The sequence below is a fragment of the Chrysemys picta genome, chromosome 11 (genome assembly GCF_011386835.1).
Source record: "Chrysemys picta bellii isolate R12L10 chromosome 11, ASM1138683v2, whole genome shotgun sequence".
In the NCBI taxonomy this organism is placed as follows: domain Eukaryota; kingdom Metazoa; phylum Chordata; order Testudines; family Emydidae; genus Chrysemys; species Chrysemys picta.
The window spans coordinates 4,650,397-5,215,733 of record NC_088801.1 but is presented as its reverse complement, the minus strand read 5'-3'; the positions used below and the strand labels follow the sequence as shown (position 1 = coordinate 5,215,733).

The window sequence follows — 565,337 nt, the reverse complement described above, 5'->3', positions numbered from 1 at the left end:
ATTATACATTTGGGGACAATGTGTACCTTCAAGTCAGCGGCACTGCTATGGGTACCCGCCTGGCCCCACAGTATGCCAACATTTTTATGGCTGACTTAGAACAATGCTTCCTTAGCTCTCATCCCCTAATGCCCTTACTCTATTTGCACTAGATTGATGACATCTTCGTCATCTGGACCCATGGAAAAGAAGCCCTTGAGGAATTCCACCATGATTTCAACAATTTCCATCCCACCATCAACCTCAGCCTGGACCAGTCCACACAAGAGATCCACTTCCTGGGCACTACAGTGCTAATAAGCGATAGTCACATAAACACCACCCTATACCAGAAACCTACTGACCGCTATACTTACCTACATGCCTCCAGCTTTCATCCAGATCACACCACACGATCCATTGTCTACAGCCAAGTTCTAAGACACAACCGCATTTGCTCCAGCCCCTCAGACAGAGCCAAACACCTACAAGATCTCGATCAAAGCATTCTTACAACTACAATACCCACCTACTGAAGTGAAGAAACAGATTGACAGAGCCAGAAGAGTACCCAGAAGTCACCTACTTTCTTTGTTGGGCCTGTCCTATAGTAACAGAACGCCACTAGCCGTCACCTTCAGCCCCCAATTAAAACCTCTCCAGCGCATCATCAAGGATCTCCTGAAGGACGATCCCTCACTCTCACAGATCTTGGGAGACAGGCCAGGCCTCGCTTACAGACAGCCCCCCGAACCTGAAGCAAATACTCACCAGCAACCACACACCAAAAACACTAACCCAGGAACGTATCCTTGCAACAAAGCCCGTTGCCAACTTTGTCCACATATCTTTTCAGGGGACACCATCATAGGACCTAATCACATCAGCCATAGCATCAAGGGCTTGTTCACCTGCACATCTACCAATGTGATATATGCCAGCAATGCCCCTCTGCCATGTACATTGGCCAAACCGGACAGTCTCTTCACAAAAGACTAAATGGTCAAATCAGATGTCAAGAATTATAACATTCAAAAAACAGTCGGAGAACACTTCAACCTCCCTGGTCACTCAATTACAGATCTCAAAGTCACAATACTCCCAACAACAAAAAAGCAACAGAGTGTCCTGTGGCACCTTTAAGACTAACAGATGTATTGGAGCATAAGCTTTCATGGGTGACAAAGTGGGTATTCACCCACGAAAGCTTATGCTCCAATACATCTGTTAGTCTTAAAGGTGCCACAGGACTCTCTGTTGCTTTTTACAGATCCAGACTAACACGGCTACCCCTATGATACTTGACAACAACAACAACAACAAAAACCCCTTCAAAAACAGACTCCAATGAGAAACTGCAGAATTGGAATTAATTTGGAAATTATACACCATTAAATTAGGCTTGAATAAAGACTGGGAGCGGATGGGTCATTACAAAAGTAAAAACTGTTTCCCCCATGCTAATTTTCCCCCCTACTGTTACTCACATCTTCTTTTCACCTATTGGAAATGGGCCATCCTGATTATCACTACAAACGTTTTTTTCTCCTGCTGATAATAGCTCACCTTAATTAATTACTCTCGTTACAGTTGATATGGCAACACCAATTTTTTCATGTTCTCTGTGTACATCTATATCTTCCTACTGTATTTTCCACTGCATGCATCTGATGAAGTGGGTTTTAGCCCATGAAAGCTTATGCTCAAATAAATTTGTTAGTCTCTAAGGTGCCACAAGTACTCCTCATTCTTTTTGCTGATACAGATTAACACAGCTGCCACTCTGAAACCTGACTACTGAAAAGTAATTCAATTGCATGTCTGAAGTGTTCTCCAATGTGAAAAGTCAAGTTGAAAAAGAAAAACATTTAATCTTTCAATACTAGTAATCTTTAGGTGATACTTGTAACATAAGATTTAAAAAATAAAGGAGGTCAACTGTTTTCTTTCAGTTAGATGACACTCAAGAATTAACACGTGATTATACTCTAAAAATGACACCAGTTCCAAGTTTATTTCCCCAATGATTCAGTACCAAATTGCTTCCATTTTCCAAACTGTTAACCCTGCAAACTTATCCTGTGATCTAAAAGACAAGTTTTGTTTAGTTTTTCCTGCTGTATACATCATCAGAAGAAAATCTGCAAGTCAAATTCTGCCCTTAGTTACACGGCTTGGATAGGTTTAACAAAGTAGGATTTGACCTTGTAAATGTAACTTTCTGTTGGTGTGAACCAGAAGAAGAATCCATCTCTCTCAAGCTGTGTTGGAACTGCAGTGCTAAGAAAAGTTAAAAGCAGTAAAAATTTACTTTGTTAGAGAACCAAGAACCAAATACAAGTATGAAGACAACATATCCTCACTTTGCTTCTTTCACACATTTCCCAAACTCCATCATCTAAAGTCCTAGGGGCAGGATCCTTGTTTTGGTATTTAAAGACATGTATAAAACAGTTTTGGGTATTGTTTTAGATATACTTTTTTTTCCAATTGATAAAATACAAGAACACCAGATAGGATTAGGAAGAAACATATGGGAAAGTTGTCCCATAACTACGCAGTTAAGGCATTATCTGATGCCCTGAAGCAAGAATGTTTAAATCCCTATTCATTTTTATAAATTCTAGTATAATGTAAGCTTTCTGGCTACTGTTCTGATTCCTCACACTGATTCACTATTCCAAAATGATTTTAGCAGCCAATATTCTCATAAAGCCCTAACGTTAGAAATTCATGCTGTAGCATGCTTTTACAAGGCATACAACATTGTTCTAGTTCTAACTTATGGGGTCCACTAGAGTGGACGCTTAGAGTTAGAAAGAAATGCTGTATACAATCAGAACACTGGCTTCTCAAATTTCAGATGGTGCACAGTATTCGTTTTTCTAGTGCTTGTGGTTCCTGAGATCGCTGGAATGGTCACTAGTCTCTTGGCCCAGAAATATTATTTTGGCACTGGTCCACTACTTCAAGGAAATCCTGGATCAGTGTCATTTTCAATCCATACTGTGTTTAGAGTTGCATCAGCAATTGTATGATGCATCCATTTTTACAGAGTTATAAAACCAAGTGAAGAAGCATGCTATGGATTAAAATTCTGCAATACATATTTTAAACATTTGTAAATCGGGGTTTAAATTTAATTTCGCATTTGAAAGATTTATTTGATGCTCATGAATGGTGCCAAACTGACAGTTCTGGAGTCTCAAGACTTTTATTCACAGAACAGTTATTCACAGAGCAGTGAATAAAACACCCTTAACCCTGATGTGAAGGGAGTTCTCGTAAGGGAGATAGAGTAGTTCTTAGAGTTCAAACCTTCACTCTCAAAAAAATATCAACTAGGATGCCAAATGTGGAATGGTTTGTGAAGTGGACATCAGCCCACTAGGAAGTGGGCCAAGACCACAAACCCATTTTATGCAGGCCAACATCCACCCACCACTATTGCACAACAGACTGGGCTAGATTTTAACCAGGATAAAAGCTGAAACATTCTACACCTGATCACCAATCAATTAGGTATTCAATGCTACTTTTTTTTTTTAATGTAGTATTTATGTAGTATCAAATAAAATACACTTAGGGATAGTGCACCCAACCCCTCAAAAGCGTGGAAAGAAGTTATGGGAAAACACTTGTGCATTCCTTTCTACCTTCACGTTGCCTACAAAACAGTCACCAACACGCCAATGTTCCATAAGGCTTTCCCAACACATACCTTAAAGCAATACATACCCCCAACTTCAAACTTACATTCCAATGCAAAATCTTAAGTGCCCACATTTGCTTTTATATCAGTTATATCAACAGATCAGCATGTATGAATGACCCTCACACTTTCTATGTATTTGGAAGTTATTTTGCCTTAACATTGCTGACATTAGCTTGCTGTTCTGGCTAAAAACTAATAAAATACTTTACTGTCATATACTCCCAACACATCTATGATTCTAGGACTCAGTACGAGGAACAATGTGGCCAAAGGACAGAGTCCCAGAGCATTTTAGATTTCTTGCAAAAGTGCTACAAAGAAAAGTGAGATGCTGCAGTGAAAAAAATACCTAAAGGGATGATTTTTAAAGTATTATTCTCTCTGTATCGATTCATTTTTCATCGAACCATGAAAAATTCAAATAGTGATCAGTTTATTCTATGTTTTGTTTTTTTGCCATTTCAATTAGATTTTTACAAAATAAAGGATTAACACTCCTGATAAAAATCAACTGTAACACCATAACACTGCACTATAACAATGGTGACACAGTGACATTAATCTGTCAATAGCTGGCCAATGAATATAGAGTGATGTTTTAAAATCAACCATATTCAAGCAGTCAGAACCTGCCTTTCAAAAATATGTAGGATACTAATTCCCCACCACTCCGCGATAAAACACGTCTGTTGCTTTCTTTAGATCCCTGATGGAGTTGGTAGGGATGTCAACATTTTAATTTCCTTTGTTACTGTGGTTGTCACCAGAGTTAGATGTTCTAATTTTATATTCATTATCTGAGTGTTTGCCAGTCTCCTGCTGCTTTGCTGTAATGTAAAATCTTCACTCCAAGGTGAAATTCTGGCTCCCATTTGCATAGATTTGCCTCCATAGTGCTGAAAACTGTCAGCATTTAGATGGTTTAACCTTTCTTAAATTCTTTCTGCACCAGCAGCCTGTCCAATAGTTTTAGCTTAATCACCATCTACATTGAGTTAACTCATCATTTGTATCTAAGATGACAAACCCCCTCCCATGCTTTCCTTAATGACCACTGTTGGTATTTGTTTTGTTCTGTTCTTGGACACGATTCTCTATCAGTACGGCCCTATATCTGCCCCATCAGGACAATTGTCTGATTCCATATCCCTTCCACTAAGGCCAGGTCTACCCTAGAAACTTTTGTTGATATAATAATGTCAGTTAGGAGTGTGATTTTTATGATGCTTTATAATGGCAAAAGCCCTATTCTAGGCACCAACTATAAGCAAACAAGTGTTTGTTTGGGGACCTGCTATAAGCTATACCAGCAAAAGCACATTTTTCCCCAAGAGAACCTGCGTCTATACTAGGAGGGTTTGCCAGTACACCTATATCAGCAAACCTTTTCTAGTGTAGACTAGACCCAAGTTTAGAAGTCCTGGGGATAGGGTGTGTTTGGAAAGGGTTGTGGCATAGTTTCCCATACCATCATCCATTTGTTAACTCACCCAAGTGAGGGAATCCAACTCCTACTGCATCTGTGCTTCTGCAAAGAAGTGGTCCCTTCATAAGCACCAGCAGTTCGAAACAGATTTGAACGTCATTATTCAAACCATAGCTGCTATCTAACTATTGTTACTGTGCTTAGCAGGGGAGCCTTTCTTTGGTGTCCTTTGCTGCTGTGCATACTTCACAGAGATGCGAACTATGAAGGGGGTGCTGGGAAAGAAACACGTGACAAAAGAGACATAAAAACCAAGGTCTGCGGGAAGCAAGGCAGCGGCAAGGAGAGAAACGGATCCCCATGTAATTGGCCATTAGCATACGTAAAACGATTTCACACTCAGCTCGCACCAGGAACTAAACAACTTAATCTCTTGCAAGTACACCTATTTTATAAACATACAATATTTGACAAATGTGAACATGCAATAAGATTTCCAACTCATATGCACAGGAGATGAGTTAAGGGTGCATATGCCATCTTAATTTTGTCATTTTGTGACTTCAGTACTTAACTCGTGTATGTGTGTGTTTTGCATTTTCTATCTTTACTGCTGTTAAAAAATAACTGCAAAATGGTTTTCAAAATCCAGAATCTTCTGGCTAGATGCCTCCTTCTGAACCCACTCACTCAAGGCGTAGTCTTCCCAATTACTTAGGAAACATACCTCTTAATATACAATTTGTAAATAAAGATTAGGGGACCAGAGATTAGCGGCAACCTTTCAGAAGTGGTGTGCCGAGTCTTCATTTATTCACTCTAATTTAAGGTTTCACGTGCCAGTAATACATTTTAACGTTTTTAGAAGGTCTCTTTTTATAAGTCTATAATATATAACTAAACTATTGTTGTATGTAATGTAAATAAGGTTTTTAAAATGTTTAAGAAGCTTCATTTAAAATTTAATTAAAATGCAGAGCCCCCCAGACCGGTGGCCAGGACCCAGGCAGTCACAGTGCCACTGAAAATCAGCTCGCATGCCGCCTTCGGCGCACGTGCCATAGGTTGCCTACCCCTGGATTAGAATATCACCCCTGCCTTTAAGCACTAACTTACTTGATACTAGTTAAATAATGTCCTATTTAGCCAAATGCTAAAGACTGCTGCTGAAACAGCCATGTAAAAATTCAGTGATTCAATTGAGTATAGTTTATATTTACAATTACTAGCCCAACTTCACCAGACAAATACCTCATGCCCAGGACTAGAACATAGGTCTTTCTTAGTTCCTAGGGCTATTCCTAAACCTCTAGATCACAAAGCTTTCCACACAAGTCAACCAACCTCTGTGCCTTAGGATTTCTCTAGATTAGGACAATATTTACAAGTGTAACTACACTGAAATATGTATACCAGTCAGAGCAATCCCTTAATGTGGACATACTGCATTGGTGCAAAAACAAAAAATCCTGACACACTATAGACAGGGCCTTAGCTAGCCTACCTGTAAAATGGGATTAAATCCTTTACACTTATATACCACTTGTTCATCTTGAGGTCTAGGAGGACTTTACAAAGATATGAAAGAACAGTTTAAAGCACCATCAAACTCAGGAGAGAGAGTTGTGTATGTAGACAGGAGGGAGGTTAGAAGCAACACCTGATTAAGAGCCCAAGTTAACTGCACAGTGAATATGTACTCTCGCAGGCCAAAGATCTAGGTTCTTTTCCAGCCAACAAGTCACTTAAACCACAATGTTTTAGTTTCCCCAACTGTGAAAAGGGGGTAATATTTATTAGTTGAGACAATCTGCTTGGTCCTGCACAAGTCATAACAAGAGCATTCTTGCCCCAGAGATAGCTTGCAAACTGGAAGCAGACTTTGAAAAACAAGATGTACAAGGAGATCCAGAGGAGGGTTCTTGGGCAAACAGCAAAATAAAAAGATATCAGAATATTTACTTAAGTGAGGTGTGAGGCCTCACTAAAGTAAGTTCACAATAAGCAAAAAGTATTAAGGCCAATTAGTGGAAGAAGTGAACAGAATTCTAGTCCTCTGGACTCTCAATCCCCAAGGCCAGTGCTTCTCAATGACTGGCCCATGGACCGGCCCCAATCCCTGAGATCTCCCTGACACAGTTTAGGAAGGCAGCAAACCAAACCCTGATAATCAAAAAGGTTGAGATACTATGCTCTAGGCCATGGGGGCTATTTTAGCGAGAAGAATAGCAATAGACAATTGATCATCAGGTAGTGGGATTTTCAAAAGCACTCCCTATTGTCCTAATCATTGAAATCAATGGAAGTTTTACCATTGACTTCAGAGAGCAGAGTTTGGCCAACACTAAATGCTTTTGAAAATCCCACCATTGATTCCTGAAACATCTGTAATGTTGTCCTTATTCGTAAGCTGAATTTAAAATCAGAAATATAGGGCTGGAAGGAAACTCAAGAAGTCACCTAGGCTATGGCTACACTACAGCTTATGTCGGCACAACTTATGCCACCCCCCAAGTGACATTAATTACTCCAGGCTCTGCGAGCGTCAGTGGCACGGTCCACACCGGCGTTTAAGTCAGTGTAATTTATCAGGCAGGAAAGCTCTCTCCTGTCGGCTTAGAGTAACTACATTAGAGAGCTTACAATGGCAAAGCTGCACCACTGTAAACTCTCTAATGTAGCTGTGTCCCTAGTCCAGCCCCCTGCACCGTGGCAGGCCCAAGTAGACCATCCCTGACAGGTGTTTGTCTAACCTGGTCTTAAAAACCTCAAATGATGGAGGCTGGTAACATATTCCAGAGCTTAAATATCCTCATCGTTATAAAGTTATTTCTAATATCTAACCTAAATCTCCCTTGCTGCAGATTATGCTCATTACCGCTTCTCCTATCTTTATTGGACATGGAGCCCAACCGATCGTTGTCCTCTTTATAACAGTCCTTAAAACTTATCAGGTCCCCTGTCTGTCTTCTTTCCTGAAGACTAAACACACTCTTTTTTAAACCTCTCCTCACATCATTTTTGTTGCTCTTCTCTAGACTCTTTCCAATCCTGCCACATCTTTCTTTAACTTACAGCAGTTCAAGCTAAAATAAATGTAAATGATCATAGCTATCAAATCTAAACCAATTTCTTTTGGAATAAGGTTATGAACTACTCTTCAATGGCAAGTCAAAACATCACCATTTTTACTATAATCAGACTCAGAAAAATAATGTTACAAAGGTTTTTCTTTCCTCTCAGAAGTTGCTGAACCATTTTATCCTCAGAATTAAAAAAAGAAAAAGAAAAGTTCATGTTAGGGCACAGATGAAGCATGGAAAATTGAAGCCTCAAAGGTGATTACAATGACTAGTTGAAGACAAATTTATAACAAACCATTTTGCAACAAGAACTACAGACAAAAAGGCATCCTTCAAAAGAGAAAGTTAAATACTACTGAGGAAAGTAGAAAGGAGCATAAACTCCGGCAAATGAAGTGTAAAAATATAAGTAGGAAGGCCAAAAGAGAATTTGAAGACCAACTAACCAAAAAGTAAGAGCAAAAAAAAATGTTTTAAAGTACATGAGAAGCAGAAAGCCTGCTAAACAACCAGTAGGGCCACGGGATGATCGAGATGCTAAAGGAGCACTCAAGGACAATAAGGCCATTGCTGAGAAACTAAATGAATTCTTTGCATCGGTCTTCACTGTTGAGGATGTGAGGGAGATTCCCAAAACTGAGCCATTCTTTTTAGGTGACAAATCTGAGGAACTGTCGCAGATTGAGGTGTCAGAGGAAGTTTTGGAACAAATTGGTAAACTAAACAGTAATAAGTCACCAGGACCAGATGGTATTCACCCAGGAGTTCTAAAGGAACTCAAATATGAAATTGCAGGACTACTAACTGTAGTTTGTAACCTATCATTTAAATCAGCTTCTGTACCAAATGACTGGAGGATAGCTAATGTGATGCCAATTTTTTAAAAGGGCTCCAGAGGTGATCCCGACAATTACAGGGCGGTAAGCCTGATTTCAGTACCGGGCAAACTAGCTGAAACTATAGTAAAAAATAAAATTGTCAGACACAGTTTGTTGGGGGAATAGTCAACATGGTTTTTGTAAAGGGAAATCATGCCTCACCAATCTTCTAGAATTCTTTGAGGGGGTCAACAAGCATGTGAACCAAGGGGATCCAGTGGATATAGTGTACTTAGATTTTCAGAAAGCCTTTGACAACCTCCCTCACCAAAGGCTCTTAAGCAAAGTAAGCTGTCATGGGACAAAGAGGGAAGGTCCTCTCATGGACTGGTAACTGGTTAAAAGATAGGAAACAAAGAGTAGGAATAAATGGTCAGTTTTCAGAATGGAGAGAAGTAAATAGTGGTGTCCCCCTGGGGTCTGTACTGGGCCCAGTCCTATTCAACATATTCATAAATGATCTGGAAAAAGGGGTAAACAGTGAGGTGGCAAAATTTGCAGATGATACAAAACTACTCAAGATAGTTAAGTCCCAAGCAAACTGCAAAGAGCTACAAAAGGATCTCTCAAAACTGGGTGACTGAATTTCATCTGCCATATTGTTGATAAATGCAAAGTAATGCACATTCGAAAACATAATCCCAACTATACATATAAAATGATGGGGTTTAAATTGGCTATTACCACTGAATGAGATCTTGGAGTCATTGTGGATAGTTCTCTGAAAATATCCACTCCATGTGCAGCAGCAGTCAAAAAAGCGAACAGAATGTTGGGCATCATTAAGAAAGGGATAGATGATAAGACAGTAAATATATTGCCTCTATATAAATCCACGGTACTCCCACATCTTGAATACTCCATGCAGATGTGATCGCCCCATCTCAAAAAAGATATATAGGAATTAGAAAACTCAGAAAAGGGCAAAAAAAGTTATAAGGGGTATGGAATGGCTGCCATATGAGGAGAGATTAAGAAAACTGGGGCTCTTTCAGCTTGGAAAAGAGACAACTAAGAGGGGATATGATAGAGGTCTATAAAACCATAACTGGTGTGGAGAAAGTAAATAAGGAAGTGTTATTTACTCAATCTCATAACACAAGAACTAGGGGCCACCAAATAAAATTAATAGGCAGCAGGTTTAAAATAAACAAAAGGAAGTATTTTTTCACACAATGCACGGTCAACCTGTGGAACTCCTTGCCAGAGGATGTTGTGACCCTCCCCAGCCTGGTGCAAACGAGCGAGTGAGTGAGGTGGGGAAGAGGGAGCGACAGAGGGAAGGGGGATGGAGTGAGCAGGGTGGGGTCTCGGAGAAAGGGCAGGGCAAGGGTATCCAGTTTTGTGCGACTAGAAAATTGGACAACCCTATGTGAAGGCCTATACTATATATAACAGGGTTCAAAAAAGAACTAGGTAAGTTCACAGAGGATAAGTCCATCAATAGCTATTAGCCAGAATGGGCAGGAATGGTGTCCCTAGCCTCTGTTTGCCAGAAGCTGGGAATGGGCGACGGGATGGATGACTTGATGATTACCTGTTCTGTTCATTCCCTCTGGGGCACTTGGCATTGGCCACTGTTGGAAGACAGGATACTGGGCTAGATGGACCTTTGGTCTGACCCAGTATGGCCGTTCTTATTCATCCATTGCTATAATAAAGTCCAATTGCTTTTGCTCAATTTTTCCACATTTAAGATATCTAGCACTAAGTGTTAAATATAGTCTATTTAACACACAGAGTAAATATACCCTTTTATTTGCCTTCCATAAAATAATCTTTTGTGGTTGTGTTTTTGGTTTTTTTGTGTGGGAGAAGTTAGAAAAAAGTTACTCTGTTCAAATTTTATTGGTCAGTTTGCAGCATTATACTTTCAATTTAAGAACATAAGTACAGCCATACCGGGTCAGAACAAAGGGCCATCTAGCCCAGTAATCTGTCTTCCAACATACATTACACTTTACAAACAATAATCTTCACCTTCATGATACTGTGCTGAAATGTGATATCACAAATATTACCATTTTGAGTCCAGAGGATGTTCAGTAGTTTACAGACCGGATATGTCAAAACACTTAATTCATAACTGGAAATGTAGTCCTATAATTTATAAAAATCAGCCTATAGTCAAATTTATGTAAGATAATATAACACAGATGAAGATGGTTAACAAATACCACTTGTAACTACTAAATACACTGAACCTCCCTCAAGAGAATTTCTCCAAGCCTATGTATCAATACTACAAAGTTTTCATACCACATCTGACTTGAACCAATTATTTATAAACAGTAGCTGAGGAAAGGTTAACAGAGAAGGAAAACCCAAGAACAGCACTGGCAACATGCATGAAGGAAATTTACAGTGACTGATTTTCTAGCCCTCTAAAGCACAATCGTTACATTTACAATAAAACAAAGCATGCTTCTGTATCTAGCTACAGTCATTTTTAAAGATTCAAAGCTCTAGACTCTGAATAACTTTCCTAGGGACCACATGAAAGAAGCAGAGATGGAATTATAACCAAATTTTAAAGTCTATTTACCTCACATTTTTACTTTAATAACTACACATCTACACATTTGTACAAATAGTATATTAAATTGTGTATATATAAATTCAATGTGCGTTTATGTAAGTTTTTTTTTGCTCCACAAAAGCATTAAAATATCTTAAACAGCATTATTGCAACATTGTATGGTGACAAACTTTAAATATTGAGGAAGTTCTCTCAAACCTCAGTTGTCTACAAAATATGCACATTTACATGTATGCAGTGTTGTTGTTGCCATGTGAGCCCAAGGATATTAGAGGGAAAAGATGGGTGAGGTACAGTAGAGTCTAAGGGTACATCCAGACTACCCGCCGGATCGGCGGGTAGCAATCTATCTATCGGGGATCGATCTATCGCATCTCATCTAGATGCGATATATTGATCCCCGAATGTGCTCCCATCGACCCCGGAACTCCACCAGGGCGAGCGGTGGTAGCGGAGTCGACGGGGGAACCGCGGCCATCGATCCCACGAAGTGAGGACGGGAGGTAAGTCAAAATAAGATACGTCGACTTCAGCTATGCCATTCCCGTAGCTGAAGTTGCGTATCTTACATCAAAACACACACACACACACGTAGACCAGGCCTCAGAGTTACGACGAACACCAGAGTTACGAACTGACCGGTCAACCACACACCTCATTTAGAACCAGAAGTACACAATCAGACAGCAGCAGAGACAAAAAATAATAATAATACAGTACAGTACTGTGTTAAATGTAAACTACTAAAAAAAATAAAGGGAAAGTTTAAAAAAGATTTAACAAGGTAAAGAAACTGTTTCTGTGCTTGTTTTATTTAAATTAAGATGGTTAAAAGCAGCATTTTTCTTCTGCGTAGTAAAGTTTCAAAGCCATATTAAGTCAATGTTCAGTTGTAAACTTTTGAAATAACAACCATAACGTTTTGTTCAGAGTTACGAACATTTCCGAGGTATGAACAACCTCTATTGCCGAGGTGTTCATAACTCTGAGGTTCTACTGTAATATCTTTATTGGACCAACTTCTGTTGGTGAGAGAGACAAGCTTTCAAGTTTACACAGAGCTCTTCTTCAAGCCTGGAAAATTAACTCAGGTATGTCTACACAGCAAAGAAAACCCGGTGGCTGGCCCATGCCAGCAAAGTCAGGCTCACAGGACTGTTTCACTGCTGCGAGACCCTGCGAGGGTCCTAGAGCCTGGGCTCCAGCCTGAGCCTGGAAGCCTACACAGCAATGGAACAGCCCCCCAGACCAAGCCCCATGAACCAGAGTTAGCTGGCATGGGCCACTCGCGGATTTTCTTTGCTGTGTAGACATTGACTCGGAACATCACTGCTAAATAGAAGGTGGAACAGACTGTTTAGCATAAGCAGTTAACGTATTTCAAGGAACCATTCAAGGTGAAGTGGCCCATTAGCACCCCTCCAGTCATAGGGAGGAAAGGAAGGAGTGGGGGGGAAAGCAGCTGGGCAGTGGTTGTTAGTGGGTTACATATTGTTGTAATAAGCCATAAATCCAGTGTGTCTACGCAGTCCAGGGCCATAACTAGGGAGGAGTGAGTGGGGCAGCTGCCCATGGGGCAAAGCCACAGAGGGGCAGTTCCACAGACACAGCATCACTGAGTAGAGATTTCTAGTCTCTGTATCCACGCAGCCTGGCAGGACAGGGGCTGATCACGCGCCTGGCTCTACAGCCCCCCCCAAGCCATGTCCCCTCCTGTATAGATCCTGCTTGGTTCTGCCCCTTCCCTCTCGCGTAAATACTGGTCCCACCGCTGGCCAAGAGGCCCCAACTCCTTCCCACTGTCCCACCCCTCTACCTGCTCCTCCTTGGGTAGGTGCTGGCCTCCCCTTGCCACACCCCTGCTCCTCCTCAAGTAAGTGCCAGCCCCACCTCCTTCTCTCCCCCCACTCAAGACCGCACCCCCGGCCAGTTCGGAGGCCAGAAGCCAAAGCCGGGCAGTGCAGGGCAGCTGCTATGCTGGCTAGTGTCATGGTCTGGGTGGCCAAAGCGCTCCCCAATCTCCTCCTCCTGCTGCGTCTGCTGGTGCCCGGAGCTGTGGCTGCACCTGAACTCCAGGCTGCTCTTCGACTGCTTGCAGCCAGTATGAGCCGCCCAGGCAGGGGGACCCGGCTCCAGGGCCATCAGAGCCCTTGGGGAGCAGTTACCACAAGGTGCAGGGCCCAGAAGCCCAGGCCAGAGTGAGTCAGTCTTGGCTACTGCGGTAAGCCCTAGACCCTCCACCTGCCCTGGGCAGTGCACCCCAGCAGGGACAAAGCCTGGGGACTGCTCTCAGGGACCCTGGCCTCCCTCTGCCCCTCAGCTGCTGAAGTGGAAGGACCCCCCCGGCTCCAAGCGAAACCCAGGGTGTGTTACCAGCTGAAGGGCTCGCCCACTCCCCATTACAAACCCCCTTCTCAGCAGGCCCCACCTGGCCGTGGGACAGGTGGCAGCTGCCTGGTTATGGTGGGTGTGTTCCCAGCCTTTCACCCCGCATCACAAATCCACCTTGAACCTGACTTCTGACTAGAAGCAGCAATGGTCCAATGGCTTGAGCACAGGGACGGGAACAGCTTGGGTGCTGTGCCTGCCTCTCCCATTATTTGCTCGTGACTTTCTGATTGCTCGATTTTAATCAAAGTGGATGCTGATTTGGAGTGACCCCGTTTTTTGATGATCACAGAGCCTGATTTTCAGAGGTGCTGATCACCTATAAATGCCACTTTTGGAAGCTACTGCTGTTCAGTGCAGTGCCTCTGGAAATCAGGCATAAAGTGTCCCAAGTTAGGCATCCAAAATCACTGACCACTCATTAAAGTTTTGCTCTGAAACTCTACCTCAGTTGCCCCATCTATAAAAGGGAAAACTTGAAACTTCTGTCAAGACCTGTGACATCTACTGATGAAAAGTTCTATTTAAGTGCAAGTAATAGTATTATGATTAGGATCTATACACAAAGGGGTTCTTTTTTGAACCATCTTCCAAGGGTCCAGGAAAAAAATAATTTGCCTACTACAGGTGATAGTAGGTATTAGTTAATTGTTTTCAAACATGCCCATATTGTAGACTACTTCTTATCAGAGGGCCTCTTACAAACACTTCCCATCCCAGACTCCCTTTCCAGATCTCTCACCTCCCATTCCCTACAGAAACTTAGTAATGTTTGGTTACTTGAAGAAGTAATGTAAAGGCACTATTAAAGATACAGGATCAAAATAAGCTTGCATTAATTCAGTAGGTGGGTATGCACGGTTTCTTCCTATCTGCTCTTTAATTTTAAAATGTTTCTAGCCTTTACAGTTATGAAGAATGTTCTGAATATAAACGTGATGCAGTGGTGTCAGGCTGGGTTTGCAGAAAGCTCCACTGCCCCAGCTGCTGCTCAGAACTTTCCCAAGCAGCAGCACAATGAAACTTGGGAGATTCTGGCTGCTGTCACTGATGCTGTATAGAACTCTGTGGGTAGTAATGAAAATGAGCGGCAAGGGAAAGCTATGTGAAGCCCTAGCTTTGGATTTGTTAGTATCATAGCTTTCCCCACCTATCACTTTAATCTCTCCATGTCATTTTGTGGTCTTGAATCAGTCTTCTTGTGTGTTAGAAAACACAAACTCTTCTTTGAAAATTGTCCATAGGGATCCCCATTCTGAGAAAAATACGCTCCCAGAAACCTGTAGTAAGCAGCAGCTATGGAGGGTGACTAGTGCTTGTTAATCTGCTAAGAGGAGGGATTCACATGGGTAATTGTGGGAAGAACAATAACTCACTCATATGGATCAACCCTCTTTGACCACCTTCCGCATTTTTTAAGTCTCCAGTTAAGGATTCAGAACTAATGGAGTGAACTGAAACACAAATCAGACCCCTCTTGCTCTCAAAACCAGAGTGAGGGAGAAGGATTGAGAAAGCACAGGGACATAACCAGGGTGGGGTGAGCAGGGCAGTTGCCCAGGGCGCAAAGCCACAGGGCGCAAAAATTATGAAAAAATGGTAGGGGGTTTGTCGTGGGACTGATCCACTCCGTCACCCTTTGGAAGCGGGGCAGATGTGCGTTACAGCCCCACCGTTGAGTCAGTAGTACGGCCCTAGCTATCAGGGCAGTGCTGCTTAGTGGCCAGAGGCAGTAGTGCTGGTGAGCTGGCCCACCACCCCTCTCCACCGGGCAGCTTGGTGGGGATCCTACCAAAACACAACGAGCCCGCTTATGGTTCTACAACTGCTTCCCTGCAATGTTTCCCTGGGTCTTTTCCTACCAGTCTCTCCCCGGGATCCCGAGCCTGTGTGTCTGGGTCCGTCTATGGCTGGCCTACGCTTCCTGGAGTGCAGGCGATCCTCCCCCAGGAGTCAGCAGTGCACCTCCTTCCTCATCGGTGGCCAGCCCCAAATGAGCTGCTCTGCTGCCTTTTATATCCTGCCTCCAGCTGGAGCACTGCCAGCAGAGCCACGGGGGCGTGGCCTCCTCGGCCTAAAGAGGAGGAGTAATCCCTGCTGCATCAATGCAGGGCTGATGCACTCAGTCACAAACCCTCCTCAAGATGGTATCCGAGAGCTGTCTTCCTTTCCCTTCTTCCCCTCCCTCCCCGGAGAAGTCGTCTGCGTTTGCATTGGCCTTCCCCGGCCGGTTCAGCACACGGAAGGCATAAGTTGGAGGGAGAGGTACTACCGCATGATTCACGCATTGGTTTCCTTCGTACTATGGATCCATCGGAGGGGTGCGTGGTCAGTTACCAAAAGAAAGGAGTTCTCTAAGAGGTAATACCTTAAAGTGTTGACCGCACACTTAACGGCGAGGGCCTCTTGTTCTATCATGGAGTAGTGGGTCTCCCGGGGTAACAACTTGTGGCTGAGGTACAGGATTGGGTGCTCCTCCCCTTCTAGTCCTTGTGACAGCACTGCTCCCAGTCCTGCCTCCAAAGCATCCTTTTGGAGGATGAAGGGTTTGGGGGAGTCAAGCTGGGACAACACCAGCTCTCGTAGGACTTGGAAGGCGGCCTCACAGTCCTCTGACCATTGGACTTTCCATGGTTGGGAGTTTTTTGTCAAGTCCATCAGTGGAGTGGAGAGCGTGGTGAAGTTGGGCACAAATGGTGGTAGTATGCAGCCAGTCCTAAGAATTGCCGTACTTGTCCCTTTGTCGTGGGGATGGGGTAGTCCCGTAAAGCCTGCACCTTTCCTATTAAGGGGCATAGCTTTTCCTTACCCACAGCGTAGCCCAGTTAAGTCACCTCCCGCTGGCCTAAATGACACTTGGCCAGGTTCGCGGTGAGGCCTGTGACTCCCAGGGCTTGCAGTATGCTAATGACATGTTCCTTCCAACCCACACTATAGACACCAAATCGTCGATGTACACAGCGGCATACGAATTATGGAGGTTCAGTATTTGGTTCATAAGCCGTTGGAAGGTGACTGCGGTCCCATGCAACCCAAAAGGCATCATGGTGGACTAGTATAGGCCAAATGGTGTAGGAAAGGCCATCTTCCCTCTGGAGGCTGGTGTCAAAGGAATCTACCAATATCCCTTGGTTAGGTCTAATGTAGAGATAAATTCTGCCTTTCCCAGCTGCTTGAGCATTTCCTCCACTCGGAGAAGGGGTAAGCGTCAAACCAAGAGATAGCATTCACCTTTCTGAAATCAATGCAGAATCGGGCTTGGGGACCAGGACTACGGGGCTCCGCCACTCACTTCTGGACTCCTCCATCACTCCCAGGGCTAACATCATTTTCAGTTCCTTCTGCACAACCATCCACATCTTCCTGGGGAGCGGACTGTGTTATTTCTCTCTTTCTGGACAGGGATGGTGGCGATGTGATGGCTTGTCCCATTTGTTCTCCCTAGCCAGGCTGACAAGATGGTGGGGAAGACTGATATTAGCTGTTGTATCTGATCCTGCTGTTCGGGGTTGAACTACTGGATGATTGCCACCGGCCCTGGTTCAGAGGGTTTGTCGGCCAGTGGCTCCAACTTGGGTTCCAGGGGGTACAGTGCAATCATCAGGCCTTCCTGATCCTTCCAGGCCTTGAGGAGGTTCACGTGGTAGACCTGTGCGCCTCTCCGGCGTCCCAGTAGCCATATCTCATAGTCGACAGGCCCGTCTGGTTACCTTGAAGGGGCCCTGACACTTGGCCAGCAGCTTAGACTCTGAGGAGGGTAATAACAACAGGACTTGATCTCCAGGCTCAGAGGTCCTCATCTTTGTTCCCCTGTTGTATTGGTTCTCTTGGGCACGTTGGGCCTGCAACAGGTTCTACCACGCCACAATACCCAGGATGGGGGACCTGGGCCCGCCCTCTCCACTGGGTCCCAACTGCCACCAGCTGGTCGGGGATCCTACTGAAACATGCCAAGCCCATCTATGGTTCTACAACCGCTTCCCTGCAACATTTCCCTGTGTCGCTTCCTACCGGATTCTCTGTAGTTTGCTGTCTCCGGGTCTCCACGGTCTCTCCCCTCTCTGCGGCATCCCTAGCCTGCGTGTCAGGGTCCATCTGCGTCTTCCTGGCCTACGCTTCCTGGAGCGCAGGCGGTCCTACCCCAGAAGTCAGCAGTGCACCTCCTTCCTCATTGGCGGTCAGCCCCAAATGAACTGCTCTGCTGCCTTTTATATCCTCTCTCCAGCTGGAGCATGCCCAGCAGAGCCACGGGGGCGTGGCCTCCTCGGCCCAGAGAGAAGGATTAACTCCTGCTGCACCAGTACAGGGCTGATAAACCTCATCACAGGGTGAAAACATGCTTACTTGCCCAAGGTGCTAAAATGCCTAGTTATGACTCTGATGCAATCCATAATTTTTAGTATCCAGCAAAGTTATGAATTATCCATATGCTAAGGGACTGAACTTCTGTCCTCACCACAAAACTTAATACAATGCTAACATGTGGAGAACTAAAGGAGTTTTCCCACCGACTCCACCTCAAAGAATTATTTCACAACAATGATGACACTATTCACAGTTACCATGTCCCCACGGATATCATAAGAAAAAAAAATAATCTAACTGAACACCACAAAGCGGATAAAACCACACTCTTGATCATTACATTGATTGCTTCATGAAAAAAACTGACTGAAATCCTTAATAAACATCACATCAACCACAATCTCTCCAACTCCAAGAGGACAGCTACACAGTCCCTGAAATCTAACCACCAGATAGTGATCAAACCAGCAGACAAAAGAGAGCGCCACTGTAGTCCTCAACTATGATGACTACATTAATGAGGCCAACCAACAAGTCGCCAACACCATCTTCCACAAAGAACTAAAGGTGACTTTGCACCACAATTTCCCCAGGAATTTAAGGATATCAAATCCTTCCCCAAACCACTCCAAGAGAAACTCTACAAACTCATCTCCCACAAACCTGCTCTGGGGAACTTTTACATGCTTCCTAAGATACACAAACAAGGGAACCCAGGCAGACACATCAGATCTAACCACGGCACTCTTACTGAAGGAATATCAGGACTGTTAGAAACCATCCTCAAACCTCTCATCACACAAAGGTCCAGCTTCCTCCAAGACACAACCGACTTCTTCCACAAACTCCACAACATTAACAACCGCCGTCAGAACACCATTCTTGCCACTATGTATATGTCAGCTCCCTATACACTATGCACTGTAAGATTTCTAGATACTTGAACAGTGGTTATCTCTAAAACAAATTTCCTTTTGCACTTTCATTTAGAAATCTCTCAAACAAGCTGAGACAACCCCTATTCAAAAAAGTGGATATTTTCTTCACAATAGCCCTCCATTAATGTCACATAAACCAATGATGCAAAGAGTTCCACGAGACAAACAGGATATACATATTTTCTCCAAATATAAGTCGATTTGTAAAATATCAGCTTGTCATTCTGCTTTATGAAAACCTAGATGGCCCTTTTACTCTGTATTTAGTGACACTAACAACTGACATTACCAGTTTGTTTCAGTATGTCCTATGTCGTTGTTACTGAAACAAAATTCTGGGGGAAAACCAAGAATTAGGTACAAGATGTTCACATTTTTAAATACTATGTGTGTGTGTGTGTCGGGGGGGGGCGGGGGCGGAGGGAGAGAGAGAGAGAGAGAGAGAGAGAGAGAGAGAGAAACCCTGAACTCCTATAAGAAACAGTGTATATCAAAGCAAATATCAATTTCCCATATTTCTTACTATGTTGCTGTTAATGAGTGAGATTTTTTTTTAGTCTCAGAGAAAAATTCTATCAAAAATTTCATCATTACAATATAGTGTCCAGTCTCTTTCCTAACAATTTTCATTTTCTCCCCCCCTCCAATAAAATAAATGAATCACAGAATTTTCTGCTACTTCCTCCCTTCTCTAACAAGTGCTGCTCCACAAGAAAATCCAAGATGTTTTGCAAGACAAGTATGTAGACATTCATCTTACAAATACTAAGCCTTTGCCACATATGTAGCAGTGAATTTCTGAAGGCCTCTTGTAGTCAGCAAAATACTGCATTGTTTTAAAGAGAATCTCACAATTTAGGGCTATTTGTGTACAATATACCATAAGCTCCCCTTCTTTCAAAGATGCAAGACAGACTTCTCTTATCCTCTTCAACACTCTCCACAAAAAGAGCTTTGATGATTCAATATTCATAATTGCTTAGCATCTTTCATGCTTTGATCTTTAAAACCAACAATTTTGTGGCAAACCTTTAAAAATTTGTTTGCCAAGGGAAAAAAAAGCCAAGGAACTACCTTACATGTATTGCAATGCACTTCACAACTGAGAGGGGGAAAAGGAACCTAATGTTCTCTCTTTTCCGACAAAAATACCTGGTGATTGCCAACCCACATAATCGGCTACAGTGCTGCCACCATCATAGAACACTTTAAAGGAAGGAGACTATGTATCTCAATGATAGCATACTGTCAAAAGCCTAAGTGACATTATAATTAAATATAAATTTATTTATTTTTTATAACACAAATCCATCAAGGCTCTACAATTATAACGTAAAACTTCTATTATCTCCAATTAGCACACACAAAAGCCGCAAACAACTAATTTATTGTGTTATTTCATTTAAACAGCTTTGTTACTTGGGCCTGGGTAGCCCTGTTACTGTTTGTTTGTGGTCACCCAAAAGATACTAGTCAATTTCCGGGCATTCAGGAAGGAGCACTTTGCTGTTTAGAACTCAGCTCATCAAGACCCCCCCACCCCCATCCCCTGACCCCCAACAAGCCATCCCCCAACTGATGTCTCCAGACTCTCTACTCCTCGTTGTCTTCCGCCCCCACTTTGACTGTTCGGGGTCGTCCCCCCCAAACCCACCACTGCAACTCAGCAGCTCAGTGGCTCCCCCGCCACACACACTGAGGGTCCCCCTCCCCTACCAGCTCAGGCTCTTCTCCCCCCCCTCCCCACGGCAACTCAGGGTCCCCTCCCTCCATCACCTGGGCAGCTCAGAATCCCCTCCCGCTTCCCCCCACCTGGGCAGCTCAGGGTTCCTCCCCCCCACACACTCAGCCCCCCCCCCGGCAAGCCCCCTCCCGACCTCGCCCCCCCACACCTACCTGGGTCCCAGCCGAGCCCCGAGTGGGGGGGAGGAAGCCGTTGGTGCCCGAGCCCAGGGAGCCCCCCCACAGCTCCCTGCCCCGCTGCAGGCCCGGGGGACGCGGGTGGGGAGCAGGCTCGGGGCGCAGCCAGGTTCCCGGCACAGGGGGGAGGGTCGCAGGCAGGACCCGGCAGCCCGCCTGCCCCTACCCCAGCCCCCCGGCGCTGCGGGACGGGGGGCCTACCGGCGGGGGTGACGGGAGAGAGGCCGGAGCGGGAGACTCCCGGGAGAGAGGCCGGATGGGGGGGCGGAGATGGGGAGCGAGTTGCCAAAGGGGGGGCGCCCGACACCCTCACGCGGATCGAGGGCAGAAGGGGGGGGGGCGACCCTTCAACGTGAGGCGCCCGCGACCGCCGCTACCGTCCCCGCTGAAAGCTCCACCTCCTCCACCCAGAAACTCGTGACGTAAACCGCAGGGGCCGTCAAAGCCAGGGCCGACGGGGCGGGGAAAGCTTGAGGAGAACGTCATCCCGCCAGAGGAGAGCCGTGGGCGCACGCGAGCACGCACAGGACGCCAGCCCTCGCGCTCATCACAACGCGACCTGAGGACGCTAGGGGACAGGGAACGCGGCCCTCGGTGGCGCATGCGCACTGGGAAAGCCACCCGTTGGTCCGATTCCGGCGCATGCGCCTGAAGAGCGGCGCGGCGGGCTTCTCTCGTCGCTTCTTCATCTGCAGGGTAGTTGAAAGAACCTGTCTTCGCATCATCTCGCTGTGCGCATGCGCACGTAGACGACCTCTGGGGAGCCAGAATGATGCCCTGTGACCCTTGAGGGCCTTGCTGCAGGAGCTGTGGTAGGGCAGCTGCTGTGGGGGCTGAGCTCTCGCTAGCTGCCCCTGGGCCATCATTGGCCGTATCCTCTTGCTGCCAAACCACGTGCCCCTGCCCCGAGAGCTATAGGGGAATCTCCACTAGCAGTATAGGGGCTCTGACACACAACGGGGCAAGGCTGCTGCCAGGCACTAGCACTTAGTTGGCATCAGGTTTGGGGGAGGGAGGTGTTCCCCCAAATTGCAGGGACACTCCACAGTGTGGGGGAGAATAGGAAGGTCAGGCTGGAGGAAGAATTCATTTACCTCTGTCTCCAGGGTTGTAGGCACTGTTTGCTGGCTATGCACCGTCCTATCTGCCCCCTTCTGTGCCACCGGCTGAGGGGTGCATTGTAATTAGGCTTGGATGGAGTAGATTTTTAAAGGTAAACATCAATTCCACCATACAAACATGCACCAACTGATAAACAAATATTTCCATCAGTAATTGAAATGTACAGCTAGGCAAAATAACTAAAATGCTGCATGAGGACTTATTAGAGTCAAACTCTACTGATTGAGGCTTTTGAATGAGGCTTCTTCCAAATAGACTAGCAAATGAATAGTAAAAACAGGTATGGTTTGTTGATTTAAGAATATTTACTTTGTATATTTTGACGTAATGTTAATAATTTATGTTTTAACAGTTTATAAAGCTTTAATTTTTTGACTCTCAACAGTTACTGTCATTAAATTATCTGACCTCCCCAGTTTCCCTCAGCTGTGAAAATCTAAATCTAGCAAAATTAGAAAATGCTTAAAGCCCATAATTTCATGCAACTATGAACATTTAAATAGATAAAAGTTTAAAAGACATGCTTAAACATTGATATCTGTCAAAATTAAAATATAAATGTTTTTGCCAACTCTAAGCATAATGTAAAAAGAAGGCTCAAAGAAGGGAGCTTGTAGGGGGAGCAATTTTTCACCACAAATAGAGACCATTGCCAATCACATTGACCAGTACTGTCTCATGGGCGACGTCCACCTTGATTGCATTGGCCTTGTTAGCACTACAAAAGTAATCAACTGTTAAGAATAGGCCACTTCCACCTTAATTGAATTGGCCTCGTTAGCACTGACCTCGACTTGGTAAGGCAACTCCCATCTTTTCATATATATGTACTGCTTACTGTATTTTTCACTCCATGCATCTGATGAAGTGGGTTTAGCCCATGAAAGCTTATGCCCAAATAAATTTGTTAGTCTCTAAGGTGCCACAAGGACTCCTCGTTGTTTTTGCTGATACAGACTAACACGGCTACCATTCTGAAAATTGTTTCTTTATAGTCCCCATCTGATGTCTTGGACTGTAAGCTCTTTGCGGCAGGGACAGTCTTTTTGTTCTGTGTTTGTACAGCACCTAGCACAACAGGGTCCTGATCCATGACTGGGGCTCCCAGGTGCTACAATAATATAAACAATACAAATTAATAAATGCAGATGCCCCCAAATGCAAAACCGAGTGCACAGAATCTTCCACACGGAGAGCCAGCCACTTTTCACATTGCTCCTTCACTGTATTTTCTGTGTATCTCACAAAGAGATCATTACCAATATAGCTGTACTATCAAACAATACAGGTTTCCCAGTAGAAAAAAAGGTGATTCAGGTTTAAAGCCATATATTTAAGCAGTAATGCCCGTACTTGCCAGTCTATTACACACATCTCACTCTCTTCTTTCAGGCTGGGGGACGGGTGTCATTTTGGTCAAGAGTAGCATTTAGTGAGCTAAGAGGTCAACCATCTCCATCTTGTGATGACCAAGAGGCAAATTCAGTTACAGGCAACCTTAGGCCAACAGCAATTTGTTTCTGGACTCCTTGTGTCAAATTGTGCTATCTCTAGAGAGAGGATTGTGACAACTGCACATGAAATTAGGGGAAGTGTTCAGTGTCCTCCGAGCAGTGACTTCCTCAAAACCTGTTGTTGAGATTACAAGGTTTCAGAAGGTTATTGCATCATTATTTTGGTGTTTATGTACTGTATCCCCTGGTGCTTCTCACTTTGCTATAGATTTTTGAAAAGGAGATTAGTTTGTCAGCTCATTGCAGAAGAAAAGTTTTAGAGCAATACTGTACTTTACCTTCTGAAGAGATCTGGGACCAGAGAGTTATTAGCAGGATGGTTCTGCAGTTAAGGCAAAGAATAGGGAGCCCAATTATCTAGATTAACTGTTCAGTATGCAGGCCAAGACCCATGAAGGGGGAAAGGCGTAGCGATGCGGAGTTTTGCAGCACCTACCTTTTAGGCACCTAGAAAAATCACAGGAACAACAAACTATTCAATAGACAAAGCCTGAACTAGGTGCCAAACATGTGGCTCTTTTACAGTTAAAGTGCGGCTCACAGAGTGTCTCCCCCCCCCCCACATCCTCCATTCTCCGACTACCAGACTGGACAGGGTGGAGCTCGGGGTTTCTGCCCTGCAGGTGGGTAGTGGGACTAGGGCAGAGGTGGGCAAACTACGGCCCGCAGGCCACAGCTGGCACGCGGGACCGTCCTGCCCAGCCCTTGAGCTCCCGGATGGGAAGGCTAGCCCCTGGTCCTTCCCCTGCTGTCCCCATCCCCCGCAGCCCAAGGTCACCGTGCCGCCAGCGCTCTGGGTGGCGAGGCTGTGAGCTCCTGCTGGGCAGCATGGCTGCGAGAGACGCCAGCCTGCCCCGGTGCTCTACACTGCGTGGTGGCATGGCTGGCTCCGGCCTGGTAGTGCGGCTGCCAGTCCTGGTGCTCTGAATGGCATGGTAAGGGGGCAGGGAGCGGGGGGTGGATATGGGGCAGGGGATCCTGGGGGGCAGTCAGGGGACAGGGAGTAGTTGGATGGGGCGGAGGTTCTGGGGGGTGGGGGGGTCGCTCAGAGGATGTGGAACAGGGAGTTGGATAGGTGTGGGAATCACGGGGGGCCTGTCAGGGGGCAGGGGTGAGGCTAGAGGTCAGGGCAGTCAGGGAGCAGGGGGGGGTTGGATAGGGGGTGGGGTCCCAGGGGGCAGTTAGGGGCGGGGGGTCCCAGGAGGGAGCGGTCAGGGGGCAAGGAGCAGGTGGGGGTTGTATGGGTCGGGGGTTCTGAGGGGGGAAGCCGGAGGGGGCGGATAGGGGTGGGGGCCAGGCTGTTTGGGGAGGCACAGCCTTCCGTACCCAGCCCTCCATACAATTTCAAAACCCCGATGTGGCCCTCAGGCCAAAAAGTTTGCCCACCAGTGGACTAGGGGCTTCTGCCCTGCAGCGGGGCCTTTCTCTTGAAGGGAGGAGGTCTAAGGGCTTTAGCCCCACAGGGGGGAGTTGGGGCAGAAGCCTCACACCCCGGCAGGTGCCACCCCGTGGAGCATGTTGTGTGTCTTGCGGCTCTTGACCTTCTGAAGATTATTGCATGCGACTCGGAGGGTCAGTAAGTTTGGCCACTCCTGTTCTATACAACGAAGGGGGAGAGATCGGTGCCTTAGACTGTGGTCGACAAAGGCAGCAAGCTATACAGGGAGCTGCCTAAGCTTGCCAAGGGGAGACACTGACCAGAGGGATGTGTGCTAAGCTCTGCCCTTTTCTCAGTGGTAGGCGCCAAAGTCCAGCTGTGGGGAGGTGCCTAGCACTGCTAGCAATCCATGAACTGGCAGAAGACAAGAGATTTAGCTACCTCAGTTGTGTTCGGGGCCTGAAACAAAATGGCAGGGGCGGGAAGAGGAGGATTTCCCTTATAACCTTTAGCCTCTAGTGGATAGGGTACTCAGCCTGAATGTGGGTAGGGTGACCAGACGTCCCGATTTTGTCGGGACTGTCCCGATATTTGCTCGTTTGTCCCGCGTCCCGACCAATGTTTGGTCGGGACACTGGACAAACAAGCAATTTTTGCCCTCCGCTCTGGCTCGCGCCCCCTCCCTCGCCCCAACTCCGCCCCCTCCTTCCCCCATTGGATAGCTCCCCAAATCCTCGGCCTGGCCCCACCCCCTCAACTGCCCCATTGGATCCCTCCCCAAATCCCCGCCCCCTACCGAAGCACGCCGCATTCCTCCTCCCTCCCAGGCAAGCGCTGGAGGGAGGAGGCCCGGGGACAGCGGGATGAGTCCGGCCTGGCCCTGGCCCAATCGCAGGCAGGAGGGTGGGGGGTACCTGCAGGGGGGCAGCCCCGGGTCCAGCCTGGGGAACCGGCTCCCTACGCGCCCATGGGTGGGGGGGCAGCAGCTGTCCGCGTGGGGACTCTGGTTCCTCGGGGCTTCACCTCCGCCACGTGCGCTCCGGCCCCGGAGGGGTGTAGTTGGCGCTGGGTGCCAGGCAGATGCCTCTGCCTGACACGCGGCGAGGGAGAGGCGGAGTAGCAGCTGGAAGGGCCGGTCGGGCTGCACTCCCGGGCCCGCGGGGAGCTGAAGCCTGCCAGGGAAGGGGCTGCCACACGCTGGCGCGCCCGCGGCCAGCCCAGGACGGTCTCCGCGCAGGGACTTGGCGGGGGTGCTCCCCCTGTCCGTGCCCATCTCCGCGGCATCGGGCTCCGGGCAGGGGTTGTTGCATCCCGGGACCCAGGGGCCGCTGTTTACCGGCACCAGCCTAGGCGCTTTCCGCTTGTTCGTGCTTTTTTTTTTTTTTTTTTTTTTCTCCCTACCGGCTTTTTTATTTTTTGGCTCCGCCCCCTTCCCCCCCCCCCCCCCCCCCCCCCGCACGTCCCGATATTTCGCCTCTCTGATCTGGTCACCCTAAATGTGGGAGACCTCCCAATTAAGTTCCCCCTCCTCCCGAGAGGGAGAAGGGATTTGAACAGGGATGTGCTACCTCTCAGGCTAACAACTAGACTCTGGAATATTCTGATGTGGGTCTCTCTCAATCTTGCTGATTGAAGCTGAAGTTGATCCACTTTAATTAATTAATAGGGCCAATAAAAGTTAGAATGACTATATGGCCTAGTGGTTAGGGCACTCACATGCGAGTTCAAATCCCTTCTTCCCCCTGGCCATTTTGTGTAAGCTCAAGGGGCCCGCTCCAGTTGGCAGCCTCTGACCACACCTACCGGATCGGGCCTCCATACATAACTTAGGTGGATAGGCACCTGTCTTTCCCGGTTTGGGAATCATCCTGGGGCTTAGGCAAGAGATGGGCACCTGGATGCCAGTCATGAGGCAGTACTGCGCATGCTCAGGCAGGAGCAGTGTCTAGCATGAAGCTGCAGTGTGCATGCCCAGAGGCAAAAACTCAGTCGCCGAGTTTTAGGCACCTACAGGGTTTGCTGGTAGCCAAGCAGGAATTTTATGAATCGCAGTGATGCCTAAAAATGGGACTTCAGTGCATAAGTACCTTTGTGGATTGCACGCATCCTTAGATACTCTCATGATAGACATTGGAGAAATCCATATTTATTTTTCATAAACCTTTGTTACTATAACTCCCACATGGGGCTCTATTGTACTGGGCATTGTATACGCAGATGAGAGACAATTCCTGCCCCAGAGCATTTACAATCTAAAAGACAGGAGGAGACAAAGGATTGAGCAGGGACGGGACAAACAACATATGCACGAACACAAACAACTTTTTTAGTTACATGTGTTATTGTTTCAGTGGGGTTTCCTTACATAAGGGCTTCTTGCTATCTAAGAGGCTTACAGGATAAGACCATCCTATTGTTATGTGCTTTGAGATTCTTCAAAGGCAAATGCTGTTGTGAAAGATAATTGAAATAGTTAATACAAATGTCTCTTTAAAAGTGCCAAATAAGTACACAACTGATGAGCATCTAAATGAGAGGCATGAAGCTCTGAATCACACTAATGAATAAGGGTCCCATTTAACAGTATTTTGTCAGGACCCTGAGAATTAAAGAACAGAGGGTGCACAAGGGTCCTGCCAAGTCAGGCAGCTTCATCCCACAGCAGGCAAACCGTTGCCAGGCATGTTCCTAGCATGCTGAGATGATGACGATCATTGATCAAAGCTCCGTTCAGAACTCTTAACTAGTCAGTAAGCAAGGTGACCTTTTGCACCAAGTGACAGGAGAAGAGCCAAGAGAAATGCTGACTTGGTGTGATGCTTCTGCACCGTCTCGTACAGTGTTTCTCGGCGACCGCCAGCAGATCAATGAGCCACAGCTGCCTACTGTGCTTTGAAAACACATCCAACATTCCCCCTTTTATTCCTGTTCCAGCCCACAGCCAGGTGTCCGTTTTAAACGGCTTTAGAAAGGAATTTCAGTGAAGGGGAAAGAATAGCTGGAGGGTGGGGTATTGAAGGTAGCTTCTGCCATCTTAGAGGAACTCTAGCAAGGTTGGAGAGAACTCATCATTTCACCTTTTCCCCCTTTATATCTGGCTCAAATCATGCAAACCCTCCAAGCATACAGCTCCCATCCACTGTAATGGTAGTTCAAGGGCTGGGGCACTTTGAAAAGTCAGTGTAGTTCCTTGTGGGTGCCAGTGTTGCTTGTGTCAGAAGAAATAATCCCAGGAGCTCAGAGTCTGTGGTGCTGGGAGTGGTATAAATACTCAGAACACATTTATCTCTTTTTTATTTTTTTTTTAAAGAGAGAGAGAGAGAACATCACCAACATGGGCTAGCACTTCACCTATGCCTCAGCAAACTCGGTCTATGCCAAGATCTCTGCATTAGGTGTGATTATTATTTATTAAACAACTTGTCAGCACAGACAAAGTCTCCTGGTTCCTCCCTTCAGTGCAACTTCCTGATCTTTAATATGGGGAGCCCCTCATTCAACCCAGGGGTGGCTCATCCTGTAATCAGGGCTGGCTTAGCCACAGGCAAGCCACCCTATTACAGGTGTATTAACAGGAGTGTCATATCTAAGCCACAGGACGTAATTGTCCTGCTCTATTCAGCACTGGTGAGGCCCCAGCTGGAGTGCTGTGTCCACTTCTGGGCACCAAACTTTCAGAAAGATGTGGAGAAAGTGGAGAGGGTCCAGAGGAGAGCAACAAAAATGATAAAAGGTTTAGACAATCTGACCTATGAGGAAAGGTTAAAAAACTGGGCACATTTAATCCTGACAGGACCGGCTCCAGGGTTTTTGCCGCCCCAACTGGTGGAGGGGAAAAAAAAAAAAAAGCTGTGATCGCAATTGCAATCAGCGGTACTCCGGCGGCAGCTCCACTGCACTGCTTTCTTCTTCGGTGGGAATTCTGCAGCAGATGCTTCCCTCCGAGAGGGACCCGCCGCCAAACAGCCCGACGTGCCGCCCCTTCCCCTTGGCCGCCTCAAGCACCTGCTTGCTGGGCTGGTGCCTGGAACCGGCCCTGAGTCCTGAGAAAAGAAGACTGAGGGAGGACCTGATCGCAGTCTTCAGATATGTTAAGGGCTGTTATAAAGAGGACAGTGATCAGTTGTTCTCCATATACTGTACCTTGAAGATAGCACAAGAAGTCTTCTTAGCGTATGCGCACCGTGTCTCAGGTGGCACATGACCAGGCTTCATCACCGAATTTTAGTCTGCCGGTTGGATCATTAGCTTCCCCAGCCCAGGCCAGGTACTGATGGGGAGTGTGATGTGAATGCTGATCCATGTCCCCAAGGACAAGGAATAATGGGCTTAATCTGCAACACAGGAAATTAGGGTTAGATATTAGGAAAAAGCTTTCTAACTACAATGATATTTAAGGACTGGAATAAGCTTCCAAGGAGGATTGTAGAATCCTCATCACTGGAGGTTTTAACTAAAAGGTTAGACAAACACCTGGAGGCATAAAATTATTTTTGTAAAATACTTTTGAAAGTGTTGGCCATTGATCTTACACCAAATGTTTGAACAAGCAAGGCCAAGAAAGAAGAGAGGTGTGATGGAAATAAATAGCACGGCAAGAGGAAAAAGAGAAAAAAAAATGATCAAAGCTTAAAGGCAGCGGAGAGGGAGTGACAAGTTGCTAACTGACTATTTATTACTGTGGTAATAAGTACAACTTGTGTTTATGGAGGATCCTGGAATACCGTGGCTCTGGGAACTGTATAGTTAATGGTGGAAACAGAACCATGACAACTTAAGACAGTTGAAAGTTAGTGAACCTATTTCTTTAGCCTAGCCAGGAAGAAAGAAATTCTGCATCTCTAATGGCAACAGGCCGCAAGCACAAGAGCTTGGGGGCACTGGTACAAGAGACCCTACATACCACTTAAGCTGAGGAGGGGGGGCGGGACGGGGACGGACAAACCCTGCTGGCTGTCCTCAGGAATTAGCTCTCCCAGCCTTGGAGCACCCTCTGCAGGCCAATGATCCGTGTTTCCACTGGCCCCATGTCCCTCCCAGGACCCCGGTGCCCCTTTCTCTGGGTGCTGACCCCTGGCAGTACCCCCACAGTTCTGGGTCTCCCCCACCCACTATCCCCACTTTGCCTCAGTCTTGGCTACTGCCCAGTCTCCGTCTAACCCCCGTTCACTGGGGCAGACTGTAGTATCAGCCACGCATCACAGGCAAAGGGGTTCGGACCTGCTGCTTCTGCCTACCCAAGGGCTGTTCCTTTGCAACCCCCGTACGCCTTACCCTAGGCCTGCAGCCTGGAGGGTTTCCAGGCCGGAGCACCCCAGCTCCTCTTGCCTTCCCCCAGCCCTGCTCCACCTTAGGTACGCTCCCTAGCAGCTAGGCCCTTCTCCCTCTAAAGGCACAGAGAAAGTTTGCTTGAGTGCCTGGCTCAAGCCTTTATAGGGCCAACTGGGCCCTAATTGGGACGTGGCCCCAGCTGAGCCTGCGTCCCACTCAGCCTGGGCTGTTCTCCAGCCCTCAACCAGGGCTGGTTTTAACCCTGTCAGGGCTGGAGCGGGTAACCACCCCGCTACAGGCTGATTTAGATTGTAATATTTTGGAGGGAAATAAAGTGATGGGAAATAACGTCATCATTTAGGACCTTGAAAGGGAGTTCTTGAGCTATTTCTATGGGGGGGAAAAGAACCACATTGTAAATCAGATCAGGGAGAGGCATCGCAGCTGGCAGGTTTGTCTGCTCAAGCCCCATAACGTAAGTTTATGAGGCAGCTCATCTATCTTCAGCCATACTCAGCAATCCGGAACACTGGCAACGTTGATTTTTTTAAACAAGATTATTTTCCTTAATGTCCAGCCTGCAGCAAGCTGGCCAAGCTACCTGAGACAGCACAAGAGTGGATGGTCGTTAGAAGGGGATGAAATTATTCCATGCTATGCTCTGCTTCCTTTGAGATTATACTTGTCCATTCAAAGACTAAACACAGCTAGAAAAGTTGGTCACAGGCAGCTATTGCCTCATCATACTCGTTAAAAATTACATACACTGAGGCAGTCACTGCACCTTACTGCTGACTTGCATTGAGAACCAGAACATACTCCCTGAGGCACCCATAATGATAATCATTAACCTCTAAAGAATGAAGGTTTTACAACTGGTTCTTCCTTATTGTCTAAATAAGTATGCAAAATACTGTTAATTCAGGCTGCTGGAAAAGGTAACTGTCTCTACAGTGTACGTCAAGTCTGATTAAAAGATAGCCATTCATGGAACCATATTAGTTTTGGGCTTGGGTGAAGCACTCCTGTATATTCACGCACAATAATAAGAAATATCCGCAAGGAAGTAGTTTATCAGTTTGGTGAAAAGACACTAACTGAATAAATGGATGCTTAACTGGTGTCATGAGGCGGAATAAGTAAAGAGAGAAAAGCAGAGGTAGACTACAAGAGTAAAGAAACATAGGGGAGATCATTTCTAGAGAAGAACGCCAGAGGTAATGTTTATTCTGATGGCATTGCTTTTTACTCACTACAGTTCCATAGCACAAGCAACATTCATAAGCAGCAGCTGGTGTGTGGTCATTTAAACCTCAGTAAAAATCTCCCCCTACCATTTTCTGTGGCTACCTTCACGTTCGCTGTTGGGATATGATTAGGTAGCTCCAGAAGAGCTAAGCAAGCCACATACAGGACAGATATTTTCACCACGCACACATACATTTTCCTTCTCAGTGCCCTTTGACCAAGGGCTGGTCTACCCTGGGAGGGGGAATCGATCCAAGATAAGCAACTTCAGCTACGCGAATAGCGTAGCTGAAGTCGAAGTATCTTGGATCGAATTACCTGGGGTCCACATGGCATGGGATCGACGGCCGCAGCTCCCCATTCGACTGCACTACCACCGCTCGCTCTGGTGGAGTTCCGGAGTTGACGGTGAGCGCGTTCGGGGATCGAAATATCGCGTCTTAATGAGACGCGATATATCAATCCCGGATAAATCGATTGCTACCCACCGATACGGCGGGTAGTGAAGACATACCCCAAGAGTGACTGTTGCCAAAATTCAGCGTGGTAGCCATGTTAGTCTGTATCAGCAAAAACAACAAGGAGTCCTTGTGGCACCTTAGAGACTAACACATTTATTCGGTCATAAGCTTTCGTGGGCTAAAACCCACTTCATCAGCTGCATGGAGTGGGAAAAAAAACAGTAGGCTGGTATATATACACAGTCCATGAAAAGATGGGAGTTGCCTTACCAAGTGCGGGGGTCAGTGCCAACGAGACAATTCAGTTAAAGTGGAAGTGGGCTGTTCTCAACAGTAGAATACCAAGGGAGGAAAAAACACTTTTGTAGTGGTAATGAAGCCAATGTAAACAGGGCGGCCCATTTCAAACAATTGACAAGAAGGTGTGAGTTTTCCCCATACTAATTTCCCCCTACTGTTACTCACACCTTCTCGTTAATTGTTTGAAATGGGCTGTCCTGTTTACATTGGCCTCATTACCACTGCGAAAGTGGTTTTTTCTCCCTTGGTATTCTACGGTTGAGAACAGCCCACTTCCACTTTAACTGAATTGTCTCATTAGCACTGACCCCCCACTTGGTAAGGCAACTCCCATCTTTTCATATATATGTACTGCTTACTGTATTTTTCACTCCATGCATCTGATGAAGTGGGTTTTAGCCCACAAAAGCTTATGCCCAAATACATTTGTTAGCCTCTAAGGTACCACAAGGACTCCTTGTCGTTTTTGTTGCCAGAATGACATAGCAGCAGATCTGCAAACTGATTTTTAATCTCTGTTTCCACATCTACAGCTGGCAATACAGCCAGCAGACCGCTTCAGCATGCCACTTTCGTAACAGGTTTCAAGACCCTCAAATAAAGTTATGTTTTTCTATCCCAGTTGGAAAAGGCAGAGAAATGGCCAAAACACTCAGGTGTGAAGAGTGTTCCTCCACTGAGGAAAGAGGCTCCAACCCAAAAACAGTCGGACCACTAGACTAAAAACAACAGGAAAAGAAGCTACGGTACTGATATGTGAAGTATGCATGTGCCTGTGTGTTCATGACACTACAAGCTTCAGCATATACCAGATGTAAGGCCTAACACGGTTTCTCAAGTACAAAATTGCGAAGGGAATCAATATTTCCCCCTATTTGAGGATGCATTTTAAGTGATGCTAATGTTGTATTCCACCATAATCCCATAAATCCCGCTCCTCTAGATGTAGATTCATACAGTACAGTCAAAAAAATAAATCAGCAGATGCTTTGAGTAGAGGATAAGGAGTCATTTTATATTAGGCGAATTAAGTTACTTTCTTTTCTTTTTGGTTTATGGTTGACTCTCTGTAGCTCAGCGGTTTTCAAACTTCATTGCACCGTGAGCCCCTTCTGACAAGAAAAATTACTACATGACCCCAGGAGGGGGGACCGGAGCCTGTGTGCGCCTGAGCCCTGCCACCTCAAGTGGGGGGGAGGGGGAAGAGGGGCAAAGCCTGAGCCCACTACACTTCACGGGGGGGAGGGGCAAAGCCAAAGGGCTTCAGCCCCAGGTGGGGGGCTGTAACCTGAGCCCTGCCACCCAGGGCTGAAACCCTTGGGCTTCGGCTTCGACCCCAGGCATTGGGGCTCAGGCTTCGGCTTCAGCCCTAGCAAGTCTAACACCAGCTCTGGGTGACCCCATTAAACGAGGTCCCGACCCAGTTTGAGAACCAGTGCTCTGGGATACTGTATAGGCAAGTGGTTTAGGTTCCTAAAACAAGCTTCAGTTCACTTCCAATCAGCAGTCTTTTGTGGATCCTCGAAGTTCAGAAGCCAAACATGTGCGGAGGGGAAGTTGCATGAACTCGATACAGGGATCTTGTGTTTAGTTTTAATTTCTTACACAGGAATAAATGAAATGTAGAAATACGGTTATCTTGGCACGCTAAGAATTGCACTTAAGCAAATGCAGTTGATCACGTCACTGGGTTTTAGTCAACTTAATGACTGGATTTTCTTCCAGGAATGTTCTCCAATTGTTTACCTTATCTAATACTTAACTGTAGGAAGGACATGCCCACACTGGCAGGTTTGAAGGAGATGATTTCATCTCTTTACAGGTCCTTCCTCACTACTAGATCAATGAGTAATGACTTACTCAGATAAAAAGTTATCAGCATGAGATTAAATCGAATACAAAAGCTTCTTGGCTTTATATGCTCAAACCCTCCTCCCGCTGAGAACCAGTATTAATGTTTTTATAACATTAAAGAACTCAGGAAGTTGTTATATTTTATTACCAAAACCAAGCAGCTTCACTGTGTTGGAGACAGACAACCGGCAACCAAGTCTTACACAGAATCCAAGATGAAATGTTAACGAAGACCCTTTTGCTTCCACTTCGCACTAGCTGCCTGCCTCCAGTTGTGGATTTTTGCTGTCACAAACCAAACAGGCCTCTATTACCATTTGCCACAATGGCCAAAACTAAACTAAGTGATGGATTGTTCTATCAGGGGACATCTGTTTTAAACTGAACGCTAACACCACACATATACACCATGTTAGTGTGGCACAGGGGTAGGCAACCTATGGCATGGGTGCCGAAGGCGGCACGTGAGCTGATTTTCAGTGGCACTCACACTGCCCAGGTCCTGGCCATCGGTCTGGGGGGCTCTGCATTTTAATTTAATTTTAAATGAAGCTTCTTAAACATTTTAAAAACCTAATTTACTTTACATACAACAATAGTTTAGTTATATATTATAGACTTATAGAAAGAAACTTTCTAAAAACATTAAAATGTATTATCGGCACGCGAAACCTTAAATTAGAGTGAATAAATGAAGACTTGGCACACCACTTCTGAAAGGTTGCCGACCCCTGGTGTGCAGTAGCGTAGCTAGCGGGGTTCAGGGGAAGCAGCCGCTTCCCCTGACCACATTCCCCAAAAGTGGCGCCTGCAGAACAGGGCCGCGGGCTGGCTCCCGGCGCTCCGACGGAACGGGGCCGTGGGCTGGCCTGCTGGCTCCCGCCTCCCGGCAGCCAGCGAAATGGGGCCGCGGGCTGGCCTGCTGGCTCCCGTCTCCTGGAGGCCGGCGGAACGGGGCTGCAGGCTGGCCTGCGGGCTCCCGCCTCCCGGCGCTCCGGGCCTCCGGCGGAACGGGGCTGCGGGCTCCCAGCGCTCTGGCCGGGACTCCGGCCCTGACAGCGTGGCCGGGGGTCTCAGTGCCCCGGACAGCGCTCCGGATGGGGAAGCGAGGTGGCCCTGCGCATGCCCCACTCTGTCTTTCGGCGGCATTTCGGCGCATGCACAAGGCCGCCAAAATGCCACGGAAGGACCGGCGCCTCTTTTCTCCGCTGCTCCTCCTCGGCTGCAACCCTGGCTACGCCACTGCTGGTGTGGTAGATATGGTAAACATGTACTAAAAGTTATGAAATTTTAGATGAAAGTTATCCACTTTACTAATCACGCAGAAACGTGCATTTTTGTGGCATTATAACCCAAATGAATTTATCCCAGCTGAGTTAAGACATTGCTGGAATTATGAAAATGCAGAAAGTGACACTTAAAAGCCTTTCAGTTGATCTTTAACTGGCTAAGAAAATGAGTGCAGACATCAGAGTTTCTCCTGCAACAACTGAAGACATCTCAAGCACCTACACGACAGAACAGTTTCTTAAGCTACTTTATATGCTCAAAGTTACCTGTTCTTGCAGGTGAAGACACAGTCCTGAACTCTGGTCACCGCCAGTAAGAACAGGAAGCAATGAGTTTATAAAATAGTTTTAAATACAGTTACACACTGCATGCCCAAAACTTACAAGATGAAGGATTAAAGTGATAAGAGAGGAGATTCAAATTTAGAGATGCAATATCCCCGATTGGGGGTAAAGGGTTGATGGGCATTGAGATATGAGGGTATGAAGTTCATAAAGTGGCTATGTTCAGGTGTGGAGTATAGTGAGTGGATATGATGATGAGAATGGATTGACCTTCCTTTGGTGAGATTTAACGTTCAGGGAGTTTATGGTTCCAGTTCATATGACCCAACGGAGAAGGTCACTTGGTCCCTTTCTCGTAGTGGGAGAACAATGTCACTCTGGATCATGCCTCCTGGTACTGTCGGTGGCCGGTGATGTGCTCGATGTAGATGTCCCTGGACCATCGGATGGTGTCTGAGACCATGAGGCGCTGCATGAGCTGTGCGTAGTGTCGACCGATCCCGCAGGTCCGCAGCACACGCTCGTTGCAGGGGTCCCAGGCGCCCAGGGCTCCGACAATCAGACATAAACAGACAGTTCCTGTCTGTCACTATATCTATGGATTCAGAGATCAAAAGGGAATATTAACATTTGGATGAATCTTGGGTAAAATAATGTCATTGTCTATATGTCTCTTTGACATTTGTAATAGACTGCCTAATGGATAAATTGCCCTATGTTAATTTGTGTAACTAATTACTGGTGGTGTTTAGAAAGCAAACAATTACATCCAAAGCCTATTGTTTAACCAGGACTGTGTGGTCAAGTAGGATGTTAGAACACCGTATAAAAAGATCCTTGGGTCCTGATCCTGTTCATTTCAGGTCTGCTTAAGCTTCATCGGGGGAAGTTTGAGTCACAAGACTGAGGTCTCAGTTATGCTGGTACTGCCCTGAATGTGATATTTGGACATTGGACTATAAACTATGAACTATTTCTGAAAGAACTCTTTGCAACTACAAAGCTCACCCTCAATGAATCTGCACCTCAATGAATTGAACTCATGTCTGTACGTATATTGATCTTTTAACCATACTCTCTCTTTCTCTTGTTTAATAAATTTTAGTTTAGTTAATAAGAATTGGCTGTAGCATGTATTTGGGTAAGATCTGAAACATTCATTAACCTGGGAGGTAATGTGTCCAATCCTTTGGGATTGGTAGAACCTTTTCTTTTATATGATGAAATAAGATTTCAGAAATCATCATATTTGACTTAGGTACCTCGATGGAGGCCTAAGGATGGATCACTTTAAGGGAACTGTGTTGTTTGGACTTCCAAGTAACTAGTAAGGTAATAAAGAAGCTGTTTGATGCTGGCTTGGTGAATCTAAGTACTGGAATATCCACCAGCTTTATGGGGATTGTCTGCCCCATTCTTTACAGTTCACCTTAATTGAGTGACCATAGTTAGCCCCCACTAGGACCCTGGTCACATTTATAATTAATTTATTCTATTGTACGGAACTCAACATACAGAAATCATTCACATTCTGCAATGGTCTTCAACAGCACTTTAAACTTCTAAGGAGAGTGAGACACACTGGTGCCAACTGGAAAGAATTTACTGTTCTGTAACAGCAAGTCTTAGCAGGCCTGACAAACTCACTACACTCAACACACGGCTTTCATAGTATTTATCCATAAAGAATATAATGGAAGGTATAATGGGGTCATCACCTGCCTCTTGCAAGTGCCCTCTTCCCTGGCTGATAGTGCCTGCCATCACAGTTCTTTTGAGCGGGTCTTAAGCAACTCAGCACTCTGAGCCGCAGTCACTATCCCCCCCTTTCCGGGGTATACAGTCTTGGGCTTTTTTCCCGGCTCTGGTATGGGGCCGTAGCTCTAAGGCTTCTTCCCAGAGGCCTTGCCTCCTTCAACAACCTAACCAACGCCCATCTCAGTACCCACAGCAGTCCCCCTGAAACCAGACCAGTTGGGTCCATCTCAGTGCCTTTGCCTGGTCAGGCCAGGTTCTGGGCTCAGTCCGCCTGCACTGACCTGCCCACGATCCTGCTGCTCATCCATCCAGCTAGGCACCTAGTCCTCTCTCTTCAAGCTCCAGGCAGGAACTGAATTCTCTGCTCTGCTGCTTGCCTTTTATACGGCTCTTCTGGCCCGATTGCTTGCTCCAGCAGCCCCTCTGACTGGTTGCTTCTGTCCAGCTATTCTAGGCTGCCTGGAGGACTTCTCTGCTACTCTATTCTGGGGTGATGGAGTGGGGTGACACGTGGCTGTGAGGCCTCCAGCAGGGGGCCTGTGGACCTAGCCCACCCCATCACAGAAGGTCTCTAATAAAGCCTTATGTCATACTGATCCTTATAATCACTGCATGTATAATCACTGCAAGTAAACGGATGATATTTAAGGAGTTGTGTATATGTAATAAAAGTATGTTTTTAAGTCTGTCACCGACCAAAGAGAAAACAGTTTTCCTTCAGACAGGGGTTAGGCGGTCTATTCACCTGTCTATCTCAGTTCACACAAAAATGAAGCATTGTAAACTAACACAACAGGGGCTCAATTTACATATGAAGTCAATGGGGGGGGTGGGTGGGACGACACTGTTGACTAAGTCTCAGGGGGTGTCCTGTTTGTGGGAGGCAAAAAAAGAACTTTGAAGATTGACAATAAATAGAATGCCAGGAGATGTTTTGTTATTCAGTGAGGAAACTCCCTGGGGGGAGAGGGGGAGGAAGAGGGGCTTCATGAATGCCTGGATCCTGGTTTGTCTGAAACTAGCTAGCTCCATAAAAGCCTGAACCTTTGGTGCAAAATCTACTTTATTAGATAGGAAAGGTAACCATTGATAAGTGTAGATTCAGATTTGCATTTTATGACTGTTTTATAGGTAACCATTTCTGTTTTCATTATCCTTCCCCACTAGCTCTTAAATCTTAATCTTTGACAGTGACTTTATTGTTTTCATTCAAAATATATCTCCGTGCTATGCTGTTCTATAGGAGTTGATCCTCAGTTGAATCAAACAAGCTAGTGCATACACTGTCCCCTTGGGGATAGCGACCCTGGTAATTTCTGTGAGTTGTCCACTGACGGGTTGGATACTACAGGAAATGCTTTGGGCTCAGGTGCACCTATTGTTAACCTGCAAGGCAAAGTAAGGGCTGGCACAGCCCAGAGGAGATTGTTTGGGTAGCTAACAGACTGGTGTCAGAGAACTGGCACCCAGTTAAGTACCCGCACTAGAGGCAGAGGGATGATAAGGTGACTCTCAGTCCTGGCTCCCTGAGAAAGTGTCACAGAAAGTACATACACCAAAAGATGTGAAGCATAAATCAATAGTATTAACCAGTGCTGCTCTGTGAGGTGGTTTTGTTGAATTAGATTTGCAGCCAGCACACTCAACGTCACCAACTTTGTATGTTTTATTGATTTTGAAAGATACAGAAGTATTGACTGTATTATCATGCGGTGATCATCACAGATAGCATTGCCTCATTCCCAGTGCAGTTCAGCTGTGTGTGCACTTTAATTAGCCGTTCTAATTATTCTTGGGCAGCCCAGGCTAAGAGCTGAGTACCCAGACTGACGCAGCCCAGAATGCTAGTTCTGTGCAGAAACTAACATTCCCCAGAGAGTCAAACTCCATTCTTTCCAAAGTCATCCAGGATAAGGACTTCAGCTGACATTCCCCACTCATTACAGGCTATGGATGTTTCTCTTTCAATCACTTTGATATTCCCTACGCTAATATCCTGCCTAAGATGGAGAGTGCCTGCCTCTCCTGGCTTTTTATTCACTAGATTTAGAGCAAGATTTTGGCCACATCTACTGGGGATTCTTCGTTGCTTCTTTCACGTGGAAGCTGTTGAATGCTGGTGTAATGACGAATCGATCGATCCCAAACCTTCTGAGGCAGGGGGAGTTTTCAGAGGAGAATATTCACTATATAAGGATTTTATGGGCTAGCTTACAAATATATGAAGATCAAGGCACTCCAGTGTGTTTGCATCACGAGCAGGAAACCCAAATTTACTTAGAATTACAAAACAAAAGGTAAGTGTTAGATTGTCAGCATTTCCATTGGGGATGGGGTAGAGTCTCATGTCTTCACAGCTTTGATGCAGTCTTGCCAGAAAGCATCTTTCTGAGTGCCTTGGAATTGTCTCCTTCTGGTGCTGAAGGCCACCTGTTATGATCTGGGAGAAGTGATACCAAAAACAATCAGTTCATTTGCAAAACTAGCCTTCTATTCTTATATCCTCCCACACCCAATCACCCCCCTTCCCAAGTTTCATCACTGGAAGACACTATCCCATCAACTCATTTTTACCTGGTATTTCCCAAGTGGAGGAATATAAGCTTTGACCAGCATCCACCTTCACAGTTTCCCCAGTTATAAAGGACGCAGCATGAGAGAGCAGGAAACACACTGTAGGCGAGACCTAACAATGAAGAATTATGCCATTTATTCACTCCGATTTCTGGGGATTTGTGTCTGTTACAAAGTATGTAATGGCTGAGTTAGGGGTGAGACACCTACTGAGGCATACTCATTTTGTGCAGATACCTGGGGATATGGGTCATCGGCCACTTTAAGCCAAGTTCCCAACAGCAGCCATGGCTATCTCTACAGTAATATGGTTTAATACAACAAAATGTTTAAGTTGAGCAGCAGACTGTCACTCTCCACCTTCCATACCGAGGCCAGAAAAAGATTTGAAGAGGCTTCATTATTTTGTCAAAGAAAAGAGAGTGTTCTGACTGATCAGCATTTGACTGGAAGATGGCTTAATCCCTTATGCTTTTACTTTCTGACATTACTGTTCAATACTTTCAATTCTTTTCTCATGTAATCAGCTTCCTTTGTAACTAAGTTGAGAACTTATTTTACTAGGAACAAGTACTTACAATATATTTTAAATTCTCAGAGTATATTTGGATAAATCTCCTAATGGGATGATTCTTTTTAAGTCTTCAAGCAATTCTTTGCACACTACTGGACCTTTCTCTAAGCTCTCCCTTTTCTAAAACCCTCACCACCTCAATATTAATCCTTTATTGTCCTCCATATACTAGAATGGTGTCAGGACAGAGGTACAGGAAGTAGAATCAGTGAACATGTTGTGAAATGCATTACCTCCTCAGGAATTCCCAGTCTCTTGGCCGGAATCTTTTGGATGTAGTTTTTAAACATCTCTTCACCAAGTTCTTTATAGTTTGCAACAGCGGTTTCTGAAAATATTACTCCCTATTTTGCAAACAAAAAGCACAGTGAGATCCAAATATTGTTGCATAAATTGAAACTCTGAAAAGTTTAAAACCTTGACATATTTACATCTAAACAGCACTTGGCTGTGAGTTTTTTAAACTGGGCTTGGACAGAATAATAAAGCACTTTAGTTATAATGCAGGTAGCTACTAGCATCTTCATTATTATAACAGTGTCATTAAAATCATTCGTTTTTGTTATGCTGGTCTTTCCATTCAAAATCCTAGTTTTCCTGAATTTGTAATTAATTCCTCAATCTCAGCTCAACAGCTCCAAACGTTGGGTATAAAAATCTGAATCCAAAAGATTCTTTTTGGAATTACAAATATTTAAAATTTGCTTTAATTGGAGGAGAGCAAAATAATTCAAATAGGACGGCCAAAGGTTTCTTCTTCTTCTCTTACAGACCCCTACACTGGCTGTGTGTGTTCTGGTACCACCCAGAGTCCCAGCCAGATTCAGGGCCCCATGTTTTAGGTTCTGTATGGATGTAGAGAAAGAGACTGTCCCTGCCCTGAAGACTTTCCACTCTAGATTAAGAAGGTTGTAGCAGATAGAAGGGATGGGGGAGGGAAGATGAAAGTAACAGCAATTGGAAGACATGATCATATGACCAACTATGTGCATAATCTGCATGGTTCAAGACTGTTGGTTTTGTAAACAGGAGAAATGTTCTGAATTCCAACCAAAATTTTCCATGTCATTAATCCATAGAGTGGCTATTAAGGTGATAGGACTCTTAGAGGAATGTGGACCACAGCTTTTTGGGAATTAGGGGAATAGTGTTTAAATGCACAAGCAAGTTATTTCCTTTAGAAACACACTTTGCTTCCCCCATACATGTTTCCTTGGTGCCCCTGCCCAGATCCCACAGTGAAACGTTCTTGGGGTTTACCGCAAAAGTGGTGCGCCCATACAGGATAGTTGTGCATATCTGTGTGTCTCCTGATTACAATATGGATTTTCATAACTGACAGTAATGAAACCATTACAGGCTAGCCAGTAAATAACTGTCCTCTAATGTTAATACATAATTTGATATATCTGACAATTATAGTAGTGTGCACTGGGTACATGACGTATTAAAATGCAAGCACAGTGTGAATTAAAAAATATATGTTTACTTATCCGAGATGCTGCTTGGCATATGCAATAATGTATAATTGATGTGATTAAATGGATAATTATTAAGTCTTTTTAAAAAGCCAGACACGCATTAGGTCTTATTACACACAAGCTATGTTAATTTATTTCTCCAAGACTTAATAAACCTAAGAAACTAGGCAAAAATCTCAACATTTAAGTCGTTCAATAGTTCCCATTGCAAATATATGGTCAATTAAGCTTCACAAGAGCCAGAATCCAGCCTTTACCCAAATGCAGAGACCTCTGAGGAAGCTTGAGTTTCTCTACCTGAATGGAGCTGCACTATGTGCATCCAATTAAACAGCCCACCCCAATACCAACAATACTGCTTGTTTCTGGCTAGGAAGCTTAACTGAACACATGCCATCCCATACAGGCAGAAGAAGGGTCCCCTTGCTGGCCTGTTTCCCAACTCTGACTTCTGTAAAGAGAATGCAATATGGATTTTGAATGGGAAAGTACTGGGGGAAATTCTGCTCCTCCCACATCTCTCTCAACCAACCAAATAAATCAAATCTACAGAAACAGACTGTGGTTTAGGATGCAACTTACAACAACTAGAACTGAGGCAGTATCAACATTCCATGTCTCGTAATTCACAGCAGCACGCATTAGGAATAGGTAGTTAGTCTTTCCATAACATAATTTCAACCAATTACTCAATACATAATTAGTTCCCCAGTGATCTGGCAAGCATGTTTTAGCTAGCCTGTACTTTGGATTCCTGTCTACGTGTGTTTCATTGATATGAATCATGAATAACCACCACACACTCTTATATAGTGAATTCTTTTGCTCTCGCCAAACATCCATTTTTGCCCCCAAATAATTTCCTCATATGTAAAATGGGGTTATGGCAAAAGAGATTAAGAACCTGTTTGACATCCTAGTGAGAGAGATTCTGTGTCAGAGCTGGGGACAGAAGCCATTTCTCAACTCCCAGTCCCTACACCATCATCACATAATTGTCCTTTTTATATAGCACACCTCCTGAATCACACACCCTCCGTTGAAATTCTGAGCATTGTGTACATTTTCATAATGTGCTTTTGAAAGACATTTCTCCCCCACTCCCCAAGTATCTTTCCCCTAAAGAAGAAAAGTAGGGGAAGTGCTAACGTAAACACAGAAGTAGAAAGAAGAACAGGAGGACTTGTGGCACCTTAGAGACTAACAAATTTATTAGAGCATAAGCTTTCGTGGACTGCATCCGAAGAAGTGGGCTGTAGTCCATGAAAGCTTATGCTCTAATAAATTTGTTAGTCTCTAAGGTGCCACAAGTCCTCCTGTTCTTTTTGCGGATACAGACTAACACGGCTGCTACTCTGAAACAGAAGTAGAAGTGATTTTACTAACCCCATGTTCCTAACAGACAGACCATCCAGTCAGTGCAAACAGACTCAGAGGGCCCTAAAGATATTAAGAACCCTTTAGGGCGGTGGTGCTAAATGAAATTGAGAGTTCCAAGCAGACATGGGGATTTAGCCACACAACGTCCATAAATTCTGCATTTCTACCCCCAACCCCAGTTGGCTTTGAAAAGTCTTAAACCTGGGACTATACCATTGATAAGTTTGATCATATTGTGTGTTGTTACTTACAGGAGCTACAGAGTTGATTCTCACTCCACTGTGGGCCCACTCTATGGCTAAACTCTTGGTTAGGTTATCCACTGCAGCTCTTGCTGCTCCAGTATGTCTATCACAGAGTAAGAAAGGAAAGAATCAATTTCAACAGATAACACTGCGTTCTCTCTCACCACCCCATTGAAGCATGTAAGAAAAATGTAAGTAACATAAAACAGTAACCACAGAGTTTATGGCTGGGCCAGTCAGAGTTGCATCTTCCAGCTTACTAAGCAAACTCCAACAAGCTTGTTCTCCTAAGGAACAGCAAAGAGCCGAGAGGAAGCTCTGCTGAAAGACTACAGGTCACAAGATGGGTGTGTGAGATAATACTATGAGGGAACCCCAGTGAACAAAACAATTACACAGCTGGACAGGTAAATCAAGTGCAACTGAAACCCAGAAGTTAATTTGCCAAGAGTCATGTGAATGTATAGAAGCACAAAACATGATTAATAAGCCAGATGAAACCTCTTTCCGTCTTAGTTTTACAGTCAATGAGATGGGGCTCAGGCTCTCCAGCTCTGGGTTTATTTCCCAAATGTGGTATTGGTAGATTCTCAGTGAGAGCTCACACATCGGTCAATTCCAGAGCAGAGGACTTCAAACTGAAGTGCCTGCCCCACCTTGTGGATCTCCAAGTTATCTTTACGCTGACTAGAACCAGCCAGAGTCCAGCTCTTAGACAGTAAGTGAAAAAATACAAACAAAAGTATAGCAAGTGCGTTATGTTGGCTGTCTCTGACGAGAGGCTCCAGCAGTGCAGTATCTGCTGGAGATGCGTTATGGTTGGGAGCTACCTATGAGCTCTGAGTGTGTGACTTCTACCTACTGTTCATGCTCCCCTCTGCAGAGCCTTGGCACCTGTTGCTGCCAACAAGAGTAGGAAAACTGCTGAAAGTAGATACACACGATCTCCTGCTCAAGAGAGAAGGCACAACAGTGAACATACAAAGGAGTCAGCCTGTACCGATCAACCTTACTCTGGTATTCCCACTCAGGATTAGTGGCAGTAAAATTCTTGGTCCTGTCTACTCCACAGCTTTCAGCAAATAAAACCCTGATGCTGTACGGGATAAAGTCACTCCAAAACAGAGATCCACATGGTGGGGACTGGGGAAGGCTGAGTGAGGCTACCGGCGGGACAAGGTCAGAACATGCTAGGGACACTCTGGGAGGGGGTGTACCAACCCTGCACTGGGCCACCAGGACAGGACCAGTCACTGTGGGCCCAGGATGCCACACCCCCTTGCCCCTGCTGCGCATGCTCCGGGTGGAAGGGACAGCTAAAAGGAGGCAGCCCAGGTCAGTCAGGGCTGGGTGAAGAGGAGGAAAATGCGTGCTGCAGGCTCCCGCAGAGGCACCAGCAACTCCCCAAGCAGTGGGAACCGTGGACCCGGACTACGCTACGGACGACCAGCCAACCACAGAGACTGACTGGGACGCTGAGCCGCTGCCAGCCGAGGAGATTCCAGAGATGAGCCTTGCAGTAGGAAATGACCCAGGGAATGTATTAGAAGCCGATGCGCCAACCTTTAACTGGGAATTTCCCAGCTTCGTAGGGCCCTGGGTCGGAACCCGGCGGAGAGGGCTGGGCCCTAGTTCCCCTCTTCCTCTCCCCCGCTCTGCACTTGCCACTAGGTGTGGCTACTGGGGGCTAAAGCCAGGGGTTGACTGTTTGCTCAGCCCTGCTCAAGGGCTACAGACTGACTTTGCTCTGTCCCGCTCTGCCCAGAGTGTCAGAGCCCCTCGACTGTTATTGCCTGCCCCAGCCAGGAGGCTTAGGAGCCTAGACTATTTGCTTTGCCCTGCCCCGCCCAGGGGTTGCAGACTGATTGCTTGCTATGCCCTGCCAAGAGGATTAGAGCCCCCACAACTGCTATTGTTTGCCCCAGCCAGGAGGCTTGGGAGGCACAGACTGTTTGCTGGGCCCGGCCAGGGCCCGAGGCCCCCTCATCGAAACTGCCTGATCCAACGGAGTCCCGACGATTGTGTGGCGGGGTGTACCAACCCCACACTGGGCCTACGGGGGCAGGGCCCCCGTGACACACTCCTTCCCAACCAACAACCCCCCCATGACCCAAGATCATGCTACAACTAGAGATAAACCAATAAAGCCACAGTAGAAGAGGACAGCAACACTCTCTGCAGAGTAGGACCAGTGCAGAAGTTGCATACACAGAACTCACAGGCAGCTCTCACCCACATCACAACTTTAACAGAGGCTTCACTTATAGACTACATCTAAACTGTGCCGCAGTGCAGACTATGGGGGTGTGAACTGCAGAGCGCACCAAAGTGTTGCATGCTAACTGCCCCAGATGGATGTTGTTGGTGTGAACTAACAGATACAGCAGCACCCTGTTTATTCAATCTAATAGGGGCTGAGGCCAGACCGGATAATCAAAGTCAGATAATCTGGAAAATGGGAAAGTGCGAGGCTGCAGCGCCATCTAGTGGCCATAGGAGAGATGGCCCACTTCTGGATGCACGTGCTGGCTGTCCGGTTAATACGGAGAGCTGGATAATGGATCGTCAGATAAATGGGGTTCTACTGTACCTAGTCCCAGTAACGCAGTCCTCTTTCAAACACTACTAATTCGTGCCAGCAGCATCCACGTAGGGTAGTTAGCGTGCAGCCCTTCCTAGCGTGCTCTGCAATTCACGCCCGTGCAACCCACACTGTGCCACAGTGCAGACAAGCCCCTGGTTTTATATAGTCCAGCTGGTGTGGAACACAGATTCAATCTATTGCTGCAGCTGCTTCTAAACTCATGATAGATCCCTGCACGTACAGCAAATACACACAGAAAGACGTGTGGAAGTAGTGTGTCAAGGCAGAGCCATAACCACTCTTCCAAGCCCCTGTTGCCGTAATGTTTAGTGCATGAATATTGTCTGTAAGAACAGCCCCTGTTCAAAAAGGAGGCCCTGCTGGGGTTGCTCAGCTGAAAGTGGTTAATACTGCTAGGTCAAAAAGGATAGGGAAGGTAAATAATCTTACGACATGCCAGGAAACCCCTTCCACATGTCAGCTACAATGTTGACAATGGCTCCTCCGTGCTCCCGCATCCAAGCATTGTACACTGTATGAGGGGAGGAAAATAACCTACTCAACATCTGCCTCTTTTCAAATGATTTTTCCTAATGATTAGAGCACACAAGTGGGAGTCAAGGCTCCTGGGTCTAATCCCAGCTCTGCCACCGACTTCCCGTGAGGCTTTGCACAAATCACCTTGCGTCCCTAAACCACAGTCCCCACATCTTGAAAATGGGAACAACAGGTATGCGATGTCAAGAGCAATTCATTAGTGTTTGCAAAGAGCTGTGAGAGTTTCTGGTGGAAGGACAAGGATCTGGATTCCCACTAAACTACTTTGCATTCATAACTTGCACTTCTCTATCCAAGGATCACAGTGCGCAAACTTTACATTTAGCCTCACATCCCTGCTGTGAAAGAAGTATTACTTCTATTTTACAGACAGGGAAATCAGGCGTTAGAGAGGTTAAGTGACTTGCCTAAGGCCACATAAGTCTGTGGCAATACCGGAAATAGACTTTTTGACTCCCAGGCCTGGCTTTAGCCACAAGACCATCCTTCCACTCTTTTCATAACAGACATAAAATATAGACCCCGCCGTATATACTCGTTCATTAGCCCATTCATTTATAAGCCAACCCCCCCAAGATGGTTAGGTAAAAATAGCAAAAACTGTATGACCCGTTCAAAAGCCGGCCCTATATTTCGGGGATTGGCAAACTTTGGCTCTTGGCCGTCAGGGTAAGCCGCTGGCAGGTCAGGACGTTTTGTTTACCTGAAGCATCTGCAAGCATGGAGCCCCTCAGCTCCCTGTGGCCGCGGGAAGTCCCACAGCTCCCATGGGCTGGGAACAGCGAACTGTGGCCACAGGGAGCGGAGGGGCTCCATGTCTGCACGCGCTCCAGGTAAACAAAACAACAATGTATTAAGATACTCAATTCAATGATTCCACAGAGTTTAAAAATCATCAAATTTTGGTGTAGACCTGTTTATAAGCTGACCCCCGCTCTCTGATGCGTCACGTTTTGGCTTATGAACGAGTATATACGGTATATTTAGTTTAAGATGAGATTAATGGAAACAGACATCCAAGGTGATGCAACCGTGTGCGGGGTGGTTGGGGGGTGGTAGGAACAACAGGCAGCCTTTTGAATCTTCTGGTATTTCTTGCCACATCCAGTCCTCACCTGCCTTGCAGCAGTAGAAGGTCCCACTCAGATTAGTTTCAATGACAGCATTCCAGCCCTTTGAACTGATGGCTTCAGCAGGACTGGGGAACTGGCCCCCTCCGTTGTTCACCAGGAAATCGATCCTGCCATGCAGATCCAGTGTGGATTTCACCAAAGCTTCCACCTAATAAAAGCAATTAAAAACACTCTCTCTAAGAGGTCACTGGGTTAGTCTATTTATCCCATTTTAGCAGCGTGTGCTCCCCATCTACATAAAGAATGTGCCAATGCACTGACCAGCCTTCCACAAGTTCTTCTAGGCAACAACCTTGCAACTATACTCAGGTGGTGAGAGCTCAATTTGACAGCTTGAGTTAACGAAGGACTGGGCTGTCAGTATTTGGATGGGAGATCTCCCAAGAATAACCCAGGTGCTGGAAGTGTCAGTATTGAAATAGAGGGGAAGCTGTGCAGTTGGAGGTTATGTTTTTTTGATAAAATGTAAAAATGAGGCATTCAAAGTTACTAAAATTCCTATGGCACTTTTCCTGAGGTTGGGTCCTGGCCAAATTCCACATAAGGTAGTTACTGATGCCTTCCAGTACTTAAATTCACGGCTATTCTGAATGGATACAATATTTTTTAATTCACTTTCTGTTCTAGAAGCAGCCATATTGTGTTGCTGGTTATAATGGCTACTATATCACCTCCTCAGAAAGTGCTGCACTTCAGTAGCTGAGGAAGTAATCTTCATACACACACGTAGCTTCATTGTCTAAAGGACCATGCTGCTTGCTAAGGGCAGTAATACATCGATCAGCTTTCTCAAGTGAAATAGGAGGCTATATTGACTACATCCACCACAGATGATCTTCCTGTGTCACGTTGCCTGGTATGGGACACAGCTAAGAATGCCAATCTCAGGTCAGACTGCCAAAATACAGGGCGAGTACCCCAGACTGGTGGTATATTCCATAAGATTGCACCAAACCAGTAACAAATGAGCACTTTCAAAATACTATACAAGTTATCATGAAGCCACAGACAGCTCCCTGCAGGCACGCTAGCCCCTCATGCACGACTCAGACAAACCAGACTTCTGTGATAAATGATTATTAAACCCATAAATCACATATATTAGGTTCTTCCAGCTCCAGAGAGCTAGCCACTTACCCCAGGTCAAAATATACTTCAAGATTTCACCCAAAAACCATGCTGGTAACCAATCCTTTAGTAAACTAAAACTAAAGGTTTATTAATATATAAAAGAAATGACAAGAGTTGTTAAAAGGTTAAAATGAATCATATCCATTACAGTTGATTTCAGAGTTTGTGTATCAGGATCGTAGTAGTGATGCTAAATCTGCTAACTTGCAATTAGTCTCTCTGGTTCACCCAGAAGATTGGGGTGGGGGGGGTGTCCTCAGTCCATTGTTCAGAGCTCCCCTTCGTTAAAAATCATAGTCCAGAGATGTGGAGCAGGAAAGAGACAGGGAGGTGATGTCACAGTTTCCATATATACCCTCGGCCTATGTGCATGGAAAGTTACTGGTTCAAACAGAGTTTTGGATCACATGTCCTTATATGCCATTGCTGAGTCATAGGGCATCGTGGACCCAACAATGCTCTGCGCTATACTGGCAACTGCGAATACACCAAAGTTGGTGACAAACATTTGTGTATTTTTCTATTAAAAAAGAAGGAAGTGGAGACCATTTGAACAGCTGCCCATCAAATTAACCCTTGGATCAATTGTTGTGCTCAATGTTTTCCTATAACTCATTTTCCCTGTTCTGCCTTAGCTGTCATAACAAGGTTCTGAGGAATGTTTATCCCCAGCCAAGCAGAAGATGTAGAGAGTTCATAGACTCATAGAATCATAGAATATCAGAGTTGGAAGGGACCTCAAGAGGTCATCTAGTCCAACCCCCTGCTCAACAGACAAAAGAATGGGTAATGGGAATGTCCTGCTGACCAGGCAGATTCAAGATCAGTGCAATCCTATGGGGGGGAAGAACATCAGCTCAATATAGGAGAAGGATGCTGCGTGGCAATAGACAGCAGCCTCAGAAACAAGAGGGCAGCGTGTGACCTATACCTCACAAACAGAGCCGCTAAGGTAGTGCATCACCTCAATTACTAGGCCATGGGGGCGAGGGAGGAGACCAGGGAAAGTACCTTGAACTTGACAGAGTTCAAACAAATGAATACAAAGTCTAACAGGTGATTAGATAAGCTGCTAGACACTGAATAAAATATTAAAAAAAAAAAAAAAAGTTAAAACTCTGTAAGTACCAACTTTTAGCTATTACTATGTACTAGGTGAACATTTTGCCCAAAGAAACTCATCTCTTACTGTTCTCCACAGGAATTGTTAACATATTATTTGTGATTGTTTCAACTGCTGCTCATCTTCACTGACAGGCCAGGAGACTGCGGTGGGAAAAGTGTGAGCAATACAACCGGGTGAGCTTTTTATTCAACAGAATAAAAACAGTGAAATAACATGACAATGAAAATAAATTTAAGACTAAAGCTTAATGTCCTTACTTAAGTAGGTGCTTACTACCTGCCTAAAATCCCCCCTGGAGAGTTTCAGTTTGAGATGGGCATCTTCACCTTTTGTCCTGAACTAGGTGTAGTGTTGCCACATACTGTGCAACAGCGGCTATGTTCCTCTTCAGAAGTAGCTGCATTTCAGTAGCAGATGAAGGGACTCTTGTACACACTTCGGATGACAGGTATTATACAGCTGAAAGTTTATATCCCCAAATAAATACTTAAGACTGTACGTTCATGACATATTTACATCTGCATTATTAGAGCATTAAAAAGTTGAGAGTCAATTTATTTATTAACTACTACTTACTAAACATCACAATGAGGGGCATGACTCAATTCAGGTACTAAACAGCAGCCTTCCCCCATTATTAACTAGAACAGACATACAGGAATACCAGTGTGACTGATACCAAGTAACATTGCTTTAATAAAGGTGAGTGAAAACTGCTGTAACAACCAATGAGAATGAACTTTGCTGTAGGAAAGGAGATAAAGAAATGACTGAAGTCTGAATTAAATCAAGTTTACTAGTGATTGAAAGCCAACTTGATGTACCCTGTGAGCAGAATGCTGGGACACAGGGGGAGAAAAAGGAAAGTGCCTGCCACATGCCTAGTGACTGATGCCCTGTGTGTTCCACTTTGGTGTGACACACTGGAAATCCTGCAGCAGTTTAGATACATAATCAAAAGCTTCTAAGTAAATACATATGATCAGTCCAGTAGCTTGTTATCAAGATACAAAAGGGATGGGAGCTATGCAAATACCTTATGTAATTTGAGTTGAAGTTCTGTTTCTCAGAGGAGTACAGGAGGCAGATTAGAATAGCAGGATAGACATATTTATTTAGATATTTCTGCTAAAATGGTAAACTATGAAACCGTTGTTATTTTGGTCATGTTTATATTACCAAAGCAAACACCCCATTGAGTAAAATGGGGTACTTCAGAACTCTCTCAGTTATTGTTTCAGGCTGTCACTCAGGAAGAAGGACAAGGTGAGTGAGGTAATATCTTTTATTGGACCAACTTCTGTTGGTGACAGACAAGCTTTCGAGCTTACACAACACTGCATATTAAGGAAGAAAGCATTTGTACTGGTTACACTAAGAGCTTACCAGTTTAACTAATGGTCTAATTTTTTTAACTGATACTGTTAAACTGGTGCAAGAGGCGGTTTGAACACTGTGGACCTAAGCCTGGTTTATGCTGATTTAGTTTAAGTTCTTTAGCTTTAACCCGAAACCCAAGTATTCCAGTCATAAACTGATACAAGTGTCTATACAGGATTTTGCACCCATATAGCTAAATCAGTTTAAAAATCAATTTAGAGTAAAAAGAGTGCAACTTTTGTGTTTAGACAAGACCTCAGATCATGTTTTTCAGAGCTAGCTGAAGGGGACTAGAAACTTTATTTGGGAAAAAAAAAACAATAGCTTGTAGAGCACAATCTTGCAGTAGTGGAGGGCCCTGGGCCCTGCTTACAACCCATCCTGACAGATTTCGAGGAGTGGGAATAACTTATTCTAGACAAAGTCATATCCATCCATACCACAAGGTCTTTCGTGGAGGAAGAAAGTAATAAAACAGAAGGGGAGAACCGAACATTTTTAAATAAGCTATTTACTCTCCAACACAGACCTTTTGGGGATTTTAACCAAAACAGATCGTTCTAGTGTCTACTGCCTCACCATTTTGTCAGCAAAATAAAAAAATATAAATAAAATAGTCCTGTTTTCTGCGTGCCAGCCTTTGCTCTCTCTGTCTCCAGTCCAGCTCAGAAGCTTCCATACTTTCACACTACAGCTGTCCTCTAAATAATTCACTAGATGAAAGCACATTTTGATATCACTGCAGGGTTTCTTCTGGTTACAGTAACCACAGCCAGTGCAGTGAGAGAGAGAGATTTATCAGCAGAACCAGTTACAGCTCACGAGAGAGTCCTGTATTGATCCTGAATTTGAAATTCTCCCTGTATAGATTTTCAGTGTCCAGCTAAAGGAAACTTCCTCTCTAGAAGCAAAAGTAGAGGTATACATTGGATTATTCAATCACCTAAGGCAGTGGTGCTCAAACTTTTTCAGTCACCCGCCCCCCTTATCAGTGATAGAATCTGTCCACCCTCCCCTCCCCAATCCCTCCAAAGCCAAGCTAGGGGAGAAACTGGGGCTGCGGATGGAGAGGGAATGAGGGCAGAGCCAGGCTGGAGCAGAGGGCCGAGTGGAGCAGTGGCTGGCAGCTGAGCTGGTCTGGGGGCAGAGAGGGAGTGAGAGCGGAGCTGGGCCTGGAGGTGGAACTGAACGGGGTTGGGGGAAGAAGCTGGTCTGCAGACAAAGCAGGTCTGGAAGTGTGGTGCTCCCTCCCCGGCCCCACCGAGCGCCCTCCCGAATGTTCCTCCATGCCTCCCTTGTGGGGCATGCCCCACAGTTTGGGGACCACTGACCCAAGGGATCAAACAGAAGAACTAGAAGACCAGGGTTCCAGTCTCTGCTCGGACACTGAATCACTTTGTGACCTTGGACTAACCACATCACATTGTGGCATATAGTTTCCTCGTCTGTGAAATTGGGATAATAAACTGACCTACTTCAAAAGGGAGGGGCATGTGTGGAGATACGAACATTAGTGAACTTGAGACATATTAAGAAACTCAGTGAGTAATTGATAGAATCACAGAAATTAGGGTTGAAGGAGACCTCTGGAGGTCATCTAGTCCAATCCCCTGCTCAAAACAGGACCAACCCCAACTAAATCATCCAGCCAGGGCTTTGTCAAGACAGGCCTTAAAAACCTCTAAGGATGGAGATTTCACCACCTCCCTAGGTAACTCATTCCAGTGCTTCACCACCCTCCTAGTGAAATAGTGTTTCCCTAATATCCAACCTAGACCTCCCCCACTGCAACTTGAGACCATTACTCCTTGTTCTGTCATCTGCCACCACTAAGAACAGCCGAGCTCCATCCTTTTTGGGACTCCCCCTCAGGTAGTTGAAGACTGCTATCAAATCCCCCCCCTCACTCTTCTCTTCTGCAGACTAAACAAGCCCAGTTCCCTCAGCCTCTCCTCATAAGTCATGTGCCCCAGCCCCCTAATCATTTGCGTTGCCCTCCACTGGACTCTCTCCAATTTGTGCACATCCTTTCTGTAGTAGGAGGCCCAAAACTGGACACAATACTCCAGAGGGCAATAATCACTTCCCTCAATCTGCTGGCAATGCTCCTACTAATGCAGCCCAATAGGACATTAGCCTTCTTGGCAACAAGGGCACACTGTTGACCCATATCCAGCTTCTCATCCACCCTAATCTCCAGGTCCTTTTCTGCAGAACTGCCGCGTAGCCAGTCAGTCCCCAGCCTATAGCAGTGCATGGGATTGTTCCATCCTAAGTGCAGGACCCTGCACTTGTCCTTGTTTGACCTCATCAGATTTCTTTTTTTTGGCCCAATCCTCCAATTTGTCTAGGTCACCCTGGACCCTATCCCTACCCTCCAGCGTACCTACCTCTCCCCGAATCTTAGTGTCATCTGCGAACTTGCTGAGGGTGCAATCCATCCCATCCTCCAGATCATTAATGAAGATGTTGAACAAAACCGGCCCCAGGACCGACCCCTGGGGCACTCCGCTTGATACCAGCTGCCAACTAGGCTTCGAGCCGTTGATCACTACCCGTTGAGCCCGATGATCTAGCCAGCTTTCTATCCACCTTATAGTCCATTCATCCAACCCATATTTTTTTAACTTGCTGGCAAGAATACTGTGGCTTTCCCCATAACCACAGAGCCGGTTATCTCATCATAGAAGGCAATCAGGTTGGTCAGGCATGACTCGCCCTTGGTGAATCCATGTTGACTGTTCCTAATCAATCACCTTCCTCTCCTCCAAGTGCTTCAAAACGGATTCCTTGAGGACCTGCTCCATGATTTTTCCAGGGACTGAGGTGAGGCTGACCAGTCTTGTATTTCCCTGGATTTGCCTTCTTCCCTTTTTTTTAAAAGATGGGTACTATATTTGCCTTTTTCCATTCGTCCGGACAGTTCAGAGAATCAAAGGCTAGCAATTGTGGCATTTGTGGATCAAGACAACGGGAGGCCCTTTCACCTGAGATGAGGCAAGTTCATTATGTGTTATCAGCTGCTTTTTAAACACAATGGAAATCCCTTACTCACTATTTGTCAAACCCCATTCTTCCACTACAGACTCCATGCATGATCGATATGGAGTATTTATAACCAATGTGGGCTACATTTAACTGTCAGTGGAGAGAGTTACAGTAAAGCTTGAGGATTTTAGGTCTCTTGGAAAAGGAAGCCATTCCTGAATGCTCAAATGAGCTACAGTGCTCAGCGTTACTGCAGTGACAGCACACAACTTTTCCTTCCCAAGGGGCCTGGTCTGTTCGGTATCCAATCAGCGTCTCATTCCCCAGTCTCCTCATCCACGGAAGTTTTTGCAATCCTGACGTCGGGGACACTGACGCAGTCCTGAGAATGCTAAGAGCACTGGGCTGATCTCAAGCCCACCAAGAATCCCAGTTTAGCTACGCTTGGAAGAAAGACCTGGTCGCATTGCAGGTACTAGGACCCTCTCCTTCACCCATGTAGAGGCAGCGGAGAAGGCCATCCCTCTCCCATGAAGGAAGAGGAGAAAGAAGCCACCAAAATGGTCCTGGCACCTGTACCCTGATTGTGCAGGTGGCAGAGGAGTTGTCTCAACTCCTCCCCTTTTCCACAGCTACACAGGAAATGTGGGGAGGAGGACTCTTCCTCCAAACATCAAGCAGACAGGGAAAAGCCTATTCCCCTCTCAGCAGCCAGAAAGAAGAATTGTGGGGGCTCCTCCATCCCTACAGAGTGGGGTACAAGAGCTAAATAGTGATAGGTTCCTTGGAACTTGGGGAAAGGGGTTTGGCCTGACACAAGGGATACACAGTCACTTAGTTTGGATCTTGGCCAGCAGAAGCCGAATGCACTCTCCCTCCCCCTCGCATCTGTAACAGCAAGTGTGGAATACTGACTAGTATTCAATCCAAATCACTAAGATCACTACTGCCTCATGACCTCAGTGAGCCCATACTGGTCACCACATATGCTCTATTCCAAAGAGAGGCATTAGAGACCCAAATTTGCTGTTCCAGATGAAACATCCCTTCACCCATGAAAATAGAATAGGGAAACCCAGGTCTTTACACAGCCATGTTCCAGAATTCCTTTTCCCAACAGCCTTAACAAAACAGACTTGCTACACTTTACAAAATACTGTATGTAAAACAACTAGAAACAAGACAATAAGGCAGCAGCATTGTCTTTTTAATTAAAGGAACCTGACAGGTGAGGCACTATTTATGAAAGCCCTTCATCAGCAAGCAGGATTATTTTTTGCATACTTGGTGAAAAGACATCTTAGCTAGAAAGCAAGAAGGTCCCTGAGGATAAAGATTAAAAGAAACATCAAAACTTGCATTCATTAAGTTATTCCCCTGATGTCTAGCATAAATCTCCTCCTGCAGCACTCAATATAGCTTCTTCAGCACTTTTTAGGCTGAAGAGAGCCCTGAGAGCCCAAATGCAAGCGCTACGTGTGGAGAGATGCAACCTCAAAAGCTTTGTGTGATGCAGTTTCAAACTAGGCAGACAAGTAAGCGCGAACACTAGGTCATCTTCACACTAGATGTTCTATTAGGAGATTTAGAACAGCAGAATAAGAGATCTTTTGGTGATTCTGAAAGCAGTTTCATCCTCCTTAGCGCTCCTCTACTCAAGAATCTCTGCTTCAGTTTCTCTGGAGTTATAACGGAGATAAAATTCTTACTGGTCTTTGGAGCCATGAAGGCTCCAGAAAAGAAGAGATGCCTTGTGTGACACTGTGTAGAATATGTAGGAAACTTTATGATATTGATACCAATATTATGAAATTGCAAGGAATCTGACCAGATATACTGTGTGAGGTGTCTGCAAAAATGTTATAACTTGCCATGTAGGATGATCCTGTTTATGTGTGTATTACCTTCATATTAGGAGTTATAGCTATGTATGGTATATCTGTATTTCCAAACTTGTGCTGTGTTTCTAGGTGACACCACCAGATCGGCATCAGCACGGCCTACCTGTTCGATGGCCCATCAAGGGTCATCAACTGTACAATAAACCTATTGAAAAAAAGCCAGAGACTACACCTGATGAGTCAGCATGCCTATGGTCAAGGAAGTCTAAGGCTTTTCCATGTGCTGTGAAGCTTGCGTTTGGGATACAGGAAGTACAAGCCTCATGGCAAAAGAATACAAAAGGCAGCAGCAGCATCTCCATTTTGTCTTCATTCCTGCTTCTTACCTCTGGAGTAACTTTTCTACAAACTGAAAAAGCTCTGAACAAAGGATTGAATGACCCATCCAAGCTGTGGATGTGTTCCAGAGGGACTTTCAAGCCAGCAAACTCACCAATAGTGCTAAGAACCTGATACATGGACTTTAAATCTCTGTATGTAGTTGAGTGCTTTATCATTTAACAACTCTCTTCTTGCTCTTTCATTTTTCTTTATAATAAACCTTTAGGTTTAGACACTAAAGGATTGGCTGGCAACGTGGTATTTTGGGTAAGATCCAACCCAATATTGACCTGACAATGTGGCTGGCCCTTTGGGGCCAGCAAAACGTTTTGTATAGTGAGCAGAGTTTTTTAAATAACTTCTCACTGTACTGGACTATGTGCTGACTGGAAGCCAGAATGCAATACTTTACTGGAATGCAATAAAGGGGGCTGTGTGATTTCTTTTTTAGTTTCTTGATAACCAGTATAGGGGATCAGGAGCACAGTTTGTGACTGATTAATGAGTCTAACTTCAGTGTTATCCACCAGTTCTAGAAGAATCGGCTCTCCTTTTTGGAGCCTGCCCGGACTTTGGCATTTTCAGTAAGGGTTACCCCAGGCACACTGGGTCACACCTTGCTCCTGTACCTGATTTGTCTGGCTTTTTGTTTTGTATTTTTAAATATTGTATTTGTATTTACTTTTCCAAGTGTTTAATTTGAGATATCACAAAGATGATGAGATTGCAGCCAAAAAAGACACAGGTCTTGTGTTTTTATACTGTACTACAAAATGATACTTAAAACTACTGTCATGAGTCTTTTATCCCAGTCTCACCTCTACTCAAGACTAGTCCACAGGGCCACAACCTCTTCCCAAGAATCCTCCATATCTGCACTGGATCCCTCCTCTGACAGCGCCACATCTCAGCCACCATCCTTCAATTCAAGGGCAGACAGGACTTCTTTTAGAGCTTAGACAGAGAGACTGCCGGTGAGCACCCCAAAAAACACTTTCACCGCACTCCCTGCAAGGTAGCCAAATGCACTGTAGACAGTATTTACAGTCACTGTTGGCCTAAGGAAGTACCCTGGTAACCTCCACTCACACAAGTATGATTTAGAAACTGGAGCAATAGGTTGCTCAAATATCGGTTTGATTTTAGGAAAGAACTAAATGGTGATAATGTAGTAATCCTTGGAAAGTCCAGAGGTAGAGAATGTTAAATACACACAACTTAAATGGGAACCCATGAATGCAACCCATGAAGTTAGTTAAGAATTACAGGCTGTACCTAAGGAACATAGGATGAAAGTTTAATTTTCTTATTCAGGACTTCTCATGGATATCAAAATTTATTTGAAATCAGACTATATGTTAGGGAGGGAATTACATCTAGTTCTGCTGTCCATAAGTCAAGGAGGATGCTGAGAAGTTAGAGAAGGTCCAGAGAAGAGCTCATCAAAAAGAGTTCAGAGAGTGATTTGATCCCAGTCTGCGAGGATCTATGTGGGGAGGAGATATCTAATAGAGGGTTCTTTAATATGGCTCATTATAACTTTGTATGCTAACGTCTGGAAGTTGCAGCTAGACATTCATACTAGAAATATAGCACAAATTTTTAACAGTGAAGGTTGTTAATCATTAGAACTAAGTATTTTGAACAAGACTGATGCCTTTATGAGAGAGGTTCTAATTCAACCAGAAGTTATTGAACTTGATGCAAGAATTTTACCCAGTAATTCCATGGCCCATGTTATGCCAGAGGTCAGGCTAGAGGACCACAAAAAATAAAAAATAAAACTATCAATATCTAATGGTTACTGAATATAGCTGCAAGTAGGGTCTCTGGCATTCTTTTCCTACCTCGATGGATTCACTGTGGCATCTTGGATAAGTCACTTCTCCGTACATCAATCTTTAAAATGGGGAAAATAACTATAACAGTGCTATTGGTTTCTTCAAAAGTGATTTTAAAGATTAGGTGCCTAACGTTAGGTTCCTAAATTCACATTTAGGCACCTAAATAAGTGTCCTATTTTCAGTAAGCATCCAGCAGCTTTCATTAACAAATCTTTCAGATGGATGCAAAAGGTTAGTGACCATCCCTAGGAAGAATCTTAAGATACCAATGCACACTTTGCAAGGGAAGGGTGCTCTACTTATTGTCTCAGTGCCCATTTGACGCTGTAAAAAGCGACAAAGAGCCTGTGGCACCTTATAGACTAACAGACGTATTGGAGCATAAGCTTTCGTGGATGAATACCCACTTCGTCAGACGCATGTAATGGAAATTACCAGAGGCAGGTATAAATATGCAGGCAAGAATCAGTCCAGAGATAACGAGGTTAGTTCAATCAGGGAGGGTGAGGCCCTCTTCTAGCAGTTGAGGTGTGACCACCAAGGGAGGAGAAACTGCTTTTGTAGTTGGCTATCCATTCACAGTCTTGGTTTAATCCTGAGCTGATGGTGTCATCACCTACAGTCCTCAGCTAAAACCTCTCCAATGCATCATCAGTGATCTACAACCCATCCTGGACAACAATCCCTTGCTTTCACAGGCCTTGGGAGGCAGACCAGTCCTTGCCCACAGACAACCCACCAACCTTAAGCATATTCTCACCAGCAACCACACACCGCACCATAGTAACTAACTCAGAAACCAATCCATGCAACAAACCTCAATGCCACCTCTGCCCACATGTTTACACCAGCAACACCATCACAGGACCTAACTAGATCAGCCACAACATCACTGGTTCATTCACCTGCACATCCACCAATGTAATATACGCCATCATGTGCCAGCAATGCCCCTCTGCTATGTACATCGGTCAAACTGGACAATCCCTATGTAAAAGGATAACTGGACACAAGTCAGATATTAGGAATGGCAATATACAAAAGTGTAGGAGAACACTTCAACCTCCCCGAGCACACAATAGCAGCTTTAAAGGTAGCTATCCTACAGAAAAAAAACTTCAGGACCAGACTTCAAAGAGAAACTGCTGAACTTCAAACCATTGAGCTATTCCCTCAGTTCATTTGCAAATTTGACACCACCAGCTCAGGATTAAACAAAGACTGTGAATGGCTAGCCAACTACAAAAGCAGTTTCTCCTCCCTTGGTGTTCACACCTCAACTGCTAGAAGAGGGCCTCACCCTCCCTGATTGAACTAACCTCGTTATCTCTGGACTGATTCTTGCCTGCATATTTATACCTGCCTCTGGTAATTTCCATTACATGCGTCTGACGAAGTGGGTATTCACCCACAAAAGCGTATGCTCCAATACGTGTTAGTCTATAAGGTGACACAGGACTCTTTGTTGCTTTTTACAGATCCAGACTAACACGACTACCCCTCTGATACTATTTGACTCTGGTATTTCTATTCCCCCCATTTACTTTGCCCTTGTAGCTTCAACTGCTTAAGTTGACTTTTGCCATCTGTCCTAACCCATTACGTAGCATTGCTTATGCTGGTAGATACGGAGCTGAAATTCACTGGTAAGTGAATTGAAACACTCTGGACAGCCCCTTAGGGCCCACCTCTTCCAGTTGAAAGGCACCAGGTACATTGTTATAAATCTCCTATGGCATTATTAGCGGTTTTATTCTATTCTTTTACGCTGATTGTTTTATAGTAGTAAAATTGACCAGATGGGTTTAGAATGTACATAGTGTGACAAAGTTCCTCCTCTACCTTGGTGGGTCCTGCACTTATTGGCAGATTTGCTCACTTCACAGATTCATCCTGTGGGTCAGGAAACAGTCCAGAGACCTTTCCCTCTGATAGAAGCTATAGTCCAGCTCAATTCCCCCTGTGTTTGATCAGGAGTTGGGAGGTATGGGGGGAACCCAGGCCCACCCTCTACTCGGGTTCCAGCCCAGGGCCCTGTGGACTGCAGCTGTTTAGAGTGCCTCCTGGTACAGTTGCACGACACCTACAACTCCCTGGGCTACTTCCCCATAGCCTCCTCCCAACACCTTCTTTGTCCTCACCACCGGACCTTCCTCCTGATGTCTGATAACACTTGTACTCCTCAGTCCTCCAGCAGTACGCCTACTCACTCTCAGCTTCTTGCACACCTCTTGCTCCCAGTTCCTCTTACACACTTCCTCTCCCCTGGCTTGACTGGAGTGAGCCCTTTTATAGCATCAGAGGGGCCTTAATTAGAGTCAGGTGCTTAACTGCCTCACCTGACTCTTAGCAGGTTAATTGGAGTCAGGTGGTCTATTAGCCTGGAGCAGCCCCTGCTCTGGTCATTCAGGGAACAGAAAACTACTTATCCAGTGGCCAGTATATCTCCCTTCTGCTACTCTGCTGTTCCCAACTGGTCTGGGTCTATCACAATAGCTATTGAAGGGTAGGTATATACTTTTACATTTTCTTGTGTTTTGAGGCTTTGAGTGGTTAAGAAAATTCACCAGATGAGTCAAGGATCACCATCACAGATCAGGAAGTTTAGGTGTTTTCATGAAGTCATTCAAGATTGTGTTAGAATAAAGGTCAGACTCAATCATTACATTTTTTTAATGTTTATTTATAAGTGTAACAACAAGCAGGCATTCATTCACCTGCCAGACTTCAGAGAGATCTAGTGACTGGAACACAGTTCATCTTCAGTTCTAAATTACTAAAGCTTTCTCCAATTTTAATTGGATATTAAGATCAGAATCCTTACAAGAGAAACAGATTACCTGTCCCTCCACTCCTCTGCTCTCAAGCAGGCTTTATGACATCATCCAAAGTCTTCAATCACTTCTTAATTCAAAAGAAATTGGCAATCCAGGATTCAGCCACTTAGTTAACAGTTAATCAAGCCTGTGTCAGTCACTTTCAGTCTGAGGCCCCTGATCTACAAGCATGAAGACCTGCAGCCATGAGAAGCATTTAGGATTTTCAGCAAATTTTGGGTCACATAGAAGAGCATTCAAATTACAAGCTTAAAGAGTGGCCTAAAGGAGGTGACACTCCTCTCACACAGCTGCACAGTACATATTCCAAGCCCATATCACAGTGATTTTCCTTCAGCCAATGAAGAAAGATTAAATTCCTTTGGCCTACCTAGGGGCAGCATCGGGGTGCTGTCCAGACAGATTGCTGAAGAGCAACAAGAGGTATTCCAATCCCCAGTCGAGGGAGGAGTACACTAGCTCCATGGCTCAACCATTTTGATCCCATGTCCCCCCCGCACCAGGATGGCCCTTTACAAGACTTCTGAAAGAACCAAATACTGCTGTTTAGCTCCTGCGGTTTGGCAGGTAAAGAGTCGACATTAGCTATTGAACAAAGACTTACCCAACCACAAAATGCCTGATTTTACCCTGACCTGAGGGGAGTAGTCAATGTTTGACTTCTCTGTCCCATCAGATGTTGGCAGGCCCTGCCGTCTCATGAGTCAAGAAGAGAGCAGCTGACCATAAGAAACTGCAATGGGTATAAGTGGGGCTAGATGCTGAAGTACAGTGATTCTTAGTCACAGAGACTGTTAAAATAACCATCAAATCTGAGGTGTCAAAGAAATTTTTACCAGGGCATATTTGCAGGGGTCATTGCGGGTTTGATGTTCCTCATATACACACACACACACATCTCTGGAGCACTAAGTAGAACCAACCCATTAAGGATCAGGTGGGTGTATCCAGTATAATCATTTCCTGCAGTGACAGGCAACCTCCAGGAAATGGTTAATTTCAGTCCTTTATCTTCTCTTCCCCTGCATCTAAATTTTTGTAACAGTAAATCAAAAAATGCTACAATGCATTTACATGATCTATGGCATTCATTCTTCTGAGTAAGATCAAAGAAGAGCCTTTGAGGATTGAGACAACTTTAATAGCCTCAACACATCTTTAACATTTTAAACACAAGAGTAATTCATCTGGATTACCTCCTCTTCTCTGCGGATGTTGCACTGTATGGGGGTCACTTTGACTGGATTTGAGGAAGAGATTTTAGCAACCAACTCTTTTGCAGCAGCTTGTAATCTGTCAAGTTTACGAGAGGCAATAACTACATTGCAACCTGTCAAAACAAAACCAAAAACCCTTTAGTCAGAAGCTGTTCAAATAGGATAGTTGTATTAGACATTTAGTAAGGTCAGAGATTTCTTGTAAGACTGACAGCTCATTAATAGCTGCCTAGAAGTTAGAGATCATTAGTCAGTGTAATTTTCTGGTCTCTGTGGGTTCCCATCTCTTTCCCTCATTTAAGTTCTGGAGGTAAGAAGGCTCTACAATCAGAGCCAGGCTTATTTGCAGGGTCACAAAGCACTAGAGGGAAAGTGATTGAAAATTTGGCTGCAATTTGCTTCCCTCTGCTCCCCAACTACTGATGTTATTAGGATGGCCTGTAAATTGTTGAATCAGCACAGCACCCCCAGTTATTACTTTGTTGTCTGTGCCCAGGGCTGCCCGATCGATGAATTAACAACCTCAGAATTGTTAATAAAAAATGTTCAAAGGTATTTAAACTCCTTGTACCAAACACCCACAAGAGCCAATTTACTGGAGCTCAGACAGTAGTATGTGAATCTAATGCTCAGAAGAGTTGCTGCGTTATGGCCCTGGAGACCAAACTTCTTTACTAGGTAAAGGTACATTATGGCCAGCAGTAGTGCAAGCTTCCCATATGCTGCTCCAGCATCCTTAACACCCTGGGCTGGAGGGAGTGGGAAGAGACGGGAGCTCAGGCTTCATGGACCATTTAACCCTTGGCTTTCAAAGCTCAATGTGGGGGAGCTCAGTTAGTGCCAACTGTAATATTATTTTGCTATGTGTGGACACTGTTCACTAGGATCTAGACTGCTGCAAGCAAATTAGGGTATGGCTACACTTGCAGATGTACAGCGCTGTGAGTTAAACCCACCTTCGTAGAGTGGAGTAGGGAAAGACCTGCAATCTGTCCACACTTACAGCTGACACACAGTGGCGTGGCCACATTTGCAGCTGCATTGGGAGCAGTGCATTATGGGCAGCTATCCCAGCGTGCAAGTGGCTGCAACATTGCTTTTCAAATGGGGCTGGTGGTGGTGGAGTGTGTTGTGTGTATGTCGGGGGAGAGAGAGTGGGTTTTTGGGGTGCTGAAAGTGTGTCAGCATGCTGTCTTGTAAGTTCAGACCCCACTGCTCCATCTGCTTCTCACTCACTCACTCAAAGCAAACAGCAAAATGTTTGCTTTTTCTCTCTGAAATGGAGCTTTGAAAGGGCACTTCCACATTCCTGCAGCCGATCACAACAATGAGAAGAGTGGCCACTTGGGAAGGGGATTATCACAGTGCAGTAAGTTAACTCCTCGTTCACACTGACAGCCGGTAGTTGTAGCCAAGGCGCAGCAAACGTTATTCCTCTCGGGGAGGTGGAGTACCAGCACCGCTGTAACCGCAGAGACACAGCGCTGTACGTGCCTTGCCAGGGTGGACGGGGAGTGAGGTACAGCGCTCTGGGCAGCTTTATTGCGCTGTAACTCGCAAGTGTAGCCAAGGCCTATAATTCACATAGACTGCTAGAGTGTTCAGGACTACTTTAAATCATCATTGAAGGTTTCACTCTATGAAGTGCACAAACCAGTCTAATTCATTCCTGGTGCAACTCCACTGATTTCTGAAGAGTTACACCAGGAATGAATTTGACTTTCATTATTTCCTGACATCAACACTGAGGGAAGTATGCCAGCAGCATACCCCTAGAAATGAGCATTTTAGTCACCCGGCGCTATTGTCTTATGCTAGCAGACTTAAAAGTCCTGCTCAGACACAAGTCTCCTACCTCTTAGCATAAGAACACCGGTCATGTTCATAATAACCTGACCAAAAGAGTCAAGTTATTCATGAGCTTTTAGCACAGCTTAGAGCAGTAGAGTTCAAAGTCTTGTCATACCAGAAGTGGCACTTCTGATCACCAATTAACAGGTGACGCTAATTCAGCAAAGAAGTACAAAAGATGAGCCAATGAACAAGACCTAACAAAAAATACTAATTTTCTGTAATACAGTAAATCTAAATAAAATATGGCACTTATATTTGATGAAAACTGTAATACATTCAAAGTAGTGAATAGGAATAACCAGCTAGTTTCTGCTTATGATTTACAAAAGAAAAATCAAGGGTTATGAGGATATAAGACGCAGTAGATTCTAGCCTGGACCTATGCCAAAGCAGCACCACTGCAGGCCTTGGGCACATATCCTGATTAAGAGCACATATCTTGCCAACTACATGGATTAGAAATGAATAACACTGGAAAAGTTACTATCCCAAGATTTCAGCTGATGCAAAGCATTAAAAGGTCCAATCCTACAAATTATTTACTATCAGGAATTGTGCTAACTACCAAGACTGTACCCACTGAAATCAGTGAATATACTCATAATAGGTACTATGCCCAGTAGTAAGCATTTCAGGACTAGGCCCTAGATCTCTTAACAACAGGCATTGCAAAATATCAGCTGTTGAAATACTGTGGAAATGTGTTGCAAAGGGGCTTGACAATGGACAACTACAAACAGATCAGGGACAAAAACAATCTTCCAAATAGGGGTGCTGGACCAGTGATTAAAAAAATGAAGTCCATGACCCACCTGTGCCAACAAAATGCATATTGTAATACCAAGACACTTTGGCATGACCATTTACATAAGGCATGCCTTTTCTCCAGGTTTACAGGTGAGGTGTCAATTCTAAGGCACACAAGATTTAAAGGCCGTTGCAGCAGACATAGGAAGCTCAGAGACTGAGGCATCATCTAGCTGCCAAATTTGTACTGGTGCAACTATACTGATTTTTAAACAGGGTGGATTTGATTTAAATCACTATTCAGGAAGACTTGACTTAATCATAGATTTCTACATAGAAGTGCATTCTGGAATATGCTGCTCAAACAGTTTCACTTTTGTGTCTACTGCCTATCCCTCCCTTCTCACATTTATCTACAGATTTCTTCCCCTTGTCCAGATCTATTCCGTCCCCACTAATCTTCTATTCACTGAACTTTTTGAAACTTTGCACTTTTAGAGAGAGGTAAGGGATTGACTCTGTGTACACAAATTTGCAGAAGGACAATAGGGTTGAGGTCTGTTATTTCTCACCCCTATATATTAAATTTATTTAAAAACATTTTTGCTGTTAACAAGCATGTTATCTCTGGAGAAACAAATCCACAGTTTGAGAACTGCAAAATTAAGCATCTGTGATGGTATCTTCTAGACTGAGCACTGAGTCCCATTGGGTAGATAGAAAGATTAACCTAAATTATCTATACAGAAGCCCCTGGAACCCCATAAGATTGGGTCCCTAATCCATGAACTATTGGAATTCATTTACAAAACTTTTCTCAAACATTACATGAATATATTGTCTCATACTATGGAATTAGAATTTATAATCCCTATTCCATGATGAGATATCTTTGACCTATAATGTATCTTGATTAAAACTATCTGTAGATTGCTTTTTGAGGAAAAAGCCTTTTTATCAAAAAAATCTGATTTAAATAAAAAAAATCTATTTAAAAAAAATCATTGATTTTTATCCACCCTGTTTTTAAATCAAGTAAATTACCAAATTAAGCTAAACTGACTTAAGCCAGTTGTAAACCAGTTTAAGTGGATGAATAAAGACATGCTTGTACCAGTTACAAAGTGGGAGTTTGTTATCTGGTAACAAAAACTGCACCAGTCTCCCCTCCAATCTGTGCAATAGAAACCTAAATGACAAGTTGAGGATCCGGGGAACTACAGGCCAGTCAGCCTCACCTCAGTCCCTGGAAAAATCATGGAGCAGGTCCTCAAGGAATCAATTATGAAACGCTTAGAGGAGAGGAAAGTGATCAGGAACAGTCAGCATGGATTCACCAAGGGAAAGTCGTGCCTGACTAACCTAATTGCCTTCTATGATGAGATAACTGGCTCTGTGGATGAGGGGAAAGCAGTGGATGTGTTATTCCTTGACTTTAGCAAAGCTTTTGATACGGTCTCCCACAGTATTCTTGTCAGCAAGTTAAAGAAGTATGGGCTGGATGAATGGACTGTAAGGTGGATAGAAAGCTGGCTAGATCGTCGGGCTCAATGGGTAGTGATCAATGGCTCCATGTCTAGTTGGCAGCTGGTTTCAAGCAGAGTGCCCCAAGGGTCGGTCCTGGGGCCGGTTTTGTTTAATATCTTTATTAATGATCTGGAGGATGGTGTGGACTGCACTCTAAGCAAGTTTGCAGATGACACTAAACTAGGAGGCGTAGTAGATACACTAGAGGGTAGGGATCAGATACAGAGGGACCTAGACAAATTAAAGGATTGGGCCAAAAAAAACCTGATGAGGTTCAACAAGGACAAATGCAGAGTCCTGCACTTAGGACGGAAGAATCCCATGCACTGCTACAGACTAGGGACCGAATGACTAGGTAGCAGTTCTGCAGAAAAGGACCTAGGGGTCACAGTGGACGAGAAGCTGGATATGAGTCAACAGTGTGCTCTTGTTGCCAAGAAGGCTAACGGCATTTTGGGCTGTATAAGTAGGGGCATTGCCAGCAGATCGAGGAACGTGATCGTTCCCCTTTATTCGACATTGGTGAGGCCTCATCTAGAATACTGTGTCCAGTTTTGGGCCTCACACTACAAGAAGGATGTGGAAAAATTGGAAAGAGTCAGAGGGCAACAAAAATGATTAGGGGTCTGGAGCACATGACTTATGAGGAGAGGCTGAGGGAACTGGGATTGTTTAGTCTCCAGAAGAGAAGAATGAGGGGGGATTTGATAGCAGTCTTCAACTACCTGAAGGGGGTTCCAAAGAGGATGGAGCTCGGCTGTTCTCAGTGGTGGCAGATGACAGAACAAGGAGTAATGGTCTCAAGTTGCAGTGGGGGAGGTCTAGGTTGGATATTAGGAAACACTATTTCACTAGGAGGGTGGTGAAGCACTGGAATGCGTTACCTAGGGAGGTGGTGGAGTCTCCTTCCTTGGAGGTTTTTAAGGCCCGGCTTGACAAAGCCCTGGCTGGGATGATTTAGTTGGGGATTGGTCCTGCTTTGAACAGGGGGTTGGACTAGACGACCTCCTGAGGTCCCTTCCAACCCTGATCTTCTATGATTCTATGACACGGCATTAGTGTTTGTAACGCATTGGTGACAGAAGGTGCCTTTCTCCCACACCCCTCTGGGGATCCCCATTTTCTTCTCCCACAGGGCCCACCTTGTGTACTGACTCTTTGGCGGGATCCCCTATTCCTTCGCCCCCACCTCCTCCGTGGAGTGCTCCCCCCCATGCCAGCTTTCCCACTGCAAGGGCTCCCCCCATTCTTCACCCTCCCTCCCCCCGTCCCCCTTCTGCGCCCCCCATCCAACAACTCCCCCCCACAACCCCCGTCCTCGACCTCCCCCCTTCTTCACCCCACCCCCACCAACGGCTCCTCCTCCGGCCCCCCAGCCCCACCTAGGCCCAGCAGGTCGGCGGTGATGGCCTTGCCGATGCCCGTGCCGCCGCCGGTCACGATGGCCACCTGGTTACGGAACAGCCCGGCAGCCAGAACCCCGCAGCGCGCGCCCGTGCCCTGCGCCGCCATCTTAGCGCAGCCCCGCCAGCCCCCCCCATAGGCGCCCCGCCCTCCCACGTGACCCCGCCGTGGCCCCGCCCCCGCTCCCAGACACTGCCAGGGGCTGAGGGGGGGAGGCTGCTGCGGCGGCAGAAGCATCTTCCTCGGGCAGACCCCCCCCCCCCCGCCACCCCCGTCCCAACCCTACCCTAGGCCCTGGCTGGGGACAGCCCCCTCTGCCACCCCCAGGCAAGCCCAGCACGGACCCGGCTGGAGCATCAACCCCTCCCACCCCCATTGCAGACCAGCTGGGGGCAGGCGTCTCTCCACCCCTCCCACCCCCCATTGCAGACCAGCTGGGGGCAGGCGCATCTCCACCCCTCCCACCCCCCATTGCAGACCAGCTGGGGGCAGGCGCATCTCCTCCCCTCCCACCCCCCCATTGCAGACCAGCTGGGGGCAGGCGCATCTCCACCCCTCCCACCCCCCATTGCAGACCAGCTGGGGGCAGGCGCATCTCCACCCCTCCCACCCCCCATTGCAGACCAGCTGGGGGCAGGCGCATCTCCACCCCTCCCACCCCCCATTGCAGACCAGCTGGGGGCAGGCGCATCTCCTCCCCTCCCACCCCCCATTGCAGACCAGCTGGGGGCAGGCGCATCTCCACCCCTCCCACCCCCCATTGCAGACCAGCTGGGGGCAGGCGCATCTCCTCCCCTCCCACCCCCCATTGCAGACCAGCTGGGGGCAGGCGCATCTCCTCCCCTCCCACCCCCCATTGCAGACCAGCTGGGGGCAGGCGCCTCTCCACCCCCCATTGCAGACCAGCTGGGAACAGGAGCACCCCCCATTACAGACCCCCACTCACCCCCATTGCAGACACAGTTGGAGACGGAAGCATCCGACCCAGTTGGGGGGCAGCAGGTAAGTTTGATTTCACGTCAGGTGATTTTTGCTCTCTCGAAGGTAGTTTTCTCTTCTGTATTTGACTCGGTCTAACTGGCCCGACTATTTAGTGCCCGCTCCCTCCCCTGGTTGTACCTTTGACATTTCCAGGTAGGGGAGGTGAAGCCGCCGAGTTCTGCCCCGTTGTAAGTGGTGCTGCGGTTTTAAATGGGGGGGGGGAGGAGAGAGGCCCACACCTACACACTCTTCAACAAGCTGCAGTGGGCGATCTTCCCTGCGTGGGAGCAAGGGCGCCCATTCCACCTTGCTCCTAATGCATTGTCTTATCCGCTTGAATTGACAGACAGGAGGTTTATTACTTAAGTCGGTGCGGCTGAAGTCTATAGAGCATCCCCGGTCTGGGTGGGAGGACTCCAGGCGTGCATTTTGGAGACATGTCACCTTGCCGACGCGTGTCTGCATATTGACTACGGGTTCCTTCTATGCGTGCACGTTGGAGAAGGGTTCATCCTTCCACGGGCGAATGGCTTCTGCATCTTGGAGAGAGGGATTTCACCTCCCAGCCACATGTGCATGTGACGGTACCTTGCTGGCATGCACGCTGGAGAAGAGTCCCCCCATTGCGTGTGAGAATGCTATGTCTGTATGCCGGTTGCAAAGGGGTTCTCCTTGCAGGCATACTGCATGTGAGCAAACTTTAGACAGAAGGGCGTTTTTTAACCTGTCCCCCCAAAAATAAAAGGGTCTCGCACTTCGACTATAGCAAAACAAATGAAATGGGGCTCAGCAAACCCTGCCCCATTCTCCTGGGCACCGGGCAGGGCTGTGCAAAGAACTGCAGAAGTCTGTTGCTGCCTCTGAAATAAAGGGGATTTATTGCCATGCGTTCGGTGACACTTGCAAGAGGAAAGGCGATATTGACTACGGATTTGCATTTGCTTCTTTTTCCAAAATTGTGGTCTTGTCCAGGTCACTCAGACGTTGGGCTTTATTGATTGAGCTGGAGATAGTCACTTGCTTTATTGAGTGGAATAAAGAGACTTGATCGGATAGATATATTTTTTCTCTTTTGCTCCGAGAGGGCAACAAATAGGTCCCACCCAGCAGCTGAGACTGCAGTTCTCTCAGGCACTAGGACAAAACCCGCTCAGCCCCCTCCCCCTCTTATTCTGCTGTCTGATCTATTCTTAGCTCCATTTCTCCCCCTTTGAAGCTGGTGGATTCCTGCCCACTCCCTTTGAAGAGGAAATCGTTTTTTAAAAAAGCAAAAGGAGATTATTTTCACGTGCATGTATATTCCCTCTTAAACCAAGGGAAGGTTTTTCAGAGGAGAAATCCTGGCAAAACTCTGGGTGTTTTTTTTTTTTGAAATCTTATTAACCAGAAAATAAAATGCATTGCTCTGAAATTGTATTTCTCAGAGCTTTATCCTTAAACGACCTTGTGCTTTTTAACAGTTCTTAAGAGTTTTGCAAAGCCTTCATCACAAGATATAAATTGCTCACCAGAAAAATCAGTACTTGCATTTATGTTAAGTGTGCTTAAGATAATATTTTATCTCAATTTATCTCATAACTCCTCACTTACAGGATCATTCATACACATCCCAACTGAGTTATGCACCTATCAATCTATAGCTTTCTCCAAGCAAATAGCAGCTCCTTAAGTTACATGTTTCCCGAGAGGGAATGATTTTTTAAATTATATTTATCTTTCTATATTTTCTGTTATTTTGCGTAGAACTAGAGAAAGGCAGCTTCCAGTTTTCTATTATTTTGAATTGATTCTCCATTATTCTTGAATGATTCCCTAATTTTGTGTGTTTTAATACATGTCAGGGATGGTATCAGTTTGTAATACCTGAGCCCCATACTCTGAATGGAAAATTCTCTCTTCAGAAACAGCCATTGGTGTGATGAAATCTAACTATTATTGAAAGTGGTATCATCTGATCCTTTTAAAATGTCTCAAACACAGCCCCTTTTGTGCTAAAGAAAAGGCAGAGCTCTGGCATTTTAAAATAGTTCCCTCAACAAACCCAATATCAATCATTCAGTTGCTGCAGGGAACATTCAGCATTATTTTGAGTTTTGCCCAACAAAAAATAAACGGACAGCTCTTTCCCAATCCAGCATAGATCATTTTCATTTTTAACCAGCGTTGGTGTGCCTGGTAGATCCTGTGTGTTGAATAAAGTGCACAGACTGGTTTCTCTAGTCATTCCATTAGATGTGAGCACAAAGATTGAAAACATCATTAACAATTATCTCTGCATATTTTTCCCCAGTAAGAGGTTACTTGGTAGAAGAGGTAGTACTAGCCAGTAATAATAATTCTCAGTCATATGTACTAATTAAAGAAGTGAGTCAGCTAACAGCTCAGTGCCTCAATTTCCCCATCTGTAGAATAAGAATAACAATTCTTTTCCTGGTAGGTATGGTAAAAATTAACCCTTTAATAATAAAAGCACTTATAGTATAGCACCTTTCATCTGAAGATCATAAACTATAATATGAAGGAGTGTATATATTCCCACTTTACATATAGGGAAACTGAGGTACAGTGTTTGCAACTATGCCATTGTCATTCTGCAAGTCAGAGACAAACAGGCTTGGAATAGAACTCCAGACTTCTGATTCCTAGTCTATGCTGTACCCATCAGACCATGCTGCCTTCCAGATTCATTAATATTCCTATAGCATTTTGAAGTTCTAAAACGCTGTATTAAAGAGCTGAGTTCAGGCAAAGTATGGATTGCTATGGATGGCACTCTAAGATATTCTTTAATTATCTGCCACATTGCCATGATCTCGAGGCCACATAGAGCCCCATTAATTGCCGGTGGCTGCCGTACATATCCCAAATAGATTATAGCGGACAGATCTTTAATTAATCCCAGGCAGGAACACTCATCTATGTTTGCAGACTCGGTCTTCAGCTTCCAAAGTGTCTGCTTGACTACCAAGCCACAAGCCATTAAGTAAAATCTACACACCACTTACATGTTAGTTTTATCAGAGTGAAGAAATATCAAATGCCTTCACTCTCCCATCAAGAAAAGTTACTTACTTTTTACTGAGATTTGCAATAGTTCTTAATCTAATGTTAGAAATGCCATAGTTTAAATGTTTTAAAAAATTACAGCAGTGTTTTGTGAGCATTTGCCTTAACTGTGCCCTGCAGGGACCAGTTCTGTGGGGTAGGGGAGAGCTCCACTCCTTGTTCTCCCTTAGGAGACTGCCAAATCTACCCACTAAAACCTGGACCAAACCCACCAATGTCTGTTCATGTTGCCACCACAGGTAATGACTCGGGTCACTACCAGTCTGTGTTGTGTTTGAACCAGTGCATTAAAGTATGTCTTCACAACAGAGATAACTCAGGCTTTCACCCAGGTGCCTCTAATCTGACTACCGTCCACACACACAAACCTCTCATCTGGGTTTAGAGGTGCTTTAAACCCAGCTAGCTGATACAGTTAGGCGATATGGGTTTGAGCCTGGGTTCTGCTTTAACCCAGGCTGGTAACACATCCACTTTGCAGTGCTGCTAATCCTCCGGTGCCTTCCCACAGTTCCTACTGGGCCATAGTTTCTTCCCCTCTACAAACACCTTCCTTCTGTACCAGAAATCACCTTCTAGTTTATGTACACCAGTTTGGCATTTAAACCCCACATTGTATTTAGGCTGCTGTATTTCTACAGCACTTCCACAGTATTTGAACGGTCTTTGGGAAGGAGATAGGGGAATGGACCAGGGAGGATGCAGTGGAGGAACCAGCGTGATCTCCTTTGCAACGTACCATGCTGCCAAGATGCCTTCCACCAGGTCTCGTGCCTTGCATCTGCCTCCTGTTGCCAAAATGAAGGTTGCATTAAAGCCAACAGCTGGTCATCATTCACAGTAAACTCCATACCTCCTCATGTGTTGCAACCGAGGCGGAGGACCGGAAGTTGTTTACATTAGTGAGCTGGCAGGCTAAGAACACTTCCACACAGGTCCATCCTTCCTGGGCCAAAGTTCTCTCACAATACACTGTGAAAGAATTCAGAGAACTGAGTGCAGCGCTAAGAGCCAGGGGATAGCCCCCCAGAAGTCCTAGCCTACTTCCTCAGGTGGATGAGTGCTGCACCAGCATGGATGCAGTCACACAGGTGTGGGACGTCTTACGCTTTTGCAGTAGGGCCTCTCTACCCAGGCTAATATAGCCCAGGTACAACAACAGCGAACCCTGGGTACAACAACTGGCCATCAGCAGTTCTTTCTCTTACGTATATGTGCGTGCACATGTACACCATTTAGAGGTGGTTTAGCCTTAAAGGTGGGGTGGCTGGGGGAAAAAACAGCTATTTCCAAATTCTGCTTCCATATAATCCAGCAAATAGCATTGCCATTGGGCTGGCAAATGAAATCCTTTCAAATGAGCACTCAGTGTCTGCTGGGTTAAACATGCAGGACTCTGAGCCCACTGACTGAAGGAGGAAAATGGGGAAGTGTGTGGGTGTAGGGGAATGGGTGGAATTGGGGCGAGGAGAGGAAAATGTGTCTTCACTTCGTTTCCAGAAGAAATGTAAGCCCAGGTATTAGGTTGAGATTTTCAAAGCAGTCTAGCACATCTTCTATTAAAATTATTTGTATTACCATAGCATCTAGGAGCTCTAGTTATAGACCAGAATCCTATTGTGCTAAACATTGTACTGTGAGATGTGAGTCTAAATCTCTTAGATTGCTTTGAAAATCTCAAAGTATTTTTCCCCCCCAGAAGTTATTCTAATATCAAAACCTCAGGTCTCTTCAAAAGCTCATGTACATGTGTCACTCGTTGAAATTTCTGGCACAAGATAATACATGGTAGAAAACCAGTCTCATTCCTGTGGATAAACTTGGAAGCTTTGCATTCTTTGTCTGAAAATGTTTCTTTCTCCTCTCCTACCAAATCTGGACAAAACAACCTTGAGGCTGGGGTTGGAATACACTCCAGTACATACTATCGATGTCCTAAACAGAGGTAGATAAGTGGTGTTCTGGGATTCTCCATAAGGGAAAGTTTTATGCAAGGGAATTTAACAAGGCATTTTGTTCGGCTTTTTTAAAAAACAGCTTTTCTTATACAGTGTCTGCCAGAGTTCAATAAGGCTGCTGTGCATTTGGGAAAGTTATGGAATATTGGAGAAAAAAAGAACTAATTCATAAAACAGATATTCGGTAAAGCACCCTCAGTGGAATGACTTAGACAAATCCTTTGAAAATGACATCCAGAAACAACTGAGTGATACTTTGGAAAACTCCTTTTTAAAACGTTTTGGCTGGAATGTATCCTGTAGCAAAGATCAGGGGGTAGCCGTGTTAGTCTATATCTACAAAAACAACAAGGAGTCTGGTGGCACCTTAAAGACTAACAGATTTATTTGTGCATAAGCTTTCGTGAGTAAAAACCTCACTTCTTCGGATGCATCCGAAGAAGTGAGGTTTTTACTCACGAAAGCTTATGCACAAATAAATCTGTTAGTCTTTAAGGTGCCACCAGACTCCTTGTTGTTCCTGTAGCAAAGAGTTAAGTCTGTCACAAAAAGGAGGCGCAAAAGAGGCCCAGTTTAGTGGCCTGAGTATAGGGCTGAGAGCCAGGAGTCCTGAGCTCTAATCCTAGCACCATTACTGATTCACTCTGTGGCCTTGAACAAGTCACCTGAGTGTCGTCATCTGCAAAATGGGGCTAATAACAAGTATCTCTCAGCGGTGTTGGGTGTCTCAATTAAAGAAGACCTGTAAAGTGTTCTGTGATTATCAGCTATCTTACTGCGTTTTCCCCTCTGTTCTGCTCCTTGAACTGATATGTTAAACCACTAAGCTCTTTGAAATTCTGCTACAAGATCAACCTCTCCTGTGATGCCTGCTGGGCGTGGCCAATTAGCAGAGGCCCGACAGAGGGTCAGTGGGATTGCTTATCACTTTGTTTTGAAAAAAATATTAAGTTTAAATGATTTGGAACCATCAAGGTATACACAGAGAGGAAGGATGGCCCAGTGGTTAGAACACTAGCCTGTGACTTTAAAGACCTGTGTTCAATTCTCTGCTCCACTACGGAATTCCCATGTGACCTTCCGCAAGTCACTTAGTGCTTGTGTAAATGAATGTGTAATTCACCATAAACTTGGCTGTAAGTCCATGTTGCACTTTCCTATTGGGCACTCAGCAGGAGTGCTGGAATAATTTTTATAGTGGGGGTGCTGAGAGCCATTGAACCAAACTGTAAACCCTGTATATACTGGAAACTACTTCAAGCGAGGGGGTGCAAAAGCACCCCTAGTTAGGGTTGCAGGCGTCCAGTTTTCAACCAGAACACCCAGTCGAAAATGGACCCTGGTGGATCCAGCCATTAACAGTCCGGTCGGCGGCGCAGCAAGGCTAAGGGCAGGCTCCCGAGGCGCAGGGGCGATCAGGGAAGTGCTGCGTGCTGCTCCAACACCTGCTCCGCAGCTCCCATTGGCCGGAAACCCCTGCTTTACCTTTAAAGGGTTAAAAAAAGCCCATAGGTAAAAAGAAGGGAGTGGGCACCTGACCAAAAGAGCCAATGGGAGGGCTAGAACTTTTTAAAATTGGGGCGGGGTGGGAACTTTCCCTTTGTCTGTTGTTGTTGCTCTCCGGAGAGAGGAGACGCAGAGCAGGAACGGGGCTAAACTATGCTGTAGGAAGCTTTAGGCCAGGTATGAAAAACCATCAGATCATACCTAGAGACTACTTATTTGAAGTCCCCAAATAGGTAAGTAGATCAGGGAATGTCTAGGAAGACGCAATTAGGTTTCTCTCTTTTTTCTTATTGGTTGTGGACTCCTCTGTGCTAACCCCCAAATGCTTTTGTTTTGCTTGTAACCTTTAAGCTGAACCTCAAAAGAGCTATCTTGATCCTTAATTTTTGTAATTGTTTTTTTTTTCAGACCTAGCAAAAAGCCTAAGTTCCAGATGTATTTTCTTTCTTTTTGTTTTTAATAAAATTTATGTTTTTAAAGAACAGGATTGGTTTTTTTTGTGTGTCCTAAGAGGTTTGTGCATATGTTGTTTAATTAGCTGGTGGCAACAGCTGATTTTTTTTTTTCCACAGCTCTTCCCTGGAAGGGGGGAGAGGGGGAAGAAAGGGCTTGAGGGTACCCCGCAGGAAGGAATTCCCAAGTGCTCCTTCCTGGGTTCTCAAAAGAGGTGGTGTTTTTTTTTTGCAGTTGTGTGGTGGTAGGATCTGCCCATCCAAGGTCAGAGAGAAGCTGTAGCCTTGGAAGTTTAATACCAGCCTGGAGTGGTCAGTATTAATTTTTAAAATCCTTGTGGGCCCCCACCTTTTGCACTCAAAGTGCCAGAGTATGGAATCAGCCTTGACATTGGGGGTGGGGCAAGGGTGTTCAGTTTTGTGCAATTAGAAAGTTGGCAACCTTTCCCCTAGCTCCAGCACCTGTGGCACCGCACTACGTGTCTGTGTGGACCCTGCTGCTGTGCACTAAATGATCCTAGCCTGCTTTGAAAGGGGAGTAGGTCAAGGCACGCTAGGGGACATTTTAGTGTGCAGCAGCCAGTGTTGCATAAGTACTGATGAAAAGGACTTAAGTATAAGTGCCAAGTACACATTGCAGAAGTCCTTATAAGTACAGGTGTGCTGTGAAAGTCGTGCTTATGTATTTATAAGTAAAAGTACAAGCAGAAGCACAAGTACTGTCCACTCCCGTATTCCCTGCAATTGTCTGGTCAATGTATGGACAACTACCGAAATAATGGGAACACATAGTGGAGGAGAAAGAAGAAGAGTAACAATGAAATGTTATTCATGTACATGGACAATGGATTGACAATGAAAAATATCTTACAAATGTAAATACATTTATTTACACACACACACACACACACACACACACCCTGAATGTGGAACAGTTGCGAGGGATGTGATTGTTTCAGAAACCTATTTTGAAAAAGCACTTGCAGAAGAAAAAAAGTTGCTTGTATTTTAAATACCTTTTAAAGTGTACTTAATACAAGCACGAAGTACATAGTATTTAAAATTCTTAAGTACAAGTATGTAGTGTGCTTCCAAACAGGTAAGTGTGTACTTAGGTGCATGGGAACACTGGCGGCAGCAGCAGGGTCCACTTAGACACTTGAGTGTGGCAGGCTAGTGCAAGGTATATTTACACCCCAGCTTGCTGTGAACTAAGTACTTGTTTAGACAAGCCCTAAAACACTCTGTGCCTCAGTTCCCCATCTGTCAAATGGTGATCCTAGCACTTCCCTACCACATAGGGATGTTGTGAGGATGAATCCAGTAAAAATTGTGATACTAGGTGATACAGATTATGATACAAATACTATGGTAAACAGGGGCCAGATAAATACCTTCAATAGATAAACAGACCTAGAGCTGGCATATGTAAACACCGGAACTTATTACGGTTACCGTCTTCCCTCTTATTGTTTTGCGTGTTCGTTTGTTGCATCTTATTTGAAATTAGACTCTAAATTATTCAGGGCAGAGAGCTTATCTTGCTCTATGTTTATACAGCATCTAGGAAGGTAGGTTCCTGATTCTGCTTGGGACCTCGGCGTGCTACAAATAAGTAAGAAGGGTTAGTCCAAGAGTGCTGGAAGCACTTAATATACTGGATGTATTTATCTGTCTTACGTTTTCTGCGACTATAAACATAAATAAGTACAAAACGGATGCTAGTTAGTGCCCACTGCTCACACTGTCGTCTCACCTCAGCTCTGTTGTGAACAATCCCCAAAAGGCTATGGCCAGAACAGAACCCTGTTTTTAATGTACTCGGGATTAAAGGATTTTCTTAGCTTTCTGAGAGGCTTTTTCTCAGACTCTGTTTTCGTGAGCAGAATAATATCTTGTATTTTAATGGAAGGAGGATCAAGTCTTTCCATTGATTTTAAAATGGTGCAGGAGCAAACCTTGAGACTCTTGTGTGACAGAGTCCTGATCAGCAGAGCTTGCTACTGTGGAGCCCTCCCGGGGTTCTTCCATCTGTGTTCACACAGAGATTAATAACAAATTGCTTAGCTAATAAACTGCTGCATGCTAGCTGTGAAGCCCTGACCATTGTCCTCTTCCTTACCACCTGTTGTGGATGATTAGATTAATGCCTGCTCTTGTGCTCCCATGTGGAATGCAGTCTACACTGATATGTGTATGGAAATTATCATGTTCCACCTATACTTTGAGACTTCTGCGGGGTGGAGTTCTCCCTGGGGTGATTGACAGGGGTCAGTGCAGGAAATTGCCTCTTGAAGCAGGGCTGCCAAAGCTCGCCAGCACCAAGTGCCACCTTTGCAGAAGTGTGAGGGCTGCACCCACTGCGTAGCCTTTAAAAAGAATGAGATGCACGTTACTGTGCTATCTCCTTGTGTCTGTGTCTTACGGATCCTTTTTTTGAATGGATAGAAACTGCTCGTTGTTCGAGTTCACTAGTGCTGAGTACAAAATTCCAAGGCATTCCCAGAGAGCAGTAGCAGGCGTGGGCTCCAACCCGTTGGATTCACCCGGGCACCATAACTGCCCCAACATCTCTGAGTTGACAGCTGAACCAGAGGGTGGACTGTACTCTGGGCACCCTATTCCTAAAGTGTTGCTTTTATTGATGTGAGAGAGGGTGCCATTGCTTCCCAGGCAGGCTGAGCATGAGGGCAGGCAAAACGCCGGCCAGATGAGTGGTGGGGAGACAGCTGATTTGTTTATGGTGTGGGGTGATCATAGATTCTTTTTTTTTTTTTTTTTTTTTTTAGGTCAGAACAGACGTCCGTGATCATCTAGACTGACCTCCTGTATAACACAGGACTTCCTGAACTAATTCCTGTTGGAACTAGAGCAGATCTTTTAGAAGAACTTCCAATCTTGATATAAAATTTTCCTGAGATGGAGAATGTAGCACAGCCTTTGGTAAGCTTTTCCAGTAGTTAATTACCCTCACTGTTAAAAACTTGTATCTTATTTCTAGTTAGAATTTGTCTAGCTCCAACTTCCAACAACTGGATCTTATCATAACTTTTGTCTAGTAGATTGCCGAGCTCTCTCTTATCAAATTTCTGTTCCCCATGTAGGGACTTACAGACCACGATTAAATCACCTTTAATCTTCCCTTTGATAAGCTAAATAGACTTCAGGAGCCCAATCTATCACTATAATACATGTTTTCCAATCCTTGAATCTTTATTGTGGCTCACCCTCTCCAATATATCAGCATCCTTCTTGAAGTGCAGATGCCAGAACCGGATACAGTATCCCAGCAGCAGTCACACCAGTGCCAAAAACAGAAGTAGAATAACCTCCCTACTCCACATTCCCTTGTTGATACATTCAAGGACAACATGAGCCCTTTTGGTCACAGGGTCACACTGGGAGCTCAGGTTCAGCCGGTTATCCACCATGACCCCACATCTTTTTTCATCATAACAGCTGAGGGCGCTGCATTGGTTTTTGCCTTCAATTTTTGTGTGCTCTTAACCTAGGTCACACCTGAATAAACTTAAAAAACAAACCAACCCTTCCCCCCAAAAACCCGGTCTGTGGTTTTAGGGCTGTTTTTAACTTTTACTGGCAAGTTTTGTGTGGGTTGCTGTTCAAGGGTTAGGAGACTTTCTGTGTCTCCTCTTTGAGGCAGTGTGGGCTGAACTCAGGCTGAGAACCTGGAACTCCCAGATTCTAATCCCAGCTCAGTTTCTTTCTGTCTGTCCAGTTTTTTGGGGGGTTGCCCATCATTGTGGTGTCTGAGTGGTGCCAGGCCACTGTTCTGCAGTTTTCCCCATCCCAGAGGGGCATTAGGGTTAATCAACTGCTCTATGTGCAGTGTCTTTCAGGTGCAGAGCATAATGTAAGCTGTAAGTATTATGACTGGACTTTGCAGGAGAACCTTAGAAGAGTGTATTTATGTGTCCCAGGCAAGTCTCTGAAGAATAGCATCACTTGCGTGAATTTACTCCCAAACCATTTGTCCCCTCAGCCTCTCAAAATGTAAACAAGTTCCTGTGGACATGGACAGCTCCCAAAGTTAGTATGTCAAGAGCTCAGAGTAGCAGCCGTGTTAGTCTGTATCCGCAAAAAGAAGAACAGGGGTACTTGTGGCACCTTAGAGACTAACAAATTTATTAGAGCATAAGCTTTCGTGGACTACAGCTGTCTCTTTGAAATCAGTGGGTGGTTTGAGCTGGAGGGGAGGAGTATTTCTTTATTCTTGGATAGTGCTTTGTTCTTTTATATTGATTAGGGTATGAAGTGTTAACACCTACTTAACTAACTTCCCAAGCACACTACTATACTATGTAAATGAGACATTCCACAATGCAGAGAAGCAGTAATGTCCCCAGGAAGGAATCACTGTTTTTTTTCTAGATGCTTTGTATTTTTAAACTCTCCCCCCCTCCCCTGTTTGTTTGTTTGTTTGTTTGTTTGTGTGAACCCTCCACAGGCACTTTCACAGGGCGCAGAAGTGGGCAGGAGAATTGGTATATGTTTTTTCTTTGCCTCTATTTAGGATTGGGCGGTGCTATTATCCCAAACTACCTAAAAGCAAACTTCACCCACAAGACACCACACTAGATTGGGATGTTAGATTGGGGTACCACTCAGAAAAGACTGAGCACTTCTTCAAAATATTGTCCCTATTCTTTCTTGCCTGCTTTAATAAGGATTGAAATGATTTAAATTAACATTGTTAACTATAGTACTAAGGTGTAAGAGTCAACACCTCCTTGAGATGACATCAACAACTCTTGGAGCTCCCGTTTCAGGCTGTCTGTAGACTCAGGCATAGAACGTTGCATTGGTTTCACTCCACTGACAATTTGAAGGTTCTGTTTGCAGCTGTAATGGCTGGAGACTTGTGCCAAGATTTACAAAAGCCCTGATGAGTGACGCATCTTTAAGTGCCCTGCTGAGCCTTATTATTGGAATGTCTCTTTACACACTTCCTGGTGGCTAATTAAAGTTTATTTTCTATATGTAAAACTTCAGTAATCTTTTGATTTTCAACTTTTCAAGCCACTCAGAGGCAGCTTAACACAGTCTTTCCTCAGGTATTCAATTAATACAAGTAAAGTTTTACTATAAAGCTCTGTGTGTCCATGTCCATGTGCATGTGCATGTGGGATAGCTCAGTGGTTTGAGCATTGGCCTGCTAAACCCAGGGTTGAGTTCAATCCTTGAGGGGGCCGCTTAGGGATCTGGGGCAAAAATCAGTACTTGGTCCTGCTAGTGAAGGCAGGGGGCTGGACTTGATGACCTTTCAAGGTCCCTTCCAGTTCTAGAAGATAGGATATCTTCATTTACTTAAAAAAAAGCGGGATGGAGGATGTTAGGAATCATTAAAAAAGGGATAGAGAATAAGACGGAGAATATCTTATTGCCCTTATATAAATCGATGGTACGCCCACATCTTGAATACTGCATACAGATGTGGTCTCCGCATCTCAAAAAAGATATACTGGCATTAGAAAAGGTTCAGAGAAGGGCAACTAAAATGATTAGGGGTTTGGAATGGGTCCCATATGAGGAGAGATTAAAGAGGCTAGGACTCTTCAGCTTGGAAAAGAGGAGATTAAGGGGGGATATGATAGAGGTATATAAAATCATGAGTGGTGTGGAGAAAGTGAATAAGGAAAAGTTATTTACTTGTTCCCATAATATAAGAACTAGGGGCCACCAAATGAAATTAATGGGCAGTAGGTTTAAAACCAATAAAAGGAAGTTCTTCACACAGCGCACAGTCAACCTGTGGAACACCTTGCCTGAGGAGGTTGTGAAGGCTAGGACTATAACAGGGTTTAAAAGAGAACTAGATAAATTCATGGAGGTTAAGTCCATTAATGGCTATTAGCCACGATGGGTAAGGAATGGTGTCCCTAGCCTCTGTTTGTCAGAGGGTGGAAATGGATGGCAGGAGAGAGATCACTTGATCATTGCCTGTTAGGTTCACTCCCTCTGGGGCACCTGGCATTGGCCACTGTCGGTAGACAGGACACTGGGCTGGATGGACCTTTGGTCTGACCCAGTCTGTCCGTTCTTATGTTCTTATCCACCAGGATGCAGTTTACACTGCTTGCATGTTGAGGGCCTAGTCCTGTGTCCTTTACTCAGGCAAAACTCCCATCAAAGTGAATGGCATTTGTTAATATTAATAGTACAGTAACTTGATTAATAGGCCCTGAGTTTTTGATGTGGATCGGTACTAAAAAAATTTCTACACAACCAAAATACTTCATTGTAATTTTTTATTTTTCATGGCGTCGTCTTGTTCCCAGCCCCCCCCCCTCCCGCGCACACACATAAAAAACTCCCATTTAAAAAGAATCCTTGCGGCTTATTACTAATAGAAATGCAGATTATTAAATTGCAGGGTTTTTTAAAATCAGGCTGACTTTTCACCGTGTATCACATGATTCAATTACTATTTGCATTAACCGCATCTTGCATAATAAATCTACGGTTTGTCTAGATTAAGGAAATTTGCACCATAGTTTCACTGCTGCAATTGTCCAGTCAAGATCCTAAATTAGTCAGTTTCGTGTATGTTTATTGCCAGTTTCACCTTTTTGTTCTACTGCCAATGCTGTTGTTTGGTTTTGCTGGTATTGCAGAGGAATGTTAAAATCTCCCAACAAATCATGCTTATTTAGTCCATTCCTATTAAACACCCACCTCCATCCTGGTGGCTTTTGTTTACATGTGGAACATACATTTAAGCCTGGTCCATATTAGAAAACTTGTGTTGGTGTAACTAGATCCATTTTAAAATCAATAAATGTAGATTCACGTAAGTCAGTTTAAATCGCGCTTAAACCAATTTTGCTTAATGTGGTAAGTTAGCTGGAAGTGCCTCTTTAAAAATCCGCAGGAACTTGCTCTTCTACATGGAGTTAAATGTGACGCTCTATTGATTATTTATTTGTCCTCCTTCTCGCTCTCATTTTAGGTTGGAAATGGAGGATGTCTGTTGGATGCTCTGACTAGGATGCTTTCACAAGCCAGAGCATCCCTGCTACTCACTGCCTGATCGATGGCTCAGAAGTGCAGGAGCTGATAGATTTTAAACACCTCCTCAGAGATGCCTGATGAAATGCTTCAGAACAGCAGCGGGATGGAGGAAGCAGTGCAGAGGGAGAACAAGGCTGGACCACGCAGCCCGCACCGAGGCTCCCTGCGGAGAGCTGTGGCTACGGCAGTGACCTTTGATGGAGAAGCCACTATGGACAGAAGGAAAAAGAAAAAGAAAGAGTCCCGTCCAGAGTCTATTATAGTTTATCGGTCGGAGAATGAAAATAAGGTGGAGGAGGAGCAGGCGGAGGAGGAAGGAAGGGAGAGAAGTTCAGAAGAAGGCTCCAAGTTCTTGGGAAATTCTGTGGCAGATGGTACGTATCCCCAGAAGCTGCAACTGGCATCCAGATTCCACTAGCCATTGAGCCACTGACCAGTAAAATATATTGATCCATGTGTAAACAGGGGCACTAACTCTTGCCTGTCTCTCTTTTTTTCTTTTTCTTTTTTTTTAAGATATGGGGAAGGATAAAACTTCTGGAAGTGTATCCTCCTCTCTTGTGGATGAGTGCTCTGAACCCCTGCAGGGCATCCGTGGGACTTGAGGGCGCAAGCCCTTTTTCAGATGTAGCGTTTATTAGGGTAGATGCTGTGAGTTATTTTTTGGGCTTCCGTACTGTTGCTTTTTTTGAAAATTCACCATTTTCAATTTACAAAGCGAGGGTTTTTTTTGTATGGAGGCAGGATCGGGGGGAGCACAGGAGGAGAATCCTGGACCGTCTTTCCAGCTCCGCTACTGACTTTTGATGTGATCTTGGGCAAGACACTTCAACTTCTATTCCTCAGTTTTCCCTGTCTCGTAATAGCAGAGAGGGGGTTTGTGAAGCTTCAGACATGAATGTTTGAAAGTGCTGTGAAATCCCAGATAAAAGGGACCAGGGGTTATCTTTTGGTCTGTTTTCTTAGCCACTTATTTGTTTGAATATGCTCCCCATTGGTCCCCCTCTTTTTAAATCTTTTTTTTTTTAATGTAGCTGCTAATTTAGGGCCTGATCCAGAGAGATGTTGAGCACCCTCTGCTCCCATTGACTTTGGGATCAGGCCCTCTTCCCTACTTAGAAAGAACTGCATGTAAAGCAAATGGATGGGAAATTGGGCTCTAGGTTGATCAATTCTAGAGGCTCTTTCTGGGATAGTGCCATAGGGGGAGGGCACTGGCTGCAGCCTCCTGTTGGTACAGTCTCAGCATAGCTTCCTCTTTGGAAAGGGACTCTTTGTCACGGTCACCAGTGAGCACTTTCAGAGCCACTTTCACCCAGAAGGGTGGCTGGAGATCTCTGTACGGGGGCGAGTAGTCCTTGACAGGTCTTCTAGCCCTACTCATCTATTCGGACTCATAGCTGATATGGGAGAAGAGTGGTGTGTGTGTGTGTGTGTGTGTGTTGGGGGGCAGGGGTTAGTAAATAAGGAAAATTGCTGTTCATGTATATTCCATCCCTTTCCCTGTGCGGAATGCACTACTTGTATTCACAGCCCAGTTAGATCGCTGCATCTCCAACCTACTGTCCTGCTGTGTTTTCAAGCCTCAAAAGGGTTGCAGACAGTGGACGCTCCTGTTTTTAAAGTATGTCCCATCGTCCCTTCATTGATGTCCTAACTGAATTGCTACTTTCCCCAGGGAATATCCATATCCTGTTTTAGGCTTGTAAACTCGTCTATTCCCACCTCTGCCCAGGCCTTCCTCTGACTTGAGCCAACCACTCCTCCTCCGCCCAGTGTCCCACTCAGGCAGTAGCTCTGTTTGGGCTCGTCAAGCCAGCTCATGATCCCTGTATTCTTCCAGGACTGGGCTGGGGATGGGACTTTTTCTGTCCCTCACTGTGGAACTCCATCTCAGAGACGGTCTGCCAGACACCCATGTTGGCTGCCTTTAGATTATGCTGCAGGTCCCAGGGACTTCTGTTGTCTCTTTCTTACCCATATTTGACCCCTTCCTTTTGTTTTTTGTTATTTCTGTACAACTTCCTGCCCCTTTCTTCCCCTGCCTTTCACCAGTGTGGACTGGATCCGTTGTGGTGGTGACTGGTTTGCCTGGGTCTGTCTGTGTGCCACGTTGTTTGATATTGGGCCATATTTGGGCTGTTTTGAGTTTCCCTTTAGTTCTTTTAAAATGTCTCTCATATGTTTATGGCCCTTGGAAGGAAGCATTTGCAATAAGTGCCTTACAGAGCAATGAAATAAATATCTTTAACTGGGACTCCCTTCTCTGTGGCCTCTACAATCCCAGCTCTCCAGCAAGGACAGATTGCTACCACCTGCCTTTTCACAGGTCCAGAGAATGTAACCACCACCCCTATTCTTCGCTACTGGTTTCCCGTTCGCTTCATGGGCTATGTCGGATTAGCCAGACTTGTTTTAAAAACTCTCTGCGGACTTGCTGCAGCCTAAGTAACGGACCTAGGGCCAAATTCAGAGTTGATGTGTAAGGGCGTATAACTGGGACCCCTGTAACCACTGTGTAAGGCAGGGGTGGGCAAACTACGGCCCGCAGGACAGATCCGGCCTGTGAGCTCCCGCTGGGCAACACGATCTGGGGATTGCCCTGCTCCGGCGTGCCAGCTGGGCTGCAGGGTCGGGGGCCGCACCACGTGGCTCCCGGAAGCCGCAGCATTGCCCCGCTCTGGCTCCTATGTGCTCCAATGGCCCCCTCTGGCACTCCAATGGGAACTGCAGGGGCGGTAGATGGGGCAGCATACAGAGCCACCTGACCGCGCCTCCATGTAGGAGCTGGAGAAGGGACCATGCTGCTTCTGGGAGCCGCTTGAGGTAAGCACCGCTCGGAGCCTGCACCCCTGAGCCTCTCTTCACGTCCCAACCCCCTGCCCCAGCCCTGATTCCCCTCCTGCCTTCCAAACCCCTCAATCCCAGCCCAGAGCACCCTCCTGCACCCCAAACATCTCATCCCCAGCCCCACCCCAGATCCCACACCCCCAGCTGGAGCCTGCACCCCTGCCCCAGCCCGGAGCCCCCTCCCACACTCTGAACTACTCATTTCTGGCCCCACCCCGGAGCCCTCACCCCCTCCCGCACCCCAACTCCAATTTTGTGAGCATTCATGGCCTGCCATACAATTTCAATTCCAAGATGTGGCCCTCGGGCCAAAATGTTTGCCCACCCCTGCTGTAAGGGGCTCTGAGTTGGTGTAACTTAGAAGGTGGAAGAATGGGGGCTGCTTTAACTTCGTCTTATACCCTTTAGTTAGTTCTTTTCTTGCTACACTGTATCCCTTGTCATGCAAATTATACCAGCTTAGACTTTCCCTCCCCCCACCTCTGAATTTGGCCCACGGAGTATATGGTAGTTGGTGTAGCACACATGTTGAGGGGACCAGAAGAGAGAGTACGTTGCACCATTTTAGAGTCCCCTCTGAATCTGGCCCATTGTCTCTTTCCTCTACCATCTCCCCTCTCTTCCTATAGCAGCTGCCTCCAGTTTTTCCTTTTACACAGCCTCGCCAGTACAGCGCCTTCTCCACTCCTGCCATCTCAACCTGCGTCCCTGGATAGCTCCACATTTTCTTCCATTTTCCTGTGTGATCTCCTGCCTGCATCTCTTAGCGTCCCTTGCCCTGCCTTTTTGTTATTATTATTTACCGTTATTTGAACTCTAACTGTATTGTCTAATGTCTTTGGGGATTTTCATGAAACGTGCTTCAAAAAAATAGTTCTGTTAATGTTGATGAAATTTCTCTCTCATTTGAAGGTGGCTGGAGCATGCCCTTAGACAGCCGATATGTTACTTTAACTGGAACTATCACAAGGGGGAAGAAGAAGGGCCAGATGGTGGACATCCATGTTACGCTAACAGACAAAGAACTACAGGAGCTGGCTAAGTCAAAGGAGCCTCCAAAAGATGAGACACCGGAAGGGAAGACGACTTGTGACGTTGGATTGGACAGGGGCCCCCATATTCTGCTCTGGAGCATCATCTGCCTTCCTGTCATCTTTGTAGTGTCCTTTGTGGTTTCCTTTTACTACGGAACCATCACTTGGTACAACATCTTCTTGGTGTACAATGAAGAGAGGACCTTCTGGCACAAGATCACCTTCTGCCCCTTACTCATTATCTTCTATCCTGTCATAATCATGGTCATGTCTTTCTTCCTAGGCTTATATACGGCGGTTACCCAGATTGCGTGGTCCTTCGGTGGCTGGTGGCACGCTGTGAGAGATATGGAGAAGGGATTCTGTGGCTGGTTGTGTAGCAAGCTGGGCCTAGAAGACTGTTCCCCATACAGCATTGTTGAGCTGCTAGATTCTGACAATATCTCAGGTAGTCTGTCTGGCAAAAGCTCTGCACAAGGCGTTGAGACTTCAACAGTCTGAGGCTTTGTCCTGCCTGACTCTGACTTTCTTGATCATGTGTATTACGAATGGTGCACCAGACAAAGAACTACACTGACTTTTTTATCTTTGAGCACACATGTAGAGAATGAAAACTTGGGAGTTGGGGGGGAGGAGAGGAGATTAAATGTGCACAGAGCACCAAAATGCTGGATGGGAGTCTGGCATTTGTTGTCAGGTGAACATGCATGGTTATTTCATAGGGCTGCTTAGCTGATCTGTTTAATATTTGGTTTTAGCAAATCACAACTGTGTGTAATTGTGAGAAGATCCAGGTGTGTGGGGTGAAGGATGGAAGCTGTATAGGTATGTTGGGATGAGCGGCAAAAGCCCCACACTTCTGCAAAAGGCAGTTCTAGTTTTAGTGTGGAAAGGATGGACCACATAGTGAATATAGACCTAGCTAAAGAAGTCTGTTCTCTGGACAGTCCCTGTACCCAACACCTGCTGAAATCAGGAGATCTGTGCTCATGTGGTGCTAGAGGCTAGATTGCAAAAGTGCATGGTGTTACTAAAGTTGTCTTAGAAACGGGTATGTTGGGAAAGGTGTTTCACTAGTTCACACCAGTGCAACAAACCTTGCAGGTAGTCTGGCTGCTGCAGTGAAGAATGTATAGTGGCTTGAAAGGGAACGTCGATACTGAATATCTGGTTTGGTGTGCAAGCAAAAACTCAGGTTGTGCCAAAAGGTTCCTCCTTTCTTAATCCTAATTATATAGCAGCATAAGAAAGAAGCATCTCCACTGAACAAGAACCAGGAGTTTGTACTTGTGAATGCAGTTTGTGTTTGTGTGGAGCAGTAGCACATGTATTTAGAGCGGCACAGATGATGTGTGCAGGGGGAAAGTCTTTCTACATGGATATGAGGCAACAGAATGGCCTATCTTGCTGTCCTGATAGGGCAGTGAATCTGACCCTTGGGAATGGGAGATCCTGAGCCTGCATCATTTAGCGTTAATGCAAAATGCATTAGTCTCTCCGGCTGGAAATCCCACCCCCATTTCTTGACTCCGTGTCTCCATACAGTTAATTATACTGAGCGGTGATGGACTTCAACCTTCATTTTAAGTCTGTCCCCTTCCCCCCCTTTCTTCCTCTGCATCTCCTCCTAGAGGAACATTTTTAAGACATTTAAAGCCAGGAATCAGAAGGGAACTTCTGTGCCAATCTTGACTGTCCAGTTTTGGACTGGGAAGGTGGGTAGTAGTTGAATTACAGGTGTCCAAAAGATAGTTGTAGTTTATAAGTAACCACTACAGCCGTGGTTTTCAACCTTTTTTCATTTCCAGACCTCCTAAAAAATGTTGAATGGAGGTGCAGACCCCTTTGGAAATCTTAGACATAGTCTGCGGACACCCAGGGGTCCGTGGGCCACAGGTTGAAAACCACTGCTCAACAGCAAAGTTGGTGCCAGTGGAAGGTTCTGGAGCCTGAACCCTCTACTTCCGCATCCCCAGTGTACAGACATTAAAGGGAGCAACCGATCAATCTTTTCCTTCCTTGCATCACTCCCAGCCTGGAAGGGCCCACCAGTCACATGCATGGAGATAAGTGATTCATAGTGTGCAATCTATTCAAACAATGTGGCCTTCATGGGTGTATCTGTATGCACTTCTCTCCCCTACCAGAGGGCTTATCTGCTTTAGTTTTGGGGTTGCTGAAAGCTTGTTTCTCACACAGTGAGTTTAGCTGGGACACTGACCTTCCCAGCATGGGGACTCGGCTTGTTTAAAACTGTGTGTGTATGCTTGACCTCTTTCTTCTGCAGCTCACTGCTAGGCACTGGCAACAGGCCGGATAGGATGCAAAGCAGCCTGCTTTAGGTACAGCTGTATTTCCACATCTGTGCTTGCTCCAGCTTCACTCTTCCGAATCTGGTGCCCGGAGAAGTAAACAAACGACAGCACATTGGCTGGCGAAACCGCAAAACCAAATGTGTGCCAAAGAGATAGTGAACAAAATCCCTGGAGCAAAGAGATTAAAGCCAGCCACAAGCAGAGCCTCTTGGCTTCCGTGAATAGCATCATATGTTAAAGAGAATCTCCTTGTCTCTTTTCACATCAGACTAATCTCAGTAGAATTTTACTCCTCCTGACACTGATCCCTTTTTCCAGTTAGAGGGGAACGGGGCATTGGTCAAGCCCCTGCTTACGTCTGTAGTTGTTGTGACAAGGAGTGGGATTCCGACTTGGAATTGTGTCTTGCAGGGTCATGGGAAATGAAGAGAATGCAGTTGGCTCCTTGGACTTTCTGTACAAAAATCTAAACTGCTGGGCACGCTTTTGTGCCCAACACCTGGGAAGCCCCTAAACATTTGGGAGATTTCTGAATTTGTAGTGCCAGTGTCTTTTAAACCACGGTGGAATATTCAGCTCTGAAACGAATGCTCCTTAACTTGGAGAGAGTAGGAGTAATTATGGTAGGGAAGGCAGAAACTCTGGACCAAAGACATTTGAACCAACTCTGGACTGATGCACAAATTGTCCCAATCTGTTATTCTTTGGCTTTATCCCTTCTGCCAAGGATCTCAAAGTACCGTGAGAATGTCTGTGAATCCTGGCATTGCCACTGCCAGGTGGGGGTGCTATGCCTATTTTATAGGTAGGGAACTGTGGTACGTAGGAGGTGAGCGACTTGCTAGAGATCACCCAGCACCTCACTGGTCTAGCCATGAATGGAACACGTGAGTCCTGACTCCTAGTCTCCTCTAACAGATATGGTCCATTTGCAATTGTCTGATACCCCAGTCTCACTTTTATTAGCAGTTTCTTAAAGACAGAGGGTCCTCTCTGGTAGGAAACAAACCTTTGAGACAATAGGCAATACCTTGCTCTCAGAAAAAATCACAAATCTATGCAGCATTGGGGCCAATTCAAGCAAAGGTAATGCCTCCCCCAAAGCTATTCTCCTGGAGTCGTTCTCCTAGGGGCCTGACCTGACGCTTTTTCCTGTCTTCTGACGTCAGTAATAAGAAGTGCGAGAGGTAAGTGGCTGAGCCTTGGCAGTCTGTTTCAATTGGCCCAGGGCCACTGATCCATTCTGAAATACCCCACTCAGGAACAGCAGGTGCGCAGAAGTCTGGAAGAGCTTAAGTTGTACAAAGCTGGGAGAGGGTTGTGAACTCTCCCTTATGGAACACTGCCAGCCTCCTATCCTCACAAGATGCACCAGGCTGATTCAGAAGACTGTTTTGTTTACTTTGGGTCTGCTGCATATAGTTCGCAGTCGGGGCTGGGGGTGGGAAGGCAGGCAGGCATCATTGCAGGTGGAGAGGGAAGAGCAGAGCAGTTCAGTCAAGTCAAACAGTGAATGCTCAGAGCTGAGTCAACAGCATAAAGGGCCCTTTAGCTCCCAGAGGGCTTGGATGGTAAATACTAGACACAACACAGCTTTGTACAGTGTCAGTTCTCTGCTCTTGGATTCACCGTGAAGATTGCAAGCAACCTGCTGGAGAGGAACGGCCGAAATCAAATGTGTGCCTCTTACTGCCACGTAAACCCAAAAGAGGGTCAGATGAACTGTCCTCCTCATACATACATTACAGTTAGGCTGTTGGACATGCTGTGACGCCCCTTTAATGGATTATATATGAAATCTGTTTTCTACTTGGATACAAATACCAGGTCTGTGCCTAGTCCTGTTGTCCTCAGTGGGCTGGTCCACCACTGACTTCACTGGGAGCTGGTTTGGACCCTCGGAGACTTCTGGTGCTATTTGTAGTAGCTTTAGGACCTTTCTAAAACCAAAACACTAGACTATTTTTTTCCTCCCACCTACTTGCCTAATGCTGCAAAGTATTTATAAGCTTAACCTGATGTGATTGGAAAAAAAAGCACAACCGCTTGCTTCATTCCTCCCCTCGCTGTTTAAAAGCTCATGAATATTTTTGCTTATGTGCCATTGCCAAACTGCAGGGATCCCCAGGAATCAGTCCCAATGGCTGAACGCGTCTCCGGCTGCCCCTGTTTGGATATAGGCTTTAATGTAATGGAACGGTCTCTGTTGATTTTTGACTGTGCTTTCCCCATCCCATCCTGGCTGGCCTGGTGGAGAGTAAAGCTGCATCTGGCTTTGGGAGAGTGACACGCTCACCTTCTTGCTTGGCTTTGTATTTAAAAAAAAAAAAATAATCATACAATGCTGTTGTTTTCCGTGCTGATGAACGATTATAAATTGTCTCTGTCTAGAGTCCAAAATTAATGTTGTGTCTGAAATTATTAACGTGTCTTTGCATTGATCCATTCCTGTATGGAACCAAGACAGTCTTCGGGCACTGACTTCCCCTCAGCGTTTACTTTTTATTACACAAAAATGATCACTCTTTGATTTGATTTTCCTTGCTGGTTATCCACTGGGCTCAGAGCCAGCTAAGTGCACCTCTCTCCAGTGCTGAGGCTTTCACATTCATGCTGTAGCCTGCAGCTCCTGCAGGGAGGTGGTGTAAAGCTATTGTTTCAATGACTCAAAGATGAATGGCAAAGCACAAAGAAAGCGTGTGCCCTTTACCGCTCCTTTGTGGTGTCTAAAGACTGTGGGAGAGTGGGTGATTCCTCCATTTTGGAGATACCAACTCTTGACTTAGTTCTCTTTGCTGGAGGAAGTGGCAGGAGCCATCGGGTTAAACCTGAGTGGTTTTACTGGAGGAGAGAGGCAATAAGAAGGCACCGATCCTGGGCTACATCTAAGCTGCAAGGGCAAAGTGACTTTATGCTCCCTCATCTTGTGTCCAGTTACTGACCAACATTGGAGTAGCCTCATGGTTGCTCCAACTTACGCCCTTCTGTCAATGGCCATGCCAGGGAGTGTCCGGGCATAGAAATGCCCCAACCCGGCCTCCTTTCCCACAGACACGCCCCTAAGCCTGGGTTGGCTATGTAGGAGCTGATATGGGAGCCCTACACCCGCTGCAGATTTTCCCACTATGGGGGAGTCCTCCATTGGCCTATAAAACCAGCATTATCATTGCTTTGTGTGCCAGGGTGGTGCCTGTGGTCTTCGCCAGGGAGAGCTGTCAGGTGGATTTCAAACCCCATTTCCCATATCTCTTTCCAGGGACTCAGAGAATGGGTAGATAATACCACCCTCTGTTTGCAGCAGGCCTCGGATTAACCTGTGACGGTGCTGAGGACCATGCAGTTCCTGCACAGACACAGGACCGTATTATGCATTTCCTAGAATTTCATAGACGGGGAAGAAGCTCCCTAGAATTCATTAATTGCTGAAATCATTCAGGGGCTCATTTGAGAGTCCCTCTTCCTTCCATGCTAGAGATAGTAGAGGAGAACCCACATCTACCCATAGGATTCAGAGGGAAGACGGGGATGCATACTGGAAGCCCACTTACCCACAGACTAGGGTGACCAGATGTCCCAATTTTATAGGGACAGTCCCGGTTTTGGGGTCTTTTTCTTATATAGGCTCCTATTACCCCCCACCCCGACCCAATTTTTCAGACTTGCTGTCTGGTCACCCTACCACAGACACAACCGAAGGGTATGTCTACCCCCCCCCCCCCCACACACACACACAGAGAAAACCTCATGGCAGCGACTGTGAGCCTCGGTCCACTGACTCAGGCTTGCAGGGCTCATGCTCCGGGGCTAAAAATAGCTGTGTAGATGCTAGGGGTCAGGCTGGAGCGAGGGGCGGGGGGGGGGGGGGGGGGAAGATCTCAGAGCCTTGGCTCCAGCCTAAGTCTGAACATCTGCACTGCTGTTTTTAGGCCCTGTAGCATTAGGCCTAGCTGGTTGACGTGTGCTCTGAGACTCCCTGCCGTGGGTTGGGGTTGTTGGGTTGTTGTTTTTTTTGCAGACGTATCCTTGTTGCTGTTTACTGCTGTACCAGGGAGATTCCCCAGGAATCCGACATTCTCGACCGTTGTGCCTGCCTGAATCATTTGAAAGTGGGGTTGCCGAGTCTGGTTTCCCCTTGCATCAGCAGAAACGTGAAAGGACGTGCATCCCATGCTGACTTACTCAAGAGCAGTCCTGCTCCTCCTGGTCGGGAAGGGCAAACAATTAGATCTTTTGTGTTATCTTCTCTTGGGCAACAGCAGCTACTCCTTGAAAAAACTGATCCCGCCCAGTAAGTTCTCAGTGGAGGACAGAGCAGCAGTATAAAAGCTCATAGATCCAGCAGAATGGACGCTGAGAGGAGACCTAGCTTCCTTCAAACGAAGTTCAGGCATCCTTAGCAGTTTGGTGGCACCTTATTATGTTGTCCTGAAAATGATAATGGGGTGTTCCTGGTATGACACTTTTTGCCAGGAGGGAATTCCCTTGCTGGAGGAGCAGATATGAAATTCCTCCCTCCAGCCCAATGTGAAGGTTGCGGGGCGGCGCAGGATCCTGATGTGATGGGACAGGACCAAGGTGATGGACCTAGGGAACAAGGTCGTCAACCTATTTGACCCATCACCTCCAGAGTTGTTGGGACGCCATTTTGCAGAGGAGTATAAGAGATAAGTAAACAGTTTCTAATAGTGGCACTAGCACATAGGGCAATGAATAGAAACAGGTAGAGGGCCTATACACCAAGTAAAATGAGTCAGTCTGCCTGTATGCACAATGTTTTCTACCCAGAGGGGGATGAAGGGTACTGGTAGTGCATGCTAGCTAAAATCCTCTCTTTTTGGGGGGGCAGCAGGTGGGGCGGGTGTCATTGCTACAGGGTTAGCTGCACCTTTGACCGTTTTTAGGCCTCTCCTGACTGCACCCCATCAAGTAACAGGCCCCAGCCCTTCACTCCTCTCCAGGTGGAATCCCTTGATTCACCCCGCTGGTAGATCAGGCCTCCAGGCTGCAGCACCCCCGTGTAATAACCGTGATTCTTCCTCAGGTCTGACCATGTTTGGCCACCTGCATGGCTTCCCTTTGGGAGCGATGACTAGGAGATGATACAGAGACTCGGAACGGTGTCTTCAAACCAAAATATTTATTTGTACCAGTAGGGATCCCTGGGGTACAATCTGGGACTGCTGTGCCCCTTTAGCTCTCCAGCCTAGACTGGCTCTCATGATGCTTTGCTAGTGACCAGCAGCAAACCCCTCCAGGTGCTGTTATCACTCAGTCACGAGCATACAGAGACACACCCAGCTAAATAGCATGAATGCTCTGCAAGCCACTCATGAACTATACAGAAGGAGACACCAGCAAATGCCCCCAGCCAAGTGTATTAATTGCAGAAAGATAGAGTTTAAGTGATTATAAATAAGGCTGCGATTTAGTCACAGATTCTGTGACTTCCAAAGACTTCAGTAACTTCAGCCAGCACTGGCTGGAAGCTGCAGGATCCTCTGATGCCTGAGGAAGCAGAGAGCTGTGGGGCGCCCCAGGCGACGGGAGCCCCCGCAGGTCCTGGTCACTGCCCGTGGCAGGCGGACCCCCTGCAACTCCCAGCCATTCGGGTGGTGGGGAGAACCCCACAGCTCCCCGCTGGTGGCAGGGGGATTCCTGGAGCTCCCGGACGCTATGGGTAGCAGAGGGACCCCCACCACTCCCTGCCACCGTGGGCAGCAGGGGAGACGCCCCAGAGTTCTCCACAGGAAGCAGGGGGGACCCCTGCAGCTCGGAGCTGCCAGCCCTCCTGCAGCTGCCCAGGCTCCCCATTTTGTCATGGATATTTTTAGTAAAAGTCAGGAACAAGTCATGGGCTTCTGTGAATTTTTCATTATTGCCCATGACTGTCCCTGACTTTTACTAAAAATATCAGTGACAAAATCTTAGACTTAATTATAAGTGGTTAGAGATGTTTACTTTTTATTTTCTTAGGTCACTATGCATTCTAAATCCTAAATGCATAAGAAGGGCCAGACTGGGTCAGACCAGTGGTCCATCTAGCCCTGTATCCTGCCTTCCTGCAGTGGTCAATGCCAGGTGTCCCAAAGGGAATGAACAGAACAGGTAATCATCAAGTGATCCATCCCCTGTCGCCCATTCCCAGCTTCTGGCAAACAGAGGCTAGGGACATCCAGAGCATGGGGTTGCATCCTAGACCATCTTGGCTAATAGCCATTGATGGACCTATCCTCCATGGGTCATGGAAGTGATCAGTTAGAAAATACAGCGAAGAGGGGATGTAGATTAAAAAGGAATAAAGTAAATGTGGTTTGTTTTACTCTAGTCGGGCTTCTTCAGGCACTTGCAGCTGTGTTCTAGCAATTCAAAATATGAAAGGCAAACTGCAGTGCTTCTACCATGCCAGTGCTGGGCATTAATCCAGCAAATCCTGGTTTAGCTGGCACAAGGAGAGCATGCTATTAATGCCTTTCTTCCTTCCACCTGCTGATTCAGTGCATCTCATCAGACGATCAAGGTGGCGGCTTACAATCGGATTAACTGTGGCATTTCTATGGCATATTTATGATGATCAAAAACGATTTGCAGTGAGTTGCATTTCTTTGTAATTAGATCCAATTAGTGGAACCCTGGAGATTTTCCTTAATATTTCATGGTAGAAGAAATGTGTGCAGTGTCAATAAGTGCCATTGATTTTGATAGCCCCCATAGAGTTTTATTCAGATGAGTACTCCTGTAATTTAAAAATGATCATAATCAGGAACCAGGCTACTAGTGTCTGCATAGAACAAAGAGCAGAGAGAGAGAGGGTTGTGCTGTTCCCAAAGAACATCTGTAATAATAAGATACGCTAATCGGTCTGTCCAACAATGTGTGTAGCATCACTGCCCTCTACCAAATGTCTGTGAGTAAGGTTACCTTGTGGTGACCAAATGCAAACTACAGTAATGCTTTCTCTGAAGTGTGGATGATTATGTTGCCCTCTACTGGTTGCAGTCCACGAAGATTATAAATCCTGTTTAGGACTGTGTGAAATATATTGCATCAAAATGAGACCTACAAAGTCTCACCATTCCACTGTGATTTCATAAAAAACTTGCACAATATTACTACTTATGCACTAAGGCAGGACCATTTTTGAAAGTCCATTTTCACTCAGAAAATTAACCCCATTTTCAATGATAACCTCAAAGGTTTGAAATTTATTTTGAGACTCCAATTTAAAAAAATCCCACACGTTTGGCAAAAGTCACAACCACAAAAAATCCAAATGTTTGCAATTTCCAGCCAGAAGACTTCTTTTCTGCAAACTTATTCACATTTCCCTCCACCATTTTGCACAGCCACAGCTGTGATAGTCTTGTGGGTTAGCACCGGGTTATATAGACGAAGAACAGAATCAGGACACACTTTGCTTTTGAATCTGAAGCAATTCTGGCAGCAATTCAAACAATTCTGCATATAGCTCCCCTCCGTTGCATTGCCTAACTCTCTGACTATATAAGGCTTCTTCCAATGCCCAGAACAGAAATAGAAACATATTAGGGTTTATATTGATGAAAGGCTATTTATAATAATTAAAGGCTAAAAAAAGGCTACTCTGGAAGCTGGCCATCATGTCAAGCTGGATCAGATCCTAAAATATCCTATTTATAGGGTGCACAAACTAGATAGTTGCTCCTATAAAAAGTGCTTCCCCAACCTTCATCCTTCCAGCATAATTCCAATCAACTTCTAGTAGCTGGAAGACAAGTGGGACTTCCAGAGTGGGGTCATCCATTCAGCTAGGAAAGAGAATCACACATGGCCTTTACAATGCAGACGTTCGCTCTCTGCCTGCCTCACAGGCAGATGAAGAATCTCTCTCTCCTCTCCCTCAGCCGTCTCTCTCTCTCTCTCTGATTTGATGAATGTGGGACAAATTCTTCCTCTATGAGGATTAATCTGTGGCCCTAGTGAGTGTGTTATGCCTGCAGGCGCACTGTTGGTGGGGGTGGGGATGGTGGGACTGAGAGGATTTCATTTATGCTGAACCAAATGCAGAAGCTTGATGGCATTAATTATTTTATCCAGGTTGCACAGAAAACCACATTGCGTGAAAGCATTTCCTAGGAAAGCAGCAAGTGCATCCGGATTGCTAAAGGGAACAAACAAACAATAACCTACTGCATAAATACAGGAATGCAAGAGAGCTACAACTTACCTGATTGTGAAACTGAGAGCACATGGAGAATAAGAGGTGTAGGATGGTGCTTCTTCTGAGATAATCTAGGCTACATCTACACTACGGGGGGGGTCGATTTAAGATACGCAAATTCAGCTACGCGAATAGCGTAGCTGATTCGACGTATCGCAGCCGACTTACCCCACTGTGAGGACGGCGGCAAAATCGACCTCTGCGGCTTCCCGTCGACGGCGCTTACTCCCACCTCCGCTGGTGGAGTAAGAGCGACGATTCGGGGATCGATTGTCTTGGGACGCGATAAATCGATCCCCGAGAGGTCGATTTCTACCCGCCGATTCAGGCGGGTAGTGTAGACCCAGCCCTAGTTCTGGGTAACATATAGCACAATACTGGCCAATGCCTCGCCTCTAGGCAGAATGTAGCCCTGCTGTCCAAATTGCAGTGTACATTGGCCCCATATTTATTATCTCTTTCTCACCTATTTACCTTGTCTGTTCTCCTTTATTCCAGATTCCCCCAATCTATTTGCTATTCTTTTGGAAGGTTTCCACTCCTCCGACCAACCTGGAGCCATGACCTTTGATAGACGAGCCCTCTTGACTTATTGTTAAGGACCCAGCCTGCAACCCTTATATAAGCAACCCTCTTGAAGCCACAGGGACTATTCATGAATAAATAAAATCAGGCGCCAAACTGGTGGTAGCAATATAAATCATAGTAATGCAACCATATGTTGGAGCAGATTTAAACATCTAACCCAGCAAAATCTACCTCAGGATGATTTTAATACCAGGGACTGTCAGGCTGCCAGTAGCTTTACAATGAGTAATATTTTGCCTGTTGCAATACTAGAGTGAATGTGTCTTTCATCGTCTCCACTAGAAACATTTTGTTAATCCAAGGATTTAGAACTTCGTCACAACAACAGTACTCTGAGCTGAAACCCTGTGTATCAGGGCTCTGCTGCGGGGAATCTTTTAAGACCAAATTTTTAAGAAGTGGGAAATCAGGGAAGGGCTGTTGGTTTTTTTTTGTTTTTTTTGGTTTTTTTTTAAATCTTGGGTACTTTTCTGCAGTTGTTGAATTTATAAATCTCTGCTAAACTTGGGATTCTACTACAAAAAATGTACTGGCTGGTATGTTACTAATCCACTGCACAGGAGAAAATGCTTGATCTGCTTAAATATGATCATGTTGCCCTCGACGGGCTGGTCTACAAAGAGAGAAAATAACCTAACATAAGCTACAGTGACATCCAAAAAAATATGTTAAAAGATCTTTAAATGGTTGCAAATCAAGAATAAAAAAATTAGGAAATGCCAGATTTAAGGTTTAAGGTCAGGCTCACATCATTATAACTTAGTGAAGGGGGGGGGTGTCAAGATTTTCTCCCCCATGCATCATAGTGCCCTGGGCCTGCCATTAGCGGCATGATTCACCATGTGAAACCTGGGACAGACTCCCAGTCATGTCTTGTTCTGCAGCCCTTGTAGTTAAAGCTCTGCCCTGTAAGAGGACCCGTGCGGGTCTCCTAATATGATCTGATGTAACCTTTCCGTGGAAGGTTATTTATTTCAATAAAGTTATTGGGCTCTGTCCCCCCAGACTTTAACACTCCCCACCCCATTCCCCCCGCCTCCCCCTCCCCGGTGGAGTTTTGGCTGCAGGAGTCCTTAGCCAGGATCTACATTATGTTGTATTGTTCCAGCAAGGAGAAAGGCAAAAGAGCTCTCACTCATCTCACACTGAACCCATTCACACTTGATGAGGGCTGCCAGGCCCAGCTGGTGCACAGCTGCAGCTCACTGGAGAATGCATTCCTTCTTATAACAAAACAGGGAGGCTATTTTCCTTGCTCCCTTGGAAAGGGGCTGAATGAAGTCAAGCACTGGGCAGCCGCCTCATAACTACTGCCTTAAGCTGTGTTTGTTCAAGGCAGGCCTTGTTTTCTTGGGGTACCAAGAAAGGACCAAAGGCAAAAATGAATGAGAGCACCTTCTGTTGAGGAAGGTGACAAGAGATTAGGATTCCCAGTCCCTTTGTTGCAGGCAGGATTATCTGGATTGCCCTGGCTTCTTGTTCTGTGTAGATTTCACATGTTTATTATTTATATCTAGAGCCTGGCATTCTGTAAAATGAAAATAACCAATTCATCAAGTCTCTTTGGCAGGCATTATAAGCAAAGACATTCCAGTTTCAATCCAGGCCAGAAATGCTCTGGCATCCCCAGATGGAGCCCATTAATCAGTCCTGATGACTGTCTACAAGGAGGCTCTGTGTAGACTTCGGGGAGATGAGATCAGGCATTGAAGCTTGATTCAGAAGTAGTTAGAGAGGGTTTCTTTCGATGGTGTCAATAGACCCCAGGAAGCGGGCAGTGAGGTGGTTTGGGTTAATTCTCTGAATTTCATTGAGATATTTATAAAATCACATGTATGCAAGGATGAAGAAACAGTAACAAATGCCTACTGCAGAAGAAAGAAGATTACAAATGGGGGCAAGATGACATGGTTTCAACTTTTAAAATTGAGTCAGTTTCACCAGCCTTTCAGCACATCTGAGCCAGAGCTCTGGGCCAATGCCTAGGACCAGGATTCAATCGGGAATGGATGGAGATGGGTTCTGAGCCAATGTCTGGAAGAAGGGTTTTGGCCCAATGCCTGCAACTAGATTCCTAGGTCAACTCTAGGGTTCTGGGGAACACCTAGGCCCTGGTTCAGAAAAAACACCAGGATATTGAGCAAATGCTGGAATTTCATCCTTTACTCTGGAATAGACTCACTGAAAATCAGGACCTCATTATCCTCTTTCAGATCCCTCCTTCAAACTCTCCTTTGCTGTGAGGTCTACAAAAAGCTTGACAATGGTTAAGAGGGTGGTGCACTCAGACCCTATGGCTCATAGGGACCAATATTGTCCCATTGTTTCCTTGTATTTCCCCATCTGTCTGCCTCCATCCGTTGTCTCTTCTCTTACGTTCTCAGGGTGATGAACCTGAGCAGTGAATGAATAAACAAGGCAGTGCGTTGTTTCCCCCCCCATGTAGTTGTTCCCTGGGTTTTCTCTGCACCTGCTTTGCTGTAACATTTTCACTACGCTGCCTAGCTACCCTGTATCTTTGGACAATGGGAGTGTGATGGGATAAGGAAATCCCTTAAGCATCAGCATCCTCGGAGCAGGCCGACATGGGATTGGGGCATTGGTGGGTTTTGACAGGAACTGTGTTCAGAGATCATTGGACAGTAAGACAAGGATGCCATATGTGATGGACATGGAATCACTATGTATTAATCCATGAATTAGTAACCGTTTTATGAAGACTGTGTATGACCAGGCTCATGAGGGAAGTGATTGTATATTGGGTTATTAGAATTTCCTTTATGGCTTTTTTTTAAATAAATAGAGATATCCTATCTTCTAGAACTGGAAGGGACCTTGAAAGGTCATCAACTCCAGCCCCCTGCCTTCACTAGCAGGACCAAGTACTGATTTTGCCCCAGATCCCCAAGTGGCTCCCTTAAGGATTGAACTTACAACCCTAGGTTTAGCAGGCCAATGCTTAAACCACTGAGCTATCCCTCAATCCTAAAGCTGTATTGCTTTAATTTATTAGGGGTCTGTGGAGGGAGCAATACAGCAGATCTAGATAAGAACACTCCAGAACACAATTGAAAGATCACTGGTCAAACTGTTAGCTTCAAGAATCTTGTCTCCAGTCCCAAGTAAGCTGCACGTTTTGTTTTGCTGAAGTTAGGCAGCTAGAGATCAAAAGAACACAAAAGAGCTAAAAAGTCTTTCTCGGGGGACAAAAGGGGGTTACTTGTCAGCATCTAAGGAGACAGGCTGTGACAGAGACTCTGCGGAGGGCGTCTAAGCAGGGGGCCTTCCCAGAGCCAGGGCCGGCTCCAGGCACCAGGCAACCAAGCACATGCTTGGGGCGGCACCTGGTAAGGGGCGGCCAATCTTGGGGTGGCGGGGTGCAGCGTGGCGTGGCGCTCGGCGGGGGGGCGGCGGGTTCCGGCGGCGCAGCGCTCAGCGGGGCGGGGCTCGGCGGGGCGGCGCTTTTTTTTGCTGCTTGGGGCAGCAAAAAAGTTAGAGCCGGCCCTGCCCAGAGCCAGGGAAACAAATGGCTGAAGATGCAGACAAGAATGTTTTATTACTTTTAATATATGTTTTTTATGAAATGCTTTCATTCAAAATCAGCGATACTTTGCTTTAAGGAGGCTGTGTGGTCACTGCTTACCTCTGTCATTGCCCCAGAGGGGACAGAACTGCAGGGTCTGCACTGAAGTCAGATCTGGTGAGGTCAATCAGATCTCATACACAGAGAACTGCAGCATGGGCCCTGGTCTGAGAGTGGGAGAATCACCGGACTCCACGCAGACTCCCTAGAGCACCCCACAGTGGGCGAGGGGACTGAGCTCATGGGGGCTCAATTTAGGGGCTGGCTCCAGCCCTGGCCCTTCTCCATTTCCCCTTTCCCTCTCCCTTCCCCCTCTCCATCCTCCCATCCTCCTCTCCTCCTTTCCCTCTACACCTTCCTCCTCCCCATCCTCCCTTTCTCCTCTTTCCCTTTCCCATTACACCTTCCTCCTCTCCCCCTTTCCCTTTACACCTTCCCCCTTCATCCTCCCGTTCTCCTCTCCTCCTTCCCACCCTCCATCCTCCATTTCCCCTCTCCCCCTTTCTCTCTACACGTTCCCCCACCATTCTCCCCTTCTCCTCTCCTCCTTTCCCTGTACACCTTCCTCCTCTCCATCCTCCTGTTCTCCTCTCCTCCTTTCCCTGTACACCTTCCTCCTCCCCATCCTCCCATTCTCCTCTCCCCCTTTCCCTCTACACCTTCCCCCTCCATCCTCCCGTTCTCCTCTCCTCCTTTCCCTCTACACCTTCCCCCTCCATCCTCCCGTTCTCCTCTTCCCCTTTTCCTCTCCCTCTTTCCCTCTAGACCAGTGGTTCCCAAACTTTAACAACCTGTGAACCCTTTGTCAAGTCTCGCAAACCCCCTCCTAAAAATGAATATTTCCAGGGATTTTCTCCTTTACCTGAGTATAAATGATAAAAGCAGTGAACTTGGAAATATAATTTGTTTTTATGACATGCTTATTACACACTATTTATTATTAATTATTATTTATCATTACACTATTTTTATTACATTATGAAAATGGCAAAACTCTTCCAAGATCTCATTTTCGTAGCTTGTATCACTTTGAATAAGCCTGTTATAAGACAAGGCTCCTATGTTTCATAAAGGAGTATCAGATGTGAAACAGCAGGAAGGTATTTAAGAAGCCAACTCAAAGAGTTCCTCCTACACAAGCATTCAGGTCTTGAGCAGTCCAGGCAAACAATGCACGTTACAACAAAGCTTAAACTTGTTCTTCATAATAATTTTAAAAACTATACTAGCTGCCTATTTAACTTTAAAAACAGCAAAAAATATCCATCTCCCTTTCCATTTCTTATAAGGAGTCTTGAAGTTTAAATCTCCTCAGTGTGATAGAGATGCTTGCTTTGATCTGCTTAGCTCTTGGAAGTCCAAGGGCTCCAGGCTGCTGGCCCTGTGTTGCCCGGGATCCCTAGAGACAGCTCTGTTGCCATTAGGGAATTTTTTCCTGGGAACCCCCTGTAACCTTTTGCGAACCCCCAGGGGTTCACGAACCCCAGTTTGGGAACCACTGCTCTACTCCTTCCTCCCTCCATCCGCTCCTTCTCCTCTCCTCCTTTCCCTCTACTCCAGGGGTGGGCAAACTACAGCCAGGGGGCTGCATCTGGCCCTTCAGACATTTTAATCTGGCCCTTGAGCTCCTGCTGCGGAGTGGAGTCTGGGGCTTGCCCCGCTCTGCGTGGCTCCCGGAAGCAGCAGCATGTCCCCCCTCCGGCTCCTATGCGTAGAGGCAGCCAGGGGGCTGCAGATGCTGCCACCGCCCCAAGCGCTGCCCCTGTAGCTCCCATTGGCTGGCAACCGTGGCCAATGGGAGCTGCAGGGGTGGTGCCTGCGGACAGGGCAGTGCACAGAGTCGCCTGGCTGCACCTCCGTTTAGGAGCCGGAGAGGGGACATTCTGCTTCTTCCGGGAGCTGCTTGAGTGCAGCCTGCACCCCTAGCCCCCTCCCACGCCCCAACCCCCTGCCTCAACCCTGATCCCCCACCCACCCTCCGAACCCCTCAATCCCAGCCCAGAGCATCCTCCTTCACCCCAAGCCCCTCATCCCCAGCCCTCACCCCAGAGAGCCCTCACCCCCTCCCATGCCCCAACCCGTGCCCCAGCCCTGATCCCCCTCCCACCCTCCAAACCCCTCGATCCCATCCCGGAGCATCCTCCTTCACCCCAAGCCCCTCATCCCCAGCCCCACCCCAGAGAGCCCTCACCCCCTCCCATGCCCCAACCCCCTGCCCCACCCCTGATCCCCCTCCCACCCTCCAAACCCCTCGATCCCAGCCCAGAGCATCCACCTGCACCCCAAACCCCTCATCCCCAGCCCCACCCCAGAGAGCCAGAGCCCTCACCCCCTCCCGCTCCCCAACCCCTGCCCCAGCCCTGATCCCCCTCCCACCCTCCAAACCCCTCAGTCCCAGGCCTGATCTACACCTTCCCCCCCATCCATCCCCTTCTCTCAACTGCTCGCCTCCCCCCCCCCCCCCTCCGCCGCCCAGCCCGGCTGCAGCCCGCGCGCGGCGCTCGCTAGGTGGCGCTGTCGCGCGGCGGCCGTGGCTTCCCCTCACGCTGGGGCCGGAACGCGAGCGCGGCGGGGCCGGTTGCCGGCCGGACGCGGAGAGCGCGGGACCCACCGGTCCGCTCAGTGGCGCGAGATGGCGCGGGGAGGCGGCAAGGTAAGGGCGGCAGCGGGGGGCAGGGTCCTTCCCGATCCCACCGGGCCCCGCTCGGGTGAGGGTGTCTCAGGCGCCGCCGGCCTCGCCGCCCGCAGCGCTTCCTCCTCGCTCCGACGGAGGCGGCCGGTTGGTCCCGCTGCGCTTCCCGTGAGCTGCGCCCGGTCCCTTCTCCTGCCCGGCCGGTGCCCCCCGGCCCCCGGGGGGGTCAGCCTCCGCCCGGCCAGTGACCCCCCGGTTCTCCCCCTGGGGGGTGTCAGCCTCCGCCCGGCCAGTGACCCCCGGCCCCCCGGGGGGGGGGTCAGCCTCCGCCCGGCCAGTGACCCCCCGGTTCTCCCCCTGGGGGGTGTCATCCTCCGCCCGGCCAGTGACCCCCGGCCCCCCGGGGGGGGGTCAGCCTCCGCCGGGCCGGTGCCCCCCGGCCCTCCCGGGGGGGGGTCAGCCTCCGCCCGGCCGGTGCCCCCCGGCCCTCCCGGGGGGGGGTCAGCCTCCGCCCGGCCAGTGCCCCCCGGCCCTCCCGAGGGGGGGGTCAGCCTCCGCCCGGCCAGTGCCCCCCGGCCCCCCCCCGGGGGAGGGGTCAGCCTCCGCCCGGCCGGTGCCCCCCGGGGGAGGGGTCAGCCTCCGCCCGGCCAGTGACCCCCCGGTTCTCCCCCTGGGGGGTGTCAGCCTCCGCCCGGCCAGTGACCCCCGGCCCCCTGGGATGTCAGCCTCTGCCAATGTAAGCACTTTTCAAATGTGGACCGGTGAGTGATCCATCCAATCTAGGAGCCTGTCTCTGGCAGTGGCAGCAATGGACAATAAAAAAGAGACAAGGAGGGTGAGGTCATCTCTTTTATTGGACCAATTTCTGTGGATGAAAGAGAACTCTGTGCAAGCTCAAAAGCTGGTATCTTTCACCAACAGAAGTTGGCTCAATAAAAGAGATGACTTCACCCACCTTGTGTCTCTAATATCCTGGGACCAACAAGGTTAGAACAACACTGCAAATGACACACACAAAAAGAGCATTAAAAGAATTGTCCTTATGCATGTCTGGCAGATTAAATTCCTTAAAGACATGCTATCAGCTTGACTTTTTAAAAATAAATTGTTTGAAAACATAGTTTTCACAGACAGCGCCTTTTAAATAGAATGACCTGAATTAAAAAAAAAAATGTCTTTGGACAAGTAATAAAAAGGGGGACGTTTCTTGCTAATACTTAGAGGGGTATTTGGTGTTGCTCTCAGGTCCACCCAAAAGGTGTTTAACTCTCCCCACTCCTTCTTCCCCTTTTTCTTTGTGCATGTGTCTCCTTTTCAGTTTTCTTTCTTGTTATTTGTACTGGCAAACACCCTCATGCAAGTGAGGTTCCCTTGCAGAGCACTGCACAAGAATAATCTCATCATGCTGGTGCATGAGGGAGGAAATGTAGTTGACTACATACAAAGTGTTGTTAAGTGCACAAATAAACTGAACAAAAAGGGTTTTTCTTTAATATTTCACTTTCAGTAAAGTTAAATACAGCTTATTACAATAGTAGGTACAAAATGTGGTTTTTCAAGTGTCATTTTATACCTTTTCCATAAAAAAGACAGCAACAGCAAAAGAACATTTTGAAATATTTCTGCTGCTGCTTTCTGCTCCACTGTCTCAGAAGCCCCAAAAAGATGAGGATAAAAACTTATTTTTGGCGAACTTAAAGTGAGATCGTTTCTCAGAGATTTTTGGCAGTGTTGGATTTGTTACAATCTTCTCTCATGGAGAAAGTAGATCTAGCTAGTGACAGCTACCAGAGACTGGTGTATAAACCCAGGTACCACTGTTTACCTGGGTATCTTTGTACTCAAGTTGTAACATAGTTTTATATTAAGTAGACATGACCAAACACAATCCATACGTTTCCTCACCCCACCACTTAACAACTGCTGCTACAAACTCCAGAAAGTGAATTGCTGTTTTGTTCCACAGTCAAGGCTGTCTATCAATTTAATAAATCTCTCTAAATGTATAGCGTTTGATTATTTTCTTTTCTTATTGGCTATAACATTTCAGTGTTTCTTAAAATAGTTTTGCAGTATTACCTGGAAATAGAAGCAAAATATGAGTCTAATAAAACTTTTCACTTCCAGTGGTGGATCTCAAAGTGCTCTGAAAATGTTAATGAAGTTTTACAGTATCCCTAAGAGAACCAGGAGTTAAAGTTGAGGCAAAGGGATTGACTTATCCAGGTTAACACAGCAAATCATCAGCAGATCAGGGACTATGACCCATATCTGTTGACTCTTATCCTATGCTTTAATACCCAGATCATCCTTCCAGTTCTGTTACTTGGCCATTCATTATTATTAATCATGTTTATTACTGTAGTGCCTACGGGTCAACCACGAATAGGGCCCCATTCTGCTAAGCATTGTAAAAACACATAGTCCCTTGCCTGAAGACCTTGCTGTTATGGGTTGGGTTAAGGCTTGTTACGGCCAGGCATGCCGCTGCTTGACATTTGGAATAAATATAAATAAGCCATTGTAATCAGATGTCTGAAACAATAGCAGTAACACCCCAAAACACAGGCAACGTGGAAAAGCGGAGTAGAAGCTGAATCCAAGAGGGTTCAAATGCCAGGACTAGAGCTTTAACTGGTGGAGCTATTTTGGTCAGCATGTGAGTATCTGTTTGAGAGAGACAGCACAGGGAGAGATACAGAGAGAAGCAGAACGAAAGTCAAGCAGATGCAGCCTGGAAGCATGGTGGGTGGCCCTGGGATAAGGTTAGAGAAATTTTTTTTGCATCAGAGTGCTGGCTGAAAGAGTTTGATGCTGTGAGCAGGGAAGCTGTTTGCTGATTTTTGGATCCTTCTGTGTTTGGAGAAACAGGACTTACATTATTTGTTAATAAACAAGATTGAATCAAAGGTATCTGAGTCCATCAATGTCTCCTCCCAAGTAGAACAGCATGAAGGGCCCCAAACTTAGATTAGCCACTTGGGTCAGAAGGGATAACATTACTATCTAAATAGAGCAGGTGGACACAGGGTGGGGGGAAGCGGTATAACAGAAAAGCAGGGTAAACAATGCGATGGCAGCAAATGTCAGGTTAGGTGTACATTCAGATGAACATTCTTTTCAGAAGAAAGATGACTGACGCCAAGCTAGAAAAAGTTCTATTTACCAGCAGCCCAGCAAAACCAAACATTTTTGTTCTAGGCTTGTGTAATTTTAATTGTGTGCTGCCCACCAGACAAGCTGTGGATGAGCACTTAAAAATCCTTGGTTCAGCCTGTGGCTGAAAATGAAAACTGGCCTTTTGTCACTTTCTTTGCAAATGCCACCGAAGGGCATAACAAATGGATGATTTGCCCATCTAGCTCCTTTGCTGAATTAATCTTCTGGCTTTGTTCATCCAGATGACACAATTATTTAGGGTAATCAAGACAAGTGGAGACTGAGGAACTTCAGAGGGACCTAACAAAGTTAGTTGAATGGGCAACACAATGGCATATTAAATATTAATAGGTAAAAGTAACATTCCTTCCCAAACTGGGAAGAATAATTTGATTTGTTCATACACATTGTTGGATTCTACATTAACCGTGTTACCACTCAAGAAATGGACCTGGCATCACTCTGAATAGCTCAATTAAAACCATTGTTCATTGTGCAAAGATAATCAGAAGCGCTAACAAGATGAGAAAACCTGTGTGCTTTTGAAAATACGACCTAGTCCTCCCAAGTCACATAGGTGCTTCTGAAAATGTTATCAAGTATTTTTAAAAAATGTACCCAACATTATTAAAAACCGCTTTCATAAGGGATAATAAACTCATGCTTCATGGTAAGCCAGTTGCTAATTGACCGGGTTAGGAAGAAACTTCTCCTATTGGCAGATTATTCTATTACAGTCTGCTTCAGGATTCCTTATACCTTCCGCTGACATATCTGTACTGACCTCTCCTTGAAAGTTTGTCTACAGGAACATTTAGTTTGTGGCAAACCTGGGTATGAATCTACCCCACCTCAACATGAGTCAACAATGCGATGCTGTTGCAAAAAAAGTAAATTCAATGTTGGGTTGCATTGACCAGAGGTATAGCATGCAAGTCACGGGAGGTGATAGTACCACTCTACTTAGCACTAGTTAGGCCTCAGCTGGAGTACCTGTGTCCGATTTTGGTAACCGCTATATGGAAAGGATGTAGAGAAACTGGAAAGGATCCAGAGGCGAGCGACAAAGATGATCACAGGGATGGAATGCAAGCCATAGGGGCAAAGGTGGAAGGAACTGGGTATGTTTAATTTGGGAAAGAGGAGTTTAAGGGGGGACATGATAGCGGTCTTCAAATACTTGAAATGCTGCCATAAGAAAAATGGGGAAATTGTTCTCTCTTGCCACAGAGACCAGGACAAGAGGCAATGGGTTCAAACTACAGCACAGCTGATTTAGATTAAATCTCAGGAAAAACTTCCTAACTTTAAGAACAATAGGACAGTAGAACAAATTGCCTAGGGAAGTCATGAAATCTTCACCGGAGGTTTTCAAAAAGAGGCTTGGATGATTTAGACGCAACAAATCCTAGGTCTTGGCAGGGAGTTAGACTAAATGACCCTTGTGGTCCCTTCTAACCCTGTGGTTCTATGTTTTACACTAGCCTGCCGAGGATAAACTGTGTGAACCCTGCTGACACGTATTAACAATTTGTTAATGTACTTTGATATAGTCCCATTTCAAAGAGGATAGATCACAGCGTATTACCCAAGTGTTAATGCGTGTCAACAGGGTCCACACACAGTTAGTCGGTGCAGACTAGATTCAAACCCCAGCTTGTTGCAAACTAAAGGTTCATGTAGATAAGCCCTGAGACATAATACTGGACTAAATGGACCACTAGTCTGATCCAGTATGGGAAGTCCGATATTCTCATCCTCTGTACATACATGTCAAATTAGGAGTTAAAACAACAACAGGGATTAGTAATGCAGTAAAGTGAAATGTAAGTTCTATGTAGATCAAGGCGTGAATTAACTCCTTTAAATGATTTCACTTAAGCGTGCCCCATCACATTCTAATTCAGTTTGGTTCTTTCTTCCAGGCCGCCATAGTGCTGTGTATGGATGTAGGCTTTGCAATGAGCAATTCTGCTCCTGGAGAAGAGTCTCCGTTTGAACAAGCCAAGAAGATGATGACGATGTTTGTGCAGCGACAGGTACGTGTGATTTCCGTTTGAGTATGATACACTTAAAAGGTTAGAAATGAAAGAAGGAAAACAGTGAGGCTTGCTAGACTCTTTTCTTCATCCTTTTTATTTGATTATATTGTGTTTAGCTGGGAAAGTAGTTAGAATTATTCTAATTGACTGTTATATGTGACAGGTTTCAGGGGGGTAGCCGTGCTAGTCTGTATCAGTAAAAACAACGAGGAGTCCTTGTGGCATCTTAGAGAGTAACAAATGTATTTGGGCATAAGCTTTCGTGGGATAACCCACTTCATCAGATGCATGGAGTAGAAAATACAGTAAGCAGGAATAAATATTCAGCACATGAAAAGATGGGAGTTGCCTTACTAAGTGGGGGGGTCAGTGCTAATGAGGCCAATTCAATTAGAGTGGATGTGGCCCATTGACAAGAAGGGGTAAATATCAACACAGGGAAAATTACTTTTTGTAGTGCTAACAAGGCCAATTCAATCAAAGTGGATGTGCCCATTCTTAGCAGTTGACAAGAAAGTGAGAGTATCAACGGAGGGAAAATTATTTTTTGTAGTGACCTGTCCACTCCCAGTCTTTATTCAGGCCTAATTTGATGGTGTCAAGTTTGCAAATTAATTCCAGTTCTGGAGTTTCTCTTTGAAGTCTGTTTTTGAAGTTTTTTTGTTGAAGAATGGCGACTTTTAAGTCTGTTATTGAGTGTCCAGGGAGATTGAAGTGCTCTCCTACTGGCTTTTGAATGTTACAGTTCTTGATGTCTGATCTGGGTCCATTTATTCTTTTGCACAGAGACTGTCCTGTTTGGCCAATGTACATGGCAGAGGGGCATTGCTGGCACATGATGGCATATATCACATTGGTTGATGTGCAGATGAATGAGCCCTTGATGGTGTGGCTGATGTGGTTGGGTCCTATAATGGTGTCCCTTGAATAGATATGCAGACAGAGTTGGCAACGGGGCTTATTGCAGGGGTTGGTTCCTGGGTTAGTGTTTCTGTTGTGTGGTATGTAGTTGCTGGTGAGTATTTGCTTCAGATTGGGGAGCTGTCTGTAAGCGAGGACTGGCCTGTCTCCCAAGGTCTGTGAGAGTGAGGGATCCTCCTTCAGGATAGGTTTTAGATCCTTGATGATGTGCTGGAGAGGTTTTAGTTGGGGGCTGTAGGTGATGGCTAGTGGCGTTCTGTTACTTTCTTTGTTGGGCCTGTCCTGTAGTAGGTGACTTCTGGGTGACCCAAGTGCTAACCCTATTCAATAACAGAATCGTTGTTTTTACTGTTATATGTGAGAGCAACACTGGCCTTTCTCCCAGCAGATTTTTGTGGACGACAAGTGCACCTAGCTTGATCACTCCCCTTTTTTAAGCTAAAAGAGGCTTTCATGGGAAAAAGTGCTGGCGTCTTATAAAATGTTTCAGCATTGTTAAAATTTAGCATCATGCAGAATTACTCTAGGAACTGAGTGATCTGATTTTACTCATTTCCCGCATATGTTGATCAGTAGTACTCATAGCAGCCTGCTAGCTGAATTTAATTCTATGTTAATGAGCTCTGCGTATGCATACATTTTGGAAGGGCTGTATATGTGGTAGCATGGAGTCTGCTGTAATTGATACCTACTTGCAAAATTTGTATAATATGCTTTCTATTTAACATATGTATGTACAACACAGTGTATATTTTTGTGGGTTTTTTTATACCTTCATCTCCAGGTGTTTGCTGAGAGCAAAGATGAAGTCTCTGTAGTTTTGTTTGGCACAGATGGCACGGAGAATACCCTTGCCAGTGGTGATCAGTATCAGAACATTACTGTACAAAGACACCTGATGCTACCGGATTTTGATTTGCTGGAGGACATTCAAAACGCAGTTCAACCAGGCTCTGAACAAGCAGACTGTATCCTCTCTGGCTGTACAAAATCTCTGAACTAGATAAAGTAGCATGGAGGACTGGGAGCTAATGTTGTGAAATTGTCCCAGAAGTGTTGTTGAAGTCATAATTACTATTAAAGATGTATTGTTCTTTTGAATTTAGGAGTTGACAGTTTACACAAGAGCCAGTTTTCCAGATTAACCAATTTTCAAAGTTCTGATGTTAGGTGGAGTCTTGGCCCCAGTGAATTGTTTCTAGTTTAAAGTACTGAGTTAATTAAGCTTTGAGCACTTCTGGTATCTTCTTCTCCATGAGACAGAGAGAGAAAAAAAGATAGCAAAGAGATAATGTCAGATTAGGCTCAAAATATGTTTGTTTGTTTTTAAAGGGACTTACAAAGCTTGATGCAAATTAGGTTTTCATCAAATTAAACCTATGCAAACTTAAAAAAAAAAAAAATTAACCCTCCCACCAAAGGGAAGCCCAACACAGCTGCATGTGCTTAGGCATTTCAGATTGATCAGTCCTCATTTTGCTGTGAAATGCATCCATTAAGAAAAGTCACTTTTGTTAGTAACATAGGTGAGAGTTTTTGAGAGTGTTCCTCTGAACATTTCATTTGAAATTTTTCGCCATTTCTCTCTGTTCTCCTTCCCCACCCAAAAAATAATTACTTCATTTGTAGTCAGGTTGGCAGAGCAGCGTCGGTCAGCTGTATGTTATCACAAACTGAATCATAGTCTCGGTTTGATGGGTAAGGAGCTATGTACATGGATGCGATCTATCAAGGGACTTAGGTGCATAAGTCCTGTTTTTAGGCACCATTGCGATTCACAAAACTCCAGTTCGGCTGCCACCTAACCTGGAGATGCATTAACTCGGCACCTAATTTTTTTCCTCTGGGTGTGTACACTGCAGCCTCTCTCTAGTCGCCTGGTCACCTATCTCCCACCTGAGCATGCGCACTACTGCCTTGCAATAGGTCATCTGGACACCTATCTCCCCAGAGTAATTCACAGACTGGGAAATAAAGGCGTCTGGCTGCCCAAGTTGCAAGTGGGGACATGATCCGGTAGGTGGCCTCTAAGCATGGCTGCTGGATCCGGGTCCCTCAGGTGAGTTCACACACAACAGCTGGGGATGGAAGGAGAGAGCTCTCTTGTGACCTTTAGCCCAGTGGACAGGGTACTCACCCAGGATGTTAGAGACTCCCATTTAAGTCCCCTGTCCTCCTGAGAGAGAAAAGGGATTTGAACAAGGATCTGCCCCTGTCAGGCTAACGCTAGGCTATAGAATATTCTGATATGGGTCTCCATTAGTCTCTCCAGTTGAAGTTGTTCCACTTTTATTAAACCATTGAATAATTAAATATTAATTGAACCAGTGAAAAAGTTAGAGTAACTCTATAGCCTAGTGGTTAGGGCCCTCTCCTGAGAGGTAGCTGATCCCTCAGGAGGAGGTGGAACTTGAACCGGGGGTCTCCCACATCCTGAGTGAGTCTCCTATCTCTTAGGCTAAAAGTTATAAAGGAGGTCCGCCACCTCAACCCACCGGGCTGTTTTGTTTCAGCCCCCCACACAAACCTAGGTGGCCTATGTCTGTCTTCCTCGGGTCATGGATTGCTAGCAGTACTAGGCGACTTCTTGCAGCCTGGACTTAGGAGCCTATCTCTGAGAGAGGGGTGGGACTTAATACCCCCCCTCTGGTTGGCATCTCTCACTGGCTAGCTCAGGCGGCTCCCTGCCTAGTGTGCTGGCTTTGTTGTTCGCACCCTAAGGTGCGTGTCTCTCCCATTTGTTGTCTGGGTAGCCGAGGTGCCTAACTGGGGCTTTGTGGATGGCAGTGTTGTGCCTGTGATTTTCTAGGTGCCTAAAAGTTAGGTGCCATGATGCTCAGTATTGCAGTGCCTAGGTCCCTCTGTGGATCTGGGCCACAGATCCCTGAGCACAGAGATAAGAGCACATCCTTAATGAAATTACTTGAGAAAAGAAATGTATCAAGAGATGTAAGAAATAGATGTTTATTAAGAAAAGGGGAATTATAGTGAAAAATGATGTCATATTTTGAAACGACATGTAGTTTTCATTCATGGATACCAAATAAAGAGATGATGATAATACAAAAAGTCTAGGTGATAAATGTTTTCATTGGGCTCGATTCTGCTCCTATCATAGCTTTGCTCTTGACTTCAATAGCAGGATTGGTCCCTGGTAATAGTCTTCCCTTTAAAAGTGCAGGGAAAAGACAGGGTTGTAGGAAAGGCAACAGGTAGTTTTAATAGGTGCTAGTTTGATTGTCATACACTAAAATGGTTTAACTGTCTCTGCAACCGCTAAAATAAAGAGAAAAACGTGTATGTTTGTGACACAGTCTTGTTCTAAATGTCTTTTGTCTTTAACTCACTTAGTCCTGGATGCACTTGTCGTGTGCATGGACTTGCTTCAAAAGGAAACAATGTAAGTACTGCAACCTGGGGACTTGCACAAGAATTCTGAAATGGAGTTTTGAGAGCTGAGCTGACTCCACTTTAACGCTGCGAGGTTGTGTGACTAGGGAAGATGCTGCTTTTTTAAAAATCACCACAATGAAAAGCTGTTCCTAAAAAACCCACTAGAGAGACCCAACCTCCCCAAGCAATTTAAGTCACTTGAATCAGAGCTTGCCCACTTAGGGAAGTTATACTGGTATAAACTAAGGTGTGAATCTAAACTAATATAATTATACCAATCGAACTCTTTGGGTCGACACTCATATTCTGGGTATAAGAAAGCCTTTTGTTGCTTGGGCAGGGTTTAAGATAACTGAATAAAGCCACTCTTATTCTGGCATAAGAGTGTCTACATGGGTGTTTATACCAGAATTACTATACTGGTTAACTAGTCCAGTATAACTGGTAAAGCTTTCTTGTGTAGACAAACCTTAAATAGGTTTTACAATGTGCTCTTCGGGTCAATAAATTTGGACTTGTTTGGACTAATGAAGGAAGTAAACCCTTGAGAATACCTTGTACAGTATCCAGCTGCCTAGGGATAAAATCCATATACTTAATTGGAGCATCCGAGCTAATCTTCACTGTCAGGAAGGAGCTTAAGTATACAGAAGTAGCCTCTAAGAGTATGTCTAAACTGCTGCTCGGAGCATGCTTCCCAGCACAGGTGGACAGACATGGGCTAGCTCTGATCGAGATAGTGTGCTAAAACCAGAAATGTGGCTGTGATAGCACGTGCAGCAGCTTGGACTAGCCGCCTGAGTATATACCCAGGAGGTTGGGTAAAATGCATTCTGGTGGCTAGTTGAGCCACCTCCCCTGCTGCCAGGGCCCCAGTACTATATTTAGTGCACTAGCTGGAGGAGTATGTCTACGTATGCTGGGAATTACACCTCCCAGCTGCAGTGTAGACAAACCCTAGAGACCCGCCTAGATAAAGAGAAATGCTTTTTTCAATTGCGTGAGCTTAACAGGATTGGAAAAAAAACCCTTAACATCCATGTAGACACAGTTTAACACCTTTATAATCATGGTCTTGCAGCCTGGGAGGAAGTAGCCAGCACCTTTAGTAAACACCAAGGACCAGATCTTCATTGGTATAGACTGGCATAGCTCCATTGACTTGAGTGTAGTTAAACTAATTTATGTCAGCTGAGGAGCAGGCTTTCCATTCACTTGGTGGGGAAAAAAATCAGAAAAAGGACACAGACTTCCCCTGAATAATAATAAGAAAGAACAAACCATGCTGATTGGATTTGTTCGTGTTGTATTTAAGGGCAGCATATCTTGATGTTTACAGACTTCTGTTACAAGAAGTTCTAAACTTTATTAGAGATACAGTTTTATATTTTTTAAAATAAGTGTTCAGCAAATGATGCAACAGGATTTTTTTATTTCAACACATCTTCTGATTTTATTGTTTAAGAGGAAAGAAATACGAGAAACGACACATTGAGGTGTTTACAGACCTTAGCAGTCCCTTCAGTGAGGATCAGCTGGAAATTATCATCGCTAACTTGAAGAAAACAGGAATCTCACTGCAATTTTTGTAAGTGTGGAAATAGCTCTAAAGCATCTTCACAGCTCTGTGCCATTTTCATTACATAATTACAGCCATCTTAAATTGTCTGCTGTTGCGGTAAGTGCTGTGGTTTGGTGTAAAGGGGCCACTCCCTGTAATATTATTATTATTTGAATTACTGTAGTGCCTAGGAATCACGGAACAGGACCTCATTGTGCTAGGCACTGTACAAATTCAAAAATAAAAAGATGGCCCCTTCCCCAAAGAGCTGGCAATCTCAGTATAAAACAAGAGACAATAGAGACAGACAGACAGACAGCCGGGGGGAATACAAGGAAACAATAAGACACTATTGGTCAGTATGATAGGCAGTAGTCTCAGCACGCCAGCAGCCTATTCTCAGTTTTTTTTTTGTAGACATCACAGAAAAGGAGGCTAATGAGGTAACTTTGTGGATTTTTATGGGGAGCTCCTCCCAAGCATGAGGGGCAGCATGGAAGAAAGCACAAAGGTGCCTGTTTGAAAATTAAACAAGTAGGAAAATTAACAGTAGAAAATATACAGGTATTGTCAGGGAGATGGAATAGATCACCTCACAGGTCTTTTTCTAGCCAGGCTTCTGTTATTCTTAGATAACTTAATGACATTGTTTGGAGTACAGGAAAATATCATTTCATCTAGAGATGCTAGTTAAACTCTAACCCAGACTTGTAACATATGGGAGAATGTCAGTTTTATTCATGAATTCACCAGCTATTACAGGCTATTAAAATCTCAGACAGAATAACAGTTATTACAGGAATGACTAATAGCACAGCTATAATTAAGGGATTGGGAGGGTACTCTTTGCTGGGGTTTAGAACTGACATTTGAAAGGGCATCAGGCTGAAGAAAGAGTCAATCCAGATGCAATTTTTGTCTCTCTTTTTTTTAATCATCCAAAATGATTTAGTTGTTTTAGTTAAGTAGCAAAATAAATTAACTGTTTTTAATTGTATTCTTAGCTTGCCATTTCCAGTGGATGATGAAGAGGGAAGAGGGGATACAGGTGATGGTCGACATTCTGATATGTACAGAAACTCTTTTCCAAGGAAGGGCTTAACCGAGCAGCAGAAAGAAGGCATCTGTATGGTGAGAAAATTGATGTTTGCTTTAGAGGAAGAAGGAGGCCTGGATGAAATTTACACTTTCAGGTAAACTTGAATACTCCCCTTTCAGATGCTGGAAGTTTAGTTTCTTATTTCATCCACAAAAAGCTTTAATGAATGAGGTGGCACTTTGTAGTTGTGTAACTTATCACACATTTGGGTCCCTTAAATCAACTTCAGTGGCTTTGATTCAAAGAACAGATAAGAGAATTATAAGATACAATGGAAAGTGAATTTTCCTTCATATGGTACTTTATAGAAAGTATCCCTTATTCCTCCTGTGTCTTGTGTTCCTCAGAATGTTTTAAGGAGGGTGATCCTCTAAATGAGACTTCAAAAACATATTGAATATAAGGTATTTAGAAGATAAATGCTATTGTAGAATGCGTGTGCAGTGCATGTAAAGCATTTGCGCATAATGGTAGCCCTTTTTTCCTGGTCTCAGATTGGTTGCAGATCAACTAGTTTATCAAACTCCCCCAGACAGATTCTGACTGATGGTTGCTTCTTGAAGCTCATGGCTTATTAGCGAACTGCTGTGCCATTGTATCTAACAATAGACTGTTTCAGTCGAATTGCTAATGCAAGGATAGAAAGATGGTTTTACATTTTGGTGTCTCCACAGTGAAACAATAAAAATGTGTGTGTATCGTAGAAACACTGCAGTGGTTGCTATGCCTGAGACTTCTCCCCGACAGGTGGTTTAGACTGGTAACTTCCTCCCCTTATTCTGCCCCAAAATAATAATAATAATATATGGAGATATACCTATCTCATAGAGCTGGAAGGGACCTTGAAAGGTCATTGAGTCCAGCCCCCTGCCTTCACTAGCAGGACCAAGTACTGATTTTTGCCCCAGATCGCTAAGTGGCCCCCTCAAGGATTGAACTCACAACCCTGGGTTTAGCAGGCCAGTGCTCAAACCCTGAGCTATCCCTTCCCCCCAACTTATAATTTGGTCCCTCTCTTCTTTTGTAGCCATTATATATTTTTCCTCATTTTGGCCTCCATGGCTGGTTAGAGTATGTTATACGAGAAGGGAAATTTAGACCCTTTATTTCTGAGGAAATATATCACCACTGCTACGTATTTATTTTCTATTTGCCTACAAAGCAGCCTGAGATTTTTCCATGGCAATAAAAACAGGCTTTGTTGCTGCACCCCAAAGCCAAACAAAACAATATATTTTTGATCATGATTATCCTTTCGGATAATCCATGTGCATGAAACGATCAGGTGTTCTAAGTTTCCCCTCCCCCAGCCTCCTTTCTCAGTCACTGTGGACAATACCACTATCCGGCCTGTCACTCAGGCCTGTAACCTGGGCATCAGCTTTGACTTGGACCTTTCTTTAGGTCCTCACCTCAGGCTATATCTAAATCTTGCAGATTCTTTTTGCATAATACCTCTTAGCATGTAGCCTTTCTTAGTCACACAGCTAAAACTTTGATGCAGGCTCTCATCGTCCCGCTTCTTAATTACTGCAGCATCCTTTTTTCTGGCCCTGACAAATGGAGTCTTACCCCACTCATCCATTCTGTCTATAGCCATCTGTTGTGTTGTCTGTTGTCTTATACATAGATTATATAGGCTCTTTGGGACAGGCACCGTCTTTCTGGTCTGTGTTTGTACAGCATCTAGCCCAATGGGGTCCTGTTCCTTCACTAGGGCTCCTAGGAGCTATTGTAATACAAATAATAAATGTCTCTTTTATCTTTACCTTTCCTATCCTGGGCTATAAATGCAGTACAGCCCTGCTTACTCCCTGGTTGCAGGGGAGGTCTGAAACCTTTGGATAAATGGGGGTTTGGCTAACAGATTAAAGCTTTAGTGCAGTTTAAGTTGTTTAAGGATATATGAGGCTTTAGATCAGTTTATTCAGCTTTTATAAAGCAGCCTTGCAAAACTGTCATGAACATTTTAGCAACCTCGACACAATATCTCCTTTCCTCTTTTTACTATGCTGCTGATCAAAAATAATTGTACCCTCTATGAAAATAAATAATTTATCCAAGCAGATGAGCAAGTAGAATTTTGTAATATTGTTTTAAGGTCTGATATTGATTTGAACTGGAGAGCGGAAAAAGTCCAGAAATACAATGTGGGACCAAGAACGCTGGCTACAAGGCTAGAGGCATTTATGCTGTCCTTAGGCTTTTTTTAAAATGCAGGTTTATCAAAGTCCACATGTGTGTAGATATGGAGATGTGTATTTTCAGTAATCAATTAACTATTGGTCTATGCTGTCTGCAAGTCTACAAGGGCAAAATTTGCTAATGGACTTGGTCTTCACTGATCGGGGAGAACTGTGAATCTGTTTCTTCTAAAAAACATAGGAAATTAAATCTAAAGAACTCTGTTAATACAGAATTAAGGTAGCACAATTAAGCATTAAAAAGTTAAGAAATGTAAAAGTTAAAGTTGAGTGTTTTACTTTAACTTTGCCCCTTGAGTGTATGAATTATAATAGTTTTAATTACATGGACACAGGTTTTTAAATTCACATGTAACTTAGGTTGTACAAAATACTATTGAATTATCTTGCATTATTTGATATGACAGTGGCTATGTCTGTATTGCCAAAAGGATGTATTTTTTACAGTGGGATAACTAACATGTGTTAGGTAGTTAAAACCTAATGGGGACAAGATGCAGGTAGTTTTTACTGCATTGTGGCTAGGTGAGGTCAACATTATACTCCCCAGCTATGGTTGACCTCTCCTAGCTACATTGCTGTAAAAACTACATAGCCTTGTCTCCACTAGGATTTTACAGCAAGATAACTACTATCTCACAGTAAAAACATGCCTTTTTTGGTTGTGAAGACATGTCTTTGTGATCATATAGAAGATGTAATGTAATAAATATTCCCTGAGCTAAAACTGTATTTTCAATCTTAATTTTCACATTTTCTGACTTTGAGCTGTTGAACCTTATGCAATGTTGTGTTAAGTTTTGTACTTTTAATGTACAGTCATTTAAAAGAATCTTTTTTTGCCTTATAAGGTTTTTTATTTGCTGTTTGGCTTAGAGATATTCGAAGTAGCTGGCTTTATCCTAACTGAGCTGCGAAAAGAATGTGTCATTAACAACTTGTTAAAAATGTGGGGAGTGCTAATTACTAAACAAACAAAATAATGTTAATTGAAACAGGATTCTTTATTTTTTCATCTCCAGCCCAGGCAACATCTTACCAGTGAGAGGTGTCTTTTATAATTTGGGCTGTTCAGCTAGCTAAATTACTTAATTGGGTTAATGTTAGCTAACTGCAAAATGCTTCCTAAACAACTGTGTAATCTCTTCCTCCCCCTAAGAGCTGACATACTGTCTTTAACCTTAATATCATAGAGCCATAGAGATTTTAGATGGAAAACACCTACTAGGTCACATTCTCTGCCCCCTTCTTACTATGATCAGTAACAGGAATGTTCTGTATAGTTTATTTTCTAGTGCTTTGTGCAAGCCAAGCCAAACCAGTTGGGCTTCCACCCTTTCCTGAGGAGTTTGCATTTTCTGGATTGTTTTATTTCAGCGTATCAAAGAATTCGTCTCTGTTTTTTTTTATTCTTTAATTTAGAGAGAGCCTGGAGCGTCTTTCAATGTTTAAGAAAATCGAAAGAAGACCTATGGCTTGGCCCTGCCAGCTAACTATAGGTTCTAATCTGTCTATAAGGATTGTGGCATACAAATCAGTAAGTTACTAAAATCACATATTTAAGTATATGTTGGCAGGAGCATAGTTAGCTGCACCTTCATTTTTTCCTTAAAGACAAGAAAATTAAATACCTTAAGATAGATGAAGGAAAACATTATGGTGAGATTTTACATGAGCACAAACCAATAAATCTAAAGTTCTAGTTCTCACAGCAACCATAACTTTGCCATATTAGACATGCATGTTAAAACATTCAAGATAACAATATTCAGAAAGAGAAGGTAATTCCTATCCACAATGTGACATTTAATTGTATAAAGTTTACAAACCTGATTTAGGGTGCTGCATTCACGTGGAGCTTTCCAACTGCCTGTCTCTGAAATGCCCAGAAATGAACGAGGCTTAATATTTTCCTTATTTCTTGGGAAATTGCACTTTTTTTTTAGAAATAGTAACAAAGATACCCTCAATTTGAAATCACATATGTGGACATAAATGTTTTACTTACTGTTGTTCCAAATCACATGTAAGATTATAATAACTTTAAAAGATTAGTGAAAATATTTTCTCTCTTTTTTCCGTGTTTGCTTTGTGCAATTTGACAGGACCTTACATATAGTCAGTTTCAGTGTTCAGTCAGTCTGTTTCCCCTATTGTTTGTGTGGGTCTTTCACACAGCAATAACAGGAAAAACACTTTAAAAATAGGAAAACGTGTAACACCACAGCTGCCTATCATGTAAATAATAGCTAGGCAGCCATGTAGTTCAGTCATACTGACGTGATTTTAGTGAAATAGAGTTTAACTGGTTCATCACCTGAACCTAAAAATAGGATTCTCTTCAATATTCTGTTGCTTCAAGGCGAAATATTCTAATTTAGTAATATGCCTGATGTCTAGAAGGTGGATTTATTAGGCTTGGGTAAGGTCTAATCACTATAGGCTTCCCTTGCCAGCTTTCTGTTTCTCCTCATTTATAATAATAATAATTATTATAATTATTTTATTATGGTATTGTGCTAGGCACTATACTAAGGCAGAGTAAGAGACAGTCCCTACCCCAAACAGTTTACAATTTAAATAGGCAAGACAAGCAAGGGTTGGAGGGAAATGAGAGCCATTTGTTTAATCTGAAATGAGAATTGTTAATATGAGTAGAGCACTAGTGGTGATCGGAGTAGCAAATGCTTTTTATGACCCAGCACTTGGTCAAGAGAAATGATTCTAGGAATAGATTCTCATGTTGTGGTAGGGACCCATCCCCAAATGAGATTTAAATATTCCTTTTCTTTCAATGTTGACACAAAGCTCGCCGAAGAGAAGCTGAAAAAGTCCTGGACTGTTGTGGATGCCAAGACCTTAAAAAAAGAAGATGTGCAAAAAGAGACTGTCTACTGTTTGAACGATGATGATGAAACAGAAGTTCCGAAAGATGATCTTGTTCAAGGTATGGGTTATTCTCTCTGTGCCCTCTTAAAATATTTAGGCTTAAATTTTAGGACTTGTTCTCCTAAGACACTTAAATGTATTTGAAAAGTCCACTCTTAGGTGCCTAAAGATGGATTTAGAAGTCGAACTGTGGCCTTAGACTGTAAACTCTTGGGGGTAGGGAGCTTATCATCTTGGATATCTGTAAAATTCGTATTGTTGCCACGGTAGCTAGAGCTGCATGTTTTTTACAAAGACAAAATAACACAAAAGAAAACAACAACAAAAATGGATAAAGCAAAATAAAACAAAAAAACTCATCGTGCAGTTGTGGCTCCTGGCGCACTAGGTCACAGTGCCACTTCATCATGACCAGCATATAATGGATGGAGGGGTGGCCGGGCCAAATCCGAGCAGTGCTATGACCCTGTGCGACAGGTCCAAATACCTGGAGCAGGAAGCCAGGCCTATCCCCGCAGGACCAGAGCCACCACTGCAGGGTGACTCACTCTCCAATCCCCACCTCCTCCAGAATTCACAACACCCCCTACACTCTCCTTCCCCCACCATCTTCTGTGTGAATAAAATGTGTAACACGAAATAACACAAAATAACCCCCCACATATCCCAAAATTATAAAAAATAAAAGAATTTCAAAGAACTCTAATTATTGCAATAATAATAATGCCAGGTAGGAACTCGAAGGCAGTGTAGCAGTTCCCAAGCTGCGCTCTGTGGAGCACTTGTGCTCCATGGTGGATGGGCTGGTGGATGGTGCTGATTCTTCTTGTTTCCAGCTGTTAAATTGCATCAGAATATATCTAAAAATATATCAAATACTTTCCTACTGTTATAGCAGTTGCTTGCATGAAAAAGTATGTGCCACAAGGATATTATACAATTGTGAATGGAAGGTGCTGTGGTCTCTGTGATAATGAAAAGAAGGGGGTGTTTAGGGGATAATCTTTCTGTTAGATGTGGTTCTCACCATGAAAAAGTTTGAGAATTAGCTTTACCATTTAGACTAAAAGGAGGTTTGAGGTGCCACGGTGACGGAATGCAGGATAGTAGTCACAGCATGTAAATTTCTGTTTTGCATAGTTTAGTTTCTCTTTGGATGCAAATAATTCAATTTCTTAGATGAATAAAGGCACATTATCAACTTGAAATACAGTCCGTTTTCAAAAATGTGAGTTAAAAATTGTTTCAGGTGCTATATCTGCTTCTCAGTCTCCCTGGGTATGTCTACACAGCAAAGAAAAACCAGCATCTGGCTTGTGCCAGCTGGCTTGGGCTTGTGGGGCTGTTTCATTGCTGTGTAGACTTCCGAGCTTGGGCTGGAGCCTGGGCTCTAGGACCCTATGAGGTGGGAGGGTCCCAGAGTTTGGGCTCCAGCCTGAGCCCACACAGCAATGAAACAGAGCCACAAGCCCAAGTCAGCTGGCACTGGCCAGCCGCGGGTGTCTAGTTGCTATGTGGACACACTATTATCAGTCACATTTTGCTATTTAAAATTTTTTTTTCTTTCCCTTGGTGCTGTTTAAAAGTCCTACACAAATGGGGGAAATAGAATAATTATACAGGGGAGACAGTACAAATGACTACAGAAAGTCAAGTGCACAAAGTAAACTGAAAAAATAGAAATATCATTTTTCTCTTTCAACTTTAACTAGTAATCTTAGGTGTTATTTGTAACAGTAGTAGGTTAAAAATGTTCGTACATCTGTGTGATTTTTGAGTTGACTGTGTCTCTTTAAGCAGAGATGAAGTAATTATGAAAAAAACTAGTAAGTAATGTTAATTTAGTGTTCTATGCATGTTTCATAATTTCAAACTTAAAAGAAATCTGCTTACTTTATAGGGTAGATTTTAGGTAGGGTTCTCTTTGAATTCCACAGCATCTTTTCCTGTTAAATTATTGCCCTCACTCCAGTTAATTTGGGGACACTTTCTCTTTCCTTCAGTATGCTTAAATGTTTCATTTAATTGCCATGACTTCAGTGAGAGCAGGATTGGCCCATAAATATGGATCTATCCATGTAGACTTAGTAGAGCGGGGGTACATTTATTTGCCTGTTAGTAGTAGTTCTCTAAGATGGCACTGTCCTTGGATCTAAACTAACTTACCCCTTGATAGTTTTTATATTTTGGGGTTTGATTAATAGACTTTAAGGCCAGAACTGACCATTATGATAATCTAATCTGACCTCCATCATAACAATGGGATTTTACCCAGCGATTCCTGCACCAAGCCCACATGTTGTGGTTGAGCTACAGCATATTTTTAAAAAGAGGCTAGAAGTTTAAAATGTTGATAACAAGGCTATGATGTGTTATAATATATTAAAACTCTCTCGAGCCTTCCTCACCCTAAAGCTGCTGCCTGCTTCCTCAAGCAGGGTCAGAACATTCTAGAAAACTTTGAGCATTCCTGACCTCCCTCTGCTGAAGTCCTGATCTGTGAATGCCTGTCAGATACTTTCTTCAGAGAAAAGCAGTAGTAAATAGTTACAATTTACCTTTGATTCCAATCTCAAAGTAAACTAGAGAGACCAAAGATGTCTTCAACCAGTGGCCTGACATTCAACTGCAGTTAAAGAGCTCCTGATGTTTCATAGAAATTTTTGAAGAACGTTCTGTTTACAGAGTATTCTGCACATTAAGTGTGTTTTTTGAGTTTTGCTTCAGTTTGCTTTTTCATTTTCTTTTCAAATTCCTAAGGAAGAGTGCATGCAAAAAAGTTCTTCATTTTGGGATGTTCATCTGCTTCTGGTGTTTATTCCCCACCTGAAGACATCATCCTCAGGCTCTGACAGCATAATTAGCTAAACAGAAGCTAATTGTGGTATTGCAAGCAGAATATTGTAACTTCAGGTTGGGAACTAAGCAGCAAGAACAGGTGATACTCCTAAGAAACAAAGATCCTGATTTCATGCAAATATCCCTAGGAATAACAAACAAAGGAAGCAAAATACAGAAATAAACACTAGATCAACGAGTCTCTGTAGAGAAAGGTTTTTGCTTTTCCATGAGGCATCAGTAGGTCTTTAATATCCATTTTAATGACAGCTTTGTCGCTGAATTTTTTGTGGGTTCCTTTCTTTGAGTCTCCTGCTGATTTGTGTTTTATGTTTTTTCTATTTTTATTTGCAAGGAGTGCTCGTGCTCTTTTTCACTGAGTATTGTTTTGTGAGTATAAGGTGTTGGGCAGTGTGTTAAGTACATTTTTTTTCTTTTCTGATATCTGCAAAAGTAGGTACATTATGTAAAATGATGCACAAGGAGTGTAACTGTTTTTTGTGATTTGCAAATTGTGTCTATGGAGTGTGATTATTTTGTTAACAGGAGAAAGTAATTTGATATAAATTACAAAGTTAATCGTATGGGGTATAGCTGTGGGGCGTGCATGCGTTGTTAAAATATGCAGAGTGCTAATTTCAGTGTAAGAAATGTAGGCCCTTATGCTTACCAGATGCTCATCTCTTGTTCTCCAGGGTTCCGCTATGGGAGCGATATAGTTCCTTTCTCTAAAGTAGATGAGGAGCAAATGAAATACAAAACCGAAGCAAAGTGCTTTTCAGTATTAGGATTCAGCAGATCATCTCAGGTGCAGTATTGAACTTCTTCCCACTCAATTACTGGATAACTGTTGAATATAGGTCAGAGTCACCAGGGGACAATGATGCTGTGCTATGCTCCAGTGAACAGGTGCATGTTGTGTGGGCGGATGCTATTAGATGTGCAGGGAGAATTCACATTTGTCATGTCCAGTGAATCTGGACTCCACATAGGTCACTATAAAGGGGGCATTTGGGCAAGGTTCATCGTTGTGGCCTCTGGCTCACGATTATACAGAGCCAGTGGTTACAAATCCGAATGCAGGGGTGGCGGATGTAGTGCAATCCCTATTTTAGCCCAGGAGCTGAAGTAGTGGATGAAGAAGAAGCTTCAGAATTTCCCCACCCTCTGCCAGTGGCAAGGAAGTGGATTCCTCCTTCCCCAGTCCCTGGTTAGTTCCCTGCACAAAATCCTCTGGCTTTGTCCAAGTCTGTGTGTTGATTTCACCGCACTAGCAATAGAAGCTCGCCAATGTTTGAGAACTCTTGGAAACTAAGTGTCTTAATTCTCGTAGGATTAAGTTATGAGCTGTGGTTTTCCTCTTGTTTTCATTAAAGTAACAATAATTAAACGTGGTGATTGGTTCACAAAATTAGGGCTCAGAAGCAGTAAGTATAGGAAGATGATTATATATCTTTTAAAAGTAGATACATACACTATAGAGAGACATTAAAGAGTGTTTGTGGATATATTCGAACTCTTTTTATTGGAAGCATTCATTTTGCCATTCATCGTCATGGCATCTGGGAGCCTTACAAGGCTTAAGATGAGACATTCCCTATCTCAGTAAGAAACCAAACACTTTGCCTTCCTGCTATCTACAACTTTGGCAATCAGCTAGGAAAGCAGGATTTAATCATTTGGGAAGTCCTGGACAAGGAGATATCTTGCCTCATGTTCTAAAAGTGGAATATACACATATGCATACACATGAGAGCAGGAAATTTTAAGCTGGCACTACTCTTCCCTTTCCAGGAGAACCCTGATAGTGGTTATGGGCATCTACGCATCCTCCTGGAGTCCTCCGGGGCTCAGTCAAGTTACTTCTTTTATTCACTATCCATAGTGAAGTCATTGGGGGGGATCATAAGATACTGAGCCTCAGTGCTAGCAGTATGCTCCCAAATCTACTCTGTCTTGTCAAGCTTCCCAGATGTTACAGTGCCTTGGCAAAATAGGAACCTGTATGAAAAGCAGAAGGATCATTAGCCATCCCCACTAAAACAGAGGGCAATACATAGAGAGCAGTCAGATGCTGTAACAGCCTCAATCTTGCTAGAGGTGTCCGTGAACTCTGTTATAACAGCAGTGGTCCAAAACCAGGGGCGGCTCTAGCTTTTTTGCCGCCCCAAGCACGGCAGGCAGGCAGGCTAGCTTCGGCGGCATGCCTGTGGGAGGTCCCCGGTCCCGCGGATTCGGCGGCATGCCTGCAGGAGGTCCCTGGTCCTGCGGATTCGGCGGCATGCCTGCAGGAGGTCCACCGGTCCCGCAGCTTTGGCGTACCCGCTGCTGAATTGCCGCCAAAGCCGTGGGACCGGCGGACCTCTCGCAGGCATGCCACCGAAGGCTGCCTGACTGCCGCCCTTGCAGGGACCGGCAGGGCGCCCCCCGCGGCTTGCCGCCCCAGGCACGCGCTTGGAGCACTGGTGCCTGGAGCCGCTGCTGTCCAAAACATCTTTGACTAGACAGGAGTTTGTGCCATTTCCTTTCACATGCGAATCTAGTTACAAAATCCCAACCCCTAATCCCCTCTAGACTGGATTATTATAACATGCTCTGATCATGTGGGCACCCAGAAAGTAAAGCTGCTACTTTACGCGGTTGCCTTTCTGCTAAGCAAGACAGACCAGTGAGAACACACTGCGCTAGGTCTTCACAGACGTCGTTGCTGGTCCCGTTCTGAGTCCAGTTCAAGATTCTGAATAGCTAAAGTCCCTTATTTGTCATAGAAAGGCCTCCCCTTCCATCTCCTCCTGATTTGGTGGTCCTGACCATGACACTGCTCCTATTCCCCTGCTCCTCCTTTTATCTTCACTCAGAAACTTTCAGCTGGTCTGCCTCTCCCCTCCTTCTGGACCTCAGAACAAGTGTATAGATTCTTGATGTATAATGCAAGACAAGCTATACCCATCTATACCAATATTTGAGTCATGAGACTTATCCCACCAAATCTCTGTGATGCCAAATAAGTCATAATTCAGCTTATGGACTGATACTTCCAGTTCTTCCAGTTTGTTCCCCATACTCCTTGGATTTGTGTATAGACATATAGAGGCATATGCCCCTCTTGTTGCCCCTGTGATTCTCTTGTAATTTTCCATTTCCACCCCAACATTTAGCCCTCTATTGAAGTTACCTTTTTTTATACCTAATTGTGGGCTTTTGTCATCTGCCCCTTTTGAACCTAGTTTAAAGCCCTCCTCGTTAAGCTGATGAGTTGTTGTGCAAAGATGCTTTTCCTCTTCGTGGTCAGATGGAATCTCTTCCAGCAGTCTTCCTTCCCAGAACAGCATGCTATCAAGAAAGCCAAAGCCTTCCCATCAACACAGTCTGTGCAGCCATGCATTCATTTCCAGGATACACATATCCCTGCCTGGGGCCCCAGCCAGGAGGATGTACAAGAACACAGCCTGCATCCCCGACTCCTTCACCCCCAGAGCCCTGTAGTCACTGCTGATCTTCTCATAGTCCGACCTGACAAAATCATTGGTGTCCACACGGATGAGCAATGTGGGGGTAGCGGTCAGAGGGGTAGCTGAGCCTCTGTAATGTCTTAGATGCGGGTTCTAGCAGGCAGCACACCTCCTGGGACATCATGTCCCTCTCAGGAGGGAGTCCCTGGTTTCCACCACCCTACTCTGCCTCCTCTTTGGTGCAGTGGCCACGAACTTCCCTGCCTTGAGACAGGTGGCTCCCCCTCCTCGGCCACTGGGGTCTGCTCCTCTCCTCCTTTCCCAGTGCAGCATACTGCATACAGCATATTAACCAGAGAAACTGGAGCAGTTCCAAATACAGAATTAAAGAGGGAATAAACCCACCTCGTAGCATTTTCTCAATGTACTGACGCAGCTTTTTCAATCATTCGCATCCCTGAGGAAAGAAGATCATAAGGCATCTTGTTACTGGTTTTTAAACTTAGATTTTTAATTTATAAGCAATACCATGTAAATCAAGAAATCATACAAGACTTTAAAATACACAAAGGAGATGTTAGTTGGCAACCAAAGAAAATGCAGCGACATATATATCTAGGTATATATGATGCTCGACAGCATAGTATTTCAGCTCCTAAAGACAAATAGGAAGGAATAATAGTGGATACAACAAGTTGACTTCAAGAGCTTCAGGAATGGTGCTGATTTCTGAAGGTCAGATCCCCATCTGGCATAAATTGTCATTGACTTAAATGAGGTTACGACAGTTTACAGCTGCTGAACATCTGCCTCGAAATCTACATCCAGGAGCCTTATTATCCACACGTTCAAAGATTTTTAACAAAAAGAAGAGAACCAGTACTAGGCATGCTTTAGTCTTGTCTGTAACTTTCTAAATAGTATTAAATAACATGTAGAACTGTTCGCCCCAAGACAAATGTACCATGAGTCCAGTATTTAATTTCTGTATTGCCCATTCATAGCTAGCAATGACTGCCACATATCCTGGAATTTATTAGTCCAAGTCTGATCTCAGATCTGAGAATTTTGCCAGGTCGTAAAAGCAAAATGTGGATGCTGAATCCTATCTGTCCCAGTGAAGTGTAATTTTCCCTTTGGCAACCACTGCCACTCTCCATACAGACTAATAAGGCTAGCGCAGCACCTTCCAAACATCATTTAATTTAATTAATGGAGATATCCTATCTCCTAGAACTGGATGGGACCTTGAAAGGTCATTGAGTCCAGCCCCCTGCCTTCACTAGCAGGACCAAGTACTGATTTTGCCCTAGATTCCCTAAGTGGCCCCCTCAAGGATTGAACTCACAATCCTGGGTTTAGCAGGCCAATGCTCAAACCACTGAGCTATCCCTCTCCCCATTTGATAGGGTGGCGGTTCTCTATGATGAATACTGCAAAATATGAATAGAGTTTCACATTGTGTGGTAAATGGAAACAGAGCGACGTATAGGTTTTATATCTACCTTACATAGTAATTAAATGCTTTGGCCTTACATGTGGGTATTATGTTTGTTTTTTCTAGTGTAGAATTAATTAGTTGGTACAATTAAAAATGACATTTGTTTTAGATCAAAACTAATCATTTTAGAAACTTTAATTTATAGATCCAGAGGCATCACTACATGGGCAACCAGGTTCTGAAGGTCTTTGCAGCGAAAGATGATGAGGTGAGATAAATGAATTTTAAGTTGAGTGGCGGCTCACTGTGAATTAATGGTAACGAATCTGGCAATAAAGTTGGCGTAGGGGTCCTTTGGTGTTAATAAAACCAATACATTCTTCACTATGCAACTTACAAAGGTCCAGATCCAGCTCTCATAGAGGTCAATGGGAGCTGGATTGAGCCCAAACACAAATTTCTCATTTCTGATTGGACACATGATATTGAAAGTTTCACTGTTGTTTAATTATATCTGGGAAGGCTGCAAGTAGCTCATATTTGCCATGTTTGTAAATGGTGGCTTGATTCTGTATGGATCATTGTATCTCAGACTGTCTCATGGAATGCAAAGCGTGGTTTTTATTTTTTTCAAAATTTGAAATGTTGCAAGCTGATGTAAAACTCAGCAGAAAAAAATACAGAGGCAGTCAGCAAGGTTTCTTTCTCTTCAAGGCCTAATGATTATGAGGAAAAAGGAAAATAAATTGCTATAACCAGAAAAGGAGCCCAAACTCTCCAACTTGGGGTTCAAGCCTTATGACTTCCTAGCAGCCATTTTATAGTCCTCCCTCTGGACATCTGTGCAAGGGGACAGGGAACCTGAACTGAGGTTTAACCTTTTTGTTCACTGGTGACTATGTAATGCCCCTGCACTCATTCTCTCTCACATTTAAAATGAAATCTGGGTCTACTGTCAACATTCAAGAAAATAGAAACTTCCAAAACAAAGCCCTGAAAGTACCATTTCTTTCTTCCTTTCTATCCTGCCATTTCACGTCAAACCCTTTCCATTTTTGTTTTGAAAGGGTGATATGTACAGGATCTAAAGATAGTCCCTACTTTTTAATATATCCACTGTTGTGACCAGATTTGAACTGTGCCTATTGCTGTGTCTTTTGGAGGTAAAAGGTGGTGTTTAAGTCAAGCTGCTGACTAAAGGTGGAGATGTCCTTGTCTTCGCAAGTGCTTTTGGATTCAGCGTGAAAGTTGGTCTGAATAGCTTTTAACCAGGGCCTGTATGAACTTTCTTGACAGGCTGCAGCAGTTGCTCTTTCTGCTCTGATTCATGCTTTGGATGAGTTGGATGTCGTGGCCATAGTACGTTATGCTTATGACAGAAGATCTAATCCTCAGGTTGGCGTAGCCTTTCCATGTATCAAGGATGCATATGAGGTAACATTTTGACTTAATATAATGCCTTTCTTCAGAGAGTCTTTAAATCCTTCTTTGCAAACATTAATTAATGAAGCTTCACAACAAAGCAAATTACGTATGAGTTTGCAGTCTGATAAGGCAGGAAAAGAGGCCAGTTGTGATTTTGGGTTGTACACGGAGACACCAATCACAGAGCAAGGAGATAATCTCCTCTTACTATAAATCTGTGATGAGACCATATCTGGAATATTGCAGTCATTTCTGGACATCTAAATACTAACAAATTGGGAATTCTGAGCAGCCAGTTAAAATCATTAAGATGCTGGAAGAAATAATTGTCACTAGAACCAGTAGAACTCTGCTAGAAATGTTGTTAACTTTTGCTGAATTTCCCCTCCCCAGAATCTGTGAAATTTGGGGGAGATTTGCAGGGTTTGGAATTTTTTTTAGAGTGAATTCACTGCAAATGCACATCGTAGAACAAAACAGTATGTTTAAATGTGTCTTTATTGTATAGTTTTAATATCGACTTCTATTTTACCCCATTTTATTTTTAAAAATTTCCCCCCTCACCTCTCTGACATCTGTATTCCCCCGCAGATCTTTGAATTCCCTTATATCATTGGTTATCAACCTTTTCCATGCTATGAACCTCTTATAACAGAAAAATATTTCGGGACCTCATTGCCATCCTAGCTATAAAGAAAGGGAGGTGGCCATGAACCTGCTAGAACTTGTTCGCAGCCCTTGGTTGAAAACCCATGCTCTAGATCTTCAGTCAAACATTTGATTTTCTTCATAGCAAAGCAGTTAAGAAGGGAGGGGACAAGAAAAAACATTCAGTATTTGTAACTTTAAAAGTTGTGGTCAGATTGTTCACTGATTTATACTCCATGTCACCCCATAGGATGCATGTTAGTGCAGAATGTGGGTCCAATAGCTGTCAAATGGCTTTTCAAACATATCTTGCTGCACTGAATAAAGCACATGAGTGGGAAGTTTGTGCTAAAGTAATCAGCAGTGAAATAGTTGACATTTAATTTTATTGTCATTAAGTTTTTGATTTGACATCCCATTGAATTGAATGGGGGCTGGACTTGATGACTTGCGTGTCGTAGGTGGTTGATAAATCTATCACCATGGTTCCAGTTTTTAGATTCCACTGGAAGCCAGCCTCAATGTGACTAGTAATGGCAAGATCCTGGTTGTAGCAACTCCATCCTGATCTGAAACCAGCCTGTTCCTTTGGCAGGATGGCCTCAAAGATGGGGTGAGATGGACCAGTAAGACCCTCTCCATTAACTTGCAAATTGTGGAGAGGAATGCTGTTGGGTAATGGCTGGTGGCATCATTTGTTGGTTTCCCATGTTTGAGCAGGGTAATGACTACAGCCTTAAACCAGCTTTTTGGGATCTTTATCTTGAATGTAATGCAGGGACTAGGTCTGTGAACGATGTTTATCCATTTGGTCCCAAATTCTTAAGGAATTTGTGGTAAATGTGGTCCTTGCCAGCAGCTTTTCCACTTCTAATGGCCATGAGGGCCTTGTTTATTTCTTCTTTAATATATGGGAATGAGAGCGGTGAAGTGGCAGGGCTTTGTGGGACATTTAGAAAGAGTTCTTTCTGACCCTTCTGTCTAGTCAGCTTGTCAGTTCTGGTCTTCAGAGAAGACTTCCCAGAGAGCTCCCAGGGAAGGTGGGAGACAACAGCACTGGCCATCACTTTCGATTACTGGTATTTTACTAGCTTGGCAGCTCCAAGCTTGTGGCGTGCCCAGGCTTTATGACTGGAATGAGTGAACTCAAGACTCTCCACTGTCTAGTTCCGGGGTCGGCAACCTTCAGCGCGCCAGCCCGCACTGCTTCCCGTAGCTCCCATTGGCTGGGAACGGCAAACCGCAGCCACTGGGAGTTGCGGGTGGCCATGCAAATGTAAACAAACTGTCTCGCAGCCCACCAGCGGATTACCCTGACGGGCTGGAGGTTGCCCACCACTGGTCTAGATAATACTTAGTCCTGCCATGAGTGCAGGGGACTGGACTAGATGACCTCTCGAGGTCCCTCCCAGCCCTATGAGTCTATAACTTCTCAAGGTCCCTCCCAGCCCTACATTTCTATGATTCTACATTTTCTTTATTTCACCCCTCTCAGAGATACTGTTTGAGTTAGTCTGTCTCTGGAAGATAGTGCTGGATTGTTTCACGTTGCATTTGGGAAGGTTTCCTTTGTAACCAGAAGGGCTAGAAATGTAGTTTTTTAAAAAAATGAATGCTTTACATCACATCACACCCACACCCACACCCTAAAAGCTGTACAGCATATGTTTCCAGTGATCTTACTTGTGAGAGATTATTCAGAGAGCTAAATTATGTATAGGTTGGATAAGGGGGTGGACATAAGCCTTTGTATTTTTAAAGGGTATAAACATAAAAGATGGAAAAGAATTATTTAAGGTGCTATACACTGGAGGAGGTATATGAAAAAAAATTAGGCTGGGAATGTCAAAACCAACTTGCTTGATGGTAAGATGCAGTAGGCTGTAGAGCAGTCTCTCACAGGTAGTGATGAAAGCTCCATTGCATTGGATATTTAAAGCTGGTTTGGACAGAGTTCTGGGCAACAATCCTAAACTAGCAGGATGATGGACCAGGTGATCCAATAGGTCTAATAAATGGCTAGAGCATTACTGACACTTTTTTTTTAGTCATCCTGATATTTGTGAAGGTAATAATTATGTTAAATATTGTACTTAACATTTGTATTGTACTACAGTTCTTAGTACATCAAACTATTTCAATTTGTACAGTTTCTAGATTTCTGATTTCCTTATACTCCTGCTGCCTTTACTTCTGGAACTAACTATACATTTTCACTTCAAGTTCACTTGCTTCTCTTTTGTTTTTCCCCCCTTAGTGTCTGATATATGTGCAGTTACCCTTCATGGAAGACTTACGACAATACATGTTTTCCTCTTTGAAAAACAATAAAAAGTACACTCCTACAGGTGAGTAGGTCCCTTATCGTCTCACTAATTGGCTGCAGCCTAATACCATAACTTTAAGTCACTCTAAAAGACATGGAATGTTTGACTTTCCCTTGAAAACATAATCTGATGTGGAAAAAGTCAGTTTGGTCAGCTCATCAGAACTTTGTCTGGTTAGCTGGAGACTGAGTGGCTCTAAGGATTGCACACAGCCTTTCAGCACGACACTGCAGGCTAAAGTCTGGCTCAGGTTAAATGATCACAAGCTGTCATCTGAACCTTTATGATTTTAGGGAGAACTGGTTAATCCCCCATGACCCAGTCAGTCTTTGACCTCTCTTTTGAGACTGTCAGCAAAGGGTTTCTTTGTGATGGGGTTCACACTGTAGACCTCTCTACTTTAGGAACTGCACTGAGAACCAGCAGCTCCTTCAGATAGGCCATCTATCAGCCACTTTCCTATGCATACCGTGATGTAATCTACAAGTGCAAAGCTGGTGTTTAAATTTGTGTGCAAGTATTAGTGCTGAAGAAGCAGGCACACACCGGTGCTGGGATTCAGACAGAAGGCCAAGGTGAAAACCCCACAGTGTTCGGCTCACTGTCCCAAGAGTCTGGAGTAGATTGGATTAGTGGGGTAATGTGTAATCCAGACTGTGTTCTGGATGTTCTCATTTGTTGTAAGGCCCACTCTGAAAAGGAACAATAATCTGACAGTCAGGACACGAAGCTTTCGATTTCCTGCCTGTAACAGGCAGTTTGAAAGCAGAAATGTAACAACCCATTTTACCAAGGCAATAATTGACTATTGTGAACTGAGTTAATTTACATTCGTAACTTTTAAAAGTTGCATTACTCCATTTAGTTCTCCAAACCAACTGTTCTCCTCATTTTCCAAGTGGCCTATAAACCTTCTGTTACAAATAAAAACATCTTGGAAAAGAAGAAAAATGGAAGCAGAAAGGCAGCGGTAACTGAGATCTTCACAAAACTGAAAGGCTCTGTAACTTTACATTGTAGTCCGTAAACAATGCAGGGTTTTCATTACTGTGTCCATTATCCATGTTCATTATCAGCCTGTCTGTATCCCCAGGGAATATAAAACATAGTGAATTCTGGGGCATTTGATGCCTTTGTTAAAATCTCATATTCTGAAGTGAATCTTTGTGGGTGAATTATTACAAGCAGATCCGTCTGCAAGTGTATTTAATCTTTTTTGTGCATATTTATATTTGTTGGTTTAGAGGATCAGTTATCTGCAGTTGACTCTCTGATTGATTCTATGAGTTTGGTTTATGAAGATGATGATGGGGAGACAACCGAAGACATATTTAAAACCAGCAAAATACCAAACCCTCAGTTTCAGAGGTTATATCAGGTGAGATGATAAACTTTCAGATTAAAACTTTTCCTGTTTCTACACACTCCTCCCCCTCTTTTTCAGAGTTGTGTGAAAAGACTTGGATTGTGACAGGTGGAAGTTAAATGAATTAATCCGTAGATCCGGAGAGGCTACTAGCTTGTGCCTTGCCACCGGCATCAGTTTCAGACTGAATATTTCTAGCTCCCTGCATCGTAAGAGTTTGAACAGGCAGTCTAGCGAAGCCTTATCATCTAAGGAAACCCAGGCCAGCCAGGATATGTTGGGCCATTTACAAGTAAGGCATGTGCTTGAGAAACAGCTGCATCTTCTTTCTAGATAAAGAACCGATGTCCCGTGTTCTGTTTGCCACTGTAGATCAACTTATGCAGCATTGCCCACGCAAACTCCATCCTTTACTGCTGTTCCACTTGCCTGGTCCAGTGCAACATAATCAGTGCAGTATCCCTTGTTATTTATTTATTTTACTTGGCAACAAGCTGAAAGTGTACGTCCAACATAAAATATGTTTAGTATCAGATTTTTATACTGATAATGCGTAACTGCGTGATAGAAATTATTGTTGGGAAACTGGGTAATAGTTGGAGGCTTTGTCCCTCAGGAAGGCAAGTTTGTTTTGTGTTTTGGCAAGGAGGAGGCAGTTGAAGAGGGGATGCCTCCTCCCCTTCCCCTTTTAGGCAGGGGCAGAGATTGACTTTAAATCTTGGGAGGGTCTTAATTCTTCATTCTCTACCCCAGCAAACCCTGAAAACATCCACCTGCACCATCTGCTACTGCATCCAGCAGTTATAGATGTGTGTGTTAGCTTGGTGTTTCTGCTAAAATGATCAGCAGTGAAACAGTTAACAGTGTTGACACTTAAAATATCCTCATTGGGCTTCAGAGTTAACACATTTTAGAGATAAATGGAGCAGTTCACACTTGATTCAGAGCTATTGTTTCAAACTGTCGGCGTTTTGATTTACATTTGTTTCACATCTGAAGGTTTTCTTTGCAACCATGAAGGCGAGAGACTTAATTATGCCCCAGAATTTAAGGGTTCATTTTAAAAAAAGATGTGACAAATTAAAAAAGATGGGCAATTATGATGCAATTTATGCAGCTGCATAAGCATGTTATACACAGGGCCATGGATAGAATATTGTAGAATATGGGTTTCTGCTCTGAAAAGTGACTAAAATGACACTGTGGGGGTCCATCCTTATTGTGTCTCACTGATTCCAGATGAAATTTGCACATTTTACAAGTTAAAAAATGTTTTTCCTACGTGCCTGCAAATTCAGCCTGGGTGAATGAAACCGGAATGAATCTTTCAGAAGGTTGTATTAAACCAGTTACAAAAATCTCACCTGAACTTCTAGACACCTGGAGGTTAGCCAGTGTCCCAACACTTTGAGGACCAACTGGTTCCTAAGCGTTTTGTTGAGGCTGTCTGCCTGCTGCTCGGGAAAGCAAGTCAGGACTCTTCCCTGCAATCAGTCCGAACTGGCCCTGTCCATCTGACCTATCTAGGAGATCTTCATTCTGAGTGCATCACTATGGAATCTGAGTTCCCTAGGGAGCCCTTTCATTGTGAATTGCCACCTTCTGCTACCAAATTCTGATCCTTCCTTCAGGCTAGGAATGCAGGGCACATCTGGGGCTTAAGCAGAGCAGAGTACGTTGCTGACAGCTTACACGAATGGGGGAGTGAGCCTGGAAGCAGGGTAGCAGCATGAGGCTGCCTGGTTGCCAAGGAAGTGGAAGAGCAATATGAGGCTCGAAGGAAAGGGGAAGCAGAGTGGAAGGGACGGACTGAGATAGAAACTTCTGGATAAATATACAGAGAGTTCTATTTATTTAGCTTAGGTGTTTCCAAGGTGCCTATCACCTCACTGACCTGCTCCCCCACACAGCAGCCAGAAGCCTTCTTCCTTGTGGAACAGTCTCTTATCCTCTTAGTCTATGGGTTAAAATAACATCAAAAGTATTGTCACACCCACAAAAGCAGCTGGATGTAAATAAATATAGGCAGCTCTTGCTTCTCAGTCCTGTTACTGCAGCTGACTCACAGAAGACCTTAGGATACAGTAGCCTACAATACATATTCAAATCAGATTCACAATGTCTTGCTTTTGTGAGTTGAATTCAGTCCCCTAACGCTGTTTTAATATTGTTTTGGTATTACACGAGCCATTGCTACAGCTTCCAGCAACATCTTTATTCTTTTTCAAAATAATGATGCCTTAAATCCTTACAAGTGTTTTTCAATCTGTTGCTTTGTGCAACTGCCTCCTTTTGAACGTGTATGCTAATGTGGATTGCCCTCTGAATGGCAGCATGGAAGAGCATCGGTATTGATGTGCAACGTATGATAGGGATTGGTGTTATTGGCACCTCTTCAGCATGAATGTGGAGGGTTTTTTGTTTTGTTTTTCTTTCTTAAATTGAGGTCATGCCTGACAGCCAACAAGGGAGCATAACTGTTTGCTTGGCGTTTTGAATACTTACCCACACATTTATACATAATATATATTGTACAGTGCATTTCAGTAGCAAATGTTCCTCAGATATACAAACATACATCTGCACTGGCTTCCCACTCATTTCATATCAATTCAAAAGTGCCTGCTTTGTTTTTAAAACTCTCCATGGAAATTCTTCAGCCCACCTCATTGACCTGGTCTGTCGCTGTCCTCCCGTTTATCTAGCACTGGCCTCCTCTTTGTCTGCTGTCTTGCCACTGTTGTGAAAGAACCTTCTCTTCTGTAGCTCCTGCCATCTGTTCGAGCCTTCATGTGCCTCTGTCAGCCTCATCCATTCTCTCACTCTTTTCAAATCTAATCTGAAAAAATATCTATTCTCTTTTACCTGTGCCTTTTAATTTCTTTCTCTTTCTATTTGCTCTTAGGTACATAATGACTTCTGTTGAATATCCAGATATGATTGACCCAAGAGGAAATGTTTACTTTGAGGGACAATAAAGCTTGATGTTTACTGAAGCAGGAAGTCAATGTGTATATATATTGTTACCTGTATTCAGAATGTCTCCATCAGAAATATCTGAAAATCTCTCTCACATGACCATGAATTTAAACAGTCATTTCCTTTGAAACTAACATTTGAAAGGTAAATTGAAGTTAGGCAGCTGGAAGGAGAAAGCAACTGTTTAGTTCCTGGGAGTTAAGTAATAGTTTTCACAGAATTTATTGCAGCCAGTGAGGATGCTCTCATTTGCTTGTCTGAGCTGTTTGGTTTATATTGTTGTTAATCTCTTAGGAGGTCCTCAGGAAGTTGGTCTCATCACATGACTGTTTTCAGCCAATCTTGAGCCAGGATATTTCTCACCTATGTAGTAATAGTCATTGTATAAAACTAGAAGGTGTTTTGCCAAATACGGGTGAATTGTAAAATGCAACCTGAAAACCCTTCTCCTCACTAGCCCACTCTTTATCCTGACAGTGCCTGCAGCATAAGGCTTTTCATCCTGACAAGCCACTGCCACCCATTGAACAGCATCTTTTAGAAATGTTGGAGATACCTCAAGAGGTGAGAGAAAGATGCCAGGCTCCTCTTGAAAAAATAAAGGCACTTTTTCCCCTGAAAGATGCTGGCAAGAAGAAAGAACAGAAGACTGCTCAAGATGTCTTCAAAGACAAGTAAGTTGAAGGGGTTTTTATGGATGTTTTAAGCATTTCAGATTGTTTTTGTTGAATATAGCAGGCTTGAAATCTTTTGTACGTGAGACCAATGACTTGTGGATAGAATATCTTGTGATGCCAAACAGTCTGTAGATAGAGTACCTTGTTGTAGTGTGCTCTGCATGACTGTGTAGGATTTTTGTTTTTTGTTTTTTTTTTTTTTTGGTCCCAGTATCTAGTTCCCAGGGTGCAAGGGATTGTGAACTCTGTGGTCTGTGGAAACAACACATAAAGTTTCATGGGAACATCTGTGGGAAATGGAAAGGAGTCTAAAAAAATCTGGAGAACATGTACAATGTACATTGTTAACGAATGTATGTATTCGTTGTCGTATGAGTAGTAATCAAATGGTTTGAATAAGGACCACAAAAGGTCTCGTTCAGTTTAAGATCATATGCATTATACCATGGAGATAGATAAATACTTCAGAGCTTTAAACTGGTTGTAAAAGAAGTCTTCCATCTTGGTATGCTGTTTACATTGTTCAGTAGCTTCTATTTGAATGCTAAGTCGAAGGAAAAGCAGCTTGATTTTCATAATATAGTCTGCTATGTTCTATGCGTTTATTTCTTGAAAAGCCAAGTCATTGTGGGCTCCTCCAAAGACTTTCATTCGAATCAACAATTTTTAGAATAGAAATTGTTCCTGCTGCTATTAACAACTATAATGTGTTTGCCTCACTTGTATTTGTACAGTTAATCCTTTTTCTCACAGCCCCGTGTGGGCTTTGCAGTCTGTCAGCTCTCTGGTTAGCTCAGATAGTCTTTCATCCGCTGATGAAGGGTTCTCTGCAGCCATTTCCCTACGTTGTGCAGTAGAGCCCCTTCTGCCTGGCTGTTATGGGAAGACCACATTAAGACTTCTCCTGTCCCTGGTATCTAACCCAGCTTCTTCTTTGACCCTGGTCCTCTGCTTTTTCCTGCCTCTGTCTCAGGGATTCTTATGTCTAGATGCCTTTAGATCACATGCTTGCTCCTAGTCATACGAGTTACAACTATGACTCCCAATTTTCAATGGTCAGAGTCTGTAACAGATGAACGGATCACCCAAGGATCAGTGCTCTGTTACAGGTATATTTACCTTTAAGCTACAGTATACAGAGGTGACATTAAATTTTGGGGTTCCTAGTGAGGCTAATCTTACGATGTGTGTGAGTCATCCTGCTCTCCTTGTCCCTAGTTCATGGTCTTCAAAATGTAAACTTTCTGGGACAATGTCCCTAGTTGGAACAACCTCTTTCCTTTCCAGTTGCAATAGCAGGACCTACCTTCTGCCTACCATCACTGCCCTGGGAGAGCTGCTTCTGGTGTTGGAAGCCTTAAGAGCTGGTTCCCACAGACTTATTTTCTCCCCTCCAGGAGATTTGATGGGCAGGTGCCTATTATTGTAAAGCACTGTGAAGATTCTGTCAACATGCTAAGTATTATTATTATTCTACCACCGTTATTGGAACCAAATAACTTTATTGACATAATTTAAGGTTCTGACCTAAACCATCTGAAAAGAGGAGATTTGGTCTGAAATCAACAAGATGAAATTCAATAAAGACAAGTGCATAGTACTTCAGTTAGGAAGGAAAAATCAAATGCACAACTGCAATAAATGCTTAGGTCGTAGTACTGCTGAAAAGGATCTGGAGATAATAGCGGATAGCCCATTGAATATGAGTCAGCATATTCAGAGTTGTGAGAGAGGCTGATACTCTGGGTGTATTAACGGGAATGTCCTATGTAAGACACAGGAGGTAATTGACCTGTTCTGCTCCAGCTTAGGTCTCACTAAGGCCGAATATTGTGTGCAGTTCTGGGCACCACATTTTAGGAAAGATGTGGATAAACTGGAGAGAGTCCAGAGGAGAGCAACAAAAATGATAAAAGCCTTAGAAAATCTGACCTATGAGGAAAGATTAAAAAAGTGGGTGTATTTAGTCTTGAGAGAGGAAGGCTGATGAGTGACCTGATAATAGTCTATAAAGATATTCAGAGCTGTTAGAAAGAGGACGATGATCGGTTGTTCTCAATGTCCACTGAAGGTAGGACAAGAAGTTATGGAGTTAATCTCCAGCAAGGGAGATTTAGGTTAGATATTAGGAAAAACTGTCTAACTATAAGGATAGTTAAATTGTGGAATGGGCTTCCAAATGGAATCACATCATTGGAGGTTTTTAAGAACAGGTTGGACAGACACCTGTCAGGGATGGTCTGGGTTTACTTGGTCCTGCCTCAGTGAAGGGGGCTAGATTTGATGACCTCTCAAGGTCCCTTCCCACCCTACATTTCTATGATTTGTAATTAGAGCATCACTGTGTTCCTAACCTCTTAGTGTTTATGGTACTGTAGGGGTTCTTAACTGAATCTGTCCTGTTCTGTATCATTGTTTGTATTCCAGTGTCTAGGCATAATGGGATGAATTGCACAGTGTGATGACCTTGGTTCTGAATGTCCTTCCTTTTGCCACTTTGAGTTAGTATCTGTAACATTTTTGTTTAGTAATAAATATTGAGAAGTAATTTTCAAAAATTCTCATTTAGAACTTTGTGCCCTTTATTTTATTTACTTATATTGAATATTCAGTTCCACTGGTCAGTAATGTTCATCACTTCTTGTCCAAACCCAGATTGTTAAATACCTTGCTTTCGGTTTCATTCACTGCTTTGTTTGTGCCTGCTTGCTTTTGTGTTAGCAGTATGGCAAGGTTTATTCATTCAGGATTAGTGAATTCTGGTTCTTCCTTCCTGTGTCCCAACCAGTAATATAAATACTTGGTACTTTTAACGGGTCAGTTTCACAAAGCTGAAAATTATAAGCCAAATCAACTGGGAGAACAAATTTAAATGGAAAAATGTGAACAATAATTGGAAACTGTTTAAGAACATTTTACTAGATGCCCAAAAAGCCATAATCCCACAGGTGAAAAAGCTGGCCTATTTTAGAGGGGAAGTAAAAGCAGCCAAGAAAAAAATCAGTGTATAACAAATAGAAAAAGGGAACGTTGGCAGCAAAGAAAAATCTATTGCAGCAGATTTAAGGACAACAAGAAAGTTTTTAAAATATATCAGAAACAAAAGACATTCTGCTACTGGTCTATTACTAGATGTGTCCAGTTCCTCTCTTCTGCTGAGCCACCAGCAGTGGATCCCCTGCTCATTAATTGTTGGTACAAGAGTTGTGGTGGATTCCACATCACTGGAAATGTTTAAATCAGGATTGGATATTTTTCTAAAAGATATGTGTGACAGTGTACCCCATAGGGCTTTATGGGGAGGGGGTGCTTATAAATGTATGTATGACATAACTGGAATATGTTTTCTGCTGCCTGTGCCATGTAACATATCTCCGTAAGGGTTGTGATCTACTATATCTATTCATCCTATTTGTACGTATATATCATTTTCTACTCGAGCTTAAGAATATGGGCTGTATGCTTGCCTGATTTCTAAGTAAGCTTTGTGAGGCATTTGGTCAGCTTCTTTAGGAAGGAATTTGCCAGGTTAAGTACCTGATCAGGAGACACTTAGGGAACAATGCATCTTGGAATGCTCCAATCCACATGAGAAGTCTTCCTGGAGACATGCAAGATGCCATGTGGACAATGCAAAGACTGAGTCATGCAGGGGCATGTGACTTGCCCAGGTGACTCCAAAACTCCATCTTGGAGCTGGGCTTTGCAGAGGAGGGAGGTCTCCACCCACAAGAGAGAGTCTACTTAAACCTGTGGGAGACCCCTCCATTTTGTCTTCAGCTGGCTAAAGAAGGAGCCTCTCCACCCCCCCCAGGATACTTGAAGGAGACTGAAACAAAGGACAGTAACTACAGGGGGTGTGAGTGATTGCTGGACCCAGGCTAAAAGGAGATTAGCCTGTAAAAGGGAGCATTCTGGAACTGGTGAGGAAATTATCTGTATTCAGTTTGATTAGGCATAGATCTGCGCATTTTATTTTATTTTGTTTGGTGACTTACTTTGTTCTGTCTGTTACTACTTTGAACCACTTAAATCCTACTGTCTGTATTTAATAAAATCACTTTTTATTTAGTAATTTACTCAAGAGTATGTATTAATACCTGGGGGAGCAAACAACTGTGCATATCTCTCTATCAGTGTTATAGAGGGCGAACAATTTATGAGTTTGCCCTGCATAAGCTTTATACAGGGCAAAACGGATTTATTTGGGTTTAGACCCCATTGGGAGTTGGGCATCTGAGTGCTAAAGACAAGCGCACTACTGCGAGCTGTTTTCAGGTAAACTTGCAGCTTTGGGACAAGTGATTCAGACCCTGGGTCTGTGTCTGGAGCCAAACGGGAGTGTCTGGCTCAGCAAGACAGGGTGCTGGAGTCCTGAGCTGGCAGGGAAAACAGAAGCAGGGGTAGTCTTTGCACATCGGGTGGCAGCTCCCAAGGGGGTTTCTGTGATCCAACCCGTCACAATATGCTCTAGCTCAGCTATTAGATTTGAAGCAGGAATTAATTTAGGGAAGTGCCATGGATTGTGTTACGCAGGAGGTCAGACTATGTGATCACCATTGACCCTTTTAGCCTTAAAATTAATGAAACAGTGAGAGATTTCTATTTCAAACTCACTAAAATTCAGAAACCTAAACTCCTGGTATGAAGGAGAAGATGCACAGTGCCATTAAACATTTGGTTTTGATTTGAAAGAAACAGTATATTTTTCTTTGATCTAAATGTAAGTGCTGTTTGTACAGTACTTTGCGTGTTGAGTGAGATGATATCTTATTGTTTATCCCTGTCTTTTAAAATAAGGCATTATGTGTCACGTGAATGTCATCAGTACAGTTAGGACATTCCTTGGAGGGAAAAGTCCCAATATTGGCAATATAGTCCAGGGGACTGGATCCTGGACTTGCAGTCAGGAGACTGGGCTCTGTTCCTGTTTGTATCACTGACTCTGTGATATCTTGGCCCAGTCATTTAACCTCTTTGCTTTTTAGTGTCTCCACCTGTAAAATAGGGATAATGACCCTTGTTCAACTTTGTATGACTCTTTGACATCTACAGATGCGCAATGTTGTTGTTGTTTTTATGAATCACCAATACTATTCATGCAGCTTCTAGGTTTTTTATTCGATGTCTCCCATCCACGTGTTTACCTGATTCACTTCTGCTTAGTTTTTGAGATCTGACGGGATCACAGTATAATGGTGGTATGGACTAGAGGCAAGCTATGTTAATGTAGATTTTAATATTCAGCATTCATTAAGCAGTTTCTCTTTTGTTGAGCCCTAAATGGTGAGAAGTTCAGTAAAACAGAAATTTCCCTTTTTCTTCCGTGGGTTTGCACGGAAGAGGTAGGAGCCACCCCAACCTCAGTTTGGGAAAAGCTGCTATATAAACTTAGAAATGGGTATAATATTCCAGCCTTTAAATTAATCTTAAATGTGCACTTCATTAATTTTTCTTAAATATTTTTACATTTCTAAAATGCAGTTAGCTAATCAATATATTACGAGTAACAGATAAAGTTTAAGAGCCACATCTTCAGCTAATGTAAACTGGTATGTGACCGTTGGCTTCAGCTGAATTACACTGATTTACACTAGCTGAGGATCTGGCCCTAAGTTTAAATACAACTTCATTTTTTTTCATAGCGTCTATCATACCCGTAATATCCCAAAACACTTAACAGCATTAAAAATAATGGCAGAGGGACAAAGAAAAAATGAAGCACTCACAAGGGTGTGAAAGCATGTTTTCAGAGCAGATTTTAAGAGAACATTGCACTGCTATATTGCCTTTCATTCAAGGATCCCAACACTCTTTAATACATTAATTAACTTACCAGGCCATAACCTATGCTGTATTAGGTGAGTATTACTTTCTCCATTTTACAGATGAGTATATGGAGGCATAGAGTGATTAAACAGTTTTCCCCAGTGTTGCTTGATATAATGTGCCAAACTTTTACAGTGAGTGAGAAGCAAGGCTATGTCAGATGACAGGAGTTGCAAAGGACGAAGGATTTTATCCCAAGAGTGACAAAATTAAGTGAAGGCACAAAGAAGACCAGTGATAAAATTGAGGGAGAAAAGTAGAGATAGGCATGGTCTATGATGTAGGTAGGAGCTCACTTTGGAGGGTGGTAAAGATGAGGGCTGGAGTTACCTTTCATATTCACGTGATTTTTAAAGCCAGTTTCCAGTTGCTAAGAATTCAAAACAATGCCTGGCCTAGTGTCTTTTTCTTGTCCTTATCTTTTCAAGCATCTGATTTTCTGTTCTGCGGTTTCAGGATTTTTCAGAATAACACTTTTATTTGATTCTATTTTGGGTTTCTATGAACAACTGTTAACAGTAATTGATGTCTAATTCACAATATTTGTAATCATTCAGTAGCTTTGTCATTCTTACCTCAAATTGATTGTCCTGTTTCAGTAGCCTCATACATTTATGCTTAAGAGCAAAGAACAGAATTACACACATCTTTGATTTTTCCCGTTATTATTAACTTGATTTTCTTCTCCCATCCCTAAGATGTGCTGTTAAAGTTTGCCATATTATTTTAAGCGACAAAATTCATTCTTCTGTTTGAGTCTTCACCTTGGAATATGTTATCTGTGAGGACAAAGTTAGAAGATGGCCTAAAACCATAATTAATTTAAAAAAAAATTAAAACTTGTCTTTTGAAAGTATTTTCAGTTATAGTTTAAGGTCGTTCTGAGAGAGCTCGCTCCCATACCTAATTGCGGTTTGTCTAGTAAGTTTTGACAGCTGTAAGTGGAAGTTGATAAAGCTCTAGAGTACGCTGATGGAGAAGATGGGTTATTAGACTCTCAGCTCTCTGTGTACACAGATATCTAATAGCTATCAATTCCATGACAGGAACTAGCAAATAATATTTGAAGGGTAAATGGATTTCTTACTTAAATGTTAAGTTTCCATTACCTGCTCTGGCAATTTCATCTTTAAAAGGAATATGATGTGAATGCTAATGATCACGAATATGCTATAAAACGAAGGGGGGCTGCCTTAGCATGTGGACTTCCACATAATGGGTCTGGCAGTATCCCACATTCCTGGTGGTAGGAAAAAGTCTTTTGTCCAAATTCAACCCTAGGATAGTTGGGCACGTAATCCGTTGACTTCAGTGAGGGTTGCTCTTGCTTACACAAAGGTTGATTTTGATTAATTGTTTCTGCTGGGGCGTGCCCTCTCCTCCTGTCTGCTGTAGGAAGAATAAGGTATGGAGATTTAGGTTAGATATTAGGAAAATCTTTCTAACTATAAGGGTAGTTAAGTTCTGGAATAGGCTTCCAAAGGAGGCTGTGGGATCTCCATCATTGGAGCTTTTTAAGAATAGGTTGGAGATGGTCTAGGTATATTTTGTCATGCCTCAGTACAGGGGGCTGGACTTGATGACCTCTCAACATCCTTTCCTGCCCTACATTTCTATCATTATATGGTTTGTCCATAGGGTGGAGACAATCATACAACAAAAGTGTCACCCTGGTCTTCTCTTTTCATCATATATTGCACAAACACACTCACTTGTTGCTCAGGCAGGAGGTTGATTTGTTTTGATTTGCTGCATTTAGTTTTTTGTCATCTTCACTTCCAGCAATGAAGATGGACCCAGTACTAAAAAGGCAAACGCTGAAAATGAAGAAGGCAGCTTTAGCATCGCAAACCTTGCTGAAGGCAATGTCACCACTGTAAGCACATCTTTACAAATCCTCTCTTTCATGGGAAAGAATAATTCTAGACCTTCCCTTGGGGACTCTTTCTATATTAATGGAGGGGCATCTCTCATCTGAAATCCATTTGATTGAGAATTACTTTCTGCTGGATGTAAAATGAACCTACTAGCCCTGTTCTTGTATATATCTGAATTAGTAGCCACCTAGTTCTGACTGCTTTTAAGGCAAAATTTTTCCTTCCCAACATGCATGAAACTCCCAAGAGCTATTCCATAGGTGTAAGATAATTAGAATTTCAGAACTGAGATTCACTGTTAGATACAAGAGCAGAATTTGCTCTTAGTTTTCTCTTGTATCTTCTTTAAAAAGCAAAGTAAAACCCTTCATATTCTGCTTTTTCCAAATGTTGCTATGATTTCAGAGCCTATTGTCTATATTGTTTGGGGATACAAATCACAAAATTGGTTTAATTCTGCTACCAAAGTTAAACAGTTAAATTAGCTTCCTATCTGTTAGGCTTCATTGGCATGCAAGTATGTGTCGGAGCTATGCATCTTCCTTTGCTTGCCTGATTTTGGAATCAGAGAAAAATAGTTATTTTATATAAATTAAGATAAAAGAATATCTCAGTTCTTTTCAACACTTGAAATGTATGACATGATTTAAAAAGAAAGAGGGCAGTGCTCATTTCACACCCAACATAAAAATCAGATTTTCTAATAGCATAGCTTAGTATACTTTTGAAAAATGAGAAAAAAAAACACTCCATTTACAGATGGGCTTTCAAAGAAGCAATTTATTAGAAGAGCTGTGTGGGAAATGTTTGCTTGTAAAGCATTAAAATATAAAATAAATTTAGAATAATTTTGACTCACTGTTTAGGGAGCAGAATTTAAACACACCTTTTCCCTGAAGCCAAAATGGGTATGGTGATGTAGGGGGAGTTTACATATAGAATATAGTCAGAAGACACTCAGAGGGAAAGTATTATAGGATGCAGGCAGCAAGTGGATGGGCTACATAGCCTTTTTCTATTCCCAGACCTTTACTGTGAAAGTTACTTGCAACCTAAAAAATTATATACCTTTTCCTTGCATTCTTTTCAGTTTGCTATTAGAATATTTGTTAAAATACTAGGGGCCAAGTACTTCCCTCAGACCCACAAGCCAGTACTTAGCAGAAGGCAGATTTTGGCCTTAAAGACGAATATAATGTTGTGGGTTAGATTGATTAAGTAGGGAACAGAGCCAAGAGCATTTCTCCTCTATCTTCAGAACAGAGGAGCCTTTCTAAGAGGAGAAGACTGACCGTATATTTTGTTGTGACTCAGAGTTAATGTGGTACGCAGCAAAAGGATGCTAAGCAGCGTAGATTCATATGTCTGTAGCTCTTCTGCCCATTTGCGCAGTGAATCTTTCTTTCTGCCTGACCTGCTTTTAGTTCCCTTAGATGGTGTGAGGTCTCTGCACTTACAGGCTTTCTCAAAGCGTCAGTTCTGAAATGTCAGCCTGGACCAGAAAGGGCAGCAGCTAGCAGAATTGAGTATTAGCTTTTCATTTCCAGTGTCTTATTGGAGGGCCAAACCAACTACTCTGTACCCACGTTGCTAAGAACTCTCACTCCTAATTAAGTATGGGTTAGGATGAATAAGCTACAAAAAGTCTGAAAGCTGAACTAGCCAGCAGCCTGAATTCCTGTACCTCTGACCTCCAGCGCCTAGAGAACGTGATCAGTTCATAGTAGGGAAGTATAGTAAGTGTAAGTTCATCTTGTATAGCTGTTCATGTCAAAACTAGCCTTTGATCAGGGTTAACATTGCATCCTAAGAATTGTCCTTTATTTGACTCCATAATAGCAAAAAATGTAGCTTCTCCATCCATATTGAAAGAAATTGATTGTAAATATTTCTGTTGATATACAGGAGGAAACGGGAGCTATGCGTTGGCATGTAGTATAATCATTCCTCGATCTTTTATAGGTTGGAAGTATTAACCCAGCAGAAAACTTCTGTGTTCTAGTGAGGCAGAAGAATGCTAATTTCAAGGAAGGTAAGTTGCTTTTATCTGCCTTAACTCTGTGTAACAGCATCTTCAGTGTTCAAATGTCCATAACAGAAAAATCATCACCACAGTTGGCACTAATTGGCCCTCTTGTTGACAGCCTCAGCTGAGGGCAGGGATTGTGTGAACTGGATACACTGAACATTCTGCTCATTGCTGGAGAAGTGGTTTTTCTGGATCGGGATTGAGGCGTGTTGGCAGGACAGCATGTGAGAAGTCTGTCCTGCTACTGCTGATTTATCCCGTGCTGTGAAGAAATAAGAATTTAGTCTCTAATAATCTGCATAAATAAATAGGTTTCAGAGGAGCAGCCGTGTTAGTCTGTATCCGCAAAAAGAACAGGAGTACTTGTGGCAGCTTAGAGACAAATTTATTTGAGCATAAGCTTCCGATGAAGTGGGCTGTAGCCCATGAAAGCTTATGCTCAAATAAATTTGTTAGTCTCTAAGGCTACACAAGTACTCCTATAAATAAATAGGTTTCCCTTATTACAGTGGGTCTCAAACTTTTTTTTACTGGTGACCCCTTTCATATCACAAGCCTCTGAGTGCGACCCCCCCCCCAATAAATTAAACACCCTTTTAAATATATTTAACACCATTATAAATGCTGGAGGCAAGCAGGGTTTGGGTGGAAGTTGACAGCTCGCGACGCCCCATGTATTGACCTCGTGACCCCCTGAGGGGTCCCAATCCCCAGTTTGAGAACCCCTGCCCTATTACTCTTGTGAGTGAGTGAATGAGGCTAGGTGGATTTAGGGGAGAAGTGAGAGTATGAATAACTACCGTATTTTCCGGCGTATAAGACGACTGGGCGTATAAGACGACCCCCAACTTTTCCAGTTAAAATATAGAGTTTGGGATATACTCGCCGTATAAGACTACCCCTCTTCCAACGCACACCAAAAAAAAAATTAAAAAAACATCAGATTTGATTTCAATATGGTAATTTTAATTCAAATGCTTATGACATACAGGTACTTAGCAGGAAAACTGTCACTTATAAACATAAGGCTGTTTGTCATCAAACATGTAAACATAAAACAGTGCAAGTGGATTAAACTTTTCCTAATTCACTCTAAAGCTGAAAGGAAGGATAAGACAATAAACCCATGGGAGCTGCCATGCTGTTTGTTTTCTAAGCTGTCAACCAAACTGGAACTGATGATGATAGGAGGAAGATAACAAACGAGAGAGAGAGAGCAAGTGCCGGGCAAGTCCCTGGCGAGTTAGCAACGCCCATCATAACTGCAAGCTACGGTATTTTTACAGGTTTTGCTGGCGTGACAGTTTCCCTTTAAAAGCCTTCAAAATCCTCCTGTTCGTCATCTGATATCATAAGTACATCAATGACATCTTGTGATACATTTGTAAGGCAGTCATCGTATGGATCGAATTCCGTATCAGATGGTGTGGTCTCAGCTTCGGCTTCCTCTTCATCTTGCCACAAGTAGTCGTCCTCCATACCATCTAATGAATTTGATATGCCACACTTCTTGAAAGACTTGATTACTGTTTCTGCATCAATATCATTCCAGGCTTTTATGACAAACTTGCACAAAACATCCAACTGTGGAGCACGCATGTTTCCTCCTTTTGTGAATGACTTTTCGCCGCTAACCATCCATTCATTCCACTGTTCTTGAATGCGATCTTTAAATGGCTTGTTTAGGCACACATCCAGTGGCTGTACCAACGATGTCAATCCTGCAGGAATAACTGCCGCATCTGTGTTTAGTCTTGCAAGCATTTGCTTGGTGCTGGGAGTTAAATGAGCCCTGAACATATCCCACACCAGTAGACTACATTTTTGAATAAGTCCACCTGGTCGCCTGCTCCATACATTATCAAGCCATAGCTTTACCCCTTCTTCATCCATCCAGCCTTTTTCATTCACATGTACAAAACAACCAACAGGGAACTTGAATTTCGGGATTGTTTTTCTTTTAAAAATAATCATTGGTCTCAGTTTGGCGCCATCAGCTGTGCATCCTAGTACCACTGTAAAACTGGACTTCTCATGTCCTCTTGTTTTAATTAAAATTGTTTTTTCACCTTTTTGATGGACAGTTTTATTTCCAACCATATCAAAATTCATTGGAGTTTCATCCATATTTCCAATACTACTTAACGCATAGCCATGTTTAGTGCGCTGTTGTATTACGTATCGATGGAAACTATTTACTTTGCTATCAAGATCTGCAGGTAATTTTGGGGCAATTTTCATCTTTTGCCTCAGTACCATATTATGCCTTCCCATGAATCTAGTACACCAGGATACAGTGGCCTTAAATCTGTTGCTGTGATCTGGGTTAGATTTGGCCCACTGAAGTGCAAACAAATGTATTTTATTTCGTGTCACTACATAACCGTTTTGGCGATGCTCATTCACCATGTCTGCTACATGTTTTTCGAGTTCTGGCCAATGTGGAGTGCCTCTTCTTAATGCACACTTACCCCTTGGCATACTCTTTAATGCTTTTTCATTTGCTTTCCAGTCCCGAACCATCTTTTCTGTTACTCCATATTGTCTTGCAGCAGCGCAGTTATTATGTTCCATGGCAAAGTTTACAACTTTAAGTTTGAAACTGGCTTCATATTTCTTTCTTCTTGCTGGTGGAGCCATGATGGGGTTTTGACTGTTGGACATTTGTATACTGTACTGTATGTACTGGTGCTATACTGTATGAACAGGTACAGATACTGGTGCTGTACTGTATGTGGTACCCAGTATACAACAACCAGCCAATCACGGCAAGCGATGTACCTTACCGGCGATTGGCTGGTTGTTGTATACAAAGCCTGCTTGGATTGGTCAGCTCTCCCTGCCTGCCCAGCCCTCCCTGTCTCCAAGACTATCAGAGCGGTAGCGCAAACACGCCTCTTTCACCCGTCTGGCCCGCCCTTGTATCCTATTACCTCCTTCTCTGCCTCTCAGATCTCGCACATGCGCGCCTGCGCCGCTTCACTGCAGTCCTCAGGAGCGAGATCTGAAAGGCAGAGAAGGAGGTACGGTAATAGGATACAAGGGCGGGCCAGACGGGTGAAAGAGGCGTGTTTTTCTGGGCACAGCGCCGCTCTATCTCTTTTTTCCATACCCCGGGCGTCCCGGACGCCTGCAGCTTGCTCCGCCCTTCACTTACACCTTCCCGGTGAGGCGCCCCCTCACCTCGTCATCGGGCGGGGATGCGGCCGCGGCCGTTTTTGAGCTCCCCCCACCATATGCGGCGACCGCAGATTCTCCAGTCCGGCTCGGAAGTTTCAGCACCCGCCCTATAAGACGACACCCGGCGTATAAGACGACCCCCGACTTTTGAGAAGATTTTCCTGGGTTAGAAAGTAGTCTTATACGCCAGAAAATACAGTAGCTAGTATCTGAATGATGGGAGATAGGAAGGCAGCACTTGTATGTATTAAATGTGCACTCCATCAGCCTATTATTCAGCACACAGAGAAGACAAGAAGGCGGACATTGATATAGAGGCGAGAGGAAATGCCGACTGCAGTGACCAATCCATTGACTGTGATATTTGCATGTCCTGATCTTGAAAATCCAAGTACAATTTCCTCTGTGTTTACACCATTTCCCTCCCCTCACCCCCCTGGGGTTGGCTGTCATTTTCGCATAATCCCTAGCAATCCTGAAAATATTCATGGAGCACAGTTACAGTGGAATGAGTAAAAGACTTAGAGCTGCAAACGAGACCCAACCTGGAGTACAATGAGAAGAGTGATCCTGTACCAAGGCGCAGACAGATGCAGCAGTTTCAGGTGGTGCCTCCCAGAAAATGTGAAAGGGACCCTCTGTCTCTGAAAACCTTGGCTTTCAGGAGTGGGCAGAATGTGTTCAGAATTGGTCTTCTCTTTTTAGTATTTGGGAACCTGCTCTTTCGCATCAAAGCCCCCTTCTGGTGACTGATAGTGATTGCATGTTAGGAACAGTGTAAGTGAGAAAGAAACTGTTTTGAAATACTGGGAAATGAGAGAATCTACTATTTTTAGCAGGAGGGGATTGGGGAAAGATTTTCACTTATTTTGGATCATGAATTCCTTCTATGACACCTTGCTTTCCCTTTCCCCCCATGATCCATTTGTTGGGACTGGTTGTGCTTTTCTCCTGCCCAGGGAAACACAGGGTTCCGACCTTGGTTGCTGCCCCAGTAGGAGGTACTTTATTGGATTTGCAGGTGGCCTCTAGACTGGTGGTGGTCAAAGTGCAGCCCACAGAGTTGTACAAGGAGGCTCCTGGTGGACAGCCTTTTAATGGATGTTTGGCTGCTGGAAGCTATATTCTTGGGATGCGTTCGTTGTTCCATCTTGATCCAAGCAACCAGGGCTCTTTTCTGACCTGGGCAGTCTCCCACAACCACACCTCCATATTAAGGAAGGCAATTTCAGGCTACTCTGTTTTTTGCGAAATAAATGCAGCAGTCAAGGTTGAGCAGCGGTAAAGCAGAACGGCTACCAAAATGCATGGAATGTCACAGTTAGATGTGCTGATATAAAAGCATATAAGGTCACTGTTAAGATTTTGCATTATAGTGTAAGTAGGATGAAGTTGGGTCTGTATTGCTGCCTCTAGGAGATAGAAGGGAAAGCCTTATGGAGGGCGTTAACCATAGTGTTTGAGGCAAAATGAAGATGGAAAGGGCTGCACAAGTTTTTCTGCTTATTATTTTCATTCTTTTAAGGTTTTGAGTAGATGAGGTATGGCCTGCCACAACCTATTGCCACTAAATGTAGTGTCTGTTTGCTAATCAAAACAAAAGGTATCTGCACAGTGTGGTTCATGGGTATTTCACTCAGTTCTTTGCACCTTTTAAACATAGATTGATGTGCATGCTAAGATGTACCGGTATATTAATTTATGAATACAGTCTGTTAAAGCTTATATCACAGTTTATTGCCCTGAATTTTGATAGTTAAAACTCACTGAAATTATAAACAAATGTCCTGTTTTTTAAAATGGGTTTTAATTCAAGCAAACAGCAGAAATCCCCTCATTCAGAAATTGTATTTGACATCGTACTTCCAAACCTCAGATACATCAAAATGCAGTGGACTATACTGTAGGCCAAAGTGGAATCCAAATAAAAACCATAAATAAAATACTCTGTTGCAGCAATTAAGTAAATCATACAGGAAAGGGATTTAAGCCACAAATGCTAAAATCTGCATAATGGACATATTGAAAACTATTTATATTTAAGGTTATATTTAAACTTGTCCATTATTCAGTAGCTGTCCCCGAAATGGTTGCCATCTGCGTTTGGATGGCTTTTGTCACTTCCAGCAATCTGCCTTCATTTTGTGTATGATATGGCCTATAATTACAGGATATGGTTATATGGAATGTAGTTCAGATACCCATTAAGGAAGAGAGATGGGAGACACTGAAAATAAAAACATTTTCAGCACATTCATTTTTCTTCTTTAAAGCCCTTAATAGTAGCTTGATATATAAAAAAATTACAGACATACTTTTTAATGGCTTGATATATTGCTTTCTTGTGGTGTATAATAGTGGACCCTGCCTTAAACCTGCTGAATAGTTTTGGATTTTTATACTTCATACTTCAGGAGGGAAATATTTTTTCTTGCAGAAAATGTGAAATGTAAAGCCCCTATGCAGAGAAAGATATATTATGTGGCATTCAAATAGTTTATTGAAAAAAGTAACCAGATACCAACCTGCATTTAATTATTTTAAAATTTGACATAAAAATGAGAAGAGAGAGTTTGTGTTTTATTTTGCTTCTTTATGAGGTAGAAAGAATGCCCGAGAGTCTTCCGTGCTAGGCAGAATCTCAATTTCTAATGAAAAATTAAGAAAAAAAATGAGGAATAAAAAAAATCCTGTGATGACTGAAGACCCAGTCAGTCAAATGATGACTTTGCAAGAGCCAAGAGAGTAAAAGTGGAACTATTAAGAGGAGAAAGGATTTTTAATCAGACTGTTTTAATATTTGGAGAAAGGAAGGTATTTTTTAGACATTGAAGTTATATAGGTGTTAAAAAAGTAGTATTTTAAACATCAGCCACGCCACCACCTCCTTTCTCCATTATTAAGGTGAGGACAGTAATGATACACATCTTATACCATCCCCAACAAGTTCTCCAGCAAAACCATTGAAGCCTGGACCTGATGTTTCTGGTATTTCCCAGGTTAAAACAACCACCACAACAAATCCCCAAACATGAAAAAACCCGGCCGAAAGGCTTGACAGGATTTTTTTTTTTAAAGAAGCGAAGAAGGGTACAAGCTGGTCCTGTGCAGTGACTACACTAGCACTTTGAAGCTATTGCACTTGCAAGGGTGGGCTCTAGCTTTGTGGCATTCATGGAAGAAAGCAGTGTGCCTGCTAAGTAAACAGAGGGCCATGTGCCGAGTTTCACAGTATACACAATGTGTAACCCTTTTAGCTAGCAGAAGCCAGCTCATTGAAAGTATATGTATCTATTGGGGATGATTAGAGAATGTCCTGATTTCAGACAGGCACAAGGTTGTCCCAATTTCAAATAGGCAGGGGCAGAAGCGCTTTCTGAGACTGGCACTCCAATTTGTTGTCAAACCATAATCATCTTCACTTTGTAATGGAAGTGTGTGTGGTTTGTCGCTGTACAGTGCCACTCGTGGCTGACATGATCTCCTGTATTTGAGGAGGCCGACTTACTCATGTGATAATTATTGCGGATGAAGCTGGCATTTTTCATTGTCTGTGTTTTTTTCAAATAGCTTCACTCTCTCGTTTACTGTTCATGGCCACAAAGATGTCATTTTATGCAGGTCTTGCTCAGAGTAGGTTACAAGTGCTCAGTCATCCACAAAGAGCAGTTCCTCTAATAAGAGCTTCTGACAACTTCGTCAGTGCATGCAAATAAAATAGATTAGTTTGTCTGAGTGAAATCTAATCTTTACTCCAGGGATAGATCACGAGTTGCTTCATCTACCATTGCTTCAAAGAAAAGTCTAAAACACACCAGGGACATTATGCACCCTGCCATCATTATAGTGCCAAAAGGGTTGAACATCATTTTACCTGGATAGACTTTTACAAGCATGCTGTCTATTCTCCAATTGTTGGATAATAGCGGACATCTTATCCTGGCAGCCATATTTTCTTATGCCCCCAGAGACTAGGGTTGCTGACAGACTTGAGTTAGATTGATAAAAGAGTGTGCATAGGTCTTTTGTTTTGTTCTGTGAATTTTCCTTGCAATTGGTTCGCATCAAAAATCTTATCAGACAGCCTGCATTGTGGCCAAAACACACCGTGCTGATTCTGGCACTGTGGTGTCTGATGTCCAGCAATCAGATTAGATTAGAAGTACTTTCAGTATTCTCCTAGTAAAGCGGTGTGGCTGCAATTACAGCTGTGGAATTTATGGTGAAGAGCACTATAGAAATGCCTAGAAAGAATTAGTAATACCACTGTCACTCTTTGAGTCTTTGTGCTTGTTGCAATGTTGTCAATTTTTCTTACTCCCAGACATTGCAGAGAAATGACATTAGAGAGTAAATCAGTGCATCACATCCACATGTATAGATCCCAGCAAGTATCCTATCCGGCCTAGGAGACTCATAGTGTTTCCATAGCTTTGCAAATCTCCCCATAAGTAGAAATTATATCCAGGTTGTTTTACAACAGATTGTTTCATGTTGGTAAGTGAATTGCTATGATGATAGATTTGCTTTGGAAATTTATCAAATGTTCACACCAGGGGTGGTACTTTCTTGATAAGCACCTCTGTATATAGAAGTGCAGCAAAGATTATTACGTTTTATTATAAGACACTAGTATTTCTTGTTGGTATATATTTGATTTTAGTTCACCTGCTTGCTTACTACCCCAGGTATCTTTCATATATCAGAGATAGTTTGGATTTTGCTGCCAGATACACCAAAATCTATGACTGATTTGATGAAAATACTTAAGCCATTAGGAGATTTGTGTATTCAATTGCTTGTAAGTTCTCTGTAAATCTGCCTCTTATCTGCAGATTATTGGTCATCCAAAGCAGTCACTCAGCTGCTACCAGTTATATCTGTCATTGTATATAGTCCATTTCTCCTCAGTATCTAATCCAGCACTGTTTCTTGTATTGTGTTTTGGCCCAAACACAACACAATACAAGATTATATATGAGTGTTTATTCACTACTGCATCTTTAAAGCAATGCGATTCTTACTTCTTGACTACTTGGCTTGAGGACTTTAGAAGTTGAACTTGTATGTATGTTTATCGTCTTGGAGTCAATCTGGCATATTTCACCAAAGGTAGAAGCACTAGTCAATGTATCTTCCAACAGAGAATGTCTCCTGCATTAACACAGAGATGGACTAGATAAATTAATTGCTCTTTTCCTTCTGTAATATCTGATTCTGTAGTTTGCCCATCATATAATCACTTAATTCATTATATAACCCAATCAGCTGTACCATGGGAAAGAAGTAGGGAAGACCAAAACTTCCTGGCAGTGAGAGGGAAAATGCTGACAACTGGGACTGCAGGTCAGGGTAACACAGGATTTCCAGCTCCTGCAAAATGTAGTAGTCCTTCTCTTTAGATAGAAAAATTACAAAAGAGTATATCACACCAATCGTCTGAACTGGGTAAAGTTTCTCAGTTCAGATAAAGTAAGGTGTCCATTCTTAAAGGCCCTCCGAGTTTGGGGCCCTTATATGGTACATCAGAGACCAACTCTCCAATCAAAAGACACCAAGACAGCTGTGCTTCTCTGGGACAGTTCAGCTAATTGTGTCCAGGATGAAGCTTGAGAGGCTAGAGGTAAGGTATTCTTAGCCAAGAGCCCCCATCTGTGGAACAACCTACAGCAGGAGATAAGACTGAAGGGACACCTGACTCTTATCAGAGCATGTTGCAAAACTCACCGTTTGGCAAAAGCACAAAGACCTTCCCATGACAACCAAAACCAAGGAATCATAGAGTCATAGACTTTAAGGTCAGAAGGGACCATTATGATGGTCTAGTCTGACCTCCTGCACAACGCACCCACTGCACAACCCACCCACTCCTGTAACAAACCCGTAATCTATGTCTGAACTATTGAAGTCCTCAAATCATGGTTTAAAGACTTCAAGGTGCAGAGAATCCTCCAGCAAGTGACCCGTGCCCCACTATGCAGCGGAAGGCAAAAAACCCCCAGGGCCTCTGCCAATCTGCCCTGGAGGAAAATTCCTTCCCAACCCCAAATACGGCGATCAGCTAAACCCTGAGTGTGTGGGCAAGACTCACCAGCCAGACACCCAGGAAAGAATTCTCTGTAGTAATTCAGATCCCACCCCATTAACATCCCATCACAGGCCATTGGGATCACAACAAGAGAGAGAGAGAGAGATGGCTGGTGGGGAGGAGAAGGAAAAGAAAGAAATAATAAGCTAAACTGTCAAACCTAGCAGAGTCAAAGAGCAGAATTCACTGTGAATGATTTTGTGCGGTCCTTAGTTACTGTATTCAACTCTATCTAATGGCAGCCTAAAATCAGTCGCTAGATAGACTAACCAGAGCAGGGACTGTGGGACACTTGTGTCCTTGCATGTAACATTCATTAATCATTGCTCCGCTATCTGAGGACAGACTTGTTTTTGACCAGGCTTTCCCATGATATTAAAAGACTCTCACTTTAAATTATGGTGCGGCCCCTTCCTCACATTATAAAGTTGCATCATGACACAATTTGGGTTTTTTTTAAGTCCCCTAGGACAAATCTCACGAAGTAGCAGTCCAGGATTTCTAGCATGTAAAACTCCATGTTCTGATGCCTGTAAATGCTACAGAAATTAAAAAAAAAAAGTAAAAGAATAAATGAAGTGTCTGATAATTCCTACCAGTGTGCAGGAATCATTCTGACAATAAAGACTCGTATTATACTCTCTTAGTGCCTGGGGTTTTAATTTAACACATCAATGAAAAGCCAGCATTTAAAAGGAGAAAAAAAAAACCCAGCAGGACTTGCTTTTATTAGTGCAATTTGTAAGAAATTAGAACATTTAATGAGAAAATCGTTAAGCATGAAAAAATGGACTGACTTAACTTGTGGAGTTCAATTTAGTTTGTTAGTTACTGGTAAAATAAATAAATAAAAGTGTTGTGACTGTCCTGTGTGGAGGAGGGGTGAGCCTTTTATGTATTTGAATTCAATTTTTTGTGCCATCAGTGAAGCAGTGAAGTACAGAACCATCGTACATTTCCTCCTCTATGGACATCATAGATTCAGCAGATACCAGGGAGAGGGTGGGGTGCCTCTTATTTTACAACTGTTGTCATTATAGCTATTGTCCTTTAAACTAAGTTCAGGTGAGTGTTTTGCAGAACATGGAACCAGTGCCTAGTTGTATACATGCTTTAGAGTCTGGAGCAGAGTGAAAGAAGAGTAGAATCCAGATTCAACAGTTCTGGAATCTTCTATAGTTCTCTGACCCCAAACTTACCAGCATGTTACCAGTCCTACCCTTCTTGGCTTTTCCCAGTGCTCTAGCTCAGTGGTTCTCAACCAGGGGCCCGGGGCCCCCTGGGGGGAAATGAGCAGGTTTCAGGGGGGCCACCATTATAAACCAGAGAGAAGGGCCGGCGTTAGACTCTTGGGGCCCATGGCAGAAAGCTGAAGCCTGAGCCCTGCTGCCCGGGGCTGAAGCCAGGGCCCGAGCCGCCGCCGCCCAGGCTTGAAGCCGAATCATTTTAGCTTCATGGGGCCACCTGTGGCATCGGACCCTATGCTGTTGCCCTGTTTGCTGCCCCGGCTTTTAATCTACTGGCTATGCAGAAAAACAGTTGTGGTGGCACAGGTGGGCTGTGGAATTTTTAATAGCATGTTGGGGCGGAGGGGGAGGGGCGGACGGCTCAGAAAGAAAAAGGTTGAGAACCCCTGCTCTAGCTGACCTCAGCACACCTTGGGGTTGGTGTCCACTGCTTCGATGAGATAATCCAATGGAAAATCAGTACCATGTGTTGTCACATAACAAGTTTATGTCTACTGCATGTTGGAGAGTTAGGGGAAAATCCTATCTTGCCATCAGAGGGACTGGGGTATGCATCCATAAGGAACAAGAGAGAATAATTTATTGGTTATTGTGTGTGTCCAGTAGTTCCCATGGTGTGCCGAGTGCTGTCCAAATAAAGAAGGCATGATGCCTGCCCTGAAGAGCTCACAGTCTAAAGATAGACAAGTAATCAGAATGAAGGGGGAGGAGAGACGGGAAGCAACTACTATATGATTATTCTAACAAATATATATATAAATAGGACATGTTACTTACACTTACTTCTTAAATTCTGTTTTAGCCTGATGGTCTGCTTGGACTGTGGTTTCCTGAAAGCACCTGTTAAAATATTTTATGTTCTCAGTTCTAGCAGACTTTTTGAGTAACTGGTTATGGAATTTGTATGTTACAATGACTACTCTAGTGATGATGGTCTTTATTAGCTATGAATGGAAATTATAAAAGCATTATCATTTGCTTTAGTTATTATCCTGAGTTGCAGTGGGTTGGGACTTGCAAGTATGTACGTATAATGTAGGCTTCAGCAGACTGAACAGCACTTATGACAAACAAGCCTTAAAATACAACATTGCTGAGTAAGTAAGTCAAAGTAGAATGTTTTTTGGGACTTGTTAGATATTGTACTTGGATTTTAGTTTCATTGGTGTTGTGGATGAAATATGAAATGCTTCAGAATTTGAAAACTGAATAACTTCTCTTCATCCATCTCTGGGAAGCTTATGTATTTAACAGTATTACAGTAAAATGCAGAAGTTCGCCAAATGAGTATAAGCTGTGGAGAAGAACAAAACTGTACCTTGATCTGAGCCTTTTCTAAACTTACGCAAAGGGAAATCCTTCATCTGATTACTAGAATTGCTGCTTAGCTGGCAGAGTTATCCTGGGTATGTCCCATTGCCCATGTCTGTAGGTAATGAATAGGCATCCTCACCATGACCTCTGTGGGGTGTATGTACACAGCAGATGAAGATGGGCAAATATTTTTCACTAATCATTAAGCAAGTAAAAGAACAAAATGTGGGCGAATACTCAGGACTTCCACGGTCTTTATTTTTGGCATTTTACTTTTCACATTTTCCAATGTGTTTTACAACTGTCTGCCTTTTGAGTCTCTCAACAGCGAGGATACAATTGGTATTCCAGTTCTTAGCATTACATGTCTGTCTGTCTCCTTCCCTCTGTCTCTTTCTCTCTCACACAATTGATGTAAATGTTGATATATAGACACACATCTTCCCTGGTATTGTTTACACTGCGTTCCACTTTGAAGAATGATTAAGATGATTGTACTGAGGGCTAAAATGTATTCAGAAGGCCCCGGTAATAAGGTATCTCTAGTAACATCCACACGTGAGAGTCTAGCAACTAGAGATTATTCTGTTGCTGCAGTTATGACATTATTCCACTTACTGAAAACCTAACATTTTCATTGAAATGTCTGTCTTTCACAGATGGTTTAGGCATTATACTTAGTGAAGTAAAACAGCCTCTCTCAACTTTCTGATAGTAGGTGCTCCAATTCTACTGTCCACCAAGCAAGCAGGGTCAGTGCTTGTGTTCTTGATCTCAAGTTGTAAATTCTCCTGCCTCAGCCACATTGGGATTTGTTAGAAATTTTATAGACGAAATGAAGATTATTTTCTGCAGCTTAGAGTAGGGGCTTCATTATTGGGTGAGATGTGCAGGTTGATGCAACATTGATATGATTGACTGTTGTTACCAATAGATGTGCTGTAGTTACAGAAGAACAGGCTGCAGGAGAAACAAGGAAAGTACAGCCAGCTAAAGAGAAGGATTTTCTTCCTTCTGAAAGCGTGCATTTCCCTCTTTTTGTCTTCCAGTGAGCCAGCAGCTGGTAAACCGCATTGAACAGTTTTTGGAAACTAAAGGTTTACAGTACTATATGAAGAGCATCAACTGTATTAGAGTTTTCAGAGAGGAGGCCATTAAGGTAATGATAATATGTGAAAACTCTACTTTGTGTGAGATGTCAGGGCATAATGTGCAGACCTACTATGTTCCTTCAGCGATTATGACAAGCTAGCAACAGGACAAGATCAACAGATCTAAGTCAATTATACCACATTGGAAATTTAAAAGAGATTTTAATGTTGTTTTGGTCCTTCGGCCTCAACAGAATAAGGACCAGATACTGCTGTGGTTTCTTAATATGAAAAGACAATACCTGTGACCTAGTGGTTGAAAAGGAGAAATATGCCATCCTCCAAATAGCTTCTTAAACAAAACTAGTCACAAAAGGGTCTGTGCAGCTTTGTGAAATGCAGTTTCTTTTGTGATGCCCTGCACATTAGAAGTGCTGGTTCTAGCGGAGCTAGGTGAATATGCAGTGGTTTGGAATGTCTTTTTTCTTGTTCCCCATGTTAGATGTTTTTATGATGCATTAAGATTACAGCTCTTTGGTATTAAGCTAACTTTATTTTTCTGTGTTATCTTTGTTGTCATTTTTCTAGCTGTCAGAGGTGCTGTGCTTTAATGATTTCCTGCAGGCTCTAAAAGAAAAGGTGGAAGACCAAACCTTAGCTGATTTCTGGGAGATTCTGATACAAGGTATGACGACAATTGACTCTCCCTCTGCATCTCCCACACAATTTTTCTTCAAATGGTAAATTGTGTGAGAGGAATCTACATGTTAGCAGCTGGAAATGAATGCAGACCAGCATTTCTAGTGTAGAGAGTTGATGCATGCCATGTAAAACTTGTCTTTCACTGCTATATAGCTTTGTTTTGCACTGGTTTCATATAAACAGTACACCTCTACCTCGATATAACGCTGTCCTCGGGAGCCAAAAAATCTTACTGCGTTATAGGTGAAACCGCGTTGTATCGAACTTGGTTTGATCTGCCGGAGTGTGCAGCCCTGCCCCCTCCCCGGAGCGCTGCTTTACCGCATTATATCCGAATTCGTGTTCTATTGGGTCGCGTTATATTGGGGTAGAGGTGTATTTCAAAATGCTATACCAAGTTAAATACAGTTACAATGGTAAATTGATAGCACAGTGAGAGAGAAATTAAACAGTATAGGGCAAGGAAGAGACAATATTTCAGATACATTTTAAAATAAATGGAGAGCTGATGCACTGGTGAGAGAGAGGAAGGCTCTTCCAGATGGCAGAAGCTGCAAAGAAGACTCTCACAAAGTGATCAGTGACATATTTCAGTGATGTAAGAGTGACCGGCAGGAAGGAATACGTAGTAACACGACACACTGATGATTGAACTGAGGAGGAAGGCAGCATACTTCTAAAAGACTTGGATGGACTAGGAGCAGTAGGCAAATAAGTGAGGATTTTTATGAGCATGAAAAACCTGATGCTCTAAAAATTCTTCCCTTTACTTGGCACGAGTGCTTATGAAAATATATTTTAAATGCACAGTTGCCTCCTTTCATTGTACATATGGTAATATATAATTTGCTTTTGCCTAGCACCTTTCAGATAGAAGGACTCCAAACTACATATAGTGGCGACTTCACCCATTGCTGAAATCCAGCTATTGCTAGGATAGAGCACAGCAACACGGAGAATATCATATCCAGTTGAAACTGGGAAGGGAGTGGGGGAGGAAACAGGCTTGAGGAAGTTTAATTAGCCTTCAAAGATGAAGCAGAAGGTAGTTCAGTGACTAGTGACGAAGCCAAAAAGGTATTGCTTTTACACTCTTACTTATCTATCTTTGAAAATACTGGGATTTGGACCAGCCCAAGTCATGCTGGTATGTTCTGTTGTAATAATTTACAGACGGAACAAACCAGAATTTCCAACAAGATGAACAATTTCAGGAGGAAGAAGAATTTACAAATACAAGCTGCACTATCAGTGATTTGCATATAGGGAATGACTGTTTGACTTTGCGTAGGGGAAGATAAAGTGTTTTATGCATAAATCTGTCTAAACATTGGTTTGTGTGGCAGAAGTGAACTTCTCTTGGATGATTAGAAGTTGGAGGGTCTACTGCAGGGGTCGGCAACCTACGGCACGCGTGCCAAACACGGCTCACAAACCGATTCTGAGTGGCACGCAGCTCCCTGCCGCGGTCCCAGCCCCACTCAGCCCCCCCGCCCACCGCTCTCCCCTGTGGGGGCAGGAGGCAGAAGTTTGGTTCTGCAGCAGCCAAGCTTCCCCCTCCCCCTCTTCTTCCCCCAGCTGTGCTTTCCGGCCCCTCCTCCTCTCCCTGGCCAATCAGCTGATGGCCCTAGTGAGGGGGTGGGGGAAGAGCGGCAGCGTGCACACAGCTCCGTAGTGGACGGAGAGAGAGGTAGGGACGGAGCCTGGGGGAAGGGGGTGGAACAGGGCATATCCCTTCCAGCCCCCTGCCATGAAGGGAGCACCCCCACGAGCCGAGCATCCCAGCCCTCTGCCCTGCACCCCCACCCCTCTGCCCTGAACCCCCCCACCCCAACACATACCCATCCCTCTGCCCTGAACCCCACACCCCCCCACACACACTCAGCCATCTGCCCTGAACCCCACACCCCCCCACACACACTCAGCCTTCTGCCCTGAACCCAACACACACCGAGCCTTCTGCCCTGCACCCCCGCAGCCCCATCCTTCTTCCCTGAACCCCCCCCACACACAGCCTTCTGCCCTGCACCCCCTACACCTCAACACACACCCAGCCTTCTGTCCTGCACCCTCACACCCCCCAGCCCTCTGCCCTGAACCCCCCACACCCCAACACACACCCAGCCTTCTGCCCTGCACCCCCACACATCCCCAGCCCTCTGCCCTGACCCTTGAATCCCCCCGTACACCCAGCCTTCTGCCCTACACCCCCCACACACTCCAGCCCTCTGCCCTGATCCCTGAATGCCCCCTCACACACCCCAGCCTTCTGCCCTGAACCCCAGCCCTCTGCCCTGACCCCTGAAACCTCCGCCCTCAGCCCGCTGCCGGCCTAGGTGAACAGAACCCCAGGCTGGCAGCGAGCTGAGCGGGCTGGTGGCGTAAGATCAGCATTTTAATTTAATTTTAAATGACGCTTCTTAAATATTTTGAAAACCTGATTTACTTTACATACAATAGTTTAGTTATATAATATAGACTTATAGAAAGAGACCTTCTAAAAACGTTAAAATGTATTACTGTCACGCGAAACCTTAAATTAGAGTGAATAAATGAAGACTCGGCACACCACTTCTGAAAGGTTGCCTACCCCTGGTCTACCATATGTTGTTTGAAGTATAATTTTCCCTAGATTTCATATTTGAGCTATGATTTCAGTGTCTCAATAATTTATCATAATATATTCAGATACTTAAATGGATGCCTCCAGTAAAGTATGAATATGCATTAATTGTACTTGTATGTCACGATAGTTGACTCACTTGTGAAAACTACCATGTCCTTTTAATTTGAGAAGTAGTTGTTTTATTTTTGTCAGTGATGACACATTTAGAAGTTTGAATTTGAAACACTTTCCATTTGGAACATTGAGTGGTTTTCAGGTAAAGCTTTATAATGATATTTTGATATGATTTGATTTTCCTCAGATGGAATTTCTTTGATCACCAAAGATGAAGCAGAAGGTAGTTCAGTGACTAGTGACGAAGCCAAAAAGGTATTGCTTTTACACTCTTACTTATCTATATAAAGCCTTTGCTATTCCAGAGAAGGCATTTTTTTATATGGATGAACCTTTAAGTGAATGAAATAGGGCCTGAATGAATGGAGAATGGAGTCCTTGGACCATAGAAGTTATGGGGCCTCAACTCGGGGACATTTCTCCCTTAATGCGCACCATATTATATTGTTTCAGACTGCCTGCAGACAGGGCATGTGATTGTCTAGACATACTTTCCAGACAAACCACTTCAGGAACTCAGTTTAGTGGAGTGGCAACAGGCTGTCAGTATGCACAGAACCACTGTTGGCTCCTGCTCTTCATTAGAATGATGTCCTCCTTGATCTGGAAGAAGTGTAATCTAGTTATTAGAGCATGCGTGTGGAAATCAGGAACTCCTGAGATCTAATCCCAGCTCTGGCACTGACTTCTGTGGCCTTGACCAAGTCACAACCTTTGTGCCTCAGTTTCCCCTTTTGTAAACGTTGCACAATAGTGCACTGGAAACAAAAGTTGTTAAATGTTTGAAGGTATTCCTTATGCATAACAATATTGGCAGCAATGAGGGTGCAAAGCACTGCAGTTAGCATAAGGGACAGAATGGGGCATACAGGGCAGACTGTTCCAGTGACGTCAGAAAGGCAGATTGAAGGGAAAGTAGATACAGTGGTGGCTGAATCAAGAACGATTTTTATATTTGTCTTCAAGAAGATGAACTTCAATCCTTATACCCAGCTGGCAGCCATGGTTTAAAGATAGCTTAAGAGGGAGAGGGCTTTTGTGTATAGATTCTGCTGTTGAAATCCCTAAACATTTCAGCTGGAAAGCACCTTTCCAGCTGAAAAAGAACTGCTCGGAACTGCTCAAGCCTCATACTATTAAACAGCAGGGCTTGGTGTAGATTCTTCATGTCTAGCTAATCGATATGAGGCTGTTCTCTGTTGTCCCTTTTCACGTGAAGCAGCTTCAGAGACGTATGTGCACCTTAAGGTGACCTTGGCAAGTTTATATCTCACTTAACATGAGGGAAAACACAGAAAAGTTGATAGAAAGGGGGTCAATGAAATGCTGTGGTACTATAACGAAATAGGAAAATCCAATACACTGAAGCTAACACATGTACAGATTAGAATGGTCAGAGCTGTCAAGAAATTGGTTCAGCCAGGAAGGGTCCATGACCTGTTTCTGGTCATACATAACTATGCAAATTATATTTCTCTTCCCAGCAGCATGTACCAAGAGAGGTGGCATTTAGTTATTAGTTTTATTAGTTACTTAAACGTTTCACTCCGAAGGAACTTCATTGTCTAGAACAAAACCAACCCTAGTGTCCATAATATATGCTACATGAAGTTACCTTTCAGTTCTTAAAACTCTCTCGATGCTAACAAAGAAAGCACAACAAACCAACCATTGCCTGAAAAACTGATCTTGCAATGGCTGTACAATACCATACATCCATTCACACACAGCACAGATGCAAAACCTGGTAATAGGTCTTTGCTTATGGCTTCCCATCTAAACTAGGAAGAAACCTGTGTAGACTAAACTCAGATCTGGCTGACCTGGTGCATTGCAATTTACCGTTATCCTACAGTCAGAGCTCACAGGTACACTGCATTTGGTAGTACATTCTGCCTTGCAAACAATTTGGGCTCCTTGTCTCACTGCGCCACTAAGTGAAACAATATTCTGGAGGAGCAAGAAAGAGGGCTTCCCCCATCAAAATAATCTATTGGACTATGGCTAATAGACCGTGAGTTCAGGTCTCACTTCTCCTACTCATTGGTGAATTTCAACCTTTCTAATAAGCCTCATATCCAGGGGCGGCTCCAGGCACCAGAGCAGCAAGCGTGTGCCTGGGGCGGCAAGCCATGGGGGGCGGCCTGCCGGTCGCCCTGAGGGTGGCAGTCAGGCTGCCCTCGGCGGCATGCCTGGGGGAGGTCCACCGGTCCCACGGTTTCGGCGGCAAATTGGCGGCGGGTACGCCGAAGGCGCGGGACTGGCGGACCTCCCGCAGGCATGCCGCCGAATCCGCGTTACCAGTGGACCTCCCACAGGCGCGCCGCCGAAGACTGCCTGACTGCCGTGCTTGGGGCGGCAAAATACATAGAGCCTCCCCTGCGCGTATCCCTACCATAGAAGGCAGGCAACTATCATTAATTTCCCCTAATTTTTTAAGATAAGTTAACTGGGATGTTGCACAGTTCTGGCATAGCTAGAAATAGAACAAAGAACAGAGTTTTATAGTATGGCAGACCCAAGTCTCAGCCACTCTCTATTTCAGAACGAATGTGCCAAATCTATTTGCTTGGCTATTTTGTCTGTAACCACTACTGCTCACTAGACGACACTCCTTTCCCAAACCCAGGAGGAGAATCCTGATTCCCAACATTTTATTGTTCCCCAGAGCCAAAGCATCCTATGCAAGGCCCTTTTCCTTAAATCCCCACCTGTAACAAATTGCAAAAACAGTTCATTTGATTCACACACTGAGAAAATATCCTTTGAAATAGATTTTATAGTTAAAATCCACTAATGTCGGTTATGTCACAACATGCAACAAAATACAAGTGTTCCATGTTTCAGTAATTTGCCACACATTTGGATTGCTTGTGTCTCGCAGTGGTAAGTTTGAAGGTTGAGAGGAATGCTACCAAGGCAGTGCCTTGTTATAGGCAAGAACACAAAAACCTCTGCTCGGGAGTACTCGGTACTATGTGAGTAGCTTCAGAAGTCCCGGAATACATGAGTACAGCATCAGATATAAGACACATGCTGTATATGAATGCTGCATGAGGGAGAAAATTAGAGTAGGAAGCTGTTCAATACAGTGGCAGCACCTTTGGGTCCTTTTTCTTTTAGATAAACTCTATTGCTCTAGTGTATTTCCTTACTTTCCTTCATTGAGAAAAATGGTCTCATTGTCTAGTCTTTCCTGTAATGATGCAGATGGGAAGTTATTCTTTTTAGAGCATAGAGATGATGGGTTAATAGATCAGACTTGCCAAGTGCTTTTTCTGGTTGCTTTGGGAAAGATAATGGATTTCAGCACAACTATTATATGTAATTTGCTTCAGCATAAATGCAAAACAGATCTTGTCAGAAAAAAATCAATTGCAGATGTTTAGTACTTGATGGAAACTTAAAGCTTCAGTTGATTGCTAAGCAGATCTTCATCTCAGATTTCCTTAGATTGTAAAGTGTTATTTATACCTAATTTAGAGTAAAAGGTTAATTCTGAGAACTCTGAACAAATGTTTTATTTTCACAGATCCTGTCTGATGTCAATTAACTATGTAAAATGGGATTTGCTCTGGTGAAAAAACCCTTTCAAAGCTGACAGTATTATTAACTTTAGTTTGATTATATGTGTTCTATACTACCAGACTCAAACCAGTAGAAAAAGGTGCATGAATGCATAGTGTATTGGCACTGTGCAGTCCTTCCAGCTCTGTAACCTTTTCCTTTGTGTGTTGCCTCAATTACAAAGGCAATAAAATAAGTTGAGCAGTGTATGTTAAATGTGTTAGGATGTAGAATAAAGTTTCTATACAGTTCTCGGCATCTGCTATTCAAATGTAAAAAAGATCTGACCTTTGGATAGTGAGACAAGTAAGACGGATGTTGTATACAAAAATGATAAAACGTGACATCAAATTTCTTAGTCTGGTGGGTGTGATACGGGGTGCTTTCCCTCTAAATTAACTTTCTGTATACATTGAAGCTGGGAGAGTGGGTCAGAGGAAGAGACCTAAAAAAAAATTGGGACCAGTAGATATGCCTCTGGTGTGTGTGTTTTTCCACTCTCCTTGGGGATTTAGAATTAGTGGGTTCAGAGAATGAGGGACTAGATTATCTCCTGGGATGGCAGCAGAGTTCAGCAGATATTAGAAGGCCAGGGTAACTGCTGAAGTGCCTTTTTCCTGCCCTTTCCAGATCTGTGATTTATGTTATTGATGGAACATTTTGTAAAAAAACATTTTTGTTTCTTCTGAAGGTATGTCTACCCTGCGGAGAGTTTATTGTCATAGCTGTGTTGCCATAGTTACACCAGCAGAACCCTGTAGTGTAGACACAGCAGGGAAGGGGTTTACCTGTTGGTGTAGAAACTCCACCTCCCTGTGCAACGGTAGCTTGTTGGGGTTAGGTCAACATAGTTGTTGGTCAGGGATGTGGTTTTTTCACATCCCTGATTGATGTGAAAAAACCACATGGGGCACATGACTTACGAGGAGAGGCTGAGGGAACTGGGGTTGTTTAGTCTGCAGAAGAGAAGAGTGAGGGGGGATTTGATAGTAGCCTTCAACTACCTGAAGGGGGGTTCCAAAGAGGATGGAGCTCGGCTGTTCTCAGTGGTGGCAGATGACAGAACAAGGAGCAATGGTCTCACGTTGCAGTGGGGGAGGTCTAGGTTGGATATTAGGAAAAACTATTTCACTAGGAGGATGGTGAAGCACTGGAATGGGCTACCTAGGGAGGTGGTGGAATCTCCTTTCTTAGAGGTTTTTAAGGTCCGGCTTGACAAAGTCCTGGCTGGGATGATTTAGTTGGTGTTGGTCCTGCTTTGAGCAGGGGGTTGGACTAGATGGCCTCCTGAGGTCTCCTCCAACCCTAATATTCTATGATTCTATGTAGGTATGTCAACCTAGCTTTTAAGTGTAGGCCAGGCCTAAGTGTCAAGTGCTGTCTTAACAGTGATGGATAATGCTCAGATCATATAAAAAAGGGGCATTCTACCACCTCCTCTTACTTTAACTCTCTGATTTGTATCTATTTATTGTTACCTTTATTTACACATCTGATACTGCAGATGAAGGGAGAATGGAGATATTTAGCACCATTAATCCCCCGCTGTATCTATCTCACCTTCCTACTTACATGATCCCCCTTATTGTAGTATCTGAAGTCCTCAGATAATCAGAGATCTGCTTCAGAAGTTTGTGTAATGAAAACCAGTTAAACATTCAAACAGGTATTTACAACCCTATTGTTTTAAGTTTAATTCTTTTCAGACAAACATTTTCCTTTTGCTTCTCACCTAGAGCCACTGCTGCAGCACCCTTAAATTACAGAAGACAATGCTGGGAAAAGATCTGTAATATTAGATGGTTTAGTCCATCCCCATTGCCACTTTCTCATCTAGGGCAGGGGAGTTCCCAGCTACGTATTCTCAAGTGTTCTGTACAGTCTTCTTTTAAGTGACCCAGCTGTGGGGAAGGAGGGGATTTCCACTTTTTCCATTGGGATAATTGCTAAAATAATATTAATTAATAGTAAGTTCTTGAGGCTGTGGAGCACAATTCACATAAGTCATGTTCTGTTTTTGTGTTTTCTTTGCTATTATTGCTGATAACTTCTAGCCCTTATAAAGAAATGGAACAAATAGTAAGAGAGAGAAATAACTTAGAGATAGTTACACTTTAGGTGCTATCTATATATGGACCTCATTATCATAGTGTCTGAGCTCGTTATCTTTACCCTGTTTTTATGATATGTTACGCTAAGTGGAGGGCATCCAATGAGTTGCACATTCATTATGTAAAAATCTATTTGATAAAAGAATATCAATCTAACCACCTACACGTTTGAGGTTTTGTGGATCCAGGTCATTAATTGAGTTTAGTGGAACCAGGATTTGGTCCTTAGATTTTATTTAGCAAAAATTTCTAATCTGGAGACTTGCATATGTGTAAATTATGAAGGGGAAAATAACTTTTTGGGCTGTTTTTAAGCATTCATAGCGGCAAACATTATTGGTCATAAAATTATCTTAACTCCCTGTATAGCTGCATCCCTCACCCTTAGTTCTGAGGAAATTTTCTAAGACTTGACTTTAAAGTGCTACAGGTTGGTGATGAGGATGGAAACGCGAACAAAACGTCAGTAGTAATTATTGGAGCCTTTCTATATGGAATTCTCAGCTCATGTGGTTTTTTTGTTTGTTTTCTTTTGTTTTTTTACACCTCTGAAAATACTTTCCATTCATTTAATGGAAAGTGGCTGACTTTTGTCTCCAGCACTCAAATGATTTTTTTTTTTTTTTTCAGTTCTTGGCCCCCAAAGAAAAACCAGCTGAAGCTCCGTCAGTGGCTGGGGAAGGTGGTGATGTGGATGATTTAGTAAGTATCGTGAAGACATGATAGGGCTTTATGATGAAAGTAGTTGGATTGTTTCAGTGAGAGGGAGAAGCTTTTAAAAGCAACAGGGGCGAGGACTTGCCATGGACTTATGCCCTAGAAAGCACCTACGGAATTAAGGCACAAAGGAACCCCCATGAAATACTTAGTTGCTGTTGTAAATGTAACCCGATACGTAGTTTCATAATGGCAGGCACGGGGCTGTGTTGTTACACTTTCGCGCTGTTTACATAGATTGATCCTCTCCTTTCCAGTGTTTTTTTTTTAAAAAGCGCCAATCAGGCTACTCTTTTGATACATTAAATTATAACAATTTGCTAACAACGCGTCGGAAAGCCTGAGCTGCAGAGCAGCTATTTGTGTGGGTTGAAAAATAAAAACCATTAAGAAAAACATATTTTAATCTGCTCAATTAACCTAGTACAGACAGGCTTGCGGAAATTCAAGCATTTAATGGGTTTATTATGTATAAACAATGTAGCCTCTTTTTTTCCCCTTTCTTTTTCATGCTGAGTCATTACACATAAAACATATCTGCAAGGCTTCAGCCAACAGTCCATCTAGTCTTAGAACTTTCATGGCTGGAAGCTTTCTTCATTTGTGCTATGCACGGTAGCTTAAAAAATCTAAAAATTACATTTGTGACTTTGTGGTAATACAGTTTTGGCTGATTCGCTGCTCAGTCATGAAGACATATAGAGTACAAGTATTCCACAGGCCTTTCATATTTTGTCGTAAAGTGTGTATCCAAGTTCGTTAGGACATACATACTTCGTTTTCTGATTGCCATCCCTACCCACCCAGTGAGAGCGATAACTTGAAGCCGGTGCCTCTTATTCCAAATTTATCATTTTCTTTTGCAGCTGGACATGATGTAAGTGGCTGGACAATATATGAGGCCTTCTGAAGAACTCTGCGGCAGGGAGCATAAAATAGCCATTGAAGAGAAGATAGATCATCCATTCTTCTATTGGTAGAAGTTTCTTGAGAGAGAACAGCGGTTTCAAAGGCACTTCTATTTGGTATAAACCTCAAAGCTGAATCAACTGCAGTTAGTACAAGACTTAATGTAGATTATTTCAATCTTCTGTACATTTTCTGTAGTAAATCTTTTTTCTAAAAAGAAGTTGTTTCACACTCCGTATTGTAACGTTGCTATGATATTTCAGATTCCAGCTGAACACCACTCATTTAGTGAGGGCCAGTGTTAGTGTCTTACATCATTGGTGTATTGTTTGGAGAGAATGAAGTATGGAGGTCGGCGTGAGATCGCAAGATAATATAGAGGAACTTTTAGTAAGAGTAAATCAGTAGCTTCCTAATTATAAAGGAAGAAAGACATCACTTTTCATGGTCCCCGTCAAACCAGGAAAGGGAAAACAAGTCGGTATTTTGGGCTAAAAAGAGTAACTTAAAAAATTTCCAGACCACGGATTCATAATGTATTCACTCAAAATATAAAACTGAATCTACAGTACACAGCGAAACATTTCCATCATGTTGATTTGTCACAGTATCTCCAAATCAGTGATTATTCTTTTGTTTGGATCCTCTTTCCCAGCACGAGACAGGAACAGTGTTGTTTAGAAGTTATCTTTCATTTTACTCTTCAATCTCTGCCCTTTTCAGTGAGTACCATCACCATCGATCTGTTATGTTCTCTCTTGTTCTAATGTACTTAAAGGCCTCATTCTCTGCTTGATGCACCTTCAGGTCCTCCACAGATTTTAACTGCTGCATTTATCTTAGCTATCTCAATATTAACACAATGAATGAGTCAGTTGTTCCCCTCTTGTGCATTGCAGCTAATTGCTAACAAGCTGCAGAAGAATCTTTTAGAGTTAAAAAATTAAAAGTACTCAGTACGGATGATTATGGTGCTCCAAAAGGCATATTACTACACACAGTGCTTGCCACAAGCAACCAGAGGGAAGTAAGTGGTTCAGTTAGGATTGAGAAGACGCCTGAATTCTGCTTGGAACCAGTTACTTGGTCATAATGTCCTGTGATAGACTTATACTGCAAACACTTTTTCTGGGATTAGTTTGTTAACGCCTTATTCCACGTTAAAACTGGGTCATCTTGTTATTGTTAACATAAGCATACTATATGGAAGGGGGCTGAGACGATGGTAATCTGTAAGACCTGGGCTATGCTTAAAATGAGCTTTGGTTTGGAATGTCTGCCCTTCTTATGGAATGATTCCAGGTTCAGGTAACACAAGTGTCTCCTCTCCCTTCTTGGCCACACAGGAATACTCTCATTGCCCCACGTTTGGGTCACGTGTGGAAGATGGCCACCCACACTGAGTTCAGAATGAGTTCTGTGAGCATCCTTTGGAGTTGGTTCCCCTGGGGCTGATTGGCAGCAAATAGATGTTGGCCAAATCACCAGAGCCTTAGTGTCCCCCAGAACATTTTTTCATATTTTTAAATAATATATAACCGGCTACAAATCCATTCTCTTGAGTGTCTTTTGATGTCAAATTTCCATGTTGTCCACTGGTTGGTTTTTAGTTTTCTTAATTGCTCAATACAATATTTCAAGGGCTTTTTTTTTTCCCCAACCCATTTTGGCATTCTTTGGAGCCATATTGACTAAAATCAGTTCATGATAGACTGTTTCCTACCTTTTTGGAAGAGATATAAATGAATGTTGGGGTGGCCCTTTAAGACTGGAGGTTGCCCAATAAAAGTGGTTTCTTACACAGTTTTCATTGTAAAGAAAGCTAGCTCTGAACATGAAAAGCCCTGTATAAATGTCAAGTGTGATTCTGTTGTCTGTGTTTTGCAAACATTAATCCCCACAACACCCCCATGAGTTAGGTATCCCCATTTTACAGCAATATTTAAGGGTCTTGGCCAGGCCCACAGGGGGATTTAGAAGTCACTCTGTGAGCCAGGATTAAAAACAAACAGTGAACATACATAAGTCAATATGGTGGTATCCCACGGGATATCCCGCTGCTTACACAGTACATTTATACTCCGAGTTGCTAGGTCTGAAGAAGGTGAACAAGGATTTAAAGGATTCAAGGCAGGCATTAAATGAAACAATGGACTCCTAGGAAGTACCTGAGACTCTCATTCATTCTAACCCTCCCATCGTTATCAAACCTGAAAGCTTCAGCGGCCTAGGTTGCCTCATGCTAAAGAAAACTACCTTGGCTTTTCTAGTTCTTTCATGCAACAACAACAACAAAAACAAAGAGCAACTACATTAAATACGAAGCAAAATTGGAATAAAAACTGTAGAGGAAAACATTAGGCTGAAAGATTGTACAGCCTAACAGAAGCTAGAGTTCTCAAAACCTGAAATGCTGGATGTTAAAATTAGCTTTTGAGCATGTTCTGGTTTCATCCTGTATGTTTGAGTGGTTATATTTTTCTATGCGGCAAATTCTGATGGGTTTTGTGGTTGTTACAGTTTTTAAATACTGTTTGCATTTATAAAAATAAAAGATTAGGTTGGTATTGGAAAATATCTTCATTCAGATGGTTTTCTCAGGCGAAGTGAAATCTTAGTCACGTTTCAGCACAGAAGTACATTCTATGAAGAAATGGCTCCGCCTTCATCCGTCAAACCTGCTCCCTGTGCATATTCACGGTTCTATCTGTTCACTTGAGTCAATAAGGTAAGTTCTAGTGGTTTTTACCCCCGCTAGTCCTGCTGAGCCAACACAGCTAAAAGAGGTTGGAACAGAACATGTAGTTCTCTTGCTACACAAGATGGAGTAGAATCCAGTCCAATCCCAATTACCAACCACATGCTGAGATCAGACTTTGATGACATTGTGGTTGCCCAGGTATCACTGAGAGCTTCATTTGTCCTGTAGAACCTTTATTATTTTTATAATGCACAAGAAAGAAAGGAACCCAGCTTGACTCTGAGCTCACAGGGAGTCAGGAGGGCTGCAGGAGGCGGCTCCTCTTCCTCAGCCATTGAGGTCTGTTCCTCATCTCGTGCTGCCACTACAGCATACCAGTTCTTCACCATGATGGACTGGGGCAGGGGGGAGTCCTGGGCGAGAGGTGGAGCACTGTTTTCTGCTCAAGGTGGGCCAGTCTCCTCCCCATAGGGCAGCAATGCTGCTGTAGTCAGTTAGCATCCTCCATCCCAGATTTTTCCACATGTCCTGTTGATTAAGTCCTTGTGCTCCTGGAGGCTATGCAGATGAGCCACCTCCTGCAGCTCTCCTGCCTGCTTTCTGAGGGATTCCACCAACAGGCACCTCTCACACTGGGTGGTTCCCCCTGCCTGGCTTTCATCGGCAGGGACATGCAGGCAGCAATCCCAGCAAGTCAAGACCAGGTCCAGAGTCAGGATACCTGTTTGGGACCCCAGTGATGCAGGCAGAGGAAGAACTAGCAGTAGTGCTGGTGACATGCCATTTTCCTTCCATTGTGTGTGCTTCCTTTTAGAGCACTTCCTGTACTAGAGAGAGAAGGAGCCTGGAACACTGGGCCTGGTGCAAGATTTGAGGCCTGAACCAAAGGCTGTGAACCAGAGTAGACCTGGCCTTGGCAAAATAACAACAAACTAGATATTTATGTAAATACATGTCAGAAGTCTAGTACAGATACACCCCAGTCTAGTACAAGATAAGATGGTTTGACAGAACAATGAATAGGGATGTTGTGTCAGAGAGATCAGGAACAAGGGGAGGTAGCAAACAGATGTCATGAAACACATAAGGTGGTACGTAAGTTGTTTATCCCAGTAGTTTGTCTCAGTCAATAAATGACGGAGTACCTTGCCTTAATCCTCTGTGTGGCCGAGGGGACAGCAGAAATTCCTGCTCCTGACTGAGCCGTTCCTTGCCACTCATGTTAGTGTACCTGTAGCTCCTATGGGATGATAGTACTGTGCCTTGAGGGCAATAAACCTGGCCAAGTGCCTTTGTCTCCGAACTGTGCCTGTGGTCTTTATCACTAACATCGAGGTCTGCTGAATTAGCAGGCTGCATTATCTGCTGTTCGTACTGATAACACTGGAGCTCCAAGGACAGAAGCACTGAGCAGCCTGAATGGTGTTACCAAGACAACGACATTCCAACCTTCGACACTTAACAACACCTGCAAGTTAAGGAAAGGAAAAAAACACAACCCTCTGCCCCCTGCAAAACACACAACCCAACCTTCCTGCCTTCCTCTGCTGGGGAACTCAGTTGCTAATTCTCTTAGTCTCCCAGCTGCCTTCATCTCAGCAGCCACATGTCTAACCAGCCACTGGGAGCCTTGCATGCTTTTGAAAGCCTGGGCCCCCCACACAGCTGGAAAGGACAGTACAACCTCTCAGCCACTTTTAATCACTGGCTTATCCAATCAAAAACGATGCTGCTCTCACTTCAAAGAGCCCTGCTAGAAAACGGGTGCTAACTCAACCTAGTCCAGACAGCAACCAAGCTTCATTTCAAAACACAGCATCCTGCAACGAGCCTAGAGTCCTACCAAACTCAAAGGCAAATTCTCAGCAGATACTCACCAGATGGCTAACTGAAAGTCAATGCAGTTGCACTCGGGATGAATTTTGGCCTGTCTTTACCTAAAAACCTACATATATGGCATGCAAGCTTCTACAATGGTAGTGTGAGGATGGAGCTCAGGTGTAGAGGGAAATACTCTATGTCAATAGCAAGATGTCAGGAGCAACTGTTCACACCTCTGGAGATGCACATTAGCCTTTCCCCAGCTCTCTTTCCATGCTAACATCCTGGGCTCTGGTAAATGACTATCTTAATATTAGATCTGGATGGGTTTTATAAAGGTGCCCCGCTCTGAGAAATCCATCCTTTTGGTATTTGCTTCCTACCTTCTGTCCTGTAAGTATTGGAGACAGCATGGTCCAACGGATGGGACATTAGACTAAGAGTCAGGAGTAGGGCAAGTCACTTGACTAATGCACCTAAGTGCTTCAGTAATACAAATAATAAATATTAATTCACCTCTCCGAGCTTCAGTTTTCCCATCTGTCAAACAGGGACAGTAATACTTACTGCCTTTTATAAACACTGAGATTAAGGTTTAAAAGCTCCATATCATTGAGCCAGCAGAACTTCACAAAACCCTTTAACTGCAAGGCAACACACAAAGAAATAACAAACACGGTTTCCAAATTCTGAGACGCTCTGAGCACAAGAGACTGCTGAAATACAAAAAGTTTACTAGCTTTCATTAGTTTTACCTTTCGGCTTGGGGAGCTTTTGTTTTCCTCCTTGGGAAGTTTAACAAAATACATAGTTCAGAGCACAGAAAAATACACTTTCGATCATTTAATTTTGGGGGGGGGGGGAAGATATAATTCTTAGATCCCCTCTTTGTGTCAATGCAGTCAGCACTCCCTGTTTTCACAGCAGAATGTTGCATTCCTCCTTTTAACCTACTGATTCCACTGCAGCTTTCTGCATCTAAAATTACTTTGTGTGCCAAGTCAAAGGGTTTTTCTTGTTTACCCTCCTCCCCAACCCTCCCCTTTCACTTTCTTCTTATTACCAGCTTTTATTTCCATCAAATAACTGTCATTTCTCTCTCCTCTGAGAGGGAGTAGATGCTGCAGCTTTCAAGACATCTCAGAGAATAAGCAGAAATTTCTCCAGCGTGGAGCATAACAAGAAAACGTTTTCTATCGGATGCTGTCTATGGCCAGGAATAAAGAGATCCCAAATCCTTGGGAAGGCGACTGTGCTGCATTCTTCAAGCCCTAGTCAAGTAATATCGTTGCTTGCAGCATATGGATCAGAAATATCTCAGGTAACCTGTCTGTCGAAGTTGAGCTCTGGGTTTTTTACAGCTCTGTGTGTGGTTCTTCCTTCCCCAGCTTAATAAAAACATGTAGCCAAATGATCAGTGTTAGATTCTAATAGGGTGAGAGATATCCCTGGTGCAGAGGACCAGCGTAAGGCCCTCTGCCACACCTAAGCTTTGTGGCTGTGGGCAAAGCAGCCAGACCGGGGCAGCATCCTCTATGGACAGAACAAGGAGCAATGGTCTCAAGTTGCAGTTGGGGAGGTTTAGGTTGGATATTAGGAAACGCTGTTTCACTAGGAGGGTGGTGAAGCACTGGAATGCGTTACCTAGGGAGGTGGTGGAGTCTCCTTCCTTGGAGGTTTTTAAGGCCTGGCTTGACAAAGCCCTGGCTGGGATGATTTAGTTGGGAATTGGTCCTGCTTTGAGCAGGGGGTTGGACTAGATGACCTCCTGAGGTCCCTTCCAACCCTGATCTTCTATGATTCTATGACCAAAAAAGGGCCTTTCAACTGGCCCGTTTGGCCAGCATGGAAGGCCATGAGATGGGTGGGTTAGGGAAAGGCCAAATGATTCACGTAGTGGCCCCAACACCCCAGGCCAAAGGCCAAGTCCATAGGGATTTCATCTTCTTCTGCACTCCTGAGCATTCAGACTGATGGGAGGGGAGCAGTTTCACCATTAAGGGATAAGAGATTGCATAGCACAGGTAAGATAAAGAATAACGCAGTCTTATTGTCAGCAGTTTTGGATATAATTCCTTCATGCTGGAGGCCTCCAGCATTGCTTGTGTCCTTTTAAAGGATATTCCCAGTGATAGTTGTTTGTACAGTGCCTAATACAATGGGACCCTGAGCCCTGGTTTGGGTTTTTAGGAAATATAACTGCAATAGAAATAAGAAGGATTTGGAGTCTCTCCGTTTTTGGGTGCCCAACTTGAGCCACCTTGAACCTAGTTTTCAGCGGTGGGTGCACCGCAGCTAACAAAATCACATCTCACCCTGGACACCAAGCATCAGTGCATGATGTGCTCTTTGAAGCGGGGACCTGGCCCTTCTATTTGAGCTGCGACGACATAGCTTTCCCTTACCGTGAAAACGGGTTCTGTATTATTTGTGATGCGTTTGAGCTTGGGGCCTCAAAGATGCGACAAAGAGACAGTCCCTGCCTCCAGCAGCTTGCAATCTAGGTGTAAGCAAAGAGGGAAGTGGAGACAGACAGACGCGGGGGAACACAAGGTAACAATGGGAAGATACTGATATGATAAGCAGCGGCCTCGGTATCCCACTGCCTCTTAAAGATCCCATTTTTAATGCACATTGTTGTCCTCAGTAGCACCCCTTGTCAGTTCCTTCTGCAGGACACAGGCATCGCTAGCTCACCCTGTTCTAGTCTTTCTTGTGCAAAGCTCCAGGCCCTTATCTTTGAGCAGTAGCAGCCCCCCTTGGGTAAGGCTCTGGTTGCCTGTTTTTCCTCGCTTAGCAGAGCCAGCATTTTTCAGGAGAGGGCACAGATCCTGGGACCCTTCTCAGTCAGTCTGGGAGCAGTTGAGGTTGGAGTGGACGCTACTGAGTTCTCTGCTGTCCTCCCTACACACTAGAAGACAATGAAGCCAGCTCCTCTCAGGGTGGGTGAAGGTCAGGAAGATAAAAGGTCTGCCACTCCTGCATTTTTTCTTGTTATCCCCAGTTTTCTTTTACCACTTCCCCCTTACGGCAAACTGACCACTTCCATGGTCACAGGGACATAGGCATTGCCAGGCTGGATCAGACCCCAGGTTTATCTAGCCCAGCAACCTGTCTCTTGAAGTATCCAGTGCAGATTTTCAGAGTTTCATAGGGTCCCAGGCCAGAAGGGACCATTGTGATCATCAAGTCTGACCTTCTGCATAACACAGACTGTAGAACTCCCTGAAAATAATTCCTAGAGCAGATCATTTAGAAAAATCTCCAGTCCTGATTTAAAAATTACCTGTCATGGAGAATCTACCACGACCCCTGGTCAGTTGTTCCACATTTGCTGCTGCTGGGTTTTTATACCTTCTTCTGCAGCATCTGGAATTCTGGGAAGCATAAATAAGGGAGCCCCGAGTAAGAGCAGTGAGGTTATTTTACCTCTGTGTTTGGCACTGGTGAGGCCGCTCCTGGAATATTGTGTCCAGTTCCGGCACCTGCAATTCGAGAAGGGCGTTGATAAATTGAGAGGATTCAGAGAAGAGCCATGAGAATGATTAAAGGATTAAAAATCCTGCCTTTTAGTGGTAGACGCACAGTGCTCAATCGCTTTAGCTTAACAAAGAGAAAGCTCAGGGGTGACTTGATTACAGTCACTTACATAGGGAACAAATATTTAATAATGGGCTCTTCAATCTAGCAGACAAAGGTCTAACCCAGTGGTTTTCAAATTTTTTTTCTGGAAACCCAGTTGAAGAAAATTGTTGATGCCCACAACCTAATGGAACTGGGGATGAGGGGGTTGAGGTGTGGGAGGGGCTCAGGGATGGGGCAGAGGGTTGGGGTGTGGGGGTGAGGGCTGTGGGGTGGGGCAGAGGGCTGGGGCAAGGAGTTGGGATGCAGGAGGGGGTCAGGGCTCTGGGCTGGGGATGAAGGGTTTGGGGTGCAGGAGGGGCTCTGGGTTGGAGGGGCTCAGGGTTGGGGCAGGGGATTGGGGTGCAGGAGGGGGTCAGGGCTCTGGGCTGGGAATGAGGGGTTTGGGGGGGCTCAGGGCTGGGGCAGGGGATTGGGGTCAGGGCTCTGGGCTGGGGATGAGGAGTTTGGGGTGCAGGAGGGGGTCAGGGCTATGGGCTGGGAATGAGGGGTTTGGGGTGCAGGAGTGGCTCTAGGTTGGGGGGACTCAGGGCTGGGGCAGGGTGTTGGGGTGCAGGAGGGGGTCAGGGCTTTGGGAGGCTCAGGGCTGTGGCAGGGGATTGGGGGGCGGGCACGGACTTACCTCCGACAGCTCAGCGGTGCAGCTGGGATGCACCGTGGACCGCGCTGCGCCCCAGAAGCGGCCAGCAGCAGGTCTGGCTCCTAGGCAGAGGCGCACGACTCTGGCCCACAGGCATCCCTCCCCCTCCTCCCCCAGTTCCCATTGGCCGGTTCCCGGCCAATAGGAGTGCGGAACCAGTGCTCGGGGTGGGGGTAGCGCATGGAGACCCATGGCCCCCCTGCCTAGAAGCCAGACCACTGCTGGCTGCTTCCGGGGTGCAGCGCGGTGTCAGAACAGGTAGGCACTAGCCTGCCTTAGCCGGGCAGCACCACCGACAGGACTTTTAACGTCCCGGTCGGCGGTGCTGACCAGAGCAAGGCGACCCAGCATCTTACATGCCACGACCCAGTCCTGGGTTGCCACCCACAGATTGAAAAACACTAGTCTAACCCAATCCAATGGCTGGAAGTTGAAGCTAGACAAATTCAGACTGGAAATAAGGTGTAAAATTTTAACAGGGAGGGTATTAATCGGTGGAACAACTTACCAAGAGTTGTGGTGGATCCTCCATCACTGGAAATGTTTATATCAAGACTGGAAGTTTTTCTGAAAGATCTGCTGTAGTTCAAACAGGAATTAATTTGGGGAATTCCTATGGCCTGTGTTATACAGGAGGTCACACTGATCCCTTCTGGCTTTATAATCTATGAATTACTTTTCATTTATTGACAGTGAACTTCATTTGCTGTATTGTTGCCCATCTACCTAGCATATTGAGGTCTCGCCGAAGTTCCTTAAAGTCCTCCCTGGTCCTGATGAACCTAAACAACTTCGTATCATTTGCATATTTTGCTACCTCATTACTTGCCTTCCTTTCCATATCTTTAATAAATACATTAAGCAATATGAAACCTTGTATAGAACCTTGAGGGGCTCACTGTTAATCCTTTGCCTTGATAAAAATTGACCATTTAATCTTACTCTTTGTTTTGTGTCTCCTAGCCAGATTTTGATCTGAGACAACACTTTGCCTCTCACCTCATGACTACTTAGCTTCTTTTGTAACCTCTTGTGCAGAAACTTGTGGAAGGTCTTTTGAAAGTCTACGTAAATTATGTCAATTCATTCTCCTTTATCCACTACTTCATGTGACAGACCCAGACCAGTGGGGTACAGGAGTCTGGTAGAGGGCAAATATACTGGTCACTGGATGAGTAGTTTTCTGTTCCCTGAGTGACCAGAGCAGGGGCTGCACTAGAGTAATCAGGAACCTGCTAGAACCAGTTAAGGCAGGCAGGCTAATTAGGACACCTGGAGCCAATTAAGAAGAAGCTGCTAGAATCAATTAAGGCAGGCTAATCAGGGCACCTGGGTTTTAAAAAGGAGCTCACTTCAGTTTGTGGTGGGAGTGTGAGGAGCTGGGAGCAAGAGGTGAAAGGAGCTGAGAGTGAGAGGGTGTGCTGCTGGAGGACTGAGGAGCACAAGCGTTATCAGACACCGGGAGGAAGGTCCTGTGGTGAGAATAAGGAAGGTGTTTGGAGGAGGCCATGGGGAAGTAGCCCAGGGAGTTGTAACTGTCATGCAGCTGTTACAGGAGGCACTATAGACAGCTGCAGTTCACAGGGCCCTGGGCTGGAACCCGAAGTAGAGGGCGGGCCCGGGTTCCCCCCAAACCTCCCAATTGACCTGGACTGTGGGTTCTCCCAGAGGGGAAGGTCTCTGGGCTGTTCCCCAACCCACATGGTGAATCTCTGCGGCAAGAAAATCCGCCAATAAGCGCAGGACCCACCAAGATAGAGGAGGAACTTCGTCACATTTCTTGACAGGTGAAAAGAATTCTAAGAGATTAGTGAGTCACGATTTTCCTTTGCAGAAACTGTGCTGGTTAGATCCTATCCTATCATGATCTTTCTGGTATTTTGTTGTTTTGTTTTTAATGAGCTATTCCACCAGTTTGCCAGGTACAGGTGTAATACTCCCTGGTCTGTAATTCCCCAGATTACCCCCAGAGCCTTTTTTAAATATAGGTATAACAACATTTGCTCCCCTCCAATCCTCTGGAACTGTTTTTAAACAGCATAGATCCAGAATACCTACATGGTATGACTAATTTTGGTCGTGTGACTGTGTATGTGTGTAGCTGTGTATATATAACCTTAACCCCAGACCTTTAATGAACTTTCCAATCATGGTCTAAAAGCTATGCAGCTCCTTCTTTTCTTATCCCTTCATGGATGGATGGGCTGCAGTTTATAAGCAGTGTAGAGAATCTGTATAGGGAAATTTATCAAGGTTAACAACAAACAGCAGATAAATCACACCAGCCACAGAGGAGAGGGTGGAAAGGAGGCAGGAGATTTTAGGGAAGAAAACATTTTAAGTGATGTGGCAATTTGCATACGATTGATGCACTTGTCTCTTGCCACATTCGTTCTGTTGAACTACAAGAGCAGGCGATGCTGTCTGTAAACCAAGACTGTGTTTCAATGGGATGCAGCTGTAGGAAACACAAAATGTACTTATGAAACAGCAACATCGCCTTGGAATGCATGTGTGTAATCTACGAAGGATTTGATGAAATGGCTCCTGGTAGGTTTCTGCTCTAAGCTTCTGATTTTTGCCAGCAAACGAACAAAACTCACGGAGATCTGCATTTGCGAGGACCATGTGCGTCAATGATCTGCTTTTTTAAAAAAAAAAGCTTTATATTGCTATGGCGACATTATAATGGGAGATGAGAAGAGAGAGGAAGGTCTAGGGGACAGAATCTACAGCCAGGCCTTCAAGGAGGGGAGGAAGGAGGCTGTGTTGTAATCATTTCAATGCCTGGCTTGTCGAGGCCAGGGCTTAGAGAGACCCTGTGTGGTGACACTAGGCAGCAAGGCTCTATTTAGTCAGTCTAAAAGCTGCAGAACCAGAGAACCACAGTGTCTCCACGTGTGTCCAGCCGCTTCCCATTGTACTGCTTATAGGCGAGTCTTTTCTCTTCCCTACCGTGAGAGACAGACTGCGGAAGTCTAATGGTTAATGTAGAGGACTGGGAGTCAGGAGATCTGGGTTTTATTCCTGGCTCTGCCAGAGACTCATCGTGTGCCCTTGGGCCACTCACTCAACCTTTGTGCCTCTTTTATCCTCCCATTGCAGATGGGGAAACTTTTATTTCCTTACCGTGTCTCACAGGGAAGGCAGTCAGTGTAAAAGAGCGTTGAGATACTGGGATGAATTGCAACCATATTGCGTATGTAAGTGCACAAGTTTACTATTAAGGGAGTCGTGAAAACTAACTTAAGAAAGGAGCAACATATTTGTGATGCCAGTGGGCCTGGAGTAAAACATGGTCGTAAAGGCTCGAGGAGGCGAAGATGAAATTCCAGTAGTAAGTGTTCCAAAGGCAGCAGCAAAACTTGTGACTAAAAGGGACTGGTGTTAAAACCAGAAAAGACCCAGGAGCTCTGGAAAAATGCACAGTAAATAATTCTACTTAATGCTTTTTAAAAGCAAGGAAAGGAGATAGATGATGGTTCCGGAGTTTACGCCCACCACCTGGCCTCTTATAATATTGGGAAACTGACTTAGAAGTACGTTGTGGTTGAGGACCATCCAAAAAGACCACATTGGCTTTACACAATGAGCATTCACCAACCATTCTTGGGGACACACTCTGGCATACTTAAAAAACATTCATGCAGATGGTTACAGAGAGACTTTCAGGCGGTAACAAAATCAATGTATAGGAAGAGGGATTAACCCAGCAAGGCAATGTCACCTAAATGGTTTATAGCTTGTTTAGGATAGATTTTTTTCTGCAGGTGAGAGTGACAAAGGCTTGAGAATTAATGGAAAATAACTCTTACCCATCAGATTGTGTTTAATCCCTAGTAACCTCGCAAGGTAGATCAAAGCACACTAACAAATTGTTAGTGCAAGTCAGCAGGTTCCACAGAGTTAGTGCATGGCAGGCTAGAGTGGGTAGATTTACACCCCAGCTTGCTACAACATAAATGTTCATGTAGACAAGACTTAAGATACGTGATCTGCAGTGAGAAAGCGAAAAGGTTTGGACGACAAACACGAAGAGGATAAAAGTGGTGAGGAATCACCATTCTTGACAACAGGTCTGTATAGATGGAAATATATTAGAAGCAGTAGACGTGCGTTTACCATGGGGAGCTGGTGCAAATTAATAGAGACCAAACCACTGCATATGTATTACAGGAAAGGAGTGTGTTGGAAGGCACAAGGTCAACTTCAGATTCTAGAGAGCTGCGGATACCTCAAGGGAAAGTTATTTTCAAGCACCTTGTTCTCTGGAAAAGAATCATGGAGCAGAGTCTCACAGCAGCACAAGGAGAATTGAAAAGCAGATACCGGCTGCATGGACAAGCATGCTTGTGTATTTCAAGGAGAGACTTTACGCTGCTGTTTGCCACTTTGAATCTCAATGCTGAGGCATCTTTCATTTGGGATTTGCCCTGTTACTGGGTCCATCTAGGCTGGTATCCGGTTTCGGAAAGTGGGCACGTTTGGAAGGTCTGACTCCAGCCCAGATTGAAAATAACCCAAATTTGTCACTAAAGCTGGAGGGGCGGGGGGCGGGGAGTGTCACTGGATTGGATAACCTATTCATAAGGCTTCTGTTTCTGGCCACAGAATTTCCATGTGCAGAATGCAGGTTTCTCAAATGGATTTTTTACACTAAAGAGGCATGAACACAGCTGAAGGGAATTTGTCTGTGAATATGCATTCCAATTATTAAACTTTTTTTTGGGTAGCATTTACCCAGTTCTGGTTGTTTTCAGTGGCTTTTCAGTGACCTGTGTGCCGTGAGTTGGTGAGTCAGGTGTTGATAATCCCATTACATAATTGTTGTCACAGCCATCACTCATCCCCCCCTGTGTTTGCAGTCTTTGCACAGAGGCCAAAGACTGTGAATGGGATATAGTGACAGAACCTACCCTGTCCTGCCTAGAGATGGCCATTCTGGGTTAGGTTTGAAACACATTAGCAGGACAGTGAATGTGGGAAACCTGACCAGCTGCTGTCAAGGCTATACCTGTTCTGTGTCTGTCAATCTAGCAGCTTTCAACGTGGGCCGTGCACAGAACTGCACACACGGAGCAAATGGAACTGAGGGAGGGAGGCAGCTAGTTAGACAATACTAATCCGTGACTGATGGAGAAAGTTAGTCACAGAATGACGTCTGGAGATGAGGAAGGTAAAAGGTGCATGAGTGAGGTCATAACATTTACTAGGAGAGGTGGAGAATAATACCTAGCTTTTATATAGCATTCTTCACCAGTAGATCGCAAAGCGCGGTATAAAGGAGGTCAGGATCATTATCCCCTTTTTACAGTTGGGGAAACTGAGGCACGGGGCAGGGACATGACTTGTCCAAGGTCCCACAGCAGGCCAATGCCATTGCCAAGGTTAGAACCTTGTTCTTCTGCCCCCAACAGGAAAAATAGGAACAGATGCTCCTGCATTAATCAAACAGATACACTCAAGCTCTGAGGACCATATTATTGAGCAGCAGAAAAGTCCTCGGGTTGACATAGTTTCTTCCGCTTTGCGGAGTGCCCACAGCCTTCAGCTTCAGACAATCGATCAGTCTCAGGACCCATTTTTACCATTGTGCAGTATTTTTCTGCCACTCCCCTTGGAGCCTGTCATTATTTGTCATATAGTCATAGTGCACGTGCATACACATTTATACTCTCTCCGCTCAGGCACACAAGTCATGTCCCTTCCCTGTGCCTCAGTTTCCCCATCTGTAAAACTTTACAACGTAAAACCTCACGGATCTACCTGCCCAGTAGTTTCTCTCCCCTCACTTCTCAGCAAAGATTACCCAGCTGGGACGGTAATGCTGTGGTGAGGGCATACTGCTAAGGATTCATAACGTACGAGGATATGGATTCTCTGATGCGTCAGTCTTTTTACAAAACATTTTACAGAACACTGTCTAACTGAGCGAAGTGCTCCCGATGACACATTATCCCTGGTTTTAGTGTTCACATGGTGTCAATGATTGGTATTTGCCCTAACGCTGCTATAAGAACATAAGAACGGCCATACTGGGTCAGATCAATGGTCCATCCAGCCCAGTATCCTGTCTTCTGACAGTGGCCAATGCCAAGTGCCCCAGAGGGAATGAACAGAACAGGTAATCATCAAGTGATCCATCCCCTGTCACCCATTCCCAGCTTCTGCTATGGAGGGCTGTTAAGTGGCCTACCTGTCCCCACACCCTTCTGTCCAGCCTGTCTCAATTGCTGCTCCAGGTCCAAGGGGGAGAACAGCCTGGGTGGGTCACTGCTTGTCCCTGCAAATAGGTGAGGAGAAGGTTGAAAAGTGACAAGATCTATATACTCTCTCCCCCCCACCTCTCTCTCAGCTGAGCCAGTGCAAAGGGGGAGTATGCAGCAGCCTCAAAAGACTACAGGACTTTACTTCCCACCAAGAGTGTGGGGGAAGTGGGGTTGCAACTGTGATTCTCTGAGTTTTCCTAGGGCTGTTCCTGAGGTGGTGCAGCCATGTGCTACCCCTCACACAGGTCTAGACCTTGTGTCTTAATTTAGCCGTAATTCACAAAATTCAGAGACGAGGAAAAGGTGTCCCCATCATTAACGTGAATGAGCCATGTTTTACTGCAGGGGAGTGTATGTATGAGGAGAGAAAGTGCAGAAGTGTGTGATACAGAACGTCTTTGTGCACTGCTGTTAGGCCAGTGCCCTGGAGCAGAGATTTTCTCCGCATTGCGTGTGGCCAGACTTGGTCAATATCTGATGATAGAGAGGCACAATATTAATTCACTTTGTGGGGAGCGGCATGCATAAACCTGAGGGCAGAAATTCTCTGTGTGCACACACATGTGCATGCATTTCGATACACACTCCCCTCCTTTTGTAGCCCAACATAAAAAAAATGTTGAGGCCTCGGAAATTAATTTCTAAAGCAGTGAAATTAGACCCATTCTGCGCTTCCCCTCTGTTCTGCTGGTGCAGTAACTTTGGATAAGAAGCAGTGAGTAGTTTGCTCGGTGCTATAGGCTGAGGGTACTGCTCTGTTCACCGGCACACTGCGAGTTCTGGAGTGTGCTTATTGGCTGGCCAGCTGGCTGTTAGCACCCCGAGAGGAAATGCATAATTTATATTTACTAATAGAACTTGGAGATATAGTCACACTTATCTCCAGCTCAGCAGGCCTTTGGGCACAGAATACGCTTTGGGTACTTTGCCTCTCATGTATGGAATAAATGGCAAAAAGCACTTTACATTGGATAATATTTTTTTCCGCGATTTTAAAAGAAAGATCATTTGTTATTCGAAGTAACAGCAGCGTTGGTAATTGGTGTTTGAACAACTCAAGTGTTTCATGCTGAACGTCTCAGGCTGTAAAGTGCATGGCGAGGGCAAATTTCACAGCCATGCCGCGTTATGCAGCAGCTGGGCTGCTGTGGAAGCCGTGTGGCTCTCCAGAGCAAAGTGCCGAGGTGGTAGTGCTCTCTGGCTCGCTCGCTTTGGTTCCCATCTGCCCCGTTTATCTATTTTATTTATTTGGAGGCATTGCTACCGCGCCCATTGGCCCGCGAACACCTAGGGTAATGCTGGTCATTTACAGAGCTCTGTGATCCGTGCAGTAGTTTGAACATGGAGCTGAAAGCGGTGGGCGGTAGTTAAGGATCGTTAGCTCCATTTTTTACAGATGGGGAAACTCAGACAGAGAGACTGGTTTACTTGTGCCTGGAAACACAGCACTCATTGGCAGAGATTCTCAAAGGTACCACCATAACAGGTGCAGTCTAAAAACCTAGATTACTTAGATTGTCAGCTCTCTGGGGGTAGGGGCTATCTATTTGGTGTATGTTTGTACAGCACCTTGCACAGGGGTGTTGGTCCGTAGCTAGGGCTCCTAGGCAGTACAGTAATAACTAGATGGACAATGTAAAGCTTCATAGGGCTTGTTGGTTCATTGGTAGGAGACATCGCTTTGAAGGATGGTGTGCGGTGACCACCTTGGCTTTCCCTTCCCTGCTTAGCTGGCTTTCCTGCTGCCCTCTTCTGGCTCGCCTGCGTGAGCGTTACAGCAGCTCATCACCTCTTAATTCGGCCCAGCGAATCCTGGGCTTCCACACAGCTGCACCGCCTCATCTCGCTCCTCGCCCGGCAGTCTCCTTCCGTTCCAGTCTTAACTCCAGCATCCCCTTGTCTTCTGGACGTGACTCCCTGCGCCTGCCCTCTGTAGCGGCCGGCGGTGCCTCCTGCTGTTCCAGCCGGAGGACTTTTCCGAGCCAAAATGACCCATTGCAGTGGATGGCAAAGTGGTTTTGTACCTGGCGAATGACCCAAGAGGGCCTTGAATGAGACTCCCCCAGCCCTTTTAACTTGTGACTTGATCAGTATTTCCAGCCTGATCTCTAGAGGTGAGTTGCTGCTGTGCTGAGCCACCTAGCAACCCTCTTTCTTTAGCCTCGCTCTCCAATTGAGTATTGCATATCTGTCATGTCAATTTGTCCTCCCCTGTGCTAGTACCGCTCGGGTATGCCATTCCCTCTTGTTCCTCCTGTACAACTAATCTCTGATCTCCTGAGCGTGTGTCACCACGCTGACCTATAATCACCGCTTCCTGAATTTTCTCGTGATCGCTAGCTCCTGAACGTCAGCCTGGCCTACAAGATGACGCGAGTGTGACGTGCATTGCGTTGCTGTTATTTAAAACTTGACAGTTTTGGTGTTGCACTTGTGCATTTAATTTAATCAGAAACCTCAATAAATAATGGCCTGAGGATTCTATTTGCCTGGTCTGTTCCCTCGCTTTCCCTTCTCTGTTGTATTTATTACACTGTTTATTTTACTCTCTGGCTTAGTTTTTCCTTTATCAGGAATCTTCAAATAAAGATTTCAGAAGTATCTGTATATAATTATTAATAATAGAGTCTCATAAGAGTACGGCATGCTTTAACAACACAGAACGTCACTAATTCTCCGTCTTTATTGCTCGCTTTTCATCCGAGGATTTCCATACACTTTACCAAGGAGAATAAGTGTTGTGTCCCCTATTTTTCAGCTCAATAAACTCAGGCCCAGAGAGGCTAAGGCCCAGAGGTATTTAGGTCTTGCTGCGCTCAACGTTGCAACGCCTAATTAATTTTGGAGCCTAAATCTCATTTTCAAAAGTGATTTAAGCACTCAGGTGCCTAAGTCCCAACAACAGCAAATGGGATTTTGGCTCCTAAGTCCCTTTTGAAAACTATATTTAGGCTTCTAAATTAGGCCCAGATTTGTAAAGGTATTTAGGAGTTACTGCGCTCAGCATTGCAATGCCTAAGTGACTTGTCTAATATCATGCAACAAGTCTGACTAGGGGAACGTGGGTGTGACAATGCGGTTCTGGCGGAACCCAACTGAGAGTGCCAACTCAGGACAAATTGCTAAAACAGGGCAGTTACAGCCCAAGGCTGGGGTTTTTCCACCTCTAAGGCAAACCAAACCAGCCAGACTAAGACTTCGGTCTCATCCCATTGGCTAACCGCAAGTCTCACAAGCAATCTCCTTAGACACTCCAGTTTCCCAGTATTACCACCAGTACCACACGTTACGGGGACAAATGGTTATGAAAACCAATACCCCAGTAAAAGAAAAAGGTTCTCCTGATCCCAAAGGACCAAGCCCCAGACCCAGGTCAATATACAAGTCAGATCTTACCCACAAATCACGCTGCTGCCAATCCTTTAGAATCTAAAATCTAAAGGTTTATTCATAAAAGGAAAAAGATAGAGATGAGAGTTAGAATTGGTTAAATGGAATCAATTACATACAGTAATGGCAAAGTTCTTGGTTCAGGCTTGCAGCAGCGATGGAATAAACTGCAGGTTCAAATCAAGTCTCTGGAATACATCCCCCGCTGGGATGGGTCATTCAGTCCTTTGTTCGGAGCTTCAGTTTGTAGCAAAGTTCCTCCAGAGGTAAGAAGCAGGATTGAAGACAAGATGGAGATGAGGCATCAGCCTTATATAGTCTTTTCCAGGTGTAAGAACACCTCTTTGTTCTTACTGTGGAATTATAGCAAAATGGAGTCTGGAGTCACATGGGCCAGTCCCTGCATACTTTGCTGAGTTACAAGGCGTATCTGCCTTCTTTCAATGGGTCCATTGTATAGCTGATGGTCCTTAATGGCCAATCAAGCAGGCTAGGCAGAGCTAATCTCAGCTTGTCTGGGATGTCACCCAGAAGCATAGCATAAGTTTGCCATACAGACAGTATAGAGCCAATATTCATAACTTCGACTACAAAACTGATACACACATATAGACAGCATAATCATAACCAGTAAACCATAACCTTGTCCTAGACACCCCATTTGACCCCCTTTATACAAGATTTGCATGCCACTACAGGACCTTGGTTGCAACAATGATCTATACGGTCCCAGTTTATGTCAATAACGTCACAGTGGGATTCAGGACACCTGGGTTCTATTTGCAGTTCTGACACTAATGAGTATGCTGGCTACCTCTCCAAAAACACAGTCCCTACCCCACTTACTAGGGGTGAGTCTATGCCGGAATCACTCCAGGACATAGTTGCACCAGTGCTGAGGTTGGTGTAACCAGGGCCTGCACCAGGCACCCAAGCACATGCTTGGGGCGGCACCTGGTAAGGGGCGGCACCTGGTAAGGGGCGGCATTCCGCGGGTGGGGGCTCCGGCGGTGCGGCGCTGGGGGGGGCGGGCTCCGGTTGCGCGGGGCTCGGCGAGGGGGCGGCGTGGGCGCGGCGCTGGAAGGGGGTTCCGGCGGCGCACGGCGGGGGGCGGGCTCCGGCGGCGTGGTGCTCGGCGGGGGGGGGGCAGCACGGGGCTCGGCGCTCGGGGGGGTTCCGGCGCGCGGCGCTCGGTGGGGGTGCGGCGCGGGCGCAGCGCTGGAGGGGGGTTCCGGCGGCGCTCGGCAGGGGGCGGGTGCGGGCTCCGGCGGCGCGGCGCTGGGGGGGGGTGGCGCGGGGCTTGGCGCTCGGGGGGGGGGGGTTCCGGCGGGCTCCGGCGCTCGGTGGGGGGGCGGCGCGGCGCTCAGCGGGGGGGCTGGGGTCGGCGCTTTTTTTTGCTGCTTGGGGCAGCAAAAAAGCTAGAGCCGGCCCTGGGTGTAACTTACGTCGCTTGGGGTGTGGGTGTCTTTTACACCTTTGAGTGACCGAAGTAAGCGCTAGCATGTACAAGCCCTCAGACGAATCCAAAGCATCAGGTGATTGCTTAGGAGGGGAGAGAGATCAATGGGGAGAGGCTGTGCAAAAGGAGTGTGTTTTGACGCAAGGGCTGAGGGAAATTAGGGTGGGAGCTTGGCCCCCGGGAAGTGAGAGGCTCTTCCAAGCAGGGAGTGCTCTAAGATGGGAGAGTGAGGTGTCAAGTCACTGTATGTGCGCATCCATTCTCGCTGCACTTCACAAAGCAGGAGTATTATGGTGCATTGGAAAGTGCATCTGCACCATTCCCCATTGGGGGCCCCCGGGGATGCTCCAACAGGGCTGTGGAAGCTTGGATCTGAGCTCCGCTCCTTGAGCTCACTTGAGTCAGCTAGCTTTGTGCTTTCTGCCTAGCAGTCTAGCCAATAAAGCTGTGATATCATAGTTCAAATAAGATCAAGCCCAGATGATCCTTTAATGAAGTGGTCTTTGTGCCTGATGCTATTAACAGCACACGGAACAAATACACTTGAGCTGTGAAGAGCCCCTGCAGCTACAATTAGATGAATGAGGAGGTTCATATTGATCTGCTGAAGGAAAGGAAAAAGTGACCCATCTAATATTTCCAAAAGCCAAAACTAATGAAGTTTGCAGTCAAGCAAACCTAGGTCCTGTTCCTAATGCGACATGACCAGCTGGCTCACTTTGCTTTCTCTGGCTTCCACCTGCTTCTCTGCAAAAATGAATGTCCTGATGCTAAATTCCTTGAGGCCAGACTCCAGCTGTCAATTAGGCCTTGTCTACACTTAAAACTTAGGTCAACACAGGGATCAGGGGTGTGCCGACTTAACTCCCAGTGTAGACGCAGTTAGGTCAGCGGAAGAATGCTTTTGTGGACCTAGCTACCATCACTCGGGGAGGTGGCGTTCCTACAGTGATGGAAAAACCCCTTCAATTGCTGTAGTCTGTCTACACTAGGGGGTTACAGTGACACAGTTACGCCGTAGCATGGGTTGTGTAGACCTGGCCTTAAACTGGGATTGAAGGGAAGGTGATAAGTGATGCGACAATGCAGATTCTGAGTGAATCCAGATATACACTGATGGAACCTATCGCAATCTGGCCTTGTATATTCAAAATGTACATATACTGAGGCTAAAGTTCCTCTAGCACGTCACCAAATTCAGTAGTTCTGTAATCTCATCTAATTGAATCCAATCTAATCCCAGCATTTGTATCCACTGATCCCCTAGTACTGTCTGAGAACCTTGGCCTGGCCACATGGGGATAAAACTTAGCACTTATGATGTGCAGTTTATAAGTCCCCCAGATCTTGCCATCTATCCATGCTAAATATTGGAACCAACTGTGGGAGAGGCAGAAACTGCAGCAGGAAAAATGCTGGGTTTTCTAAGCACATATGCTTGTATATCGCACCTTTAATCTTCATAGCACTTTGCACACAACTCATGGATACTAATAATACGTCTTTCATCCCAGCAATCCCAGAGTGCTTCACAAAGGTGGGCAAGTATTATCTTCCCTTTGCAGAAAAGGAAACTAAGTGACCTGCCCGGGTCTCACAACAAGCTAGCTGTGTCATCAGGAGTGGAACCCAGGACTCCTGATTTTCAAGTCCCTTGCTCTAACAACTAGATCATTGCCCCTTTAACAGTTCTCTGAGATAGGGGATATTTTTACATAGGGAAAACAGAGGCCGAGAGGTTAAATGACACAACCAAAGCAAGGATCAGAACAAAGACGTTCCTGGCTCCCAGTACTGTATTTGAGCCACTAAAGTTGCCCATGCCTCTCAATTTACAGATTCAAACCACTCATGGGTTGTGCTGTCACTCAAACCCTGAATGAAATTCCTGCGTATTCGTTCCGATTTTCTCCCTTTGTTCTGGATGCTTTACACTGCTGAGAGGCAAGGAGGGTGAAGTAATATCTTTCCTTGGACCAACTTCTGTTGGTGGGAGAGACAGGCTTTCGAGCCACACAGAGCTCTTCTTCAGGTCTGGGACCTGTCTGTCTCTCCAGTATCCTGGGACCAACATAGCTACAACTACACTTACATTGCTATTTATTTATTTGGCATACGCAGTCCGGTCAAGCCAAGTCACAGAGTTCTTATCAACGGTGTTCAAGGCCCAAAGACCTCCGGGGAGTTGGGTCCTTTTGCAGTCCTCAAAAATGTGTGTCATGGTTTGTGGCTGCCCACACTGACATCGTGGACTGCCTCTCAAACGCCACCGAAATTCCGCTGCAGAACAGATTCCAGGGCTGGTACGAAACCAGTTCGGAAGGCTCCATTGCCTTCGCGGTCAGTCAAACCCGGGTTGATGTGGAGTGGGGTCCGAGACAAGATAATTATTTGTCACTTTCTCTACGGACCATGAAGCTCACCATTTATAGCTTGCACTTACATAGCTGAGGCAGTGCCAACTGACGCAATCTGGCCTTAAGAGTAGTGTGACGAATAAAACTGGAGGAACAGTCCAGTTTCCATATGATGTCGGGGGCAGGAGCCCTCAGGAATGCCAGCTAAGTTCACAGTGCTAGTTCTTTAGATGCTCAGCATGTACCACTGGCCTGTCAACATGCTTAGTAAAGATCTTTTCCCTACAACTCTGTCTGCCTGCCACCTGGCTCATTGCTAATGAGATGCAAACTAACCCTCTGTGAATTCCCCCAGCATAGGGGAGCACTCAGCTGGTTTAAAGGGATGTGGTCAGTTTCTACACTTGAAAAATTGGAAAGCATGCAGAGAAGAGGCACGGAAGTGATTCAAGGACTGAAGAAAATGCCTTACAGTGAAAGATGTAAGAAGCTCAATCAGTTTAGCTTATCAAAAAGACAACAGAGGAGACCCTTTGATTATGGTATATAATGGGGGAAAGTCCTGGGCTCTTTGATCTGACAGAGAAAGACACAACAAGAACCAACGGCTGGAAGTTAAAGCAGGACAAATTCGAATTAGAAATAAGGCACGGATATTTAACCGTGAGGGTGATTATCTGTTGGAACAAACTAGCAAGGGAAGTGGCAGATTCTCCGTCTCTTGAAGTCTTCAGATCAAGACCGGAGGCCTTGCTGGCAGTTGTGCTTTAGTCAAACACGTTATTGGGCTCAATTCATGAGTAACAGGGTGAACGTCGATGGTCTCTGATATACAAGAGGTTGAACTAGATGATCTATGGCTCCCTTCTGGCCTTAATATCTATGAATCTATAATACGTGAACTTGCCTCCTGCCACCCCTCTCCCCAAACACTACACACATGCCCTGGAGCCAGGGCAGCATGTTCCCACACTCTGCTAGTTCTCAACTAGTGTATGCTCCCTTAGGGACCATAAACCTACTCATGTATGGTAGAGAAGCCTAGGAGCTGCTCTGATTGTCTGGGGTCAGCCCAGATGCATCATGAGACTCCAAGAAGTGTGACTTGCTCCCCGATGCCTGCCCTGAGCGTATCTCAGTACGAGACAGGATCTGGGCCAGTATTTTGTACATTTTCCCGATTGTTTATTATTATTAATAATAGTTGCTGCTAGAAATTAAAAGAAAAGAAAGACTAAGGCATCTTTGTTGTTGGAGGTGGGTTTGTGTTTCGTTTTTTTGCAAAGCCTCTTGAACTGATTTCTGCATTAGCACAGGCCCCGCATGGCCTATCTCGCTTTCAGGGAAATGCAATAATTAACAGCCAAGAGGTGAAAATACCTTCCTCTCCATTCTCCTCCATTCAGGGAATTTCAATCTCTTATTGCACTCAGCTGACTCGTGAGACCCGAATCTCCACAAGGTTGTACTGACTCTCACTGGTGCCCGTGACCCTGATTCAAAAGGGAACAAATCTATTTCCTTTCAGATAGATCTGTGCTCTAAAACCTTTTGATCTAAAACACGATGCAAAGCTATTTAATTGCTCATTTCCCCTTAATTCCATGAGAAGTTTGTACGAATGCTCTAGTCTCAAGAGACTTTCATACAAATGCGTTAAATAAATATATGGAGATATACCTATCTCATAGAGCTGGAAGGGACCCTGAAAGGTCATTGAGTCCAGCCCCCTGCCTTCACTAGCAGGACCAAGTACTGATTTTGCCCCAGATCCCTAAGTGGCTCCCTCAAGGATGGAACTCACAACCCTGGGTTTAGCAGGCCAATGCTCAAACCACTGAGCTATCCCTGCCCCCTGTTATTCCCATATACCCAGCACAGTCCACTGCATCCCAAGTGACTGCTTATGATTAGGCGATGCTTGAAGAGCACTTTCGATAGTGGCTGTCTAGACATAGGAACGGTCATGCCCAGGGATTTCTCTGTACCTTGCTGATCAATAATAATGCAGATTATACATCTTGTATTGTAGCAGTCAGCCACAGAATGCAATGGGAGGGTGAGTCCAGTGGTTAGAATTGGGGACTGGGAATCAGGACTCCTGGGTTCTATTCCCAGCTCTGGCATGGATTCCCTCAGTGACCTTGGGCAAGTTGCTCAGGCCAGTATTTTCACAAGTGATTGCTAGTTTGGGGTGCCCTCGCTTTTGGAAGTCCAGCCTGATAGACCTTGCATCTGATTTTCAGAGGCGTCAAGCACCTGCATCTTCCATTGAGATCAACAGGAGTTGTGGGAGCGCAGCCTCTCTGAAAATCAGGCAAGGGAGTCTCAAACTGAGCAAACTGGAAAATGTTGGGGTCTTTGTGCCTCTTTTCCCCCTATCCCTGGAATGGGGATAGTATCATATTTTCTGCATGTTCGTAAAGTGCTTTGAGCTCTGAGGGGGAAAGTTGCTGTATAGGGGAGAAATGCTCTTTTTCAAGGGAGCAGCTGAGAGAGTCCTGATCCCACTTTTTAATGTATTTGTAGGGAAGGGAGCCTCGGAGTGATGTACTTGGTACTGTACATAAATACTTTATATGGTTTAAGGATATAACATAACGGCTGCTCTTTTCATGACTGGTTAATATTGAAATACAAATTTCTCCATGAACAACACTGAGCATCCAAAACTGTATTTAACACGGGTAAGTCACCTTATATTAAGAGCATAACTGGTCCCAAAAAGGCATGGAAGGCACCTAAGTATAACGTGCTGTGCTGCAAAAACAAGCATTGTGTTGGATCCAAGGTTCGCTGGCCAGTGATTTCCCTACTATGTGCTATGCCATACCCTTCCCCTCCCACCTGTCCAGATTTAGGTTAGACAGGAGACCATTAGCTTGGGTGTCAGAGGGAAAATATCCTGTCCAGTAAAACAAATTGAATCAGAGATGGGACTAAAACAGAATACCACATTCAGTCCTACCACCTAATCCTTTGGAAAGTTCAGATCTAGGTGTTGATCTTCACCACTTTGACCTCTCTCTACAATGGATCAAATCGGAAGCCCCAATACAGGCACTCCCAAACTCTAGAAAGTTCAGGTTAGGTTCAGGTTTAAATGTAGATTTTAACTCTGCACTCATACTTATTATCTATCTATCTATCTATGATATACACAGTATAGTAATGGGCACGTTACCAATGCCCAAGATAAATAATATGAGCTACATTTTTATTTCCATTTTGCTGGATTAATACCATTGTAATGTCATTGACTTCTCTGGAGATATTCTCAATTTATGCTGATGTAAGCATGAGTAGAGCTGGGCGATATATTTTGGTGAACAGTAAATTTGCCCGAAAGTGCATTTATCAGGGAACTAAACGTTTCAACATTTTCAAAACAAAATGGTGTTTCGTTTCTAAATGTAGCTAATTAAAACAAGAGGGTGAAAAACATCCAAAAATGAATCAAAATGAAATGAGAAAACAACAACAAATTGTTTTGGGTTAAATGAAACATTTTGTTCTACTCAGAACAATTTTTTTTTAAGTTTTTTTGTTTCAGCTCCTGAACCGAAAAATCCATTATTCTCTCAGCTATAGGTATGGGTAGAATCGGGCCCTGTATACAACCCTCATACCCCCATTATGCTGGGGAAACAAAGAGAAGCCTGTACTATTTCAGAGTGTCAGCCAACCCAATGAAAACATGAGATCAGAGGGGATCTTCTTTTCCGAAGGAAGAATATTCCATTTCTCCTGACTACTAAAGGCGCAAAAGAGTCTTGTGACACTGAGAATTGAGAATGCAATTATCAAATGTCTAATGTGCTAGTCTAATTATTGCCTCTGTTCCCACGGTGACAGTAATGCTATGTGAACTGGGGTATCTGCTGGCTTAGGGGAAGGGGATTAGGAAGTGGCATGGTTTCTACATTACACTTGCATTATGTCTCTGTAAGGAGAGGCATTGACAGAAATTGGCTGGTGAATTACTGATTCAATGTGACACACGTTTTGCAGTGTGTCAGGTTGCACTGGGTTCTTTTGCATCACCCTGCTCCACACAGTATAGAAAGTTAATGTTAAGGGCCTCTCTTGAACTGATACCGATAGGCAGGAAATTCAAAGTTAAAGCTATGAAACTGTCCTCAGTTCACCCCGTGATGGACATAGACCTAAGCATTGCTAATGCATATGCATTTTATTTAAGTTGATTTGTTGGGGGTGGCGGTTTTAACAGTAAAAGTCCAAATGAGAGATGAGCCTGAATCAATACCTCAGATCCAAAGACACTTAATGGATTGGCCTCTGAGCCCAGATTTAGTTCAGCCTATTCTAGAAATAGGGCTTAGAATCCTGGATCAGAACAACTCTGAAGGTTGGGGAAATTACACCCATCCATGCTGGCAAAAGGCATCTCATGGCTGTAATATACTATTCATTGGCACGGAAAGTGTTATTTACCAGTTCTGGGCAAACACTGAACGTTCTGACAGTTGGGTTTGGTTTGGAGACTTCTCTGATCCTCAGCTGAAGTACCTCAGTCTCAGTGGTCTACGAGAACCAGCGATCTCCTGAAACTAGACCCATTCAGACTGGAAATTGGGCTTACATTTTTAACGGTGAGAATACTTAACCACAGGAACTATTTCCCCAGGGTTGTGGTGGATTCTCCATCACTGACAATTTTTATATCAAGATCAGATTTTTTCCCCCCTAAAAGATCTGCTCTAGGAGTTATTTTGGGGGAGATTCTCCAGCCTGGGAGATGATCACAGTGGTTCCTTCTGGTCTTGGAATCTATAAATCTACAGTTGGGGTTTCCCAAACGTTTCTGCTTCTGCTCAAGTTGGAAATACAGTGAGAATAGCCTCTCTCATGGTATTTTGGACTTTCTGGCTTTTGGTCCCAGACAGAAGCCAGAAATGGAGAGGCGTTCAGCAAAAATTAATAATTATTGGGGGGAGGAGAGTTATACGGAAGTCAAACAGACTGAGAAAACTTTGGTTTGAGTTTGGGTTGAAACTTCTAGCTGCTCCTGTTTTGATTTGGACCAGTTTGCCCATCTGCATTAACTGATGTAAATCCTGCAGCTGAGAGGATAATTCATCATTTCTTCAAAGAATTTTGCCTCTTGTTCTGTTTGTGGTTTGTCTTGTATGCAGCTTATGATGTTCCCAGCTGTATCAGAAATTACAGAATTAATAATTCTCGGGTTCTGGCTTGTTGCTGCAAGTATTCAGTATTGGAAATCTCAGCAGTGTTGGGGTTTGATGGGACCCTCATGGTATGTTTTTATTTTTTGACTAAGCATAACTCTCCAAATCAGGTTTCTGGAGTGAATACTTAAGTATAAGAATTCAGATGTCACTTTCCATTACTGTTCTCCAATATTTGCTAAAAATTCACTGGTCCCCATACTTGTTCACAAGACTATTCGCAGGAAGTGAGCCCAATGCAGTGCACCAGCCCATTTGAAAATTCATAGACTTGTGGCAGTATTCACCTAGTCTTAATCCTGTCCTTCCTGATTGTTCCCCATAATGTATCCTTTACAGATGTACTGTCAGCTCCATGACAGTGGTGGGAACATGGTGGTGCTTCCCCAAACTCTCCTCTGTCTTCACTGTCATGTGGAAGTACTTTCAGTGTCAATTTTCTCCAGCTTTTTGGACTAGCAATGAGATTCCCAGGTCCAGGAGCAGTAGAGAGGTTGTTTGACCTCTATATTTTGCACTGGTCCGACTGCTGCTGGAATGCTGCATCCAGTTCTTGTGCCCACAATTCAAGAAGGATGTTGATAAATTGGAGAGGGTTGGGAGAAGAGCCATGAGAATGATTAAAGGATTAGAAAACCTGCCTTATAGTGATAGACTCAAAGAGCTTAATCTATTTATCTTAACAAGGAGAAGGTTAAGGCGGGAGTTGATTATAGACTATAAGTATTCACGTAGGGAACAAATATTTAGTAATGGGCTCTTCAAAGTGGCAGGAAAAGGTCTAACACAATCCAGTGACTGAAGTTGAAGCTAGACACATTCAGACTGGAAATAAGACATATGTTTTTAACAGGGAGGATAATTAATTGTTGGAATAATTTACCGAGGGTTGTGGTGGATTCTCCATCATGGGCAATTTTTAAGTCAAGAGTGGCTGTTTTTCTCAAAGATCTGCTTTAGGAATTGTTTTGGGGAAGTTCTGTGGCCTGTGTTATGCAGGAGATCAAATTAGACCTCACAATGGTCTCGTTTGGCCTTGGAATCGATGAATCTATGAAATCAAGGTGGGGCTGAGGGCACAAAATTTGAAAAAAACAGTAACAACTGAGCACGATTTTGGAACCCTATTGAATTGGCTCAGATAGAATCAGACGTACAATAGAGCCATGGTTCAGCTTGAGATTTGGTCAGATTCACTATTATTCCTTCCGATTTATAGAGCTACCCAACTACCTCGAGCCATTTCCCAGAGAGGGTGTTAAAGTAGGCTGGGTAAAAGGTTAGCCTTTTCTCTCCCTTTCTGTCTCCCTGACAGCTGGAGCTCACCTGGATGATAAGGGTTTGTTGTACGTTTTGGTTACTCTTCAGAAATTCTAATTCCTGGAACATCTGGTTTGTCCCAGTGCTGATTTCCTTACCATTCTTCCCCCGGGAAATCTAGGTCTGGGCTTGGCATCTGTCTCTCATTCCCCTTTGTGCACATGAAGACAAAGAGCTATCTCTGTGTTAGCAAATGTCTGCCTCATCTGTTAGAAACTGCCTTCTTACCAATCACTTTTCAGGCCCATTTGGTTCCTTCACTGACCTCTCCTTCTTTGTGTAATTGGAAAATCAGCCCCCCTATTTACAGTGTTTGCACTTTAGAAGTTTAAAAGATGCTGCCGGTTGGAGAAATATTCCCTATATTTAAAATGGGGAAACTTTTTAAGTGAACCTACTTTATATTCATCTTTCCACGTTACATCTCCTTTTACTTTTGCTCTCTTCCCTTGCAGTGATTACGGAACTAAAGCCTCGGTCATGAGACGTAAAACACTTGATGTGCCCATCCCCGGCACTGTTCACACCTATTTATCTATCATGAATAGGGCTACGATTTTGTCATGGAGGTCACAGAAGCCATGACTTGAGCCCCCAGAGCTTGGGAGCTGTAGGGTCCCCCGCCACCCCGGCAGCTGGGAACTGCGGGGGCCTGAGCTCCCAGCCGCAGAGGGAGGCAGGGGTGCCCTGCAGGCAGCTCCCAGAAGGGACAGAGGCAGGGGTGCTGGGAGCTCCGAGGCAGAGGGGAGACCCCAAACTCCTGGCTGCTGTGGGTAGTGGGGCTCCCGGGAAGTCCTAGCTGCTGCGGGTGCCCCGGAGCTCAGAGCCGCTGCAGGCGGCTGGGTTGCCCCGGAATTTGGAGCCACCGTGGGCGATGGAGGGACCCAGCACCTCCAAGCCAGGCCCCCCTCAGTGATGTGGGGAGCTTGCATATTTTTAGTAAAAGTCACGGACAGGTCACAGGCTTCCGTGAATTTTTCTTTATTGCCCGTGACCTGTCCGTGACTTTTACTAAAAATATGCGTGACAGAATCTTAGCCTTAATCATAAATATTTCCTGTAGAATCTAGGGGATGCAATAGTAGAAGGGCTAATCTCTGTGTCCTGGTCAATTTCCAATATGGGCAATTAGAGTCTGCCCCCCTAATATTCAGCCTGTAACGTCCATTAGAAGCCGTATTCTGCACGTCTCGTCATCAGTGATTGTGTAGCGTTGTGTACCATTAAGTTGTCATTTTCCACTCAGAGGTAACTGCAATTCACTGGTGGGTTGGATGATAACTGTCTTATGATGAATACTAGCCAATCATTACTAATAAATGTTATCTTGCATTTATGGTAGGTAGCAGCTTTCATCCCGCCGATTTTACTATACAGGGATCACTTCATTCACCTCTGCAATGTACTCAGAATGAGCTGTTAATCAGTGCAAAGGAACCATTCGCGTTTAAGCTAAGAGTTGCAGGGAAGACCTCTAAAACCCAGCACCCCGGCTGCAAAATGGCCCCCAAACCATGCATTAGCTCTGTATTGCCTTTGACAAGAACACACCATTTGCTAGCACCACTTCCCACTGAAGCTAAGTGCTCCTTGGAGGTGTTCCCAGCCAAATCCCCATTCAGCCTACCCACGCTGAGCTTGCAAGATCTGATGGGACAGCAGGAGGAAGTAGGGGGGGCTGCAGGCTATGTGTTGTGCACTCTGTATAATTTGAAAGTTGTTGTATGCATCCTTCTGTTGAAAAGTAAATTATCATCCTCATCAGTCTACAAAATGTTTGGCTCTGTTGGTTTATTCTGTTCACTCCTAAATTTTTCAAAGCCAAAAAGGGGATTTTAATCTGCATGTCTCCAGCTTTCCTCGGTGCTAAAACCTAGTGCACTGCCTGGGAATGTAGGAATGAATTGTCTCGCTTTACATATGGGTGGTTTAAATCTTTAATTACTGTTCATTTGTCGTTTTCTCAGTGCTTTTTGACCTTGGGTACCATCTCCTCCCCATCCTGTGCTCTTTGTGATCTGATCATCTGTAGCACAGCCTCATTGTCTGCTGTAACAGGAGACCTTGGGAGAGAGAGATGGGCTGAACAGCCATTATGGATCAAAAGCCATCTTACTTCTGATAGACCCTTGTATGCACAAAAAGTTTAATTCCCTCCCTTCTGTTCTCTGTGGCCTGTCATTCTGATCATTAAAGTACCTGTTAGAGCCCCCGGCCCTGTCCTCCTGCCAAGTATGGAGTGACTTCCAACACTTCCAGTCTCTGTTCTGCAGTTTGCTCCCTCTCAGATAGGAGGCATCACACTATGGGTAGAAAGGGCAGTCGCTGAAGAGTCTCGCTCAGATAAAACTGCCATGCACGTGGTGTAAACCCTGTGAATGATGAAAGAGGATCAGGGAAGTAAACAATAAACCAGTGGAAATACCATCCAAGGAGCTTGGACACACCCATGGGTATATTTAGATATTTATTCCCAATTACCCAAGGCCAGGGTGGCTTTTCTGAACCCAGAGGAGTCCCTGTGATTCAAAGTCCCCATATTGTGGTGATCCTCCCTTCCACAGATGAGGGTTGGATTGGAGTCCACCAACACTGCTCCTTGTGGCAGCCAGAGACCTATAGGAGATGTTCGGTCCTCCTCAGCCGGTTAACAGGCTGTCTCCTTAGTCAGCCTGGGGAATGAGAAAATGTATGTGGGTTCCCCGTATGATGGTGTATTGGGATGGTACTTCTTCACTCCCAGCCTGTATGCTGTCAGAGGAGCATAGATGAAAAAAGACTAATTCATTCCCTCCCTCCCGGCCAAGGCAGGTTTTCCCCTATGGTAAATTCTCCACTATTCTGTCTGGTCCAGGCTTAAATGGCCAAGGTGTGGGGCTTCCACCCCTTCCCTCTGGGAGATTGTTCTGCAATCTGCGAGAGCTCCCTGTGCGTAAAGAGTCCTTTGCTGCATTTCTTTTTCTGCATCTCTTTCTTTTGTTGATCTCAGGTTCTGGCTTAGCACTGAGCATCTGTTTGACAATTTCACGGTGGGATTGGATTTGCATTAACTCGTCTGTTCATGTGCAAAAAAATCAAGAGAGCTCAGAGGAGCCTTTCCAGGAGAGATGGGCCCAAGCTCCAAACTTCAGATCCAGATTTCAAAATGCCCCAAGTCTGATGAGTGTTTGAAACAGGCAGGTTGGTTTGGCTCATGAGAAAGATGGAGCCATTTGTGAATCTGGGAATGGAACTGGGCTGGGGATTTGAACCCACACCTGGAAGTTCAGAGTTTTCATGTCAGAGATGAATGGAGTCCAGTCAGGCCTGTCATGAGGACCAGTACTGACTTGTTTCCTCGAACTCACCCATCTGTCTGTATGCATCTCTTGTCACTAGTCTTGTACAAACACAGAACAAGAAGACAGTCTCTGCCCCAAGGAGCTTAAAGTATAAGTATACCACCTAGCACAATGGGGTCCTACTACATGGCTAGGGGTCCTAAGTGCTACAGTAATACAAATAATAATAATAATTACCAATCCCCTTACCCATCTGATCACTCAAAGCCCCAGACTCCCCTTCCCTGAGGTTTTGGTAGTCCTGACATCTCAATGTTACCATCAAAACATCCGGTTGGGGATATTTTAAACTCCAGAATCAGCCAGGATGATCTCGATTCTGAGGTTTGCTCTAAGGGGTCTGTTCTGCCAGCTCAGTCAGAGAGATGGGTAGATGTATTGAGGATTCTGCCTATTAATTGCTTTCAGTCCTGAGCGCGGTCTCTCTGTCATCTGTCGGAGTCTTAATTAATCAGAGCAGCAGATGGGTAGCATTGGCCCTCGAATGCTGGCGTAATTAACTCATTCATTATCACGGTCTCTCGCTCTATGACGGTTCATAAAGGGCACATTCAATCTAACTGCCCTTGCCCTGTCGTGCGAGCAGGTGCTAAATGATTCTCATTATTCTTTTCCAGAATTACCCTGCCTCCAGGACACTCTCTGGGGAGACACTCTGATTTTTGGCAATAAATGTTTGGGGCCCTCCTTGGTTTCTGACAGGGAGGAGCGGAGCGTGGCCTGGAACATTAGAGGGGCTGGATGGATGTTAGGTTAAAAATCCCACGAGTTGTCAAGGCACACAAGGATTAGGGCTGTCATTTTCACAGGAAATTCAATGAGTTAAGCGCCACCGATTTGAATGGCAGTTAGGGCCCATATCCCTCAGAGGCACCTGAGTCCCTTAAGACTTGTGTGAAAATCCCAACCTAAACCAGTACATGGTTTGGCTCTCTGCTCCACATCAGACCAGAAGTGTGATCACATGTTGAAATATTTCCCCTTTGCAAGAAGGGATTGGGATGATCATGTTCTTGTGCCCTCCAAACTGGATTTCAGTGGTGCATGGCCCTTGTGTAGTGGGTGGAATTTCACTTCTGATTCCTTGGTCTGACCACCTAGCTTCGGGTTAGCTGGGTAGCCTTTCAGATGCTTCTGTGAATGTGTCCTATCAAAACATTTCGATGTGTAGCTCTTCCTTCTGTCTTTGTGTATCTTCATCGCTCCACAATCATGAATGGATTTTATCCTCACCGTGAGGTCATTATCCCTCTGACTGAATTGAGACAGAGTAACTTGCCCCTGACCACACAGGGAGTTCATGGCAGAGCCAGGAATGAATAGAACCTTGGTCTCGAGTTCAAGTCCTGTGCTCTGGCCACTAGATCATCTCTCTTACCCTACTTCATGTGGCGCCAATGAATTCTCCTTTCTGCATCAGTACAGTGGCTGTCTCAGGATCCTGGAAATGAAGCAACACAGCCTTTTACCTGTAGGTGGTTGGTTTGCATCTAGACTAAGTTGGAGGCGGCAAAATGTAGCTTCCAATGGGGAGTCTGTGTGAAAAGAGTTGGTGGATCTTGCCGCATCTCCAAACAGAAGTAGTGAGTCAATGCGGTGTGATGGCTGTTTGCTGGCCTGTGCGGAAAGAATTGGTGATTCTCAGTTCGTCAGGGCAGTTTCTAGTAGGCAGATGTCCACATCGCAAAAAAAAAACATTGTTACAATTAGCTCTGTTGACAGAGAAGCCAAAGCAAAGTGACCATGGAGACTCTACCTATCTTATGTTCTTATACTGCTACCCATCAGCATCTGAGCACCTTCCATGTGAAATCAATAGTTAGGTTTCTAGTGAACTTCATGGCGTCTTCTCCCATCCCAGAAAGACTCTGCTTGGGGCCCGTGTTTGGCTGGTTGGTTTTAAGGGGTATTTGCTTGTTTGTGTTATAGGTTTTGTTTTTGCAGAGAGGGGACGTTACACTCAGTAGATGAGGAGCCCCGGAGCGAGCACTGAGGCACGCTGCCCGTGCCCTTTTCCGTCCTATCAATCCAGCACCTTTCTCCAGCTCTAAATTCACTCAAAATAATAACACCAATTCAGCCTCAGCAAAGTGCCAGGTGGGCAAAGCGAAAGATTTGCTTTTTCCCAAGCGGTGACTTGAAGATTTCATTCAGCTGGCTAGGTTTGCAGGGCGTTAGCTTTTAAAGTCATTAGCAGGAGCACAAAACCCATTAAAAACCCGAGTAAAAAAATCCGGGTTTATTTTGAATGAAAGATGTTAGGGGGCTGCATGGGGCTTTTTTTTTAAGGACCACTCCTTCCCCCCCCCCCCCCCCCGCCCCCCACCTCAGCAGAGTAAGTGACCAAGGTTGAATGTTGACCTCTGGATTCATTAATATTGTTGATCCGATGAGGCTGCCAGTTGGTGCTTATGAATATTACTGTGATCCTCATTATACAGGAATCCAGCGAATACCAGAGGAGCAGCCTACTGTTTATTAATAGAATTTGGAACAATATGTTTTCAGCTGATTAAATCAAAAATGCTAGATAGTTACCTAACCTCATAAATATGAACCCCAAAAAATCAGTGAAAGAACACAGGCTGGGGGACACGGTGACAGATTCCAGAGATGAGAGACTCCGATAACCTGCCAGCCAAAGCCATGGCTGTATTGTGTATATATATACACCTGCCCCATCTCAAGGAAACACTAACTGTTGTGCAAAAGGGGGGTGAAGCTCCAGAATGCTGTGAGAGGGCTGGGTATCTCAGAGGATTAGTGCTGGGTTAACACGCCTGGGAGTTGTCACAGTGTGGTGGCTGTTGGGTGGCCTGTATGAAATGCACTGATGATCTGGGTGTTTGGCACCCACACCACCATTAGTGCTCCCCCCATCCCTCCCCTCCCCTTGGCAGTCTCATTGCAGGAATCAATCACAGAGGCGGGGCTGGCAGTAGGAAGAAGCACTGCTACAGACCATGTTCAGTGCATGAGCAGGGGGCTCCTGGGCTGTCCGTCTGACACCTTCGCCTGTGCCAAATTCACTTTAAACAAAGGAAAAGGAGTTGGGGAGAAAGGAGAACAGCGGCTGCTGCTCAGATTATAGCAAAATGTGGACTTGAGTCATCAATATCATGTGCCCTTCCAAGCACTCTAGAAAAGATGGGGTGATTCTAGGAAGCCGCATTCACAGGTGATGGATGGAGACTGTTGGGAAAAATATTACAGAGCGCGCCTCTTTGGTGTGTGGAAGACCAGCCCCTGTCAAGAAGACTGTTCATGCCTCATAAGAACGGCCATATGGGATCAGACCAAAGGTCCACCTTGCCCAGTATCCTGTCTTCCAACAGTGGCCAATGCCAGGTGCTTCTCTTTTGAACCCTGTTATAGTCTTGGCCTTCACGACATCCTCCAGCAAAGAGTTCCACAGGTTGACTGTGCGTTGTGTGAAGAAATACTTCCTTTTGTTTGTTTTAAACCTGCTGCCTATTAATTTCATTTGGTGACCCCTAGTTCTTGTGTTATGAGGAGGAGTAAATAACACTTCCTTATTTACTTTCTCCACACCAGTCATGATTTTATAGATCTCAATCATATCCCCCCTTCGTCCTCTCTTTTCCAAATTGAAAAGTCCCAGTCTTATTAATCTCTCCTCATACGGAAGCCATTCCATACCCCTAATCATTTTTGTTTGAACCTTTTCCAAGTCCAATACATCTTTTTTGAGATGGGGTGATCACATCTGCACGCAGTATTCAAGATGTGGGAGTGCCATGGATTTATATAGTGGCAATAGATATTTTCTGTTTTATCATCTATCTTTTTCTTAATGATGCCCAACATTCTGTTCTTTTTTTTTGACTGCCGCTGCACATTGAGTGGATGTTTTCAGAGAACTATCCACAATGACTCCAAGATCTCTTTCTTGAGTGGTAATAACTAATTTAGACCCCATTATTTTAAATGTATATTTGGGATTATGTTTCCCAATGTGCATTACTTTGCATTTATCAACACTGAATTTCATCTGTCATTTTGTTGCCCAGTCACCCAGTTTTGAGAGATCCCTTTGTAGCTCTTCACAGTCTGCCTGGGACTTAACTATCTTGAGTAGTTTTGATCATCTGCAAATTTTGCCACCTCGGTGTTTACCCCTTTTTCCAGATCATTGATGAATATGTTAAATAGGACTGGGCCCAGTACAGATCCCTGGGGGACACCACTATTTACCTTTCTCCATTCTGAAAACAGACCACTTATTCCTATCCTTTGTGTCCTATCTTTTAACCAGTTACCAATCCATGAGAGGACCTCCCCTTTTATTCCATGACAGCTTACTTTGCTTAAGAGCCTTTGGTGGGGGACCTTGTCAAAGGCTTTCTGAAAATCCAAGTTCACTACATCCACTGGATCCCCCTTGTCCACATGCTTGTTGACCCCCTCAAAGAATTCTAGTAGATCAGTGAGACATGATTTCCCTTTACAAAAACCATGTTGACTCTTCCCCAACAAATTATGTTCATCTATGTGTCTGACAATTTTGTTCTTTACTATAGTTTCAACCAGTTTGCCTGGTACTGAAGTCAGGCTTACTGGCCTGTAATTGCCGGGATCACCTCTGAAGCCCTTTTAAAAAATTGGCGTCACATTAGCTATTCACGTCTTGGACCATATCCTGTGCGCCACTAGGACTAAATCAAGAATTGCCTCTCCTCTGGTGGGTTCTGGGACCAGCTGCTCCAAGAAACAGTCATTTAAGGTGTCAAGAAACTATCTCTGTATCCCGTCCTGAGGTGACATGTATCCAGTCAATATGGAAATAGTTGAAATCCCCAATTATTGTTGAGTTTTTTATTTTAATAGCCTCTCTAATATCCGAGTATTTCACAGTCACTATCACCATCCTGGTCAGGTGGTTGGTAATATATCCCTACTGCTATATTCAGTCTACTACTACTCAGTCTCACCCTGTATGTTTTTTGCTCTTTTGCTTAGACTGACAGGTATATGCCCTGGTTAAATATTTCCAGCTGATGTTTCCTAAGCCAGAAACTCACCCTGGTTTGAGACAGCCCTTTTGATCAGAACAACTGGCTCCATGTGCCTGCCATAAATGCTCCTATCCTCCTTCAGGAACAGCCTCTCCCTACCCTCCCTTTCCAGTCATGTTAGGAATGGTTTTTGCTGTAGTTTTTAAACAAACGAATGATTCCCCAAAGCTCAGAGAGATTCTTTTGAAGCAAGAAGCCGTGTGAGTATCTGAGCTCACCAGGCGCAAATTGGAATGATTATGGAACCCTGCTTCCTCACGGCTAGAGAACAGCTGTCTGTTAGCTTGAGCACGCTAACAGAGAAGGGTTCCTTGGTTTCAAATAGCTGTTTTATACTATACAGTATTGGTTAGTTAGAAACATAGAACTCAATTTTCAGAACAGACGAGTGATTTTGGGTGCCCAACTCAACACACCTATAGGGGGGCTGATTTTCATCGATTCCAAGGCCACAGGGAACTACTGTAATCATCCAGTTTGACTTCCTGCACAACACAGGCCACACAATTTCCCGGAAATAATTCCTGTTTGAACCAGAGCATATCTTTTAGAAAAACATTTTCAGGAACTGCTAAGCCCCTGCTCTCTGAGACTCAGGCCCCTTTAAGGTGACTCAGGTTGAGCACTCAAAATCAGTGGTCCCCTCTAAAAATTCAGGACATAAGTCACAAATAGAATCATAGATACAGGGCTGGAAGGGACCTTGAGAAGGCATCAAGTCCAGTCTCTTGTGTTGCGGCAGGACCAAGTAAACCTAGACTATTTCTGACAGGTGTGTGTCTAACCTGTTCTTAAAAACTTCCAATGATGGGATGCTACAACTGCCCTTGGAAGCCTGTTCCACAGCTTAACTACCCTTACAATTAGCAAGTTTTTCCTCATAGCTAACCTAAATCTCCCTTGCTGTAATTTAAGACCATTACTTCTTGTCCTACCTTCAGTGGGCATGGGAAACAATTGATCACAGTCCTCTTTATAACTGCCCTTAATGTTTTTGAAGACTTACCAAATCCTGCCTCAGTCTTCTTTTCTCACGATTAAACATTCCCAGTTTTTTTAACCTTTCCTCATAAGTCAGGTTCTCTAAACCTTTTCTCATTTTTGTTGCTCTCCTTTGGATTCTCTCCAGTTTGTCCACATCTTTCCTAAAGTGTGGCACCCAGAATTAGATACAATACTCCAGGTGAGGCCTCACCAGTGCTAAGTAGAGCGGGACAATTACCTCCTTGATCTTACATACAATGCTTCTCTTAATATACCCTAGAACAGGGGTTGGCAACCTTTCAGAAGTGGTGTGCCGAGTCTTCATTTATTCACTCTAATTTAAGGTTTCGCATGCCAGTCATACATTTTAACGTTTTTAGAAAGTCTATTTCTATACGTCTATAATCTATAACTAAACTATTGTTGTATGTAAAGTAAATAAGGGTTTTTAAATGTTTAAGAAGCTTAATTTAAAATTAAATTAAAATGCAGAGCCCCCTCGGACCGGTGGCCAGGACCCGGGCAGTGTGAGTGCCACTGAAAATCAGCTCGCGTGCTGCCTTCGGCACCCGTGCCATAGGTTGCCTACCCCTGCCCTAGAATGTGATTAGTCTTTTTTTGCAAGTGCATCACATATCCAATTTGTGATCCACTATAACCCCCAGATCCTTTTCAGCAGTACTCGCACCTGGTCAGTTATTGTTCTTTGCGTAGTTGTGCATTTTATTTTTCCTTCGTGAGTGAAGAACTTTGCACTTATCTTTATTGAATTTCATCTTGTTGAATTGAGACGAGTTCTCCAATTTTTTATTTTGAACTCTAATCCTGTCTTCCAACGTGCTTGCAACCTCTCCCAGCGTCAATTGCACATTTTTATAAGCAGACTCTCCACTCCATTATCCAAGCCTTTAATGAAAATATAGAATAGTACAAGACCCAGGACTGATCCTTGTGGGACCCCACGACACCTCCCTACCAGTTTGACAGCAAGCCATTGATAACTACTCTTTGTGTATAGTCTTTCAACCTGTTGTGCACCTCTCTTATAGTAACTTCATCCAGGCTGCATGGCTCAGGGGACCAGTAATGAGCTGTTCAGCTCTGCACCTCTAGGTGCCTGATTCAGATCCATTGCAGGACTGTGCTGTTTGTTTGGACTGAAGCTTGGTGGTCGCACACCAGTTCCTATTGGTGGGGGGATTGGGAGGGGACAGCCTCACAAAAATAAGGCCCCCTCTGGCAGGATGAGCAGGGAAATCAAGGATTTAATGGACTGTGTGGACCAAACTCTATTCCCACCACTAGTGGTGGTTTGTGACGACTGAGGCACATTTGAAAGGCTGTAGGCAGAGGCATTTCCAGAGCGTCCAGGCTGGTATCAAGTATCCGAGGGGTAGCCGTGTTTGTCTGTATCCACAAAAACAACGAGGAGTCCGGTGGCACCTTAAAGACTAACAGATTTATTTGGGCATAAGCTTTCATGGGTAAAAAACCCACTTATGCTTATGCCCAAATAAATCTGTTAATCTTTAAGGTACTACTGGACTCCTCGTTGTTTTCATGCTGGTATCTTTCACCAGCATGAAATTCATTCTGAAGGGAAAAACACACATGGACTTGTAAATAGGAAAAAGCGGTGCTATATAAGCTCACTCTCTTTCCAACTGTATAGATCCCTGACAATGATCCATTGAGCTCTGACTCGAGCCAGCTCAGCAGGACAATAAGACTTTAATGAAACAATAAAGTTCACTGCATTTTCCACATACAATGGGCGGTGAGCATTAAAAAATTAAATGTGTTTTTAGACATTCGCTATTATTTAGTGGATTAAATAATGAAACACTGTTTACATTAGGTAATTGTTGCTTCTAGTGACTTTGCAAATGAGAGGAAGGGTGGCACCTTAATTAGCCTCCATTATAAGATACTTAACTAGGGGGATTCAAATCAGGCATAGATGCATAGGGCTAAAATGTTTTCAGTATTTGAGGTGTAATGAGGAATTATCCCTTGGGACATATAATAATAATTTGAAATACTCATGCATAGATCTCAAAGTGATTTACTAAGCTGGGTAAATATCATTACACCTCTTTTATCAATGGGGAAACTGAGGCACAGAGCAATTAAGGATCAGCTGTTGGAAAGTGCTAGCTCTCTTTTTGGCACGAAGATAAACTGCCAGACCTTCAAAAACACTAAGCACCTTGGGTGCCAAGCGCATGTGAAAATCCAATGAGAGGGGTTGCAGTGGGAGCTGTGGGGTGCTGAAAGCTTGGAATATGGCCCCAGTTGTGAGTGCAGAACACTTGGCAATCTGATCCTCAGTGAAGCAGTGAGTGAGTGGCAGAGCCAAAAACAGAACCCACATCTCCTGTTCTGCTCTCCGACCCACGAGACCACACTGCTTCCCTGGGTATCATCTGTGTTGAGGGGGTAACATCCAAGGTGCTCTGCACCTGAGATTGCAAAGGGTGAACAGGCAACAAGTGTCAGATTTTCAAAGCTGGGAGTTTACGGATGCTATGGTGATGAGGGTGGGGCAAATGATTCCACAGGCAGACAGTCATGTCCATTCATTTGCATGCCCCTAATTAATGCACCAGAGAATCCAATGTAGGCACACATGTCTGGTCCCTGTGAAGGAAGGCCTACCAGCTAGCACCACCCCAAAGTCTCTTTCAGACCTCTCCCACAGGGCATGGTTTATTAATTCAAATAAAATCTTGCCACGTAACAAAACACCGTTCCCCTGAGCTGTACAGTGGCCCAAAGCCTTTCACTCTGCACCTTTCTCACTGCTCCCAGGCCAGTCAGAGCAGCTCACCTCTCTCCTGCTGCCCGCCTTTCAGCTGAGTGCTCTCAGCCCTTTACAGGCCTCACCTAACTGTAAGCGGGGGAATGTTCCCACTATTGTAGGGAACTTTCCTGGCTTCTGCACCACCCCGGGGAAATGGGCTAGCTGAGTCCTCGCTCCTACTTCCTTTACCCAGAGGCCTCCCTGCCCTCGAGGACTCCCCTTCCACTCTCCTGTCTGGCAGAGTCCTCGTAACCCTGACAAGGCTGGGCCCAGGACTCCTGGGGGGCTCGACCCCCAACCCTGCTGTGGTCACCTAGTCCAGGGGCTCGTCCAGGGGCGGGCAAACTTTTTGGCCTGAGGGCCACATCGGGTTTCCAAAGTTGTATGGAGGGCTGTTAGGGGAGGCTGTGCCTCCTCAAACAGCCAGGCATGGCCTGGTTCCTGCCTCCTATCTGACCCCCCTGCTTCTCACCCCCTGACAGCTCCCGTCCCCTGGGACTCCTGCCCCATCCAACCCCCCTGTTCCCTGTCCCCTGACCACCCCCGGACTCCCCACCCCTGACTGCCCCCTGCCGCCCCATCCAACCCCCCTCTCATTCCTGACTGCCCCCTGGGACGCCTGCCCCATCCAACCCCCGTTCCGCACCCTCAGACCGCCCCGATCCCTATCCACACCCCTACCCCCTGACCACCACCCCAAACTCCCCTGCTCTCTATCCAACCCCCCCTGCTCCCTGCCCCCTTACCACGGAGCACAGAACACCGGTGGCTGGCGGCGCTACAGCCACGCCACCCAGAGCACCGGGTGAGGCCGCTGCTCTGCAACTGCGCTGCCGGGCCGCCCAGAGCGTTGCGCCAGCGGCGTGCTTAGGCTGCGGGGGTGGAGGGACAGCAGGGGAGGGGCCGGGGCTAGCCTCCCTGCCAGGAGCTCAGGGGCCGGGCAGGAGGGTCCTGCGGGCTGGATGTGGCCCACGGGCCGTAGTTTGCCCACCTCTGGGCTAGGGTGTCCCCACTCCGGGGGGCTCTCTCTGCACTGGACACTTCCCTGACCCACTGATCATTACATACAATTTAAAGCAAGTACAAGTTATTTAATCAACAATTAATTTAAAAAAGAACAAGTCAAAATGGGAAAGGTTGAAGGAAACACGTCACCCTGCTCTGTGGCAGGGAACATCACAAACAGTGTCTCTGGAACGTCAGGGCAGTTCACAGTCTGTTCCTTGTAGCTCCCAGGCCTCCTTCTCAGGCACTGGGTTGGACACTTGCTCTGGTGGTGGCCACACACCTCCGGGCTTTGGGTGGTGGGACCCTTCTTCCCAGTGTCAGCCCCCCGGCGGGTTAAGATCCCCCTCCCAGTCTGGCCTGCAAGGACCCTTGCCTGGGGGTGTCTTTCTGCGCTGGGCCCTTTGCCCAGGGCCCCCCCTTGGCTGGCCCCAGTTGCTCACCACACCCAGCTCTAGACTGCTCCAGTCCCAGCTCCACTGTTCTAGCTCCGGCTCCACTCGGCCTCAGTACTGACGCTGCTGCTCTGCCTCCAGCCCCCCGGGCTGCTTCTCTGGCCCCCTCTGGCTCTGTGGCTGCAGCCCTGCTCCCAGCACAGGGTCTGCGCTCCCTGGGCCGTGTCTCTGGCTGGCCCAGCCCAGCTCCCAGCACAGGGTCTGCTCTCCCTGGGCCGTGTCTCTGGCTGGCCCAGCCCTGCTCCCAGCACAGGGTCTGCTCTCCCTGGGCCGTGTCTCTGGCTGGCTCAGCCCTGCTCCCAGCACAGGGTCTGCTCTGTGGGCTGCTTCTGTGACTGCTCCCAGCTCTGACCTGCTTCCTGGGCTGCTTGTCTGGCCCGGCTCTGCTCCCCAGCTCAGCTCGGGCCCACTCTGTCTGACCCAGGCAATTCCAGCTCTCACGGAGGATGGACCCCCTCTCCCCCCGGCCTCCTGACTCCCTGGTTAGCCTGCCCGCCCTGTCAATCAGCCTGACCTGGAGCATTGGCCTCTCCCCATTGTTTTAGAGCTGGGAGCTAGCCAACCCAAACACCCCCACTAAATGTTAGTAAGGGGCCTTACATAACCCCTTTCCATTTGGGTCTGATAGTCAAACAGGGTTGGCTAGCCCCAGGCTCCAAGGCCCTTAAAGGCAGACCGCCCCGTTACAGAGGCACTCCCCTAATGTTGAAAAATCTGGATTAGTTTTAACTTGTATCTTCCAGTACTGACCGTTTTGGGGGATGGGTGGTTGCAATGGATTCTGCAAAGCTTGTCATGTGTGATTGACTCAGTCTGACCCTGGCAAAGCGATAGCACTCATTGATCTGGTAGGTCTCTCCCCCTCGCTAACATGTCTTTCCCTCTCACACTACTACGATTCTATATAAACCAAAGTTGTATGAACTCAAGAGGGCTTTGAAACTGTAAATACCAGGACGGTGAGCCCTATCCAAAGCCCATTGAAATATTCACATTGTCTTCAGTGGGTTTTAGAACAGGCTCTACAAGAACTCTTAACATTTTTAATCTGGCCTACTTCTTGACCTATTTTGTCAGTAATAATGTAGATTGCTGTCAGTCACGTCCTTCGGGGAGTGATATCCTCTGGACACCGGACAGTAGCTTGTCCTATCATGCCAGGAATTACTGCCTGGAAAAGGTTGTAACCTCTGGAGCAACATCAAGTTTTTCTTTTGCTTTGAATCCACAGACCAGAGTATTATTTTTAGGGGAAGTACTCACCAGGGTAAACGTGTTCACACTGGGCTGGGCTTTGTAGGCAATGGAAATCCCAACTCAGATCTAGAACTGTATATTGCAAATTGTCCTCATCTTTACAATGGTGGAACAAAGCCCCTGGATCTTTGCCTGTCCGAATCCTGGGATATTCAAAAGCCAGATCTGAGTTTTGCAGCTGGAGCCCACAGCAGGATGGTTTGGCACAACTCTTGTTTCTTTTCTAGGGAACAGTGTCTGAAATAACACTCGAACCTCCCCGTTGTCTTGATAATTCTTTATCTCCTCAGCAGTTAGTCAACATTTTGGATTCCCCCGGCTTCTAAAACCCGCTGAATTTGCAAAGATTGTGGTGTATTGCAGCCTGCAGAATGCAAGGCCTTCCTGCCTCGTCGGGGAGAAATTTTGTTTCGGTTCTCATCAGAGGCACAACCAGAATTTTCCTAAGGAGGGGGCCCAAGAGGTGCTGATTTTGGAGGGGGAGGGATCGTCCTAGGGCTAAGTATGTGACGTGGGGGTAGGTAGGTGGGGCTTCTTCTAGGGACCATCTATCTCCTGGAGCCCTATCAGCCCCAGGCTCCTCCCACCTTTCCAAGCCCGGGGTTCCCACCTTAGAGCCGGGGTCCCTAGGCTGGATGAGTGGCCTGTATCACTCCAGCGGCTTTGTGCTGCGGAGTCGGCCGCCCCAGCAGCCGCAGAGGAAGTGTAGCGGCCTGGCCTCTCTCAGCAACTCCGTGGTGGGGCGGCGCTGCTGTGGACAGGGCCCAAAGCACACAATCCCACACACAAGGCCTGTGCCACAGAGCTGCCCAGCCATGGGAGGGTGCGGGTGCTGCGTATGTTCTCTGCAGACCCCTGTGGGGTGCATTTCTGGGAGGTTTGAGTCCCAGGCAGGGCTAGGCAGACCCGTCACAGCCTGTGCCCCTAACCCTGATTGGAGTCTATGGCCAAGGAGGGGAAGGACCTGGGCACTCTCCCTCATTGTGCCCCTGGTCCTAGTGGGATGATAGCTCAGTGAAAAAGACATTATATATACACGTCTGCCTGGGCTTCCCAGAGTCCAGAGAACCTTACACTGTGAAAAATCAATTTTTAAAAGGTTTTCAGCCCTCTAACGGGGTGCCCGCTCCGCTCCTCGTAGACTCAGGGACACTCCAAGCGGGCAAAACTCCCAGGCTCTTTATTTGTGTCCGTTTCCCACCACCAGTTTCCTACTATATACAGGCTATTTACAATGGCTTGGCCTAACACAGGCCTGGTCAGCAACAGCGTAGCAGGCTCCTACCTCTCCCTGAGCCTCCTGGTCTCCGTCCCCCTTTTCATTCACTGCCTCCCAGCCTTATAGCTCCTGCCTAATGAGGCTGGCAAGTGCAGTCAGTGACTAGGCAAACCCAGGCTATTTACGCAGCCCCAACCCGTTCCCCCCGATTGGGGCTGGGGTGGCGGGCGCTGATTGAGGCTTCCCCAGCAGTGCCCTGCTACAAGCCCTCGCTGGGCTCTGTGGAACGAGTGGATGGCAAGTAGCCACATCACTGCTGGAGCTGCCAACAGGGGTCAGTGGTCGGGGAGACGGACATGTTGGAGAAGCAGGGTAGGAGACATTTGATTGACTGCTACCTGTGCTCTACCCAACGCCTCAGTTCAGAGCCAGGCGCTGTGTGTTTTCACAGCACGTAATACAGTGGGGGACTTGATCCTGACTGGGGACTTTGGAGCTTACTGCCGTAGAAATAAATAGTAGTGAAGAGCTCCATCCTTGCTGCAGGGGCTCGGTGATGGGCCATCCCTGTTCTCGATCATTGATCACCAACCCCATCCTCACCGCAAATACTTCCCTCCCCACTGAGCACCATCAGGCACTGGCAAGCCTTTTTCTTTCAGTGTCTGAAGAGATACCTGACATGATTGCTACCATGAACCCAACAGCATCGTTCCACCGGAGTCCCCCTGCAACCAGGCACCCACGTTTCATGTATCCACTATACCCAGCAGCAGCCCATCTTGTCGTCTGCAGGGGACTGTCCTTGAGACCCGTCTTTTTCTCTTAGTATGAATGCCTCACCCTCTCCATTTCCATCCCATCTTTCATTCCTGTACACTTCAGGTTCTTATCCCTCACCCCATGACAAATCTCTCTCACACACACTCTGCCTGACTCTTTCTTGGTCAACAACCCCATCTCCAACTTCCTTTCCTCAGCAAGATGCAGGAGCTGGTGGTGACCTTCTCTCCCACCTCATCCCTTTGGGTCAGTCTTTTTCCCTTATACATGACTGTCCCGTTCTGGGGGGCCGGGGGGCGGCAAGGGACAATGGCCTTCTTCTCTTGGCTCACAGATCTCTCTGTTCTCTTCCTACTGGGCTGTAACGTGGCTTCCGTTACCATCGCTCGCTCTGGGCTGCTGGAGCGCCTCAGACCTGATCTTGGCTCTCCAGCACTGGCTGCTCCTGGTGTTATTGCTGGTGGTGGAATTACTGCTTCTCCTTCTCCTTTCTGCTGTGGAGCCTCCCAAGGGCTAGTCTTGCCGTCTTCTTTACCACATCATCTCCTCAGCCTATCATTGTCACAGACAATAAAGCCCATTCCTCACCCCTTCTCCATTCCTGTGTCTTCTCAGTCCCCCTTAGTCATGCTCACCTTCCTGTCTCCCCCATCCCTGCCCCTCCTTTCCCCTCACTGTACCTGGCCTGCATGGCTACCTATGTGCATTGTTACCATTTCTCTTTTGAACGTCATGGCTCTTTCGTTCCAATCCATTTTTTGTCTTTCACTTGCTCTCTTTTGCTCCATTCAACCCTCCTTTCCACCTCTTGCTTTAAATCATTTTGTGAGACTTTATTGGGAGGGACCGACATCAAAACGAATGCCTTTGTATCATAGCCTGCTCAGTGGAGAAATGGTCCCCTTCAGGTTCCAGCGATTGACTAAATGGCCGTGTTTGTGAATGCTAAATTCACTTAATGACATACCTTCCCTGGGCTGCCCTTGTTCCAATAAAATATATTACCTCACCCACCTTGTCTCTTTAGCCTAGGGACTAATTCTGCTATCTCTTAGTTTGAAAACTCATTGGGGGGAGACCATCTCTTTATTCTCCCTGCAGAAGGTCCTGCATGCCTACAGTGGATGCTGCTAAGATGTCAGCATTTACCGGTGCTTGCCACACAGTGGTAGCTGAGCTGATCATAGTTTTCCCCTGTATTTAGGAAGTCTCTATGTTATCTCTGTAGCAAAGACTGGCAAATGTGGGCTTTTTAATGGCTTCCACAGTATGGACTGATTAAACAAATGATAAATCATAGCAGGTAACAATTGTAATAAGGACAATAATGCCTCATCTTTATTTTTTCAAATCCTCTGAATGAATTGTTGACCTCAGTTTGGCATGTGAAGGCAGATGACAAAGGCCACTGGATAAGGTCCCGTGTGAATCATGGAAAGAAATAAAGAGATTTTTATTGACCAGGAATGGCAATAAACAAACAAGGAGGAGGTAAATTTCACAGTGTGTATTACAGCTTAACAGAGAAGGAGAGGAGAAGATTAACAGAGTCTTTCATTTTCTTTTTTTTTATTATGTATATTTTCATTAGAAAACAACCTTAAACACCTAAGAATAGTTTTCTAATAAAACACCAGCTCATGAAGAGCACTTAGAAGTTTCCATTTGGGATTCAGGAGACTGACAGGACAGTAACACAGTCAGAATGGTCATTCCTTGGGGCAAATCCCTCCCTTTTGGCTGAGTTTTAAGCCTAACATTGCAGCCTGAAGTTCCCCTTTGGTTCCTGTTAAAAATCAGGGTCCCAAACCCACAGAAGTCTCCATAGAGACTCTCTAATGAAGTGTTTTCATATGGCCACGCAGTTTACTTTCATCACTTTGTGTATATCTTGATTCATACAGGGCCTTATTAAAGGACTTCAGTGATTCAAGAAGGGACGTGTCACCCCCGGGACAGATCCCTCTTTAGTAGAGGATCAGATTGCAGCCCTCCTGAGGGCCTTCAATGGGACTAAAGTGTGATTCAGAGCAGGTGCAAAATTAGCCTATTTGTTGTAAGTACACATGAACGGGGCTGTTGTGGTGGGGGGCAGGGGAAGGAGATGCCTTTTGCTTCCCCCTCTCTGGCTGCTCTCTTTCTTCCCTCCTCCTTAACTGGGAAAGGATGAAAGTCCTGAACTGGGTCAGCGTATTGCAATGTGCCTGTCCGTTAGCTGGTGTCTTCACGGCGATAAAAGGGGGAGGTTTTTACCCCAGGGTAACGGTGTAAGCTATCCCAAGGTAAAAACACAGTGAAGACAAAGCACTTTACTGTGAGGTAAATGACCTCATGATAAAACTAAAGTGCCTTCTCTTCACTGTGTTTTTACCTCAGGATAGCTTATGTGCATTACCCTGAGGTGCACTCCTCCCCTCCCCCACTGTTTATAGCAGTGAAGACAAAACCTAAGAGTGAAGCTGTTCCAGATTGGAAAGCCAGGCCCCACCAGAGCCTGGTTCTGTTGGACACACCAGTTTAAGGGAAGTGGAGAGAGGTTTGTGTCTCCATCAAGGAGAAGGAGGGCTCTCCATACCCCTTGTATCAAAGAGCTACTTTGCCATTCAGTGTCACTGATCCTCACATTGGAGAGGACAGTGAGGATGAGGATGTGATGGGTGAGAGGAAGGAAGGAATAAAAACGTGTAGGATCCAGGGCAAAATTCTCCAACCACAGATTCAGAGAAACCCCCAATTTCTCTCTCTCACGAGATCAAAGGCACAGGCAGTTTTAGGTCAGCTGGAGTTGTGCACACCGTTCTTGTTCAGTTGAAAACTGACTCTTGAGAGCAGAGCTGGGGTAAGGAGATTTGGTGGGCTATGTAGCTATCCTCTTGTGTGGGTAGGAGAGAAGAAACCAGAGCCACCAGAACAGGCAACAGAAAATTTACAGGGGAAAAATGAAAAACTGGGTAATCCAGGGCCTGCTGTGCTGAATGGAACTGCTCCTCTTAGAGGTAGCTCTGCTAGCGTCTCTGAACACAAAAAGGGTGGATCACATAGAGGTGGTATCCACGTTCCTGGCCCCTAAAGGCCTATGATGCTTTTGATGAAGATTGGTGTCAGGCACATACTGTTTGTGGGGATGAATACACTCTCCCGTCAGTAGAGCTTTAAGGATCTCTGACAGCACCCTTTACCGCAGTTGGGTGACACCTGGTTTTTGTAGTTACCAGTGCCCCTCTGGTGCCTGAATAAAAATACTTCCTTGACTTTCATGATACTTTTGAACCACCTTGACATCACTGCAAAGGATGCTGGTGTGACATCATCACAAATGTCGTTTTGATATCACCACCCTCCTGCGATGGCACAAGGCGAAAGGTGCACTTGGCGGTTTTGAAAGCAGCTGCCGTCATCACTGGTGAAAACACTTCGGATGGACACAGGAACACCGTTGCTGGCTTTGACCACCACTTGGAGGAATTCTCTGGTCACTTGGTGGAAATCTGAGCTCTAGGAAGGCTCTGTGGCTTTGGAGGCCACCGTTGCTCAAGACTGGGCACTGGACAGGCAGCAAAATAAAAATAATATCCTTGTTTTGTTCTATACAGAAGGCCTTGGTGTGTAGCAGTAACAAAATGTAGTGAACAGTCTCTCCTTACTGCTTGGCTCCTTTTTTGTTTATTTATTCAGTTCTCTATGCTCTGAATAACATCATCTTTCTCAAGAACACTTGGAAGAGCAGGTTGCTTATAGGGGTAGGTAGTAAACAAGCTGAAAACAACACTGTCAATGTGGCATAGAAAAAAATCTCCCTTATTCTTGCCCCATGTTCACCTCTTGTCAATAAACTTGTGACTTGTATGGTTCCAAGCATTTGTGCTTTCATACCTTTGTGCTTGCTTGAGTATGGCTCAGATAATTTCAAGGGGCCTTTAGTCTATGATCCACTGCACTTCAAGTCCCAAGTATCTCTCTCTGTCTGTCTCACACACACATTGAGTGAACATTTAATCAATGATTGGTCAAGAATCCCATGCAAGGATTTCTTTTCTCCTTCTGCCTGCCTAGAGCAGGGATAGGCAACCTATGGCACGTGTGCCGAAGGCGGCACGCGAGCTGATTTTCAGTGGCACTCACACTGCCCGGGTCCTGCCCACCGGTCCGGGGAGCTCTGCATTTTAATTTAATTTTAAATGAAGCTTCTTAAACATTCAAAAAAATCTTATTTACTTACATACAACAATAATTTAGTTATATATTATAGACTTATAGAAAGAGACCTTCTAAAAACATTAAAATGTATTACCGGCACGTGAAACCTTAAATTAGAGTGAATAAATGAAGCCTCAGCACACCACTTCTGAAAGGTTGCCGACCCCTGGCCTAGAGTAAGGTCCTGCATTTTTCTATCTACCTAATTAACTTCTGTCAAGACTTTTTTTTTTAGGTTCAATAAACTAAACATTCGTTCACGGTTGTTTTTTCCCCCTCTCAAGAAGAGTAATAGTTTTGTAAACTTGTAATTCTGGTTCTGGAAGAGGAAACTTCATTCTCTCTTCAAAGAACAAATTCACCCACTGAGTTGGAGGTAAGTTAAATAATGAACCAAGATATTTTTGATGTTTTTGTTAACAGTGCAGAAACTTGATGGTCTTTTCTACTTGTATACAGTGTGATAGATGTCAGATCAGACACTGCTCCATCAACTATGCTGTGTCAAACTCACATCACTGGAAGCCATCAAATGGTTACTATTGTAAAGGAAACCATTGCTTTATCCAGGTTTCAGAGTAGCAGCCGTGTTAGTCTGTATCCGCAAAAAGAACAGGAGTACTTGTGGCACCTTAGAGACTAACAAATTTAAAATTTGTTAGTAAATTGCTTTATTCAGTACATCTCCCTTAAGCATTGAAGTGGAGGGAGATGGTCAATACAGTAGGTTTCTGCATTAGTTGTTTATCTCTGGATTCTAATGTGCTTTTGGTCACAAGTGCTGGTTTCAAAACACTACAGATATTTATCCATGTTGCACAATCATCCTATAGTTTATGCTGTAGGTATCTCTGCTCATGAGAAGCTGCGGTCTGGGCAGGCAGGTTTTGCCACAGAGCAAGAGATCTGCACTGGCAAAAGGAATTTGACAATGCGGGGGTGGAATAGCAGGGAATGCATCAAGTCATAAGTGGGGCGCATTGATACTGGGGGTTAGGGTCTCCTGGCACTAACTATTAGGGCAGATGCAGTGCTGGTCCCAAGGAATCAGTCCCTCTGGATATTCCAGCGTTTACACTGATTTTCCCTCACTGTGCGTAGCTGACGAATGCTAAGAGGAACTGCTGGTAACATGCTGGCATTATAATGAAATGGGAAGAGGAATTAGTTGGCTCACTGGCCTTGTGCTCTCAGCTGCAATGCAGGAGTCCTGGGTTTGATTGCTGGTCCCATCTCTCTGGATCCATGGGGTGGCAGTGCTATGGAGGCAGATTGCTTATATCCTGAGTGAAGGTGAGCTACCTCCTTGAATACTTTGTCCTCCTGGTCAGAGATGCTGCATTACGGCATTGTGCTCTCGGTGTCGCTCACCCTGTGGTGAGATACCCAATGCCCTACAAGACATGCGGCACGTCCACTGGAAAAAAATCAGGCCTCTCCCTTGAAAAGAGGGCCAGCTGGCAACTGTACGTGGGCAGCGGCCCTCAAGATGGTCTCCAGCCGATGGCTTTCTCAGCCAGAAGGAGGTTGGCTGTGATATGGGGCCTACTGGAGGAACTGGGGTTTGAAGGAATCCTCAGGGATCTGGCAAGTCTGAGGAGGTTTGTTCCTGTTTCCCTGAGTGAAAATACAGTTAGTAGCTAATACCTTTCCTGGCTTTACTGTTTCTTCCCCATACAAAAGATTGGCATCAGTGTCCCTGATCCAGAATAATGCCAGAAGTACACATCTCTTGGGACATTTGTGGCAACAGTGATGTGCTCTTCTTCAGGGCCTGGCCACAGGTGCAGGACGATACAGGTTCATCTTCAAGGCCCAGTGTAGAAAAGCACAGGCCTAGCGTTATTAAAGCAAGGCAAAAGGGAAATTCAGTCATGTGTCTTGAGAGCCAGCCCACCAGTGCTGACATTTGAAACGGGGAATGGAGTGTTTTATTGGCTTTCTGGGCTTCACAACCAATCTGGTCCTGTGGGAGCTGATTGGCAGCAGGAAACTGTGAGTTTCAAAGTGACTATATATTGAAAAAACAAAACACCCCAAGGGCTGTGAGTCCTGACCAGAGGGGGGTCAGAAGAAGCAGAAGCCTCTTAGACCCCCTACTACAGTCAAAGTGTGTGCTTATGCTCTGGTGGAGGAGGTGGGAGGAATGGGCTTGAGGGTGGGTGCTTGGTGGAGAGACTGGAAGAGCAATGGAGGCTTGTGGCCCCCACCGAAATTTTGGGCGCAGAGGATAGAATTGAGAGAAGTCCCACGGAGCAAAACCTCTCCAAAAAGGCAGTAAGTGACCCATCAAAGCTGACAGAAAATCAGGAAACTGTAACAAAATGTGAGAATTAGCAGGACCACGAATCATTTCAGACCCCTCGTCTCTCCGTCAGCCGCCTCTGACTGTTTCACCGTGCCATGAAGCACAGGAGCACAGGAGTGCCCGATGGGGGTTTTGCCCCTACCCCACCCCGAGAAACAGCTGTTGAGTTCTTTGCAAACAGCATTATCGGAGGGAAGCAGCGTTCGCTGCCTTGTAAGAATCAGGTTAAAAATACAAACAAGAACTCTTTGACAACAAGGCAAAGTGAAGAGTACTTGAAAGAGAAGGCAAGACGAGCAGTGACGTGGGTGGGGCAATGCCAGGGAAGGGATGCCTTCCATAGAACAGCTTTGTGTAGCTCTGTTACCTTGTCCCTTCTGCCCTCTGCAGACCCCCTCCAGTCCACGGTGTGTTTTGCATGGCTCCATTTTTGCAGTTTTTATTGTCCTGCGTAGGAACAGAAATGGTGGGATGGGGAGGAGAGGGGGGAAAGGGAGGAGAGAAGAGCGCATTCTGTCATGGAACACAGATGCTGACTGCTATTGCTGCCATCCTTAGAGACGCTCCGAAAAATAATAAAAAAAACCCCAAATGTGCACTCATCGCTCTCAGACCAGCAGCCTAAATGTTCATAAACTCAGAAGCACTTTGCTCAGGAATAAACTGCTCTGAAAACAGAGGTTCCAATTACACCTGGCTTCTAGGAGAATGTGCTGGTGGTGGCAGCCCTCTGAATGAAAGAGAAGATCCTGACCGCTAGTTCAAACAGGAATTATTTGGGGGCAGTTCTCTGGCCTGTGTCATACAGGAGGGCAGACTAGATGATCACAGTGGTCCCTTCTGGCCTTGGGAGTCTATGAATCTGTGCTTAAGAAAGTGTTATAATTAATTTCCAACTTCCTTTAGCTAATGTCTTATCTACCTAGGTACTTAAAAAGAACAGGAGTACTTGTGGCACCTTAGAGACTAACCTGTCTGGTCATTCAATGACAGACCTGCGGGTGGCTATATTACAACAGAAAAACTTCAAAAACAGACTCCAAGGAGAGACTGCTGAGCTGGAATTGATATGCAAACTAGACACAATCAACAAAGGATTGAATAAGGACTGGGAATGGCTGAGCCATTACAAACATTGAATCTATCTCCCCTTGTAAGTATTCTCATACTTCTTATCAAACTGTCTGTACTGGGCTATCTTGATTATCACTTCAAAAGTTTTTTTTTTTTTTGTTTCTCTTACTTAATTGGTCTCTCAGAGTTGGTAAGACAACTCCCACCTGTTTATGCTCTCTGTATGTGTGTATATATATCTCCTCAATATTTATTCCACTCTGTATGCATCCGAAGAAGTGGGCTGTAGTCAACGAAAGCTTATGCTCTAATAAATTTGTTAGTCTTTAAGGTGCCACAAGTACTCCTGTTCTTTTTGCGGATACAGACTAACACGGCTGCTACTCTGAAACCTGTCATTATGCTAGGTACTTAAGTGCTCCTTGTCACCATAGTATCTGATGCCCAGTCATTGATGAACTTGGCAAACCTGCAAGTTCTGTTCATTTGGTTTGGCTATTAAATAGCTGAAACAGGTCTTTGATTCTTAAACCAGAAGGTCACCGTCTCTGAACCTGGGCTCCGTAGCATCGTCAGTAAGCCAAACAAGAGGACTTTCCACCCATGAGGGGGGCTGCGGCCACTCAACAGCACAGACCCAGACAGGCCAGTTGTAACTGGAAAATGTATTTCTAAGCCCATTGCATGGAAAGCACGTGTATAGAAAATGTTGTAACAAATCCATGACCAGGTAGGACCATGTGGTTGTCCCTATGCTGCACATTACAGCCACTCAGACTGTCATGCGACAGTGGGGGTGGGATAAGACAGCACCCTACCACTGCAGAAAAAGGGGACTCTCTGGTAACAGTATAGGGGCTATGATACACCGAGCTGAGCAGTTTGAAATTTGTCCAGCAAAGGGCAGTGGGTGCCCATTCCTGCTAACCAGCTCATTGCTCTCTATTTTACACACACTACCTTATCAGGTCAATGGGCTTTGCAAACACTGAGTCTCATAACACCCCGGTGAGGTAGGTAAGTATTATCATCCCCATTTTGCAGATGGGGAACTGAGCCAGAAAGATTAAGGGACTTGCCCAAGGCTACAGAGAGAGAGTTGGTGGCAGAGCTGGAGTGAGCTGACTCCATTCTGTGCTCAGCCCACCAGGCCACGCCTCTCTTTCATGGTGAGATGTGCTTCTGACCTTATAAACTCCCAACCTGCTAACCCCAGTGAAAGGAATTTTGTTTTCCTTATTACATAATGGGAGTTGGAGGGGGATCAGATGACACTACTTAATAGTATGCCTGACAACCCCCACCCCATCAGAGCATCACAAGCGGCCATCTTTTGTGACAAGGACACTGCCCTTTGGAAAAGCCCCTGGGCATGAAAAGGCTGCTGTGTTCTCTTGCTTTAACCAGACTTTGCCGCAGGAGTAGCCCCATAAGAGACAAGCTCCCAACAGCACCTTTCAGAGGTCATCAAAACAGCCCTGACTCCAACCAAAAGCACTCTTTGGTAGACAGTGAGATAGGTCAGCGCTACGGACACTGGCCTCCCAGCAATCATGTTTGTTTGCCTGACTCCTCATTTCATCAGCTGTCTTGGGATTAAGTCTTATCTCCGGGCAGAGCTCAACTCGGCTGGGGTTTCAGAACCCACACGTCATCTGCCATAAAGCCACCTGATATTCAAAGGGACACTGTCAAGCAATGGAGGCCCAAAAATGTGACCTTCCTTAAAATGCTTATCTCTTCTGAGTGCTAAATTGCTTTCAGGCCTGGGCGCCCAGAGTTCATCAGCTAAATCCATATGTAGAGGCATGAATCAAAGTGAAATCACATGAATCAACTCCCATGGCTCCAACAGAAGCTGCAAGAGGCGCTCAGATACCATGGTGAAGGATGGTAATATAAACCCCTAAGACAGGAGACCCCCAGCGCAGCTGAAAATCACGCTGCTTTCGTTCATCTGCTTACATATGGGTTTTGGTGGCTAACTCCAGGCACCAGGTTTGACCACTGTGGCGTTAGTTATGTTTGATTTGCTGTGCCGTTGCTCCAAAACCAGTTAACACTCCGCATTGTCATGGTTTCTTCTCTTCTACCGCAGCAGCGATGCTAACAAAACAGCTCTGTTCTCCAGGGCTGTGATGCAGCACCGTCAGCAATGCTGGGGCACATAAAAGTAAACAGGGCCCAGATACATTTGACTTCCTGCTGCAGTAGACGGGGAGGAGAGGGACAGGGTAGGGGAGGGCACAGTAGGACAAGGGCCTGGCCAGGGAAGAACAGTGTGTGCCAAATGGAAAAGGACAAAAATCAGTAGGGAAATAATTTTTATTTTCAAGCTTTTAAGAGAATATGACAAACGATGGCGAGTAAAAAAGCCCCTAAAAACTATTTAAAAAGTACTTGACAGTGTCCCTTTAATACCCACAAATGATTCTGCCATTGTGCATTGAAAGAGGATGTTTCTGAAGAGCAATTGGTACTTTCATGGATAGCTCCTAGAGAAGGAGACTTATTAAAAGCATAATATATTCACTCAGGGACTGTGCTCCCTCTTCAGACTAAGTCTTTGTTAGCTCATCATTTAGTCTTTTCCACTCAGTCGTTCAGCAAACTGGATATCAAGGACTTAACCTATAAGATTGAGTGAGACTCTCTTGCAAATTGAGCAGCAGGGATATAAAGATTAAAAAAACCCTCTCTTATGAGAGTCTGATCACAGATGCAGGAGAAAGCTGTGGAGATGGGATTGGCCTAATGTAATCAATTGGGGGTGATGGGGTATGAGAGGAAATTAACCTGGAGCAACCCCCTTTCTCAAAGTCTGCCTGGAGGATGGTTTTTGTGAGCGGGAAGGTTTGAATGTGGGATTTGGGGTCATCGGACCAGTGCTTGTGCTTCAAACTCCCACACCGCATTTGTACAAACTTTGCCAGAAAAAATGTCTGTCAAACCCTCTCCCAACGCCATTCTCCAAACCCCTTGGCGATTTTTTGTTTTGGTGAAATATGGACGGTGTTTTTTTTTAATATTAAAACTGAAAAATCCCCAGCCACTTCAGCGGCAATACTCTATCGCGAGTAATCCAGGGCTCCGGAATGATTTATGAAACAAAGCGATGACTCAGATCCCTGCTTAACACAATCTGAAAACTCCTCCGAATACGTCGCTTCCGTCATTCCCCTTCTGTTTGTAACCATCCCACACTGTGTGTGTGTGTGCGTGTGGGGTGTGTGTGTGTTTGCAGAACATTACCCATCCCAGCTAATAGAACTTGTAAGACATGCTAATACCGGCTGTTCCCCTGCTTCCCCCAACCTCCACCTAGTCAGTTGTTAGTCCGTATTGCACTTGTTTTGTTGGTTTTTTTTTAAATAATATTGACTGGCTGGAAAACGTTAACCTCTTTAGCATGTGTGTGCAGCTCTGCCTCCACCTTCTTCTTCCTCAGTTGGCCAAGCGCTGCTTATACGCCTTGTGCAGCTACCCAAAAAATTAAAGGCACACCATGCTTCTCCGCTCTTGAGTTCTTTGTCTCCTTCACTTCGCGTTAAGGCCTCCTGAATTCCATCACTCAGACTGTTGTGACCCTCATGACGAGCTCTCTGTTAGTGCTAGACTGGCTTCTCTGTTCGTGAGGCCTGAGCTGGCTGAGTATATGCAAGATGGTGTAAGCACAGTGGTGGTCAGACAGGGTGCCGGTGGCGTGGCTAGTGCCCCGGACCCCGTTGTCGGCTGAAGCGGAGTTGCTGGCTGTACCACCGGTGGAGGACGAATGGTTGGTTTGGGAGGAGGTTCGGAGGTTTGTCCTGGTCCCTGTTTTTTGGTCCTCCATGTCTTTTGTTTTGTCATAGTTCAGCACTTTCCACTGCTGATTTACCGCCTGCCACCGTTTGAAAATCCGGTAAACCGAGGGCCCTTCGTGTATTATTAGACCTGGAGGGAAGGGAAAAAAACCAAGAGAAACTTTAGAGAGAAGCTGTAAACAGCTCAGCATCACTCCCTCTAGCTGCCTGCTTAGTGGCCCATGAACACAGCTCTCTTGGTCAGCGTGCATTCTACGATAAATCAAGGTTTTTAATTACTGACTGGCAGAGCACAAGTCCTTCTGCTCAGCCGGACCGCCTTCCACCTGAATTAAACAGATCACAGTTTGATCTCAGCAGTCAGCAAACAGGTCTTACATGCTGCAGGATGGCTTATTCTGTACAGCACAACAATATCCCTTTACCAATGCACCTCTTGGTTTGATCCATCATACATGCTGTTGGTCATGACTCAGCTGAAAATGTGCGCATGGGGGGGTGTAACTGGAATCTATGTTCTGTGCTGACATCACATGTATGAGTAACTCAAATCTAGTCACATGCATAGCAGCAGAAGGGCAGTGGGTGTCTAGTGCCTGGAGCACAGGGTCTGGAAATCAAGACACCGTGGTTCTATTCCTGACTGTCACTGACTTGCTGTGTGATCGCAGGAGAAGGACTTAACTTCTGTGTCTCGGTTATGTCATCTGCAAAATGAGAATAAATGATACGTACTCGTCTTTGGAGAGTGCTTTGATATTGATGGATGAAAAACCATGCAAAGTATTCATCATTAGCATTTGCACTAATATTGTGTCTGGAACCGGGTGTGTGTGTGTGTGTTGCTGGAATCTGTCTACCTCCACCAAACCAGCATCAGACATGGATATAACAGAAGTGTGGTCTAGTGGTTAGAGCAGTGAACTGTGACTAGAACTCTTGACTTTTAATCCTAACTGTCTACTCATTCCTGAGACATTAGGTAGGTCAGTTCCGCTCTCTGTGCATCAGTTACGAGGTTTGTCAAATCAAGATAGTAAAAATACTCAACTCCCTTGCAGGGGGATTGTGATAATTAATTACTTAATCTCCATAAATCATCTGGAAGATAAAGTATGAAACCTAAGTGCTAAGTAAGTAATAGTAATATTCTAAATACGGACTCTATCCAGCTGCTCTGATACCATAGAGAATGGCACAGTATAAATGCCTTGCTAGCTAGCTTGGACAGATATAGACAGATTCCCCACACACTGTACTAGCACATCCTACTGACCTGGGGATAGAAACCATGACACCTCAAACATACAGGCTTAGCTGACATATTGTAACATTATTCAGTAACTCAAATTTCAATCTTGGTCTGAAACACTTAATTTAAAGTAGGATTTTATACAAAAGTAATTCACATGAACCTCCAAATCAGACTTTGTTGGTTGTTGCAGTGGTTCACCCATTACAAAAGCACAACAGCTGTCAGGCTCCAGCAAGCATTCCAACAGACAGATAAACACTGAGACAGGCCAGCACTAGATCGTTCGTTTTTTCTTGGTACTGTTGATTCACTCTGTCTGGGCCACGATCAAGATCAGATCAGGATGAGAGAAGCTCCCAGGTAGATGCCCTTGGGAGCAACCCCTGTTCACCAGCCCATGAACTTTCATGAGCATAAATGCAACAGCAGAGAATGAAAGACATAGAATCACAGGACTGGAAGGGACCTCGAGAGGTCACCTAATCAAGTCCCCTGCACTCATGGCAGGACTAAGTATTATCTAGACCATCCCTGACAGGTGTTTCTCTAACCTGCTTTTAAAAATTTCCAATGATGGAGATTCCACCTTCCTCCTAGGCAATTTATTCCAGTGCTTAACCACTCTGACAATTAGGAAGTTTTTCCTAATGTCCAACCTAAACCTCACTTGCTGCAATTTAAGCCCATTGCTTCTTGTCCTGTCCTCAGAGGTTAAAAAGAACAATTTTTCTCCCTCTTCCTTGTAACAACATTTTATGTACTTGAAAACTGTTATCATGTCCCCGCTCAGTTTTTTCTTTTCCAGACTAAACAAACCCATTTTTTTCAATCTTCCCTCATAGGTCATGTTGTCCAGACCTTTAATCATTTTTGTTGCTCTTCTCTGGACTTTCTCCAATTTGTCCACATCTTTCCTGAAATGTGGAATGAGAGTCAAAGTCAAGTTGTGCCAAAGCCTGGAACTTGACCTGGCCACTTGCATTTCACTGTGGGTTTGTAGCCATCAGTGCTGATTAAAATGACGTCAGTATGAGTGCCAAGCACACCATTGCAGAAGTACTTACAAGTACAAGTATGCTGTGGAAATAGCGTTTATGTATTTATAAGTAAAAGTACAAGTGCAAGTACTTCCAACTCCTGTATGATAAGAATTAGCTTATCTGTTATAAGAATTTGCTTATCTGTTTTTTCTTTGGACACTGACCCATCACAGAGTTGTTGCTGCAGAAAGGTATCCAAACAGGGGGCCTTGTACTTTGGGGTTTCTCCAGACACTTCGAACAAGTCTCCCCACCACTACTGGGCCGGGCCGGGGAGAGAGTCTACCCGTTGCTGGTTGTAGTGATCAATCAGAAGTGAAAGGGGTGGGCTGCCACCCTTCCTGGTTGGTGCAAGAGTTGGAACCTGAAGCTCCCAAGCCAGGACAATGGGTGCTGGAGGCCAACCAGAATCCAGGAGGGATGTGATTGTTTCAAACACCTATTTTAAAAAAGCACCTGTGGACAAAAAAAATTGTGCTTTATCTACCTTTACGATGTACTTAAGTACTAAGGACAGAATGAAGTATTTTGAAGTGCTCTCCATAGTTGTACTTAACATGGGAATACTGTGCATGTGGAACTGAATTTCATCAGAGAGAAATGATTTATTACCATCACCGATGAACCAAACCTTAACTGTTTTGCCCTCGGTCCAGCAGTCCCTCATTCTATCCGACACCCCAGTGAACTCCACTGGAACATCAGAGTGTTTTGTCATAGCTGGAGATACAGCCAACTGGTTGCACTTCCTGGCTTGAGATGTAAGGCTGCAGCCAACAGGTTATTAGAACAAAAATTTGCTTTAAAAGCTCATCCGAACCTCGAACGGCCAGCTAGACAATGGATGCAGAAGAGCTTGTCTTTCAGAATGTAACTCTGTAGGACTGTCATTTACTATCTCTTTGTCGATTGACTAGCACAATGGACTCTGACCTGGTTGAGGCTGTACTGCAATAAACATGTTAAATCCATAATAAAGAGCTCAGAGAGAGTAGGGCATCAGCAGGGGGAAAGATCCGGGATAACTGGAAAGGTTTGGGAATTGCTGAGATCTGGAGACAAGTTACAAACTTACCTAAAGATGTGATAATCAAATGTCACCTACAGGTACAATGTGAAAGGACCCTTTTTCAAACCACAGAGGCCCTATTTGCTTGCTGTTAAATGTGTGCATATCCTCCTGACTGCATTTGCCCATATACGGACCACAACTGCACATGCTGTATAGTGGATATATGCATGTGCCGGTAACCATTTAGCTGCCTAAAAAGACATATGCATGCACAACTATCTAATCTGCATGCCCAACTGTGGTAGCTGCACTTCCATTGCTCAATGCACAAGTTGCCTTAAGAGAACGAATGGACAACATCCAGTTTAGATCATTGACTTATTAACCAGGACTATGACTGAGTTGTCCACCCACCAGCAATTTTGAACATGGTGTTGCAAAAGATGCCATGAGGTCAGTGTTAGTGCCTAGAGAAATTTGCCAATGGCACTCACTACCATAGCCAATGCCACTCATTTTGGGATTTGTGATAAGCTGGAAACTCTTTGAAAAGTTCACAACATTTTTGAGCAGTTGTGAGCAAATTAAGGGTTTGATGAGAAATGGGTAAAACTGGCCAGTTTCAACTGAGCTGTGCTTTGCTATAGAGGCTTTGGTCCAACCTGATAATCAAAGCATGACTGGGAAGGGATGAAAGTGTCTGCCTGCTATCCCCCGACTGGGATACCGCATCAGCACTTTTCTGGTGTCCAGCTCAGCTTCTGCAGAATTTAAGCTCCAATTTAAATAAAAACAGAGTGTCTAGCCCTCCTGGTTGTGAAGAAAACCTTCTGAATGTGACCTGAAGCAGTGCTTCTGGCATGACGGACAAACGATAGCTCTGGAAGTGCCCCATTCCCCTCAGTGAGACGTTGACTCTGAGACTTACTGACAACACAAGTGTTCACATTGTTAACTATTTCACTGCCGCTCATGTTAAATAAACAAGATTGGCGATGGAATCTGGTATTTTCTTTGATGCAATTTCTCCTCCCAACTGGCACAACGCGCAGGGCCCCGAATTTTGATTAGCTGCTCACGTCAAAAAAGGCAACAATATTAACAGTTGGCTATTCTGGAACTACGGCGCTCGGACTGTGGGTCAAGTTTAGAATATCACAGATTTTTTTTTCCATCCTGCTTCTTACAAACCACTGAGATTTGAAGAGCTCTAGTCATGGGTCCCCTTGTCTTATCACAACCCAACACCTGACTGTTGTCACACAAAGTCTGATTTTTGTTTCCTCCCTTGAAATACAGTTCAGAACTGTTAACATCAGTCATAGGGCAGGCCCCTGAAAAGCGCACTCCTCCGGGATATTTTGGACAGATTCCACACCCTGACAAGGAAACAGAGACCTCTAAAGCAGCTCTAAAGTGGGTCAGGCCTTGACAAGGGACATTAGATATGTATTTAAATGAGCTGTCTGATCCCTAAAAGAGGATAAAATTCCATCCTGAGCAATGCCAGATTCCGTATTTCTTTGAGATCACTTTAAGCCCTGGGTCAAAGAACCCAAATTGGATATCTTCTCCTCAGCTGTAAAATACCCTCCGTGGAATCAGATCCATTCTCCCAAGCATTAAGCATGGAGCTGGGATTGTAAATCCTCTTTCATTAGCTTACCACAAATATTATTGAACAGCCTGATTCAAGAGGGTAGTTTTAAAAATTCTTGTTTGTTAGCCTTCTAATGATAAATGTCTATGATCTTATGCTGTTAAAAGCATGACGGTGGTGGATCGGTTGTTACGTTGACCGAGCTCCTGTTTTTTCAGGCAATTCTGGCTTCAAAATATTCATAAAAGTGCAAAATAACTTGTTTTCCTCTGTATTTGCTGGGCTCTAAATTACTTATCGATTTCCCAGCGCCGAGCTCAGGAAGCTGTAAAATTAAAAGGGAACTGAGCAGAGGAGTGGGCAAGGGGCGGAAGTAAAGGTGATTCATTTGAAACAGTAAATTCCAAGAGAGAGCTGGAGTCAGCCAGTTAATATCAAGTTGTAAGAAATTGTATGCTTCCATCAAAACAAATTTGGGTTAAAATATTACTTGAATTCCTGCAGGCCAGCTCCAGAGACCCTCCTCCCAGATGTATCATCACTCTGAGGATCTTTCTTACTAACTGGGGAGAATCCTCCCAATTCAAGGCCTTTTTTATCTGGAGAAACGTGTAGAAGAAGCCAAATTCTGCTGGAATCTCTCTGTGTTGCTTAGGAGCCATTCCATAAGGCAGAACAGGCAGGTGGGGTTCTGGACCCTCAAGATGCTCCATGGGGAAATTTCATGGACCTCAGGATGCTAGTGGGGGCAGTGCCTCTGCCCTGTCTCCTCACCCCCTGCATCACAGCATGGCTCCCCTCCGTTCCCTACAGGATGATCCTTTCAAAAGCTCCCTCTTCAGGGTGGAAATCTCTGACTTTGCTGGAGAACCATGTTGGGGCACCAGAGAAGCCCCAGCTCTGTGGTGTCAACAAGGAGGGGCTCCCGCAGAATCAGGGATGCTGAGGAATTGTTCCTTCCATCCCAACTTTCATACGTGGGGCACCCGGTTTGACCCCCCTTCCCACTTGGTCTGAAAGGAAGCATAAGGCCCTAAATCTAGCACACTGGCTTAGGGCAGCCTGCCACCCCACATGCAAACACCTCGTTTTCTTTCCATTAGATGCAGGTTTTCCTACTCTCTATCTCGTTTCCTTATTATCTGACTGAATTCCGTATTCTAGTCAGGTTCTCATTCCACGCTCACCACCGCGGTATTTGAGCACGTGTATGGCTCCAGACCTGTGCCGAGAGAGAATATTCATTTATTATGTCACAGCGTCCAAAAGAGAGCGCATTCCCTCACAACGCAGATAAACCCACCACTGGGTAGGCAGCTGGTGCATTGTGACCGCTGCTTACCATGCTACCCATAATTATCTCATTGTTACCTTGTCCTTTCCCTCTTTGTTGTATCAACCTGTTGCCTCTTGATTTTATATTTAGATTGTAAGTTCTTCGGGGCAGAGACCACCTTTTTGTTGTGTTTTTACAGCACCCAGCACAACGGGGCCCTGATCCTTGGCTGGGCATTGCTCCTGTAATACAAATAATAATAATAAATGATCCCTGCTCCAAGGCACTTACAGCCTAGTTTCTGCTCAGACCCAAAGAGGCCATTAAAGAAGGGGGCGAAGGGGCTGGATGGACAGACTTACATCAATAACATTTCACAAACACTCAGCAAAGGCATGAGAGGAGAGGCTCATGGAGCACGGGTTTGGATCATTCATTCCTTGAAGAAGGAATCGGTCTTGTTTTATTTATCCAAGATCCTGATTTCAATCATGTTGTTTTCGTCCCCAAATAGTCAGAACTGGGGAGGTTTCTTTTCCTTGACCAAATAACTGTCCACCCCACCCCAAAGCTACTACGACTGACAACCTGCACCCAAGAGAGGAAGAGGCTACTCCAGTTGAAGAGTGAAATGGCCCCAGTACAACAGGGCATGGTGGGCCAAGGCTGGAATGGGAGCTCGGACGAAGGCTCTAGTTCAGGACAGAGTGCATTGGCATGGCCACATGTGGGCCCAGAACTAGACTAGTACGGAGGTCGGTTTGCAGCTCAGCATTGGCAGTGGGTGTTGCAGGTCAGGGCTGGTGTACATTGGCAAGGGAGGGGTAAGCTTGCAAAACCAGGCTGTGCTGCACCCATCTCCAGCCAGCGCTAGTACATCTCGCTGTTCTGAGCAGACCATTCAAAGCAACGACGGGGAAACCGCTGTCACGTGATTTGTAACAGTTCATTTCCGCACATCGGGAGCCTTCGTAACACGTTATCTCACCATGTCCCTCCTCCTCAATTTTCCCCTCCCTGCTATTGTCTGTTTCACTCACTTGCTGTGTCTTGTCTCATGTGAGATTGTGAGTTCTTGGGGCTACGGACGCTTCCCAGTTGTGTATCTCTACAGCACCCATCACTTTAGGGCCCCGGCCCACAATGAGGCCTCTGGAAGCTGCTGCTATTCTGTTCAGTTTCCTCCACTGGCCCCATCATTGTGGCATCAGAGCTATTCCCTTTAGTCGCCTACCTTTAGAGCAGCACATTTCTCCCACAGGTGTCCCATTGACATCATCCCTAGCCAGCATGATGGTCTGTTTTACTGAGGCCAGGGGCGGCTTTGGCGCCAGGGGAAAGGTCTCGGCTGAGATCTAAACAGTCAGCATCCGAGCAGGGCAGGGCCAAGTCAACCCAGCCATCCTGGGAGATGGGGCATTTCCTCCTGGGATTTCGTTCCAGAGAGATGCCAGAAAACACTTTATCCTCTGACCACATCAGCCGCCCCTCCTTGAATCCCTTCCCCTTCTGAATCAATTTCAAGCTCTTTCGCCCTGATTTCCACAGCTCCTTGCAGCTCAGTCCTCACTTACCTCTCTGCCCTCATCTCATCCAGCATCTCCTCTCACTACTTGTGCTCTTCCATAGGTTCTGTCCTAACTGCTCTCTGTGTCTTCTTCTCCCACACTATGTTCTGCATCTGGAACAGCTTCCAACTGTCCAGGAGGGAGGTGCCCTCCCTCTCCTCCTTTCAGTCTCTCCTTAAACCCCTTTGGGAAGCTCTTATGGTCCACTGATCTGCCCACCAGGGATCACTCTATGTACCAGGAATCTTGTCCGGTGTATTGTGTTTGCCTGAGCTAGAGGGTGAGCTCCACAGGGCAAGTTGGCAGGGTTTGTAAATCTCTGTGTTCTTAAGACTGCTTTGTGAACAGTCTTTACTCACTATTTCACAGTACAAAGAAAGCTGCTCCCCCGTGACTCACAACGCGTGTCAGGGTGTGTGGTTCAGGATGGAGACGAATGAGTGAGCCTCTCAATGATACCCCAAAGCAGGGTCACCTTTTCAGATGAGGTGCTTATGGGGACTCTTCCTTTCTTGCAAAGCCTTTGGGTTCCAATATGGCTCCTCCACAAAGGCTCAGACAATACAGTGAAGGCATGGTTCCCAACCCTGGCAGCTGCTGGCTCTAAGCCACATCCCCTCACTCCCTGCTTCCTCTGTCCATAGGGTGGAACTCCGTGAGCAGCAGGTCCCTTCTCAGAAGCCATCACATCACAAGCAGAGAACATTACAGCCCCTAATGCCTACCCTTAGTTTCAGCTAGAGGCTAAATCCTGACAACTGAGAAATTAATCCAATGTGTCGAGATCTCAAAGGGTTGCAACACTTCCTGCTCCACAAGGAGAAAAATCATTACAAAGCATGTGTGCGTGTATACTTTAGTTTGCAGGATGCTACCGAGGCAAGGGACACAGTTTCCAGGCAATGACAACATAACGGCTTGCAGTCGTCTAGTGCCTTCCAAACTGATACATATACTACACATCCTGGGAACGCTTTGCCCGCCACTGAGCGGCAGAAGCAATTAGCGGCAACCTACACAGATGTTTGGGATGGGAAACAAAGAACATTTTAACCAACTGAACCTGAAAGGGGAATTGAGAAGGCAGATTGGAATCACCCACCTCGGAATTTGTACAGGATGCTGGGGCTAGCAGCTGCTCGCGTGAGAGGTGCCAGGGGAGCGTTCTTGCCCGTAAGCGGTCAGACGTGCGGTGTGACAGCTCATTTGAAAGGTGGCACGTCAGCCGCACGGCACCCCTTAACTGGGGCAGCGGTTCAGGGCTGACTTGGAAGAGAGAGCTGAATTGCTTCCACCACTTCCTGGAGCAAAAGTGTGTGTTGCTAAGGGGGGTGTCTCTCCACCAAGTTTTGACTGGGCCCAACCCAGCTGTGCTCGGGAGATCACAGCAACCCAGCATAGTTTGTTTGCAAGCTACAGAGCCAGCTCTCTGCAGGATGCCACACCTGGAAGGGGTACTTTAAGGGACACACAGCGGCATGCACAATGACTATTGGGATCCCCCACACACATACACGGAGTTGGGAGTCCGGTTCTTCAGTCTCTACCCACCTGAGCTACGAGCCAGCGCCTATCCTCCCCCTGACCAGAGCACGATTCTCATGACTGTTTTACTCCCTGCTGCTGGCTGGAAGTTAACACCCCCTCAACAAATAAATAAAGCCTGGACACAATAAAGCCACAGATTAAAGGACAGTGTGTAGCCACACAGGCAGCAATAAACGAGATCCTTCTCGTACCAAAAGGAGAAAACACTCAGGCAGAATGACTTTATTTTCACAATCTTGCAGATTTCCTCCCTCTCCCCCAGCCCCGTAACCTGCAGCGCTCTCTGGTCTACCCACAGCCTGTGCCGTTGTGAAGTCACTGGAATCGTATCTCATGCATTAGTGGGCGGGACTGGAGGGCACAAACGAGCGTGCATGTCGCACTCCCTGTCGGTACCTGGCCTGGCCCGTGGAAGTGAATGATCCAACCAACGGACCAAATTTGGTGATGAATCCTAGTCATGTGCCACCTGAGGCACATTGTGTGTATGCTAAGAAGAAGAGGTGGGCAGAACTGAGCCCAGATCCTTGGGCTGCAATTAGACCAGTTTGAAGAAAGCCAGAACTGCACAGAATGGAGCACGTCTCTCTACATTACTTAATGCCTCATTCTTTGGCTAGGAAAGCTTCTCTTGATCCAGCAAGCAATGACGACTCCCTGCTCCACACAGGCAGCATTCCCTGAGCTTCATTACCAAGTTCATAGAATTGTAGGGCTAGAAGGGACCTCAAGAGGTCGTCTAGTCCAGCCCCCTGTGCTGAGGCAGGGCTAAATAAACCATCCTAGACCATCCCTGACTGGTGTTAGTCCTACCAGTTCTTAAAAACCTCCAATGACGGGGAGTCCACAATCTCCCTGGGAAGCCTGTTCCAGAACCTAATTATTCTTATAGGAACACTCCGGTTCTCAATGAACTGCCTGAGGATGGCAGCATTTCTCATTCCAAAAGGGTGCCGAGCTGGCCAGTATGTTGGATGCAAGAGCCCTGGCATTTCTAATTCAATCAGGTGGCTTCTCTTCCTGTGTCCTGCAAACACCACAAGCCACATGCCTCTGCCATTGGAAGGAGAGGACCAAGGCTGCTGATGGTGCCAATATGGTCTCTGCAGAAAGATGACTGATGCCTTGATGGGCAATTTCCAGATGAGATGAGTTTAGCAAATCTGGACCTGTTCCCACAAATCCCTCAGCAGCCAGTGGTACTCCTGCCTACAGACTCTGCGGAACATTGGCCATACTAATTGCTAGGACCCACCTGTGACAGATCCCCATAACAGATGAGGAACTCACTAATAGTGTCCAAAGGATGAATAGGTCCCAACTAGGGATCTATGATGAGGGATGAGAGCTGAATAACTTGGCTCCTCTCTCTCCCCACTCTTGCCCACGGCGCAGGCTTCTCTCCTAGCAGCGAACGGAACAATAGCACCAAAAGCAGCCCGGGTCCTCCGCGTTGCAGTTGGAGGTGAGGCCCTGCTCCCAAGCTCTCCCGTGCCACTTGGTCTTTGAGCACGGAGTGGATTCTTCCTGCCATGGCTATGCTATCCCTCCCCTGGCCTCTGCAGCTCTCCTCCACCCCTAGCCCCATGGCCACCTGACAGGGATCAGGACCCAGCAGGAGTGGGAGACAGGACAGGACTCTCATGGAAGACAGGGCTCCTGGATGGAGTTAGGATGATCTGGTGAGTTCACCTAGCAGCACTGATCCACCTCCTGTCACGGAGTGGGGGGACGTCAGGGCCCTGCACCCCTCTTCCTGGGATTCACCATGACTCTCAGCCAGTCAGTAAAACAAAAGATTTATTGGACAGTAGCAACACAGTCTAAAACAGGCCTTGTAGGTACAGCCAGGGCCCCTCAGTCAAGTCCTTCTGGGGGGGCAGGGAGCTTAGACCCCAGCCTTGGGGTTCCCTGCGTTCCACCACCCAGCACAAAACTGAAAACAAACCCCCCTCCAGCATCTCTCTTCCCCCTCCCCCCAGCTCCTCCTCACCTTTGTCCAGTCTTGGGCCAGAAGGTGTCACTTCTCCCAGCCCCCCTCCTGGCTCAGGTTACAGCTCAGGGATCTTCCTTCAAGGGAAGTCCCCCATCCCCAATGTAACTCCCCTGCAACATTCCCAGGTCAAATCCGCCCCGCTCCCTGCTCCGTCACACCTCCTTACCTCTACTCCTTACCAGACCCCCCACAAGGACCAATTCAAATCACCTCAGGATTAACCAGAGTCCTGTTCTGATGCAGCAGCTGGCAGAAACCCAACCCACCAGCAGACGGCTTGGACATCCCCACAAGCGCTGCAAGTTCAACTCAGAAAGGTTTGGACTGGACAAGGGAAAACCTTTGCAACAGCAAGGACAGCTGGGAGAAGCAGCCTGGCATAATGCAGGTGCATGGAGCGAATGGTCTGAAGAGTAGTTCTGGCCTCACTATTTGTAGTTTGGTATCATTTATATTGAGAGTACAGGAGGCCCTCCCCAAGTGAGCTAAAGGGGAATCTGCATTTGCTATTAACAGTGTAGGACCTATGACACACAGATGAGCATTTCTGATTCTAACCCTAGAGGGCAGCGGGGCACAGTCCCACCAGGTACTTTATTCCTGTGCAGTATTTAGTGGAAGGGCAGCGACACGGGATCATTCTCTATCCCCCTCTAATGCACAACGTAGGCCAGTGGGATGTTTTCAGAGAACATTATTTATTTCCCCCTCATTAAATACTAATAAACGGACTCACTGGAGCGGAGAACACCACATGTTATTTGCAACCAAACAGACCTATGGGGTCCTTTTGCACAGAGGCATTGTATGGAGAGGAATGTTATCAAGCATTCTTGAATGTAACGTATAGAAAGGCAAATCCTTTTGAATAAAATAGCTGGGCGTTCTGAATTTATTAGTAGTGATGGGCCCAACCCCAAACTCAACATAGAGAGTTCAGAAGTGGATCCAAACTTGGCAGTTCAGGCCCATCTCGGTTGACTGGCTCTGTACGTGCCCTGTGAAGAGCTGCCAAACTGCTAGCAATCAAATTCACATGCATGTTCTGCAGCGGCAGAAATGCCTGCTGGGGAATACACAGCAGCTTGTCCACTCCAATCCCTGATTGAACAATCGATACGGCATTCGATGAAAACAGGCCCATCCCTTCAGAAGCAGCAGGGCTGCATTCCTCCGTACTGGAGTGCCTCGCATGTTCCTGGTTGCCTGCCACACAGCCAGTCAGTGTGAGCGTGCGACTGTGCCACTCGGCCTCCTCAGCTCTACAGCAACACACAGAGGGCGAAGGAGTGGTTTTTAAAGGGAGACGCGGCCCAACAGCTTAGGAGCGGGAGACCTGACCTGTCAGGTGGTTGCTCCGGTTTTCCCACCCACCCCAGAACGGCTTGTGCAGGTGTCCCTGATGGACGTCACGACTGGACACAACACAAAACAGAGATCGTGGCCTCTGCCACAGCACGAGCAAGGACTCCCATTTTTCATCTTTATGACAGCGGCCTGGTCTGCTGACAGGGCCTGGACCTGGTCTCTGCGACCATAAAGGGGGTGCTAGCCCCAGCCAGCCGCTAAACGGGATGCGCATTGGAGCCGGGGGCGGGTGGGTGGCTGGGCCCTAATGCGTTTGTGTGGGGGCTGCGGAAGGAAATCAGAAAAAGGCGGTGGTGACTTGCTCAGGTCAGGCACTCATACACAAGACACCCACCTCCCTTCAAGCTCCATTCCCAAGCAGCCCAACGCTTCCTCCAGTCATGCCCTTCCTCCCAGCAAGGGTCCTGGTGGGTTACTCCAGCCCTTGAGCTGCAGTATTCTCCCACAGCACGAGGAAGAGATGGCCGAGGTGGAGGTTCCTCATTAAAAAACCCTGAACACTCAGCCCCCCCGCCATCTCCCTTGAGATGGGACCTGGGGTGGGGTAGCTACAGGAGTGCTGTCCCACTTCCCCACAGTTGTGTTTTCCAGAACAAAGACCCAAGCATGTATGTCTCAGCTTAGAGAACTTATTTCACATTAAGGAAAGCAACAAACAGAGAAAGAACGAATGTAACGTTTCTGGGAGAGGGAGAGTGCTGTGTGTGCACCTCGCTCTAACATTCTGCAGCTGAACTGAAACACAAGCTGACACCTGCCTATGCAGTGTGTGGGGAAATGCCTCTCCATTTAAAGGTGATCTACGCACCAACATCTCCTTGCAGTTATATATCCCTGTCCCATACACACACAACCTGAATGCCAGGTCCTCAGCCTAGCAGGGCCTATTCTCTCTCCCTGCCTGACAGCTCTATTTTGGACCTGTTAGTTGGGAGATCCATCTTGGGCAATAGGCTGCAATTTGCAAAGGGGCCTAAGAGAAGTTGATGCCCAATTGCCATGGAGTATCCCAGCCTCATTACCCCTCCCTCCCCTAAAAAGCAGTGGTATGCCATGAGGGGCAATGCACATGTTTGGCACCTCAAATCATCTCCACGGGCCGTACTGCCAGAATGACTCTTCCCAGCTTTGTTCCTGAAGGTACTCGTGTCCTATGCATGCAATATACAGGAGCTTTCCACTGCCATCTAACCAGGCCATCAGCAGGGGCAGGCCACCAGGCTCACCACACACAAAAAGGCTTCTCCAGCCCTGCACCTCCATAGGCAGTACGTTGCAGCCTGCGCAGTTAAAATGAAACCACATTAGCCTTGACAGGAAACCTTGAATTGTGACTGTCTCAAGGAAACTCCATTAATTACTGTTCCCATCGCACCCTGAAAAATCAAACGCTGTGGATCACGTTTAATTGGCTATTGATTTCTTCTCTTATTCCCTACAGTTGTGCAGAGATGCCATCAGACGGACTGGATGCCTCCGATTATTCTCTCTGGCAGCTGGGATTAAAAGCAGCGGGTGCACACTTCCTGGTATGTGATGGATTGCCGCAGCGTGCCAACAAAAATCGTTGGCAGGATGAATGGCCGTGCTTTGCTCGTCTCCAGTGCTGCGGAGTTGCAGAGCAGCTGTTGGTGCGAAGGCAAATACCCTCAGGGACTGAGGGCCAAGCAAAGGGGTGAAGTGTCTAAGAATGTGAGGATTTAGTGCTTATAAAAGTGAGGGGCTGACAGCAACGAGGCAGAGAGAAGGTCGCTGAAGAGCGCTTCTAGTCCAGAGCCCCCTCAGTCCTAACCTACGCAACCGCGGCTAGTCTAGTCATATCGTGCGCCAGGCTGCTTAACCAAACCAACCCCCTGCAAGTGTGCTAATTACATGTAAGCCAAGGACAAGGTATGATCTGCTCATCAGCCGCCCCAAACACCACTCTCCACTTGAGCTGCTCCGGCGATTTTCTTCCCCAGGCTGGGTTGCTCTCTCATTAGCTGGCGACTCTTTGTTGTTTAAACAGGAGATTATGGCCAGGCCACTTTAATCCACAAACACTGACTTTCCCTAATTGCGCCTTGACAGGGAGGCAGATGAGCCCCCCCCTGAATTGCCATTTAATTAATGGCCAGGTGTCTCTCAGGATGCGTGGATGAGTTCCAAGCTGCCACTCACCCTCCTCGGCAGCTTGAGACCCAAGGAGACTCACTCCGGCTATTTGTATATGATTATATCGCTATCTATATCTATCTGTAGGCACCCATAATAATCCCTCTCCACCTCTGCTCTCCAGAACTCCCACTCCTCCTTTCGCTGCGTCTGGGGGCACAAAGCGCCCCAGGAACTGATTGCATTCCCCTTTCAATCATGTCTCAGCTCCTTCTCTCTCTCTCTCACTTGTTAAAGTGAAGTTTATTGGATAAGAATGTGATGGGAGCCCTGTATCTTTTGGGGAATTATGGAGTCAAGGAGTTGCAATCAGCCATGTCCTGGGGTAGAAGCAGGGACACACTCTGCTTCTTGCAGGGTCTCTTAACAGGGAGAGGCATGAATTTATCCCTTATGCCACAGGAGCCAAATGCACAGTTCTCCAGCTAAGCAGGTTAGGGCAGGATTAGTACTTGGATGGGAGATCACCAAGGAAAAAACGCAGGTAAGAGGTGGAGGGGCTTCAGTAGGTGGCACTCTTCTTTTGAAGGTTATACCGATCAATGGTCTTGTCTGATGCTCGGAGTTACAAGTCCAGCCCACTTGTGTTAACTAAAGATCAGGTAATGCTTTTTAGATCAGTAGGGGCATGGTCTTCTCCTATCCTGGCCTCACTCCAACTCAGGAGAGGACATCTGCTGACTTGAGAGTCCCCCAGATGTTCAGCTGGACGAGACACTCTTCACCTGCTGTCAAACACTTGTGTTGCTGGTGAAGAGCAGAGATGTGTTACTCCAGATGTAGCTGCATTTCAGTGGTGGGTGAAGGGATCCCTAACTGGTGTGTGGCAAGACTAAGCTACATCCATTTCCGATCCGTGGATGAAAGGTTCTAGAGAGGTGCAGGAAATCGGAATCCATTACTGTATTGCAAATAGGACACCACACCCCTGGGGGGGCGAGGGCAGCCATGATTGAACCTGGGATCTCAACACATGAGCATCTGCTGCTTGAGCTAACAAACTCGGTCAGCCATGCCCATAGCAGGTTGATCTACCTCGGTGTGCCCCACTCCTGCCCAACCCAAAGGGGGACAGTGCCCCACACTGAGTGGGCGTGGCTTACACAAAGATTAGCCCTCCAAACTGGCTGGCTAACCTGCATGCACCAGTCCCACATTTACCCAGGCAGTTTGTTTTTTTTCTTGTTTGCCCTCAGCAGCCCCTAGCGAGGTCATTGGCGCCGCACATGGGACAAGGAAACCCAGGTAGCCGCAAGCCCCAGCGGAGATTGCTAGCAGGCTGGCCGTGGGCGTTCCATGGGAGACGTCAGCGGTGCTGGGTGAAGAACCTGCGGGGCCCTAGGCGTGATGTGCGTTAGAATGGACAGGCTGGGTAGGCAGTAAGGAGCAGGACCCAGGAAGTCCAGATTATGCAGAAGCCTTGCTACGAGTGTGTGCGCTGGGCACCTGTCTCAGTAGCATCACTGGACAGTCACCGTGTGTGCTGGGTCACCTTTCCTTTGCCAGATAAGGACTCAGGGCAATGGCACTGGAGCAGGGAGCGCGTCTCACCTCACTTCCGTTCGAGAGCAGGACCGGGGCAGAAGCTAAACACAGCGGGTCAGATTCTCCTCCCAGCTAGACTGGGGCAGGAGAAACATTGAAAACAACAGGGTTACAACAGAAGAGACTGTGGCTGGGAGCATTTACAGCGAGGGGGACACAATTCTCAGCATAGGCCTCACTGCTCACTTGGTTCGCCTCAGGGGTGAAACACGGCCCAGGCCCAGGCCCAGGCCCAGGCTCATGTGGTAGAGACTCATGCACGAAGCTCCAGAGGTCCCTGGTTCGATCCTGCCTGACGTCGACCAGGGTCTGTCAGCGTTACAGTTGCACAGATTAACCGTTGTTCCCCTGGAAATGAAAACCCACCAGCCCAGGGGTTTCTGTCATGGTCGAATTCCTGTAAACCTGGCAGGCAAAAGGTTACGGAATTAGCGGCAGCAAGCAGCGACTTTGAGGGGTGCTAGGAAGGCAAAGGCTGCTCTTCCGCAGGATGCGATAGGTTTATCGCCTAAAGCGACAGCTCTGATTACGGGTGACGTCAGCGGTGATGCAAAGGGGGACTCTCCACAAAAGGCGAGGAGAAATTGAGCCCAAATCCTTAAAAACAATCAAAACTTAAGCTCCTTGTTCGTCAATGATCGGCTCACTTTGTTCTCCACTGACCGCAGGGAAATACTTATCTCCCATTCACAGACGAGCTAATCAGTTTCCCTCAGGTTTTCAGCCTTATCACAGCCACGATAATCATGTTACCGACATCCACCAAGCCAGGGCTTTCCACTTCCAGCAACAGCCAGGAAGGTGCACAAGCCAGATCCTCACAGAGGACCAGGGTTCCTCCTCCTTCCCCGACTCCCCAGACGAGGATGGGAGGGCACCATGATCTGCCACCGTGCTCAGATGGTTGCTTTCTCTTGCATCCCACTTTGACACCCCCTTTTAGTTCATGATTCCCCGGATCCCCCGAGGGAAAGTGGAGAGCCACGTGCGTGATGAGTTAAACTAGCTCCCGTTCTCCGCCGGCACATGGCCGAGAAAGGTAATGAACGGAACGGGCCCAGGTTCATTGCTGGAGGAAATCCCATGACACCAATGGTGGGATGAGCCTGGCGCTGTTGTTGGCAAGTCTGTCAGGCTGGGATATACCCTGGGAGGGCACTGCTGGCGGGGGTGGGGGTCATACACACTGCCTAGGCACTGCTGGTGGGGGATCATACATGCTGACTAAGCCCAGGCACAATGGGGCTGTGTGCAGAGCATGCGGCCCGGAACTCCCTCACTAGCGCAGGGTTTGTCTGACTCTTCTCCTTGACTTTTCAAAGGGGGCATTTTTATCTGCAGAACTCCCGTTAGCATCAGGGGAAGCACCTGGCAGCGCTCCATGCAGGGCAGCCTTTCCACACATCCCCAGGGAAAATCGATCGATCCTGGCGAGGGAGATTAGTCTTTGCCCTGCTCCTCCTCACTCCCAGGCAGTTTCCACAGCGTTTGGACAATGACAAAGCAGAACAACTGATCGTGCTCAAGACTGTTTGTCTCCAGTCCCCCAACCTGCATCCCTGTTGTCTGACTGCCTGTGTGTCCGTCTGGGACTAGGGTTACCATCCGTCCGGGTTTCCCCGGACAGGTCCGGCTTTTTCAGCTTTAAATGGCCGTCTGGGGGGGATTTCTAATAAGGTAGAAATGTCCGGAATTTCCCCCTTCCCCTCATGCAGAGTGCGGCGCGGCTGATTGGACGGCTGTGCCTGATTGAAAGCCACTCGCAGCCACTGGGGCCTCTAGCAGCCAGAGTCCCTCCCCCTCCCCCGCTCCCTCCTCCCCCGCACAGCAGCGCGGCACAGTGTTTGGCTGCACGTGGAGCTCGCAGCTCTCCCTCTGCCGGGTGAGCGGGGGAGCAGGGCAGGCGGCGGGGTGCAGAGGCTGCAGGGCAAGGAGCAGCAGGGCAGGCAGGGGCATAGAGGCTGAGGGGCAGGGCAGACGGGGGGCGCAGAGGCTGCCGGGGCGGGGGGGTGCAGGGGCTGCAGGGCGAGTGGGGAGCAGGGGGCACAGAGGCTGCAGGGGCGGGGGGGGTGCAGGGGCTGCAGGGCGAGGAGGAGCAGGGCAGGCAGGGGCATAGAGGCTGAAGGGGCAGGGCAGACGGGGGGGCACAGAGGCTGCAGGGGCAGGGCAGGTGGGGGGTGCAGAGGCTGCAGGGGCGGGGGGTGCAGGGGCTGCAGGGCGAGTGGGGAGCAGGGGGCACAGAGGCTGCAGGGGCAGGGCAGGCGGGGGTGCAGAGGCTGCAGGGGTGGGGGGTGCAGGGGCTGCAGGGCGAGGGGGGAGCAGGGGGCACAGAGGCTGCAGGGGCGGGGGGGTGCAGGGGCTGCAGGGCGAGGAGGAGCAGGGCAGGCAGGGGCATAGAGGCTGCAGGGGCAGGGCAGGTGGGGGGTGTGCAGAGGCTGCAGGGCGAGGAGGAACAGGGCAGGCAGGGGCATAGAGGCTGCAGGGGCAGGGCAGGCGGGGGCGCAGAGACTGCAGGGGCGGGGGGGTGCAGGGGCTGCAGGGCGAGGAGGAGCAGGGCAGGCAGGGGCATAGAGGCTGCAGGGGCAGGGCAGGTGGGGGGGTGCAGAGGCTGCAGGGCGAGGAGGAACAGGGCAGGCAGGGGCATAGAGGCTGCAGGGGCAGGGCAGGCGGGGGCGCAGAGACTGCAGGGGCGGGGGAGTGCAGGGGCTGCAGGGCGAGTGGGGAGCAGGGAAGCACTTAGCAACCCCCAACCAAGATCAGAGCGGGAGGGAGGAGGGGGAATGCGGGGTGCTCAGAGGAGGGGGCAGAGTTGGGGCAGGGACTTTGGGGAAGGGGTTGGAATGGGGGCGGGGAAGGGGCGGAGTTGGGGTGGGACCGGGGCCCCGTGGACTGTCCTCTTTTTTAAATGTTTGAATATGGTAACCTTATCTGGGACACAGGAGCACGTTCCGAGCCTGACCGAAGTAACAGAGAGGCGTCGGCCTGGATCGCGCCTCCGTTATACCATCTCCTGCTGCCGCAAATATCGGGGCTGTAGATCTGCAGGTACTAGAATGAGTCTTTAAGCTTCTCCGCCTCCGTGCAAGCGTTTTTCTGGGTAGGGTGACCACCCATCCTGAACTGGGCAGGACAGTCCCAAAATGCAAAGTTCAAGTCCTGGTCCTAGGCTGAATGACTCCAGGACAGCATTTGTTCTGGATTGCCTGCCCAAGGCTCAGGGGCTGTGCCAGTCTCTTCCCTGGGGGCGGAGGGCTAAGCCACGAGGTCCCACCCGCTAGCTAGGCTGGAAGCCAGAACTTGGCTGTGGTAAGAGCCTTCCTAGGAGCCAGGCCAAGGGCGTCAGAGCCTTCCCAAAAGTGGGGGGCCGGCCTCCCTGCCCCCCTGTGACCCTTCCCCTCCAAGTAGGGTGACCAGATGTCCCTATTTTATAGGGACAGTCCCGATATTTGGGGCTTTTTCTTATATAGGGGCCTATTATGTAGGCCCCACCCCAGTCCCGATTTTTCACACTTGCTGTCTGGTCACTACCTCCAAGGCCCTGCCCCTCCTCTTCCTGCCTGGGGTGGGGGTTGAAAGCAACCCCCTGCCCATGTCCCTGCCTCCCAGACCCCTTGCCCAGGGCAGGTGGAGGGGCCCAGGCTCACCACAGCTGCTTGTGCGGCTCTCCCTGACCTGGCTGTGGTGGGGGAAAGGCCTCAGAGCCACAGCTGGGCCATGCTAAGAGCCACGCGGGCAGCTGTATGGAGTTGTGGCGAACCCTCCACCTGCCCGCGGTGCAGGGGGCCTGCCAAAAACAGTCCCCGGCCTGTGTCCCCGCACCCTGGCCCCTCCGTCCAGGGCAGGTGGAGGGTCCGTGGCTCCCCTAGCATGGCCCGGCTGCGACTTTGAGGCCCTCCCCCACCGAAGCTGGGTCAGGGAGAGCCGCACAAGCAGCTGTGGTGAGCTGGCACGGAATCGCGGACCCTCTATCTCCACCTGTCCTGCGTTGGGCAGGAAGCCTGGGAGACAGGGACATGGGCTGGGGGCTGCTCTCAGCCCCCCTGCACCATAGGCAGATGGAGGGTCCTTGTGGCTCCTACAACTGCCTGGGCTCCATGCTGGCCTGGCCAGGGAGGTGGGGGCTTGGCGGGAAGAGGAGGGGGAAGTGGCGGGGTCCGGACCATCCACTTTCAAAAAGTGGGAGAGCTATGGTCCCCCCTGTCTGCCCAGTTCTGGTGGCTCTGAGCCAGATTGCAGTGGGGAGCCCCAGACTCTCCACCTGCCCTGGGAGGCATATCCAGGGCAGATAAAGGATCTGGGCTCCCCACAGTGGCTCCCCAAGCTCCGGCTTCCCGCCTGGCCAGGGGGTGAGGCCTCAGGGGGAAGAGGAGCAGCAGGAGGTGGGGCTCCTGCAAGTCTCCCACTTTTGCCTTTTGAAAAAGTGTTCACCCCAATTCTGCGAGTGAAAGGAAAGTGTTTCCTCTGCCTCGTGCTCAGTGATAATAGATGTTTCTCAGTCAGCTCCGTGCTCTCAGATTCTTTACCCAGCTGAAAAATAATGCCCTGTTACTGTGTAAGTGGCTGCATTTTACAGCCTTCGACCCTCACTGCATTTGCCCATGGGACGTTCCAGATCCCACGCCATCCCAGAAATGGAAAATACCTCAAGGTTGATGAGATCTTCAGAACCGGGTTATTTCTGTAAAGAAGGTGCAGTAATGGCCAAGGGGGCTGTATCCAAACAGATCTGTATAGCAGCCAGGCCCATGCTCTGCGTGCCATCTCCTGCTCCTTTCTGTGGAGGGAGCCAGCGGGCTGCATCCCCTTGCCTGCGAAATTCATTCACCCACCTATACAGACAATGTCCATGAAGCCATACATTCCATAGCAGATCTGGAAGAGCAGGTCCTGGCGCTGCCATTTGGCGGAAGGACTGAAGGTCGACCAGATGAGCCACGAGATACTGGCGATGAGGAAGAGGGAACCCAAGATGGCTGCTGCAATCTGAACCTTCTCAATGACTGTCAGAGAGATGGCCTGCCACTGCAAGGGACGGAAGGGATGGGAGGAAGGGGAAATAACAATCAGGGACAAAGAGAGAGGGAAGGAGGGGGAAAAGTCAGGAGATTAGTTCTGCGGTGAACACCAGCATTGAAAGTGTCACATGGTGGCTGCCGATCCCAAAGTGCTTTACAACTCGACAGACAAACACTACACATGGATCACTTCCCCCACCACTGACATGCAGCCACCGCTGGGATGGAGCACAGCAGCTGTTTAAAAGAGCACCACCACGTTCCACATTTTGGATCTGGAAGCGAAGAAGAATCCTGTATCCAACTGAAACTGCAAAGGGCATCTAGGGAGGCAGAGGACAACTACCTGAGATGGACTTTGGCCAGACGCTGAGGGTAACTAACAGCCCCTGCTCTCATGTCAAGAATAGTGGTGTGATGATTTGGGGGAAATCAATCTGTACAATTTATGAATTCTGGTTGATATTATCAAGCTGTTACTATGAAGTTTGCTGTATCATGGAATGTATAAAATGTAGGATCCACCATGGCCTGAGATGGCTTGTTGCATGCACCCACTGGAATAGGGACAATGGAGGGTAGTTAACCTTAATGACTGTACTGTGACCACACCATGGGCATGCTAAGGAGGGTGGCTGAAGCTAGGAGAACTAGTTTTCCCCAGCCCCAGCTGGAGTTTGGAGAGTGGAAAATTGCCAGTATCAGAACAAAGGAACCAGGTGGTGTTGGTGGGACAAATCAATGCGAGAGACTCATGAGCCAAACAGGAAGTTTTGGGCAGGAGAGAGGAAGAGATGAGTATGCTTTTGTAGCAGAGAGGTCCTGTTTAACTGTGAACCGCCCAGGTCAGAAAATGGCAACTGGGGTGGAGAGGGATCCATGCTTCAGCAGAGACGTCCTGAAGCTGCAGAGAAAGGTTCCTGGGCACCTCAGAGGGCTCTCCCTTGGCCCAAAGATCTCTCCACAATGGTGAGGAAACAGGCAGAGAAATGCGTAAAGGCACGGCTATTATTTTGTCTAGAGCTGTACCTCTCTCGTGCCGTTATGTAAAGAGCAAGGGTGTTTTAAAACACTGTGCAAAGTCTGTGCGTTGTGTGTTACATGTATCACACTCCCTTGAAAAGTTACCCTGTGGACCCGGAATACCCGCATGGCTGGAATTCTGGGAAAGAGTTTGTTTAAGCTACATTGAATTCTGAGGCGTCAGCAACGGTCTCAGGGGCTAGGTAGTTGACTGGCAGAGGTCTCGGCTCTCAGGAAGGGATGCTAGACAGAGGAATGGCATCCCAAGAGTGTGCCTAGAGACCCCAAGCTAGGGGCAGTGCATGGACTCTGTTCAGACTCTGAAGGCTGAAAGCACACCTCACATTTGGATCCCCTCAGAGTAGTCTGGTGAATGTCCTAGAGGGGGCACTTGACTAGATCTGTAACAAGTGGGACATTAATGACTCCATGCATTAGGCTCTCCAGTTTATACATCATCCAGAAGCAGGAACTCTGGAGGCAGGGCGTCCCTGTCACCATGCTGGGGCGTTGGTGCTGTACTGACTCTGGAGAGCATGCTGCCAAAGGCATCACCAGGACCGCTTCTCGGAGTACCTAGCTATTTCTTGGAGGCCTCCCATCCAAGCAGCTTGGTGCTGATTCACTTGTGAAATATGACAGGAACACAGTGCAAGGTGAGATCTTGCTGTAGGCTACGCATGCCCCACAAAACACATTACAAATAATACAAGGCGAGGTTCCCTTTTCAACAGGGGTCTGACACATTTGTGCTGCCTTAGAAGGTGAACGGCAGAGTTTCTTCTAACGCAACCCCCCCGTCAGTGTGTATTGTGTGAAGCAATTTGACATAGAATCATAGAATTGGAAGGTCATCTAGTCAGGGACTTTAAGGTCAGAAGGGACCATTATGATCATCTAGTCCCCTGCATTCATGGCAGGACTAAGTATTACCTGGACCATCCCTGACAGGTGTTTGTCTAACCTGCTCTTAAAAATCTCCAATGATGGAGACTCCACAACCTCCCTAGGCAATTTATTCTAGTGCTTAACCACCCTGACAATTAGGAAGTTTTTCCTAATGTCCAACCTAAACCTCCCTTGCTGCAATTTAAGCCCATTGCTTCTTGTCCTATCCTCAGAGGTTAAGAAAAACAATTTTTCTTCCTGCTCCTTGTAACAACCTTTTACATACTTGAAAACTGTTATCACGTCCCCTCTCAGTCTTCTCTTTTCCAGACTAAACAAATCCATTTTTGTCAATCTTCCCTCACAGGCCCATGTTTTCTAGATCTTTAATAATTTTTGTTGCTCTTCTCTGGACTCCCTCCAATTTGTCCACATCCTTCCTGAAATGTGGTGCCCACAAACTGGACACAATACTCCAGCTGAGGCCTAATCAGTGTGGACTAGAGCGGAAGAATTACTTCTCGTGTCTTGCTTACAACACTCCTGCTAATACATCCCAGAACAATGTTTGCTTTTTTTTGCAACAGCATTACACTGTTGACTCATATTTAGCTGTGGTCCATTATGACCCCCCAGATCCCTTTCCGCAGTACTTTTTCCTAGGCAGCCATTTCCCATTTTGTATGTGTACAACTAATTGTTCCTCCCTAAGTGGAATACTTTACATTTGCCATTATTGAATTTCATCCTATTTACTTCAAACCATTTCTCCAGTTTGTCCAGACCATTTTGAATTATACTCCTATCCTCCAAAGCACTTGCAACCCCTCCCAGCTTGGTATCATCCGCAAACTTTATAAGTGTTCTCTCTATGCCATTATCTAAATCATTGATGAAGATATTGAACAGAATCGGACCAAGAACCAATCCCTGTGGGACCTCACTCGTTATGTCCTTCCAGCATGACTGTGAACCACTGATAACTACTCTCTGGGAACGGTTTTCCAACCAGTTTTGCACCCACCTTATAGTAGCTCCATCTAGGTTGCATTTCCCTAGTTTGTTTATGAGAAGGTCATGCGAGACAGTATCAAAAGCTTTACTAAAGTCAAGAAATATGTCTACCGCTTCCTCCCATCCACAAGGCTTGTTACCCTGTCAAAGAAAGCTATCAGGTTGGTTTGACATGATTTGACAAATCCATGCTGACTGTTACTTATCACCTTATTATCTTCTAGATGTTTGCAAACTGATTGCTTAATTATTTGCTCTATTGTCTTTCCGGGTACAGAAGTTAAGCTGACTGGTCTGTAATTTCCCGGGTTGTCCTTATTTCTCTTTTTATAGATGGGCACTATATTTGCCCTTTTCCAGTCATCTGGAATCTCTCCCATCTTCCATGACTTTTGAAAAATAAATCGCTAGTGGCTCAGATATCTCCTAGGTCAGCTCCTTGAGTATTCTAGGATGCATTTCATCAGGCCCTGATGACTGGAAGACATCTAATTTGTACAAGTAATTTTTTACTTGTTCTTTCCCTATTTTAGCCTCTTCTGTTCCTACCTCATTTTCACTGGCATTCACTACGTTAAATGTCCAATCACCACCAACCTTCTTGGTGAAAACCAAAACAAAAAAGTCATTAAGCACTTCTGCCATTTCCACATTTTCTGTTATTATCCCCCCCCCCCATTGAGTAATGGGCCTACCCTGTCCTTTGTCTTCCTCTTGCTTCTAATGTATTTGTAGAATGTTTTTTTGTTACCCTTTATGTCTCTAGCTAGTTTGTTCTCGTTTTGTGCGTTGTCCTTTCTAATTTTGTCCCTACATACTTGTGTTATTTGTTTATATTCGTTCTTTGTAATTTGAGCTAGTTTCCACTTTTTGTAGGACTCTTTTTCGAGTTTTAGAGCATTGAAGATTTCCTGGTTAAGCCAGGCTGGTCTCTTGCCATACTTCCTGTCTTTCCTACGCAGTGGAATAGTTTGCTCTTGTGTCCTTAATGTCTCTTTGAAAAACTGCAAACTGTCTTCTATTATTTTTCCCCTTAGACTTGCTTCCCATGGGACCTTACCTACCAACTCCCTGAGTTTGTAAAGTCTGTCTTCTTGAAATCCATTGTCTTTATTTTGCTCTTCTCCCTCCAAACATTCCTTAGAACCATGAACTCTATCATTTCGTGATCACTTTCACCCAAGCTGCCTTCCACTTTCAAATTCTCAACCAGTTCCTCCCTATTTGTCAAAATCAAATCTAGAACAGCCTCTCCCCTTTCTCCACCTTCTGAAATAAAAAAATGTCTCCAAAACATTCCAAGAACTTGTTAGATAATCTGTGCCATGCTATGTTATTTCCCCAACAGATGTCTGGGTAGTTGAAGTCCTCCATCACCACCAAGTCCTGTGCTTGGGATGATTTTGTTAGCTGTTTAAAAAAATCCTCATCCACCTCTTCTTCCTGGTTTGGTGCTCTGTAGTAAACCCCTACCATGACATGATCCTTGTTTTTTACCCCTTTTATCCTTACCCAGAAACTTTCAACAAAGTCTGTCTCCTATTTCCATCTCAACCTCAGTCCAAGTGTATACATTTTTAATATATAAGGCAACACCTCCTCCTTTTCCCCCTGCCTATCCTTCCTGAGCAAGCTGTACTCCCCTATTCAAATATTCCAGTCATGTCTATTATCCCACCAAGTCTCTGTGATGCCAACTATGTTATAGTTGTGTTTATTTACTAGCATTTCGAGTTCTTCCTGCTTATTCCCCATACTTCTCACATTAGTATGCAGACATCTAAGATACCGATTTGATTCCCGCCCCCTGCTGTTTTGTCTTGTCTCTCCTTTATCCCTGCTATAACAGCCCATGCTCCCCCCAAATTCCAAACCTTCTCCCAGATCTCCATGTTCTTGACTTACCTGTGGGCTTTGGTCACCTGCCCCCTTTGAACCTAGTTTAAAGTCTTCCTCACTAGGTTAGCCAGTCTGTATCCAAATATGCTCTTCCCCTTCCTCGATAGGTGGACCCCATCTCTGCTTAGCAGTCCTTCTTCCTGGAACAGCACCCCGTGGTCAAGGAAGCTGAAGCTCTCGTGGCGACACCATCCTTGCAGCCAGGCATTCATCTCCAGGATGCATCTGTCTCTGCCTGGGCCCCTACCCTTCACCGGAAGGATTGAAAAGATCACCTGTGCTCCGAACTCCTTCACCCTTACTCCCAGAGCCCTGTAGTCACTTCTGATCTGCTGAGGGTCATACCTCGCAGTATCATTAGTGCCACATGGATGGGTAGCATGGGGTAGTAGTCAGAGGGCCGGATGATCCTCGACAATCCCTCTGTAACTTCTCAGATATGGGCCCCTGGCAGGTAGCATACCACCCAGGATGCCATGTCCGGGCAACAGATGGGTGCCTCCGTCTCCCTTAGAAGAAAGTCACCAACCACTACTACCCTACATTTCCTCCTGGAAATGGTGGCTGTAGTCCTCCCAGCCTTGTGGGTACCTGGCTTCTCCTCCTCCTAGGAGGAGAATACTAGACGCCACATTACAAATATCGCTAGGGCCAGATTCTGATCCAGGACACCACTGTAAATCCACCTTAGATCCACTGACTTCAATGGAGCTACTAGAATTTACGCTGGTGTAGCTCACTGCAGCATCCTACTGCCCAGTGTAAGATTGAATGTTGAAATTGCCAGATGCTTCCTTGAGTTATCGAACGAGACTCGGGGTCAGGGTCCCAAGCTGCCCCTGCAAAGCAGGGGAGGCTATCACACACCCATGAAATAGGCTGCGGAGATATATTCTCTACTCCCTGCTCTGCGGTAGACAGGCCAGATTGAGCCCTGAGATACAGGTCCAGGCAATGTCAGTGGAATTTGCAGCAGTGTCATTAAGTGTAGAAAGAAGAACAGGAGTACTTGTGGCACCTTAGAGACTAACAAATTTATTAGAGCATAAGCTTTCGTGGACTACAGCCCACTTCTTCGGATGCATATAGAATGGAACATATATTGAGGAGATATATATACACACATACAGAGAGCATAAACAGGTGGGAGTTGTCTTACCAACTCTGAGAGGCCAATTAATTAAGAGAAAAAAAACTTTTGAAGTGATAATCAAGCTAGCCGAGTACAGACAGTTTGATAATAAGTGTGAGAGTACTTACAAGGGGAGATAGTCAATGTCTCACATTGACTATTTCACATTTGGGGACAATATATACCTTCAAGTCAGCGGCACTGCTATGGGTACCCGCATGGCCCCACAATATGCCAACATTTTTATGGCTGACTTAGAACAACGCTTCCTTAGCTCTCGTCCCCTAACGCCCCTACTCTACTTGCGCTACATTGATGACATCTTCATCATCTGGACCCATGGAAAAGAAGCCCTTGAGGAATTTCACCATGATTTCAATAATTTCCATCCCACCATCAACCTCAGCCTAGATCAATCCACACAAGCGGTCCATTTCCTGGACACTACTGTGCTAATAAGCGATGGTCACATCAATACCACCCTATACCGGAAACCTACTGACCGCTACACTTACCTACATGCCTCCAGCTTCCATCCAGGACACACCACACGATCCATTGTCTACAGCCAAGCTCTAAGATATAACCGCATTTGCTCCAATCCCTCGGATAGAGACAAGCACCTACAAGATCTCTATCAAGCATTCTTAAAACTACAATACCCACCTGCTGAAGTGAAAAAACAGATTGACAGAGCCAGACGAGTACCCAGAAGTCACCTCCTACAAGACAGGCCCAACAAAGAAAATAACAGAACACCACTAGCTGTCACCTTCAGCCCCCAACTAAAACCTCTCCAGCGCATCATCAGAGATCTACAACCTATCCTGAAAGATGATCCTTTACTCTCACAGATCTTGGGAGACAGACCTGTCCTCGCTTACAGACAACCCCCCAACCTAAAGCAAATACTCACCAGCAACCACACATCACTGAACAAAACCACTAACCCAGGAACCTATCCTTGTAACAAACCCCGATGCCAACTCTGTCCACATATCTATTCAAGTGACATCATCATAGGACCTAATCACATCAGCCATACCATCAGGGGCTCGTTCACCTGCACATCTACCAATGTGATATATGCCATCATGTGCCAGCAATGCCCCTCTGCCATGTACATTGGCCAAACCGGACAGTCTCTACGCAAAAGAATTAATGGACACAAATCTGACATCAGGAATCATAATACTCAAAAACTAGTGGGAGAACACTTTAACCTGTCTGGTCATTCAGTGACAGACCTGCGGGTGGCTATATTACAACAGAAAAACTTCAAAAACAGACTCCAAAGAGAGACTGGTGAGCTAGAATTGATATGCAAACTAGACACAATCAACTCCGGTTTGAATAAGGACTGGGAATGGCTGAGCCATTACAGACATTGACTATCTCCCCTGGTAAGTACTCTCACACTTATTATCAAACTGTCTGTACTCGGCTAACTTGATTATCACTTCAAAAGTTTTTTTTCTCTTAATTAATTGGCCTCTCAGAGGTGGTAAGACAACTCCCACCTGTTTATGCTCTCTGTATGTGTGTATATATATCTCCTCAATATATGTTCCATTCTATATGCATCCGAAGAAGTGGGCTGTAGTCCACGAAAGCTTATGCTCTAATAAATTTGTTAGTCTCTAAGGTGCCACAAGTACTCCTGTTCTTCTTTTTGCGGATACAGACTAACACGGCTGTTACTCTGAAACCTGTCATTAAGTGTAGAGTTCTCGGTTATAAAGGAAACGGAGTAGCCGGAATTCAGCACTTGGCAGGAAGGATGGGGCTAACGGCTGTCTGCTCTTTTAAGAATGAGTGCACCTGAATGAGGCTGTATTGACAATGCTGGCGAGTCAAAAGTCTCTGCAGAACGGAGACCAGCACCGCAGGGCCACCTTCCCCCATCCAGGGCCACATGCCAACAAACCCCATCTCCAAAGGGGAGAGGGGTGGGCGGTCCTCCTGGCCCATTTAATGCTGGGCTCCTCTGCTGAGTCAGCTGTGAGGATTTTTCTTGCTGGGGTCACCTGCCCACTGGGTATTGCACTGAGAGCTACCACCTCACTTCACACATGCCAGTCAATGGTAATTGCTTTTGGTCCCTGATGGCCCTGGGCTGAATTTGCACCCATGACCTAGAAGTGAAGTTGTGTTCCATTACCAGCCCCCTAAGCCAGCTGTCCCCCCCACAAAAGAGTGTCTTTTAAATGTCAGTTGTCAAGAGGTTAAAAAAGCTCACGCCGAAATCCAGATCACTCAGTCGAGAGAGAGACTGGATGGCTCCAGAGGCTAGAATATCTCTCCCTTTGCTACCAGAGGTCACTGGTTCGCATCTGGCACGGAGAGCCAATGGCCAAACTTTGCCGTCATCTCTTGGCTGTCTGGTGCTAATCAAAGTGAGTTGGATAGTGTCAGCTCATCAGGGCAAAGAGCCTCTATGCAGAAGATAGAGCTTGCTTAGGGGCTGGTCCCAGGCTGCAGCATGCGCTCCCCAGGAACTAAAGACTATCACAAACCTCATCATCTTCGGCACCAGGTTCATGTCTTTGACCTTGCCTTCCCTAACCCAGAGCAGCGTGTGCATTTAAAAAACCCACCCAAAGTCCCAAACAATAACAGCCCTACCAAAACAAACCACACCAGTGCACACACAGTTCTCCCACAGGAGAGAGGAGGAGGAGAGAAAAAACCAACCACACAAGAGAGAGAGGGGTTAGTCACATCACTTAATGGTTGGAAGGTGTTCAGATACCAAGGTGGTGAGGACGGGCTGAGGACTTCTAGAGAATCACCAGCCATTCTCCTCCTCCTCCAGTCAACACTGCCTGGCTCCATTCCTACACTAAAACCAATGGCTGGATGGCTGTGCAGACTGAACTCACTTGTGATATGTTCCCTGCAGCTCAGGGTTACAGGTCACAGTGGGGAAACTTGTACTGCTGCTCTCTGTTGTGTGGCTAACAGGAACGCTTCCTTCTCCTGGGCTGGCTAGTTGGCACTGTTCACCAGCACTACACTCATGCATGAAATTGTGAGAAAACAATTAAGTCAGAACTAGAACAAAACCATGTCCGTAGTCTGTTTGGTGCCTAGATGATAACTCTCTTTCCATTTCACTAGGATCTCCAGAGGTATAACTTCCTGTTGAGTAAAGCTCTTCAGATGATCCCAGGACCCGTACCATTAAGAGCAGACCTATGAGCTCTGCTGTAACAGAAAGCATCAAATAAAGGGTTCTTTGCAAGACCCTTGCGAACTCCCAGTTCACTGTTTGTCACAGGATGCTGAGGCACAATTATACAATGGATGGCCAAAGTGCCCCACACATTGGAGAAAACACTCTTCTTCAAATCGTTCCTCGAAGGCCACCTCTTTCAAACCCCATCCCATCACTAATCTACGCTGACAACTAACCTAGACAGTAATGCAAAGTTCGGATTGAGTTTTCCCTCTTAATATTTGTGCCGTCGTTTTACCGAAATTACAAAACCTTCAGATCCAAAATACCTCTGAACGTTAATATCCGATCCAGAGCTGAAATTTTTAATTAACCTTAATGTAAACTGGCCAGGAAGGTGGCAGGCTGAGTCTACGGCCTACTATACCAACTAATATCTTCCTGCTCCCTCTCCTCCTTGCCCCTCGTTTATCTCATTCATCGTCTTTTGTACAATGTCATAACCCCACGTTATGTGCTTGGGGCAGAGACTGTTTTCCTGTTGCGAGTCTGTACAGCCCCAAGTACAATGTGGCCCTGATCTCTGCCGGTGTCCGAGGCTATTGCCACTGCAATACCAACTAAATGATATTAATGCTTAGTTTCTTAAGTGCTGACTTTTATTTTTCCCCGGGAATGCTCCGCTTTGAAGCCCCACCCCCACTCCGCCCCCTCCCCCTCTCCCTCCCCCAAGGCCTCCGCCCGCTATCCGGTCACTGCTCTCTGCTCTCCCCCCGGCCACTCCCCCCAGCCACCAAACAGCTGATGGCTGGTGGGTGCTGAGCACCCAAATTTGTTCCTGTGGGTGCTCCAGCCCCGGAGCACTCATAGAGTCTCTTTGCTTAGTCTGATTCTCATATCGGTTTGACTCCCGTGATCTCTGGATTTACAAACATCTGTTAGGGAGAGCAGAATCAGGCCATATAATTAGCCAAAGAAAATCTATACGCCTCTAACAGAGAACATTGCTTCCTAGGAAGGATTTTCTAGTTCCTGCCCCGAGCTCTCCCACCCCAGCCTCAGCAAGGTTAGTTTATTACAGGATTTGACAAGTTCCTTTATAATTATGAGGATCCAGGGCCTCGCTATTGAACAGATCCATTTTCAGATTCCGGGAGAAATACAAATAGTTGGAGATTTTCCTGGCGATACACAGCTGGTCATTTGCAGCACTTCTGATGTCCTGTCAGACATGCAGAAATCATGTTACTGCTCTCCCAGGGCCTCTATAACCCTCCTTCTGCAGCTTGTGGTGGGTGTTTTTTCTTGTCTGGTTCTTTAGTGAATGTGATGACGAGCTGTTTGCCACAGAGGCAGTAACTCCTTTGCGGCTCTCCTTGCCACTTCCAGCAATCTCATCGCCGTTGGGTTTTTGCCCAGGAGTTAGGTCTGGGGTTGGGAGACTCCCGGGTTTCAGATACATTTGATGTGGATGCAGTACCCCTGATGAAGGGCAGACATTGAGCAAATATTCATTTACTCCAGCATTGTTACTTCTGAATGACACCAGTGCCAGTGAGAGGAGAATCAGGACCAGAATCTTAATTCGAACACTCCCCAAATGTTTGGGTGTTCTGAACAGGGGGTCAGGCGACCCATTATGCAGAGGGGGCACCAGGGACATCTGTGGATGGATTTTAACTTCCCCAAAGTTCAGAAGCTTTTGGATCTGGGAGTTTGGTTTTTTATTTTTGCTAAAAACAAAGAGTCTGATTCTGCTCTTAGATACAGTTAATGTAAATCAGGAGTGACTCCCCTGAGACAAAGGAGTTATACAGCAATGTCAATGGGAGCAGAATCAGGCTCCACAACTAACCACTTTGGGGATGCCCAATGTGGCAGATATGTAGTGCAAAACACGCCTGCAATGCTGCCCTATGTTTCACATACCCTGTGTGTTCAGACCTTGTAGACACTAAAGATCCCATCCACAATATAACCCTGCATAAATGTTGCAACAGACCCCAGTAGGGAACGGATTAAAGCGACCTGCTCGTCCTAGGGTTGCTTTACCCATCACTGGGGATTACCAGGTTCAGTGATGTGAGGGTAACAGGCCACCCAGCCACTCTGAGCTCCTGGAAGCGCCTCTGTTGCTCACTGACTAAGCAGCTACCACCTGGCAGGTTGGATTGGAGACTTGAGCTTCACTCTCTCTGACTTTAATCCCCTGGCCTTGGCAGGTTTGCAGCTCTAAGGCATTCTCACTTAACGCTGGGAAATCCCAGCAGCCAGTGCCAGAGGGGTCATTTAAAAGCGGTGCATACAAGATGCTGTCTGATATGGAAGCATCATAGCAGCTCAGAGGTTGTAAGGAATCTGGTTCATTAAATATGAGCTCTGCTCCCTTGCTGTAGCTTCTCTGCCCCTAACACAACTCTCCACATGCGCCTACCGTCTATGTAGGTCTCCCATCCAAGTACACACACACACACACACACACACACACACGCACATTGAAATACATGGAGTACACTGTGCAATTCAACATATACTCTTGAGTACATACAGTATGCAATGAAATACACACACACACACGCACACACACACAGAGGATCTGCTGAAATACACATGCACACAAATGCAAAGTACACTCAGCGATTTGATACAGTTTTTGCCATAGGAAAACAGTACCCGCAGGTTGCCTAAGGCTAGGCCTGGGTTTAAAATGGGCCCCGGTGACTCGGGATGTTGGTAGTGGGCCACGAGGCTATGTCACCTCCAGGTCACTGGTTCAAATCCATCCCAGTGGTCAAAGGCCATTTCATTTGGTGGCCTGTGTGAAATGAGTGGGTGGGTCTCAGTCCAGGCCTAATGGATCGATGTCCAGGCCACAAAACTGGCGTCTTAGCAGAGAGGCCAAGGACAAAATGGGCTGTGGGGACCAGAGCAGTGGACCCTCCAAGTCAAAATTGATGCACATTGGCAGGGTAGTGAGAGCTCACATTGTCACTGCCTGTGTCATGCCTGTTCTCTGGATAAACAGAGGACTTCAGAGCTCCCTGGCTTTCTACAGAACCGTACCTAAACACTGAAGCTTGGGAAAGTCAGAGCTTTAAGCTAAGGACAAAGGCATGTAAATTCCAGATAGCAATTAGCACGCACAAATCAACAGCTGTAGGGTTTGATCTTGTTCTTTTACTGTATGGCCCATGCGTGTGTATGTAGACATCTGTCTGCATGAAATCATGTATGGACCTCAATATTTGGGCTTCTGTGTGCATCTATGTGAGTGACTATTTGAATGTGTGTGTCAGTCTCATGGGGGTATGAAAGCGTGTATGTTGCTATGGAGTGATGTGTATGTATTTCAGGGCTAGTGGGATGTATATGTGAGTATGCACTGTATATATAGTCCTTCGGGCCTTCAGTTGTGAATGTATATCCTCATCTTGACAGGGGGTTAGACTAGATGACCCTTGTGGTCCCTTCTAACCCTATGATATATTGTATTTAATTCAAATTGCTCCTATTTATAAGCAAAAAGTCTCAATGTTTCCAGCAAGTTTGTGAAGTCCAAACAAACACTTGGATGCCTCACATTTTTCACGGTTTCCACTTTCCGTTGCGATCATTTCACACAGCTCTAAGCTCTGTTATTTTCTTGCCATCGCCTGGTCATTTTTTATGTTCGTGGCAACAGCTGCCTAGAGTTTAATAAGGCCAGGTTTTCAAAGAGCTTCCGAAAAAGCGCAGTGTTTCTGCAGCTTGGGGAATGGGCACTTGTCTCTTTCACTTCAAAGAGGCTATGCCAATTTACACCAGCTGAGGATCCGGGTCTAAATCTTTAACTTGTGTCTCTGAGCTTTACGGAGCGTTTGGAGCTCCTCAGAGGAAAGGTACTACCACAGTGCCAGCACAAAGCGTTACTATCTGTGTTGTTACAGGACCCTAACATCAGCCTCTGATCTGAAACACCTGCAACATTCAGGCACATGCAAAACAGTTTTAAAAAATACCATACAGTTTTGTCCAAGTCCTCCCTCTCGAGTTTCAGTCTGGACCAAGGTATCTGAGCCAAGAAATTAAACTCCTGGGGCTCTGGGTTTGTGATGAAAGTGCTGACAACCTGAGCCCAATGCATGTAAAAATCAAGTGTCAGAAGCCATGGAGCAAGAACTCCTTCCAGGGTAGAATTCACTCCTGTAATGGCCACATGAGTCCCATGTACTTTATTTAAATCCCTCTTAAATCCTAGGCACCAGTTCTGCTCTCCCTTGGAAGTTAGTGGCAAAAATTCCCACCAGTGCTAGCCCACAGGGGGCGCTATGCAGGAATATCCCTCTATGTTTTTTGCCGCCCCAAGCACGGCAGTCAGGCGGCCTTTGGCGGTGTGCCTGCGGACCGCCCGCGGTCACGCGGATTCTGCGGGTGATCTGCTGGTCCTGCGGTTTCGGCGTACCTGCTGCCGAATTGCTGCCGAAACCACGGGACTGGCGGACCTCCCGCAGGGGCACGCCGCTGAAGGCCACCTGACTGCCACCCTCACAGCAACCGTCAGGCTGCCCCCCGCGGCTTGTCGCCCCAGGCACGCACTTGCTGCGCTGGTGCCTGGAGCCGCCCCTGCTCCCCCCATACTAAAACAGGCAAGTTCTGATAATAAAAAGCAAATAGGGGGCCCCAAACAATCGCTTAGTCTGCTAATGCCTAGTGCCGGCTCCGATTCCCCTGAGTTCAATAGCAGTGGAATAGCTACACAGACTAGCCCTTGAAGAAGAACTATTAATACCTTGCTCTAATGCGGTGCCTGGCATCTGAGACACTCCAAGGTGGGTAGCAACTCGCCAACCTCTGGGCACTGTCCAAATAACAATAAGCCAGTGACAACCATAACCCCCGTGTTACAGATGGAGAAGCTGCAGCATGGAGAAACTAAATCATGCCCCACGGCCACACAGTAGGTTGAGGGAGAACTAGGACCGGAATCCAGGTCTCTCGAGTCTTAGTCGTGTGTTCAAAGTATGTTGCCTCCTCACAGTTAGATTTTGGGGCAATGCACTCAGGGAAATATCCATCTCTGGAGACTCACCAGAGCTCATGAAATCGGAGGAAAGGAAGTGCAATTTTCCACTGCTTCTTACAGTCATTTACACCGGGGCAAAGTGGATATCAAAAGCTACCATTCGGATCTGGTTGTGACGGACACCTAACTCATACAGCACAAGGCTCAGGCCAGTGGAACCTCAAGTCTGCATAGATGGGCTCCAATACCCCTGATGACATGCAAACCAGAAGCGGGTGAAGGGCCTATTAGGGACCAGAGCAGGCAAGCTTGGGCTGTGGGGTGGACTAGTGGTTAGGGTGCAACTCTGAAGACCCAGGTTCAATTCCCCACTCTACCACAGCCTTCCTGTGTGACCTTGGGGAAGTCACTTGGCCTCTCTCCGCTTTCTTTCCCCAGCTGTAAAATGGGGATAAATAGCTCTGCCTTACCTCACAGAGGATTTGTGAGGTGCTCAAATGCTACATCAATGAGGGCCTGATAAGTAAGCTAGACCGAGAAGAATGGGTTCTGGAAATGCCAGGGGGCAGCAAGAACAGATTCCTGGTGGGGGCTTGAACCAGCCCTCCTCCACTTTGTAAAGAGCCCATCCATACATCCCTCTACGCAGTACAGGGAGAGCCACACAGACCTACTGATAACAACAGAAAAGAAAACTTTGAAATGTCTCTAGTACCTTTACCTGCAGAGGGTTCTTTGTGCTTATGGCAATGACGTGATACTTGTAGTAACACAGCTCGCAGCTCCAGCAGCCTCTCTCGCTGATCCATTTGATCAGACAAGGCTGGTGCGTGCATTTCACCGATCCATCGCATCGACACGGGCTCAACAACTCCCCCTGGAAAGAGACAGACAGATGGTCAGCAAGGGTTACCTCCTCCAAACAGGTCTGAAGGCGAGTCGGCTGCGGTTCCCCTTTGCAATCGAAGAGTCCTGGCTCAGGAGTTTTGGCCAAAATAGTCCATTATTAGTTCTTCGACTGGTTTTTATTTTATTAATAAAGTTCCCTGCTGTTGAAAGGTGCTGGACAGACTGTCCTGGGGACTGATGGCCAATTTAAACACAACGCAAACTTATCCATATTGCCCTTCCAAGGAGCCTCAATCCTGAGAGAGGATCAATCTCTGTTGTCCAGTCAGTCCTTGGTCTATCTGCTGGGACTGCCAGTGTGGGGTCTAATTAGTGCTGGACATGGCGGTGGTTCTGGTGAAGTAGACACTGGCCCCTGGACTGAGACCAGCATCAGCTCACGTCACATGGACCACTGAAGATAGTAAATGATTTACCAGAGACAGACCCAAACCAAAGTCCCCATTGCAAATTTTCAAAATTTGAACCCAAATCAAAAATGTTGTGGCACGGGCCCATCTCTGGTCACTCCCCCTTTGTACTCACAGCCTGCAGGGGAAAGGGTTCAAAATTCCATTACCAATGCAGTCCAACAGGACAGCTCATTTGAAAACCCAGACATCAGACAACCCGGGGATCCTGCTACTTCCATACTTGGAACAAACAAGATGGAAGCCGAGATTATGGCCTGACACACAATCTATGTACTGGCCAATTCCCAAGCATGGGATACCTTCCTTGGGTCATCGAATTTTTTCAGGCACGCAACTTAAATGGGGTTGCCAAGCAAGTGTATTATTTTGAACCATTTGAAAGGGATCAGCCCCACCCTCCGCATAGCTTGGTAAATTCACTACTACATCCATAAGCTTATCGATAGCGGCTCACTTCATCCAATCGTTAGAGGGAAGCCATTAAATTGCAACCCCCACCTCTGACTGTTTAAAAGCCACTTTTTGAACTCCTGCTCGATGTTTAGCTTTGTTCAGAGGGTTAAAGGCTTTTTAAAAGGCAGGGTTAGATTGTCTCCTGGAAGACAGGGAAAGGCTGAGTTGCATCTCTCAGCCATGCTCCAACTCAAGAGGCATGAGGCTTCCTATTAAAGACCCAGATTTACCTCCATCCCCCACGGACCTGTTGGCCTCTCCTCTTTTATCACTGTATGTGCGCAGCAGAAAGGCTGAGATAGCAATATGAGACTAGGACACAGACAAGTCTTCTATCCCTGGTCGTGTCTTTGTCCCACTTTAAAGGCCAGGATCCACTCCCATTGAAGTTCAATGGAAAAAACTCCCACGGGTTTCATAAGGATCAGGTGCAAAGGCCTCCTGGAGGTTGGGAGCAGAGTTGGCAAGAGTGATACTTGTTTTTATGAAGTCTAATGCCAAAATGTTAATCACTTCATTCGGCTCCATTATGTGACCCAGAAATGTCATTTTCCATGAAATTTCAGCAACCTGGTTGTTTACATTACAAAGGCAGGCTGGATTTTGACTGTCACTGGCTTTCATTACAAATTGAATATCATGCAAAGGGAGGTTAGAATTTAGAAATTTACAGAATTGCGGTTTTCGCTTGGAAATAGGCCACTTCCTTCATGAAGACATGCCTATTGTAGAGCAAAATTGTGAAATGGAGGTGTGGCGGGGGAGGGAAAGCAGTAGCATTCATTTTCAAGAATTCAGACTAGCTGTACAAACTTCAGTGGGAAGTTTGGGCATGTGGCTTTGCTTTGATGAGAGGTGTGCTTGGCTGACATGTGATTGTTAGTGGCTTTGCCACATTCTGCTCCAACGTCCAGTCACTCTTTGAGGACCTGACTTCTCCAACAAAAAACAAAACCCTACCAAAACAAAAACTACTCAGTAACCTGCACAATTCTCCCACTGGGGCGAGGATGAGCGAGAAAGAGAAGGAACCACACCAGGCAGATTAGTCACATCATTTAACATTGCTTAACAACTGGAAGGCGCTCAGATACTATGGTGATGAGAGTGGTATAAGAACCTATAAAGACTAGAACTGAATAGAGATAATCTCCCCCCAGGTTAAGTTAAGAGCTCAGAATGCATTTAAATTTCTCAAATTTGATCTCCACTTTCCAGAGGTAAAGGATGTATGTGAACCAGCCTAGAAAAAACTCCTCTCAGACTGGTAAATCTATCCAGAGAGAGCTATTGTCACTTATGAGAATTCAGTGAAAAATTCTGAGTACAACCCCCCCCCCCCAATTTCTCTATTTTTGCAAATCCAGCAAAAACCTGATTCATTCCTAGCTCCTCCAAAGCAGTATGAATGATGATGTTTTGGGGGTTGGTGCACAGCTATTTTTACATACAGCTAGGCCCAGTTCTGTACACAGCAGGTGTTCGTAAAAAGCTAAAAACCCACAGGCATATTAATGGGATAAAGTCTTCATACAGCAAAGAGAAGAGTCTGATCCCAGACTTCACAGTGAGCTCTAGAACAACCCATCAACAGTCATTAATGCACAGAGACCCTTACAAAAAGCTACACACAAGAGTGCTCCTAAAAAGGAGACACAGCTCATGGAAGTTAGAGATGGAAATTAGATTGTGTCCGTTTCTCTTGGGCAGTGTAAGATTATTCCCTACACAGCATGCTCTCCAGTGCTTCCAGCAATGGACCTTCCATTGCTTCCCTCCTGAGACTATTCAACAAAGACACTTCAATGTCGGGAAACGGTAGCCTTCATTTCCTTTGCTGAATTACATTCCACCAGGTGGATCACCCTAAACAATTCCTCTTCTCCTTTGGCAAATTGGTGGGCAAGTGCCTGATAGCTACAGATTTTCAAATACATTCACAAGTTCAGTGTGGATTTGGTCTGGCTTGCAAGGAATCAAGAGGGTTTTGGACTGATTCTCCTCTCATATATACACATGTATAAATCAGGTATGGTGCCATTGGAGGCGGTGGAATTACAGAGGTAAACCTGATGTAAATTAAAAGGAGAATCAGGTCCCTGGATTGAGTCATATCCCTGTTGGGGGAGAGATGAGTAGATGTAGCTCCAGGATATTTTCCTACTTTTATTTCCGCACATATGGACCAGCTCCTCAGCTGATATAAATCTGCATCACTCCACTGAAGTCAATGAAGCTGTGTCAGCTTACGGCACCTGAGGATCTTATCGACATCAGTGCTGTCAAGAAGGCTAGAGCAGATCAAAAAGAGCTGCAGCAGATCTTACATAGGTGCAGCATGGTTTTCGGAACGCCAAGCGACAGGCTGGGTGTTCCAGATCTCTAGCCACAGAGAACTTGTTCTAAGCCTGTTGTTTCTCCTAAGGCTGCACCCACAGCTTTGTGCAAGATTCGGCACGTGAAACCCTTCCCGGGGGAGTGGGCCATCACTCGAAAAGTCACCTCTCGCAATCACCTGCCAATCAAAGTCACACACACCTATGCCAGGAGTAATCAAACTAGAGGTCCCTGGCCTGAAGGTAAGGGGACCCATTTTACCCTACTGTGTGTGAAAGGAAATTCTGTCTTTTAGCCACTAGGTCTGGCAATGGTAATGATGGTCTAAACTCCCCATTGAGGGGGTATCACGGATTGAAAGCTGAATTGGCTGCTAAGGATACGAGGGCTCAACTCCGTTCACTTTAGAGGCGTTACGCCTGTTTGCACGAGTGGCAAATTTGGCACGGAGCCCTGAGGCTCAGCCAACGGAGAGATGGAGGCAACTCCGAGGTGACCCATTGAGACATGTGCTGCTTTCACATCTTTACTAGTGTTGCTACAATATCTCCATGTACTGTGTCTATATCCTTGTGCACACAAGCCAGGCGCAGGCCGCCAAAGCAGCATCAGGCAAAGCAGATGGCTCAGTTTAAAGTACTGTGAAGAGGAGAGGTGACGATCACAGATCAATAGCTGCAATATGACTCTCCTGCTCCTACCACTGTTGAAGCATCAGCAGAAAGTAACTTCCTGGAGGGAGGAATCCATTCCTGCTGAGAATCCTGCCTGCTCTACTCCAAATGCAGACAGACACTTGACCTTGATTGGCACCACAATCTCCATTCCCTGGCAGTGGTAAAAGTGGCCAGATAGCCTGGCTTTTAAGGGTCTTGCATAGGATTGTCACCTGCCCCAATTTTCATGGGACAGGCCTAATTTTTCTACAGTCCTGAATTTAATTGGGAAAGACCAGGGGGAATCTGTGCATCATGATGCATAGTAACAGACGAGGATTTAAAACACCATTAGGCAGTGTTGTTGGAGCCTAAAACTGGGCGTCAGGACTCTGGGTTCTCTTTCCAACTATGCCGCCACAGTGTAGGACCTCCGGCAAATCACTAAGGCCATATTTGTCAAAAAGGGGCCAGTGGTTTGACACGTCTGAGTTTTGGAAACTTTACCTGAAACCCCACGGAGAGATTTCGAGAAGCGAAGAGACACCCCACAGCTCCAGTTCAAGTCCATTATTAATGATCTATTATTGGGATTGTGGTCGCTCCGAGGAGCCCTTGTGGGCCAGGATCCCATTGTGCAAGATGCTGTACAAACACAGAAAACGAAGAGACAGTCCCTGCCCCAGTCTAAGTCAATGGGAGCAGCAGAGGCTTGGCACCTCTGAAAAAAATAAATCAGGACTTAAATCAGCCTTCCCAAAGCCCAGAAAGATGAAAGCAGCCTTCTGCACTCGGGCAGCAGCTGGGGAATGTGAGGGCCATTGTCAGTTAAAGGGGGAGGGTTTTACAAAACGTACAGAAAAACCCTATTTTCATGATATCAAATCTAGCATTCGAAATGGGCCCAAAGCTAAAGCTTTTATCCGAACTTTAACGATTCAGATCGTGTGGAACTTGGCGCCAACCCTCCCCAGTCTCAGGTTTGGATCTGTAAACTCTTTGAGGCAGGGCCTCTCTTTTGCTAAATATTTGCACAGCGCCTCGGGCAAGGGAAATGAGCCCGGTGAGGGTTGTTAGGTGCAGCCACAAGAGAAGTGGTTAAATAATAAAACATGGCTGCCTTGGCCCATCTCCAATTCGATAGTGCCAAATGTCTGCAGGGCCTTTGACAGACCAGGCACCCTGTGGCCCTAGTGGGGAGGGAGGGATAGCTCAGTGGTTTGAGCATTGACCTGCTCAACCCAGGGTTACGAGCTCAATTCTTGAGGGGGCATTTAGGGATCTGGGGCAAAAATCTGTCAGGGACAGTACTTGGTCCTGCTATGAAGGCAGGGGACTGAACTCAGTGACCTTTCAGGGTCCCTTCCAGTTCTATGAGATAGTTATATCTCCATATTAACAAACAAACAAACTTGAAGTTCCTTAAATTGAAGGCCTGAAGCTCAGTATCAAAGGTTGTACATATGAGCTTCATTGATCATGTCTACACTGCAGGGGTATCCATACATTACTCAGTATTAACACCCAAAGTCCTATCCCAGCATGCACTGATCTCAAGGTGAAATTTGTGATGTTTCTCTGTAGCAGTCTCTTCTTTGGACTCTAGGTGGGGTGTCACCAGGACAGTATAGCTTCTGCCTATCTCCATTAAGTCAGCCATTTTATTTCCTGTTTAAACATTCCCCTGCAGTTACAATATGGTTGGTGCAGGATCACCAGAAAGTGAAACTGACTATAAACAACAAATGCAAGGGAGGAGTCCAAACAGAGTGAAATGCATAAAAAATGGAGTCACTGGCAAAAATGTAAGCAGGCTTTTACAAAAAGAAAAAAAATTTGGAGGGGCAATTAGCAACACAAGAAAGGGGGAAAAAAAGTAAAAATATTATTCTCCACTTGCCTTTGTCCCTTCAATAGATTGCAAGGGAGAGGGCAAAAGTCACTGCATTACTTTCAGCGCACCCCGGAGGAAATAAATACATTAAGCTCTGGGTGTGTGATTCTGTAAAGTCAACGTTCCAAACACAGAGATGGCTCAATTCTATCAGCGCATTGGAGAGTCGACAATAATTTATACCACATCAAGAAGTGCAAATCACCAGGTATTCAGGTGCAAGTAACCAAGCACTGTAGATCAGCATAGAAAATGCAGGGGACAAAATGCTCCTGGGGCACAACACAGCCCCTGTATGTGTCTATAGTGAGAAACCTCCATCATTAATCAACCTAGTGCTCAGATACTAGCGCATAGGTGGGTGTTTGAAATCATAGAATATCAGGGTTGGAAGGGACCTCATCTAGTCCAACCTCCTGCTCAAAGCAGGACCAATCCCTAGACAGATTTTTACCCCAGTTCCCTAAATAGCCCCTCAAGTATTGAGCTCACAACGCTGTATTTAGCAGACCAATGCTCAAACCACCGAGCTATCCCTCCCCTCCAAAGAATCAATAATCTGGGCCTGTCAGAATGTCCCTGCATCATAAGGTTGCTATGTCTGTGTTCCCTTGTGATGCTGGTATTTCAAAACAATGTTTGGAAGTGGCCATGGCATGATGCAATAACGTTGTTAGGCAAAAAACAGTTTTGAAGCTCTAAGGGCCACACTTCTAAAAATGGCCTTGTAGTGAGTCGGTGTGGCTCCCCTCCTGCCCAGAAGAGGGAGCCCACGTGCAGGCACCAGAGTGGGTGGGACCACCACCGCCTGTCCCCGCCCCCTGGAAGTCAAGGGGCGGGACAGGAAGTATAAAGGCCGGCCGCCAGAGCTCAGTCTGCGGCCAGCCACCACAGGGAGCAGACGTGCGGCCGGGAGCTCCCGGCCAGGAGACCGCCGAAGACCGAGGCCTGGACCCTAGCTGGCCCGAGCTACCCCGGGCACGCTACGAGGAGGAGCCGCCGGAGCCCGTCCGCTCCCATCACTGGGAGAATCCCTGGGAACCCCACCCCACCAACCCTGAGGGTGAGACTGCACCCGAACCCCTCCGCCCCTGCTGTTACCCGGAGGAGCCGCCCGAGGACCGTTGGCCTGACTTCCCGGCAGAGCTACCGGACCTGCCACCAAGCCCTGGCCGAGAGGAGCCCATGCAGATGGACTGGCCCGAGCCCGGCGCGACGAATGAGGTAGGCTCTGAGGGGGATCATGGAAGTAGCCCGGGGGTAGCCGACCCCGGTCCGGCTGCAACTGAGTGTGAGCCAATGTCAGTGTGTTGCGGTCTGGATACCCCACTGACCAGCAGCGGCAGCAACCGCTGCTAGGGCCCCGGGCTGGAACGCAGTGGAGTGGGTGGGCCTGCGTTCCCCCCTGCCACCCCCGCTCACGGGTGGCAGGCTTCCCCCTCACCCAACGCTCGGCTACAGAAAGCCTAGGCGTGCCTTACCTGAGCTGAACTGTGTTTGCCCCGCCCTGATCCAGGGCCTGGCTTTGGAACCGTTTGCTCGCTCAGCCCCCTGCAAACAAGGGCCTGAGCTTAGCTGTGTTTGCCCCGCCCTGATCCAGGGCCTGGGCTTCTGAACTGCTTGCTCGCTCAGCCCCTGCAAACAAGGGCCTGAGCTAAACTGTGTTTGCCCCGCCCTGATCCAGGGCCCGGGCTCTGAACTATTTACTCGCTCAGTCCCCTGCAACTGAGGGCCTGAGCCCTGAGCTAACTGCCGGCTTTGCTCCGCCCTGCACCAGAGAGCCGGAGCTTCAGGACTAACTGACTGCTTGTTCCCCCAGTAGTGTGTCGGTGTGGCTCCCCTCCTACCCGGAAGGGTCGAGCCCCGGCTAGGACCAATTACAGGCCTCCTAAATGATCTCCAGCAAATTAGACACAACCATGTTTGTGCGTACAAAGACCACATCGGTGCAGGCCAGTGGGCACCGGTGTATGCAAAGCTGGGACTGCGCTCAGAATGGTCACTTATGTTCACAGTGTTCTGTCCAGTGAAGGCACCAACCCCCTCCCCCCCCCCACACACACATTTGCAGGTGCAAATGTAATTACAATATGGGCCTCACCCATTAAAATCTGGCCCTAGATTGTCCCGTGAGCTCAGCTTGCACATTGCTTGCTCACAGCAAACTGGAGCTGCTTGGTGGCTTTCAGGTGGGGGAGCTTAAAGTCTGACGATTTTTCTGAGCGATTTGTTTTTCCTGCCCAGATCATAAAAAGCAGCATCCCTCATTGGCACTGCTGTCAGTAGCCACTCTACAGGATGGACAAAGGCATTTAGCGGTATATAAAGGAGTCACTAGACCAGGGGTCGGCAACCTTTCAGAAGTGGTGTGCCGAGTCTCCATTTATTCACTCTAATTTAAGGTTTCGCGTGACAGTCATACATTTTAACGTTTTTAGAAGGTCTCTTTCTAAAAGTCTATAATATAGAACTAAACTATTGTTGTATGTAAAGTAAATAAGGTTTTAAAAATGTTTAAGAAGCTTCATTTAGAATTAAATTAAAATGCAGAGCCCCCCGGACCGATGGCCAGGACTCGGGCAGTGTGAGTGCCACTGAAAATCAGCTTGCGTGCCACCTTCGGCACCCATGCCATAGGTTGCCTACCCCTGCACTAGACACTCAGGGCTATATTCTGTCATCAAGTACATGCAGCTTCCATTGACTCCAGCGGGAACCGGCATGTGACTCTGAGGACTCAAGTTACTCTCGACTTTGGATGGTTGTTGGTACAGACATATTATCAGGATGGAAGACCAACAAATTACAGAGCATGTTTACCAAGGAATGCCGCTACACAGCTGGCGATCACACGGGCGCCAGAAGCTTTGGTGGCACGATAAGATCACCAGTGATGGACGTAAACTGAATATCCAACCAGCCCACGTTAAGGATCTAACTAGAGACCGATTTGGATGGTGCTTGGTCTGCAAGAAAGCAACCACCTCAATGGTGATGATTGTATGGCTTGGAAAGAGTAAACTGGAAATATTTAACTTCAGGTCTCCAACTAAGCCTCCTAAATACACTTAGCTTCACACTGAATTTCAATGTAATGGGAAGTTTTATTGTGGCAAACAAATGCCAGAAGATTTCTATATTAAGAACATAATCACAGAGCACTGAAGCACAATGGCAAAGAGAAACATGTTGTTACATAGCTGGGGAGCCTCAATAAATGTGTACTGATAATCACTCTGTCTTTAATGCACATACAGTAACTGCCTCTCTGCCTATTAAACCTAAACACACACTTTCAATGAAGTGTCTCAAATGCAGTGTGAACATTGCATCAACCAGCAACGGAGGCAGGAGGAGGTCACTTCAGAAAATAGAACACGTTGTGCTTCTTTTGTGACCATTCCCGGAGCCATTTAAAAAAAATTGGAATGAATTAAACTCCCCCATGACGTGGGGGTTAAAAAAAAAAGTTTATGGCCCATCTACACCAGCTGTAGTGGAGGGAGACTGCCCCCCAGAAAGGCTAGACACAGCCAGTAGAGGTTGCACTGGCCGTGGAAGGGTTAGGTGTCCTGGCTGGGAATGCTTGTGCTTGTTACCAACTGTTCTGTGGACAGAAGACTTCAGCTTTGCAGTCTGCTAGGCTGGCATACTTCACCAGCGCTGTTTACTGAAGACAAAAGGTGGGGAGAAGAGACAGTTAGTACAGTCCAGATGAAAAAGACTGATTCCTGCTAGAAAGCACAGACCACAGGCCCGAAAAGGCCCAGGTACACATGAAGCAGAAGGCTGCTCATTGTTGCAATTGGTGAAAGAAGCAAGTGCTGAAACAGGCAAGGTGACAGACCACGTACATATTAATGAAGCTCAGAGTGCAATGTAACGGCAGCTGATCATCATTATCCAAGCCAGCACGAGCACCGGATTGACAGCTCAGCTGTCACTAGAAAGGAGGTGAGAACAGGTCCATGTGCCGCCTTACCCCCTTGAGGATGGTACATTTAGGAGTGAGAAAGGGTTATCTAAGGAGAGAATTCCCCAGCTCTTCAAGCGGCTCAGCTGGGATTCAGAACCGCCTTTGAGACTGAAGGAACGGAGCCAGAATGTCCAGAAGGAGGAAGAAAGAAAAAAACCCGAGCATCAAAGGATGGGTAAGGAAAGAGCTGAGAAAGCAGATCATCCGGCAATCTGTGCAACGCCAACTGTCCTCGCCGCACCCTGGCACAGAACGACTCCCCCACACTGCTGTCTCCTTGCCACCAATTTATTTTAATCCACATCCCATAGGAGCCTCTGACAGTCCAGCAACCAAACCCTCACAAGAAGTGCTCTCTAGGACAAAGCAAACTTTTGCTGTTTGCAGCCAATGCCCGCTGCTTTCAGGGGATGCACCCGACCTCTAGAGACTGAAATCAGAGCTCTGGCCTGAAGCTCAGTCACTGAGCAACACAGGGCAGGAGAGGCTGGGATTGCCACAGAGATGGTGCAGGGGCCAGGGAGCGCCAAGCACTGAGAACCAGAGCCACTCTTGTGCCCCTCCTCTGGCTGGCAAACATGAACGGGGCTGAGAGGCCACAGAAGGAGGCCAAGAACTGAATGCTCCCCCGTTTCCAAATCCCTCCCTCTTCTCTAGGGCTGGACCCACCAGGGCAGGCTCAAAGCACATTGCTGGGGTGGGGAAGCTAGGCCGGTGATGTAGGGAGACTTCGGTATCTGGGGCTGCCTTTCACCAGCATTAAATCCACTTGCCACAGTGACCCAGCACTGTACTGTAGACAGAGTCCCTATCCCTAAACGCTTCCGCATCGGAGGTAAATGACAACATGGAGAGGGTATTCGAGGAGAGCGGAAGGTGGGCAGCGGCTTGGGACAGATGGTTCAAACAGAGGCCTGAAGGAACAAAACCTTCATCAGAGCAATCCCTCAGCCTCAAACCTGCAATATACCAGCCAGTATCCACCCCAGAGATGCTGGGGGACCTCTGGGGAGGGATCCCTCCAGCAGGACAGGAGCCTAAAGGATGGTGAGCAAATGGGAAAAAAAGTCCAAGCACAACGGAAAGCAGGAGAAAGAGGGAAGAGTCTCTCAATGCCATAGGGCTCACAGGGACACAAACACCTGATCATAATGAATGATCTCCCCATTGAATTCTGCAGGGGAAGGTGATACCAGTTTGTCATGGGATATTCCTTCCTGGTCCCAAGCTAAATGGTCATTCAGCCTTAGGCCTCTAAGCCAGATTCTCTGTAGTTAAGCATTGAATCCAATTCAAACATAGGATGGAGAGGGAGCCAACCCAGAGTCTAAACCACCCTCCATCTTCGGGCAGATCCAGCACTCAGAGGCATTCTGTACTGAGCGCGCCGCCAGAGGCTCCCATCAACTGATGCAGATTTTAGGCTCTCATTTAAAAAAGAAAGTTTCTAGCCCTTCTGGCTGTGAAAATAACCTGAATGTGACCTGATGTGGGGCTATCTTCCTGAGTCTGCAGACAGATAGCTGTGAGCTGTGTGAACTATTCCCCAATCAACTCAGGCAGCGGTTAACTCTGGAGTGTAACAATGACACTCAAAATATCAATACTGTGCAAAAGTTAACTGCTGACCACATCAGCAGAAACATCCAGTTACTGTGAGATTGTGGGCAGAGTTTGGGATTGTAAAAGGCGTTTAAGGAGAGTACTTGCAGTTTTCCCTCACACCTGTTGGGCCCCCGGGCAGAACAAGACCAGATAGCCTGCCTGAGTTCTGCTTGGGTGGGGTCCTGCGGGACAGAAAGCTGGCCCTGAGTGCAGACTCCCCAGGAACAAACAGAGCCTGTGGAGAGAAAAGCTATGCACTTACGCACAGCAGCATTGTCAGTGAGTCACAGCAGACCTGAGCTGGGGATATTATTTTGCTCGCAGATGAGGAGAGACCTGTGGTTTCTAACGAGCACATCAGGCTACAGCGGCAAAACAATACAGCCCATAAAAGAGCAGGGAGGAAATTAAATTCCAGACAATTGTTTCCGTTGCTCAGCAGCGCGCTAGGACAACGGAGTTCTTTCAGCAGAGAGTATGTAAAGTGGGTTCCAACCTGGTTTTATAGCGTTTGGTAAACACATACCTGGCACACAAAGACATGCCCCCCTAGACCACTTCCCTCTTTCTCAGGCACAGTGCTAGCAGAAAACTGAGTCAGAAATACCCAGGCTGAACAGACAAGACCATTGGGAGAAAGGAATCCGGTTATGGCCTTGCTTGGTATAATGATGACTGCACAGGGCCAGCTATGGGACCTACATGGGGCAGAATAAAAGTCCATGCCAACCTCCCCCCTCCATAAAACCCCATCCAAAAATACTTTGTTTTAATGAGAGGAGAGAGCAATGACTGTTAGAGTTTAAGACATTTTCAATTAAGTCCCCGCCAGCCCTTCTCTCCTCCCGTACCCAGCTCAGCATCCACGGCGAGGCCAAAAGCAGCCACCCCATTGCTACATGGGCATGGTCTTTCATTACACAGCACTACTCTTGCCTGGGGAAGGAGGGGGACTCTATGGGGTGGGCAGAGTTTATGGGGTGATGATCCCTTGGGGGACGGGATGGGCAGTGAAACAAAGGAGGTTTCCGCTTGTGTATATGAAGTATTGTCAGGGTAAATTGTTCATCAGCTTGTGTCTGGATGGTTGGTGCATCTGGGCTGTGAGCAGACCAGGCGCAGGCCCCGGGTCAGAGCAGGTGGGCCCCATTGAACCAGTTAGTGGGGGCTATAAAGGCCTGTCAGAGGACAGGAAGAGGAGGAGTGATTGGGCCAGGTGGTGCTTGGGGAGAGCAACCCCAGAGGAGTGGAGCTAACTCAAGTGGTGGGTCCCTGCCCCAAGAGGCCAGGGGCTCCAAAGGGAGCTGTGGGACCAGGGTTCAAAGGGCAATGGGAGCTGGTTGAGAAGGGTGCCGACTGGGACAGGGGAAGAGCTCCGTGGGTGGCAGAAGAGCCGGGACAGAGAACTTGTGTGTTATGATTATGGATTTTATGGAGGACTCTGAGGATTGTTTGAACCATTTCTGTTATTAAACCAGTCCTGGGTGGGGGCGCTATTAGCCACATGAGAGGGGCTGGCAAAGGTGGCTAACAGGGTGCCTGCAAAGTGACCTTTGGCCACAAGGAGATGCTTGTGTGGCGGCCACTGTATTACATGGCCCATATACTGAGGCAGCCAAATGGGCAGGAGAAGGCACAACCTGGCAGTCACGGGGCAATTTGCTATTACTAATGGGGATATTAAAACCCATCAGTTATTAGAAGTTCTGAGACTCTTGGAAAGTCAGCAGATGCTTATGACCTGTCCTGTTAAACACCAGCTCCCCAGTGACAATACAAGGAGGAAATGAGCAACACTGTCAAGGCTGCTTCCCCACTTTGAACTTTAGGGTACAAATGTGGGGGCTTGCATGAAAACTTCTAAGCTTAACTACCAGCTTAGATCTGGTCCGCTGCCACCATCCCAAAGCTAGTTCCCTTCCCTGGGAAGCCTTGAGAGACCTTCACCAATTCCCTGGTGAATACAGATCCAAACCCCTTGGATCTTAAAACAAGGAGAAATTAGCCATCCCCCTCCTTTCTCCCACCAACTCCTGGTGGATCAAGATCCAAACCCCTTGTATCTTAAAACAAGGAAAATCAATCAGGTTCTTAAAAAGAAGGCTTTTAATTAAAGAAAAAGGTAAAAATCCTCTCTGTAAAATCAGGATGGGAAAATAACTTTACAGGGTAATCAAACTTAAAGAGCTCAGAGGAACCCCCTCTAGCCTTAGGTTCAAAGTACAGCAAACAGAGATAAACACTCTAGTAAAAGGTACATTTACAAGTTGAGAAAACAAAGATAAACTAAGACGCCTTGCCTGGCTGTTTACTTACAAGTTTGAAATATGAGAGACTTGTTCAGAAAGATTTGGAGAGCCTGGATTGATGTCTGGTCCCTCTCAGTCCCAAGAGCGAACAACTTCCCAAACAAAGAGCACAAACAAAAGCCTTCCCCCCCCCAAGATTTGAAAGTATCTTGTCCCCTTATTGGTCCTTTGGGTCAGGTGTCAGCCAGGTTACCCGAGCTTCTTAATCCTTTACAGGTAAAAGGATTTTGGAGTCTCTGGCCAGGAGGGATTTTATAATACTGTACACAGGAGAGCTGTTATCCTTCCCTTTAGAGTTATGACAAACACAAAGGGGTGTTAACACACACACTTGCTGTTAGTGTAACCAGCAAAAGGGATGCTACTTCAGTGAGCGCTCCGCAAAGCTGTGAGGTTTCCCTCAGAAAGTGAGGGTGAGCAGGCACCAGTATTTCGGGGGCATCTGTGAATCTGGCGTGAATAAAAATCTGAAATTTTGGGGCTGATTTGGTAAGACTGCCCTGCTGGCCAAATTAATCTGAGTTCGTCTCAGCTGGAAAGTCAATTTTTGTAGAGAAATTGTGATGCTCTGGGTGCAGCACAGTAATATTTCCACCCACAGAAATGGCCTGTGGCACACCTGCAAAGAAGGGAGACATTTTCCTGTTGATGTAAGAGCTCTAGGGTGGGCAGCTTTGGGCGTGTGTCTGAGGTGACAAAATGATCACAGCCTCAGTCGATCGCCGCAGCGAGACAGAAGGTTATGTCAGAGCGTGGAAGTGTCACAGCCTTTGGCTACCCGATGACATCGCACATTGACCCTTCACTAGGATTTGAATTGAAGGCACACGATGTCGATGTTGCCCCCGACACAAAATTTGCAACGCCCAAAATCATTCCAGGGCTTTTCAGTTGTGGGGCAGGCCTAGATCAATTGTGTTTCTCCAGAGCCAAATGGAGCGTAGGCCTCAAAAGAGAGGAGTTTGGGTTCCAGATTTAGGATCCAAGATTTCTACATGGGTTATAGAATTCAGCAGTATGAGTCCTGCCTCAATCTAATGTATTAACTCACAGTGGTAAGGAAAAATCATACAATGCCCACTGATCCTGACTGGAGCCTCTGGGTGTTTCTGCAGCGCATATAAATAATAGTTTATCTTCCCCGTGTCCCTGTAATTGTAAAATATTAGATTGCAGCTTTCCTGGCAGTTAGAGCCAGATGGAAATTGCTCTGCAGTTGCCTTAACACAGGAATTTCAGTCTACCATTCTCGCGAGTGGCAGCACTTTTCAGCCGGGCAGCGGCTTGCAGGCCTGGGTTCCAACCGGCCGAGTGAAATGTTAAGATTTGTGCTCTTCTTCCCAACTTGTTTCACCATCCGTTAATGCAGTGGCCCCTCAGACAGGCAAAAGCCTGGCTCTGGAGAAACTTCTGGTAGCTCTACATTATGCGTTCCCACATTTTTTACCAGCACGACCCCATTTTAATGAGATCTTTACAGCTGGGCCCCATGAGAGATAGGACGCCATTTTGAAGATCAAAATGGCATCCTCTGCACAGTGTGACTATGCGTGCACCCTACGTGTGAGGTCACACCGCATGGTGGATGTCTTTTTGCTCTACCAAATGGCATCCTCCACACAGCGTGACCTCGTCTCTATGGCATGTGCGAGGTCACACTGTGCAGAGGATGACATTCTGTAGTGCAAAATGGCGTCCTCCATGCACCACAACCTTACAGGCGCCATACACGCGAGATCACACAATGTGGAGCAACACGGCGTCCTCCGCCTAAGAGGAATCACCTCTATCCCATCTGCTGATGGTGTAACCCCATTTGGGATCACGACCCACAGTTTGGGAACCGCTGCTCTTTGGGATGGGGAGCGGTCATCTGCCTATGTCTGGGGTACGCTGATGGAGTCAAAGCACTTTTGAAAGCAACGCTCTGCCTCCCTGTTCACTGAAGTCCTGCTGCTCCTCTTTCGGAGCTCCCCTATTGGAGTGAGCACTGGTCAGTCTAGGAGTGTGGAGAAGCTGCCCATTGTACTAACAGCTATGGGCAGCCCAGCAGAATGGGAGGGAAGGGATCCTCCTTACCCTGCGTTTCTGAGTGGTGAAACAGAGCAGCACAGAGCCCATCAAGCAGGGGCGAGCTTCGCTTTCCTTCAGACACAGATTGGCCACAGAGAGATCAACACCACCCTTTCGTCACGGACGGGAAAAGGAAAGAATGGAATTTGGCTAATGCTTCTAGGAGCCGTGCAGCTGGCAGGCAGGCGGGGAAGAGCGACAAATGAAGACACGCAGGAAGACCAGAAACGAGGAGGAAAAGGGAGTGAAAAAAAAAAGAAATCTTTGGCCCTGAAAGCCCAGCGCATTAGAGAGGAGTGATTCCAGCTCTATTAGACACCAGCCTGTGCACTGCAATGACTCATCAACCAAACAGGCTGGAGGGACCCTGAGCCGCTCAGCTCCAGCCTAGCTACTTAACTGATTAACAGAGAAAGGTGATTAAGCGCCGAGGAGTTAAATTCAATGTGAGCCGTCAGGAAGCCTGGCACCTTTATGCAATGTCTCAGGAACAAGACGGGAACCTTTAAAAAGGGCCCCGAGTTTAACGATCAACGTTCTGACGTAAGCCAAAACCTTTCCTGCAAAAAGTTTGATCTCAGCAGAGTCATTTTACATGCGAGCGGTTTGGCACTTGTTCCAACCATACGAAGCTTGTAAAGAATGCATTTCACTTTCCTCTGAGGGTGGGCCCTTCCGGGCAATGGGAGACCCACCTTTTCTCAAGAGATGAAGGGTCACTGGGGACCCATTGTTCCATGCAATGTTCTAGTGAGGATGTAAAAATGCTAATGAAAGGTAAAAGGTCTGAAAGCCCCGGAGACTAAACCCTCCTCTGTTCAGCTGCAAAAATCAGAATGGACAATGGCAGGGGAAACCTCCCTTCCAATATCCCTCTGCCTCTCTGCTGAGACTGCCCTGGTGTGGTGGAGGCTGTGTGATGGGGATATTTGGCCATTAGGATATCATCAAAGACTCCCTCCCCCAACTCGCATCCCATGACCCTCTTGCAAGCGTTCCAAGAACTGGTGCGTTGTCCTTGCTTTATTGCAGTGCCATACGGGAAACAGAACTTGTTTAACTGATCAGTGACTCCATTTGCATGACTAAATTCACTCAGTGTGAGCAAGGCAATGATTCTTAGATGTTGAATTGGATTCACACATGAATCCTGTCAAGTTCTATGTATAAGGTTTTTGGGTTTCATGACCCCTCCCTGAAATAGGACTACATTCATATTTTAAAACATATTATACAATTGATTACCATGGTCGATTAAAGTAAATCCAAGAAGTTAAAAACTATCTAGAAAACCTAGGCCGCCAAACATGCAGTTTTGGTCGACACGTAACTCACTGCAACCTGTCCCAGTACTATAAACCAGCCTCAATGTCCCTGCTGTCAGTGGACTGGGGACGCGTTGTCCCACACCCCATTCAGTCTTCTTGATGGTGAGCTGCAGGTGATTTGCTGGCTATCTGGAACTGAATCATTAAACGATAAAAATAATCAGAACAGATCTGGGATCTGCTCATTCTAAGAGGGAAAAAAACACCACATCCAGGGCCAGATCCTCGGCTGGTGTATTTCTACATCAGTTCTCACCAGCTGAGGATCTCGTCCACATTTCTCTAAAGTGCATATCAGATGTTGGTATGCAGAATTTATATGACTCACCACCATAGCCTCTGAGCACCTTAGTCATTAATGGATTTTATCCTCACAACACTCCTGCAAGGTACAGAGTTATCTCCATCTCACAGGGCATTGAAGGAGAAAGTACCTTGTGTGACTTACCAAGATCCTTAACCCTAGACAAATTAGAGGATTGCGCCAAAAGAAATCTGATGAGGTTCAACAAGGACAAGTGCAGAGTCCCGCACTTAGGATGGAAGAATCCCATGCACTGCTACAGGTTGGGAACCGACTGGCTAAGCAGAAGTTCTGCAGAAAAGGACGTAGGGGTTATAGTGGACGAGAAGCTGGATATGAGTCAACAAGGCAACCTTTTCAACTCAACAGTACTGCCCGCAATATTATACAGCAGTGAAACATGGGCGCTGACAAAGCTAGAGGAGCAACAACTGTCTGTCACGGAGAGGACGATGGAAAGAAGAATTCTGGGGATTTCAATCCGCGACTGAATCCCCAATGAAGTGATCAGACAGCAGAGTGGAGTGCAGTATGTCGTTGTTGAAAGCAGGTACAGTAAAACACAATGGGCCGGGTATATAGTGAGGCTCACTGACAATAGATGGACGACAGCTGTCGCTGAGTGGTACCCACAGGAACTGAAACATCCACTCGGCTGACCTCCAAAGAGATGGGAAGATTTTACTGCAAAAAGGCACATGGAGGAGGAAGGCCAGGATAAGAGAAGAATGGAAGATGTATTGTGATTGGCACAATCTATATGAGGGCTGAAGGACCAATTGATCAAGTTGATCAAGGTGAAAATGCATCCTTCCTACAGGACTGAAGGTATTTTAAAGGGCCAGGACTTGATGTCTATTGACAAAAATGGCAACTGATAACAAATTATTGCTAAATTAGTGTAGCAAGGTGACTACTACCGAGAAATGTTTCGCAAATATTCACTCAACATTTTTAATTAAGTTACTTCCTGCCGTGTTCACACCCTGAAGACATTCACGCCATTGACTTTTGCTGGCACAATTTTCACAGAATAAGAATGTTCAACGCTGCATGGGTGAGCATTTGCAGAATGTAACTAATTGCCATACATAAATATGCCTGCTTAAGTGAGTTGAGCACAAATCCAGTCAGAGACCAGAAGCAATACCACATGACTTATTTACCAATGACAATCAACCAAGCAACAAAATTCAAATAGTGTATACTTGGAGAGAACTACTCACAAAAACCCCTTATCTAATACTTTTGAATAATAAATAAGCTTGATGAATTTGTGCTCTAAACATAGATAATCCATCAACAGAAGGAAGCGTAAAATCATCAGATAAATAGTCTTTGTGAATTATTTGCTCATCTCTATAAGTTAATGATTCATATGAGAAAAATTAAAGAAACCCCCATCTTATTTATTAATGTGTTCCGATACCTAATTCATCCAAATATGATTAACCATATTTTTGATTTGTCAATTCAAGTGAGAGAACTATCACCTGTATGTAGTTAGCACCTCATTAGGTGTTAATCATAACAACAACAATTAATGTTATGAGCCCAAGCTCTGATGCACAGATACCACAGTGCTGAGTGTGTTAAACAGAGCTACCAAGTTCAGATTCAGACTGAAGCTAACACAAATGGAATGGAATATATCCCAAGATATAGCAATATAAGCCATCTCAGTCTGTGTTTGTAGCTGTTATGATTTTATTTTCTCTGTTCTGAACCTTTAAATTTCTAGGCGGCAGCTTCCATTTTCTGAGGCAAAATGATACGGCACATTACTACTCTTCGTGAAGATTTTACTTCTGTTCCTTCGTTTTTTGTCATTTCCCCATAACTGAAAATGAAAGCCTTTCAGACAAAGTCTAGATTTGCTATTTCTGTATGGGATACACCGTAACGGGACAAATCCTGCTGTGCCATGGGTGTAAATCCAGAGGAATTCTGTTGATTTGAACGGAGATACAGGACAATAAAGCCCCATTTGTTATGGTTTGGTGTAATAACTTTCAGCCAATTAAAAAGTTTTTCCATTATAAACCTTTTTAACACAATGGCTTTTTTCTATGAAAAAAGTAGTTGCTAAACAGATTTTTTCCCCAAATATATTCATTCTTTTGAATGCACAAAAAATCTGCCAATTATCCTTTATTATCTCTAATCCTCTGGAACCTTCACCTTTCCAGATGTTCAATCCTAATCAGATCCATCGATGCGTATTTTAAAAATTCAAAGTATAAAGTTAATGCCTTCAGCATGCGAGCACCATATAATAGGATTCTTATCAGCGACTTGCTCCTAATTCACATAATTGAACTTTGCAGAGTTCCTTCCCCAGGAAGCTGTTCATGAAAATACTCAGCTAATGGGCATTTCAGAAAATATTATGCCATCAGCAGTGCTGAAAGAAGCCGCCATGGAAAATCCAGAGAAATTGGTTCCTATTAGCTCCCCCAAATGCTAGATTCCACTTGAAAACAGCAGAACAAATAGAGCAATATACTTTTTCTTGGAAAAGTGGAAACGATTCTAGTGTGACATCTAAAGAGCCTTAGCTAGACCCACACTCTAACACTCATTTTATAGTCTCATTTTCCTCGTGAACGATAATGTGGCCAACAGAGCATTGGCAGCATTAGAGCCGCTAAATGGCCACTTCCAAAATTGCAGCTATGCAGGAGCTTCTACTCATAGGCACCATCCAGCTCCCATTCAAGGCAATGGGATTGTTGCCAGGGGCTTCCATGGGAGAAAGAATTTTCCATCCACGGTCATCCAGCTTTGCAAAATGACAAAGAGGGTGGATTTTTTGGCACTGGTCCCCAGGGTTCTTTGGTTACTGGATTGTCATAGCAACAGCAGGAGCATACTAAACAGAGCCATAAATCAGTCATTTAGGATAGGAGCCTCCTGGCCCACTGAAATAGGAAGCCAAGTAAATAATGCAATACGATAATAATGGAAGGACAAGGATGGATGCACAGAATAGACGGCGCACGAATCTTTTGTAGACAATGCTAACGGGGTTTAAACCCCAAATTAAGGTTTTTAACTAAAAGCTTTTACAGAAATAGATATACACAGAAATGTTCTCATCAAGATTCATTTAGAAAGGCAATGAACACAGGTGGTTTTGTTTAAACACTGCCCTGCAGTGCTGTGAAACAATGCACCAAAGACATGGGCAGGAGAGAACCAGGAATCAAACCAGCTTTAAACCAAAAAAACTGACAAGTCTAGGTCCCCTGTCCCAAGCTAAGGGCCTGATCGTGCCAGTTAAAGCATGGCCCAGACTGGAAGGGGTTCCCTGCAGCAGAAGCCTGCCAGGGTGTGCATGCGACCAGCAGAGAGATGTTCATGTCTCTGGAATTTGGTCCAGCAGAAGCAGACTGTGTTGGTTTTCACAGCACATTGCAAGGCTCATCTATTTCCACAGCCTTGTGGGGAAGATAATCTAAGGGATGTGGCGGGCAATGTTAACAGCAGAGCAGTTCAGTAAGAAGAGTTGATACAGTGAGGCCAATCTTTCTGTGTGTTTGCAATTCAACCAAGTTCTGGAGGCACCGTCTCTACCATGCCTAGGCATGTTCTCCAACCATTGTTCATTCAGTCCTTGGCGCTGTACGGAGACTGCCAATGACATTGCCAAATGAGATGGTAGGTTTTGAGATGTTGACCCTTGTCCACTAAGAACTGAATGAAGGCACCAATTCATTTCCACACAGGCCACTGAGCAATGACTAGCAGTCACTACCCAGCTGGCTAGATTCTAACTGGCACCCTAGAGACAAAAGACCCTATTGCAATTTGTCTGAGCCACAGTCCCCTTGTTTTTGATCGCTTAAGGTCATTTGCCTCAGGTAAGCCCGATGAAAGTTGAAAGCAATGCCCTTCATGGCTTTGGTGACTATTGGTTACAAGCCGGCGTGCAGGGTGAGTGTGAAGTCTCTTAACATACAGATAACTTTCTCAGCTCTTCCCCAGGGCAACAGAGAGGAAGCTACTGATACAGAGCCATTGACGGGAATGTAATTGCTGTAGAAAATAACCAACGTGATTTGTTTACGTCGTAGCTTTGGTGCTGTTATGGAATTGGAGTATTTCATTAAGATTTGACCTGAGCCTTTTCCCCCTTTATATCTCACAAACTATAGGAACAACATGTGCAATTACAAAGTTCCCTCATGTAGAGCCCTTCAATTACCATGGCCATTCCAAATGGTATAAGATTCATGCAGGAGGACATGGCATCTGAGATAATGCATCCTTCAGCTGCCAATTAGGAGAGATTAAAATGGTTCCCAGAACCTCCCAATTTATGCGAGATCACGTCCCCTGTTACTACAGAGTGTGGAAGCAGGGAAATGATTTTTAAGTCTTATAGCAGCCCTGCCAATAGAGGCGCTGAAAAAAGAAATGAAGGGGAGAGGAAGTGAAAGGGAGAACACAAGTTATTCAGGATTGCAGTAGATGAATCTCTTGTCCTGGATTCAAAATCTGCTTTCAGTCACTTAATGTTTGGCATTAAATCAAAACATTGGCTTTTGCTTGCTCGCATGGGTATAACCTGTAGACAGCAGCTACACTTCAGAAAATGATTCAGTAAGAGAATAAAGCAGCAACAGACTTTATTGGTAATGTGCTAAACACCGAAAAAGCACAGCTAACAATCAGCATTATTTCATCAGCTCTCTGCTTATATCCAATTAGTTAAATGGAAATTGGCAGTTGGCAATAAGAGCTCACGTACTACAATGATGGATGCAGAATAAGAATAGACTAGACTAGACCGTGTTGCATCTGGCAACACCCCATAACGTTCTGCGCACATCTGGAAGTTAGCTTGGTGGTTTCAGCCTCGTTCCACAATTCAGGTTGGCACAACTAGAGCTTGGGCTCAAGACTGGAACAACAAGGGGACTGCAGATCAGGAGACGGCTCTTTCACAGAGCTGGACTAGCAGGCTGGAGAGGCACTGCATTGGAATCAAGATCAGGAGTCACTTGGCTCATCACACAGTCCTCGCTTACACTTCACCTGTGTTTCAAATAGGCACGGGTGTCGTGCTATAAGACTACGTCAAGTCCCTTGGAGAAAAGTCAGAGTAAAACTGCCCTTCCCTCTTGCCCCCCACTGCCCTCGGTACTTCTGGCAGCTGAACTCTAACACTGGGTGTTGCGTTACATATTCCTATTCCACCAGCTCCCCCCATCACTGCGGGAAGCAGATGTTAGAAGAGAAAGCATGTCCTAGGTCTCAAACCTTAGGCCCAATTCAGTAGATGTGCAGCAAAAATAAAACACGGGAGAGGAATTGATAAGAGAGCGAGCAGCTTCAGCCCCAAATCTGTTTCCCTTGCATGACAACTTCCAAGAAGAAAAGGCTCAGATGGCTAGAACTGAAGGCGCCCTGGAAGCTGGTTCCACACCCACATCGGGAAGCTGCACTGCATCGATTTCAACCCAGCCAGATACCTTCTGTAAGTGAAGCTGCCGTGATCCATGTGACTCATTCCTCCTGAAACAGAGCTCTCGTACTGCAGGAAAGCTGCAGGCAAAAAACCACTGTCCTATTACCTTTCTGGACAATGTTTTCCCATTCCAGCTGGGGAAGACAGCCAGATACCACAGTGGTAGGCACAATATAAAAACACAGCTGAGAGATGATAGAAATGTAATCGAGAACAGTATAGTTACCATTGGTGTGCACTAGGAAGTCCATTTGGAGACACTGAAAATTAAATTCCCTCCATAGAAACAAATTCTCTGCACTGCAAAGGTTTATTTTATGTGTAAATAAGAGAGAGAGAGAGAGAGAGAGAGAAATGCACATACAATACCCGGCTGCTCTGAAGTTGTGTCACACTCAGCATAAAGCTACTCAGTATTACATTTGACTGATTTATTACTTGGATCCTATAATAATTTCATTCTGGAGAATACATTTGTCCAAATGCAAACTGCTGATTGGCATTATCAACATTTAGGAAATTCTAGACGTTATCCACCCCAGACATGGCTGCATTTCAAATAGTGACTGAAGAGAAAAAACACATTTGGATCCTTCCAAATGAAAGATGCTCTGTTAAAATGTAAGTGATTAGGCTCCTTGGAGTTAGTCTTTATTGCGAGTTACCAAACTGTTGCTTTTTCTGCTCCCTTGCCATGGGATTTGGCCACTGGTTCAGTGTGGTGTCTCTCCTACCACACCTGGATAAGGTTATTAGACTAGCTAGTCCAATGTCCTATTTCCAGCCACACTAAATCACACCACTCATCCTTCTACTAAGGTGCATCCTGACTCTGGCAATGGCTAAAATATGATGTTTCAGAGGAAAGCAACCACCTTCCCCCAGTCCCTCATCATTCTCTTAGCAAACTGTACACTAGACACAGAGAAAGAACTCATGTCCATCCCCAGCACAGCGTTAGCTTATGCCTTTGTAATGAAGCCATAGGCACAAATAGAAAAATTGGCATTTAAATGCTCGCATGAAGCATTGGAAATGGAACCACTTGAGCTAAATAGAACCTCAACTGTTACTTGGTCGTAGAGCTTTTATTGTCATTGTCGGCTACCGTCAACCACTAAAAGGTGATAGGCAACTCCCCCCACCCCAATTACATTGCACATCCTGAAGCATGAGGTTAAATTAATGACAATATGCAACGTGGGCCTTCCCTACAGTCTCTTCCCATGAATTAATTGACACTGTTCCTGATGTCTATTTTTTCCTCCTTTACTATTATTCAGTTGGAGGAGAAAGAGAATAAGAAAATTTTCTACAAAGAGAAGTGACCGTAGAGCACAAAGATAGAGGCGCACTCAATCTAATCCCGGTCTACACAGATGGAGAGAGGTCTCAGAGAGGGCATTTCTGTTGTGTCTGACTAACTTCACACTTCACCTACCTGTGACCCACTTAACTCTGAATCTCTGCTTCGGCAGGACTGACTCAGAGCCTTGATGTAACTGAAACCTCTTCAATCACTGCCCTGCAGCAATCGGATGTGCAGATGCACTATGGAGATATCAGAGAGACGGGTGCTTTAAAAATACCTAGTCGCAGAGAGCTCAGTGGCACCTAAACGGAGATAGTAAGGATGTAAAACTCACACTTTCAGGATATACTGCCCTACCTATGAATATGCTAATGAATACAATACGGATTACTATGGATGTGCTAATACAGAATACAGCAAAAATTCCCTAGAAACTGAAAGCCCAACTGATCACACTTCTGGATTCTAGTTTATCTAGCCAGGCAAGTCAGCAGAGTCTATTCCACAAGTGTCCCATTCCAGGTTAACACTATATTCACATTCATCTCCCTGGTATGGAAGATCATATCATGCCTTGATCCACAGCAAATGCAGACTGGCATCAGTGGGAGTTGCGTGGCCGCATCTAGGATAGTACATTATATATTCTCCACATAGCACATTTCCATTGCTGTCAGGGACATGAACTCCATTCATGCTTCATATCAGCAAGCTGTGAACTCTTAGTAGTACATTGTAGGCTGATACCTGCTTTGACATTGCCGGCCCTTCCATCTTCTGGTTCCCAAGAACGTCACTGATCATACCAATATAATCGAAAATAGGATACAGTGAGACCACTCTGACTGTTCCCCCTCCTGCCCCCCACATGCCTGTGTGTGAGCTATACAACAGACATGGGGTGAAACTCAAGAGGGGTGGAGTGTACATACAGAGATGTTGAGACTTAGGCCAAGCTTATTTTTCTGAATGACTGACTTGCAAAAAGAGGAGGCGGGACATACCACGAGAGTTGTTCTGGGCTTTGCCAGGGCAGAAGCACTTTGAGAACCATCTGGCTCATGGTGTTTCCCCAACTTCTGTTTCTAGCCCTGTTGGAAATGGGGAAGAGCGGAGGCATGAAAATTAAAAATGATTATTAATAGACAAGCGCCACTTAGCAGAGCTTCTTCCAACGTCTAACAGTTGGGTTCAAACCGGATCAGTGTTTAGGTGAAGATTCATGTTGGTTGTTATTTTACCCTAACCAGCTTCTCCATCTGCAGTTACGGGCCTGATCCAGGAAGGTGCCAAGTGAGTGTAGTTGAAGACATTCAGCATCCCAGGCAATAAGACAGAAGCCCACTACACAATCACGTAACACTGGGCAATGGCATGTGGACTAGAAGTACAGCAATGCTGGTACTATAGAATCCTCTGCCCCTGCATGCACTATTGTAGTCTGATTAGTGTAGGGGGGCAGGGTCCCGGTTCAGGGGCTCTGTTCGCCACTCAGCCAGTCACTTACTGTGCAAGCTTGGCCGAGTCACCAGGTCTCAGTTTCTCTAGCTGTAACATGGCAGTAGTGATTCTTACCCACCTCACAGCATGTTCAGGACATGCCATTTATTAACATTTGTAAAGTGCTTTGAGTGCCTTGAATAATCAGGGCTATAACCATGCAACTTATTTAAACGTGGGCTGCTACCTGTGGGAGCAGAAACTAGACAAGCCACTCTTCCTGCTCAACTCTGATGTAGCTAATTCACCGCTGGAATAATCAGAGCGAGTGTCCAGCCTTGACTACTCTGAGCAACCCAGGCCTCTTCTGGAAGAAAGCCAAATTCCTACCACCAACAACAAGCACCTGCCTGGAATACTTATTCAGGCTGGTGTTCTTCAGCATCCCGCAGGGGTAGTGTGTGAATGGAAACCAGCCTTTGAGAGCCCATGTCTGCTCTACCTAACACCAACACAGATTTTGTCACGTATTTGTTTTCTTATCAGCCACTGTTCCAGGCACGCTTACATGGAAATCCCAAATGTGATTGTTGTGCCTAGTTTTAAAGGATCTGAGATGAATAATACTGTGCGTTCCTACAGCACCTTCCGTTGAAAGATCCCCAGCTGCTGTCCGGGCAGTCATGGATCAATACCTCACAAGCACCATATGAGTTAGGGGATATCTTTTAAATTAATGGAGATATCCTATCTCCTAGAACTGGAAGGGACCTTGAAAGGTCATCGAGTCCAGCCCCCTGCCTTCACTAGCAGGACCAAGTACTGATTTTGCCCCAGATCCCCAAGTGGCCCCCTCAAGGATTGAACTCACAACCCTGGGTTTAGCAGACCAATGCTCAAACCACTGAGCTATCCCTCCCCCCCGTGACTTTACACACGAGGAAAAGGAGGTACAGAGAAGATATGTGAATTGCTCAAGGTCATGCAGCCAGTCTGTGGAAGAGGCAGAAAAAGAACCCAGCCATCCCAGCTCCCAGGCCGGTGTTCTAATGACCAGGCAACACTGCATCTTCATTTCATTGTAGACAGCTGCGACTTGTGCAGGAGCGTTTGTTAACGAAGGGGTGTGAGGTGGAGAGTGCCCTTAATACACAGATCTTACACCCTTGGAGAAGTGAATGCACAAATCCTGACTAGTCACTACAATGAAAACAGGTTTGGTGGGTTTTATCCTAATCCCCATTTATACACAACGTAAGAAAAGAACCAGCTTTGGCCCAATGGACAGCGTCCACCAGGGCCGGCTCCAGACACCAGTGCAGCAAGCAGATGCTTGGGGCGGCCAACAGAAAGGGGCGGCACATCCGGGTCTTCGGCGGCGGGTCCCTCAGTCCCTCTCAGAGGGAAGGACCTGCCGCCAAGTTGCCGCCGAAGAATGAAGCGGCGGCGGTAGAGCTGCCGCCGAAGTGCCGCCGATCGTGGCTTTTTTCTTTTCTTTTCTTTTTTTCCGCCGCTTGGGGCGGCAAAAACGCTGGAGCCGGCCCTGGCGTCCGCACCGTCAGGGGGGCTGCAGGCCAAGACTGATCATGGCAGAGTGAGGGGAAGAATCCAGAACTGGAACGTTCGAAGTAAAACACTCCAGGTTCTCCTCATCAGCCATTTTGTCTACTACAACTTACTCCTTGCTGGCTTCCCCGACAGTCAGTGTTCCGCTCTGGTCCATACAAAAACTCCACTGCCAAGATCATTCTTCATGCCTGTCACATTAGCCACATCCCCCTCTTCTCGGAAGCCTTTCTTTCCTCCCCCTCTTCCACCATCAAGTTCAAACCTTTTGCCTACTTCTGTCCTCCTACGATGCCAGCCTCAAAGCTCCCTTAGTTCACTTCCCACACCCTTCCCCTCCTCCCCATACACTGGGGTTGTGTTGCTGTGACATGCCCAGAGACACATGTGCCTAAGGGGGGGTGTGTGGAAACAACAAGCGGAAGCCAGAGGTGAACTGGCACAGCTGGAAGGGCCAGGAATAGAAGAGCAAATTGTGATGAAGCTGCCTGGACAGAGATGCTTGCATGGCACCCACCCCTGCTGCAGGTCAGTCATATTACATGGTTTCATGAGCAATAAATTCACTTCTACATTTTTGGGGGGAGTGAGGTGGAAACCAAACCCTGGAGCCTGTCTGCAAGGATGCTGCAATTATCCTGTGTGTGAGGAGCTTTGACAGGCCCCAGATCCTGGCTGCAGAAACTCTCCTTCCTTGGCTCTCAACTCCCCTCTGTGTCGCCTCTGCTCCCCTGCTGCTTGGCCTGTTCCCTGGCCTCTACCAGCGGCAGAGCGAAATCGAGCAGACTCTCAGCCGCAGAGGCACCCTGCCCTGATGCTTTCAAGGATCAGGATGCAAGTCAATTTCACCCTGCTGGCACTGGAGGGGCAGGTAGAACAACTGTACATCAGGGACCAAAGGAGAACTAGCAAGCGGGAGACAAGACAGAGGAGCAGGGGGAAAAGGTGTCAGTGGGGGAAATGTGGCTCAAGTCAGAAATTTACAATGGCATGTGAACCCTGATATGCCCCACTGTCATGATGCGGTGACAGATGTGGTGTGACATCCATGAAAGGGTTAATTTGAACACAATTCCTGCTTCTCCAAGCATCTAGCAAGGTCATGCCTTTAGGGTCCGATCAGCCAGTGCAAGTTCATTCTGATGATGCAATGCTTATTGATGCTCTGTGGAACACAGAACTAAAATTCTCCCTTTCCCTTTGACGCGGGTTGTTTAGCTTGTGCTCCGTAAAAAACAGCTATTTTTCTAACTCATTTGCAGACTTATTATTATCCCAAACACTGCAATAAAATAAGGACTGTGGTGGGGGAGAGATCCCTCAAAATTTGAAGTTCCCTGTGGCTCAGTTTGCGGTGGTTGAGGTGTAACACTGGTGGCCTTGTTAACGCTGTTCATCTGAACGTATAGGAGTTAGATCTTGGAAAAAGGCTTCTTAGCTGTGGTGTTTCAGAAGCTGAGCATATCGCAAGTACAGTTTGTTCTGCCGAGTTTTCTCTCCCTGCCTGGCTATTATTCTTCGGGGTAGCTGCTGCTTATAGGTTATGCCCACTGTGAATGAAAATACAATGGTGTTAAAACAATACAGGGGGGCTTTTTTCCGGCTGGCTGTGCTGCAGGTGGAGAAGGGATGTGAAAATCGGCAGTGCTTGAGGAAATTAGGACATTCGGTCAGCTCCTGTTTACAAGCATCCTGAAGAGAAATTGCATAGCTCTGAATCTGAGTGAGAGCCACCCCAAGGTGATCCCACGTCCTCCCTGCCTGGCTGGGTAACTTGCAGAGGGAGAGGAGCGAAGCCACAGGGGGCCTGTCAGGTGAAGGGGGTTGTTGTCTGCATTTGTATTGGAAACTATCACCGGGGGGAGGCAGACTGGAAGCAGTGGCCTCCGAATAATGTGATGAAAGGGAGGAAGGTGCCAAGGAAAGAGACTATGGGAAGCTGCAGCATTAGGAGTAAGACACAAAAAGGAATATGCACTAGGCTCTGCTAGGTCCCAGACAGGCTACCGCAGCAGCTGAACAGAACAAAGCCATCTGGATGGGGACAGTGTCACGGCGTGTGGGGGAGACAAGGCCCTGCACCCCCGGCTTCCTGTGATTCACCAGGACTCTCAGCCAGCCAGGAAAACAGGTTTATTTAGAGGACAGGAACACAGTCCAAGACAGGTCTTGCAGGTACAGACAACAGGACCCCCCTCAGTCAGGTCCATCTTGGGGGGGGCAGGGAGGCCAGAGCCCCATTGGGAGGCCAGAGGCCCATCTGGGCTCCCCTCCATTTCCCCGCCAGCTCCAAACTGAAAACTCCCTCCATCCGTCTCACTCAGCCTCCCCCTGGCTCCTCCCCCAGCCTTTGTCCAGTTTCCTGGGCACAGGTGTCATCTGGGTTCTCATGTTACGTGCTCAGGTATCCTCCCTCCAGGAAAGTCTCCCATCCCCAATGCAGACAGTCCCAGCAAAACTCCCCTGCCACCTTCCCAGGTCAATACTCCCCACTCAGTATTCAAAGACCACATTAAGAACATTCCCACTTCCTCACAGACAGTCATGTGAAAACCTGGGGCAACTGTTCGGTTTACTCTACAGAACTGGGAGGGTGAAAATATTTTTAGAACAGAATGTGTCAGTCACCTTTCCTCATTCACACCCAGGGGTCTATTCCCACCTTGCAACATGCACTGCCCCCCTAAAGTTAGTAGCTGGCATGAGCTGGGCCTTGACTGAGGAATTGGCACCCAAAGAGTTAAAACCAACATGGAAGGCAACTGGGATCTTAAGGTTAACATAAGAACGGCCATACTGGGTCAGACCCAAGGTCCATCTAGCCCAGTATCTGCCGACAGTGGCCAATGCCAGGTGTCCCAGAGGGAGTGAACCTAACAGGCAATGATCAAGTGATCTCTCTCCTGCCATCCATCTTCACCCTCTGACAAACAGAGGCTAGGGACACCATTCCTTACCCATCCTGGCTAATAGACATTAATGGACTTAACCTCCATGAATTTATCCAGTTCTCTTTTAAACCCTGTTATAGTCCTAGCCTTCACAACCTCCTCAGGCAAGGAGTTCCACAGGTTGACTGTGCGCTGTGTGAAAAAGAACTTCCTTTTATTTGTTTTAAACCTGCTGCCCGTTAATTTCATTTGGTGGCCCTTGATTGGCTATTCTCTTATTAGCTTAGACCCTGAGCAGTTTGAGGCAGGGTCTGTCTACTACTATGGATCTGTGCAGTGCCTGGCACAGTGGGGCCCCAATCCCCCATTGCTACTGCAATACAAATACTAACACATAGTTCTAGTTGGAGGGTGAGCTGTGCTATGATAAGAATAGAAGGATCCCCCAAAGCTGCCCTCTAGATTCCTTTCAGCCATCAGAATCTTTTTCCATCCAGCTCTGTTGATTCTTCCCAGTGTCTCAAGATTTGTTTCACGCTCAGCTCCCCTTTCCAGCCTTGGTTGCCACTAGATTTTGCTCTCACCCTCTGTTACTTTCCCCTCTCCCACTGAGCAGTGTACATCTGCTCTTCAGTGGACTTTCTCCAAATTGTCCACATCTTTCCTGAAATGTGGCACCCAGAATTGGACACAATACTCCAGTTGAGGCCTAATCAGTGCAGCGTAGAATGGAAGAATTACTTCTTGTGTCTTGCTTACAACACTCCTGCTAATACATCCCAGAATGATGTTTGCTTTTTTTGCAACAGCGGTACACTGTTCACTCATATTTAGCTTGTGATCCATTATGACCCCCAGATCCCTTTCTGCAGTACTTCTTCCTAGGCACTCATTTCCCATTTTGTAGGTGAGTAACTGATTGTTCCTTCCTAAGTAGAGTAGTGTGAATTTGTCCTTATTGAATTTCATCCTATGCACCCACCTTATAGTAACTCCATCTAGGTTGTATTTCCCTGGTTTGTTTATGAGAAGATCAAGGGAGACAGTATCAAAACCCTTACTAAAGTCAAGATATACCACATCTACTGGCTTCCCCCCATCCATAAGGGATGTTACCTGTCAAAGAAAGATATTAGGTTGGTTTGACATGATTTGTTCTTGACAAATCCAGGCTGACTGTTACTTAGCACCTTATTATCTTCTAGGTATTGGCAAATTGATTGCTGAATTATTTACCCCGTTATCTTTCTGGGTACTGAAAATAAGCTGTCTGGTCTGTAATTCCTCAGGTTGTGCTTATTTCCCTCTTTAGAGATGTACACTATATTTGCCCTTTTCCATTCCTCTGGAATCTGTCCCATCTTCCAAGACTTTTGGAAAATAAGCACTAATGGCTCAGATATCTCCTCAGAAATTAGATACGAGTCTGAATCATACTGCTCTCAGCTGGATCTGACCGTCCCCTGAAATTCAGGGGTTATTTGGATCCATTTCTTTTATTTCAACATAACAAATTAGGCCCTGAACTTGAAAAAAGCTCCACACAGCTCTGCCTCTGTTGACTTAAGTGCGGCTCTAGTGGGAGTCAGGGTCACTTCATGATCAAGGGCTGTAGGCTGTCAGTTTTCTGGGGGAGGGACTGTCCCTGACTGTGGCCCTGATCCTGAAAATTCTTGTTCGTGTGCTTCAGCATGATCGGTGCCTAAGTTTGTAAAGTGCTTGAACAATGGGATGCTCACATAATACCAATTGTAACAACATTGCACCCCCCTCTCACCAGAGTCTCTTTCTAGTCAGGAGTGTCTTCAGTCTTTAAATAGTCCCCGCCCTGGTATCAGGCCATACACCCTGGGCTTCCTCCCTCCAGGCAATGGTTTCACCCTCTACTCTGGCCCCAGCGAGGCCAAAGTGGTTCAGTTCCCCTTCTGGGGGTTTCTCGCTGTCTGATTGCAGGCCAGTTCCCCAGTAGCCTACGTGGGGAACCTAGGCCCACCCACTATTCCAGGTCCCAGCCGAGGGACCCTAAGAATAGCAGCCACGTGCCACTATGTCCCTTTAACGACACTGCTTTCAGTACCCTGGGCCACTTCCCCATAACCCCAGCCTTTGCCAATGCTTCACCCTTACCTCGGGGCTCATCTGTGTTCAGGCCCAGCAGTCAGCCAGGAGTTCTCTCTAAGGGTACGTCTATACCCAGCTGCTAGTTCGGCGGCTGGCAATCGAACTTCTGGGTTCGACTTATCGCGTCTTGTCTGGACGCGATAAGTCGAACCCGGAAGTGCTCGCCGTCGACTGCGGTACTCCAGCTCGGCGAGAGGAGTACCGCGGAGTCGACGGGGGAGCCTGCCTGCCGCGTGTGGACCGAGGTAAGTTCGAACTAAGGTACTTCGAACTTCAGCTACGTTATTCACGTAGCTGAAGTTGCGTACCTTAGTTCGATTTGGGGGTTTAGTGTAGACCTGGTCCTGGTCCCCACTTAGTCCGGACTTCAGACTAAGGTACGCAAATTCAGCTACGTTAATAACGTAGCTGAATTCGAAGTACCTTAGTCCGAACTTACCGCGGTCCAGACGCGGCCGGAAGTCTCCCCCCGTCGACACCGCGTACTCCTCTCGGCGAGCTGGAGTACCGGCGCCGACTGTGAGCACTTCCGGGATCGATCCCAGAACATCGATGGCGTGCCGCCGGACCAGCCGGTAAGTGAAGACTAGGCCCAAGCCTCATTCCCCAGGTCCCTGCCAGTACTGAGCTGTCCATGGTGCTGCAGTTCCCTTTGGCCAGCCAGGAGCACCATCTGCACTCCTCCAGTGCCAGCAAGGACTCTCTCTGGCTCTGCAGCTCCTTTTATATGGCCCTCCTGGGCCCTTATTGGCTGCTCCCTGCAGCCTCTCTGATTGGCTGCTTCCCCTGCAGCCACTTTAGGCTGCTTGGAGGACTCCTCTGCTGCTTCTTTCCTAGGACGGGTGTGGCAGGACACCGAGACCTCCAGCAAGGGGCCTCTGGGCCTAGTCCACCCCATCACACCAATATATAATCGTAAATAATAATACATATATGGGGAGCAGAGTTCTGCACACAGCAACATTTTTGCTTTAAGAACATAAGAACATAAGAACGGCCGTACCGGGTCAGACCAAAGGTCCATCTAGCCCAGTATCCTGTCTACCGACAGTGGCCAATGCCAGGTGCCCCAGAGGGAGTGAACCTAACAGGCAATGATCAAGTGACCTCTCTCCTGCCATCCATCTCCACCCTCTGACAGACAGAGGCTAGGGACACCATTCCTTACCCGTCCTGGCTAATAGCCATTAATGGACTTAACCACCATGAATGTATCCAGTTCTCTTTTAAACTCTGTTATAGTCCTAGCCTTCACAACCTCCTCAGGTAAGGAGTTCCACAAGTTGACTGTGCGCTGCGTGAAGAAGAACTTCCTTTTATTTGTTTTAAACCTGCTGCCTATTAATTTCATTTGATGACCCCTAGTTCTTGTATTATGGGAATAAGTAAATAACTTTCCCTTATCCACTTTCTCCGCATCACTCATGATTTTATATACCTCTATCATATCCCCCCTTAGTCTCCTCTTTTCCAAGATGAAGAGTCCTAGCCTCTTTAATCTCTCCTCATATGGGACCCGTTTCAAACCCTTAATCATTTTAGTTACCCTTTTCTGAACCTTTTCTAGTGCCAGTATATCTTTTTTGAGATGAGGAGACCACATCTGTACGCAGTATTCGAGATGAGGGCGTACCATCGATTTATATAAGGGCAATAATATATTCTCAGTCTTATTCTCTATCCCCTTTTTAATGGTTCCTAACATCCTGTTTGCTTTTTTGACCGCCTCTGCACACTGCGTGGACATTTTCAGAGAACCATCCACGATGACTCCAAGATCTTTTCCCTGACTTGTTGTAGCTAAATTAGCCCCCATTATATTGTATGTATAGTTGGGGTTATTTTTTCCAATGTGCATTACTTTACATTTATCCACATTAAATTTCATTTGCCATTTTGTTGCCCAATCACTTAGTTTTGTGAGATCTTTTTGAAGTTCTTCACAGTCTGCTTTGATCTTAACTATCTTTAGCAGTTTAGTATCATCTGCAAACTTTGCCACCTCACTGTTTACCCCTTTCTCCAGATCATTTATGAATAAGTTGAATAGGATCGGTCCGAGGACTGACCCTTGGGGAACACCACTAGTTACCCCTCTCCATTCTGAGAATTTACCATTAATTCCTACCCTTTGTTCCCTGTCTTTTAACCAGTTCTCAATCCATGAAAGGACCTTCCCTTTCATCCCACGGCAGCTTAATTTACATAAGAGCCTTTGGTGAGGGACCTTGTCAAAGGCTTTCTGGAAATCTAAGTACACTATGTCCACTGGATCCCCCTTGACAACATGTTTGTTGACCCCTTCAAAGAATTCTAATAGATTAGTAAGACACGATTTCCCTTTACAGAAACCATGTTGACTATTGCTCAACATCAGAGGGGTAGCCGTGTTAGTCTGAATCTGTAAAAAGCAACAGAGGGTCCTGTGGCACCTTTGAGACTAACAGAAGTACTGGGAGCATAAGCTTTCGTGGGTAAGAACCTCACTTCTTCAGATGCAAGACTTGCATCTGAAGAAGTGAGGTTCTTACCCACGAAAGCTTATGCTCCCAGTACTTCTGTTAGTCTCAAAGGTGCCACAGGACCCTCTGTTGCTTATTGCTCAACAGTTTATGTTTTTCTATGTGTCGGACAATTTTATTCTTAACTATTGTTTTGACTAATTTGCCCGGTACAGACGTTAGACTTACCGGTCTGTAATTGCCGGGATCACCTCTAGAGCCCTTTTTAAATATTGGTGTTACATTAGCTAACTTCCAGTCATTGGGTACAGAAGCCGATTTAAAGGACAGGTTACAAACCTTAGTTAAGAGTTCCGCAACTTCACATTTGAGTTCTTTCAGAACTCTTGGGTGAATGCCATCTGGTCCCGGTGACTTGTTAATGTTAAGTTTACCAATTAATTCCAAAACCTCCTCTCATGACACTTCAATCCGTGACAGTTCCTCAGATTTGTCACCTACAAAAGCCAGCTCAGGTTTGGGAATCTCCCTAACATCCTCAGCCGTGAAGACTGAAGCAAAGGATCCATTTAGTTTCTCCGCAATGACTTTATCGTCTTTAAGCGCTCCTTTTGTATCTCGATCATCAAGGGGCCCCACTGGTTGTTTAGCAGGCTTCCTGCTTCTGATGTACTTAAAAAACATTTTGGAGTTTTTGGCTAGCCATTCTTCAAACTCCTCTTTGGCTTTTCTTATTACATTCTTGCACTTAATTTGGCAGCGTTTATGCTCCTTTCTATTTGCCTCACTAGGATTTGACTTCCACTTTTTAAAGGAAGTCTTTTTATCTCTCACTGCTTCTTTTACATGGTTGTTACGCCACGGAGGCTCTTTTTTAGTTCTTTTACTGTGTTTCTTAATTTGGGGTATACATTGAAGTTGGGCCTCTATTATGGTGTCTTTAAAAAGTGCCCATGCAGCTTGCAGGGATTTCACTTTAGTCACTGTACTTTTTAACTTCTGTTTAACTAACCCCCTCATTTTTGCATAGTTCCCCCTTTTGAAATTAAATGCCACAGTGTTGGGCTGTTGAGATGTTTTTCCCACCACAGGGATGTTGAATGCTATTGTATTATGGTCACTATTTCCAAGCGGTCCTGCTATAGTTACCTCTTGGACCAACTCCTGCGCTCCACTCAGGACTAAATCTAGAGTTGCCTCTCCCCTTGTGGGTTCCCGTACCAGCTGCTCCATGAAGCAGTCATTTAAAGTATCGAGAAATGTTATCTCTGCATTTCGTCCTGAAGTGAAATGTTCCCAGTCAATATGGGGATAATTGAAATCCCCCACTATTATTGGGTTCTTAATTTTGATAGCCTCTCTAATTTCCCTTAGCATTTCATCATCACTATCACCGTCCTGGTCAGGTGGTTGATAATAGATCCCTAATGTTATATTCTTATTAGAGCATGAAATTTCTATCCATAGAGATTCTACGAAACATGTGGATTTGCTTAAGATTTTTACTTCATTTGATTGTACATTTTCTTTCACATATAGTGCCACTCCCCTCCCGCCCCCCGCATGACCTGTTCTGTCCTTCCGATATATTTTGTACCCGGGAATGATTGTGTCCCATTGATTGCTCTTAGTCCACCAGGTTTCTGTGATGTCTATTATATCAATATCCTCCTTTATCACAAGGCACTCTAGTTCACCCATCTTATTATTTAGACTTCTAGCATTTGTGTACAAGCACTTTAAAAACTTGTCACTGTTTATTTGTCTGCCCTTTTCTGATGTGTCCGATTCTTTTTTATGTGAATGTTTCTCATCTGATCTGGCCCCTACTTTATCCTCTTCCATCCTCATAACAATAACATAACAATCAACTGCACAAAGCTTTGCAGACCCCAAACCCACACTTAACTCACCTTGGTTTTGGCTTCTGCTACAGCCACCAACTTCAGCCCGGCTCAGTCAGAAAGTTTACTAAGGGAAATGAACTGAGAACAACTGACGGGCTTGTGCTGCGATCAGAGATAGGCCCGATCCAGAACCCCTGGATCCAAACCCAACTTTAAGAAGTTTAAAATCCAAGTCTGTCCCTGAATTCTGCAGCTTGAGCCAATCCGCAGCAGAAACCACAAGGAACTGGCAGCTTCGTTGTGTTTTGGCTTAAGATCTGGTGAAACTCAGCAGTGCTGAGTTTGATGTTGAACAGTGGCACCAGCGGATTGAAGGGGCGGAAAAGGATTTTAAGAGCTCTCTGAAAATGAGGCTTCTGAGTTTTGCACAATATTGAAAGAATATGGGGGGTACCAAACTGGAAAATGCACATTACACCCACAATAGAGTCCAACAGGAGAGGGGAAAGGAGATAGTAGTTAACGCACAGACCTGGGAGTCAGGAAATCTGGATTCTATTGTTGGGTGAGCTTGGGTAAATCACCGCCTCTGTTTCCCCACCTGTAAAAAGAAAATATGAACTCATCCCTCCCTCACAGGGTGATAAGTTCATGTTTGTAAAATACTTTGAGATTTCCTGGGAGGCGGCATGTTACAGATTTTCTTAGCCTCCCCGTTCCCCCTCTCCTCAGCCTGCCGGTGAATTGGGACATGTATTCACAGCGCATCATACGGCTGATTCCCAAGCAGACATTTAGAAGTGAAGAATGAACTGTTTAAAAAAATACAAATTAACTTTATTACTAAATCACAACTATTGTGGTGAGGAAAAAAACCCAACAGCCTGCAGCACTTGGAGCGAATCCAAACCCGCCCCACATGTCAGAGCATTTTCCTCCAGCAGGATGCTTAGAGAGTGGTGGAGTCTTTGCAGAAAGATTCATTAGGCTCTGGTCAGACAGGTGACATGGCCCAGTTTAAAATGAGACCTCAAGCTTTGAACTTTTTCCACCAGATTTTTTTTTCTTTGCTACCCCACGTGTATCACGTACAAAATCTACCATTAGGGGATTAATGGCTACCACTGAAAATGTTGCTCCGTGAAATATATCCAGCCTCATTCTAAAGATTTTCATGCATAATGTTTCTATGTTCACACAGCCTTCAGATCGTACGAGTCTGTCTGCGCTGCACAGTGAATTCCGTTGAGTTCCTGTTAAAAGCCGCTCTGTTCCTGCAGGGTAGAGGGAAACTGAAGGCAATAGGATTGTAGTGCAGTACTTCCAGTGTTCAGATCAGCTATTAATATTTCCTCACAAAAGCTCACCTCAGTGCTTCCCTATAAACGCTTATGCCTGGTGCTCCTGCCTCACATCCACATCCCAACATGCTTCCCAGTTACGTGCCCTGCCCACCCAAGAATGTCTTGATCCCAAACTTTTGAAAGCTGAGCCTCCCAGTCCCTTTCAGGAAAATGAAACCAAGTATGCCCCCTGCCCTGCAACCCTGCTGAGTGTTCTTAAAGGTCTGCACATCTTAATTTACTTATCTTCTGTGCCCACCCCAACACATGCTGCGGAAAACTGGGGTAATTTTCCCTCTTCCTCTCTTTTCTTCCATGCTTGGAAGAGCAGTGAATAGTTTACCATAGTGTCATTTAGAATTTCATCAGTGGCATCCGACCCCCCCCCCACACACACTGAAATGAACATGGCCGTTCACACCTCAGAGCTATTTTCAGGCTCTCTTCAAACTCAGGCAGAGGTCTCTTCATTGATTACGCTCATCTCACACTATGGAGGATTTCTCTGCAACCATAATAGCTAGATACTTTTTAAAAAATGAAAGCTGAGGTTGGACAGCAATGGAGAGGCTTGCCCTTGCTTCCACTCCCACCCACTCCAACTCATCATTTGTGCTTCACACGCCACACTTGAAGCAAAACTGTCTGAGGCTGAGGTCAGTCAAGATGCATACAATGCCAGCAGTAGGTGTCACCAGAGCCCGAGAACCTCTCCGCTTGTAAAAGTTTTGTATAAGTGATACTGACTAGCAGTATGTTCCGCACATATGATCATCCCGCAGGGTGCATTTCCTCTGGGGCGTCATTTCTCCATTCCCCTGATGGTTGCTGATGGCTCACTCAGTCCTACTTGGATGAGAGAGGCTTTTATGTCATTCAGGAGAGACTCAAAGCTATCTGTTCGGAAAGCCCTAGCTATCTGGTGGTAGATCTTTCTGTACCTAACTAACTGTACCTGTGTGAGTTAGCAAAAAGGGAACATTGGTGAGGTACTGTATTGTGTTGTATTGTATTTCATGAGTATGTGACTTTTTGAAGACTTTTATATTGTTGTTTCCTCAAGTGTGAGTTTCAAGGGCATTTAGCTGTTCAGTTTCAAAAGTTCAAAAGTTCTCCTGATTCTATTCAAATCCTCATGATCTGTGTTCCAAAGCACTGAGAGGCAATGACCATTGGTAAATGACTGCCAGTGGGAGCTGCGGGGGGCGGTGCCTGCAGGCGAGGGCAGCACGCGGAGCCCTCTGCTCCCCCCTCCCCCAGGGGCCGCAGGGACGTGGTGCTGGCCACTTCCGGGAGCCTGCCTTAGCCCCGCTGCGCGCCGCTGCCACCCCGGAGCCACTCAAGTTAAGTGGCACCGGACCAGAGCCCGCACCCCGAACCCGTCCTGTACCCCGCACCCCAACTCCCTGCCCTAAGCCCCCAACCCCCGCCACACCCATCCTGCACCCAACCCCCTGCCCTGAGCTCCCTGCCACACCCTGCATGCCTCCTGCACCCCAACCCCATGCCCTGAGCCCCCTCGTACATCCCACACCCCTCCTCTGCCCCAACCCGTTGCCCTGAACCCCTTCCTGCACACCGCACCCCCTCCCACACCCCGTACTCTCTCACGCACCCCAACCCCCTGCCCCGGCCCTACATTCATGGCCCTGCCTGCAATTTCCCCACCCAGATGTGGCCCTCGGGCCAAAAAGTTTGCCCCCCCGCCGCGCTCTACGACATGAAACTGCTGCTGGGTATAAGCAATTTTGCCCTGTCAGTGGCAGTACTGAGAAATTTCCAGTTCTGTTTCATGACAGAATTTCCTTTGTTTTCCGCTCATCAGTTCACATGTTATTGTTAGCCAAACAAAATCCCTCACCAAAGGGAATTAAAAAAACAACCCCTTTCATATTCCACAACGATGTTTTATTCCCAGGAAACCCGTCTCACTACACTGTAATTTAATGGGCATAAGACAAACGCACCTATTCACTCTAACTGCTACTAAATTGACTCAGTTGGTACTACAAAGGGGAGCATAATCTCGCAATAATTGAATTTAAATAACATCCATTTCCATGAGGCAAACCTAGATACGCATTATAATCCAGCAGCTGGGCACACATCATGGGACCCCCTTGTAGGGAGGCAGAGTTACCTACTAAATAAAGCACCGAACTGGGACACAGAACACCTGGGTTCTAGCCCCAGCTCTGCCACTAGTTTACTGGGTGACAAATCCCTCCTCTGTGCCTCCGTTTCCTTATCTGTAAAATTGGGCATAATGATACTGAAGTGCTTTCAGATACAGGGCTGAAAAGCTTCATAAGAGAGCTAGGGGTTATTGCTATCAGGCCCAGGATATTAAGCTCCAAAGATGTGGTCAGTGCTGTGTAGTACAAAGATGTCCCTGCTCAGGCATGATGTCCCGGCCTGCTGGCAATGACAATCAGCCACAAAGTCTGCGGGAGCTGCCTCCAGGAAAGTGAGGTCCAGGGCCAGGATTTTAGCATATTATCTGGCTATGAAAAATAACGTTGTGGCTTTGAATTGTAACCTTTGAGAGCTGGAATAACGCATTGGCCGTATCCCAAGAAGGCAATGGGAGGTGATGGCCTAAAACTCTAAGCCAAGGTTGCATCTCTTCAGAGTAATCTAATCTGGATCAAATTCATGACCATGGAATGTGAGTGCTTCGCTGCAGATGCTGAGACGCTACCCTGCAGTGATGAGGGCCACAAAAATAATAATCAATAAATAGAGAGGCAAGGTGGGTGTGGGAATAGCTTTTATTGAACCAACTTCTGTTGGTGAGCGAGACGAGCTTCAAAGAAGAGCTCCCTGAAAGCTCGAAAGTTTGTCTCTTTCACCAGCAGAAGTTGGTCCAATAAAAGATATGACCTCACCCACCTTGGGTCTCTAATACCCTGGGACCAACACAGTTACCTGAGCAGTATAAATAAATATTGAGAAGTTTTCCCCGCCACCTCTCTTCCTCTGTGTTTGTAGGGACAAGACGAAGCCATAAATCTGGGATCCAGGTTCCAAACTCCTCCACAGACTAGGTGTGTTTGGACCTTGGGTTCCGATTCAGCCCATGTTATTTTGATGACTAGTTCTACTATTTATACATTTTTTAAAATCAGGTTAATGTGGATGTGAGAGCTAACGCCCCACACGAGTCCTAACGACGCCCTCTGCATCTAAAAGGGAAGAGAAAGAGTGTGCACAAGTTTGCTCTTTGCATTGTCGTAACAGCTAGCAGCCCTAGACAGAGACCAGGACCCCATTGTGGTAGGCGCTGTACAGAACAAAGAGAGGGTCGCTGCACAAAGTGCAGCCCTGATTCTGTTTTCGCCAGTGGCGAAACTCCCACGGACTTCACTGGGAGCGGGAACCGTGATGAAAAGCCTTCCCCTGCTGAAACACTCTGAGGAATTTTTAAAAACATATTAATAAATAATCATACCATCTGCAATGCAGTCAATAACGGGCGTGATACTGCCAGGGTGTTAAACGATTGTCTGTCTGTGTAACAGTCTCAAGTAGGCAAGGAGAGTAAAACACACAACAGATTTTTTTTTTACAACACCCACCATCATCATCATCATTTCTTGTCTGTGTGGCAGTAGCACCTGGATGTGCCAACTGAGATAGGGGCCTCGTTGTAGGAACGGTACAGATAAAGAGTAAAATACAGTCCCTGCCCTAAAAGAGTAATAACCTCATAAATTAAATAGAGAAGAGGGGAAACAGAGGCACAGAGAGATGAAGTGACTTGCAGAAGGGCCTATAGCTGGTCAGTGACAAAGTCAGGAACAGCACTCAGTCTCGGGTCCCAGTCTAGTGCCCTATCCACTGGACCATGCTGCCTTATATCACACACAATGTTGTGTCCAAACCATCATAGCCTAGACATGCATACTGACTCTCAAGTGATCTCTAGTGTCATCTCTAGATATGAGACCCTTGGCTGCATTTTAATCAGGGGTCCTGCTGTTGCTGCAATAAGGACTGACTTGAATTTGGTATTGCCTGTCTTCCAAAATACAAACACAATGTAAGGAGGCAATGATTTTGGCACCGTGTAATGTTTCATTTCCCTGTGTGGCTATAACCTCTAGGCACAAGCTACAACTAAAAACTAACTCCCCCAAAATGATTCAGTCAGTGTGAGAGACAGATCATGGCAAAAAAAATTTACACAGCTGCTAAAAAAAATACTGCACCACAGCTGACAATAAGCATTTCTTCAAGATGTAACATAAGTAGAACTTGTATAACTACTTGTAGTAGTGGCACCTTCTGGTGACTCCCAAAATTGTTACAGAGCGGTCTTTCATGCAGGCTGGAAATTTGTATATATCACAGTGTGTATATGTGAGTTCATAGTCACTATATATAATGGAATCAAGGAGCCTGACCCTACAAGTCTTACTCGCATAAGTGTCCATACTAAAATTAATAAGTTTACTCATATGAGGGTAAGGATAACTGGCTCTAATTGCTTAATACAGCAATTTCACAATGCGCAAGTCGAATAACAGAGCTGTTACAATAAGGGGTGGGTGGGAAAGCAGGTGGGACTTGGCCAGTTTATTGGGTTTAACTCTGATTCATTAATACCGCATCCTACACCCGGAGGTCTCCCATGCAAGCAATGAGCCAGCCCAGCCCTAATTAATTTATGCATGAGGTGGTAATTCTATGGCACACAAACACACACCCACAACTCCCTCCCTCCTCCTGAGTAGCTGGACAGTTTCCTCCCTGGATCTTAATGGGGAAATGTCCATTTCAAGACATCCATGGTGGGAAAGCTTTTTTGCATTTTCCTGAACAATTATGTTAACTAGAATTTGAATGTTTACAAAGCCTAGAAAACCCTTTTTGATCAGTTGATTTCTCACCTTCAGTATCCTCTTTGAATATACTTATCTTTTTGTAGCGATAACTTTTCTCATTAAGAGATAGTTGAAACTCAATATATATATATATACATACACAGAGAGAGATAGAGCGAAATACTGTTGGTTTTAGATTATTATAATTTCTTTGGGAATCAAAACGGTTGTACTTTTGGGGGGGGGGAAATACAGAAGACTTAGCTTTTTATTTCTTCCGCAGTTTATATAATGTTTTTTTTATACACAGTGTGAGAGGTAGCACACCAGCAAGGGGGAATGGCAGGACTAACATTAAATCTACTACACAAAAGACCATAAAGCGCTCTTGGATCATTTTCAACAGTTTATCAGGAGTTCTAAAGGCTGGATGTGGTGAAGATCTAGGTGCATAATATAGGACTGGCATGGCACTTTAAATTATGGAGTTGGTTTCTGTAATGACACCCCTTTCGGGAGAAGCTAGAAGGTAGATGAGATGCAGACACTATAGACAGCAGGCCTCTAGTTGGGTGTATGTTCTCTTCCACGCTTTCAAGGCAGGTAGGACTCCTATCTGACACCACTCATTCAGATAGCCACAGTATATGGGAGTCAGCCCAGAACTGTCCTGTATGAAGCTGCCAGAAGAGGTGACCCGGGCAAAACCTGGAACTCTGACTCTGGGTCCCATTCAGTGACCTAGGCTGAAGTCCTGATTCGTGCCCCTGATGCCACTGCCAAGGAAGGTCCCTTCACCCAGCAGGAGGTGGCCCCAGTGACCAGTACACTGAGAACATGAAGGGATGACAGTATCAGGCGGTGGGACATTGATCGGGAGGTTGATTAGGCTCTCGGCTTTTTTTCAGCAAGTGGTTGAGGAAGTTGGGGGGTGGGGAGGACAGATTGGGCCCTTCTGAAAATGGTACTTGGCTCCTGATATGACCACACAGGGTAGAGCCGTAGCCTGCCCTCGACCTGCATGCACTCCGGTCATAGTCAGCAAGGTTTGTGGACCCATCTTCCTGCCTGGACTAGATTGAGCTGGGAGGTGAGAGAGGAGGGAACCTTCTTAGCTAAACTAGGTGACATTCCTGATCATCTCCCATCTTGATCAGTGCAACCTCCTCTTCTCTCATCTCCCTGCTACCCAACTCTCCTCTCTCCAGTCCATCCCAAACTGGTCCCTAAAATTACCTTCCTTGTGTGATCTGACCATGTCACGTCCTCCTTGTACCACTCCCCTGCCTTCCCCTGTGAGCATCACATCAAGGTCAGAATTCTTGCCTTCAATTTCCAGGCCATGTGCCACTTCGCATTAGCCCACACCGCTGTGTTCCCTGCCAACGAAGCCAGTTTTGGTGCCCCATTCAGTCCCTTCTCTCATTCCTGTCTGGAGAATTTTCCGTGTTGCCTTTTATACATGGAGTCACACTCCTACCCCATTTGCCAAGGCACCATCCTCTCTTGGTTCAAGTCTCTCCACAAAAGACTCACTTCTTCCCTGATGCTCCCAGGAAATGCTTTTATAGTTACGATAACAGCAACCACTGGCTCCCCTCCTCTGGATTTCCCAGTGGGTTCTGTCTCGTGTCCATCTCTAGACTAAACCCTTCGGGGCTGGGACCATCTTTAGCTTTGTTTCTTGGACAGCACTGAGCGCATGCCTAACACTTATTGATAAACTCTGTATCTCCGGCAAGAGAGTGGCGACACAACAGCCCAGCAGCGGAGACCCAGGCCGGGGGCAATGTCTAGGGAATGAAGAACGTTCAAACACGACACCTGAGAGATTTGTCTCCCCAATATGCTTTCTGTGGGAAGTTGTTTTTATTTCATCCAGACCTCAAAGCTTCCAAAATCCCACTCACCCCGCCTGATAGCTCACAATTCCACTCATTGTAGTAAGGTTCCCTGATCAACAGCTGATTTCAGTGACCTGAAATCTCTACCTAGTCCACTTCCCACCAAGGGGAACAGTCATATGGTTTCCCATTCATCATCTTTTATATTTATAAAGCACCTTGATCTGAGGGGACCCCAAGAACCCTATAAAATTACACACTTGCAGTGATTTTCCATTTTTAACGCAGAATAATAATCATATGTTACTTTTCTATAGCACCTTTCACCCCAAATGACTATTACAGCACCCACTGCTGAAATGCAACTGTCTCTGGGGTGGAACATGACAGCTAACACCAACTCTATACAAAGTTTTGGACAGGAAATGAAGAAGACTGCTCTTAATTGCAATTTCAGGGGGCTTTAATAATGACTTAGTACTGCTTATACCTATACCTATCTCATAGAACTGGAAGGGACCCTGAAAGGTCATCGAGTCCAGCTGTACGGGGAGACTTTGGCAAACCAGTAAAGTGCCTGAAACCACTATGGCTTATTGTTAAAGACATCCTAGTCAGCAAGCTGTTAAAAGCAAGTCTCAGCTTGACCAAGGCAGGAGGGGGGGGGGAGTTTTGGGGTGCCACAGAAAGGGCAGCTTGACCCCACATCCTTCCTGATAAGAATTGTATTGAAGATGCTGATACATGCATTTGAAAAGAGTAGGATGTGCCCCAGGAATGTCTATTGAGGTCTCAAGGATGCAGGCTCTGGAAAAACCCACACCTGGTTAATCAATGATCAGAAGGAACCTCTTGCTCGATCATTAAAACTGCTTACTTAACTTTCTGTAAGGGACATGTCATTGTATTACTAATGTATAAATAAGGGGGAAAAGCTTGAGATAGTGGGACTCTCCTTTGGGGGGACTCTTTGGGGATTGGCCTCGCCCTCTGGATGCATCTTGTGTTCCCACCGGCAGACGGGCTGCCACAGTGCCACACTCAGCTTTGGTAATTATCAAGGGTTGGGGGTGTTTTACTAACCTGTTGCGGACGTCTGTCAGTGCTTGAGTCTAAGTAAAGGTTTAGCTTTAAGTGAAAGCGCTCTTGTGTTGTCCTATTTGTGCCAGCCATCTATTGGTCGGATGGCCGTGTCTCCCCTGACACCTCCTCGCACAGAGAGAAGTTACCAAGAGCTTTGGATTGAAAGAACCCTGGGTAACACAGCCCCCTGCCTTCACTAGCAGGACCAAGTACTGATTTTTGCCTCAAATTCCTAAGTGGCCCCCCCTCAAGGACTGAACTCACAATCCTGGGTTTAGCAGGCCAATGCGCAAACCACTGAGCTATCCCTCCCACCTATATAAACTTTCTCCCTCATGTTCAAAGCACTTTATATACATCCAATTAATTTAGTTTAAAGCCGGAAAAAAATAATTACCCTCATTAAAATTTGGCAAGGACACAGAGGTTAACAGTCCTGCTCTTGCAAAGTTGACAGAAAGTTGCATTAGTCCCTGGGGAGGGGGAAAAAAGGAAGGCAGGGGAAAAATTGACAGCAGCCCCTGCCCCTTTCCCATCTCTCTTTGAAATCCCATGTTAACATGCAATATGCAGTCACCTCTGTGGCTTTCATCTGCACACAGTAGCTCCGGCAGCAATGAATGATGGACAGTGATGCAGGAATTCCCACTGTGGCCGGGCAAGGGCTATCAGGCAGGAACAGCGGGAGGAACTGGAATAGAAAATCTCATTGAATGAGCAATCCCCAAACTCCTCATCCATCTAGATCTCCATTGACAAGCTTCCCTGCAGCCCCCAATGAGCTGATCCAGACAGACCAACTGAGCACTCTGGATCTACACAGATCAAAATCGGCTTTGGTTTTTCATCTGGCCAAGTGGTAACTGGTTTTCCTAAGCAACAAGCCATGGAGATTTCTTACAAATTAGTATAATTTGTGCAACCTGTCCGAGCACAGGTTAGCAAAGCCAGAGTTGCTGGAAAGTGACGATTAGTAAGTGGAGTTTCCTCTTGCTCCCTTTGGTGGGATGATGAGCTGAGCATAACAACTATAAATTGGTGCTAGGAAAGTGGCAAAGCACAACAGCAAAGACACAGTCAGGCCACTGACATGTGACTTGCCATGCAGAATAACCCCAGTGGACCTGAGACTAGTTAAACTCTCCCATGAAGGCCCCTCAGCCAGTGTATAGACAAAACTCTACTGCACTAGAAAAAATGGGTTACCTAGGGAGGTGGTGGAATCTCCTTCCTTAGAGGTTTTTGAGGCCCAGCTTGACAAAGCCCAGGCTGGGATGATTTAGTTGGGGTTGGTCCTGCTTTGAACAGGCGGTTGGACTAGATGACCTCCTGAGGTCCCTTCCACCCCTGATATTCTATGATTCTAAATTTGATGTCCAATTTCCAGGTGTTAATTAAAAAGCCTCATTTTAGGAGACAGAGCGCAATGGCCGCATGTTAGCCACTAAACCCCAGGGGTTTCTCCCCATTATTTTAAACAGTGAATTGCATGTTGATTGAGGTCTCTGCAAATCAAGACAGGACAGGACAGTGGTTTTGCAACTATCCTCCATGCTACTTCTCAGCCCTTCTCCGAAGGGTTACGGCAAGGGCTAGAGGGGAGTTCAGCACCCTCCTCCCCTTTCAGTTCTCGCACGCCCTTGAGCTAGTCAGCCAGAGTGCCAGCGAGCACTCTCATTGTTAAAGGGTTTGTGACACTGGCAAGCATTGCAGTCCAGAGGAGGCCACTCACCAGTCGCCCCAGCCTCAGTTTCCCCTCTGACTCTCCCATCAACTCACATGTGCAGGGCATTTTAATTATGCTCCCCTTTTTGGAGTCTAATTTATTAAGCCAGTCTGGTTCCACAACATAAGCAGTTCACTTGGCCCTCGCAGACACCAGCAGTTCCTTCCCCGATCAGCAGGGCTTCATACATAAGCCCCTCTACTGCTTCAGGCTTAGTCCCTTTCTACCCCGGGTCACAGGTCTAGGTTGGTTGCCGCTTCTTGAGTCCAATCCAATCCTTTCCAGTATTCCCTGTCTGGAGATCCTCGCAGCGTTTCCTGTGGATCTCTCCCCGGCTCCCCATTCAAACTTCCCCAGCCTACCGGCGTCCTGGCTCGCCTGCAGATCCCTCTCACCATATGAGCTGGCAGCCCATTTTATAGGAGGTGTCATTTCTAGGTTGCCATCATGTGCCTGTATGTCACCTGTCTCAGGCCGAGACCAGAGCTTGGAGCCCTACCCCCTTACAGGCCCAGCTCTCCCTTGTCCACGGGCGATGATATTGAAATCACCAACTCTCTTTCATCTAGGCAGCCAACAAGGCATCAGACCCACGCTTTGCTAATTTGGGTTTAAACTAGCAAGCTAGAAATGAAAAACTCAGTGCCCCATTACCAGTCCCCTGAGCCAGCCAGTTCCACAACCGGTTTCAAGGCTACATCTTCACTACAGGGCGGGGTCGATTTAAGATACGCAAATTCAGCTACACGAATAGTGTACCTGAATTTGACGTATCGCAGCCGACTTACCCCGCTGAAGGGACGGCGGCAAAATCGACCTCTGCGGCTTCCCGTCGACGGCGCTTACTCCCACCTCCGCTGGTGGAGTAAGAGCGTCGATTCAGGGATCGATTGTCACGTCCCAACGGGACGCGATAAATCGATCCCCGAGAGGTCGATTTCTACCCGCCGATTCAGGCGGGTAGTGTAGACCCAGCAAGTCTTTGAAAAGGAAGTGAAATCTGAAAGCAGACAGTTCAAAAAAACCCTTCAAAACCAGACTCCAACAAGAAACTGCAGAATTGGAATGAATTTGCAAACTGGACACCATTAAATTAGGCTTGAATAAAGACTGGGAGTGGATGGGTCATTACACAATGTAAAAACTATTTCCCCATGTTAATTTTTTCCCCCTACTGTTACTCACACCTTCTTGTCAACTGTTGGAAATGGGCCATCCGGATTATCACTAAAGTGTTTTTCTCTCCTGCTGATAATAGCCCACCTTAATTGATTACTCTCATTACAGTTGGTATGGCAACACCCATTTTTTCATGTTCTCTGTGTATATATATCTTCCTACTGTATTTTCCACTGCATGCATCTGATGAAATGGGTTTTAGCCCACGTAAACTTATGCCCAAATAAACTTTAGTCTCCAAGGTGCCACAAGTACTCCTCGTCCTTTTTGCTGATACAGACTAACACGGCTACCACTCTGAAGCTCTGGGGATGCATCTGTGAAAAAGTCACGCAGCAGTTTCAATTCTGAGATTTGGAGAAAGGGAAGGGACACAGTAGAAAACGTAGATCTTAGGAAAATCTCTTGAGACGGCCCCTGGGATGCTTCCACCATGAACATGAATGTCTAGAGAGAGTGGTATTTAAAGATGCAGAACTCTAGAGATCTGAAACTGCCCTCTGGCATTAGAAATGTTGCAAAATTCAAGACATTCCTACTAGAATTGGGCCCAAAGCTATCCCCTTTGGTTCTGAATCTGTACCTGAACTTTCCCCAAGTTAGGAAGGTGTTTGAATCTGGGGCAATTTGGTTCAGCCCATTACAGATATGAGAGATAATAAAGTTCTGATCTTAATAAAAACTTTGTCGGAGGCTGGGGATGTTGAGAACTCAGGGTTTTAGTTTGAGCTCATATCTATTCAGTAATTATCTATCTTCGGTACTTGAATGGCCCCATCTGATCACCATTTTTGTCCTCACAACACCTTTGTGAGGCATGACAATGCTATTATCCCCATTTCACAGAGGGGGAACTGAGGCTCAGGGAGACTACTAAGTGACTTGCCCAAGATCACACAGTTAATCTCTGATGGAGCAGGGTATTGCACTCAGCTCTCTTAAGTCATTAGCCAGCTCTGTAACCCACTGGACTGTTTCTGCTGTCTCAACAGAAGTGCAAAGAAATATGAGCAGGAGGTACTGACTACATCACTAAACAATTGAAGAGAAAATAAATGTTAACATAACAGAACTATGCCCAAAATATATATACAGGGAAATATATTTAAAATCTCTTTCTGTATGTGCCATAAACTGAGCTCTGTATGTGATATTGCATTCAATGTGCATGCTGTGAAAATATGACCATTAGTTATACCACAATACAGAGAGGATAGCAAACTGTTCCTGGTGTAATATACAATCACTAATCAGTGAAAACCATGGATACCCACATCATCAGCAAATGAGGAGTAGAGTTTTTCTGCAGGTTCTGAGTGGTCACGACTGCAGTAAGCTAACTTGATGGGCAGGGCCGCTGCAACCCATTAGCGACCTAGGCGGTCGCCTAGGGCACTAGCATTTGGGGGGCGGCATTTCAGGTCCTTCGGCGGCGGCCAGATCTTCGGCCGCCCTGGTCACCGTTGGCATTTAGGCGGAGGGAGCTGTGACAAGGGGGCGCAGGGAGGGCCGCCTGCAGCATGTAAGGGGGGGGGGCAGCACGCAGGGGAACCGCTCCCCGCCCCAGCTCACCTCTGCTCCACCTCCTCCCCTGAGCACGCCACCCCGCTCTGCTTCTCTCAGATTGGCACCACAAGCCTGGGAGGTGGAAGATGTGGAGCAGTGATGGCGTGCTCCGGGAGGAGGCGGAACAGAGGTGAGCTGGGGCGGGGAGCTGCCGCACGGCTCCCCGGGCTGGGGGGAGCTGCTGTGGGGGGGGGAAGCTGCTGCAGGGGGTGTGTGCCTTAGGGCGGAGAGTTGCCACAGGGCTGGGGGGGGCCACAAGGTGGAAGTTTCGCCTAGGGTGCAAAACATCCTTGAACCCTCCCTGTTGATGGGCCAATAAGAAGTAGCATCCCCATTGGACACAAACTGCACGTCACCAACATGAAGAATGGCAGGTATTTTACATTGTCAACTTTGCAGATTTTCCCTTCTGTTCTCTCATGTTTGCACAAGCGTGTTGCTGAATACAGACCATGCTCTTTATAGAACATATAATGTATAATAACTGTTGAACAGCATGTGTATTCTTAGAGTAACATTTACTAACGTCAATATTTTTCTATGTAATTCTTTGGAATACAGCATATGATTGGTCAAATGTAATGCAATAATTATGTATAGTTAGAGAATTTCTACGCTTGACTAGATATTGAATTATTTGACGTGTTTTATTAACGTATCTGCTCAATAATCACAGGCAGTATATAACTACAGTATATGTAATATGCATACCGATTCTTATTGCTATGCCAGTTTCAATCACTTACAACTTTTATTTGTGAAAAACAATCCTGACCTGTCAAAGGCCCTGGTGTGATACGAGGCTGATCATGCCAGCACTGCTGTGCTAAGCCAGAATACTTACTGCTGCGGGGAGTCCCACTGATCGGAGCTTTTGAAGAGTTAAGCCCTAGATCCAATGTGCAGACGAGATTTAAAAACTAACCTGCTTATAAGTTACCCACTGATTCAAGTAATTCAACAAATTAAAAAGCTCACCTGATTTTGCTGACTTTCCAAAAGGAGCATTTCACGTTTGGGCTGAGCCCAATTGCGCTGGCCAACTTGTAATTTATTGTTTCTAATACACAATTCATTTGAGGTTCCCAAGTTCGGACATTTTTAAACCAGGGCGATTAAAAAAAAAGAAAAGGAAAGTGCCGAGTGTGTTTTTCAGAGGGGTTGGGTATTTTTTTTTAAATGTCTGACAATAATCCAGAAAGAATGAGTGTCTGTTCAAATGCAGGGTCTCTGCAGGCCTCTTCACTTATTTATTGTTTTATTTCAGATTGGGATCTCCGGATGCCGCTGCGGTGTGATGTACACCCCCTGCTCATCCTCTAGCCAGCTGGAAAATGGAATTTACAGGCAGCCGCTCTTTTTCTAAGCTGCATCTGTTTCTAACGCTCAAGAAACCCAAACACCTTCAATTGAGAGTTACATAATGTTTCCAGTCCAGATGTTTTAAATAATAAGTACAAGTTCCAAGTCAATGCAGTAGGCGCAGCAGAAGCACTGAGCTATGGAGGCCTGGTCTACACTTAAAAGGTAGGTCAACCAAAGCAATGTCGGTCTGGGGTGTGAAAAACCCAGTGCAGCTATACCACCCTGACCCCCAGTGTAGACGCAGCTGTGTCAGTAGCTACTGTCGTTCAGTCAGATGGTGTTCCAGCCCCGATGGAAAAACTCCTTCCATCTATGTAGGCTGCTGTAGCAGGATGAGCACCTGCTCTAGCCCTGGAGGGGTTGGAAAAGCCCTGCAGAGGGCTGGGGCTGTGCAAGGGAGTAAAACCCCGGCTGATTGGGGAAGTGGCTGCAGCTGGGGCCACGCCCCAAACCAAGCAACTGGGCCTGATAAGAAGGCCAGGGAAGCCAGAGGGCAGCAGTCTCTCTCTGACCTGAGAGGGAGACAGGCCTGGCTGCTGGGGGAATTCACCTAGAGTGAGGCAGGACTGGGGAAAGGCCTTAGGAGCTGGGAAGCCCTAGGCCAGCACCTCCCCAGGCTGCAGGGCCTAGTTCTAGGCCCACCTAGGTATTGGGGTTGCAGAGGGGCAGCCTGAGGGTGGGTAAAGGCAGCCAGTCCAACCCCCTTGTTGCCTGTGATGATTGGCTGATAAACTGCAGTCTGCCCCAAGGTGCGGGGGCTAGACGGTGACTGGCAGTAGCTACGACTGAGGGGATAGGGGGTATAGAGGGTGGGGGTTCCCCTGGGGTGGGGAAACCCAGTAAGACTGTGGGGTACTGCAGGAGATGGAACCCTGAGATAAGGGCACTGTGGTCCTGGGAGGGACATGGGGGGCCAACAGCAAGTGGCTCACCGGCCTGCAGAGGGCGCTCCTGGGTCAAAGAGCTAATTCCTGAGGATGACCAGCAGGGGGTGCCACAGGGGTGAGTCTGAGCTGTGCTACAACTGCATTATGGAGTTATGCCAGCAGAGCTATGCTGGGATAGCCTCTGTAGTGTAGACGTACCCAGAGGGTCGGGGTGGGTTTGCAGCCTGATTTTAAACACCAGAACAGGGGAGAGTATTTCTGTTCCCTCTCTACTTGGACTTGCTGTATAGACATTCCTCAAGCCAAGCTGTTTCTCATTCTCCCTCCCCACCCCCGCTTGCTGGTAGGCTTGGGCACTACAACAATCTGGATCTGTCCTTGCTGTGAAGGAAATATTTGACCTGTACACAAATCTATACTAAATTGGAGGTGGGGGGAATGGGTGGAGGGGATGGGTGGAGATGGGTGTCGCTCTGGAGACCCAGCCTAGCCTCTCCTCCTGTGCATACCCTCAGGACTGAGTGGCATTGTCTCTAGTGTCCAGTTCACAGAGAGGAGCGAGGACCTCCCACATGGGTCAGTTTAGAGCACTTTCATGGTAAAGGTCTGGGGTATCAAAGCTGAAGGACCAGCTTTCTAGTTCTGTAATAAGCAACATGGCTAGTTCTGACTCCTGTGCAAGTGGCCACCTCTCGCCCTTGAGTCCCAGCCAAGTTCTATGGTGGTAGTGTCCTAGGAGCTAAGGAGCAGCATTCATAGACTAACTTTGATATTCTGGTAAGGTCTAGAGGCTCAGAGAGGTCAGAGTCCCGTTGCGGTAGGCACTGGACAAACAAGACTGATCCTTTTCAGCTAGAAGCACAGAGACAGCAAGACTGACTGGGTACACAATCAAGGGTTGTCCTCCTTGCTCCCAGTGAAAGTACAAGTGTTTGGAGGTCATACAGCGGCCTCTCTGTGTGCTGGGCCCCACGGTGCTCTGAGGGTGTGTCTACGCTGCAATTAAAAGCTCACGGCTGGTCCCCTGTCAGATGACCTGGGCTCCTGAGGCTTAGTCTAAGAGGATCATAGAATATCAGGGTTGGAAGGGACCTCAGGAGGTCATCTAGTCCAACCCCCTGCTCAAAGCAGGACCAATCCCAACTAAATCATCCCAGCCAGGGCTTTGTCAAGCCAGGCCTTCAAAACCTTTAAGGAAGGAGATTCCACCACCTCCCTAGGTAACCCATTCCAGTGCTTTACCACCCTCCTAGTGAAAAAGTTTTTCCTAATATCCAACCTAAACCTCCCCAACTGCAACTTGAGACCATTACTCCTTGTTCTGTCATCTGCCACCAGCCAAGTTCCATCCTCTTTGGAACCCCCCTTTCAGATAGTTGAAAGCAGGTATCAAATCCCCCCTCATTCTTCTCTTCTGCAGGCTAAACAATCCCAGTTTCTTCAGCATCTCCTCGTAAGTCATGTGCTCCAGCCCCCTAATCATTTTTGTTGCCCTCTGCTGGACTCTTTCCAATTTTTCCAAATTCTCCTTGTAGTGTGGGGCCCAAAACAAAGGGGTGTTTAGAGTGACTTGAAACCAGTGTAGAAAAACAGCACTGGCGTTACTTTTCACGCGTGGCTCAGCTCTGTGGAGAACCTAGAGGACAGCTCTGAGGAAAACAAGCATTGTAACTTTAAACACTAACGCCCGATTGACTGAAGTGTTGAGCACTCACCCGCTCAACAGAAGTTGATGGGAGCTGCTTGACCTCAGCATCTCTGAAAATTGGTCCTTGGTGTGGGTCAGATGAGCCTTGGAGACTGAAATCCCCCTTTTATGTTCCGCAGAACAGGGACAGCATGGGCAGGGAGGGATATACCCCACGCCTCCCCAGTAATGTGCTACATGCCCGACTTCTAGGGTTGGGTTCAACATCCCTGGGCAGTCCCGATGAGATCACCAACTGTGTCAAATAGTGCTCAGTGGGGTTTGTGGTGTGCAGTAAATGGACCCAGTCTAATTCTTATTCACTGACCAGCCATCAAAGGGTAATAGCTTTCCGTCACTCCTGACCCATGCTGGATTTACATCAGTGACCAAGAAATGAAAAGTTCCTTAGGTCTTGATTACAGACAAAAGTTGTACTGGTTTAACTATACTGCTGTAGACCCCCTAGTGTGTTATACTGGTGTAAAGGTGCTTATGCAGGATAGCTTAGTGATATTAGTGAATTAGTGATACCTGTATAGAGCACCTTTATACCAGTATAACTGCATCCACGCTATGGGTTGTACTGGTACAACACCTAACCGAAATAGTACAGTACAAAATCTAATCCTAATCCTGCTAACAATTTCTTGGACTATCCAGCCGTCCCAGTGCTAGAATTTTATCTTTCGGTATTTGTTACAAATGTAGTCATTTCATCATCCCCTAAACAACCACTGCCGTGAATATTACTTAGTCAGAGCCAAAGCGCCAACAGAAAAATGCATCCTTTTCTCCTTGGTAAAATCTCTTGTGCCACCTCCACCCCTTAGCAACTTCAACAAAAAACCCCACGTGCTCAGGAGAGTGAGTCTGATTTTTATCACATTTTGCCTGCATATCTGTCTTGATATGAGCTGCTGTGGTAACCAGGGATGCACTCTGTTTGAACTCTGCAGCCCTGATATTACAATAGTGAATTAGATTTGCCTTTGTCAGTTTCAATATGTTTCTGTTACGCTCCTGGGACAGTCCAAGCTCCCTCTAGTGGCTCAATTCACACCCAAAAAGTGTTTCTGCAGGTGGTTTCTGCCTCATCGCTTGATGCTAAAGAAATTCCATGAAGCCTGCTAGATAAAGTGACTGACTTTGTTGTGGTTTCATATCCGTCTGGGTTTCTCTTAATTAAAAATCCCGTTATTGAAAATCATGTACCTAGCACTGCCCGATGTGATACTTTAATCCTATTGATTGTTGTGTTTCAAATTCTCGCCAGTTATTTACAAAATAAATTAAAAAATGCTATGTGCTATTTGATCAAACCACTAACACAACCTGGGCGTCACAACAAGCCTCCCCTGCAGACGCAGTCATGGAGTCTTGGGCTACTGTCTTGTCAGATCTCACACGCTACCCAAAGGTCGGCATGGTCAGTACCCTTACACGCAAGATCTCCATGTACGTGGTGTCAGTGTTACCTTCCTGTTGAGTCAGAACTTATTTGATGTCCCACCCTGGTATTGTGCAGTTCTGTGCTGCCATCTTTCAAAAGAGCCATCCCATGAGATTCTGAGAAGGGACCATCTATGATCCTGGAAAAACAACAAGGAGTCTGGTGGCACCTTAAAGACTAACAGATTTATTTGGGCATAAGCTTTCGTGAGTAAAAACCTCACTTCTTCGGATCCTGGGGCGCTTTTTGCAGGAATAACAGTGTTAACCTCTATGTCCTGGCCAAATTTTAATTCGAGCCATTATTCTGCCTACCTCCAGCAATGTCCTGCCTTGAATTCTTGGGGACTGCTGTGGTGTGCTCTTCAATGTAAATGGATACATCTAGGAACAAAGGATGCAGGCCATACTTCCACCATGGGGAACTCTATCCTGGGAAGCAGTGACTCTGAAAAAATGTGGGAGTCCTGGTGGATAATCAGCTAAAGATGAGCTCCCAGTGCAACACTGTGGCCAAAAGGGCGAATGTGATCCTAGGATGCATAAACAGAGGAATCTTGAGTAGAAGCAGAGAGGTTATTTTACCTCTGGATTTGGCAGTGGTGTAACCACTGCTGGAATACGGTGTCCAGTTCTGGTGCCTCCAATTCGAGACAGATGTTGATAGATTGGAGAGGGTTCAGAAAAAAGCCACAAGAATGATGAAAGGATTGGAAAACCTGCTTTATACTGATAGACTCAAGGAGCTCAATCTATTTAGCTTAACAAAGAGAAGGTTAAGGGATGACTTGATTGCAGTCTACAAGTACCTGTGTGTGTGTGTGTGTGTGCGGGAGGATATTTAACAATCTAGCAGAGAAAGGTATAACGTGATCTAATGGCTGGAAGCTGATAGTAGGCAATTTCAACTGGAAATAAGGGCTACATTTTTAACAGTCAGAGTAATTTACCACGGGCCCAATTTACCAAGGGTGGTGGTGGATTCTCCATCTCTGACAATTTTTAAATCAAGAATTGATCAGGGGAGCTGGAGCAATTTGTATCGTGGGGGTGCTGAGAGCAGGGCCGGCTCCAGGCACCAGCGTAGCAAGCAGTTGCCTGGGGTGGCCAATGAAGAGGGGGGGGCGGCACGTTTGGCTGTTTGGCAGCAATTTGGCGGCGGGGCCGTCACTCCCTCTCGGAGCGGTCACTCCCTCTTGGAGCGAAGGACCTGCTGCCAAATTGCCGCCGTAGAATGAAGTGGCGATCACAGCTTTTTTTTTTTTTTTTTTTTTTTTTTTCTGCTTGGGGAGGCAAAAACGTTAGAGCCGTCCCTGGCTGAGAGCCATTGAACCAAACTGTAAACCCTGCAGATGATGGAAACTACTTCAAACCAGGGAGTGCTGCCTCTACTTCCTGCACCTATGAAGCTGATGTTCTTCTAAAACAGCTGCTCTGCAAATTATTTTGGGGAAGTTTTATGTGTTATCCAGGAGGTCAGACTAGATGACCACAATGGTCCCTTCTGGCCTTGGAATCAATGACTAAACAGATGCTTGACACCCATTCCAACGCCCTCAAGTCTTATGCCTTGACCATAAACTTATCCATCTTCACTTATTTGCAGAAAGGCCTATTTGTGCTAGGGATCAAGAATAAAAAGACCATTACAAGAAGGCAGTACCAAGAGCCTGAATCCTCATGAAGAGACTCTGTTGCTATTGACCCAATAAAAGACAAGAGGGGCAGAGCAGCAAGGTGCCAACTATTCATAAGATACAAAATGAGAGTCTTGTCCAGAGGCCCTAACTAGAATCCTGGGTACTAGATTCAACTCTGTCTAATCCTCACCGAATGGACTTTCATCATGCTTGTAATTAGGTGGATAATAATTTAAAAAGACAGTTGACTACACAAGTCTGCTAATCCTTTAGTGGAGCCTGTTTCCTTTAATCTCTTTCAGCGTCTTTAATACAGAGAAATGTAGTCGTGCACTCTCTGCTCAGTCACTCGCTCATTAAAGGGAAACTTTAACCTCATTCTCTCTGCCTCACAGGCATGCCGGAGAGGAATGAAGGCTGGAGAGCCAGCCTCCTGACCACTGAAGACGTGAGGGAACTTTGAAATCCCAAGGACTGGTCTTGCTTAAAGTCTAATGCCACAGCATAGGCCGGTATCCATGGCAACGGCTTGTCAGATGTCAAAAAACTGTCAAAAAAAATCAAAAGGACAAGCTGGGGGGCGGGGGGTAAGGAAGGGTGTCTTTGTCCCTGGATAAGGGGAAATCCACAGGGAGGGCCCATGGGTAACCAAATACTGCTGAGGAGAAACTCTGTTCATTAACATAATTGACCACTGTCACTTACAGTTGCCAACATGAGACAACAATGGGACAGTGGATCAAGAGAGCTTTCAAACGCAGTGAAGTATTAGAGAAGGGAAGGGTGGGAACAGGAGCTGCTGAACTGCCTGACGCTGTATGGATTATTTCTCCTGTGAGCAAGGGAAGGCCTTGAACGGTGCGGTGGGCATTTAGTTGTGGCTGTTTTGCCCTTCCATTGCGCCTTTTGTCTGACAAGCTCAAAGCGTTTTGAAAATGAGAACTCAGTTCTCTGGCAAAACAACCCACACCGAACTAGAGGAGTAAACAGAGGTCAGAAGAGTTTAGCTCGGAGATGGATGGGGATCAGCCCAGGGGCACTGGAACGGAGGGAAACCAGGGGGGCATGTCCCCATCACTTTTTACCTGCCTTAAGGGCAAGCTATGGGAGGGAGGAGGTGGCGAGGAGTGGTCCTCCCCCCACTTCTAGGGAGCTTCCAGCGCTCCTGAATCAGCCCCCTTTGAGCCAAACACACCTGAATCTAAATTCAAGCCACAGAGGAAGCTGAGTCTGGTGTGGAGGTAAGTCTGTGCACTGAGGCCCTGGGCAAAGCCGACTAGGATTGTAAGGAGGGTGGAGGAGACTAGCGGTGTGCCAGGCTCAGTTACAGGAGACTTCCACCCCAGTCCCAATCGAGGACACGCAACTTACAACCTACTCCTTGTCAGCATTCTTGATGGCATGGGGCAGCACTGCTAGGAATCGGGGCCCAGTTCCTCAAAGGTAAAAGAGGTAAATCCTCAAAGTTAGCTTTGAGGATCTGGGCCCATGGCTGTTTGCTGTCAGAGCAACGGGTCTGCCGACATCACATGGGCTTGTGCCAGGCCCCCTCCCGCTCCCCAAGATATTGTAATACCCTTAGCAGAAGATTTCCTTTCCCATGGCGGCATTAGGAAACTAATCTTCTGGAGTATGTCAGCATCTTAGTGTCTGAGGCAAGCTTATGAGCCAGTTCAATGGACTAAAATCAGTACCAAGTATCAAGCAATACGAATAAGTAATAAGCATTAATCAATTTGATACCCACGGTAACAGCGTTAATCACGATCAATATGTTAGAGCAGGAAGTCTTCACATAATCTGCTGCAGGATTGGCACTGAGCTACCTAAAGCACCCAAATGTCTTCAATAACCCCCCCCAGGCCTAACTCAGACACAGGCAATACCCCAGGGATCAATATTACCCCTGTCTTCCCAGGCTTTCAGTCCATCTCTGGATGCAATTCAGAATCATCTCCCTGATTTCCCAGACTGCTCATAGACTTGTTCCCCTCTATACCAATCACCTTGTGTCTACCTGCTCTTCTACTCACTTTGCTGCTGTGATCTCTCTGGGCTTCTGTCCACCCACCCCTCCAGTTTTCCTCCCCAATCTGATACCCCCTTGTTCCAATTCCATATTATCTCCATCGCAGGGCACTCTGTTTGCATAGTGTGATGGATCTGCAAAGCAGGGGACTACAGCTCCGATCAGCTTCCTTCTCACGGCACATCCCATCCCCTTGGCCAGGTAAGAGGAAAGGTCCTGAACCAGGGAGTGGCGGGGCTCTCCTCGATGGGGAGCAATGGCAGCATGGACAGCACAGAGCTAGAGAGAAGTTGAGGGCAGGAACGGAGGCAGAGCCCCATGTGGAACAGGTGGTGAGCACCAGACTTCACAGCTGGGTGCAGGTCTGTGTGGGACTTATGCAAGAGCAGCAGTGCTGGGCAGGGAGCCAGTGCAAAGGGGCCCAAAGGAGATACCAGCTGAACTTGGCCTGGAACGTGCAAGCTCCAACCTGGTTGAACAGAGACTGGACTGGAAGAGGGGCCCCCAGACACTAGGTCCTAAGGGCCCTGACTTTCAATTGGACTGTCCCCAGGGACCCAAACTTTGGCCACTAACGCTCACTTTGAACTGTAACTGTTTAAGCCTCTGTACCAAGGGGATCCGCAATCTTTCCCTTTCCTGCCAGCCCGCGTAAAACACCCTTTCCCTTAGCCAGGGGCCTGAGGAGCTATTGGGACAAGGCCTAGCTGCGGAAGCACCTACAGTGCTTGCCGCCAAGTGGTCGTACCCCTGGCACGCTACTGGCCCTGAGGGTCTGGTGTACTCCAGCTCTGAGCAGCAGCAATAATGACAAGTTATCTCCCCTTTTGAAGGCAGTCCTGTGAGGAACCTGCCCTGCCCATATACACAGACCCTCAGTCTCCAGGGCTGGTGGCTGATTGTGGCATTGTAGAAAATGAAGGGGAATGGTTCTAAGGAGCTCCGGTAAACGTTGGGAACTGGCACTGTGTGTGTGTGTGTGTGTGTGTGTGTGCGCGCGCCAGAGACAAAGTCCTGCACTGGAGACCCTCTTTGTCATTAAGGGGTGCACAAAGGGCGATATTCACTCACCACAAGGCCCTCTGCACCATGGAAGTGCCCCTTTATCCTTGGAAGGGGTGAATGGGTCCAGGCCTGCGCCAGACACTCTAGGACCCTAAGCTGCTGCTACCTGGTGGGGCAGGACACCCAAAAAAGGGCAGACCACCCCCAACCTGTCCCAGCTAGTTAAGAGAGGGGGTTGACCACACACATCCTAGGCAGCTGCCTATCAGCCTACCACTAAGGCTAGCTCCGGGCGGGTCATGGACAGAGCAGCCATTTGGGATGGAAGAACGCTCTACCTCCTGACAGGTTCTGAGTAGGCCAATGGGGCAGAGCTCATAACTGCCTCAGTGCCTTGAACCTAGGTGGCAACCCCACACTCTTCCCAGGGGAGAAGGGAATGAATTCCAGCCTTCTCTCCCCCACTTTACCCGCCCCCATGAAGCCTTCACATTGGGCATGGCGAATAGGCCCTAAAAGGATGGCACTGCAAATGCAATAATGGTGCCCCTTGCCTGGGTGAGGATGTTTCAAGGAAGGACTTATTTTTCCTTTGGGGGTGGGGAGAAGTTCCCCCTTAGCCTGAGAGGATCATGCATTCTGCTCCGAGAGCAGCCTCTGCGTGACGCAGGCGGCGTCATTGTGATAACAGGGCTTCCTTTCTGACAGGAAGGGTTCTCATTGCAGGCACAATGACTCAGAAAAACAAGCCTTCTTGCTTCGGCCCTGACACACACGCAGAAATAAACCCCAGCCGTACCAAAAACTTCGACAGAGATAATGACCGGCTAGGTTTAAAAACGGCCAATCATGCCATAATCTTGTATAAAAAAAAGAACCCTAAATGTGTTCCATTAAAAACAGACAAGGGGTAGGGCAAAAGGGGGGGGAGAGATGAAAAAACCCTTCTGCAGGCTAAATAAAAAAAAAATAGAATTCATAAAAATAACCCAAATTGGCCAAAAAGCCTGGTGTGTCATTTAGTGCTCTCAGCACAGCAGGCAGGAGCTGGGTAATTTATACCTCCCTACAGCACAGTCTCGGGGCAGATTATTCAGAGAGAGTGTATTTATATCCATTAGTTTTCAGCTGTGGAGAACTGAAAGCTCTTTTCCTTTGCGGCTCAGGGTGTGTGCGCTTCGGGGGGGGGGGGGGGGAGAGCTTGCTCACTGTGCTGTGGTCTTGACTTGCCGATGGGCAACGGTGGGACCCGCTGAGGCTGTGAGAACAGAGGAAAATCACAACTGATGTGCAGCGTAGGTAAGGGATGTGTCAATGGGGATGAAACAGTGGTGGGGTGATGCACATTTACCGGTCTTTAAATTTGGCAGGACAGACCGAAAAGCATGGGACAAGACAAGAAACCTTTTCCTCCTTGCTCAGAAGGCTGTTGACTTTGATTAAAAGGCTGGACCCAGCTGGGAATTAGGCAGGAGAGAATGGGTGGCATTAGTCTCCGCTGTTGTGCAATTAACAATTTCCAGCAACATGTGCAGTGGGGATGGATTTGAGGTGCAAAGTTTGGACCCAAACTTTTACAAAGTGTGGGGCCCAGAGAGCGGGCTGGGTCTGAAGTTTGCCTTGGGCCCACCCCTAGTTAGCAACATGCTGGTTTTTCTGCGGGTGGAAATAGAAACTGAAAGCAAAATGGTCCATCAGCTGCATCCAGAATCACCTTCTGTGTCTCCCTTGGCACATCCCTGCCCCCTTTTTCCTGCCCCCCATTCAGTGAACTATGAAGTGGCTACAGATGCTTACACACGCTTGCCGTGCTCAAGGTTCTGTAATATCCTGTCAAGTGCAAACATTCTGTGGCCAGTGCCAGGTGCCCCAGAAGGAATGATCAGAACAGGCAATCATTGAGTGATCCATTCCCTGTCACCCATTCCCAGCTTCTGGTCTCTTCTAACCCTATGGTTCTATGACATTTGTGCGTATACTGCCCATCTTAAGTAAGATGGAGCTGGTGGTACATCAAGCCCAGTGTAGAGTTCTTGATTTTTGAACTGCCCTTGGTCTGACAGAGCCGAGCTTTGTGAGAGGAATAGCTTAGATTGGAATGCAGATCTAATATTGGAATACAGATCTTCTATAAAGGTGTATGTGTCAAGTGGGAATCTTCTTGATAAGCTTTAAAGTACCTTTTATCTGTCAAAATGTAGATTCCAAACAATAAACTGTCTGACATATAACCTAGTTCCAGAATAGGAAGGCACAAAAAAGGAAAGAAGAAGAAACCAAAAGTGATAAAACTGATCATAAGATCAAACTTATTTTTAATTTTGCTGAAGGATGAATGTTGAGCGACTGTGTGTTACTAGGTGTTTTGGTTTGTTTTTGTTCTTTCCAAGTAGGTATTTTTAATATGATTTTTATGTTGAACTTTCCATAAAATGGTGATGCTATGCCATCTCAAGATCTTTTCATGGCCAGATATGGCCATGTCAGCGTCCTCAAAAGTGCATCTGGATTTTCAGAGACAAGGTGGGGGAGATAATATCTTCTGTTGGTGAAAGAGAAAGCTTTTGAGCTTACATAGATCTCTTCTTCAGGTCTGGATTTTGATATTTTGAGGTGGAGGGATGCAGGTGTCACAGACTTGTAATCTCTGTAGTATGCAAAACACCAAATATTTTTAAATGTCCTGGTTTTCCAAAGTAATGCTCACTAAGGGGGACCTAATTCAAACTTGATTGGACCAAGTTGCATGGCTGCGAGGTAGGTCTTGTGACTGATTTGCCTAAAGATGGGGTGAGGTGCTGCCAGGCTGACAAAGTGAATTTCACAAACTATATGAATCAATGGTAAGGAAAAGAAAACTCACTGTTTAGATCAACAAGCCAACGGACAGAAGACTGACCCCCCCAAAATCCCCAAGACTAATCACATTGGGGAGAGGAAGTCATGACATTAGTGACCAGGCCACTCCAACCTTTGATCAGTCTCCCTTGCACAGGAAGGAGGCCTGCTAATGAGAAGGCCTGTGCCAGCAAAAAATCACCATCTGGCTCCGGGATTGCAGTCTTAGATGCTACCCTGAGAGTCTAGGAGACTGCAAGAGCTGAAGGGTTTGCAATGACGCCATCCCCCTGCCTGTTATCTTATGAAGTATCTTCTTTTTCCTTTTCTCTCTCTCTTTAAAAAATTTTTTTGTGTGTGTTTATTACCTGGGAGACATCCCAGCCTTTTTATATTCTTTAATTGTAGGGTGTGAAGGTGCAAATCTGCGTGCCTGTGTGGATGCACACCCATAAAGTCCACTCAGGGAAAGTGCCTGACAGAAATTTCCCCAGGTCTAAACAGCCCTAAATATTGCCTCATAAAATTACTCATTACAATGTGTTCTGTGTTGAAAAGTCCTGAGACTTGAAATTATCATGTGTAATTTTTGGTAAACTTCTGCTTATCAAAAGTGTTTTGCTGAAGTTTGTATTATAATATCTCTGTTGGAGGTTGGGGACAGGAAAGGGTTAGCCACCACACAAAAATTGAAATCAAAGGAGGAAGTTTTGTAATTGACCTTGAGGTTGTGGGTCAGACATTCGATAACAATTTGGCTTCAGTATTACAACATTTAACCAGCTTTAAGTTACAGATTGGATTGACTTCAGATAAATTCTTTATAGACAGCGACCTTCTTCGATTCCTTCTTAGAATGTAGAAGGATTGATTATTTTTAGTATGAATATTGTCTGTAACTGCGCATGTCTGGATCCTTTCTCAGGAACCAACTGGAACACAAAGTCTTCCCCACTACTCCTGTTTCACTCTGTTATTTTAATGGGGACACAAAGAAAAGTAGGCCCGTATTAGGCATGTGGTGCCTACATCCATGAATCTGGGGCAGCGTACCATCCATTCTTACTAGTTAGAATACTAGCAGTCAGACTTCACAGCAGGGTTTAAATATAAGAAATGAAAAGAGGGTAAATCCTTGTAAGCTCTTCAGGGTGGGGCCAGGGGTTTGCTTTATATTTGTCTAGCACACGATGAGCGCTATCCGAAAATAAACAATCATCAATAGCTGAATAACCGTAGGGAAATGTAGATGGGCGACAAGTACAGTATTTAGCCAAACTGGAGTCTGACCTGGACATGGCAGTTTCAATGCTCTTTCAAAAAGCATCCTAGAATTGTTAATGACTGCCAAAAGGTCTTACAGTTTGTCTGAAAGCCGGCACCTCCAGCCATAAAGACACCCTAATACTGTACTAGGGCCCTGGGTCAGTCCTGATGCAGAGAGAACAGCACCAGCACTGCTTCATGCAGTACCGGGGTCTAAACTAGAAGTCTCCCGAAGTACCAACCCAGCTATGATCACTCCCAGATCTCTCCCTTTTTCCAGCTGAAACACTGAACCGTTAGCCTCTTCTAAATATCTTGTTAAAGCCGTGCCTTGCTTCTTGAGCCCATGGCTTGACTGACGCTGAAGCATTTTGTGATGCCACTTGCAATGGATGCTGTGTACAAGCCTATTGTACCGTACTGTGGGGACCTTTCATTCATTTCACATTTCCCAGCTTATGTCCCCTGCGGTCCCAAGTCGTATCAAGATTTATCGTCATACGTCAGCCCACACAATCTCTGTGATCTTTTGGGTGATAGGGTCTTAGTCACTGTCACTCTTTTCATGACCATCTTCCTTGCTGAAAAGGCACATCACACCTGGAGATTCCTTCAATACCCTTCTTCAAACACTAGCGCTGGAAGAACCTAACATGGATTGGCGTTGGGGTTCCATTTGGATAAGCAGCAGAAATCTCAGATGCCTGCATGAATTTCAGTGATCCAAATCAACTGGTCGTGAGCTTAAGTTTTGGAGACCGCATTATTTAAAACATACAGGCACCTAGCAAGGATCTGAGACTAGAGCCACTTCAACTGCAAGAACAAAGGCCTCCAGTATACTCCATTAGCTGCTAGCACTAATTAACTCCATATCCTTGATTTCTCACTCTCTCTGAAATGGAATGAGTTACCTAGGGAGGTGGTGGAATCTCCTTCCTTAGAGGTTTTTAAGATCAGGCTTGACAAAGCCCTGGCTGGGATGATTTAGTTGGGGATTGGCCCTGCTCTGAGCAGGGGGTTGGACTAGATACCTCCTGAGGTCCCTTCCAACCCTGATATTCTATGATTCTATGATTCTTGCATATGGCATCTGCAGAGCAACATTCTATAGGTGCAGTTGTAGGTCCATAAGTCATTTCAAGGCCTCCTCTGTGAGTGGGCAGATATCATTCAATTCACCTTTGAAGCTATATCTGGGGCACTGCATTATGGTGTTTTCGAGAGTTTGGATGTTATCACCACAGTCGCATGAAAGGGAGTCTTTGATTTTCCACTTGTGCATCAAGTAGCCTCATCTTCCATGGTTTGTTCCGATGCAGTTCAGTGTGGTCCAAAGTCTGCCTGGCAAGTCGGAACTGGGAGGGTGGCTTTTGGGGTCAGTGATAATGTGCATGTTTGGAACAGTGGGTGAGATCCAGTCACTTTGCTGTTCCCTGGCTGAATCCAGAGCCATGAGGTGGTCACATGGTCCATAGTGGTTTTCGCAATTTCAGGTGTTGTTGTGGTATGTTACCCGTACCTGTCGGATGGGAAGTTCTGGGTAGTCTTCGGTGCATTTAAGTTCTTGTGCTCTGGCTATATCTTGGTGGGCAGCTGGAGATTCAGTGTTTGCTAAGACAGAAAGCCATGGTAGAGGCATTGATTTTAAAGTTCCCGTGATGAGTCTCATAGTCTGATTCAGCTGCCTGTCCACAAATTAGGTGTGGCAGCTTCTAGTCCACAGCGGTGCACGGTGTTCTGCAACTGAGTACACCAGGACCAAGGCCAATGTTTGCAGCACCAGGGCAGTTGATCTGTAGCTTGTTCCCATTAACTTTTGAATAATGTTGATGCGAATCTTCTCTTTAGAGGCCACTTCCTTGAGGCGGTCATGAAAGGTCAGTGTGCAGTCAAGAATGACGCCGAGATATTTATGTTGGCTATGGGTCATAATGCACAATTTCACCACAAAACTCAACAGTTAGAGTTTTGTGGGATGCTGTTGTCAAGGTGGAAAACAGAGACTACCGATTTGCTCAGAGTTGGTCTCAGCCGCCACTTTTGGAAGGTTTTGATACCCTTGATCAAACCGCTAGAGGACAATATCACACTCGCACAGAGGTAAAGGTAGGAAACATGGTTAAGATACTGGACTGGGCTTCAGACAATCTGAGTTCAATTCCTTTCTCTTCCACAGACTTCCTGTATGACCTAGAACATGTCATGTAATGTCTCTGTGCCACACTTCCTCATCTGTTGAATGGGGAAAATAATACTTTGCAGGAAGGCACTCGGATACTGTGGTTCTGGGGGCCATATATGTGTTGAACAGGTAGATAAATAAAGCCAGTACATTACAATTTTGGATTTGCAAAATTGGACTGGAAGTCTTACTGGGACAACTGCTTTCATGAGATTTTGTACTTTGTGCATTAGTCGGGTTGGAAATATTACAATTATCCAGCTGTTCTCATAATATTTCAACCTTCTGGTTCCAGAACCAGCAAGGAGGAGGCTCATGAAAATGGGAAAGAGAAACAGTTAATGAACTTGTTCAACTTTCCAGTAAGTTACAAGATGAGTTTTGGGCAAAGATTTGGGTCAATTCTTATTCCAGTAGCACTGCTTGATGCATCCCTGCCGTGTGCTCTTGAAAAAGTCATGAAAATGCTGAGCAGACCCTTATGACCAACCTTTGAATAAGACCTTTAGGAAAGAATGCTGACAGCATCTTGAGGGGTTTATTTTAATCCAAATGCCAGGCTACGAAGCATGATCTGGCTGAGGATAGCATCATTCATTTGTGTCAAACCTCTTGACATTAGATGAGCAGACAGGAAATAGAGGCCTTTCCTTGACAAAGTATACACAAGAAACAAACAAGAGAATCATGCAAACTAGTACATTTGCAAGCTAGAGATTATCCCTAAGTGAACCAGATCCAGACAGGAGCCATTTTAAATTGCGTAAAGAAAGTTTTCTCTGGAACAGGGCCGCCCAGACTGGGGGGCAAGTGGGGCAATTTGCCCCAGGTCCCGGGCCCCGCAGGCACCCCCATGAGAGTTTTTTGGGGCCCCTGGAGCGGGGTCCTTCACTTGCTCCGGGGGCCCCGGAAAACTCTTTCGCTCCAGGTCTTCGGTGGCAATTTGGCGGCGGGAGCCCCCGCCACTGAAGACTCCAGGCCCCCTGAATCCTCTGGGTGGCCCTGCTCTGGAAGCAGAGGGAAAGATTTAATTGTTTGCAAGCACTATGGCTGGGAGGGAGATAGAAGACATTCCTATAGAATCATAGAACTGGAAGGGACCTTGAGAAGTCATCAAGGCCAGTCTCCTGCGCTGAGGCAGGACCAAGTAAAACTTGACCATCCCTGACAGGTGTTTGTCCAAACTGTTCTTTAAAAACTCCACTGATAGAATTCCACAACCTCCATTGGAAGCCGATTCCAAAGCTTAACTACCCTGATAGTTAGAAAGTTTTTACCTAATATCTCACCTCAATCTCCCTTGTTGCAGATTAAGCCCATTACTTCTTGTCCTACCCTCAGTAGACATGGAGAACAATTGATCACTATCCCCTTTAGCACGGCCTTTAACATACTAAGAACATAAGAACGGCCATATTGGGTCAGACCAAAGGTCCATTCAGCCCAGTATCCTGTCTATTAACCGTGACCAATGCCAGGTGTAGTAAGAGGAGGCCCTGAGAGATAAACCTTGGTATCAGAGGCCTGGTATGAGGCCTAAGGCCTGAACTAAAGTAATGGTCAAGACTTTGCTAACATAAAGCAAACTTAAGCTATGAGCCAGAGGCAGGCCTTGCTCATAGAAGCTGGCAAGGAAAGGGCTGCTGCTGCAAAAAAAGACATACCTAAAAGGTACTGGACACCAGATATCAGAACATTCACATACTTGTACATTCCACACACAACAAGGAACAAGCTGACCCATCCCAATGACAGGGCCAAAAGGGGAATATAATGGATAGAGTTGTTTTGTTCGAACCAACATGTACAAGGTGAGAGGCGGCACCTTACTACGTAGAGGGGTTGTACCTTGCTACGTGAAGGGGTTGCACCTCAATACGTCAGGAGTGATGTGTAACTTGTTTTTATCCGTGTATAAAAATGTATCCCTGGGGTGGTGTCTTTGTCCGGCCACGGGGGCAGTGGAAAGTCCCGCCACTGAGCCGGGTCCTTGCCAAGAGGCACTTTCTCGTAGTATGCCCTGAGTTAGGCTCAGAAACCTACAGGGAACTGCAATTGTGTCCGAGGTCGCAATAAACCTACTCGACGTGATTTTGCATCTTACTAGACTCTGTGGTTATTGGGGGTTCTCTTCGGGTCTGCTGGGTCAGCTATTTGCGCAGAGCTGGGGCAGCACACAGAGGGAACACACGCACGCAGCCGAGTGATATCAACATAGGAGAAAGCAGAGCACCACACCGGTAGCATCTGACAACACCAGGTGTCCCAGAGGGAGTGAACCTAACAGGTAATGATCAAGTGATCTCTCTCCTGCCATCCATCTCCATCCTCTGACAAACAGAGGGTAGGGACACCATTCCTTACCCATCCTGGCTAATAGCCATTAATGGACTTAACCTCTATGAATTTATCTAGTTCTCTTTTAAACCCTGCTATAGTCCTAGCCTTCACAACCTCCTCAGGCAAGGAGTTCCACAGGTTGACTGCGCGCTGTGTGAAGAAGAACTTCCTTTTATTTGTTTTAAACCTGCTGCCCATTCATTTCGTTTGGTCCCGCCTCAGTCTTTTTTTCTTAAGACTAAACATTCCCAGTTTTAACCTTTCCTCACTGGCCAGGTGTTCTAAGGCTGTCTTCACTGGCACTTTTGTCATTAAAACTGTTATCACTCAGGGGTGTGAAAAAAAACGACAAAAATTTTACCAATGAAAAGCACCTGTGTGGACAGCGCTTCGTCGGTGGGAGCTGTGTTCCTGGTGACAAAGCTACCGCCCCTTTTTGGAGGTGGTTTTATTTTGTTGCCAGGAGAGTTCTCTCCTAGTGATAAAGAGCCGTGCCATTGTAAGGTGCACAGTGTAGACAGAGACCTAATCTTTTATCGTTTTTTGTTGCTCTCCTCTGGACTGTCTCCAATTTGTCCACATCGTTCCTAAAGTGCGGCACCCAGAACTGGACACAGTACTCCAGGTGAGACCTCACCAGTGCTGAGTACAGTGAGACAATTACCACCCGGGTCTTACATATGCCCCTCCTCTTAATACACCCCAGAATATTTGCCTTTTTCACAGCTGCATCACATTGTTGATTCATATTCAATTTGTGATCCACTATAAATCCCAGATGCTTTTCGGCAGTGCTACCATCTACTCAGTCATTCCCCATTTTGTATTTGTGCGTTTCATTTTTCCTTCCTAACTGAAGTATTTTGCACTAATCTTTATTGAATTTCAGCTTGTTTAATTCCGACTAATTCTCTAATTTTTCAAGGTAATTTTGAATTCTAATCCTGTGCTCTGGAGTGCTTGCAACCCATCCCACCTTGGCATCTTCTGCAAATTTTATAAGCTTCCTCTCAACTCCAAGTCATTGATGAAAATACTAAATAATTTCAGACCTAGGGCTGACCCCTGTGGGACCCCACTAGTTAAACCCTCCCGGTTTTTCAGTGAACTATTGATAACTACTCTTTGAGTACAAAGCAACAGAGGGTCCTGTGGCACCTTTAAGACTAACAGAAGTATTGGGAGCATAAGCTTTCATGCAAGAGGACACTTGCATCTGAAGAAGTGAGGTTCTTACCCACGAAAGCTTATGCTCCCAATACTTCTGTTAGCCTTAAAGGTGCCACAGGACCGTCTGTTGCTTTTTACAGATTCAGACTAACACGGCTACCCCTCTGATCTTTGAGTACAGTCTTTCTACCAGGTGTACACCTACCTTACAGCAATTTAATCTAGACCACATTTCCCTATTTTGCTTATGAGAATGTCATGTGAGACTGTGTCAAAAGCTTTATTAAAATCAAAACATATCACGTCTGCTGCTTCTCTGCTATCCACTAGGCCAGTAACCCTGTCAAAGGAGGAAATTAGGCTGATTTGGTATGAATTATTCTTGACAAATCCATATTGGCTATTCCTTATAACCCTACTATCCTCTAGGTGCGTACAAATTGATTGTTTAATAATTTGTTCCGGTATCTTTACAGGTATTGAGGTTAGGCTGACTAGTAAATAATTCCCCAGGTCCTCTTTGTTTCCCTTTTTAAAGATAGACACTGTGTGCCCTTCTCCAATACTCCAGGATCTCACTAGATAATTGCGAATGGTTCTGAGATTGCTTCAGCTAGTTACTTAGGTACCTTAGGGTGAATTTCATCAGGCTCTGCTGATTTGAATAAATCTAACTTACCTAAATATTCTTTTACTTGCCAGGGTTATACTGCACTAGAAAAGGTTCAGAAAAGGGCAACTAAAATGATTAAGGGTTTGGAACGGGTCCCATATGAGGAGAGATTAAAGAGGCTAGGACTCTTCAACTTGGAAAAGAGGAGACTAAGGGGGGATATGATAGAGGTATATACAATCATGAGTGATGTGGAGAAAGTGGATAAGGAAAAGTTATTTACTTATTCCCATAATACAAGAACTAGGGATCATCAAATGAAATTAATAGGCAGCAGGTTTAAAACAAATAAAAGGAAGTTCTTCTTCACTCAGCGCACAGTCAACTTGTGGAACTCCTTACCTGAGGAGGTTGTGAAGGCTAGGACTATAACAGAGTTTAAAAGAGAACTGGATAAATTCATGGTGGTTAAGTCCATTAATGGCTATTAGCCAGGACGGGTAAGGAATGGTGTCCCTAGCCTCCGTCTGTCAGAGGGTGGAGATGGATGGCAGGAGAGAGATCACTTGATCATTGCCTGTTAGGTTCACTCCCTCTGGGGCACCTGGCATTGGCCACTGTCAGAAGACAGGATACTGGGCTAGATGGACCTTTGGTCTGACCCGGTACGGCCTTTCTTATGTTCTCATGTTCCCTCTTTTGCTTGCAGTCCTTCCCTCTTACGTTAATATTAATTGTGTTGAGTATCTGGTCTCTGTTAACCATTTTAGTGAAGACTGAAGCAAAATAGGCATTAAACAGCTGAGCTTTCTTGATGTCATCAGCTGTTAGCTCTCCTTCCCTGCTAAAGAGAGGACCTACACTTCCCGTCATCTTTCTCTTGCTACTAACTATTTAAAGAACCTCTTCTGATTGCCTTTATGTCCCTTGCCAGGTGTTACTCATTTTGTGCCTTACCCGTTCTGATTTTGTTCCTCCATGCTTGTGCTAGTCTTTTGTACTCCTCCTTAGCAATTTGTCCAGGTTTCCATTTTTTTGTATGCTTCCCTTTTTTTCCCTCCAGGTCATTAAAGAGCTCCTGATGGAGCCATACTGGCCTCTTACTATTCCTTCTATCTTTTCTTTAGATTGGGACAGTTTGCAGTTGTGCCTTTAATATTGTCTCGCTGAGAAACTGACAGCTCTTATGAATTCTTTTTCCCCTTAGATTTCCTACCCATTGGACCTTACCTACCAGTTCTCTGAGTTTGTTAAAGTCTGCTTTTTTGAAGTCCATTGTCCTCATTCTGCTGCTCTCACTACCTCCTTATGGAGGTAGAAGGGCATTTATACCAGCTAAAAGATGAGCATTTAAGAGACATCTGTTTCTCTCTAGGCATTTCTGGGACAAATCGCAGTAAAATTGCATCAAAAAGTGGTTTGGCTTTAATCAAACACATGAGCCACTTATACTGTGAAGAGTTGGAAGATCAGGGATTGTCCCATTACTGGCATTAAGAGATAAGGTTTTACAACTCATTGCTACAGCAAGAAAGAGCAGATTGAAGCCCCTAAAGTAGAGACAATTGCTAGAAATATAGTTTCAGGGAAGCATAAAAGAAATTAAAACCAACCCTCTGTGAAAACGCGGTCAAAAGCGGAACGAGTTTTAAATAAGGATTGTAAAATAAAAGGGCAGATTGGGAACCTCCAGAAAAAGAACAGGTTACGTTTTACTAGTTTGGCTCATCAGATTGAAAGTGGGGTTCAGAAAAAGACAGAAGTCCGAGGGCAAGGAATCTGGGCCAATACACTCCAAACAGCCAGTTACCTGAACGGAGCAACAGCAAGGTGTTTTAAACTAGCTCATTAACTGCCTGGTACAGCCACCAATAATAGCTTATCCCTATTCTGCCTCACCCTTTATTCTCCATGCAGATGCTTCCAGTAAAGGACTAGGTGCCATCCTGTACCAACATCAGGACCATAAACTGAGAGTCACCAGTTATCGGTCAAGAATACAATCTGCAGCCGAGAAAAATTATCACCCACCCACCCACAAAAGCTAGCTCAGCTAGCCCATGTGTTGGATGGGCATCATGGCCCCATCCCTCCCACTCCCCCTTGAGAAAGCAATCGCTTCTATGGGCGCTGTGACGGGGCTCCACGCTGGTGCCTCCTGCTGGCTGACTTGGGGATTAGCTCCGCAAGTCAGTGCACCCTCTCCCAACGGTGCCTCACCCGCCATCATGTCTGCTCCCGGAGCCTGTTACTCCCAGGACCATGGTGTCCTCTTCATGACACAGCCCTCCAGCCATATAATGATCTATGCTTCCTCCCCATTTCCGGGGCAATACAGGCAACTGTATAGCCACTTCCCTAGTGGCAAGTGGGGCGGGGACCCAGTCCTGACCACTACCCCAGGTCCCAGCCCAGGGACCCTGTAGGTTGCAGCCACTCACTGTGTCCCCTCCAAATCCTCAATACATTTCCCTGGGCCACTTCCCTGCAACCTCAGCACCTTCTTCACCCTTACCTCAGGGCATCAGCATGCCTGTCCTAGCCAGGGCTGGCTCCAGCTTTTTTGCTGCCCCAAGCAACAAAGTGAAAAAAAAAAAAAGATAAAGCCATTCGGCGGTACTCAATCGCGTCGCTTCATTCTTCAGCGGCGGGTCCTTCCCTCTTTCTCTTCCTCTTCGGCAGCACTTTGGTGGAAGAGAGGGACTATGGGACCCGCCGTCGAATTGCTGTCGAAGACCCGGACGTGCTGCCCCTTTCCATTGGCCGCCCCAAGCACCTGCTTCCTTCGCTGATGTCTGGAGCCAGCCCCGGTCCTAGCACCAGCCAGGAGCTCCCTCTTGCTTCCCTCTTCCTGCCCAGCTCTGCTCTGTCCAGGGTGCTAGCTTCCCTCCACCTGCAAGGCAACAAGTCCTCCCTCCTTGAGCTCCAGGGAGTAACTGACCCTACTTGGCCCTGCTGTTCTTCTTATATGGGCCTCTTGGGCCCTGATTGGCTGCTCCTCACAGACCTTCTGCTATTGGCTGCTTCCTGTGCAGCCTCCGTAGGGCTATATTAACCCCTTGCATGCCAGTGTGGGCCAGATGCCCCAACACAGACATTAACGCAATCCCTTGAGCACAAGGACTAGGAGTGTGTTATCTATGTCCATCATGTATTTGTAAAAACAAACAAATAATATAAATGTTTGTATGTTAATTCCCCGCCCACCACCCCTTTGTACGTTTCTTTGTCTTTTTAGAATGCAAGCTGTCTGGAGGTGGGGCTGCATCTGTCTGTGTCTGCGGATGACACCCAGCCCATCCTGGGCACTGCTGTAATATTAATAAGAATCGTGCCTGGTAGCTACAAAGGGGTGTGTCTGCGTCTCTGAGAGAAGGAAGAAAGGTGCCAGTTCTCTGGTCAGCTCCCTGGACGAGCTTGTGTTAGGAAGCCACAGACGCTTGTTTTCTCCTAAGTCGTAAGCACAGATATCCTGTGAGACCCAGAGCGTTCTGGTGAAATGCAATTATACACTGAACCATTATTAGAAGACTGCCAGAATAAAGCTATGACAGTCTGGGCCCGGGGGTCCTGGAACTCCATTGTCAATCTCCTCTTTGCACCGTCGCTCCTTGAAAAGCTGAATAGAAAGATGGTGATTGTTAGGTAGGAAAAGGGTGTTAAAAGACTTGTAAACAAACAGTGCATCAGACCTAAACAACACACAGTAGGAGTGGAGGATCTGTGTGTTGCTGAGATAAACAAAAATTACTTGCAAAGGGACACTGTCAAGGCATTGTTCCTCATTTCCCAGTTCTTCCTCCCTCCCGCAGGCCGTGACATAACAACCGCCTGGCTAGCGACCAGGAGCAGCAAACAGGGGACTTGTGCGAGGGAGTTCTCCGGGTGATGGAGGAGAGACTACGTGACCCATTGGGGTGAGTTTGTTATCTGTCAGTTTGTTTATTGTGTGCTTGCTGCTTGACTGCAGTATATAGTGCGGTCTGTTTATGCGGGGGGGGGGGGGGGGGTTGCTGAGCCTAGCGGCCTGCTAGGCAAGGCTAAGAGCTTCTTGAGGAGGCTTTGATCTCTAAGCCCTTTAGCACCCATTAAACCTTAACCAGGGGGCAGGGCTATTCAGGGAAAACGGGTTTAAAAAGCTGGCTCCTAAGCGACCAGAGGAACTAGCAAACAGGGGTGTTTTGTGAGGGAACTTAGGAAAGAGCTAGATACACCTGATTAACAGTCTCTAAACGTAGGGCAATAAGCACACCGCTCCTCGCCCCCACCCGCCCAAAAAAACAAAGACCAAAAAAAAAAAAAAAAGCTGTAGGTGTAAAAAGAATGCAGACAGAAGTCCAGCAGCTGAAAGGGAGATAGCCACTTATTGCACTGAAGGCAGCATGTATGGATTACCGGCCTTGTGGGCAGGTGGCATGTGTGTGCATTCGGTGCAAGGAGCTTATGGCTCTCAGAGACCGAATACAGGCTCTGGAGACCACAGTGGCTGAACTGGAGGAGCTGAGGGAGATAGAGAGGGACATCGAGGAGACTTTCCGGGACACAGTAGAGGGGTCCCACTCCCAGTCTGACAGCCTCGGTGCTGTTGAGGAAGATGAAAGACTCGGGGAAGGAAAACATCAAAATGGAGCGGAGAGAAACGATCCCATAGTTTGGACTCTCCCAGACGATGTCAAGGTATCCCCTCACACTGAGAATACCTCTCCGTAGGAAGAGACAAGTAATAATAATGGGGGATTCAATCATTAGAAATATACATAACTGGATTTGTGATGACCAGAAGAACCACATGGTGAATTGCCTGCTGGGTGTGAAAGTTGTGGCTCTTTCAAGACATCTAGACAAATGTATGTGCAGTGCTGGGGAGGAGCCAGTGGTCGTGGGTGCCTGTAGGTACCAATGACATAGGGAAGAATCGGAGAGAGGTCCTGGAGGCTAAATTAGGCTGCTAGGTAAGAAATTGAAGTCCAGGACCTCTGTAGTGGGATTCTCTGAAATGCTTCCAGTTCCACACACAGGCATAGGCGCCAACTTTCTCCGGCGCCGGTGAGTGCCCATGCCCCCCTGCCCCTTTCCCCACCCCTGGCCCCACCCCAACTCCACCCCAATTGATTACGATTGTTTCACTTCACTGAATCTTGGTGAAACAATGATAATCAATGGGACACAGTAATACCAGGCTACACAATATATAGGAATGACAGAGTAGGTCGTGCTGTGGGGGAGTGGCACTATATGTGAAAGAAAGCGTAGAGTCAAATAGAGTAAAAATCTTAAATGAATCAAATTGTACCAAAGAATCTCTATGGATAGAAATCCCATAATAAGAGTATAGCAGTAGGAATATACTACTGACCACCTGACCAGGAGGGTGATGGTGATTGTGAAATGCTCAGGGAGATTAATGAGGCTACAAAAATAGAAAACTCAATAACCATGGGGGATTTCAACTATCCCCGTATTGACTGAGTACCTGTCACCTGAGAACGGGATGCAGAGATAAAGTTTCTTGATACTATAAATGATTGCTTCTTAGAGCAGCAAGTCCTGGAACCCACCAGGGGAGAGGCAATTTTTAATTTAGCCCTAAGTGGAGCACAGGAACTGGTCCAAGAGGTGACTATAGCTGAACCGCTCAGTAATAACAACCATAATATAATTAAATTTAGCATACTTGTAGGAGGGAAAACACCAAAGAAGCCCACTACAAACATAAGGAAGCTTGTTAAAAGAAAATGAAAAGGAACAGTCACCAGAGTGAAATGCCTGCAAGCTTCATGGAAACTTTTAAAAAACACCATAATAGAGGCTCAAATTAAATGTATACCCTAAATTACAAAACAGAGAGAACCAAAGAAGTATCACTGTGGGTAAACAACAAAGTAAAAGAAGTGGTTAGAGGTAAAAAGGCATCCTTTAAAAACTGGAAGTTAAATCCTAGTGAGGAAAATAGAAAGGAGCATAAACTCTGGCAAGTTAAGCGTAAAAGTATAATAAGGCAGGCCAAAGAAGAATTTGAAGAGCAACTAACCAAATACTCAAAAACTAACAGCAATTTTTTTAAAATGCTTCAGAAGCAGGAATCCTGCCAAACAATCAGTAGATGATCAAGGTGCTAAAGGAGCTCTCAAGGAAGACAAGGCCATTGCGGAGAAACTAAATGAATTCTTTGCATCAGTTTTCACAGCTGAGGATGTGTGGGCTATTCCAAGACCTGAGCCATTCTTTTTAGGTGACAAATCTGAGGAACTGTCCTGAGATTGAGGTGTCAACAGAGGGAAGTTTTGGAACAAATTGATAATTTAAATAGTAATAAGTCAGCAAGACCAGATGGTGTTCACTCAAGAGTTGAAGGAACTCAGCTATGAAATTGTAGAACTACCAACAGTGGTATAGAACCTATAATTTAAATCAGCGTCTGTACCAAATGACTGGAGGATAGCTAATGTACCACCAATTTTTGAAAAAGGTTCCAGAGGTGCAGTAAGCCTAATTTCAGTACCAGGCAAATTAGTTGAAACTATAGTAAAGAATAGAGTTATCAGCCACATAGATGAACACAATTTGTTGGGGAAGAGTCAACATGGCTTTTGTAATGGGAAATTATGCTTCACCAATCTACTGGTATTCTTTGAGGGGGTCAAGGAACACGTGGACATGGGTGATCCAGTGGATAGAGTGCACTTGGATTTTCATAAATACTTTGACGAAGTCCCTTACCAAAGTCTCTTAACCAAAGTAAGCTGTCATGGGATGAGAAGGAAGGTCCTCTCATGGATTATTAACTGGTTAAAAGACAGAAAACAAAGGGTAGGAATTAGGGTTGTCAAGCGATTAAAAAAAATTAATCGTGATTAATCGCACAATTAATCACACTGTTCAACAATAATAGAATACCATTTATTTAAATATTTTGGGATGTTTTCTATATTTTCAAATATATTGATTTCAATTACAACACAGAATACAAAGTGTACGGTGCTCACTTGACATTTATTTTTGATTACAAGTATTTGCATTGTACAAAACAAAAGAAATAGTATTTCTCAATTCACCTAATACAAGTACTGTAGAGCAATATCTTTATTATGAAAGTTGAACTTAAAAATGTAGAATTATGACCAAAAAACCTGCATTCAAAAATAAAACAATATAAAATTTGAGAGCCTGCAAGTCCACTCAGTCCTACTTCTTGGTTAGCCAATCACTCAGACAAACAAGTTTGTTTACATTTACAGGAGATAATGCTGCCTGCTTCTTGTTTACAAAGTCACCTGAAAGTGAGAACAGGCATTCTCATGGCACTGTAGTAGCTGGCGTCGCAATATATTTATGTGCCAGATGCTCTAAAGATTCATGTCCCTTCATGATTCAACCACCATTCCAGGGGACATGCATCCATGCTGATGACGGGTTCTGCTCGATAACGATCCAAAGCAGAGCAGACCGATGCATGTTCATTTTCATCATCTGAGTCAGATGCCACCAGCAGAAGGTTGATTTTCTTTTTTGGTGGTTTGGGTTCTGTATTTTCCACATCAGAGTGTTGCTCTTTTAAGACTTCTGAAAACATGCTCCACACCTCGTCAATCTCAGATTTTGGAAGGTACTTCAGATTCTTAAACCTTGCGTTGACTGCTGTAGCTATCTTTAGAAATGTCACATTGGTACCTTCTTTGCGTTTTGACAAATCTGCAGTGAACGTGTTCTTAAAATGAACAGCATGTGCTGGGTCATCATCCAAGACTGCTATAACATGAATTATATGACAGAATGTGGGTAAAACAGAACAGGAGACATACAATTCTCCCCCGAGGAGTTCAGTCACAAATTTAATTAACGCATTATTTTTTAATAATCGTCATCAGCATGGAAGCATGTCCTCTGGAATGGTGGCCGAAGCATGAAGGGGCATATGAATGTTTAGCATATCTGGCACGTAAATACCTTGCAACGCCGGCTACAAAAGTGCCATGCAAACGCCGGTTCTCACTTTCAGTAGACACTGTAAATAAGAAGCAGGCAGCATTATCACCTGTAAATGTAAACAAACTTGTGTGAGTGATTGGCTGACCAAGAAGTAGGACTGAATGGACTTGTAGGCGCTGAAGTTTTACATTGTTTTGTTTTTGAGTGCAGTTATGTAACCAAAAAAAATCTACATTTGTAAACTGCACTTTCACGACAAAGAGATTGCACTACAGTACTTGTATGAGGTGAATTGAAAAATATGATTTCTTTTGTTTATCATTTTTACAGTGCAAATATTTATAATAAACAATAATAAACACTTTGATTTCAATTACAACACAGAATACAATATATTTGGAAATGTAGAAAAACATCCAAAATATTTAATAAATTTCAATTGGTAGTCTATTGTTTAACAGTGCAATTAAAACTGCGATTAATCGTGATTAATTTTTTAAATTGCGATTAATTTTTTTTTAGTTAATTGCATGAGTTAACTGTGATTAATCGACAGCCCTAGTAGGAATAAATTATCAGTTTTCAGAATGAAGAGAGGTAAATAGTGGTGTTCCCAAGAGATATGTACTGGGATCAATGCTATTCAACATATTCATAAATGATCTGGAAAAAGAGGTAAACACTAAGGTGGCAAAATTTTCAGATGATACAAAATTACTCAAGATAATTAAGTCCAAAGCAGACTGCGAAGAGTTACAAAGGGATCTCACAAAATCGGGTGACTAGGCAACAAAAAGAGAGATGAAATTCAATGTTGATAAGTGCATAGTAATGCATATTGGAAAACATAATCCCAACTATACAGACAAAACAATTGGGTCTAAATTAGCTGTTACCAGTCAAGAAAGAGATCGTGGAGTCATTTGGACAGTTCTCTGACAACATCTGCTCGATGTGCAGTGGTAGTCAAAAAAGCGAACACAATGTTAGGAACCATTAGAAAAGGGATAGATAATAAGATAGAAAATGTCATAACACCACTATATAAATCCCTGGTATGTCCACACCTTAAATAGTGGGTGCAGTTCTGGTCGCCCCATCTCAAAAAATATATTAGAATTGGAAAAAATACAGGGAAGGGCAACAAAAATGATTAGAGGGAAGGAACAGCTTCAGTATGAGGAGAGATTAAAAAGAATGGGACTTTTCAGCTTGGAAAAGAGATGACTAAGAGGGGATATGATAAAGGTCTATAAAATTGAGAATGGTGTGGAAAAAGTGAATAAGGAAGAGTTATTTACTCCTTCACATAACCCAAGAACCAGGGGTCACTCAATGAAATTAACAAGTAACAGGTTTAAAACAAACAAAAGGAAGTATTTCAAAAAATGTACCATTAACCTGTGGAACTCATTGCCAGGGGATGTTGCAAAAGTCAAAAGTATAACTGGGTTCAGCAAAGAATGAGATAGGTCCATCAATGGCTATTAAAATGGTCAGGGGATGGATCTCTTGATGACTGCCTGTTCTGTTCATTCCTTCTGGGGCATCTGACATTGGCCACTGTTGGAAGACAGGATACTGGTCTCGATGGACCATTGGTCTGTCTCAGTATGACTGTGTTATTTTCTTATTGAAATAATTCCTTCTTCATGCACAGACTGGTTTGTTATTGTATCAATGCTCTGGAGTGCTGGGCAGCACATACGTGTTTGGCTTTGTAGGGCTGCTCTTAAGGGATATTTGCATTAATCCTTTTTAAAGAGAAAACAGTATTGAAACGTTTCTTCTGAAATAGAAAGAATTAGATGAGCTTGACAAAGAGATGCAGGAAAGCAAGGGAGGTCCAACTTTAGACCAACCACCAGCACCGACTCTTTCTTTTTCAGTGGAATGGGTTACTCAGCGGTCACTGCAGTCACCGGACTATACATCGGGACTAACCCTTTATGCTCACTGGAACGGATTCCTGATGCCTGTTGGAGGATCTGCCGCTCTATGCAGGAGCAGACGCCATGTACAAATGCAAATTAAAAAATATCTGACTCCATCTTCGATCAATGTAATTTATTATTAACCAGATACTTTGCCTCCACAACACTGTTGTGCACCTCATAGGGCTTCTGAGCAAAACTGGCTTTAAATAAATTCGTTCTTCTTTGGGTGAGTGCTTGTCTGTGCTGAATGCAGCGGCCACCGGCTTGCAAACCGCAGGGCTTGAGCACAAATCGAAGCACTGGCACAAAGTTATAGTCGCGTGACACACAGCCCACCGTTGCTTCAGGATGGATTTGTTGTCTCAGTAGAATGTCATTTTATTCTGTGCAATGCCTGTTATATAAACTGCAGCTCAACGCATCTTAAAGCGTGTAACGATGCGGCCCTTGGTGGGACCCAGCTGAGAGTACCAATTCAGAACAAATTGCTTAAAGCAGGGCAATTACAGCCCAAGGCTGGGGTTCCTTTGCACACCAAGGCAAACCAAACCAGCCAAACAGAGAAGACTTCGGTTTTGCCCCACTGGCTAACCATTAGTCACACAAGCAATTCCCATAGACACTCCAGTTTCCCAGTATCCCCACCAGTGCCACTCGTTATGGGGATGACTGGTTATGAAAACCAATACCCCAGTAAAAGAAAAAAAGGGTTCTCCTGATCCCAAAGGACCAAGCCCCAGACCCAGGTCAAATGATAACTTAGATCTTACCCAAAATAAACGCTTATAGCCAATTTTATTAACTAAACTAAAATTTATTAAAAAAGAAAAGAGAGAAATAGTTGGTTGAAAAACCAATATACATACAGACTTTAATTCAATTCTTGAGGTTCAGATACATAGTAGAGATGAGTTTGTGGTTGCCAAAAGTCCTTTTAGAAATAGTCCATAGGTTATAGTCCAATGTCCATATTCAGAAATAATCCATAGGTCATAGACTGGGGATCTGAATTCTTATGGCGTAAGGTTTCCCCTTCTTGAAACCCAAAGCAGATCTGAGATGAAGAAGGATCATGTCCCGGGTTTTTATACATTTCCAGCAGCCTTTTGGCCTGAGAAAACAATAGGCTTAACTTTCCATCTCCCAAACATCATGGCAATTAGCACAGGGTAATTTATCCATTAAACAGTTCAGATACAGGTTACCACAACCTTCAAAGAGACATATAGGCAATAATACTATATCACTCAAGTGTCTTCCTAAATGTTGACAGGTTTCAGTGGTAGCTGTGTTAGTCTGTATCAGCAAAAAACCAGGAGTCCTTGTGGCACCTTAGAGACTAACAAATGTATTTGGGCATAAGCTTTTGTGGGCTAAAACCCACTTCATCAGATGTATGAAATTAAAAATACAGGAGCAAGTATAAATACATGAAAGGATGGGGGTACTTTACCAAGTGTTAGGTCAGTTTAATACTCCTTTTTTTGATCTTTGAATCAAAGCTACAGTAATAGACAAGAATTTGCTTACATCACAAGACCTGACCCTTCTATCTCTAACAATGCAGGCTTGCATTTCAAAGCTCTATTCATTTACATATCTTCCTAACAAGTCTTTAAAATTCGGCCATGGGTCATGTCAGTCTGTGAGTTAATTAACTCTTTCTGGCCCTCTGTCACCTTTCAGTGAGATATTATATTACACTCATAATGTCACACAGAGCAAGCCCAGGAATGGCTGTCAGCATATGAGCTGGGTATTTGAATGGGGATGGTCCAGTTAGAAATCCTCCCGTATTATTGACAGCTAATATAAATGGTCCTAGGTCAGCAGTAATCGCACCAGTTTTGCCTATGAGCCAGGTGTCACAAAGATTTGGGCATTAATACACCCTCCCTTGAACATGTGCCTTCACTACTTTGGAGATTACAATTTTAATAAAACACTGAGGCATAAGGGAGAGCTGGGAGGGCCTTTTGCTGCCAAGTAGATAATGATATAAGAATTCAGATGGCATAATTAATTAAGAGGACGTGCTGGGGGGTGGGGGAGGGAGCGCTGAAAGGCTATAAATTCCCTGAAGCTGATTTCATGGCTAGGCCCCTTGCTAAAATTGCTAAGCTCTCCTTTTGGCTGTAGACAGTAGGCTGTGCGGGGGCGGAGAAATAGCTTTATCCCCAACTATTTTTAACAGATAGGGAAATTGAGGCACAGAGTTAATCGATTGCCAATTACCTGGCATAATTAAAATGCTAAGTTAAGCATTTGTTCCAGGCTATAACCATGTCATTTACCTTAATGATCCATTAATGACTTCAAGTTACCTGGCTACCTGTTAGGGAGACGTAAAAAATCTTTAGTGAAGACAGACAAGTCCAAGTGACTTTCCCAAGGTCACAAAGCAAGCCACTCGCTGGGTATTGAACTCAGCCATCCTGATTATCCATGGCAGCGCCACTGTTTACCATGAATAGTGGTTGACTTTAGCCAAGGAACCCTGACTTTGGTCCTCTCTTGCCATCGGTAAAGCTCTCATGGCACTTTTCACAAAGGGTTGGGCATTTTGTCAATGCCTGTTCTGCCCAGTTTCCAGATAGCTAATCACATTTCACTGGCCTAAATTCTCCTTGGAGTTTTAACTGAATACAGCTGGTAGGTGAACACTTCAATCTCCCTGGACATTCGATAACAGATTTAAAAGTAACTATTCTTGAACAAAAAAACTGCGGAAACAGACTGCAAAGAGAAACAGCAGAACTAAAATTCATTTGCAAATTTAACACCATTAATCTGGGCTTGAACAGGGACTGGGAGTGGCTGGCTCATTACAGAAGCAGCTTTTCCTCTCCTGGAATTGACACCTCCTCATCTATTATTGGGAGTGGACTACATCCACCCTGATCGAACACTGGTTCTCCACTTGTGAGGTAACTCCCTTCTCTTCATGTGTCATTATATAATGCCTGCAGCTGTAACTTTCACTCCATGCATCTGAAGAAGTGAGGTTTTTTACCCACGAAAGCTTATGCCCAAATAAATCTGTTAGTGTTTAGGGTGCCACCAGACTCCTTGTTGTTTAACTGAATATGTTATTTTTAACTTCTAGCCCTGCACTGGTATGCATTTTTGCTGTGCATGACTGACCAGCAACTACTGTGGAGGTGGCTAGCCTCTATTGCTGGGCAGAATAATTCATATGTATGTCATGAAATCCACTTTAGGAATGGCAGAGCCATGGGATAAGTTGTAGTTATCCTGTGGCCTGGACCAATAGATGGCCATCTCAAACTCATGCTGATAAAACCTTTATACTGCACCAAGCTGTCATGTGTCGTACATCTGGTAGGACAAAACTCGGAAGTCCAAAAATCTCTCTGAAATCAATGGGAATTTGTCCTGAGTAAGGACCCAGAGTCCGTATATTTTATAAAGCGCTGAGAGGTTTATTTAAATGTACAGTAACATCTACTGCAGTGACGCAAGGTACAGGAACTCATTTATCACTCTCTATTCTACCTGTGCCAGGGTAAAAAATAATTCATATTTGCATAGGATTATAGGATTTGCCATAGAAAAGATGCCCTCCTCATGCACCCAAACAAGTGTGTAATTCATTCCTCGCTTCCAGTGGAGGTTGGCTGAATTGGCTGCGGACTTCAGAGCTGGAGTGGGAACTCTCCAAAGTTTGTGTGTGTTTTGAGGAGCCCATTACAGAGATAGGAATTTGGTGTGAAATTCAGGTCAGCTTCCAATTCCAATGCCCTCTCCTGAAAGCTAAGAACATAGGAGCTGCCATACTGGGTCAGACCAATGGTTCATCTAGCCTAGTATCCTGTCTCTGACAGTGTCCAGCATCAGAACTTCAGGGACACTGTACAGAATAGGACAATTTTGGAGTGATCTATTCCTGTCATCCACTCCCAGTGTCTGGCAGTCAGAAGTTCGGGGTCTCCCCATGCATGCATCCCTGACCACCTTGGCTAATAACTATTGAAGGACCTATCCTCTATGAACTTATCTATTTCTTTGTTGAACCAAGTTATACTTCTGGCCATCCCAACATCCCATAGCAATGAGTTCCACAGGTTAATTATGTGTTGTGTGGAAAAAGTACTTCCTCTTGTTTGAGGTTTCAGTGCAGTACCCAGCCCTGATTTACCATGTAAGGCCCGTGGCTGTCTTATGGCCCTTTATTTGTATAGCCACCAAGTCAGCTGTGCAGAGATTTGCATGAGAAACATACAGCGCACTGGAATCAAACACATTCCCAAGCATTTATTGCCCCCTGTGGAAACTTCTCCCCTCCCATCGTTATACTAAACTGTGAGGAGGTTAGAGGGGGGAAGACGACTCTGACATTAAAAAATAATCTCAGTCTCTAAAGCAAGGGCTAAATGGCTGCATGTGGGAGCACTTGTATAGTGCGCTACATTAGCACCGTGTCAGCGCTGAGCCTGGAGACATCACCAAGGTGCCGCTCTACCTCTCCTGGAGTGAGGAGAACGAGCTGGCTTAGCTCCAGAACTCCTGGCACCTCGGTTGATCCAGGCCCACTGAGTTATTAGATAATAATCCACAGAATAAACAAAAGAAGTGCTAACAGCTGTGTCTGGGCTACACAGAATTTCCTGCTAATTCGCGGCTATGTTTTTAATAACAAGTGCTTATCATAGAATCAAGAATATCAGACTTGGAAGGGACCTCAGGAGGTCATCTAGTCCAACCCCCTGCTCAAAGCAGGACCAACACCAACTAAATCATCCCAGCCAGGGCTTTGTCAAGCCTGACCTTAAAAACCTCTAAGGAAGGAGATTCCACCAGCTCCCTAGGTAACCCATTCACCACCCTTCTAGTGAAAAATGTATTCCTAATATCCAATCTAGACCTCCCCACTGCAACTTGAGACCATTACTCCTTGTTCTGTCATCTGCCACCACTGAGAACAGTCTAGATCCGTAGCTAAGCTCCTGCCACTCAGCCTCTGCGGTGATGGATCCCCAATCAGCCATTCTGCCATCATGACGCTACGCTCCAGCAGGTCTGTTAAGGGGGGCAGTGCTTCTCCGACACCACGTCAGGGCAGCTCTCCCTTCCCTTCCTCTCTGTGTCTCTCTACAGACCCCCAGCCAGATCTGAAGCTAGCTACCGCTGGAGCAGGGGTTCTCAGCCTTTTTCTTTCTGATGCCCTAACCCCCCCCCCCCCAACGTCCTATAAAAACTCCACGGCCCCCTTGTGCCACAACAACTGTTTTTCTGCATATAAAAGCCAGGGCCTGCGTTGGGGGGTAGCAAGCAGGACAATTGCCCGGTGCTCCATGTCACAGGACAAAGGGCCCTGGGCTTCAGTCCTAGGCAGTGGGGCTTCGGCTTTTTGCCCTGTGGCCTAGCAAATCTAATGCTGGCCCTGCTTGCCGGACCCCCTGAAACCTGCTCACGGCCCGTCAGGGGGCCCTGGACTCCTGGTTGAAAACCACTGCACTAGATCATGCCCCTTTGAATAAGTAACTGCTGAGAGCAACATCCCTGCAGACCTCAAATGCTACCGGGTGCTTGGGCACAGCTTAATTTGTTTAAATGTATTGTATATCCGAAGGAAACCCCCAACTGAGCCATGCAGTTTTCATGCAAGTGGTTGGACAAGAACTCCCCCAAACTAGAGCTTATTTTTTGCTTGTCCTTTAAAGAAAAACCTCTTTTTAGATTTAACCCCCACGTCCCATCAATGCAGCATGTTTACATTAGCTGTATGCTCCAGTGTGATTAATTCTTTACCCTGGTGCAAGTCTCCTCAAAATAGACAAGGCCACAGCATTATTCATACTGTAATGGGTTTCCCCTCCCCCACTGGCTGGGTTGCTGGTAGCATGGATTGAGACAGGCTCCAGGAATGGAAAGGCAAACAATTATTCTCCTGGAGGGGGGTGCTGCTTGTTGCCCAAATCCACTTGTCAGCCCAGCTGGGATCTTCCCTCTTTCCCATTCAGCTTGTTCACAGCCGCTTGCCATTTCTGATTCTCAAGCTAACAGCTGCAGCAGCTTTCCTGGATAGCATGTCCTCCTTTTCTACAGTTAAACGCTACCTGCATGGTAAATTGGCCAGGTGCAGAGGTGACTCAGGGGCACTGAAGTGGAGGAAAGCAAATATGTTTCACCAAGAAGCTGAGTTCCAATAGTACCGAGAAAGGAACTGGATTACACCCCAGTGCGATGCACACAGGTTTCCACAGTGTCTTTCACGTAAGCATTCACGTTCTGTCAGTTCCCACAGGTACAAGGGGTGCTACTGGAGGGGCATTTCACCCCATGCGCCCCTAGCCAGGGCTAAAGGAGCGAGAGGCAATGGGAGTTGCACAGATAGAACCATACGCTCTGCTTTGAGATTGGACGCCTCTGTGGTTAATACATGGTGGAGGTACCTGGCTCTGAATCAGTTCCTCCTTTCAGTGCTTGGTCACAGCCTACACACTCAGTAGAAGCTCTGGGCTGGAGCAAATGCCTTCAGCTGTCTAAGCAGAGATCCATATGCAGTGCTTATGGTTAGAATTCAGCTCCCTAACAGGCTGTAAGGGTAATCAACAGGGTGTGGCAAATGGAAAAGTACAAAGGGTAGACGTGTGTAAACACAGGTACATGTGTAGACACATTAATAACATATTTTGCCATTCTTTACTACCTTCCATCCAAGGATCTCCTAGTAGCCATGGGAGGCTGCTATTATCATTCTTATTTTACACATGGGGAAACTAAGGCACAGAGCGGGGAAGGGAGCTGCTGGAAGTCTCATAGTGGGTCTGTGGATGACCTCGAAAGGGAACCCAGAACTCCTGACTCCCAGTCCCACACTCTGACCTGAGATTAAATTACACACTGTAGTGTGAATAGGATTACAGTGTAAAAAACGCCCCAAGGAACGCAGGCTCAGGGAATCCTTTGGGTCCTCTCCCACTCCCACTCAGGACAGGGAATAGACAGAGCACAAACAGCAGTCAATGAAAAAGTGATCTTATCGTCCCACTCTGCCATGCCACTGCCAGCCCATGGAGTGGCATTTGTTATAGGAGTGCCGACTTATCCTTCAGTCCAGAGGAGAGAGTGCTCCTGGCAGAAAGCTGCCCACAGACAGACGAACAGCAGAGCTCTAGCAGGGAACGCCAGGGCTTTCCAGCAGGATGAAAGAGGGTGCGGGATGCTAAACTACATTACAAGGACTAGGACCAGTTTCAATAGCCATTTATGGGATCCTTGCTTATACAAGCTTCCCTAAGGCACCTTAGAAGAGAACCAGTGAAACCTGCTAGCGATTGGCCACTGGAACCAACAAAATAAATCATGTCACATGACAAAAAACAGCCCTGCAATTGGCTCTCCTGTGGACTGTCCCAGAAGAGAGGCCAAATACTGAATGGGTCATGGAGACAAAAGAAACTGGAAGAGCCTCTCTCCCCAGCCTTGGGTTAAGCACATCTGGGCAAGGAGAAGCTTGCACTGTACTCTGCCTGTTCTGTAGATAACTAGAGACCTTCAGCCTCTGGGCTGTTAATCCAGCGCCTTTGTCCAGCACTAAATTCACTAGGGGAAAAACAATGAATAAAAGAAAAACTCTGTGCTTGAAAACGCGAGTTTCTTTGTGCACCTAAGCCGGACAGAGCTCTAGGACCTTCAGCTAGTCCTTCGGACGCTTTATATGGGTGAGCTCCTCAGCCAGTGTGAATTGACGCCGCTCCACTGGAGCCAATGTGCTGGTTTACATCAGCCGAGCACCCGGGCTTACATCATTTAAACCTGGCTCCATGAGAAACACAGCTCTTCAGGCTCTGAGCAGCCCGGGTAGGTCTGATTCAGACTGTGGGCCCAGCACAATGAGAATGCTCGATGCATAAAGAAAAGAAGCATGAGGCCCTTAGAGATCTGGGGGCAAATGCATCCTGGGTGCAACTTCATTGGCTTCAGTGGCCTGACCGTAGGGAACAATTTGACTCCTTGTAGAGCGACGGATGGTAATTTGCTCAGACATACGATGGTGGCAGGTCAAGAAGAAATCTCCATGTGGCTACTAGCTGAGCCAATGGGTCCAGTCTGGAACTGGAGCAGCAAGAGAAGCCCAGACAGGGCATGGCCAGCCAGCACTGGAGCAATGCGGTCTGTGGTCAATCATATTCTTCATGCTTCTGGAAGATGTGCTGGTTGGGGGTGGGGATAATAGCAGCAGCAGGGGCCATCACCAAGGATACTGCAGCACTCTAGTCTGCTGGCAGTGAGCAGCACAGCGAAGGAGCTCTGCCTCGAGCAAGGAAAGTCATTGCCCTGGTTCCTCACGAGGGGAGGAAACAGCTGAGCCTGCCGTGGCGGCAACAATACACTTCAACCTGGAGGGTTTGGGTTCTGGACAGGACTCCAAGACTCCTAACGAAGACACTTGTACTGCAAAGTGGCGACAGGCCAGGCGGAGCTGGGATGTTGGTGGCACAGAGCATCATGTCTGGAGCAGGGTTCAGAGGAGCCGCCGGGTTAGTCTGTATCTGCAAAGAGAACAGGAGGACTTGTGGCACCTTAGGCAACTTCCACCTTTTCATGTTGTCTGTCTGTATCTATCTATCTTCTTACTGTATGTTCCATTCTATGCATCCGAAGAAGTGGGCTGTTGTCCACGAAAGCTTATGCTCAAATCAATTCGTTAGTCTCTAAGGTGCCTCATGTCTGGAGTAGGTACACGCTGGGGAGCTGGTGTCACAGCTCGGGAGGAAGTGGAGTTGGGGGGGTGGGAGATGCCTAGATTAGACAAAGCACTGCAGGTGCAGGTTCAACTAGGGACCAACCTTCCAGTGGCAGAGGACGTCTGCTGACCAAACCGGTCTTTTCCATCTTCCATGTCTGCAATGCTATGAATAATTCCTGCTCAGGGTTGGGCGGAAATGCAAGCAAAGCCTCCAACTGCCAGCAACAGCAGGTAAGAACTCAGCTCCTCCTAGTCCAAAGGAACAGACCCTCCTAATTTCAGCTAAACTAAAGGAGAATCCGCAGGAGCCGTTATCAGTATAAGATCTAGGCCAGTATTTCTCAAACTGGGGTCGCCGCTTGTGCAGGGAAAGCCCCTGGCGGGCCGGGCCGGTTTGTTTACCTGCCCCGTCCGCAGGTCCGGCCGATCGCGGCTCCCACTGGCCACAGTTCGCCACTCCAGGCCAATGGGAGCTGCTGGAAGCGGTGGCCAGTAAGTCCCTTGGCCTGCGCCACTTCCAGCAGCTCCCATTGGCCTGGAGCAGCGAACCGTGGAGACCCCAGTTTGAGAAACACTGATCTATGGGATACAGTTTTGATTCTAGCCAGTAGAAGGCAGTTCTCGCTCTCTCTCTCTAGTTACAATCTCCTATTGTCTTGCTTCTTGTATTAATTTTATCCTTTCAAGTACAATGCTTTGCTGTCAAGATAAAATTCAACAGGAAACACCTACACCCAGTGCTGGAAAACCAGAATGAATTTTCCAGCCATTCTGTTAACTGAGCAAAGAAAAGATGAAATGGAAACCATCGCTTACACGAGCGACAGCTTTGTGTAGCTAATGCAGAGAGCCACCACCTCATTGCACAGTGCCCATCAAACAGCCGCCTTGTCAAAAGGGCTTTGTTATTAGTTAAGCAATGACAATGCGTCCGGTGCTGTACAAGTCACAAAGGTAAAAGGAGATTTACAGCCTCAATGAGACAGAGAAGAAATGAGACCCACAGGAGGGAGTTAACCTAGGCCAAATTGCTTCAACCCTGAACATTGTTGTTTGATGTCTAAAGCTAGGCACCATCTTAAGCATGTACCTGACTTTAAGAACGTGAGTAGTTCCCATAACTTCAACTGGACTACACACAAATTAGTTAGACACACTCCTAATTACCCTGCTGAGCCGGGGTAGAAAAATCAAACCATTTGCTTCAGTGCCTAAATATGGCATTAGTGGCCTAACCTCAGGCAAGTGTAATAGAATGCTTTGCTCCTGGATTTTAGCATTATAGTTTTCATTTTGCTTTGCTCTCTAGATCTAACACTCTTCTTCGCTACTGTAGGAAGGGTTTGGGGAGGGCTGTTTGGTGCAGGCTGTTGTTTGTCCACCGTCTTCCGTACATCATCGACCGTGTTTCCCACCCCAGCGCCGAGCAATGTGCGTGAAGCTCCTTTGTGTGAGCTTTGGCACCGCTGAAGTTACAAACGTCCAGTTCTGTCCATTAGAGAAGCCAAAGAAAGAAGCGTGATGCAATTGAGCTGGCAGTGTCTCCTGCAGTGGATCAGGGCTCTACTTTGTAGAATCCCAATGATTGCCTTCAGTCAGCCCAGCCGCTGGGGTGGGGAGCAGCTCACCTAGACATGGGGAGCGAGCAGCTGGGAAGAAATTAAGAAAATATTTGTCATTACAAAAAACCAAAGCCACTGTAGGCTCCAGCTACGTTGGCAGTGACCTTGGATAACGCTACATAAAAGAGCTTTAAAGTAAAGTGACACTCACGTTTCTGACACACTGTAAGCGTTTCCAGATCAGTAACCTGCCATCACCGCTCACCCATTAAGGATGCTAAAGGTTTTTTTTTTTCCCCTGCAGAGCTCAGCTTGCCAGCAAAGTGAAGAGGGGTATAATTTTGTTTCTGGGCCAGTGGTTTGAGCACAGGACTGGAAGCCAGCAACCCCTGAACCTGCTTTCCTATGTGCCTGTGGGCAAGGCTCCATAGCTCATTGAGATCAATGGGACTGGTCTACATTTAGATAGATAGATAGACAGCCTACATTTAGAAAAATGGTTCTTAACTGGCATCACCAACAGCTCCTTCGATTATTGGAAGGGGGAAAACATTAAAAATCCAGTTTACTTTACACTTTTTATGCTAGGTTTCAGAGTAGCAGCCGTGTTAGTCTGTATCCGCAAAAAGAACCGGAGTACTTGTGGCACCTTAGAGACTAACACATTTATTAGAGCATAACTTCAAAAAAAAAATTCTCTTACTTAATTGGCCTCTCAGAGTTGGTAAGACAACTCCCACCTGTTCATGCTCTCTGTATGTGTGTATATATATCTCCTCAATATATGTTCCACTCTATATGCATCCAAAGAAGTGGGCAGTAGCCCACGAAAGCTTATGCTCTAATAAATTTGTTACTTTTTATGCTGTTCGTTTGTTGCTGGGTTTGTTCAGATGCTTCATTTTATTCAGAACTATTTATTGAATCTAGAACGGCAGAACTGTCAGTGTCACTTTGTAGTGAGTTTCACTTTCTAGTTCTTATGTATTGGTAAAAGTCTGCTGGTGTTTCTGACACTGCACAAGTGAATCAATAATAACACTGATTAATTATTATTATTAATAATAATCAATAATGTCCTTATTTCCTCCTCTGTTCTTCCCTGCACATTCTTTTTAACTGAGCCTTATTTATGCCCTGATCCTGCAATTGCATTCAAGTGAGTGGACCCCTGTTTCGGGCTCTGCACATGCAGCTCTGACTGCAGGATTGGAGCCTTAGGCCTCAAACTTGTAAACACTGAATTTTCAGCACGGAAATAATTCTCTTGCCTTCAGTGGGACAACTCAGGTGCACAAGTGTTTGCAGCCATAGACTGAAAGCTCTCTGAGCAGGGCCTGGTTCATTTCATGTGCTCCACAGCTTCGATATATTGTTGTTGCTGAACAAATGACTAAAACAATATTAATACTACTGCTGTCTGACTCAGGTACTTATCTGACCTGCTATTACCTTCGTATCTGAGTGTCTGAGCACCTCACAATCTTCAGTATATTTGTCCTCACAATCCCCATGTGAGGCAGGGTCGCGCTATTATCCCCATTGCACACATGGGAAACCAAGGCACAGAGACTCAGCTCCTCAAAAGGCATTGATTTCAATAGGAGTTAAGTACTATATACCTTGGCAGCTCCCACCCCAGAGTGACTCATCCCAGGGCAGAAGAACCTGGTTCTCCAGGCTTCCTCGCTAACCACTGCACCAGCCTTCCTCTCGATGCTGCAAGGATCTAATTCTAAATGAGCTATTTCATGTACTACTTTCTCCCTGTGGTGGGGTGTTTGCCCCACCCCCATGCTGGAGGGGGCTGCAGCAGGCCAGTGCGCCTGCGCAGCCAATAAGAAAAGGGCTTATTGGGGGCCATTCAGAGCCAAGATTGGAGACAGCCAATCAGGGCTCAGCTTGGCCCTATATAAAGGCTGCCCAGGAAGGGAGCAGGCAGTCTGTCCCAAGCCTTTGATAGGGGAAGGTCTGTCTCCAGAGCGGGGAGACTAGCACCTGGGGCAGTGCAGTGCAGTGCTGGGCAGGCCCAGGGGAGCAGAAGGGAACTCCAGCCTGGTGTCTGCCAGGCTGCAGGCCCTGAGGGGAAGGGCCTACCCGGTGCGAGGGGCCGAAGGGGAAGCGGCCCAGGGACGTGGACAGACGGAGGGAGAGAAGGAGGGCAAGACGGCTGCCCCTAGAGGGTCCCTGGGTTGGGACCTGGGTCCCCCCCTTCCCCTTGCCTTACACCTGGCAGACAGGAGTGGCCGTCTTGGGCTGCACCAACCCCCTGCCAAGAGGGGTGTGACTTTGGGGGTGCAGTTGGCCACATTGGCCGGGGCGCAGAGAGACAGCTGATTGACCTGCCCCTAGAAGGGGGTGAGGATGGACTAAGGGGCGCTGCTGAAGGACAGTGGCTCGAAGAGGATGCCACAATTCGGGAACAACGCGGGTCCACATGCCAACCGAGGGCAAGATGACGGACGGGACACCACCAGGAGGGGGCGCTCTACTGGACAGAGCTAATTCCTGAGGAAGACCAGCAGGGGGCGCTGGGTGGTGAGTCCCAACCTTGTCACACTCACTTCATGAAAGGATTTATTAGGGTCTGTGAAACTGTTTTTCTTTTTAACAAAATCTGTGTGCCGATCCTAATCTATTTGGCAATGTCCCTTTAAAAAGCACAGCGAATTCCTGAGCAAAACACATTTAAAAACTAAAATCGAATGTTCCACGAGAGCACCACATTAAAGCTCTCACTTTGGGAAAGAACAAAACTCTGTGTGTCTAATTGTTCTTGGCAGAGCTCTCTCCTTTAACTATCGGAGAACAATGACAGCGGAGAAAGACAGCTACGCTTCTTTCTTTGCAGAGGGCTTGGCCCTCAAATGCTTCCCTTTGTGTTATGTCTTCTAAAGAACAATGTGAGGCTGGTCTCACCTCTCAAGGTTGATCGCGGGTGAAGACTAGAACCTGCTTTGAATCAAATATGCCATGTGCACACACCTGATATCTCGTTACATGGGAGTACATTCCTTTATAGACAGCCTAAAATGTGTGGTAAAAGAAAACTAAGATTTTTAGAAATCTTGTAAAAAACAGCTCTCTGGGCTCTTTTGTCTGGGGTGCCCAAAGTGCTTTGCAATAGTTAACGTGGCCTCCCAATGCCACTTGGAGGTAGGTACGTATTGTTACCACTGGCTTACTGAAATACACTGAGTCAGTGGCAGAAGAGAACCCTGGAGGCCTGGCCACACACCCAGGCGATCATTTTCAGCCCTTCCTCACTCTTTTTGAACTGTACTGTGACTTTACCCTCTGAATGCCTGGCTCTAGCTTTCAGCAGCCCCTGCATCCTTTTCCTGATGTCTGTTCCTTCATTAGTCTGAGCAAGAGTCAAATCCCATGTCGCCATTAGGAAAATAGCAAATGTTTTAAAATGTGCTAGCTAACGTGATCGTGGGGAGTACTTTGCGCCTGGGATTGACAAGACATGTCATGATCAAAATGAACTGGGTTATGGTCATCTCTACCAGGAGAAATCTAGGAATCAACCGACAGCTGCCTGTGATCAGCTAATGGGTCTTTAAATATGACTTATTACTAGGCGCAAAGTCCTGCTTAAAATCATATTGGTTAAAGCAGGTTAGCGCACATGTTTTAAGACGCGATCTATTTTCAGAGTCGAGATGTGAGAATGGCCATACTGGGTCAGACCAAGGGTCCACCAAGTTCAGCATCCTGTGTCCGACACAGAGCCGGCTCCAGGCACCAGCCCAGCAAGCAGGTGCTTGGGGCGGCCCCTGGAAGCGGGCAGCACATCCGGCTCTTCGGCGACGGGTCCCTCAGTCCATGGCAGAGAGAAGGACCTGCCGCCAAAGAATGAAGTGCCGGCGTTAGAGTTCCCAATCGCAATCACGGCTTCTTTTTTTTTTTTTTTTTGCTTGGGGCGGCAAAAACTATGGAGCCGGCCCTGGTCTGACAGTGACCAGTGCCAGATGCTTTTGTCAGTTTTAGGTTTAGGGACACCCAGAGCATGGGGTTGCATCCCTGGCTGTTTTGGCTAATAGCCTTTGATGAGCCTGTCCTCCATGAACTTCTCATTCTTTTTTTGAACCCAGTTATACTTTTAGCTTTCACAACATCCCCGGGCAATGAGTTCTACACGTTGACTGTGTGTTCTGTGAAGAAGTGCTTCCTTATGTTTTAAACCTGCTGCCTATTAATTTCATTGGGTACCCTATTTCTTGTGTTATGTGAAAGGGTAAATAACACTTCCCTATTCACTTTCTCTGCGCCATTCATGATTTTATAGACTTCTATCATATCCTCCCCTTAGTCATTTCTCTTCTAAGCTGAACAGTCTCAGTCTTTTCAATTTCTCATCTTAAGGAAGCTGTTCCATACCCTAATCAATTTTTTTGCCCTTTTCTGCACCTTTTCCAATTCTAATATATCTTTTTTTGAGATGGGGCAGCCAGAACTCCACGCAGTATTCAAGATGTGGGCGTACCATGGATTTATATAGCGGCATTCTGATATTTTCTGTTTTATTATCTCTCCCTTTCCTAATGGTTCCTAACATTCTGTTCGCTTTTTTTGACTGCCACTGCACATGGAGTGGATGTTTGCAGGGAACTATCCACACTGACTCGAAGATCTCTTTCTTGAGTGGAAACAGCTAATTTACACCCCACCATTTTGTTTGTACAGTTGGGATTATGTTTTCCAATATGCATTACTGTGCACTTATAAATACTGAATTTCATCTGCCATTTTGTTGCCCAGTCACCCAGTTTTTTGAGATCCCTTTGTAACTCTTCTTGGTCAGGTTTGGATTTAGCTATCTTGAATAATGTTGTATTGTCTGCAAATTTTGTGGCCTTAGTGTTCACCCCTATTTCCAGATCATTTATGAATATGTTGAACAGCACAGGTCCCTGTACAGATCCTTGGGGGACTCTACAATTTACCACTTTCCACTGTGAAAAGAAACTTCTAACCCTTTGTTTCCTGTCTTTTAACCAGTTACTGATCCACGAGAGGACCTTCTCTCTTATCCCATGACTCCTTACTTTCTTTAAGAGCCTTTGATGAGGAACTTTGTCAAAGGCTTTCTGGAAGTCCACGCCATATCCGCTGAATCATACTTGGCCACCTGGTTGTTGACACCCTCAAAGAATTGTAATAGATTTGTGAGGCATGATTTTACAGAAGCCATGTTAACTCTTCCCCAACCTATTGTTGTCATTTATGTGTCTGGAAATTCTGTTCTTTACTGCAATTTCAACTAATTTGTCTGGTACTGAAGTTAGGCATACCAGCCTGGCCTCTAATTGCCAAAATCGCATCTGGAACCCTTTTAAAAAAAATAGGCATTACATTAGCTACCCTCCAGTCATCTGGTACAGAGGCTGATTTAAGAAACAGGTTACATACCACAGTTAATAGTTCTGCAATTTTATATGTGAGTTCTTCCAGAACTCATGGGTGAATACCGTCTGGTCCTGGTGACGATCAATTTGTTCCAAAACGTCCCCTACTGATGTCTCAATTAGGGACAATACCTCAGATTTGTCACCTAAAAAGAATGGCTCAAATGTGGGAATCTCCCTCACATCCCCTGCAGTGACAAGAAATGCAAAGAATTCATTTAGCTTCTCTGCAATGGCCTAGTCTTCCTGAAATGCTCCATTAGCACCTTGATCACCCAGTGGCCACAGTCACTTTTGACAGGCTTCCTGCTTCTGATGTACCTTAAAAAAAAAATAAAAAAAAAATTCTGTTCGTTTTTGTGTCCCTAACTCATTGTTCTTCAATTTTTTTCTTGAGCTGCCTTATAGTTTTACACTTGACTTGCTAGAGTTTATGCTCCTTTCTATTATCTTCACTAGGATTTGAGTTCCAATTTTCAAAGAATGCCTTTTTGCCTCTAACTACAGTACTTCTTTTACTCTGCTGTGTAGCCATGGTGCCATTTTTTGGGGTCCTCTTGTTGTATTTTTTTAATTGAGGGTATATATTTAGTTTGAGCATCTATTAAGGCATTTTTAAATAGTCTCCATGCAGTTTGCAGGCATTTCACCCTGGTGACTGTGCCTTTTAATTTCTGTTCAACTAGCTTGCTCATTTTTGTGTAGTTCCCCTTTTTGAAGTTAAATGCTACTGTAATGGATTTCTTTAGCACTTTCCCCCCTACAAAAATATTAATGTAATTACATTAATGGTAATTATTACCAAATGGATCCACTATACTCACCTCCTAAACCATATACTGTGTGGCACTTAGGAATAAATCAAGAATTGCCACTCCCTTTGTGGGTTCCAAGACAAGCTGCTCCACGAGCAGTCATTTGATGTCTGGAAATGTCATCTCTGCCTCCCTTCCTGAGATGACATATACCCAGTCAACATGAGGCTAGCTGAAATCCCCCATTATTACTGTGTTTTCTGCCTGTGCAACCTCTCTAATCTCCCTGAACATTTCACAATCACTGTCAGGAAGCCATAGTATTTTCTGACTGCTATACTTTTATTGTTCAAGCATAGAATTTCTATCCACAGAGATTCTATGGCACCAGTTCGTTTCATTTTTTACTTTATTTGACTCTAGGCTTTCTTTCACATGTAATGCCACTCCTATTTGTATCCTGGTATTACTGTGCCCCATTGATTATCCTCATTCCACCAAGTATCTGCAATACCTATTATATCAATAGCCTCATTTAATGCCAGACACTGTAATTCAGCCATCTTGATATTTAGACTTCTAGCATCTGTATATAAGCACTGTCAATATTCAGTTGCTTGCCTTGATGTGTTCTGTTCAAAAGGGTCTTTTATGTTTGACTGTTCCACACTAGCTCCCACCTGTACTTTACCAACTTTTTTCTTATCCTTTTTACTAGGATGTAAAGTTCCCCAGTTAATAAGGTCATCCCTGCGGCATGTCTCCACCCAAACCACGTGCTCCGCCACACCTGTCAGTTTTAAAACCCAGCCCTTAGTTTAAAAAACCCTCTACAACCTTTTTAAGGCTACAGCCACTGAAGTGTGTGACCGGTTAGATAAGGGTTTCCAAAGGGCTGATACCAATCCAATGCTTATCCATAAGAAAATAAGAATGACCATACTGGGTCAGACCAAAGGTCCATCTAACCCAGTATCCCATCTTCCAATTCCAAGCACCTCAGAGGGAATGAATCAAATGATCCATCCCCTGTTGCCCACTCCCCGCTTCTGGCAAACAGAGCCTAGGGACACTATCCCTGCCCATCCTGGCTAATAGCCATTGATGGACCTATCCTCCATGAATTTATCTAGTTCTTTTTTGAACCTTGCTTATAATCTTGGCCTTCACAACATCCTCTGGCAAGGAGTTCCACAGGTTGACTGTGCATTGTGTGAAGAAATACTTCATTTTGTTTGTTTTAAACCTGCTGCCTATTAATTTCATTTGGTGCCCCCTAGTTCTTGTGCTATTCAACCCAAACCACCAGGTATGAGTAATCACAAAATTCTGCACCCACTCTTTGCAGTTGGCCCTATTTCTAATGGACAGAATCAAACCCCCGGGTCCAAATGTCCCTGAGCTATGGGAAAGGTCTGATGTGAATTTTGTGGTCTAGCTCCACTTCTACTGGAAATCTAATCAGTCCAGGCTTTCTTGGGAGAACAGGCTCTCACAGACTTCTGGGACTTTTTGATTTTGACCATGTTAGTGTAGAATTGTTCCTGTTTCAGCGGGAAAAAGGAAGAGGCTCTTCCATTATTAGGTACATCCACTTCTAGGCTCATACAAAACCAGAAAGTGTGTGTGTGTAATTTTAAAGAAAAAAAGTATACAGTAACCAAACTCTGTAAAGTCTCAAAGTTAAAAGGATGAAGGTCTGGTTCTAGTTTGGATGATGTTTCAGGGTGGCTCTTACTTTATCCAAACCAGTTTGTCTCTCCCTAGCTGGCCCCAGAATAAGAGCATGTAAAACACCCTGCCCTCCCCATCCGGGTGAGTGGAAACGAGGCACGTCAAACATACACTCTAGAAAATCTGTTGCAGGGGAGCAGTTCTCAAAACGTGGTCCATGGAACACCTCCAGGTAGTCCATGGAGCAGCTTCCATCATAAAGGCCAGAGTAACCTAAGGTGCAATTTCCATGGTCCTGCTGCAGTGATTGGGCTAATCATCAGAAGTGTTGCTATAGTAACTGCTGAGAAGAGCAACCATTCCAGCCTCTCTTCCCAGCCACCAATCAGCTGCTCAGTACCTCCCTGCTGAGAGGTTCAGAAGGAATGCATCACCTGAACTTGCCCTTGGGCGACAGCCCTAGCATGGGAGAAGCTAGGGGGAAGGGGAATAAGAGAGATTGACCGGAGAGAGGGAAAGAGCCAGTTGGGAACTAGTATTGGGGTGTGGGGAGTCAGCTGGTGATACTCGGATGGGAGGGACAGAATGGAGCAATAAGGGAAAATGTGGTATTAGGCCTACGAGCTGCATGTGGGTCACAATATGAAAACGTTTAAGACCCGCTGAAACAGGAACAATTCTGCACTAGCGAGGGTGGTGGCCCCTAAGTGACCAAACCAGTCATTTCCATCTCTGATTTCTAGGACTCTATTTTAATTTGATCTTAAACGGCAACAGATGCAGAAAGGAAGCACTGAGCAGCCCATGTGTTTGCCTTTTGGCCTGCACAGTCAAAAGTCAGTCATGAATAGCGTCCTGTTCACTAGTGAAGCACCGTGTGCCACTCAGGGAAATGTATGCAACTGGCCCCTGGCTTTGTTGCTCTCATTACAGAAGGCTTTCACGCTGGGAGAGCTTAGGCACTTAAAGGTCAATAAGACTGAAGTTGGGACACCGCAGAGCAGGCTGCATATGTCAGGTGGGAACATAAAGGGCTCCTTCAGTCACTCACATCCGTATCTGAACCCAGCCAAGATGTGGGGGTATATGAATGTGTTTGTCCAGAGTTCCAGCTTTGATGTGCTTTCAGAAACCTGTAGGCCTGGCTCTGAGGAGTGCGAAGGAGACAAAAAGCTCACAAAAGAGAGAAGACAATACGTTCTGCGGAGCCTTTAGCATGTGCCACAAGGGGGTTGGGGGGGGGCAAAATCTTTAAGGTGTGGGGAGAAGAACCAGCAGCAACTCCAAACTGGGCAGCAGTCAACCTATCCAACTTCACAGATGGGCCTGAACTGGGCCCTTCGAGTCCCTCTCTCATTTCAACTGCATTGAAGGGACCTGCACCCAGCGGGGGTTGTTATGGACCTGTACTCTGCACATGATGCATGAGCCTGCCCTGCGTGGAGAGCTTTCGAACTCGTGTCAGAGCAGAGGCTTGGATGGGCAGGGAGGAGAAAGAAAACCCACTCAACTGACGTGTCAATTTGACCATTCAGGGCTTCTAACACTCCAGCCTGACCAGGCTCAGATTCCCCCCAAGGAAAGGTACCCACGTTGTAATGACCAAAACTTCTGGGGTCAGATCTGTTGCAGCTGCCACTGGAAACTGTCAACTGCACCCCTAGGTCAGCCTGGACCACTGACGCTGCCTTCCCTCAGGGTTCCCACAGCAACAAGGAACGTTGTAACCGCTTCTCTGCTGCAGTACCCACTGTAAGCTTTCCCCCTGTGGGACACTCTGCCAGGCAGGTCTTGGTGAATTTCTCTTTAGCTGCTAGGTGAGACGCCTCTGAAACTTGATCGCCCATAAGAGCCTCATACCCCCAGCACAGCAAACACCTTGGTTTGGTTTCCCAACAGATCTGCATTGGAGCAGGGCGAGGGGACATTACATCACTCAGGCTGCATACCCTGCCAGCTCTGCTGTTGCTTTGGAAAGAAAAAAATGCATGTTGAGATTGAATTGGGCAGAGTTGATCGATGAAGATTTCAGCCTCCTCTGTTTCTTCCCTCCTAAAGTGAGTGACAGACAGAGAGACTTCCTCCTGGGGCGAGGGGGTCCAACAAGAGACCCAAGTTCATGGAATGTATTGGAGACAACTTTTTATTTCAGAAGGTGGAGAAAGCTACTAGGGGAGAGGCTGTTCTAGATTTGATTTTGACAAATAGGGAGGAACTGGTTGAGAATTTGAAAGTGGAAGGCAGCTTGGGTGAAAGTGATTACGAAATGATAGAGTTCATGATTCTAAGGAATGGTAGGAGGGAGAACAGCAAAATAAAGACAATGGATTTCAAGAAGGCAGATTTTAGCAAACTCGGAGTTGGTAGGTAAGGTCCCATGGGAAGCAAGTCTAAGGGGAAAAATAATAAAAGACAATTGGCAGTTTTTCAAAGCGACATTAAGGGTACAAGAGCAAACTATTCCACTGCGTAGGAAAGACAGGACGTATGGCAAGAGACCAGCCTGGTTTAACCAGGAGATCTTAAATGTTCTAAAAATCAAAAAATAGTCCTACAAAAAGTGGAAACTAGCTCAAATTACAAAGGATGAATATAAACAAGTATATAGGGACAAAATTAGAAAGGCCAAGGCACAAAACGAGATCAAACTAGCTAGAGACATAAAGGGTAACAAGGAAACATTCTACAAATACATTAGAAGCAAGAGGAAGACCAAGGACAGGGTAGGCCCATTACTCAATGAGGGGGGAAAGACAATAACAGAAAATGTGGAAATGGCAGAGATGCTTAATGACTTCTTTGTTGCTGTTTTCACCAAGAAGGTTGGTGGTGATTGGATGTTTAACATAGTGAATGCCAGTGAAAATGAGGTAGGATCAGAAGAGGCTAAAATAAGGAAAGAACAAGTTAAAAAGTACTTGGACAAACTAGATGTCCTCCAGTCACTAGGGCCTGATGAAATGCATCCTAGAATACTCAAGGAGCTGACTGAGGAGATATCTGAGCCACTAGCGATTATCTTTGAAAGTCATGGAAGACGGAAGAGATTCCAGGAGACTGGAAAAGGGCAAATATAGTGCCCATCTATAAAGAGGGAAATAAGGACAACCTGAGGAATTACAGACCAGTCAGCTTAACTTCTGTACCCGGAAAGATAATGGAACAAATAATTAAGCAATCAATTTGCAAACATTTAGAAGATAATGTGATTAGTAACTGTCAGCATGAATTTGTCAAAAACAAATCGTGTCAAACCAACCTGATAGCTTTCTTTGACAGGGTAACAGGCCTTGTGGATAAAGTGGAAGTGGTAGACCCAGTATATGTTGACTTTAGTAAAGCTTTTGATACTGTTTTGTATGACTCTCTCTCATAAACAAACTAGGGAAATGCAACCTAGATGGAGCTACTATAAGGTGTGTGCATAACTGGTTGGAAAACCATTCCCAGAGAGTAGTTATCAGTGGTTCACAGATGGGCTTAATTAGGAGTAATGGGATTAAATTAATTAAGCAAAGGAAAATCTAGGATGAACATCAGGAAAAATGTCCTCACACTGAGACTTAATAGAGTGTGGAATAATCTCCCAAGGGTTTAGTGGAAGACTTATCACTTGTGACATTTGAAACCAGTCTGGACAAATCAATGACTATGTGAAACAATCCTGTACCAGCCAGAGGAGTACAGACCAGAGATGTAATAACAGGTCTCTTACCCTTGAAAAACTATGATTCTGCTGCGTAAAGAATACATTCAGCCAGCAGAGAGATTTGAGAAAGCCCAATAATGTAAATTCCTTAAGTACCAGCCAAGCCTCTGAATAAGATAAATCTTTTAGTCACTTTGCTGGTGAGGTCCCTTCTAATCTTATCCTTCCTAAGCTATGTTGCCGAGAGAGTGAAACACTTTGCATAAGTGGGTTTGCTGCTCCGAGCCATTGCTCACGCCGCCCACACAGCCCCCCAGGATTAGAGAAGTCCCTTGGATTAAGCCTGTTACTATTTCGAGTCCAGAGTGAACCAGCTAAGCAAGGGCTCCGGGGAATTTTCAAGTATGGGCTTCAGACCGCTGGCAATGGTAAGCAGAGCAGGACCCTCTCTTTGCACTTCAAACTCAAATTCGATGTGAGGATCTCCAAGTGCTTTCCAAAGAATAATGAATTAACAACAATGGATTAATAACTCTCCAATGAGGTGGGGAGGGAGAGGTTACTCACCTGATGCAGTCCCTGGAGTTCTTTGAGATGTGTCCCCCCCAATGGGTGCTCCTTCTCCGATCAAAGGTTCCTGGGGTGCATGTGCACCTGAAGTGACTGAACTGAAGTGGAGTCCCCACAGAACCTTTGTTTTTAGAGGAGAAACAGGCAGAGACGCGAAGGCCAACATTTTCCAAAGCACCACTCAACCGGGTGTCCAATTGAGATGCCTTGGCCCTAGCTTCTAGAGCCACTGAACACCCAGATCATCCATGAAGTCAAGGGGTGAAGAGCACGCCCAGTGCCGGGAAATCAGGCCCAAAGTGTCTCGAGTTGGGCACTCAAAACTGAGGCACCCAAAAATCAATGGTCACGTTGACTGTTAGCCACCTGCCCAAGCTTACATAGTGAGTGAGTCGGAGGCAGCGATAGAAGGCAGGTTTCCTGACCTCCAGTCATGTTACTGCATCTTTGCCTGTTGCATAAGAGTATCAGTGCTGATTCCCTCCTGCCTTGCACCTTGTATGGTCATTTACACCAGAACAAGGGGAATGTAAAACACTCCTGGATCAGAATGGCAGCATTTTGCAATCACTCTGCAGTCACTTTGTGCACATGTGATGGCCAAAGCCAAATACAAGGCAGAGGCAAATCAAGCCAGTTATGTCAATCTACAAACCACATTTATCAAACTATATTTAAGAGCATTAACTGGCACTTATCTTGTCCTTACAATTCTTGAGTTCTCATACATGCACACATATACTCTCTGCAGAGTCAGGAATCATATATAAAGAACAGGAGTATTTGTGGCACCTTAGAGACTAACAAATTTATTTGAGTCTAATCAAAGGAATCATATATATATTAATGTGATGCACTATAAACATTCCACAAATGCTTAAACCCCCGAACAGGGATTAGTTCTAACACCTTGGACAGATACACAGATTTTTTTTAAATGGTTTGAAAAATACCTGCCACTCCTTCACTCTCTCCATAACCAAGAATTATCTCTCCATAAGTGTGAATGGCCTTTCCATGGAAGTTGCTGCCCTCTGGAGAATTCTCAACAGGAATTCTAGTCTGATGCAGTAGACAGCAGAGGTGAAATCCCTGAAGTCTACGGGAGTGTTGCCATTGATTTCACCTTTCGACTGGGAAAACACAACCCAGCATTTAAAAGAAGGTGAACGCAAGAGATTGTTGAAGTTGGTGCAGAAAGTATTGGCTGTTTTGGTTAGTGCTAATAGTACTTTTAAAATTCAGTTAATTAAAACAGAATATATCTTACGGAAATTTGGAAAATCTCCTTTTTCATACATTCTGATGCTGAGCGGCAGCCCCTCAGTCATACTTTGCATCACTTGGTTGTCAGGATCATAGTTTCCTAATGGACTAAATTATTCTTTTTAATTATATTTATGATACTTTATTATTATTGCTTTTTACAGACTCATTTTTCTCTCTGTAACTTGACATTGTCAGCTTGGCGCTAGCTTAACCACATGGACTTCAAGGATGAATCCGGCTAATGGTTAGAATTTCTTTCCTAGCACATGGCAGTTCTCCATAAACAGGTTCATTCTTCCTGACCAGTCCTCCACAGCTGTGCTGCTGAGTGGTTATCTTGCAGATTCAACAACAAAGGGTGCTTTGCCAGTTCAAGAGGATAAGGAACTGCTGGACAGGAAAAGAACTTGGCCAAATAAAGCCGGCTCACCTCCCTGACCTCACTTCATTGTTCTATGCCTCAAATCCTGTCTGTCTCACTCTATAAAAATGTCAAGCTGTCTCTTAAGCTCATTAATACTGTACTAGCTGCTTCAATGTGGCCTTACTTTGCAACTTCATCCTTCTGTTTACTACTCTTTAATGCTCTGCCAGCATACCCAGTCTACGCCTAATACTAAGACTTGGCGTTTATATACGGCCTTATCTGAGGTTCTCAAAGTATTTTACAAACAAGCAACGAAGCTTCACATTCTGGGACCCTTCCCCTTCACGGGCTCAGTGCCCTGGCTCCAGCACGAGCCTGACCGTCTACCTGGCAATTTTATAGCTCCCCGAGCCCGAGTCAGCTGACCAGGGCCAGCTGTGGGTGTTTGATTGCAGTGTAAAAGTAGCCCAAGCGTCCAGGTTGCCAATCATCCTGCTCTATCCCCTTGACCGGGGAGCAAAACCCAGGTGTCCTGACTCCAATTCCCCTGCTGTAACTAATAAGGAACATACAGAACCATACACAGAATGCAAGAGTCCTGACTCTAAAGGTCTGTCTACACAACAGAGAAAAAACCCCGGCAGCCGCAGGTTTTTCTTTGCTGTGTAGACATATGCCTACACTGTGAAAAAGGTGTGTTCTTAACTCAAGTTAGCTAACCCTCATTAGCTGACTCGGGTTAACGTAGCAGTGAAGACACGGCCACTTGGCTTTTAACTGGGGCTAGCAGCTGGAGTTAAGTGGCCCATCGTGGAGAGCACAGAAATATAAACTCCAGTTAGCAAAGGTGAGATGTGAACAATTTCTCAGGCATCGAGGAAAGACCGAAAGAGCTACCTTTGGGGGGGAGACATAACAACCTTACGAATGCCCAGAGAATGCAAACGCTAAGAAGACAGATGAATTATTTGGACGGGCGGGGGAGTAACCAGGAGTCACAGGAGAGAATTAGGCACAGGAGTGCTCAAGATGAGTGTAATTGAAAATCTTCCGGAGGGTGAGCTCTGTTAGGCAGTGCTACAGCCTCCAAAGGGAACAGCCCTGAAGCCCCGTCATGTGCTGCGAAGAACAGTCCAGTATCAGTCAGGGAGGTGGTTGAGGCCTTTTCCGTCTTTAATTTGCCACATCTTCTGTGCCACCGGAGAACTCTGAGACTATCAGCTGGCCGATATCATCGACACTGCAGGAGCTCCTCCCCCAGACCAAGTTGTGGGGGGACAGTACCCACAAGCCAATATCCTGGCAGCTGCAGGAGCTATTGTCATTCACCCCGGGATGCTTCTGATCCCCCTTGAATATACCCACAAGCTCAGCTACACACACAAGCACACAACTCCTCACATTAGCAAATGGAACTGTACTGCGTGCTTGGTGGAAACCCATGAGCCCGTATCTTCCACTGCGTTCCTCTAAGTTTATTGTGACAATAATATCTTCTGAAGAGCTCCAGCAGTCTAGTTCCCTTTGCCACTTACCAATCCTCTAATCAATGTTCTTTCTCTCATTAAATCTCCCCGAATTGTTTCTGATACTCTCCCCACAATTTATGCTAAAGCTCTTTATGCTGGTCTATAATTGCTTCCCCATCACATGGCTCTTCCGCTTTGGGCTTGCTGGAACGATCGCGTGCCATGTGCGACTTGGTAGGCTGCAGGAATCTCAGCTGACATCAGCCAAGCTCCTAAAGATGCCAATTAGCCCCAACTTCTAGCCTTTTCCCATTAACCTCTTCAGTGCCAGAATGCCCCTGCCGATGCTGTTTGAAAGACAAGCATCCCCGGCCAGGTTGGATGCATGTGGCACATCGATTATCATTGTGTGTGGAAACACGAGCCGCAGTGATAGTTCTGGATACTGCTCCATAGCTGTTCCCACTCCTCCTTTATTTTCCAAACTCATCGCTTTCAGAAACCTTCACCTGCTGGGCTGAAAATTTCCAAGCTTGGCCTTTGCAAAAAGGCGTCAGCTATTTTTGAATAGCAGAGTGGGGACGGGGGAGAGGGGACCTTTCCCCATTATTAAAAACAACGTAACAGTTTTCGAATAACTCTCCAGCCAAACTAACTGGGAGGTAAAAAAGCTGAAATTTGCAGGGAAACAGCCCTCCCTGAGGAGAAGAGCTGTGAATCTTTCAATCATGCTTTGAGGACTTCAGTAACTCAGCCAGAGGCTAGGGGTCTATTCCAGGAGGGGGTGGGGGAGGTTCTGTGGCCTGCGATGTGCAGAAGGTCAGACTGGATGATCACGATGGTCCCTGCTGGCCATAAAATCTCTGAATCTGGGAGCATGCTAGTGATCAGTGGGCTTGATTTAATGGAATTGCAACATTTTAAAAATCAAGCTGCTCACAGATTTTTGCTTCAACCCATGCATACCTCCAAGAGCCTCAGTTCCTCTTCTGTGAACCACTGGACATATACAGGAGAGGCCAGAGAGGAGATCTGTTCCTGCAGACTTTAGGAAGCCAGCTGGAAGGGAAGGAGAGAAGCTATCTTCTTGCACATTTTCAGAGACCTGTGGAAGTTGCAGAATATAAACCTGGGGAGAATGGTAATGAGGAAGCGCTTATGCGGGGCCTGCAAATTGGCTCTAGTTGTTAAACTGGACTGGCTTGTGGCAAACCACTGCTATTATTTGCAGGCTTCATCTTGTGCTATGAAATCTAAGATTTCATTTACTAGAAATTCTGTTCCTAGCCCTCATAGCTGTGAAGAAAAATCTTCAAACCATGAACTGATGCAGTGATGTCAGCCCAAGTCTCCAGGCAACGTGAAATGAGAGATGTCCCATTTATGTCAATCGGGTGTCAACTCTGAAGCCTAATGATGACCATTTAAATCCCAACTTGGTTAACCGTTCCATAGTATACGGATTTGAAGATATTTTTATGCCACAACTGGGTGGGGCTTGTATTGTGGGTAGAGTCTGAGACAGTACCAGAACCACCCCCTCATTATTATTATTATTTATTATTTACTAATCTGACACCTGGCCAAGAGAAGCTTGGGCGAGCCAGTGCAAATGCATCTGGGTTTGCATGGAAAGCTTCACGCACCTTGTGCATAGAGATTTTTGTGACGCAGAAGACACACCCAATTTCAATCTCTAGGGCTTCAACTTCTCCTGGCTCTGGGTCCCCTAAACTCACTCTCTCTCTCCAAGCTTCACTGGCTGTTCAGGAGCCTCCAGGGTGGAAGATCACAGGAAGGAAGCCCCCCAAGTCTGCAGTCTGCCTGCCAGCACAGTTTGTAAGCTTCACTGGAGCAAAGCTCTACTCGCATGAGTGTGGGGCCTCCAAAGGCATGCACGCTGCAGCCCCTCGGACTCACAGGTGAAGAGCTCGGCAACAGAGAGGCCTTTGTGTTTACACCAGAGCCTCCTGTGAACTGCCTCTCTAGCTGCTGAGACCGGGGCCCTGGCACCAACTCCTGCCCACACATCTCATCAATTGCATGAGACAGGATATGCAATTGACAGCTGGCCAAAGAGATCCAGATTCTGAATGATTTTTCCTTTAACTGTCCTGCACTTCACTCAGGGCCGGCTCCAGCATTTCTGCCGCCCCAAGCAAAAAAAAAAAAAAAGCCGCGATCGGCGGCAGCAGTTCAGTGGCAGGTCCTTCGCTCCTAGAGGGAGTGAGGGACCTGCCGCCCCCGAATTGCTGCACATGCCGCCCCTCTCCCTTGGCCGCCCCAAGCACCTGCTTGTTAAGCTGGTGCCTGGAGCCGGCCCTGACTTCACTCTAGGCAGGAATTGTCTTTGCTTCATTTGTTTGTACAGTGCCGTGAGTGCTAGACCCTAATCTCTGATTGAAGCCTCTAGATGCTACTGCAGAATTAAAACAAAACTTACATGGTAGTCAGAAGTACGCATAACCTTAACTCTGCCCCTTGTGTAAATCCATTATAAGAAAGCCCCAGTGAAGTCTAGAAGGGAGTGCAAGATGGACCCAAAATGTCACTTCCTCCTTTATACTTAGAGTGTGACTTTCCCTGCAATTCCTCCGAGTAAGCTCCCTGTGAAATTGAACATCTCCATGGATATACATCCTTAACACAAGTAAAAATTGAAAGTGAAATTGACCGAAAGATCAGACGGTATCCTTTAATTTATGGTAATACCCAACCCAAAGTGGAGATTTTAGGCAAATGATGTATTTTTTTAAAGTTCTACAAAACTAGAGTGTCTTTTTTGCTGCTGTTGTTCTTAAGACTGGCCCATTACCTCAGAACATATATTGCAAAATATTTCCCTAAGCTAAGGAGAACCTTGATTTTACAGACACCAATCTTACGAACAGCCAGTGGTACAAACCATTTTTCCCTGATGGGATAAAAAAAAATCGTATAACAAAAGTGATGTCAATGAAGAACAAGTCAATTTCCCTTCATATTCTGATTCCTTCAGTGCATTGGAATCTGCTTTGCAGGGGTTTGAAGGACAAGAAGAAAGCAATGCAGTGAACTGTAACTTATGCACCATACCTACTGTCATTTTGAGATGTTCATTTTTATGAACTTTTTGATTTTATGAACTCCTCACTCCCTGATTAGTTCATAAAATAGGAGTCCTGCTATACATGAAACCATTGTCTTGAAGGGTAGATCCAGGACAGCAAAAAAATCAAGGTTTGCAATCCACGGGAGGCATTAAATGCAGCCCTAGTGTTCTACCCTGTCCTCTCTAGGCATCCTTGTCTTTAATACTGGGATGCATGCCACAGAGACTGTATGTCTTATTAAGCACAGAGATATTTGTGTGAGACATTGACAAACAGGCAGACAAAGCTGGGATAGTTGGGGCTGTGTAGGAGGCAGTGATAAGAAACAAGAGTGGACAGGAAGGGGAAAGCAGAGCTGGGAGGATGAGGACAAGACGTTTGAACTTGATGTGGTGAAAGATGGGGGAAGCCAGTGGACATTTTCAGCACTGCGGGTTGATGCCATCAGAGCGATGGGCAAGGAAGATGATCTTAAGAGCTGGGTGATGTAAGTGTTAGGGAGGCTGGAGAGGAGGAGGTCTCAGTAATCAAGACAGGAGATGAGGAGGATCTAGACAAGAGTTCTGATTGTCCAGACAGGAAGAAAAGAAATAGAGTAGGACACAGCCTGGAGGGGTGGGCAAGAAAGAGGGAGATGAAGATGACACTCAGGTTAATGGCCTGAGTGACTGAGAGGATGGAAGAGCTGTCAGCAGTGATAGAGAAAGGGAGAGGAAAGAGTGTACGGGAGGACAAATCAAGAGTTCAGTTCTGGCCCTGTTCAGTTTAAGCAGATGGCAAGACATCCAAGGAGGAGGTGTCCAGACACCAGGCAGTGGTGTGGGACTGCCTGGAGGGAGGCAGGCCAAGAGCAGAAAGGCAGATCTGTGAATCACTGGCCTAAAGAAACCACGTGACTGGATGAGATCAGTGTCAAGGGAGAAGAGGAAGGTGCCAAAGAAGGAACCGTGTTGTGGGACCCCAATGGAGAGCGGAAGAGGGAATGAGACCCACCGAGATGATGAAGGAGCAATCAGAGAGGAGGAGAGGAAGGAGTCACAAAATCCAGGGGTGGGGAGATGAGGGACAGGCCATTCCAAGAGGGGCGTATGCTAGTTAGCATCAAAAGCCACCAAGACCTCAAAGAGGATGGGAATTGGGTAGAGGTCCAGGGAATTGTCATGCAACAGCCACTTTCTAAGGACAAAAACTTGAGATACCGAGTACCTTAACCTCCCCATGAAGCCCTTATGGGTGTGCAGCATCCTTCTGGAGGCAGTTTATCTCCAGCAGGACTGGGCCCTAGCCCCTTGCCCCTGCACCAGGATAAAACACACATTTCAAAGACTTTGAGTAGCATGCACTGTGAACACTTTGGGGAATATAATACCATGTACTTTAACTGTTAAGACTCACACTACAGTTGCCAGAGCCAAGTGCATTACTTCTAGACCAGGGCGGTCCTTGAGTGGAGCAGTGCAAGCATCAGCAGAGGCAAAAAGCTATGAAGTTGTGCCTCTTCATGAGAATAGGCAGACACTTGACAGAAGGATGAAATGCAATTACATTTCAGTTGTACTAAGTGAACACTGCAAGGAGAAGGTGCCGTCTTTGTAAAAATAACAAACAAGGAAGATTTGGATGCAAACAACTTGAGCAACATGTTTTGTGCTGTCACTAACTGACATCAGCCACAAGTTCAACCTGTGGAACTTGTTGCCCAGGGCATGGTGATGGCCAGAACTGTAACTAGGTTCACAAAAGAATGAGAGAAGCTCATGGAGGACAGGTCCATCAATGGCTATTAGCCAAGATGGTCATGGACGCAACCCCATGCTCTGGGTGTCCCCAAACCTCTACCTGCTAGAAGCTGGGAAACGGGATGGATCACTCGATAATTGCCTGGTCTGTTCATTCCCTCTGAATCCTCTGGTGCTGGCCACTGTTGGAAGACAGGATACTGGGCTAGATGGACCATTGGTCTGATCCAGTGCGGCCATTCTCATGTTAATCACTGCCTGAAATTTCTGTCCAAGCGCAGTGACATAAACACCAGACAAGTTCCTAGATGAAGGGTCTGTGTGTGGGAAAGTGAAGGAGAACAAAGATGGCCGATTTACTTATGAAGTAGCTCTGGGCATCACAAGCAAAGGGATAGTCTCCAAGGTCTCAACAGCCTTAGAAGGTGGAAGCCCTCTCTCCTAGAGCATTTAAAAGTCAACTTGACAAATTTACTTTACTATTATTTATAGGAGACCACAGCTGTGCATAGTATGGTAATAAACATGCATGATCAGGTCCCTGCTACAAGGCACTTACTATCTAGAGCAGGGGTGGGCAAACTATGGCTCACGAGCTGCATCCGGCCCATCAGTCATTTTAATCCTGTCCACACGCTCCCGCTGGGGCGTGGGGTCTGGGGCTTGCCCTGCTCCACGCGCGCTGGGCTCCGCGTGGCTCCTGGAAACGGCAACATGTCCCCCCTCCGGCTCCTATGTGTAGGGGCAGCCAGAGGGCTCTGTGCGCTGCCTCCCCCAAGCACTGCCCCCGAAGCTCCTATTGGCTGGGAACCATGGCCAATGGGAACTGCAGGGGCAGTGGCTGCAGATGGCGGCGCCTGCGGATGGGGCAGCGCGCAGAGCCACCTGGCTGCGCCTCCGTGTAGGAGCTGGAAAGGGGACATGCCGCTGCTTCTGGGACCTGCTTGAGGAGGTAAGCACAGCCCGGAGCACCCTCCTACACTCCAAACCCTCATCCCCAGCTGCACCCCAGAGTCCACACCCCCAGCCGGAGCCCTCACACCCTCTCATGCCCCAGCCCGAGCCCAGAGCCCCCTTCTGCACTCCAAACCCCTGAGCCCCAGCCCGGAGCACCCTCCTACACCTTAAACCCCTCATTTCTGGCGCCACCCCAGAGCCCACATCCTAGCCGGAGCCCTCACTCCAACCCCCTGAGCCAGCCCAGAGCCCCCTTCCATCCACCAAACCCCTCAGTCCCAGCCCAGAACCCCCTCCTGCACCCCAAACTCCTCATCCCCAGCCCCACCCCAGAACCCCCAGCCAGAGCCCTCACCCCGCCCCCACACCCCAACCCCCTGCCCCAGCCCTGACCCCCCTCCCACACGAACTCCTCATTTCTGGCCCCACCCCAGAGCCCTCACCCCCCCTGCACCACAACCCCAATTTCATGACCATTCATGGCCCTCCATACAATTTCCCTACCCTGATGTGGCCCTCGGGCCAAAAAGTTTGCCCACTCCTGATCTAGAGCAGGGCTGGGCAACTTTAAGGCTATAGAGGCCACAAAATCCACTAAAACCCTTTGTTGGGCCACAGAGAAAAACAACATTTAAGATTGAGCTGGTTTGCTGAGGGGCGCAATCTTCCCCATCAACCCAGACGCCAGCTCTGCCCCACGCCACCCAGCTCCACTTACTGCCCCCCGTATTGGCTGATCGTTTCGGAGCTGAGAGCCAATCAGGTTCTGCCTCCCTCCCTCCCTCCCCAGCAGAGCCAATGGGAAGGAAGTAACAAGAGCTGGGTGGTGTGGAACAGAGCCAGGGCCTGTGTCCGTGGAGAGCTCAGTGCATGGCACAGCCTATGTCCACAGGGGAAAAGAGCAGAGGCAGAGACTGGGAGCAACAAGACCCCATGCGCCAGGTTGCAACACCACTCAGCTTTGGCCTGGCCACCCCTTCGTCACGTCAGCAGGGGAGGGTCTCCGCTGCTGTGCCACCCAGCTCTGGTTACTGCCTCCCCATTGGCAGAGGTGCGGCTGGCCACAGTCTGGTTGGCTGTGGGAGCTAGGAGCCAATGGGAAGGCAGTAGCCAGAGCCAGGTGGTGCGGAGCAGATCCCCGCCCCTGCATGTGTGATGGAGAGGTTGTTGAGCCAATGGGTGGCATTGCAACATGGCACAACGGCTCCTGCTCCCAGTCCCAGGCTCCACGCCCCCTGCAACCCCCTTCGCTCTGAGCACTGTGCTTGGTGCTCAGATTTAGGGAGGCCTGGGTGCTAGGCCCAATAGTAGCTATGCACCGGCTCAGCCCCAACAAAGAATATTTTCACCACCGCCTCTGGGCAGGCCAGCGGCAGCCCCAGGGCCACCAGTTGCCCATCCCTGAGATTGATCCAGCTGCCACTGAAGTCAAGAGAAACAGGGTATAACCCTAAACTAAGGTCAAATTCTGAACTCTTTTTGGTTTATATTTGGCTCATATTCAGGCAGAGTTCCCACCGAAGCCGAAGGGCGTTCTGCCCGAGCAAGGAATTTGGGATTTCATCCCGGGACAGGTACCAAGCAATTCCAAGCAATTCATGATAATGATCAGGTGTAAGGGTGGGAGCAGACAGCTGCAGAGCAGATCCTGAAGGGCAGGGATATGAACTGGATGACCCAAGAAATCTTTTCCATCTCTGACTTCTGGGAGTCTAAATCCACAAACCCAAATCCAGATGGATGGATGCCAACAACCCTAAGCTTCATTTTAACAGAAATGGCTCTTTTCCAGGGAATATTACTCTTGCTACCACCAAGAAAATGAATCATGTAGAAACACGTAGATGAAAAGAATATGGACTGGAGACCCGAGCTGGGAACACTGTAGTTATATGACTCAACACACTAGCTAACAAAACACAGATGTTAGGGTCACTTTCAGCACAAAGTTAGAAAACAATGCTTTCTTTGCTCCTTTAGTATTTTTCCTCACCTTTCTCTCACTCAGACACCTCTATTTTCCCCTTGCATATAATACTGATTTCAGAATTGTTCTTGTTTGCTCTCATGCTTTGTCATGTCCCTGTCCTGAGCTTTGTAATGATTTGTGTTGTATTTTCTCCATTTCTATGTCATTTGGCTCTGGAAACTGCAGATCTGATTCAGCTCTCAACCTGGTGTAAACCAGAACTCCACTGAAGCCAATGGAAAATCTGGCCCAGAAGTCCTCTGTTTGTCCATAGGGCAAGTATAGCCTGGACACCAGAGCACAAACTTCCTTATATGTTCCTCTATAGGACTGTCTCTAGAATGGAGCCAACTCCATGACTGAGTCGTTTCATGGCTTCTCTGCGAAGACTGCCAACTAGGAGGCTAATGGTAGTCATGGATTTTGTGATGTGCCCACCTGTGCATCAGGAATTCAGCTAAGAGCCCATTAAATCTTTTCATATATGCCACTGAACAGCTATCAGATGGTAGCATCTTTCAATCATTACCAGGGAGCTTTGGCTCTAGAATTTAGGAACGTAGGAGTTGCCAGACTGGATCAGACCTGAGGTCCACCTAATCCAGTATCCTGTCTCTAACAGTGGCCCATGCTGGATGCTTCCGAGGAAGGTGTAAGAACCCAGAAGTGAGCAGCTGTGGAATAATCTGCTCCCCACATAAGGCTCCTTCTGATCTTTAATGTTTAATTAATGGCGATATCCCATCTCCTAGAACTGGAAGGGACCGTGAAAGGTCATCGAGTCCAGCCCCCTGCCTTCACTAGCAGGACCAAGTACTGATTTTGCCCCAGATCCCCAAGTGGCTCCCTCAAGGATTGAACTCACAACCCTGGGTTTAGCAGGCCAATGCTCAAACCACTGAGCTATCCCTCCCCTCTAATAGAGATTCGCATAAACTGAGAAACACAACGTTTAATATTCCCTCCTAAAATGTTATTATTCATTATGATAACTCTATTGCCCAATCCCTATTTGAATCTTGTTAAATTCTTGGCCTCTGTGACTTCCTGTGGCTGTGAGTTCCACAGTCTAGTCACCCATTATGTGAAAAAATATTTCCTTTTATCACTTTTGAATTTCCCACCTTTTAATTGCATTGACTGTCCACTTGTTCTTGCATTAACCATTTGATCGGAATCCAAACTGCCCTGAAATCCAGGGGGGTTGGATATAGTGTTCCACTTTCAGACCTTCGCTAATCAGTACTAACCTAAATTCAAACTACTCGCCTAGACGTGAAAGAGACCATATCCAGTTCTTCAATCCCACTTAGCCAACCCCAGTCCCATTTCTATTTACTTTTCAAATCTCTTTCTCTCTCTCTCTCAAGCACTTTCCCTGGAAGAAGCACAAAGTACAACTAAGCTGAGAAACAAGATAAATAAGTGGAGATTGCCAGCTAGAAAATATATGTAGCCATGAATCATTTGCAGGACCATTTGCAGGAAATCACACTGATTTCCAAGTCTGATATAGGTTTGATTCTCTTTCTAATGATGTTCCTTTCTTTATAATGTGCACCAAAATTGGGACTCTAACCACAGAGGGATTGTTTATCCACTGTTACATGTGCAATCACACAACCCACTGATGTGAATGAGGCTTTTTATTCTATCCACATTTTTTTGCTGGCCTGCTTGGCTTGCCTCCAGTTTGGATCCACACCTATGAAACACCAAGGAACATTTGTCACGGTGAAGCTCATCTTTAGTTTCTATCTCTGGGAGAACTTTGCCAGTGAGCCCGGCAATGCTCTGCAAAACGGAGCACATAAAGCAAAACAGAAGAAAATATGCAAAGACCCTTCCCTCCCACCCGCCACCTCTCATGCTCACATTTTGTGGTTCACAGCTTCAAAATTAATTGATGCAATAGGCCAGCATCTCTACTCAGTTAAACCAATGAAAATCAGAATAAGTCCATGAAAGTTGATGGAATAACCAAGATCAGAATCCGGCCTGATAGTTTTTACAATTTACGCCATACCTTTCAGTAAAAGCAATGACCTGTTCTGACAGCTAGCCTTGATTAGAATAAACAGTCCCCTTCCAGCACCAGAATTTGTTACTTTGACATTTTATTCACCTGATCATCTAATCCACGCTTTTCTTTGTATTAGTGGTTGCTTTCAACTAACCATCAGGTATCAACACATTTTTTACAATAAAGAGCTTTTCTCCTTACTAAATTCCCCCAACATATTTTTAAATAAAACAATCAGCGTATACATAAGCACCACAAACACGCAAGGAGCTTAAGATACGAGTAACTCGGTGCCTGAGGCCTCTCCCATGTTGGACCATCGTCAATGTAAAATGAAAATCCCCACAGACTTCCTTTTGCATTAGATGTTGCATAAAACCTACTTGAGAAGGCAGATTAGAAAGCAATTCTGTCGGTGTTGTCATATGTAAATAAAGAAAATCAAAATGGGATGACAATGTCTTTTGGAGTCTCACCATAACTTTGTGTAAATAGGCCTAGAATGCCTAAAAGTCCATTTATAACGATGATTTTGTTCCCAACAAAGCGTAAAGCGTAAAGCAGCCTCACAGAAGTCTATTTCCCCATTCCTCTCTAGGGCAGCTTGCTTCAGAGTTTTGTTCATTTTGATCATTGTTGTCATTTGTCACCTGGCAATTACATGTTGTGCCCAGGCTGGTAAAATGACACGCAAGCTGTTATAAGATCATGTGCGTTCATCACTGTTGTAGTTCTAAGAGTCCAGATCTTGAAAGGACCTTGCTGAGTTGTTATACAGGCAAATCAATAGGTGTTTGCCTGGGTCAAGACTGAACAAAAACTGGATAAGGTCTCAGGATTTGGCCCACTGAGAGTTTTACCAGAATAAGGACTGAATAAAAACAGAGGTGATGATTTAGATCTCAATCATACCGGTACAACTCTGGAGTATCTCCATTGACTTCAAAGAGTTAGTCTGAATTTACACTGGTGAAACTGGGGTTAGAACCTGGCTCTGGGTTAAAGACTTCAGGATTTCGCCCAATACATATGGGCCACATTCTGGCAAACTCATTCATAATGAGCCGTACCTCACTCCACAAGTAATCCCACTGAAGAAAATGAGATTACTTGTAGAATAAGGTGTAAGGGTGACAGAATCCAGCCCTAAGTAGTCTTATTATAACAAAGTCAGAGGATTTGAGAAGCAAAAGGAGAGAGTAGTGATGGAATTCTATTACCTGCAGGTCACATCTGTTCATTTTTTCTCTTTGATAGACTGGCAGATGGTCAGCAAATAGTCTCATATTTAAAATGCAACATAGATTTTAAAGTGTAAAAATAAGCATCCGATTATTTTAAAGGATTCCTGTTCCCCAAGGTAGCCAGTCACATGGCTTTTTACTCTAGTTTGAATCTATTTGCTCACACACACAAACCAGCCTCACAGACGTCACCTTTCCTGTGTTTGGGCGGAATGATCAGTAGTGTAGATAGTACTATAAAGGTGAAATAGGTAAAATATACAGGCCGCTAGCTGCACATATCTTCAACTGTGCTGTTTTTAAAAGAGATGAAGAGAGAAAAAAAAATAAAAGCCAGACATAAACTGCCTCTGGAAATGGTGAGTGATTTGTTCTATTTTTTTTTTTTACTCCTCTAAAAGCATGTTGTGAAAAGTGCATCTTCAGCTATCAATCAAATACATAAGCCATTCCAAAGGGCTATGTCCCATTGGCCCTCCAGCTCTGATCTAAGAGACCTCTAGGTATGAAGCGGGCTCATTCTGCCAGACTGTGATATGCAGATGGGTTGCTGGAGGAACATAACTCATCTTCAGGAAAGATAGGTGTCTTTCCCACACACGCACACTGGGATGGGTCAGGTCCCCTCAACTCAGAACATCCTACTTAGGAGAGACAGAAATAAGCGTACCACCAGCGGATGCAAGATGCTGGCACCTTTACTAGGCTTGGCAGGACATGGACCACAATACTGTCACCCTAAGCACAGCCACATGGCACTGGGTTACCATACTAGAGGCAGAGCTACCAAAAATAGGAAGCAGAGAATGGGGCAAAACCTGGTTTAATTGAGCTTCAGTTTTGATCTACCGTCTTACAGACCCAAAGATCTTTGCCCGACAGCCAGATCCTGCAACTCATGCAAGTAGTTTGCATTGCAGTCAATGAGACTATTCTGGTGAGTAAAGGCTACTTGGATATTAGGGTTGTAGGATCAAGCTTTAGGTCTGTAATCTTTCCTGCTGTGTTTAACTGTTTTAGACTAAGTATGGATTTTACCCATGTATTAAATGCATCAAACGTACTAGGCTAAAATACTTGATCTACTTTTAATCATTTGTAGTTTCGAGAAAACGGTGTGAAAAAAGTCACATTTTATTTTTGATTACCTTGTGTTTATTTTTTTCATACTGTTGTGCAGCACCCTAGACATTATGGTGGAGAGAAACTTCTTTGGCCCACTAGTAACCTGTTCCAAGGAACGTTTTGAGGTAGCACTTTTAGCATGTATCATCTCGCACCATTGCTTTATTCATAGTTTAGCATAGTCCTGACCAATAGTGGTTTGAAACTGTGGGCTGTGGTGCAGGATAACCTGCAGTCTATTTGGTAGTGTTCCACAGGGAGCTGTCTGGTCACATGGTGTTGATTCCTGCAAGGTATTTACAGCCACTGAATTGTGTTTTAAATAGCTAACAATGCATTTCAGACTTTCTTACTATCACTTTTCCTCATAAGCAATTGCAGTTGTTGCCACGGGGATTTTTATATGATTGCAAATGCGGGGAGGGGCAGATGTTCACACACAGACAAATAATCTCTTTATTAAGATGTCCACTCTGTCAAAAAAGTTTGAGAGTTCCTGCTAGGGAGTATAAAATGGCTCAGGACATCTCTACTAAAGAAGCTCTAGGAAGTCATTGCTCTCTAACCATCTGCCCCTTAAAACTGCTCCTGTGTAATGAATGTCAACTTTGGTGTTTTATTGTTAAGTCTTGAAGTGTCTGTTAAACCCTAATAGGATTTAATGCAAGGGAGATCTTTTCCTATAATTTTCCTCTGGGTGTTCTTTGAGTCATTATCCATTTTTAGATAGTGGTGGAGTAATTAAACAGATCCAGGCATCTTTCAAGTATTGAAGGGTATTTTTAATTAAGGAGAAGTTAAGGTGAGACTTTGATTATACACAATCCTTCTAGCACAGATAAAGCCATGGCATTCAAAGTTTTACCAGATATATAAAGTATTCTCTCTGACTCTGTAGGGAAGCCTTCAGGCCATGGCCCCAGACCTGACATTTCTCTTTTTAAAAGTCCTAGGCCAAGGTGCAAACCACAAAATCAACAAAAGTACCACTTGCCAAGCCAGAGACAAACCAAAGAGTTATCGAGGACGCGTGGAGAGCGCTGGGGATATTTTGATATAACTCGAATGCAACATCTGAGCGTGTAGGTTTTAAAATGTTCACAATGTCATTAAACAGAGTTGATATGTATGTACCAGTGCCACACCTCAAAAACCGAATAAAGAAACCGACAACAACTGTCACCTTCAAACTTGCATCTGCCCCCAAATCTAGTGAACGAGAACCAAAACTCGACTGAATTAAACTGCGCTCCTTTTCCAAACCTTTTTCAAGGTATCACGTTATATCCATGCAGTAAAACAAAGTCTTTTCGTAATGTGGCTCTGGGCCTGTCTGTGTATTGTGTCTGTGCATATTGGTGTGTGTGGTGTCTCTGTGCTGTGAGTTATGGCTGCCTTTTTGTGTGTCCTCTGAGTGGGCGTTGGTGTGGGCGTGTGTGGCTGTGGCCCTGAGTTCTGCATCCATGCATGTGTGTTGTGTCTGTGCCTGTCTCTGGGTGTGCCTTTGTGTTTCTCCAGGTGAGCATTTGTGAATGGTGTAGTCCCTTGCCGGGCACACCAGCGTGTTGTGGCTAGCGTGTGTCTCTGCCTTTTTCCTCTCTGCCCAAAGCTTCCAGGTAAGCCCAGCTCCAACTCAGACCCTTCCAAAAACACACCCTTCCCCCAAACTCACAACCCAAGAGAAAATCAGCACCACCCTGCTCCAAAGAGCAACCGGGGAGCACCGAGGAGTGTGTGTGTGTGTGGGGGGGGGGGATTGTTACACACACAGCCCCCACACCCACGACTCCAGGGCCTGGCTGGGAAGTTTGCTCGCTCACCTGTTCGGGCCCCTGGAAGCAGATCCTGCAGAGCGGGGTCCTCATGCCGCTGTCCAGCGAGTACCTGTCCTCCGCCTTCTCTTTGCAGAAGTCCTCCGAGGACGCGCTGCTCAAGGCGGACGCGGGGGGCTCGCCGGCCGGGCTGCCCCACTCCTCCTCGGGCGGGCTGGCCGGGCCGCCCCCCCCTGCGGCCGGCGCCCTCCAGGCGCCCCCTCGCCCCCCATGCAGCGCGGGCAGGGTGTTGTTGTTGGCCGCCGGCCCGCCCGGGCGGGGGTCTCCGCTGTCCATGGGGAGGGGAGGCGAGGGCGGAGGGGGCGCGGGGGGTCTCCGGAGCAGGAGGACCTTCAGGTCATTGAACAACATGCGGCAGCGGCACTTAAGGAGGCTCTGGTGGCGCAACATCTGTCTCGGACTCCGCAATCCGCAGCGGCAGCACCACAAACCCACCACGCCGGCTGGTATTAACATGTGCCTTCCCTTTCCAGGCAGGGGCGGGCGGGAAAGAGGAACCAGCAGGGGGGGCCCAGGAGCCAGGGGGCCGCTTGGCTCCTTTCTCCCCTTTCCTTTCCTCCTCCCCCCACCCCACCCCCCAATATTGGGTCGTTTGCTTGCTTTAAAAAAATGGATCTGGCGGAAGAGCTGGTTAAAATTCACCGCAACAACCCGCTGATCATTAATAAGGATAAAAAATGTTCTCTGCCCTTCCCCCACCCCCACCCCCCTTTTTTTTGAACTGGACAAATGCCACAAGTTTGTTTAGAAATGAACCGGTGTTAGAAATAAACCCTCCGCTGGGGGGGAGGGACGGGTTCAGAGAAACACAGGGGGCTCCTGGAAAGTCTTAACTCCTGCGCCTGGAAAAAAAGGGGGTCGCGTCTCTCCAGTGGGTGTGGAGAAAGGAGGGAAATATGGTTCTTTCGCCAGTATTTGGCATGTCAACGTGTTTCCCTTTTCTTGTAATTAGCAGCCGAGTGATTTCTCTTGTTAGCAGCCGAGTGGTTTGAAATGGTACAAAAGGATGTGGACTAAGAAAATGCCAATCTGGTTTTGTTCTTCTCGTGATCAAAACTGCCTTCGTTGACAAAAGGTCCTTCCCGTTATTATTTGTGTGTGTGTGTGTGTGTGTGTGTGTGTGTGTGTGTGTGTGTGTGTGTGTGTGTGTGTGTGAAAACACCCTACATTTGAAACACTATCCTCACAGGCTCATTCAAACGTTGCTGTTGTTTTCAAAATGTTTCATGATCAATCTGAAAAGTCCTGAAAGACATGATTAGCATCCAATGAGTCTATCCCCCAAAGCGGTTGGTTTTGTTTTATTTTACCTCCTCCACTCCAGCAGCTGTCTGGATCACACACAAAAAGATGGCAATTGGCGAGGAAGGGGGGCGCTTAGTACTTGCCCAGCTGTTATTGCCCTGGACTAAAAACCCGTAGAAATCTGATCTAGTCTTTGCTTGTAATTGACCAGGCAAACGTGGATCTTACATGGTCACGTTTCCTTTCCCCCTTCACCAAACAGGGACGTCATCAAACGCGTTGGCAGCCTGCACCGCCTGTATGGAGGATGGCAAGGAAGGTTCTCTCTGCAACTGCAGGAATCTCCTTTGGATGCATAGGACGAGGCTCCTTCCTTGTCTCCACCACCAAACCCAGCTTCATTTTCCTCCCCTTCTCTCCTCCTCCTCCGGCTGTTGATCTCTCTCTCCCTGGCATTGACGTTCAACCATTGCAAGTCTCTCTGGCCAAAAAAAAATAAAAATAAAAATCTCCTCTCCGTCTAATAGCCTCTGATGAAGCACAATGCACCAGACACACGGGGATGCATGGGTTAGGTTGCCTGCAGCTCCTACCGTGTTGGCAGCATCGAGCTGTCCCTCTCATCAGCCTCCTCTCAGCTCTCCCATCCGGCTTGCAGTGATGCTGCTGCTGTTGCTACCTCCCTTGGCTGCAACGGGGAAGGAGGCTTGTGTGCAGTGCAAATGGGGATTCTGAGGAGGGGAGGGGGGCGTAACGTGGGTCTCTCTCCTCCCCTCCCCCCTGAAAAAAAAATTAAGAAAAAAGAAAAGAGGAAGGGGGTCATAGATGCAAGCATTCAGGCTGCCCCAGCCTTTGGCTCCCCTCCGCCTAGGTTGCCGACCGCTTTCAACAGCCCATCCTGGGAAGAGAAAGAGAAGAAAAGATGTTGGCTGGGTGGAAAGTGTGTCTGGGAACCCAACAGCTCCTGGAGCGGCAGCAGGAGGAGAAAAGGGGCTGGCCGGCGCTGCTGCAGTTTCAGCACCACGAGCCTCTGGACAGCTCCCTCCCAGGCCTGGCACGTCAGGCAGCTGGGGGACTGACGCAACCAGCCCAGGGAAGGGAGAGGGGAGGAGAGAGGAAGAGAGAGACTGAGCTCCTGGGTGTGCCAACGCCTACTGTGCTGGTCTATCAATTATTCGTTCCTGGAGGTATCGTTTTGATATGGTGGGGTTAGTGTTTGCATACAGCCTGTCTGTGACTCTGTCTCGGTTGGGTGTTTTCCTACAGCCCGGGTGTGTGTCTAAATGTCTCTCTCTGTGTGTGTGTGTGGATAGGAATGTCTGTGTCTGCATGAACTTCTCTCTGTGTGGGGATGTCTGTGTGGAGGTGTACAATTGTGTGTGGCTGAATGTCGGGGTGTGCGTGCCTGTGTCTGAACGGCTCTGTGTGTGAATCTCTGTGTGTGAATGCGTGGGTGTCTGGGTGTATGTGGACAAATGTATGTGTGCATGAATATCCGTGTGTGTATGAATGTCTGTGTGTGTACAGGTGTGAACGTCTGTGTGTCTGTGTGTGAAATGTGTGTGTGTGAATGTCTGTGTGTGTATGTGTATGAACGTCTGTGTGTGTATATGCATGTCTCTGCGTATGTGTCCGAACATCTGTGTGTGTGTGAATGTCTGCATGTGAATGTATGAATGTGTGGGTGTCTGTGTGAATGTGGGTACAAATGTGTGTGTGTATGAATGTCTGTGTGTATGTGTACGAATGAATGTGTATGTGCATGAATGTCTCTCTGTGTGAATGTCTGTGTGTATGTCTATCAGTGTCTAGGTATCTGTGCGTCTGTGCATGCATGTCTGTGTCTATGTTTTATGTGTGTCTGCATTTATATGTCTGTGTGTGTTCGTGTCTGTATATACATAGCTCCCGCGTGACAGCATTTTAAACTCTGGCTTTCATGAACCCTGCAAAAAACAAAACAAAAACAACTAGTGACACAAGTGTGATCAACTTTCAGGAACTGCGAACTACAGAATTAATTCCTTTTAAAAAGGAACGAACGAAGACAGTGTAGAATCAGATCATTATTAAATAACTAGAAGACCATGTGCCTCGAGGTGTGAAGAAATCCATCTTGTCTGAGTCTACTTTTACTTCAGACGAGTATTTCATTCTGTGATGGGACCTATGAAATAATAAGTGGAAACTTTCAGGTGCAGGTGAAGTCAAGATGTATATTATATGTGACAGATTTATTCTGTAGCAGTTAAATAAATTAACTAAATAAATTTAATTTATTTAACTGCTACAGAATAAATTCATTTTAGAGAATTTCAAGATGAAAAAATGCCACTGATGAAGTTTTCCCTAGCAGATTAATTAGTTGCAGAGGATTTCATGGTTTAACAGGTATGATAATCAATATTTTTAATTTCACGCCAGGAGGGTTTGCTTGTTAATAGATTTATTCTTTTCAAGTGTGTTGTTATTTAAGTATCCTTTACTATAAAACATAGGTTCTGGTGCACATATAAATACATTTGAACTCATCATTCTATCAGCTATTTGCTGAAGATAATTGGCAACACTGGCAATACAGTGGGTAGTTTTGTAGTCCCTGCTTCATCTGCTTTGAAAACTCTAGATAAGGTTGCTGTGCCCACTCATCAGCTGGCTTGACAGCAATAGACACTGAAGACCATTAGCAATCCACCGTCAAAGTGTGTCAATTGCATCAGCAGAGATAATTTTAAGCCATGTTCTCCCACTAATGGGCATCCACCTAGATATGGAGAGACCACCCATAAAGAGGAGAGGGAAGGCAGCAGTCCATTTAGATTCAGTCTTTGGCTTCACTGCTGAAGCCATGAACAAAGGTGCCAGTTTTGATGTGGACAAGAAAGATCAAGTTCTTGCATGATTTAGCGATACACAACCTTCACAATCCCATTGCAGTCAACGGACTGACTCATTTCGGAGGCCACTGAGCAGCCGTTGATGTAGTCATCAATGACTTTTGGTGACAACAGATGATGCCTAGATTTGAACCAGTGTCTGGCAGTTTTGATATCTCCGCCTCCTCCCCCAATTTGGTTCCTCTACCTACCCAACAAGGTGTCATCAAACCACAGAAGAAGAGAAAAAATGACTACTTTATTGCGATTTCAAGGCTTGTGAAACCTTTGGTAATCCTAGGCAGATCCTTTAGCCACTCCTTGCATAAAACTCCCTCCATCAACAGGGTTTCAATACCTACAACTGATCGGAAAAGAATACCAATGTCACTCAAAGGTTATACTGGGTCCTGGACAGAGTTCTGAGATTGCCTTCTTTGGAATAAGTATAATAAATGAGTAAATGGTAGCACCACAATCAGTAGACGATCCGATAGTGTTATCTAATTAAGAATAGAGCAAAACCGATTATTCACCACAGCAAAATGAAAACAGCAGATGCAATTAATTTACAGCAAATAAATGACACATCAAAATGCCGTAAAGTTAAAGCATTCATCACTGCGGTCTGTCATGCCTTTCAAAAGCAAGTCTTTTACAACAGAACAAATTGGCCTTCTAGGACCTCCAAAAGTACATTAAGGCTTCTGTGAATTTCAAATCCCCCTATTCTATTAGGGTCATTGGATAAAAATAATGTAAAGAGCTTTTTAGAGACTTTCTGAGCTCCAGACGGACTGGTGAGAGGTTGGCTTCTCCATGCCTGCATCCCAGAATGACTCGCCATCTCCTTCCCTTTACTGCCCTATTCAATTGTTTTAATGTCACCAATATTTTCAGAATGCCTCCACCAATAATAGAATTGAAACAAATCCAACCACCTTGTAATAATAATGTGCCTATCATCTTTTCCCCTCCTCAGGTTTTTTCAAAGGGAGCATTTATGGGCAGTCCTTTATATTATATTGTGCATGTTAATGTGCGGGCTATGCACCCGGAGCACAGGTTGGCTGCCCATAGATATTTTTATAAATGTGAAGAAATAAATAAAAAAAATAATAAATCGAGGCTCTCGGAATGCTTTACAAAGGCAGACATGTATTATTATCACTGTTTTACAAATGGGGAGAAAAGAGGCTGTAACAGGGTATACTGGCCCTTGAAGAATAAAGGGGACCAGAAGACCCCGTTCTAGGTGTTGGAATGAACAAAGGCCTAGCAAATGGCCTTGTAGCAGAAAAGAGGAAATGGCCCCAGGTAATTAGGAGTTGGATGAGGGGGGGAAATCCCAAGTCACTGTTTCTTTAAGGCCTGGGGCCAGGAGCACTGTTGTGTAGGGTGGGGTGGGGCTCCCATCTCTTCCAGCCAATGGGGAGGAGTTCTCTGGAGGAGGGCAGTATATAGATTGCTTTTTGTCTCAGAACAAGGGAGACTCTGAAGGAGAAGAAAGCTAGGGCCAGAGCGCCAGTCAGAAAGGGCTGGGACTGGCAGCTTCAGGTGGAATACACCGACAGAGGAAGAGGTCTGGGTATGACAGAAGAACCAACTATGAACTGTTGAGTTATGATTTGGGACTTTTTGTTTGGATTATTTTTGAGAAAGGACTCTAAGGACTGTGAGAACTTTATTTGATATTAAACCAGTCCTAGAAAGGATGCTGGGAGCCACAACAGAGGTTAAGGCCAACATTTTCAAACAGCGTTTCGGTTCCTAACTATGGATTTTGTGGCCTAACTTAGGGTACTCAGATTTGAAACTGTTGGGCTAAGTTACTTCCAAAAAGTAATGAGTGAGTCAGTGGCAGTCAGGAATACAGCCTTGGCTCCCTCCCCGCATGTTACAGCACACAAAATCAATAGGAGCCATTCATCCTGCAGTGAGAGGACCTGTCTTCAGGGGTCCTGACGCCTCGTCCCTTGCTCTAACCACTAGACATGCAGACTATAAGGGATTATGCTTGTTAGAGGCATAAACACAAGCTTTTGGGGCCTTCAGAACGTGCTGTGCAATTAATTCTTTTTAATGAAACAGTTTGTTAGATTTTCTTTCCCCCCCGCCTCAAATTAAGCCAATATGCTGATGTGATAATCTCTCTCTCCCTTAACTATTATTGATAAAATTAATAATAATAATAATAATCCTTATTAGCACTATTGAGCTTTTTATCCTCTTTACAGACATACTTTGGTAAAGGGGCCTTTAGAGACCTTGAGACAATTAACTAATCTACTGATAAGGGGGACAAGGAAGATATCTGGGATGCGGAGGGAGCTGGTCTGCTACCAGTCAATTACACACCAGGGTCTTCAAAAACCCTGATCAGAGAACAGTGGAGCAGAGAAATTCCACATTGCTTTGGGCCAAATCCTGGATCGAGCACACAGCCTGAAGAACCATGCTGTGTGCTCAGGGGCTCTGTGGAGTTGGAGGGAATCATCTGGACTAGTAACTTGTTTTCTCAGTAGCCAAAGGCCCATCCCTTATTCTCTATCACAGTGCAAACTGGGATTGGCCTCCGCACCTTATACATTAGCAACAGCAGCTGTATCACACTTGCAAAACCTCCCTGCAAAGGGGCCAGCCTTCAGCAGAGAAAATGGCAGGGAAGGAGAGAGCGCTTTGACCAAAATTCACAAGTAAACCCTCACTATAATCTCTCTGTATATTTGGACTGCACCCATCTGTATGTACCGGAGTGCTTGGCCTGTTTAAACCCTGGCAGGTGAGAGACAAAATTCAAAAGGGAAAAAAACAATAGGAGTTATTAGAATGAATGAACAGCAGTGAACTGATTGAAACACAACCAATTCGTGTTCGTGTGTGTATGTGTGTGTGTGTGTGTGTGTGTGTGTGTGTGTGTGTGCGTGTGTGTGTGTGAGAGAGAGAGAGAGAGAGAGAGAGGAAATAAATAAAATGCTGTCTGGGCAGCTAGCATCAGACAGCCAGAAAACAGCCATAGAAACCTCCCTTTGTGTTCTCCGTCACTCAGAAAGTAAACAGTCACCTAAACCCATTTTGCCGCCCACCTACTCAGTCAATAGCAGCACAGCACTTCCTATTCTGCTCCAGGCTCCTTAATGGTGCAGCGGCAGCTTTGATTGCCTTGTTGGCCACATCCCTCTGGCAAACCATTACTTACGGCCTATTCACTGAAGTTTCCTCCTGCACTCTGAACAATCAGGAGCTGCTCATCAGCTAAGTACCCCCGTGAGTGCACGGCACATCAAGACTTCCCGTATCTTTTCCTGAATGGAGATAATATTGCTATAATTAACATAAGCGTGCTGGCACAGCCAACGGGCAGATCCAGCCAGGGTTTATGGTGGGTTCTGTCCATGAGGCTGAACGTCTGCTGAGGAGAAGGATGGAGGATGCACTGGGTCAGAGAACCCAAACAATAATCTGTCTATTGATTGACATGATCTTCTCAAAAGCCCCTTCAGTTAATTTCTAATGCGGTTTGCACCGTGCCTGTGTTGCATTTAGACTGTGGTGAGTAAACCATTAGCAAGTTTCCAGGGATTCCTTAGTCAGGCAAAATGGTGGCAGCTTTTGCAATTCTTCTCTCCCGCCTCTGACGCCTTCCCCCAAACTCTCTCTAGTGTTCCCAAGTATGCTTTGCACTTACTTCTGTTCCATGCTGTTAGCATTAGGTATCACAGCCCGTTTTGGGGCGACGCAGGGCACTCGCTTTCTGTTTGGGCAGGGGGAAACGGGTGTTAAAAAAATGTTGTGCAAAGACTTTTATTATCAATTCCCACAATGGAGAATAACAGTCTCGAGCTCACTGTATTTATATCACTACGATACTGAAAAGAACCCAAGTTCCTTTTCCCACTATAACCCATTTACTATTCTCTTTACGGGTGTCCTAGGGACAACCTCCTCCCTTTCTTCTTCTTATTTAAAATTCAAAACTGCAAACTGAGAGCATGCCACTGCCAGAACCATCATTCCAAAGCATGGAGTTTTCTGCTTTCAAGCCCTAAGCTAATACCTGCCTAGAAATTTTGAAAACGATGGGTGACTTTGGGCAGATCTGTGACTTTAATTAAGCAATCAGACATGACAGATTGTGTATTTTAGGGGGATTATAATCAACCTCGAGTAGCTTTAGAAGGCACCAGGCCAAAGGCCAAGCAGTTTTAACTACTCAAGAAGTGCGGTAATCATCTTGAAATGCAGAGCCTAGAGGGGCCTGGAGTTTAGACATTAAAGAAATAACATGTTGAGCCCTCAGGTATTTCCTGAGCATTATAGACATGGTTGTGCTGTCCTGAGTAAGGTCAAGTTTGATCCAGGCTTTAACTGCACATACTGTATTTATAGCCTGTTTTAGTCAGATTGTAGTGAGGGAGAATGACCTCCCTCTAAGCCTGAGATGGAAGGACCACTACACTCTCCCTGGTGGGTGGAGCCAAGCCAGCCCCGCCCCACACTCCAGAAGCAGAGGTGGGGGAGGGGGGACAGGAAGTATAAGAGGAGGGCCCTTCAGCTCAGTTGGGCCAGAGCCAGCGATGGAGACAGACGTCTCTAGCCCGCTGCAGGATTCTGGACCAGACCTCGAGCTGTGTAGCACCCTGCCCCTGGAGGAGGAGACCGAGAGTGGAGAGGAGCTGCTGGGAATGCCATCTGCCACTTACCTGGAGGAGACTGACCCGCAAACTATGGAGCTACGCCAATGGATTGGGGTAGGAAGTAGCCCAGGGGAACCAGATATTAGTCAGGTTGTGCGGTCGCAGTACGAGTCAGTGTGCTTTGGCAAGATCGCTGCTGACCCAGTGGCGGGATCCCCCACCACTGTTAGAGCCCTGGGCTGGGCTGGCTAGAGCTCCACTGGGCTGGGACTCAGTGGAGTAGGGGGGACTTGGGTCCCCCTGCCACCAACCCCAGCCCTGTTGTGGTGGCCTACTCCCACTAGGCCGGGAGCTTTGTGGCTTGCCCCAGCCAGAAGGCTGCAAGCCCCTAGACTGTGTTGGCTGTCTGCCTTAGCCAGGAGGCTAGGCTAAAGACTGCTTAATTACTTAATGCTCTGGCCCCTCAGGGCCAAGGGGGCTGGAACAATTTTTATAGTGGGGGTGCTGATGATGGAAACCATGTATTTGGTGTTTGGTATTACTACTTCAAGCCAGGAGGTGCAGCAGCACCCCTAATTCCAGCACCACTGCGCAGGGCATCACAGCCTCGTCTGTATTTACTGCCTGCCTTAACTAGGAGGCTTGCGCCCAAAGACTGATTATTGCTCTGTCCCACCCAGAAGGTCGGAGCCCAGACTGTGAGTACTGTCCGCCCTAGCCAAGTGGCCTGGGCTAAGGACCGCTAATTAACTGTTGTTTATTGCCTGACGCAGCAAGTTCAGAGTGGCCTCCCTCCGAGCCTGAGACGGAGGCACTGCTACACAGATCTCCTGTTCCTTGAACAAATGCTCATGTTGTAATAGTCTGATGTGGGAGGCAGACCAGAAACAGCGCTGTTAACAAGTCCCCTGGGCCTGATCCTGAGAGACAAGCCGCACCCTCAAAATCAACAGGCTTTGAGAAGACTCAGCACTTCAGACACTCAGCATTTAGCAAGACTCGGCACAATAATACACAGATTATTCCTGCTAGCAGCATGGTATGTGAGGGTGGTGTATAATTGTTTTAGCAGGCCAAGGACAGCACAAGTATGCTGTTATACCAGAAAGTTTTAATGGCTGCCATCAAGCATGTCTTTGATCTATCGAGCAATCGCAGACCTGGTTAAAGCTGTTGGATGTGCTAACCAACCTTCATTCAGGCTAAATTGAAGGAGCAATTAGGCCCATTTTATATCGTGATAGTTAGAAGCAGTGGAAGCCACTGCCCAAGGCACTGGGTCACATGACAACTTGAGCAGAGTTAAGCTGTGGAGTGGGGATTTCCCTGGGACTGAGGGGCTTGATTGGCTAGAGCTGTATGTCTGTCTGCATGTGTGAAAGGCAGAAAGCAAGAGAAGCAGTGGTAAGCATGATGCTAGGAGGAAGCCCAGAAACAGAGCTCCAGCACAGTACCCACTGGAAAGGCAACCTCGGATTTCTGAGCAGGGAAACTGCCTGTGCTTTGTTTCTACTGTGCTCAGAGAAACAGGACTGTGTGTCCATTCTTTGTAAACAAACAGGCCTGCTCCAAAGAAACACCTGACTCAGATCATCAATTTCTCCTCCTAATAGAAACACTGTGGCAAGGCCTCAGATTTTAGCTAATTTCTGGGGCCAAAAGGGGCATCAATCCACTAGCAGACCACACCACCTGTTATCCAAACCCCACTCAGCAATGCTCCTTGTGTATCCTCTTGCAGAGGTTCCCCAAGGTATTTTGGGTTACCAGAATCAAGGTGGAAAATGTACACCCCACATTCCCCCTCTGTCCACTAGTTTTCTGGAATGTGCCTATGCACAAGGGGAAGCATGAAATCATCCCTCTGCATTATAACACTATTATAGCACAATGGAGGGAGAAGAGCCTGGATACGGACAACTAGAATGTCGGATGCTGTTTCCCAAAAGCCTTGCAGATCCATATACCAGGATTTTGCATCTTGGACTGCCCAGATAACCTCCTGAGCTGTGTCATCTCATTTCTGGAATGGTAGGCAAACATGCACACTTTGCATAAATGCAATACGTGCAGAGCCGTCATTTACAAGCCAGATAATCTCGTTAGTTTCATCACAACAATAGATGAGCTCTCCAGGCTGGCAGAGGCAGGAAGCTCTGTGGGGGCAGAGCTCTCAGTCCCAGGCACTAAGAGGGAAGACCACATCATGTCACTCAAGTGACTCCAGCTGGAGCATTTAGGGGAAAGATTGGTATAATGCAGTGCATTTGAGGGTGGTGGGAAGGGACGTACAATGGGGGATCCTCAGTCTACAAAAATAGGTAACACTCTCAGGGACATGTATGCTCACACATGTTGGCTACCCATAATTCATGCAGCAGGATTGCTTGGTAAATCCTACTGATAAAACCTGTTTGAAAACACAGGGTACAAAATATTGAGCTAACAGGTTGATGATGGCTAGGGTACCAAGATAACCGGCTGTCTCAAGCCCTTTTTCTTTGTAGGTGTTATAAATGCACATCAGAAATACAGAGATGTCTAGAATGCTAGTCAACAAATGAAAGGTGATTTTAAACCAACATGTGTTGGTCCTTCTGATTATTTCTCTGTGCACCTTAGCATGAGGACAAATGCTATGTCTGCCCAGGAATGAGCCCAGGGTTCATATCAGAAAGAGAGATATACCTATCTCAGGCCACGTCTTCACTACCCGCCAGATCGGCGGGTAGCAATCGATCTATTGGGGATTGACTTATCGCGTCTAGTGAAGACGTGATAAAATCGATCCCCGATGGTTCTGCCGTCGACTCCGGAAATCCACCGCGGCAAGAGGCGGAAGCGGAGTCGACGGCGGTGCGGTAGCGGTCGACTCGCCGCCGTCCTCACAGCCACGTAAGTCGACCTAAAATACGCAACTTCAGCTACACTATTCATGTAGCTGAAGTTGCGTATCTTAGGTCGACCCCCCCGTAGTGTAGACCTAGCCTCATAGAGCTGGAAGGGACTTTAAAAGGTCATTGAGTCCAGTCCCCTGCCTTCACAGCAAGACCAAGTACCATCCCTGACAGATATTTTTGCCCCAGATCCTTAAATGCCCCCCTCAAGGATTGAACTGGTAACCTCAGATTAGCAGGCCAATGCTCAAACCACTGAGCTATCCCTCACCCTAGTACCAGCTAGGGAGGAAGAGGATAGAGTGAATTTAAATGCAGTGTTGCCATAAAGAGTGCTGCTGGAAACGACAGCAAAAAGAAACGCAAGCACAGTGAGTGGGACATGTTAGTGGATATACACCGGTGTCAATGAGAAGAGATTTTTGACCCTTGAGTTGCTGGTGGTCTCACCAGGGCACATTGTTGGGGGAAGCTTGTACTGACAAGGCCTGGGCTGTCTTTCAGTGGAGCTCCATTAGGGGCATCAATCTGGCATGTGTCAGAAGTACTACATTCAAAAGAGAGGGCATTGCTACAAACCAGTGGTGCATTAGAAACATGTGAGGGAGGAGACTCTCTTGCCTCCAAGCAATGCCCTAGATCAGTGATACTCACTCAGATCAAGACTTGTGAGCTGCAAGTGGCTCCTTAATGTGGCTCTTTGCAGCACATGATTTTAAAACACTGTGTGATTTAATTAATGACCACTCAGGATGCTTTTACTATGATATTAACCAATTGTAGAATACTTGGTCTGTCATTTTGCTGTGAGAATTCTAATATATTAGGACTGTCAAACAATTAGAAAAAGAATTGCAATTAATCACGAGATTTAAAAAAAAGTCTCAATTAACACAGTTTTAATTGCACAATTAAACAATAATAGAATACAAATTTAAATCCAGCATGGAAGCATGTCCTCTCGAATGTTGGTCGAAGCATGAGGGTCATATGAATGTTTAGCATATCTGGCACATAAATACTTTGCAACGCCGACTACAACAGTGCCATGCAAACTCCTGTTCTCACTTTCAGGTGACATTGTAAATAAGAAGCAAGGCAGCAGTATCTCCCATGAATGTAAAAAAACTTGTTTGTCTTAGCAATAGGCTGAACAAGAAGTAGGACTGAGTGGACTTGTAGGCTCTAAAGTTTTACATTGTTTTGTTTTTGAGTGCAGTTATGTAAAAAAAAATCATTCTACATTTGTAAGTTGTACTTTCACGATAAAGAGATTGCACTACAGTACTTGTATGAGGTGAATTGAAAAATACTATTTATTTTGTTTATCATTTTTACGGTGCACGTATCTGTAATAAAAAATAATATAAAGTGAGCATTGTACATTTTATATTCCATGTTGTAACTGAAATCAATGTGTTTGAAAATGTAGAAAAACATCCAAAAATATTTATAATAAATTTAAAACTGCATTTAATTGAAACTTTTTAAAAATCTAGTTAATTTGTTTTGCATTAATCGCTTGCATTAACTGTGATTAATTGACAGCCCTAATATATATGAGTAAATGAAGCAATTAATTCACACTATTGTGACTGTCAGATAATGTTGATCACTAATTTGGCTGCTGAACTTCTGAGGTCTGAATATCACTGCGCTAGATTGACCATTTACTAATGGACCTATGTTCATTACAGAGAGATTTCAAAAGCAAATATATTTTCCTGTCCAGATAATTAATCGATTTAGAATAAGATTTATGTAGTTAAGGGGTTTTTATAATTACATGTTACACTGGGTGGAAAATGGAACAATTTAATAGACTAAGGATGTGATACTGCCAAGTTGTGAGCACCTCCAGGGAGGACTTCAGCAGCCTGATCTCCCAATGGGCCGACTTCTCTCTGCTGCTGAAAGTCTGCAGATCTTAGGTTCCCAGTTGCAGTTGCTCAGCGTTGCTCAGAATTTGGCCCATTGAACTGAGGGTTCTAAGCACCACGCGGGAATGGGTGCTAAGTTACTTCAGAAAGGCTATTGTCAACGTAACAGCATTTATTTTTCAATACAGAGCTGATTTTGCACAAGCAGTTTTGTGTCATTAAAGGTGAGTCTTCTTTCTATTGGCTTTTAGTTTAGATCAGATTCAGGTCACTGTGGCACTGGGCCAGCTATGATCTCATCCCTAGGCTCTATATTATTAATGAGATTTTCCCTTTAGGTCCAGATCCCTGAATCTTCATTCGAAGATGAACATCTGAACCCATTCAGAAAAGACCAGGGGAGGTAGAACATTAGCCTGGGAGTCCGTTTCTTTTTCAGATATTCATCAAAATCACAAAACCCTTACGTCAGAACCCCGTTCTTCAGGCCTCATGCCCACACAGGAACTTCCATTACCTGGACTGGACATGTCACCGAAAGATCTCAAAGCACTTTACAAAGGTGGAGAAGACTCACTTGTCCAAAGGCAACAGTGGATCAGTCCAAACAAGCAACTTGTGGCAAAGATAACAGTGACAAAGCCAGGATTAGAACCCATTTTGCCTGGCCCCCAGACCACTGCTTCTGTACCAAGCCATCTTTGAAGATGGAGTTGGATGAGGACACATCATATATATAGTTTGCTACTATAATTCTGTTTGTTCCTTCTCTTTTATTCATAGAGATGGTTGTGTGAAAACAGGATCTTTGTTTCTTAGAAGTTCATCAGCTCCTGCTGCTCATTGTCCCTTAGAAATCTGATTCGAAATCCTGTGTGGGGTCATCATTTCCACAACAACTAGTGAAGAAGGCCCAAACCCCTCTGGGAAGGAATAAACTGCAAGAACCGGTGAAGCTCCTAAGCAACCAAAATCCTGGATTTGGGTGAAAGTTTGCAATAACAAGAAGAAAAGAAAACCCCAGAGAGTTTCTCGAGGCAGAAGGAAGGCTAGAAATTTGTTTTGGTTTTCATGAAAGATGAGATTCTAGTGTACTCTCATAACGCTGGGATCTGGGGCTTTAAGAAAACCAAATATCGTGAGACTTGGGATAAAAATCATAAGAGGTGGCAATGCTGAAAATCGGAGCATACTAATGGACCTTATTATGACGATCATTTAAGGTTTGTATTACTACAGCACCTGAGTCCTGGTCTATGACGATGGCTCCTAATTATGCTAGGCACTATGCAAACAGAACAAAAAGACAGTCCCTTTCCCAGTACACTTATGCTTTCATTACCTGGACACGCGTCAATGAGAGGGAAGAACTTGTTTCCAGTTGGGACAAGAGTGATGTGGGGAAAGAGGGCACCAAGGGAGCCATGAATGGGGGAACTGTGGCTCATGAGGGGTGCTCCCAGCCAAAAACCCTTCTTCCTCTGCGCCCCTGTCTCGCCCAGCCTGTCCCCCCTTGAACTGCTGGGCCACTGCTGGCAAGGCCCTGAGAGCACCTCTTCCTCCTCGCCTAGCTGCTCTAGTCTGTCCACTGTAGGGTGGAGTCATTGCAGAGTAAACCCTGCTCAATCTCTGCAGTCCTGCTGAGTGCGTGAGAAAGACTTTAGCTACAGCGGGAACAAGCTCGGAGGGAATCTCAAGCTTCCTACCCCTTTCCTTTGAGAGGCAGACTGTTCATCCAGTCAGCAGCTAAAGATATCCGATCCTGGTGAGACTGCTGGCCCAAAGAAAACACAGAGTCAGGTCCTGCTAGGAGAAATTGATTTTTCCCTTTTTCTCTTTCCCACATGCTACATCCCCATATTTTTCTTTTTGATTCATTTTCTGTGCTATGAATAAATGACGGCTTTGCATGATCTTTACCTACTGGCAGACTTATGTGCCAGGATAAGAGTGGGCCGGTACAACTCAGTATATTGTACTGAAACTTTGATAGAGCTAACTTGTTCCCCCACACACACACTGCTTAGCAAAATGTGTGAGCCGGGGAGGGTGTGACACTCACACACAGCTTGACACGCTTGCCACTTTCTCTTCCAGTGGTTGGTTCTTCCACTTCCTGCCACTGCTCTTATCCAGCCACCTTCCTCTGCCTCCAGGCCCCATCCCAAAGTTGTGCTCTCGAAGGGATTGTAGCACTGATGAATGGTACCAGCCAGGTTGACAAGCCTGGAGACCGGAGCAGAGTCATTGGTCTATCCCCAGCAGTTGTGCCAGGGTGATGGCTGCCATCTTGCCCAATGCTGGGGATCTCAGGAGCTAAACACGTAAGTCCCTACACCTTGAGCCAGTGGAGAGCTATGACAGATGCACATCCTCTGTGGATGAGGCATAGAGGGGGCACGTAACACACACTGGCGCTTCTCCCCACTGTCAGTATTGCTTAGCCCCAACCCCAGGAGGCCACTTCTAGAGATCACTAGAGCTGAAACTGGAAAATTCATTTTGCAAGGACCATGTGGTCCTGGCCCTTCTTGCTAAGTCTGCTGGTTAAGGCCAATTTTTGTGTGTGTGATGTGTTTGCTGCCCATTGTTATCACCACAGCACCTGAACACCAGTCATGGACCAGTACCCTACTGTGCTAGGCACTGTACAAACACAGAGGAACTGGACTGAGACCATCTACTTTTGTCACCTAGTCTACAGTCAGATGCAACAACCTCCAGCCAGCCTAACCTGGGATCAATTTGAACCACCAACCTAGGAGGTGAAAGGGTCTGAAGGCTGTTAATTCCCTGAGTCATCCAGTCCCTATTAGTCAGTTAAAACACACACACACACACACACACACACACACACACACACACACACACACACACACACACACACACACTTTTTCTTGATCTCTTCCTTACAAGATCAAATGATTTACAAAACAATCCTTTTTTTGCCCTGGGGACTAAACTTGGCAACTCACTACTCGCAATGTATATGACATCTCTTTGCAAAAATAACAGTGCACATGCAAAATGCCTTCCTTTCCTGAGCAGTGTTATCTTTAGCTAAGCTTATTCCTGGAATGAGTGTTGCTTAATAGCTGTCAATATCTTAATCGGATTCATGCAAGCTGTCCTCCCCCTCCCTACACCAAAATCAGCACTAAGAAGTTCTGATCTTGGAGTATTCCCAGGTAGCAGGATAACTGCAGTGGAAACACATCAGCTTTGTTGGTGAGTCTGGGGCTGGAGGTGAGACTACAGAAAATGGCTTTTCTAGGTTTTTTTAAAATTTGTAATTAGCGGTGCTGCCTGTCTGAGAAACAGGTATAGATATCTAAATTACCTTTTAGATATTAATTGGTTCTAGTGATGTTTGTCTTTGTACATTAATGAAATTCTAGCAAATCTGTAAAACGTGTGCAGTTTGTATGCATATTAACTATGTGGCGATCACTAACACCACATGACATTGTGGCCAGAAATAAAATCTGAGTATATGCAAATTTAGGAGAAACTTTCTTTCCACTGATGTACAGAACAATCATCAGTCCTTAGCTGGAGATCAAGGCTAAGTTACCTGCAGTGATTTTTCAAGTGGTCCTGAAATCTGCTTTAACACCGGAGAATTTTTGTAGCGCAGATGAGGGCTTAGTCTTTGTCCTCCAAGACAAAGTTGTCACATGATGATTGTCTAAGTATGTTACATTGGATATCATAGACATGAGCGGCATTGCTTTTAGCCTCACAGTTCTCCCTGCATGATAGTGTACTGCAAGGATTGGCAACCTTTGGCACACGGCCCGTCAGGTTCCACTGGCCGCAGTTCACCGCTCCAGGCAGGGCCGGCTCTAGGCACCAGCTTACCAAGCAGGGGCTTGGGGCGGCCACTTCGGAGAGGGGCGGCACGTCCAGCTGTTCGGCGGCAATTCGGCGGACGGTCCCTCACTCCCGCTCGGAGCGAAGGACCTCCTGCCGAATTGCCGCTGCAGATCACGATCGCGGCTTTTTTGTTTTGTTTTGTTTGGCTGCTTGGGGCGGCCAAAACCCTGGAGCCGGTCCTGGCTCCAGGCCAATGGGGGCTGCGGGAAGCAGAAGCCAGTACATCCCTCGGCCTGCGCTGCTTCCCGCAGCCCCCATTGGCCTGCAGCAGTGAACCACGGCCAGTGGGAGCTGTGATTGGTCAAACCTGTGGACACGGCAGGTAAACAAACCGGCCTGGCCCTCCGGGGGGGCTTACCCTGGTGGGCCACATTCCAAAGGTTGCCAATCCCTGCACTGCAATAATACAAATAAATAATAACATTTACCCCCTCTCATACTACAAAAACTAGCAGACTTTCTATGAAATTGAAAGGCAACAAATTGAAATGTGATAATAAGGAATTATTTTTATACAACACAAGTAGCCAGTGGAACTCATTGCCACAAGATGTCTCTGAGGCCCAGATCTTAGTAGGAGTCAAGGATTAGATATTTATATAGATAATGGGAACATCCACAATTGCATTAGACAGAATTAAAAGTATTAGGGATAGATATCTTCAAGGCATAAACCAACCACTAACTGATGGGATTAGGAAGAAACATCTCCTGTGATTATTAAATAATTGTCCACTACAGGTTTGGGGGTTTTGTGTCTTGGTTTTTGTGTCTTCCTCTTGAACAACTGGTGCTGACCACTGTTGGCAATAGCATAGAGAACTTGCGGGAATCCTGGTCTGGATCAATATAGCAATTCCTATTGTTCTTATAGAACAAATGCATATCATTATCTTTTATCATTGTAACCTTTGTCTTTTCAATCATCTGTTACAACCTAGCTCTGTGCCCTCTGTATGGAGACCAGCCCGTTAGAAGTAAATGTAGCCTCTGGGTCTCACATGCTTCCAAGCCAGCTGGGTCTGGGCAGACTCTAGTCCCTGTTTCTAGCTCTGGGTCTGTAAATATGCTCCCAGGCTCAGACCTTTTGTCTAAGGCTTTCCTTGGGATCTGGGACGCCACAGTCCAGCCACCCTAGGTCCTGAAACCAGTGCCTTAGACTTCCTAAGCCTCCCCAATCAGGTACACATGCTTCCCTCCTGAGGTTCATTGAGGCTGCGAGTGCTCTGGTCTTCTAGCTTAACCCCTTTGGGGACAACATGTCAGGAAAGCAAGGAACACAAGCTGAGCAAAGGAATTTCTTAACCACAATCACGTTACTCTTAAAAGCATTTCAGAGTTACAGCTCTCTAAAAAATAACAAAAGTCCTGAGACGTCCCCCTCCCTGTATCTGATTGTACCCCACCTGTCAATCTGGGGGCTGTTAGTGTTTCAGGCCAGGCTCAACTGGAAAGCTACAGCCCTACTCTGCAATCATAAAACCCATTGTTCCCCAGGGGTGTGACAGTAGCTGAGAGTCATTCAAAGTCATAGCCTGAGATTGTAGTCTTGATGGCTTGTAGTCCATGATAGACCTTCAGTGAGGTGTCACGCTCCTTTCCTTGGTGGCTATCTGTAATACAATTGAACAGGCCACCCTCCGGCTGCCGTCAGCACTTAATACAAAATGGAGTTCACAATACAAAATGGAGTTCACAGTCGGATACAGATGTATCCCACTCTGTCACAAACAACCCCTTCTCTGATGCCCAACATATAATGTCCATCACAGACCGTAAACACTCTGGGGAAGACACCAATCTTTTTATTTGTCTGTAGAAAGCCGTGTGCACCTGTCCCACCATAGGAATCAAATAATGGCATTAATCACATTACCAATCCCCTGAGCTATCATGTGCACTACCCCTCCCCCACCCCTCTTCAGCCTTTTAAAACCTGAAGTCGCCGTAAATCTTTCTAACCATTAAAGGTTCATTTTGCTAAAACATCTTAACATCATGCTTGATTTCTGAATGAGATTGACTTAGTAGGAGCAGGCCTATAACTTATATGGTTTCTCATTTCCTGAAGCACTGGAATTGTGCTTCCCCCAATGTTATTTTATTAAGATGTGATTTGTCATCATATTGCTGAAAACAAGATAAAATGCAGGGCAATTAAATTCCTTATTTAACTCGACAAGCATCTGCTTTCTGTAGTCACATTTCTAAACAGCACCTTTGTCGCTGTTACTCAGTAGCTGGTCATAATAATATTTATTATGCTCAACATGCGAAACGAAAGTACCATAAACAAATGAATAAATAACTTCATATTGCAGATATACCCTGCTACTTATAATACATTATATTTACATAGCGCTGTCACGGGTGATTGGCTCTCTGAGGTTGACAGGCACCCAGCCTCTTTGGATATCTCTACGTTGTAGCTGGGAAGAAGCCTCCCAACCCAGGTAGACCGACTTACATTATGAGGGCTTGCACTAGCATGCTAAAAACAGCTCTGTGCATCCTGCAGCTCTGGCTAGCCCCTTGATCTTGGAGCCTTGAGGCCAGGTGGGCTTGAGCTTGGGTGGCGAGCCAGACCCTTCGCCGGTGCTGCAACGTCCACACAGCTCTTCGTTAGCATGCTACCGTGTGTCTGTCTGCCTGGGCTGTGAGGCTCACTCGCAGCTCTATGAAGGAGAATGAGCTAACCCAGATGCACATGTGGATGGTTAATTGGATAAATAGCTGGGCAGTAGGAACAGGGCCTTGTAAAGGGTTATGAGGGCTCAGGTTGGAGCCCGGAACACAGAGAGGAAGCTTCTGGAGACAGAGTGCCCCAGGGGAGCCAGGTAAGAAGCTACTCCCAGTGGTGTCTCTCTGGAGAGCAGAGGCTCCTAGAGAGTGGAGGGTCCAGAGGAGAGAGACTCCAAAGCTTTCCAGGAAAGGAGGCCTGGGAGGTAGCCGGAGTTAGCAGGGGAGAGACTGTAGAGCTCCAGGCAGTGGGCAAGCCTGAGGCCTTACAGCAGATGGAGAAGGCTTGTTTACAAACCACATCTGATGGTTGATTAAATAAACTAGACCCCTGCCGGGGCATTGTTCACTGTTTACAAGCTATGAATGCTCAGAGTTTCCAAAAAACCAACACCAGAATTTTATTGTGTGCAACAAAACAGGCCACAAAAGCAAGGTGCAGAAAACAAAACAGAGTAAAAAGAGTCTAGCAACAGTGTCACGGAGTGAACCATACTTTGAACCCTCCAGTCCAAAATTAAATGAAACACACGTAGTTCCGAGCCTGTGCGTTTCACAGGTCCGTCTATGTGTAGCTGTGGTTCTCCTTGTTTTCCCCTCGCATGGAGTGGTAGAGGTATAGGTGTACACCATGATGCCAGCCGGTGTGTTGGTGGGGAACGGGTAGACACCACGGAGCATGGGGAAAGCTTCAGATCAAGGGGTCCAGTTCTAGCTATGGGAAAAGAGTAAAAGTGTGAACCTGTACAGCGTTACTAAACACTAAGAGGGAACGTAGTTGTCTCCACGTATCTCAAAGGTGTAAAGGAAACATGTAGGCTGATCCAAGGAATAGTGAGATGAAATGAGGAAAGGAAAGTTTAGGTGGAACAATATCCTAAAAACAAGGTCAACAAGACGGCAGAACAGCTCTAAAAGCACATTTCAGATAAAGAAGAATTGCCCTTAGCTGCTAGCTGTATAGAACCTCTGACACACAGATCAGCGGTTCTCATTCCAACCAGTAGAGGGCAGCGTCTGGCTCATTACATCCTAGTGGTAGCTCAAGCCACTGTGCAAACACACTGCTGCATTCTGAATAGCCTCCAAGTGATGCAGCAGCCACCCTAAATGAGAGGTATACAAAGAGGGAATCACTGAGCCTTGTGATCGACGCTGCTCTTTTATCAGCCAGAGGAGCTGCTGCTAAGGACTTGGAGATCTCCTCCCACCTTGGCAGGCAGTGTGTCTCCGCTGACCCTGCCGTGCGTCCAGCTTTTTGGTGTTGTTACATCTTTGTTCCATAAACTTATAAATGGAGGTGGGAGAGTAGCTGGGAGCTGGGCTGAAATCTCCAAGGGAAAGGCTGCCTGAGAGCTACCAGCAAACTGCTTGTTCCTTGCACTCTCAGTTTGTTTCCCGTGCCTCACTGGAGATGCATCATACAGAGTAAATGTCTTAACGTTTGACTGTATTTCTGCTCGACACTGCAACCCCAAGCAAATGCTCCTGTCTGGATCTGACCATTTCTGCAAATGACACTCGTGTCTCAAGTCGACATCACCCTAGGAGGTCCGAGAGATCCTCCTCCCCCCAAATAGGGCTTCTTTCCCCTTTCCCAAGGCCTCTTTCCACCACTGACACAACCTTAAGTGCCCTCACTAGGGAACTGGAAACAAGTAGCCACATGAAATGCCAAGGGGGCTGGGTACTCTCAGGCTCTGCTCTCGTTCTGGCCCATATGTGGTACTGGGAGCTATCCTTGCTTACAGGGCCGGCTCCAGGCACCAGCCTAGCAAGCGGTGCTTGGGGCGGCCAATGAAGAGGTGGGGGCACTTCCGGCCCTTCGGCAGCAATTCGGCAGGGGGGCCGTCACTCCCTCTCGGAGTGTAGGACCTGCTGCCGAATTGCCGCCGATCGCGATCACGGCTTTTTTTTTTTTTCATGTGTGTGTGTGCTTGGGACGGCAAAAACGCGAGAGCCGGCCCTGCTTGGTTAGGGCAATAAAAAGGTCTAAGGCTTGAGCTGCATGAGACAAAAAGAGTTTCTGTCATTTGCCTCTTTCTTCCTCTGCAGTATCGCCACCCGGAATCTGCCAGCACACAGCTGGGGGCGCAGTAATTATAGATGGGCTAGAACCAAGTCCCTAGCTCTGAGCATCCTTTCCCACCACAAAACAGACAGACAAAACCCTGGGGAAAGAGTTCGGAAACTGGAACCAGATCCAAATTTTGCATCTGTTCCCTCTTTCGATAGCAGGCCAAGACAAAACCCTGGACCCAAATACACCCAAACTTAGGGAATTCAGAAGCTGGATCCGGATCCAATTTTGCAGCTTGGGTTCATCTATTATGCGTAAACATGTGCATGCAGAACAGTAAGTCATCGTGGGGTTGTGTGTGTACACATATATTCCGTGTGTATCTAAGGGATAGCGCATAGTGTGTAGTGCATTTATGTTTGTGCAGAAGAGTGTGTGTGTGTGTGTGTGTGTGTGTGTGTGTGTGTGTGTGTATACACACTGCCAAATGGATGAGTGAACTCCTATGGCTTGTGTTATTTGTCACGTTGCACCTTATTGCTGTTGAGTTCCCTGCTTTTTTCAGGCTGATGAGCTCCTGACTATTGATGGCCGCTGCTTTTTAATCAAGAAGTAATTTAAGGTTTAATTACGAGTAGCGAGATGAATGAATAGATAATAATTTATAAAACTGCCAGCTAGCTTCCCTGCCCCCATCCTATGTGCCTGCCAGGTGGGAGAAAACTGCATGTGGAAACATGGTGGATCATGGACCCCAAGCTCAGCATTGTCGGACAGAGGCAGTGGGCAAAGTGGGAAAGGGCTGAGATTCCATTTAGTGTAGTTCCCATGTTATATGTCCACATTAGTCCTGCTAAGAGGACACAACATAGGCTATCCCCACTCAATCCAGTCCTCCAACAAGTATCAGGGGGTAGCCGTGTTAGTCTGTATCTACAAAAACAACAAGGAGTCTGGTGGCACCTTAAAGACTAACAGATTTATTTGGGCTTAAGCTTTCGTGGGTAAAAACCTCACTTCTTCAGATGCACAGAGTGAAAGTTACAGATGCAGGCATTATATACTGACGTGGCTCTCCATGTGTCAGTATATAATGCCCGCATCTGTAACTTTCACTCTATGCATCTGAAGAAGTGAAGTCCTCCAACAGGAACTGCATCGCTGGGTTCTCATGTATAACGAATACGGTGAAACAATGTTTCTCTACTTTTTCACACCGGGGATCCTTTATTCAACATCCAATGTTTTTCCAACTTCTTGACATTTGCTTTCCATGGTTCTAGGATTAGAAGGGACCATTGTGATCATCTGGTCTGCCCTCCTGCATAGCTCAGTCCATGGGACTTCCCTGAATTAATTCCTCTTTGAACTGCTTCAGCACTTCACGCTGGGATACAGACTCCCTTATACTTTCTTTTCTCCAGTGTGGGTTTCTTTCTGTGTCCTTCTTCTTCCCTTCCCCCATTCCTATACTGTTCTCTCTCCTTACCAGGCATGTTGGCAAATATGTCATTCAGCCTCAACTATAGCCTCAGTGCTATAAAAGTAAGAGTTAAAAATGTGTCCGGGATCACAGTGCTAACACCATATATAATAACGTGTGTGTGTGTGTGTGTGTGTGTGTGTGTAGGCTGATTCCGCACTTTGAGCGCAAGAATTCTAAAAATTAACACTGGCCATTCCAGGCTTGTAATAAACTCCCAAGGTGACAGCTAAAAAAGAAAAACAAAGGAAATCAGCTCTTGCCACCAGCTAATTCAACAACATGTGCACAAACCTCTTAGGACACAAAAATTCAATCCTGTTTTTAAAAAAGATAAATTTTATTAAAAACAAAAAGAAAGAAAATACATCTGAAAACTCAGGCTATTGCTAGATTAAAAAAACAACCACTTACAAGAATTAAGCATCAAGAATAACTTTCTTGAGGTCCAGCTTAAAGGTTACAAGCAAAACAAAAGCACATGGGGTTAGCACAGACGAGTCCACAAGCCATAAAAAAAAGAAGAGATAAACCTAATTGCGTCTTCCTAGACATTTCCTGATCTACCTACATATCTGGGGTTGTAAATGAGTAGTTTCTAGGTAAGATTCTGATGATTTTTTCATACCTGGCCACAAGCTTCTTACAGAATAATTTCTGCCCTGTTTGCCTCTCCCCAGAGAATAACAGACAGACAAAAGGGGAGTCTTTGTTTCAATTTTAAAAAGTTTTAGCCTTCCCATTGGCTCTTTTGGCCAGATGCCCATTCACTTCCTTTGACCTATGCATTGGCCAGATGCCCATTCACTTCCTTTGACCTACGCATAGCAACAAGACTTTTTAACCCTTGACAGGTAAAGCAAGTAGAGAACAGCTACTAAGAGGGATTTTATAGCTAACTGGCTGGCTGGGTGTCCATAAAAGGAAGTTATTCCCCCTCCCCCTTCATTTATCACAGTGTGTTTTGAGAGGTTGACAGAGGGTGCTTGACCTTGAAGGGTCAGGGTGTGCCGGGAGTGGGGGAGCTTTAGATGGTAATTTGCAGTGTTGTCCTAGCTGTGTTGGTCCTAGCATATGAGAGAGACAAGGTGGGTGAGGTAACATCTTTTACTGGACCAACTTCTGTTGGTGAAAGAGACAAGCTTCGAGCTATACAGAGCTCTGCGTCAGGTCCTCGGGTGAGGCTGGCTGCCATAGAGCTGGGGCTGTGCTCCCGAAAAAAACCTGAGCAAAGCTCTGTGTGTAGCTTGAAAGCTTGTCTCTGTCACCAACAGAAGCTGGTCCAATAAAAGATATTGCCTCCCCCACCTTGTCTCTTAGATTAGTGGTCTCCAAACTTTTTTGATGATGTCACTTGGCCACTCGGTCAACGGCAGAGCCAGGTGGAGAACCCAGGAGTCCTGCTGCCTCTCCCCCGCCCAAAGTGTAACCTACTCACTAGACTACCACTAGGTTGTGGGCCTTGGGAGACTACATCTCCCATGGTGCAATGGGACTACAATTCCCTGCATGCAGCGCGCGCTCAGCCGGCTAAGTTCCCCCCTCCCGGTGGGGCGATGCCTGCTGGGAGTTGTAGTCCGGACAGATGCGCTCCCCTGGCGGGGGCTCCGCGCCTCGGCCTGCGTTGGGACCGGGCTGGAGCGGCCCGGAGGGACGCGCAGGTACCAGGGCTGCGGCCGCCGTGGGGAGGGGCGTGTGGCTTCCCTCGGTCACGTAACGCCGGGGGCCTCGCGGGAGGCCGGCTCCGGGACGGCTGGGGCTGAGCCTCAGGGGCGGGGAGCCCCAGTATCTAGGTGGGGGTGGCGGGCAGGGGGAGCCCCGGTAGCGGGGGGGATGGGGGTGAGCCCCAGTACCTAGAGGGGGTGAGCCCCAGTAGCGGGGGGGGATGGGGGTGAGCCCCAGTACCTAGGAGGGGGTGAGCCCCAGTACTGGGGGGATGGGGGTGAGCCCCAGTACCTAGAGGGGGTGAGCCTCAGTAGCTGGGGGGGATAGGGGTGAACCCCAGTACCTAGAGGGGGTGAGCCCCAGTAGCTGGGGGGGGGATAGGGGTGAGCCCCAGTACCTAGGAGAGGGGTGAGCCCCAGTAGCTGGGGGGTGGGGGTGAACACCAGTACCTAGAGGGGGTGAGCCCCAGTAGCTGGGGGGGGATAGGGGTGAGCCCCAGTACCTAGGAGAGGGGTGAGCCCCAGTAGCTGGGGGGGTGGGGGTGAACCCCAGTACCTAGGAGAGGGGTGAGCCCCAGTAGCTGGGGGGGGATAGGGGTGAACCCCAGTACCTAGGAGAGGGGTGAGCCCCAGTAGCTGGGGGGGGGATAGGGGTGAACCCCAGTACCTAGGAGAGGGGTGAGCCCCAGTAGCTGGGGGGGTGGGGGTGAACCCCAGTACCTAGGAGAGGGGTGAGCCCCAGTAGCTGGGGAGGGGATGGGGGTGAGCCCCAGTACCTAGGAGAGGGGTGAGCCCCAGTAGCTGGGGAGGGGATGGGGGTGAGCCCCAGTACCTAGGAGGGGGTGAGCCCCAGTAGCTGGGGGTGGCGGGCAGGGTGAGCCCCAGTAGCTGGGGGGGATGGGGGTGAACCCCAGTACCTAGAGGGGGTGAACCCCAGTACCTAGGAGGGGGGCTGAGCCCCAGTAGCTGGGGTGGTGGGCAGGGTGAGCCCCAGTAGCTGGGGAGGGGATGGGGGTGAGCCCCAGTAACTAGGAGGGGGGCTGAGCCCCAGTAACTAGGAGGGGGGCTGAGCCCCAGTAACTAGGAGGGGCAGGGCTGAGCCCCAGTAACTAAGGGATAGGGTGAGCCTCAGTAGCTGGGAGCCCCAGTATCTAGGAGGGGGGTGAGCCCTACTAGCTGGGAGGGGAGGGGAGTGAGCCCCAGTATCTGGGAGAGGGCGGGGTGAATGAGCCCTAACCCTTGAATTTTCCAGAGGAAGGGGCTGAATTGCTACCTGTAGCTATGGGAATGCCATTGGTGCTGGAAGTGTACATTTCCCAAGGCAGAAGGTGACCCCTTGCCTTGCGCCATGGATTCTGGGGCTCGGTTTGTGTTTGCCACGTGCTGCAAGAGGCTGAGCTGGAAGGATGAAGTGTGGTCAGACAATGCTTTTTATTTTCCTTAGGAGTCAAGGCCCTTGATTTACAGGCTAGTTGAACGGTTAAGAGATTTTTTTCAGTCATTTTTTCTGATTGCATCCACGTAGGGCTGGCCCTATGTTGTTCAGAGCCCTATGGGAGGTCGTGTGCAGGGGCTGAGTTGGATTTCCAGGGTATGCACAAATCTTGGAGGGGTTGAGGGAAGACTTTAGCAGTTGGAGTGCATGGGGGTGGTTTTGTTGTTCGGGTTTTTTTTTTCTCCCCTCCGGTGCTTTAGCAAGGAGGTCTAGGGTGCAGGGACCCCAAAGGGGAGTGTCTTTATGGTTGGCCACTTTGCATATGGCTTAAGTCTAGCCCTGAGTCCATGCTGTTGCCCTATTTTGGTTTTAGGTATTTGTACAGCACCAGTCACTCTGGTGTCTAGGTGCCAGTGGCACCATTTCATCAATAAAAAACAAATGCCTTCCAGGCATGTGGTTAAAATTTACCAGACATCTTTGTTTTGTGGGTTTTTTTTTTTTTTTTTTTAGGTTCGCCTCCAGTCCTGTAAAAGGACCAGTTGGATTCCTCGCTAATATTCAACACACAGGTTTCAGGACTATCATTTCAATTGTGGAAGATGTCATCTGGCCTTACGGAAGAACAGAAAAGAAAAATTGAGGAGAACAGACAGAAGGCCTTGGCTAGGAGAGCAGAGAGACTAGCAGCCCAGCAAGGAGGACCTGGTGGGCTCACTAGCCAACCATCCAACCTGCAGAATCCAAGTTATCGAAGAAACGTGGAGCATCAGTGTGTGAAACAAGAAGACAATCATGTTAGGTTCATTAGCCTACACCAGCAGACTCCCAATAGCCATGTGGTGCAGAAGAGCTATGTTCATAAAGGATATAATCACTTTAGCGCACCCCAGCAGATGGCTGGTTCATGTGGCTTGCAACAGGAGAATTGTTCAGAGGGCTCAAACCAAGATTCGTGGAGTCAAATGTGCAGCACTAAACAGTCCCTCCCAATACTCCAGAATTCTTTGAGTTATTCCCATCAACATTATTCAGGTTCTGAGCAACCCAAGGACCACCCAGCATTCAAAAAACCTACAGAACCGTCTCATCCTAGATTAACTGCTAATGAGCATCCTGATGATGTTAAAGGTTTACAAAGTCTGAACAGATCTGCCAGTGGACATGTTGACATGAAATACATGCCATCACCGAGCAGTGCTACCTTGAGTGATTCTGAAATGCCAACAAATGCAGGGAAACCAACCTGTGGGCCCTTCCCGAAAAAGGATAGCATCTCACAGTTCTGTGGCACTATGCGGCCACCCACTCCGTTGAAGGAGGGTAAGATGCAAAAGGTGGCCAGTGCTGGTGGTGTGGGCTCTACCTTGGAAGTATCCTGTCATAGAAAAGTACCCAGTGTTATCAAAGGAAGGTGCGTGAAGCACAGAGAAGACCGATTCCGGGTTGAAGTAGGCTACAATGCAGAACTTGTCGCTGTGTTTAAGAGCATACCTAGCAAAAGTTATGGTAAGAAAACAGAACAATTTCTTAAGGTTGGTTTATGCCCCTGTTGTTCTTAAGAAAAATCAGTATATCAGTCTCTTTAAGGAACTGTACAGAAATCGCCTCACCCATCACAGAAATGGAGCTATTTGCAGGGGTGGAATATGGCAATGATGTTGTATATAGTTTTTAGGGGGGATGTGAAAAGTAAGGCAGTTGAAACTGCAGAAGAATTCAGGGAGTAAATAACTCAGACTGGAATTTAGCCCAAATAATCTCCATTAACCCCCCGCTGCTTGTATGAAAAGTGTACTGAGATGTTTTGTGACTTCAGGCGGTCAGAACTAGAGCTGGTTGGAAACTGGATTTTTCCACCTTGCAAAAAATTTTGATCTTTTGGAAAAATTATCATGATTGGGGATTTTTTTCTTTTAATTTTTCACAAAATGAAAATTTTTAAAATAAATTGAGTAAATCAAAATGTTTAATTTCAGTACATTTGAAATGTGTTGATTTTGACCTTTAAAAAAAATATATTAAAGTACATTTTGAAATGAAAAGTCACTTTGAAACAAAAAAAAATCAAAGCTTTTCATTCCAAAAATGTCAAAACATCATTTCAAAATGTTTTTCCATTTGTTTCAAAATGAAATTTCATTTAATTTGTTATGATTGTGGAAAAAATATTTTTGTCAAAATGGTACTTTTTGACAGAAAACTATTTTGACAAAAAAAAATTCCTACCAGTTTTAGTCAGAATCTTTGAGGGGGAAAACAGTATTTTGGAAATTGGTATTGGAGAAATGGTCAGTTTAGTTTCAGTTGCTCTTGGACAGTTGGTTGACTCATAGTCTTTAAGGCCAGAAGGGACCATCATGATAATCTAGTCTGACCTTCTGCACATCACAGACCACAAAACTTCACCCACCCTCTCCTGAAATAGGCCCATAACTTCTGACCGAGGTACTGAGGACCTCAAATCTCAATTTAAAGACTTCAAGTTACAGAGAATCTACCATTCACTCTAGTTCAAACCAGTAAGTGACTCATGCCCTGTGCTGCAGTGGAAGGTGAAAACCCCCTAGGGTTTCTGCCAATCTCACTTGGTGAAAATTGCTTCCCGATCCCAAATATGGCAATCAGTTAGCCCTGAGCATGTGAGACCCACCAGCCAGACACCTGGGAAAGCATTCACTGTAGTAATTCAGAGCCCTCCCCATCTAGAGCCACATCTCTGGCCACTGGAGATATTTGCTAATAGCTGTCACTCGTGGACCACATGCCATTGTAGGCAACGTCATTATACCATCCCCCCTCCATAAAGTTATCAAGCTCAGTCTTGAAACAAGTTAGTTTTTTGCCCCCACTAGTCCCTTTGGAAAGCTGTTACAGAACTTCAGTCCTCTGATGGTTAGAAACCTGCATCTAAGGCAGGGGTGGGCAAACTACGGCCCGAGAGTCGCATCCGGCCCTCCAGACATTTTAATCTGGTCCTTGAGCTCCTGCCAGGGAGCAGGGTCTGGGGCTTGCCCCACTCCGCACGGTTCCCAGAAACAGCGGTATGTTCCCCCACATAGGGACAGCTAGGGGGCTCCACACGCTGCCCCCACCCCAAGCGCCATCCCTGTGTTTCCCATTGGCCGTGGTTCCCGGCCAATGGGAGCTGAAGGGGCAGCGCCTGCGAACAGGGCAGCGTGCAGAGCCGTCTGTCCGTGTCTCCACGTAGGAACTTCTGGGAGCTGCTTGAGGTAAGCGCTGCCTACAGCCAGCACCCGTGATCCTTGCCCATGCCCCAACCCCTTGCTCACGCCCTGATCCCTCTCCTGCCCTCCAAACCCCTCGGTCCCAGCCCGGCGCACCCTCCTGCACCCCCCAACACCTCATCCCCAGCCCCACCCCAAAGACTGCATCTCCAGCCGGAGCCCTCAGCACCCCTCCCGGCACCCCAACCCTCAGCCCAGAGCCCACTCCCGCACCCTGAACTCCTCATTTGTGGCCCCACCCCAGAGCCCACACCCCCAGCTGGAGCCCTCACCCCCTCCTGCACCCCAACCCCCAATTTTGTGAGCATTCATGGCCCACCGTACAATTTCCATACCCAGATGTGGCCCTCGGGCCAAAAAGTTTGCCCACCCCGATCTAAGGCTATGTCTACACTTTCGTCAGTAAAACTTTTGTCAATCGGGGTGTGAAAAAAATGCCCCCCCCCCCCCCCCCCCCCCCCGACTGACAAAAGTGATACCAACGAAAAGCGTCAGTGTGGACAGCACTTTGTCGGCAGGAGACGCTCTCCTGCCGCCGAAGTTACTGCCCCTTGTTGGGGGTGTTTTTATTTTGTCAGCAGGAGACCTCTCTCCTGCCGACAAAGCGCGGCTACGCTGTTGCCGCACAGCTATGCCGATGTAAGGTGCTCGGTGTAGACACTGCCTAATTTGAAGCCTAAACTTATTGATGGCCCATGTACATCCATATGTTCTTATGCCCATATTGTCCCTTAACTCAAGTCTGTAATCAGCACCAGTCTAACCCTATGGTCTCCAACCGTCTAAGGCCTGGTCCCCACTAACCCCCCACTTCAGACTAAGGTACGCAAATTCAGCTACGTTAATAACGTAGCTGAATTCGAAGTACCTTAGTCCGAACTTACTGCGGGTCCAGACGCGGCAGGGAGGCTCCCCCGTCGATGCCGCGTACTCCTCTCGCCGAGCTGGAGTACCGGCGTCGATGACGAGCACTTCCGGGATCGATTTATCGCGTCTTAACCAGACGCGATAAATTGATCCCAGAACATTGATTGCCTGCCGCCGGACCCTCCGGTAAGTGAAGACGTACCCCTAGTGTCCTTTAGGTTCTCCTCCTTAAAGTCCAAGGGTGCGCACAAATATTTGTACCCACCCTTATTTGCAAAATCCTTTGTCCTTTTCAGTCAGTGCTGTGGTTTACTTCCACACCCCTCTCATATATGTGTGGATGTTTGTTTTGCTATCCTACTGCTAAGTCTTTCTGTATTTCCAACTGCCCTGCAGTCGTAATAACAATGCACAGTGTTTCTGACAGGTACGTGTGAAGTGTCTGTATAAACAGACCAGATTCTCTTTAATTACTAAGCCTTTAACAGCACAGTTTGTTTCTATTCCCAAATGACTCAAATTCTGTCCAATTTCAGATCCTGCTACGAAGATTTGGAATTTTAGTTTAGAAGACTACAGAAGTCTCAGTAAGTGAGCAGACCTACGGAGTGATATGCAGGATCAAAGTCTCTCTGTCATCTTTGCAAGATTATTGTTGGCTGTGTTATTGCTTGGAGTAACGACGGGGCAGCACTGTTCAAACAGAAAACCCATTCTTCAGGCATGGGGCTTTTGAGGGTCTGCTGTGAATCTCTGAAGTTATTTAGAATTAACTGGGTTTCCAGGTGTAATCTAAATGCTAAGTATATGCTTTCTCCATTCACTAACTGCAAGTTTCAGGGGCGAACAAACCACAGTATATGGTTGAGTTCATGCAAGTAGTTCATATGGGTTCATGCAGAGAAAGTGAAAACATTCCAGAAGTGCAGACTGGCTAATACTTTGATGAATGATGCCATCTTTTTAAACAGCAAACTAAATGTAGGTTTCATGAAGCTGTTTATTGGGAGTGTGGGAAGTGAAATGGCATGATCTTCTTGGCTTTGTGAGGTTGCCATTGTGGTTGCCTCAGAATTTGGAATAATAGGGGATGGTTTTCTTCGTTGTGGACTGAGGAAGGTTTGAGATGGTTGCAGCCGTGCATTTCAGGTGGGCTTTTCAAAAGCACGCAGTCTTGATCCAACTTTGCTTTCCTTGAAGTCGATGGTAAAACTGCTGTTGATTTCAATGGGAGCAGATTTAGGCCAATGCTTTGGAAAAGTCCACCCTTCAGGCCTAATTTTAACCTCCCATGCAGATTGCTGTATATTTAAGCGCTGACCGGTGCCTCTCTGTATCTTATACCGCGTAAGCAGGGTCCTAGCCCTGCCCAGCTTACTGTCTAACTAGACCATTTTAAAATAGCACATCATCTTTTTTTAAAATGTCTTGTCAAATTATCCTGAAGCATGAGCTTATGGTAGAAGGCACCTGGTGAAAAGCAGCTGCTGGTATCCCCATCAGTAGATGGTTACCAAAGACAATCCCGAGTGGTTCATACACTATGGGTAAATGGACTCTTTCGACTTGAAATCTAGGCAGCTTTTTAAAGAATAGTTCAAAAAATAGTGGCAGGTTCTATATCTTCCCCTGCCAGTTTCTGTGGTTTTAAAATTACACTTTCCTGTACTTTAAAAAAAAAAAAAAAATCCGTCTTCAGGACCGGCTCCAGGCACCAGCCCACCAAGCATGTGCTTGGGGCGGCTCCTGGAGGGGGCCGGCGCGGTGCTCCGGCCCGAGAGCGGGGCCGCGACTGGGCTCACTGCCCTCCCCGCGGCGCTCTGGCCGCTGGGATGAGTGGTGCCGCGGTGGACTCACCGCCCTCCCCCCGGCGCTCTGGCCGCCGGGGGAGAGCGGAGCCCCGGCCGGGCTCTCCGCCCTCTTCCCGGCGCTCTGGCCGCCGGGGAGAGCGGAGCCCCGGCTGGCTCTCCACCCTCTTCCCGGCGCTCTAGCTGCCGGGGAGAGCGGAGCCCCGGCCGGGCTCACCGCCCTTCTCCTGGCACTCCGGCCGGTCGGGGAGAGCGGGGCCCCAGCTGGGCTTGGCGCCCTCCACTGCCGTGTTCCTCGCTGGAGGGGCAGCGGGAGGCTTTTTTGCCTGGGGCGGCAAAAAAGCCGGAGCCGGCCCTGTTTGTTGTTTGTGAAAGACCCAATCAAATAGGGGAAACAAAATGTACACAAAATGAACAAATAGAGAGGTTCTCTTCCCCCCCCCCCCCCCAATTTCTTTAAAGCAGGGGCGGGTTGTAGCTATATTAGATATAAAGAATCAGATAAAAATGAAAGTTTCCATACAGGCTTTAATTGTCTGATGCGTCTTCTGAAATTCTCTTTTTGGGATGAAATTTCACATGCTTGGCTTCAGTTTGGAGGTGGCTTTTTTTTTTTTTTTTTTTTTAAAGGTAAATTGGATGAAAATCCATTTTGTCTCTTTGGAATTATGGTGGGGGGAGGGGAGACGGGGGCGAAATCTAGTTTTCCAGCTTAAAAAAGCCCCCAAACCTTAAGGCTTTTGTAGCTCATCAATAGCTCAGAATGTCGGCAAAGGAAGGTTTACTGTTGTCATATTGCTCAGCTCACGAAGGAATGGCCTCTGAGTTTGTAAGATGGGGCTGGGGGGAACCCGCTGTAATGATGTGGCTTCTGAGCATGCTCAGTGATCCTCTATTAAGAATTTAATTTAATGGTACTTAAGGAAATTTTGCCCCTTAAGTCAGGTAGTGACATTACACAGGAGGCAGAGAGATTTCAGATCACACCCCTGGTGGCTAAGAGGGCACCTGGGCAGGGCTGGTGCAGCTTGGCTGTTGGATTCTCTCTCTCTTCATTGCCAGCTCTGCTTCTCTTCTGTTCTCATTGTCTGCTCTGAAGTGGGAGAGTGGGTTCGCCCTGCTGTTGCACCTCACCTCAGCTCCCTGATCCTTGCTCTACAGGAAACAGGGCCAGCTGTCCCCTTTTAGAGGAGCGTGGCCTGCTCTGCTGATCTCCTTTCCCTCCTCGTCCCAAAACATCCTGCACCTTTTGTCTGGGTTCAGTTTGGCTCCTGCTCTTTCTGTCCCTCGGGGAATCGAAGTTTTCATGGTCTGCCCAATTTTTCATTTATTCTTTCCCATAAAGCCATTATTTTTCCCCCTAGTGGAAGCAGTGAAGCCGCTTTCCTCAGTGACTTTGGTACCATTTGAAGAGATGGATGCAACTGGCCCAGCCCTGTGTTCTCAATCTGTCAGCAGCGGGCCCAGCTTGAAATCCTTCTTAAAGACATTCAGCGGCTGGCAGAAACCCTCTGCCACCGTCAGGGGGAAGTGTGTTCTGATCTCGCGCTCCCGGTTTGAGGTTGAGATTGGGTATGCTGCAGAAATTATCGAAGTGTTTAAACAGATGAATTCCAGGAATTACGGTGAGTCTCTGGTTTAATTGCTGCATTAATGTAGTGGTGGTGTTGGTGCTAGCTGTCTTCACTAACGCTTATGAAGTGCTTTTGGATTGAAAGATGAGGGGTGGTATACAAGAGCAACTCTGCTCTGGACAGGCTGAAAGGAGAGGATCTGTGTCAGGGAGGGTTTTGGTATCTTTTGTAATAATGTTGGGATACTTAAACATTGTGCCCATTGCTTTGCTCTGTGGCAGCATGACTGACTCCTCATTTTGTTCAGAGACAAATTCCAGTATCAGAGGGGTAGCCGTGTTAGTCTGAATCTGTAAAAAGCAACAGAGGGTCCTGTGGCACCTTCTGTTAGTCTTAAAGGTGCCACAGGACCCTCTGTTGCTTTAGACAAATTCCAAAGACCATATTTTGATGCTGGATGTGCTGAATTTGACCAATGGTGCCCAACCTTTGCATCTCCCCGCCTAATATGTAGTTTTCGTCATCAAAAATGACAGAACAAGTCAATGTGGAAATGTGCATGTTCTTTCCAGAGAATGAACTAGAATTGGTTGAGTTCACCAGCAGCCATGCTAATGTTTAGGAGGAGTTCTAATAGCACTCTCAGAACTATAAAGGGAGTTAAATATCCCCATCCTCACTTTACAGACAGGCAAACTGAAAGACAAAGAGGTGAAGTGACTTGCCCAGTGTCACGGCAGGCCAGTGCAGGGCCGGCTCCAGGCACCAGCTGAGCAAGCTGGTGCTTGGGGCGGCAGATTGTTGGAGACGGCATTCTGCCCAATCCTAGGGCGGCACGGCCGCTTTTTGTTGTTGTTGTTCCGCTCTGGCCGCCCTGTAGGGGGCGGCGGCGCAGAGGACCGGAGCGCCCTCCAGGGCAGTCCTCTTCCTTCCCTCCCCGCCGACCGGAGCGGAGCCCTGGCGGCAGGAGGCGGCGCAGCGGGAGGGGCCGCGTGGCAGCACCCCTGCTGTAGCCCTGGCCGCCCCCTTCTCTCTCTCTCTCTCTCTCTCCCGCCCTCTTCCCCCAGCCGGTCCCCCTGCACCCGCGCTCCGTCCGCGCCGCAGGTTTTTTGTTTTTTTTGTTGCTTGGGGTGGCCAAAAAGCCAGAGCGGGGAAGCGAACCCAGGCCTCTTGACCCACCAGCCTGTGCCTAGTCTGCTGCATCATTCTTTTTGCTTGCAGTGGATCAGCTTTTTACTCACCTTTGACTTCCAGGAAGACGCAACTGCTGTCAGAAGAGCCGGCCGAGTTCGGCCCTAGCGCTGCACTTCGGGTATGCATGAATGAGGCAGTCCTGCAACTAGCTATTACTCTCTGAAAGTCAGCTGGGGTCTCATTGCCCGTGTACTCTGCTGAGAACATTCCCTCCCTTCCTCAAAACCATTTGGTTAGCATGGGATAGGAAGGTTTAAAAAAAAAAAAAAAAAAGACTGGCCAAGGTGGAAACAGTTTCAAAGCGGTTGTGAAATGGAGAGAATATTGAATGCTCCTGTCGCTGCTTGTTTATGGAAGAGTCAGGTGGTGGTGGTTTTTTTAAACATCCTTTCTGACAACATTTGATTATTTTATTATTGTGACCCTTACAGACATGAAGACCAGAAAATGGAGTTTCCTACTGGAGGACTATCCAAGGCTAAGTGAGAAGCTGCATTTTCCTAGTGGGCCCTGTTCTCTTGGGACGGTGATCGAATTCTAATTCCATTTCTGGGGATAAGCGGGGATTGAAGTGGTAACGAACTCCCGGGCTGGCTGTCCTATTGCCCTATCAAATAGATTTTTTGTGTGGGTTACACAGACTCGGAAACCTGGTTGTAATGTGTGTATATTAGTAATAATTATGGTAGCCTGCCAGAGGCCCATTCAGGGCCCCATTGTTCGAGGTGCTGCACAAAGGCATATGAAGATGTGATCTCTGCCAGGAGTAGAATTTCTGTTGTTTTTATTTCATATATTTTTTACTGTGTGTGATGATAATTATGAAAGTGAATTAATAATGGGGGGGGGGGGCGGGGGAGTGTCCTACAGTAACTTACTCTCAGTTCTAGAGTGAATTAAACAATGGAGAGAGAATGGCTTTCCTCACTAATTCCCCAAGCTGCAACAGGGGCTGCTGGCCCTTCATGTCCATCTCTGCAGAATTCTGGGTCACTAGATCTGTACAGTTGGACTCCTAGGGTATGTCTCCACAGCAAAGAAAAACCTGCAGCTTGCCCATGCCCGTGTTAGTCTGTGGACTTCTGGGTTCAGGCTGGAGCCCAAGCTCTGGAACCCTCTCACTCCACAGGGTCCTAGAGCTCGGCCACCAGCCCAAGTCCAGAAGTCTACACAGCAAAGAAACAGCCCCATAGCCCAAGTCGACTAGCACAGGCCAGCCATGGGTGTCTAGTTGCTGTGTAGAAATACCCTTAGTGTCTTCTACCCTGGCCTGTCCCTAGTTCCCCACCCTCCTCCCTCGTGCTGGCCTGTTCTGCAGCTGGCACGCAGTCCCCCCCAAACCGTGGTGAACAAGGGATGTGCAGGCATGAGTGCTCTGCCCACACTCCTGCAAGTAGCCCATTGCAGGACTTAAGTACTGTGGAGAATATCGTGCTGGTGATTTTTCACCTTCTGAGTTTGTTCAGTTTATAAGTGAACGGATGATTTTTCTAACTGCCAGTATCAGAACCGTAGTCTGGGTGCTGACTGTCAAGGTGGTTTTGTACATTTTTTGAGTAAAATATATTGAGTGAAAGAGCATCATTCTTCTACTTATAAGTACACTCCAGGCGTAGTCTATAGCCATAACATTCACTTCTGGGCACAATCAGACATGCAGGCTCCTCTCCCTTTGCACCCATGTGTGGTGCTGAAAAAATTCTGACCCACGCAGCAGGGTGTAAAATTGTATTTCTTTTAAAAGATGGATACGCTTTGCAAATAGCTCTCTCACAGCAGCGCGCTCCCAGCATGTCTGCTTCTTAGTTGTGTGTGTTTCGTTAATGTCTGGAAAGTACTTTGAAGATGAAAAGCCGTGCATAAGCACTCAGTGTTGTAATTATTACTTATCATTCCATTCTGCTTGCTGTGGGCCCTCGTACTTCCTGAAATATAAGGCTGCAGTTAGAGCAGGATAAGCTTTAGAAGGAAATGGCAAGGTGCCCTATAATGGTGCTATAACACTGTTGTGGAGATTGTGCAGTCATGGTCCAAAATCCTGCAGTTTAGTGCTACTCCGGTACTGTACACCATTACTATGGGTTAACGGAGCATTTTTAATAATTGAGTGCCTGTGTACTCTAGTGAGGAGTGCGTTAGAAATACTGATAGTAATCAAGGAACTGGAAGCCAGGATGCTGGATGTAGCATTAGAGGAGAGGCTGCTTTATGGTGGTGAAGAGGCAAAAGATTTTTGGGTGAGCAAGCCTTCATTCTGAAACTACAGTGTAAAGACTCTAACAGGACGGGAGAACGGAGTTACGCAATGGAGGCTAGTTCAGGATGCCCGGCATCTTGCAGGATTGGCTTGTGCGAAGGTCCTGATCTTGTCAGGTGACGAGCAGTTCCTGCTCGATGCTGAGTTTGCTCAGTCTTTTCAGTCATCTGGCTTTGTTGAGGGCTGAGGGCTTGCTTGCACCACCTTGGAAGAAGCATTCAGTGTCTTGCAGGGCCAGGTCCAAGGAAAGTATTGGCTGGATAAATGAACTACAAGGTAGATAGAAAGCTGGCTAGATCGTCGGGCTCAACGGGTAGTGATCAATGGCTCCATGTCTACTTGGCAGCCGGTATCAAGCGGAGTGCCCCAAGGGTCGGTCCTGGGGACGGTTTTGTTCAATATCTTCATTAATGATCTGGAGGATGGCGTGGATTACACCCTCAGCAAGTTTGCAGATGACACTAAACTGGGAGGAGTGGTAGATATGCTGGAGGGTAGGGATAGGATACAGAGGGACCTAGACAAATTAGAGGATTGGTCCAAAAGAAACCTGATGAGGTTCAACAAGGACAAGTGCAGAGTCCTGCACTTAGGACAAAAGAATCCCATGCACTGCTACAGACTAGGGACCGAGTGGCTAGGCAGCAGTTCTGCAGAAAAGGACCTAGGGGTTACAGTGGATGAGAAGCTGGATATGAGTCAACAGTGTGCCCTTGTTGCCAAGAAGGCTAATGGCATTTTGGGCTGTATAAGTAGGGGCATTGCCAGCAGATCGAGGGACGTGATCATTCCCCTCTATTCGGCATTGGTGAGGCCTCATCTGGAGTACTGTGTCCAGTTTTGGGCCCCACACTACAAGAAGGATGTGGACAAATTGGAAAGAGTCCAGCAGAGGGCAACAAAAATGATTAGGGGTCTGGAGCACATGACTTATGAGGAGAGGCTGAGGGAACTGGGATTATTTAGTCTGCAGAAGAGAAGAATGAGGGGGGATTTGATAGCTGCTTTCAACTACCTGAAAGGGGGTTCCAAAGAGGATGGATCTAGACTGTTCTCAGTGGAACCAGATGACAGAACAAGGAGTAATGGTTTCAAGTTGCAGTGGGGGAAGTTTAAGTTGGATATTAGGGAAAACTTTTTCACTAGGAGGGTGGTGAAGCACTGGAAGGGGTTATCTATGGAGGTGGTGGAATCTACTTCCTTAGATGTTTTTAAGGTCAGGCTTACAAAGCCCTGGCTGGGATGATTTAGTTGGGGATTGGCCCTGCTTTGAGCAGGGGGTTGAACTAGATGACCCCCTGAGGTCCCTTCCAACCCTGATATTCTATGATAAAGGCCCCTGTGGGTGGTGTCCTAGGAGAACACTTGTGAGGGGTTTGCAGCCCTCTTATATGCTGTCGAGAAGCTCTGTCCCTCTTCACTTACCCAGCAAAAAAATAAAATATGGCTCGGTGCCTGTGCCTTATCTTCTGCAATGATTTCCTTTTGTCAGAAACTGTTCCGAGGGGTTAATATCTATTTGCCCAGTTACTCAGTCATCTTTAGGTAAAAGGTCACTTCAGTAAAAAATGACTCTTGGATGAATCACACTGGCTGCAGACGCATCCTAATGATTTTTCTAGCTTTTCTGCAGAACAATAGCGTCAGAATGATCACGTAGGAAATTGTAGCAATTATAGTAACGCAGTAAGTAAGTTTTGTGAGTATAATAACAGGCTTTTGATATCCTTAGGGGGAGAGATTTCCCGCCATTGAAAGAGTATAGAGTAAACTGGAGAGCTGAGGAAATTCCGACCATCACACAAGCACAAACTGAAATCCTTTCAAATAAGGATTTTTTACTTGTGTAGCAAGAATCCAGTCTGCTGCTCTGCTCTAGAGAGAACTGAAGCTAAAATAAAAATCTGCAGTCTGGAGGCATATTTGGTGCCCACACAGTTGTAATACATAAAATCAGTGAGCACAAATTTAAGTAGCTCTGTATGTTTGTACAGCTGGAAGTGTTCTATAGTCCCCCAATTTCCTATTTTAGTGGTTTAAAAATAAAGAGGTGCTTCCAGCAATAATGGGGGCTTTGTGTGCATTGCACGCATGCTTGGTATAGCGTCGTGTGTGGCTATGCACGCGTGTGTTTAGTATAATGCAGAAATGTGTTTTGATTCCTCTAAGTAGTCAAAAAAGAAAATTGTGAAGAAAAATCAGTTTAAAATGTGTGCTAGAACCAGGAAATTGTGTTAATGTTATTGTGTTAATTAATTGTGTTAATATTATTAATTCTTAATCATTTTCTCGTGGAGTAAAAAGATTTTCACTTGGCTTTTATGAGGGAGAGGGAATGGAGGGGTGTGAAACAAGGGTGTCTGAAAATTGAATGCAATGAAATTTTGACCCCCAACTTGTGGCTTCAAAAGATTAAACCCCAGATTTTTTGCACCAGGGATATGTGGGAGCTTGGTACAGCATTGGATAAAGGGTTGTGTTGCATATCATTGCAAATTGATGTATGGATGAAGGATATAAATGTTCTGATGTTTAGTGATAGTTTCATAGCAGAGAGTAAAATCCGGTACAGCTTCCCTAAAGATATGGTATGTCCATGCATTAAAGAATGATTTTAAAAGCCTTGGGACGTTGCTTGAACTAGGCTTCGAAGCCTGGTCCTAGCCTAATGTAGTTGTAACGTCTTCTGTGAAGTGGTTACAAAACAAAGTCGTGGGCAAGTTCAAAAAGTGTAAAATTGGCAAAATCTCTCTCCCAATCCTGAAACCCGCCTAGAACCACCCTCCTTTATTAAATCAAGCCCTATCTTCTTTGAAACAGGATTACTATTTATTAATTATTATTTAATACATGCAGTGTGGTAGTACCCAGAGGCCCCAGTCAGATAACCATTGTGCTTGGGGCTGTACAAACATATACAGCCTGAAGACAGTTCCTGCCCCAGAGAAGTTCAGATGAGTGACGCACGATGGAGGGCAGACGCAATCCAATTATATGCAGCTTTTATGCCGGGATACATTGACCAGGAGAGATTTTAGGCTGGGGATGTGACCCTGTTCAGATAACAGCAGTTCAAATCCGTTCCGCTCAGATAATTGAGGAGGAACTCTCTGCAGAGGGAGGCCTCGGGGGTCTGCTACTTCAGAGTTCTGAAGCAACACGAGATCAAAACCTCAGTTCTACAGTGCTTAGGGGGACTCTGTTATTCATTAACACAAATAAGGATTTGAACAAGGTGCTGAAGGTTGCCTGTGGGGTAATCTGTGCCCTGGCTGTTAAAATAAATTATTAAAAATTTCCTGTTCACACTGGACGGGGGACCTGTGCTAGCAGCAGTTGTCCTGGGAAAACAGGCCCAAGCAGCGCCGTGCTTGGCAACTATATCTGCATGTGTGAGTAGCTAACAGCCCGGGGTTCAAGAACAGATTTTAGGTAACGTAGTTGGGCCATGCCTGTTGGATCAGGCAAGGCTTTCTTGAGCTGTTTCAGGACAAGCGTAGTATTATAATGCTGGTGGGGCCAAAATGTCCCCCGGCACTAGTGTAGATTCCATATGTGATCCCCATTCAGCTAACCGGCTGCCGTTTGTTCTTTTCAGTGGAAGCTGTACAGCGCCTTCCGTCGGTAGAGGTGGAACCGCTGCCCAAGCCAGTAATACAAGCCTTTGCTCCTCAGTTTGACGAGCCCGCCTGGCGTGTCTCAGACATTCCTGAAGCTGACCTTTCAGCGGTGGATTCCAAAATTGTGATGAGCCTCATGCCCTTTCAGAGAGAAGGCGTGAAGTAGGTCCCATTTTTATGCCGTGAAGAGCCAGGTCTGTGTTTATGGTTTGGCATTTCCCGTCAGCGTGGAGTTTGCATTTTTTTCCGTGACCCATCAGAGATGGGTTTGGATCCAAATTTCACCCAAGGGGTGCTGGGCTTTGGTACAGACTCCATTCGTCTTTAAATAGAAGGGTAACGAAGCCCATTACACATGTCTACCCAATATGTATCCAGAATTTCTCAGGATGACTTGGGAAGGAAATCACATTTACCAGGGCACATGATAGTGTGAAATATTTCCAAGTCCTGTAAATCTGTCCCTTCGGCACATCTTTGATGTGCCTCTCTGGGCTGAGTATGTGCACATGCATCATTTGCTTTTCTCATAAATTCAGCTTATGTATCCAAGTGCATTAGCTGATGTTTTCTTTCTTTCTTTTGTTCTTTCTTACAAGCTGTACACATGTGTAGGGGAGCAAAACTGAATCCAAGGAAGATTTAAAACAACTGATTATATGTGGAGGAAGCAACTTTAAATTTTTTTTTCTCATTTTTGGTCACTATTTATTAGTAGTATCAAGCAGCAAAATGTCACAGCTAAATCCCCAGCCCCGGATATTACTAATAGTCCCATGCTAATGTTTTTCTAGTCTGATCAGGGTAAACTCTGGAAGAGTAGGTGAGTATTTAGTAGTATCCTGGAAAGAGCAGATTCAAACATCTCTAATGGTCTGGTTCAACCCCAGCAAAATCAAAGTAATTCAGAAGCAGGACTGAAATGGTTTCTCTGACTAGTCGGTTTTGTCACAGTACTGCAGCACCCTGGCATCTGTACATCCTAAGATTGCATATTTGTTGCTCAGTCTCATTCATACCAATGGAAGTGACCCATACACACTGAATGGAGAATTTGCAGTTCAGAGCCTTCTATAATACCTAGTGCAATCGAATGGTCTAAGAACAAGGCTTCATCTTAATTTTTGGTTCGAGCAATGGTACAATGGTGGAATAAAATGAACATCTTAATCATTTGGGACCCAATAATTAGGCAGGCAAAAAAAAGAATTTGAAGAACAAATAGCAAAAGACACACAAATTAACATAAAAAAAAAAAGTTTAAGTACATCAGCAGCAGGCAGCTTGCCAAACAATCAGTGGGCCCACTGGATGAGCGAGGTGCTAAAGGCGTACTCAAGGAAGACAAGGCCATTGCAGAGAAGCTAAATGAATTCTTTGGTTGTTAGCCAAGATGGTCAGGGATGCAACCTCATGCTTTGGGTGTTCCTAAGCCTCTGAGAGCCAGAAGCGGGGACTGGATTACAAGGGGTGGATCGCTTGCTAAATTGCCCAGTTCATGGACTGTTGGTCTGACCCACTGTGGCCATTCTCACGTTCAACGTGATCTCAGTGGTTCCATAAAAGTGCAATTCCAAAGTGAAAAGCATTGATGTAAAAAACCTGTCTGTGTGTATTCAGAGCCCTGTCTACTGATTTTAGTGACTAAAATCAGTTTCTTACACCTGCAGACCCAGCACAGCTAGACTGTGTGAGCGGGATTTCATTCCCCTTTCTGCACCCTCAGTTACATTGCTTACTAAGTTCCAGTCAGTTAAACCTGTGGAAATCCACTGGAGACAATGGGACTGCCCGGCTGTAATTGGAGGTAGAATTAGAAGGCAATGTGGCTGCACAGATGTTGCTGGAGGTCTCATTTGGACTGCAGAACCTTTTCTGCTGGTGATGGTGATGCTTAAGAAGAAGAAACCTCAGCGTGACTCAAGCTGAGTTTTTCAGGAGCTGGGTGGAATGAATTGGTTGGTCAGTCCAATTCCCCCTGCACAAATGTTGGGCTCACAAAAGTCACCACAACAGTTGGGACTAACTGCCCCCCTTTGTCATCTCAGGAGAGAGAGACAAAGGGTTGCACAGACTGGGGAGACCTGACTATCTGCTCGTCCTGGAGATGGTCCTTGCCGATCAGGTTGAGGCATCTTGGCAGGACTGCACGGGGAAGCTTGTGCTGCCATTGTCTGCACTGTGCCAGTTGAGGGGCTAAACAGAGGGCTTCTGTCTGCCAGATTGTCAGGTCGCCACTATAAAGTACTTTAAAAATAAAACCAAAGGGGCAGCAAAGGAAGCCGTCTGCTGTTTCCCTTCCCTCTTCTTTGGCAATGAGCTTCTCAGACTGGGGAGGGATGGTGCTAACCTTGGCTGGGAAGATGGGGAAAGGAGTAACCCTTCTGCCTTGTGTTCTTTCAGTTTTGCCATCTCCAGAGAAGGCCGTTTGCTTCTTGCAGATGACATGGGCTTGGGGAAGACTATCCAGGCTATCTGTATTGCTGCATATTACCGAAAGGAGTGGCCGTTGCTGGTGGTAACACCTTCCTCAGTGAGATTTACCTGGGCAGAGGTACTGTATGTTTAAATAGAGCTTTTGGGGGCTCACCTGTGGTTTTTTGTTTTTGTTTGTTTGTTCTTCCTATGGATTCTATGAGGGATGGCAAAACTGCCCTCCAGTTAGAAAAATAAGGGGAAAAATAGGAAGAGATGGGGTTCCCTTATCCCCTGTAATTGCAAGAAGCTGATCATATGACACATGCTTGCCTGAGGCTAATGGATGATCCTCATTCTGTGTTCCAGAGGAAGGTTAGGAAAAAGAACTTTGACAAAATGGCCTTAAGGAAAAATTCCTCTCTGACCCCATATATGGCAGTTGGTTTAACCTTGTGCATGTGAACCAGAATCACTGTCGTTAAGCATCTTAATTTCACTAATGCCCAAGACACCATTGGTATCCAAGCAATTGTCCGCTTCTTTTGAAACCTACCAAGATGGGTTCTATCAGTGTCTCAGCCGCTACAGAATTGCAGATGTGGAAATTCTGCAATTCCCACTGACCCCAGCAAGCCTTTTTCAGGGCAAAATTTGGCCCATAAGCTTTAATCTACAAAACCCTCAAAATGCTTTGATATACTTTCCCTCTAAGCTGCGTGGTCACGTGGCTTCCCAGCAGTGATTCAAGTGCCGCACACATCCGGCAGCGTGTGTTCAGGTGCCCCTGCTGCTTTGCAGCCATGTTGCTCCTGTAGCTGCTTCTGGGACCCTCCTGCTGGCTGCGCAGAGTGGGAGGGAGCGGGGTGCGGATGTCAGGGTGTCATCGTCGTCCCCGTTTTCCCCCCCACCCCACCGCCCTGTACCTCGTCTCCACAGAGCAGGGAAGAGGGGACAAGTCTCAGGACTCGGAGCAGGAGAGAGCTGCTGCAGTCTGAGGTCCAGTGAGTGAGTGCCTTAAAGAGACAGTGCAAGGTCTCTGAGAGTTCCCCAGCAGCCAGCTCACACAATCTCTGTCTCTGTTACTCACATGCACACAAAGTCTCTCTCTCTCTCTCTCACACACACACACACACACACACACACACACACACACACACACACACACATGTTGTTGTTGTTTTTCTTCTTGGTACTTCCTGCAATGCACATATATTCTCTGTAGTTTTATTCTTTCAAAGTGTGCTATTTTCGTTTTTTGTCTGGTCTATGCATTTCCTAATTTTTATTTCTCTTTTACACTTACATTTAATTCTTTGAGTAGTGAGTTCTAAAATGCCTAACCTGTCCTGGCTGGAGTAATTATCCCTATGGTAACTTTTTAAAAATATTTATTGTATCTAGGTTTTTTTGTTTCTACTGGCGGCACACGTCCGCACAAATTACCTCGGTGCACATAACGAAAGTTATTCCACACATGGGTGGAAAAAATTAGAGGGAACATTGGTCAGGACCTGGAGATGGGCGCTCTCAGGGATTGGGAATACACATAATTGAAAGAAAGCAGGGCTGCAGGGTCTGTCCTCGGGGGGCAATTACTGTGCAATTAAACAGCTTGTGCTAGCAAGATGATTTTGAGGCATACTGTCCTTAACTGTGAAATGTTCATTAATGCTGGGAGAAAGTGAAGAGTAGAAGTGCTCAGGCCCTTAGGCTAATAAGGTTTATGCCTGACTTGGTGGGGTTCTTTTTTCAGTAGTTCACTATGCTGTTGCCTGTAGAGTAAATTGGTTGGATTTTGTTGCGTGGTGGGACCTTAGTACCACAACTATTTGTTCTCTTTTTCCCCTGCCAATGGTATAACAAAGCACTGGGCAGTCAGCCGAGCTACAGAAGACGTATCTAGATTTTTACCTGGTGAATGAGGGAGTAAAATTACTTATATTTGGGATACGGAGGAGGCAGCGGCGGTATCCTTCAGAGGCTGGTGGAGATCTGGCCCAACATTTTTAAAAGTGGCTATTGATTTAGGATATCTCAATTTTTGGGTGCCCAGCTTGGAATGTCTTTGGTCCTGATTTTCAGAAGGGCTAAGCATTTGCAACTCTAATCTTGTTCTGGATGGGCTCTTATATCCACACGCGTCACCGTGGTATCTGAGCACCTTCCAGTCATGTATTAACATGTTACGTGGCTTTTGTTCTCTCATCCTTTCCTCAAGGGGAGAAGTGTGTGCAGTGGAGCGTTTTATTAGTGTAGATTTAAAAAAACAAACAAAAAAATCCATGTAACTATGTGTATATGTTAGAGAAGGCTTGGTCAAAAAAATTCATCTTGCACTTTGAGTGGAAGGTGGTGAGTTTTGTGATAGTCCTTATGGAATAAACTCCCCCAGGAACTAGTCTCAGACCAACCCCCGAGAAAGCTTTACCCTTTATTGTAGAGAGTTCCACTGTGCCAGAGAAGTGCAGTGGTTGGCCGTGGTCTTCATTCCGGAGCTTTAGGCTCTTTTAGATGGGATTCAGCCCACTGAGTGCCTTGAAGTAAGGACTGAGACCTTGAACTTGAGTCGATATTCTATGGGGAAACCAGTGTAAGAACGGGGAGCAGGTTTGATATGCGTGCAGAAGCTGGTGTTGCTGTGGAGACAGCTGCAGTGTTCTGTGGTAGTTGCAACTTCCAGAGCGCCGAAAGCTTCGTGCCCGAATCTGTCACATCGCTGTAGTCCAGCTGAGAGGTGCTGAAGGTGTAAATAACTGAGGCCAGGTTGGGACAGAGTCTCCTAGCCAACCAGAGATGGTAAAAAGCATTACTCATGGATGCTGCTATGAGAGTGCTCATTGTCTGCGAGGAATCCAGGAGCCTTCTAAGCCACAGACTGAATTAACCAATTGTGTGTTTGTGAACCGTCAACCAAAGGAGACTGCCCTGTGCCTGCAGACTCTTTAATATGCTTTCCCCTGCCCATCAGCATCACCCCTGTCTTGCTCGGGTTCAGCTTCAGGCAGCTGCTCTTCATCCGTGGGCTGATCTCATCCAAGCACTAGGCTCTCGTGGTGGTGGTGGTGTGGTTGTATGTGGTGAAGATAGGTAGAACTGTGTCCTTCTCTTACTGCTGGCACTAGAATCCGTGTCATCTGCCCAGTTCACACAGTGGTTTTAGGTAGCTGTGTAATAGGACCAGTGATAGAATTGATCCTTGTGGGACTGCACAAGTGAGAGGTCTAGTGGCGGAGATATGATTTTCCCATTGTTACTCTTTGGCTACGTCCCTGCAGGAAGGACTCAAACCATGTTAGCGCATCGCCTGGACCTCTGCCACTTCTTTCAGGAGAGGCAACGGTATCTCATGACCAACAGCACTGAATGCTGCAGGGAGGCTGAAGTAATTAAAATAAATGGGAACTTTCATTGCTCGGCACCTGAAAAAAAAAATCGGTCTCAAATTGGGGATCCAAAATCAGTGGCCCCTTCTTGAATATTTATCTGCTGGTTTTCATAATGAAATGTGAGCACAAGTAATTCAGTTGCCACCATAGAGCAGCAGTCAGTGGCTCTGTTAGACTGGTTCTTAGAAGGGAAAAAAGACCTTTAAAAGACCCGGATAAATTGTTCTTCATCTGTATCATGGTGCAAAGTTTTGTAAACTTTCCTGCCCTGTAAAATATTTGCTGCTTATAAGTGGGTGGCTTTCACAGCTTCATGTTTACTATTGGTGTGGGCGGAATAACAGTGAATCTCTCTGCTAACAGTGGCCATGCCACTCTAGTTGTGCTCTGGCTTTTGGGCACAACTAGCAACATTGGTAGACAATCGCGTTCATTTCTGATCACAGCCAGAGTTCTTGCTGAGTAAGAAGCAAAGAGAAAGTAGGCTTAGATCTTCCTAGTGGAGGGAGTGTGGTGTAGTGCCCGGAGCATGGGATTCCACTGCTGATGCCTGCTCTTCCAGTTACTCACTGCGTGGTTCTGGGCAAGTCACTTAAACATTATTAGACCCATTGTCAAGTTGGGTAAAACTGAAGCACAAACTGGTTATTTCCAAAGATGTGGTTATGAGGCTCCATTATAGCTTGGGAAGGTCTTTGGGATCCTCAGAGGAAAGACACTAGAGAGGTTCACCAGCCTATTAATCACTTCTTCTCCTTTCTCAGGCATTTCATAGGTGGCTTCCCTCCCTGAGCCCAGAGAGCACCAATGTCATACTGACAGGCAAAGACAACCTGTCAGCAAAACTGATAAACATAATCAGTTTCGACCTCCTCAGCAAGATGGATAAGCAACTCAAAGACACTTTCCAAGTTGTCATTATTGTAAGTAGCACCCCTAGTTATTTAAATGGGATTAGGAGGCACATACATGCTGGGTTCTCCTGGGTTGTTAACAGGCGTTTGGAGAGAGTGAAACTTTGTAGTGACTGGATGCTCTACACAGCAAGTTGTCTATCCTTATATATTCAACCATGTATTGGCTCCAGGGCAATCTCCAGCGGTCACTAGTACATGTAGATATATATAGGGGGAGGGTTCCTGAAATCTTTTCAGATAAGGTTTGCTGCTCCCCTGCTCTGTACTCCTTATCCTCCTCTCCAGCTCCTGACACCCTGTTTCTTCCCTGCTGGATGTGAGCAGCTGCCATTGACTGTAAGGGAAGATAGATGTTTCCAGTGGCTGGAGAATAGAGTTCCAGAAGTGCTCTGTTGGCAGATCAATGGGATTGTGTTTTGCCCAAAGAATGCCATAGTCAACGTGTTTTGAGGAAGGGCCATGCCTTTGACTGGTTTTCGTAGAATTTTACCATTGGCTACATTATCCGCATAGCCAGTAAACCAAAAAACCCTCTTGAAATAATGTTCTGAGTGGTCTAAAGCATCAAAATGCAGCGTAGTCAAAATCAAGATTGATCCTACATACTTCAGTCGGACTGTTTCATTACAAGTGTGTGTTTTGCTTTTTGTGTGTGTGTGTGTGTGCAATTTCTATGCCCTCTTTACTTTCATGGATGGCTCTGGTGTCTGAAAAATACAGATTATATAGGGACAACCATTATAGAAAACCCTTAGGTAGACTTCAGCTCTATTCCAGTTAATTAAAATAAATAAATATATGTGTATATGTTTAATGGGACCCTTTTAGAACTCCTATTGTTTCAAATCCAGCTTAGATCAATGGCAACCAAAAAGTCATTACACTTTGATGTCTGTTATCTTACGTGAAATGAGTTTAGTGTTCTCATCTGCTCATTGGAAACCAGGCTGTTTCTGTCACAAAAAGAACCATGACTACTGTTAGTGGCGGTGTCAGCAGAAAGGATGAGAACAGACTGGGTGCTGGAGACTGAACTTTTCTCTCACCTCTGTTGATTTCGCAAGGGTCCAGGCTGAGACACCGTGTCAGGATGGAGGAAGCTCACATTGTTTGAGGGTAGAGCATCTATGACTCTAGAGCAATCAGTCGGTACCTTTAATCTGCACTAAATTTGCAGATCTTTTATTCATGCACGTGTGTGTGCAGATTCAAATCCTGTGTATGTCCTGTAGATCAAAATGGCCCCACTGAGTGTTTAGCCTCCCTGCTTTTTTATTTCCAGTCCTCCTCTGCTTGCCACTGTCATAATAACATTACCTTATTGCTAACCAGGATTGAGAAAGCTGTGCCTTGGAGGCTAAGTGGTGTTTCGTCTTCTCCACGCATGGCTGCTCACTCTCCACACACATCAAGATGAGAACATACCCTTAGAGGGTGCCAATTTCCTCAGCGTCTTTAAGTTCTGCCTAACTACAATGAAGGAAATGTAGCCTATTCTGCGAGTGATGTCTCTCAGCCGGGAGGTTATTATCCACCTGGAGAGCCCTAACAGCAAAACAGTTGGTTCCTAATTAGATTTCTGCACTTCTGATGCTTTTCATTAACCCCTTCATTTTGGGGAGGCGGCACTGCGTGGGGCTCCCCATGAGTTTTGCATTTAAAGAAAGGACACACAGTAGCAAATGAAGATCAGTGGTGGAAATTCTTTGCCTCTTTTCATTTCTTCTCTCCACTTACTTGCTTGGCTATGATCATTCATAAGATTCGTGTCTTAATGTTTGTTTCCCCTTCCTGTTAATGTTCAGACAGTCCCACCCCCTTCATGATGGTTTCACATTCGGAATATGATGTTGGCCAGCCCAGAGATTGAAACCTGCTTAGGGACGATAGGCTTGAAGTATTATGCAGCATAGGATGCTCGGAATTTGTTCTTTATCCCAGAGTCAGGCTATGACTCAGGGCTTAGCTCTATTCATTTTCTTGCCTGTTTTGTTTCAGGATGAATCTCATTTCCTAAAAAACACAAAAACTGCGCGATGCCAAGCTGCAATGCCTCTTCTTAAGGTGTGTATTCCGTATGCCAAGCTCTCGTCAATTTCCTCCTAGAGACTCCTAGCGGTATTGGTTTTGTATACCTGACGTAGGAACGAACAGCCAAATTCTGTTATGGGGCAGGGTAAATCCAAGTAACTTCTTTGATCCCAAGGCAGTTACTTTGGGCTTACACTAGTGTAACTGAGCACAGAATTTGTCCCCAGATCTCAACTGCATGTTTGCATGCACATGACTGGCAGAAGGGTCTAATGGAAAGAGCGCAGGAGCTCCCAATTTCTAATCCCAATATTACCACTTGACTTGCTATGTGACCTTGTCTCAATTTCCCCAGCTGTAACATGGGGATAACAATATTTCATCCCGGGGTGTAGTAAGAATGTATTAACATCTGCACTGTGTATTTAATGTAGCAAGCACCATGTAAGCACTTAACATTTATTACATGCAATAACTTGGGGCTCTTAAGTACTGCTATACTCCAATATTGTTATTCTAGGCTCCTCCTTCCCTGGCTTTGTGCTAGAGCCCTATGTCCCAACACTGCTTGCTTCCATAATTGAATGGAGAAGTGGCAGGAACTGACTGGTACAGCCCCAGTTTTTGCTAAACAAGTACATTTGTTCAGAAAGGTTTCATAGATTCATAGAATATCAGGGTTGGAAGGGACCTCAGGAGGTCATCTAGTCCAATCCCCAGACAGATTTTTGCCCCAGATCCCTAAATGGCCCTCAAGGATTGAACTCACAACCCTGGGTTTAGCAGGTCAATGCTCAAACCACTGAGCTATCCCTCCCCCTGGTTGAACTACTACAGTATATAATACAGATAGATACATGCACATACCAGATTTTCATTATAAAGCCTTTTAACTACTTCAGGTTTTCCCAACGTACCTGGGATGTAGAACCTAACCTACACTCAGTGTTGCATTCCTGGCACCTGCTGTCTCATCACTGACAGACCACTGTGCCAGTGGAACAAAGGCACTTCCGAGTCTGCAGCAGAGAAGGGGCTGGGTATCTGTCCTAGGCGCAGTGGTTGGCAGTAGTTGAATTAATCTATTGGGATAGGAGACCTACGCTGAGTTTTTTTGCCGATGGTAGCGTTGACTAACCTTGTATTGTGGAGATTTGTAATGACGAGTTCACATGCTGAAGGTTTTTTCTTGTTTTTCTAATTATGCTGTTCTCCATGAATATGTAGATTGAAAAAAGGTCAAAATCCTGTTTTCCATTGGTTTTGAGACTTCAATTGGAAGTTGAGCACATGGTGCAACTTTCTGTGCAAATTGCAATAAGTAAACCAGGGCACTTTTCCTGTTGTAGCACTTCTATGTAATGGACAACACCAACTTGTGTGTGCACACCCTTCCCCTATGCTGGCTGGAGCATCAGACTTGCTCAACTGAGTGTGTGTGTGAGAGAGAGAGCACGCCTGATTCCCTTACAACAAAAGGAGAGTCTCCTTTAACTCAAGTGACAGGGCCCTGTGCTGTTGGATGGATTCGAGTTCTGTCACGGCTTACAATTATGAAGTCCTGGGTGGACTACAGATGTGTTATGATTTCACCAGGTGGCTCAGGTCCCAGAAAAGTGTCGTCTTTCCTATTTTGAACTGTGTGAGGATCAGCTTTCAAAACTTATTTGTGGGTTGCATGATACAAGGTAAAGAACCAAAGATGGGCCACTTTAAAAGGAGACCAGTGTCCTTTATTAACCTATTTAGAGTTTACAGTTTTACACTGATAAATCACTGATCACACCTAATGAAGAGCTGAGATTTCCAACATTGTGAATTTCAGTCCTTTGAAAGTACACTGATTTTTGTAGTGTTCCACTTTCAACTGAAAATGGCAATAAGCAAGGAAATGGAGGCCAAAATATGTCAAACAACTTTCTATCCGATGTCCACGTGAATGCCATTTTGATCATTTCAAATCCTGCTGCTCTAATCTTTTGATTTATGGTGCAAATATTAAATATTTTCTCACTTAAAGGAACAAAAAAGTGAGGTTCTTTGGTTAAATGTTAACCTTTTTGCAGCTGTAATCCTAATATGCATCAAATAAACACCAAAATGGCTAAAACCTCAGGATTCTAAATATTTAAGTGCTTCGTGATGGCTGGATAAAAGGGTTAGATAAATACACATTTATTATTTATCTTTAAATGTTTTGAGACCTGGGGTGAGGGTCTTACTTCTGTTCCTGCCTGTTTACACCATGTAAAAGGATCAGAGCAGTGTGAAGTGGTCTGGTGCAGGAACTGCAGAAGAGGGGTCCTGACACAGTCTCACAAGCCTTGGTGTAGGGGCGTGCCGGTGGGGGAGTTGAATATGGGAATGCTGTGTATTGCAGCCCTGCGGCTGACACCGTGCTGTGGAGACAATGGGAAGCCCTGGGACGCTACTATAGTTTAGAGAGGCCCCTAGAACTGTCTGAAGCCTTTGTGTGCTCATACGTTTTGCTGCGTTAAGTATGCTGGCATAGTTTAAATCAGCGACCTCCCCCGAAAAGCCTCAGAGTATAGCTACATTTTGAGGTGTGTGTGAAAACCAGCTTGAGGAGACATACCTGTACTAGCTCTGATTGAGCTTGTTGCTAAAAATAGAATTAGCGGCCAACCGTGGGAGGGGCTAGCCGCCCCGAGCACCTTTCTATAATCGTGGATGGGCATGTGCTCAAGAAAGCTAGCCCATCCCACCACTCGATTTTTAGCCCACTGGTTCAGAGCTAGCACAGGTATGTCTCAAGCTGGGAGTCACCCTCACTCCCAACTCACAGGCCTGGTCCCCACTTAGTCCGGACTTCGGACTAAGGTACGCAAATTCAGCTACGTTAATAACGTAGCTGAATTCGAAGTACCTTAGTCCGAACTTACGGCGGTCCAGACACGGCTAGAAGTCTCCCCCCGTCGACGCCACGTACTCTTCTCGGCGAGCTGGAGTACCGGCGCCGACTGTGAGCACTTCCGGGATCGATCCGGGATCGATTTATCGCGTCTTAACCAGACGCGATAAATCGATCCCAGAACATCGATGGCGTGCCGCCGGACCAGCCGGTAAGTGAAGACTAGGCCACAGTGTAACAACCCTTTAGTTATGCTGTGGGCCTCTCTAGCCCCCTCAGGGTCGTGAGTGCCTAAATCTGACTTTGTTCCCTTGGCTGTGAGTTCTGCACTGTGCCTCTTGGAGAGACAGCACAGAATCTCATTCTGGGTCCTGAAGCCACTTTCTCGAATAACAAGTAGATGGACGTCTTCCAAATCATGAATGCTTAGATTTCAGCTGATTTATGGGAGAGGAAAAAAACCTCTAAGAAATGTGATCTCTGCTTCTTATTTGCTATAAATATTTATATGCCCATAACTGCCATGGCCAGATTTAAATTGAAATGTTTCTGAGGCTGATAGCGTCCCTTCCATGGGTATTTAATAGGTCCTTTTTAGCGTACTAGAATCTGGTGCTGTAGCTTCCATATTACAGTGGCCAGTAAAATTTAGAAATTGTTACGGTGGTTTAGACAAAACGGCACAATAATCAGATTAAATCAATAAAGAAGATTTTAAGTTTTTAGTATGAATTTGAAAATTACCTTGCTAGCAACAGGGCTGAATATCTGCTTCTGAAATACTTCGCTGTGGATTTGTTTTAATCTTTAATATCTTGAGGTCATTGATCATTTTTCAACATCAAGTGCTATTTTTACCGTATAACTCATCATCTTCTGCTCTGGCGTAAATGTTGCCATGGCGCCGGCACAGGACAGTGATGTATCGAGTTTTCCACTCTACCCATGTATAAAACATGTGACTGAAATCTCACTGTCGTGGATTGGTAAATAATCATTCATATAAATAACTACGTGTCTTGGTCTTCTGTATTGTACACCAGAGTCCTATAAGACCAATTTTGCTGTTTCTCTATCAAGTGCCGGGGATGGGTAGGGAAGGGTTTCGTTCCCCACCGTTTGGCTGGAGAAAGTGGGCCTCCTGAAGCCGTGCAGACGGCGTTTTGATTTAGTACTTTAAGCAAGTGGGATACATAGAATTATAGAATTGTAGGACTGGAATGGACCTCGAGAGGTCATCTAGTCCAGTTTCCTGCACTCATGGCAGGACTAAATATTATCTAGACCATTCCTGACAGGTGTTTGTCTAACCTGCTCTTAAAAATCTCCAATGATGGAGATTCCACAACCTCCCTAGGCAATTTATTCCAGTGCTTAAGCACCCTGACACTTAGGGTACATCTACACTACAGCGGGGAGTCGGTTTAAGATACGCAAATTCAGCTACGTGAATAGCGTAGCTGAATTCGACGTATTACAGCCGACTTACCCCGTTGTGAGGACGGCGGCAAAATCGACTTCTGCCGCTTTTTGTCGGCGGCGCTTACTACCACCTCCGCTGGTGGAGTTAGAGCGCCGATTCGGGGATCGATTGTCGCGTCCCGACGGGACGCGATAAATCGATCCCCGAGAGGTCGATTTCTACCCGCCGATTCAGGCGGGTAGTATAGACCAGGCCTTAGGAAGATTTTTCTAATGTCCAACTTATACTGTCCGTGCTGCAATTTAAGGCCGTTGCTTCTTGTCCTATCCTCCAGAGGTTACGGAGAACAATTTTTGTCCTTCCTCCTTCTAACGACTTCTTATGTACTTGAAAACTATTATCATATCCTCTCTGTCTTCTCTTTTCCAGACTAAACAAACCCAATTTTTTCAATCTTCCTAATAGGTCATGTTTTCTAGACTTTTAATCATTTTTGTTGCTCTTCTCTGGACTCTCTCCACTTTGGCTACATATTTCCTGAAATGTGGCACCCAGAACTGGACATAATACTCCAGTTGAGGCCTAATCAGCATGCAGTAGAGAGACAGAATTACTTCTCATGTCTTGCTTACAGCATTCCTCTTAATACATCCCAGAATATTTGCTTTTTCTGCAACAATGTTACACTGTTGACTCATATTTAGCTTGTGATCCAGTATGACCCCCAGATCCCTTTCTGCAGTATTCCTTCCTAAGCAGTCATTTCCCATTTTGTATATGTACATATAATTGTTCCTTCCTAAGTGGAGTATGTTGCATTTGTCCTTATTGAATTTCATCCTATTTACTTCAGACTATTTCTTCAGTTTGTCCAGATCATTTTGAATTTTAATCCTTTCCTCCAAAGCACTTGCCACCCCTCCCAGCTTGGTATCATCCGCAGACTTTATAAGTGTACTCTAGTCTATGCCATTATCTAAATCATTGATGAGGATATTGAACAGAACCGGACCCAGAACTGATACTCGTTATGCCCTTCCAGCTTGACTGTGAACTACTCATAACTATTCTCAGGGAATGGTTTGTCAACCAAGTATGCACACACCTTATAGTAGCTCCATCTAGCTTGCAGTTCCTTAGTTTGTTTATGAGAAGGTCGTGTGAGACCGTATCAAAAGCCTCACTAAAGTCAAGATATACCACATCTACCGCTTCCCCCCCCCCCATCCACAAGGCTTATTACCCTGTCAAAGAAAGCTGTTAGGTTGGTTTGACATGATTTGTTCTTGACAAATCCATGCTGACTGTTACTTTTCACCTCATTATCTTCTAGATGTTTGCAAATTGATTGCTTAATTATTTGCTCCATTATCTTTCCGGATACTGAAGTTAAGCTCTCTGGTCTGTAATGCCCCGGGTTGACCTTATCCCCTTTTTATAAATTGGCATTATATTTGCCCTTTTCCAGTCCTCTGGAATGCTTCCAGGTTATGGAGGATGGGTTGAACCCCCACTGATTAATCTCTTGGCATGTGGCACAGTACCTGTGTACCCCACTTTCAAGCTCAAGCATGACTTGGACCATGACCAATCTGCACTGGGAATTGCATGAGGCCTGTCCATAGCACAATCATCTCTGATGGTACTGGTGAATGCTATGAGCTTTTTATGGCCAGACAGCTCCAGATTCCCTGTTTTAAAGGGGCTAAATCCTCTATTTCCATGTATACCAAAAGGTCTCCTCTTGCTGCGAGGCTTGAGACACTGGGTAAGCTGTCCTGAGTTCACCTCTGTCAGGGCTGGCTTTTAACTCCCACTACCCAAGAGGTGGGACAGTCAAGAGCTAGGCTAGCTGTGTCTATCCACCACCTTGCTGCCAGTGATCTTAGGATATATCACCTGAGTCCAAGCCCACCTGACGCCAGGGTCCAAGCTCGGGTGGCTAGCCCAAGCTCGGGTGGCTAGCCCAAGCCCTTTCCCCTGCAGCAATGTCCAGACTAATTTTTAGCGCACTAGCTGGAGTGAGTCTGTCTACTCTGGCAGGGAGGCTTGCTTTCAGCTGCAGTGTAGACATATCCTTATAGGCCCACCCCCAGTATCAGCTGTCCTCTGCCCCAGCCTCTTTCTTCATGGGGCTCCCACTAGCCTAGACTGCCCATGTAGCTGATAAGCGTTGGAGAGGTAATACATATACTTTCAAATTGTCTAAAACTATAAAGATAGAGGGGAAATGTACAACGGATAGCAAACAAAGTGCTGGGAAGTATCAGAGGGGTAGCCGTGTTAGTCTGAATCTGTAAAAAGCAACAGAGGGTCCTGTGGCACCTTTGAGACTAACAGAAGTGCGTCTTGCATCTGAAGAAGTGAGGTTCTTACCCACGAAAGCTTATGCTCCCAATACTTCTGTTAGTCTCAAAGGTGCCACAGGACCCTCTGTTGCTTTTTAAAGTGCTGGGAGAGACTGAAACTTCTCCACTTTGTCCACGGAGGGTTCTCCTGGGGACCCCTGCTGAAAACGAGTCCACTTCCTCCCACAAGTCAAAATGTTACATGTTCTTTGTTCTTCTGTAATTGCATGTGATATCACAAGGCAGTGGGAATCGGGGAAGGTCTCAATGGAACATGAATGGGTTTCAGAAGCATCACGGTGTGTCATCAGTGAAGAACTCAGAGACTGAGAAATAAGACTTAAAAAAAATTGTATCTAGCCAAAGATTCCTATGGTGTAAAATGGATATCTGCTTCCACTTCCTTCCTCGTGACCTTGATCCTGCAAAGTTGAGCAAAAGGAACACTTAAAGACGACAAAGTCATTGCGGAGAAACTAAATGGATTCTTTGCTTCAGTCTTCACGGCTGAGGATGTTAGGGAGATTCCTAAACCTGAGCCATCCTTTGTAGGTGACAAATCTGAGGAATTGTCACAGATTGAAGTGTCATTAGAGGAGGTTTTGGAATTAATTGATAAACTTAACAGTAACAAGTCACCGGGACCAGATGGCATTCACCCAAGAGTTCTGAAAGAACTCAAATGTGAAATTGCGGAACTATTAACTATGGTTTGTAACCTGTCCTTTAAATCTGCTTCTGTACCCAGTGACTGGAAGATAGCTAATGTAACGCCAATATTTAAAAAGGGCTCTAGAGGTGATCCCGGCAATTACAGACCGGTAAGTCTAACATCAGTACTGGGCAAATTAATTGAAACAATAGTAAAGAATAAAATTGTCAGACACATAGAAGAACATAAATTGTTGGGCAAAAGTCAACATGATTTCTGTAAAGGGAAATCATGTTTTACAAATCTATTAGAGTTCTTTGAAGGGGTGGGGTCAACAAACATGTGGCCAAGGGGGATCCAGTGGGCATAGTGTACTTAGATTTCCAGAAAGCCTTTGACAAAGGTTCCTCACCAAAGGCTCTTATGTAAATTAAATTGTCATGAAATAAGAGAAGATCCTTTCATGGATTGAGAACTGGTTAAAAGACAGGGAACAAAGGGTAGGAATAAGTGGTAAATTTTCAGAATGGAGAGGGGTAACTAGTGGTGTTCCCCAAGGGTCAGTCCTGGGACCAATCCTATTCAACTTATTCATAAATGATCTGGAGAAAGGGGTAAACAGTGAGGTGGCAAAGTTTGGAAATGATACAAACTGCTCAAGATAGTTAAGACCAAAGCAGACTGTGAAGAACTTCAAAAAGATCTTACAAAACTAAGTGATTGGGCAACAAAATGGCAAATGACATTTAATGTGGACAAATGTAAAGTAATGCACATTGGAAAAAATAACCCCAACTATACATACAATATGATGGGGGCTAATTTAGCTACATCTAATCAGGAAAGAGATCTTGGAGTCATCATGGATAGTTCTCTGAAGACGTCCACGCAGTGTGCAGCGGCAATCAAAAAGGTAAACAGGATGTTGGGAATCATTAAAAAAGGGATCGAGAATAAGACACAAAATATCTTATTTCCCTTATATAAATCCATGATACGTCCACATCTTGAATACTGCGTACAGATGTGGTCTCCTCATCTCAAAAAAAGATATACTGGCATTAGAAACAGTTCAGAGAAGGGCAACTAAAATGATTAGGGGTTTGGAACGGGTCCCATATGAGGAGAGATTAAAGAGGCTAGGACTTTTCAGCTTGGAAAAGAGGAGACTAAGGGGGGATATGATAGAGATCTATAAAATCATGAATGGTGTGGAGAAAGTGAATAAGGAAAAGTTATTTACTTGTTCCCATAATATAAAAGCTAGGGGCCACCAAATGAGATTAATGGGCAGCAGGTTTAAAACAAATAAAAGGAAGTTCTTCACACAGCGCACAGTCAACCTGTGGAACTCCTTGCCTGAGGAGGTTGTGAAGGCTAGGACTATAACAAGGTTTAAAAGAGAACTAGATAAATTCATAGAGATTAAGTCCATTAATGGCTATTCGCCTGAATGGGTAAGGAATGGTGTCCCTAGCCTCTGTTTGTCAGAGGGTGGAGATGGGTGGCAGGAGAGAGATCACTTGATCATTGCCTGTTAGGTTTACTCCCTCTGGGCACCTGGCATTGGCCACTGTCGGCAGACAGGATACTGGGCTGGATGGACCTTTGGTCTGACCCAGTATAGCCGTTCTTATGAGCACATGTGTAGCTTTACTCTCGTGAGTAGGCACACTGATCTCACTCACGTGAGTAAGTGGTGCACGTTTTCAGATGGTTGCAGGATGGGGGCCTGTGTTGGTATTATGGAAGTCCTGAAGCTCCATGTAGCCTGCAGCTCCAGTCCTCTGTGTGTGCGCTCATTTCAAAAGAAATGTTTAGAAAGAGAAATAGGTCAGAGTATATTAGCCAGTGCTGAAACTCGAATGTGATGGAGAGCAAAAAAGCTCTCTTTCCAATGTGGAAGAGTTAGCTCCTTTCCCGTAGGCATTCTGAATCCACGGGGATAGAATAAATTAAAAATCGTCACCCTTCTGTCTGCAGGAATCTTCAATCTCAGGGGCCCAGAGAGAGAGAACCTTGTTTTCGAATCACAGAAGACCTTGTCCCTCCAGGCTTATGCTAGTTCTTCAGTTCTGATCTCAAGAGCTTGTGATTTCCCCCCATCTTCCCATCCTACCACAGCCAAATTCAACCACTGCCATTAAAAAAAAAAAAATTCTCTTTATTTTGGTATCTGTCATACCTTCTAGGAAAAAAAAAATCACTTGCAATATTTATATTTGTGGGATTCTGACTTCAGACTAATCCTGATGCAACCTGGGCCCAATCCAGAGAACTGTCTGATCGCAGTATAGAAACCTGTTCTCAGAATTAGCTTCAGCCACAGTCCGTATCTTTTCCCCTTCAACAAGTCTCATCTCTCTCAAGCGATTCTGTCTTCTGCATTGAAATTCTCATCAGATTCTTCATTTGTATCAGGGTAATATTCTTTATATGTTAATCAGTTCAAAACGACAGAGTAAGCAAGAACTGGGGACTTCAGTAACTGTACATCCAGCACCAGCATTTATGAAGGAAAAAAGTATCCGCCTGTTAGTGTGTGGTAGGGCTCATGCCGTGAAATTCATTTAACCTACTGAGAGCCATTGTATGCAAATGAGGCTCTTTGCATGTTCAATTTATTTCTTTGTGGCATAACTTCCCCTTTTCTGCACTTGGAAGCAATTGGGCGCTGGGCTTTGACCTCTAAGCTGAGTACCTGGTGGGGGGTGGGAAACACTTCAGAAATTAGTCCTTCTGAAGTGACTTTTGGAAATGTTGCCAAGCCTGTGGAACTCTTCTCATCACGTGTGGGCGTCCTTTGTAAAGTACTGTGAGATCTACAGATGAGAGGCTAGATAAGAGCTAGATATTATTATTATTTATTATAGGCTTATGACTACCTGATTGGCCAGATGAGGGCTGCAGGACAGGTGCAGGTTCCCAATGAACAAGGCACCAAGTCTGGCTTCCCTTGCACAGTTTCCCAAGGATGGAGCTACAAGAATGGCAGGAGGAGAATGCCAGTCTGGAAGGTTAGGATCCAGGTGCTGAGTGGCGTTTTATCTCTGCTGCTCTTTATGGTGACTTGTTTCAACTGGTTATAAAGATTTGCTCCTGCTAGAAAATCCTTGCTGGTCATTGCTGTCTTATTTTGCACTTCTGCTCCACCAGTCGTTTTACCAGCTTCTGCTGCTCCAGGTTGGTAGATTACTTTCCCTGGGTCTGAAATCCCACCGCTAACACATAGGAAATTTCTCAGGAAATAAGACTTAGGGTATGTTTACACGTACAGCACTGCAGCGGCACAGCTGCTGTGTGTCTGATGAAGGCGCTTTATGCTGATGAGAGAAAGCTCTCCCATCCGCATAATAAAACCACCTTCGCGAGTGGCAGAAGCGACGTCAGCGGAAGAAACTCTCCCGCCGACATAGCGCTGTCCACATCAGTGCAACTTACGTCACTCGGCGGTGGTTTATTCACACCCCCCGAGCGACGTAAGTTCTGCCGACATAAGCTGTAGTGTAGACATAACCTAAGCAGTGATCAACAAGGACTTAGCAGGAACAAATTTCCATCGCATCAGTTTAAAACAGTCACCACAAGCAAAACAAATGAAGAAAACCCCCATCTAGCCAGATGTTCACCCGGCTCTTGACTTTCTCCCCCCTGGGCTCTGTAGCAGCCCTTTTTGTAGCTCTCCCTCTCTGCACCTGTGCAGGGGGAGAGGGAACAGAAACCAGACTTAACCCCTTGCTTACTGGGGACCTGGTCTTCCCTCTGCCCCTTGTCACAGGGTAAAATGTAGGATCTGGGAAGAGGAGGCCAGAATGGCCATGTGGAAGATAAAAGCCTTTCACATCTGTTGCTAATTTTGTATTGCATGGAATCCAGCTTGTGTCAGTAGTGACTGAAAGTTGTTGCCATCTGCTTCAGCTCTTCAGTAGCTTATTTGAAACGGGCCGATTGGTCTTAGTTCAGTTCCTAGTGAGCAGGTGTCTACATCCCAAAAACAATTAATATGTCTTAGGTGAGGGACTACCCAGTTTTCCTGTGTTTTGTACTGTACCGAGCACCCTAGTGCTCTGGGATTAACAAACTGCAGCATTTGCACTAACTGGTGCCTTGTTAGAAGTCCTTGGTGAGAAAAAGATAAGGAGTGATTGAGCAGGGAGACTGAACTCCCCTCTAACCCTAGGAGGTCCAAGGTGGAGAAGGTTGTATTGCCACTGTCCGTGCTGTACCAGTTTTATGCAAAGATAAGTCTGCAGGGCTGTCAACCTGGCATCTTCTGACATGGGCAAGGACCCCTAGCAGGCCAGCCTTTACTCCACCCGTGGTCTTCCGGGGATATTTAGTTGGTGGCTCCTTCATGGAGCTGAGTGCGGGCACATGGCTGGCACAGTTCACGGATGCCCCAATGCCTGCCCTTTCTGCAGTGAGCAGGAGACCCTGGCACTTGCCTGCCCCCCCAGTGTGACATGTTGCAGCCCCTCTTTCAGCTCCTTCAGAACCTCCTGCTTAGGGTGTGGTTGCACGTGACCTTGTCAGCCTCCTGCTGGCACTGGTCAAGTTGGTCATCCATCAGTCCGGGAGAGGGAAGCTCAATGGGGAGGTTCTCTGTGACTGGGGCCTACTTTTGGTTCTTACTTGTCTCGTGTCTCTGGGCAGAGTTCCGCTGGGGTGCGTCCACTGACTCCTTTGTCAGGGGTTCTCTGCTTAGTGTCACCAGCTGGTACTCTCGTTTTGAACCTTTGACCTCTACTCCTGTCTCTGTTTTAGCATTTGTTGTCCCACTGAATCACATGTGCTCTGTGCCCCCTCCCTCAATTGAGGTGGCTGGCCTTCTGTCCCAGGTGCGGTTAGGGCCCCCCTCCCAGAAGTCAACTGAGCTGGCATCTCTTCTGTCTGTTCACTTTATAAGAAACCTGCTTTTTATGTTAGTGAGACTTTTCTGACCTTAGCTATGACCACATCTCCGGCTTGGATCTGCTTAATAGGGAAAAAAATCCCACCTATTTTGACTTCAGCCTATAAATATCTGACAAAGAACTGCTGAATTAATTTCCGGTAACTGATAAGTGAACCCTTCTTCCTCCAGACTTGGTCGGCGAGTGAATGAGTCAGTCTAGTGAATAGATTTGGGCGACTGGTAGATCTCGCTGAAAGGATAAAAGAATTTCATTTTCTTTTTCATATCGGTGTGAATGAGCTGTCGGTATAGATGTCATTCAAGAATCTCTTTGTTATTTTAATGATCCTGCATTAAAGCATGCAGGAAATTACAAGGCATGCGTAATTTAACTATTGTATGTGAAATTATAGCAGTGGAAATTCATAGTTCTCTTGTAATAAGGGGATTATATGTTATTGGAGGTAAGAGGGCAAGAGTGCAACTTGAGGATTTTGTTTATAAAATAGAATTTCTCTTCCCGTTGCAATTCTTTTTTGTGGTGAATCTTTTTTTTATTTTGTAACTGCTGACTTTTCCCATTTGATTTATTGCATGCAATTTTCCTGCATGACTGTTGTTTATTAGCTATTAGGTTTTGGCATCTAACAGGCTGTTTATAGAGCCACCAAGATTGGCAGGTTGGCCTATAATTTGCCTCTTACAGTTTCTTTTTTTTTTGTTCAGTCTGAAACTTTTCTTGTCTCCCTGCATCCCTTTTGTGTGTGCAGGACAGGGTATATTTATGGCTTGCTGCAGCAGGCTTGTTGCAACAGAATTTATTCTGGAGGCGAGGATGTGCCTTAGAGGTGTGTGTGAAGCCTTTCTGTGAGATCTGATGCCTTTTGGAATGTTGAGCCAGGTACGAGCTTTGAACATGCATAGGGGCAAATGCCAGTTGTCAACCTGCCGTAATAAAAATAGACTTTCCTTTATCTCCGAAGCCATGACTGGCAGTGCGTTGTACTCCCCTCTGTGGAGATCGGAGCCCTTGTCCTCGGAGCATCTTGACATAGCAAAGGCCAGGAGTTTTTTTGAAGACGATGCACTCCTTCCTTAGGAGAGTTGAAACTTGACCTTTATTTGGTGGGTGAGATTTATGGTTCGCACAAGCTGCTGAAGTGATTTCCTAAACTCTGCTTGTGTTTTTTATCTGTATAATAATCGTGTTCAATTTTGTTTTTGCAGGCTGCCAAAAGAGCGATCTTGCTATCGGGAACCCCTGCCATGTCGCGCCCCGCGGAGCTTTATACGCAGATTGTGGCTGTCAGGCCAACCTTCTTCCCTCAGTTCCATTCCTTCGGACTCCGCTACTGTGATGCCAAGAAGGTATTGGAGTGTATTATCTGTGAAATGCTAGCCTAGGATGTGCATGTTCATGTGATCACAAACAGCTGTACAGATCTGGCAGGGTACTTATTTCTTTGCCAAAGTGGAGACCCTCACCCCACTTCTGCTCCTGCTGTGTGTAGCCTCGGCCTGTAATTTTAGGCCGAGTCTCTTCTCTTGCTCACAGCAGTGGTTTGAAAGCTGTCACACTGTGAAGCATTTTGTGCTGCGTGTAAACTGTGTACTTGGGCTGGGGTGAAGCAAAGCTACTCAATTAAAATCTGCCTTAGTGAGACCCTGGCTTAAAAGACCAAAAGGCAACACAGCAGTAGGCGAGTCTGCTAGGAGAGGATCTGACCCTGTGGCGTCTGACTGTGAGGAGCGGCTGCAGGTTTGGGCTGACCATCTGGAAACCAATTTCTAGTCCCGTGTATGTTGATGCTAGTTTTTAACAGCCTGAAGAACTTTGCTGTTTGAACATTGGAGCCCTGCTTTTGCTAAGCCCAGAGGCAGAGGAGCAATGGAGACTATGAGCCACCTGATCTTGGGACCGCCTGGCTGCCGGGCAGGGGCCTGGCATGTGTTAGAATCGCCTAAAAGCTGCCTAAATTTATGCCAGCTGCCACTGGCTCCCAAGGGCCGTCACGGCAGCTATGGCTCAATCAGACACAGCCATGCTGGCAGCAAGGAGGGGTGTGGAGTAGGGGCCGCTACCGCAGCTCTATGCCACTCGCTATACAAGGGGAATTCTCTGGTGCCTGGATTCATAAGGTTCAGGGCTGCTGTGTGCTGGTGGCGCTGGTCTTCGGAGTAGCCCTGATGATTTCCTTGGCTCATGAGACGACCAGAACCTGATAATTTTTTTAACTGGTCTGGTAGGCGCAGAGAGGGGATCCAATGCCACTGCTAAATCCTGAAGCAGAATAAGAAAGTGAATTGAGCTGAGCTACAGAAGGCTTCTAGGCCAGCGTATCTTTCATGTTAACTCTTCGCATCCCCCAAAATAAAGATTTGTGATGCTTAGCCCTTGGTATAGAGAATCATGGTTTAGTGGCGTGAACACAGGACTGGGCACCAGGAACGCCTAAGTTCTAATCCAGGCTTTTACATGGACTCCCTGTGGAGCCCTGGTCAAGTCACTTAACTTCTCTGTGCTGCGGCTTCTATAAAATGGAGATAATAGCTTCTTCCTTTCCATAAGGGTTCGTGGAGATCAAACCACTGCAGGAGCAGTAGAAGATAACCCGGTGGGTGCTAAATGTCATGCCTATAAGCCATAATATTAACCATCTTTGTTTTACTTGACATGGTTTGGTATTTTGTCACTCTTTGGAGTACCTAGCACTTAGCGGGTCCTCACCGGAGAGCTTTGTACCTAAATTCCATCCAAAGTGGCTACTGAGTTCCCATATCCTGATCATACATTTGGAGCTGTGTGTCTAATAATCAAAGCGCCTACTCTCTCTTTGGGGCTAGCTTGGAGCCAGTAGGGATGCACAAGTGCCCTGCATTTGACTAGCCCATTGGCTTCAGTGGTAATGTATTGACACTGTTGATTTAACTTACGGTCACACTGCATGGGGAGTCAGGATAGCGAGCCTAGCTGCTGGGTTCTGTAAGATCCCTGCATTAGTGTTAGCAAAGTGCAGCATACCTGGCAGAGAATGGAAACCTCCCATTTCCCCAGCCACAGTAGGATCCCTCGACACACGGGTGACGGTTCTCAGGGTACCCAGGACTGAGTCATTTTGTTACATTTAGCGAGAGGAAGTCTTTTTCTTGTGATAGCTTGGCATCGGCGCCCTGACACTGCCAGCTTTTCAGCCACCCAAGCACTCTCCTCTGGGCTTATGACAACCCTTCCTTTGCCTTGTAGGTTAACAGTAGGTGCGCCCCAGTCCCCTTGAATCATTCCCCTGTGGTATCCACCCCTAATGCTGGCTACCCTCAAAAATACCAGGTCTGCTGTCCCTGAAGAGACGGTGTACATGCTAGCTTGTAAGATTCAGCTCAGGACCTGCACTTTACTTAGCACCGAAATAAACTTATTCTTGTTTTCACTATCAATATATTATCAAAGTGTAGAGATTCTGGAGAGAATGAGTGAGGATATTGGAAACAAATGGCTACATATAAAGCAAAATCCTAGCATAACGCTTTTTAGAGACTAAGCTCAACGATCAGGTTAACCTCCTGTGTGAAGAAGTTTCTCACCTTCTCACCCAAAGTCTTTTGCAGTGTTTTCAATCAAGATAAGCTCAGATCCCATTTTCATAAACGTGAACACACTGCCCATTTAAGTGATGAGGGGGTGCTTTCTTTGCATCCTACATATACCCCCAAAGTTCACTGTCTGTCCTCTGAGACAGGATAACCACCTGTGGCTTGGCTTTTCTGTATGCCGCTTCCCTGTTGACTTAACATCTCCTTTGTTAATATCTGACTTCGTATGTAAATGGGCATCCAGTGTGTTAGTTTATGATGCTTAATTTAAATCTGGACCGAGACACACATTTCCTACTCCTCTCTGGAGGTAAATCTGTTTTTCACGTCTGCCTTGATTTTCAAGCCATATTTTCAGTATAGTGACATAACCCCTAGTGTAGTATCTGAGCATACCGTTCACAACAATGTTAATGACCAATGTAAACTCGGCTTTTATTTAAGACCTCATGTGACAGTCTTTGGTGAGCCAGAATGTACGTACCAGAATTGGGATTCTTGGCATTAAGGGGTTCTTGGGTTACAACGTGGAACTCATTCAGAGGGGCACTGTGCATTCAGCATATCTTTAATGCAGCTCCCTTAATTCTTCCTGTCTGAGCAGTGTTGGTAGCACTTCCTGGGGGGGAACAAGACGTGGCCTAATCTCTCTGGCTTTCTGCAGTGCAAGAGGCTGAATGGTAGTGTGTAGGCCTAAATAGGTTTGGTATCTCATAGACCTTTGGGGTAGGGGTCCACATGACTAACTATTGCTTCAGTTGCAAGCCATATGGATCTCAGGTTGGATGTTGAGTTGGACGAAGAACACTGAGGTGACGGAAATAAGAGAGCTCCTCACGTACCCACTAGGCGTTCAGCAGCAGGGAAGTATTAAACTGGGTCTCGTAAAGGTCAGTGCTTGAACCACTGTAGAAATGAGCTTGCAACCTACCGTAAAACCAGCAGGAAGGGTCACCGTCAATTTCAACTCCCTGCTTTAAACGGCCGCTGCCAAGCATCCCCAAGGTTTCCATTACAATTTTGTTTCATTGTGAAAGACCCACCTTTACTAGGCAGCTGAGCATTGCTGCTTCTTTAGACCAGTCACTTGAGACAGGTTGTGCTGTCGTTAACGCTGGTGAATGATAGCGGCGACTGCAGTGAACCTGGAAAGAATTCAGTCAGCGATTCTGCAAGGAACCAGGGGGGCTTTGTAACTGGAAAGCAACGTAGATGAGATGTGAGGGAAGCGAATGAGATTTCTGCACGTTAGGACCGTAAGTAGTCCATGAAGGCAGTGGGGGACAGGGCAGGAAACCTGGGGGAAGTTTGTCGATCTGCTATAAAATGACAGTTTCTCTTGGTGTCAGGCTGGCTTTGGTGTAAATCTCTGTAGTGAGAATAATTCAGAAGGTGCTGAGGAAAGGAGGCAGAGGCCAAAATCAGGAAGAGAAGCCTCTGAGGATGCAGGAGTTTGGTTGTTCTGAGTTGAATTGCCCTCCACCCGCACAGTGTGCCTGACCACGTTCCTCGATCTGCTGGCAATGGCTAACGGCATTTTGGGCTGTATAAGTAGGGGCATTGCCAGCAGATCGAGGAACGTGATCATTCCCCTTTATTCGGCATTGGTGAGGCCTCATCTGGAATACTGTGTCCAGTTTTGGGCCCCACACTACAAGAAGGATGTGGAAAAATTGGAAAGAGTCCAGCGGAGGGCAACAAAAATGATTAGGGGTCTGGAGCACATGACTTATGAGGAGAGGCTGAGGGAACTGGGATTGTTTAGTCTCCAGAAGAGAAGAATGAGGGGGGATTTGATAGCAGCCTTCAACTACCTGAAGGGGGGTTCCAAAGAGGATGGAGCTCGGCTGTTCTCAGTGGTGGCAGATGACAGAACAAGGAGCAATGGTCTCAAGTTGCAGTGGGGGAGGTCCAGGTTGGATATTAGGAAAAACTATTTCACTAGGAGGGTGGTGAAACACTGGAATGCGTTACCTAGGGAGGTGGTGGAGTCTCCTTCCTTGGAGGTTTTTAAGGCCCGGCTTGACAAAGCCCTGGCTGGGATGATTTAGCTGGGAATTGGTCCTGCTTTGAGCAGGGGGTTGGACTAGATGACCTCTTGAGGTCCCTTCCAACTCTGATATTCTATGATATGATTCTATGATTCTATGACCAGAAGGGGCCCTTCCCTTCAGTGTGCTCTGATCCCAGAGCACAGTAGGGCAAATTAAGAACAGATCAGTTTGAGGGCTATGACCTACTTTTAATGGGAGTGTTTTGTCTGTGAGAGTGGAACTTAATACACGGCCTGCGGCCACGCCTCCCTTAAGCTACGTGCTCTTTGGACCTCACAAGTTCAGCACGGGCAGGCCTAGTTAGTACTTGGATGAGAAACCTCAAAGGAAACTAGCCAGATGTTGCAGGTCAGGACTGAGCCAGTCTCTCAGTATAGCGCTGGGGTGCTGGGCGGCTGCGGGTATGGCCTTTTTAGCTGAGACACAACCCAGGTCCTGGCCATTTTTGGTTCCTTTGCATTCCTCACAATAGTCAAGGTTTTTGGCCCAGTGTCCTGGCCAGATTTCAATTTTGGTAACCATCCTGCCTCCTTAAAATTCCTCTTTTCAGTTTGAACTGGAAGTAGTGGTGGAGTTTACTTGCTGTCCTAAGCGGCTGGGGTAGCATTGCTGTGCACTGTTGAAACAGGTGCTTCTTAAAACCGCAGAGGCAACTAGGGCTGTGGCAGTGAGTGGAATTAAACGGAGTGAGAGAGAGTTTGAAAAGTGTCTTGAAAGCCATGGGAATGAAAGGTGCTATATAAATGAGTTGCTGTTATTAATAAATCCTGTTGTAATCATTACATTAAACAAAAATTGACAAACCTGAACCATTTAATTTAAAATAAAATCCTGGCAATTCAGCATTTAAAAAGAATTGATTTACTTTCATGGCAGAAACCTACAAATCTCTGGCAGATGCAATAAGAAAAGATGTAAAACAAGAGTTTTATTGGTTCACGATCCAATTCCTTGCTTTTAGAACTGCAACAAATGAAATGTCACCTGTTTTATTTACAAGCTCAACTCAACTCAGTTTCTTGAAGTAGAGGCTGTGAAGCCATTTTTCAAACTGGTTGAAGTTGGCAAATAACAAATAAAAAAAATTAAATAATGTCTAGATCAGCATGTGCTCTGAATTTGTAAGGGTTTGGCAGCTTCTGTTAACACTGTAATAAATTTACTGACTTGAGTGAGATGCTTTAACACTTTGATAAGAAATTCACAGTTGATGCATTTGTTCTGGGATATTATGGACCAAAGCCAGATGTGTGTGTTGGCAGGATAAACTTCTATTCATTTTTTCCTTTGTCTTTCAGTAGAAGACATCAAAGTATGTTTTAATAATTCTAGTAATAGACTAGTTTTATACACCATGTCCTATTAAACATATTACTATCACGTTCTCGTGTTAACTATATTTTTTTAGAATGACTTTTTTTCAATTTTCAGTTTTCTAGAAATGACCCATCAGAACTCACTGCTAGGATTAGTTATTAAAATTCATGTATAGATATGATATAGCGATAAAGTTACATAGTTTAGGGGCTTCATTTGATACTGACATAACACTATTGAAATCAGTCATGTAACATTGACATCTTCATTGGCTAACTGTCAACAGAGCTGATACAATGCGATCCGTGGTAGTGCGTCATGATTACAGCAGCATCCTTTTCTTTCCTACCCATGTGCTTCTACCCTACCTCCAGATGCCATAAAGGACTTCAGTGTCTATGGCCCATCTGATTCCATCCCATCCCATCCCATCCCAAAGCTTATACCTCTCTTCTATCATCATAGTATCTGTGATGTAGTAAGCAATGTGACCTACATCTGTCATATGTGGTTCGTGTTCTCTCTCTCTTCCTCCCCCCCCCCCCTTTACCTGGGAGAGAATTGTGTGTGGAGTGTTTTATTTTGGTAGGGTTTTACTTTTCAGGGGAGGGAGTTGTTTGTTGTTTTTGTTTTGTTTTTTAAATGAATCTGCTGGTCTCCGTGTGTGTTTAGAGAGGGTAAGTTAAAGAAGTGTGCCTGATACTTGGGACGGAAGTTGTGGAGTTTGTGATAGTCCTTAGTTCCTTAGATTGTAAGCGTGTTGGGTCAGGGACTATCTTTCTGTTCTGTTTGTACAGCACCTAGCACATTGGGGTCCATGACTGGGGCTCCTGGGTGCTACAGTAATAATTGACTGAATAACAAATTTATATTATTATTAATCATAAGACAGAAAATATTATATTGCCGCTGTATAAATCCATGGTACGCCCACATCCTGAATACTGCATGCAGATATGGCCGCCCCATCTGCCAAAAAAAAAAAAAAAAAGAGAGAGAGAGACTGGGACTTTCAGCTTGAAAAGAGACAACAAAGGATGGGATATGATCGAGGTCTATAAAATCATGACTGGTGTAGAGAAAGTAAATAAGGAAATGTTATTTACTCCTTCTCATAACATAAGAATTAGGGGTCATCAAATGAAATTAATAGGCAGCAGATTTAAAACAAAAGGAAGTATTTCTTCACACAATGCACAGTCAACCTGTGGAACTCCTTGCCAGAGGATGCTGTGAAGGCCAAGACTATCACTGGGTTCAAAAAAGAACTAGATAAGTTCATGGAGGATAGGTCCATCAATGGCTATTAGCCAGGATGGACAGGGATGGTATCGCTAACCTCTGTTTGCCAGAAGCTGGGAATGAGCGACAGGGGAATGGATCACTTGATGGTTACCTGTTCTGTCTGTTCCCTGTGGGGCACCTGGCATTGGCCACTGTCAGAAGACAGGATACTGGGCTAGATGGACCTTTGGTCTGACCCGGTACGGCCGTTCTTATGTTCATAGACCAACCCCTGAGGAAGCTGGAGTGGACCTTCATTCCTGAGCTTTAGGCTCTTTTAGAGATGCCGGGCCTGGGCCATTGAGCATCTTGAAGATAAGGATTCAGACCTTGAGTTGACTCCTTGGTTCCTCTCTAGAGACCTCTAGGGAGAGTGAGAATCGGTGCCGATCACAGTCATGATTTTGCACAAACAACTTTCAATATTTTTTAAATGGAAAGTAAATAAGTAACTAGTAGAATATGGTTCCATTTGTGAAATTGCAACAGAAGTCTCTGCTCGCTGTCCCTGTAATAAATCCGTCCCAGTGCTAGAACAGCAGAGCAGAACTGTATGGGAGTTCTGGTGAGAGAAAGCAACTTTCTGTTGAAATTCCATTTATAACATTCTATTCAATTTTGGTCCCCACATTATGTAAAATTAAACGTTGTAGCGATTAACATGCTTCAAAGAAGGGCATGAAGGCTGATCCCAGAACGAAAGACTATAAGCTCTGAAGTAAGTTAAAAAACCCTTTGCTTATGTAGCCTGAAAAAGGGAAAACGTTCTGAGGCATTTTAGTTGGAGAATATATCAATTTTAATGGTGTTGGTTGTCAACTTCGTTGTTCTCTGCCGAAGCAGATAAGAGAACAATATGGTGTGACATTCAGGAAAGCACATTCAAAGCCGTCTTCAAAATCACATTTCCAAATACGCCGTGCTCCAGTGTGGGAAGAAATACTGATGATTGCACTGAGAGCTTTACAGCTTCAGATCACTTCTCAAACATTAACTCTTTCACCTTCACCCCCCCCCCGCCCCCGCAGAGAAGCAGGTAATTGCATTTTACATTATTGTTGGTGTTTGCACTGTATTAAAAATAACAACAATGGGAGTACATGCAGCTTTACAGACAAATAAAGAGACAGGACCCCACGCCGAGGATCCTGCAACGTAAATTACATTTTATATGGTGACGGTTGCTGATAAAGATGGCGGGGGGGGGGGGGGAGTGACAGGACAAAGGTCACAGCGGAGATGAGCTTGATGTTCTGAATACAGCTTGTCCCTTCCTTCCTGTACACCAGGTCTGGGAGGATATGCTAGGCATAGTGGTAGCTGCTTCTGGGAGAAGGAACTAAAGGGAGCGTTAAGGCAAGCTGCGGTGGCAGAATGGATGCCATGAATGCTAGGTGCCTGGAGAACGAGCTGATTTATGCGGAGACGTGACCAAATGTAGCTGCGCCTGCTTCCTGCAAGCTACATGGGGGCCTCAGAGCCAGACTTGGCAGTAGCAGAAATCGGCGCGGTGTGTACGGCACACATCAGGTGTAAGCTGAGCGGGAGACAGGCGAAGTGGGGAGATGTGCTGATTCAGCATTCAGTGGGTGTGCAAGACAACTTACACACTGAGGGTCTGGAATTAGGAGGAAAAACAATTGTGCCACCCCTAACCCCCTCCCCCATACTGGACACAGCTGCTGGTAGGTGTCCTAAGGTAGCAAGCCTGCATGTATTCCTATTTGAGTCGGGCATTGGCCCACTTTGCTTGGGTCCGGAAGCCCCTGACACCAAAACCCAATTACACACGGAGGAGTTTTGTAACCATTTATATAAAAGCATATTAGGCAAGGGAATGGGTACAGAACAACGGGCTGAAAGGGGATGGGGGACTTAAGGGATTTCAACAACTGTGAAACAATAGCACAAGCCCTTCCCCCACAGCTGGAGGTCCCCAAAACCTTCCTCCTTCCTCCCCCTCGGCTTCTGCCCCCCAACCTCTACTACCATCAGTGATGCACACAGAGTTGAGATGCACTAGCCTGGTGAAAGACGTTGCACCTCTGGTGGCTGCTCAGGCTGGATTTCTGGCCTGGTGAGCGGTGGCGGATTTAGAGTTAGTGGGGCCCTGGTGCGCAGCTTCGTTTTCGCCCCTCCCCGCCACCCCCGGGACCCTGCCAAGAAAAAGAACATTCTCTTATCTCCCTCCCATTGTTCATTCTTTTTTTTCTTTCTTTCTCCTCCTATATTATAAGTAATGGGAAGTAAATGAAAATACAGTGAGGTACTTTGATTGGGGCAGGGGGTTGGGGTGCAGGAGGTGGGCTCTGGGAGGAAGTCTGGATGCTGGATGCGGGCTCTGGGCTGGGGCAGGGGGTTGGGGTGCGAGAGGGGGCCAGAGAGTCTCTGCATGTCGCTGCCCGCAGGCGCTGCTCCCATTGGCCACCATTCCCGGTCAGTGGGAACCGCGGAGTCAGCACTCAGGGCAGGGGCAGCGCGTGGAGACGTGCACCCCCCACACACATACACACACACACACACCCGGGGGCAGCAGGGACATGCTTCCGGGAGCGAAGCGGCGCAGAGGGAGGGAAGCAGAGCGGGCAGGGAGCCACCTTAGCTCTGCTGTGTTGCTGCTGGCCCGTCTCTACGCGCCCCTTGGGGACAGGAGGGCAGTGGGTCTCTGCGCACGGAGCCGCCTCCCTCCAGCCCCTCCCCCACGGGCCCCTCTCAACCATTTACCCTTCATTAGTATCTGAGCACCTTCCATGTAAAATCAATAGCAATGTCCTTAATGGACTTCATGGAGTCTCTGGTATCTTCAGGGGCCATAGGCTGCTTGCAGTAGGCTTTTGTGGTAAGAACTGGAGGGTAAACGGGCCTATCCGTGTTAGGAGTGTCATTCTTACCGTGAAAAGGCTTTTGCAAAGGAGGAAGGCTTTGCAGCATTTCCTGAAGACAGGCAGAGTCTGGATTCGCCTGTTCTCCTGTGGAAGTTTGTTCCCCAGATCCCCTGGACCGAGAATGACTTAAAGGCTCCTGGGACTTTTGTTGCTGATGATCATGCTTTGCTCTTCCCCAGATGCCATGGGGCTGGGACTACTCCAGATCTTCCAACCTAGGAGAACTGAAGCTTTTGCTTGAAGAATCTGTCATGATCCGCCGCTTGAAATCAGATGTGCTCTCCCAGCTTCCAGCAAAGCAGCGCAAAATGGTAGTGGTGGCTCCTGAAGGCATGAATGCAAAGACCAAGGCTGAGCTGGCCGCCACTGCAAAGGAGATGGCCAAAGGATACAGAAGTGTGAGTCAGAAACTGTTAACATGATGGACTGTTGGTATTTCAGGTGCTCACTTAAAAAAAAAAATCAGTGGAGAGCAATTCCCAGATTCTTAGATCAGCATCGAAATGTACAGCAGACGTTCTCAAGGGAACTGTTTTAAATGGTTCTCTTGGGTATCCAAGAATGCACAACATCAATAATCATAACAGGTCAGCTTTCTCTTTCTTTAGTTTCAGCCGTTTCATCTTCTTGTCATGCTGCATATCACTCTTTCATTTCCCCTGTCCTTCGCCTTTTATCTCCTCTTCACTCTATTTACTATCTTTCACGCCTCTGTATTTACTCTCCTGTCTTGCCTCATAAGTCCCACTTACCTTACAAATGTAACCGACAGGGTTGATAGCTCAGTGGTTTGAGCATTGGCCTGCTAAACCCGGGGTTGTGAGTTCAATCCTTGAGGGGGCCATTTAAGGATCTGGGGCAAAAATCTCTCTGGGGATTGGTCCTGCTCTGAGCAGGGGGTTGGACTAGATGACCTCCTGAGGTTCCTTCCAACCCTGATATTCTATGATCGCCAGAGAGGTACTGAATCTGAGTTGTGGCCAACTATTTTTGTGCCTCTGTGGACAGAAAATGCAGATTACAACCGTGTTAGAGACCTGTGCTGTTTATTTTATAGACTTTTCTATGGTGCTTATCTTCGTATCTAAGCTTCTGACAAACTTCAGTTTACCCTCACCACACCGCTGCTGCTATTCCCATTTTACAGATGGGACTCTGAGGGCACGTCTTCACTACCCGCCGGATCGGTGGGTAGCAGTTGATCTATTGGGGATCGACCTATCGCGTCTAGTGAAGACGCAATAAAATCGATCCCCGATGGCTCTTCCGTCGACTCCGGAAATCCACCGCGGCAAGAGGCGGAAGCGGAGTCGACGGCGGCGCGGCAGCGGTCAACTCGCCGCCGTCCTCACAGCCAGGTAAGTCGACCTAAAATGCGCAACTTCAGCTACGCTATTCACGTAGCTGAAGTGGCGTATCTTAGGTCGACCCCCCCTGTAGTGTAGACTTAGCCTGAGGCCTAGAGAGAGTCGTGTTATGTCTACACTGGAGCTGGAGGGGTAACTTACCTGTGCTAGCTCTGATCAACTTCCTGCACTAACAGTAGCAGCGCTGTGAGCAGCGGGATGGGCTAGCCATCCTAGATATGTAGCTAGGGTTTCTCCTGGGACTGTACTCTGGCAGCTAGTCTGTACCATTGCTTGTGCTGCAGCAACCCTGCCGCCATCGATCAAAACTAGTTACTCGAAATTACACCTTCAGCTCTCCCGTAGATGTACCTGAAATGACTTGCTCAAGGTCACACAGAAAGTCTGTGGCAGAGCAGGGGTCTCGCAAGTACTCTAATCACTGGACCCAGCTGGTAGAGAGATCTGTCTAAAACTTGGTTCTCTATTATGGTTATAACACATTTTTCTGTCCGCACCAGCAAGAAAAAAAGCAAATTATGACGTGATTTGGCCACAACAGTGCTTTGCTTGTAGTGCAGACAAAGCCCTCTACACACAGCATCTTTTGGGGGGGGATGAAAAATACAATTCACGTGAGAGTATTCCTTCAGTTTTCCAAACTTTAAATTTCTGCTGGGGGCAAATCTACTTCTCCCCACTCTTGGGTGGTCCCCAGTCAGCGTAGAACTGGTGCAGTGCCACTGGGGTAGGTGGCAGGGGCAGAATTTTGGTAGCACATGGTGAAAGATTTCCCCATCCGTGTAGTATGTTTTGTAAATACCAGTGTTTAGGGAGAGTCTGCTTTTCCCCAGCACAATGCCCAATGGCAGCTGCAGATATGCTGGAGCGGCTGGCACCCAGGAGGGAAGGCAGATTTGAAACTGACATTCAGGTTTGTTCTCCTCTTCACAGAAACAACAGGAGAAGGAAGCTCTATTACTCTTCTATAACAGAACCGCGGAATCCAAAATCCGTTCAGTCATGTAAGTTGTGTGACAGTCATAGAATCATAGGATCAGAAGGGACCTCAAGAGGTCTTCTAGTCCAGTCCCCTGCGCTCAAGACAGGACTAAGTATTATCTAGACCATCCCTGACAGGTGTTTGTCTAACCTGCTCTTAAAAATCTCCAATGATGGAGATTCCACAACCCCCCTAGGCAATTTATTCCAGTGCTTCACCACCCTGACAGTTAGGAAGTTTTTCCTAATGTCCAACCTAAACCGCCTTTGCTGAAATTTAAGACCATAGCCTCTTGTCCTATCCTCAGAGGTTAATCCAGTGCCTCATTCTGATCTATCAAAATGTATTTGACTAATGAGAAGAGAGAAAGTGAGCCTTTGGGATAAGATTCCAGCAAAATCAAGTGCAGCTAACCAAATTAATTACAACACACAACATTCTCTTCTTCCAAGGGCTCCATACCTGCCCAGTCTTCTGATTTAATTCCAGATGGGCCCAAATTGGGATCCTAGAATCATAGAATATCAGGATTGGAAGGGACCTCAGGAGGTATCTAGTCCAATCCCCTGCTCAAAGCAGGACCAACCCCCAACTAAATCATCCCAGCCAGGGCTTTGTCAAGCCTGACCTTAAAAACCTCTAAGGAAGGAGATTCCACCAGCTCCCTAGGTAACCCATTCCAGTGCTTCACCACCCTCCTAGTGAAAAAGTTTTCCCTAATATCCAACTTAAACCTCCCCCACTGCAATTTGAGACCATTACTCCTTGTTCTGTCATCTGGTACCACTGAGAACAGTCTAGATCCATCCTCTTTGGAGCCCCCTTTCAGGTAGTTGAAAGCAGCTCAAATCCCCCCCCCTTCTCTTCCGCAGACTAAATAATCCCAGTTCCTTCAGCCTCTCCTCATAAGTCATGTGCTTCAGCCCCCTAATCATTTTTGTTGCCCTCCTCTGGACTCTTTCCAATTTTTCCACATGCTTCTTGTAGTGTGGGGCCCAAAACTGGACACAGTACTCCAGATGAGGCCTCACCAATGTCGAATAGAGGGGAATGATCACGTCCCTCGATCTATTGGCAATGCTCCTACGTATACAGCCCAAAATGCCATTAGCCTTCTTGGCAACAAGAGCACACTGTTGACTCATATCCAGCTTCTCGTCCACTGTAACCCCTAGGTCCTTTTCTGCAGAACTGCTGCCTAGCCACTCGGTCCCTAGTCTGTAGCAGTGCATGGGAGTCTTTTGTCCTAAGTGCAGGACTCTGCACTTGTCCTTGTTGAACCTCATCAGATTTTTTTGGCCCAATCCTCTAATTTGTCTAGGTCCTTCTGTATCCTATCCCTACCCTCCAGCATATCTACCACTCCTCCCAGTTTAGTTTCATCTGCAGACTTGCTGAGAGTGCAGTCCACGCCATCCTCCAGATCATTAATGAAGATATTGAACAAAACCGGCCCCAGGACCGACCCTTGGGGCACTCTGCTTGAAACCGGCTGCCAGCTAGACATGGAGCCATTGATCACTACCCATTGAGCCCGACGATCTAGCCAGCTTTCTATCCACCTTACAGTCCATTCATCCAGCCCATACTTCTTTAACTTGCTGGCAAGAATACTGTGGGAGACCATATCAAAAGCTTTGCTAAAATCCAGGAATAACACGTTCACTGCTTTCCCCTCATCCACAGAGCCAGTTATCTCCTCATAGAAGGCAATTAGGTTAGTCAGGCATGACTTGCCCTTGGTGAATCCATGCTGATTTTCCTGATCACTTTCCTCTCCCCTAAATGCTTCAGAATTGATTCCATGAGGACCTGCTCCATGATTTTTCCAGGGACTGGACTGGTCTATAGTTCCCCGGATCCCCCTTCTTCCCTTTTTTTAAAGATGGGCACTACATTGCCCTTTTCCCAGTCATCCGAAACCTCCCCTGATCGCCATGAGTTTTCAAAGATAATGGCCAATGGCTCTGCAATCACATCCGGGTTGTTTAGTTCCGTATCTAAAGCTACCCAGTGTTTGGGGTTAAGATCAAGTCCTCTGGTTCGGGCACTTCTTTAGTTTAAAAGGAACACATCAATGCCATCATCAGTGTCAAGAGAATTTTAAAAAACGAACACTGCAGCCTTGCTGCAGAAAGCATTGAGCCAACCTATTTGTCAACCAAATTTAGTCTTTAGTTTTATAGGGCTCACTAGAGGTGCCATGTTGACAGCCCTGAAGGTCTCGAATGTTCCACAGAGCCCATGTGGGATCATGGTAACAATGTACGCTTCCCCCAGGAATGGACTTTTAACTCTTTCCTCTGGAGAGGTAATCCCTTCGAGTTGGGCTGGAGGCCCTTTCATCCCTAGCTTTTTTTGCTCTCAACAGATCAGATAGGATGTTGGTTTTGTTTGTTTGTTATGGGGACATGTATAATTTGCCACTGATTTTTATTTCTCATAGCCAACTGACCGGCTATCCTATTGGAATGACCAGAGTCATGTGTACTGCATGACTTCACAGCCACAGAATTTGCTGCAGAATCCAGAATTGCCGCCCAGAGGCTCTGCTTTTGTTTTTAAAAAAGTGTTTCTTTCTTTTATGTTGGCGAAGAAAACCACGTGAACTGAATATACAACCATACAGTGTTGTTTCCCTGCGTCTGCAGAGGTCTGAAAAAATAGCACTGAGAGGTGGGAACTGCCCCATTCATCTTTAGGCAGTGCCACCTATGAAATTGTAAAGATTAAAATTTAAATGCTAGCCGTATGAATTGCTGGTTTAGCAGAGCCACCTAGCTAATATTCAGAAGTAGCTCAAGCTAATGTCCTTATCCTACCATCTCAGTATGCCTCCCACAACATCTCAGGTGCCAAAATGTCCAACTTCCCCCCGACAACTTCTCCAGTGCAGCAGTGTATTGTCCATACAAAAATCTGTTGCATGTTAAACTGAAAATGTCAGGACAGCATATAAAATAAATATGAGTTGAATATCATACCACAGGGGTCATTCAGCTGATCGTATTATTCATTTTCAGCTTCATTTCAGTGTAAACCTTCTCTTGAATTAAATTAAACTAAAATAGAATTTCCTATAGATTCACCAGAATGTCACAGAATTCAGCAACTTGGCTGCAGAATTTAAGTCCATCTTGCCACGGAGTCATTTGTTTTTTTTCAGTCATAGCTGGCCTGGGCTGTGTTGAAAATAGTGACTTGGTGAAATACTTCATAGTCCTGATTTTAGCACCAATTCGTTGAGCCATCTGTCCTCATTAGAAGCTGAAATTTGATTTACCCGTTCCCAACCATTTGTAAACAACTTACAATCGCTTGTTACATAGGAAACTTATTGCATGTCTTAGTGGATTGAAAAATAATTTTCAAGATGTCCTGATAAATTTGTTCTTCAGAGAAGTTTCCTTTTTAGAGTGACAACAGCGTTAAATAAATGTATTATGGGTAATTGCCTTCTGGATAACATAATGTGTTCCACAAGATGCCTAGAGTTAGAAATACAAATGAATGAATGAATGGGATAGACAGATAAATGGAAATGACTTTAAGTTGGGCCACTCTGTTTCATCAAGTGTGACTCAGTGACATACAAATACAAATAGATACATTTGTCATTCAGTGGCCAGGAGTCCAGAAAAATGAGTGATGTGTCCCTAGATCTTTTTTGATATGTGGATATTAATTATTGAAATGCTGGTTTTTGCTGGCTAGCTTCCTGATTTCCGCCTATAGATCAACAATATCGCTTAGGATTTGAGGGTGATGTGTGCATGGGACAACAGAGACATCAATAATATAACTTGGATTATTTGTTTTTAATACAGAGAATACATCCTGGAATTACTGGAAAGCGGGAGAGACAAATTCCTGGTGTTTGCTCATCACAAGATAGTACTGAATGCAATCAGCAAAGCGCTGGAGAACAAAGTAAGTTCTTAAATCAGGTTCCTATTAATTTTATTATTGAGCCAACTTCAAAGCTCTGGAGAGTTCTGGCAGGTCACCTACTTTATGAAAGTTAGTGACGCACACAATTCTCTAATTGAGATATCTCTAATGTGCCCCCTGGCCACGATAACTGAGTCTCCAGAATGAGACTGTCCGGTGGGATGTACATTTTGTGTATGTGAGGGTTACTGCTGCAGATGTTTCTTGGTGTTCACCACCACCTGGAGGGATGTGTGTACAGTACTTTGAGAAGTGCTGTTTCAGTACCATACGTTGCCATTGCTGCTTTTCGTGCCTCTTCGGAGAAGGTGGTGAGAAGGCAGTGACAAACCCACCCTAGCTATATCTGCATGCCCTTTGTTTCTTGGGTCCATGTTGCTCTGATTTTTGTGCCTGGCTATTGCATGGAGGCTTGTGTCTACTTACTAACTGCATAGTGATCTTTCTCCTGTGTCTAGTGATGAATGGAGGTCACGTTTCTATGCCCGTTTCATCTGATCTATCAGGTTTTGAAAGCTCATGCGGTGGCTGTGAGACCTGGTAGTGGTAGATGGGAGGTGGTTTTGCAAATTTCTCACTTAGAAATCTCTGAGGGAAGTACTGGGCAATTGCTCATCATCCCTGACATTTATCAGGTACCCATCCTATCAATGCTCCTCTTCGGTGAGGAGACCATTGGAAAATTGTTAGCTTTGCAGCTGCAGCATCAATATGTGGGCAATACTTCGCTCTGCACTGAGCCTTTTCATCTGCGTCTCCTTTTCACTGACCCGGACTCTGCAGTCTCACCTTCCCAGTGTCTAAGCATGATAGTGACCTGGATGAAGGGTATCGGAGGAGATGGTGGCTGGTGATGCGGGTTCCTATTGTGTGTTTATGCCCAAATCTAATAGCAGCATTAGAAAACGCTGAAATAAAATTTAGTATTTTTTTACCCTGCCAATATATTTAAAATAAAATGTTATGGAGTAGTTCAGTGTATTTTGGTGGTGGGGAAATCCTCTAAAACTTGGGGAAATAAAGACATGCTAATGATCTTTCTCCACGCCCTCCTCTCAGCATGTTGGATATATTCGCATTGATGGCTCCACATCTTCAGCTGAGCGTCAGTCTCTGTGCCAGAAGTTCCAGTTCTCCGAGAAGCACTCTGTGGCTGTCTTATCCCTTACTGCTGCCAACACGGGGCTGACCCTCTCTTCTGCCGACTTGGTGGTGTTTGCAGAGTTGTTCTGGAACCCCGGTGTAAGGAACCTACGTTACTACCATAACTTAAAGCAGTGTGCGCCAGTGGAGAGAGCACAGTACTGGGACTCCGGAGACCTGGGTTCTATTCCTAGCTCTGCCACTGACCCGATGGGTAACCTTGGGAAAGTCACTTCCCCCCTCGGTGCCTCAGTTTTCCCATCTGTAAAATGGGACTAATGATGCTAACCTCCGCTGTAAAGTGCTTTGGGAGCTACTGAAAAAAGTGCTATATAAGAGCTAGGTGGTGTTACTATTCTTATTACCGTACTGATCAATCATATTGCCAAAAAAGGGGACTGTTTGTAGTGTTGCGGGGTGGAAATGGAATAGTGTTATGGTGGTCCTTTGGAGGTGCAGGAGCATCATCCAGGATTTCTCTGTTTCCTTCCTCACTACTCTTTTACACTCCCAGCCCCCCCAAAACCTTTAAATTGCTGCAACCCCAGCTGACCGGACTGGCAGGGAGGGGTCACTTGGGAAGGTCACCTGCCTCTCCTTTAGCTAGTGCCCCCCTTTGTGTCCCTCCCATGAGTCACCTATGCGTACTGGTAAGAGTTAAAATCTCCTTGAACCACTGGATTGGTGACTCATGAGGTGGCAGTATTCTCTGTCAGTACTGAACCAGTGTTCCAGCACTGCGTTGGAAGGGAACAGGCAGGCCTGCAAGTGCTGTCTTTCATTTTCAACGTAAAATAAAGAGCCTGACCGCTTGTCATTTGAAATCCAAGTGTCCCGCCTTCAAGAGGGCGGGGGACTAAGCCTGGATCCCTGCCCAGATTCCATCCTGCCTGCCTACTATACACCAGCCATTGGATAATAATAATACCTCATTCTCATAGCACTCTTCACCAGGTAGATCTCGATGCACTTTACAAAGGAGGTCATCAGTATCATTAGCCCCATATGCAAATGGGGAAACTCCAGCACGGAGAAGCGAAGTGGCTAGCCCAGTATCACCCAGCAGGCCAGTTTCCAAGCTGGGAACTAGAATCCAGGTCTCCTGAATCCCAGTCAGTGCTCTATCCACTGGGCCACACCACGTCTCATTCTACTTCACTTCTTGCTCTAAACTGCAGACTAGCACAGCTGTGCACCATTAAGCAGCTGATGCATTCCTCCCCTAAGGCAGCGGCATTTCAGTAAATGATCTTTCTATATACAAATTGTGGAGCTGTTTGAGGGCCCTCTGAATGCGGTGTGCCATTTGAATGATCCGTTACCGGCAGGACTGGAATTCCAACAGCCCCCGTATGCCTCGGAAAAACGATAGGAGTATTTGTTTTTTCACAGTGTCAATTGCAAATCCCACACACACGCACACACTTCTGGTGATGCAGGAAACGGAGTATTTTAGCAGAGAAGCTTTCTCTAGGGAATGCTTTTAGCAGCTGGTTGTTTAGAGGACATCAGGGGAAAATGTCTGAGAGGAAGGTAGATCTTTGGGGTTCGGGTGCTGGCCAGGGACTAGGACCTGAACTCAGCTCTCTGCTCTGCCACGGGTTTCCTGGGTGACTGGGGCAAGTTGATTCATCTCTCTCTGCCTCAGTTCCTCATGTGTAAAAGGGGGAAATACCCCTTCCCTCCTCCCATCCATTGTGCAGCTTGGCTGTTTAGGTTATAAATTCTGGGCGGGCAGGGTTATGCCTGCTATGCCCTGATCTCCGCTGGGGACTCTTGCTGTTAATAGGGTACAAATTGGAGTAGTTAAGCATCGGGAAAAATAGGTCTCTCTTTCCTGGGGCCGGTTTTGTAAATTCTTGTGTGTTACACTGTTTCATTGTGCTTTCTCTGTTTATTTAAATACAGGTTTTGATCCAAGCAGAAGATCGGGCACATCGAATTGGACAAACCAGTTCTGTTAACGTTCATTACCTGGTGGCTAAAGGCACAGCAGATGACTACTTATGGTAAGGAGTGGAAAGGACTTCGCCTTACCTCTTCATCTATCTCTTTGGGACTTGTGTGACTTGGGATATGATACTTAACCTCTCTGTGCTTGATTCCTCCTCTGTACGATAGGGGTGGCAGTAACATGCTCTCACGGCACTGAGAGGAGTGATATTTGCCTTTTGGGGTGGGGCTTTCTAGAAGGGCAAAGTCTTGTTAACAGTCTGGCCTTGTAACTGAAGGTGACAAGCCAGTAAAATAGACCTATTTATCAGGCAAAGAGTGCTTGTTGAGATGTTTGAGAGGGCCTAATGTATCTAAACGTTGACAGGCTGGGAATAGGGAGAGGAAGTTTGGCTGCTTGGTTGCAACACGGAATATTACAGGCTCCAAGCGCCTCCTGAGAGGTGAAGTTAGCAAGGACTTAGGGTGTTCAGCAGAGATAAGACCCATACAACTCTCTGGGTCGTGAGTTCTTGGGCTCTGCTGCCTCTCATGTTGCTCTTCAGCAAAGCTGTCTGACCATTGACGTGCCCCAATGGGAACTCAATCCATCCTTCTTTGGCTTGCAGGAAGGTTGGTGGGATGCAGGGCTGTGGGAGTATAATGTGATGGGGAGGGATCTAGGAAATCCTCTGTGCTGTGAGGGAAGGGACCTGCAATCGATGAAGGAAAATGATTCACCAGATGGTACTTTGAAGGTCCGAAATTATATCTTTCCATTACCTCATCTGAAAGAGCAAATGAGCTGAAGTGAACTTATACAGTTCCCAGAATATCATGATTGCAAATAATTAGGGCCTTGCATCAGGAGAAACTGGAAACTGACACGTCGCCCACATATAAAGGAAAGCTAATGACAGTAATTTTGCTTTTTATTTGTAAAATGCGGTCCATGCAACTGCTAGTGCTTGACTGAAAGGAAATATGCTTTTCAGAAGAGGACATACTTATCCTTTCATCCTCCCTCCCGTCCATGCCAACTCCAGGAGAGATGAGGGCATTTTATTAATGAAGGGTCATTAATTGTGCTAGGTGAGGTTCACTTCTTCGTAGCTTCTTGTCATGTGTTGCAAATCCCAGGAATTGGAGATGGGAATGGAACCTGTTGCTCCCAGTACCGCCCTGTGGAACCACTTTCCCACCTTGAACTTTACACCTTCCAAATATTTGTAGACTGCAATCACGGCCTCTTATTGGTCAGTTAATTACAGTGCACACATTTAGCTCTCAACCTTTACATCCAGATCAGTCCATTTAGCCCCTCTAATCCTTTCGACTGGTTTTTTTCTGAATGCCTCTGTTTAATATCTCTGGTCCTGAGGTACCCAAAGCTTAAGACAGCATTCTAGGTGTGTGCATACAAACAGAAGGCAACATAGTGAAATTGACTTTGGTTACTAGAACTGGCTCTGCTAGCATGGGATCTATCCTAAGGTGAAAGGGCTGGTGCATGTCAATACTCCGAAGACGGTGGTTTTTCATGGGCCCGTGTAAATGACACCATAAAACCAATGATGTACCTGAGATACATCAATGATGTTTTCATCCTCTGGACAGATGACCTAAACTCTCTCATATATTTCCATCACAAGTTCAACCACCACCATCCATTGTGACGTTCCCCTGGTGTTCTCTGGACCAGTGATCTGCTAGGTCACTCCAGTCCTCGACTCTGGGAGCCAGCCTTACCCTGCTCTGCTGTGAGAACCCCACTCCCATGCTGTTCACGCACAGCCACTGGCGTGTAAGCTGCTCCCAGTTGAGTGAGTGAGCACTTTTGGCCAGCTGCTGCTTGGATTGTGCAACCGAATGACACTAGCCAATATCTCCGGTCCCAGACACAACCCTGGGAACCTCTGTCTTGCAGTGCCCAGTTCTGCCCGCTGGACGCTGCAAGCTTATATGAGTTCATCAATTTAACAAAGAAATTGGCATGTACCAGGCTTCTTATCCCAAGGGGAGTCTCTGACATGCTTCAAACCAAACGCACTGCTTCAGGTAGAGTAAACAAACAGATTTATTAACTACAAAGAGAGATTTTAAGTCAAAGCACAACAAGTCAGATTTGGTCAAATGAAATAAAAGCAAAACGCATTCTAAGCTGATCTTAACACTTTCAGTGCCCTTATAAACTTAGATGCTTCTCACCTGCCTGGTTGCCCTTGCCAGGCTCTCCCCTTCGATCAGCGCTTCAGTCGCTTGGTGGTGATGTCTGTAGATGGAGGTGGAAGAGAGAGGAAGAGCAGGGCAAATGTTTCTACCTTTATCATGTTCTTTCTTCCCTCTTGGCTTCGCGCCCCCCCCCCCCCTTTCAGGGTCAGGTGCGCATTACCTCATCGCAATCCCAAACTTACCAAGGGAAGGGGGATGACTCACTCGAGAGTCAAACAGATCCGTTGTTGCTGCCTAGGCCAGTGTCCTTTGTTCCTGTGAGGCTGGGCTAGGTTTGTCCCATACATGCCCTGATGAGGTATGAACTGCCCCTCTGTTCCTGGAGAGTTTTGCTTGGGCTTGTTTTAAGCCATGAGGACACATTTTCAGCCTCATAACTTAGAGAATTTTTTCACTTCAAGATCCCAGAAGCAAGGACAAAGTTTTCATCTCGAGGCCAAAAGACCAAAAACATCAAGACACTTGATCACGGCCTTGGATAGACCAAGAGACTACTACTACACTTGACCAGAGCTCGGAGAGCTATATACATGAAATTACAACCTATAACATTAGCATAACAACAATTCCTATAACATCACCACAACAACAATGCCCAGTGCATCATGAGCCTTCCAAAGACACCCGACATCACAAACTTTGCACTGGATCCCACATAATCCTTTTATAAAGAACATGGGGGTGCAAGGTGTTCCTCCGAGGCACAGAGCGTCACACCCATCCATCAGACTCTCTCTAGAACATTCCCACATCAGCATCAATTTCCTGAACACCAGGATCAGCGTCAACAGTGGAACCCTACAAATACTAGATACAAGAAACCCACAGAACCAGTAATAACCACCCCCAGTATACCAAGAAATCGGTGGCCACAGAATTTGCTCCAAGGAGAAAGTCTGAGATACATATCTTTACACGCTTAAAATCGCCTTTACCAAGCAAGGATACTCCACCAGAAAAGTAGATCACATCATGGAATGGGCCACTCAAAACACTCAAAAAGAACCTGCTTCAGTATGGAGGGTGGGAACCCTCCAACTGTACACCCCTGGGTGTCACCTACCACCCCACACTGGAACCCATACAAGGCATCATTAAACAATTACAACTCCTCCTCAATGGGGACCACATCCTGAAGCAAGCTCTCTCCCCACAGATCAGGACACGCCAACTCCTAATGGCAACAGCACCTGCCATAACAACAGATGCAAAACCTGCAGACATATCTCCACTGCTACAGTGATAGACACCCGCGACACACACCTGTCACAGAGTGTGGGGGAGTCAGGGCCCTGCACCCCCCACTTCCTGCAATTCACCATGACTCTCAGCCAGACAGTAAAGCAGAAGGGTTATTAGATGATAGGAACACAGTCTAAAACAGAGCTTGTAGATACAGAAAACAGGACCCCTCACTCAGGTCCATCTTGCGGGGTAGGGAGGCCAGATCCCGGTTCTGGGCCTCCCTCCATTTCCCCAGCCAGCTCCAAACTGATACTCCCTCCAGCCCCTCCTGTGGCCTTTGTCTCTTTCCCCGAGCCAGGAGGCCCCCTGATCTCTTTGTTCTCCAACATCTTCAGTTGGCACCTTGCAGGGGAGGGGCCCAGGCCATCAGTTTCCAGGAGACAGGGTATTCTCTGTGCAGACCGTATCATCCCTGCCCTCTAGGGCTCTGCAACAATCACACACCCTTATCCCACCACCTAGATACGTAAGAAAGACATAGGGGAAACTGAGGCAGCCACACAGTATTCAGAGAAAACATTAAGAACGTTCCCACTTCATCACAACTCCTTTCAAGCTCCAGGGATCCTACACACACCTATCACAACATGTTGTGTACTTCATCTAGTGCACAAAATGCCCCAATAGCAACTATGTGAGTGAAACCAGACAATCCCTGTGCTCTCAAATGAATTTGCACAGGAAAATGATAAAAGGCAAAAACGCCATATCACCCCGGGGCAAGCACTTTTCTTCACAAGACGATCACTCCATATCAGACCTCTCCGTCCTCATCCTTAAAGGAAACCTGCACAACACCTTCAAAGAACAAGCCTGGGAGCTTAAATTGATAACTCTGCTATACACCAAAAATCACAGACTTAATAAAGACACTGGATTTATGGCTCATACAACAATCTGCAACCCACTAACTCGCCTTTGTCGTATTATTGCAGAGGTGTTAACTGCCCACTTCACCTTGGAAACGGTCTCTTGCAACATGGGTTAACTCCCTTGTATTTAGCTGTGACACTCAGTAGAAGAATGTAAGCTCGAAAGCTTGTCTCTTTCACCAGTAAAAGTTGGTCCAATGAAAGAGATTCCCTCACCCACCCTGCCTCTCATGGTAAATGATTCTGTGTTCCTCTGCCTAGAAAGGAGCCTGTGACATCTTAAATGCTACCACTTTCTTTTCTAGCAATATTTGGTGCTTGTTATCTTCCCATAGGCCTATGATTCAAGAGAAGATAAAAGTGCTGGGGGAAGCCGGTCTTTCTGAAGCTAGTTTCTCTGAAACAGCTGAAGCCACTGATTACTTCTACAAGGTCAGTGATGTGAATGTGAGACATTAGCCCGAGTCATTCCTGGGAGGAGTTAAACTGACTTGGGCTTTGTATGTCTCTAGAGTGACAGGTTAACAGAAGAGGAGATCTGAGCTCGCGCCAGTTCTGCCTTAAGTGCAGTAGGCTGGTCATCCACCTTCCTCCCCGAGCCGCGTGGCAGTGGGCCCTCCGCGCAATGATCCCAATCTTGTTGTGTGGAAGGAGACTCCGGTGCCTCTGCAGCACCATTTTCTAACCCCCTCAGGCCCTGTGGAGGTTTCTCCTTGTGGTAGGGAACCACATGGGGAAAAAGGATGGGGTCAGGGCAGAGGGTGGCAGCCATATTGTCCCCCAACTCTCACTCTGCGAGTTTGTGCTGGCAATGTAAATACAGCTCCAGGCTCTATTACCTTTTCTGCTGAGCCCCCATCCCCTGGGAGACCTAGATAGCGTGGCCAGGGAGCACAGGACCTCTGTGCGTGTATTTCACTGGCCTCTTGCAGCTCCCCCGGATCATAAGGATCCGTTGGAGCAGCCCCCTTGCCTTCCCTGTGAGGGAATGTCCATGAGGAAATTCTTCTAGAAGTTTCCATGGGAAAAGCTCCCTCTAGTAGCTTTTCCTTGCTCTGCAAGGGGCCACAACATTTTGCGAATCAACCCCTTCCTCTCTCTCCACCTCTGAGAAAACGGTGATGTGTGGCTTCATTGCAGAAGGCACAACGGCAGAGCTGAGTTCAGGCCGAGTCCCTGCCGTTCTCTCACGGGTACCTCTCGCACTGGAATTCCATTCTCCATTGGTCAGGGGAGCCGTGAGGGAAACGGAAGCTGTAAACTAATTATAATTGGCTTGTTTGTTAATACCCTGTGTGTGCAGAACCTTTCTGCTCTATTTTCACAGCGAGACCCAAAGCAGCAGACCATTTACAGCCTTTTCCAGAGGACCTTCTCTGAGCAGGGAGACGACCTCGACGAAGCTTTGCTCGTGGAGGCGGCTGACGCTTGCCAGGAGTCTGACTCCGGGAGTGCCTCTCGGGATGCAGGAGCAGACACCTGCTCAGCGAGTCCACGTAAGAAACAGCGTCTTGAAGATTATTTTCACAGACAGTAACTAGAAAGGAACGAGACACTTAAAAGATTTTTATTTAAAAAAAACAACAACGCAGAATCATTGTATTGTTTGAGTTTCCAAAAATAAAATACACGAATGGGTTTGGGAGAAGATTCAGTGTCTTACTTCTATAGCGTTTCCCCCCAAAGGATGGAAGGACAAGGCAAGGTGCTCATCTGGGTCAGCGAAAGGAGGGCTGGGTGTCAGCAGATCCTGAATTCTAATCCTGTCTTTGCCAATGACTCTCAGTGGCCTTGGGCAAGGCACATCCCTTCTGGGCCTCAGTTTGCACACCTGTTTTATTTTAAATAACGCTCACCTGTTTACATCACAGGAGTGTCACAAGGATGAACTAGTGAATGGCTACAGACTGCCTTGAACAGGCAGAGTGCCATATAAATGCAAAATATTATCACCTCAAAGAACTTTACACACTGTATACATAGTTCACCACTGACGTGCAGCCACTGCTGAGATGTGACGGTGGCAGTTTAGCAGCAGTCTGGGGCACAGCACGGCAGAAGTGAGAGGAGGAATTTTGACCACTGGGGCAGATCTCTAGATCGGCAACAAGTGCATAGGATCTTTATCATCTGCTGAGCAGTCAGGACCTTGAACCCAGATTTTCAGAATTGCCTGGGCTAACGTGCAATGACCATCTATTTGCAATTACTGCAGACAACCGTTAAATCTCATCCTGAAGACCCACATACAATAAATTGCTTAGAACTCGATGTATCAATCTTGGGATGGTGAAGGGCTGATGTGATCCTGCCAAGATTTGAACCCATGACTACCAAGGGGCTAGTATTTAAAACCAGAGGCTTAGGCCACTTTGCCACAGCCTCTTGTTAAGTATTTTTCCGTGTTCTCTCTCCGCTGTACCTGGTTTAGAGTGTGTGTGCGCTCTCACTTGTTTACAGCAGAAACAACAAATCAGGAAACTGAGACTTCAGACTAAGCCACTTGTGCAAAAAGAAATTTATTCCACAGTGCTCTAAGTGCCCTGTGCTCCTGCTTTTCCTTTGATTTGGAGTCTTGTCTCACATCTGGGCCTTGAAACCTTAAGAAATACGAGACATTGGAAGCATTCGTATTTATTTAAATTATTTATAGTAGTTGCAGCTCGGATCTCTTTGGTGAATAAGAAAATCACCTGTAAGTGCTTTAGCTCTGGTAAGGGACACTTGCTTATAGGCCATGTACCAACCACTCCTCTAATGGGCATTTTATGTCCCCGTAAGGGTGCTACTATATTGGCACCTTTAGGACCTGTAATTCATCACCAGGGCAGCTCCTCTGTAGCAGTGGTGGAGGCTTCTCGGGCGTCTTTACCACTGTCGTCGTCCAACTCTGCTCCGATTTAGAGTTAGACGGGATGGTGGTAAAAATGTCTAGCCCAACTCTGTGCTTGCACCCTCCACAATTGCTATTGTGCTGCAATGGTGGTGAATTACAGATCCTGAAATGAGCCAGTATAGACGCACCCTGACCGCGTGCAGTGCTGTTCTTTCGTTCCTTTCTAGTGGTGTTTGGGGCATAACCCCTGACAACCGATTGGAACTGGTTCCTTTCACAAGGGCACTGAGCAGCTGTCCGATGATTAGACCTATAGGTTACTACCACCCTGGGCCAAACTTGAATATGCAATCTAGGGATGATGGGCTCTTTATCACGTTACTAATCTCCTGAGGAATCCAGGCTCACGATATTTGCCTAATTATCTTTCTTTATTTGTATTGCGGTAGTGTGTAGTTGTTCCTTTCTTCTCAGCCTCCTTTTTTAGAACTGGAAGATGCCCAGGATTGGCTGGGCATGTGTAATTGATTCCGTGTGCTATGTAAGAATGAATCGAGGTCAATTTTATGAATTTGCCAAGACGCCAGTTAGATACATCTCCCAGTTACCATGTGTGAAGAAGGTGGAGGGGAACACACACTCACAGTTCTTACTTTGCCTCTCACTCCCAGGAGTTAACACTGCTGTTTAGACAGGGTGCTTAGCTGCAGATGGTTACCAGACAATAGTAAAAGCATTATGTTGCTTGAGACTTCTGCCAAGTGAACAAATTGACAATGACAGTGCTTTCCTTAATTAAGATTTTATTGTATCATTGACTGCAAATACCATCAAATAAGCATGGAAATGGCCTACAAGATTCATATACAATGGGGTACAATGTCTTAGGGATTCATTTATGACTGTGCAAAAAGGGTTTTCAGTTGGTAGGAAGTAGATTTAAACGTTTGCAGGTGGCAAGCAAGAGGGGAGAAGAGTCCGTGGACATCGGATCAAAAGTGCCAAATGTCATTCCTACTATAGGAGACGCTGACTACTGCCCAGCCATCTGTTTGAGCCTAGCTACTCTCACCACTAGATTACATTGGTGGACATCTCTCCCTAATGGTTCTCAACATCTTGCATCTAACCCTTTATACCAGGCGCTTGCCCAGAGGACCCCATTTGAAACAGGGTTGTTTTCAGTAGGCTGCAGGAAGCGGTGAGAAGGATGGGGAGATTCTTCATGCACAAATCTTGTCTTCTCAGAAGAACAATTCTCTTCTTCTCATACGCCAGAGGAGCGGCAAATAGCATTTTTCAGAAATCTGTTGAAAGCGTCTTTGGAGAATTCTGCCTCCCATAAAATCTCAATTTATTTTTATCTACACACTGATAAATCTCCAATCCCATTAAAGGACGTCAGGTATTCTCTCTCTCTCTCTCTCTCTCTGTAATGGGACTCATAAAATCTCAGCTTGATCTCTGCAGAGTTGCTGAGACTCTTCAAGAACACTTGAAATTCACTTTACCCTTTCTATATTAAAAAGAAAAGCAAATCTAGCCCTGGAGAAAAGTGCTTTTAGCCATTAAGTCAAGGGAACTCACTGCTGGTACACAGCCTGTTCTACCCTCCAGGTTATCAGAAAAGGTCTGTCTACAGCGGGAGCTGGGGTGTGAATCCCAGCTCCAGGAGAAATACCTGCGCAAGCTCTCAATGGGCCAGTGCGTTACAAATAGAGTGTAGCCACCGAGTACGTGCCTAAGATCTCCAGTGAGGACAATTAGCCCATCCCGCTGCTCATGTTGCCATGGCTACGTTCTATTTTTAGCTCTCCCGCTCGATGAGAGCTAGTGCGGGTGCATCTCCTCAAGCCGGGAATTGCACCACAAGCTCCAAATATAGACATACCCACAGATGGTACGCCTGGTTGTGGTTGGAGACCAGCAGCAGGGCATTCCAGAAAGTCCAAGGCCTCAGTTCTTGATTGTGTCCAGTTGCTTCCCTTTTATTTTAAGAGGAATCCCCATTTGCTAAACCACAATGTACCAAACTGGAGAGGAAAAAAGGCAAAAAGCTGGAAAATGCAAGAATTGGAGAAGAGAGACTTTTCTGAAGGAGGAGGATGTTTGTATGGGTATGGTACTGTCCTAGGTCGCAGGGATGTGCATTCAGCTCCCTGGGTGACCCCTAGCACAAGCCACTTAGGGTCTAGTCCAGAACCCAATGAGGTCAATGGAAAATCCCCATTGAAAGCCACTGACTTAATGGGACCCTTAATCACTCTGGTCCTCAATTCTTCATCTGTAAAATGGGGACAATATTGGATAATTTCCTTTCTCCCGCTCTTGGTTTTGTCTTTTTTTCTAGTTAGACTGTAAGCTCTTCCAGGTAGGACTGTCTCTTGCCACTTGTCTGTACTGCACAACAGGGCCCTGATCCTGGTTGGGGCATTTAGGCGCAACTGTGATATAACTAATAATAAAGTGTAACAAATACCCCAGAATTGCTCACTATATAAGAAAAAGTATTTAAACAATAAAAATCTTTCTACTGAGTTTAAATGCAGAGAATATTGAAATGACTAAACCGGACATTGGGATTGCTCCCAGGAACGGTGCATTTTACTTTGTAACTTGAACTTTACCACAAACTCAGAGCATCTCATTATTACTCTTTACCTGCTGCTACACATCTTCATTCCTTTCATGGCCCCTCAGAAGAAATGCCTCCGGTCCTATTGCTATATCTCTTTTAAGTCTGTTTGTTCTGTTCCTGGCTCCTGTTGATTTCTTGTTGGGTGTTAAATATGCGTTTGGGTCCATACATCGTTCAGGTTTTAGGACAAAATGTCAAATTGCACAAGGTTCTTCTGAAAGGAGGAAAAAAGCCCTTCTCTTCTATGAAAATGTCATTGGAGGGTTAGGGCAGATGTGCCAAGCGCCAGCTCTCGTGTATGCTGGAAAATTATTGTTATTACTACATGCAGTGATTCATGGCAAATAGTTTGCCATGTGTATTAATAAAGCAGACCTCGTGGAAGTTTGGCTAGACTTTCTTCCCTCTAAGTACTTTCAGAAATGATGAGTAGTTGATGGCTTTGAATATAAAAACTTTTAAGAATTCTGTTTTGCATATTGTCATCAAACTAATCAGATTATATAGAATTCTAGATTATAAAGCCAAATCACATAGATTCTTAGATTATAAAGGGACTGCTGTGGTCCTCTAGTTTGACTTCCTCCATGACACAGATCATAGGACTTCTCTGAATTTCTGTTTGAACTAGAGCCTCTCTTTTAGAAAAATATCCAATTGAAAAACTTCCAGTCACGGAGAGTCCACCACAAACCTTGGTAAACTGTCTAACTTCAGCCATTGAATCTTGTTATACCTTTTGTCTGCTAGATTGAAGAGCCCCTATTATCAAAGTTGTGTTCCCCATGTAGGTACAGATTAGGGATGTAAAATATTAACCGGTTAACTGATACGTATTGGTCTTACCGTTAATATATTGCAGTTAACATTTAAAACAGATTGGTAAAATAATTTAGTGACATTTTCCATCCCTACTTGCGCTGTCGTTCTCTCAAGCTGGCTGCGCTCCCTGCCCCCACGTCCGAGCACACCGTGTGCATTAACAAAGCTGCCTCTTCCCTTTCCACATCCCGCTCCCCCCTCAGCGGCAGCACCCAGGACAGGACAAGCTGAGCTGCCCTCAGACGGTGATGGCTCGGGAGCCCGGAACAGCGGTGACCGGGGGTGGACAGAACACGTTGTGCCTCGGCCCCCTGCGAGACCCCTAGCCCCCCCCGGAGACTCTACCGAGCCCCTGGACATCGTCCAGACTCCTACCCTGCGGGCAGCTGCTCAGGGCCCAGGTCGCCCCTGGCTGCTGCCTCCAGGTGCAGGCATGGCGGGCTGAGAGGGCGGGTGGCACTGCCGGTGCCGCTACTAGGGGGGTCTCGCTGCCTCCTGGCCCTTGGGGCGGCCAGGGAGCTGGGCAGCAAGAGGCATGTGACCAGAACTAGCCCAAGTCCTGTGATGCACCGAGGGAAACCGGGTCACATGACAGGGGAGACTGGTGTCGCCATGACACCTCCTGGCCACATGACAGGTTCTCCCCTTCATCCTAACACTCCCAGATCATGTGATGGTCTCTCCCTCCTCCCATCGCCATGACAGTGCGCAGAAAGGGGTGGTGATGGGGTACCAACTAGGGATGTAAAATATGAAACAGTTAAACTGTTGCCTGCCCAGAACTGGGCCCCGAGATGGCAAACAGGGGTTCGTCGCCCGGTGTGCTTGGCACCAATAAAGACACCGAGGGGAGAAAGCAAGCCAAGTTTATTTCAGAGCTCTGAAATGGCACTAGGAGACCAGCGTGTCTCAAATCAAGTGCCACAAATACAAACTAATTTTCTCTTTTATATTTTAAGCAGTTTCTGTGCAAGCCTTTGTTCTGTTACTCCCTCTTACTTCTCTTACTCTTCTTTTCTCTAGTAGTTACAATTAGAAAAGTTCCCATTCGTCTGATTATCTTTTGGGCTTGCAAGGCCTGTTTACAGCAGCTGCCTATTAGAAAAGCTGACCCTTACATTTCTGCTTCAGCATGTAAGCCGTTAGCACAGAAGTAGGTGAAAGTTCTCAAGATGGAGTTTTGTGGTTCAGGTAGGCCCAGAGCAGAAGAGCTTCGTCGGCACTTTTGGCCTTCCACTCTCCCGAGTTACCTGGTAGCTATGCCTAGTGGCAACAACATAAGTACCAGTGCATCTGAGAGTGTTGCGCTAGACAGACTCCACCCCATTCTTCTGTAAGCCGTTGTGGTCTCAAACAGGACGTACACCCTCAAACACACCCAGTGACAGCCTCCTGGGTGCCGGAAGGTGCAGGGTAGCCCTGGTTTCCGCCGCTGTTTGGGGAACAACCATGCCCCTACCTGTCATCATTGTCATTGGAACTCAGACACCTCCGTTACCCGGAGAGGAACTGCAGCTGTCTCTGATCACACCAGCAGGCAAGAATATCACACGGTTCCTCATAAACTGGGAACTGCTGAACTGGACTTTAGCTGGACATGACCTGACTCAGCAAGGTCCCCCAGACTGGGTAGTTCCATTAAAGGGGCACACATTTTGACAGGCTCATGCTCCCTTGATTGGAACTAGCCATAAGGGTTGGGATGAATGGGTAACCTGGGAATAAGTCTCCATGTTCCTTAGATGTTATCCAGGAAGAGGGGTCTGTTATTGTCTATGTTGGTAAAGCATGTGTGTGTGTAAGGACAAATTGTAATATTGTATTAATTAATGGACATTGGGTCCAACCCATGGTGCCTTATGTTAATCGCTGTTTCTATAATGTAACCACCATTGTTAGTTGTGATATTAAGTTTTCTGTGCCTATATGAACTGTACAACATTTAAATGCCTATCCTGAGCTCTACAAGGAGGTTTCCCCCATTTCACTGGAAATGGGTCTCATTGCCATTAAGATAAAACACAGGCCATCACTCTTGGTGGGGGACTTTGCTTGGGTGGAGCCCCAGTGCAACAGGTCTTTTGAATATTATGCTTCATCCCATTGTGGTGATCATTGGTTTCCAAATTATACTAGCAATTGGTCTGCTTCTGCTGGTTTATTGGATACAACCACTGATGTGGCGGCTGCAATGGATGGAAGATCAGACCCGGTACCACGGAGGAAGGATGTGATGGGGATACTCGCTCAGCGCAAGCACCTCATCAACGGGGGGACTTGATACCAGACACCTCTGTGTTCCTGGGGAACCAGCGTGCAGTATCCAGCCTGACTCATGAAAGACACCCCCCCCCCAGCCTCTGCTTAAACCAAAACCCATCAGAGGAAGAAAACTTGCAGAGAGCAGTGAAGGGCATTGGGAGACACACCTATACCCTCCCTGACAAGGGTGACAAGATTAAGACATCTCCATTAGCATACAGAATGGAGAGCAGAGACAACTCCCCTAGCCTCATCTGCATGAAAGATGGGACAGGAAGACATGTCAATTTACATCCAGAATGGAGAACAGAGAACCACACTGAACTCTGGGACCAGAACAAGCAGGGAAGCACTGCATCCTGGGAATCTCTGCTCCAGATGCTAATGAACCTATGTCTGCACACACACCCAGCTCAGCAGTGATCAGACCAATTCTAGTAATGAATCCTTAATTGATATCCAAATACTGAAGCAGCCTAGTTGTATTGTGAGCTCCCTGGAAGAAAACACCACCCATAGTCAAGAGTAATCAGCTCCTATTGTCTAGTCTAAAGAAAACCCTTGAGTCATCAGCTTACCTATAAACAAATCTAGTGTTCTCCCTTGAACCATTGTATTTTCTCTACAAAAATCCCTACTCACCCTCTAGTCAGGGTTCTGATGCTTAGATCCAAACTATGCATCAGTTCCACTGGAACTCCATCATCTCCTCACTGATCGTGCTGGGGACTCTGCCTGCCTCTTGCCCTCAGGACCCTCAGCTACCACCATCATCTGGGAACCCCGACCAGTTCAAGCTTCAGGGAGCGGTGAGACCCCTTCTCTCTCTCTCTCTCTCTCTCTGTTTTCCTGTCTACCTTAGGTATTAGCCTTTAATCATGTATGTTATGTTGGTTTAGCTCTCCTTGTGTAGTTATCACTATTATTCAATAAATAACTTCTATGGTTAAGTTGGTTGCTTCTCTCTCTCTCGCTGAACTTTACTCGTTTGTGTTTTTAGCTTCCTCCATTCACGCTACAGCAACGCTTCTTTTACCTACGCTAAAGATCCCTGCAGCGCCCAAAATACTGTAGGGTTTGCTCATCGAGTCGGTTATTGCCAGTACAATTGTGTTGGGGGAGTGGGGATAGGGACGTGCTGAATTTGGGACGCAGAAGGGTAACAGCTTGAAAGTGCTGCTTGACCCAGTCCATGGAGCCCAGGGGCATATAAGGGGGGACAGCTTGAAAGTGCTGCTTCCTCCAGCCCAGTGAGTCCAGAGACATATAAGGGGTCAGCTTGACAGTGCTGATTGACCCGGTCCGCTCAGACTTGCTCTGTTAATGTACGTGTGGGGGTGGGGGTGGGGGTGTTCATCCGGTTCTGGGGTGGGAGTAACCCAGCCCTAGGGACCCTAGGTCCTGCAGGATAGCTCCATTGGGAGGGGACTTGCAGAAGGGAGAAGTAGAGCTCCATATGTAAACACAAGTGACACAAGCAGTACATTGACAGGATTACAGAACCCCCTTCCCCAGAGGAGTAACCCGAATAAATGAGCATACCGCAAAGTAATGGGCACATCTGGTAACAATTGGCACCAACGGCCAAGGGACAGGGTGGATTTTCCATTTCTTGATGTTGTCCAATCAGGCCTGGGTGCCTTCTGGAAGACATGCTTTAGCCAAACACAAGTTATTGGACTCAGGACAAGAGTAACTGCAATTCTCTGGGCAGTGATTCCCAACTAGGGATCTGCAGCCCCCTGGGTAGCCGTGAGCAGGTTTCAAGGGGATCTGCCCCAGGCGGTGGGAATCGAGGGAGGGAGCGCTACCTCCGCCCTTTTACTCACCTCAGCGGGCCACCCAGCCTGTGGGTCAGCACCAGCAACGCGTTTCACACCAAGTAAGTAAAACAAAAATAATATTCCGGTTTTTTATTTTTGTACCTCTGTGGCACAGGTGGGCCGAGGAGTTTTTATAGCATGTTGTGGGGGCCTCAGAAAGAAAAAAGTTGTGAACTCATGATATAGAGGAGGTCAGACTAGGTCAGGGGTTCTCAAACTGGGGGGCGGGACCCCTCAGGAGGTCGCGAGGTTATTACATGGGGGGGTCGCGAGCTGTCAGCCTCCATCCCAAACCCTGCTTCGCCTCCAGCATTTAGAATGGTGTTAAATATATATAAAAAGTGTTTTTAATTTATAAGGGGGGTCACACTCAGAGACTTGCTATCTGAAAGGGGTCACCGGTACAAAAGTTTGAGAACCACTGGACTGGGTAATCTAATGGTCCACTCTGACTTTAAAGGCTATGGAAGTATGAAACTCTGAACCTTTCTGTTCTAATAGGACTCAAGAGACAGCACGCGTGCCCCCCACTTTGCCCCTGCCTTGGAGGGGCTGATCTCGCTGCAGCTGGGAGCTACAAAATTAACTTTCAACTTTCACTTGACTTTAAGTTCCTTCCCCTGCTTGGCTGGGCACAGGAGGGAGAACTGATTCTTGTCCCTTCACTTTCAGTCTTGTTCAGAATCGAAAGTTGGCCTTTGTCTTTGGCCCACTTCCAGCTGGGAGGCTCCTGCTGGCACCTAGGGGGTGGCTGGTTCAGGAGAAAAGAGAAGCTCTGTAAGGTGTATAACGCAGGGTGGTGTAGGTGGCCTGGCTTCTTATCAGCTGTAGAATTGTATTGCCCTCTGGTGTTAGCATGTCCCATTTAGGCACTGAAACAAAGAGCCAGATTTTCATGTGCTCAGTGCTTGGCTCTTCTGAAAATCTGACCCCAGTCGTGTCTGCTGAGCCCTAGAAAATCTGGTCCTAGGAATCCCTGTCTAACTTTAAAAAAGACACGTCCTCGCCTCACTTGACTGTTAACGAGAAACACTGGGGGCCATTCTCCGTCACTTTACACCTTGTGTAAATCATTCAGACTCACGCACAGTGGGCAAACGATGCAAGCTCACTTAGCCCTGGTGTAAGTGACCACGCCTGGTGCAGGGAAATCTAGACTCAGACCCATTCTCTTCTTGAATTTTTACACAAATAATAGTATTTTGCCCACCTAGAACACCTTCCTTCTCAGGTCCTCACAGCACTTTTGAGAGTATTGAAGGAATCCTCTCGACACCCTCTTCCCTCCGTTTCATCCCCCTCAGTCTCTGCTCTCGCCCCGTGCCTTTATTCTCCCCTTCCCCTGACCCCTCCCCCCTCTTGCTCCCATTCGTGTCCCCTCCCTTCCCCCCGGCCTCCGCCCCCCCGCACCAGCCCGGACCCCACCCCCTTGGTTCCGACCTGGCGGGGCTGCGAGCCGAGCCACTGGCGCCCGGTTCAGTTCGGTTCGGGCGGTGCCGGTTCCGGTCCCGGCCCTGGAGCAAGGGGACGGGGCAGGGATGCTGCTCTCCAAGATCAACTCGCTGGCCCACCTGTGCTCCGGGTCTGGCGGGGAGCTGCACCTGGCCAAGCTACAGCCAGGTGAGGCCCGGTTCGGTTCGGATCGACAGCAGGGGGTGGCTCCAGAGTAGGGTGCCCCAGAGCGGTCCGGGTTCGGTTTGGGAGGAGTCCTGTCCTGCTGGGCATTGGGGAGGTTCGGTTCGAGAGGAGTAGGTTCAGAGAGGAGTCTGGTTCGGTTCGGGGGAGGGATGTGGGTCTGGTCCGGTTTGGGGGGTCTGATCCAGTTTGGTCTGGGGAGGGATGTGAGGCTGGTTCAGTTCGGGGAGGGAGGTCGTTCTGAGGAGGGATGTGGGGTTGCTGTGGTTTGGAGGGTTGGCCGGGTCTTTTGAGGACACAGCTGGTTCTGATCCTGGTGTCTTGTGCCTCTCTGCCTGCAGGGAAGGACAAGGAGCCCCTGGAGAAGCTGTACCAGGTGGGCCCACTGCTGGGCTTTGGTTCTGTCTACTCGGGCACCCGCCTGTCGGACGGCGCCCCGGTGAGTAGAGTCTGGACAGTGACCCCCACCCCCGCCCCTGCAGCCGGCTCCCCATGCACGCTGCTCTATTGATCTCCACCTTTGCGTCCCTTACCCAGTTACATCTCCTTTGCTTTGCCCTGGCAAAACCACCATCTTGCATCCCTTCCATTGGTCCTTGTTTGCCTCCCCTCTTTCTGGGGTTGCCTGACCTGATTCTGATTGTCTGGTTCTGTTTGTGTTCTAGGTAGCCATCAAGCACGTGGCCCGGGACCGGATTTCTGACTGGGGAGAGCTGGTAAGTGTCTAGGGCAGGTATTTGTTTACTCTTACATGGCAACCATGCAATGATTTAGTTAGGCTGGATGCCAAAGATATGCAGCATGGTCTACTTGAATGCATCCTCTCAGCAGCATCTGCTACAGGGCTCTTACGATACCCTGATCATAACTGACAGCTGTCCCAAGCACCTAAATCCCTTTTGAAAATGAGAGCTAGGCTCCTAAATCAGTTAGGTGTTTCAACACTGAGCACCGCAATGCCTAAATATCTTTCAAAATCTGGCCTTATGTCAGGCTTTTCATCCCTCGAGCTTCCAGTGCCTTACATATATACTATACAACAATATCTTTCTCTCCATTTTACGGATGAGAAAACTGAGGTAGGGGGAGATGACATGACTCGCTCAAGGTCATTTGGTGACTCGGTAGCAGAACTGTGGATAGACCCAGTTCTGCTGACTCCCATGCCCTGTGGCTTCCTGATGCAAAATAAAAGCCAGGGATAAAACCTAAAACACAAACATAAATCATGGGCTTTTGGGGTATTTATTCAGGACTCGAACTCAGAGCCTGGAAAATGCAGCATCAGCAAGAGAATCACTGAATTACACAACAGAGGAAGGAGATTACTCAGGTAATGGTCTCTCATCTCCATCAGTAGGAAACACGTGAAAATGGGGCCCAACGTACTGCTCCAATACCTCCCCTCACACCTTTCCTAGCAGTTGGAGCCCAACCTAAACCTGGGCGGTTCTGACAAGTTCCTAGAGCTCCGCCTCATCCCAAGTGACAGCCTTTCTTGCCCTTTTCTTTCAATAATCATCAGGGCATATGTGACAATGAAAGAGAGCCAGAAACAATCCATGGGGATCCTGATGGCCAGCCTGCCCCAATCGCTCTCTACACCCCCTTCTCCTGACAGCCCCCCCCCAGAACCCCTGACCAATCTAACCCCCCCTGTTCCCTGTCCCCTGCCTGCCCCAACCGCTCTCTACACCCCCTTCTCTTGACAGCCCCCCCCAGGACCTTCGACCAATCTAACCCCCCCGTTCCCTGTGCCTTGCCTGCCCCAACCGCTCTCTACACCCCCTTCTCCTCACAGCCCCCCCGAACCCCTGACCAATCTAACCCCCCCGTTCCCTGTCCCTTGCCTGCCCCAACCGCTCTCTACACCCCCTTCTCCTGACAGCCCCCCCAGAACCCCCGACCAATCTACCCCCCCGTTCCCTGTCCCTTGCCTGCCCCAACCGCTCTTTACACCCCCTTCTCCTGACAGCCCCCCCAGAACCCCGACCAATCTAACCCCCACATTCCGTCCCCTGCCTGCCCCAACCGCTCTCTACACCCCCTTCTCTTGACAGCCCCCCCCAGGACCTTCGACCAATCTAACCCCCCCGTTCCCTGTGCCTTGCCTGCCCCAATCGCTCTCTACACCCCCTTCTCCTGACAGCCCCCCCCCAGAACCCCTGACCAATCTAACCCCCCCTGTTCCCTGTCCCCTGCCTGCCCCAACCGCTCTCTACACCCCCTTCTCTTGACAGCCCCCCCCAGGACCTTCGACCAATCTAACCCCCCCGTTCCCTGTGCCTTGCCTGCCCCAACCGCTCTCTACACCCCCTTCTCCTGACAGCCCCCCCGAACCCCTGACCAATCTAACCCCCCCGTTCCCTGTCCCTTGCCTGCCCCAACCGCTCTCTACACCCCCTTCTCCTGACAGCCCCCCCAGAACCCCCGACCAATCTACCCCCCCGTTCCCTGTCCCTTGCCTGCCCCAACCGCTCTTTACACCCCCTTCTCCTGACAGCCCCCCCAGAACCCCGACCAATCTAACCCCCACATTCCGTCCCCTGCCTGCCCCAACCGCTCTCTACACCCCCTTCTCCTGACAGCCCCCCCGAACCCCTGACCAATCTAACCCCCCCGTTCCCTGTCCCTTGCCTGCCCCAACCGCTCTCTACACCCCTTTCTCCTGACAGCCCCCCCGAACCCCTGACCAATCTAACCCCCCCGTTCCCTGTCCCTTGCCTGCCCCAACCGCTCTCTACACCCCCTTCTCCTGACAGCCCCCCCAGAACCCCCGACCAATCTACCCCCCCGTTCCCTGTCCCTTGCCTGCCCCAACCGCTCTTTACACCCCCTTCTCCTGACAGCCCCCCCAGAACCCCGACCAATCTAACCCCCACATTCCGTCCCCTGCCTGCCCCAACCGCTCTCTACACCCGCTTCTCCTGACAGCCCCCCCAGAACCTCCGACCAATCTAACCCCCCCGTTCCCTGTCCCTTGCCTGCCCCAACCGCTCTCTACACCCCCTTCTCCTGACAGCCCCCCCAGAACCTCCGACCAATCTAACCCCCCCTGTTCCCTGTGCCTTGCCTGCCCCAACCGCTCTCTACACCCCCTTCTCCCGACAGCCCCCCCAGAACCCCAACCAATCTCACCCCCACATTCCCTGTCCCCTGCCTGCCCCAACTGCTCTCTACACCCCCTTCTCCTGACAGCCCCCCCCGAACCCCCGACCAATCTAACCCCCCCGTTCCCTGTCCCTTGCCTGCCCCAACCGCTCTCTACACCCCCTTCTCCTGACAGCCCCCCCAGAACCCCCGACCAATCTAACCCCCCCTGTTCCCTGTCCCTTGCCTGCCCCAACCGCTCTCTACACCCCCTTCTCCCGACAGCCCCCCCCGGAACCCCCGACCAATCTACCCCCCACCCCCCGTTCCCTGTCCCTTGCCTGCCCCAATCGCTCTCTACACCCCCTTCTCCCAACAGCCCCCCCAGAACCTCCGACCAATCTAACCCCCCCGTTCTCTGTCCCTTGCCTGCCCCAACTGCTCTCTACACCCCCTTGTCCTGACAGCCCCCCCAGAACCTCCGACCAATCTAACCCCCCCGTTCCCTGCCCCTTGCCTGCCCCAACCGCTCTACACCCCCTTCTCCTGACAGCCCCCCCAGAACCTCCGACCAATCTAACCCCCCCGTTCTCTGTCCCTTGCCTGCCCCAACTACTCTCTACACCTCCTTGTCCTGACAGCCCCCCCAGAACCCCCGACCAATCTAACCCCCCCGTTCCCTGCCCCTTGCCTGCCCCAACCGCTCTACACCCCCTTGTCCTGACAGCCCCCCCAGAACCTCCGACCAATCTAACCCCCCCATTCCCTGCCCCTTGCCTGCCCCAACCGCTCTCTACACCCCCTTCTCCTGACAGCCCCCCCCAGAACCTCCGACCAATCTAACCCCCCCTGTTCCCTGTGCCTTGCCTGCCCCAACCGCTCTCTACACCCCCTTCTCCTGACAGCCCCCCCAGAACCCCCGACCAATCTAACCCCCCCGTTCCCTGTCCCTTGTTTGCCCCAACCGCTCTCTACACCCCCTTCTCTTGACCGCCCCCCCAGAACCCCCGACCAATCTAACCCCCCCGTTCCCTGTCCATTGCCTGCCCCAACCGCTCTCTACACCCCCTTCTCCTGACAGCCCCCCGAGAACTCCCGAACAATCTAACCCCCCCGTTCCCTGTCCCTTGCCTGCCCCAACCGCTCTCTACACCCCCTTCTCCTGACAGCCCCCCCTGGAACCTCCGACCAATCTAACCCCCCCGTTCCCTGTCCCTTGCCTGCCCCAACCGCTCTCTACACCCCCTTCTCCTGACAGCCCCCCGAGAACTCCCGAACAATCTAACCCCCCCGTTCCCTGTGCCCTGCCTGCCCCAACCGCTCTCTACACCCCCTTCTCCTGACAGCCCCACCCGAACCCCCGACCAATCTACCCGCCCGTTCCCTGTCCCTTGCCTGCCCCAACCGCTCTCTACACCCCCTTCTCCTGACAACCCCCCCAGAACCCCCGACCAATCTAACCCCCCATTCCCTGTCCCTTGCCTGCCCCAATCGCTCTCTACACCCCTTCTCCTGACAGCCCCCCCAGAACCCCCGACCAATCTAACCCCCCGTTCTCTGTCCCTTGCCTGCCCCAACCGCTCTCTACACCCCCTTCTCCTGACAGCCCCCCCAGAACCCCCGACCAATCTAACCCCCCGTTCCCTGTCCCTTGCCTGCCCCAACCGCTCTACACCCCCTTCTCCTGATAGCCCCCCCAGAACTCCCGACCAATCTAACCCCCCGTTCCCTGTGCCTTGCCCCCCCACCCCCCAGGCCGAGGGAGAGCTGCGAGCTCCACGTGCAGCCAAACACTGGCGCTGCTCTGCGGGGGAGGAGGGAGCGGGGGAGGGGGAGGGACTCTGGCTGCTCGAGGCCCCAGTGGCTGCGAGCGGCTTTCAATCAGGCACAGCCGTCCAATCAGCCGCACCGCACTCTGCATGAGGGGAAGGGGGAAATTCTGGACATTTCTACCTTATTAGAAATCCCCCCTCCCCCCCCCACCGAACGGCCATTTAATGCTAAGAAAGACGGACATGTGCGGGGAAACCCGGGCGGATGGTAACCCTACTATCATAGGAGAGATGAGCTCCTTGAAGCACCAACACCACTCCGGCACTGATCCAACATAAGACGACCTGATAACGCTTTGTTGCAGCCCAGTCAAGGGCTTCCTGAGGCATTCATGGACAACATAAGTGTTGCCAGCCCAAAGGGCTCGAGGGGACAACAGTGGTTCGTCGCCCGGTGTGCTTGGCACCAATAAAGACACCGAGGGGAGAAAGCAAGCCAAGTTTATTTCAGAGCTCTGAAATGGCACTAGGAGACCAGCACGTCTCAAATCAAGTGCCACAAATACAAACTAATTTTCTCTTTTATATTTTAAGCAGTTTCTGTGCAAGCCTTTGTTCTGTTACTCTCTCTTACTTCTCTTACTCTTCTTTTCTCTAGCAGTTACAATTAGAAAAGTTCCCATTTGTCTGCTTATCTTTTGGCCTTGCAAGGCCTGTTTACAGCAGCTGCCTGTTAGAAAAGCTGACCCTTACATTTCTGCTTCAGCATGTAAGCCGTTAGCACAGAAGTACGTGAGAGTTCTCAAGATGGAGTTTTGTGGTTCAAGTAGGCCCAGAGCAGAAGAGCTTCGTCGGCACTTTTGGCCTTCCACTCTCCCGAGTTACCTGGTAGCTATGCCTAGTGACACCAACAAAACTGTTAACTGATATTTTAATAGTTTCAATGGGTACCTTTTAAAATATTTACATCCCTAATACACACAGACTGTGATTAAGTCATCCCTTAGGCTTCTCTTTGTTAAGCTATCAGGTTGAGCCTATCATGATAGAGCATGTCTTCTAATCTTTTAATCATTCTCATGGCTCTTCTCTGACCCCTCGCCAATGTATCAACACCCTTCTTGAACTGTGGAAACCAGAACTGGACACAGTATTCCTGCAATGGTTGCTCTACTGCCAAATACTGAGGTAACATAATCCTGACTCCAACTTGAAGATTCCCCTCTTTATGCATCCAAGGATTACATTAGTCCTTTTGCCAACAGCTTTGCACTGGGAACTCTTGCTCATTTGATTATCCACCCGGATGCCCAAGTCCTTTTCAGAGTCACTCCTTCTAGGATAGAGTCCCCCAGCCTGTACATATGGCCTGTGTTTTGGTTTTTTTTGGGGGGGGAGGTTGGTGAGGGGGGAGAAGAGGGAGGCCAGCAGGGGTGAAAACTCATTGTTTGCTTGCACCCAGTTTACGAGATGATCCAGATCACGATCATTACTTAATTAAAACAAATGGGATTATCCTATTATGAGTATTGACAGAACTCAACAGCGCTGGTATTGGATTGTTTTTCTTTTATCACTGATTTTTATGTTGGAGAGAAATTCCATGTTAATTTCCCAATGATTTGTGGCATGCTTTCTGAGCCCTGGGCACTCATTTTTGATCAGAGCGAGGGACACAGGGGTCTTATGCCTGTTTGCCTTTATACAGATTTGATGATCAATGGGATGCAAAGAATGTTTAAAAAAAAATCTGGTTTTAAGGAAGAGGGAGGGGTAACATAAGAGTTGTTATAAATTATCATTGACTTTTTGTCTCTTAAAACTGCGTTTGCTGTTCCCTTTTTATTGTTCTAGTATTTACTGTGTTCTTTGATTTTCTTAAAAATAAAACCAGCTAACCACTCTATCCATTTTCTTTTTATGGGTTCTTTGGATATGAAGTCAGAAATCTGCATTCTTTGGCTAAATCTCCAATCCAATAAAATCCATGGTGATATAGATCAATTTTACTGCTTGGATATTTGCTGTATCCCTGCATGAATACATTTCTACAATATTTTCCAAATGATGGATCGTTCCAACTCAAGCTGCAAATAAATTCCATTTTGTGAGTTTGAAGGCTTTAGATAACCCTGTTATTGCTGGACAGATTTACAGAATTAAGCTGTGTAAGACTAAAAAGAATGACTGAATGCTTTGTGTGGGACTCAAACTCTGTGAGGGAAGGGAAATCTGAAAGCGTGTCATAGGTATCTTTGCAACAATTGAACCCTGTGATTGTCAGCAGGGTACCATGGAAGCAGAACTTCACTTCTGTGGTACTAGTTGCATATCCTGATTTCCCCTCCTCCCCCCCCCCCATACCTTTTGTTAGGCTAAGAAAGATAAATATTTAAACATCTTTTCATCCAATATACCTGCTGTAAATGTTATATCCTGTACTGTTAACTCCACCTAGATTTAGATCATAGATGTATAATTAGGCTAAATTTATTTATGATGTAACATCATTGATGGAATGAACCCATCTCCTGTTGAATGGTCTTATTTGAACTCTACTGTTCACTTTTTCCTTTTGTTCCTTCTTAATAGCCTGTCATCCATCCTCTTGTCTGCCATGCATATAACCAATCTCCTGTATAAATAGGATCTGATGGATCAGAGCAGCCAGTTGAGCCATCAGACTTGCTGGCTGCACAGGTTAACACATACCGAGGGGGGAAATCCATACACCATACAGCTAATCCCGCACTTGTGTGGAAGGAGGCCACATCCCAACTCCCTGCACCAGCTCTGAGCCCCCTCCCGCACCCAGAACCCTTCATTTCTGGCCCCACCCCAGATCCTGCACCCCTCCTACGCCCCAACCCCCTGCACCAGCCTGGAGCCCCCTCCTGCACCCGGAACCCCTCATTTCTGGCCCCACCCCAGATCCTGCACCCCTTCCATGCCCCAACTCCCTGCAACAGCCTGGAGCCCCCTCCCGCACCCAGAACCCCTCATTTCTGGCCCTACCCCAGAGCCTGCACCCCTCCCACACCCCAACCCCCTGCACCAGCCTGGAGCCCCCTCCCGCACCCAGAACCCCTCATTTCTGGCCCTACCCCAGAGCCTGCACCCCTCCCACGCCCCAACCCCCTGCACCAGCCTGGAGCCCCCTCCCGCACCCAGAACCCCTCATTTCTGGCCCTACCCCAGAGCCTGCACCCCTCCCACACCCCAACCCCCTGCACCAGCCTGGAGCCCCCTCCCGCACCCAGAACCCCTCATTTCTGGCCCCACCCCAGATCCTGCACCCCTCCCACGCCCCAACCCCCTGCCCCTCCCACACCCAGAACCCCTCATTTCTGACCCCACCGTCCCTCACCCACTCCCAGGCATTCGGGCTAAACCCTTTACACGCAACACCTACAGCCCTATCTCTGCAGCAGAGTGCAGCAAAGGCGACGATAGAGTCCCACACCCCCCCGAGCCCAGACAGTCCCACTCCGAGTCCCGTCCTCTCTGTGGTCCGATCCCTCCTTCCTTCCGGCCAGGGCCAGGCTATCGCGCATGCGCAGGAAGTACCTCCTTCTTTGCGTCCAGGCCCGGCAGGAAGATGGTGAGTGTGGCTGAGGGGCCGCCGGCTTCTCGCTCATGGCTCAATCCGCCGCCATCCGCCCTACCGGCCGCCTCATCCGCGCAGGCAGAGGCCGGAGCTAGTGCCGCGGGGCCGGCGCTCCCCGGGGCGCCGGGTATTGGGGGGGCAGCTGGGGCCTGCTGACTGTGGGCGGGAGCGGGCGGTGGGGCAGAGTGGGGGGCGGGGGGAGACCCGGGCCTGGTGCGGGAAGCAGGTCCTGGGCCGAGCGGGTCTGGGAGGTAAGAGCTGGGGGGAGGGGGAGGGGGAGCGGGTGGTGCTTTCCTTTTCCTGCAGGCCCGAGGGGGGGCGTTCCCTGCAGCCCCCCCCCCCTCCCCGCCCCATTGCTGGGCGGCACCCCTCTGCCGGAGTCGGGGTGCCAGTCCGTGGGATCTGTGGGGTTTAGGGTCTGGAAGAGGGACAGAAACGGGTAGCCCTAGGAGAAGCTAACACATTCCTCTCTCCGTATTCTGATTTCTACCCATGTTTTGTGGGCCTCTCAGAGGAAAATAGGGTCAGTCTCCAGGAGAGATTTGAAGGACAAAACCTGGGCCCTGGTGTACTAAAGTTTGGGAGGACATGTTGAGCCCAGGGCAGTAAAAATGACTTAAAGACTGTTGCAGAAGGAAATAACGTGGGAATCAAAGCTAGCACGATTGCATTGATGAGGAACAGGTGTAGAGGGAGAAGAGACCTCAAGCGTAGGCAAGGGCTTGAAGTTTAAACGTGAGATGATGGGTAATGGCAAGGCTAGTCAACCCCCACTTGCTATGTGAATATGAGCACGTCATTTAATCTTGGTCTAGTTTTCTCCCTATTTCTGATTTAGGGATAAAAATACTTACTTTTGCAAGACTTAATTTGATTGTCAGTGTGATCCTGAGAATATCTGGTGAAAGGCTCTGTAGATATGCAATGATGCAATCCTCATTTAGGCCCCAATCCTGTCTATGACTGCATTTAAGTACACTGATGTGCCTGCATGCAGTCATTGCATGTTTGTGATCCTAAAAACACTGCATACCAGAGCAGTACTCATGGAGCTGTGGCTATGGAATAATTCATATAGGCTTGAATTTCCAGTGCAGTACAACTTTATTTTGGACAGCATTTTGGTGGAAACTGTACTTTAAAAAATACTGTTACATAATTGATGAAAATAGATTCAAGCAGTGTGCAGATAACTTTGCTTTAATTCTTTGGCTGCTGCTAAGTAAACTGCTAACCAGTCTCTGGTTTTAATTAAGCTAATGTGTGTGGTGATTTATATCCTGGCAGGCTAAGCGCACCAAGAAAGTTGGGATTGTGGGAAAATATGGTACCCGTTATGGTGCTTCCCTCAGGAAAATGGTAAAGAAAATTGAAATTAGCCAGCATGCCAAGTATACCTGCTCCTTCTGTGGCAAGGTAAGAGCCCTTTTTGATTCACCCCAGCAAGTTCTCAAAGTCTTACAGTGAATAGAAATGGGACTGCTTCTTCAGATTTCTCTACTTCTTAGTATATAACAGGTTAATTACGGTCTGCCTAAGGGGGGTTAGATTGGTCGGGGGTTCTGGGGGGGCTGTCAGGAGAAGGGGGTGTAGAGAGCGGTTGGGGCAGGCAAGGGACAGGGAACGGGGGGTTAGATTGGTTGGGGGTTCGGGGGGGGCTGGGTTGATACTGGAGCATTTTCCTACAGTATGGATTTAGGTACTTAGGCTAGTATATCAGTTTAAGCTAAAATGGTTTTACAACCATATGAGCAGAACACAATATTAAAACGGCTTGCTAAAACAACTTGTAGAGTAAATGACTAGCTATAGATAGGAACTAAAGCCAATTCAGTTCCTCTGTTTTATTCTTCTGTGGGGTGGAGGGAGAGAACAGCTGAAGGGTTTTTTTACATAGTATTTACAACAGTGATAACTGTCTATCTGCCCGAGTTAATGCCATTACCGAAGTTCTTTGGCCTTTGTCGAGACCTGTAGAAAGTCTGATGTCTTCATATTTCTTCTGGCCCTGGTTGCAAACGTTGCTGTTGTGAAACCTTGACATTTAAATCCTATTTCCATTGTGTTGTTTTTGGAGTAAGGCTGAAAGGTCGCGTGCCTTTACTGAGCAAAGATGTCTAGATTTCTTGGTTTCTTCAACTGAAAGTATATAAATACTTTGTGTTACAGACCAAAATGAAGAGGAAAGCTGTAGGTATCTGGCATTGTGGATCCTGTATGAAGACAGTAGCTGGTGGTGCCTGGACCTATAAGTAAGGAAATAAATAATAATTGGCTCTGTTGTCTGGTAGTTGAAGCAAAGTTCAACATTTTTGTTGCTTTTCTGATGACAGCCATTTATTTAAGCAGGTCTCTTCCTTGAGCTAGCTGCAGTGGAACCCCGGCTTTTTCCCTGCATGGTTAAAGTTAATTGAGAGTTTGAAAAGTTCATATTATTCTGTTCATCGTGTAATTAGCTTGCTTTTGTGACTATTGAATCTTGTCTGTTGTGCTGCTCTTTCCCTACTTTTGTTAAGTCCCCCTGGAGTTCCTCACAGTCTCCTCTGGTCTTAACAAAACAAAGTTCTTTGAGTCATAGTTAATTGAAATTCCAGGGCTTCCAATATTTTTTAAATAAGTTTAAACTTAAAAGAAATCCAAATATCTGAAAGTATGGAAATATATACAGTAGTTTTTAAGGTCCCCTAGCAATCATAATTCTGCCCCAGTCTTAATACCAGCCTTGAACTTTTTCCCTTTCATCTGGAGGTCCTAAGAATTTCAGCTTGGCTGTCTCTGGCATAGTGTTCATATCACTACCATCCTTCCTTCCCTTAATTATCTGCAGCCATGGGAGTAATAGTTTTAAATATTGAGAATGTTGCAGTATGTGTGTACATACACCTCTACCCCGATATAACGCTGTCCTTGGGAGCCAAAATTTTTTACCGTGTTATAGGTGAAATCTATACCGCGTTATATTGAACTTGCTTTGATCTGCCGGAATGCGTAGCCCCGCCCCCCTGGAGCACTGCTTTACCGCGTTATATCCAAATTCATGTTATATCGGGTCGCGTTATATTGGGGTAGAGGTCTATATGTATGTTTGACACCAGTTATAAATAGGATCTAAATGTTCACCAACAGTGCCTTTTATTCACTGATTGTTTGCCACCATTTATACAACTGTCTCAATGATGTAGCATGATTGCCTTCCTTACGGTATTTGTTCAATCAGGATTTTTAAATTGGGAACCTTCTAGGGGCTATGCATACTGCCTGCATTCTGAGTTCCCCAACAACTGTATGATCAAGACTTTGTCTACATACGGGTTTTGTACCAGTATTTAACTATTTTAGTAGAAAAATCACACCATTAATCAAAATAGTAAATTGTCACAACCCATGCAGTGAAGGTGCCTTACCCATATGGCTTATACTTCTTCCCTACAAAGAGAGCTGTACAAGTGGTACAACGTTTTTTGTAGACATGACCTTAGTACTGAGGTCCTCAAACTGGGGTGTGCCCCCTAGTGGGGTGCAGAGGACTGTTTGAGAGGGCGTGGTTGGGGCCTGGGCCAGCCCCATGGGGGGGTGGGGAGGGAGCACCACCTGGCTCCGCTCCTGGCCCTGGCTGCCAACCCGACCCCTGCTGTTGCTCCAGCCTTGGCACCCTTACCTTTGACATCATCCCCCTCTCCCACAGCCGCAGCCTTGGCTTGGGGGAGGGGGAGGAGGGTGGACAGAGGTAAGGGAGGGATGCAAGGTAAAAAGTTTGAGGACCGACCACTGCCTTAGAATAAAATAGTAGGTTTCTCTTTTTTTTCCCCTTTTTGGCATCACTGCAGGGCAGAGTTCAGATTGATGGGTGTTTTAACTGTACACTTCATAACTGAACAGGTTTGGGTTTTTTAAATTTAACCTCAAACTCATCAAATTCAGAATTATTAGTGCTTTGGGGGAGCTAGGACCACAGGTGCTAAAATGCAATAATCCTTTAATTACTGTATGATGTCACTACAGCACAGTTCAGGTTGAGATACAAGACATATAACTGCATACACCTGCTCGGACTCAGATCTGTGTTCCCAGGGTCATGAGATATTGAAGTGGATTTGCACTAAGTTATAACTGCTTCACTTCAGCTGATAAATTGAGTGCAATTGATGAGCGTTGCTGGTTGCTTCAGTGTAGGAGTGACACTGTGGTTTTTCTTCCAGCACCACCTCTGCAGTGACGGTCAAATCTGCCATCAGAAGACTGAAGGAATTGAAAGACCAGTAGAAGCTTCTACCTGTTCCCATGATTCATATCTTCCTTCTCCAGAGTCTGAAAATCTCTACCATTCTTTTGTCAATAAAAAGGGTGTAGTGGAACAGAACCCTTTTTTTCCTCGTCTGTACAAAATTATATCTGGTCTGCCACGCTATGGTTGTGAATCTGCTTAGCTGTCGATTCTATTATTATGGTGGCACTGATAGCAAATGCTGGATCTATTTGTTATGGTCATGGACAGGTCATTCTTAATGACACTGTAACATCAGAAGTAGCTCAATCAATCAGTACCGTTCCACTGCAGTTAATTTGTGTGCTGCAGTTCTATTAGTTGAACGAATCAGTGGGTTGTCCGTCTTTTTATAAGAGCTCTAAAGAAAAGCCTAGGCAGGTTCTAATGGGGTCCTATGGCAATTGTGACATTGCAGTCATCAGTAACTTGTGTCTCTGGGGAAATCTTAAATGAGAGGGGGGCGAGAAGGGGCAGATCTCAAGTGCCGTGAACATCTGAATGTAGGTTCTGTCTCTCCACCCCAACCCAGCTACTGCTTTTGCAGGGGGAGTGGGGGGCACATTCCGAAGCATGGAGGGGGGAACCAGCCCTGTTGACAGACTCCCTCTGGAGTTGGAGTAGGGATTGAAATCATGAAGAGCAGCTGTCCTCCCACACTGGATCCATTCTGGCTATGGATCCCACTGACCACAGACAATGGGCTACTACTGCCCATGCTGCGTCTTTTTCTGTGTGAATGTCTCCAGTATTGGCCACCTGGTGCCTTTCTATTTGGGCTGCCATTCCTGGTTGGCAGTAGGCCCTGTGAGCTGCAAAATGTTAGTCAAATCTTCCCAAATCATATAAATAGCTATAATGAAAATTAAATACTAAAAGTTTCATGCTAAGTCAGTTTAAAGATCCGTCTTCCTGGCAAGGAAAACAAAGTTCCGGTTTCTAGAGCCAAGAAGAGTCGCTGCCAAATAATTTCTTTCTGGATGATCAGCCTTTAACATTTTGGTACCTGGGACCAAGCTGGCACATGTGTTTGAACCATCTTTCAGTCACCACTAATAGACTGGATACCTGCACCATCTCTCTGTATTTCGGTGGACATACAAATAAGGAAATGATTATCTGATGAAACCAAGGTGCTTATAGTCACACAGGACAATCACTGTCCTGTTTTTGTGTAATTTTGAAGAGGTATTTATTTCCCAGTTTGAGGTTAACTTGTGAACCTAGTCCCAAAGACTTCATTGTGTAACCATGACCGCTGGGGCTGCAGTTCAGGAGTCTGTGAGACCCCAGTCTCCTTCAGAGCAGTGGTCCAGATGGAGGCAGGGCCCCAAGGGTTTGGAGAATTAAATTCAGATACAGTAGAACCTCCCAGTAGAACCTCAGAGTTACAGACTGACTGGTCAAACACACACCTCATTTGGAACTGGAAGTACGCAACCAGACTGCAGCAGAGACAGCCCCCCCCCAAGCCAGTACAGTACAGTGTTGAATTAAAAAAGTTTAAAGAAAAGATTTGACATGGTGAGGAAACAGTTTCTGTGCTTGTTTCATTTAAATTAAGATGGTTAAAAGAAGCATTTTCTGCATAGTAAAGTTTCAAAGCTGTAGTGAGTCAGTGTTCAGTTACAAAGTTTCGAAAGCACAACCATACGGTTGTGTTTAGAGTTGCAAACATTTCAGAGTTACAGCCTCCGTTCCCAAGTGGTTCGTAATTCTGAGGTTCTACTGTACTTTTAATAGATTTTTAAGGCCTGAAGAAATATATTATGATTAGGTATGCTGAGCTTCTGCATAACAGGCCAGAGAATGGCACCCAGTAACTCCTGCATCAAGCCTGTAACTTTTTGTGGAGCTAGAGCATATCTCATAGAAAGATAGCTTCAGAAAAAGTTGTTTTATGAAACACCCAATGCTGCCTGCTGTCATCAGAATCCGACAACCTCTTCTGCTGTTTACCTGCCTCAGAACTCTTCCCTCCCCCCGCTCATGCCCCCCTTGAGAAATGCAAACCCTGTCACCATTTAGACCCTAGCAAAGATTCTTAGATGAGTCTGTCAGCTTGGCCCTGCTGTGGGCTCTCTGACAACAAGGTAACTCTTAAACCCCACCATCTTATCAATGTATTTCTGAGGTACAGCGATAAAGTCTAAAAGTCCCACAGGCTGAGCTGGGAATTGAACCCAGGTCTTCTGAGTCCTGGTCCAGTGCTTTAACTACAAGGCCATCTGTTTCAACAGCATAGGAATTGCCACCCTGGAACAGAGCGGAGGGCCATCTTGCCCAGAATCCCATCAGTGGGGGTGGCCAGTACCAACTGCTTCAGAGGAAGAAGCAAGAGAGACTGCAGCAGGCAGCAATGGAATAGCCTGCCCATAGGGAAATTTCTTCCCAGACAGAGCTACAGGTGCTGATCTATTGATTTCAATGGGAGGTAGGTGCTTACATGCCTTTTGAGGATCTGGGCCTTAGTGCCTGGTTTGTGCCCTGAAATAGGAGGGTTTTTATCCTGTCCAGTGTAATAAGCTGTTCTCCTTAGTCATATACACATATAATCCTCCAACTCCTGTGTTTTTGCCCTGAACAATATCTTGTGTCAGTGAGTTCCACAGGCTAATTAATACATTGTGTAAAAAGTATTTCCTTTTATTATTGACATGTTCTTTTCAATTTCATTGAACGCCCCTGGGTGCTTCTATTATGAGAAGGTGAATGGCAGTGCCTGACTTATCTTTATATCAGGCAATATTTTGTGTATCCCTAACATTCCGTCAGCTAAACAATCCCAGTGTTTTCACGCTCCTCAGATGGAAGTCTCTCCAGGCTTCTAATCATTCTCATCTCTTGTCTCTCCACCCCTCTGATTCTGCTATATCCTATGGGTGTGAGATCCCACAGCTGGTTCCGAGGGTGTTAACTGAATAAGGTTCAGGTACATAAAAGCCGTGGGCTCTGTTCTCCAAGGACAGCTGTTCAGCAAGCAGCAGGATGACAAAATTCAGCCAAAGCGGGCAACCGTCAATCTTTGCACTGCTGCTCATAAGCATAAAATTAAGTGCACAAAGACTGCTACCCCTGAAGGAAACTAGCTAACCCTTTGCCAAGAACCGAGGGTTTGATTCTGCGCCTCTTGAAGTTGATGGCAGCGCTCCCACTGACTACAAAGGTGCACAATTAGGCACTATGCCTGGTTGTGTCCTGCTTGCATCTGCTGCCCTTTCCCCTGGCCAGTGCAGTTGCTGTACTACTCCTAAGTGTGTATGATCTTAGTCATAGGGCCAAAATTGTAAAGGTATTTAGGTGCCTAATGATGTAAAGAGGTGCCTAGTGGAGTTTTCAAAAGCACCTGAATGGATACCTCCCTTTGAAATCATCCCTTTAATAAATCTGGCCCACTGAGGCTCAGTTCAATATTAGCGGGGAATTCCCTGCTCTCATGCCTCTTTCCCAGTATTAACAATACCAATTGTTCCAAAATCACATCCTGAAAAAATCATGTGATTGGCTTTGAATATCCTGAGAACTTCTATACGCATGTATAGAAGTTGCATCTGAAGAAGTGAGGTTCTTACCCACGAAAGCTTATGCTCCCAATACTTCTGTTAGCCTTAAAGGTGCCACAGGACCCTCTGTTGCTTTTTACAGATTCAGACTATCACGGCTACCCCTATGATACTATACGCATGTATGGTTCTTTTGTAAAGGGAAATCATGCCTCACCCCTCTATTAGAATTATTTGAGGGAGACAACATACGTGGACATAGGTAATCCAGTTGATATTAGTGTACTTGGACTTTCACAAAGTCTTACAAGGTCCCTCACCAAAGACTCTTAAGCAAATTAAGCAGCCATGGCATAAGAGGGAAGCTCGTCTCCTGGATCAGAACTGGTTAAAGGACAGGAAAGAGGGTAGAAATAAAGGGTCACTTTTTAGAATGGAGAGAGGTAAATAGCGGTGTCCCCGAGGGATCTGTACTGGGACCAGTACTGTTCAATATATTCATAAATAATCTGGAAAAAGTGAACAGTGAGGAGGCAAAGTTTGCAGATGATACAAAATTGCTCAAAAGAGTTAAAGACCAAAGCAGACTGAGAAGAGTTACAAGGGGATCTCACAAAACTGGGTGACTGGGCAACAAATGGCAGATGAAATTCTATGTTGATAAATGCTAAGAAATGCATATTGGAAAACATAATCCCAACTATACTTAACAAAATAATGAGGTCTAAATGAGCTGTTACCACTCAAGAAAGATCTTGGAGCCATTGTGAATAGTTCTCTGAAAACATCCACTCAATGTGCAGCGGCAGTCAAAAAACCCAACAGGAACCATTAGGAAAGGAATAGATCATATGACACTGAATATCATTAATGCCACTATATAAATCCATGGTATGGCCACACCTTGAATACTGCATGCAGTTGTAGTCACCCCATCTTAAAAAATATATTAGAAATGGAAAAGGTACAGAGAAGGGCAATAAAAATGATTAAAGGTATGGAACAGCTTCCATATGAGGAGAGATTAAAAAGACTGGGACTATTCAGATGGGAAAGGAGATGAATAGAGGGGATATGATAGAGCAGTGGTTTTCAACCTTTTTTCATTTGTGAACCCCTAAAAAAAATTTAATGGAAGTGCAGACCCCTTTGGAAATCTTAGACATAGTCTGCAGATCCTCAGATACCCCTGCTCTGTGGGAATGACAACCTTTCATGGACCCCTTAGACATAGTCCGCAGACCCGCAGGGGTCTGTGGACCATAGGTTGAAAACCCCTGTGATAGAAGTCTATAAAATCATGAATGGTGTGTATGACATATTAGGGTACAATCCAGATTATTGAGTAGCTGTGTCCCTCCTGCCCTCTAACCTGGGGTTCCCTTTACACTCCTTTGCTGCTGTAGCCTCCAGCCTGGACTGCTCACAGACAACCTCCAGCATGCAAGTCACTCCCAACTATGTCTGTGTACGAGCTGCAGCCAGTCAGACCTTGGCTCTTACCAGCCTTGGTTACACTGCAGAGTGACCCCAACACACTCCCAGTCTTAGATTTCCCCCCAGAAATGTATGTCCTGTACTGCCCAGCCCTCTCCTGGACAACACAAGTTTATATAAAGTGCATTATTTCTTTAAAAGAAATAATATGCACACAACTTGCCACCCCAAATGGAGTTTCCCAAACACTTCAATTTAATCACACTGGATTAGATATAACAATAAAACAAGTTTATTGACCACAAGGGGATAGATTTTAAGTGAGTACAAGTAATGAGGCATAAAAATCAGAAATGGTTACAAGAAAATAAAGTTAAAATGCTACTTATTTGGTGTAAAGTCATGCCTTACTTAACAATCTCAGATACAAGCAAAATTTCTCTTCATATGCTTTCAGCAGTTTTACTGACCCAATGTCTTAGGTCAGAACCTTTTCTCCCTGAGTTAAATGAATGCTTCCTTTTTTGCTTCTGGTGCCAATCATGTGATGGGCAGGGAAAGAGAAAAAGGGGATCCCTTGGCATGTTTGTCCCTCCTTTTTATAGTGTCAGCCACTATTCCCTCAAATTTTTTTGTATCCATGTGTGGAATGAATTTTGTTATGAGAACCATATCAAGGTGGATATGCACCACCAGTAGAAACCAAAAACCTAGATATAATATATATTTTTTAAAAGTTACCATAAGGATAATTACTCCAGCCAGGACAGGTTAGGCATTTTAAAACTCACTACTCAAAGAATTAAATTTAAGTGTAAGAGAGAAATAAAAATTATTAAATGCATAGACCAGCCAAAAAACTAAAATAACTCACTTTGAAAGAAGTATCAAGAAGTAACACCAACAATATAAGTGTGTGTTGGGAGGTGTGTGTGACAGAGACACACACTGTGCGTGTGAGAGACAGACACACACTGTGCGTGTGTGTTGTGACAAAGACACACACTGTGTGTGCGTGACAAAGACATGTGTTGCCACTTTAAGTACATTGACTCCACTTTAAGTACACTGCCCTTTTAAATAGATCAGCGAGTTCAGACACAGCAGCAGCTGCTAGCAAGCTCCCTCCCTCCTGAGCCCTGTCATGTACCCATCCCTGGTATGTGGAGATGGGGTACAGGGGTGGGGGGAGAGAGACACCCTGACATCAGTGCCCTCTTCTCCCCCCCACCCCCTGCACAGCAAGCAGGAGGCTCCCGGGAGCAGCTCCAAGGCAGAGGGCAGGAGCAGCACATGGCAGTGGGGGGAGGGATACCAGAACTGTGTGGCACTTGATAGCCTGCTGAGCAACCACGCAACTTACAAGGAACTTAGTTCAGTCCTAATCTTGAAAAACTTTTCCAGCTGGTACTAGGAGACAAAAGATCTATGGAGAAAGATGTTCCCTGCTTTCCCTCACCTGTTTGAGCTTTCTTTATCTCCCCTTTCTGCTTGATGACTCTGTTTACTGCTTAAATGCAAATTAAGCAGAGCACACACTCCTTTATTTAGGACAGACCTGTTTTCCAACCTCAGTTTGGAACATGCGTTAATAACACCATACAGGGGAATCTTATAACTTCAAATACGATCTGGCCACACAGATTTTACCAGGACAAGGGGCAGCAAATTATGAGTTTTCAACTGATACCTCACAAGACATACTCTGTACAAGGATTATTACAATGGTGTGTGAGTACAGGGCTACCTTCAGTCACAGTGTGGAGAAAGTGAATAAGGAAGTGTTATTTACCTTTTCACATAACACAAGAACCAGGGGGTCACCCAAGGAAATGTATAGGCAGCAGGTTTAAAACAAACAGAAGGAACTACTTCTTCACACAACCTGTGGTGCTCGTTGCTAGGGGATGTTGTGAAGGCCAAAACTACATCTGGGTTCAAAAAAGAACTAGATAAGTTCTTGGAAGATTAGGGTGACCAGATGTCCCAATTTTATAGGGACAGTCCCAATTTTGGGGTCTTTTTCTTATATAGGCGCCTATTATCCCCCACCCCCTGTCCCGATTTTTCACACTTGCTGTCTGGTCGCCCTAGGATAGGTCCATCAATGGCTATTAGCCAGGATGGGCAGGGATGCAACCCCATGCGCTGGGTGTCACTAAACCTTTGACTGCCAGGTGCTGGGAGCGGACGGCAGGGGAGGGATCACGCCCCATAAATTGCCCTGCTCTGATCATAGCCCGGCTGTCGGGGGCAGGCTACCGGGCTAGATGGGCCATTGCTCTGACCCAGCATGGCCGTTACTCTGTGCAGTGGCCACCTGGCTGTGGGGCCGTCCAGGTTTGGGGTTTTCAGGCTGCTCCTGGCGATGGCCAGGGCTAGACACTGCCCGCGAGCCGCGCTCTCCCCGGGTCGCAGGGCTCCTGGAGCTGGGGTTTCAGCCGGCGGCCTGTGGCTGGCCCTCCGCCCAGCAGGGGGCGTGCGTGCCACCGGACCGGGGACCATAGAGCGGCAGCCGCAACCCCAGCTCGATGGTTGCGGCCGCGGCGCAGGGTGATGAGCTCACTGCAAGCGGCGTGTTTGAAAGCGGGAGAGGGGGCGGCGCGCGGCAGACCCAGCCGGCTCCTGTGGGGGAGGGGGGCGAATATGCAAATTAGCCCGTGTGATCATTTGCATGTGATGATTGACAGCAGTGCGAGGTCAGTGCAGCCCGCGCCATCAAGGGGGGGGGCGAAGGAGGGCGGTTGGGGTAGGGACTGAAGTGGGGGAGGAATGGGGGGTTGGGGCAGGGGGGCTGGAGTGGGGGAGGAATGGGGGGTTGGGGCAGGGGGGCTGAAGTGGGGGAGGGCTGGGGGCGGTTCGGGGGGACTGAAGTGGAGGAGCTGGAGAGAGCTGGGGCAGAGGGACCAAAGTGGGGAAGGAGTAGGGGGCTGGGGCAGAGGGGCTGAAGTGGGGGAGGGCTGGGGCGGTTGGGGCAGAGGGGCTGAAGTGGGGGTGGTTGGGGGGGGCTGAAGTGGAGGAGCTGGAGAGGGCTGGGGCAGAGAGGCTGAAGTGGGGGAGGGTTGGGGCAGGGGCTGAAGTGGGGGAGGGCTGGGGGTGGTTGAGGGGGACTGAAGTGGAGGAGCTGGAGAGAGCGGGGGCAGAGAGGCTGAAGTGGGGGAGGGCTGGGGCGGTTGGGGCAGGGGCTGAAGTGGGGGAGGGCTGGGGGCGGTTGGGGGGACTGAAGTGGAGGAGCTGGAGAGGGCTGGGGCAGAGAGGCTGAAGTGGGGGAGGAGTGGGGGGTTGGGGCAGGGGGGCTGAAGTGGGGGAGGGCTGGGGCCTTGGGGGGGCATGTGTAGGGGGAAGGCAGGGGAGGGCTGCCTATAGCAAAGGGGGCCAAAGAATGGTGGTTGGGGGTGGAGGGGCTGAAGATTGGGGGGGGGGGGTTGGCCGGTCTGGATGGAGGGGTTTGGGGGGGCAGGAAGTAGCTAAGGGAAGCTGGGTTTGGGGGGGGTGGCTGAGGTAGGGGAAGCTTCGGGGTTGCTGGAGGAAGATGGGTTACAGCTGGTGGAGTGGGCTGGGGTCCCCAACGTCTGTCCCTCCCTGCCACTTACTTACTCCTCTTTCTAGCATCCCACTTGCCTGCTCCTCACTGCAGTTCTTCCCATGCTCTGGTCCAGCCGGGGGCACAGTGAGACAGGGGCTGCTTGGTTGACAGATTTTGAAGGGATTTAATGGTGGCCCACTAGAGACCAAGCTGAGCCTGGCCTGCTCATTTTACTGGTGATTCAAGAAGGATTTACAGGCAGGTTTGTAGAGGAGAGACGATGATGTGTTTTCTACAGAGGTTCTTGACGAAGGCTTTGTTCCCCTTGAAATCAGTAGCAACAGTCTAGAGCGGGGTAGGCAACCTACGGCATGCGTGCCAAAGGCGGCACACGAGCTGATTTTCAGTGGCACTCAGACTGCTCAGGTCCTGGCCACTGGTCTGGGGGGCTCTGCATTTTAATTTAATTTTAAATGAAGCTTATTAAACATTTTAAAAACCTTATTTACTTTACATGCAACAATAGTTTAGTTATATATTATAGACTTATAGAAAGAGACCTTCTAAAAACATTAAAATGTATTACTGGCACGCAAAACCTTAAATTAGAGTGAATAAATGAAGTCTCGGCACATCACTTCACTTCTGAAAGGTTGCCGACCCCTGGTCTAGAGTCATCTCAATAGGAGCAGGCCCTAAAAGCTCAGTGTTATCTGAATGGACTTTGTTTACTCAGTGATGTGCCACCACTATTTACCAAGGGTTTCTGACAAATTCTCTCCCTTAGTCTGGAATAAACTCCTTGATTTTAGGGGATTTTGCACTTGCAAAAGAGAGGCTGAGGAATCGATGGGGCCATTTAGGGATCTGGGGCAAAAATCTGTCTGGGGATTGGTCCTGCTTTGAGCAGGGGGTTGGACTAGATGACCTCCTGAGGTCCCTTCCAACCCTGATATTCTATGATTCTATTCATTTATTTTTCCGGTTTGAACACTAACACTTTCTTATAACAGTAACTGAGTGAAGAGAGGCCATGCCACCTGGTGAACAAACATGATGCACTTTGCCAAAAATACGTAGACTTTACACCTGGAAAACATGCAGAGTACATTGAGGACATGGCTAAGTGGGATCCTTGTGGGTGAAGACCACTCTTGTTGTATCCTTCCATGGGAATTATTTTAAATATCTGACTCTTGGTGTAATCTGGTTAATTTCAAAAGCCAAAAAATCTGCTCTTCAGAAGTTCTTTCCATGAGCTTCAGGGATAAGTCATTTCTGGCAGGGATGATTTGCCAGGACCCAGAGTTTTGAGCTCCCTTGGAGCCAGGGGAAATCAGCCCAATGTACCTTTCATTGAGGTGGCTGAAATGTCATTAGGGGCTCCTCCTACACACCATTGAATGCATCTCTTTTTACAAGGTCAAAGATGGAAAAGGTACAGTCCTATTTAACGTTGGATGAAGATGACTTGCTCTCTGACCTAAGCAGTGAGGACCTAGAGGTAAACTTCTGTGCATGAGGGGATGTATTTCATTATCGTCTCTGTGTGTGGGGGGCTTTCATTACAAATCTATTTTTAGTGGTTTAAACAGGCTCTTGACTGTTGAAATAGCATCAGGCTGATGAGTATGCTTAAAAACTAGTGTCATCCCAGCTTGCCTGTTGGCAATGTTGGTGTGACCTGGGTTTGCTTAGTGGTCTCATGGTTCCTTGCTCGCAGGCCTGTGCTAACTCCAATAGATAGACATCTCCTGGTCTAATGACAGTTAATGTTATCATAAAAATATTCATTGAAATAAAACATCACAGGACTAACACGCAGTCAGTGTGGCGCTCTGTTCCCCCTTTGGTGGTGGCTGGGTCACATGTAGAGGTTGATGAGCCTCCTAGAGCTTTGGCTAACAGAGCTAGCTCTTCTATCTCGGGCACTAGAGGCTTTCAGAAACCAAGTTGGAAGGTTCAGTCCCTGCTGCTGACAACCCAACCAGTGTTACATCTGTTTTAAAAATAAATCTTCCCATCTCACCATGGTGTCTGGCTTGTTTTGTGTTTACTTGAATTCTTTTCCCTATTTTGCCTTTCCAGATGTTGCTATCATTCCTGGTGGGTAAGGTACATGAAATCGAAGTGAGAGTGAGCACAGAGAAGGATGAGATCATGAGACTTGAGACAGAAAGAGCACAATAGTACGTCTCCTAATAAATCTTTTAATATTACTAATTAATTAGCATCGTGTTTAGCTTTATGTTTTAATCACGACTACATTTTAATAGTACTTGCAGACTGCACTATTAAGTCAGAAACCTTTGTATGTGGATTTAATGTCACTGCCATATCACAAGGTCTTTGGTTGGCAGGAAACTTTCTGTAAATGAACGTGAAAGGGCTTTTTACAGACCACTCAATGGTTGAATTTTGATGCTGGTATGTTGTATAAAGCACTTCTGCTGTATATAACCAACTCAAATTGTAGTCACTAGAACAGTGACTGGGAAGAGAAATAATGCTTTTGTACTCTCATTTTGTAGCATCACAGAAAGAGACAACTGTCTGTCACTGGCAGCACAGATTGTGCATTTGCATCCAGTATTGGAAGAGGAATTCAAGACTCGAGAACAACTTCAAGCTGTTGTATCTGAGCTGAAAAGGCTGAAAAAGGATATTGCTCAAGATACCAGGTATAGATCCTTCTGGTTAGAGCAGAGGATGTTTGAGAAAAATATATGGCTTGCAATATACTTCTAATTATGATCTTGGGGTAATTAGCAGGATGCTACCATGGCCTCTTCAAAGAAACTGATTAAACAGGCACATGTACCACAACAGAACTGTTTATATTATTGATACAGAGACTGTACATACGCTGTATGCGTAAGATTGTTCATTATGTGAAATCAAATAATAGCATTTGAGCAGTTAGTTTCCTGGGAGTAATAGAGAATAATCAGAGGGGTGGGCTGGCTGGTGAACTGCCAGGAGCCCAAGGGCTGCCCCTTATGTACCTGATTGATTCAATTATGGGATGGGGTTGAAGCTGCAGGTATGTGATGTGCTCTCTGCTTGGGTAAAGAGGGGACATTGCCAGGTGCAAGCAAGAAAAAAAAGAAAAAGAAGCTTACAAGAAGTGGAAGATTGGACAAATGACGAGGGAGGAGTATAAAAATATTGCTCGGGCATGCAGGAGTGAAATCAGGAAGGCCAAATCACACTTGGAGTTGCAACTAGCAAGAGATGTTAAGAGTAACGAGAAGGGTTTCTTCAGGTATATTAGCAACAAGAAGAAAGTCAAGGAAAGTGTGGGCCCCTTACTGAATGAGGGAGGCAACCTAGTGACCGAGGATGTGGAAAAAGCTAATGTACTCAATGATTGTTTTCCCTCTGTCTTCACGAACAAGGTCAGCTCTCAGACTGCTGCACTGGGCAGCACAGTATGGGGAGAAGGTGACCGGTCCTCTGTGGAGAAAGAAGTGGTTCGGGACTATTTAGAAAAACTGGACGTGCACAAGTCCATGGGGCCGGATGTGCTGCATCCGAGGGTGCTAACGGAGTTGGCGGATGAGATTGCAGAGCCATTGGCCATTATTTTTGAAAACTCATGGAGATCGGGGGAGGTCCCGGATGACTGGAAAAAGGCTAATGTAGTACCCATCTTTAAAAAAGGGAAGGAGGAGGATCCGGGGAACTACAGGCCAGTCAGCCTCACCTCTGTCCCTGGAAAAATCATGGAGCAGGTCCTCAAGGAATCAATTATGAAACACTTAGAGGAGAGGAAAGTGATCAGGAACAGTCAGCATGGATTCACTAAGGGGAAGTCGTGCCTGACTAACCTAATTGCCTTCTATGATGAGATAACTGGCTCTGTGGATGAGGGGAAAGCAGTGGATGTGTTATTCCTTGACTTTAGCAAAGCTTTTGATACGGTCTCCCACAGTATTCTTGCCGCCAAGTTAAAGAAGTATGGGCTGGATGAATGGACTGTAAGGTGGATAGAAAGCTGGCTAGATCGTCGGGCTCAACGGGTAGTGATCAATGGCTTCATGTCTAGTTGGCAGCCGGTTTCAAGCGGAGTGCCCCAAGGGTGGGTCCTGGGGCCGGTTTTGTTTAATATCTTTATTAATGATCTGGAGGATGGCGTGGACTGCACTCTCAGCAAGTTTGCAGATGACACTAAACTGGGATGCGTGGTAGATACACTGGAGGGTAGGGATCGGATACATAGGGACCTAGACAAATTAGAGGATTGGGCCAAAAAAAACCTGATGAGGTTCAACAAGGACAAATGCAGAGTCCTGCACTTAGGATGGAAGAATCCCATGCACTGCTACAGACTAGGGACCGAATGGCTAGGTAGCAGTTTTGCAGAAAAGGACCTAGGGGTCACAGTGGACGAGAAGCTGGATATGAGTCAACAGTGTGCTCTTGTTGCCAAGAAGGCTAACGGCATTTTGGGCTGTATAAGTAGGGGCATTGCCAGCAGATCGAGGAACGTGATCGTTCCCCTTTATTCGACATTGGTGAGGTCTCATCTGGAGTACTGTGTCCAGTTTTGGGCCCCACACTACAAGAAGGATGTGGAAAAATTGGAAAGAGTCCAGCGGAGGGCAACAAAAATGATTAGGGGGCTGGAGCACATGACTTATGAGGAGAGGCTGAGGGAACTGGGATTGTTTAGTCTCCAGAAGAGAAGAATGAGGGGGGGATTTGATAGCTGCTTTCAACTACCTGAAGGGGGGTTCCAAAGAGGATGGAGCTCGGCTGTTCTTAGTAGTGGCAGATGACAACAAGGAGCAATGGTCTCAAGTTGCAGTGGGGGAGGTTTGGGTTGGATATTAGGAAACACTATTTCACTAGGAGGGTGGTGAAGCACTGGAATGCGTTACCTAGGGAGGTGGTGGAATCTCCTTTCTTGGAGGTTTTTAAGACCCGGCTTGACAAAGCCCTGGCTGGGATGATTTAGTTGGGAATTGGTCCTGCTTCGAGCAGGGGGTTGGACTAGATGACCTCCTGAGGTCCCTTCCAACCCTGATATTCTATGATTCTATGAGGTGGACTCTGTGGGGCCTATTGCTTGTCCTTCTGCATTACATACCAGCTGTCCCTTGATCCGGACTAGGTTTGATTCCTTTGGCTAGGTGTGTCTTTCACTATCCACAGTATAAACACAGCAAGCCCACATGGGTTAGCATAAGCAAATGACTACTAATAATGCAATGTCCCTTAAAAATCTTCCATTCTTCAACAGTTTTGAAGCTTGATGTATGGCAACAATCAGATTCACTTAAACCTCAGTGATTCTTTGTAGATTCATATATCAAAATAATACGGTGATGGGCACATTAGAAATGTCTCAGACAGAGCACTGATGTGCTATTCCACTTGCAGCAATGGTAACAAACTTTCATCTAAGACCAGGAGATCCCTCCTCTTTACTCTCCCTCAAATGCAGAGGGAGTCTGCCTGCTGGGTTGATTGCCATTTCAAATAAGGGAACTTGCCTCCAAAATATGTTGTACAATATTTTGGCTCCCTATATTACTTTTAGAAGATGCTGCGTTTGATCCTTGTTTCCTAGGGTATCAGCTTTGCCCTGCTCACAAAGTGGCAGGAAAGCTGTCCTAAAGAGTCAGTCAAGGATTCCCCCAGTGTAGGGGAATCTTCCAATGGCATAAAGCAGGTGCCAGCTGGCTATACACCACCCACTTCTCTCCCACCTTCCCCCAACACGTGAAGGAGGTATGTCAGGGTGCAGAGATGTGGGCTGAGGGCATGGCAGGTGGTAGGAGAGCTAGGGCTGGAACACAGGTTTCTCTGTCTGCACACCGGTCCCTAAGAGATCGCTACTGCCAGCATGATTTTGAGCAGGCTCTAAGTTATGCTGGGGGCCATTTTGTATACCCGTGATTTGGGAGACGGAAAGATGGTTTAGTGCGACCTTGCCATCCTCTCTCCCCAGCTGTGCCAGACATAAGGACGGTTCAGCTGAGGGTTCAACCCATTAGGTTAATACTTCTTAGCTCTCTTGTCCAATCAGGTATCAAAGCTAACCTGTAACCTACTGTCTTCTGAAAAGTGACTGAACAAATGGCACATTCCCGTTGTTCACGTCCGCTCCTTGCGTGTTTACAGAATTGTCTTTCCTCAGATGAGTGACAAAAATAAGTCTTAACTCCTCTTGGCAAAACTAAGTCAGCACACTTAGGAGAGGGAGAGCTGGATTCTTCCATCTTATTCATCATCAGAATTGTTTACAAAGTTGCACTTAATTACACCTGAGCAGCCACACTGAATGCAGTGGGTGGCATAGGTGTCACCGATGGCCTAGTTTGACCTATAGAACCTCTTTTACCAGACATGATGTTTGGGGTGGAAAGACCCCAACCACCCCTCCCCTCACAACCACCCAACCATGACTGTCAGAGCCCAGACTGAGTATGTTGGGCTGACAGGAAAAAAAATCCTTTAGCTTATAAACTGAGTGCATTTGATCTGCTGTCCATTAGAAACAATACACACAGAGCCCCACAGTGCCATTTTTGCATTCATATTTTAGAGTAAAATTGCACATTCAGATGATCACTTCAGTGATAGACATTCCTAGTGTAGTGTGTGGCACTCTGTGCTTTTAATGTAATCTTGCAATATATAAAACCCCCAAATGTCCGGCATGATGCTGTTCACATGAAAGTGTGATTGTACTTGTATTGTAAGCTCTGTGAGGTTGGGACTGGCTTTTTGTGTGTGAGTGTGTGTCCAGTGAGTAGGTCTGACCCTGATCTTGACTGGCCTTGTAGGCACTACTGCAATATAAATAATCTGTCTATGATATTTATCTGCTCCCGCTGCCTTTAGTGTAGTATCTGAACATTTCTCTTTACTGTATTTATCCTCACAGCCTCCCTTTGAAGTGCTGTCATATCTATGTTACAGATGGAGGGAGGAAACTGAGGCACAGAGAGACTAAGTGACTTGCCTAAGGTCATACAGGGAATTTGGCGAAATAGGAATTGAACATGGTATTTCTGAGTCCCAGGCTAGCACCCTAACCACTGGAAGTCCTCTTAATTTTCCCTTGCTGACTTAACTATGCTACATCTGACTCACAAGGGCGATGGCAAGCCTTCCCGGAGTGCTTTAGAAAAACATAGCTGTATGTGAAATGATCCCTTTAAAAGTTGCTTCCAATCCATGGAATTGCCCTTCAGATGAGTGACACCTGCCCAGTCCCGCTTATCTCAGAACCCATTCCTAGGACAGGCCCATTAGTCAACTTCTCCCACAAGCACCTCAATGCTTTCTCCCATGCTATCCCTTGCATACCCCCCCCAAAATTCTAAAGGTCACTCTCTTATGCTCCTTCACATCCCTCTTAGAGACTCATGTCTGCTGTGATGCCTGCAGAATGTTGCCAGTTGGTAACAGCAAGACGTGGCAAACTGTGTTGTGTACACAGCTAGTCTGAATGAAAGCCAGCATATTATTGTTCTTGTAGCACCTAAGGGCCCCAGGCATGAACCAGGACCCCATTGTGCTAGGTGCTGTACAAACACAGCACAAAAAGATTGTTGCTGCTCCACCACCGCCACCTGTTAGTTTCATCCATCTGTTGCATCTCATCATTAATCAAGAAGCTCTTCAACTCAGGAACTGTCATTTTCCTATTTGTTTGTACAGCCCCTAGCACGATGGGGCCCTGAGCCCTGACTGGAGACTCCAATGATGCTACTGGAATGAAAATAACTTCTTCTGAAATATCTCCTCTCACCTATAGGAGGCTCCTATAGGTAAGGAGGGTGAGACGTACTGGCTCTATGGCTGCATAGAGGACTTCAGACTTTAGCTAGTCAATGTTTGTAAAGAGCTTTGAAGTGGGAAGTGCTATACAAGTGCTTCATGTTGTTGATATTCATTGTGTAGGGGCTGTCTTCCATCACGTCTCACAAGCATTAAATTCACACAGAAAAAAATGGAAAAGAACATGAATGGAACTTTTGTTAGAGCTGTTAAGCTTATTCTTGTTGCTGTTGTGGCATGAACTTTATGCTGCAGTATTGCAAATGGCCTATTGGGGGAGTTGCAGCTCCACTAATCCTATGATTTACCTTTACAGTGAGACTTTTGCTCTTGAAAGACAGGCTGGATACTTTGATTGGACACTTATGGGTATCTGGGATACCCACAGTTGTAATTATTGATAACAAATTTTCTGGAAGGGACATTAGACCACATGCTTCAAGGGCTTGAGATAATCTCTTAACTATGACAGATCAGGATGAGACCTACATGTGGGGCAGATTATCCCACATAATCTACTTTGGGATTCTTAGACCTTCCTCTGATGAATCTGGACTGGCCCCTATTGGAGACAGGATACTGGGCTAGAAGGATCCAGTCTGGCAATTCCTATGTTTCTGTTTTCCTACTAGGATTTTTGTAGTGCCTAATTTAAATACTAGGGTCAATGGAGACTTTAGGCGCCAATTTAAGATCATTCTGTTTCTGGTTACCTTTTTTAGTGAGCAGCCAGATGCGGCCAAATTAGAACAGTTGATAGCTGAATCAGAAACCATGATAACCTCTCTCCATCAGAAACAGCGTATGTTTAAAAGCGAGAAAATTCATCTGACTAAGGTACTGGAGACCACCCAAAATACGCTTTCCAAGGCACAGGCAGAAAGCCATGCAGGTAATTGACTTTTCCTTTGCTTGGATAAATTAAAGCAGATGTGCTGTCTTGAACTCTAGGCATTTCTGAAACAGACACTGTCACCTTGAAACCTAGTCACTTTCAAAAAATGAATTGAAAGTAGGTTCAAGCATGGTGCCCATCCCTGAGTCCCTCTGTCAATTTCTGTGGTTTCACAATAGCATTTTCTTTTAAAAAATAATTTCTCTCCCTTGTTGCTCCCACAAATGGACTTTTGGAGATTGCTGGTAACAACACATCTAAGTATTCTTTTTTTTTTTTTAAACTTGAAGTGTCCCCTTACCTTCTTAACTTCTGTGGATAATAATAAATATGCACAGAGTTTGGATCCACATCAAAACTTCCCCAAAGATCTGAGGAGTTTGGGTGTGATTAATAATCTTCTATATTGAGCCTCTATAGAAGAATCCTGTATGGATCCTTTCCTGATAGAACTTGAAAGTGATTCCTCCAAGGATCTCAATGTACTTTGGAATAACAATAAAATGGTTTCAGGATCTCCTTGAGATAGTGGACTTAGCCAGGTCCAGACTGGAAGGCCCATTGAAGTTCTGCATTTGGGTGTTAAACTTGATGGCAGTCTACACCTTTGTCACTTCCTCTTCAAAGCCAGAGATGTGTGGTGTGCAAGGTTGGCTGAGTCGGATATACAAACCAAAGGTTCACGATCTGGCCATGATGGTGTCTTCTCCAAAAGTCAAGGTCTGTCCCCAGCAAAGCAATTTTTAAAAAGACTGGCAACCTTGTACCCTCCCAGCTAGGAGCTTATTGATCCATGGGTCAACCAAACTCACAGAAAGACTCTTTTGAGCACATAGGGCTCTGCTTTCTGTACCCCTTCTCATGAAAGGTCTTGCTCTTAGTGGACAAGTCAGCCATGAGAGTCTTTGAATTGCCGGCCTTTATAGCTAATCACGTTTTACCATTTTCCACATAGGCAAAGTGATAGATAGGCACTAGCCCAAGTTTCTGACCGAAATTATATTGAATTTTCATCTCTGTTTAAATCACTATCTGTGATTTGCCCCAGAGACCCATAGGTGTCCTGGGGAGTCTTGGATATGCATGTCAAGAGTCATTAGCTACTAATAATTTTTCAATTTAGAAGGTAGAACAGGCTGTTTGTGGCCATCGGAGAAAAATCCAAAGATCAAGCCATTTCTGGGAGGAAAAGACACTGCATCCAGTCTTCTTATCAATTTAGGGCTCATTCATCTAGCGAGATACTTGCTATCAAAGCAGCTACCCTTGGTGTGCAGCCTCCTGTGACATCATTAGGGCTGCTGCGTGGGGTTCAGCTCACACCTTCATGAGTTGCTATTTTGTAATCTCAGTAGGGGTGTGTGTGTGTGGAGCTCTTGCCATTCCTTGAGTGGCTGTGGCAGTTGTCCTTCAGCCTCTTGCCAGAAAGTGTACCCAAGCCATGATGATTTCCAGCTCTGTGCACTCTCCCATATTACCTCAGTGAACATTCCCCTACCCTAATTACTCTGATAGTTACCCCTACCAATTTGTCTGACCTAATGACTGGCTTTCATCTCCACAGCCGATCAGGAGCTGCTTCGCTTGCAGAAGGAATGTACTGAGCAAGCTCATATGAAGTCTTTGGGGGATAATGAAGCCGACAGACAGCTGGATGCCTGCATCAGACAGCTGGGAGTGTTAAACCTCCTCGCTAGGAAGAAGTGAACTTCTGTCTCCAGCAGGGGATATGTGTTAATCAGCAGACCTGAAGTTCCGAATTCCACTTGCAGAAGATGTAGGCAAGTAGGAGGTGTGTGGCCACCAGTACGCTGAGCCCCTCTTGTAGGAGGCAGGGGAAGAGACACCACCTGGAGCGTAGCTGTACCAGGTTAAGCAGCCTGACCGCTCCCCAATTTGATTTCATTTTACTTCACTTCATTCACCTTCCAGCTGTCCACCAGGACATAGCAGCAAAATATTTGATTGTTCTTCCCCAGTCTCGTCTTCTCTGGATGCTGCATGGGGGACATGAAGCAAAACCTGCTGTATGATGAATTCTGCTACTCTCTGTTTCATGTATGCAGGGTTTTATTTTCATAAATATTGAGACTAGTCCAATGGTTTGTTGTCATTGGTGTCAGGGATGCAGAGACTAAAGGAAACCAATGGTTTAAGAAGGGCCCATTTCAGCCAAACTCTCCTGGCATCAGCCATTTCCATGTCCGCTCACCCTGGTTTGTTTGGCTGCTTCCCATCCAACAATAGATTTCCCTTTCCAGCTAGTAGTCTAATTTCCCTGTTTAGATAGGCCATATCCACTGCGTTGATGCACTTCTGTTGCTGTCTCATTCCACTTCACACAGACCTATCGCCATTCTTTCCACTGGATTGCCTTGAAGTTTCTCCATGTTGAGAGCAGGGTATCTCCAGGCAATCTGTGAAGATCATCAGGTGTATGTGAAACACAACTGGAGACGGAAGCCATTTGCTGATCTGGAAGCTGGTCAGCTCATGGGAGACAATGTACAAAATGGTGGCTAGGTGTAATTGTAATGCAGTGCGGCTGGATTTCTAGAAAGCTCTGAGCAGAGACATGTTTTTGCATAACTTTGAAATAAAGTCAACTTTCTTCCATAAGCAGCTTCTCTTTAACTCAATCCTTTTGTTGCCTGAAAGTGCTCAAAAGCCCTGCATGCCCATGACTTTTTGTCCTGTCGTCAATAAGCAGCATGGGTGATGCTCAGTAACGTGACTGACGCTGTGCACTGAGGATGCTATATAAATGCAGCAGCATCATCAGGGACCTCCGAGCACTCCACATATTGCTATGCAGGGATCACAGCAGCCACCCTATGGAATATGGTAGCAATTTAACAGTAGCCAGGAACACTGTACAACAGGTTTATAAACAGGAAGTGAAATTACTATTTTTAGTGAAGCTACAGGGTAATCTTGGGCAGGCACAATGTAATTGCTCACATTAAGAAGTGACCTGGCCATATTATTGTAGGGCCTATCCTATCTCCTAGAACTGGAAGGGACCTTGAAAGGTCATTGAGTCCAGCCTCCTGCCTTCATTAGCAGGACCAAGTACCAATTTTGCCCCAGATCCCTAAGTGGCCCCCCTCAAGGATTGAACTCACAACCCTGGGTTTAGCAGGCCAATGCTCAAACCACTGAGCTATCCCTCCCCTACTATAAACCTCAGTCATAGACTAGGACCACAGTGTGTTAGCTGCTGTACAAACATGGCAAAAAGATGGTCCTGCCCCAGGGAGCTTACATGGATTTCATGTCCCTGCTGTAGTAGAAACTGCCATGGGATCTCTAATGACCAGTTGTGGTCAGGACTGTGGGTCCATCTCTCATATAATACACAGTTCCAAGCCTCCCCTCCCCCAATAACATTCTTGAGTATTGACCCAATGTTGTAACTCCAAGAAGAGGATACCACTCACTCCTTGAAATACATGGATTTTCCCTAGCAATACAATTGCTGACCCAGCCCGAACCCTGCTTTAAGTATGAGACTTGATTAAATCACAGCCCGAGGTGAGATGGCTGCAGAGCCTGCCTATAAAGTAATCAACTGTCCCCCAAGCTGTGAGTGCATACAGCTGGTCATAAATAGATGATGGACTATTCAGAAATCACACCAGACCCCCCACAATCATGAGATGCTAAATTCTGTTGTGGTTTTTTTTTTTCACCCTTCGCCATCCAGATTTTGAGCCTTCAGAGTGCACTTTTTCAAACTTTTCTTTGATATCTTGAAGGCTAGAAATGTACTTCTTTTTGTTTCAAATGAAAGCTGAGATTCTTATCTAATCACTGGTCTCCAAGACCTGGGGCTTTTAAGTAACACATCCTATGGCCTTGGCTATACTTGGGGATTCACGAGTGTAGTCGCGCTGCGAGAGCTCTCTCGCAGGGCTGTAAGTACTCCACCTAGCCGAGGGGAGTAGCTTGCAGCGCTGCGAGGGAGCATACAGCGCTGCGCTCGCTGCGCTCGGGGGTGGGGGGCGTTTTCACACCCCTGAGCACAGCAAGTTGCAGCGCTGTACAGCGCCAGTGTAGCCAAGGCCTATATCATGAGCCTTGTGATAAAGTTGTGAGAAATGGCATCATTGCTATGTTAGCTGTAGGTATTGGAAATTACGCTGCAGTTGTCTATAATTTCATAAAGAACATTGGGAATGTCGATGAGGTAGAATCAGTTACGGGTTTTTGATAAAAACCCAACTTGAACTAATCTCTGATATTAATAGGAGGGAAGAAACCTTTGTTTGCTTACTTAATGACTTGGGGAGACTGCACTGATCCTACTGTACCATAATGTAACTGCCATTCTCTGGGAGAAGGCAATTCATTCTCTCGTTAACCTGATGCTTTGAAGATGGCATATTTTACTTGTTGGGGATAGGGAGGAGTGGGAGAGTAATACAGTACAGAACGAGCTTTGGTTTTTGCTTTACTTGAAATGAATGACTGTCCTTTCCCCTGATAGAGCAACAGTGCCCACCTTAATGTGCTTTACAGACCAGTTCCTGTCCTTCCTGGTACCTGCTTCCTGCCTGGTGCCCTCTTGGGTCCATCCAAACATCCCTATTGAACCTGTTATCGGTAGCCCCAGCAGAGTGGCCCAGACTGAATGGGCGATGGAGACTAAACTCTGCCTCCTTACAAGCATCCCTCCAGGGCGGTGTTGAGGCCCATGGATGGGGTGAGCAGTGGTGGGAGACTTGCCATACTGCATTTTTTGTGCTTAGAGGAGTCTAGTCCTGTTTGTCAAGAGCTTTGAAGGGGAAAAGTTCTGTATTGGTGGTAATTGTGTTTCAGACTGCAGGTGCGCCAATCCAGCACACTTCATGAATGCAAAAATATTTTTTTTCCAAAAGGAAGGATGAGTGTGTGTTGACTTTCTCATCCTTACTGGTGCTAGAGCATTAATTTTAGTCTGCGCTACTACAAGCGGCCTCTTGGGGAGCACTGCAGCTCTACTGAAATCCAGTGTTTAAACACCACATCTTTAAACTTCCCTTCTGTATAGCGATAGCACTTTGTTTGCCTGAACATCTACCATTTAGTTTCTTAGCTCAGTATGTTTCCCTTTTAGAAAACGTATAATGCTGTGGTGCTTTGTAGATTAGAACAGCCATTTGTTTCAAAAAGAGGTATGGAAGTCCAGGAGTCTGAGCACACTGTTATGACTTGCAGTCCTTGCAGAGTTCTGCTTACATGTTAAGAAGCTAACCCTATATTTTTTGCACCACCAAAACATCCACTGACTTCACTGGAAGACTTGCCTCCTTAAGGACTGCAGGATTGGGCTAATTGACCACCACAGAGCTTTATTTCATCCAGGGATCTCAAAGTCCTTTATAAATAGGAATCTTCTTAGCATCCATCTGAGGGTTTACACTGGAAAGAATTAGGGGTTGTACTTTGCTAAACTCTGCCACAGCTCTAAGCTCCGTTCACTTGGGTCCCCAAAAGGCCGGGCAAGGGTTAATACGTTGATGTTGTAAAAGGGCAATGAGAACTTTAGATGGAAAGTGTTTTATTATTTGTATTGCTGTAGCTCCCAGGAGCCCTAGTCGTGGAGCAAGACCCCACTGAGCTGACGACTGTACGGACACAGACAGGTCCTGCCCCCGAGAGCTTACGTTCAAGTAAGTGGAGTCTTATCGCCTTGTTGCACTGATGCAGCTTTTGAAATAATGGCCCCTGTCCCCCTGGGGGGAAAGAATCAGACTTTGAATGTCGGGATTCTGCAGATCTGGCTAAATAAAAGCCGCACGTTGGAACTGCTTTGAAAGAGAACAAGTTAGAGCAGCACAGCTGCCAGGTCGTGATCCTTTACCTCCCACAAGGCATTGTCGACCGGCCGCACTAACCCAAGGGGCAGCAGTTAACTAACGTCAAGGTGCAGTGATTGCCTGTGGTGTGTGTGCAAAGGGGTGAATTGTCAGGACAGTGATGCTGTGAAGCTGAAGGTGGAACCAGCTCACTGGGGCTGTGTAGTTGGCTGACCCTCAGCTTGGGCTCGAGCCGTAGTATCTTTGAGTCTCTTGCCCCTAAGTCCCTTATAGGAGCGCCCAGTCCTGGGCACTCATGCGGTTCCCAGCGGAAGTTCAGCTCACTCCTGGGGTCTTTTCAGAGCCTGAGTTACAGTCCCCTTGTCTCTAGCCCCCGACAGCACTTCCCAGGACCCACCACAGGCCAATGGCTGGAAGCAGACCTCCGTGGCCTTCACTTATACCAAGCTTATAGCGCAGGGGTGGCCAACCTGTGGCTCCGGAGCCACATGCGGCTCTTCAGAAGTTAATATGCGGCTCCTTGTATAGGTGCCGACTCCAGGGCTGGAGCTACAGGTGCCAACTTTCCAATGTCCCAGGGGGTGCTCACTGCTCAACCCCTGGCTCTGCCACAGGCCCTGCCCCCACTCCACCCCTTCCCGCCCCCTCCCCTGAGCCTGCCGTGCTCTTGCTCCTCCACACCCACCCCCAGAGCCTCCTGCATGCCATGAAACAGCTGATCTGGAGGTGCGGGAAGAGAGGGGGAGGCACTGATTGGCAGGGCTGCCGGTGGGTGGGAGGTGCTGGGAGTGGGGTGGGGGAGCTGCTGACGTATTACTGTGGCTCTTTGGCAATGTACATTGGTAAATTCTGGTTCCTTCTCGGGCTCAGGTTGGCCACTCCTGTTACAGTGTCTCTGCTTCAAGTGAGGGGTATAAAGGAAAAGGTTAGCAACTGCCTCAGGCCGAGTTCCTCTTGTTACTGGACCTCACTCACAGGCTCTGGCGGTTTCCCTGTTCCTAGAAATCCTTTCCCCCCTGTGGCCGGTTTCATCCTTTTAAACTCCACTTTTCCAGGTGGAGCATGTTCTGCAGGTGTGCCTAATTGGGAATGCTTGTTAGCCTGTCCACCAGAGGGCTGGGGGCATGTCCCATCACAATCCGTCAGGATTCTGTTTTTCAGCACTCAGGCGTTTTCTTCGTTCGGTGAAATGAGATGCGTTCTGCCTGTTCCAGCTCATCCATTCTTGACTGTTCTTGGTACAGCCTTGCGGTGATGGCATGTGCAGCTTGTAAGGAGATATTGAACGACTGAATGGGAATCAGAGTACAAAGCCTCGGGGCACTGTTTGTCCCAGGCACTTGTTACCATGATATTGCACTCCTAGCAACCTCACAGTGACATGACAGACACACGCTGGCCCACACAATCCCTTGCAGGCATGCACATCCAGGACAAGCGCCCGGGTGGGTCACATGTCTGGGGCAGTGAATCACACACCATTGCATCTTTAAGTGTGTAGGAGTCAGGTAGGCCAGTTTTTGTTTTCAAATATTTCAGGTGCTGGATGAACAGCCCTGGGCTGGAAGCCCCAGAAAGGGTAGAGCAGAGGCACCGGCAGGGAAAACTTCCCAACATTGCTCATCAACAGGTCTCTGTCCTGACCAGGAGAGTGCAGGGGTATTGCCTGGTAAACAAGGGGTTAACAGCAGCTCTGCTGCACCCGCAATTGGGAAGGCTTCCGAGGTGTCTGCTTAGAAGACAGAGTGCAAGAGAATACCTTTAGGTGAGGGAGGAGTCCCAAGCTGGGGAGCTTGTTTTGTGCTAACTTATTCTTACTGAGAAGGCTGAAATCTGGAGAGTTTATGCAAATTGTGTAATGCCCTAACTGGCATATTTTAATATCTGATTCCTTATTTACATAAACAGGCATCCTGATGCCATACCTGAAGCCTTATCGCGCCATCTTCCTGCTGCATGACCAACCGTTCCCCCGCTGCTTGCCTGATCCATCCTTCCAGGGTGCCACACCTCCTTTGGTGGATGGATGCTTTCTGGCGCTTCCTCAGGCCTAATAAAAAATAGGAGCAGATCACACAGGCCCACATCAGCTTCTGCTTTAGAACTGCAGCCCACTAAGGACAGGGGACCTTCATGTGCCCAGGGTTTTCATGCTGTGTCCCCAATGTTGCGTGGTGGTGAGTGGCACCTGAGGCAAAGATACCACTAGTGATGATCATTTAAAATAATCTTCCCTCCCTGCACGCCAGCGGTGCTCCTAGAAGGGCTGGGGCAGGTTCCCCTCTCCCAGGAAACTTATAGACCGCTTTCTAAGGAGGGAAGGAGTTGTGCCTCCAGGGCCTAGTGAAGCCTTGGTTTTCTGCTAAGATTGTTGGCCAGTGGGGAAGTCATTCAAAGTCAGATGTGGTAACTACTAAGCTATCATCCACCTTCTGATTTCCCATGTTACCAAACAGGCTTCAGATGGGAATAGCTTCCAGCCACTACCAGTCCGGTCTGGATGGCCCGTGCCCTTGCAGTGAAATGCTCCGTATTCCAGTCTAGTCTCCTGAGCTATCGAGTCCCCAGCGGAGAATGGTTTAACAATGAATTGTAGGAGGAGGCATATAACTTCCGCCAGATATGCTTTGCTGCAGTATGTGTTCCCTTCTGGCTTCCCCACTTTTCAGGATGCCTGGATGTTTCACTAAGGAGAGACAGAGCCTGAAAGCATATTGGAAAGTGGCATTTCCTGGGAGCTTGCTCTGTGGCACAGGAATACCTAGGCCGAGTCTTCAAGTGTCCTGTGGAGACATTTGCCCCATTGACTTTTCTGGGAATCACACACCTAAAACTGGCCACAACTCCTTGAAAAAGGGCAGTCACCGTCAGTAATGTATTCTTGCTCCATATATTTGATCATTAACTCCTGACCTTTGAGATTTAAGTATAGTTAAGTTGCTGATACACTTCAGGTGCCCAAGTGGTTAGATGGATGGATGCATTATGAAAATTGTTTCTTTGAAAATGTCTGATTGCTATTCCACGTATTTGAAGTGTTTTCCCTTGACAAGGCTTTGGCATTCCACTGGTTGCTAAATATACTTTCCTCTTGTGAATACTTGGCAGGAATCAGTGTGTGGTCTCATGCCAAACTGTCTCTTTAAATGTTAACAAGCTCATCGGTGTGGCTTTCCCAGCACAGAGTCTGTGTTCTCCTTCTACAGCAAAGAACCCACACTGGCCTCCCTCCCCTTCAGTTCCGTGTTGATGTGAACTCGGAGCACATCCAAGGAGGAAGCCAGGTTTCTCTTTTAGGGGCGGAGAAAGTTATTCCCAGGAGCTTCATGGGACTCCTTTTCAGAGGTGCTGAGTACCTGTTGCTCCCATTGAGTTCAGCTGGAATTGTGAGTGTTCAACACTGCTGAAAGCCCAGAATCTTTTCATCACTCACTCTGGCCTTCCCTTCTCTCTGCCACTGGTGAGGTGTACGGTCCCATCACCAGCGTTTGGGAATGGCAGATCCAATGTCCTCCCCATTGGAGGGCCAGTTAGCACGTAAATAAAGTTGATGTGCTTCATTTTTCTCTTCTGGGTTAATTATTGGCAGAGAGGGCACTCAATGGCTGCCGTGACTTGAGCCATGAAGAAGCCATAAGTATTGCCACTTAATCCAAATTTACATCGCAAAAGCCTCCACATCAGCCACAGCTTTCTCCCGTCTGTGTGCTACCGAATACAATTGCAGCGTGAAAATTGAACTGTGCTGGTGATCCTCCAACTGCACAAACGGGGAGCTAGAGCAGGCAGGGGGAAGCCACCGTCTTGCATCTGACCACCCTTCTTCCAGTGCTGAAGCCATAGGCCAGAGTAACTTGCTTTTGGGAGCGCAATGTTTCTCAGTAGCATACAAGTGGTTTTCCAACCAACCTCAGCCCTTACTCAGAACTTGACTCACGCTCAAAATGACCCTTTTTTTGAGGTGGAAAAAGTTTTGATGCCTGAACTGCAGTACCCTCTGGAATTCCCCCAATAGCCCTCCCTCAGCTCTGCCGGTGCCCCTCAATCTTGGCCTGCTGCACCTCCGGCTAGTCTAACCGTGAGCCTGACCCAGCTCTGCCAATGCACCTCCCTCTGACATGTGCTCAGAGTTTGACTGGCAACTTGCCAGAGACCTGAGGGATGCCTCTAATTTTCAGGCGGTGGAGCCGATTGGAGCCGCTTTCATCTTTAACAGCTCTGCTGTTAACGGGGGGGGGGGGGGGGGGGGGTGTTGGTCTAAAGCGCTTTGGATCTCATCTTGGGTCCCCTTCACTAGAATGCCGTTAAGGGTTCGGGCTGGACTTGCTTTGTCATTTTTATACAAAGACAGGGCCAGAACCTGAGCTGGAGCTATGCTGATTCACAACGGCTGAGGAGCTGGCCCGCGATTTTTATGTCAGAGCCCTATAACTTAGATCCTGGGCGTGTTCTGCGCACACCCATTCACCCTGTTTATCCCATGTGATATCACACATTTGAAAAATATGTCCAGTCAGGAACCAAATAATCCTCAGGACCTGTGGCAAAGCACAATCCTCTTTCTGCTGGATCTAAAGACCTACGTGATGTTTATGAACAAAAGGGCAGGGGGGGAGGGCCTGCAGTGCTTAATTTGTAATGAAAGAAGTTCTGGGGCTCAAGCAGTTTTTTTACTTTCATAATTGACATGGCAAGCCCAGAGGTGCCGGGCTATGAACTGCCAAGCCTAGAGGTGCCGGGGCTAAGCCCTGGCAAGCCCTGGAACAAATTAAGCACTGAGGCTACGGGCGCAGCATTAATTGATGTAACTAAACTGGTTGGTAGAGTGGAGCCCATGCTCAGTTATTCACCAAGTTAGCAGAATTGAGGCAAGAGGAAGGGGTGTGAAAACACCAAGGAGGCAGCTCTTCTGTACAGAAATAGAACAAGACAGAAAATGAGCCAAAGAATAGATTGTAGCCCATGTTAAGTAATGTCTCCCCTCTTTGGGACATTCACGTTGGCCGGGTCCTCTCTTGTTGGCCCTTTGCATGCAGTAGAAAAAGAATGCATCAGCCCAGATGGGGGAACCCATAGTGTGGTAAGGCTTGTTCTCATATCCTTTGTGTTAACAGGAAGGATTTTTATTGTGTCCAATGAAATGAAATATTTTCACTCTGGACTTTTCCAAAGAGGCCTCTAGCCTCACCAAGGAATATTTATTTATAACAGATGACTTTGATTTCAGGAATTTGCTCCATGACCCTTCTCCATTCCTTTGATTAAATCTAATATTATTAGGAGAAGAACATTTTATTCTGTATCCCTTGCCCTTCCAGGAACAAGCAACCTGCTAGTCACCTTCTTGCGCTCCGGTTCGGAATTGGAACAATTTCAGGGCTGCGGAGTCAGAGAACGCACTATATTAAAGGGGAACCTCTGTCCCCAAAACAAACACTATGTTAGAGGTGTCAGACAAAAATGCTATGCTGCCAGCCCTGGAGAAAGAGAGCCCTTCATTTTTCCAAGGCATCGCTATCTTCCAAACCACCACCGGCTGATATCCCTCACCCGGGAGCTAGGAAGGTTAGTTATAGGGCAGATTGGTGCTTAGACACCTTGGCAATGGATGTGAACTTAGGTAATTTGTAGAGAAGGCAGTTTGGTCTCTGTGATCCATTTGATCTTCACTGAGGCTGCTGGTTGTGATGATTTTGCATGAGCAGTTTTTGAATTTGGGATATAAAGAATAAACCTCTTAAGGAAATGCTCAGAAAAAAGAAAAACCGCCCATGTAGGCTGAATCCCAGTTAGGTGGGGGGAAAAGTGGGAAAAACACCGTAGGCATCAACAATAGAGAATTCATAGATCTTAAACAGCTGAAAACATATTATCCCTGGTCAACAAAGAATCATATTACAGGCGTACAAAACATGGTGTAACAACAATAAAGAAATAATTCAACTCCTCCTAGCAAATTGAGATTTTTAAGTGTGTCATCCTCCTCAACCATTTTATAATTTGTATTGGGGTAGTGCCTATTTGCCCCAGTCATGGACCGTGGCCCTGTTGTGTGAGGTGCTGTACAAACACAGAATAAGATGGTCTCTGCCCCAAATTGCTTATAACAGTGGTGGGCAACCTGTGGTCCGCAGACTGCACGCGGCCCATAGGGGTAATCCACTGGCGGGCCGCCAGACAGTTTGTTTTATTTGCATGGCCACCTGCAGCTCCCAGTGGCTGCAGGTTGCTGTTCCTGGCCAATGGGAGCTGCAGGAAGGGGCGGCCAACATGTCCCTGCGACCCACGCCACTTCCCGCAGCTCCCATTGGCTGGGAACGGCGAATCACGGCCATTGGGAGCTGCGGGCAGCTGTCTGGTGGCCTGCCAGCGGATTACCCTGATGGGCCACAGGTTGCCCACCACTGGATTATAACCTAAGTATAAGAAAAGAGTCAACAGGTGTGGACAAATTGGGGAGTACAAGGAAACTCTATTGGTCTCTGTCATGGGCTATACAAACCCCACACTGGGTCCGAAAGGGTTAAAAGGCAATACGGAGCCCTGTCCCCTAGACCGGCTGAGTATGTGCCGACTGGAGGAGCGAGTTAAAAGGACACTCAGAAGCCCAGGCAAGGGGGGTGGACAGATTGCAGGAGAAAGGAAACCTCCTCCAGGAAGCTAGTCAGAAGGTCCAGCCTGAGAAGGGACCACAGAGTGGGTAAGAGCCTCAGGCAGAACCTTCTCCCACCACCACCACAGCCATCCCCTTTGCGAACCAGCAGGTCCTGCAGGTCCTGCAGGGCCCTACTCTTCTGGACTCTTTTTTTGTTGAGAGACTTACTGTTTTAACTATAGCGGCCATGCCCCAAACCGAAGGAACCTATTGGTAGGAAGTAGCCCAAGGAAGTGTACTTAGACTTGCTGCAGGGAGGACCCTGCTAGTGTTGCTTCCCACAGGGCCCTGGGCTGGGATCCGATGGAGAGGGAGGACCCAGGTCCCCCTAGCTTACCCCTTTAAGGGATGAGGCCCAGATGCAGGTGGAGAGCAAAAGATTCCCAGTTAAGGTCAGGAACAGGCACCTCTACTGCCCTGACAGAGGAGCAAGGGGCTAGAAGTGGGTGTGCTAACCACGAGGCTGTCTGGTCCACCAAGCCCTCTATCAGAATCAACATAAGAGGCAGTGATCTCAGCACTCCACCTACCTAACTGTAGTGAAATGTACGTTACCAATCCTCCGAGCCATCTAGTCCAGCCTGCAGCCCAAAGCGTAAGAATGTAGTCCTAGCGGTCAACGTAGTCACAGGGTGATTGCTAGCATAGCATTGGCTAAGCTGGTGGGGAACTACTCTGACCACTTGGGGGTACATCTACACTGCAGCTGGGAGCATGCTTCCCAAGGAGGGTACGCAGACATAGCTCTGTGTGAGCTAGCGCGTTAAAAATAGTTGGTGGCACAGGCTACTTGAGTACGGACCCCGGTGGTTGGGCAGGCTTGTTCCTCGGACAGCGAACCCAGGGTGCTGCCGCTGCCACAATGTCCACCCTGCTATATTTATCACGCTCACTTGAGCTTCATCGCCTTCGATGCTGTGAGCCCGTGAGGCAGGCACTATATTGTATTCGTTTGTATAGCAGCTAGCTCCACAGAGCCCTGATCCCTGATTGGAACCTCTGGATGTTACCACAATGCAAAGTAATAATATTTTTTTTTGGCATGAAATATGCTCATTAAATGTAAGATGTTGCTAGTGCAGGAAGAGGTGTCCATTCATCAAAAGGGGAACAAATCTCTGCTTGGGGAAAAGGGGGTTCTATTTAAATCAGAGCAGGAGAGAATCCGGCTCCTATTGTCTTCTAAATCGGCTGGGTTTTTAACATCCAAAAGACAAATGAAGATGAAAGACTCTTTGGTTGGGTCCTCCACCCTCTGGAGAAAAAAACCCACAAAAGCTTGATAGATATTTTGTGTTAATAAATTCCATTTCTCTTATAAAATGAAGTTTGCCAGCTACCAAAGCAGGGAAAATATTTTACATAACTCCCGAGAACTCTTTCTAAAAGGTTGTTATGGGCCTGGCTTGAACAACTCTTTCCATAACCCAAAACGCAAGGGAATGCTGAGATCTAACTAGCCTCGTCCACGCAAGGGCTGTTTTGTTTTGTTTTGTTTTGTTTGACTCTAGCGCAGTGGAAGTTGCAAAATGCTTCCCGGCCAGTGGATGGAATCCAGGAAGTGGGGGTAAGAACATGGAAAAATAAATAATGGACATAGAACAAAAAGTATTTGTAAAGCAAGAATAATGTCCCGTACAGTGCTGCAGGCCTGTTCCTACACAAGGCATGCAAAGCACAGCTGCCTACTGTTATAATTGTTTTATTATTTAGTTTTAACAGTGAGAGTAATTAACCATTAGAACAGATTCCCCAGGGAAGTAGATTGCATGATGGAACGGGCCACGCAAATACCCCAGGAGAAACTGTTTTGATACAGAAACCCTCCCCCCCCCCCACACTCACTGCACATCCTAGTTGTCACCTACCACCCCACACTAGAACCCCACAAGGTATCATCAAACAGTTATAACCCATACTTGAAGGGGGCTGCATCCTGAAAGAAATCTTTCCCGAACTCTCTCTTCTGGCCTTCAAACAACCCACCAACCTCTCCAAGCTCATCACCAGAAGCAAGCTCCCTACAGACCAGGACACACCAACTCAAATGGCACCAGACTTTGCCAGAACAACAGATACAAAACCTCCACTGCTCCGATGAACAATGTCACCCACAACACACCTTTCAAACTCCCTGGGTCCTACACATGCCTATCACAATATGTGGTGTACCTCATCCAGTCCATCAAATGTTCCAGCAACAACTATGTGGGTGAAACCAGACAATCACTATGCTCTTGAATGAACTCACGCTGATAAAAGCTAAAAACGTACTTTCACCCATGGACAAACACTTTTCACAAAGCGATCACTTCATATCTGACTGCTTAGTCCTTATCCTCAAAGGAAACCTGTACATTACCTTCAAAAGATGAGCCTGGGAACTTCAATACAAAACTCCACGGGAAACTAAGAACCATGGACTTAACAGAGACACTGGTTTTATGTCTCATTACAACAATTTGTCTCAAATCCTACTGCTTGCTAACCCTCCGTTGTCTTATGGGTGCAGAAGTATTAATTACTCACTTCATTTTAAATGGTCTCCTGCAACATGCGCGGACCCCTTCTACTTAATCTGTCCCACACCTTGTATTTAGCTTGGGCGCCTAGTTACCTTCTCCAGGCCAGAGGCAAAGCTCTGTGAAGACTGAGGGAAGGTCTACACTTAAAATGCTGCATCCGATGCAACTGCACTGCTGTAGCGCTTAAGTGAAGACGCTCCTATGCCAACGGGAGACCTTCTCTGATCGTTTTAGTTAATTCACCTCCCCAAGAGGCAGTAGCTATGTCTACGGGGAAAATCCACACCCCGGAGAGATGTAGTTATACCGATATGGGTCTGTCATGTAGGCCTGGCCTGAAAGTTTGTTCCTTTCACCAACAGAACTTGGCCCAATAAAAGATATGACCTCACTTACCTTCTCTCTCATATCTTGGGAGCAACACAGCTACAACAACCCTGCAAATATTCTATTTCTAGACGCACACCCGGCAACTTGGCTGCCAGAATTGGGCAATCCCAGTTTCATAAATCTGATCTGTTGCAGAAGAGGTGTCACCGCTAGGGGTGGCTGGAAATATTCTTTCCCTCCCATGAAAGATTTCAAATTTCGGAAAACATTTTTGTCCTGAACGGGGATGAAAGATCAAACATTCCACATCTTTTGCGGGCGAGAAAGATTGAAAAAATTCCATATCCAGGGAGTCTGGCAGCCCAGAGACATTTTTTTGATTGAAAGGAATCTACATTTTCTGACAGAAAAAGTTCCATCGGAAAATTGCTGACCAGCTCCAACCCCAGCTCTGTACTCAACCCCTAATGTGCTATCCTGACAAGGACTAGCGTTCTCTGGGCCACTTAAGCTGTGTCTATACTTATGGCAGCTTGTAGAGTACATACACTGCGCACCCCCTAACATGGGTATAAATAGCAGTGTAGACGGTGAGGCATTGCTGAGGTGAGTAGGTATATACCCTACCTGGCTGTCTGTACACCCAAGCAGTGCCTCCCCTGCTCCTGTCTACACTACTATTTTTAGTAGTGTAGTGTCCACTGCCTCCCCCCAGGCAAAGCATTTCCCTGCCGCATGTAACTACATCCCAGTAGTGTGGTCACAACCACTTTTCCCTGTGGCGTGTAGCTACACCTACCCTACACACCGTCGCCAGGGTAGACAAGGCCTTAGACAGCAAGAGTATCAATAGCCAGAGTTTTGTCACTGATTGTGCGAGTACTTCTTTATCTGTTAGCAACCATGTTAGGAGCAAATGGCGAGTTCCACTAAATGATCTCTCTGGGCAGAAAACCAATGCCAGAGCTGGTTCATTGATTTTGTAATGTAGTACACAGAACCTCTCACCCCATGTGCATTCATGCACATACCTTCTGGAATCTAATTATTAATTTGCTGTTAACCAGTAGCTATCTCCTTGCTTCAACTCAGTATGTTGGCCAAATGGAAAATTGAAAAGAGAGAGAGAGAGCGTGCAAAAGCAACAACAACAACAATCAAAGAGGTTTAAAGTTCTAGAAAAGTTCACTGGATGAGGTTAAAATTCCTTGTCTGTTCAATTGTGCTGTGCTGTTCATTGCTTGGCGACTCCGGGGTTAAAGTGGCACAACCTTTGCCATTCAAAACCTGCCCACGGATCCCTTCTGGGCTTCTAGCACAGCTTCTGTTTGACTGAAATTTCTCAGGCTAGAAATGGATTGAGCGGTGCAGAGAGTTTGAAGAAAATCAAACAAGCTGGTTTATGACTTTTTTGAAAACGAATGCTTTTATTCAATTTTTTAAAAATTTACTCTGTGGAAGGACTGTCTTCTGGGAAAGGTGTTTGCGACTGGGACTTAGAACAGTGGTTTGCACTGACTTGGCTAGTGCTTTTAATGTAGCCTGTTGTAAAACTAGCCAAATATCTAGATAAGTTGACCTACCCCCTGGAAGACCTCTGCGTATCCCTAGGGGTATGCTTACCTTTTGTTGAGAATCAAAGACTTAGGAGATCTTGGTTCAAGTCCTAGCTCTGCCACAAACTTCTTGTGTGTCTTTGGGCAAGTCATGTATGGTATGTCTACATTGCAATCAGGAGGTGTGCTGCAGCTGAGATTGAGGTCTGATCTAGGTAGCTCAAAGCTAGCTTGGGTATGTCTACATGTGTTGCAATCACACCTCTCGATCGCAGTGTAGGCATACCCTGAATCTCTCAGCAATTCAGTCACCCCCCTCTGTATGCTAAGGATAATAACGCTTCCTTTGTCTGTCCCGTCTATTGTGACGGTCAGCACTTTGGGGCAGGGACTGTCTGTCACTATGCGTTTGTACACCACCTAGCACAATAAGGCTCCGATCTTGGTTGAGGCTTCCAGGCCGTACCCATAATATGAACAATTAATAGTAATACTAAAGTCTCATACCTCAGGAATAACTGTCTTTTGCCTTTCCAGGGTTTTCATGCTCCTAATTCTCTAGAAGAACTCGGGCAGAGACCATTGCTGGACGTAGTTTTTAAGAAATGTTGAAGTTATTAACTGCTGAAAACTTTATGGTTCATGCCGCTGTCTGCTCGCACACACAGAGCACAGGCTGGAGGGATGATGAGAGGGAAGGGGCAAGAGAGTTGAGGTTGGTGTTTGGAATGTTGTGACTTTTTCATGTTTAAAATCCTTACCATCTTCCTTTTGTTTACCTGCCCTCCCTCTGCCTCCTCCTGCCCACAGAGCTAATGTAAACCATGCCTGCTACCTGTGGTGCTCTGTCCCCCTCTAGTGCCACCTAGGCCACCTAGAGATTGATGAGTCTGCTACAGCCTTGGGTAAGGGCCATGTGGCTTTCAGCTCATGCAGTAGAGGCTCATGCATTTAGCGTCCGAGGTTCGATCCTGCCAGACTGGGGTCTGTCAGTGTTACATTAGCACCAGGGGTGCGAGCTTTGTAACCTCAGCAGCCCTGATGGCACGAGCAGTTGCAGAGTCTGTGAGCTGTTGGTGGGGGTGGGAGAAAGGGAATGGCTAGGCAGAGGTCTAGGTAATAGGCCGGTCCTCCTGGCACCTTCCAAGCCCTGAACTGCAAGGTCATCAGTATACGTACGCTCAACAACCGATCAGTGGGCTTTCTGCCCCTTTGAGCCTGACACCTGCAGGAACCCAGCCCAGCTCCCTGTATGGCAGCAGAGAGAATGGGAGAACCCTAGGGGACCCAGTGGCTCCATTCTCACATGGAGAAAGCACGCCAGGAAGGGGGTGTGGGCCAACTTATGAAAGTTTTGGGGAAAGTTTATGGTTTGTTTTAAAGGAGCTCATGATACCGGGTAGAGTCTCTCATCAGATCAGTAGCAGAGCTGGGAACAGAACCCAGGAGTCCTGCCCTCTTGCCCCACCCTCCATTGAAATACTACATGTAGATACTCTCCCTCCGCTTATTATTAAATCTACACGCGTGGCTGTGGAAACATGAGGATTTCCATTTATGGGCATGTACATTTTGGTACACAGGTCTTTTCCTCACCACCACGTGCCTCTGTAAATAAAGTGATGGAACACATCTAGTAGCTTCTTGCTGATGGGTTATTTGCATTCAAGACAAGGGCTTGTTCGCGCACTGTTTAATTTAAAAGGGATTAATTTTCACCCTTTAATGTGTTTGTTTAATGCCTGTTTGATTAAGTCTCTTCTTAGGCTGCTTGGTGAGCCACCAGCACCAGCTTTCACAAATGTCCTGAGTCCTGACTCATCAGCTTCCCTCTCAACTCCTGGCTTGTCTGAATGAGGGCCACCCTCATATCAAATTCTTGCCTCTTCCCTCAACTTTCTCTCCCACCTGGAGATTACTAACTCCCTTTGGAATGAAGTGCTTTATCACGCTCATCCCTGGGGTTGATGCATCACCAAGGATTTTACTGATCTCCAGCCAGAGAAACCCTGTTGTGCGTAATTTTCTCCCTGACTCAGTGTGCCATTTCTGACTTTCTTTCTCTTTAAATCAGAGATTTGCTCTGGCAGATAGATACGTTGTTTCCATCAATTCAGGGAGTATTCTCAGCAAAGGGCATTGAACCATGAGCTACCGGGGGGCAGGAGGGGTGTGGTTCTCTGACCTGTCTTATGCAGGAGGTCAGACTGTACGATGACATTAGTCCATTCTGGCTAGGTTCTGGAATGGTGGGAGAGACAGAGGAAGAGACATATTTGGATGGGGTGTAGTTAAGGGCAGTTAAGTTCTGGAACAGGCTTCCAAGGGAGGTTGTGCCGTCCCCATCACTGGAGGGTTTAAGACCAGGTTGGACAAACACCTGTCAGGGATGGTCTAGGCTGAGTGGCAGCCTACATGGCATGAGTTGATGCTCTCGATCCATTTTCCCGTGGACATGTCCACAGCACAAATATGTCCACCCAGGAGCAGCCCTAGCTGTTTTGCCGCCCAGGGCAGATGTGGTTTTAGGCACCCTCCCCCACCACACACACAGCAACCGAGCAAAACAAACATAAAACCAACATCACCGCCAGCCAATCAGAGTGGAGCAAAAATGGCCCGCCTATCAGAGCTGAGGAAGAAAAATACAAAAAGCCCAGCAGTGCCCGCTGGAAACTGGCTTCCAGGCAACCACCATGCTCACTCACCCTGCTAACACCACCATAGATGGCTTCCATTCACTGTCTCTGGAGGGAGTGAATGAGCTAAGGAGGCTGACCTCCTCTCTCACCCTCAGAGGCTGCCACCCCAGGGACAAGGGTGAAGAATTTGCTTGGGGACAGGGAAGCTTGCACTGACCCAGCTCATGGAGGCCTGCCCCTGGGTCAATAGATAGGCAGCTTAAGTCTGCAAAGCTGTCGTTTCAGAACTTTTTGCATTTACCAGGCTCATATAAAGAGATTAAACAAAGACAGTTTGCAAGTTTGCTGGCAGATTAAAGCCTGATCAAATGAATCATTTGAACTGGCCACCATGCTCCAAAGGGGCATCCAAAAGTTAAAGATCACCTCCAGTCCCTTCCTCAGATACCTGTGTGCACTGGTACATTATTTACTTAGCAATAACTTGGACCCCATATTAGGATAAATAACTCAGACTTCAGTTAGGCATGGGCAAATCTTAGACAGTTCTGGGGTTCTGGAAGGTTTTGATGAGTCCATGAAGGTGTTTTTCTGTTATTTGTATCACATTCCCCCACTTACTCTCCCCAAGTTGGAAAGGGTCCAGAGAAGAGCAACAAGAATGATTAAAGGTCTTGAGAACATGACCTATGAAGGAAGGCTGAAAGAATTGGGTTTGTTTAGTTTGGAAAAGAGAAGACTGAGAGGGGACATGATAGCAGTTTTCAGGTATTTAAAAGGGTGTCATAAGGAGGAGGGAGAAAACTTGTTCACCTTAGCCTCTAAGGATAGAACAAGAAGCAATGGGTTTAAACTGCAGCAAGGGAGGTTTAGGTTGGACATTAGGAAAAAGTTCCTAACTGTCAGGGTGGTTAAACACTGGAATAAATTGCCTAGGGAGGTTGTGGAATCTCCATCTCTGGAGATATTTAAGAGTAGGTTAGATAAATGTCTGTCAGGGATGGTCTAGACAGTATTGGGTCCTGCCATGCGGGCAGGGGACTGGACTCGATGACCTCTCGAGGTCCCTTCCAGTCCTAGAATCTATGAATCTAAGTACCAGTGTCTCCCATGGAAGTCATCAGCTGTGGTGCCTGTTTGTACGAGCACTGAGTTTGGCTACACAGGAAGATCCAAGGAAGAGACGGGCAACTGGGTGGAAGGAAGGAGGATGCATGGGGTCAGGGATTACTCGTCGGGTGGGGTCCAAACCATTGAATGAAGTAGTTGTGATGGAGAAGGAGGTTTGAGTCACAAGCTGGAGCACTGGGAAGGTGGGGAAATGACTTGTGTGTATATTTCAGTGCTTTTCCTAACTAATTTGAATCTTTGGGATAGATCAGTGATACTCAGACCTCGGTTGGGAGGGAGACGTGCTGTTTTTTACCCCCCCTCCCCTGAGATGAGGACAGGTGCTGGGAGGGGGATAAGCTTGCGGACTCATGCCAGCACTGAGGAGGGAGCTCAGCTGCTGCTAAAACCTGGCTTGGAGTGTCAGCTGCTGGAGCCGGAGCCCGAACTGTGCTTTGTTCAGAGTTACGAACATTTCAGAGTTCCGGACACCCTCCATTCCCAAGGCGGGGGAGGGATAGCTCAGTGGTTTGAGCATTGGCCTGCTAAACCCAGGGTTGTGCGTTCAATCCTTGAGGGGGCCACTTAGGAATCTGGGGCAAAATCCATACTTGGTCCTGCTAGCAAAGGCAGGGGGCTAGACTCAATGACCTTTCAGGGTCCCTTCCAGTTCTATGAGGTAGGTATATCTCCATAAGGTATCCCTAACTCTGAGGTCCTACTGTAGTAAAAGCATCCTGAGTGGTTAATAACTTAGCCTGGTTAATATTTAAGTCCTAGAGTATTTTAATATCATGTGCTGCAAAGAGACACAATAAAGAGCCACTGTAGCTCGCGAGCCTCAGTCTGAGTATCACTGAGACAGATCGATTTGGTGAGGCAGCAGTGTCAAGGTTGGCGCCAATAGGACTGGTCTCTGAACCAGTTTACCAGTCCCTACCCCACAAACTTGCAGATCTCCCCATTTGAGGATTAGTTTATCGTTGCCTAGTAAAACAGGATGACATTTCTGTTGTTGTTTAATCTGCTATTCCTTTAAAGAGTGTCACTCACCATGCACTCTCCAGAGATGGGTATGCACTGAAGGTTTTCTTTTTAGGGGTTTATTTAGTGTGCCGAGGATTTGGGGAAACTGCTAAGCTGTAGAAAACACCATACTAATCCCTTCAAAGTCAACAGCAAATTCCTGGCCAAAGCAAACAGCGCAAAGCATGTGTTATCTTGTTTTCGGGAGCGGTGTTATGTTCACTTTACCTGCTGCCTCAGAAAGAGAAACAGTCTGGAGTGTGGCATTGGCAGTGATATTGTGACCACTGACCAAGAAGTGGAAGACGCTACCTCATTTTTAGAGCTGGTCAAAATTTTTAATTTGAAATGTTTTAGGATGAAAAATAGTGTTTTCACCACATCAGAAGTTTCTGCAGGAAATGTCTCTTTTTGATGAAAATGTTCTGGTTTTTTTTTCACTGAAAACCCCAAACTGAAAAAATTTCAGTTTTCAGCAAATCTTTAGGTTTCGATTGCCAAAAACTGAAAAATGTTTGGGTTGTCATCAGAAATGTTGCAGATAAATTTCAACAAAAATGATTTTTTTGTGTGGGAACCTTTCCCCTCCCACTCCAATTTTCCAACCAGCTCTGCTGATTGTTAATTCACCACTGTTAATCTCCGGAACAATACCCCCACTCTATGCTGTCAATGAACACGACTGTTTGGCGGGTTCCCCCTGGAGGATGTAGTCACAGCATCACTAATCCCATTTGTCCAGTCACGGTAACGGTGTTGCCAACTCTCCCGAGGAAGCGTCAGGATTTTGGCCTCTGCTGGAGCAAGTCTGGTAAAAATACAAGAAACTCCGGCCTTCCCCTGATTGCCAGCCCTGCCCAGAAGTTCTGATTGGCTGCTTTTCCCACTGCACCACCTCCTGGGGAAGAGCAGCCAATCGGGAGAGCTGCTCCAGATCATTCTCCCCGAGGGGTGGGGGAGCAGAAAGACCCCAGCAGCTCAGGATGGCTCAATCCCTCCACCCCTCTCTCCTTCTGTGGGCAACTGTGTGCTCTGCTCCTTTCCCTGCCCTTCTCCCTCCTTGCAGCACCCAGTTTGGGGAGTGGGAGAGGGGAGGCCACTGCAGTCTGCCCCTCCCTCACAAGCCTGGGAAGGAAGTGAAGAGCCCCAGAGCTGCAGCAGGAGCAGAGGGGAGTGTGGAGGTGCAGAATTGATGGAGTGGTTGGGAGGCAGAATTAATTGCTGGGCAGGGGATGGGCACATGTGGGGTGAGACATCCTGCAGCAGGAGCCAAAATCCCCAGGCCAAAAACCTCACCGTACAATATTTACAGAACAGCCCTCAGGATGTTTTGGGTGTCTGACTCATGGATTTTCAGCCTTTGGAGTTAGAAGTACTGCCGATGTGGGGAGGCAGTGTTGACTGGGCGCTGGAGGAGACGTAAGGGCTGGGGACACAACATTAATTGATGTGGGGCTGAGGGGCACAGAATTGACATGGGGCTTGGGAGTGCAAAGCAAAGTGCTGGGCCGGGGGATGGGCAGATGTGGGGCTGAGGGGGCAAAGATTAATTCATTGGAATTTTGAGTTTTGGGGAGGGGCTGTGAGCTCTCTGCATCACCAGGCGGCACTTCATAGACATCTCTGTCATTTGATCTCCATTGAGTCTTCAAGCCCTATCTGCTGCAGCGGGGCCATTGTTGGCAGTGCTGTGATTGTCACACACACACACATTGGGGGCATGCAGGGGGAGTTCATGTACCTGTGATTCTCACACACACACACACACACACACACACACACACACACACACACACACACACACACACACTGGGGGCATGCAGGGGGAGTTCATGTACCTGTGATTGTCACACACACACACACACACACATTGGGGGCATGCAGGGGGAGTTTACGGACCTGTGATGGTCTCTCACACACACACGCTGGGGGTATACGAGGGGAGTTCACACACTGTGAGTGTCACACCCACTCCTGACATTGGTGGGGAGTTCAGAAATGAGAAGACAGACCAAAAACTCAATGTAATTGTTTATAAAAAAAAAACACCCTCACAGTTTTGGGGCCAACCTCATGATTTTGAGGATCCGGCTCTGGATTTTTGAAAGGTTGGGGTCGGCAAAACTGAAGGTTCTGGCCCAACCCTCCAGCATGACAGAGGGCAGAAGCAATGCTGAAGGGAGGTTGAGAGCTGAGAGAAGCTCTGCAGAGGGCTGAAAACGGCTGGTGTGGATCAGTGATAAGCCAGAGTGTTTTGTATTGTTCTGACTAAGAACAAAGGTCCCCCCAAATGTGGTTCATGGCGCACTGCTGGTCTGCAGAGATCTGGTTTCCCATTTGTTTCTAGTGAGGAACAGAAAATAAATGAAGAGCAAAAATGAACATTGGCCAACATTTTAAAAAACAGGTGTCTATGTTCAGGCCCGGTCTGCACTTCAGATCCATTCCCCGGAGCACCATAGCTATGCTGCCATAACCCCCCGTATACACACAACTAGGCCAATGGACGAAGGCTTCTGGTGACCTAGCGGTCGTCGCTCGAGGAGGTAGACCGCCTCCAATGACGGAACCTTGCCTGTTGTTGCTATAGGCTGCGCTATAGTGCCCCTAGTGTAGACATGGCCTGCAGCTTCTAAATGGTGGGAAGTCACTTAAAATAAGTGTCCTGGTTTTCAGAAATGCTGAGCACCCGACAGCTCCTGCTGACTGAGGTCTTGATTCAGCAAAGCACTTAAGCACATGCTTAAGTCCCATTAGTGTCAATGGGAATTAAGTGGGAATTAAGGGATGGACTTAAGCATGTGCTTAAGTCTTTCCTGAAATGGGGCCAAAATGACAGTGTGGGGCTGGTCTGTACTCAACCTTTGTCCTGCTTTAACTATATCAGTGCCTAAAACACCCTAGTGTGGCCATAGTAGTGACACTAGTATAAAGGTGCTCATAATGATCGAGCGTATTTTTGAAAATAGCCCTGCTTACTAAACTCTTGGGCGGTGTGATGGACAAAACCCTAACCCCAGTAAAGACATCTACGAATATGCAAATCCCCTGCCCTTTCCATTCCAACAATAGCAGTACATGTACCAGAGGCATGTTCTGTGATCCCAAGTGGGAGGGTCTGTGAGACTGAGGGCAGGTCTACACTAACCCCCCAATTCGAACTAAGGTACGCAACTTCAGCTACATGAATAACATAGCTGAAGTTCGAAGTACCTTAGTTCAAACTTACCTTGGTCCAGACGCGGCAGGCAGGCTCCCCCCTCGACTTCGCGTACTCCTCTCGCCGAGCTGGAGTACCGCAGTCGACGGCGAGCACTTCTGGGTTCGACTTATCGCGTCCAGACTAGACGCGATAAGTCGAACCCAGAAGTTCGATTTGCTTGCCGCCGAACTACCGGGTAAGTGTAGACCTACCCTCAGAGTCATGAATGGGAGCGGAGATGCCCATGAGACAGAACGGAGGCCCCCTGACTTAGCAGGGCACTCTCAGGGTGTTTTAAATAATTTTTAGAGTCAGTATTTTTTTGGACTGTTATTTCAAACCTCCAGAAGCTTCACGCTGAAATCAGTTTGCTGGACGGATGACTTTTTCTCTTCCATGGTCTGTGCACAGTGGGTTGTTGGAGGGTTGTTCACGGGCCCTGGCTGCGTGCGTTGGAATGTAATTGTAGGGTTGCTCGTGAGAGCGGAGCCACTGATGCTGATTTCATTTTATTTCAGAAAAAAATTGCTCTGGAATATTTGTTTTTCGAAAAACGAAATACGAAGGAACTTCGCAAACCCAAAGGTGAGAGCAATACTGGCCCTTCCCGGCCCTGGGAATGCTAACCTGATTTTGGTGTGTGTGACACTGGTAGCTCATCATGCCTGACTGGGAGCAATATCTCACTCAGTGGGAAGGCTGGCCTTGTAGTCAAGTTACTGGACTGGAGGTCTGGGTCCAGGCCCCATCTCTGCCACAGGTTCCATGTTTGACCATGGTTAAGTGACATAGGGTCAGACTTTCCGAAAGAGCTTAAGGGTCATTTAAACACCTACATTGTCAAGAAGTTCAGCCCCCAGCATCTCCCAGTGTAGCCCAATAGGAACTGCTGGGTGCTGAATGCTTTTGAAAATAAGGCCATCTATTCAGGTGCCTACATGAGAGCTCTTGGGTTTTGGACTCTTTTGAAAATGTGACCATTAGTCCCCTCTGTGGGCCTCAGTCCTGCGTCCGTAAAAGGGGGCTAACAGTTCTTCCTTTGTTCCACGCTTCGCCTTGACAGAACAAGGAGCAATTGTCTCAAGTTGCAGTGGGGGAGGTCTAGGTTGGATATTAGGAAAAACTTTTTCACTAGGAGGGTGGTGAAGCACTGGAATGGGTTCCCTAGGGAGGTGGTGGAGTCTCCTTCCTTAGAGGTTTTTAAGGTCAGGCTTGACAAAGCCCTGGCTGGGATGATTTAGTTGGGGATTGGTCCTGCTTTGAACAGGGGGTTGGACTAGATGACCTCCTGAGGTCCCTTCCAACCCTGAGATTCTATGATTTTATGATTGTCTATTTAGACTGCAAGCAGTTGGGGGTAGGGAGTGTATCGTCTGATGTGTTTATACAGCACCGAGCGCAGCGGGGCCCCGATCTGAGCTGGAGCCCGAGGTATCACTAAAATAATGACGACAATACAGCAGCATCTTATTTAATAAATTAAAGAGATGCGGTCCTGTTCAAAGATAGACATTTCAGCATAATCATTTCTTTACTGTGTTATCCTAATGTCAGTGAGATATTAGAACTAAAGCCAGTTTGTGATTGAATGTATTATTATTAATTCATTTCTACAATAGCACCTAGAAACCGCAGTACAGGATCCGGGCCCCATAGTGCTAGTGTTGTACAGACAAGTAAAAAATCAGACAGTCCGTGCAGAGCTCACACTGTGCATGTCAGACTGGCTGCAACAGGTGGATGAGACCCAGATGGTGCAGGGCTGTGTTGAGAGGATGAGTTGAGCAGAAAAGGAGACGTCACCATTACTCACTGTTTGCAGTACGCCGGCATGACTGGGAGCACAATTAGGCCCTGCGTCTGTTGTTCTAACTTTAGGCAGAATAGTGTGTTGCACAGCTACTGGACTGATGTATAATGTAAAATTTCTACAAAAGTTAAGAAGGAAGGAAAATGAAAACATAGTTTTAAAGATGAGCCACTCTGCATGTTTAATATCACAATCCTCTGTGCTAACTATATCCAATTTGGCATGCCCAACAAAGCTTATCAAAATGTCTTATAATAATTTTAGAATCTCTAATTATTAAGGGGTGACTGATTTGTATTGCTTGGTCTTAAAGCTGTTTCATATTCACTATCAGAGAGTTAATCTCAACACACCCGAAAATGGACATCTTTTTAACAGTGGCAAAGCTGAAAATTAATTCAATATTTCCCCTTCATCCTTTGAAACGTAGGGCAATAGGATCTCTTGTCTATACATCCACCCTGTACTTTTTCTTTCTTTTGAATGCCTCAGGAGTATTAATTGTCCATAGCCCTGTTTGCTTCTTCATTCATCTTCACTCAGGCTGGGGTGAAATATTGGAACAGCCTTCTGAGGGAAACGGTGGGGGTGAAGGATCTGTCTGGTTTTAAGATTAAGCTAGATAAGTTTATGGAGGGAATGGTTTAATGGGATAACATGATTTTAGTCAAAGGAACACGGTGCCATGGCAGGTAAATAGTATAATGGCTAACGAGGGTCAGGCTGGAGAATCTTGCCTACATGCTCGGGGTTTCACTGATCGCCATATTTGGGGTCGGGAAGGAATTTTCCTCCAGGGTAGATTGGCAGAGGCCCTGGAGGTTTTTCGCCTTCCTCCACAGCATGGGGCAGGGATCGCTAGCAGGAGGATTCTCTGCTAATTGAAGTCTCTAAGCCACAGGATTTGGGGACTTCAACAGCAGAGTCAAGGGAAAGGGTAGGGACGGCTTTGTGGCCTGCATCATGCGGGAGGTCAGACCAGATGATCATAATGGTCCCTTCTGACCTTAAAGTCTATGAGTCTATGAGTTAAAACTAGCCAGTTACACTTCAGTTTCTAGTGAGTTTCTCCACTAGCATAGCACTGCAATATTTGCATTGCAAAAGCTACAGGAGAAGGGGTAAGTCCAAAGAGAAAACTATTGTCACAGAAAGAAAATAAAAGGAAAGCCCATGAAAACATTTTATTAATAAAAGGTTTCGTAGCCTCCTTTTAAATATTTTAACAAAACTTTCATTTGAGGCCTAAACCGATCTTGAAATAATATTATCTTGTTACTGTCATGATCAAGTTTATTCCATTACTAGTTGCACTAAAGAGCCTGACCTCATGACCTTTAAGGTTTTGAACTTGAACTCTGGAAGTGTAGAAGTAGGTTTACTGAGCTGTTTCTGGTGCTTTTCCCAGCTCTGACCCCTCACTTTTCTGATAATGGTGTTTTATGTTATAAGTGGAGAAAGTGGAAGGACAAATGACACACACACACTCACGTTGGGCCAGGTTCATTCCTGGCCTAACTCCACTGGTGTCCACATTTTGCCGATGGGTACGCTATGGGTACGTCTGCATCACAAATGGAGGTCTGATGGTGGTGCAGGTAGTCAAACCCATCCTCGCTTTAATCTAGCTGGCAGGGCCGGCTCCAGGCACCAGCCCACCAAGCTTGTGCTTGGGGCGGCACCTGAAGGGGGGCGGCGCGGTGCTCCGGCTCCGGCCGCCGGGGAGAGCGGAGCCGCGGCGGGCTCTCCGCCCTCCCTCCGGCACTCTGGCTGCCAGGGAGAGCGGAGCCCCAGCCGGGCTCTCCGCCCTCCCCCCGGCGCTCTGGCCGCCACTCCGCCCTCCCCCCGGCGCTCTGGCCGCCGGGGAGAGCGGAGCCGTGGCGGGCTCGCCGCCCTCTTCCCGGCGCTCTGGCCGCCGGGGAGAGCGGAGCCCCGGCCGGGCTCTCTGCCCTCCTCCCGGCACTCTGGCCACCGGGGAGAGCGGAGCCGCGGCGAGCTCGCCGCCCTCTTCCCGGCGCTCTGGCCTCCAGGGAGAGCGGAGCCCCGGCCGGGCTCTCTGCCCTCCTCCCGGGGCTCCGGCCGCCAGCAGAGCCGCGGCAGGCTCGCCGCCCTCCCCCCGGCACTCTGGCCGGTCGGGGAGAGCGGCCTGCGGCCGGGCTCGGTGCCCTTCCCTGCCACGCTGGGGGGGCGGGGGGCTTTTTTGCCTGGGGCAGCAAAAAAGCCAGAGCCGGCCCTGCTAGCTGGCACGGGTAGCAAGAGACTGGGGCAGCTGGCTGGTGCTGAAGCCCATGCGCCCATATCTTCACAACTATGGCTACCCGTGCTAGCTAGATTGAAGCTAGTATGGTCTTGTCTCCCCATGCTGCAGTTCGACCTTCATTTGCAGTATAGCTGCGCCTGCTGGCACAGAAAGGGAAAGTAGCATGCCCAGGGCCAGACAGAGAATCAGTGTCAGCATCAGGAATAGCATTCAAGAGTCCTGACTCCCAGTTCCCCGGGCTTTAATCCCTAGACCACAGTGCACCACACCCATTGAATGAACAGTGCACAAACCCACTGAAAAAGGACAAAGCTGTTCAGCAAAATTGTGGAATAAGGAGGACTGCGTGTTGATATTAATCCAAAGACATATTAACAGGCATGCAAGGGCTGGGATCAAATAGCTAAGGTATTAATTCAGCCAGGGGCTGGTAATGAATAAAAGAAATGCCCATGTTTACCCAAGTGGTCCCAAAGGTCTCCTGTTCAGAACATTGTGATCCTTAAAGTAATCCGTAAAAAAGTTAAACCACATGGTGAGGGCTATAAACCATTAGGAGCAAAGTCCAGGGACCAATGTCAGCTGTTAGCTCTTTCTGATCTGTCAGCCAATGGTACCATATTTAGGAGTCCCATACCACTTAAATCATTGATACCCTATGTCTGGTATTGTAATACTATGTAGAGACCAGGGTAGCACGCATGTGTACCAGTGAGCGGAATGAGATTGTTCAACTGTTTCATAGGCCCTATACTGCTAGCGGCTAATAGAGATTCTCTTTTAGCCCAAGTGGCATTGGCCTGTGCTGGTGGCATAGGAAGAACTGGGTTTTTTTCTACCAATCAGCTGGTAGACTGTTGAAAGGAGACACTACATAACACTACTGGAATTGTTTCCCTTACTTTCCTGGATGTTTACTTCTCCGTGATAGGATCCATCAGCTAGTATCCCATAACGCATAAGGAGGGGCCATACAGGCCAAACGAGTGTCACTGGCTGCTTGTGCCACGGCCCTTCCCCGCCGAGCAGAAGTTCACATGTGAGCACAAGAGTGTAATTGCAGACTTCAAGAGGCTGAATCCCAAGAGTCATTCTTTTCTCAAGTCTTTCTGACACCTGTCAGAACTTACAAGTACCGGGGAGGTTGCATTCCTTCCTTCCCGAGCTGTGGCTGAAAGGCAAAGCATTGTAGCAAGAAATCATTAAGGGACGCACATTGTTTGGGCCTACTAAAGAGCCGTGGGGTTGCTGCATAAATGGAACTTGTGACCTTTGCTTTTTTTTTCTTCTTCGCTTGCTTCTCTGTTTATTTGTTTCTTTGACACACAAAAGGGGAAGGGATGTGGGCGGAGGGCAAGGTGCCTAACCAATCCACATCGCCAGCCACTGCTCCCGCCCAGGCCTTGGTGCAGACCGGGACTCGGGGCAGAAAGGCGAGAGGGTCTCTGTCCTACAGGTTGAACTGACCCAGAGTGATAATTAACAGGAGATGAAAGTGCCGAGCGTGTTTACTTTATTGGAAATGTCGGAGCACGACCAGGCTGCAGATAGAGGCCCTTGGTGCTGAGCAGAGTCGACTCTCTAGGAAAAGAAAGAACCACAAGGGATTGGGATGGGGCCAGGGGTATGTAAGAAAAAAACAGTGGAGGCTGGAAATAGCTGACAGTGGGGAAAACCCCTAGTCTTCTCTGGGAGTGATCCTGACAGGGGCTGGGGGCCACTTCCTCACCAGCCAGCAGGGTGATGAATGCAGTACAAATACCTACCCAGACAGATAAGATAAAACTTCCTCTGCAGTCAATGACAGGTTTGTCCGAACCCTCAAACCAAAATCCCCTTTACCCCACTTCCTGCCCCCCGGGCTACTGCCTCTCTTTTCCCCTTGCCGCAGGGAGCAGGATGACCTCAGCTCAGGAAGCCTTAAGGTGCAGCCACAGTCCAGCCTGGGGTGTGATTCCCAGCTCAAGGAGATGTACTCGCGCGAGCGCTGATTCAGTCGGAGCGCCAAAAATTGAGTGGAGCTGCGGCGGTGCAAGCAGCAGGAGTTGCAAGCGTGTATCCAGGACGGTTGGTGCCTACTCAGGGCAGCTAGCCTGCCCCACCGCTCCCCCTGCCCTGGCGAGGCTCTATTTTGAGCATGCTAGCTTGGTCGGAGCTGGTGTGGGTACATCTCCTCAAGCTGGGAATTGCATCCAAGTGTAGACGTATGCTTGGAGACCAGGGCTATTCCATTCAGTTCCACTCCATGCTGCCCTATGTCCTTCCCCATCCCGTGTCAGAGATTTGCAGCAGTACGTCTGTGGGGGGGAGGGGGAAGGGAGAGGGGTCTTTCCACTCACCGTTCTCCCAAAGGAGAAGAGGTTTATGGCCAGGGCTGGTCTACACGACAAAATTAGATTGATCTAATGACATCACTCAGGGCTACGAAAAATGTAAGCTGACCTAAGCCCAGATGGAAGAATTCTTCTGGCGACTAACCAACGTCTCTTGGAGAGGTGGATTTATTACAGCAACGGAAGAACCTCTTCCATCGCGGTAGTAAGTGTCTAAACTCCAGTGCTGTAGCAGTGCCGCTGTGGCATTTCTAGGGTAGACATACCCTCAGACTGAACTCCCAGGTGATAATGAATTCCATAAGCCCGTCCCTGCGCTCACCAGGCTGGTTTGCAACTCTTGACTTCAAGGGCAGGTACCTCCATAAAGTGATCCACCCAGTCCATCAAATCAGTGGGAAACCAAGGGAGAGTCAGCTTGTGCCATTCTCATTCTCCAAAGCTGTTTCCAGGCCTAATTCTGCTCTCACTGAAGTCAATAGCAAAACTTCTATGATGTTCATTAAGGGCAGGACTGGAGTCCCTGGGTTTTGGATAAAGTTTGGAAATCCTCTGAACTTTGGAGGTTGTAGCAGATAGGTAAATCCAATTGTTTTGAGGTTCACCCTTCCGTAATTAGAGATATATAAAGTCACTAGTGTTTAGGGAGACTTTGAGCAAGTGGATGACACCATCATCATCATCATTATTAACTTAAGTATTTTTTTCTGCTAGCACCCAGAATCTACCAGGCATTGTGGGAAACAAAACAGAAGACACAGTCCCTATTCCAAACCAAGTCTCCTTTAAGTAAAATATTTATTTCCCAGCCGTTGTGTGGATGCCAAAGTATTTGTAGTTGAACTGGGCTGGCCCTGGTGCAACATGGTGATGGGGCTGATGCATGGGACGTTGTACTAATGAAAAGGGCAACATGAAAGGAGGATTAAAAATAGTGTTTTATGTGTATTTATTTAATCAATTTATAAGGTGCCTTTTGCAAAGTATCTAAGCGCTGCTCAAACCACAACACAAAATATTTTAAAAATCTGTCCAGAAAGCCAGCCAGCCCGCCCCAGGGCACACCCAGCCAGTCTCAACAAAATCTGGCACCGGGAGGAACCCATTAACCATCTGGCCGGCTAGCCACCAGCAGAGGGATCCGTTCTGCACTGGCAAGCCAGCCCTGAGAAGAGGGATCCGTTCCACACAGATACAACGGGATAGAAGGAAAGGGAATAGCAGAGGCCAAAACTAGAGTGTGCATAATGTAGCCCATAACAAACCAGTGGAAATAAATGGATCCTACATGGTGCCCTAAGGACAGCAGAGGTTGGATTCTGACCTGCAGATTCTTTCCAGGTGGGAGTTCCACAAACATAGAACCTCCTCTGAGACAGTCGCGTCCTCTTCCCACCCTGATCCTGATTGCACCTGGAGACCTGGAGTTGCCCTAGGCTGGCTGACTCTAATTGCTGGGATGATAGGTAGGGAAGAGGTAATTGCTTAGGCCCGAAGGGCTCTGAAGGGCTTTATGTGCTAGCACTAAGGTCTTGACTATCTTTTGCAGATTGGCAGCCGGTGCAGATCAGGTTGGGTGAATGTCACAGACCCCCATCGCTCCTATTTGAAGGAGCAAGTTAGCAGCCGTGTTCTGCAAACGTTGCTGCCTCTGGACCAGTTTCAAGGGAAGCCCAGTTAGGAATGCATTACGGTCATTTCACCTAGATGTGACAAGGTCACGGATGACTGTGTTGAGGTGCATGTCAGAGAGGATTGTCTTCCTCTCGTCATAAGGTCAAAGTGAGTCTTGATTCTGACCCTTTGTGTGTTGACAGAGTGTTTCAGTTGGATATGAATAGTCTTCATATCCCGTTGTAAACTTCTGTGAAGTTTTGCTCAGCGCTGTGGAACCGCTGCTGCATTCCATCCCAGAAGTGGCTGCATTTTCAGTAGCGGTAAAATGATTCTGGTATATGTAATCTGAGAAATGCTTTGGGCTCCTTTGGGATGAGAGGTGTGACAGAAATGTAAGAAGCCCTTCATAACATAGAATAGTATACAACAGCAAGCTGAGGGAATTAACTTTTGAATGGCTGACTGTTTTTAGGCAGGCTTATGACGGAACCAGGGTTTAGCTGACTCGAAGGGCAGGTAAACCCCTCAGAGTGAAAGGGCATGATCTCTATTATATACCTTCCTCAGCTTGCCAAAATTCCCACCTGGAACAAAGAGCCAAAAATGGGGACATGAAAAAAATGCCATGCTGACAGCTTTAAACCTTGCAGTGTCAGTTTCCTGATTCAGCATTTTTTCTGTAAATAATTTACAATAATAAAAGTGAAAAAACACCAGGTCTGTGGAGGCAGAGATAAATCTGCTGTAAACCAAGGGACATCTCTCGGGAGAGGTGGAATAGTGTATCCATAACATTTTGTTGCATTATTGCAGAAAAAATTACTCACCAAATACTTAGCTAAATCTATTTAAAGGGATAATTTCAGCATAAAAATCACACTTTGACCTGAACAGTTTTTACAGACTGTTGTTACAAGTGGCACCTAAGATGGAGAAAAGGGAAAGAGATTAATATTTCTCTTTGTTTTCTCCAGTGTTTACTTTCTCCATTGGACAGCACTTTGTGCATAGTCAGTTTCATTGTTTCCCCCTGCATAGACAGTCACTTTCCCCTCTTGTTTGTCTTTTGCACAGCAAAAGAAACATTTGAAAAAAAACGAAAATTTGGCTGTAAAACCACAACAATTGACAGCAGGACTCAGGATCGGGCCTCAAGTTCCTTTTAACTCACTCTTTTGTAAACTGACTAGATTTGAAGTCAACAATGTGCCTTTTAACTGCATACAAATATTCATAGCATAAGAAGGCTTCAGGCAATGCTCAAACTGGAAAAAAGGCATCACATAGTTGCCCCTATGCAATAGTAAATATCTAGGGCTTTGTAGGCTAGTTTCTCAGTGATGCAAAGTCAGAGTATAGTCTAAGAGCAACTTATTTATTAACATATATGCACCAGTTCTGGAACAGAGGTGGTCACAAACATCATGCAGGGATCCCTTCTTTCAGGAATCGCAGCCCAACAACAGTGCCCAGGGAGCTACTCTACCGCCAGAACTGATTCTAATCAGAGATCAAGGCAGAGAGCAAATTCTCCTGCCACTCACACCTCTCCCTCTGGTCCCGAACTTTGCATAGTAACGCCACACAGCATGTCTTTTCAAGACTAAACGTTTGCTTGCATGCTAAGAAAAAGAACTTGGAAGACTTTATGTAACAGCACCACCTGGTGATGTGTCCCATACCCATATGGCTTCTGTAAGTATGGCTTTGAAGTAAGGCTTTTAGCACAGTTCCACATGACGCTCTCATAAGCAAACTAGGGAAATGTCGTCTAGATGAAATTACTATAAAATGGGGCAAAACTGGTTGAAAGACCTCACTCAAAGAGTGATCAATGGTTTGCTGTCAAACTGGGAGGGCAAATCTAGTGGGGTCTGTCAGGGATCAGTCCTGGGTCCGGTACTATTCAACATTTTAATTAATGACTTGGATAATGGAGTGGAGAGTATGCTTATACAATTTGTGGATGACACCAAGCTGGGAGGGGCTGAAAACACTTTGGAGGACAGGATTAAAATTCAAAATGACCTTGGCAAATTAGAGAACTGGTCTGAAATCAACAAGGTGGAATTCAATAAAGACAAATGCAAAGTACTCCACCGAGGAAGGAAAAATCAAATGCACAGTTACAAAGCGAGGAATAACTGGCTAGGTGTGAGTACTGCTGAAATGGGTCTAGGGGTTACAGTGGATCACAAACTGAATGTGAGTCACCAATGTGGTGCCGTTGTGAAAAAGGCTAATGTTGTTCTGGGGTGTGTTGACAGGAGTGTTGTATGTAAGACATGGGAGGTACTTGGCACTGGTGAGGTCTTTGCTGGAGTATTGTGTCTAATTCTGGGCGCCGCACTTTGGGAAAGATGTGGACAAATTGGAGAGTCCAGAGGACAGAAACAAAAATGATAAAGTCTTAGAAAACCTGACCTATGAGGAAAGGTTAAAAAAAACTGGGAATGTTTCATCTTGAGAAAAGACTGAGGGGGACCTGATAACAGTCTTCAGATATCTGAAGGGCTGTTATAAAGAGGACAGTGATCAGTTGTTCTCCATGTCCACTGAAGATAGAATAAGAAATAATGGGCTTAATCTGCAACAAGGGAGATTTAGGTGAGATATTAGGAAAAATGTCTAACAGTGAGAATAGTTAAGCACCGGGGCAGGTTACAAAGGGAGGTTGTGGAATCCCCGTCACAGGAGGTTTTTAAGAACAGGTTGGACACACACCTGTCAGGGATGGTCTAGGTTTACTTGGTCCTGCCTCAGCACAGGGGGCTGGATGAGACGACCTCTCAAGGTCCTTTCCAGTCAGACATTTATGTTCTGTGCCCTAAAAGTGATATGTATAGTCTGCAGTCCCCAAAAGGTGAGAGCATGTGCCCCCCCCAAGTAAAAATAGCTGCCAGGGGGAAACCAAGGATCAGCAGGGTATAGGGAAGCCCTTACTATACTGCCTACACCAGCAACATGGAAGTGGGGTGATGTTGGAGTTGCTGTGCTGGCTCTGTGCCCCCAGGGAATCGTCCTACCCTGGGGTGATCTCCTGAGAGCTACCAGGACATTCCCTTCAGAAGCCAGCAGGGGCGTAGCACAGAGAGACCTGCTATGCCCCACCCCTGGATCCTGGCCAATGTTTATACAGTGCTGTAAAGATGAAAGGCGCTAGAGAAAGGTCATGTTTTTTGTAATTTATGTAGCCCCACAGATGTACATGGCACTTAACAGGCCCATCGTTAGCTAGGGTCCCTGCCTTGAACAGATTTATCCCCCAGAAGCGTAGCTAATGTGTGGACTGATTTCAGAGGCACTAAGCACACTGCTGCTCATACGGTGATTGGAGATACCCAGATGGAAGGTGCTAGAGCAGGGCAAAATAGTGAGCACTGTTATGTATTGTTACCGTGAAATGTGGATGAGCCAGTTTGGATGCAGTAAGTCTTAACCCTGACTTTTGCCTGGAATTCAAACCACCTTTTTTTTGAGGTTTGAAAAAGTTCCTCTGACTTATTTTTAAAAATATGTATTTCGTTTGCCCCCATCTCTGACCCGATCTAGCAGTGTTGGTAAGGGGTGTGATCCCTTACCGATCACACCCACTGGGCCAGCACACCCTCCTAGGGTTGGCAGAGTTATACCTGCAAAACTGTGCTTTTGCCAGCATTGCTTATGTCACTTGGGCGGGGAGAGGGGGAGGAGGGGAGCTGGAATAAACTATGCTGGAAAAAGTGCCGTTTTGCCAGAATAAGTTGCATCCAGACGAGGAGCATTTAGTTGGTATAGGATATGGGTATAACCAAACTGGCAAAGCACTCCTGGTGTCGACGTGGCCTCTGTGTAACCCACCCCCAGCATCTGTGGCTCAGCCCCGGTCTACACTGTGGGGAGATCAATCTAAGTTACGCAACTTCAGCTCCGTGAATAACGTAGCTGAAGTCGACGTACTTAGATCGACTTACCGTGGTGTCTTCATCGCGGTGAGTCGACTGCTGACGCTCCCCCATTGACTCTGCCTGCCCCTCTCCTGGCGCTGGAGTACAGGAGTGGACGGGAGAGGGCTCGGGGATCGATTTATTGTGTCTAGACTATATGAGATAAATCGATTCCCGCTGGATCGATCGTTGCCCGCCGATCGGGTGGGTAGTGTAGACATACCCTCAGACACTAACAGGGACACTTAGCACGCACTGATCCCATAGCTGCATCCCCCGGTGCTTTCTGGAAGTCCAGCAATGCAGAGCCAGATGTTTTGGAGACAATTTGGATACTTCTCCAAACCAGCGGAGAAGTGGAGGCTTCTCCAAAGCAGCCCCCTGATCATTTGAGCTCTCCCCACTGCTGGCTAGTTTGTGCCAGTCTGACTGTGTTAAACTCATTTTCACATTTTTTGTTGCTCTTGCAGGTCCCTGTGTGACGATTGCTCCTGAGGGATCACCTGCTGGGCTCCAGGCCCCCACAGAGCATGCTGCTCCTTTCTGGGTGCTGCCAATAATGGACATGCAAAATGGTAATTGGCAAGGTGCCCCGGGGAATAGTAAAGTGTCTCTGTAATTGATGGTGTGGGTAAAAGCACAAACAACCCGGTTCCAGTGCAAATTCCTCACTCTCTGCTGATTCGGAAGCTCAAAATATACCCATTGTGCACTTCAGAGTGTGCCAATGCACTTTTCCGTTGGAGGGTTCCTACTGCAAGATACTCTCTCTAGTGACTGGCGGCCGGATCTCCTCTCATTGACACCAGAGTAATTCCATTAAAGTCCCATGGAAATGAGACTCAGAATCGGGTAAGATGTCCAGGGGATGACACGGGTCTCTGGAGAAAGGGAGTAAGAATGACATTTTTAGCTGAAATCTAAGAACCAGCGCTTCCCCTGACCAACTGTTATCCCTAAGGTGACAGTCCGAAGTTCAGTTCAGTTTCAGTGCGTGAAACAAAGTTAGTCCATCACATTCCTTCACCCCGACAATGTGCACCTTGGCACACTCCCCTCGCGCTCACTTGCATTCCCAGCACTGAGCTGGGGATGCCAGTTTCATTCTTTAGGACGTGGGGCATGTTCAGTGTCTCCTGTGTAGAATCCCTAGGCCTTGTGCCCGCTAACCCTCTCTGAAAAAATTCCAACTCTCGCTATCACTGGTTCAGGTCCACTGGCGTTAGCAGTTTTGGGAACACTAATGTAGATCAGGCTCCTGTGGCACCAACTTATGCCACCATGTCGTGCAGACTGGCTCTGAGCAAGGATCAACGGTACTGTTGTTACATCCCCGGCAATCATCTGGGCTCTTCTGTATACTTGAACTTCCACAGGCTTAAACTGTATTGCCTTGCTGCACAGGGCTTCCGGGTCTTCTGAACCCTTCAGTACCAACTCTCGCTTCTGGGATGGAATGTTCCATCTGCTGTCTTTCTCCCTCCCACCCTCGGGCTAATGCCTGGATTTCTCTGCCTGTTCCATAATTTTTGTAGGCTTGATGCAGCAGGTTTTGCATTGTCTCTGGCGAGCCTGTGCTCCCAGCCAGGATGACTCATAGGCATACCTTTGGGTTTCTTCATCACCTCTTCAGCCACATGTGCTTCCCACTTTGCTCAGGGCGAATGCCATCATCTGCCAGAAGCATTGGAAAGATCCCTCTCCAGCGTGCTCCTAAGGTGGTGATTCCATCCACGCCAGACCAAGGATTTCTCATTGATTCTTAAGGCTGGATTGCACCACATTGAACCGTTCAATATGGGTGAGATGTGACAAGCCAGGATTCCAGCCTCCAGGATGCTTGAGAATTAGCTACCAACACATGAACTACATCCCTTTCTTTACTGGAAGCATCACGAGGACCTTAGAGACATGGATTCATTCTCACTACACTCCTGCGTGGAAGCTGAGTGTTACAGATGGGGAAACTGAAGCTCACATGGACCTGCCAAGGCCCCATGAATAATTGAAGTACAGTCATTACAGGTGCCCTATGATCCTCCGTCCTGAACTATTTGCCCACATATCTAGAGATGGGCCTGAGACTCTGCAGTCCGAGCTGGATTCAGATCTCAAACTCCCCAAAGTTCACATTCGGGGGTTTGGTTTGGCTGGCACATGAGAAGAGGAAGGAAAGTTGCAGCTGATGCAGAGGATGCCAGGACTTCTCTGATTTAACGCCCCAATGAGACTGCAGGAAGATGGAGTCTAACTAATTGCTCTCTGCGTGGAATGTGCCTGCCTTGCAAACAGACCTTTCCGACTGCCTCTCAGCAGTATTGTTGTGGCTGTGAATAGCTCAGCCAGAGAAGCCCGTGTTTCCCTCAGGCCTTGATTTAAATCTAATGGGGCCCTTGTGCAGGCTGCCTTTATTATATGTACACAGAGACCCTTGTTAGCTTCTATGCTGCTTCATGCTGGGAACGGCCGACCTCCACCCTGGTCTGTCCGCTGAAATTAGAGGACGCAGAAGCTATTTATTAGGGGACCTTTTGTCTTGTTGCAGGGCTGAGTGGGGCAGAGCCAAAGGTTTTGTTTTTGTTTTAGCAGGGACAGGGATAGGAGGGGGAAATCCTCAAGAAGTCAGTTTAAATACAAGCTCAAGTCCGCGGGGACGCGCCTGGAATTCCGGAACGGCTTCGTTTACCCAAGCGGGGGGCGTTCGGCAGAGCACAGAAAGAATTCTCCCCCGAGTGGAGGAGGAGAGGAAATGGGTGTTTTCACCCCTTGAAACAGGTCCTGGCAATCCTTGATCATTAAAGATCGGGGGGTGGGATAGCTCAGTGGGTTGAGCATTGGCCTGCTAAACCCAGGGTTGTGAATTCAATCCTTGAGGGGCCACTTAGGGATCTGGGGCAAAAATCTGCCTGGGGATTGGTCCTGCTTTGGACTAGATGACCTCCTGAGGTCCCTTCTAACCCTGATATTCTATGAACAATCCCAGGAAGCTCATCATAGAATCATAAGGTTAGAAGGGACCGCCAGGGTCATCTTGTCTAATCCCCATCACAAGAGTTGAGGAGTTAACCCTGGCGTCCTGCCCACATTCCAATGTATTGACCAAATCAAGCCCTACCACAGAAAATACCACCGAGGAAGGAGAACTCTGAGGCTCCCCTGTGCTGAGCCCCCTTGGTAGGAGGAGTATGGCGTGGGCCGTGGCGTTTGAGACCACCACACCGTTACCCACCGACTTCAGGGTTCCATAGGGCAGGGAACTGATGGCCCCTGGCTCCACTGTCTGTCCCCTCTCCTGTCTCTTTGGCAGAGCTGCCCCTTGTGAAATGCAGGTACCTCTGAGGTCAGAGAGTAACAGGAATCACACAAGATATTGCACAACGGTGGGACAAGGGGAAATGTAGCCAAGTACTCTGGGGCAAGCTCCTTCTCTTTCAGAAAGTGCCCTGGGATCGTTACCACGATGCAGAGCAAATAGGACCTCACTTTTGAGGGTTTTGCTGGGAAATTTTGCGCATGATGAGCTGGGATATTGTCAGTTCAACTGTCACTGAATGAAGTGCTTGGCTTTCCAGGGAGCCTTTGGTCCTGATGCTCAGATCACTAAGCAGCCTACCTGCTATGTCACCATCATTAGTTTCTACATGCGCCGTAACCCACCAGCACTTTGCTCGCCATGGCCTACAAATCACAGAGAAATTGATTTGATGTTGAAAATTCCAGGGGAGAGAGGAATTCAGTCTCCATTGTTTGTTCAGTCCTCCACTCCTCTTGCTGAGATGGTATGTGCCAATTAATGCCAATCCTAATGATCTGACATCAGTAAATGAGCCCATCACAGGTGACATATTGTCTACTCCAGGGGTCGGCAACCTTTCAGAAGTGGTGTGCCGAGTCTTCATTTTTTCACTCTAATTTAAGGTTTCGCGTGCCGGTAATACATTTTTAACGTTTTTAGAAGGTCTCTTTCTATAAGTCTATAATATATAACTAAACTATTGTTGTATGTAAAGTAAATAAGGTTTTTAAAATGTTTAAGAAGCTTCATTTCTTCATTGGTCCTGCTTTGAGCAGGGGGTTGGACTAGATAACCTCCTGAGGTCCCTTCCAACCCTGATATTCTATGATTTAAGATTAAATTAAAATGCAGAGCCCCCCGGACCAGTGGCCAGGACCCAGGCAGTCTGAGTGTCACTGAAAATCAGCTCGTGTGCCGCCTTTGGCACACGTGCCATAGGTTGCCTACCCCTGGTCTATTCTGTGTTATATGCAGCAGTTACACATAGGGTGACCAGACAGCAAGTGTGAAAAATCAGGACAGCGGGTGGGGGGTAATAAGAGCCTATATAAGAAAACCCCCCAAATATCAGGGCTGTCCCTAAAAAATTGGGACATCTGGTCACCCTACTTACACAAAACAGAGCTGCAACCTTTTTGTGATGTAGCCACCTGTCCACTGGGAACTGGAATCAGACCAAACACTTGTTTCATATTGGCTCGAGGAACTTCACATAGGATAATTATTTGTGTAAGGGGGAAACAATCCATGAGAAGTGACACAGTGACGTTCTTTTTTGTAACCCTCTGATATCATTTTACGTACGGGTAAGGGCTTTTTCATTCAAACACACATGTACATTCCACATATGGGTAAATCTTCCGCATTTCATCCGCACCCTTCATCTAATTTTCTTTTTGTAATCCGCCCGCTCCCCGGGTATTAGTGCAAGCAGCTACGAGCCAAAGAGCACTACCCTTTAAATGAGCACGTTGAAAGCAAGGCCCTCCGAAAGTTACCTTGAAATATTGCTGTGCTCTTGCCATCCAGCAGAGGGCAAACAAGTTAGCTGACGAATCCCCTCTCTGCTATCCAATTCCACACTATTAATGAAATGTACATAATATAGATTCACAGTTAGTTAGGCCATAAAAGATCCCTTGAGAAACACAGTCTGAGCCACTCCATTTTACTGGACATCATCCTTTATCATGCCCATTATCGGCTTCTCAAACCTGTTCTTGAATCTGTGCTGTACTGGTGCCCTGACTGGTATCCAACTGATCTTACTCAAAAAGCTTTTAGCTTCTAGCTAGTCTAAAGTTCTCCTTCCTTAGCTTGAAATCTACCCTGGGTGGATACAAAAACTTTATTCTGTTGGAATGAGCTGGGTTTTTTTAAGGGACACAGCTCTTTTTTCTAGCCCCGATGGGTCATAAGATATTGGATCTTAGACCTGGTCCCCTGCAAAGATACTACTCCCAAGGACATCTGCTACTTTTACACTGACATACACTGGTGACAAATATGGTAGTGTTGACTTCAGCCCAAGGTATGCAAATAAACTTCAAAAATGGTAATTGCTGGTATTCAAAGCTACAGAGCATGTACACAGCCACGTTATCTTTCATCCACTGAGGTGACTGATGACTGACAGAAACTCCAGCAGTGCTGTAGGATATAACATTTTTCTCATTGCAAACTCTCTTTCTTCTCCTGGCTGCACCAGTTGCAGTAATGTACATTACACATCTGCATCTGACACCAGGAAATGAATCCCATCACAGGTGATATATTGTCTTATAGGCAGCACTTACACAAAACAGCGAGTTTCATAACCAGGCGGCGTGAATTCATTGGGTTTAAGCTGCGAATAAAGAAAAGGGGACTTTAACTAAAGCGAGCGCACTTGTCTCATTTATGGTGCAACGTCTTTATTCTCTGAATAAAATACTCGGGGTGTGTTATTAGCATTATGTGGTTCTACTCTCAGAAGTCACTCTGCAAAAAATAACAGCTCCTTATTAGCCATTCTGCTCCCAGTGGGTGTTCAGAATCAGATCTTGCTCACTGTGAACTGGGATTTTCAGAGCAGCCTAAGGAAATTAGGTGCCCAATTTCCACCAAATTTCAATAGGATTCAGTACCCTACATTCTTTAGACTCCTAAAAACCCAAGCCGTAGTGGCCAAGCTAAGTTTATACAGCTTTTTACTCCTGTTAGTCCTGCAGAGCCAAAACGGGAGAGGCAGCTTGATTTCATTCTCCCTTGGACCTCAAAAGAATTGTTTGCTAAGTTCTGCTCATTTACGCCTGTGCAAACATATAGAAAGCAATGGGTTTGCACAGGTGTCACCGAAGCTTGTAGAACTTTTCTTTGTGGTAGTGGAGGGTGAGAAAGAAAGAGACCAGATTGATTCAAAGTTTGCATGAGGGGCTGTTAGAAAAAGCATTTCTTTAAGTCAGCACATTTGATCTGGAATCACTGAGAGATCATAGGTTTCAGCGTGGTAGCCGTGTTAGTCTGTATCAGCAAAAACAACGAGGCGTCCTTGTGGCACGTTAGAGACTAACAAATCCGGGCATAAGCTTTCGTGGGCTAGAACCCACTTCATCAGATGCATGGAGTGCAAAATACAGTAAACAGTATAAAGATTACAGCACATGAAAAGATGGGAGCTGCCTTTCCAAGTGGGGGGGTCAGTGCTAATGAGGCCAATTCAATTAAGGTGGAAGTGGCCTATTCTCAACAGTTGACAAGAAAGTGTGAGTATCAGCAGAGGGAGAATTACTTTTTGTGGTGACCCAGCCACACCCAGTCTTTATTCAGGCCTAATTTGATGGTGTCCAGTTTGCAAATTAATTCCAGTTCTGCAGTTTTTCATTGGAGTCTGTTTTTGAAGATTTTTTGTTGAAAAATTGCGACTTTTAGGTCTGTAATTGAGTGACCAGGGAGGTTGACGTGTTCTCTGACTGGTTTTTAAATGTTATAATTCTTGATGTCTGATTTGTGTCCATTTATACTTTTGCGTAGAGATTGTCCGGTTTGGCCAATGTACATGGCAGAGGGGCATTGCTGGCATATAATGGCATATCACATTGGTAGATGTGCAGGTGAACAAGCCCCTGATGGTATGGCTGATGTGGTTAGGTCCTATGATGGTGTCCCTTGAATAGATATGTGGATAGAGTTGGCACCGGAGTTTGTTGCAGGGATTGGTTCCTGGGTTAGTGTTTTTGTTGTGTGGCATGTAGTTGCTGGTGAGTATTTGCTTCAGGTTTGGGGGCTGTCTGTAAGCGAGGACTGGCCTGTCTCCCAAGGTCTGTGAGAGTGAGGGATTGTCCTTCAGGATAGATTGTAGATCCGTGATGATGCGCTGGAGAGGTTTTAGTTGGGGGCTGTAGGTGACGGCTAGTGGCAGAATCATAGAACTGGAAGGGACCTCGAGAGGTCATCTAGTCCAGTCCCCTGCACTCAAGGCAGGACTAAGTATTATCTAGACCATCCCTGACAGGTGTTTGTCCAACCTGCTTTTAAAAATCCCCAATGATGGAAATTCCACAACCTCCCTAAGCAATTTATTCCAGTGCTTAACCACCCTGACAGTTAGGAAGTTTTTCCTAATGTCCAACCTAAACCTCCCTTGCTGCAATTTAAGCCCATTGCTTCTTGTCCTATTCTCAGAGTTTATCCTCAGAGAGATGATAAACAGGGAAACAACCCCACAATTACAGTTTTACAGACACTTTTCAGAGTGGCACTGCACTGCAAATCCAAATGTAGTTTATTTTGCTGTTTGCTGCTGGATTTCTAAGGTTTATGTTTGTCCTCAGAGTAACATGAAAGAATTTGGTCTACTATATACGTGGCCCAAAAGTCCTGGCCAAATTTCATTTGGGGTAATTCCATTTTACCGAACAACATTCCCACCGCTGTTTCAACTGGATACATGGTTTTTCTTCACTTTGTAGCCTCAGCTATGATGTAGCATTTCTGTGCACTGTTAACCAGCTAGCCAGGTTCCAAAGCAAAAGTGGCTGCATTTTAGTACTGAAGTGTTTTCTGCGTATAGCCTGTAAAGTCTCTAAAAATGTGAAATCACATTATCATTCCCAGTAGGACACTAGAACCTTAAGTAAAATAGCAAAAGAGTTGCTAGACACTCTATGTCCCATGGTACTTTGCTTGTGAAATATTTCATGCTCTGTTTATTACTTGTGTTATAGGGGTTATAGCCTCCATTGTATATTAACTTTGGGTTATTTTATATAGATATATATTGTTGTGACAGGAGTCCCTAGATATCCCTAACTGTTGTGTGTGGTTATGCAGGTTCTTTTTCTTGGTGTGCAAACTGTACTCTTAGTTTTCTGATGCATTTGCGGGGGCAGGTGGGGGAACTGTTGCCAACAGCAGCAGAGTTTGATCTCTGCCTTATTCTCTCTAACTAAAATCAGCTCTTGGTGCAGAATTGCTCTCTGGAAAATGGGCATTGGTTTTTGTACTGAGACTTCAGAAAGAGGAGTTTGCCTGCATGCTGTTTCTGACCACCTGTGTTCAAGGACTGGGGCATAAAATGTAAATATACAGGTTACGCCAAGAAAACACTCAAATTTCACATATCTGATCTCTCCTCCAATTGGACGCAACCTTGTCACGCCCCCAAATCGGCTCAGCATTGGGGTGACAATATATAATAGTGAATGAGATCATATGTATCATCTCCAGCCATGACAGGTAGTGTACTTTAAAGCATGTGATTAAATATCCTGTGCTGAGACCTTGTGGCTGTCTGGATAGTCCTTAGCTAACGCACTGTTATAAATACAATGATTATAATACTCAGAAGAGAGAATTCAACTAGTGCAAGTAACAGAAATAGAAAAATAAAAGGAGAATTTTCAACATTCACATTTGCATCTAAATATTTTTCTTATCAATACTGCTGATGGACAGAGGGGATTGTGCCTGGGTAAACAAAACCTTGTGCAGTGTGGCACTCTCTGATCTCTCAATATGAGAACTCCATCAAGAATCTGCACTAATTCCCATGAGCTCAACCATTGGGGCAGGATTGGGGAGGAGTGACTGGTGCTCATCTGAGTCTATAAAGGAGAGAAAACCAAGGGCCCGACTCTGGAGGGCACCTGTGACCTGTGAAGAGGCAGGAGCAGAAGGTGCTGGGGCTGTGGGGAAGTGGCCCAGGGGATTGAGACAGACTGGTGGAGAAAGAAAGGTGGGGTAGCGGGAAGCTGTTGTTTACAAGGTTCCCGGGCTGGGACCTAGAGTAGTGGGTGGGCCTGGATCCCCCCATCCCACCACCACTCACCGCTGAACAGGTGGCCAGGCTAGGGACTGCTAAACCACTGTGAGGAACGGCTAGACTGTTGCAGAAGGAGTCCCCTGGATGGGGGGAACCTGGATTGTGACATGGCCGGAGGGCTGTGCCACGAAGCAGAGGCAGTGAGACTGGAACTGCAGGGGGTCTGCAGGCGGAGACAAGGACAGGAGAGCCACACCCACCGGAAGGCACACCTGCTGACCAGCGCTAATTCTCAAAACGGCCAGCAGGAGGTGGCAGTATGGTGAGGGACCCTGTGACAGCACCTTCATCTCTCAGTGAGGGTAGCAGGACTTGAGGGCTCTCAGCAACCCATGGAAAGTACTCTGCATCTCACACACTCCTGGAATCAGGCCCTCCCAGAGTTACAGTCACTCTGGGATCAGGCGAAGAGAGGATTTGTGAAATTCCACTTTGGTTATGGGGGGCTGGGGAAGGGACAGAATTGTTCTACAAGTTTCCTGTTTATGGAATATTTCCTACTGTTACCTAACAGCTGGGAGACCCAAGGAGACATGAGTTTTCTTTCTTGGGGATTTATTTGTGTTATAGTTGCACTACCTGAAGTAGTAATGACAATCTAAAAATCAATGACAGCTTTTTAAGAATTTGTACCCTGAGTCGTAGGTTAAATAATGAAAGAACCCAGGAGGTCAAGTTGTCCATTCCTTCTTCCCCTACCCTTCCCAGTGCAAAACTGATCCCTACATTTTTTCTAGTGCTTTGTCCAGTCTTGTTTTACTCATTCCAAGAGATGATGCTTCTACCCCTGCCCCAGGGCGATTATTCCACAACCTCCTAGATCCCACCAGTTGGAAGCTTTTCTTGATATATATTCATCCTATAGTTTCCTTTTCTAAACTTCATCCCATTCCATTGAATCACACAAGCAATTCCATTCCCTACTGTGACTTCCTGCTCCTTTCAGACATACAGTGACTTTTTAAACTTTTTAGGTGTTGCATTGTTACTCAAGGCAGTATCATAGCTTGAATTTCTATTGCCTAGGAAAGAGGGCAATGCTTATGCTTTCAACTATCTGAAAGGGGGTTCCAAACAGGATGGATCTAGGCTGTTCTCAGTGGTACCAGATGACAGAACAAGGAGTAATGGTCTCAAGTTGCAGTGGGGGAGGTTTAGATTGGATATTAGGAAAAACTTTCTCTCTAGGAGGGTGGTGAAGCACTGGAATGGGTTACCTAGGGAGGTGGTGGAATCTCCTTCCTCAGAGTTTTTTAAGGTCTGGCTTGGCAAAGCCCTAGCTGGGATGATTTAGTTGGGAATTGGTCCAGCTTTGAGCAGGGGGCTGGACTAGATGACCTCCTGTGGTCCCTTCCAACCCTGATCTTCTATGATTCTGTTACCAAATTCGTATGGCTCTGCTTGTGTTTTGAAATGCATTCATCCTGCTGACCTGATCCAGGACTCCCAGACACCAATGGAAAGCTAATGAGCACAAAAGTGAAGAGTGGGTTTAGTTTCCCAAATTTGTCAGATGGTGACCAAGTGATCTTGCCAAGTTCTTACTGTTATTGCACAGGGGAATTTGGGAGACTGCCTTACATGGAGCCAATCACTGTAGTATCTAGACACCAAAACCTGAGAGTTTGTGAAGTCATACACTTCCTCTTATGATAAAAGATAAACACCTAATCCACGGTAGATGTTTTTTAACAGTTTTTCCACATTAAAAAAATCCTCTAACCTTGTTGAAAGATGCTGGATTGACTGGCCTGGAGATTGAAGGCTTCTATGTAGTGACAGCCTGGGCAATGGCAATGAAAACTCAGAGCGACCAGTCTCAAGGTGAGAGGGTACGATTGTTCAGTCCTCATAGCCCATTTAGCCTTTTCAGTCTGCTTAGACTGTCACCAAAGGCCTAGCACAGGTTTTGTGATGTGTTCAGCTGTTCACTAGGAACTGGACTAAGAACCCACCAACTCATTTCACGGAGGCTATTTATTTGACAACCAGCGGATGATTTTGGTCTCTACTGATACACTGTGGATTGGAATCAGCAACCGAGATGGAAAAAGGTCTGCATCTCATTACCAGTCCCTTTAGCCATCCAGTCCTTCAGCTGTCAGCACACATATTTCAATTCAAGAATCACTTCAAGTGGAGATTTTTTAAAGCAAGAATATCCTTGTAAAGACACTCTGGGACCTCGGACCAGAGCCAAGAGTTTTCTTTCCACTCCCTTGTACAGCTCCTCTCAGTGCCCTCCTATTCCCTCCTTCAATAGAAAGAAATCCAGGAGTCTCTGGAAGTCATTTATGCTCGCTTTGAGAAGGCTCCCTGGGTAACTTATGCCACATGTTTATTACCCTTATAAGCAATGTCACTCTACCTGAGTATTTAGAACCCTGCTTGTTTGACCTCCTGCTCCCAGTGCACTGTTTTGTTGCGACGTGTTCTTTACATTTCTGGCACCAATTAAGATATTTTTGAAAAGTTTTTAGAAATAGATGCTAGACTTTTGCTACTAATAGGAGTTCAAATTCGCAATCATTGCGATTTACTGCACAACCCCCTGATTGAAAGCTACCTCCAACTAGGGTGACCAGATGTCCCGATTTTATAGGGACAGTCCTGATTTTGGGGTCTTTTTCTTATATAGGATCCCGTTACCCCCACCCCCTGTCCTGATTTTTCACACTTGCTGTCTGGCCACCCTACCTCCAACCTTCCCTGGAGAGGCTCCATTGCTAAATAAGTGATTCTCCACTGCCTGGCACCCTGTGAAATATTTACACCTGTGCAAAGTGGCTGCAAATTGCTGACATTCAGGTTTGACACCAACTTGGCCACACAAGGTACAAGATAGTTGGGAAATCAGGCCTCTTGTGTTCACTCGTCCCAAGTGATACTCTTTCTTTTTACCCTGATTATATTTAATTGATGCTAAAGAAATCTAAATAATGATCTAGCCTGGACAACTCTATTTGTTTTTTTTAACTACTGTATGAGTCACCTGGAGTAGACTACATGTTTATGGGTGCCCTAAAAATACCAAAGATAGACAGTGTAAAAACAAGCAAATGCCCTACACAAGAAACCAGCCTAGAATGGATCCCTCTTCCCCCTCAGAAATAAACTTTAGGTAGACTATGAACAGAAACATTTCTGCTGGGAAAAAAGTTTAATGAAAAGTGACTCCGTGGATCTTAGTGAAGAGAGATCTAGCTATGAAATATTAGATGGGAGACAATCGTGTATTTGTACACGAGTCACACAAAACTATCCAGCAGTGTTAAGGATTTCACTTTTATATAGCTTCCTTGCTGCACAGAAATCTTTATGCAGAGAGTGAACCAAAACCCAAAGAGGAAAGGAAGGTTCTTTGAGAGAATTTAAACAAATGAAGTGGCGAAGGGGAAAGAGAGTGAGAGGGAAAGAAAGTGGCATAGACAGATAAGCAGGGTAAGTGAAAAAATGACCGGTAAGCATTAAGAGTCAAGGACAGGGAATATAGAGAAGGCCAAGACTGAAAAAGCATATGACATTATTCTCCCAGACTAGATTATAAAAACTCATAACATTTCTGTTTGTAAGTGTAACCTGCGTTCGTATCAATGTAGATCTTTGTCCCTCTCTACAGGCTGGACCATGTAATGTCGTTTATGAGTCTGCTGTTGCTGGTGCTTTTAAGCTGAGGCCTTTAGTTCACATTGTAAGTGCTTGTGCTTTTAGCTCAAGAGGTCTCAGGTTCAGTCCCTGCCAATGACCAATAAAAGGATGCTTGGACAAGCAGTAGTACTTGAGCAGTAGTTTCTTTGGATCTGTTTAAATCTTTTTGGGTCTCCCACTTACATTGATTGCTGGGGCATTTTCTTATTCCTAGCCAATGTTACAAGTGTATATCGGTGGTGTCAGACCTCAGTTGTCCCTCAGTGGAAGCTGTCCTAAGTTTAAAAAAAGCTGGATGGGGTGGGCCTTGCTGAGCTCCTTATTCTTCTTACTCACAAGTAACAGATTTTGTGGGTTAGGATGATGAATTGCAATTTGTTCTGTTTCTGCAGCCCTTCAAGAGAACCTGCTATAGGTACTGCTGTGGTGGCCCTGGCGGTCTGGGTTTATTCTCTGTTGTTGAGGAAGTAGGTGGATCTGAATACAAAGAGGCAGGATGGACTAGTCCCTAATGAGATTTTAGCCGCAGGAGAGCAATTTCCAATTGGATTCCAAGAGGACTAGGAGACCGAAGTTTCAGGTGGTTCGATTTTGGTTCCTGGAGCTGATCATTATACACCAATTGCAGCCTAACGAGACACTTGATAAGGAGTTCGTCTCTCACTTTGGGCCAATTACCAAAAGCTGCTGCAATTTCTGAATCACTGTGCCTAGGACTGCAGCATCCCAAAAGTCTGGCACAGAGCAAAGCTGTTTCCAAACCAGGGAAACCACTGACAGACTGTAGCGATGCGGGACTCACCCTGCAGCGCCTCCTCCTGGCCGTCCAGGGAATTAGCTTGTCCAGCCTTTGGAGCGCCCTCTACAGGCCGATGTCCTGCCTGTTGCTGGCCTCCGTGTCCCTCCCGGACCCCGGTGCCCCCTTAGCTCGGGTGCTGCCTCCTGGCAGTACCCCCACTCTCTGGGCTCCCCTCCCGGGGAAACCCCCACCCACTATCCCCATCTTGCCTCAG

General features: G+C 46.2%; 7 protein-coding genes and 1 long non-coding RNA gene across 23 annotated transcripts; 6 read left to right on the top strand and 2 right to left on the bottom strand.

The window, feature by feature from the left end:
- Window positions 1–39,299: 39,299 nt before the first annotated feature.
- On the bottom strand, window positions 39,300–68,609 carry PECR (peroxisomal trans-2-enoyl-CoA reductase). The gene is made up of 8 exons (XM_008167758.4): window positions 68,436–68,609; window positions 62,905–63,038; window positions 48,163–48,328; window positions 46,940–47,021; window positions 43,912–44,008; window positions 41,033–41,143; window positions 40,226–40,337; window positions 39,300–40,091 (listed from the first exon to the last, which is right to left on the bottom strand). The coding sequence occupies exons 1-8, from the start codon at window positions 68,563–68,565 to the stop codon at window positions 40,003–40,005; spliced, it is 921 nt and encodes a 306-aa protein (XP_008165980.1). The 5' UTR covers window positions 68,566–68,609; the 3' UTR covers window positions 39,300–40,002.
- Window positions 68,610–68,645: 36 nt separating this feature from the next.
- On the top strand, window positions 68,646–92,051 carry TMEM169 (transmembrane protein 169). Of its 4 annotated transcripts, none has more exons than XM_065561416.1 (5): window positions 68,646–68,853; window positions 69,143–69,459; window positions 79,210–79,363; window positions 83,391–83,826; window positions 87,215–92,051. In XM_065561416.1, exons 4-5 carry the CDS (start codon window positions 83,523–83,525, stop codon window positions 87,835–87,837), a joined length of 927 nt encoding a protein of 308 aa, XP_065417488.1. In that variant the 5' UTR covers window positions 68,646–68,853; window positions 69,143–69,459; window positions 79,210–79,363; window positions 83,391–83,522; the 3' UTR covers window positions 87,838–92,051. The 4 variants fall into 4 exon arrangements, with proteins under 4 accessions (XP_065417488.1, XP_065417490.1, XP_005279801.1 ...); XM_065561417.1 differs by lacking the exon at window positions 68,646–68,853 and adding an exon at window positions 76,656–76,732 and having other exon boundaries at window positions 69,318–69,459; XM_065561418.1 differs by lacking the exon at window positions 79,210–79,363 and having other exon boundaries at window positions 68,656–68,853.
- A 12,462-nt stretch (window positions 92,052–104,513) lies between these two features.
- On the top strand, window positions 104,514–172,690 carry XRCC5 (X-ray repair cross complementing 5). Of its 2 annotated transcripts, none has more exons than XM_005279894.5 (21): window positions 104,514–104,672; window positions 109,736–109,849; window positions 111,558–111,741; window positions 114,125–114,173; window positions 115,632–115,754; window positions 116,732–116,920; window positions 120,453–120,567; window positions 121,839–121,977; window positions 125,453–125,565; window positions 129,856–129,918; window positions 130,947–131,084; window positions 133,981–134,071; window positions 135,295–135,428; window positions 138,873–139,069; window positions 146,684–146,777; window positions 148,741–148,810; window positions 161,686–161,795; window positions 162,316–162,412; window positions 165,357–165,424; window positions 171,478–171,549; window positions 172,431–172,690. In XM_005279894.5, exons 1-21 carry the CDS (start codon window positions 104,652–104,654, stop codon window positions 172,443–172,445), a joined length of 2,196 nt encoding a protein of 731 aa, XP_005279951.3. In that variant the 5' UTR covers window positions 104,514–104,651; the 3' UTR covers window positions 172,446–172,690. The 2 variants fall into 2 exon arrangements, with proteins under 2 accessions (XP_005279951.3, XP_065417487.1); XM_065561415.1 differs by lacking the exon at window positions 104,514–104,672 and adding an exon at window positions 108,053–108,161.
- Window positions 172,691–225,753: 53,063 nt separating this feature from the next.
- Window positions 225,754–474,519, top strand: SMARCAL1 (SWI/SNF related, matrix associated, actin dependent regulator of chromatin, subfamily a like 1). 9 transcript variants are annotated; one of them, XM_065561407.1, is made up of 17 exons: window positions 225,754–225,823; window positions 413,031–414,026; window positions 417,169–417,219; window positions 419,805–420,065; window positions 421,640–421,690; window positions 427,064–427,247; window positions 429,489–429,639; window positions 433,654–433,812; window positions 435,805–435,870; window positions 449,254–449,394; window positions 459,337–459,555; window positions 461,458–461,528; window positions 465,334–465,436; window positions 466,517–466,699; window positions 468,509–468,609; window positions 473,217–473,313; window positions 474,209–474,519. In XM_065561407.1, exons 2-17 carry the CDS (start codon window positions 413,120–413,122, stop codon window positions 474,416–474,418), a joined length of 2,955 nt encoding a protein of 984 aa, XP_065417479.1. In that variant the 5' UTR covers window positions 225,754–225,823; window positions 413,031–413,119; the 3' UTR covers window positions 474,419–474,519. The 9 variants fall into 9 exon arrangements, 8 of the variants coding, with proteins under 8 accessions (XP_065417479.1, XP_065417485.1, XP_065417481.1 ...); XM_065561413.1 differs by lacking the exon at window positions 225,754–225,823 and adding an exon at window positions 410,953–411,079; XR_010591506.1 differs by lacking the exon at window positions 225,754–225,823 and adding an exon at window positions 410,956–411,079 and having other exon boundaries at window positions 471,166–473,313.
- Window positions 229,193–386,500, bottom strand: MARCHF4 (membrane associated ring-CH-type finger 4). The gene is made up of 4 exons (XM_005279739.3): window positions 385,754–386,500; window positions 265,782–265,937; window positions 250,739–250,931; window positions 229,193–229,677 (listed from the first exon to the last, which is right to left on the bottom strand). Exons 1-4 carry the CDS (start codon window positions 386,219–386,221, stop codon window positions 229,316–229,318), a joined length of 1,179 nt encoding a protein of 392 aa, XP_005279796.2. The 5' UTR covers window positions 386,222–386,500; the 3' UTR covers window positions 229,193–229,315.
- Window positions 474,520–483,550: 9,031 nt separating the features above from the next.
- Window positions 483,551–492,128, top strand: LOC122172449 (uncharacterized). Its single transcript, XR_010591504.1, has 3 exons — window positions 483,551–485,336; window positions 485,563–485,613; window positions 491,701–492,128. It is a non-coding gene; the product is annotated as an uncharacterized LOC122172449 (long non-coding RNA).
- A 1,100-nt stretch (window positions 492,129–493,228) lies between these two features.
- Window positions 493,229–497,726, top strand: RPL37A (ribosomal protein L37a). Its single transcript, XM_005279735.4, has 4 exons — window positions 493,229–493,360; window positions 494,654–494,782; window positions 495,536–495,618; window positions 497,566–497,726. Exons 1-4 carry the CDS (start codon window positions 493,358–493,360, stop codon window positions 497,627–497,629), a joined length of 279 nt encoding a protein of 92 aa, XP_005279792.1. The 5' UTR covers window positions 493,229–493,357; the 3' UTR covers window positions 497,630–497,726.
- A 7,377-nt stretch (window positions 497,727–505,103) lies between these two features.
- LOC101931990 (uncharacterized) lies at window positions 505,104–517,404 on the top strand. 4 transcript variants are annotated; one of them, XM_065561403.1, is made up of 7 exons: window positions 505,104–505,269; window positions 506,180–506,358; window positions 507,519–507,600; window positions 508,185–508,285; window positions 508,628–508,777; window positions 514,613–514,782; window positions 516,350–517,404. In XM_065561403.1, exons 3-7 carry the CDS (start codon window positions 507,526–507,528, stop codon window positions 516,490–516,492), a joined length of 639 nt encoding a protein of 212 aa, XP_065417475.1. In that variant the 5' UTR covers window positions 505,104–505,269; window positions 506,180–506,358; window positions 507,519–507,525; the 3' UTR covers window positions 516,493–517,404. The 4 variants fall into 4 exon arrangements, with proteins under 4 accessions (XP_065417475.1, XP_065417476.1, XP_065417477.1 ...); XM_065561404.1 differs by having other exon boundaries at window positions 505,118–505,269; window positions 506,180–506,354; XM_065561405.1 differs by lacking the exon at window positions 506,180–506,358 and adding an exon at window positions 507,110–507,233 and having other exon boundaries at window positions 505,156–505,269.
- The last annotated feature ends 47,933 nt before the right edge of the window (window positions 517,405–565,337 follow it).

Bases quoted from the DNA above. Each gene is read 5' to 3' on its own strand.
- PECR (XM_008167758.4), bottom strand. From the start codon at position 68,565: ATGGCGGCGCAGGGCACGGGCGCGCGCTGCGGGGTTCTGGCTGCCGGG. The intron at 63,039-68,435 runs GTGGGGCTGGGG...TTGTTTTGACAG, and splicing joins CGCCGACCTGCTGGGCCTAG to GTTGCAATGTAGTTATTGCC. The intron at 40,092-40,225 runs GTAAAAATGAGT...CACTTCTCCCAG, and splicing joins CTCCACTTGGGAAATACCAG to ATCATAACAGGTGGCCTTCA.
- TMEM169 (XM_065561416.1), top strand. From the start codon at position 83,523: ATGCCTGATGAAATGCTTCAGAACAGCAGCGGGATGGAGGAAGCAGTG. The intron at 83,827-87,214 runs GTACGTATCCCC...TCTCATTTGAAG, and splicing joins GGGAAATTCTGTGGCAGATG to GTGGCTGGAGCATGCCCTTA.
- XRCC5 (XM_005279894.5), top strand. From the start codon at position 104,652: ATGGCGCGGGGAGGCGGCAAG. The intron at 161,796-162,315 runs GTAATGATAATA...TCATTTTTCTAG, and splicing joins TCAGAGAGGAGGCCATTAAG to CTGTCAGAGGTGCTGTGCTT. The intron at 165,425-171,477 runs GTATTGCTTTTA...TTTTTTTTTCAG, and splicing joins CTAGTGACGAAGCCAAAAAG to TTCTTGGCCCCCAAAGAAAA.
- MARCHF4 (XM_005279739.3), bottom strand. From the start codon at position 386,221: ATGTTAATACCAGCCGGCGTGGTGGGTTTGTGGTGCTGCCGCTGCGGA. The intron at 265,938-385,753 runs GTGAGCGAGCAA...GTCTCTTTCCAG, and splicing joins GCTTCCAGGGGCCCGAACAG to GGGGAGTTGTTGAGCCCGTG. The intron at 229,678-250,738 runs GTGGGTGAATGA...CCTTCCCTCCAG, and splicing joins CATGGACATTGTCTGTATAG to GTCTAATAATACACGAAGGG.
- SMARCAL1 (XM_065561407.1), top strand. From the start codon at position 413,120: ATGTCATCTGGCCTTACGGAAGAACAGAAAAGAAAAATTGAGGAGAAC. The intron at 421,691-427,063 runs GTGAGAAGCTGC...TGTTCTTTTCAG, and splicing joins GGAGGACTATCCAAGGCTAA to TGGAAGCTGTACAGCGCCTT. The intron at 465,437-466,516 runs GTAAGTTCTTAA...CCCTCCTCTCAG, and splicing joins GCAAAGCGCTGGAGAACAAA to CATGTTGGATATATTCGCAT.
- RPL37A (XM_005279735.4), top strand. The intron at 494,783-495,535 runs GTAAGAGCCCTT...TTTGTGTTACAG, and splicing joins CCTGCTCCTTCTGTGGCAAG to ACCAAAATGAAGAGGAAAGC. The intron at 495,619-497,565 runs GTAAGGAAATAA...TTTTTCTTCCAG, and splicing joins GGTGGTGCCTGGACCTATAA to CACCACCTCTGCAGTGACGG.
- LOC101931990 (XM_065561403.1), top strand. From the start codon at position 507,526: ATGGAAAAGGTACAGTCCTATTTAACGTTGGATGAAGATGACTTGCTC. The intron at 507,601-508,184 runs GTAAACTTCTGT...TTGCCTTTCCAG, and splicing joins TAAGCAGTGAGGACCTAGAG to ATGTTGCTATCATTCCTGGT. The intron at 514,783-516,349 runs GTAATTGACTTT...TCATCTCCACAG, and splicing joins ACAGGCAGAAAGCCATGCAG to CCGATCAGGAGCTGCTTCGC.